Below are 455,236 nucleotides of genomic sequence, written 5' to 3'. Positions count from 1 at the left end.
TTGCTGGTGGGCTCTAAAATGGGGCAACTCCTGTGGAAGACAGCCTGGCAGTTCCTCAAAAGGTTAGCGTTACCTTTGACCCAGCACTACTCCTAAGTGTATATGTATATACCCAAAGAAATGAAATATGCATCCACATAAAAACTCGTAGAATGGGGGCGCCTGGGTGGCTCCGTCGTTAAGCGTCTGCCTTTGGCTCAGGTCATGAACCCAGGGTCCTGGGATCGAGCCCCACATCGGGCTCCCTGCTCCGCGGGAGGCCTGCTTCTCGCTCTCTCCCACTCCCCCTGCTTGTGTTCCCTCTCTCGCTGTGTCTCTCTCTGTCAAATAAATAAATAAAATCTTAAAAAAAAAAGAAAAAGAAAAAAAACCTCGTAGAATGTTTGTAGCAGCATTACTCGTAGTGGCTAAAAAGTGTAAACACGAATGTCCATCAACTGATGAGTAAATAAAATAGGGTGTATTCATACAATGGAGTATTATTTGGCCATAAAATGAAGTGTACAATGCATGCTACAACATGGATGAATCTTGGAAAACATTATTCTAAGTGAAAGCACTGGTCACAATATTGTATGATTTCATTTTTATTAAATGTCCAGAATAACAAACATATCCTTAGAGACTTAGTTAGTGACTGCCAGGGGCTGTGGGGAGGGGAAAGGGAGAGTGGCTGCTAACTGGTATGGGCTTCATTTTGGGTGATGAAAATGTTCTAGAACCAGATAAAGTTTATAGTTGCATAACTTTGTGAATATACTGAAAATGACTGAATTATACGCTTTAAAAGGGTGAATTTTATGGCATGTGAATCCTATCTCAATACGTCGGATAAGATTCACCATTGCTGGGAACCAGCTTTAACTGGGACTTCATAGCTTTGGCAATTCTTTTGCCCATTTCATAGGATCTCAGTTCGAGGTAGAAAGGAAACACCCTCTGGAGTTTGAAGTGATATAAACATTTTCTTTTTCTTTTTTTTTTTTTTTTACAAACTCTCTGGACTGTTTGTAATAAAATACTTTACAAAGAAAAATAGAACATCGTTGAGAGAGTCCCAGCAATAGACTCCAAAAGAGGTGTTTCCCACCAGCGTTGTAAACAGCAGTGCCCTGTGGGAGGAATTTTTCATTAGTTTTACAAAAATACAAATGAGTTGTGCAGGTATGTACCACACTGGTATAAGCTTGCCAACTGTACTTTTTTTTTTTTTTTTTTTGGTGGGCAGCAAAGTAAAGTTTATTGAGTGATAGTACAAAGCTCCCGAAGAGGGAGAGGACCCAAGAGGGCTGCCCCCAACTGTTCTTTCATGGAAGATCGCTCATACATTGTAAGTTCTAGTCAGTTTATCATTAAGCTATGAAAACAGGCTTCGAATTGTGGCACTGGTAGCTGGTGCTTGTTTTTCAAATGAACTCCCTTGGCAAAATTAAAAGCTGGAAACTGCAGATGTCCAAAAATTTGAGGTGGGAAGGAGATTTTCTGAATCTAGATGACTGTGTAGGCCCATTGTTTTTGAGGACATAGGGGAATTCTCTGGAGTTCATTGTCCTTGGGTTAGAGTAGATAGAGAGGACAAGATTGGATCACCCAGAAGGCCAATAACAGCTAAAACAGAAAGGTTAGGGTTCAGCACAGTACCCCATTCATTCACCCTCTAAGCATTGTGTTGTTCTTTCTTTTAAATACAGGAAAATGTGAAGAGCACAAAAATAGCCCATAATCTTGTCATTCAGAAACCAACTAACGGGGCACCTAGCTGGCTCAGTTGGTAGAGCATGCAACTCTTGATCTCAGGGTTGTGAGTTCAAGCCCCATGTTGAGTGTACAGATTATTTAAAAATAAGATATTTAGGGGCACCTTGCTGGCTCCATCAGCAGGGCATGCAACTCTTGATCTCAGGGTGTGAGTTCAAGCCCCCTGTTGGGTGTACAGATTACTTAAAATCTTTAAAAATTTTTTTAAAAATAAGATCTTTATTTTTTTAAGATTTATTTATTTGAGAGAGAGAGAGAGAGAGAGCACAAGCAGGCAGAGGGAGAGGGAGAGGGAGAAGCAGGCTCCCCACTGAGCAGAGAGCCCGACGTCGGGCTCGATCCCAGGACCCTGGGATCATGACCCTAGCTGAAGGCAGACATTTAACCGAGTGAGCCACCTAGGCACCCCCCAAAATAAGATCTTTATAAAAAGAAAAAGAAACCAACTGACATTTTAAAAATAGTAATATATACACATCCTGTCTTCTCCATCCTATCCATCCCGCCTGACACTGAGCAGTGCCATACAAAGTGTGTTCTCCAGTCATCTCACAGGATTATGATGTGCAGAAGGTGCACAAGGAAGGAAGAACCAACCTGGGCCAAAATGAAATGGGAAGCCTCATGTCCCAGGCACCAAGTACTTGTTTACTGGCTCTCCTGCAGCATTTTCCTTCATCGTTTTTAGAAAAGGGAAGGGGTGGGTAAAGGAAATCATCCAATGGAGCCTTAAATATTGATTATAAAAGCTTGTAAAACAACACACATATTTCCAGAATAAATGCATTCCATAGATAGAAACCTGGCAAAGAGAAACAAAAATCAGTGAGATTGGGATTACACTTTGAAGAGGCCACTGGACATGGGCCTTGCAGTGTCTGTTGTGAAGTGCTTGGGGACAGGTGGCCCCAAGGACACTCGAACTTGAGGTTTCCTCCGGGCGTGGGAGGGAGGCGTCGGGGCAAACACCGTACCCATGACAGAAAACAGCAAATGAACATGCTCACAGCCCAGGAGGGGTGGTGAGGACCTTGGGCTAATAGGTCCTGCTGGTTCAGGGAAGAGAAAACCCAAGGGAGAGATTCCTCAAAAGAGGAGGGCTGTGAGGGAACTGGAAGAAAAAGTCCAGATCATCTTCTCTGGGAAGGAAGGAGCAAAGTCATGGTGAGTTAAAATCTGGTACCCTAAGATTAGTAGATTTATGGCATCTCAAGGTAATTAATTTCCATCAGGTGACTCTGTCAGAGGGGAGAAAGAGAAAACTAAGTCGTTCTTGTCCCCCCCACCCCACCCCCTCGTTGCTTTAGGGACTTTTCTGGGGCCAGTAGCTCAGACAAGATCCTGCCTGAACACACTTCCATCAGTGGAAGAGAGAGGAAAGCAAGAGGCTTTCCAGCTATGGCTTGGCCCCTCTGCGGTTCCCATGGCATCAATCCGGGCTCCTGGCCCAAGACTGGCAGCCTTAGGCAGGAGGAGATCGGGAGCGGATGGGAGAGCTGGTCAGGTAGGTAGTGTAGGGACTGTCCCCGAACACATTGGCATAGGATGACTTGAGGAACTGGACATAGTTCTGCATGCTGCGATTGGTGCTCTCTGACTGCTCCAGGCGATCTTTGAGGTCCTGGAGCCGGCTCTGGTAGCGACGGTCAGCCTAGGAGGGAGAATGAGAGTACGGGCCAAGTGTGTGAAATGTCCAGAACACACAGATCCCTAGAGACTTGATCAGTGGTCGCCAGGGGCTGACGGTGGGGGAATGGGAGGGACTGCTGATGGCTATGGGGTTTCTTTCTGAAAATATTCTAAACTCAGCTTGTGACGATAATGGCACACCTCTGTCAATATAATAAAAACCACCGAATCGTACAGTTTAAACGAGTGACTTTTACGGTATGTAAACGATACCTTAACCAAGCGGTTAAGAAAAAAAGGGATCTGCATGGAATATCCTTAAGGGATGGGAAAGTGATTTGAGAAAAATAAAACCATATCCTATTCATAAAAACACCTTGCCCTGCAGGCCCCAGGAAGCTAAAATCTCAGTCCACTCCCTTCTCTTCTGCCCCCTACCCTCCAGCCCGACTCACATCGTCCCGGCTCCGCCGCAGCTGGCTGAGTTCAGTTTTGGTCCTGCTCAGCTGGGTCTCAAGGTCCAGGATTTTGCTCTGAGCAGCTCGCTCCTTGGAGACTGCGTGCTCCTTGGTTTGTTCCACCTGCCCAGAAGGCACGGAGGTGTGGCTGGCTTACCTCACCTGGGCAACGCCAGGCAGAGAAGCCTGGGCCACTCCCGCTCCGGTCTCACGGACGGCCCTTGCACGTCGCTGTGGACAGCTCCCAGGAGCCTCGGGGCAGGAGCTAACTACAGGACTTCTGCAGCCCACTTCACCTGCCCCTTTCCCACACTCCATGAGTCATCACCTGAGCTCTGGTAAACCTGGCTGAGTCCCACACAGGCTGCAACTGAATAAGCCATCATGAATAAAGGGCCAAATCCTCTATAGTAATTGCTCATTTGATCCTTACAACGAATTCATGAGGCAGGTGCCACAGAGGCAGGTGCCACTACTGTGTGCCCATTTTTTAGATGGGAAAATAGGCTGAGAGGTCAGGTGATTTGCCCAAGGTCACAGAGTTAGTTAGTAATGGAATCGAGACTGACCTGCCTCCTAGCATCTTCAATGGCGCTCTCCAACTGCCTGGCCAGGGTCCCACACTCCCGTGTTTTCTCCTCTAGCCGCAGCTGGGACTGATGGATTGCCTCCTCCCTCTTGGCAATCACCTGTAGGAACTCGATATTCTGGGCGCTGGTTGCCTCCAGTTTCCTAGGTGAAAGCACTTAATCAGATCCTGCTCATACCCCTACCTGTCCTGTTCCACCCCGCCAGGGGGCTGCCAGTCACCCCTGGACGGGGGCTCTCATCACGCCAAGAGTCTCCAAGGAACCACAGGAATAAACCAAAGAAACCTGCTGATCAGCAAGACGGCAGGGAGCTGAGCAGCCCAGACAGCCGGTTAGAGGGCTGTGTGAAGAGTCGGCGGGCAGGGCAGGCAGACTGAGTGTGCCTGTTAGCACACAAAACACAGCACCTTGTACTGAACTTAAAATTTAGAAGTTATACAGTGTTTCACAAATGCAATTAATTTGTTGCTTATGCATGTGGGAGAATGGTTAGGAGAGAAGGAAGTTTCTAGAATAAGATTAAAATATATTCTTTTATAATTAAAATTTTAACCTTAAAAGAATTTATAGAGGACAGATAAAATTGCCACCTGTAAAACAAAACAAAAAAACAAAACAACAACAAAAACACGGGTCACCATTATCCCCACTCTACAGATGAAGAAACTGAGGCACTGAGAGCTAAAGTCACTGGCCCGAGGTCAACACAGCTGGCTGGTCCGTCACCAAAACCCATGCCCTCGGCTTCTGTTCACGGCTGCCCCCTCAGCAAAGGGACTTCAGCTGGACCGCTCTAGCGCGGATGTGAGCCACCACGGGCTGCAGTGACCATTCCGATATGCACACGTGGTCCCCAGTGCACTTCCAGAACATCTACCAGTTGAAAGCTCTGTAAGTCCTGCTAAGTCCAGCTGCACACTGGAGGCCAGCAGAGCAGAGCGGTGGCAGGGCCCAGGAGACCTGCTTGCCCAGGTCCCAGCATGCAGGCTGCATGAGCCACCTGGGCAATCATGGCATCCCAGGGCTCCAGGCCTTTCAGCTCTGAAACTAAGGCTCCGGCCCTCATTTTACAGACGCTTAAAAGCTCCAGAGGAGAGTCAGGGGCCTACGTCACAGCTTTGCCAGATACCAGCTGTGTCACCTTGGGCAAGTCACTTTACCTTTCTCCATGCTCAGTTTCCTCATATTTAAAATTGGGATAATAGTAGGGGCGCCTGGCTGACTCAGTCAGTAGAGCGTGCAACTCTTGATCTCAGGGTCGCGAGTTCAAGCCCCATGTTGGGCATGGAGTATACTTAAAAAAAAGCGGGGGGCGGATAATAGCAACTAATGTGTTAAGGCCTTTGAGGAAGGCCTCATGGAAGACTTAAAATAACCTCATGAGCTAGATTCTTATCCCTCCTTTGATCCCCTTCTCAAGATGAGTAAACAGAGGCTCAAAAGGGTTCAAGGATTTGCTCAAGATCACAATACAAGTGGCCAAGCTGAGACCCAAGGCCAGGGCTTCTGATTCTAAAAGCTGTACTCTTCCCCTGACTACCTCCAACAGTCCGTATGTAACAGAAGAATCAGATCAGAAAGGTCTTGGGGAAGGAGGGTCAGAAACAAAGAGCAAATTGTGAAGGGGGGGATGCCCCCCCCAACAGCCGCATACTGGTCCTGCTGGTTTGCTGGGTGAAGTGTGCCTTTTTGGTCGGTGGAGCCTGTGGGTGGTCTGAACGTGACCACACTGTTCTGGAGCATCCCCCGGTCAGGAGACCGCCTTCCTCTCCCCCACAATGCTTACCACTGCAATGGAAGCAGCTTTTCCTCTGAGGTCTGCCCTGTACCTTCCAGGGCCTTGAGTCCCTCAAACATTTCTGCACACTAAGCCCAAAGCAGCTAAGTGGCTGAAAGTCTCAGGTCCTAGGAAGAGGACAGAGATGAGACCAAGTGCCTCTAACCTCTCCAGTTCATCCACCTTCAGACTCAGCTGTTTATTTTCCTTCTGGGAAGCCTGATGTTTCTCTCTTGCCATCTCCAGCTTGTCCCCCTGATGTTCGATCTAAAATGACAGGAACACAGACCTGTTTATGAAGGAACTTCCCGGTGCAGCCCTCCCTTCCCCCTAGGACCTGTCATCCACACCCAGGAGAGGGGCATGCTGCCCTCAGCAGGCATCCAAGTCTCAACGCACAACCTGGAGGAGAGAGGAGAGGAGGGACAGGTTAGGCCCAACTCCCGGGAAGGCTTTTCCCATACGAAGAGAAGCCAGGTTTGATCCCGATGAACCACGGTGATGCTTTCTTGATCAGGAGAAGCCACTCAATGGGATCCAGGGCAGACATGAGAGGGCGGAAGCAGCTGGTGGGTTTAACTGGCCCACATGACGTGCCACGGCGCTTTACCAGTTACATTGCTGGCACCGCTGATTTCATTCTCCCACTGAATGGGGACAAGTGCACGCAAGGCAACAGGAAACCCAGCAAGTCTTTCAGGCTGGCGAGTTTGAGAGGTTATCCAGAGGGCTGCTGTATGCAGAAGCCTCAGATACCAGGCTCGAAAGGCCCTCAGAATGCTCAGGTTCAAGAGAGGGTAGGCAACTTAAGAGGACTGAGAACACGGGCTTGGGAAGCAGATGGAGCTGGCTGGGTTCCAAACCCTGTTCATTAAGTATCAGCTCTGTGACCTCGGGAAATTATGCCCCTATGCCTTGGGCTGCCTTCTGGAAAATGGGGGAAAATAGTATCTACATCTTAACGTTCCTGGGAGAATTACGTGAGACAATACTGGAGCGCAAAGTCTGTGCTCAAGAAACGACAGCTACTTTTATTATTACAAGGTAGCAGGTCAGGAGAAGGGAAGGGCCTCACCCAAGGTCCCACTGCAGATGAGAGGCACATAGTTTCTTCCACCGTCGGCAGGATTCCAGTAACCCAGAGGCAGACTGCTTCTGGGAGGAAGGGAGCCCTCTCTGGGGTCAGAACCTCAGGCAATGGAGCTAAGAGTAGGGCAAGGCAGCTAAAGCAAGAGAAAGTTGGGAAAGAGCACTCGGAGGGCTGGGTGTCTCCCCGGGGGCCGAGCGCAGCCGCAGAGCGGAGGAGACTTAGAGCACCGGGGGGCGGGCAACACAGGACAGTGGCGGCTCCTATAACTACAATCACTTTGTGCAAACACAAGGCATTTGGCACACCAGACTTTTATTTCACAGCACTGATGATAGCTCACTCCTTTCAGAAAGCGGCAGCCAAGAAAAAGGAAGTGGTCCTCCCTTGGGGGGGGTGTGCAGCTCATCTTGGTAAGCGGGACCCTGCTCGCGCCAGTTCGTGGGACCCTTTCTGCCAGTCCCTTACCCGGCTGCGCAGATCTGATATGATGGCTGTGAGGTCAATGTTCTTCCTCTCATAGCCCTGCAGCTGGTCTTGGCACTCTGCCAGCTTAGCCTCCGTGATCTTGAGGATGTCGGGCAGCTGCTGCAGGTCAGCCAGCTGGGACTGGAACTGCCTACGGGCCTGGAGTGGGAGAGAAAAGCCCACCATTGGGAAGGGCCCTGCTGCTGGTGGGGCCAGGCAGAGTCCTTTGGAGTTAGGGCAGGGCCGCCCTCAGTCCCCGGAAAAGGGTCCTGTGAGAACCACAGGCAGGAATGTGGCCTGCCCTCCCCACAGGCCTCCCCTCCAGCTGTTCTCTGAGGGACACACTTGACCCCAAATAGCCCTTGAGCCTGCCACTCCTTTAGTCATTGAATAACAATGGCAATCACATAGCAAACACCAGGCCCCTAGCCCCCCCCCACCTCCCCCCCCCCCTGCAAAGGGCTCTCTCAATTAATTCATACAACGACCTATAAAGTGGGGGCTGTTTTCCCAATACAAGGGCTCTAAGGATCATAGGAGCAAAGTCATTTCCCTAAGGTTGCTCAGCTAGAAACTGACAGAGCCAGGATTAAGGTCCAGTCTAACTCCAATGCCCCTAGGAAGGCAATCCTAATGCTACAGGTCAGAGCTCTCTGATTTAGTCCATGCTTGTGTTAACAAGGAGGCTGAGGACTGGATGGGGCAAAGACTTGCCTAAGGCTATGTAACAGATGAGTGGCTGGGCCTGGACTCAGCCCTTCTCCTAGGTTAATATTAAGATGATCCCATTATCTCTAGAATAAGGCTCTCTGGGGAAAAGGGGAGGGGAGGCACATCTTTGGGTTGAGCAGAACGAAATAGGCAACTTCTAAGACCTGGCAGATCTGAGCATTTGAATCCACTTTGATGATCTAAGGAGGAGAGATTATTTTAAGGAAACTGAAGAAAGAAAAAACCAGGAGGAAAAGGAATAAAGCAACAGAGAGAGAGAGAGAGAGAGGGAGCGCACGTGCACAGTACTGTGGACCAGCCCAGCAATGAGAAAACTCGTCAATCTTTCTGGTCCAAATCTGGGAGACTCACAGGCAACCAAGGGGGACAGACATGGGATTGGGTGGCGGAAGAAAGCAAGGAAGGGGAGCAGTACCGCTTCAATCTCTTTGTTCATCTCATCTTTAAGGATCTTGTTCTCTTTGTCACAGCGTTCCAGCTGGGCAGCCACTTCATCAGCCTCCAATCTGGTCTTCATCACCTGGGGGCCAGCAAAGGATTGGGCAGAGTTTCGGTGAAAAACACCTTTACAGCCAACCCTTCCTGGGAGAGGTCAACGTCCCGGGCAGCCGCCTACCTGACTCTTATAGTTGTCAATCATCCCTTCATAGTTCTTAACTGACGCCTTCAGCTGCTGTACCTCGATGTGCGCCTGATTGAGCTTGTCCTCCATCGGGGCGAAGCTAGCCTGGAGGGGGCAGCTAGTGAGTAACCCACAAGAAGGTTCCCAAAGCAGGCGGCAATCCCACCCTCACCTCTCACTCCGAGGGGCCAGCCAAGGGAAGACCCACCTACTCAAACCCACACCAGCAGTTTTCCTCAGACAGGTGCCAGGGCAACTCAAGTGAATAAAGAGTTGACCCTGGAACAATGAATGGAGGGCTTAGGGCCACCAACCTCCCACACAATCGAAAATGCACCTATAACTTTTGAATCCCTCAGAACTTAACTACTAACAACCTACTGTTGACCAGAAGCCTTACCAATAACATATATAGTTGATCAACACATATTTTGTATATGTATTATATACTGTACTCTTACAATAAAGTAAGCTAAAGCAAAGAAAATGTTAGGAAAATCATAAAAAAATACAGTACTAAACTGTATTTATAAAAAAAAATCCACATATAAGTAGACTCACACCATTCAAACCCATGTGTCAAGGGTCAACTGTAGATGCAAGTAAGCAACTCTTATGCTTTCTTGTCCTTACTACAAAAGCAATACATAATCATTAAAGAAAATGGAGGTAATAAAAAAAAGAAAATGGAGGTAAGGGGCGCCTAGGTGGCTCAGTTGTTAAGCATCTGCCTTCAGCTCAGGTCATGATCTCAGGGTCCTGGGATCGAGCCTCGCATCAGGCTTCGTGATCAGTGGGAAGCCTGCTTCTCCCTCTCCCACTGCCCCTGCTTGTGTTCCCTCTCTCGCTGTCTCTCTCTCTCTGTCAAATAAATAAATAAAATCTTTAAAAGAAAAAAAGAAAAAGAAAATGGAGGTAACACCAAGGAAAACCAACCTGATGCCTTGCTTTATGGCTATCTGTCTGTAGCTGAGTAGATACTTTATTTTTTTTTTTCAACAGGAATAGGATTATATTGTATTTACTGCTTTGCAACATGCTTTTGCAAGTAACAATTACCTGACCTACTTCTCAGGTCAACAAATGTCCTACAACTTAAATGCTCACCTTAGTAGATGGGACAAAAGAAATCATGGTATCTCAATAAAACAATTTGCAGTCATTTGAAAGAGAGAAAGCTAAAAACCAAAACCAAAACAAAGCAAAACAATAACCTGACCTAAAAAGATATCCATGAGATATGGGTGAATGAGAAAAGCAAGCTGCAGAATAATGGATGTGGGGGCACCTGGGTGGCTCAGATGGTTAAGCGTCTGCCTTCAGCTCAGGTCATGATCCCAGGGTCCTGGGATCGAGCCCCACATCGGGCTCCTCGCTCAGTGAGGAGCCTGCTTCTCCCTCTCCCTCTGCCTCTCTCCCTGCTCATGGTTTCTCTCTCTCTCTCTCTGTATCTCTGTGTCTCAAATGAATAAATAAAATCTTTTAATAAAAAAAAAAGAATAATGGATGTGTATGTGTTTGAATATCTCTATTAGTATTGGGGGGAAAAACCTGGAAAAATATGTATCTACAGTTCACAAAAACCATCACTTCTATATCACATTTTTGTAATGTTTTAAACTTTTCCTGGAGAACATCATCTAAGACAATATACTTCTACAAACATCATTTTGAATGGCCACACTGTATTACATGCCACAGGCATCCATACTGTAACTGATCCCCTAACCACCTGTTAGACGTGGAGGCCGCCTTTCATTTCCCAGCAACCTCACTACAACAAATGAGGGGCCGCCCCTCCCGCCAGAATGTCTCCAGTGAGGACTGACAATACCAAGGGTCCCCCAGGAGACATGGAGCAACTGTTACCTCTCCCAAACCCCTGATGGCAGTGTAACTTTGTATAACTGCCTTATTCTATGGCAACATCTACCAAAGCTGGATTTATGCTCACCATCTAATGACCTGCAATTCTACCTCAAGGTATTTAACTTATAAAAATACCCCAAATAGGTGCACGCGAAGATGTATGAAGATACTGGACAAGTCAAATGTCCATTGAGAGGAGAGATAAACGTAGCAGGGTGTGATCCTACAGCGGCAGACTGGACAGCACGGACCTTGAGACCTGCCACACAGCATGGATCGTTTACAGACAGAACGCTGCATGAAAGCCAGGCATGGAATTCAAAAACAGGCAAGCTGACCTGTGCTGACTGAAGTCAGGACGACAGTCACCTTGGCACAGGTGTTTGTAAGCGGGTGAGGTCACTGGGATGCTAGTAAGGTTTGGATCAGGGTGGATGATGGATAAAACGTGTTCACTTTGTGAAAAGTCTAGAATGGGGTACCTTTCCATATGTCATACTTAAATAAAGCAGTAAAAAAAATAAACCTAGGGGTGCCTGGCTGGCTCAGTCAGTAGAGCATGTGACTCTTGAGCTCAGGGTTGTGAGTTCAAGTCCCACGTTGGGTGTAGAAATTACTTAAAAATAATTTTTTTTAGGGGCACCTGGGTGGCTCAGTCGTTAAGCGTCTGCCTTCGGCTCAGGTCAGGATCCCAGGGTCCTGGGATCGAGCCCCGCATCTGGCTCCCTGCTCAGCGGGAAGCCTGCTTCTCCCTCTTCCGCTCCCCCTGCTTGGGTTCCCTCTCTCACTGTGTTTCTGTCTGTTAAATAAATAAATAATTTTTTTTGAAGATTTTATTTATTTGACAGAGAGAGAGAGAACATAAGCAGGGGGAATGGCAGGCAGAGAGAGAAGCAGGCTCCCCGCCGAGCAGGGAGCCCAATGTGGGGCTCGATCCCAGGACTCCAGGATCATGACCTGAGCTGAAGGCAGACGCTTAACCAACTGAGCCACCCAGGCGCCCCTTAAAAATAAAATCTTTAAAAAAATAAACCGGAGCGCCTGGGTGGCTCAGTCGGTTAAGCGGCTGCCTTCGGCTCGGGTCATGATCTCAGGGTCCTGGGATCGAGCCCCACGTCGGGCTCCCTGCTCAGTGGAGAGCCTGCTTCTTCCTCTCCCTCTCCCTGCTGTTCTGCCTACTTGTGCTCTCTCTCTCTCTGTCAAATAAATAAAATCCTTAAAAAAATAAATAAATAAAATAAATAAATAAAAATAAAAAAATAAAAAAATAAACAAACCTAGACTTGACTGTCCAGATCACTAAAAAGATCCGACCCGGCTCTGAAACATGAACCTTGCTCAGTGCCTCTGCCTCTACTGTGCCGGGAGGGTGTGGAGCAAGTGGTCAGGCTTCAAATCTTAATGCCAACACTTCCGGGGCAAAATCCTGGCAACAAACGTGACCCCTCTCTAAGCCTGTTTCCTTATTCTGTAAAGTAGAGACAACTACTCACTATTGGGAGGTTGGGACGTTAGGGAGAATGGATGCACATCAAGGGGGCAGCAGCCCCCCAGGAGTCAGTGTCCACCTCTAGTCGGGTGTGTTGCACGCACACGGGCTGGGTGTTCATGTTAAGTGTCTCACACACATTACCACGTTCTCATCAGAGCCTCCTTTCCTCCAAGAAACCACAGTGACAAAGGATAAACCGCCTAGCCTAGAGCCTGCAGCTAGTGAAAGGCGGTCAGAACTTGATCCAGGCCTTTCTTTTTCTTTCTTTTTTTAAGATTTTATTTACTTGAGAGGGAGAAGGAGAAGCAGACTCACCGCTGAGCAGAGAGCCTGATGTTGGGCTCGATCCCAGGACCCCAAGATCATGACCTGAGCTGAAGGCAGACTCCTAACTGGCTGAACCACCCAGGCACCCCGAATCCAGGCCTTTCTGACTCCAGCACATGCCCTCTTAATCATGTCGCTGCCTCCAGGCCCTCTGAAGACCCCTGAGTCATTTCTGGGGGCCATCCGGAGTGCCCCATCAGGGGCCCTGCTGCCCTATGCCCACAGTGTGGGCCCACTCTCACTACAGACCTTCAGCCTCTCGTTCTCTAGCTTGAACGCGGAATACTCGGCTGTCTGCCGGTGTAATCTCTCCACCAGGCTGTCCCGATCTTCCCGCATCTTCTCCTCCAACGTTTGTTGTTGGTTTACGAGATCTGTCACCCGGCTAGAATGTCGCAGACAAAGAGCAGACAAAGAGAAGCCTTACATGGGTTCTGAGAAGCCAGGTCTTTGTGTGGAGTGGGGCCAAGTGTTCCTCCCCAGGGCCACCTCTTGGTGTCCTGTCTGCTCCCCATTCTCCACTCTACTCCACTGCCCCGCTCTGCCCTGGCGCGTTCCCACATACCCCCTTCTCTTCTATCAGCCTTTAGATTTGTGTCCCATACCCCCCCTTCCAGAAGCCTTCTGTGTTCTGATCCTCCCATGAAGCCAAGACACGCCCTGAAGACAAGAACCAGAGATGGGGTCCCTTCCCAACTCTCCATGATCCCCCTTGGATCTCTTAGCCCAGCAGGTCTTCAAGTTAGGACAGAACTCCCAGGCTGGGTGGTCAGGGACACCCCCAGACATCCCTCTCCCTTGTTCACGCGTGTGAATGCATACGGCACAAAGGGAAAGAAATCATGTGCTCACGTGCCCTGACCCCCTTCCCCTCCCCCCATCACTCAGCAGGCTGTAGTCCAGCAACAGAGACTGTGGCCTCACAGCAGCATTTGGGCTCGCAGATGCTTATCTTGACCACAGGCCCGAAACAGAACCTTGACATAGTGTGTGCTCTCAGGAATGATCAGTTACAGTTCATTCAGCAAATACGTGCTAAGCACAGAGTAGGCCCAAGCAAACACATCATGTTGGTTTAGCCGGCAAATTCCTCCTCACCCTTAGAAACCCAGTTGAGACTACCCTCCTCAGAGCCTCTCTTCCCCAATCCCCCTCCTCTGTACCATGTACCCTTCTACCCTCATTATCTGTTTTCTCCTACCAGAGAACCCTGGGAAGGTAGCACCTGGCAGAGGGCCCGACACATAGCAGATTCTCCGAATGTTTGCTAAATTGAGTTGAATCCAGCAAAAGACACTTCCTCAGCTAGCAACCCTGTGACCGGTCCAGAACCCTGGGAGTCCGGGTCTCTGTAGCCTGGTGTTTTCTACTAGAGCACAGGGTTCACTCCATGAGGGCAGGGAATGCATCTGTCTTGTCTCTGTGGTGACCCTAAAGGCCAGCACACAGCCTGGTATAGAGCAGATGCTCAATAAATATTTTTCAGATGAATGAATACATGATTATAGGTGACACTGAGCATGTCTGAATAGTCACTGGTCCCCAGTGGCGAGAAAGGTGTGAGTTCAGTCCCCTACCACTTGAGACCACTTTTGCCCCCTACTCTGACCTACCGAATGCTGGGCAAAACAGCTGCTATCACCGGGCAGACAACAGAGAGAAGAGAGGGCCATTTCCAGCAGCTCCCAGCCCTCTGTGAGCAGAGAAGCCAGGCCCCTCCACAGTGCAGCCCCTGACGGGCAAGACCACACAGCAGCCATGAGGGCGCTGGGCCCCACCTCACATTGCCAGGCCCCTTCCACCTGTGCACCCGCTTCCCTCCCTCAGCTCACATGCCCTCTCCTAACACACGTACTCGTTCAGGACGATAATTTCCAGCTCGAGGTCTCCCTTGTCTTTCACAACTTGATTGTAGCGGCTCCTCCATGATTCCAGAGTGGATAAAGCTTCAGCGACATAAAGATCCTGGGAACATGGGACAACAGTGCCTGTCAGCCCGGTGACAGTGCTGAGGCCGAGGGAGCTGGGTGCTGGGCTCACCCTGGATGGTTCCTCACCCCCACAGTCCAAGGGTGACCGAACCCAGCTGTAGCTTCTAGATTTCCAGCAACCACACATGCGCTTTACTTGCACGTCCTTCCTTAACCACCATTCCCACGTACGATATTGACGCAGGCTCAACTGTCCCCTCCAGCGTCTCCAGCCAGCCGCCCACCCTGCTTTCACCCTTTTAACCCTTTACTCACCCACTGCCTCCCCTTCCCCCAGCACAGTCACCCTTTCCACCATCAGCATCCCTCTGATCACAGCCCAGCCAGCGCTGCCAGCCTCCACCCCCGGCCGCCCTCAGGGAAGGCCCCCCACCTTGTCAGCAAGTTGCACGTGCAGCTGCTCAGCATACTCCTCACTCTTCTCAGCTCGTTCCTTCTGGGCTCGGATGGCCTTCTTTAAGGTTTCTTTATCTCGGTCTCCCTTTTGCTTTAATTCCTTCAACTGCTCCATGATGGCCTCCACTTCTGCCTTGTGCTGGTTCCCACTGCGCTCCAGGTTCTGGGAGGGGAGGGCCAAAAGCAGGTGGGGGGGGTGGAGAGAAACAAGAGTGAAGAGGAGAGAGGGGAAAGGGGACCAGCAGAAAGAAGGGGTGAGGAAGAGGGAGAAAGAAAATGGGTCACCAACTGTGTAGGGGCTCAGAGCTCTCCAAATGCAGGCCAGGGACAGGGGCTATTCCCAGCGCCCCATGGCACCTCTCCAGATCGCTGAACCCACTGGGTCTGAATGTTAGGACAGTACTCTCTTTTCGAAATCTTCCTTCAACTCCCAGTACTGTGGTCCGAAGTATCTCTCAGTCACTCAGCAGAGCCGTGACCTCAGAGGGTCCCTGGCTCGCCCGGGCAAGCAGCATTTGAGACCACTCCCTCCCCGGGGGGGAGTTACAAGACCCGAGGGCCTAAGGGATTAAGTGATTGGCTGGGTCAAGGCACCAAACCCGATCACTGCAGGGAAGGGCACCCAGGGCCTCCAGGGTCCACTGCTCTTGCCACTGTCCCAGAGTCTCTCTGAAGCAGGAGGGCATTGGCAGCAAGCACCCCATAAACCGTCGGGGCAAAGCCTTCCTGAGTGTGGCTCACCGCCCTGGGACTGCCATGCCCCGGCCCCTCCTTCCCCACCTGCAGCGCCGGCAGGTACCTTGATCTGCATGCACAGGCGACTGTTCTCTGCCTCTTTGCACCGGAGCTGTGCCTGCAAATGCCCACGCATGGACTCCATGGATTTAGAAAGCTCGGACGCTGTCTTTGCTTGAGCCTTTGGAGAGATGGACAAAGCGACAGAGCCAGCATGTGAACGCATGTTTCCAGTTCCAGTGCACACTCTACACACGAAGCTCTACTAGCTCGTAAGGAGGAACTGTCAGGGATGGTACCTTCTCACATTGTATTTCCTGGAGTAGCTCTTCTACCTCCTTGTCTTTGTCTTGCAGGAGTAACAGCAGGCGCTAGAGAGAACACACACAGTCATGAACTCCCGGGAAAGGGCAAAGAAGCCGGGCCCGGGGTGGAGGGGGGGACAGCCACTCCTGTGAGTGCCTGGCCACCAGGGCCCAAGGTCCAGAACACACCAGCCCATGTCACAGAGATCCTGACAGGAAGCACCCAACATCTGTATTAAATATTTAAGACGACAGACAGGTATTGATCTTGCAATTTAAAATAATGTGAGGGGCGCCTGGGTGGCTCAGTCGGTTAAGTGTCCGACTCCTGATTTCAGCTCAGGTCTTAATCTCAGGGTCGTGAGTTCAAGCCCCGTGTTGGGCCCCATGCCATGGAGACTACTTAAAAAATAATAATAATTAAAAAATAAATAAATAGGGGTGCCTGGGTGACTCAGTTAAGTGTCTGACTCTTGCTTTCAGCTCAGGTCATGACCTCACGGTTGTGGAAATGAGCCCCTCAGCAGGCTCTGTACTCAGCGGGGTGTCGGCTTCAAGATTCTCTCCCTCTGCCCCTCCTCCAACTCACACATGCGCTCTCACTCTCTCCAGTAAATAAATGTTAAAAATAAATAAATAAAGTAATGTTAGCTGTGGAAAACAATGAAAAACAAAAAAATGCTAAAGAATCCCCATAATAAAAAAAAAAGAATCCCCATAGTCCCCCAGCCACACTGTTAAAACACATTAAAAAGTCTTATGCGGGGGCACCTGGGTGGCTCAGTCGGTTAGGCGACTGCCTTCGGCTCAGGTCATGATCCTGGAGTCCCAGGATCGAGTCCCGCATCGGGCTCCCTGCTCGGCGGGGAGTCTGCTTCTCCCTCTGACCCTCCCCCCCTCTCATGTGCTCGCTCTCATTCTCTCTCTCTCAAATAAATAAATAAAATCTTTAAAAAAAAAAAAAAGTCTTATGCGTATGTTGTTCCATACGTACAATCCCACAACATTTACCGTAATGTGATTATATCTTCTACTTCTTTTGAAATAGCAGCTCACAGTTTCAATTTACTGGTGTATCATGATTTGATTCCTAGCCTTTCAAGCTGGGGATACAGATTTAGGCATTATCCCCTTCATTGCCAAATCTCCCACTGTGGTATTCGGAGAGGCTCTAAGAGCCAAGGGCCACACCTTGGGAACTGTGGCCTCCATCTTCCTTCTCTCTTGGAGACTCACGTGGGCACTAATACCTCAAGTCCTCCAAAAGGTTTTGGAGTTAACCCAGCGAACTTTTTGTACAGGCCAGCCAGTCATTTCCCAATTTACCTGGCCTCGCATCACTCCCTTCTTTTGTTTCTGGCACCCATTCACATCGTGAGGAACTTAGGGTTCCATGAACCAGACTTTGGAGTGTGCTGCCTTGGGAGAGATTCCTAGAACTGGAATTGCTGAGTAAAAAGTCTGAACCTTTTGATGGCTTTTAATCCATAATACAAATAAGGCAATTCAAGTAACAGCCTCTGATAGTTAATAAACCCAGCAGCAGCGGCAATATCCCTCATGTTGTGTTCAAGCTCCCAAGTGATCAACTAGACAAACCCAGTGGAGCAGGCAGGATAGGGGACATCGGCCCATCTTACAGATCATGATATTAAGACCCAAACAAACGTCAGAGCGAGGCGCCGGCGCGGCGGCACTGGGCCAGCTGCTCTGTGTACTGTCGCCCGTAAACCACTAGAGCCGGCAGGGGGCGCTGTGTTACCGCTTTCTCTGAGTCCGCCTCCGCCAGCCGTTTGAGTAGTGCTCCTTGTTGCTCCATCAGCTTTTCTGAATCCTTCAAGGAAAGGCACAGCGAGAGCCAAGTGGTTAAGCAATGAACCCAGATGTCTACATCCCTTCTGGATTCTCTTCCTTTTCCAAAATTTGTATTTCCAATTACAAGAGTCATAAATAAATTGCAATCTCATTATAAAATATTCAGTGAACCAGTAATGCTAAAGTCCCCTCAATCCACCTCCAAACCCCATTCCACTGTTTAGTTTGATGAATGTCCTGCCCACCCTTTCTCTATGCATTTATATATAGCTACACCTAGAGAAACAGTATCTTTTGGGGCCTGGGGGCGGGGGGAAGGATCTATGGGTGGTTTTACCAAAACGGTTAACATATTATGTTTTTGTGCTACTACTTGATTTTTAAATTTTTTTTTTTAAGATTTTATTTATTTATTTGTGAGAAAGAACGAGCACAAGCAGGGTGAAGGGCAGAGGGAGAAGCAGACTCCCCGCTGAGTGGGGAGCCTGACGCAGGGCTTGGTCAGGACCATGCTAAAGGCAGATGTTCAATCGACTAAGCCACCCAGGCGCCCCAAAGACTTGATTTTTTTCTTAAGTTTTTTTTTTTTTAAAGATTTTATTTATTTGACAGAGAGATAGAGAGGACAAGTAGGCAGAGCAGCAGGCAGTGGGAGACAGAGAAGCAGGCTCTCCGCTGACCAGGGAGCCCAATGCAGGGCTCGATCCCAGGACCCCGGGACCCTGACCTGAGCCGAAGGCGGATGCTTAACCGACCAAGCCACCCAGGCACCCCCGGATTACTTGATTTTTTAAAAACAGCTTAATTGAGAAGCACCTGGCTGGCTCAGGGGGTGGAGTGAATGACTCTTGAGATTACTCAAAAATTTAAAAAAACCTCGGGGTGCCTGGGTAGCTCAGTCGTTAAGCGTCTCCCTTCAGCTTGGGTCATGGTCCCAGGGTCCTGGGATCAAGCCTCGCATTGGGCTCCCTGCTCGGCAGGAAGCCTGCTTCTCCCTCTCCCACTCCCACTCCCCCTGCTTGTGTTCCTGGTCTCGCTATCTCTTCTGTCAAATAAATAAAATCTTAAAAAACAAATAAGTGAATGAATGAATAAAATCTTTAAAAAACAAAAACAAACAAACAAACCGGGGCACCTGGGTGGCTCAGTCACTAAGCGTCTGCCTTCGGCTCAGGTCATGATCCCAGGGCCCTAGGATCAAGCCCAGCATCGGGCTCCCTGCTCAGCAGGAAGCCTGCTTCTCCCTCTCCGCCTCTCCCCCTGCTTGTGTTCCCTCTCTCTCATTGTGTCTCTGTCAAATAAATAAATAAAATCTTTAAAAACAAACAAACAGGGGGCGCCTGGGTGGCTCAGTTGGTTAAGCGACTGACTGCCTTCGGCTCAGGTCATGATCCTGGAGTCCTGGCATCGAGTCCCGCATCAGGCTCCCTGCTCAGCAGGGAGTCTGCTTCTCCCTCTGATCCTCCTCCATCTCATGCTCTCTCTCTCTGTCTCATTCTCTCTCTCAAATAAATAAATAAAATCTTTAATAAATAAATAAATAAATAAATAATAAAAACAAACAAACAGGGATGCCTGGGTGGCTCAGTCGTTAAGCGGCTGCCTTCGGCTCGGGTCATGGTCCCGGAGTCCTGGGATCGAGCCCTGCATCGGGCTCCCTGCTCGGCAGGGAGCCTGCTTTTCCCTCTGCCAGCTGCTCCCCCTGCTTGTTCTCTCTCTCTCTCTCTCTGACAAAAAAATAAATAAAACCAAAAAAAAAACCCAAACCTTTATTGAGATGAAAATTCAGATACCATCACAAATCACCCATTTAAAATGCACAACTCAATGGTTTTTGGCATATTGCATTATTAATTTAATTGTGGTTAAACATTCATAACATAAACCTTGCCAGGGGCGCCTGGGTGGCTCAGTCGTTAAGCTTCTGCCTTCGGCTCAGGTTCCTGGGATTGAGCCCCACATTGGGCTCCCTGCACAGCAGGGAGTCTGCCTCTCCCTCTGCCCTTCCCCCTCCGCAACTTGTGCTTGCACGTTCTCTCTCAAATAAATAAAATCTTAGAAAACAAAACATAAACCTTGCCACTTTTACCATTTTTTAAGTGTAAAATTCAGTGGCATATAGTACGTTCACAATGTTCTGCAACCATCACTACTCGCTAATTCCAGAACATTTTCATCATCCCACAGGAAAGCCTGTACCTGTTAGAAGTAATCTCTTTGTCCCCCTCCCCCAGCCCCCAGCAACCACTAATCTGCCTTTTCTCCAGCATGACTCTACATTTTTAACCTCTCCCCATGCATAGCCTCTGGGCAATGGGGCTGTTCATCATCAGGTTGCACAACTGCAAACATTGTAGCAATGTACGGTGCTGGGCTGGGCCCGAGTAAGTGTCTTTATAGGGTTGATACCAAGAGGAGGAATGACTGGGCCAGGTTTGTGAGCTGAAATGACCTACAAAATGCCTGCGTGGATGTGCATGGCCACAGGCAGAACAGGAGGGCCCTGGGCGGCAGGCCAGTCTTTGCCAGCAAGACTCCTGCTGTTTTAGCTTGCATTTTTCTAACTACTCATATGTTTATCAGCCATTGAGTTCCCTCTTCCCCCAACTGCTGCTCCCCTTGCCCATCTTCCCAACAGGCTGAGTCTGTGAACCTTCTGTATTCTTCCCTAGAGGGGGGCTCGCCCTCCCTTTCCCTCTCAGGCTCACAGGTTCCCTTCACAAGCCAGGACAAGACAGGGAGCGGTGAGAAGCCAGCATTGTGGTTTCTCCAGCAACAGGGAGGCAAACACAGGATGAAAGCTTAGGCCTGATGGGGCTCCCACTGCCCTTTAATGCCATGTCTTCTGAGCTTCCAAGGGGACACTACACAAATTAACACAGTCGCACCAAATCCCCCATTCTAAGGAGCCATGTACTACCACCACCCCAATTTTTAAGAGGAGATCGAGGCTGGGAGAAGTGAGGTGAGCTGCGCAAGATCACAGAGCTGGAAATGGCAGAGCTGGGCCCTAAGCCAACTGACTCCACTGAGTGTCCCTAGCAAGCACCGAGGTGAGGGGCCCCGTCCCAAGTGCCACATGGGCAGGAGGAAATGAGAACCTGGACCAAACGTGGAGCACCTGCTGTGGGTGGGAGTCCAAATTGGCTGACCCTTCATCTCCAATGGGAGATTCTAGGATTCCAGGACAGTAGAAGCTAAGGGGTCAAAATGGAAAAAACTGGGTAGAAGAGGTTTTGGGGGGCCACGGTCCCAGGACAAACAGCAGCAGCACCTACCACCTACCACACACCAAACACCTACTGGGTGCTAAGCAGTATGACACTCCCTCCTCATCCATGTCCTCACATGATGCCATATGGAAGATGCTATTCCCATTTTACAGGTGGGAAACTAAGACCGAGAGAGGTTAAAAATTGCCCACCCAAGAACACTGAGCCAGACATTAAACAGGTATTAATGATTTTAAGAGAGTAATTTAGCTGTAACTAATAAAACTGATAGAAATATATTCTAGAAACTCTTGGGTATACCAGGATAGTGTACATGAAGACCCAAAATAACACAGCTTGTAAAAGCAAACTGAAAATATGTTTCCATCAACAGAAGAAAGGTAGTCATTGTGGTAGTCATTAAAATGCAACATAGCGGTGAAAATTAACTACCTTAGTCCTCAGGGATAAAAGTGGATGAATCTCAAAAATACTGAGTGGGGGCGCCTGGGTGACTCTGTCAGTTAAGCGTCTGATTCTTGGTTTTGGCTCAGGTCATGATCTCAGGGTCCTGAGATCGAGCTCCGCGTAGGGCCCTGCTCAACAGGGAGTCTGCTTGGGATTCTCTCTCCCTCTCCGTCTGTCCCTCCCCCTGCTTGCTCTCTCCCTCTCTCTCTTCCTCTCAAATAAATCTTTGAAAAAAATATATTGAGTGAAAAAAGAAAACTCAGGGGCGCCTGGGTGGCTCAGTTGGTTAAGCAACTGCCTTCAGCTCAGGTCATGATCCCAGGGTCCTGGGATCGAGTCCCGCATCGGGCTCCCTGCTCTGCGGGGAGCCTGCTTCTCCCTCTCCCACTCCCCCTGCTTGTGTTCCCTCTCTCGCTGTGTCTCTCTCTGTCAAATAAATAAATAAAATCTTAAAAAAAAAAAAAAGAAAAGAAAAAAGAAAACTCAGAATAATACGCATGGAACCATATCATTTACGTAAAGTTTGTATTATGTCATGTATACGTAAGTGATAAAGATGATCAGATTGAAGATAAAGGATCCCTCTGATAAGCTTATCCCCAAAGGAGACACAAGAGGGATTTAACTACCTGGATAAGATTTTGTTTGGAAAGCTGGCTGGGGCGCACACAGTTTTATACTACTTATTTAAATACTAATTTCTGGGGGCGCTTGGCTGGCTCCATTGGTAGAGCATGTGACTCTTGATCGTTTTGAGTTCGAGCCCCACGTCAGGTGTGGAGCCCACTTAAAAAAAAATTAAATAGGGGCGCCTGGGTGGCTCAGTCAGTTAAGCGTCTGCCTTCAGCTCAGGTCATGATCTCAGGGTCCTGGGATCGAGCCCTGCGTTGGGCTCCCTGCTCAGTGGGGAGTCTGCTTCTCCCTCTCCGTCTGGGCTCTCCCTCTCTCTAATAAATAAATAAATAAATGCTTTTAAAAAACATTAAATGAATAAAAATATTAAACTGACAAGAACAGATACTACACTTGAATTTAGCCAAAAAGCCGAGAAGCAATTAAATAAAAATATTAAATGCTAATTTTTTAAAAATCCAAACAAGAAGTTGACAATGCTAAAAAAACAAAAAACAAAACACCATACTATGGTCTCTGGTTTGAGCCCAACAGGGAGACAGCTATTTATACCGTTGGTCTTTCCAGAATCATTTGCTAATACAGAACATCATTAGGAACCCATCTTTTAAGAAAACAGAGCGCTACCCTACAGTTGGCGTCTGCCAGCCCTGAGCCATCCTCTGTTTAACCAAGGGCCGGGCCTCCCCCTGATGCCTCAGCTCCTTCCCGCGCCACCAGCCCCAGCTTCAACAATGAAGGCAGCACCCTCTGCCGGGTGACCAGCACCTCACGGGAACACTGGTCACATCTTTCTATGGCCCTCTCAGGTCGGGCACGGAGAGTACCTTTTTGTCACAGACGAGGAACTGAGGCTCAGAGCAGATGGGCCTGCAGAGGCCAGGAGCTCACCTCTTTACAGTGCTGTTCCCTCAGCAGGTCTCGGAGGGTGCGGTTGGTCTCTTCAAATGTGCTCAGCTTCTGCAGGAGAAGTTCCTTCTGCCTCGTTAGGGTGTTGATGTCCGTGCAGGTCATTTGTTTCTCCTGGAAGACAGCAGGCAGTCTTACAAGGTACACGGGGAGAAGGGAGGAGGCGGCAGAGGCAGGCCCCTCTTAAGAGGTGCTGGTGCCGGGAGGCCCAATAAGAAGCCCTTGGCTGTGTACAGGACCACAGGGGTCAAAGGCAGGCTTCCCAGAGGAGATGAACCTGGAAGGACGGGGGCAGGAGCTGAGTCAGCTGAGAGCAACAAGTGGGGAGAAGGGCTGGGGAGCTCAGGGTAGGCAAGTGCAGTTAGGGCAGGCTTCCTGGAGGAAGAGGAAGAGGACGACACCTGGTGGCTGATAACTCGCAGGAATCAAACTGTGGCTGACACTTGCAGGAATCAGACTTAGGCCTTGACTCACTGTGATCCCAGGAGACCCATGATGAGGTCTCCTCAGAGACCCGGGCCACCAGAGGTCATCCTCGAGGATCAGGCCCTGGAAGTGAGAGTGCGGGTGGGGGCTGAGGAGTTAAGTGTGCCCTCCCCTGGCCTGGAGATGTCATAAAGTCAGCCTGATGACTGCGTAAAGACCCCTCCCTAGCTTGCAACTTGCCTGCATCTGGGCCCAGTCCCAGGGCTGGGTGGTTCTGCCTGCCACCTACCGTCTTCAGCTTCCCGATAGTATCCTTCAAGGCCATGACTTGCTTGGCAGCAGCCGCCCCATCCATTTCAGCTTCTACCAGCTTGGACATGAGGCACTCCTTCTCCTGCTGGAGGTGTTTCTTCTGAAGCCTGGGGCCAGAGAGAATAGTGCTCTGTGAGCCCTCCCAGGCCCCGGCCCGCTCAGAGCTCTGAGGCTCGCCTCACAATGCCCTGCGAGGCTCATCTCCTGGTCAGGGAACAGTGGGGGAGGGGGAGGGAGGGCTCCTGGAAGGGCACCTGGGCACCAGAGCAGGGCCTTCATCTCAGCTGACATTATGCCAGCCGTGGCCCTGCTTGCCTCTCAGCCACTTAGCATCACCTCTGTCCCCAGCCTTCACCACAGTCTCGTAACCACCACCTTCAGATCCGCTTTTGAGCCGTCCCATGCATTCTTCACCCTGGAGCCACGTCTGGCCCCACCACTCCCTGCTTTGAAAACCCTTCCGTGGCCCCTCAATGCAAACTCCTCAAAGCGACTGCTAAGAATGGCCCCTGCCAACCTCCATGGCACCCCTGCCCTCTGCCCACTCGTCTCCTCACTATGGCCCACTTTCCAATTCCCAGTCGCAAACTCCTCCCTTGGGGCTTTCACTCGTGATCCCACACGCCTTCTTCCCCGGCACCTACTGCCTATCTTCTAACCACCCTGCAGGGCTCTCCTTAAACGTCGCTTGTTCCAGAAAAGCTTCCCTGCCCCCACTGCACCCTGTGGGGTCCTTGTCCTCCCTCACAGCGTGAACCAGTAACTAGCCTGTGGCTGGTGACCAGCCGTAAGCCTGGGTGCACTGTGACCCGGGGACGGCGCCCGGGCCTGCCTCCGTCGCTTGCCGTTCCCAGGGCCTGCGGCGGCCGGGCGGGAGGAGCACACTGCGGGGCGGGGCCGCCTTACACGGTGAAGTCCTTCTCCTCCTTGATGCGCTCAATGTTGTGTCTCAGCACCGTGTTCTCATGCTCGGTCTCGGCCAGCTCGTGGGCCACCTCCTCCAGCTCTTCCTTGCGCTCCTCCAGGAACCTCTTGGCCATCTGGCGCTCACCCTTCTGCATCTTGACCTGTGCGGGAGCATGCGGGCAGGGGCCGCTGAGGGGGGGCTCCTTCTCTGCCACATTGCTAGGCCCGTTGCTTTGGGCCAGTTAAGGGCACCTCCGAGTGACAGACACATAGGTACTTAGGTCCTGCTGGGCACAATCTCAGTTGATCAGCACAGAGATGAGGGACAGACACTGTTCATCTCATTTCCTTGTTACTGAGTTCCGAGTACAGAGAGAGCCCAAGTGACCGACTTGCTGGTTGGGGACAGAGCCAGGATACAGACCGTGGTTCACTGGCACACCACAGGGGAGGTGTCACAAAAAGGCCCATGCTCCGCGGGCTTTGGAGAAAGGGCTGTTGCCAGGCAGCCAGCCCCAGGTTCTCCAGGTGGGCCCATGAGCCCCAAATGCAGGGCAGGGGATTAAAGACACAGGCCATGTCAGCTGTCAAGACCTGGGTCTTGATCTTGCCCAAAGACAGAGCCTACCAACTGACGACAAACTTCCTTCACCTCCTTGGGGCTTTGTTCTCTTTCCAAACTGCTGTGTAAAAATGGGGAACAGAGGTCCCAGTGTCACAGTCACGTCATCTCCAAAATGGGGGCGATACCCCCACTGGCTTCATCTACTGCTGTGACAAGTCAAACCAGGGCGTCCATACAGAGCACCAGGTGGGGTCAGAGCCAGGCCCCGGGCTAAGTGCTCGGTGCCCCGGGGCTACCTCCTCAGAGGCATCTGAAGCCCTGGGCAGCGTGCTGAGAAGGGCGGGAGGCCCACAGGCGGACAGCCCCAAGGAAGCAGGCCACCAGGAACCGACCTGGGTGGTCTGTCACATCCTCAGGGCCCTAGCTACTCCAGCCCCCACCTCCCTCACCTCAGACTTGAGACAACCAACCGCGTTCATTAGACTGTCAATCTTCTTATCATAACGGTTCATTTTACAGTGACCCGAGTCATCATCTTCTGTAGAGAGGTCACTTAACCGCATCACCGAGACCAGCTTTTCTGAAGATGGTGGCGTGATCTCCAGACAATGAGGTGGATTCTGATGCAGAGGAAGGAGAGACACGTGAACTCATAAGGCAAGGCAGCAAGCATCGGTTCCAGCGCACCTGCTTTGTCCAACGGAGGCGGGAAGAGCTAAACCGCTGAGGGACGGCCCCAGAGACCCTAGGACGGACAGTGCACCGGGCCTTCTCGATGGAACGTTACCTACCCACGTTTACATGAGGTTTCTGAAGATTCTCTACCAAGAAATAAACCTGTGTTACAATGCCAAGTTTAAAATAAAGGATAGAACAGACTGGCAAAAATAGTAATAATACCCCACGTTGGCAAAATTTGGGGGCAAGAGATGTTTTCATATACCTAGGGTAAAAGGGAAATAAGTCAAAAGTCTTTTAAGTGAGTATGAATGTGTGACAGTGGATAGCTGCGAGTAACACAAATCTGCTATGAAAGGTATTTTAGGGACAAGTGAGTAAATCTGAGTATGCACCAGATATATGATAATAAGAAATAAAGTTGTTAGGATTAATCACTGTTATTTTGGTTACATAGAAAAATATTATTAGAAATGCATACTGAGGGGCGCCTGGGTGGCTCAGTTGGTTAAGCAACTGCCTTCGGCTCAGGTCATGATCCTGGAGTCCCGGGATCGAGTCCCGCATCGGGCTCCCTGCTCAGCGGGGAGTCTGCTTCTCCCTCTGACCCTCCGCCCTCTCATGCTCTATCTCATTCTCTCTCTCAAATAAATAAAATCTTTAAAAAAAAAATGCATACTGAATAATTTAGGGGTCGAAAGGGTATGATGTCTGGAAAATATTTATTTAAATGCATCAGCATAAATACGTATTTTTTAAATCAAATGCATGTGCCCCAGGGCGCCTGGGTGGCTCAGTCATTAAGCGTCTGCCTTCGGCTCGGGTCATGATCTGAGGGTCCTGGGATCGAGCCCCGCATCGGGCTCCCTGCTCCACGGGAAGCCTGCTTCTCCCTCTCCCACTCCCTCTGTTTGTGTTCCCTTCTCTCACTGTATCTCTCTCTGTCAAATAAATAAATAAAAATCTTAGAAAAAAAAAGGCATGTGCCCCTCTGAAAAGTTTATGTAAAGCTGTATAACCCTTTGCTTGTAAGACTCCAGATAGAAAGATATCATAATCTGGGAGCCAGGGTCTCCATGGGTTTCTGATATGTTGAACTTGACTCTCTCAGTCTGTAAGTTTATTCTGTTGCATTAAGTAATTGTTATTTCTCATTTTTTGTACAGTTCTGTGCTCCTCTTTAGCTGACGTGGCCAACCTGTGCCAATTTCCAGGGGAAGAAGAATAAAAGGAGTATTCAGTAAGAGAGTAACTCTTGTGCCAAACAAGTAGGACTTAACAGGGTACAATGTTAAAACTGCATGTGCCCTTTGTCCCGGCAATTCTATTTCTAGGGACTTATCAAGAATATTTATGAATGTGAATCAATATTTAAAATCAAGGCAAGATGGGATGCCTGGGTGGCTCAGTCGTTAAGCGTCCGCCTTTGGCTCGGGTCATGATCCCAGGGTCCTGGGATCGAGTCCCACATGAGGCTCCTTGCTCAGTGAGGAGCCTGCTTCTCCCTCTCCCTCTGCTGCTCCCCCTGCTTGTGCTCTCTCTCTCTGACAAATAAAAATCTTTAAAAGAATAAAAAATAAAAAATAAGTAAATAAATAAATAAATAAAATCAAGGCAAGGATAGAGACAAACGTATGACAAGAGAGTATTGGTTAAATATATCACGGTACAAATATACACACAATGGAATACTGCCTTAAAAAATAATGTGCAATGTAAATATAGTCAAAATGTTAAAAAAGAATATAATCAAAAATAAAATAAAAAAGTGAAATATGGTCCCATTGTTACAAAAATCAAAACAAGGAGTCTCTTCATAGGAAGAGATCAGGCAGACTTCCACCGAGAAGTTCCAGAGCTCTTCTCAGACTGGTGGGATGACAGGTGTTTTTTACTTTCTTCCTTGTGTTGGTTTGGATTTTCTAATTTTTCAACAGCGACTATGCATTGCTTTTTTAAGACAAAAAGTTTGCAATTTTTAAAAGAAGGATAATAGGACAATATGTAGTATGATTACAATGATATTTTAAAACCCAAAACTATGCACAGGAAAAAGTGTGACAGTAAATATACCAAAATGTTAGCAGTTTCAGGAGGGTGGTTCCCCTGGGGGGTGGTAATAACAGCATCAGGACCAGAGGGGAGCTTCTGGGGAAGCTGGTGATGATGTGGTTTCTTAAGCGGGGAAGCAGTTACACGGTATATTGTTTGTAAAAATTCATCAATCAAGCAATACATTTCTGATGTGTGTACTTTCCAATACTTTTCACACAAAGCTTTTAAAACTTAATAGCAGCCGCATTAGAGTAGTAAGATTACAGGTGACGGTCTATTTGTCTGTATTTTCAACTTCCCATAATAAAAAATAGATCACTTTCAATAATAGGGTAGAGAAAAAACCCAGACCTCCTTTCTCCCAAAGGTGATCAATCTATACCAGAAGGGGTTTTAAAAAATCAAACAAGAATCCCCACATGTACATAGCAGCTTCTGAGGTCCATGCCCAGCTCATCCCATATTTCCTCACCGTAGGGTCTTTCTCCCTTGTCCACAATGGAAAGGGTCAGGCTAGGTCTTTCCGGAAACAAAGAGCACCACTGGGAAGGGGAAAGGCACTGGCTCAAGAGGGCTGCATGAAATACAGCTACTATTTGAGAGACAAGTCACCTCCCTGGGCTTCTCCATTCCTAGGATTCTGCAGCTAGAGGACTGAAAGCGGACATTTGAGCTTTCCGGGGGGACCATAGCTCCTAGCAACCTCGGTCAACAGGGAGGTCAATTTCCATAGTGGCAGATCTTCAATGTATACTTCAAAACTACAAGTCTTTTCGGTTTTTTAAAAAAGCATTTTTTTTAAAGATTTTATTTTTTTATTTTATGTAACCTCCACCCCTAACGTGGGGCTCAAACTCAAGGCCCTGAGATCAAGAGTCACACGCTCCACCGACTGAGCCAGCCAGGTGCCCCTAAAAAGCAATTTTCATTATAAAATATAATATGCTTGTTATAATGAAATTCAAGCAGACCATAAAAAATAAAGCCCCCTCCAACCCAGAGGTAATCACTGCTTACTACTTCCTGTATATCTCTCCAGAAAATGTTATACATATACAAACATATGCATATACACATGGATACAGATGTCCTTTCTTTTTCTTTTCTTTTTTTTTAAAGTAAGCTCTGCGCCCAATGTGGGGCTCAAACTCACAACTCCAAGATCAAGAGTCGCATGCTCTGTGTCCTAAGCCAGCCAGGTGCCCCACAGACACCCTTTTTTGCACAAATAGGGCCAAACTCTACATGCTGTGTGGCTCTGTGCTTCATCATCATTTATAAATCCATCTTTGGATTGTATGGATGTACACTGCATGAGTGTATCATCATTTAACCAATACCTCCTGATAGACATTTAGGTTGCTTCCAATTTTTCTCTCTTACAAACATCTTGATACATCATCCCTGTACTCTTCTGTGACTTTTTAAGGATAAATTTCCGTATCAGTTGTCAAGGTGCCAAGAGAATTACTGTCCTTTTTTTTTTAGCCACGCCTCAACATGTTTTGCTTATCCATCCATCCATCCATCCATCCATCCATCTGTGCAGTAATTCTTGCAGCATATGTTTCTGGAGACTTGGTGCCAGACACTGCGGGGCCCTGGGGTGACAGTCGCAGACTCGCAGGCATACCCCTCCTAAAACTACAGAATCAATTCCTAGATATAAAACTATAGCATCCTTGGGGTGCCTGCCTGGTTCAGTCGATGAGCGTGCAAATCTCGATCTCGGGGTTGTGAGCTCAAGCCCCACAGGGGGTGAAGAGATTAAAAATTTAAATATCTGGAAAAAATTTTTTAAAAACCCGAACTATAGCATCAATGTTTAGATAAATGCTCCACAGCTATTAAATGGCTTCACCATCCTCTCAAAATGGTCTAAAAAGGTTTGCTGATTTCTCATATGCTTGTCAACATGAGATATCGGTGAGCTTTTTAACTATATTCCATTCAACAAAAATGAGAGCTTGTGTTTGTTTTTAAAATATAGTTTTTTTTCATTTATGTCTCACTGATTATTAGTGAGGTACATGTAGCAAAAAATGGAAGACAGCATTTTAATTCCAATCTTTCTTATATAAGTATTTGCATATATATAAGTATGTATGTATATACACACACACACATATACACACACATACATACATACTGGTTGGCACACTTTTATTTGTATCGTTTATTCCCTAGAATACCCCATACTCCCTTTGTCTCTTAGGAAAAACTGGTAAATCAGGGAGTCACACCCATGAAGTAGGACTTCAGAGTAATTACTTTTATTTTTTATTTCTAATTTTAAAAGTAATCAACTATCGGCAAAAGACTGAATGTTTCAAAACGAGCCAGGCACCATCCCCACCTCAAAGCAGCCTCAGGTCTTTTTTACTCGCCCCGATTACGAGATCTTTGTCTAAAATGCAGCCATAAGGTCTTGCCTCATCACTGAGGTTTTTCATTGCAATTGACTAGAATGTAAGCCTAAGGAGGGGTATGCCTGCGAGTCTGCGGCTGTCACCCCAGGGCCCCGCAGTGTCTGGCACCAAGTCTCAAGAAACATATGCTGCAAGAATTACTGCACGGATGGATGGATGGATGGATAAGCAAAACATGTTGAGGTGTGGCTAAAAAAAAAAAAGGACAGTAATTCTCTTGGCACCTTGACAACTGATACGGAAGGCAATCATTCCCTGAGATTGTTCCAAAAGTGCTTTTGATGACATCTGTGGAATACACGCATGATCTCTTATGAGGACTACCTCCTAAGAGGTACGCTTCAGATGCTATCACGGTTACACGGGGAAAGACATGTGGCTCCGCACACACAGATCAGAGAGGCCAAGGGTGCAACTTCTAGAATGAGACCTCCCTCATCCCTGACTCCAGCTCTGCTACTTTCTCTGGGACTTCATCTCTCTGAGCCTTGGTTTCCTCATCTGTCCATGGGGAGAGTGAGACCTACCACCTGGCAGTGGTATTAAGGGCTCTAGAACATTCGTGTACTTTCAGGGTTTAGCCAGGCCACTCACTAAACAGGACCTACTGGGACATCTCTAATAGTGACAGCTAACCCTGAATCATACCGAGTTTGAGGCCTGCTAGAACCTGACCAGTCCGAGAAGAAAAGCCTGAACAAGAATGAGCCTACCTCCCACTTGCATCCCACATGCCGGGCGGATGATTTTCCAGGGGGCATCCAAGGTACCTTGGTTTTCACCCGGACACTCCGCCGCACATTCACGGTGTCCCCTTTCATTCCACGCTTATGAGATTTCTGTGGAAAGGGACAAACCCAGGGTCACTTCCCCACACAGCTGGCCGTGGTCTCCTCTGGTGGCATCCACTTCCAACTCTGCAGGGGAGCCTCTTCTGACTAAGGCTACCACTGCCATTTCTGGATGACAGTGCCGCCTACCTTCTAGCCAGGCAGCCGACCTCTGAAAGCAAGTGCATTTGTCTCCCAAACCTTTGTGGAGTTTGAAGCCCGAGGAGGCCGTGCTGGGAGGGGTCACCCTGCTCCACAGCCTTCACCTCGCCCGACTGGCATGCTCCTACCTGGCCGCTGGTCGCTGATGGTTTCGGGAGTTTTTTTATGTGGACGTGGACAGGAGTGTTCTCATCCACATGAACATGTAAGGGGGGCGTTGAAGAGCGGTCCCTCATGCTTCGCTTCTGGCAGGCGGGGGAGGGCAACACAAAAAAGGTTGATCTGTGGATGAGTAAACTAGCATAAAAAACTGAGCTCACAGCCTCTGGGGGCCACTGAAAGCCTAGCCACCAAGCGAGCAGGACAGCTACCAACTACTGGCATGCAGGCTGGAACCAGGGTAGTAGCACTGTTCAGCAGACTCCCGCAGAGATCCCGGCTGAAGACCACCTGGACGATCTAGGTCCACTCAAGACAGGGGTCTGCAAGACCTGTGGGTTCCCCAAAAGAGTGCGAACCCAGGCCCCGGGGTCCTCAGAGCCGAATCTCCTTCCGAGCCTGCTGGAAGGTAGAGCTCCTCTGTAGACTCAGTGTAGCACTAAGCTGGAAAGCAGGGGCCTCCTTCTGCCCCGTGATCTGATCTGCGCATGCACGGCAGCACAGAACACACACCACATGGTTAGAGTGCACAATCAGTCAGGCAGGAGGCAGGTGGAAGATGAGGAAAACGGGAGGCTAAAGGAAATGCTGAGATGAGAAGGTTGTATTGACTCGGAAGAGAACCCGAGCAGGGCCGAACCCCCCCAGCCACACACACCCCTTGCCCACTACCCGCAACCCGTCCCCTCCCCGTTCTCTTTTCTTCTTTTTTTTTTTGGAAAATGTGTTCTCAGGACTTCTGGAATTTGGAAGGATTAGGTGAAGACATCCTCCTCACACCCAGCAGCTTTAGCACAGGCAAAAAAACCAAAACCAGAACCAACCCCCCCAATGAGCAGGATATGCAGGAAAGCTTCTAGCAGAGCACTAGGCCACAGTGGTGGGGGCGGGGAAAGGCAGCTCCTGGAAAAGGCGAGCCGAAGCATTTTTGGTGGGGCCAGAGACCGGAGGGCTGCTCCAGGGGCACGTCACCTACCGTCACGGTCACACTGGGTGCGCCACAAGGTGTCCTCAAGACCTTTTTCTGCGTGAGACTTGTTACTCCGTTCTTCCCGCACGATGGAAACCTGCACCCAGGCACAAGAACCAGATTGTAAGCAGAAAACTAGGGCTCTTCTATCTCTTAGATCTCCCGAAATGACACGAGTGAACGGCTAGGAGAACCAGTCTGGTCTCACTTGGCTCCCTTTACACGGCCACCGAACACACATGGTGCACCCGGCAGGGGGATGGAAACGGGGTGATGGGCATTCGCAGGGCTGGCCTTTTAACCTCTGCGGTCGCATCACAAGTATTGTGACCTTTTGCTGAAAAGCCCAGCTGTCATCCCGTCAGATGACAAAAAGCAGGCAGCATGGGAGCACCAGGCAAGGTACTAGTGTGGCCAAGGGTGAAAGTGCCCAGGACTGTGCCCGGAGCAGAAGCGGCCCTGGAAAAATGCTCCGGAAGTGACAGACATCAAAAGACAGAGCAGCAGGCCCAGGAACAAAGTCCCTGTGACTCAAATTCATAAAATTAACAGTCACATATTCAAGTAAGCTGATGGAAAGTTACCATGTCCCCAAATATTCTACTTGCTACCCTTTAAAATCCTGCGAAGCAGGGTTATTTTTGTTTTGGAGAGGTTTTGTTTGTTTGTTTTTAATACTATGTGCAATTTAGCATGTTCATACATAAACAGCCCCATCACCAGGTCTGCAAATATAGCAAAAGTTTCATCTCCAATATTTGGCAGCAGAGCATCCAAGAATTCCACGACAGAAAGGGACTTGGAAAATTCATCTGATCCATCCCACTACCTCCTGACAGCCTCCAAATAGGACTTCCATCCTCCCCACAAATACTTAGGGGAGAATAATGCAACCTAAAAATGCAACAGAAAAATGCTCGAGCCCTTTAGCATGCATCCTGTTGTATGTGTAGCACACCTTGACGAAAAAGAAAAAAATATTTATTGCATCCTACTCATCATTTAGGTGAGGAATACCAAATCTGAGTAGACAGATTCTTTTTTCCCTCCTCACTTAAAAGCCAACAGATGGGGGAAATCTGTCTCCCCCTGCGGGCTTGCCATCAAATCACCTGGACAGCATCAACACCTTATTAACTCCTACATCACTGTTATTTACATGTAGCTTCCTTTCAAAAAGGACCTATGCCTAGTACTCCATGAAGACAATGGGGGCCCTGTGTGCTAGGAGGAACTGGGGCACCTGGGGAAGGGAGGGCAAGAGGGAGGCAGAGCTGGGATTGCGAGCAAGCACTTTTTTCCTCCTTCCCTTCAAAAATGACTTTTCAATGTTTTGTTCCAGACTTTCAATACACAGAACAGGGAAGCTGAAAAGAGAAGCCTCCAGCGAGCCTGGCCTGGGGGACCCTGACCACCTGCCCCTGCCCTTCTGCGGAGGCGCCCCCCACGTTGGCAGTACCTGGGGGAGCCGCCTGAGGATGAGGCAGACATGGTTAGGCATCAAAGCCGCAAAGGTGGGCAATTGGGTCAGCAGGCTCTGCTCAGGGGGACCCAGAGGGGCTTGTCAATGAGAATCTCAGGGGCCCGGCATCAAACGTCCTCTCTGAGGGGAGGAGGGTGGAAGCTTTAGGGGTGGCAGTTGGATGAAAACTTGGGAGGCGCTCCTCTACTGTCCAAGTCGCACAGCAACTGTCCTGCCAAAGTGGGGGGAGATAGGAGAGGCTGAGCGACCTGCGGAGCAGCGCGTGGGTGGCCGGTAGGTGGTGGGGGGCGCGGAGGGAGCGCCCCTCTCCGGGGAGGGACTGGGAACGGAACTTCGGAGGCAAGGACCACCACGCCCAGGCCCCACCCGGGAGAGAAGGTGGGTGGGCCACCAGAGGGAAAACCTGAGGCGCCGGCTGGCGTGCGTGAAGGGCGGGCGGGCACCGCTAGGCCCCCAAGTGGGCCCCAAAGGGCCGAAACCCGCGCAGGGAGCTGGAGGGATATTCGGGGCGGGACCAGGGCAACTGTCTCCTAGGAGAAGGGGCGTTCCCGGGAGAATAGACACCCAGAGAGGACCAATAGTGTTTGAAGGCGGGAGGGGCGGCAGCTGCAGGGGAAAGGTGCTCGCGGCCGCAAGGGGTACCCCCGACGGCGGAGGGAAAATCCTCCCGGGCGCAGCCGCCAGCGACCACTAGGATTCAGTATCCGAGCTGGAGCGGGTCAGACGCCGGGTGGTGCAGGGAACCCCCGGTGGCGTCCCCTGGACGGGTGATCCCACTCCCGCGGGGTCGGGAGGCCGAGAGGCGGCCGCCGGGGGATAGCGCTGCCTACGAGGCGCGGACAATAACTGCCGAGCCGCGGCCCGCAGGGAGGGACAGGCGGCCGGGGCGACGCCCACCGGCGGGCAGGGGGCGCGGGGCCTGTCTCCGTGGACGACCACCCACCAGCGAGCAGGAGGGGACCAGTTTCTGCCCATAGAGAGAAGGGTGAAGCCCTGCCAGAGGGCGGCGGAGGAGGGAGCAGAGTCCTGCCGGAGGCCAGGTTAGGAGGGAGGCGGCCGGCCCGCCCGTTAGCGGGAGGAGAAGAAGGCCCGCGCCGGGGGGGCGGGGCGGGGGCCACATTCTGACGGGAGCCGGACGAGCGCGCCCGGGGGCTGGAGGCGGGGGCGGCCGCCGGGGGGGCGGGGGGCGACGGGGGCTGACGACCCCGGCCGGGGCCATGCTGCCCGTGGGGACGCGGCCCGGCGGGGGCCGCGGAGCGCGCCGGAGCGCCCGGGATCCCGCCTGCCGGCGGCCTCTCACCAGGAGCGACACGGCTGCGCCCAGAAACGTCTCCTTATGAAGTCGTTGAAGTCGGAGGCCAGGGCCGTGCCATGGAGACGCCGCGGCGGATGCAGTCCGGCTCCCGCGGCGGCTCCTCCCCGCTTCCGCCTCCTTTTCCGACACCCGGTCGGCAGCTCGCCCATTGGCCAGTTCAAACCCCCCCGGGAGCCTCTCGGGTTTCGCCATTTAGGCCCAGCCCCTGGCGTCACAGAGATGCCCCGCCCCGCCCGAAGCTCCGCCCACGTCCGGGCCACGAGTCCCGTCGCCGTGGAGACGCGCGACGCCACTAGCGGGCCCTGCCTCGGCTTGCCCTGCCGTTCAAGGCCCAGCTGACCCTCCGCCATTTTTACCCCGTCTTGGTCCTCTTGGAGTCCCCTAACTCGAAGGAGCGCTAAACTCTACCCCAGACCCTTTGATACATGTTAGGAGACCGGGTTCAGACAGGGGACACAGAACACGTTTGTGGCCAGAGCCACGCGCTGCTTCTGGAAATCCAACCCTGTCAATACTCCACCGTTGGTGCACACCACCCAGACTCTCTCCCCTTCCCACAGCGCCTCCTCCGACCTTGTCCAGGCCAGAGGAAGGGGCCGCGTCCCCCTTGCCCCTCACCGCCCTCCTGCACACTGGGTGCTGCTGTGTGTACAGACCTACTTTGATGAGGTTCTCGCTGAGCCGCCATCTTCTCAACTATGTCCACTGTTGACCAATCAAGGCGGGCTGTCACGTGGCTCACGGCGCCGCCCTGGATTCTGGGAGACTTTAACATCCTCAGACAAACCTGGCCTCAGTCCCTCGACATCCTCGTGTCCATGACTTTCCCCGCACCTCAGCCATGCACCCCAAGGGCCACACAGCTGGTCCACGTGAAATGTGAAATTCCAGCTTCCCCTTCTCCACATAGTACCTGCTCTTCTGGCTTTGTTCTCATCGGCTAGTGCCCACCATATTCATTCCCGTGTTAGGGAGCCCTCCACGTCCGTTCATTTTCTCCCTGAGGTTCTGCAAGGATGAAACCCACACGTCATTACCTCCACCTTCACTTGAGTCCTCACCACCACCCAGAATTGTTCCATTTGTCCCTAGATCCCTTCCCTCTCCCCACGTGGCTTTTCCAAACCTTTGCCTCTTACCATCCCATACTCCAACTCTCCTTTTGCACAGAGAAAAATAAAGCCAAGTAGAATTCCCTCTACCTTCTCCCAGCCTGCCCTCATCTTTAACTTCCCCCATCCTTTAATTCTGCCTTCGGAGGAAGAGATGTCCTTCTTGCTGCTCAAGGTAAACTTCTTGCTGCCAGGCCTAGGCCAGTTATCTCTGTAAAATGTCTCTTGCTACCCCCAGCACAGAATTGTTGATCATTTCTCAATGCTCCCACATTCGTTGAACCAATATTTATTAAGTTCCTGCTATGTGCTAAACGCAGTTCAAGAAACAACCAACACACCCTACCTAGTCTTTGAGGAGCCCATGGCCAACCTCTCTGATGTGACCAGATAACATGGTTAAAGCTTTCCCCTTCACGCAGCGCCCAGGTGGCTCAGTCGCCTGGCCAGGATTGGCCACTTTTTTAAAAGAGCGACACCCAGCACTGACAAGGACATTGGGAAACAAGCAATCTCGTATGTTGCTGGTAGGATTAAAAATTGATGTAATCTTTTGGGGTGCGTGGGTGGCTCAGTTAGTTAAGCATCCAACTCTGGGCTTTGACTCAGGTCATGATCTCAGGGTTGTGGGATAGAGCCTGGGGATGGGGTCCATGCTCAGCGAGGAGTCTCCTTCTCTCCCTCTGCCCTCCTCCCACACTTCCCCCACATGCTCTCTCTCTCAAATAAATAAATCTTTAAAAAAATAAAAATTAAAAAAATTAAAATTGATGTTATCTTTTAACAGAACAACTGGACATTATATCTTAAAAACCTTAAACAGGGGGCGGCTGGGTGGCTCAGTCGTTGGGCGTCTGCCTTCAGCTCAGGTCATGATCCCGGAGTTCTGGGATCGAGCCCCGCATCAGGCTTCCTGCTCGGCGGGAAGCCTGCTTCTCCCTCTCTCACTCCCCCTGCTTGTGTTCCCTCTCTCGCTGTGTCTCTCTCTGTCAAATAAATAAATAAAATCTTTAAAAAATTAAAAAAAAAAAAAAAAACCTTAAACAGGTTGTGAGTTTGAGCCCAATGTTGGGTGTAGAGACTGCTTAAAAATAAAATCTTGGGCGCCTGGGTGGCTCAGTTGGTTGAGCGACTGCCTTCGGCTCAGGTCATGATTCTGGAGTCCCGGGATCGAGTCCCGCATCGGGCTCCCTGCTCGGCAGGGAGCCTGCTTCTGCCTCTGACCCTCCCCCCTCTCATGTGCTCTCTCTCTCATTCTCTCGGTCTCAAATAAATAAATAAAATCTTTAAAAAAATAAATAAATAAATAAAAATAAATAAAATCTTAAAATACATACATACATATATATATATATATATATATATATATATTCCTAAGTGTGTGTGTGTGTGTGTGTGTGTTTCTAAACAGTTGGGTCTAAGAGGATGTTAGTGTTAAGGTTTTTATTTCTATTTATTTGTTTTTTAAGATTTTTTTTTTTTTAAGATTTTATTTATTTATTTGAGACAGAGAGAATGAGAGACAGAGAGCATGAGAGGGAGGAGGGTCAGAGGGAGAAGCAGACTCCCTGCCGAGCAGGGAGCCCGATGCGGGACTCGATCCCGGGACTCCAGGATCATGACCTGAGCCGAAGGCAGTCGCTTAACCAACTGAGCCACCCAGGCGCCCGTTTTTTAAGATTTTTTTAAAGCAATCTCTACACCCAACATGGGGCTCAAACTCACAGCCCCAAGACCAAGAGATCAAGAGTCATGTGCCAGCCAGGCACCCCTAGGAATGAACTTTAACATAATAATCAAGAAGGTAGGAAAACATTTGGACCTTAAAGAGAAATTTCCTTTCAGCCTTTCTTTTCCTCAGTGTGATCGTCTTTGGACTGACCCCTCCTTACCTTCCCAAGGGAGTAAGAGTCTCAGGGAAAGGACAAACGAGGTGTCCCTCAGGCTTGCCTGTAGCCCAGGCGAAAAGAGGGCTCCACATGGACCAGGAAGCCTTACGGGTTTGGAGCAAAAGCCAATTAGTAACAGGCAATAGGCATTTGCACAGTGCATACCCTGTGCATATTATTTCTCTCTGGAAGCTGGTGCAAGGATGAGTGGCACAGTGCAGTTACCAATAGAGAGTAATTAGAAGAAAACAGGCAGTAGGGCGCCTGGGTGGCTCAGTTGGTTAGGCGACTTCCTTCAGCTCAGGTCATGATCCCAGAGTCTTGGGATCAAGTCCCACATCGGGCTCCCCCTGCTCTGCAGGAAGCCTGCTTCTCCCTCTCCCTCTGCCTGCCACTCCCCCTGCTTGTGTTCTCTCTCTGTCAAATGAATAAATAAAATCTTTTTTTAAAAAAAAAGAAGAAAACAGGCAGTAATTTCTTTGACATTAGTCTTAGCAACATTTTTCTCAATATGTCCCCTCAAACAAAAATAAACTCTTGGGGGCACCTGGGTGGCTCAGTTGGTTAAGCGACTGCCTTCGGCTCAGGTCATGATCCCGGAGTCCTGGGATCGAGTCCCACATCAGGCTCCCAGCTCAGTGGGGAACCTGCTTCTCCCTCTGACCCTCTCCCTTATGCTGTTTCTCTCTCGCTCGCTCTCTAATAAATAAATAAAATCTTTAAAAAAAATAAAATAAAATAAACTCTTGGGACTATCCCAAAATAAAAAAGCTTTTGCACAGTGAAAGAAACCATCAACAGAATGAAAAGACAAACTCTGAATGGGGGGAGATATTTGCAAATGGTATATCCAATGCGGCTTTAATATCCAAAATGCATAAAGAACTTATACAACTCAACACCAAAAAAACACAAATAATCCAATTAAAAGATGGGCAGAGGACCTGAATAGACATTTTCCCAAAGAAGACATACAGATGGCCAACAGACACATGAAAAGATGCTCAACATCACTCATCACCAGGGAAATGCAAATCAAAATGTCGATGAGGGGTACCTGGGTGGCTCAGTTGGTTGAACATCAGACTTGATTGTTGGCTCAGGTCATGATCTCAGGGTCATGGGATAGAGCTCCATGTCAGGCTCCGCGCTCTGTGTTGAGTCTGCTTGGGATTCTCTCTCTCTCTCTACCTCTCCCTCTCCCTGCCCCCCCTACCTCCCCCCCACCCCAGCTCAAGCTGTCTAAATAAATAAATAAATAAAATCTCAAAACCTCAATGAGATGTCATCTCACACCTGTCAGAATGGCTAGTATCAAAAAGACAAGAAATAACAAGTGCTGGCAAGGATGTGGAGAAAAAGGAACCTTCACGCATTATTGGTGGGAATGTAAATTGGTGCAGCTGCCGTAGAAAACAGTGTAGAGAGAGGTTCCGCAAAAAATTAAAAATAGGGGTGCCCAGCTGGCTCAGTGGGTAGAGCATGTGGCTCTTGATATCTGGGTCATGACTTCAAGCCCCATCTTGGGGGTAGAGATTACTTAAAAATAAAAGCTTTTAAGGGGCACCTGGGTGGCTCAGTCGGTTAAGCATCTGACTCTTGACTTCAGCTTAGGCCATGATTCAGGGTCTCGGGATCAAGCCCTGAATCAGGCTCCTCGCTGGGCATGGAACCTGCTTAAGATTCTCTCTCTCCCTCTCAGTCTGCCCCTCCCCCTGATCTCTCTCTCAAAATAACTAACTCAATAAATAAATAAAAATAAAATATTTTAGGGGCGCCTGGGTAGCTCAGTTGGTTAAGCGACTGCCTTCGGCTCAGGTCATGATCCTGGATCCCGGGATCGAGTCCCGCGTCGGGCTCCCTGCGCAGCAGGGAGTCTGCTTCTCCCTCTGATCCTCCCCCCTCTCATGCTCTCTCTCATTCTCTCTCTCAAATAAATAAATAAATAAATAATCTAAAAAATAAAATAAAATAAAATATTTTAAAAAGAAAGAAAGAAAATGAAAACACTAATTCAAAAAGTTATATGCACCTGTATGCTTATTGCAGCATTACTAATAATAACCAAGATAAAGGGTGCCTGGGTGGCTCAGTTGGTTAAGCGACTGCCTTCAGCTCAGGTCATGATCCTGGAGTCCCAGGATCGAGTCCCGCATCGGGCTCCCTGCTCGGCAGGGGTCTGCTTCTCCCTCTAACCCTCCCCCTCTCATGCTCTCTCTCTCATTCTCTCTCTCAAATAAATAAATAAAATCTTAAAAAAAATAATAATAATAATAATAATAACCAAGATATGGAAGCAGCCAAAGTGTCCACTGATAGATGAATGGATAAAGATGCGGTGTGTGTGTGTATATATATATGTATATATATATATACAATGGAATATTGCTCAGCCATCCATAAAAAAATGAGATATTGTGGATGCTCGGGTAGCTCAGTCAGTTAAGTGTCAGCCTTCGGCTCAGGTCATGATTCCAGGGTCCTGGGATTGAGTCTCGCATGGGGCTCCCTACTCAGCAGGGAGCCTGCTTCTCCCTCTGCCTGCCACTCCCCCTGCTTGTGCTGTCTCTCTGACAAATAAATGAATAAAATCTTTTTTAAAAAATGAGATATTGCCATTTGCAACAACATGGATGGACCTAGAGGATATTGTGCTAAGTAAAATAAGTCAGACAGAGAAAGACAAATACCATATGATTTCACTTATATGTAGAATCTAAAAAACAAAACAAATGAATAAGTAAACAAAAAGCAGAAACAGACCCATAAACACAGAGAACAAACTGATAGTTCTTGTCGGGGGGGTGGTGGTCAAAATGGGTGAAGGGGAGTGGGAGATACAGGCTTCCAGTTATGGAATGAGCAAGTCATAGGAATAAAAGGCACAGCATAGGGAATATAGTCAATGATTTTTTCTAAAAAAAGATTTTTATTTATTTATTTGACAGAGAGAGAGACACAGCAAGAGAGGGAACACAATCAGGGGGAGTGGGAGAGGGAGAAGCAGGCTTCCCGCGGAGCAGGGAGCCCGATGCGGGGCTCGATCCCAGGACCCTGGGATCATGACCTGAGCCGAAGGCAAACGCGTAACGACTGAGCCACCCAGGCGCCCTCAATGATATTTTAATAGCCTTGTATGGTGGTAGATAGTAACTCCGCTTGTGAGCACAGAATGATGTATAAACTTGTCAAATCATTATGTTGTACACCTGAAAGTAATGTAACATTGTGTGTCAACTATATTTCAGTTTTAACAATAATAATAAATAATTTTAAAGGCAAAAAAAAAAAGAAAAGAAAAAGAAACAATAGAGGATAGTCAGGGTGAAGCAGGGAGGATCTCACAGATCCCAGATCTCAACACACAGGTCTGTCTAGCCTGAGACCTAATTAAAATGACTAATATTTGTGGAAGGATGAAAAATCAATCCTAGCTGTTTGATAAATTATGTTACATATATTCAGAAAATACTACACAGCCATTAAATGTGGTAAGACAGATTATTCAGGCATAGAAAGATCCCCAGACATGTAACTGAGAGAAATAAAAGATGAGGTGCTAAACTGAGTAGGGCCATGATTTTGTCTCTGCATGAAAACCACCCGAGTATGTTACTACCAGCAGATAAAGAGAATCTGAAGGAATACACACTGAACTGTTAGGATTGATGGAAGATGGAATTAGGAGAGAGATTTTCACTAGTACATTGTGAATTTCTGTAATGTTTAAGTTTTGTTTTGTTTTGTTTTTTAAGTAATCTCTACACCCAATGTGGGGCTTGAACTTACATCCCTGAGATCAAGAATTGCATGCTCTTGGGCACCTGGGTGTCTCACTCGGTTAGCCGTCTGCCTTTGGCTCAGCTCATGATCTCAGGGTCCTGGGATCGAGCCCCGCATCGGGCTCCCTGCTCAGTTGGGAGCCTGCTTCCCCTTCTCCCCTGCCCGCCGTTCTGCCTCCTTGTGCTCTCTCTCTCTGTCAAATAAATAAAGTCTTAAAAAAAAAGAATTGCATGCTCTACTGACCGAGCCAGCAGGCATCCCTATAATGTTAAAGTATTTTTGCAAGGGAACATGTTTGTAGTCAGAAAAAAAATCAACAGATTACAAACTTGCTGAAAAGAGTAGTGAGATAGTGCAGAAAAAACACGTTGAGGTCATAAATTGCAAGCTCAGTGTAAAGCTTATGCAGATGTTTGGGAGGCTGGGGAGAAGTTAGATAGAAATTCATAGAGAAGGGCGCCTGGGTGGCTCAGTCAGTTAAGCGTCTGCCTTTGGCTCAGGTCATGATCTTAGGGTCCTGGGATCAAGTCCCGCATCAGGCTCCCTGCTCAGCAGGGAGTCTGCTTCTCCCTTGGCCCCTGCCTCATGTTTGTGCTCCCTTTCTCTCTCTCTCTAAAATAAATAAATAAAAATCTTTTTAAAAAATTAAAATTAGGGCGCCTGGGTGGCTCAGTTGGTTAAGTGACTGCCTTCAGCTCAGGTCATGATCCTGGAGTCCCGGGATCGAGTCCTGCATCGGGCTCCCTGCTCAGCAGGGAGTCTGCTTCTCCCTCTGACCCTCCTCCCTCTCATGCTCTCTGTCTCTCATTCTCTCTCTCTCAAATAAATAAATAAAATCTTTTAAAAAAATTAAAATTAAAAAAAGAGAAATTCATAGAGAAAAGAATGCAAGTTTCTGGTAGAGGGTATTTCTTATGTCCCTCTTGTATATTCTCTGTGGTACTTCTAATACCACAAACTGAGTGACCTAAACAACAGAAATGCACCGACTGTGGTGAAGGTGAGATGTCTGAGGGCAAGGGGTCAGCCCGGCAGTGCTCCCTCCAAAGGCGTTAGGGAAGGATCTGTTCCGGGCCTCTCTCCTGGCTTCTGGTAGGTTCCTCGGTGGCAGAACTCCAGTCCACACAGGACGTTCTCCCTGTATGCACATCTGGGGCCAACTTCCCCCTTTTTATAAGGACACCAGTTATACTGGATTAGGGGCCCAGTCTACTCCAATATGACCTCATCTTAACTAACTGCGTGTATAATGACCCTATTTCTAAATAAGGTCACATTCCAGAGTACTAGGGGTTGGGACTTCAACATCGGACCTTTTGGGGGACACAATTCAACCTATAACCTACTACTCATGTTCAGTTTAAAGATATAATAATAAAATAAACACAAATGGAGCCACCACTCAGCTTAAGAAATAAGAGATTGCAGGGTGCCTGGCTGGCTCAGTCGGTAGAGGCTGTGAGTTCAAGCCCCATGGTAGGTATAGAGATCTTAAAATAAAATAAGAAAATCTTTTCTTGGGGCGCCTGGGTGGCTCAGTCGTTAAGCGTCTACCTTCGGCTCAGGTCATGATCCCGGAGTCCTGGGATCGAGCCCCGCATCGGGCTCCCTGCTGGGCGGGAAGCCTGCTTCTCCCTCTCCCACTCCCCCTCCTTGTGTTCCCTCTCTGGCTGTCTTTCTCCCTGTCAAATAAATAAAATCTTTAAAAAAAGAAAAAAAAAGAAAATCTTTTCTTAAAAAAGAGAAATAAGAGAGTAAACACTTTTTAGGGGCACCCGGCTGGCTTAGTAGAACACGTGACTCTTGATCTCGAGGTCGTGAGTTCAAGTCCCACGTTGGGTGTAGAGCCTACGTAAAAAAAAAAAATTGGGGGGGGACGCCTGGGTGGCTCAGTTGTTGGGTGTCTGCCCTCGGCTCGGGTCCTGATCCCAGGGTCCTGGGATCGAGCCCCGCATGGGGCTCCCTGCTCAGTAGGAAGCCTGCTTCTCCCTCTCCCGCTCCCCCTGCTTGTGTTCCCTCTCTCGCTGTCTCTCTCTGTCAAATAAATAAATAAAAATCTTAAAAAAAAAAAAAACAGAAGACACTATCTCAGAATGTTAACACTGACAATTTTGGGCGTCTGGGTGGCACAGTTGGTTGGGCGACTGCCTTCAGTTCAGGTCATGATCCTGGAGTCCCGGGATCGAGTCCCGCATCGGGCTCCCTGCTCGGCAGGGAATCTGCTTCTCCCTCTGACCCTCCCCCCTCTCATGCTCTCTCTATCTCATTCTCTCTCTCAAATAAATAAATAAAATCTTTGGAAAAAAAAAAAAAGAATGTTAACACTGACGATGTTATTTTCCTCGTTCTGTTTTTCCAAATTTCAACAATGAATGTGGGCTTCTCTTGTTAGAAAGAACCACAGGTGAAGACGGAGCTGCTAGGAGCTCCGGCTCCAGCTTTTCCATTTGCCCAAGGGCCCGATTATCAGTGATTTCCACCCCGGAGTCTGTCCTCCAGAGCCCTGATGCGACCCTCACAGTACTGCCCTGGAGAGAAGGACTCTGTGCTCCAGGGTGGCCCTGGCTTTTTCTTTCAAGCCGTGGGTGAAACTGGTGGAAACAAAATTCTCCCAGGCCTTATCAAGGCCTGGCTCCTCTTAGACCCTTTGTCCAGCCAGCCCCTCGCTGGCCCTGGGCCCCTGAGACTGGATGGACTCTGGGCTCACTGAGGGTCCTGGTTCGGCAGCTGCCCAAACCAGGGGTTCTCAAAGTGTGGTCCCCACACGGCCAGCATCAATCAGCACCACCAGAGAACTTGGTAGAGGTGCAAATCTTGGACCCACCCTGGACCTACGGAATCTGGAACTCTGGGGATGGGGCTCAGCAACCTGTGTTTGAACATGTTCTCCAGGTGGTTCGGATGACCTCTAAAGTTTGAGACCGGGGCGCCTGGGTGGCTCAGTCGTTAGGCGTCTGCCTTCGGCTCAGGGCATGATCCCAGGGTCCTGGGATCGAGCCCCGCATCGGGCTCCCTGCTCCGCGGGAAGCCTACTTCTCCCTCTCCCTCTGCCTGCCGCTCCCCTTGCTTGTGCTCTCTCTCTCTGTTAAATAAATAAATAATAAATAAATAATCTTAAAAAAAAAATCACGCCTCTTCCATTTTACAGAGGAGAAAACAGAAGGGTTTTACTGCAAGGGGAGGCACCTGACTCAAGTGGCACAATTAAGTGGCAGAGGGGAAACTGGAAATTAGATTATCTGTTTCCAGAGCCCCCGACTCTCTTCTGACTCGAGCAGACCTCCCAAGTCCATCCTGATCCACTCTGTCACTGAGTGTCGCCGTGACACGGGCAACCATCAGCGCAGCATCCCCTCTGTGCCAGGTAGGGTGCTTACCTGCACGAGCTCAGCGAGGCTGCACCAGATCCAGTCAGCTTGGCACGAGGGCTAACCCCATTTTACAGAGCAGATAACTGAGGCTCGAGGAGGCTCAGTACACTTGCCCAAGGTCACAGAACTAGAAAGGACAGAGAACACTCACACCAGGTTTCTCTGCCCCAGGGGGGCCCATGCTGGGGCTAGCGGGAGCACCGGAGTTTGCAGAGGCCACCACCATCCAGGGAGGGCTCTTCCTTAGCGTCTACAATCCAGCAGAGACCCCAGAAGGGAGACAGAAATCTTGAATCGGCAAAACAGCTGGCAAAAAGGCAACACTCCAAAGCTATTGCCCTTTACTCCTAGGAAAAAAAGCCCTTGTCTCTTGGTTTGCAAACAAATGTACCAACCTTGCGGGGTGGGGCAGAGCAGAGCAAAAGCAACCCGCCCCCATCCCAACTTTCTCGCTTTCCCTCAGTTATCTGTGCCTCCCCCATGCACTGGCCGTGCCTCAGGGCAAGGCTTCCCAACATTTTCACAGCAGGGCACACATAGAAAACCAAAATATTTACACAGCATCTGAGTCACGTGGAGGGTATTGGGAGATATTTGGAAGTCTTGATGAAAATTTCAGAACACATGCTTCATAACATGTTAGGATTATAAACTGTAGTGTAACGTATTAGGGAAGGTGTTAAAGTTTGGTTTTGTATAAAACTTCCAAATAAAACATCATACCCGTTAAGAGCAGACACAAGAGGCCACATACTGTATGAGTCCGTCCGGACGACGGGGTGGAAACAGCACAACCATCGGGGCAGAAACCGGATCTCTGGTTTCCAGGGGCTACGGTGGGAGAAGGGTGCTGACTGCAGGCTGGCGTGGGGCAATTGGGGTATATATTCCACATCGCCATTGTGGTGGTGGTGGCAGGGCTGTTGACATTTGTCAGAAATCATCAAAGTCAATTTCACTGTGTGTTGATTTAGCGGGAGTTCCTGGAGCTGTCCACTCCTCAGAATCCCTTGGGTGGGAAGTTCAGAAAGCCAGGCCTCACCCACAACCTACTGAATCAGAACCTGGCTGGGGGGGAGCACGAGGGGGGCAGTAAGGTGCATTTTAACAAGCTCCCCAGGTAATGGGGCAGCGGGGTGGTTTGCAGTGTGTGGTTTGGGGCCAAGGCTTCTGGGTCAGGACAGGATTCCAAGCTTCTATCTCCGGCCCAGACCTGAACCCTGAATCCCAGGCTCGTACATCAACGACCACCTGCCCTCTGCCCCTGGATCCTGCCCGCCGCCCTCCCCCCAGCCAGCCCCACCCATAGTCTTCTCTATTTCAATTGATGGCAGCTCCATTCCTCCAGAATTTGAGGGCCCAAACTTTGACATCATCCTCCATTCCTCTCTCGTTTGTTTTTGTTTGTTTTTTTTTTTTTGTCTTGTCATTTAGGTTTTGTTTTTTTTTTTAAGATTTTATTTATTTATTTGAGACAGAGAGCATGGGAGGGAGGAGGGTCAGAGGGAGAAGCAGACTCCCCGCCGAGCAGGGAGCCCGATGCGGGACTCGATCCCGGGACTCCAGGATCATGACCTGAGCCGAAGGCAGTCGCTTAACCAACTGAGCCACCCAGGCGCCCTTGTCATTTAGTTTTTATTTCACAACTTAACTCTTATGTCCAGCTGGACTGGGAGGGGGATAAGGAACATGTGGAACCCAAAGATCTATTGTGAGAGCACAAAGACCATAGGACTCTGCGGGCAGATGGGGAGAGGGGTGCCCTCCCGAGATAAAGCACAAGCCAATTTATTAGCGCTGTCCGTAGACAGCCCTGGTGACCTGGCTGGTCTTGCCGTTCCTGGATCCGGAGCACTCCAGGGTGTCTGTGTCCTCTTTCCAAAGACCACAGGCTCACCATCCAGCTGCTCAGGCTTGGCAGCCCAGATGAAAAACTGGGCAACATTTGTGTTGGGCCCAGCATTGACCATGGACCAGATGCCAGGACCCGTGTGCTTTGGGTTAAAAATTCTCATCATCAAACTTCTCCCTGTGGATGGACTTGCCCCCAGTACCTTCATGGCATGGGACGTCACTGCCCTGGCACAGAAATCCGCGAATCCTTCTGGGAAAGCAGGAGCCAAACCCTTCCTCCCCAGTCCTCAGAGCATGCGAGTTTGCTGCTGTCTTGGGAACTTCGTCTACAAACAACTGGAAGGCGGTGCTGCCCAGCAGCTCAAGAGCACGGTGGGATTGACCATGGCTGGGCAGCGCGGAAGGCTCTGGGTGGCGGGGTCAGCATCTGCAAAGCTTCCTGTCCTGCTCTAGAAATTCTGTCGGCTCTGCCTTCTCACCGCCCCGCTGCCAGCAAACACCCTGGTCTGGGGCACTGTTGTGTCTCATCTGGATGATTACAATGGGTTCCTAACTTCTCTCCTTCTCTCTCCCCTGGGCCAACCTACAGTTTATTCTCAGTACTGTAGCCAGGGTGCTCATGTTAAAATAACAGATGAAGGGTGCCTGGGTGGCTCAGTTGGTTGAGTGACTGCCTTCAGCTCAGGTCATGATCCCAGAGTCCTGGGATCGAGTCCCGCATCGGGCTCCCTGCTCTGCGGGGAGCCTGCTTCTCCCTCTCCCACTCCCCCTGCTTGTGTTCCCTCTCTCGCTGTGTCTCTCTCTGTCAAATAAATAAATAAAAAATCTTTAAAAAAAAAAAATAACAGATGAAGTCATTTCTCGGCCTCAAACCTTCTGGGGGCTCCCCGTTCCAGAGTAAAAGACAGAATGTCCTCCAGGGCCCTCGTTGCTCTGGCCCTGACCTTGGCTCCATCATCTATCTCCAGGCCCTCCAGGCCTTGCTCACTCGGCTCCAGCCACACTGGCCTCCTTGCTGTCTTTTGAACCTGCCAGTCCTGCTCCTGCCTCAGGACCTTTGCATGTGCTGTTCCGTTGGTCTGGAATGGGCTTCCTTCAGTTATCCCCACAGCCTGCCCCCTCACCTCCGAGTCTTTGTTCAGATGTTAACTTCTCAAACCATACTTGATGTCTCCTTCCTCATTTGGCTCTATAGCACCTACCACTCTAATATTTGCTTATTTATTTCTGTCTCCCTCCCTCCTAGAATGTCAGCTGCACCAGGTCAGGGATTTGGGGGGCACTTTTATTCACTGCTGTATCCCTAATGCCTAAACCTGGCCCATAGGACGGGCTCAATAAATGGTTGTTTTAATGAGTGAAGGGGACACCAGAAGCCTAGAGAGAAGGGACTTGCTCAAGGTCATCACCATCTGGAATCAATGGCTCTTCACTCTTGGAACTAACAAAGCACCCGTCCAATAGCTTTGCCCCAAAGTCCTTCTCCCAGCCATGCCAGGTCCCGAGACCAAAGCCAGGCCAGCTGGACCTCATCCCCAGGACAGAAGCAAGGGATAGCCCAGCCTCAGGGGGTGCCTGTCCGACTCTACCAGGACCCTGGTGCTTGTGCAACCAAGTCAAGGGGCTGCCCTGGGAGGGGGCTCCTCTGAAGAAGGAAGCCTAGACATGGCAGTGCCACAGCCTTGTGCTGGTGGAGGCCAAGGCCAGGAGCCACCTCCCTACCCCCTCCAGCTGCCTGAGTTCGGGCATTGGAGACAGTAGCTGGGCCCAGAAGCCGAACCCTATGGAGGGGGGATGGAGAGGGAAGACCAGCAGTTCCCCAGCAAGAGAGCTGGAGAACCTGGAGCTGCTGTAGGTAGCCGGCCAGCACAAGGGGCTCATTCCAAATGCCCCAGGCTCCCTTTCCCCTTGCGGGCCCACACCAGCAGAGGGCACCCCGGCCCACAAGGTCCATGTTCTGCTTTTCTTTCACACGGGTTAGGGCCAGATGGGAGCCTTGCATCCATCTACCCCGTCTCTCTCCAGGGAAGGGTTGCACCCCCACAAGTGAAGATTCAAAGAGGAGGAGGCTCAGCAGCCCTGGGTCCGGGCCCACGCTACCCAGCAAGGTGAGGCTGGTGATGCCCAGGACAGGCCCAGTAGGTGAGCATTTATCGTGGGCTGGGCTCCGGGCCAGGCCATTCTATACCCACCCAGCCCCTGACATGCTTCTCTTCCTCGTAAACTTCACCACCAAGCGGGCCAAGACCCAGGGAGGGATGGCATCCATCCGAGATCACCTAGCAAGGAGATGGTGATGCCAGGTTGGCCTGACTCCTCCCCCAGGCTGCCCTCCCCTCTCTGTCTCTCCAAGGGCTCATCCATAGATCAGGAACCCTTCCCTCCCAGACCTCATGACACACAAAGAGGCTTGTCCAGGAGTTAAAAATATAAAGCGCAAATACCAGCTGGCTTTTACTGAGGGCTTACTATGTGCTGGGCACCAGGTCTGCCAGGGCCCTCCTCCCACCTCCCTGCACTTCCCAGTGGCCAGGGGGAGAGGATGGGCCCAGGCAGCTGAGACCCAGGTCGAGTGGGGAGGGGGCTGAGGTGGAGGTAGAAGGTGGTGGAGGGGCCCCAGCAGTTGGGTCCGCGGAGAGGGCAGGGCTCCTGGTGTCTGTCCAGCTTGAAACCAAAGGCTGAGGAGCCCCCCCTCCTTCCCTCCACCCCAGGCCCTGAGTCAGGCCGGGCAGGGTGAGAGGGCCTGTGAGCTCTGCCTTTTCTCTACATGACCTTCAGGGAAGGGGACCCATCTCAGAGTGGTTTCTCCTGAAGCAAGATGGGGCCAGAGGGCAGAGTGGCCATGCCTAAGGTGACAGTTGGGTCTCTGTGTGGTCTGTGGCTCTTGGTGGTGGTTCCTGCAGCTATTTCCAACTCTCCTCCCTGGCCAGCTACAGCCTGCTCCTGGGTGTTCCTCTGGAGTCATCGCCTGGCCCTGGTGGGACAGAACAGGCAAGAGAGAAAGAGAAAGAACTAGAGCTGGATATCCAGAGGCATCCGACAGAAAAAGAGACAGGGTGTCTGGGTGGCTCAGTCAGTTAAGCGTCTGCCTTCGGCTCAGGCCATGAATCCAGGGTCCTGGGATCGAGCCCCACATCGGGCTCCCTGCTCAGCTCTGCTTCTCCCTCTCCCTCTGCCCCTCCCCTCTGCTCATGCTCTCTCTCTCAAATAAATAAAATCTTAAAAAAAAGAAAAGAAAAGAAAAAGACACAGAGAAGTTCCGAGAGACACAGATAGGCAGAGGGAGAGAAAGAAAGCTTGAGATAGAGAAATGCAGGGAGCCATCGAGACTGCAGAGCAGAGCCAGAGAGAGGGAGGGAAGAAGGCAGGCTGAGAAGGGGACAGGAGAGACCCAGACCCAGCCTAGCAGGGGAGAGCAAACCGAGGCGCGCGGGGCTGGGGTCCTCTTCCCAGGCCCGCCCTCACCTAGAGCTCAGCCCGGGGCTGGAGGCTGTGCCCACTGCTGCCAGCCAGGTCCAGGCGGGGGCCACGCAGGGTCTTGTGAGAGCCACTCCAGCTGATGATGCGGCCGCTGTCATCGTCCCAGGGCGAGGATGTCTCCGTGTCGCTGAGCCACTCAGCGTCCCCTGCATAGTGGGTGGGGGCAGCGAGCAAGGGCCGGGCGGAGAAGGCACGCAGGTCTCTCGGCCAGAAGTGCGCCTTGTACTGCTCACTATGAGGCAGGGGGAAGGCTCAGGAGGGCTGAGGTGGGTCCCGCCAGCCACACCGCATGCCCGCCTGGAGCCGGGCACCTCACCTGCCCAAAGCACCTCACCTCACCGCCCTCCCCTTCAAGACTGCACAACAAACTCAAGAAGCAGGGTCTCTATTCTCCCCACTTTCCAGACGGGAAAACTGAGGCTCACAACAGGGACGTGGCTTGACTAAGAACCACACGGGCAGCCCAGAATTCACACCTAGGTTGGTCTGACTCCAGGGCCAGGCTGGGCTACTCCTTGGCGACCTTGAAGAAGTGACTCAGCCTCAGTCTTCCCGGCTGCCCTCGCCGAGGTGGGCTCCCCGGATGAGCTGACCCTGCCCGGCCCCCATCTGAGACTCACTTGGGGTGCCGGTCAAACATGATGGGCAGGAACTCGTCCACAGGCAGCATTCGGTGCAGGGGCTGGGAGGCCAGCAGCTTGCGAGCACCTGCCAGGCTCAAGACATAGGCCAGGGTCCAGTAGGAGTATCCGGCCACCACCAGATGTGGCAGCCCGTCCACGGCGGCCTCCTCCTCGGGGTTCACCTGCTTCCGGCCCAAGTAGCTGCGGGTGACAGCAAGGGCAACCAGGAGTCACGGCAGGTCCTGGGGTGTCCGAGGACCCCTTCCCCGATCACAGGCCAGGCTCAGGGGCAGGACTGGCCAGGCTCCCAGCAGGAGAAGGCAGAGCCCCAGAGCCCCCCGACCCCGCACCATCCCGCAGGTGCAGGCTGCCTACATTAGGTCCCATGGCAACTTCTCTGCCTCCACCTCCTCCATCAGCTGCTCCAGTCGCCCTCTGAAGTTGCTCTCAAAGCGCACGTCGTCCTCAAACACCAGGACCTGGGCCAGGCCCCTGGCAACCACCTGCAATAATGGGGCAGGGTGGGGGGAGCGACACACAACACGGGGGGAGGCTCTTTAGATTCAGGCGGTCCCCTTCCACCTGCCTGACAGACTCTCCCTGGCCTCCATTATATGGCAAAGGCTCAGCCCTGGCCACGTCACTCAGCTGTTCCAAAGCCTGCTGGGGCTCCCACCGCCTGGGGACTGAAGTCCCAACATCTGGCTCTGGCAGTCAAGGTCCTCCAGGCCCCCAGTCCAGCTCTCCAAGTAGACTCTGATGGCAATCATAACCTTTGCTGCGTTCACTGAGTGCAGCCATATCCCTGGGACCCTCGGGAGGCAGGACGCACGATGTCCCCGTCCTGGACTCCAGGCCCAGCTCCTCACTTGGCCTCCTAAGCTGTCCTCAAGGAAGCTGGGCTGGCTGGAGGTGGGGGAAGACCCCAGCCCCCACGACTCCTAAGAGAAAGTTACTTTTTTTTTTTTAAGATTTTATTTGTTTATTTGACAGAGAGAGACACAGTGAGAGAAGGAATACAAGCAGGGGGAGTGGAAGAGGGAGATGGAGGCTTCCCGCAGAGCAGGGAGCCCGATGTGGGGCTTGATCCCAGGACCCTGGGATCACGACCCGAGCCGAAGGCAGACGCTCAATGACTGAGCCACCCAGGCGCCGCTAGAGAAAGTTATTTTTGTAACTTCTGGAAATGTGAAAAGAACGTGAAATCAGCTTAGTAAACGGTGAAATGGAAGTCATCCTTCAATCTGTTCAGGGACCGTAGAAGATGGGGCGCCTGGCTGGCTCAGTCGGTTAAGGGTCTGCCTTCGGCTCAGGTCATGATCCCGGGGTCCTGGGATCGAGCCCCACATCGGGCTCCCTGCTCAGCGGGAGCCTGTTTCTCCCTCTCCCTCTGCCTGCAGCTCTGCCTGCTTATGCTCTCTCTCTCTGTCTGTCAAGTAAATAAATAAAATCTTAAAAAAGGAACAGTAGAAGATAAACAGAAATATAAGCTCACGTGCTTATATTTTGGTTATGGTGGAAAATAAAAACAAGGAGTGGGTCTGGGTGCTGCCTCTTGGAGGGGTGCCTGCCCCTTGGACGCCAGTCCCCTGGTCCCTCCTGCAGGGGCCAGGCAGTGACCTCTCATTGGCGCTCACCTGCCCCCCCAGCTCTGAGCTGAGGCTCCTGGGCCAAGCCCCAGGCTTTCCTTCTTCCCCCCGAACACACAGATCCAGTCTACCTCAGAGCCTTTGCCCCACCGTTTTCCTCTGTCCGGAAGGCTCTTCTCGCTGCCCCTCGGTGGTGAGGCCCACCCTGGCCCCATACCAGGCCAGGAATGGAGGCCAGTCCACACTCCAGGACAGTCTGTACATCTCCCCTCCACGGCTAGCTTGCTTCTTCCCGATTTCTGTGCCCTGTCCTGGTCCCTGAGCCCCGGAAGGGCAAGAGGGGCCTCTTCCTTGTTCCCCTCTGTATTTTCAGCAACAGATCTCCCAGCACACAGGATGCGCTCCGTAGAGACTACGGAATGAATACAGCACAGGGTTGAATGCATAGGAGGTTTAAAGCTGCCGGCCAGGTCTTCCTCAGTATATGCATTCACCCACTGGTTCCCCTGGGCGCTGAGCACAGAGCAGCGAATAGGGTGCCCCCCCCGCCACAGCTATCCCTGCGGGGGCGGCGTCCTCACCTCCTCCCAGATGGAGTAGTGGCTGAGGAAACAGCCCACCTCGCCCTTGGTCAGTGTGCGGCCCGAGTAGGGGTCCTGGTAGCCAGGGAGCAGGTCCACGCCGAGGCTCCTCATGATACTGGCGTTGAGTGTCCTGAGGGAGACGGGTATCATGGGGCGAGGGGTGCCTGGCCTGTGGCTGCTGGGGGCAGTCACACTGGAGTTTAATTTAAAGGTGTCAACCTCGTTACTGCTTCATGTGGCCTGAAGACGTTGTGATAACCCAGGGAACCAGAGCCACCTAAGGCCGGGGTGACCCTCGAGGGAGGGAATAGAAGCATGGGGAGATGGGAAGCAGCCTGAGGGGCATGCTCCCCAGAATGAACATGGGGGGACACGGCATCTGCTTCTCGGGCAGAGGCCCAAGGAGAGGATGGACATCCTGCTGTCGAAAGGGCTGGGGGCACAAGGGGCCAACAGCTGTGGGCAAGCACAGCCATGTGACCTCTGGTTCCCCAGGGCTACAGGACTGGCCCCCACCCCCACCCCCACCCAAGATAGAGAAGAGTATAAGTCCAAGATAGAGAAGAGTAAGCCTGATAATAATAAAGACACCTAACCTTTGGAATACTTCCTCTGTGTCGGGCCCTGGCTAAGTCCTCACTGAGCCCTTAGAAGTCCTAAGAGGAAGGCACAATTAACTGCCATTCACACAGCAGGGCTGGGAGGTGGCGGTGACTTGCCAGAGGTCACCCAGCTGGTAAGTGGCAGAGCTGGAACGCAAGCCTAGGGGCTCCAGATTCTGGGCCTTAACCGCCGTGCTCTCCTCCCTCCCGTAGGTCCTGTTTCCGTCTGCCCTGGGGCTCTCTAAGACAGAATCACTCAGGCCCTGTTTGATAACCTCCTGGAACAGCAAACTCATTCCACTCATTTGTCTGCTCTTCCCAATCCCAGGGGGCTCCAGTGGGCCACACTGCTCCCCTAGCTGCCCAGGGCCCCGCCCCCGGGGAGCCTCACCGGCCGTCCACAGCATCCACCACCCGCCCAGAAATCTCCATCTCCCAGAGCGAGCTTAGCATGCGCTCACGGCGGTCGGGCCGGCGGGCCAGGCTGATGACAAACACCTAGAGGAGGCAGGGAAGGTGGGTGCGGGAGGGGTGGGTGTAGCGGGAGGGGAGAGCCCACCCACTTCCTGACCCCAATTCTGCAGGCTGAGGGAACTTACCTCATCAAACCCCAACTTGCTGGGTCTCTTTGGGGGCCGGGACACATGCGCTGAGGCCCACATGGGGGGCCCGTCCACTGCAGAGGGAAGTACCCCCCATCATGAATCCCTACGGACTCTTGTCAGCAGTGACCCTGGAGTCCCAGCCCCGCCCCCGCCTTGCCCCCTTGGAACACCCAGGAGGAAGGGCCGTCAGAGATCATAGGATCCACCTGCTTCCATCATAGAGATGGGGACACTGAGGCTCAGCAGGGAAAAGGGCTTGCCCAGAGTCAGGGAGTAAGTTAGAGGTTGAGGCTGGGACCCCAAGCCCACTGCCCAGTCAGGTCCGGGGCCTGGGAGAAGGGGCACAGGGGGTGGGAGGCTAGCGTGGCAGCAGGCTAGTGACCTGGCTCCCAGCCCTCACCTAGTGCTTCCAAGATCAGGTGGATGAAGTTGACCCTCTCATCCTCCAGCCCCTGGTGGGATTTCACAGGCACGTTCATGTACCCGTAACGGTGTTCATTGCACACGTGGACCGTAACCCCTGTGGAGAGAGACCGAGTGAGTGCTGGAGCAGGGGGGCAGGGCTCTTGGAACCCAGGGCAGGCATCCTCTCTGGGACTCAGTGTCCCCCCTGTGGGGTTGGAGGGAGAAAAGGCTTGACTCAAACAATATCTAAGGGACCTTTCTAGCTGAGATGGCTTATGCTGGTCTAGAGCACCAGCTGGGTGCTGGGGGAGGGTGGTGAGCAGGACACAGCCCTGTCCCTGGGGGATCATGGGGAGGCAGGAGAAAGCAAACTCCCATCTGACCAAGCCTTCGGGACAGTCCATTGCTCCACCCGCTAAAGCTCCCCACCTCCTGGCCTCGCCGCCCCGCCTGAATCCTGCACCATCACCTCATGCCCAGACCCCTATGAGCGACGCCACACTCTCTCCTGCCTCCACCCGCCAACCAGAGTGGCCTTTTCTACTTCTTCAATATTTGTCACCTTTACTGCAATTACTTCTTTCCCCTTTATCTCCTATAGACTGTGAACTCTTTTGAGTGGCAGGCGCACAGAATCCGCTTAAAAGTCAACCCCACGCCCAGTATGGGGCACAAGCCTGCGCCAGCGTGGGGACTCAGTAGCTGGGTGCTGGAAGCCTGAATGACGGGGACAAAACCCCCTGCAAACTGCTGACCAGTTAACAGCGGCTGACACCCGAAGTAGTGATAGCAATGACAAAAACACGGGAACGCTTCTGCTTCTTCTCATGGATCCTCCATGGGTTTGTTTTTCCTTCACTCGCCTTTTGCACTTGATACGATTTTTTTTGCCTTGCACGTCTGCAGCAGACTCCACCAACACCTCTTGCACGAAAAAGCCAATGACATGTCCCCCTCTGGCCACTGTGGGCACACTGCTTGCTCAGGTGCAGTGCTCCTGGGTTACATCGTCACTTCTCCTTCTCCCTGAATTGGCCTGTGCAGTCCTCTCAAGATCCTTTTCCCAACACCGGGCGTCTCTGTGTCACTCTCATCTCTGACTCTTCCTCAGGACTGGATTTATCCCGGCAGAGCCCAAACACTTTGCGGTAATTTTCATCTTAAAAATAATGCCAACACCCGAGTGTTCTTTTCAGTGTGCAAAGCCAGTCGCGTGATCCTCTGATGGCTGCCCAGTGTTGTCAGGCTAAAGACCAGATGCTTGCCGTCAGGTCCACACAGGCTGGCCCCAGCCCACCTTTCCTGCCTCAGTCTCTGCCATGCCTCCCTTCACTTATTATGCTCCCGTCACCTGCCTTCTTATGTTGCCTGCTACCACAGGGCCTTTGCACCTGCTGGTCCTGTTGCCTGAAATGCTCTTTCTTGCTCTTGTTAATGCTTTCCCATACTTCAGATCTCAGCCTCAAAGTTCACACCCTCCAGGAAGCCTTCCTTGCCCAGACTACTCTGGCCTAAGCTCCCTGAGCACGCAGAATCAAGAAGCATTCCTTCCTGTCATGGCTGTGATTGGACATTGATTTGTGTGATCCTTGGACTGACTGGACTGGAAGTTCCAGGAGGGCAGAGACCGCCTGACTTTACTCACCACTGTCTCCCCAGTACCTGGCACGCACATGGTGGGTCCTCCATAAATATTTGCCTAATGAAGGCATACGTGAAAGTGCCATGATGGGGAGCCAGAAGGACATCTAACCTCCCAGGGCCACGGGCTCAAGAAAGGCTACGACCCAAACAGGAGTTTAACAGGATGGATGGGAGACGGGGGAAGGGCGTGCAAAGCAGAGGGAACAGCATATGCGAAGACCTAGAGGCCTCCAGGGTTGCTCACGGAGAGCCGGTCCTCACCAGCAGCCTGGCAGGCATAGGCGAAGACGATGATATCGTCGAAGGGCCAGGTGTAGTTGGGATGAGGGGGGTAGAAGGCAAGCTGGGCTGCCCCCTTAGCCCGTAAGGACACCAGGAAGGTGGAATGGACCATGGGGACCTGGAAGCAGCCCCGGCGCTGGCGGTTCTTGGTGGGGAAGTAGTCTGCTGTGCGTCGGTAGTAGCCCTGGGGAAAGGGGTTGCTCTGAACTATGATGGGGCCCCTCCATCCCCAGAGCACTGCCTCCCTTGCCATGGCCCACAGACCCCGAGGCCTCCGTCCCCAGCCTTACCTGGGGCGTGATCCCACACCAGAAATTGGAGTAGTAGGTCTGGGAGTCCAGCATCGGGGCCACCACGGGCAGCCCCTGCTCTATCAGAAGCCTCAGCGTCTGGTTGTTGGTCAGAATGTTGTCTGTATCTGCAAACTTTTGGGAGGGGGTGTCACAGACCCCAGCCTTATTTGGGTTGTACCCCCAAGGAGTCACTGAGTGGGATCCCTCTAGATTGCCAGAGACCCTGCATGTCTCCCAGGATCCAATGGCATCCCGTTAGAGAGTTCTAACCTATAAACCAATAGGTGTATTTCTGGACCAAAGATCTCGTCTGGAGCAATGGCTCTGGGATCAGGTCCAGAGATTCGACCTGAGTTGCTGATCTAAGAGCTTTATTCTAGATCTGACTTAGGGAGTAGGGCCAAAGACCTACGCTGAGTTCTAGTCTGGGGAACCAAGCCCAGTTTATACTCCGGGCTCTAGCCCAGGAACCTAGGCTCAGTATACACCCAGTAATCTGTCTCATGGATCCAGGCTTCACAGCTAATCTGAGCTCAAGCATAGGGATCCAAGCTCAATATCCAGTCTGGATTCTGACCCAGGTTGCTAGCTGAAGGGTCCAGCCTACAGGTAGTTAAGTCACACCGAGATTGCTGTCAGGGACAGATATCACCACCTGTGGGAAACCCCATCCTTTCTTACCAGGATGTAGTCAGCCCCCCAGTCCCTAGCAAAGGTCAGGGCTTCCTGTTTCAACTCCATCAGAAACTGGTGCCTTTCTCTGGTCCAGTGCTTGGGCCCCTCTTCGTCTGGGTAGGACCTGAGAGGGTAAAGAGATGAGAAGTTCGCCAGGGGCAGATGCCCGCGGTCCCCCTGGCGGCAGGGCAGTGGAGAGAGAGCCCTGGCCTGGAGGTGGGGGTTTGCGGCTGTCCCTTTTCCTCCCTGGGTGGCAGCTGTTGGCCCTCTTCCCAAGAACCCTTCCCTCCAGTCACCACCTGGGCTCCCCCTCGGGCCTCCAGACCACAGCCGCGTAGTGGTCACCCACAGCCACCAGCCACTCCTGCAGCATCTGCGTGGTGTTGTCCGTGTTGTGGTCCGTGGCACACCTGGGGACGTGGGAGGAAGAAGGGTGAGGGGGCCCCGCCACCGAAGGGCCAGACCCCGAGGCAGCATTGACCCCTGGAGCACCAACCCCTCCGAGGCTGGATGCTTGGGCGCTACAAGGGGAGGAGATGTGCTCCAGAGTCAGGCAAGCACCCCGGGCCCCGGCACAGGTCTGGGACCCACCGTGTGACCTCAGGCGAGTCCCAAGCATCTCTGGGCTTCACTTTCTCCCTCTGGAACCAGAAGCTGGCCTGCCTGGCTCATGGGCCGAGACCCCAGAACACGAACGCATTTGAAAGACAAAGTATGTCAGCTTTGAGGACCGCACCTGCCACATGTCCTGGCCACCCTCCTTCCTTACCAGGAGACCACAGGTCCACGCCTCCCCCTGAGTCAGGACGGGACAGAAGAGCTGCTGCTTCCCTCTGCCCGAAAATCCTAGTAAGGACCAAACCCTCCTCCGAACATCCCTGAGAAGTGCTGATGCGCCTGAGCTCCAAGGCCACGGAGCATAACCTCTCCTCTGCGGAGGGGGCTCCCCAGACGGGGTGGGGGGGTGTGCAGAGGGCTTAGCCAAGATCCCAAGTTTTAGGTGATGCTGCCCCTTTAAGCCAATTCCCCAGAAGTGAAGACTAACTACGTGTCAAGTCTCCTAGGGGTGGGAACTAACTAACTCAGACTGTGGTAATTGTGGGCAGCCTCCCCAGGCCCCAGCTCCACCCTCAGCGCAACTTTGGTGTGCCTTGGGGGGTAGTTTGTCAATTCTCTCCAGTTTATCCCCAACCTCAGCCTGGGACTCCTCCCTGTTCTGGCTTCCACACACTGGGGCCCCCCTGATTCCAGTGAGCCCTGTGGGGGTGCCTGGGGGAGAGACTCTAGGGAAGGGGCTCTCTGCCCTGGGCTGGCGGGACCCAGACCCTCCACAGAGAGGCCTGAACCAGCCGGGGGAAGGAGGAGCAGGTCCGACGCCCCCCAGCAGAGCAGCATGGAGGCAGACAGCACCCTCACCTGCTCCCCAGGCACCCCCAGGCCTGCTGATCTCTGCCACGTGGGGACCCAGGGCAGGCCAGCTGTTCCTGCTGGCTCCACTCCAGGTCAAGCCAACCCCAGGGCCCACGGGGGCTTGAGTTTGGGCTCTGGGGCTAGGGCAAGAGGACCTCACTTAAAGCCAGAGGAGGTCCCCAGAGGAGTAAGGGCCGGGGTGGGTGTTCCGGGGTCAACCTAAAGCCTCAGAGGTCAGTCTGCAGGGCCAAGGGGATAAGGGGTCCGGTCCAGGGGCGCGGGGCCGTGCAGGGCCTGTCTGCCAGGGGAGGGGCCTGTCTGGGTGGTGTCTGGACGGAGCAGACGGGGCCATCGGGAGTGGAGGCTATCTGTGGGGCGGGGGGTACATGCCCAGAGGGTGCCAGTGCCCGGTCTCTCTCACCAGAGGGCCAGCCTGGCCCGGGGGTAGTCCAGCCGCTCCAGCGCGCCCAGGTAGTGGGGCAGTGAGTGCTCGGCATTGCGGGCCAGGACGGTAAGGACCACGGCGGGCAGCGGCGGCTCCACGACGCTCGCAGCCTGGAGCCACGGCTCCAGCAGGAGCAGCAGCTGAAGCAGCGGGGCGGCGGGGGCGACGGGCATGGCGGGCGCTGGGGCGGCGGCGGCTGCCCCCGGGGCTCGGGCCCGGCGGAGGGGAGTGGGCGGGGCGGCCGGACGGGGCGGAGCCTGGGGCCAGGGCGGGGCCGAGGCGGCCGGACAAGGGCCGGGGGGGCGGGAAGCGTGCCCCCAAAGACTGGGCTCCCCCTCCCACCCGCTACGCGCTGATTCTCAAGTGTCCTCTCCTCAACCCGGGGTGGCGGAGGGCCAGGGCCCGGAGACCCGCCCCACGCGCGACCGAGGGGCAGCCCCCTCCCGGCTGGACGCCGGCGGGGGAAACGGGGGACGAGGGGAGGGTCCGGGGGGACGGCATCCGAGCCGCTCCGGCGCCTGAGAACGCTCCACTCCGAAGCCTGGTGAGTTCAGCCCCCGGAATCCGGCTCTACCGAGCGTCCGACGCCCCTGAGTCCGGATTCCCCGGCCTCGCATCCGACCCTCGGACCTGAGCCGCCGCCCGCGGGGGGGACCGACCGGCCGCAGCCCTTGCCCGGCTCCCCGCTCCCGCCCCGCCTCCGCCCCCGGGCGCCCTCTGGCGGACCCACGCGGAACTTCGCAGACCTGCGCGGTGACAGCCCGGGCGGGGGTCGGGGGGCGCGGGCGGGGGTCCCCCGGACCTGGGCGCGCCATCCAGCTTCGTCCCGAGCCTGGCGTCCTCCGCGTGCCGTCGTCCTCGCCTCCGCCGCCAGCGCCGGCGCTGCTCTGGCCCTTTAAGAGAGCAAAGCCCACTTTCAGGCGGAGTGTAGGTCCAGGGGGCACCACGGAGCCCGCACCTTGACCCAGCCCTGTCCAAAGCAGGACAGCCTCCCCTGGGGCAGAATCGGGGTCCTGAGGCCCCTGCTGAGATGGGAAGGGGGCTCCAGCCTCCCTTAAGGAGAGGGCAGAAAGGGAGGGGCCTGAAGGCCCCAAGCCGGTTCCAGCTCAGTATCTGCTGTGATCCCAGACAGGCCACTTTCCCTGAGCCTCTTGTCCTCATCTGGATGGGTTTGCAAGGAGAATGAACGCACTGGACGCTTCTCTCTGCATGGAGCATGACCCCGGAAAGAGTTGCTGAGGCGAAGACAGGACTGGAGAAGCCAGGCTCCCCTTCCATTCACCCCCCCACACCCACCTGGAGGCCTATGTTCCTGTGGCAGCTTTGGGTCTCCCTTCAGGCTCTTCCCAGGGTCAGAGAAGAGGGCTAAGCCTGTGCACACTATCTCTGCTGGGAGGGGAGGGATGGGGACCAGCAAGGAGTGGACTTGCCTGGTGACGGGGCAGCCTGTGGGGGCACTGAACCCGGGAGTCCTGGTCTTCAGCGTGGCTCCTAAGCTTCCACCAGGCCCCAGTCAAAGCTTCGGTGGCCAGTGGCCCTGCAATGAAAGGTCAGAGGCCTCACAGAAGAGTCCATTCCCTTGCATGGTAGCCTCTGGCCAGAAGGCACTCCCATCCCCAGAATGGGGATTCCATTTCTAAAGCCAAGCAGTATGCCCCACCTGACCCATCCCGGAGTCATCCCAGAGCCTCTGCCCATCCTATTGGTCACAGGGGCTTCCAAATTCTTCTCTGGCCTCAAGTCTCCTTCTCCTCCTCTGAATGCATTCACACCTCCCACTGTCGCCTTCCTCCTTCCCCAGTCCATCCAGTGACCCATCCTGTCACTGACTCCCTTGCCCGTGGGGTCTCCCATCATCCCTGCCCAGGAAAACCCTATAACCGTCTTGCTTTTCAGCGCGGTGGGACTACTGCTGACTCAGGATTTCCACTCTCAACTGGACTCTCGCCAGGCCCAACGGGGCCAGTTTCCCTTGCTCCTGCCCCCTCTCTGTGGCACGTCCCAGCTTCTGAAGCCCCCACTCCAGCAAGGATCTCCCTGCTACTTTTTGGAGAAAAGAGAACCCTCACCTGGGAGCTCTCATTTCCAGCGTCCCAGCCTCCGCCAAGCCTGCCTCAGCTCTCACTGCCTGGTATAAGGGAAGAGGCGCCCCCTCCTCACCCTCCTCACGGTGGAACAGCCCCGAAGCTCCAAATGCCATCCCCTTGCCCTTCCTGGATCATCAGCCTCCCTCTCTTCTGGGTGCTTCCTTTGACATTCCAAAGGACTTAAATCTCCCCCAGCTTAAAATAAGAAAACAGCCACATCCTTATCTCTCTCTCCCTCCCGAACCTGCTCCAGGTCTCCCTTCCTCATCTCCCATCATGGCTTGACACACACCAAGGCTGCTCTAGCCGAACTGCTCCTGCTAAGACCAGGGTCCTCCTGGCCACTCCCCTCAACGCTCATTGCCTCCTCATCCAGAGGGCTCCCTTCAGCACCTGACCACATGGGCCACTCTGTCTTTCTGGAAAACCGACTGTCTCCACTGCCCATTTGGACCCCAATTCCACCCGTTCTTGGTTGTTGTTGTTTTTTTTAGGTAAACTCTACACGCAGTGTGGGGCTCAACTTCACGACCCTGAGATCAAGAGTCACATGCTCTATCAACTGAGCCAGCCAGGCGCCCCAAGATTCCACCTGTTCAAAATAGAACCCCAACCTTTCCCCCAAACATGCTCCCCCTCTGTTGGCCTCCCCAGTCTAGAGAACGGCACCTCGGCCACCAGGTCCCTCGAGCTGGAGAGCCCGTGTCCCCAGTGACAGGTCCCTCTTTCAGCCCACTCCATCACCTTGTCTGGGCAGGCCCGCCTCCTCAGTATCTCTTGCACGTGGCCACCTCTTTCCTTCCACACTGCCACTCGCCTGGCTCAGGGCACCAGCACCACTCATGGGGCCCACAGCGTCTCCCAGAGACCTGCCCCCCACGTGTTCGCCCTAGAAACCATTCTGCCCTCAGCCACCCTTTCTAAATGTCTGCGGTTAACACCCTTCAGGGACTGCCCACTGGGAGCACCGAGGCCCTGCAATGGCCTGCGTGACTCTTCTCCAACTCCTCTCGCCTCCCCCACCCCTCCCTTCCCCTTTAATCTCCTGCTCAAGCCAATTTAGACAAGGTACAGTTTCCCAAACACTCCATGCTTTAGGACCGTCCCACATCCTTTTTTTTTTTTTTTGCTTCCTTCTGCCTGAACTGGTCTTTCTGCCAACTCCTACAGGCCCTCCAGTGTCCGCTGAAACTTGCTTCTCATGGAAAACCTTCCGCATGTCATGTCGGGGGCACATACCCTGACATGGCATCCTATATAATCCCATTAATTCGGCAAGTATTTATTGAGCACATACTCACTACATGTGCAGGTAGAAGGTGCCCCTCTGCCTCTAGGGTGCTCACATTCCTGTGAGGGGACAGACAGGGAGCAGGCAAGCAAACTGATAAATTACGAGATAGTTTCCAAGAAGGGTAAATGCTGCGAACAACATAAAACCAGTTAAGAAGAACAGAGAGCTGCTGGGGGTGGGAGGCAACATTGAGGAGAAGAGTAGGTGGATCTCTTTCAGGGTGCAAGCGAGCCAGCCAAGGGCAGTTCTGGGGGAAGAGTGTTCCACAGGGAGGGAACAGGTTGGGCCAAGGTCCTGCGGGGGGTACAAGCCAGGAAGCCAGTGGTTGGAGCCCAGTGAGCAAGGGGAGGGTGGAAAGAGGTGAGGATCAACTAGGGCCTTGAAGCTGAGACAGGAGTTTGGGTTTTTTTTTTTTTAAGATTTTATTTATTTATTTGACAGAGAGAGACACAGCGAGAGAGGGAACACAAGCAGGGGGAGTGGGAGAGAGAGAAGCAGGCTTCCCGCGGAGCAGGGAGCCCGATGCGGGGCTTGATCCTAGGACCCCGGGATCATGACCTGAGCCGAAGGCAGACGCTTAACAACTGAGCTACCCAGGCGCCCCTGGATATATATGTATTTTTTAAGCGCAATAGGAAGACACTGGAGGGGGTAAGCAGAGAAGTGATGTGATTTGTCTTAAAAAGATTGCTCTACAGCGATAATATTGGGCCAAATTCACAGAAACGCTGAAGCGGGGTTGTCGGAACATGGTCCCTGGACCAGCCAGCATCAGCCTCACCTGGAAATTGTTAGAAATGCAAATTCCTAGGCCCCTCCTCACACCTAGTGAGTCAGAAGCTGTGGGAGCAGAGGTTGAACCAATAAGGCTTCCAGGTGATTGTGATGCAGGCTGGTTTGAAGACGCTGTTCTCTGGGACCCATGGCCAGGCCATGGAGATTATATGCCTGGGAAAAAGTGATGGTTTGGGCCCATCTGGCTGAATAGGTAGACCACCCCTGAACCATCATCTAACTAGGCTGTGGGTCACCCCGACCCCACCCAAAACACAGCATCTTCACTCCCATCTCTCAGCCATTGTGGTTCTGGCCAGAGCCAGGGGGTGGCGCCAGCGCCTCAGGCTTTCGTCTGGATTCGGGAGCTAGAGACCCAGGAAGAATTGTCCCCCTCCCCTGCGCCTTCTCCCCACCCCCACCCCCCTGCCCTCCTGCCCCCCCCCCTCCCAGCCTCTGCTCCAAGGCCTGCCCACTGGCAAAGGCTTTGCAGGGTGGCTTTCATCAGGGAGGGGGGCGGTGAGGCTGGCACACCCAAGGTAGGGGCCAACCCCTTCTTCCTGGAGGTTAGGAAGGTGGGCTGGAGAAGCCCCCTTAGTCAGGAAGAAATTAGGGGTGTCTGGCCTGTGGGGCTTGGGGGCCAGGAGCCCAGGCAGGCGGCTTTGGTCCAGTTGCCTCTGGCTATACCTGTTTAACCCTCTGCCTATCCTGCCCAACCTCAGGTGAGGTCTCAGGTGCTCCTTCTCTGCCCATGGGCAGGGGCAGCCTGGAGGTACCCTGGGGCCCAGACAGAGCCCCAAGTTTGGGGGTCCTCACAGCCTAGCAGCCAAGCAAGCTAGGAACAGGGGCCCACGGCGGAGAGAATGCGTGGATGGAGCTCTTACCAGCTGCCAGCTTCACGTCTCCTGGGTTGGGGGCTCTCTGGGCCCCTGTCCTGCTTTGTGGTCAAGGGAGCCCAGCCTCCTGCCCAGAGGAGGAGCCCATGCCCTGCTCCTGGTCCTGGGTGCAGCTCAGCAGATAGGAATCCAGGAGACCCGCCTGGGTTCCTTCCTAGCTCAGGTTCCAAGTCCCGTTCCAAGAGGACCCAGGGCTGCGTGCAGGCTTGGCCCCCATCGGCTCCCCTGCCCCTCATCTTTCCTCCTTGAGGGGAGGCTGAGACCCCTCGCCCAGCTGGAGTCACTCTGTCCATGCTGCTTGCTTTGGTCTCTGCTCCAGGGATCTGCCCACACCTCCTCATCTCCAGGGGTCCCACCCAACGCCCATGCCCACACCCACTCCAGAGGCCCACCCTCTGCCTCTTGGCCATGCCCGGGTCTCCCAGGACCCCAGATGGGGAGCTAGCCTCCTCTGAGGTTCTGCCTCAGTCCGCAGGAAGCTGCGGCTAGGCCAGCTGCTTTCCCCGGGCAGCCAGCTGTTTTGCCCATCAGGGAGCAGCCCTGGCTCCCCAGCTGAAACCGTGGCCGTGGCTGTGGCTGCAGCGTGGCAGCCTGGCTGGTCCAGGGCCTGCGGGCTGTTAACTCCTCTGGGCCCAGCTCCCTTCTCCATTGCCCCCCCGCCCCCGGAAGCAGCCTGGTGAGAGACTTTCAGAGACCCCAAGAAGACCGAGCCTTGCTATCCCCACCCCCCTCAACGACTGCTAACCAGACACCCCCTCCCCGCCACGGAGCCTTGTCCTCAGGTGACCCCAGGTAAGAAGGTTCAAAGGGCCAAATGAGAGCCCCATTCAGAATACTACTACTACTACTACTAATAATAATAGCTATCATGAACCCCCTGCTGCGTGCCAGGCGCTGGGCTAAGGGCTTTAAATGTATTCTCTGACTTAATTTTCACAACGGTCCGTGAAGCAGGGAAGATTTTCATTTTACAGATGAGGAAACGGAGACGTGGCGAGTCTAAGCGGCTTGCCCAAGCCCGCACAGACTTGGGGTTTGAAACGGGGCTGCCCTGGCGGTTCCCTGAATCCGAGCCCTTGGTGGTGGTGTTATTTCAGCTCCCCACCCCAGCTCCTTGCCTCCCACCCCCAATGCCCCGCCCCCTCCCCGGGTCTGGGCACCGGTAAGGGCCATCTGTGGAATGGGATAGATAACTGATGGGTGGAGTTTACACCACCAGCGCCCTGGAGACATGCCAGGCTCTGTGCTCAATACCTTCCAAGAGTTTATTAGCAGATCCTTCCTGTCGGTGGCTGCGGGTCAGCCTGGGCTAGAATCCCGGCTTTGCTGTTTCTGGCAGCCCGGCTTTGGGTAACTGACTTGACATCCCACTCTCAGTGTCCAAAGCTGGAAAATATTCTGCGCCCTTGATTTTGTTGTGAAAAGGATGAGATAAGGCAGGTGAGATGGTTGGCCCAGTACCCGACACGGGGGAGGGGGGGATATTACCCCCTCTGTTAGGACTACTAACCGCAATCTGGAAGGGTCTGAGTGGCCCGCCCAGGCCTGTGCCCCCTCACGCCCAGCATGGAGCTGCCACACAGGAGGGCTCTGTCGCTCCTTGTAAATCAATGAACCCTGGTCTGTGGAACCTCCATGGGGACAGCAGGCTGCAAGAGGGATCCAACTTGCCCAAGATCACAATGACTGAGATAGAGCTGCGGGGATCCCAAGGCATCCAGCTCTTAACTCCTGCACCCCTGTGGCCCTCCCTCCTGAGGCAGGAACCTGGTCTGGTGGGAGAGGGAGGAGGGACAAGGGAACAGGGACAATCCCAGGGCTGAGACAGCCCAGAAGGTGACTGGGCCGCGGCTGGGTGGGATCTCAGGGTCTGGGAACGACCCCTCAGGATGCAGTGACCCGTGCTCTCCCCCTTTGTCCTCTCCCCCCTGCCCACCATGGGTCAGCTCCCTGGTCCCAGCCTAGACATCTGGAACTAGAGCAGACAAAGGACTGCGAAGGGGGACAATAACCTTCTGTCCATTTTCAGATGCCGGGCCGGGCCTGGCCAGGGCTGGGGGCCGGAGCCCCGGCGAGGCGGTGCCAGGCCCCCCGCGGGCAGCGGACAATGTTGGCAGTGATGGAGAGGAGGCATTTCAAAGCGTTTTGTTCCCGCTGACCCCCTCCCCTCCACATCTCGCCCGGCTCGGGGTGAGGCCCCAGCCCCACCCCCAGCCACCCAGGCCCCTGCTCCTGGCGGCTTGGGGACCGGCCACATTCTTGACCTCAGGGGAAAAGTTTAGACTCTTTGCGCACTGGGCAACAATAACGGTGTCACAGAACTGATTTAGGAGCGGCACTTACCATCACAAAGCAGCAGACAAAGAGCCAGGGCTGAGAACGCGCTGGCCTATTGCGCCTACTCCTCCAAGCACCGCCACCACTTCTCTCCTCGGCCCCGGGCGGCCCTGCCTGGGCGGGACTGGGTGCCAGGACCCCGACCCTGCGCTCCCCAGAGGAGGGCCTGAACTGGGGAGGGAGCCAAGGAGAAGGGATGGGGATCCCATGGGGGACCAGGGGCCCTGAGAGCTGCTTCCTGCTCTGCTACCAATTTGCCACGTGACCCTGGGCCAGTCCTTCCCCACTCTGGGCCTCAGTTTCCCTATCTGTAATAAGGAGGCTATAAACTAGAAGGCCGAAAGCATGAAGCTCTGATCTTGCAAGGAGAGGGATTTCCATGATGATGATGGCAATATGGTGATAGAAGTATTGTCCCCTTTGGTTCGGGGCACTTCACAGGTGCCAGGCACTGTGATCACTAACCCCTTTCTGGCCGTCACCTTTTTTTTTTTTTTTTTAAACTACAGAGACCACTCTGCACCATCCTCTCCCTCTTGCTCTCCCAAAGGAAGAGAAGGACAATTATGGATGACAAATGGCAGTTGCAGAAGCCACACCAAGAGCTGGCTTCACACTTGAGAGAGAATGCTGCATCTTCCTTGTGGTTTCTGAGGCTCTAGACGGTTCAGAGAAACTTCTCCAGTAACAAACTATAGAAATGATCCCTGAAAACTACACTCTTGTCATCCCCTTTGATCATTTCCTTCTCAGCAACCTCACAAAGCAGGTTGCATCATGAACTCCAGTTGACAGTGGATAACTGAGGCTCAGAGAAGTTGAGTCACTTGTCCAGGGCCACACAGCTTGGAGTCTGTGCAACCGAGACGCAAGACAGGGCTGGCTCACTTCTGATTACACTGCAGTGAGGAGAGAGGCAAGGAGGCAGCTGGACCCTGGGGAATTCTGGGTGGGAGGGCCTCTCCTCCCGGCCAGAAGGCTATGAATAAATAAATGTCTGATTACCCCCAGGGGGAATTCCACCCTTGGAGCAGGTGCTTTTAAAAAACGAGATTGATTCTTGTCTGTGAACAGAGGTTGGCCCGGCAGACACACAGATGCAGGGGATTGGACCAAATGACCTCTAGCCGAGACCTCCTAGGCATTAGAAGCAGGCTGAAACATTTAAGGGCTGCTGGCTCTGGAGCCAGGCTATGGGTTCCAATCCTAGCTCTGATTTTTCCTGGTAGTAGGTCCATGGTGGACAAGTTCCTGCAACATTCTGTGCCTCAGTTTTCCCACCTGTAAAACTGAACGCACCTTGTAGGAGTGTGCTGACCATTCAGTGTACTACTTAGAAGGCCTTAGAACGGCGCCTGACTCTGTGAGGGCTGCCGGTTTCTATTTAGCAAGGTCCGTGCAGCCAAGTCCAACGGCCAGGACACCTCAAGGTGGGCACAGCTAGGACTTGGTGGCATGCAGTCAGCTGTTGACCTTCCTTCCCAGGAAATGGTCGTACTTTGATTACAGCATGCGGGTCTTATGGTCGGACACCGAGAGCAAAGGGGGCCCTGTTTTCTGGGACTTGTAAGGCAAAGACCAACCAAGCTTCCTGGGCAGTCAGAAGAGACTGTGGCAGGGGTTGGCCAGCCCTGGGCATGGTGCCCCGCCCAGGTCCCCGCGGCCAGGCCATGAGGACAGGAAGGGAAGGGGGCCCTGGGAGGTGCTGTTCGGAGTCTGCCCCTCTCCACCCCTTGAATCCAGAGGGTCCAAATTATACGTGGAAAGTGAAGGAGAGGTGGCCCAGCGTGGTGTCCACAGCGCCAACAGTATTACCCTCAGCCTCGTAAGGGAGCCCCGTGGGTCTGAGGCTCAGCTCTGCCAACTTGCTGTGTCGCCCAGGATGAGTTGCTACCCCTCTCTGAGCTCATTCCAAGAGTCTTTTAGAATCCAAAGTGTTCAAAGGAGACCATCACAGGGGCCTCTGTGAGTCCACAAGTCTAGTAACAAAATTGGCTTGGAGCCCAGGAGTCCTGCTCCCCAGACTCCAGCCCCTGTTGTCTCCCCTCCACCTCAGACTTCACCTCCAGCTTCTCTAGCCATCCTTCCCTTTGGCTCCCCTCGCCCAAGTCCCAGCGACACATGCATCACAGACGGAGGCTGAGACAGTCCAATGGAAAATGTCATGGATTCTTGGGGGTTGGGGGGTGGTCCCAGCCTCCCCCTCCCTCACCGTCTGGCTGTGGGGCCAGAGGAGAACTCACCTGGGCAGAGCATCTTGGGGTCCCCTCGGCCCGGGAGGCAGATGGCACTGCTGGGGCCGGCTCTGGCACAAGGTGACTTCCCCACCCAGTTCCCGCTGCTGGAAGGGCTGGTCAAGCAGGCCCTCAGGTGCCAGCCTGTCCTTCCCCTAGACACAAGGTTTCCTGGCAGGAAGGGCACTGGCTGGGGGTTGGGCAGTGGGGCAGGGAAAGATTCCGGTGAAGGTGTCTCCTAGAGGGCTTGTCCGCAGCCCCTAAACCCACCCTCTTTCTGGATGCTGTGGGCCAGGGGTCCAGGAAGCCAGGAGAGGGCTGATCCGGGAGAGGCTGAGATGAGCCCAGGCCCCTGCCCCATCCTGCCCGCCCCCCCTCCACCCCCAAACAGGGCCAGCAGGGCCCAGGCTGAGGTGTTTGCTTTTCCTGTCTCTACACTGACTCCATTCAGAGCGGACTTTCTCCACCCCCGGCCAACGGCCAGCAAGCCAGGGCACCAGGGAGAGAGATCACCGCCCCCACCCTCCCTCCTTTGCAACCCCCCCAGTGCCATCTTCACTTCAGGGAAATGGCATCTCCCAGGACTTGCTAGTTTTCGAAGGGGGGCACTGCAGAAGTAGGGGGGCTGGGGAAGAAGGGGCCCACCCCAAAGGAGAAGAGGGAAAGAGGGAAACCGAATGGAGAAGTGGGTGGTGGGAAAAGAGGGACATGAGGTGAGGCCGGGAAAGAGAAGACGAACAGGGGGCCGCAGAAGGGACTGGCAGAGAACCAGAGAAAGGGGCTCCTACAGAGGTGGGGTGGGGAGGGGCACAGTATGGGAAGCCACAGGCAGAGACTGACCCAGGAGGCAGGGAGCGCCTTTGCAGGCTGGACAGGGCCTCACGCCTGGCTCTCTGCCGCCAAGGCTGGACAGGACCTGAGGCCGCCCCTGGGGCTGGGCGCTCTTGACTCCCACCTGAAATCCCTGGGACAGGGGCCCCGGGCGGGCGAGGCTGTGACCTGGTCTGGGGCCAGGGGAAGGAGGAGGGTGAAAAGTTTCCCCAAGTCCGAAGGCCACGGGGGAGGCATCTCAGGGGGTCCTGCTCTTTGCTCTCTCTGACTGTCACTTTGGTACATAAAGGGGGTAGAAAGGTCAGCTGCGGCCTTTCAGGTCTGTGGGAAAAACTCTGCCCACTTCCCTAATGCATATTTATTGGTGTGAGCCGCTGGGGTGGGAGGAAGCCCCCACCCCACCCGCCTCGCGGCCAGGCCAGGTTAGCACTAAGAACCGGCTCCATGTCACCGAAATCCTACTCTTTGTCTCCAGATTGGCTCCAGAGTCCTCCCCCTTCCCTCCTCCCCTTGGCTCCCCCCACCCCCCTTTGGGGTTGCCAAGCAACTGTGGAAGGGTAGCTGAGATATTTTCTTTATTACAAGTAAAAGCAAGACAGCATCATGGCCCCAGGAGGGGAGCAGGGTGGGGGCTGGGGAGAGGGCGTCCCATGCTCTGGGGGGAACCTCACTACCTTGGTGTGCTCTGGGCTTGGGCAGTGGGGAGACTCAGAGCCCCAGAGAAGGTGGAGAATGGAAAGGAGTGGTGGGGTGGGTGCGGGCACAGACATTGATCCAGTCTACATAATGCTGAAAGAAGCAGCACCAAGGGACCCCTGGTGAGTCCCTCACCTGTCACCCACCAGCTCTATTTTCAGGCCAAGTCACTTGCTTCCTCTGGGTCTAAGTTTCCTCCTCAACAAAACGGGGATAATGACGTGTACTATTATCTCATTTAATGCTCGCGTCAAGCCCAAGAAACATTTATTTTTCCCATTTTACTGGTTAGGAAACTGACACTCAGAGACAGCAAGTGACTTGCCAAGCAGGCAGGTAAATGACGGTGAGACACTTCAGCCCCAACTCCTTTTTTATTTATTTTATTTTTTCAAGTAAGCTCTGTGCCCAACGTGGGGCTCGACCTCACGACCCCAAGATCAAGAGTTGCGTGTTCTACCGACTGAGCCAGTCAGGCGCCCCGGCCCCCCCAACTCTTTTTATAAAAAACATTTTTTATTTGAGTGTGGTTACGCACTGCGACATTAGTTTCAGGTGCACAACACGGTGATTCAACGTCTCCGTAGTTAGGCCATACCCACAAGTGCAGCTACCATCTGTCACCGTACAACACTATTACAGTATCGTAAACCGTGTCCCTTGTGCCGGGCCTTTTATTCCCATGACTTACTCATTCATAACTGGAAGCTCGTACCTCCCACACCCCTTCACCCATTTTGCCCATCCCCACCTCCCTCCCCTCTACCCAACTCTTTATTTTTATTTATTTTTTTAAAGATTTATTTTATTTTATTTTTATTTATTTTTTTAAAGATTTTATTTATTTATTTGACAAAGAGAGACACAGCGAGAGAGGGAACACAAGTAGGGGGAGTGGGAGAGGGAGAAGCAGGCTCCCCGCTGAGCCGGGAGCCCGATGTGGGACTCGATCCCAGGACCCTGGGATCACGACCTGAGCCGAAGGCAGCCGCTTAATGGACTGAGCCACCCAGGCGCCCTATTTATTTTTATTTTAGAAAGAGAAAGAGAGTGCGCGAGTGCAAGTGGGGGGAGGAACGGGGAGGGAGGGAGAATCTCAAGCAGACTCCCCTCTGAGTGTGGAGCCTCACGTGGGGCTCAATCTCAGGATCGATGAGATCACGACCTGAGCCGAAACCAAGAGTCAGACCCTCGAATGACTGAGCTGCCCATGCGCCCCTACCCAACTCTTTTTTATTTATTTTTATTTTATTTTTTTAAAGATTTTATTTATTTATTTGAGAGAGGGAATGAGATAGAGAGAGAGAGCATGAGAGGAGGGAGGGTCAGAGGGAGAAGCAGACTCCCTGCCAAGGAGGGAGCCCGATGCGGGACTCGATTCTGGGACTGCAGGATCATGACCTGAGCCGAAGGCAGGCGCTTAACCAACTGAGCCACCCAGGCGCCCCTCTTTTTTATTTTTTTAAAGATTTTATTTTTTTGACAGAGAGAGAGCGCGCATGAGTGGGGAGGAGAGGGAAAGGGAGAACCAGACTCCCCGCTGAATAGGGAGCCCAACACGGGGCTCGGGGCTCCATCCCAGGACCCTGGGATCATGACCTGAGCCAAAGGCAACCGAGTAATCGAGTAACCAAATAACCAACCGAGCCACCCAGGCGCCCCTACCCAACTCCTTTAGAGCAGCTTTACTAAGGGCGCCTGGGTGGCTCGGTGGTTAGGTGTCTGCCTTCGGCTCAGGTCATGATCCTGGGGTCCTGGGATCGAGCCCCATGTCAGGCTCCCTGCTCAGTGGGAGGCCTGCTTCTCCCTCTCCCTCTACTATTCTCTCGCTCTCTCTCTCTGTTAAATAAATAAATAAAATCTTAAAAAAAAAATAGCAGCTTTACTGAGGTATAAATCACACACTATGCGATCGCCCTTTTAAAATGTACAATTTAATGGTTTTTAGTATGTTCAGAGTTGTGCAATCACCACAATCAATTTCGAACACTTTCATCATCTCCAAAAGAATCACTGTGCCCATTAGCCTTCACTCCCCCTTCCCTCCCAACTCTCCCTGCCTTCCATCCTAGGCAACCACTAATCTGCTTTCTGTCTCTATAGATTTGCCTATTCTGGATATTTCTATAAATGGAATCAGACAATATGTCTCCGTCCGAACTCTTTACTTCCAATGGCTCTAAGCTCACTGGGTGCTGGGGTGACAGAGTATCAGGTATCATGGTTGCCAACGTGAGCTTTGCTATTAGACAGACTCGGGTCTAAAACCTGGCTCTGCCACTCAGTAGCCCTGTACCTGGGGGAAGTGGCTTCCTCTCTCCAGGCCTCAGGTTTCTGATCTGTAAAATGGGGTGAGTGGTGGCATTTCTCACAAACCTGTAGGGATCATGAAAAGTGTTCAGCCCAGAGCCAGTGCTAATAAATGGTGGCTGTTGACTGGATTACAATGATCCATGCACCCAGCTATATATCCCTTTACTGGGCATTTAATCAAATTTAGCACCATCTAAGACTCAGGCATTGTTCTAGGTGCCGGGGATAGAACAACGGACAGGACGTGATCGCTGCCCGCATAGGGCTCACATTCTAGTGGACAAATAAGACAGCCGGTGAAGGACAGGCTTTCAGAGCGATAAGTGTGATGAAGACAAGAGCACAAGTGATGGGATGAAGCAACCCAGGGGGGTTGGGAAAGCTTCGTTGGGAAAGCTTCCTTGCCTTCTCATCTCCTGCAGAGGAACTTTTTCTAAGTAAGCTCTACACCCAACGTGGAGTTTGAACTCAAGACCCCGAGATCAAGAGTCGCACGCTCCACTGACTGAGCCAGCCAGGAACATCATCTTTTATAAACTGGCACATGCTATGCAGGGCGCAGGGGTTCTTAGGGTCCCCTCTGGGTGGGGACGGTGGCCTCGCTTTGTTATCTTCTGAGAACGGGGACATTCTCAGGTTGGCAATTCATTTATGAAGGCAGGCCACTTGGTCATCAGTAAGAACCTCGGCTGTGCTCTTAGAGCACTCTGTACAGGCAGGGCCTGGCCTGGGGAGGCACGACGAGCGGGGGCAGGGCTCTTTGCTCCATCCCAGGCCACCCTGAAACGGGGATTGACAGCAGTATTTGGGGACAGGATTCCAGGTTTGGAAATATCCTGCCCGGAGGTACAACCTGACTGACGGGTCCCCAGGCCACTCCGTGGGCACTCGTTTGCCCTGCTGCACATCTTGGACAGGGTTCTGAACCGCAGAGACCAGGCTGCTTCGTGAAGCCTCTTAGAGCCTCCTTCACTGAGCCCCTCACACAGCAACATGTCCTGATCTGCATCTAGAACCTCAGCTGATTGGCTACATTCATGCATCCAGGCGCTCAATTCATCTTCCATCCAAGTGTCCCAACATCTGTTTTTTCATCATCTGTCTGTCCATCCACCTGTTCATTTAATTATTCCTCCAATAAAGCACCCATTCAGTCATTCATTCAATAGGCGTTTACTGAGCATGTCCTTTGTGCTGGGCAGTGTTTGGGGGCAGTCCTGGGGGATAGGGCATGCTTAATGGGCAGTGTGGACAACTTTGTCACCTCCTTCCTGATGTGTTGGTCTTTTTTTTTTTTTTTTTTAGATTTTATTTATTTATTAGAGAGAGAGAGAAAGCGAGCACACAGGGGGAGAGGGAGACAGAGAGGGAGAAGCAGCCTCCCTGTTGAGCGGGGAGCCCAGTGCGGAGATCGGTCCCAGACCCCTGGGATCATGACCTAAGCCGAAGGCAGATGCCCAACCGACTGAGCCACCCAGGCGCCCCTGTGTTGGTCTTAATAAGGGAGAAGGTAGAGCAGAAATTACAATAGCTGAATGCATGCATGAGCCTGAACATGTATCCGTGTGTGCGTGCATGTGTGTGTGTGTGTGTGTGTATGTGAAGAGGCAATGATAAAATCTCACTGCAAGCAAATGCAAGGTGTGTGTTTGGACTCTCCCAACACCACAACCATCTTTAAGGAGGCAGGGCAGGCATAATGGCCCCATTTCACAGAGGCAATAACTAGATTTCAGTTCAGTCTATTGGAATTCACTTGCCCAAAGTAATGCTGCCTCTTCCAGAAGATTCCTCAGGTCCTGTTAGAATGAATTGCTTGGTCTATAATCCCCCATAGCTCTGCTAATATTTCAGTTAGAGAGTTTCCTGCTCCTTTCACGGGGGCTGGCCGGCTATTTGTGTGTCTGTCCACCTGTCCAGTGAATGGATACTTCTGGAGAGGTAACAGCAGACGGTCCATCTTTCTCTTCGCCCTGCCCCCCCGCTCCAGCACACAGAGTACACCTCAGATAGTCACTAAATGTTACTCATTGCCAGGTGACCTGAGGTCACCTGCCTGTCAAGGACACAGTTTGGGACCCTGTTCGGCCATCCCCTAATCCCAGGCCAACACCAGCTGTCACCTGCAAACTGGCAATAGTAGCTCAATGGGTCTCCTGTCATCCACTTGCCCCCTCCCCAGCCCCACCCCCATTCTCTACACAACAGCCCCAGCAAACCTTTAAAAATGTAAATCTGAATGTGTCAGACCCTCCAGGACTCCCACTGTGTTTAGGATAAAATCACAAATCCTCCCAATGTCCTACAGGGCCCGGCAGGGTCAACCCCGGCTTTATCTGGCACTTCCTCTCCGTGCTTCCCTTCCCACTCTCCCAGTTCTTCCTTGCTCCTTAGCTTTGGGGCGTGCCATGCCCCCTGCCTGGAACAGTGCCCAACTCCCCACTCCCAGGGGACTGGGGTCTCCTCCTCCGCTGGTTGCCTCTGGGGGACACTGCCCATTGCTGAATCCCGCGCCAGCACACAGTAGGCATTCCAGAAATATCTTTTCAATGACTCGCGAGTGATAAGACCCTTCTTGGCTCCTCAGTTTCCCTGAGGATGAGGATGAGGCCAATTGACCCTTCTCTGCCCAGGACTGATGGCTTTAAATAGCTCGGACATACCCCGGAGGTGGAAAATGTAGATTAGATTGTAGAATGTGGCTTTCCGATGAGGCCTGGGAGTTTGGCACTGTGCAGAGACCACACTGGCCAGCTCCAGTAAGGTTGTGTTCCTGTCAGACTGGGCCGGGGCCGGGGCTGGATTTGTAAGGAGACGCGGGTGTCTTGTGGGTCTTACCACTTTGCATATGCATTTCCACAAGTCCCCTCAGTATCTCTGCTGTGGTGAGTAAAGGCTGGAAACCAGTGGGCAGTGAGTTCCCCAGCCCTGAGCTCCTGAGCTCCGGCTCTGGCTCCATCGCCTGCCGGCTAGCGGCTACCAACATCACTGTCACAGGTCTCAGTTTCTTCATCTGTAAAGTGGGGCTGCTAATAGTACCCACTTCTCAGGATTGTTGTGAGCAGTCCACAGGCTACTACCTTAAAAGCGTTTAGTGCTTGGCACATCAAGCATTTTGTTGTGGCTATTATTATTAGCAGATGGCACATTCCCGAGAGTTGGGACCTGGTTAGCAGGGCTCTCTCTCTACGAAACCCTGACTTCAAGTACTACTCCCTAGAAGCCGTATTTTTTTTCAACTTTTTGTAAGAAACTCCAAGAAGTGTATGTGATTCATGTTTAAGCCACCGGTGGATATTCATGGACATTCAATGATGGGTGGTGTGTGTGTATGGGAGGGGGGCACTGTACTAGGCTCCAGAAGCCTGAAGATTAGTAGGATCCACTTCTTGTCTGATGAGAACAGACAAACCAATGATCACAATCCAATGGGTGCATGTAGTTAGGCGGCCCCCAAACTGTGGGGAGAGGAGAGGATTTCAGGGTGGTGACAGGGGTCCTCTGAGTGTCTGGGGATCTCTGGGGTGGATGGAGGAAGGCAGGATGTATGGGTGGAATGGCCATGCACTCCCCACCAGGGTGTGAGCTTCACTGGGAAAGACAGGCTGAGCTCTGTGGGTGAGAAACTGGTATGTATTCCCCCAGCTGACTGAGAACCTTCTCTGCGCCAGACCTGGCTGGGCTGGGGGTGGGAGGCACATCAGACCTAGACAGAGCCCCAAGCCTCCCAAAACAGTGGGCTGTCCAGTGGAAGAGACATGACAAGACAAGCATTAATAGCATTCACGCCCCTCTCGCCCTCCCCCTGCTCCCCCACCCCCATGCGCCCCCTGCCCCCTGCCAGAGCTGAGGTATCCAGAAGCCTGCAGGAGGTATCCTGGGAATCAAGCCCTTGTCCTTGGTCTGGGGAGAGGGCAGTCTCCAGATCCCTAGTGGGGGTGTGGTCTCTGGAGATGGCATCTTCAGCCTGGGGGTTGGGACTGCATGCCCTCCTCCCTTATCCTTCAGCAGAGCCTTTTAAGGGGGTGACCCTCTGACCTCCACACTGTTCCCCCTCACCCTCCAGCTAGAAGTCCCTAGGGCAGCAGCTTAAAGAAGGAGGGCTCCAGAGGCCTCAGGTTAGCTGCAGATGGGAGGCCAGGATTGGGCCTGAAAAGACTCTGGGGTCCCCTGGGCACTCCTGGGGAGCTCAGCCAAGGCCAGGAGGCCTGAGTCAGGTCCATGGGAGTGTAGCGCAGAGATGCGGGTGCCTGGCCCAGGACAAGGGAGGGGGCGATGGGCAAAGGGTTCAGTCAAGGGAGCAGGCGGGGCATTGGGAGTCTAGGGCCCAGGGTGGGGGTGGGAGGGCGAGGGGTCCGGCCGGTGCAGGGGAGGGGGGCGCCCCCGGGGAGGGGCACGCTATGTCTTTAAGAGCTGCCTGAGCGCAGGTTGCAGCTGCCTGGCCAGCCCGAGAGACAGCGGAGATTCATTACCCGCCGACACAATGACCATTGATGGCCCCGTGGCGTTATTCAAATCCAGTACCAATTGCAGCCGAGCCCCTTTCTCCGCGCCAGGCCCGTATTGTTGGAGCGGCCCACTAAAAGCCCGCCCCGGCCCCGAGCCGCCAGAGGCGCCCGCTCGGGTTCAGCCCTGCGCCTCGCCAGCCCGCCGGCTCCCAGCCCGGCTCCCCGGGCGCTGCAGGTGACCCGGCGGCGCATTCCAGCGCTCCCCGCCGCCCGGGCCACCGCCGCCACCGCCACCGCCGGCCGCGACTCAGCCACAGGGAAGCGGAGAGCGCCGGAGCCGGTGCGTGCGGGGCTGGGCGGGGGCGGGGACCCCACGAGTCCAGCAGCCCGCACCCCGGGCTCGGAAACGCGACCCGGCCTCGGGCCCCTGCTTTCCGGATTCCCGGCGAGCCCAGGCTGGGGGCGGGGAGAGGGGAGTTGGGGTTCCCCGGCCCTGACAGAGGAGATTCCCCCGACTCAGGGCGGCGCAGAGACCCAACGCGGGCTACTCTAGGGACCCCGGGCCGCGATCGAAGGAGACACACGCCAGGGGCGATGGGGATCCCCACGCAGGGTCGGGATCCGCGTGCTTGCTCGTCCACCTTACCGCGGGATGGGCCGCGACCGCTGAGCGTCTGCGAGGTAGTCGGACGCGCAGCTCCGGAGATCTCCTGGTCCGGCGCTTTTAAGGAGCCAAGCGGAAGCCCGCACGCAGGAAACCGGGGCCCCGAACTCGGGGGCTTCGCCACTGATTGTCCAAACGCAATTCTTGTACGAGTCTGCGGCCAACCGAGAATTGTGGCTGGACATCTGTGGCTGAGCTCCGGGCGCAACAGGGGCGGAAGCCGCAGGGACCGAGCTCGGCGCGGGCCAGACCCCTCGGGGAGGCGGCTGGCTGGCCCCAGCGCGAGGATCGCGGCCCCAGCCGGGAGCGCAAAAGAGGGACGCCGGTCCCTGCCACCAGCGCCGCCATCCTCATCCTCGTCGTCGTCGTCGTCCTCCTCCTTCTCCTCCTCCTCTGCGGGTGACCAGTCGTGGCTGGCGGGGGCCTCCAGTCGATCGCGTCGTTTTTCCCTTTTTCAAATTTCGGCCGGGAACGAAGCTGGCACGCCGCGGCGGGGCATGACTGTGGTCCGGGGAGCCCGCCCTCGGCCCGAGCCGCAGCAAGTCGGGGGCGAAAGAAGATGCCGGCGGAACGCGCTCGCTAATTCGTTTTGAATTGGTTTTAACCTAGCCCCCACCAATGCCCCCCAAACAAAAAAGCCTAAACCAACCCCTAAATCCCAAATAAACCGACCCCTCCCGCCAGCCCCTCCAGACGGACCGATGGGCTGAGCCTCCTCCAGCCGCAGCAGGAGTCAGGAGTCGGAGAAGCGTCGAGAATGATGCGCTCCAGCCGGGCAATCGCCTCGGCTTTGGAAACAACTTGGACAAACGAATCCTTTTCATTAAAGACAAACCTTCGGAGATGGTGGGGTTTACTTATTCGTTTATTTCCTCAAAAGTGGGGGTTCAGGAGTTGTGGGGGGGCAGCTGGGTGTTGCCGGGGCTGAGCCCAGGTCACCTGTTCCTGACCCCCATTCCGCTGGGGACTGAAAATGACCCACAATGCTGCAGAGCGGGGCTTGGGCCAGTTTCAGCGATGGTGCTGGTATCCCCCACCCAGGAGAACCTGGTTTTCTCAGTGTATCCTCCTGCCCTACTCCTCAGCATTAATTGGGGTGCCCTGGCAGAAGGGATATCCCAAATCTACTCTCCCTCTTCCCAGTGCAGGCGGGAAAGGAATTCTATCGTCCTGTTTCCAGGACTTGGAATCCCAGGTGGGACAATGGGCCACTCCAGTGGGGCTGGAGGCAAGGAGGAACCTCCAGGATACAGGAATCAATGAGACTGTAGGGGGCCATTTCAAATCCCTTGCTCCGTTCCCTAACATGGAGACCCTAACCGCAGCACCTAGTTTTCGTTGGTCATAACAGCCTTTCTAGACAGCAGTTGGACCCCAACACTGGCCTTAATTTGCACTCAGACCAGCTCCTACCCATAACCCCAACATGGCTGGCCCCCACCTACACATACCCAGAGGGTCTCTACCCGTAGATTGCTGGAGAGAAGCCCAGAAGCCAGGGGTCGTGTGTCCTCTAGGCCTTGAGAATGATGTGCATACACATCCCCTCCACCCCCAACACTGCTGAGACAACCATTTGGCACTTTCATCTCCACAGGAGAGAGGTTCTACCTTAAATTATTGACATTTAATGAAAAACAATGTTTTGGGTGGGATGATGTTAATGCCCTAATTTTTTTTTTGAGGTTTTTTCCCCAGTGAAGTTTCTTCTCCAGGTCATGGGAAGGGAGGTTCAGCAGTTTGAGATGACACCCCCATTCTGGTTTCTGGGGCTGCGGGCTGCAGCTGGTGGGACAAAGCCTGGCCTTGGACAAGTAGAGAAGTGTCCTGGGACCCAGACTGGGCAGCACAGACAGGCTCTGCCATCCCCTTCTCCAGATGGCCCTCTCAGACCATTCTCTCCCAGACAGTCTGTGTAGTCTGGGTTTGAACCCCTGCCCTCTTTTTGGGTGAAGGGCAGCTCTGAAAGTCCTAGGCTAAGGGCAGAGAGGTTGGACCAGGGACCATGGCTGGGGGGATGTGGAGTGCCACTGGTTTCTAAGGATGAAGCTCCAGGCAAAGCTAGTAAACACCCTAGTCTTTTATTTGCCCAAGGCCAGCTGTTGCAGGCAATGAGGCCCCAAGACTTCCAGAAGGGATGAAGGGAGGAGGGGCAAACCATCCTGCCTACCAGGTGCTGCCTGTCCCCACCCTGCTTCCTGCAGGAGGTGGGAAAGGAGATAAAGTCTACATTTGTGCCATCAAGGATCACACCTGCTTTCAGATACTTATAAACATTCAGTTGCTGTTGAGGAGGAAACTGAGGCACTCTGACATCCCAGGCCTCTATGTGCCAGTCCAAGCTTTTGCCTGCTCCTCTTTCTCTCCAGAATGAGCTGCAGGCAGCCTTTTGCTGGGGGAGGGTCTTAGGAGCCCATCTGGTGGCCTGTGGGGGGGGGGGAAGGCCAGCCAGGGTCAAGGGCTGGGGATGGGGGAGCAGGAGGAGGGTGTGGTTGGACGAGCAGCTGCTGGGAGGGGGGAGTCAGCACTGAATAGGGGACCCCAGCTGGGGTTCCATAATGGTATCAGTGGGGGACAGCCAGAGCCCTCTGCTGTCTAGATGGGGAAACTGAGGCAGAGACTCCTCCCATCTTGGAGAAGGGAGGGGCTTCCTATCAGCTATTCCTGTCCATTCATCTTCCCCACGAAGACACTACAGCCCGGGAGCTGGAGTGTCTCGTTAGTGGTCACTCGATGTTTAGACTGAGACACAAGGAATGGAAGGCAGCTGGGTCACCTGGCCAGGGAGCCCCCTCCTGTTGTGACAAAGCAGAGGGGCACCCTCCCCCACCTCAGCTGCTGGGGAGGGAGGCAGGGCTGAGCCTGCCCGCCCCCACTCACGTGCCTGAGAAAGGCTCATTTTTAGCACCTGGCCTCTTTTCCCTGCCTGGAGGGAGCTCGGGGGACAGAGCAGGGAAGAAAGCAGCCAAGAGGGACAGGGAGACCTGGAAGCAGGGCCCCAGGGGATGTCTGATTTTGCTCTTCTCCCCACGCCAAGGGAACCCGGGCCCAGAGCGGGGCCCTCAGCCGCCATGCAGCGTGGATATGAAGAGGATGCTGTCCTGGTCCTGCAGCTGGTAGTCCAGCTCGCCCTGGTCCAGGAGAGAAAGGAGACGTCAGGGGCTTCTCCTCAGCTGTCGGGAGGGGAGAAGGGGGCTTGGTCGCTTTGGGAGAGAAGGATAAAACCTACCAGAAAAATGGGTGCCCTGCATATTAACCTGCCAATCTTCGGGATGGAGGCGAGAACACCACTTCCCCCAGCTACCTGTTCCTTCCTCCCTCGGGTGGGAGACTTGAGTGGCCCCACTTTGGAAGCCAAGTGGGACCCGGGACTAGCCAGCCAACCCCGCTGGGCCTGAGGAAAGACCCAAGGCTGTCCTGGGGAAGCAGTGAGGGGAGGGATGTCTCCCGAGGTACTGACCAGCAGTTCCCAGTCCGCATCGTTAACCAGCACCAGAATTCCTGGCCGCCTGTGGGAAAGAGGGCATGAGGAGCTGGGAGTGAAGGGCAGGAGGCAGTTGGCAGCAGGGGCATAGAGGCTGAGACACCTGGGCTGGAGGACAGTGTGGTGGGAGCTTGTCCTCCTGAGGTTCTGATGAAAAATCACCCAGGAAGTGGAGGGGACACTGAGTCTAAAGGAAACCAGGCCAGACAGTCGTAGCTTTTCGGGTGATACGGAAAACGGGTACAAATTCCAGCACCACCTCCTAGACCTCAGGCAACTCATTTTGTTTCTCCGAGCATCAGTTTCCTCATCTGCAAATGGCACAAATTACGCAGCCGTCCTCCCAGGTCTGCGCCAGAATGAGACGGGACGATGCATGGCAGGCACCTGCCTGCCTGTGTCTACCCCTGTAACCACTGGCAGCAGCAGTTTTCCAGGGCTCTCACCTCACCCTCCTGGGCCTCCCGCAGGCCTGTCCTGGAGATGAGGCTATCTTGGCTCTTCGGAACCAGGGAAGGCTGCCCGGGGCCTCAAGCACCCACATACCCGAGAGCAGCCCTGCCTGCTGTAAGGCAGGGGAGGCTGACATCTGGACAGCTACCCGCCTGGCAGCAGCCCAAGGAGCACTACTGTCCTTGGGGGGTGGCCTCTGGGACGGCAGGACCGTGACCTGAGCCAGGGCTTGAACGGCAGCCTTAGCACCCAGGGCCTGCTGGTGACCTCCGCTGCAAGGGGATGGTGACTGGCTCCCACAAGTGCCTTGCCCACCTCTCTTACACCTTAGGCCTCCTTCTTGTCGAAGCAGAGTGACTTCTTGGCTGTGACACGGAGTGTGGCTCTTTTCCCAGGAGGCCAGGCTAGGTCCGGGACAGGTCCAGAAGCTCTGGGCTAGGGGCAGGGGTGTGCTCACCCCAGTGAGCACGAACGTGCGCGTGTGTGCGTGCACCTGCGCACAGTGACTCCCTGGGATTCTAGACCTGTGCCCTCCAGGACGGCATCTAGGAGGCACCATTCTCATTTCTAGGGCTCAACGGACTCATGTGCTTTGCAGCTTCTACACTGGACAGCACAGAATACACAACATTTCCATCATCACAAAACGTTCTACGGGACAACCACAGTCCCAGATTGTCGAGGGATGCAAGGGACTGTGGGCAGCATCTTTTTCTCAGGACTTCCTGTACGGAGAGAGTAGCTGAGGCCCAGAGACAGAGGGAGGATAAAGGGGAGAACAGGACCCCAAGAAGGCTGCAGGTGAACCCAAGGATAGGGGCTCAAACCTCCTTCCCCCCTGCCCCCGCCTGCCCTCCTCAGGGAAGGGAAGAAAGGGACTCACACGCTGTCTCCCTGGATGAATAATTCTGGCCGCTCTTTTAGCAAATTCTTCTTGATCCAGACAAGGAGGTTCCGGATGTCCCCTAGAGAGGAAGGCACAGAACAAGCTCGTGTCAAACCCCAATGATTCCCGGCCCCCAGAACCTTGCCTGGATCAGAAGGAAGTGAACATGGGGCTCAGAGGCCTCTTTTAGACCAGGCTCTTGTGACCCCTGGACTTTCAGATTCCCAAAGTGAGGAAGGGGGCTAGGTGACCAGCATCCTGCCAGAGAGGCCTTCAGAGAAAGTGGTGCTGCTCAAGGCTTAAAGAGGTGACGGGGCCTCAAGACAGACAGGCTTCTGAAGGGCCCGGCAGGACCCCCTCCACCCTTCTCTCTCCAGCCAGTCCCAGATGGGGAGGACTCAGCTTTGCCCTCAGAGGGGTCTGCATATATTTCCCTTTGTGAGGGAAGAAAAACAATTGCTGAGCCGATAACATCAGTTAATTTCCTCTGGCAGAGGGAGAGAAGGATCCTTCACCAGCCAGGGCCGCTGACAAATCACTGCCCCGCTACCCCCACCTTCACAGAGTCCCCCCAGGCCAGGGACGGCCACCCTGAATAGGCAAGAGGTTCAGGATCGAAAGGGCCTCTCCTGCTCAGCTTGGACACTGAGGTCAGCCACTCTGGGGTTCTGGGACAGCCACTGAGCTCTGTGCACATCATGTGGAGGCTCAGAGCTACCTGTCCCCTGGATCACCTCTCCTTTCCTAGGAGCAGGTCCCAGGCCACAGCACACTGAAACCTGGCTCCATAAACACCTCAAAGCCTACAGCCCTCAAATGTCCAACTGTCTCCTCCTCCAACAGACTGTCTCCTGAGGCTGCAGTTCCTTCTCTCCTCGAGACCACTTGAGGACTGAAAGCCCCGGGGAGACAACTAGTCTCTAGGAAGTCACAGGGGCTTGAGGCCAGCCACCTCCATCCTGACTTAGTCTCCCGGAGGGATCGGCTGTCCTGGACCCATGCCTGAGCAGAGCTCAGAGGCGAAGCTGAAGAAGGGCCCAGGCAGCGCCTTGGTTTCTCCATGCAGAGTGACAGCCCCGGCCTGCAGCTGAGGAAAAGGCTGCTTGGCTGAGAAGCTCCGCTCTGCCCCAGTCTCGGCCCAGAAGCGTGTCTCCACCACAGAACCAGCCTCGGGCAGGGTTTTAAGGCATTCTCCCTGACCTGCATGCCACCCTCCTGAGAGGCAGGCAGGCTGCACCCGGGACGGACCCATTCACTCTGCTCCATGCCAACTTCCCTGGAGTGTCCGCCAGCAGAGCACGGGGCCATGGGCAAAGTGTCCAAGATCTGAGGCTGCCGCCTTTCAGTTGTAATTCCTGCTTTTAAACAAAGCAGATTGGAGTCCTCATGGTCCCTGGAGCGGGCAGGGGATGCAGAGTGTAGCCTCCAACTAGCTGCAGTCCATTTGGACTCCTGGCTGGGTTCCTCCCTGAGGCCTGGTCTCAGAGGCTCCCCTTCGGCCTCCATCTTGGCACTGTCTGGTGGGCCGCCAGCCCATACATCTTGTAGCCGCTCGATACAGCCGATGGGGTCTGATGCATCCATCAGCCGGCCGTGGCAGGCGGGGCTGTGCCTGTGTGTGTGGAGGAGCCGAGAGGCACTGGGCAGTGCCTGGCCCGAGGGCCACCAGATGCACCTCCACAGCCCCGGCTGGCCTGTACAGAACCGGGACCCAGTTGGGTCAAGGGCCCGGACTCCCTCCAAAAGGAGGGGGCTTCTGCTCCACTCTGGATAGGCTGAGGGGAGGGGGGAGGGCTAGTGGTCATGTCGGGGTCATCCAAGTGATGGCACCATCATGGAGTCCCAGAGGGGTGGACTGGGGGGTGAGTCTGCTGTCGGTACGGGCTCATTTATCATGATGCTCCTCTTTGCTGAGGTCACTCCCTCCCTCCTCTGTGCCCCCCAGGCCTGCCCACATTCTTGATAGCCTGTTTCCATGGTGAGGTCGCCGTATTGTTCCCCCATGCCTGGATTTGGGGGTGGGGAGAGGTGGAACTCGCTGCTCCCTTCGCAGGGAGGACTTGCAAGGGCCACACAGCCTGGCCTGAAACACACCCCCAGGGACATCTTGCTAGGCTTGCTGAGGCCCAGACAATATGCAAATAGCCTCCAAGCCAGATGGTCGGCTTCCAAAGGCGCCCAGGGGAGGAGGAAGGGTTGAGCAGAGTCAGGGACTGGTGGCTCTGGGGAATCTCCCGTTCATCTTCCCCCTCTAGGTCCTCCTGCCTTCCCACTCCACTGAGGGTGGTTTCTCTCCGGGGATCCCATGTAGTCACTCACAAGACAAATATTTATTGAGCAACTACTATGTGCCAGGTGCTAGGAAGACAGCCAATTAGTTGCGATAAATGCTATCTCCTGAGTGAGGGGGCAGGAAAACTTTTCGGAAGATGTTCGCATTGATGCTGAGGCCTGAAGGATGAGTAGGGCAGGATGGGGAAGCACCCCAGGCAGAAGAAGGCACATACACGAAGACCTGAGGCAGGATGGAATTGGCAGGTTTGAGGTAATAGAACAGAGAAGACAAGAAGATCAGCACGAGAGCAGGCCGGACCATGCGGGGCATGCAGGGGCCTTGTGACAGATCTGCTCTGGAAGAGGCCTCTCCTTCCTCGTGAACCCCAACTGTGCTCTGTGGGTACAGAACCCATGCTGTCTGGGCCGCTGCTCCACGTTTCTCTGGTGACGCTCGGTATCAAGATCCAGCTCAAATGCCCGGCATGTCCTGAGGACCCCGCGCAGTCTCCCACACAGAACCTGCCTGACGTATTTGCTGAAAATGCGGACAACTGCAGAGGGCGGAGGAGAGGTTGAGAACAGAGGCAGTCCTGGTTCTGAGTTTGAGCCATTACTTCCTGGCCCTATGACCTTGGCTGTGGGGTTCTCTGAGCCTCCGCTTCCTTCTTTGGGGGAATGGTAAGAACACCCCACAGGGCTGTTGTGAGGACCGAGTAAGATGATCCATATAAAGCTCCTGGCACATCCGTGCTGTAATTGTTCTGTGACCCAGAGGGAAAACCTGTACCCTTTGCCCTCTCCCAATGTCTTGAGCTTCTGCATACTCTGCTCAGGCCCCTGGCCCCCTGGGGATGGGCTGCGACAGCCCGGCACTCATGGGATAGTGCTGGGACTGGCTGGGGCTTTTCCGAGGGATCCATTACCTCGCCATCAGAAGTGCGAGGGCAATGAGGGAATGGGGGGGACTGGGAATGGTGAGGGAGCCCCAGACACTGGCCTTCCCTCCATTTTATTTATAAAAATCATTTTATTGATTTATTTTTTAAAGTAACCTCTATATCCAACGTGGGGCTTGAATTCACGACCCCAAGATCAAGAGTTCAATGCTCTGCTGAGCCAGCCAGGTGCCCCCTTTCCTCCATTTTAGATGTTCAGACCCCTAACATGCTCCCGGGACAACCAAGGTGGAAGGACTCACATTCTGAGGCTGTGGGGGCCAGAAGGCCGGGCTGGATGGGCACCTAAAACAAGGTCTCCATGAGGAAGTCTGGCCTGCGCATTTGGGGAAGAGCAGGAGTGGGAGCTGCTGTGCTGTGGCAGGGTGGTTAAGAGTTGGGGTTCTGGAGCCGGGAGACCCTGGGCCGCTGCTAGATGCCCTGCGCAGGAAGTCACCTTGCCTTTCAGTCTCAGTGTCAGCCTCTGACAAATGGGGACAGCAATTCAAACCCCAAAGCACTGCCATGAGGGTTCAGGCATAAGGTAGCAGCAGGCCCTGTGGAGTGTCCAACACACAGGACAAATGTCCATTTGCCCACAGTGACTCAGGGCTCCTTATCCTCTTGGCTGCCAGACTGCTCTCCTGAAGGCTGCCGGCAAAGGGGCACCACACACACTACTCTTAGAGAGCACCAACAAAAGCTCCCACCAGGATCGCTCGCCCCAGTGGACTGTCCTTGTCTGGGGACACTGACCATCCACTGTGGCAGGGGCCCTCCACTGGTGTCCATCCTAGCTTCTTGGGCTGAAAGAGAACAATCCCAAGGTCTTATCTGATAATGAACCCCAACTGCAACAGACCCACATCCAGCCTCTCTTTGATCACCTCCAGGGAGAACTTTTCTCCTAACCAGAAATCTGTCTTCCTGACACTCCCAAGGAGCCTGGTTGGTCCGTGGGGACCACACCAACAAAAGCGGCCCCTCTTCCCCATGCCACTCAGATCTGGGAGAGCTGGATCCCCTAAGTCTTCTCCTCCATAAGGTTAAACCGCTCCAGTTCCCACCAAGTCCACCAGGCTCCAGGCTCTTCTGGGAGCCCACCCCAGGCCTTAGTTGAAAAGGGAGAAGAAAGAGCAGGGATGGGGGGAGTAAAGGAGAAGAGAGGGTAGAGGGAACATCAGAGGGTCCATTTACAAGTGAATGGGGGTAAGAATGGAGCAGTTTGTGGGCTAAACTGGCCTCAGAAGGAGGTTTACAGATGTGCAGGGGACGCTCCTCATTGTTTAATTAAGCAGAAAGTGGATCTTTTCAAAAGCAATTTTGCACAGGGACTGGGAGGGGTTGGGGGAGAGGAGGGCAGTGGGGAGGGGATCAGCAAACAGGCCCCAGAGCAGAGAAAGGAACAGCTGGCCCCAGAGAGGCTGTGAAATGCATGCTAAGCAGTTTAAAGCGCCGGGAGCTCCCTCCAGCTCCCTAGCCGGCCACCCTGTAATACAAAGGCAGGGCAGAGGGAGAAGGGCAGGGAAAGGTGAGGCCTACTGTCTCCTCCTGGGGACCAGGGCAGGTAAGGACCACACGGGGACAGTCTGTCTTCCCTGACATTTTGGGTTTGCTCCAGGCCACTGACCAACCATGGGCTGGGGGCCTTGCGTTAAGAGACCCTTGATGTATAAAAGCCAGCCCCCAGTGGCCGCAATGTCCGAAACTGATGGCGCCTACCAACCCCTGTCAATCAAGGAGATGGCTGTTAGGACATCCCCCTCAATAAGCATACCTTCTCACCAACACAGCCTGATGCCCAGAATTATGGGCTCAGATCTGGAAGCAACTTCTCCAAACTGTGGATGTCCAATGGGTAACCAGCTCAATAAAGACTAAATCTAGCCCAACCTCCCGTTTCACAGATGGGAAAAAAGAGGCCCGCAGAAGTAAGTGATCTGCAAATGCGCACTGCCAGGGCTCCTCTTGCAGGCTCGCCCCCTTTGGCCTTGCCCATCCTCTTTCTCCAAGTTGGCTGGGTTGGAAGCTCTCCCCTGGCCCAGGACCCAGGGCCCTGGAGTCCCCTTGTTTGTGAGACTTGTCACAATCCATAATCTTATGGTTGCTATTTTCTCTGCTGGAGTCTCCGAGACCTGCTTGGCCAAGTGGCAGCCCCTGGGCTGGGAAGGCTGCCAGTCGACAGAGCTGGGCACGGGCTGGGGGGAAGAGTGGGACTCTGCTGGCAGCACCCGTTGGGCTCCTGTGTGCCAGGGTAGTGCCTGGCAGCTGGCAGCCGGCTCTGCGGCTGCAGGGTGACCTACGCCTCTGGGCGCAGCAGGGAGAAAATGGGAACCAGGGGTGGAGATCCACAGCCAAGGGCCCGGAGACTGAGTCAAGGGGCCATTTCAGCTTCTCTCCCCTGCTTGCTTTTCTGCCATCCCGGAGAGGGGAGGGGAGGCCCCCTCTACCCACTAAGCAGTGAATGAAGGACGAGAGATCAAATACCTGGGTCTTAGCCCTGCCTCCCTACTTACGTAACTTTGGACAGGTCACTGTCTCTCTCTCTCTCTCTCTCTCTGAGGTTTGGTTTTCTTGATCATATATAATATCCACTGGGGTCACTACAAAAATCAAAGCAAGTAGCTGTTGAAGGCATGAACAAATGAATGAATGAACGAAAGAAAAGTGTAGAAACCAGAAAATACACTGCAGGTGTGAGATGTCATGTGACTCAGGGAGTTCGTGGCTCCATGTAAGGACTTTGGAGACCCTGAAATCTGGTTCTAAATCCCAGCACTGCCATTTAAATAACCATATGGTGTGGACTAAGATGACCCCTGGCATCTCTGAGTTGGGGTTTCCAGTTTTTAAACTGGGAATAATAATGGCAGTTACCACCTAAGAATTTGTGACAATTACTTGCACAACCAACCAGGGTTGTGCCTACCATGCCAAACTCAGCCTGTGGTCCTCATCACACTGGCCTTTCTTCAGTTCCTAGACCACCCTGAGGCCTTTGACCAAGAGGCCCTCACAAGAGCTACCCCCTCTGCCTGGAATGGGCCCCAGCACCTCTGCTCTCCCTCCCAACTTACCAGCCAGCTGCTTTTTACCCTTCAGGCCTTCACCTCAAAGTCATCCCTTTAGAGACCTTCCCTTACCGCGTGCTCTCCTTCAAAGCACCTGTTTGCTCTCCTCATGCCAATGCCCACCACACTAGGTGTTTCCTGGTTTGCTGCCTGCCTCCACTTCTACTACACTCCATGCATCTGTTTTGCTCACCACCAAGAGCCGCATCTGTTTTGCTCACCACCGAATACCCAGCAACTAGTCCAGTGCCTGATACAAAGGAGGCATCAGAACAAGATATGCCAACCCCAACCACAGAGTGAGTACCTCTTCCAGCTGTGGCACATGGTAACCATTCAACCAATGGGCGAATGAGAGGGACTGGAATCATTAACCCTGGGGACATCTGAGCCACGCAATCGCGGGGTAAATGAATCATAACTCATGAGACTTTACTAACTTCCTGGCCAGGTCTTTACGGCTGGATCCTTGAAAGGCTTCTTCTGAGAGCCCCTTGTTCCCTCCCCAGGCTGTGTGGCCATCTGTCAAACTAAGAACCAGTCACCTTTATCTTCCTGGGTCTTCCCTCACCGGGGACGCACACCGCCCCCCAGTCCTGACATTTCACCCCAGCCTCATGCCCACTCCCAGTTCAAGGATGGCAGCGTCCTATGCTTCGGTTAACGTCCCCCGGCTCGGAATGTGGCAAACAACCCCATCCTGTGCCACTGCTCTCCACCCCAAGGCAGGGTCACAGACAGCCTTGGCAGCCAGTGAATTTGGACAACTGTTTGATTCCTGGCAGATGTGTGTCCAGTTCCAGAATAACCCCGTCAGAGCTCATGACCATTTCTCAACTGCCTGCTTCCATGAACCCCATTCCCCTGCCTCCTCACGGGATCGATCCCCCCACCTCCCGAAGTATCTCAGCCTTAGGCGGAGATGGGCTCCCATTCTGAGCGTTCCGCTTTTTTTTTTTTTTTTAAGATTTTATTTATTTTTTGACAGAGAGAGACAGAGAGAGTAAGAGAGGGAACACAAGCAGGGGGAGTGGGAGAGGGAGAAGCAGGCTTCCCGCAGAGCAGGGAGCCTGATGCGGGGCTCGATCCCAGGACCCTGGGATCACGACCTGAGCCGAAGGCAGACGCTTAACGACTGAGCCACCCAGGCGCCTCTGAGTGTTCTGCTCTTGTGAGGACCCACTGCTAGGGCTGCAGGGCACCTCTGGGGTTGTGATGCCCAGGCCCCTGCCTCTAGGCTACACGGATATTTACCCAGCTGGACTCTTGCAAGTTACCTCTTCAACCACTGCCTTCCCCGCCCCCCCCGCCCAGTGTGAAGGCAGAGACTGGCTCATATTTGCATGTCTCCCCAGTGCCTGGTACATGATTTGCCACACAGGAGCTGCTCAGCATATACTTGTTAAAGGATAATGAGCAAGTACTTGAATGGACAAACAAAAACATCTCACTGTCTCCCTTAGTCAACTTCCCCAATCCTTTCTGGCTGGATACTTTCCGCCTCATCTAAACCCCCTCACCATGTGAGCCCATCCACACTGTTCCATTCTTGATGAAGGTGACCCCCTTCACGAGGACACCTCTCTGCTGCCATCGAGTAACAACGGAGATGCATGCTATGGCTTTTAGCACATAGGGACTTCCGTCCTTACCTCATATGTAGGAACACTAAAGCTCAGAGAGGTGAGGCCCCTGGCCTAAGGTTCTAAGGAGATCCAAACTCCCAGTCTGTCTGAATACAGAACCCGCATCTGTAAGGACGAAGCTAAGCTACCTCCCTCCTGCAAAGCTGGCTCATCTTAGAGAGCATGGGGGAAGGGTACTCTAGTGATGTCTCTTCCTTACTCTCCTCTCTCCCTCTGGCCAGGGAAATTCTACCCATTCCCTCTTGAACAGGGCTGAGTGATGCCTTAGATTCCCGCTCAGCAGCCCCCAGAGAGGGGCCCAGAAAGCGCATACTCACAGGGCTCCTCCTGTCCGGGTAAGGTGACCTGATGTTTCTTTACGCCATCGAAAAGGAGTTCCGCGCCGCCTCTGCAAAGGAGGGCCAGAGAAAGACAGCCAGGTGAGCTCCTGCAAAAACTTAGCCAAGACTGAAAACTGAGGAGGGGGCTGACATTAGAAGCTGAAGAGATGCACAGACTGAGGTTCAGGGACAGCTCGAGTACCAGTATGTGACTGATTCTCAAATTTGACTTCCTGATATGGTCTAGTAGGATGTAAATAAGTCCTACCAATGACCAGGCACCCAACTTTGCAGACTCTCATTTTTACTCCTCTACTTTCTCAAGAGGCAGCTTAGCATATGGGTGCAGAGCACAAGCTCTGGAGCTGTTGCCCCGAGATGCAGACCACACTCCACCTCTGCCTGATGCCCAGACCTTGGGCACGTGACTTCATGTTCTCAAGCCTCAATCTCTTTCCGTCTACACAAGTGCTGAGAAGCCACTATCAGACATGATGGAGACCCTGTGTGTTGAGGGGTTTCCTTTGGCCAGGGGAGGGTCTGAAATGGCCCAGCTTGTGCCACACACTGCTGGCCTGGTGGGCACACCACAGTGCTGGAGGTTGAGACTCCACTGGGCTTAGCAATAACTTTGCCATTTACAAGAACACTCTTCCTCTCATTTCATCCACAGGGCAAACCAGGTAAGGAGTCAGGGAGGCAAACATTATCAGTTCCATCCGATGGAGAAGCAGACTGAGGCCTGGAGAGGTTAAGTGACTTGCCCAAGGTCACAGAGGCAGTGGCTGAAGTAGGATCTAAATTCCAACTGGTTTCTGCTCAGCCCCAGCAACCTTGACAGAAAGAAAACAAGACTCCCCAAAGGTCAGGAAGCCCCTTGAAGGCAGCTTGGTTCACTTCCGTGTGCCAGCACCTGGCCAAGGGGAAGCTGGGACAGCAGAGATGCTTGGAGCCAAGTCCAGAAGCTGGGGCTTATGATGCGGACACGAGGGCTCTTTCAATGCCCCACAGTGCTTCTTCCTCTGGGTCTCCTGATCCCCATCTCAGACTTCACATGGATCTTAACTGAGAAGGCCTTAACAGACTTTTGATGGATGTGACGCCTCCCACCCCACCACCCTTTCCCAATTTCAGAGAACAGAGATGTCCTGAGACAGTCCACTGGGAGGCAAAGGCAAGGCAAGCATTGTCATGGGGGAAACATGGGGCGACTGTCATCCAAACAAGGTCACGCTTTGTTGATGCAGAAATGTGGAGGGGGAGAGGAGGCCCATCTGTGGCCGCGCGCAGGGCCATTTCAGCTGCAAGCCTGCACAGAGCCTCCATTTATCCCCTTCCAAGAGCCTCGTTCTCTCCTGGGTGGGGGCTGGCACATGCAGCAGCTGGGGTGGGGGAGGGTGACAGGCAAGGAGCTCAGGAGTTGGGGGTCAGAGAAGAGGGGTGGGAACTGGAGGCACTGGGACCCAGGCAAACAACCAAGAGTGGCCAAACCTGGTGGTGCCAGGCTCAGAGGCCAAGGCTGTTTTTCCCTTTGCAAGTGGAGAAAGGGAGAAGCAGTCTCGCTCAGAGTGACCCGTCACCACTGGGTTCACTGGCTCCCAAGGGAGGGGCTGGCATTTCTACTGCCAGCACATCTGGAGGGGAGGAAGGTGAACACCCAGCCTCTGGAGAGATTTAGGGAGGCGGGCAAGGGGCCTGTTTTGGTCCCAGAAGAGAACCAAAGCCAGACATTCTTATGTCCCACAGGGTCTGCTGTTCAAACTCAACTAAGGAGTTACATCTGAAGCTACTTCATCTTCCCTTCACCCCCTAATTCCTGATGGGAGTGTTTGTTGGTACCAGTGGCTGGTACAGACGATCCCCAAACTGCCCTCCCTGTTTCTAGCTTATCTCCATCAGCTCATCTCATGTATTTTTTGTTTTGTTTATTTATTTCCTTTCTACCTGCTAGAGTACAAGCTCTGCCTAAAACAGGGTCTGACACACGGTAGGCACTCAAGAAATATTTGCTGAATGAATGAAAATGCCCATTCTTCCTTCTTCTCTGACCTCAATGGCCCTGCCTCCCTTTGCCAACACCTACAAGTCTCAGGAAGAAAGAAAAGGGGTGAGGGAAAGGGAATCTCACATCTGGACACACAACACATCTCTACTGCATACTTTGAGCCTTGTGTGATCTAAGAAAAGGCACCGCTCAGGACAGTTCAGGAGGCAAGACAAAGGAGGGCAGAACTCGTTCCTCACAAGAGAGTGAACGGTGTGAGAGATCTTCTAGAGAGTCTATCAAAGCTGGTCGGACTGACAGGACCACATCTACTCAGGGAAAAGAGGCAAAATCCTAAATGGACTCTTCAAGGACCAGAGTGGCACTCAAGGGACAGAAGGGAGAGAATGATGGGCAAGGTGGTTTCTTTGCAAATCTGCTCAGGTTCACAGTGAGGGGTGAAGGAAGTCCACTAAGAAACGTAGATAATGAAAGAGAAGCCAGGGCCGAAAACATGCACTGAGACAAAGAGAGAAGGAATCTGGGTTTGGCATACATCTTAGACATTCTTGCTTCCTGAGAAGCTGCCATTCTCACAGGACACTGAGGTGGTGAGAGGAGGTGTTAGGAGATGGGGAGACAGGGGAGGAATGCTGTGGGGCTCACTCTTGCTCTTGGGGGTGAGGGAGGCTGAAGCTAGAGATGTTTAGGCTAGAAAAGGGGTAATTAAGCTAGTCCGTAAGCTCTGGATGGCAGGGACCCTATCTTCCTCATAGTAGGACTCCCCACGGCTGCCAGCAGAGTACCTGGCAGACAGACATTCCTGATGAACAAGTACCATGTCTGACTCAGTAAGGACGAAAGGTAGGCTGACTGCAGATAAACCTTAACACCGGCAGTCTGCAGCTCTTTTCAGCTCTGCTGAAGCCTGTCAAAACAGCAGGGATCCTCCTAGAACCAAGCTATAGGAGGGTGGGGTGGGGTGGGTGTATAGCTGAGCCAAGGGTCAGTGAAGCAAAATAGTCAGGAGGCCAGACCAGTATCGTTCTAATTGGACCCATGGGGCCAGACAATATTGTCAATTAAAATGCAGTTAACATTCATGAGACTACTCCCTTATTCTAACGGACAGAAACACTGAACACTGGAGGACATGGACAGAGTTCTATTTATCTTTGTATCCTCAGTGCCTGGCTCACTGCCTGGCACATGATAGGCACTCAATAAATGGCTACTGAATGGACTATCCAGTGAAGGGAAAACATGAAAGAAACTGGGGGCACCCCATGGAAGGAAAGGCATTTATGGCCAGAGGTTTTAAATTACCGTTTCAGACTTTCCCTTTCATATAAGCCTTGGCTTGTTTATCTTCACACACACACACACACACACATACACACACACATCTAGTCCCGGCGTTTCCCATGTGACTTGAAATTCTACCACCCATCTGTTGGGTCTCAGTTTCTTTGCCTTCTCTCCAAGCTCTGCAGTTTCTCTCAGCTCTGAAATCACATGACAAACCTGTTTGTAGGGGACAGAAGATAGTGGCTTGAGGAGCCTTCCTCCCTGATCTGGGTTTGTTTAGCTAGTGGTGTGTGTGCCCCAAGCCTGCTCCTCTCGTCTTGGGCATGCTGTACTGCCAACTCAGCCTCCTCCACCGTGCTATTTATTTATCCCCGTATCTCCACCTGACTCAAGATCTGCAGAAGGCAATCAGCAAGTCTCCTGAAGGTCCTGAAAGGGTTTCAGGTCTGTTTAACACTCCCAAATCTTGAGAAAGAGAAGGAGTCCCGTCTTGGCTACACATCCCACGAGAAACAAGGCTCTAGGAACCGTGTAGGCGGAAACTGCTGCGCGAAAGAAGAAATCTGGGGGTGAAGGGTGGTCCTTCTCGGTTCTAGGAGCTCAGATGCCAGACACACGGGCCTGGTCCAAAACGGGATTAGCAAGGAAGGTAAGGAGGCCGCCAGCTAACCGTCACGCCTTTAGGGTCCGGCAGGGCACAGGGGCACTGAGGAGTGCCCAGAGAGCACCTCCACGACTGGGCTTGCGCCTCTATTCCCGGACATACGGCCTCGTCGCCAAGGGAGACCGAACCTCTCAGACTCTCCGAGGCGGGTGGCGTAGCTCTGGGAAGGCGCCGGGAGCCTTGGCGATTCGGTCGTGACGGGGACCAAAGCAGAGGGAGGGAAGTTCCGGGCCCTACGACTTCAATCCATCCCCAGGGCGCCCAAGCTCTGTGACTCACCCGAACTCCACCTCCACTGACAAGGGCGCGGCCATGTTGAGGAAGCCGAGCTCACAGGAAATTCCCTTTCAACTTCCGGCGTTCCCGCCCCACTTCCGGTAGGCGCGGACGGAAGAGGCGGTACCCAGGGAGCCATCCTCCGCAGCTATTGGAGGAAGGCGGAGAGCGAAGAGCGGAGGGGAGGTCACGGCGCTGTTGGAGGCTCTCGGTCTCCTCTGCCTTTTAGTGACGGGGTTCAGAGGGCTGGGTGGGCAGCGGCTTGTGGGAGCCGTAGCGAGGTGGGCCCCGGGCATCTTTGTGCGGTACCTGTGAGCCACGTTACTGTTTATCTTGCAAAAGTTAACAAATCTCTCTTAAGCCCGCACACCGCTTGGGTGAGCCCGTCCATTCGTCTTGACTTGAATTGTAAGTGACTGCAAATCTTTATTTCCAGCCCAGCAATCTCTCCTGAGCTATCGAGTCGCTATGCATCTGCCCCTTTGGTTATCGATTTGGGATTTACTCACTCAACAGATATTTATTGCATGTCCTCCGTGTACCAGGCATCTTGGTGAGTGTTATAGGTGTGTGTGGTGAACGGGATGGGCAAGGTTCCTGCCTTTAGGGCGTTCACGGGCTAGTGGGCGAAGCTAGCTCTAATCAAATAAACGAACCAGTATACTAATAAATATAAAATCTCAAACCGAAAGAAGTGATCTGAAGTCACAGGAACTTCAAAAAGAAAACAGATTGGGCTGGACCTGAACTGAGCTCTAAAGCCTGAGTAAAGTAGGTGGATGTGAGGGGGAGAGAAACCTCTGGGAGCATTCCAATGAGGAGAACAGAAGATGCAAAGGCTCTGGGTGGGAGACCATGCCGGGGCACCCCAAGAAGGGAAGGTGGAAGTTGGGAAGCAGAGGACCTGGTAAGAGATGAGGCTAGAAAGGGGGCAGGGGCCAAATCATACCTTGGGAGCCAGGTAAGAATTTAATCTCTATTCTAAGAGCAGTGGGAGGCCTCAGAAAGGTTTGGGGAGGGGGTGACATTTGAACTGTGTTTTAAAATATCCTTACCTGGGGCACCTGGGTGGCTGAGTTGATTGAGCATCTGACTTGATTTCAGCTTAGGTCATGATCTCAGAATCCTGAGATCCAGCCCCGAGTAGGTCTCTGAGCTCAGCAGGTGTCTGCTTGAGATTCTCTCTCTCCCCATCCCTCTGCCCCCCCACCCCCCACTTGTGTGCGGTTTCTCTCTCAAATAAATATTTTTTCGTTTTTTAGATTTTATTTATTTATTTGACAGAGAGAGACACAGCGAGAGAGGGAACACAAGCAGGGGGAGTGTGAGAGGGAGAAGCAGGCTTCCCGCTGAGCAGGGAGCCTGAAGTGGGGCTCATCCTAGGACCCTGGGATCATGACCTGAGTCGAAGGCAGACGCTTAATGGCTGAGCCATCCAGGCGCCCCTCAGATAAATAAATCTTAAAAAAAAAAAAAAAACCTAAACTAAAAAAGTAAAATAAAGTATCCTTACTTGCTGCAGTGTGAATGGTTTGAAGGGGCACGAGGAAGAAGATAAGACTACTAGAGCCTGTTAACAAAAGCCCAGGGGAGAATTGGAGTAAAGTAGATGTCCCCAGAGTGTCTAAAACACACTTCCAAATTGAACTTAGCTTTGGTAGCGTACGGTGGGGTAGGCTGATGGTCAATGGTGGAGCGATAAAATGGTTAAGGGCAAGGAGTTTAGGGTGCCTGCATGGTGCAGTCGGTTAGACTCGATTTTTTGGCTTGGGCCATGATCTCTGGGTTGTGAGATTGAACCCTGGGTCAGGCTCTGTGCTCAGCGGGGACTCGGCTTGAGACTCCTTCCCCTCTGCCCCTCCCCCCACTCATTCTCTCTCTCTCTCTTTCTCTAAAAGAAATAAGTAAAATCTTAAAAAAAAAAAAAGAGCTAGGCATTCACCTGCCAGCTTTATATCCAAGTCCCACCACTTCTAGCTGTTTAAGTAAGTCCCTTAACTTACATGTCTGTGCCTCAGTTTCCTCATCTGTAAAATGGGGATAACAACCCCTAACTCATAGGGTTGTAGCGAGGACTAAATGAGTTCTTGGCACAGTGCCTCTTTCCCTAAAACAGGCCCTCCCCTGTGTTCCTCATTTCAAGGATACCACTGCCACCCACTGAAACACTCAAGCAAGAAACTTTGGGCATTGTTCGTAATTCTCTCCCATATTCAAATAACCGATTTGGATTCATCTCCCATCTCAGCTGATTTTGCAACCCCCCAAATCTTTCACCACCACCACCACCACCACCACCACCACCATCACCTGCACCTGTACCTGCTTCTCTGCCTGCCTGCCTCCCGCCTCCCTCACTCTGGCCTTGGCTTCATTGCACAGTTTGACTCCATGGAGATCCCTGAGCCATTTCAATGCATTAGGCACTGTTCCAGGGCACTGGCAAAGTGAAGACAAATGAGACACATCCCTGGTCCTCAAAGGGCACAAAGGAATCCTGCGGTAAATGGAAAGGCCCCACGTGTACCATGCTGTGCGGGTTGGTCACTTTCCCTCTCTGGAACTCAGTTTCCCTAATCTGTAAAGAAGGTTGGGGACCAAATGATCTAAAGTCCTTTCAGCAAAAATATTCTAAGTTTCTTCCACTAGACCCAGCTCCTGTAGGGCAGTAATCTTGCCTGATTCATCTTTGATCCTTGGCTTGTGGTAGGGAGCTTTGTAATTGTAGGGGTTTGATAAGTGCTTGCTGAATGAGTGAGTGAACACATCACTCCCTGCTCAGTCATTCACTGGCTTCTCTCTGCCAAAGGTAAGGGCCTTCCTAGAAGGTGTTCAGAGCCCTTGAGCCTCTGATCTCAGCTCACCTCTATGAATTGAATATTCTCTCACCCTAGGAACTGACCCCTCCTGGGGCTGGAACACAAGAGCTAGGGAGCATTTGAAGGGCTTCAGCCATCTGACAAACATTCACTGAGTATCTGTTAAGCACCAGGCCCAGTGCTGGTGCTGGGAACACAACAGTGAACAAAACCAACAGGTCCCTGCCCTTTTGGGACTGTTCTAGGAGAAGACACAGATGTAAAAATGGACCACGTGGTGTGATCAGTGTTACAAAGGGGGCATATGGGGGCCCTGTGGGAGCTGGAGGAGCGCCCTAATCCAGCACTGGGATCAGGGAAGTCTTCTCGGAAGTCACACCAAGCCCAAATCCAAAGGAATGGTGGGAGGGAGAGGGCTCCTAGGAAGGAGGCATCTTCCCACATCTCAACAGACAGGGATTCCTCTATCTTCTTGCATAGTCCCAGAAATGGGAGCTCCCTTCTGGGTAAATCAGCCCATTCTGGGGGTGCCTGGGTGGCTCAGTCAGTTGATCCGTCTGCCTTCTGCTCAGGTCATGATCCTGAAGTCCCGGGATCAAGCCCCGTGTTCCCTGCTCAGCGGGGAGTCTGCTTCTCCCTCTCGCTTTGCCCCTCACCTCGCGCTCTCTCTCTCTCGCCCACTCTCTCAAATAAATAAAAGTTAAAAAAAAAAATCAGCCCATTCTGTGAATGCCTGGGTCTCAGAAAGTCCTTCCTTCTCCTGACCCCAAACCTACGCCACTCAACCTCTTTAATTAGTAACAATATTAGTTTAACGTACTCATTCTAAGAGTGTTTATTGAATGCCCACCTTACACCTGCCAGGTGCTATACATGCACACTGATTGACTGCTCACAGGGACTACTCTTACCCCATTTTCCAAATTGAGAGAATTGAAGCTCAGAACCAGTGGTTTGCGCATGGTCCCTAAGTGTCAGGCCTCAACCCCAGGTTGTAGCACCTTCAGTATCACTGACCCTGACGGCTTCCCATTGGGTCCGGATCACCCAAATGCCTTCCCCTGGGATCTACGCAGACGAGGGGAATTGGGCCCCATCCCCCGTCCTCCAGCAGGCCAGCCAGCCCGGGCGTCGGCCTCCAGCCCCTCTGAAGCAACTAGGGAGACAAAGGCGGGGTCTGCGGGGGGAGGCAAGGGCGCGGGTGCCCCCCTGCCCGCTGCCCTTTGTCTTCCCGCCTGCTCCCCTCGTGCGCCCCGGGAGGCTGGGAGGCGCCTCTCTCAGGCTTCCTCCTCCCATTCTTGTGCTAATTGGGTGTCAAGCTGAGATCAGTGAGAAAGAAATCCGCCCCGGCTCGGGTTAAACTGCCGCCAAAGACGAGGGCTGAGCCCAGAATATCATTAGGCTGGGAGGAAGCAGGGCCCCCTCCTTGTGGGGGAGGGGCCGGCCACGCATTCAGGCCCCTTTGAAAGTCACTTGGTCACCTCCTCCCTTACTGCCACCGCCTCAATGGGCCCCTCGGAGGTATTTAACCTTCTTCCCAGGGATCGAAAGTGATACACTAAGCACTGGCCTGGTCGGCCACTTGCCTGTCCTGAGGGCGGTAGGACCTCCGGGGATGCTCGAGACAGGCTCCTTCCAGCCTCCCCCTGGCGCTGTGGCAGATGCGAATACTGAGGCTCAGGGAAGGCGGTTTGCATCCCAGCGCTGCCATTCACAGGCTCTGTGGTCTTGGGAGAGGCTTTGCCTCCCTGAGCCTCAGATTCCTCATCTGTGGAATGGGGATGAAAATAGTAGCTGCTTTGTGGTATGGATTTAATGAACCAATGCACACAAAGCACCAGGCACAGAGGGGCTCCATCCGTGGTGGCCATTAGCACGTCTAAGGAAGTGGGTCTGACCAATGCAGGGACCTCCTAGCATAGCCCCCAGTCTCTGGAAGCGTGCAAGTATAAGTGCCCACAAAGGACTCATTTTTCGTATCTTGCTTCAGCTCTACTCCACCCCCAACCTGCACTCCCCTGCAGCCTCACAGCTTGTTGTAATCTGCCCTGCTCACCATGGACTTCCAGGCCTTTACGTTTTCCTCCTGCTCTGTCTGAACACTTCTGCCTCCAATTCTTGGATAACTCTTCCTTGAAAAGCCTCTTTGACCAGGAAAGAGGACTTCCCACCCCACAAGGGCCCTGGGTTAGTAGGTGTAGCTAACCACACACCCTTTGCTTCTTTATTCGCTAGTTTTACTCTCCCGTCCCCAGACAGTCGGCTCCCAGGTCTCTCTTGCTCACCATGCACCGCCTCTGCCCCGTCCCCCGTCCTGCGTAGGTCTTTAGAATCTGCTCCATAGATGAACTTACACCGTACTCTGTAAACTGTGAAACACCATATAAACGTCAAGAAATGCCCAATAAGCAGTCGTGAATGTCACAAGGACACACTGAGAATCTACTGTGTGTGCACGATGATTCACACAGCAGTGGTTGAGGATGATCAGAGGCAGATGGGAGAGCTCCCAAGGCCCTTCAAAGGGGGGTGGAAGAGTGGTGTGGAAGTGGTCAATTCAGGCCTAGTCTGGGGTCTTAACACCTGAATATAGATTTTTTTTTTTATCTTGTAATCTCCATTTACAGGGGAAGAAACTGAGGCTTAGCCTGGCGAATGGACTCGAACACATGCCTGTTCAAGCTGGAGCTTTTAACCATCACTCTATACTGCCTTTTGGTGACTGTGTTCAACCTTAAGGAAGGAATGGGGCCCCCTGGTGGGGGGCGCTATCCCATTAGAAAGCACTCACTGCTAAGGGTTAAAGACAAAGCCACGCTGTCAGGTCCAGCCCCTTGGAAATCTGACCCTAGGCCCTCAAAGCCCTGCCACGGGGTGCTCTGGGCTGGGTACCTGCCTGGGCCTGAGGTGGGACTCACAGCCCCTCCTTCCCACTTTTGGAGGCTGAGTGCAAAGGACCAAGATGGGATTCTCTAAGCTCTGCATGCCCTCTGCTGGTCACACTGGGACACTGCAACCGTGACTGTCACCTCCCCCCCCCCGCCCCGGAAACCCCCTCAGCACCTCTCTCCAAGGACTCCAGCTCTGCCCCCCACTTTCCCCCAAGAGCATCAGATTCCTTTTTCAGAGTCATTCCTCCAGGAGGCATCCCGTATCTCATCCTGGCCCTCCACCCTGGCTATCGGCTGCAGGCCAAGGGCGGGGCCCACAGTGGGCTCCACAGGCAGGGTGGAATGGAAGCTCTTTCGGCTTTCCCCTGGCCTTCCGCACCAGGCGGTGGGTGGAGCAGCAGGAAGCAACAGGGGCTTGGGTTTGCATTCCAGCCAGCCCACCAGCTCCCCCTACTGCTGTGTGACCTCAGCAAGTGACTGACAGACTGCGGTGAAGCTTAAATAGTGAAGATAAGGCCCAGGGGCACATGCTGCCCACTGCCCTGGGCTGGGTGGGACCCCTCTCCCAATGGGCCATGCGTTTCCAGCCTGGGTGTGACTCCGGCAACAGGGCCTCGGGGACAGCTGCCTCTCCACTGGCACGGCCGGTCCTGCAGCCCTGGGCACATGGCTCTGGGAAGCTTTCCTGGACTCTGCCAGAGCTGGTCAGGCCGCCCGGCTCTGGCTCGCACAGCCCCCAGACCCCCGGGGAAATGCACGGGCGAGGGTCTGGAGATGGGATCAGGCCCCGCGTTAGGTTCTTCTTCCTCAAAGGCTCTGAACAGCCCTTTTCTCAACATGAGTACCTGTGCTCTCTGAATCCTCGATAGTCCCCTTTCACAGATGAGGAGACTGAGTCACTTGCCCTAGACCACAAACTCAAAAGTGACACAGCTGGTTTGGACTTTCAAGCTCATGCTATTAAATACCTTGCCAACTCAAGGAGGGCGTCTTACCTGCTGTATCCCTAAGTCTGGGTGAGTGAATAGGCTGGAGGGGCAGGAGGTGGGGCCTGAGCAGGTGCTGTGAGCTCAGGTGGCATGCACACAGGCTAGGGGGAGTGAAGGCAGTTTATTGGCCCCTGAACGACCCCCACCCCCACCCCTCCTCCTCTCATAGCCAGCCCAGGACTGTGATGGAGAAAGTGATGTGGACAGACCTACAAGGACAAAGGTCCCGCCTGAGGGGCAGCCAGGCTGCCACCCAGGAGAGGAGGATGGCGGGGGGGAGGGCACTCAGTCAGGGTGCCTGCTGCAGGTCGGGGTCCTCCTCCGATCCTCCTGGAGGTGCGGGCAGTGCTGAGTGACACTGGAACAGCTCCGGGGCCAGGATCCTCCTCTTTGGCCACCTGATCAATAGCCACTGCAGCCCCTGCCCACTCTGCTGGCTTCCTGAGTCTGGGGGCTTCTGCCCTGGTCCCATTTACAAGCTCCCTGTGCTCTGGGGAGTGCTGGGCGACCCTCCACCTACCCCTGCCCTGATCCAAGACATCATCCTAAGGGGCCTGGTCTGTCTCGGGGCCCAGAGGCCCCACCTGGCCTTGAAGATGGAATATGGACTTGAGGCTTTCACAGAAAGCCTCCTGGGGGGCAGGGGGAGGCGGCAGTGAGTCACTTGGCAGTTTTGAGGTGGAGGGGGGCCACAGCACCTCGGGGCGGAGGTGCTGGGCCCTGCCTGCTTTGGTCTGGCACTGCCCATGACCCCTCTGGGGTGGGAGCTGGGGCTCTGGATCCAGCACCCGCTGGCCCTTAGAGGGACTCGGGGCAAATCACAGCTTCTCCTCTCCTGCCTGGATGCGGGTATAGGCCTCTTGGTCCAGCGGGACGTAGCGGCCCTTCCGGGCATCCAGGTAGAACAGCGGGTCTTTCACAACTGCCGGGTCAAAGCCTTCCTTCCGAAGCTCTGTCTTCTGCAACTTGAAGGTCCCTGAGGGAGCAGGGAAGATGGGTCAGAGGGTGCAGGGCAGCGGCCTGAGCCTCGGGAAGCTGCACACCAAAGTTGAAGAGGGACAGAGGAAGAGGCCTGGGGAGAACACAGGAATGAGGCACGGAGCACAGCAGGACACAGGTGCACTTTGCAAAGGCGACTCCAGCTAATTATATTATGTACCACTGCTCAGAGCAGCCCTGGCGCTGCGGTGGGGTGCCACACTACCCACCTTCTGCTTGCAGCTGGGGAAACTGAGAACCAAAGAGGCGAAACTATCCATCTAAGGCCACAAGCCCTGACTGGCAGCAGAGGGAGGGCCAGAGCGCGGGCCTTCTGTGCTTTGAGCACCTCCCAGGTACAGGTGTGAGCTCATCTAATCTGCACGTAAATTCCTGGGGCAGGTGCGCCATAGCATTCTATGGCTTCCACAATGCATGTATTTTCAGCTTTTAACATCTCTGAAATAGTTTCAACAGCAGCAATGTTTTCTCAGTTGTAGATCACGGTAATTGTATTTCTCAGTCATTGGCATCAGCCCAATGGACAGAGGAGAAGACTGGCGTGGCGAGGCACACCCCCGGGCCAACGCCACACAGCTAGTAAGCGCTGGAGCTGGGATTTGAACCCGGCTATGACGGATTGCCAGAAATGGCCAGGTTCCCTCCTTCCTTGGATGCACACTCTGCTGCCTGGTGGCTTAGCCACTTCTCCCAGTGAGAGCTGGAATCTTTCTCAGCCCCCACCTGAATCCGAACTGGCCTTGTGACTTGCTTGGACCCACAGACCATGAGGGTTCAGAGAGTCCAGGCCTTGAGGGGCCCTGCAGCTTCCACTCCAGGAGGGGGTACCTGATACCAGTGTAGTCTCTGAAGGGGGAGGAGCCACAGAGAGCAGAGGTGAGACAGCCCAGGGACGCCCCCTGGACTGGCCCTATCCAGTAGGATAGCCATTGGCCATGAGGGGCTCTATACATTTCATTAAAATGAACGGAAACGTAAGATTCCGTTCCGCAGTCACGCTGGCCCCAGCTGGAGCGCTCAGCAGCTACACGGGCTAGCGGCCGCGGTGCTGGTCAGCGCGCACACGGGCCGCCATCACCAGCGCAGACAGCTCTGCTGGTCAGCACTGCAGAAGCGACCAGCTGGAAGCCAGACAGGTAAGTAAGGACATCCTGGCCCCTCCAGCCCCAGCCAAGTCACGACTGATGGTAGCTCTTCCACCCCAGGCGGGGCTGACGGAAGAACCGCTCAGCTGAGGGCGCCTGGGTGGCTCAGTCGGTTAAGCGACTGCTTTCGGCTCAGGTCATGATCCTGGAGTCCCGGGATCGAGTCCCACATCGGGCTCCCTGCTCGGCAGGGAGTCTGCTTCTCCCTCTGATCCTCCCCCATCTCATGCTCTCTCTCTCTGTCTCATTCTCTCTAATAAATAAAGTCTTTAAAAAAAAAAAAAAAAAGAACCGCTCAGCTGAACTGAACTGCAAGCTGCTGACCCACAACTGAGAGCAAAAAATGGCTGTTTTAAGCACTACAGTAAGTTTAGGGACGTGTGTGCTGCAGCAAAGCCTCTGAAACCTGAGGCCTCTTCCCTGCCTCTCTCCTGCACAGAGAACTCAGCTGTCACTCAAACCTCAGGAGCTTCCCAGGCTCCATCACGAGCCCAGCACCAGTGTCCCCATTAGACCCTCGGCACTGCTTCAGGCGCTGCTAGGAGCCTACCAGCCGGCAGGGGCGACATGGGTCCGGGAAGGCCTTCCAGCAAGGCAGGGGGTGACATGATGAGCACAAGGGAGGTGGCCTGAGGCTGAGCAGCTGGTGAGCCGCTGGGGGTGTGTGTGTGGGGGGGGAGTCGGGACAGGGCAGCAAGGACCGACTTCTTGCCCATCAGGGGACCCGTCAGTGGCCCAACAGACAGGAGGCTGGCACCGCCCTGCTGTGTGACTGTGGACCCACTACTGACCTCTCTCCTAACAGTAACGGCCCCTTGCTAGTGTCCGTGCTCCCCCAGGGCTGCCTGTAGCCCTCGCCCGCGCCCCACACAGCAGCCAGAGGGCCACGTGGCACACACACCTGACCCAGGCTACTGCTCGACGCAAACACTTCTGTGGCTCCCTGCTGCCCCAACACAGCCCAGGCTCCCCAGCCCACAGTCTTCTGGCCCCCCCTGGCCTCTCTGCCCCCCCTGACACCACTGCCCACAGTTCCCATGGCTCCGGCTTCGGGGGCCTCCCTCCCTTCCTCTCGTGCCCAAGTGCCCTCCGGTCTTAGGGACCAGCCTGGAATGCCTCCCACTCCTTTCAGGTCTCAGCTCAAAGGTCACCTCCTCCAGGGAGCCTCCCAGGCACTGTACCCCCCTTCGTTTGCTTTTCTGTCGGTTCGATCTGTATTCTGTTCTTTGCCCTTGGAATTCCTTGTCCTGTGCTTCCTCCTCAAAGATGGCAAAGGTCCCATCAGAATTTGTCACAGGGCCTGGCAGACACATAGTAGGTACTCAGTAAACGCTTGTTCTGCTCATGGACGTGTGAACCTTCTCTGAGGGCTCAGTCCGCTCACTTGTACACAGGGAGGTCTGTTTACCAATGACACAGCAATGCTGTGGCTGAAGGGCAAATGACAGCCCCCCCAGGTCTCTCCAGAAGGAGCCAGGAAGGGCCACAGGCCTGGAACTGGGAGCTCGGCAGGGGCGGGGACATACCCGTTTTGTGCAGCTCAGGCAGGAAGCGCAGGAAGATGGGCCGGGCGTACAAGGGCAGCTCCTTCTCCAGGAGCTGTGCGAAGCGCTCCAGGTCGCAGTTGCCAGCAGGGCTGGCCACAGCAGCCATTCCAGCCCGGCCCTCGGTTCCTGGGGGCGGCAGCGTGGACCGTGAGGAGCCGGCGGTGCCCCCCAGGAGGGCCTCCCCACACATGCCTGGCACCTCCCACCTCCCCCATGGATACCTGGCACCTCGACACCATACACTGCCACGTCGGCCATGTCCAGCAGGCGGCTGAGTGTGCCCTCCACCTCGGTGGTGGACACGTTCTCCCCTTTCCAGCGGAACGTGTCTCCCGTGCGGTCTCGGAAGTACAGGTAGCCCAGCTCGTCCATCACCAGCACGTCGCCTACGGGGGCGCAGTATGAGGCCGGGCTTGGGCCAGCCGGCCTCACAAAACCCCAGGATCTGCTTGACAGGGAGGGCTGGGACTGGGGCAGTATTCTCTGAAGGTGGGGGAGGGCCCCTTCATTCCTCTCCACCCTGTACCCCCAAAGGGGCTGGTGCCCACCCACCGGTGAGGTAGGCCTGATCCCCCTTTTGGAAGACGTCCTTGGCGATCTTCTTATTGCTGGCACCCTGGTTCAGGTAGCCGTCGAAGCGCCGCAGGGGGTCCTGCTGGATGATGCGGCCCACTAGCTGGCCCGGCTCACCTGGGGGCAGAGAAGGCAAAGCAGCTTTACTCTGATGGCCTCCTCTACCCATTCCCCACCCCCAAATGCACCCTGCATCTTGATCTGACTTCTGTTCACACTGCTTCCCACAGAAACGCTATCCCGCTCTGGGGCAGGGAAGCTGCTCCCGGCGGGTCTGATGCACAGAGGCACTCAGTAACGTCTGGGCATGGAGCATATGGAACGACAAACGATACGAAAGGGTGGCCAAGCTCTCCATGGACAGCTTGACCAGAGCCAGCACTCCTGGGGCCCCTGGCTCTGTGCGTTCCTTAGCACACATGATCCCCAGGGCGACTCCAGGAGATGGTGCTGCCGTCAGCCTCACTCGCAGATGAGAGGACTCAGGCACAGAGCTGAGGGGCTGGGCCAGGATCAACCTGGGGGTCCTCCACCCAACAGTGAATCAATGGGCTGATGGGTAGAGGGGATAAGGAATGGAAGGACGGATGGACAAAAAATAAATGACTTGTGGCCCTAAGAGAAGAGCTGAGTGATGGCCACTGGTCAGAAAAGGGCTCCCCACTCACCCCGCCCAGTGCCATCTCCCTCCCGGGTCAATCTCTCCTGCTCTGACCCCACTTCCAACCCCGGGGCAGACCTGGCTGGCAGGGAAGGCAGACGCCACTGGGCCCCCGGATCAGTTCCATGGTGTCCTCGTTGACTCGTACCAGCCGGATGGGGTACACAAAGGACAGGATGCGGCTGTTGAAGCCACAGGCCCCCACCTGCAAAGGCCAGGACTTGGGCCTGAGACTGGACAGCGTTGCGAGGCCCGGTGTCCACACTCCCACAACCGCCCCGCCCCACCCACACAGCGGGGGCTCCGGCGCCCACACTCCGCGCTACACCCCGCCCGCCCCGACCACACCGCGGGGGCTCCGGCGCCCACACTCCGCGCTGCACCCCGCCCGCCCCGACCACACCGCGGGGGCTCCGGCGCCCACACTCCGCGCTACACCCCGCCCGCCCTCCACTGTCCCACGGCCAACCTGGCTGTCGAAATTGCCCAAACTGCAGTTACATTCAGTGGCCCCGTAGAACTCGGCCACCTGGGGGATGTGGAAACGGCTCGAAAAGTCGGTCCAGATGGACTGGCGGAGGCCGTTGCCGAGCGCCATGCGCACCCGGTGCTGGTGTTCTGCCTCCCGGGGTGGCTGGTTCAGGAGGTAACGGCACAGCTCACCGATGTACTGCACAATCTGGGGGCGGACCTGGTGTGAGGCTGGCCCACGGCTGCTCTCACTTCACCTCCCAATCCCACAGGCCCTGGGCCTCAGTCTCCCCATTGAAACAACGGAAATGCTGCCCCCAGTGAACGATCAGCCTCGGCTGTGAGGCAGACGTCCCCAAATGGGGCGGATGGGTCATGAGGGCACAGAGATGCTCATCCTCTGCCCTTCTCACTCACCGTGCAGTTGTACTTGATACAGTCGTCCCAGAACCGGGAGGCTGAGAATTTCTTCCGGATCACCACTGTCATGCCATGGAGGAGGCACTGCCCCATTCCCACGATGTTTCCTGAAGGCGAAGGCGTGGCATGTGGAGGTCAGGGAGCTAGGAGACCCCTCCTTCCAGAATCTCCTCTTGCCCAGCCCATCTCCTCAAAGGCCCTTCCCCAGTCCCTCTTTCCTGTCCTGTTTCTCTAACACAAACTAATCACACCTCTCCCCTCGTCAGACACCTCCCATGGTTCCCCAGTGCCTCCCCAGTGTGGGATCGAGTGCATGCTCCTTAGACTGTCCCTGGGGCCCCTGGAGCTGGCCCCAAGCTCCTGCTCCTGTACCTGTAATGCTGCCATTCAGCCAGAGGGGGAGCAAGCTAGCTCTCCTGGCTTCAGCACCTCACATCTGCCTGACTTGGGAGCGCCTCTTCCAGGAAGCCTACCTAACCATCACTGGGCTCTTCTCTTGAGCTAAGCTCCTGCTCACTGCCTGTCTCCATACTCACAATGCCATTTCTTGTATTAAAGTCAGATGAGTTCCAATTCTTCATCCTGCCCTAAATCCACACCTGACTCTAAGCACCTTGAGGGCAGGAACTCTAATTATTCCATCTCTGCTCTTCTCTGTGCTTCCCTTCCCAAGCCGCAAGGCTGTGCACGCCTGTGGAAATGAACTGCCGGGCCAGAACTGCGGGACACGGCCACACACATTGTGAGGCTGGTGTGGCCGACTTCGTTCAGAGGTCCAGTCAATGGCCACATCTGAATTTGAACCCAGATTTTGACTCCAGATTTCTACCCACAAGATGCTGCCACCCCAAGAAGGGTGGGGTTCCTGAGGCCCCGGGGCGCCGGAGGCTGAGAGGGTGGGCCCTGTGTTACCTGCGGAGTGGTAGAGGGGCAGGCAGTCGTAGACAATGTCGTCAGGCCGCATCCGGAATCCGTAGTACACTAGGGCGGCCATGCGGTAATACCTGGGAGGGCAAAGACAGAGCGCTTCGCAGGCCCCTGGGAGGCAGGAGGAGGGGCTCCCAGGTTCTACCCCCCAGCGTGTCCCCCCCCCCCCCAGCACCTGCCCCTTACCTGCTGTGCACCACGATGGCGGCTTTGGGCAGCCCGGTGGTGCCCGATGTGTAGATGTAGAAGAGCTTATCTGAAGAAAACAGACAAGTAGCGGTTGTGAGAAGAGACCGCCCAGGGCTAGGGAGACACTGGCTGCAGGGAGCAGAGTGTCCACAGAGCTTCTGCACCGCAGAGCATGTCTTTACCCCACCCTGTGGCCCAGATGGGGGACTGTCACGTTCGTTTCTGCAGAGGCTCAGCCACCCCCCCAGCCCCCTGGTAGGAGGTTCTAAGGAGGCCAAGAACGTGTGGGATGACTGCATGTCACGTATCAATCACCTCACGCCCTCTGGATGCCTGCTGACTCCAGCTCTGGGCTGGGCATGGGCACTCCAGGCTGACCCCTCCAGAGAGCCTGCCCTCGAATCACTTACAAAAGCACCCGGGAGACAAAATTCACACATGACAGAGATAAAATGACCACGAGGCCAACAAAGACTGGTTCCTGAGCACTTCCTGTCACACCCCAGCCTTCCACTGTATCTTTGTCAAACCCCAAAGCCACTCCATAAAATCGATTCTGTTACCAGCCCCACTGTTATGGCTGTGGGAACCGAGGTTCAAAGAGAGGGCAGCTCAGGGGCTCAGGGTCACAAGGGAAGTGGTGGGGCTGAGGCATGAACTCAGCGCCAGCTCCGAGCTTCTGGCCAGTGCAGCAAACCGGGGGCTCCATAGGACAGGGTGGAGTACAGGAGAGGCTGCAGGGTCAGAAGGCTGCCTGGAGGAGGGGATGGGGAAGTAGGGCAGCCCAGTGCAGAGAGAGGACCCCAGGCTGACAGGGGCTGGCACCGAACAAGTGCTGGGTGAATATTTAGAGGGTCTAGCCCCTGGCCCAACCCCAGCCGAAATTCAGACCCAGTGGTTTCCTGGGTTCCACATGATCCTGCTGCTCATGATTAGGCAGCAATGAAGGCTTGTTCAACAAGTCAAAGGATCAGGTTTTGTGAGCTCCTAAGTACCAGGCACTGTGCCTGGCATCTTTACACACATTGGCTGTTTAGCCTTCAGAGTGACCCCATGGTCACGGTCCTCATCTTCCCGGATGGAAAAAGGGAGGTGACAGGACTCACTATAGGTCACACGGCAAGTTTGCAGAAGAACCCAGGCCTCTGGCCCTGGGGCCAGTGCTCTGTCCAGGGCCCATCTGAGAATCCTTCTGTGGGTTTGGAGGCCCACCTGTGAAGCCCTTGTTAGGGCGACTGGGCAGGTGCTTGGGGGCATCTTCCAGCAGGGGGTCTAGGTGCTCCGTGCCGGCGGGCACCGTGCTGGGCTCCCAGGGGCCAGAGCAGAAGAGGCTGAGCGAGGGGTCCAGGCTGGCTTGGATTTCAGAGATGGCTGCAGGGGAGACAGGGCCAATCAGCAGGGAGGCAGGGAAACTCATGTCCCCAGGACCTCTGCTCGTGTCAGGGCTGGCGTGTTGTCAGGGGAGACTGGCTGTGTGCAGGGAGGAAGATGGGTGAAGCACCTAGGTCCTCGTTATAAGACGCTGATGGGAGCAAGAGCTCCCTAGCTGCGGGCTAACTACACAGGGGGTTCCTTACATGCGCGCTCCTGCTCACACAGCCCAGGAGGTAGGCACCAACAGCAGACCCTAGATGAGAAGATGAAGCTCCAAGAATGGGAGGGCCTGCTCACAGCTAGAATGTGCTGGAGCTGGGACTCCAAGCCAGCTCTACCGCACGCCAAGGTCTGCGTCCTTATACACTGTACCATGCTCGTCTGTGGGGGCCGGTTAGAAGGGAGGTGTGGAGGGTCAGAGGTCAGCAGCCTCCAGCCTCTTCAGAAAGTGGGAACCTTCCCTCAGGCTCCTCTGGGCATGACAGCGGTCTAGATACTCACCTGCGCTGGGCACAGGCCAGTCCTGCCCCCCTTGGCTCAACTTTTGCCTCCCTCTGGATTTGTCCAACCCTCCCTCCTCTCCCCATCCCTGCATGTCAGTGACCTTCCCTGCCATCATCCCACACCACAGCAGTCAAGCCCAGGATGAAATCCTGCTTCGGCGTGACCCTAAGTGAGTTCCTCACACCACTCTGAACGTCTGTCTCCTCATCTACAAAGCCAAGACGGCCATCCCTACCTCACCAGGCTTTGTGAAGATGAGAGCTGCTTTTGTAAAGCACCAAGCTCAGGACTCAGTCAGTGCTCATCGTGGCAGCAAATAAAACATAAGCTCTGCAGGAGACCAGAGAATACATTCTTGTTCTCATTTTATAGAGGGGGCAAATGAGGCCTAATTAGTCACCAAGAATGGTTACCATTATATCTGCAGGCTCACCTAGCATTAGCCATTTTGTTAGTGCTTCGGGAGAAGTATCTTCTTGAAAATGATAGGTGGCAGGTACTACAGTGAGGTAACTGAGTCACAGACATTTCCAGTCTCTTACTCAGGATCTCCAGCTTACAAGTGGCAGAGCCCAGGCTGTCTGACACCAGGGCTCATGGCCCTCACCTCTGAGCCACGCAGCCTCCCCCAGGCCTGGAGGGCGGCTGTGGTCTGTGCAAGATCCTATGGGTCTCCTTGCCTGACACATCCCCGGGGCTCACCTGGGGCCATCTCACTGCCAAAGACGAGGACCCGGGCCTGGGAAGTGGTCAGGCAGTGGCGCAGAGCGTCCCGCCGGAGGTTGGTATTGATGAGTGCGGCCTCCACACCCAGCTTGGCCATGCCCAGCCACAGACCCACAAACTCGTTGCGGTTCTCCATGAAGAGAGCAGCCACGTCGCCTGAGGCCAGGCCCCGAGCCTGCAGGAAGTTGGCCACACTGCTGGAGTAATCATCCAGCTGGCGGAAGGTCCAGCGGGTGTCTGTGCCCTCAAAGATCAAGGCTGTCTTGTCAGGGTGGCGCTGTACCGTAGACGCAAACAAAATGGGCACCGTCCGCTGCTCCCGCAGGTACCGCCGGACCTTTACCTTCACCTTCAGGAGTACCAGGCCGCCGCTAGGTGGGAGCAAGCAAGGGAGCCATGACTGTTGGGGTTGGGAGTGTGGGTCCCGATACCCTGGCCCAGGTTGCTGTCCCACAGGCCTGAGGCTCCTGAGCCCAATCACTTGCCAACATTCCCCTTTCCCAGCAGCCATGTGCCAGGCACCATCAGAGGTACCAGTCCACCAATGCTGCACAATACCACCAGGCACCATACGATTCCTGCCTCCCCAGTACAGAGAAGGAAACAAGGCTCTGAAGCACCACGGCTCGCCCGGGCTTCACAAGCTGAGATCAGGGCCCTGGTCCTCTCTGGCTCCAGAGTTCAACACCTATGACACTTGAAGCTCTGCTCTGAGTCTGCTGCTTGATCAAAGCCTTCCTGAACTCTAGGGCCCAAGTCAAAGTCCCAACTCATTTGGGACCTCCCACTGCACTTCTCTAGACCCCTGCCACAGTAAATAAAGGGTAAGTTTGAGATTTGTTCAGTCTCCCTCCTGGTGAGCCCACCAAGGGTAAGGCTCCATCCTGTTCACCACCTTGTCCCCTGGGCCCCACTCAGTATCGGGCCTAGAGCTTCACTAAATGTAGAACTGCTTGGCAAAAACTATGGAAAGTGGGGAGCCTGGGTGGCTCAGTCATTAAGTGTCTGCCTTCAGCTCAGGTCATGATCCCAGGGTCCTGGGATGAAGCCCCGCATTGGGCTCCCTGCTTGGCGGGAAGCCTGCTCTCCCTCTCCTACTCCCCCTGCTTATGTTCCCTCTCTTACTGTCTCTCTCTGTCAAAAAATAAATAAAATCTTAAAACAAACAAACAAAAAAACCATGGAAAGAGCCCAGATGTCCATTAACAGATGAATGGATAAAGAAGATGTGGTATACACACACACATACAGGAATATCATGCAGCCATCAAAAAGTGAAATCTTGCCATTTGGAACAATGTGGATGGAACTAGAGGGCACTATGCTAAGCGAAATAAGTCAATCAGAGAAAGACAATTATCATATGATCTCACTGATGTGTGGAATTTAAGAAATAAGGCAGAGGATTATAGGGGAAGAGAAGAAAAAACGAAACAAGACGAAACCAGAGAGGGAGACAAACCGTTAAGAGACTCTTAATCTTGGGCGCCTGGGTGGCTCAGTTGGTTAAGTGACTGCCTTCGGCTCAGGTCGTGATCCTGGAGTCCCAGGATCGAGTCCCGCATCGGGCTCCCTGCTCGGCAGGGAGTCTGCTTCTCCCTCTGACCCTCCCCCCTCTCATGCTCTCTCTCTCTCAAATAAATAAATAAATAAATAAATAAATAAATAAATAAGAGACTCTTAATCTTAGGAAACAAACTGAAGGATGTTGGAGGGGAGGGGGGTCGGGAGATGGGGTAACTGGATAATGGACATTGCGGAGTGGGGAGGGTACGTGTTGTAATGAGCACTGGGTATTACATAAGACCAATGAATGACAGACCTGTACCGCTTAAACAAATAATACGTTGTGTGTTAATTAACTGAATTTAAATTAAAAAATAAATAAAAAATAATTTTAAAAAAATCACTTGGCAGTGTCCCCCTTTCCTGCCCTGCCCCTGGCCCCTCTGACCTTTGAAAGCTTCTAGCTCCCTGACTTCTATGCCTATTCAGATGCTGTGCCCTCTGGCTGGAATCCCCTGCTCCCATCACCTGGAGATGCCTCTCAACCACAGCTTTTTGTCTTCCAGGTGGTCTCTGATTCCCCAAGGTCCTGGCCTGATGCCATCTCCCTGCCCCACACTCCCCCAGCTCTCTGCTACCACTCTTCCTGCAGTGGCCACTCAGCACCTCCTTTTACAATCAATTCAGATGACAGGTGCTGAGCTGCCTGTTCTGAGTGCGGGTCACTGTGCTGAGCACTGGGACACCACCATGAGCAAGACTGCCAGGGTCTCTGCCCGCTGGTATTTTTAGTTTAGGGATTTACTGTATCTCCTGCTTATCTCCCCGACCAGTCTGAGCTGGGCCCAGGACTAGGTCAGCCTTCTTCCTCCCTGGGCCCCAGAGCCAACCTGACGCCTGACACAGAGCAGGTAGCAGCAGGTGTTTCTGGTACAGGAGAGCCCTGTGAACAGTAGCTGACTTTCTTTGGGGAGCAGGTTTCCCAGATACCTGATTTGGGGCCCTGCTCTGAACTCTGTGCCCGCTCAGACTTATGGACAGGGCCCTTCCCACAGAGTTCCTCTTCATTTTCTTACAAGCTACTGCTTAGCCTTAGGACCCTTTGCAGATGTCTTCTTGACACACCTGGTGTTCAGTGTATGTCCTGGGCCCCTAAATCTGCCCTAGGCTAAACGGCACCAAGTTACAGAGATCTCCTAGGAGAAGACTTTCACCTTGGAGATGGAGATACCAGGTACTACTGCCAGTGGAAGGGGATAAAGCAGAGGCTGCTCCTCTGGGGCCCAGGGGCCCTGTGCTCATAGAGGCCTAATCTGGAGAGATTCTGGGAATTAGGAGCCCATCATGTTATAGGAGAATCAGGGCTGGATGGACCGGACCAAATACTCACAAGATATCACGCCTTATGGTCTTGACAAAGATTCGAACAAAGCGCCAACCTCCGGACCCCAGGTAGAGGAACAGCAGGGAGAACCCCACTTGGATCCAAGGCAGTTTCAGCACCAGCTTGGAAAACAGCAGCACCCCCACCAAGGATGCCCCGAGCAGCATTGTGGCCTGTGGACACAGAGCAGTCAGTGGAGCCAAATGTCTATGTCCCCTACCTCCAGGCCCAGGCAGCCACTATGATCCCAAGGGTCAACCTGTAGTGAGGATTAGTCATACTGAGTGGTACCTGAGAATGCGGTCCCTTTCCAGGGCTGTCTTGAAGGGACAGGCTAGACGCTTGGGACTTGAGATGAGAGTTCCATGGCTAAGAGGCAGAGGCTGAGTTCTAGCCCCTTAGTCCCATCTCCTCCTCCAACTCTCCCTGTGACCTTGGGTTAGTTCCTTTCCTACTTTAGGCCTTAGTCTCCCCGTCTATGTTATGGGTGTAGTGGGAATTGCTCTCCGAAGCCCTTCCAGCCAAAACAGGACAGTCCACTCTCCTGACATCCAGGATCTCTAACCAAAATGGCTTGGAGAGGGGTATTAACTTAAGTGTGTCTGGCTTGATTCCTCATCCAAAGAACCTCCTTGGGTCTTTGGATGACCAGGCCAAGCCACAATACCCAAAGGGGCAGTTTCCTGGGAAGGGGCCTGGCTCTGACCCAGCTCACAAACTCGGACAGTGCCATGTATCTGCTGGCCCACAGAGGGCGACAGAGCAAACGGTTTAGAGCCTGGAGGTGCCTGAGAGGTGACTGCCTAAAAGGGAAAGGTGTTGAGGGAGCGCAGGAGGGCCCTGAAGTCACCCCCTACAAACACACTCAGCAAGCCACTCAGATGAATCTTTGGGGATTGGGCTATATAGGAAGGGGAATGGCTGAACGGACTGAGATTAGGACTCTTGGTCTCTACTCCTGGCGCTTTAGGGACTTGCTCAAGAGACAGCAGATAGGACTCAGTTTTCTTTCGGGGTTCTCCTATTCCTGGGGAGGAGCTGAAGGTCATGGCTGTGATGCAGCCTGACAGTCTCCAAGCCAGGATAAAGACATGGTCTGGACCACAGGGAGGCCTTACAGACAATCGCTGCCCCCCGCCCCCCTTCTCCACACAAAAAGCAAAAGCCGGGGGGGGGGGGGAACCAAACCAGCGCTCCCATATCCAGTGCCAAAGTCTCTAAGGTCCTCAGATCTCTGGGCTCCCAGAGCCGGCCAGGGCAGAGAACAGAAACCCGTCCCGGAAGGCTGGGGGATGGGACGAAGGGAAGAGGATGCCACATCCCTCGGGCCCCCGTCCCAGGTCACTGCGAACCGCCCTCGCCCCTAACTAAGCAGCCAGGGCAGCAGAGCGCTCGGCAAGGAGACAGAGAAGCAGGGAAGCCCCTCACCCCAGCCGGCCCCACAACTCAGTCAGGCACATTCCCCGCCCGGGACCCACTGGCCTGGTCTATGCTCACCCGGCGTCGGCCCCGCCGCGCGGCGCCCCGTCCAGATGCGACCTGGCTGCGGCAGCGTAGTGGGGAGCGCGGGGGACATGAGCCGCCCCTGGGCGCGCAGAGCCGCGTCTCAGCAGAGCTCCACCGGCTCTGCGCCCTGCACGGCCCGGCCGCCCGGCCAGCCCCGCCCGCAGCCCGGCCCCGCCCGCCCGCGGCGCTCCTCCCCCGCCCGCCTCCTGCAACACAAACCGGCTGCGCCGGCCCGCAGCACCGCCTCCCGCGCCTTCCCCGCGGTCGGGGAGCCGCAGAGACCTCGGCGCCGCGCAGCCCCAACGCACCCGACGCCGCCCGGCCCAGCCCGCTCTGCGCGCGCGACGGCCCCGGGCGGCGCCCCGCGCGGTACGCTGGGAGTTGTAGTCCGCGCTGCGCAGCCCCGCCCCGCCGCGGAGACCCCCGGGAGGGAAGGAGACGGGCGGGCTGGGTATGGGCGCAGAGCCTGCAAGCCACTGGCATTCGCACGTGGTGGGGAGCGCCCCCGCCCGCAGTGTGGGCGGAGAATCCGGAGTCTGCGCGCAGAGACGGGCAGGGCTCCACAGAGGCCAACGCCACACCTAGAAGAACGCTAAAAGGGCCGTGTAGGCGGGGAGGTGAGCTGAGGGAGGTTTAAGTAGCCGGCTCTGTGGCGCAATGGATAGCGCATTGGACTTCTAGCCGATCCTGGTGTGGTGATTCAAAGGTTGTGGGTTCGAGTCCCGCCAGAGTCGAATTTTGATAGCTCTGCCCTCACTTCCATGTGGATATTTTACGGCCTCTAGTACCTTCACGTGGTTCAGAAGATCTGCAGACTTGAGGCTGGCACCTCTGCATCTGGGACAGCGATAAACGTGACGTCAGGATTAGTGCCTAGGCGCCCTTTCCCATCCATGGTATCTTGTAAGCAGTCTGGCACACCTGGTGATACAAAGGGCACGGACCTGAAGACCTGTACCTAACTGGCCTCTGATCGCTCTGGACCTTGCAGCAAAGCAACTAGCTTCCAAGCCTACGACCGGATTTGTCATGCCACCTGCCAAGTCCTGGGTCATTGCCAGCTTCCCAGTCCTGTGTGGCTCTGGGCCTCTGAAAACTTGGTTCCTTGATAACCAAACATGTTGGGCATGCACAATTGCCACTTATCCTTTTATTTAGTTTTTTTAAGATTTTATTTATTTGAGAGAGAGCATGTGAGCAGGGGAGGAGCAGAGGGAGAGGGGCAAGCCCACACTCCATGCTGAGCCTGGAGCCCAACATGGGGCTTGAGCTCACAACCCTGAGATCATGACCTGAGCGGAAATCAAGAGTCTGTTGCTCAACTGACTGAGCCACCCAGGGGCCCCACCACTTATCCTTAAATACATCCCCTAATTCCTTAGTCCAGGAAGAAGTTCTTAAAGGGGAGAGGGGCAGTTTTCAGGGTCTAGTCATAGGGATTAAAAATGAAATTTTGGTCTGAGAAGTACTTGGACTTATTTCTTCCAGAATATAGAGTGCATCCTTTGGGGTAACCTAGGTAAATTAAAGCTCCACCTCCCCCGTCGCTATTACATTCAAGAGGCAGTGTGGTGCAGTGGTGATGGGCTTCTGCATTGGCATCCAACAGATACGGAACAGCTTCTCAGCTGAAAGTTCAAAGTCTCTACTTCTTACATATAAAAATGAGGACATACTACTAGTGCTCAAACCTTACAGAGTTTTGAGTTAGTGTTTGACCTATTTTATTTATTATTGTAGTTTACAAGCTTACTGACCACAAAGCACATGCAAAATCTAGACATGAAGATTACCTCTGATTATGTCCACAGGGCTTAGCTTGATAAATGTTTGCTGAATGAATGACAGGGAGAGTGAATTGGAGGCTCTGACTTGATCCAGGCCAGGATCCACAGGTATAGACATGATCATTTCCACATTATCTGCTGAGGTCATATATAATGTAGGCAAAGGAGAGTTTGGAAGATGGTGCTGGTGACCAGCCCGGCTGCTCTCCACCCAGCCTGGTCACGATGGTGAAGCCAAAGCAATACTCTACCCAGACCCTGGGCCTGGCCTGAGGGGGACATGTGAGGGGACATAGAGGTAACAAAACTGTCTGTCTTCAAATTGCTTACAATCTAGTTGGACACACAGAGAGGCAAGTGGAGATTAGATCACTAAATAGGTTGCCCCTCACCAAGTGCTCACCATACTTCTGTCAACACCCACCACACATTATGACTTTTCTTTGCTTCCCAGTCAGGTACATCTGGGATGCACCCCTAGCACCACCTGAAGCACTGGGCAAGTCACCTCTCCTCATGGATCCTTGGTGTCCCCATTTTTTAAAAAAAGATTTTAGGGACGCCTGGGTGGCTCAGTCGGTTAAGCGTCTGCCTTCAGCTCAGGTCATGATCCCAGGGTCCTGGGATCGAGTCCCGCATTGGGGTCCCTGCTCCGCGGGGAGCCTGCTTCTCCCTCTGCCTCTGTCTCTCTCTCTGTCTCTCATGAATGAATAAATAAAATCTTTAAAAAAAAATAAAAATAAAAAAAGATTTTATCTGTAAGCAATCTCTACGCCTGACATGGGGTTTGAACTTACAACCCCAAGATCAAGAGTCCCATGCTCTATAGACTGAGCCAGCCAGGCGCCCCTTCAGTGTCCTCATTATAGAATGGGGATACAGTCATCATGGTCCCTGCCTCCTAGGGCTGGGTATGGACTCAACAAGATGATGCGCCCACGTCAAAGGCCCTCAGCTGCTATAACCGCTCAACTCCGAGAGGGCAGGGATGCAGCTGTCTCCATCGCTGTGGGACTCCCAGCGTTTGGCCAACACTCAGAAGGTATTTGGGAAATAACCAGAGACTAGTGGGCTTGTGCGTCAGGATACACAGACCGGGGGCTGTGTGGTGGGAAATGTGACTGGAAAGGTCTTTGTGTGCCAGGCTGAGGAGTTTATCCTGGGGGCAGTGAAGAGCCACTGAGGGTTCCTAAGGGCAGGAGCTGGGTGCTATTGTTTGTGGGACAGGCTGAGCTTGGGCTGACCTCACAGTGGGCTCCTTTCCACTGACATGATCCCCATCTCCCCTGCGTTGGATAATTAACATCAGCACTTAAACCTCCAGGCTTGCCCGATGAGAGACCGACATTTGGACTCACTCGAAGGCACTAAAGTTCCCCAAGGGACCGAAGTGGTTTGGCCCCTGGCACACCGTGGATGCTTATCCTGTAGATGATGGTTACATTTGGCATTAGGACCTCTGAACTATGGAAGTCCTCACACGCTGGGTGTGTGCAAAATAAACACCTCTGGCTTCATTGTGTACATGGTGACTTCAGAGAGCTCGAAGGACCTTCCTGGAAAATGACAGCTTCTACTTCCTAAACACGGACTATGTGCTAAATCACTATACATGCATAATGGCCCTGCTGTGGGATAGGTATATACTCTCCCCGTGTTACAGGTGGGGAGCCAGAGGCTCAAAGGGTCGATGGGACTACTGCAAGGGTGCAGGGCTGGTCAGGGGCAGGGCCAGGGCCAGGTCTGTCTGTCCTCAGAGCCTGTGTCCCCAAACATTGCTCTGAGGCTAGCTACAAATGGCTTTTGTCAGGCAGAGGGAAAGAGAGCTTTCCCTGAGCTACCTGGAGAGGACTCAAGACCTGTGTGTCCCAGAACAAGCTCCCCAAACCTGAGACCCCCGGTCTTCACCGTGAAGTGAGGTTGTTGTGGGGTTCTCTGCTCTGGGCTTAGCGTCTACTCTTTCAACTAATGAAGCAGCAAGCCCCTACTGTGTGCCAAGCACTATTCCCAACAGTGAGGGGAAAGAACGAGGTTCCCTGCCCTCCTGGGGCTGACACAGAACTCATAAATAAATGAACAAATAAGATAGTTTCAGAGTGGTAAGAGCCAGAAAGAAAAGAAGGTGACATGGTGTGGTGCGGTAAGGGGGAGGGCACTTCTTCAAGTGGGTGGGCAGGACAGGCTTCTCCAAGGAGGTGCCATTTGAACACAAATGTGAATGACAAGTAGTTGACCATGTGATGACCTGGGGACAGAATGCTATTCCCAAAGATAGGAAGAAGGCCAACATAGTTTATTGAGATGAGGATGAAGTTTCTAGGTAGAAGCTGGCAGAGACTTATGGGCTTTGGTGAGAACTAAGGAAATGGTAGCTCTTTGCCAGTAGAACTTTTTTCCAGTCACGAGTTGGTGGCAAAAATGCCACCTTAAGATCTGGAGACCAGACTCCATTCCCAGCTAATCATGATGCCCAGTGCCCATCTCTCCAATGCTGTAAAGGCTCAGGGTTATTCAGGTACCAAGTGGCTGGAGCAGGTGAAGTCCCCAGTTGGGCAGAGAAGGCATTCTGTGAGCCTGACCTTTTCCCTCAAACCTGGCACTGTTGACTTTTACTGATGTGGGGGTAGGGGTGCCTGGACTCTAGAAAGCTGTGGAAACATGACAGATCCAGAAAGGTGGCCCATACTGCAAAGATGGATTAGGTCTGGAAAGCTCACCCTAATCTCCTCCTCCTTCTGCAGAAAATCAAAGAGCTCAGGACAAGGCTTCCCTCTTGAAAAGGCCCTGGATCTAAGGTAGGCCTCCAGCCTCCCACCTCCGTCACTGGGAGCCCTGGGCTGGGATGTGGTCGGCACAAGGTAGGCTGAGGCCCTGGTGTGGCAGTGTGGGGCAGGTTTCAGACAACCCCTGGTTCTAGTCCCAGCTCTGCTCCTATTGCCTCATTAGTAAAATAGAAGTAATAACACATCTCTTTGGGTTGTTGGAGGCATCAGTGCAATAATGTGTGCATCTCAATTGCTTAGGCACATAGTGCAGCTATAAAACTGTAGCCCTTATTATGGATAGGGAAACTGAGGCACAGGAAACACACCCAGGAAGTCTTGTGGCATGTGTTCTAGTTACTTCAGGCAATTCCTTGCTTATCTCTAGGCCTTAGTTGTCCTATCCACACAATGGGGAGCTGGCCCCCCAAAACTCTAAAGGCTCTGCCATCTTGAGAGTGTTTCTGGTTTCTAAATCCCAAGACAGGGCTAGCCACTCTTGCAATGATACTTTCACCCCTTGCCCCTGACCCAAAGAATATGCCTGGGTGCCACTCCAAAATGAACCAGCAGCCTCACAGCTGCCTCCTCACCTGTGAACACAATAGGAATAATCGCTTTCTGCCCCTGGGGCCCTTCCTTGGAAGCCCTTCCAGAATCCTCACAGGAACCCTAGGAAGTGGGCGTTGGTTCTCTTCCCCTTTTCCTGATGATGAAATGGGCTGAAAAGGGGAACAAACTTGCCCTAAGTCCCTCTGCTGGAAAACAATGGAGGAATTGGGAATTTGAATCCCAGTCTGTCTGGCTTCAGACCAAAGGAAAGAGGACAAGTAGCTGAAGCTCAGGCTGGAGGGGATGTCTGTCCTTGGTGCTCAAAGGCCCAAAGCCGCCAGAGCCATGCGGAGCCCTGGGCAAAGGCTGAAGAAGCGGACACTTGGTCTGATGGCAGACTTTATTCAGACAGTAGAGACTCACCTGTCCCTTCTCAGGTCTTTGGAACTGGTATAGCCCTTCCTCCTGGAGGACACCCAGGCTGGCGCCCAGAAAACCCTCATTAGCAGGGATGGGTCCAGAACAGGAGTAGTGGACCTGAGACACCCCAGCACCAGGCTGGACGACTGATTCTCCCTCACATCTGGTGCTCTTTGGGCAGCTCCTGGCTCTCCTGGGAGCTCCGCTGCCCTGCATGCTCCCTCCTGGGGTGGTCCTCAAAGCCACTCAACAGTGGTTATGACAAATTATGACAAATGAAGTCCAAGGGTCAGTGTTGAAAGAAAAGGAACAAAGGTAATGGCCAAAGAATCCTCCGCCTCTAGGGGAGGTTGGGTGGTGGTGTGGGCAGCAGCTCAGGGCCTACGCCAGGCCCCTGACATGCACGGTGGGGGGTCTGTGATGCCCAGCTCCTCCCGTAGAGCCCTCAGGGGCTGCTCCCAGCGCCGCTCGTAGTACAAGTTGAGGACGCACGGGGCTCTGCGCCCATTTTGAATTGCCCATGGGATCAGCTCTGAAACCAGCACTTGCAGGCTCCTGTGGGGCAGCAGAGTAAAAAAGACATAAGGTCCCCAGGGCTGGGCACACTATGTGCCCAGAAGTTGATGTACATTTTCTCAGTCCTCACAAATACCTTAAAAAGAAGGTAGTTATTATCCCCATTAGCAGATGAGGAGACAGAAACTCAGTGAGGTAAAATCTTGTGTCCAAAGCCATACATTTTGAATATGCCAAAGCCCAGATTTCAATCAAGGGCTACCTAACTCCAGGAACTAACACTGGATTTGCTGCCCCACCCCCTCAATTCCATGTTCTGAACCAACACTGAGGCCTGGCCCGGGAGACCCTAGAGTCCTGTGAAACATCCAGGCTTCACTCACTGCACTGGAGACCCTGCGCCAGGCCAGTTACACCCTCCTGCCCCATTCTTTCTACCCTGGCTTCCTGGAGAACATTGGGGCTGCTCAGGAAGGCTGCATGCTTGTCCCATTTCCTGGATCCTGGTTCCTCTGAGCTCTCCCCAACCCCTCACCACTTGAGAACTTACTGGGCACTGAGTCGGATCGGTCCAAAGAGGGCACCCAGGATGCACATGGGCAGGCCGGTCTGGACAGCCTCAAACCACTTCACCACGATCTCCCCTGGGGGGCAGGGCGAGGAATGGGGTGGGAGGTGAGAAGGGCCCAGGAAGAGAGGCCATGGTGCTCCTGGCAGAACAGCGCAAAGCATCTGCTCCTCTTTGATCTCTGTAGGGTTGGCCATGCCCAGTCCTGGCCCATCTGGGCCTTAGAGCACTTGGCTTGGGGTGAAGGTGAGGGTCCAAGAAAGAGTAGGAGGTAAGGGCTGGGAAGGAAGCTTGGGGTCAGAGTGCAGAGGACTCCAAAAGCCAGGCTGAGAAGTCCAGGGTGGTTCCTACAGGCCTTAGGGAGTTGTGGAGGATTTCAGAGCAGGGAGCCCCGAGGCTTGGATGCTGCTACATCAGCTTAGGAACCACAGAGGCAGTGGGGTGGAGAGATGCTGTGTGGCACAGATGCTACCAAGATGTTCGGAAAGCAGAAAATGAGGCACTGAGCTAGTGTGTGTCAGACCCGGGTGGACAGGCTGGCTGCAACACCCCACCCCACTCTGCCCATCCCCCCTCTCGAGGCAGCTGGGGGCTACCACTCACCCAGGATGTTGGTGGGCATCCCCAGCAGGGTGTGGAGCATATCGTGAACCTCCCGGTACCGCTGGATCACATAGGCTAGCTCCTCATCGTCCACGAATCGGGCGGGTGCTCGGGTATCTGGGGAGACTTTCTGACAACCATGAACCTCCCCTCAATCTCTTCCCAACTATTCCCAATGCCAAACTGGCCAGCCTCTTCTTGACTGTCAACCACTCCCACCAAACTCATACCATGGAGCATTTCCGTCCATACCTGCCAACAGGGGAGTCCTCGGGTAGAGAACATGGTGGCACTGACACCCCCATGGGCTACCCACACATAATGTCCAAGCCTGCTGGAATTTATGGCAAAGCAGCTCCTGGCGGTAGGGGGAAGCGATGTTTAAGGGGATAAGGTTTCAGTTTTACAAGATGGAAAAGCTCTGGAGGTTGGTTTCACAACAATGTGAATATATTCAACGCTACTGAACTGTCCACTTAGAGATGGTTAAGATGACAGCTCTTTTTTTTTTCTTTCTTTAAAGTAAACTCTAGGGGTGCCTGGTTGGCTCAGTTGTTAAGCACCTGCCTTCGGCTCAAGTCATGATCCCAGCGTCCTGGGATTGGGCCCCGCATCAGGGTCCCTGCTCAGCGGGAAGCCTGCTTCTCCCTCTCCCACTCCCCCTGCTTGTGTTCCTTCTCTCACTCTCTCTCTCTCTGTCAAATAAATAAATAAAAAATCTTGAGAAAAAAAAAGAAATGTATAACTTATAAAAAATAAATAAATAAATAAATAAATAAAGTAAACTCTACCCCCAACGTGGGACTAGAACTCACAACCCTGAGATCAAGAGTCACACACTCTTCTGACTGAGCCAGCTAGGCACCCCTGAGATGGCAACTCTTATGTTATCTTACCTTAAGTTATACCATGTTATGTTTTTTTAACTACAAGTAGAAATAAAATGGAGAGAAAAAGGAAAAAAGAAGTTTCCAGGGCCCCTGATACTTTCTTTTTTAAAGATTTAATTTGGGGGGGGGGGCACCTGGCTGGCTCAGTTGGTTGAGCATCTGCCTTCAGCTCAGGTCATGGAGCGCTGCATGGGGTCCCTGCTCAGTGGGGAGTCTGCTTCTCCCTCACTCAAATAAATAAAATTTATTTATAGATTTGAGAGAGAGAGAGAGAGATGGTGCATGCACACATAGGGGAGGGAGGAAGAATCCCAAGCAGACTCCAGGCTGAGTGCGGAGCCCAACACAGGGCTCGATCCCAGGACCCTGAGATCACGACCTGAGCCAAAACCAAGAGTCAACACTTAATTGACTGTGCCACCCAGGCATCCCTAATTTTTTAAAGTAATCTCTACACCCAACGTGGGGCTCGAACTCATAATCCCAAGATCAAGAGTCGCATGCTCCACCCACTGAGCCAGCCAGGTGCCCGGGCCCCGATCCTTCACATGAGCAGTTCCCAGCCTAGGGTGCTCTCCCCCACCACCCGCAGCTTCACCTTGACAATTCCTACCTGTCCTTTCTGACTCGCCTTAAGTGTCCCTGCTGCAGGGAGGCTGTCCGTGACCTTCAGACTGCTAAGGTCCACATTATGGTCTCTTGCAGCATCCCGTACCTTGTATTGTGATGTGCATTGTATGTGCCCCTCTTCTAGACCTGGACTTTTCAGTATGGCAGTCACTCACCCCATGTGGCCACCGAGCCTGGAAATGGGACAGTTCCAACCTAGCTGCAGTGGCGTAAAATGCACACTGGGTTTCAAAGACTTGGTGTGAAGAGAACAATGTGAAATCTTAGTAATTTAGAACGATCGATTACATGTTGAAATGATAGTATTTTCAGTACACTGGATTAAATAAAATAGGCTATTAAAGTTAATTCCACCTGTCTCTTTTTGCTTTTACTGAAGTGTCTAACAGCAGACTAGAAGTGACCTATCAGCTTGGGTTCGCTTTCTGTGAATGGTGCCGTAGTGGTCTTCCAGCTGCACATGGATGCTGGCTGCTTTGTTCACTGTTCTATCTCCAGGGACTTTTCTGACCCCAGGAAGGGATGAACTGTCCCTCTGATCCACCCATCGCCTCTCTGAGTCCTCAGCAGCACCCATGCAGAATGGGAGCAGCCTAGTGTTCCTGTTCCCAAAGCATGGTCTCAGCCTGTCCAGAGGCCAAAGGATCTGACGTCTTCATTTCTTTGGGGCTGCTGGCTCAGTGCCTTGGTCTGTGTCTGTGATCTCCCTGGGTCCCAGTTCCTAATTTCTTCTTGAGGGAGTTCTACATGCTGTGCAAAGCTGAGGGTGATCAGAGTGATAGCAATTATATTTATTGAGTACCTACTACGTGCCAGCACTGTATGAAGTCCTTTACATATATCATCATTAGGCATCTTTATGACCATCTGGAGGTAGATACTTTAGGAGCCTCAGATAAAGATAAGAAAAATGAGGTTCAGAGAAGTTAAGTAACTTGCCCAATATCATGCAGCTAATCAAGTGGCTGAATCAGGATTTGAAACAAAGTCTACTGGATTCCAAAGCCAGTACCTTAATATCCATTAATTATAAGCCATGTAAGTGCCCTGGAAGATAAACATTAGGTCCCCTGACCTCAGATAAAGAATATGAGGCTCAGAGAAGTCAAATAATTTGTCCAGGGCCATAAAGCTGGGAAGAGAGGTAGGATTCTAATTCAGGCTACTCTTAACTCCAGAGCCCAGGCCCATAATCTTAATGCCACAAGATGACCATACCCCCTACCAATGACAGCCTCAGGGAAGGTGGCCTCACCTTGAACTTTGATCTCAATCTCTGCTATTCCTTCACATTCTGTGGGCTGCTGGTTTCAGTGCCCTACAAGTGTCACAGTCTCTATGGCTATTATCACAACTAGGGCTGAGACTGGGCAGGCTGCCCAGGGAGGTCCTGGCAGTCCCATCCCCTCCACAGCAACAAGATGAAAGGCTCTGGGGACTTCAGAAGAAGGCGGCCACCCTGGTGGGTTTCCCATTGATGAAGTAACTTGCTTCCTGGTAACATCTGAGGAGATGGTGGAAAATGGGGCAGGATCAAGTGTCAGGAGAGTATGGGGAGCAGTTTATTTTCTCAGGAACAAATAATCTTCGAGAGCAGTAGCTTCTCAACTGTCCACCGGGGGATATTTGCAATGTCTGCAGAGATTTAGGGCTGTCATAACTTAGTGGGAGTGCTGCTAGCATCTATGTGTAGAGGCCAGGGGTGCTGCTGACCACGCTGGAAAGCACTGGGCAGCCCCTACCAACAGAGAATCATATGTTCCTGGGGCGCCTGGGTGGCTCCGCCACTTAAGCATCTGCCTTCAGCTCAGGTCATGATCTCAGGGTCCTGGGATCGAGCCCCATGTCAGTCTCCCTGCTCAGCAGGGAGTCTGCGTCTCCTTCTCCCTCCTCCCAACTCATGCTCTCTTTTTCTCTCTCAAATAAATTATATAAATAAATAAATAGATAGATAGATAGATAGATAGATAGATAGATAGATAGATAGATAGAAAGAATTATCTGGCCCGAAAAGTCAATAGTGCTGGGGGCTAAGAAGCCTAGTTCTAGAGCAACCTGCAGTGGGCTGGAGAACCACTTGACAGAGGTGCTTTGATGAGATGTGTGTATATGGGGATGGAAGGGTTGGGACAGGGAAGGTGGCCCAGCTGTGTCCTAAAGTCCTTTTATAAATCACGTTACTATCCTACTGGAAACCCTCAGTGTCTTCTATTGCTCCTATTACAAAATACAGACTTCTTCCCGTGGCTGGCAGGGTCTGGGCTAGCTCTCCTCCCAGCCACCGGCCGTCTGTCCTCCACTCACTTTTCCTTTTCTTTTTTCCTTTTTTCAGTTTTCCTTTTCTTTTTTGTTTTTTTAAAGATTTTATTTATTTATGAGAGAGAGAGAGAGAAAGCGCACACTTAAGCGATAGAGTGAGAGCAGGGGGAGTGGCAGAGCGAGAAGCAGACTCTCAGCTGAGCAAGGAGCCCGATGTGGGGCTCGATCCCAGGCCCCTGAGTTCATGACCTGAGCTGAAGGCAGATGCTTAACCCACTGAGCCACCCAGGTGCCCCATTTTCCTTTTCTTAAACACACAGGGCCTTGCAATTGCCAGAACCCCTGTTCCTCCTCATCTCTCCTTAGGGCTGGCTCCTCCTCTTCCGAGTCTCCTCAGAGGGGCCTCCTGTGACCTCCCTATGGGAAGTGGCCACCTCTGACCCCGCCTCCTTGTCCTCTCTCAGGAGGTTGTTCTCACAGCACCATCTGCTAGAATGGAAGCTCCACAAAGGCAGGCTCTTTGCTGGTTTCATTCACTGTATCTCAATTACTGAGAACAGTGCTGTACATTCCAAGGAGTCAATAAATATTTGACCTGAATTTTTATATGAAATTTTTTTCTTTTATTACTTGATTTCCTCCCCAAACCAGAATATTAGCGCCACAAGAGCAGGACTTTGTCTGTCTGGTTCACCATTCTATCCCCAGCACCTGGAACAATGGGTGACAATTGGCAGATCCTGAACACATGAATGAGTTCCTCAGCAGTTGGGACTCTCCCCACCAGCTCCTGTCCTCCCTGCCTGGGGCAGAGAGTGCCACAAGTGCCACAACTTGTCATACCCTGGGGAAAACACTGACTCTAGAACACGAGGACATAATACAGCAGTTAAGAGCATGATCTGGGGACACCTGGCTGGCTTAGTCGGTGGAGTATGCAATTTTTGATCTCGGGTTTGTGAGTTCAAGCCCCACATTGGGTATAGAGACAGACTTAAAAATAAAATCTTAAAAAAAAAAAAAAAAAGGCATGATGTGAGTATGAATACTGCCTCCATTCATACTCGGTGTATGAAATCATCAAGTTGCTTAAGTGCTCTGAGCCTCATTTCTTCATCTATTAAAGGGGATAATAATAGGACATACTCGGCAGGGAGGGTCAAGCATGAACCTTCCTGTTGGGAGGGTTCAGCAAGATCAGGTATGAGTCTGGCAGCTGACACCCAGTAAGCGGCTACTGGATACTGGCCAGTATTATTGCTTGGAGTTCCTGGCCCATTTGCCTGTCCCATAGAACGTGACAAAGCCTTGGCACAAGAGACAAAAAACACACCCGCCCATGGTGGCCAATCAGGACTCCTCCTTCCTCAGGACATCACTCCCATGCCCTTCTCTGCCTTTCCTAGTGATTGCCAAATGCACAGAAGCTGGAAACTCACATTTACATGCAAGAAACGCAGATACTCTTGGCCAAGGGAGCCCTCAGGCAGACTACGGAGCTTGTCCAGGTCAAGGGTAGACAGAGAGATCCGGGGACGCTCCCTGCAAGGCAGAAGGAAGGACTTAGGTACTGGGAGGGCAGCAGCAAAGGCAGGTGCGAGGCCAGCTAGAGCAAAGGTTTGGGAAGTGAAGGGGCAGAGAGCAACGATGGGGCCCACAAATCCTATTGTAGGACCTGCTTCTGGCCAGGACAGTGGCAGGGACTGAGGAGACTACCGCAAGCCAAGGTCATGGTTCCTGCCCGCAGTGGCATAATCTAGGGAGCAAGCCTCAGGTGGGATCAGGGTACCCACAAAGGACACTGCAGGGGGGTGGGGGTTATAGCTAGCCTGTTATGGGAGCTTAGGGAAGGCAGAGGGCCCTGTGGTGGGATCTAGGCTGAGGCCACCACATTGCACTACCCACGGGTCATCATAGTGTGTGTGTGAATGGCACCCATGGAGTTGGGCAGTGCCCAGCATGCGCAGCCCTCCATGGCCTGGGCATCAAGAAGAGCTCCCTAGAGGAACACAGTGTGACTCCAGAGAGGTCAGGATCCCCAGAGAATGTCCCCAATCCCCCAGGCACAGCTGGGACCTACTGCAGGATCTCAGCACCCTCTGGATCATTCCTCATCTGGTCCCTGAGGACCTTCAGGGCACCGTGTCCTGTGGTCTCCCCTAGAACTGCGACCATGTCTGAAAGGAAAGAAATGGGGACAAATGGAAGATATAATCTTAGGTAAGTTACTGGACCCCATCTGAGCCTGTCTCCTACATGATAAACCAAAACCCTATCTCCTCTTAGTTACGAGGATTCATGTTAAACATTTAGCAAGTCACCTGGCACACAGTAAGGGTTCAATATATGTACCTATAGTCATTATCATTGTATTTATTTAACGGGCTGATGTGGCTCTGGTTAGCACAGTGCTCTAAAGAGTTTATAAGTCACTTTTACACCCATTATTACAACGGATTATCATGCCTCCATTGATTACAGGCTTTGAATCAGAGTGCTAGGTTTGGGTTCAGGTGCAATCACTGTCTAAGTGAACTTGTGCAAAATGCTTTACATTTCCAAGCCTCAGGGCACTAATTTATGAAATGTGGAGAACACCTTTCTTACAGGGTTAATGTGAAAAATCAAGAACGTCATGCATATAAAACATTTAGTGCAGTGAGCAACCAGCATTAGGGCTCAGTGAGCAGTTAGCACTGCCATTTCAATTGGTAGGAGTAATAATCCTTTCCAGACTTAGAATCCTGAGAATGAGAAAAGTACTATAGAACCCTAAGATGTTCCAGTCATACAACCATGAGCATCTGCTATGTGCCAGGCACAATCTAAAACATGCTGATACAATGCAACAGGGCAGTCGGGGTGTCTGACCTCATAAACTTTAATTTTTATTGGGGTGTTATAATTTAATGTACGTTATAACAAACTTCGTAAATCATCTGTTTAGTACACAGGTTCTTAATGTGGCTGGATGACAGAATCTTCCGGTAGGTAGTTTATTTAAAAATGCTGGCCCTGGGCGCCTGGGTGGCTTAGATGGTTAAGCGTCTGCCTTCGGCTCAGGTCATGATCTCAGGGTCCTGGGATCGAGTCCCGAATCGGGCTTCCTGCTCCTTGGGAGCCTGCTTCTCCCTCTGCCTCTCTCTCGCTCTCCGTCTCTCATGAATAAATAAATAAAATCTTAAAAAAAAAAAAAATTTAAAAAAAATAAATAAAAATAAAAATGCTGGCCCTTCCTCTCCTCCCCAGGCTCGGGCTCATTCGGACTGAGCTCAGGGTGGGCCCTAGACATCTGCATTTTTGTGAACCTTGCGCGTGATGATGGGATGCAGCCAGATTTGGGAACCCCGACCTAGTCTATTCTCGTTACCCCTAGGGGACGGGGTAGAGAGAGAGGTGGGCACCTGCCCAGGTTCCCCAGGCAAGGGTGCGCGCCGACCCCCCGCTGCCCTCCCGGGAGCGCCGGCAACCTTACCGTGGCGGTACGGGTTATAGAGAGACATTCCGGCCGAGCCGGCGGCCAGCAGCGCCTTCTGCAGCGGGGAAGTGGGGATGTGCCCCGGGTAGAGCAGGCCGTTGGCGCCGTGGCGCACGCCTCGGAGCGGCACATCTACTGGGCAAAAAAAAAAGGCCGCGGTCAGACGAGCCTGGCGCCCCAGGCCTCCCTCCCGCCTCTGCCACTTGCCTGCAGCCGCCCCCCGGAGGCCGCCAACTCGGCGGAGAGGGCGCAGGGCCGAGCGCAGCAGCGTCCCCATGGCAGCGGGCACCAGCCGGCTTTGAAGGAGGCACGGACAGGAGAGGGCCCTATCGCTAAGTAAGAGAAGGAAACCCAGGCGACCTGTCCACCACCTACTCCCACCGAAGCAAAACTCTCCCCATTTCCCCTCACTCCCAGAAAGGCTCCCCAGTGATCCCTGCTCGGGGTTCAGCGCCGGGCACTACTGCCCTCTCCTCCGTGCGTTTTCCCCGAGGCCAATAAAGACGTGAACCTCTTCCGGCTGCGAAACGTGGCGGCACCCAGGGTCCGGACCACATTTGGGTGTGGGACCGGACGGCACTTCCGTTCAGGTGCAGCTCTTTCACCAGCCGGCGCCGCTGGCTTCGGGCATGGGGTCCCGCGGCCTAGCGCGGCTGCACGGGCTCTTCGCGGTCTACAAGCCCCCGGGGCTAAAATGGAAGCACGTGCGGGACACCGTGGAGCTGCAGCTTCTGAAGGGTGAGCGCTTCGAACCAGACCCACGATCGCGCTCTGGTTCTCCGGGAGTCCATCTCCGCTTCTGATCCTCCCGGCAAATAAAGTCATGTGACCCAGTCCTCTGGACAGAGCGCTTTCCTAATCATGTAATCTGTGTACTCCATTACTCCTCACTTTCCCCTGCGTTCAGATGTCATAAGTAATAGAGTCAGAATTTGAACCCAAGCCTGTTTCTTAACTGCTGCTATTCGCTACATCGTGGGCTTTCTCTTCTACATCTCCATACCTCCCTGTCCCACCTCCCCCGGGTGTTCGGACAGAATTGACCTGATGTCTTTTACCTTTGTGTACTCAGGTGTCAATGCTGGGAAGGCTCCTGCCCCTGAACAGCGTGTTCGTTTTCTGCTGGGCCCCGTGGGAGACGGCAAAGAGAAGGAGCTTATTCTCACTGCCACCAGTGTGCCCACCCTCACCAACCATCCGCTGGGTAAGGCACATTCAGGCTGGGGCCTGGGTGTCACTTCCCAGGCAGTTTCTGCCCAGAGTCAGTGTCCCAGTCGGTGCTCAGACTCTTGTTCCAGATCCTTGAAGGGCCACAGCAGGGATGAAATATTTGACCGGGAATTGGCAAATTTTCCTGGAAAGGGCCAGATAGCAAATATTTTAGGCTTTGCAGGCCCAGTTCTGCCATAGGGCAAAGAACCTGTAGGCAATATGGAATGCAGTGAGCCTGGCTGTGTTCCAATAAAACTTTATTTATGGAAAGTGACATTTGAGTTTCATATAATTTTCCTATGTCACAAAATACTATTTTCTTGATTTGGGGGGGGATCATTGAAAAATGAAAAAAAAAAAAATTAACTCATGGGCCATTAAAAAAAAACAGGCTTGAGAATTTGGCCTGTGGACTGTAGCTTGCTGACCCCCTTTTTTTTTTTATTTAAGATTTTTATTTATTTATTCATGAGAGACAGAGAGAGAGAGGCAGAGGGAGAAGCAGGCTTCCAAGGAGCAGAGAGCCCGATGCGGGACTCGATCCCAGGACTCTGGGATCATGACCTGAGCCGAAGGCAGACGCTCAACCATCTGAGCCACCCAGGCGCCCTTGCTGACCCCTTTTAACTATTCTGGGACTCCAAATGGGAATTGAGACCCTCAGGTAGAAGTCCTAAGGTGGGAGTTTGGGGCTCTTGGGAAAGAGTGACTTTTTTAGTCAACAAAGCTGCCCAAGAATGGAACTAGTTATAATGAGTTCCCTGTTACTAGACAAGGTTAGAAAGACTGAGGGGCTTGACCAGAAACCACTAAAATCCCTTTGGCAGTGATATTTAGTGACTCTACAGTGTAGCAATAACAAGTATGATGTACTGAGGATCTCTTCTGTACTAGATACTGTGTTAAGCTTTTACCAAGTACCATTTTATTAAATCTTCACCACAACCCTGTGAGGTGGATCCTGTTCTCATTTCACAAATGAGGAAACCGAGGCTCAGTGTTGACATTAAGTAACATAGGCTGGATTCAGTAGGCGCTTAACCATCCCGTATCCTTCCCCCAGATACCTTTTGTTCTGTAGAAGTGTATATGCTTCTGGCTCATTCCTGCATGCAGTCTTTTTTTTTTAATAGCGTTATTGAGATATAATTGATACACAAAAACCCACATTTTAAAAATGTTTTTAATTTTTTTTAAGATTTTACTTATTTATTTGAGAGAGAGTGCAAGAAAGGGAAGGGACAGAGGGAGAGGGAGAAGAGTCCCTGCTGAGCAAGGAGCCCAGTGAGGGACTCGATCCCAGGACCCTGGGATCATGACCTGAGCCGAAGGCAGACACTTAACCAACTGAGCCACCCAGGCATCCCTCACTAGTTATTTCCTGAGCACCTAGTAAGCTCTGGGCTCTAGGGTTAGAACTTGGGACCCAGGCCCTGCCTTCAGGAACTTACCACCTCCATTTTCTTACTGGGGTGGCCAGGACTCTCTGCCGCAGCTGAGTAGGAAAGTTGAGTCCCAGTGTTCTGCCCAGTCCCCTCAAAGCCTCTCACCAGGGGAATGGTGATAGGTAGAGTAACAAGCCCTTTTTGTGGGCCCAGGGACCCGAGGAAATGGTTCGAGGCCCCAGATTCCACATGGGGAAGTCTGAGAGTCCAACCTGATCCTGGTTTGGGCTCCATGAGGCTACATCCTAGGAATGAGGCCATGATGCAGGCTGAAGTCATCCTGGAGGCTGGATTCATTGAGCAGAGGGACCTCGTTTGTTTCTTTCTAGTCTGTGGACCAGCATTCACCAGCTTGAAGGTTGGCATGGGACACCGGCTGGATGCTCAAGCATCTGGGGTGCTTGGTAGGTAATGTGGTGAGCCCAGGGGTGCAGGGATACAGTCTCGGGAGAAGATCAGGGAGCTGCCATGAACCCCGCCCACTTCCAGCCTGACCGCCATTTCCCACCGCTGCCCTCCTCCCCTGCTTCCTACCCCAAGTCTGGTCAGCTGGTGGAAGTGGGGATGGCACAATTGCCCACTTTTATCAAGTGATTCCTGCATTCGACATGCGGTATGAAGTCCTTCGTGCACATGTTTTCATGACAACAACCTTATTAGGTAGATAGTTTATGATTTTATGGAGAAAAGAAGGCTCCAGGAGCTTAGGTGACTTGGTCTGGGTCATGTGGCTAGTGAATGCCCCTGGTCCAGGGAGCACAAACTGTCATCACTTGTGTGGGTTAGCCAAGCGTGTGACTCTGGCCCCACTGGCCAGGGTCTGAATGTCGCTGGAGCTGGACACACATAAAGCCCTGAGTCATGAGCCATCTGTGTCCCCAGGGTCAGGTGGTGGCCACATCCTCCATGCGCGGTAGTCACAGTCCCCTTGTCTCACTTCCTGGGGCACAGGCAGGCAGACATGATGTCATGCTCCCTCTCCCTGTCCTCCCTCTCCAGGAGTGAATGGAGGGTCATTCTCTCCTCCAGCCAGAGGGAGAAACAGCCAGGAAAAGGCAGGCAGTGGCCACAATGCCCCTTTATTGGGCCCTTCCTTTGTGCTCACTTCTTCCTGTGTATTGCCTCAGTCTTCACAACACCCACAGGGATCAGACAGGATCTTGTATCCCCATTTTACAGATGGGGATCTTGAGGCCCAAGGATGCTAACGGACATGCTTAGAGCCATCCCAGATTTGAGGGCAGGTCTGTGTGATTGGGCCCCTGGTCCCTTTCTTTGGAGTGCATCAGAACCCCCTAGGGCACTTACTAAGGATCCGAGGCCCCTCCATGAGTCAGAGTCAGTACAAGTGGGTGGGCCTCGAAACCTACATTTTCATATCTACCCAGGGGAGCTCACTTGCTCCCTGTAGAAGAAGCTGTCCTTGCCCTCTTGCTGGCTTTAGCAGCATCAGAGATGGAAGGATTCTCGTGGTAGTTGTGGGGGTTGGAGGTCTCAGGGAAACGAGAAGGGGGAGCCAGGTGTGAGATCAGCCTGGGTGTCTTCCAGTGCTCGGCGTGGGACATGGATGCAGGCTCCTCACCAGCATGTACAATGCTCACCTCACCAAGGTATGGGGACACTGGGGACAGCTTGTTTAGCCCATTTCCCTGGGGCTCACTGGCAGGAATCTGAAGCTGAGAGCACTGCATGGGGGAACACCTAGGCCATCAGCCAGCGTTGTTTCATGGCCGTGTGCTGGGGGAGACTGTAAGGATAGCATGGTAATGACCGCTGGCCTTATTGCATGCCGGCCGCTCTTTGCTGAGCACTGCACGTGGACTCCCTTGTGGATGCCTCACACCCTCCCCGCAAAGTGGTATCTGCTGTTAACCCACCTTACAGATGAAACCACCGAGGCACAGAGAGGGGATGTCATTTGCCCAGGGTCGTGCAACCTGTAAGGAATGGAACTGCGATTTGAACCTGGATCTGTCTGACCCCAGAGCCTGATCATGACAGCACTCCATTCCCCCCACCCCTCCCCACCCCACCAAGACTGAGAGGTGGATGTCACCATCCAGGCATCAGGGAGCTTGCATCTGGGCTGGGGCTGTAGAATCCAGCACCATGAGAGGGGACAGAGGTGCTGCGTTAGAGAGCCTCCATTTTTAGTGGTTAAGAGCACAGATCTGGAGCCAAACCAGCTTCTGCCCCTCTGCCCGCTGTGGGCCCCCAGGTGGATTACTTAACATCCGTCTTCCTCCATTTCCGCGTCTGTAAGATGGGGGAGATAATAGTACCTCCTCCATAGGGTTACTCTGAAGATTAAGTTAGTGACTACCTGCACCATACTTAGCACAGTCACTGGCGCATGGTAAATGCTCAGTAAATTATTATTGCTGTTGTCGTCATCCCTTCCTTATGGCAGAGGCTGTTAACTGCACAGATCATATGTGGAGGCTGGGGAGAAGCTGACAGGGTGCACTGGGAGGGGCCTGGCATGATAAGTTGTCAGGTCTGGCTGGAGAGGAGAGACGTGGAGGCACAGGGTAGTCACCATCCTTTGCGGGCAGGTGCTTGCTGTCATAGGGAAGTCTGGTGCCTTTCCCTGGGGGGACAGTGGGGTGGCTGGGTGGGGGCTGAGTGCCTGGCTTCCTGAGGGGAGCCTGTCTAGCAGGTTCGGGGTGGGAGCTGCTGGACGTACCTCCCTCCTCAGTGCTGAGGGCAAGCAGGGAATCTGACCCCATCTTCCCCTCCCTATCTCTGCAGGATTATACAGTACGTGGTCTCCTGGGCAAAGCAACAGATGACTTCTGTGAGGATGGGCGGCTGGTGGAGAAGTCAACATATGGTGAGAGCCCGCAGGCGCCCAGGGCCGTGGGAGGAGAGTGGCTATGTCTGCCTTTGCATTTGCTCTCCCTTGATTCCTCACCCCCACGCAGGCCTTGCAGCCCTCAGTGACTGCAACACACTGAGTTTGGGCTGGCTGTTGGAGGCCTTTGGGCACATCATTCTGTCTTGCAGGTATAATTGCCCGGTGCCTCCCCACCTGGCATAAATGTCACCTCCCCAGGGAAGCTCCACTAACCCCCAGATGAACTAGATGGACTCTTAGAACAGTAATCAACTAATGGTTGTGATTTTTTTTTAAGTTTGAGAGAGAGAGAGCGAGAGCGAGCGTGGGGTGGGGATTGGCAGAGGCAGAGAGGGAGAGAGAATCTCAAACAGACTCTATGTACCGAGCGTGGAGCCTGACACAGGACTCAATCCCAAGACCCCAAGATCATGACCCGAGCCGAAATCAAGAATTGGACGCTCAACCGACTGAGCCACCCAGGCGCCCCATGATTAGTGATTATTTAATATCTGTCTTCCCACCACACTGTCACCATGGGAGCAGGGACCATGTCATTCCACTCCTGTGGTTACACACAGCACGGAGCCTGGGACATGGGAGGTGCTTGTTGGTTGGGTGGATGGATGGAGAAGTAGGTTGCAGGGGTGGGGTGGGGGGTGGATAGATGGTTCGATGGCTCATTCTTCACTTCTTACCCTCCCTATGTTCTAACACTTTCCATAGGATCTATTACATTTTCTTATTTGACAGATGTTTTTGGGCACCAGCCATGTGCCAGGGTCTTGATGAACCAGATGGGGCCCCCAGTCTCAGTGAACCCAGTCTAGCAGGGAGAGCAAACACACACCTCCGCATCTTCTAGACAGGATTCAGAACGTGGCAGAGTAACACTATATAATCTGTATATGTGGGTGTATCAGCATACAAAACATGTCCAAAGACAGTTACCAATTTGACACTCTAGTAGGGAAGAAGCCCGAATTTGGAGAAGGGGAGGTGCTGTTAATGCTGATCTAAATTTTTTTTTTTTTTAAGATTTTATTTATTTATTCATGAGAGACAGAGAGAGAGAGAGAGAAGCAGAGGGAGAAGCAGGCTCCCTGCTGAGCAGGGAGCCCGATGCGGGACTCAATCCCAGGACCCTGGGATCATGACCTGAGCCGAAGGCAGACGCTTAACCATCTGAGCCACCCAGGCACCCATGGGGCAGAGGGAGATCTTAAGCAGACTCCACGCTGAGTGTGGAGCCCAGTGTAGGGCTTGATTTTACGACCCTGAGATCATGACCTCAGCAGAAATCAAGAGTCGGGTGCTTAAACCACTGAGCCACCCAGGTGCCCCCTGATCTAAATTTCTTAAAGAAGAGGGGTGCCTACTTAAGATCCTCTCCCTCTGTCCGTTCTCCTTGCGGGCACAAGTGTGCACGTGCTCTCTCTCAAATAAAATAAATCTTTAAAAAAAAAATTTCTTATTTATTTATTTATTTGTTTGTTTGTTTGTTTGTTTATTTATTTATGAGATAGAGAATGAGAGAGAGCACATGAGAGTGGGGAGAGTCAGAGGGAGAAGCAGACTCCCTGCTGAGCAGGGAGCCCGATGCGGGACTCGATCCAGGGACTCCGGGATCATGACCTGAGCCGAAGGCAGTCGCTCAACCAACTGAGCCACCCAGGCGCCCTAAAAAAATAAATTTCTTAAAGAAGATTCATATGTCAATTATATAACTAAAAAATAATGTTAAAACCAAAGCATATTAAAGACTTTTTTTTTTTTTTAATTTATCTGAGAGAGAGCACAAGCAGGGGGAGCTGCAGGCAGACGGAGAAGTAGGCTCTCCACTGAGCAGGGAGCCCGATGTGGGACTCGATCCCAGGACCCTGGGACCATGACCTGAGCTGAAGGCAGACACTTCACCAACAGAGCCACCCAGGCATCCCAAACCAAAACAAATTAAATGCTCGGAAAGAGACCCAGGACGCAGGAAAAAGAAGTGACATGCTCCAGGAGGGCTTCCTGGAGGAGGCTGCATTTGAGCTGGGCTGTAAATGAGGAGGGAGGAGGCAGTGGTAGGTACATTTCAGATAAGACAACGGCATGAAGAAAGCCAGAGAGGGGATAAGAGGCCTAGGCTAGGGCGCCTGGGTGGCTCAGTTGGTTGAGCGACTGCCTTCGGCTCAGGTCATGATCCTGGAGTCCCGGGATCGAGTCCCACATCGGGCTCCCTGCTCAGCAGGGAGTCTGCTTCTCCCTCTGATCCTCCCCCCTCTCATGTGCTCGCTCTCTCTCTCATTCTCTTTCTCAAATAAATAAATAAAATCTTTAAAAAAAAAAAAAGAGGCCTAGGCTAGGCCCTTCCAAGCTGGCAGGCCTTTGATCACCACACCTGTGCCCAGAACTATGGCCTTTGGAGCCAGAAGTTGGCGCTTGCCCAGCTGGGCCCCAGGATCAGCCTCTTAGCAGTTTGTGAGCATCCCTGGGCTTAGCAGCTGCCTGCCCTAGTCACTCGATGGTACCAGCAGGCAGAGCCACTGCCTCTTGCCATCTGTGTCTGCATTCAGACAGATGGCCCTCTCCCTCCCAGGGTCCCTGGCATAAAAGAACCCAGATTGGGGCTCAGGGGACTTGGCTTAGAATATTGGATAAGTCATGTTACGGCTTTGAGCCTCATTTCCAAAAGAAACTGTTCTTAACTTGGAGTCTGTGAACCCCTTAAAAATGTCCTCACAATGCTGAGTTCAGGCATAACTTTCTGAGAAGAGGTTCCTGGGCTTATAGAGTCTCAAAGGACTCATAACCCCTAAATGGGAGCCCTGGGTGCTCTGGGACCCCTCCAGTTTCCAAGGATGGGGCTGGTTTGAGGGAAGGGAGTTTGCCAGTTTGTTGTTGCCTGTCCTCAGCAGGCACTCGTGTGCTGACCATCCCCTGGCTTTTCCAGACCATGTGACCAGAGAGAAGCTGGACCGCATCCTGGCCCTGATCCAAGGTTCCCATCAGAAGGCCCTGGTGATGTAAGTGGGGCCCAATCCACACTTTGCTGAAAGGGGCCCTTGAAGAGGTGCTGGAAGGGTAAGAAGTACCCACTGGGCTCCCTGTAGGCTCCGCCCACCCTGGGGCAGGTTCCATGGACCTTCTTTTTAGAGCCCAAAAGCAGACATGAACCAGCCCTTCCTTCTATAGCACGCAGAAGTGTTTCTTTGTGCCAGGCCAGCCCCTGGGGAGACCAAGGGGGAACAAGAGACCCCAGCTAGCCTCAGGGAGAGTATATGATTTAGTGGAGAGGGAAGCCAGGAACCCACATCATATGACCTAGAAGCAAGGGGCGGGAGCAGGCAGCATGTACTTGACCGGAAGCTAGGGAGACTGCAGAGGAGGGCAGAGCCTGCATTTAGGGATTGGAGGAGACAGAAAAAGGCAGCTGGAGGGGCAGGGAAGCTGGAAAGCGAAAGAAGAGCTTTAGGAAAGCTCTTCATGAGTGGGGCAGGGCCAGGGGTAAACAGTGGGCCCAGCTCCCCATCCCATGCCAGCCCCGTTTTGATCCCCAGGTACTCCAACCTGGACTTGCAGACCCAGGAGGCCTATGATATGGCTGTGAGAGGCTTGATTCGTCCCATGGGCAAGTCCCCGATGCTGGTAACGGGCATCCGATGCATCTTCTTTGCGCCTCCGGAATTCCTCATAGGTACGTTGCCCCAGGAAGTTGGAGCAATGAGATTGGGCTCCTGGGTTTGGGGAGTCATTGTGAAATGCCCTTGTAGACCCCAGCACACGCCCGCCCTGATCTCTGCTGGCTAAGGCGCCAGGGGCCAGCTTCCTTCTCAGCCCCCGACTGGAGTTGGCCCATCCACACAGCACTCAGATCAAATCCTGTCCTATATGCTGCCAAGTTACACTTTGAAACCAGACCTTAGCGAGAAGTTAATACTTGGTGGTTCATTTCCAGTGCCTCCCAGTGTTTCAGGTTGCAGTAGGCCATCAGACAGCACCCTCATCTCCCCAGTCCCACCCAGCTTGGCCCCTCCCTCCTTTCTTCTCTCTTCGTCTTACTAACAAGGGCTCCTTGAATGCTGACCAGGACTCTCCCAATGATAAGCACCTTATGTACATTATCTCTTAAGATTCCTCACACCCACCCATTTTACAGATGAGCCTTAAGTCTTAGACCAGAGTAGCCTTCTGGAAGTTAACCTGCCCACAAAACTCCTGGGGGTCTTCAAAAAAAAGCAAACTCTGATTCTGCAGGTCTGGGTGGAGCCCAAGATTCTGCACATCTAATCAACTTTCAGGGCTGGTCCAATAGCAAAGCCCTGGAGAGCTAAGGCCTTTTGCTAAGGTTATCACATAGCCAAGAGGTATCAGGGGTGTGGATTTAGATGCACAGATACCAGAGGCCATGCTCCCAGCCTTCAGACCCGTTGTTTGCCCCTGGCAGAGGTACAGTGCATGCATGAGACACAGAAGCAGCTGAGAAAGCTGGTGCATGAGATCGGCTTGGAGCTGAAGACCACCGCTGTCTGTTCCCAAGTGCGGCGTACGCGGGATGGCTTTTTCACCCTAGACGATGCCCTTCTGAGGACCCAGTGGGATTTACACAGCATCCAGGATGCCATCCAGGCCGCAGCTCCCCGGGTGGCAGCAGAGCTGGAGAAGAACTTGAGGCCGGGCTGGGCACCCAGCAGCTTCCCAGTCCAGGCCAGCCCTGGGACTCCAGGGGGCCAAGCTCTGCCTCGGGGCTGGAGAGCTGTGCAGGGCATTGAAAGGCCAGGGGCTGGCGGGACAGTGGATGGATAAGATAAGAATTGTTCTGAGCTGGAACTGATAACTGTGCAGAATGCAAGAGTAAGGGAAGAACATGTGACATAAAACTCTGAAACTGTAAGAAAGAAAATCAACAGACTTGACCCAATGGAAAAGGAGAAACTTCTATATGGAGGAAAAGATGATAAACTAATGATAAGACAGATGAAAATACTTGTAATATGTTTAAGAATGAATATCCAGGGGTACCTGGGTGGCTCAGTCAGTTCAGCTTAGGTCATGATCTCAGGGTTCTGGGATTGAGCCCCATATTGGGGCTCCCTGCTCAGCAGGGAGACTGTGTCTCCCTCTCACTCTGTCCCTCCCCCCTGCTTGTGCGCATGTGCCCGTGCTCGCTCTCGCTCACTCGCTCTCAAGTAAATAAAAATCTAAAAAATATATATCCATAATATATAAAGAGTTCTTATAAAACAGTAAGAAAAAGGGCACTTGGGTGACTCATTCGGTTAAGTGTCTGCCCTCAGCTTAGGTCATGATCCCAGGGTCCTGCACCCCTGATGAAGTCCCACGTCAGGCTCCGTGATCAGCGGGGAGCCTGCTTCTCCCTCTGCCTCTGCTTCTCCCCCTGCTTGTGCTGTCTCTTTTTCAAATAAATAAATAAAATCTTCAAAAAAATTAACAATAAGAAAAAGATAAGAAAATTGGGCAAATGACATGAATTGTGTATTTATATATATAAAAAGAAATCCATATGGCCCATAAACCAGAAATGATGCTCAACCTCTCTAATAATGAGAGACATACAGATGAAAATGATAACGACTTTTCCTTGCCTTTCCAAACAATAAAAAGAATATCCAATATTGGTGATGATGTGAGAAAATGGGCAGTCTGTGCTATTGGTAGGAAGGTGCAACTTCGTAACCTTTTAGGAGTAACTTGGTAGTATGTGTCAAAATTAAAAATACTCCTGCTCTGTGACTCAGCAGTTACAGTTTCAGGAATCTGTCTTCTGGCATAAGTTGCAGACAGTTTTAGGTACTTAGATGGTCATAGCTACAATGTAATAGTAATAAATAGGAAATGCCATTACCATCCATCAGTAAGGGACTGGTTAAATAAATATGGGGCATACAGTGTCAAAAGGCTCTATTCTAGGGGAGCCTGGCTGGCTCAGTCTGTAGGGCAGGCAATGCTTGATCTTGGGGTTGTGAGTTGGAGACCCACGTTGGGTGTAGAGACTACTTAAAAAGGCTCTATTCTAATACCCTCAGGAAAATGATCAACAACCAATTTTTGGGGGTGCCTGGGGGGCTCAGTGGGTTAAGCATCTGCCTTCGCTCAGGTTATGATCCCAGGGTCCTGGGATTGAGTCCTGCCCTGGGCTCCTTGCTCAGCAGGAAGTCTGCTTCTCCCTCGGCCTCTCCTCCCCCTCGTGGCGTGTGCATGCGTGGGCGAGCCCTCTCTCTCTCAATCTCTCTTGCAAAAATAAAATCTTAAAACATTTTTTTTAGCCATTTTTTCCTGCCAATTTGATTTTCCTAGGCTTTGGACACTTTGATCCCATGTGGATGGGTGTTTTTTTGTTTTATTTTGTTTGTTTGTTTGTTTGTTTGGGCCTGGCTCTCTTTTAACCTCTATCCATGTGGCTATTTTCCCACTCGGAACATTTGGGCTAAAAGGAACAAGTTGGCCTCTGGCTAAGGTTCCAGTCTGCGCCCCGAGGGGAAACCCTGCATGTCTCTTCTCCCCCCTACCCGCGGCACCCTGGGAGAGGAGGCCCCAGCCAGCAGGGCTCCTTCACCTTCACGTGGGGGCGGCGCGCAGCTCAGAGTGGTGCTGAGCAGGTGTGGTTCTGCCGGCTTCTGGCTGTGGGGCCTCAGGAGTGCAGCTCCCTCATACGTTAACCTGGGAATGATGATTTTGCCTACCTGGTAGGGTTGTAGCAATGAAATCATGGTGAGGTGCTTGCCTTGGTGCCTTGCATGACCTGCGCTCTGTGTAAGCCAACCGCTTGCTGTGGCTCCTTTCTTCTGAACAGGGACCTATAAGAGTTGTCGCAGAGTCAGAGGCCTTCTGTCCCTCACCTCCTGATTATCTGGCATAAAGATCAGCTGGGAACTTGACAAACATACCTCAGCCAGGTGATCAAGGTCAGCAGCCACAGGGATGAGTCGTGTTGCCGGTATGTCCTCTTGCTATGATATAATGAAAATGGCCCTTTACCTCCGTGGTCTTCCTCCCAATAACCCAGGGTCCCAGTCTTGTAAGGAGAACACGGGGCAGCTTTTGGTAGTGCGGCATCCTACACAAGGCCTGACCAGTACTTCTCGGGGCTATCACGGTCATCGAAAGCAGTGAAGTCTGAGAAACCACCATAGCCAAGAGGAGCCTACGGAGACATGAAGACGAGATGTACTGTGGGGGGACCCCTGGGTGGCTCAGTCTGTTAAGCATCTGCCTTTGGCTCAGTCATGAGCCCAGGGTCCTGAGATCTTAACCAACTGAGCCACCCAGGCATCCCTGGAAATCTGCATTTTAGCAAGTCTCTAAGGATTCTGATACCAGAGCTGTAAAAACAGGGCCCCGCAGGAGCCAGCTAGGCATGGTCATTCCCTTCTGGTCTTCAGGAACCACCTGGACGGCTATTTGAGGGCCATTTGAGAAGAGATTAGCCGACAGCCACGAATGACAGGGTATGGTGAGCTCGTTTACCGGGGGCGCACTAACAGAGTACCACGAACCAAGGGGCTGCAACAGTGGAAAGCTATTATCTCGCCACAGGCTAAGCACAGAAGGCTGGGGGTCCAAGAGCAGGGTGTCGGCAGGGTCAGCTCTTTCTGAGGGATGTGAGGAAGACACTGTGCCAAGCTTCTCTCCTGGCTTCTGGTAGTTTGCTGGCAATCTTTGGTGCTCCTTGGCTTGTAGAAGCGTGGCTCACATCTCTGCCTTCACATTCATGTGGCCTTCTTCCTGTGCGCATGGCTGTGTCCAAATTTCCCCTTTCACAAGGACACTGGTCAGATGAGGTACCCACTGTAGTCAGTATGACCTCTTCTTAACTAATTACATCTGCAATGACCCTATTTCCCAAAACAGTTCACATTCTGAGGTATTAGGGATTAGGACTTCAACATGAAAATTGTGTAGGGACACAACTCGACCCACAACACATGGCTAGACCTTCACCTGGGCTGGCTCAGTGCTCCTTAGAGCACTATTATCACATACCCAGAAGACTCCCCCAAGGTCAGGGCAGGCTCCATAGTCCCCTCCACATCTGCTGCAGATTGGGGCAGTGGGGAGGGCTCAGGGCCCCAGTGGATGTGGAGGGTGGTGACCCAGGGTCAGGGAATCTAGCTATCCCCTCCGGGGCCTCTTTCCAGGGCTTTCACCAAGCATCTCCCCTTCCCTTGTCCAATTAAGAATTTAAACTTTTTTTTTTTTTTTAAGATTTTATTTATTTTTTGACAGAGAGAGAGACAGCGAGAGAGGGAACACAAGCAGGGGGAGTGGGAGAGGGAGAAGCAGGCCTCCCGCTGAGCAAGGAGCCCGATGTGGGGCTCGATCCCAGGATCCTGGGATCATGACCTGAGCTGAAGGCAGACGCTTAACGACTGAGCCACCCAGGTGCCCCAAGAATTTAAGCTTTTTATTTGCACTGTATATAAGAAGTCTATCTGGATCTCATTCTAGAATTTACAAAATTTGGGTAGTTGGTCTTAGATTATAAAACAGGAAAATGGGGCATTTGGGTGGCACAGTCGGTTTTGTGTCCAGCTCTTTGATTCGGCCTGGGTTGTGATCTCAGGGTTGTGAAATTGAGCCCTGCATCAGGCTCCCTGCTCAGTGTGGAGTCTGTTTGAGACTCTCTCTCCCTCTCCCTCTGCCCCTACCCCCTGCTCACTCTCTCTCTCTCAAATAAATAAGTCTTTTTTTTTTTTTTTTTAAGATTTTATTTATTTATTTGACAGAGACAGTGAGAGAGGGAACACAAGCAGGGGGAGTGGAGAGGGAGAAGCAGGCTTCCCACTGAGCAGGGAGCCCGATGTGGGACTCGATCCCAGGACCCTGGGATCATGACCTGAGCCGAAGGCAGACACTTAATGACTGAGCCACCCAGGCGCCCCTCAAATAAATAAGTCTTAAAAAATTATAATAAATGTATCTCTCAGGAGTCTGTTGAGTTGAGGGCTTTGTCTGCTTCATTCACTGGAGGCCACACCATGGGCTCCTAGGATGGGATATGTGTTTATCAAGGCTCTTCAGAGAAATAGGACCAACGGGAAGTGTGTATCTAGAGAGAGATTTGTTTTAAGGAATTTGCTCACATTGGGTTGCCTGGGTGGCTCAGTTGGTGGAGTGTGTGACTCTTGATTTCGGAGTTGTGACGTGGAGCCCCACGTTGGTGTAGAGATCACTAAAAATAAATAAATAAAAAAACTTCAAAAAATTTGCGCACATGATCGTGGAACCTGGCAAATCCAAAATCTGCAGGGTAGGGCAGCAGGCGGTAAGCGGCAGGCTGAATACCCAGCAGAGAGTTGCAGTTGCAGCTCGAGCCCCAAGAAAGTCTAGAAACAAAATTCCCTCTTCTTTGGGGGACCGCCAATTTTTTTTCCCCCTTCTTATTTTAAGGCCTTCAACTGATTGGATAAGGCCCACCCACACTGCAGAGGGTAACCTGATAAATCTACTAAAGCACATGTTAATTTCATTGCCTTCGCAGCAATATGTAGACTGGTGTTGGACCAAGTATCTGGGTACTGCCCCCAAACCTCATCACAGCAGGATGTGTCCCTTTTTCATCTAGGAACACAATATATGCTCCCTCTTCGGGCTGACGTGGTCCAAGGGGCCCTGTGGGATTGACCACCTGGGTTTGAATCCCAGCCCTGCCTCTCCTCAGTATGTGAGCTGGGCCAGTAACTCCACGTGGGTGAGTCTTGGTTTCCTCCATCTGTCAGGTAGAAGTGATGACAGTGGTGCCCGTTTCATGCAGGGATAAGATGAGCCGAGATGAGCCAGATGAGTAAGTGCCTCCAGAGAGCTTGCTTTGTGCCAGGCCCTGGGCTAAGAGCCGTAACATACCCAATCTCATTTAATCCTCAAATGGGCCTAGGGTTTAAGCACTATGGCCATCCCTGGTTTACAGAAGAGGAAACTGAAGGCAAATGACATGCCCTAGGACACCCCAGCAAGGGAGTTCAGAGCCAGGGATAGGATCTATGCTGTCCGGAGTCAGCCTTCCTAACCACTACGCCATCCTGCCTGTCTGCTGGAGCGACTGGTGGCTTACTAACTAGTCCCAGGCATGGCACACAGTAGGTGCTTAGTAACTGTGTTTAAGGAATTGAATACGTTGTGATATTGAGATATAATAAGAAATACATGGTCTTCCTCCCCAGGTTCTGGCCAGAGCACCTACAACCATCGTGATTTCCTAAGTGACAAAGGTGAAAGGAACACCTTTTGTCATTCATAATAAGGCCCCACTTCAAGCACACCTACCCACTGAATGGGAGCTCCATAAAGCCCCCTAAATGATGTGGTTCAGAGAGCTTCCATGTTGGGGAACACATCTAGGTGCCAGGAGGGTGGCACACCCTGAGAGGACATGGGAGCTCCACGCCCCTCCCCACATACCTTGGCAAGGAGCCCTGTGTGGCTCTTGCATTTGGCTGTTGCTGAGTTGTATCCTTTAGAGTAAACTGGTCACCAAAGTGTTTCTCTGAGTTCCATGAGCTGTTCAAGCAAATGATCAAACTTGATGAGGGGGTCGTGGGAACTCCCGATTCATAGCCTGTCGGTCCGCAGACATGTGACCACCTAAGACTCGCAATTAGCGTCTGAAGTGGGGGCCGTCTTGTAGAACTGAGCCCTGAACCTGTGGGTTTGCTGTTAATTCCAGGCCAGTTAGTATCAGAATTGAGTTAAAATTGTAGGACACCAGCCCTTGTCCACAGAGAATTGTATGGAAAATTGCACACGTGTGGTGTCAGCAGAGAGGGAAGTTTTTCTTTTCCCTGGATGTGAGTTCAGTACATATATGTTGACTACATGGACTAACCCAAATAGTCAATTTTTTTAACAAAGTGGAATTATAATATGCACGGTGTGTTACAACTTGCTTCTTTCATGTGTGATAGAGTGTGGCCATTTCTCCCTGTCTGTCCACCAGGTATGGGAGCTCCTTCCTCCAGACCCCATGCGGGTGGCCCAGGGGTACAGGAAGGCTCCGACCTTCTCCCACCTTGGGCTGTTCCTCTCTATAGAACACGTTGTTGCCAGTAGGATGGGGCAGCTTTCCCCAAGGCCTGGCTTCCAGCCACTTTATCCAGAATTGGACTAACAAATATTTGTTGAGTGCCCACTATTTTCCTGATCCTGTAGTAGGCACCAGGAATACGTCAGTAAACAAGACAGCCCAAACACCCAGTGGAGAATGTTAAATAGGGCAGTTTGAGAAGGGGTCATTTGAATTGAGAAGGGATCATTTGAATAAAGAGCTCAAGGAGGTCAGGCATGGAGCCTGGGAAATCATCTAGAAGAAGAAGCCTTTGAGGCCAAGGAACAGCAATTGCAGGTCAAAGAGTACCTATCTGACTTATCAGGGGACAAAAGATCCTCTGTGGAGATGCAATATCCAGATTGGTTTGATTGCCTCTGAATAAGAATCATCTTGAGGACCTTTGCACCTAAGGTAAGTGTCCTGTGTTGTCAGAAGGTGGGACTTTGGACCTTTAGCTTCATAATCTGACTGAGAATCTGCTGAATGGAAGATCCATCTGGGTTTTGTCATCTGTGCATTTTCTTGAACCTCACGGGGTAAGGGCCAGGGTGACCAGGATTTGTTCCTTCCGAGAGGCTCCGACCCCTCCAGGCCTCTCTTCTGCACTCCCACCAACAACTTCACCAGAAGGTAGAAAGTGGCTGCCCACGATGCCTTCCTGAAAAACTAAGCTGGTGCTATCACTATCAGTTATTCCCAGGGCCCAGTTCGGGGCCACATTTGGTGATCAGCAGGCCAAGTGCTTTGAAAAGGACAGTGATATTAACAAGAGCACCTATCATTTACTGCGGGCTTCTGCTGGCTCCCTCCCATGACCACCCCGCTATGAAAGATACCATGATTGGGGCGCCTGGGTGGCTCAGTCGGTTAGGCGTCTGACTCTTGGGTTTAGCTCCAGGTCATGATCTCAGGGTCTTGGGATCGAGCCCCCATGTGGGGCTCCACTCACAGCATGGAGTCTGCTTGAGACTCTCTCTCTCCCTCTCTCTCTGCCCCTCCCTCTGCTTGCACACCCGCTCTCTAAATCAATCAATCAATCAATCAATCAATCAGATCTTTAAAAAGAAAGAAAGAAAGGGGCACCTGGGTGGCTCAGTTGGTTAAGCGACTGCCTTCGGCTCAGGTCATGATCCTGGAGTCCTGGGATCGAGTCCCTCATCGGGCTCCCTGCTCGGCAGGGAGTCTGCTTCTCCCTCTGACCCTCCTCCCTCTCATGCTCTCTGTCTCTCATTCTCTCTCTCTCAAATAAATAAATAAAATCTTTAAAAAAATAAAAAAATAGAAAGAAAGAAAGATACCATGATTGGGGCGCCTGGGTGGCTCAGTCGGTTAGGCGTCTGACTCTTGGGTTTAGCTCAGGTCATGATCTCAGGGTCTTGGGATCGAGCCCCCATGTGGGGCTCCACTCACAGCATGGAGTCTGCTTGAGACTCTCTCTCTCCCTCTCTCTCTGCCCCTCCCTCTGCTTGCACACCTCTCTAAATCAATCAATCAATCAATCAGATCTTTAAAAAGAAAGAAAGAAAGATACCATGATTATCCCCATTTTATGGGTGAGGAAGCTGGCAGGGAGAAACACCCTACCCAGCAGAGAGCACCTAGGTCTGGATAGGACCCTGCCGCCTCCCTGACTTCTAAGCAGGTAGTTGCTCCAGAGGTTGGTTTAACCCGCATGTCTCCCGCCTCTCTGACCTCAGTCACCTGGACCTGTAGATAGTGCACTCCTGCTTACTTAAGCCACATTCACTGCCCCAGGCAGCCACCCTTCTTCCTATTTAGCAGCTCCAGGCTGCCACCTACCACCCCCTCTTACCTGGCGCCACCCTTGCACCAAAATTCCCAGGGAATTTGATCCCCATGTTACAGATGGGGAAACTGAGGCACCAAGTGGGTAGAGGGTAGACGACCCGCCAAGGGTATAGATTCAAGACTTGAACTGGGGGCGCCTGGGTGGCTCAGTCAGTTAAGCGTCTGCCTTCGGCCCAGGTCATGATCCTATGGTCCTGGGATCGAGCCCCACATTGGGCTCCTTGCTCAGCAGAGAACCTGCTTCTCCTTCTCTCTCCTTCTGCTTGTGCTCTCTCTGTCAAATAAATAAACTCTTAAAAAAACAAACAAGCAAACAACAAAGACTTGAACTGGGTAGTCTGGCTCCAGACCCGGTGCTCTTAATCCTTCTTGAACCTTGGCCAAACCTAGACCCAGCCCAACTGTGCCCTGGGTACATCCCCAATTAGATTTTCCTACTGAGACTTTGGAACCAGAGGAAATAGGCATAATCTAATCTTATTTAAGAGTTGTGGCCCTGTTAGATAGGAAGCATTTGAAAATATATGTGCCTGCATGTAGAAAATTCAGAATAAAGTCCAGTAAGGCTTGGATTCGCTGAATCTAATCCAATGGTGAGGAAACCTGACCAGAGGGTGTATTCAAACCTCCATTAGCTGGAAAAATTAGATAACTGGGACCCAGGCACAGGACTGTTCCACCACCCCTTTTGGAGTCCTTATTGGCACAGAGATTATAAAGGGGACTCACTGTGGCCCGTCATGGTCTCGGGATTGCAGGAGACCGGAGAACCCCGAGTCACGGCCAAACTATTACATCAATAGGCAGCCTCAGTTGGCTGGGAAAATCGCTCCAAATCCCTGAGGATGGTAAAATGTTTTCCTTAGGAGGTGTCTTTAACCCCGAAAAGGCCAGAACTTAACAGTGATCATTAAATTGTGCCAAATATGGTAGCAACATGAGATTTGTAAGTTGAGTTTCAAGTTGCACTACTGAGTCCATTATTTCAAGAAAGAGACTGTTTTTAAAGCCAAAACATGTGCACAAAACGTCGTCTTAAAAACACCAGCAACGTCATCAGCAAACCCACAGGCCTCTGTGTTTGCCGGTTGCCTGCAAGCATTCAGCCCTGTCCCTGTGTGTCAGGGTGGGCCTTTGTTGGCAGAGGGGCCAGGGCGTGAACCCCAACTCACACTGGGTATTTTGACCTCTGTGAAACCCAGTCCACCAATGGTAAAAATGGGGGTTAATTCAGCCTTCCCCCACATACATCCGTGGGCCAGCCGTCGCTCTGGCGCTGGTTGGTGTCAAAGGACAGAGAACACCCCTGGTCTCCCGGAGTGTACATCACGAGAGGAGCAGGTGGGAAAATAACGGGAGCAATGAGTGCTTGGAAGGAAACCTGTGTCCAGGTCTATAAAATCTGTCTTTCCTCCTGTACCTAAGGATAGACTCTCGGGGCTGCTACCCTAGGCCAACCCTCGACGGGCATACCTCAGAGACATGGTGGTTTCAGTTCCAGAGCATGGCAATAGAGTGAATATTGAGAAGTGAGTCAAATGAAATTTTTTCTTTCCCAGTGTCTAAAAAAAACAATGCAGGGGCACCTGGGTGGCTCAGTAAGTTAAGCATCTGACTCTTGATTTCTGCTCAGGTCATGATCTCAGGGTTGTGAGATGGAGCCATGTGTCGGGCTCCACCCTGGGCATGGAGTCTGCTTAAGATTCCCTCTCCCTCTACCCCTCCCCCCCAATTTTAAAAAATGCTTTATTGCTAAAAAAAAAAAAAAAAAAAGATAACCGTCATCTGGATTTTCAGAAAATCATCATCTTTTTCCTGGTAGAGGGTCTTGCCTGGATGTTGATGCTGCTGACGGATCAGGACAGTGGTTGCTGAAGGTGGGGGGGCCATGCAATTTCTTAAATAAGACAGTAATGAAGTTTGCTGCCTCGACTGACGCTTCCTTTCATGAATGATTTCTCCGTAGCTTGTGATGCTGTTGGATAGCATCCTACCCACAGTAGAGCTTCTTTCAAACTTGGAGCCCTGATAAAAACCCTCAACAGAGTAGGGATAGATGGAAGATACCTCAACATCATAAAGGCCATATAAGAAAGACCCACAGCTAATATCAGCTTCAGTGGGGAAAAACTGAGAGCCTTTCCCCAAGGTCAGGAACAAGACAAGGATGTCTACTCTCATCATTACTATTTAGCAAAGTACTGGAAGTCTTAGCCTCAACCATCAGACAACAAAAAGAAATAAAAGGCATCCAAATTGGCAAGGAAAGTCAAACTTTCACTATTTGCAGACGACATGATACTCTATGTAGAAAATCCAAAAGACGGGCGCCTGGGTGGCTCAGTCGTTAAGCATCTGCCTTCGGCTCAGGTCATGATCCCAGGGTCCTGGGATCGAGTCCCACATCGGGCTCCCTGTTCGACGGGAAGCCTGCTTCTCCCTTTCCCACTCCCCCTGCTTGTGTTCCTGCTCTTGCTATCTCTCTCTCTCTGTCAAATAAATAAATAAAATCTTAAAAAAAAAAAAAAAAGAAAGAAAATCCAAAAGACTGAACCGAAAAATAGCTAGAACTCACACATGAATTCAGCAAAGCCACAGGATATAAAATCAATGTGCAGAAATCTGTTGCATTTCTATGCACCACTAATGAAGCAGCAGAAAAAGAAACCAAGGAGTCAATCCCATTACAAAACAGTAAGATACCTAGGAATAAACCTAACTATAGAGGTAAAAGATCTGTACTCTAGAAACTATAGAACACATATGAAAGAGATTTAAGAGGACACACAGGAAGGAAAAAACATTCCATGCTCAGGGATTGAAAGAACAAACATTGTTAAAATGTCTATACTAATCCCAAAGCAATCCACACATTTAATGCTATTCCTATCATAATACCACCAGCATTTTTCACAGAGCTAGCACAAACCTAAAATTTGTATGGAACCGCAAAAGACCCTGAATAGCCAAAGCAATCTTTTTTTTTTTTTTTTAAAGATTTTATTTATTTGACAGAGAGAGAGAGAGACAGCTAGAGAGGGAACACAAGCAGGGGGAGTGGGAAAGGGAGAAGCAGGCTTCCCGCCAAGCAGGGAGCCCGATGTGGGACTCGATCCCAGGACCCTGGGATCATGACCTGAGCCGAAGGCAGACGCTTAACAACTGAGCCACCCAGACGCCCCTAGCCAAAGCAATCTTGAAAAAGAAAACCAAAGCTGGAGCATCACAATTCTGGACTTCAAGCTCTATTACAAAGCTGTAATCATCAAGACAGTATGATCCTGGCATAAAAACAGACACATAGATCAATGGAACAGAACAGAGAACCTTTCCAGAAATGGACCCTTAACTCTATAGTCAACTAATCTTCGACAAAGCAGGAAAGAATATCCAATGGGAAAAAAAACAGTCTCTTCAACAAATGGTGTTGGGAAAAATGCTTAACCGACTGAGCCACCCAGGCGCCCCACAAAATATATTTCTTAAATAATAACACTAGGAACTTGAAATTACTACTTGATCCATGGGCCTCAGGATGGATGTTGTGTTAGCAGGTATGAAAACATGATCTCATTGTCCATCTCAATCGGAGCTCTTGGGTGACCAGGTGCATTTTCAATGAGCAGTAATATTTTGAAAGCAATCTTTTTTTTTTTTTTTCCTTAACAGTAGGTCTCAATGGTGGGCTTAAAATATTCAATAAACCATGCTGTAAACAGATGTGCCATCATCCAGACTTTGTTGTTCCACTGAGAGAGCATAGGCAGTGTAGATTCAGCAATTCTTTTTTTTTTTTTGTAAAGATTTTATTTATTTGACAGAGAGAGACACAGCGAGAGAGAGAACACAAGCAGGGGGAGTGGGAGAGGGAGAAGCAGGCTTCCTGCTGAGCAGGGAGCCCCATGTGGGACTCGATCCCAGGAGCCTGGGATCATGACCTGAGCTGAAGGCAGACGCTTAATGACTGAGCCACCCAGGCGTCCCTAGATTCAGCAATTCTTAAGGGCCCTAGGATTTTTGGAATGGCCAATGAGCATTGGATTTAACTTAAAGTCACCAGCTGCATGAGCCCCCAACCTGAGAGTCAGCCTGTCTTTGAGGCTTTGAAGCCAGGCATTGACTTCTCCTTTCTAGCTATGAAAGTTCTAGATGGCATCTTCTTCCAATAGAAGGCTGTTTTGTCTACAGTGAAAATCTGTTGTTTTGTGTAGTCACCTGCATTAATGATCTCAGCTAGGTCTTCTGGATAACTTGCTGCAGCTTCTCCATCAGCACCTGCTGCTTCACTTTGCACTTTTCTGTTATGGAGACCGTTCTCTCCTTATACCTCATGAACCAACCTCTACTTCAGGTTGTAAACTAGACTTTTCTTCTGCAGCCCCCTCACCTCTTTCAGCCTTTATAGAATTGAAGAGAATCAAGGCCTTGCTCCTGATTAGATGTTGGCTTAAAGGAATATGTTGTGGTCTGTTTGATCTTCTGTCCAAACCATTACATATTTAGAGGCCACTATAGGGTTATTAATTGATCTAATTTCAATATTGTTGTGTCTCAGAGAATAGGGAGGCCCCAGGAAAGAGAGAGACGGGGAGGGGAATGGCCGATTAATGGAGCCGTGAGAACACACACAACATTTATCAGCTAAGTTCACCGTCTTATATGAGCAAGGTTTATGGTGCCCCCAAACAATTACAACGGTAACATCAAAAATCACTGATCATAGATCACCACAACAAATATAATAATAATGAAAAAGTTTGAAATATTGAGAGAATGCTTAGGTCATGATCCCGAGGTCCTGGGATCGAGCCCCGCATCGGGCTCCCTGCTCAGCGGGAAGCCTGCTTCTCCCTCCCTCTCCCACTCCCCCTGCTTGTGTTCCTGCCCTCACTATCTCTGTCAAATAAATAAATAAAATCTTATTAAAAAAAAAAGATTCAAACAGATATTTGGACACCATGCACACGGCAGCATTCATGGTAGCCAAAAGGGAAACGATGTGCGTGTCCACGGAAGGATAAGTGCAAGATCAAAACGTGGTCCATCCATACGATGAAATATTATTCAAGCATGAGAAAGGAAGGTGGTCCTGGCTCCTGCCACAACATGAATGAACCCTGAGGATGATGCTAACTGAAATAAGCCAGTCACGAGAAGACAAATGCTGTATGATTCCACTACTTTTGAGGTCCCTAGAGTCATCGAGTTCACAGAGACAGAGAGTAGAAGGGTGGGTGCCAGGGGCTGTGGGCGGGGGGAATTAGTATTTAATGGGGGCAGAGTTTCACTTTTGCAAGATGCAAAAAGTTCTGGAGACAGATGGTGGTGGCAGCGGGGCAGCATTGGGACTGGACTAATGCCACTGAATTGCATTTAAAAAGGGTTAAAATGGTCAATTTTATGTATATTTTACCTCCCTGCCCCCGGCAAAAAAAGTCCCCAAACAGAAAAACAAACATTGACTCTTTCTTGACCTCACGTCTCTCTCCAGTTACTTGGTTTCTGTACCACCTTTAAGAGCAAAACCGGAAAGGCTGTCTCTGGTGACTGTCCCCCGTTCTTGTCCCATGCCTCCTGGAGCCCCTCTAATCAGACTTTTGGTCTCCACTGCTCTCTAGAAACCGCTCTTGCCAAGGTCACCGTGAGGTGCCTCCCGGGATGTCTTCAAGGGCCTTCCCCTGGGCCTCCTCCTCCCTCCCTGGTTCCTTTTCCGTCTTCTTTGCTGGATCCCCCTTCCCCTGAGCTCTCCTCATTGGTGCCCCCAACCTCCTTCCAGCTCTTTTCTCAGCCCACACCCTCCTAGGTGATGTCAGTGGGAAATCGCATGGCTGTCAAAACCAGGGGATGTTACAAGGCCGGTGTCCCCATCTGTATGTCTCGCCTGACCTTCCCCAGGGGCTCCATCCCCAAATGCCTGTCGCCTAGCATTCTCGCTTCTCTGCAGCTCAAACCTCACAGAACCCAAACCCAGCTCTTATCTTCCCAGACTTCCTCATTCCAGGGAGCACAACTCCACCCTTCCAGTCACTCCGGCCCAGAGCCCAGCAGGCCCCCTTTCCCACACACCCCATACTTCATCCATTAGCAAATGCTGCTGGCTGAGTGTTCAAAATACTATTGTTTCCAGAATCTGACCATTTAGCACCGATCAGCTAGGTCCACGCTTGTAACCCCTCCACCTAGTGGACAGAGGGATTTTGTAACAATGCAAGTTAGACTTGTTACTTTTCTTTTTTCTTTTTTTTTAAATATTTTATTTATTGATTTGATTGACAGAGAGAGAGAGACAGCGTGAGAGGGAACACAAGCAGGGGGAGTGGGAGAGGGAGAAGCGGGCTTCCCGCTGAGCAGGGAGCCCCATGTGGGACTCTATCCAGGGACTCCAGGATCATGACCTGAGCCGAAGGCAGTCACTTAACCAACTGAGCCACCCAGGCGCCCCTACACTTGTTACTTTTCTATGCAAAGCTTTTCCCTGCTCCCCTAGAATAGAAGCTGAAATCCTTACAGTAGCTTCAAAGGCTCTCACCATCTGCTCTCCCCCCCTCCGCCCCCCCCTTCCCTTTCCATTGTTTGCCCTGCTGGCTTTCCACATTGTTCCTCAAACATTCCTGTCTCAAGGCCTTCTCCACTCGCTGGTGCCCGCAGGTGTCCCCGCAGGTGTCCACAGGGCCCCCTCTGTCTCCTCCTGTGAGTCTCCCCTCCACTGACACCTTCCCACCCTGTTTAAAACTGCCCCAGAAGCCCAGCTGGCTCAGTTGGTGGAGCGTGTAACTCTTGATCTCAGGATTGTGAGTTTGAGCCCTACGTTGGGTGGAGAGATGACTTAAAAAAAAACATCTTTAGGGGCGCCTGGGTGGCTCAGTCAGTTAAGTGGCCGGCTCTTGATTTCGGCTCAGGTCATGATCTCAGGGTCCTGGGAATGAGCTGCATGTCGGCTCTGCGTTCAGCAGGGGCAGGGGTGTCTGCTCAAGGATTCTCTCTCCCTCTCCCTCTGTCACTCCCCGTGCTCTCTCTCTGAAATAAATCTTAAAAAAAAAAAAAAAAAAACTTAGAAAAAATAAATTGCTTCAGAATAGGCCCCTTCCTGGGCCCAGGACCTAAACTTGAATTCATTCAATATGTCTTTGGGGGAGGAGGGGAAGGAGGCTCAAACTTTATAAACATCAGGTCCCATCTCTTTTCCCTGTTTATTCTTCTCCCTGGCACTTGTCACCATCCAAAGGATGATTTACTTTTTATTTGCTTTACTGTCTTCTCCCAGCCTTAGCATGTAAGTTCCACAAGGGCTGGGATATCTGTTTTCCTACTATTGCATCCCCAGAGTTTAGAGCAGTGCCTGAAAAAATGCTTATTGAATATTGATGTCCAGATAACTGCAGCTTGCAAGGTAAGAATTTTCTCTTTATAGGTGCCCCCAGCCCACTCCCCTTCCCGCCTCTCTCCTAGGTGCCCCTCTCTTATTCCTTCCTTCCCAGCCCTCCTCTCCTCACCCCTCCCCAGACTTTACTGCCTCAGAAGGCAGGCTCATGAAAGGTCCCACTTTAAGGGAGAAGGACCTTGCACTCCTCCTCAGGGACCAGGAATATACCTAGAACACACAAATGCATTATCATAATAATGAGCTGACACAATGGCCTGTATCTTTAGAATCATTAAACCTGCCTTTATAGCTATGATCCCTGTGAAGTGCCCACAGCGCGTTTTATTTTATTTTTTTCTCTTTTACCTCATTATAGACGAGGAGACGTAGGCTTGGCAAGGCTCATGCCAACCCAGCCTCCTGCAACTGTCTATCCGTGGCACGGCCTGCTGAGCTTCCTCTGTTTGGCCACAGATTAAAAAACAAACAAAAAACTCTTTCCAACACCGTATCATCAATATCTCGATCTCTGCTGCGAATCCTGTCAGTCCCTAACTAACCCCCTCCTTCAAGCACCTTAACAGGAAGGGTGGGACTGTGGAGATGGGCTGGATAGCAGGAGGGACCCACATTAGTCACACTAGAGAAGTTCCCTTCCAGGGGCCGTGGAGGGTGACCGAGAGAGACAAGCATCAGGTGGGTGGCCAGGGTGTGACTGGTACTGGCGGTGGTGGTTGGGGGGGTGCTGTCTGGGGGCGCCTTCCAGCCCCTTTGTGGTCTGCAATGCAGCCTTCGGTCAAAGTGACTCCCCGCCCAGCCCTGTTTCACGTGGTCCCCGCTGCCAGCTCCTGGAGGTACTTAACTGAGCCCCTGATAAGTCAGAAGCAAGAGGAGCCCTAAGATGGCAGGACGGGCGGAGCTGCTCCCCAGCAAACCAGCCGGGCCAGTCTGCCGGTGCCTGGGGTGGAGGGCGGGGCTGCAGGTCAGCTCCAGCCAAGTGGCAGAGCTAACAAACACCAGGACCTGTGAGAGGGCTCTGGGGAGAGGGCAGATCAAATCCCGCCTGAGTTTGAGCTAGAGCTGGCTCTCCAGGTCCAGGGACTCTCTAGATGGGTTGGAATATTGCTGGTTTGAAAGAAAAAAAAAAAAAAATGGAATAGGGCTGGTTTGAAGGCAGGGTTTTGTTTTTGTTTTTTTGAAGATTTTATTTATCTATTTGAGAGAGAGAGACACAGCAGAGAGGGAACATAAGCAGGGGGAGTAGGAGTGGGAGAAGCAGGCTTCCCGCTGAGCGGAGAGCCCGATGTGGGGCTTGATGTGGGGCTTGATGTGGGGCTTGATGTGGGGCTTGATGTGGGGCTTGATGTGGGGCTTGATGTGGGGCTTGATCCCAGGACTCTGGGATCATGACCTGAGCCGAAGGCAGACGCTTAATGAATGAGCCACCCAGGCGCCCCTGAAGGCAGGGTTTGATCGGACGTTATTACCGGTGGTTAGAAGCAATTTCACCAACTCCCAAGGAACACTCACCAGAGAGGTCATGTATCAAGAGCACCTGGGGAGCTCGTTAAAAAAATACAGGCCTGGGGTGCCTGGGTGGCTCAGTCATTAAGCGTCTGCTGTTGGCTCAGGTCATGATCCCGGGGTCCTGGGATCGAGCCCCGCTTCAGGCTCCCTGGTCTGCGGGAAGCCTGCTTCTCCCTTTCCCACTCCCCTTGCTTGTGTTCCCTCTCTCGCTGTCTCTCTCTGTCAAATAAATAAATAAAATCTTTTATTTATTTATTTATTTAACAGAGATAATTTCAGATAATTGTGATAATCAGAGGTTTGGAAATTATTACCTGGACTTTAAAGAGCATGTCTTTGGAAACTTTAACCTCTGAGTCTGCTTCTTAGATGTGTTACCTTGGGAAAGTGACTTAACCTCTCTGAGTTTCACTTGCTTCTTCTGGAAAATGGAGATAAGTATGTACCTCTTAGGAATCCCTGGAAACAGAGGCAGTAGTCATGCTGAGCTCTAGGCCTGGGGTCTGGCACAGAGCACGCTCTCCCAGTGTTAGCTGCTATGATGGTTATTCCAGCTGAGATCCTTTGGGATTCTGGGATGAACACAAGAGGCTGAGGAAGCTAAAGGTCAGGAGAGGATCTGGTCCTGTCCTGATGTTAGGAATGAGAGGGTCCCTGGGAAGGGAGCAAAGCCTCCTGCTCAGAGGAATTAGGAGAAAAGGGCCAAGGCAGAGGCCAAGGCCAAAACTGTTCATTTTTGGCCACTGGCCTGGCCACCAGGGCAGGGCTTGGGCAGATACAACTTCTGAGAAGCAAAGCAGAGATTTGTGGTTAAGACCTTGACTTTAAGGGCTCAGAGAGTTCTGGGTTCAAGTTCTAACTCCTCCTTTTGTCAATGCATGATGTTGGGTGAAAGACTCCAGGGAGGCTGGGCCTCTGCTGGGGAGGCAGGACGGCCTCCGTTGGCCAGGCTCCGGGGTCCAACAGCGCAGCTACTAATCAGCCCTGTGACCTGGAGCAAGTCACTCCACCCCATGAACTGCAGGTTGGAAATGGGGAGACTCCACCTAACGCACTCGGTGGTTGGGAGGTGCGGACGGGATGTGCCCAGTGACATGCTTGTCTCTCTGCCTGACCAACAGTGCTTCGTAAAGGGTAGCTGTTACCACCATCAACCCCTTCTCTGGGGAAACCTCCTGCTCGTGACTGGTTTGAGTGTGTGGCTGTCACCTTTCACCTCATTGTCAGTCCCCAACCACCTGACCCAGAACTTTCATCACAACGCCTCCAGGGCATGCGGGGAGGGGGTGTGGCTGCAGGCACTCTTCTCCCACCACAGTGGAGCCCTGGGCCCCTGGCCTTCCTCCCCTCTCTGCCTCCCCGACGCATCCCCTTCTGAGCAGAGCTCAAGTGGGGTGCTATTTGGTGACACTGCTTCTGTGAGGGCGGGCTGTCGAGAAATGACCCCTTTCAGTCCTCGGGGATGACGAGAATGAGGACAACACAAGCTGTTGTGTTGTGCCGTAGGGGCTGGATGATAAATATTTTTGAGTCAGGCTTACACTAGATGTGATCAGACAAACTAGGTGTGTGTTAGAGGTACCCTCGGCTGCCAAGGAGGCGCCCCCTGAGAAGCGGCAGCCGTCCATCCACATCGCACAGCCAGTGGGCTCCTTACCGCCTGTGGGGGGAGTTGGGGTCACTCCAGACTCCTGGGAGGGGTGCTGCCAGAGAGAACCCCACTTCTGTGTGGGGCGCGTTGAGGATCTGGTCTGCAGCCAGTGGCTTTGCAGGCCCCGACATTCCCAGCGAAGCCTTCCTAGGAATTGCCTCCCCCGCCCTTGCCCTCGGGCGCTTCTCTGGGCGGACACTGCCCCCTGGAGGCCTGTGCCTGCCACGACACCGGGCAGAACTGACCCCACATAAGAGGAAATGGATCCAGATGATGCTTTCCTTTCCAGCATCCTCCGTGGTCTGGGGAGTTCTGGCAGTGTACTCATTCATTCTCAGCTTGAGAACCTGGAATCTGCTCTAGTGCCATGTGTTACCTTCCAGAAGAAACGCAACTCAGGGCAACTGCCAGAACACAAGTACATAGCCACAAGAGGTCTTGGGACTCCAGGCTTTCCGTATTTTGTAAAGAGGCGAGGGTCCAGGGAAAAATGATCTCTAGTGATATTTGGAATTAAGGTTGAAGATAAGTTTATTCACTTATTTTTAAAGATTTTATTTATTTATTTGACAGAGAGAGACACAGCGAGAGAGGGAACACAAGCAAGGGGAGTGGGAGAGGGAGAAACAGGCTTCCCGCTGAGCAGGGAGCCCGATCCCAGGACCCTGTGATCATGACCTGAGCCAAAGGCAGACACTTAACGACCGAGCCACCCAGGTGCCCCGAGGATAAGTTTAGAATCAAGCAAGATAACTAGTATGGAGTTAAGGGAAAAGGGGAGGAATAAAACAAAGCAAAGAAAGGATTAATTACAGGAGGGTCAGGATTAACTGGCTGGACTGAGAAAGGAGAGTCCGCAGGTGGAGGTGTGGGGATGCGGGTTCTATGGCAGCAGAACCACCCCGTGTGATAGCATGGCTGCTGTAGAGAAAAACATGAGAAAAGAGAAAACACCAAGAATCCTCCCATCTTGAATAAGCATTATTATTATTTTGGTGCATTCCCTGTTGTTTTTTTCCTATGTGTCTTCTTTTATTTTTATTTTTATTTTTTTTTTAGAGAGGGAGAGAGAAAGAATCTTAAGCAGGCTCCACGCCCAGCGCAGAGCCCGACACGGGGCTCGATCTCAGGACCCTGAGATCATGACCTGAGACGAAGTCAAGAGTCGGACCCTTAACCGACTGAGCCACTCAGGCATCCCTTATTTTTATTTCTTTAAAGTTTTATTTAAGTAATCTCCACACTCCACATGGGCTCAAACTCATGAACCCCAAGATCAAGGGTCATACCCTCTTCCGACTGAGCCAGCCAGGCGCCCCCTATGTGTCTTCCTTTAATGTCGTCATTGGAGTTAATGTCTTTATTGGATTTTTTTCAAATCATAAGAGTTAAATCATAAAACATGTGAGTTAGAGAAAAAAAAAATGTACCCATCTCCCTGCAAAAAAAGATCAGCCCCAAACGCAGAGCTGGGTTATGACTATGTCTGGGGCAGGGTCCCATCTGCACCAAGAGTCCAAGTGAATAGTCAGCAAATTGTCTCTAATCGCTGTCCAAGCAAACTGAGTCCCCAGCGCCCGTCCTGGGTCCACTAAGATCTTGGCCTCAGGGCCTCTGTCAATGTCATTTCCCCTCCTGGAATACTTGCCCACGTTCTTTCCTGGCTGACTCCCAGTACATGCATGGGTGTCTCTACCCTGTGACATTTCCCCAATATCCCAAACTAGGTGCTGTTCAAATGTGCTCCTGTAACCCACGACAGCCTTCGACCAAACTGCATTGTCATCATTTCTTAGACCCCTGACTTCTGCTAGCAGGTGAGCACTGCACAGCAGAGACCCAGAGGCCGTAGCTCCCCAGCTCCTGGCACTGAAAGACGCAGTGTGGACAGAGGCATGACAAGCCAGCTTTCTGGAGGTTCCCCCCACCCCGAGCCTGGCTGCTAACCTCTCCACCTCCTCCTCCGCTGGAAAATGATGTGGCTCAGGAAGCTGAAAGGGAAAAGTCAGTTGAGGTGATAGCTGTGTAGGAGCTCAGACATGTGAGAGGCTCAGAAAGCCCATCCCCGTCCTGCACCCATCTCCAGTTCGATCACCAGCTCTCCCCCAGGACCTAAGAGGATGGGATCAGGGTCACATTCAATTAGGCAAATACTGAGGATGTGTGGGGTGCAGGCGCAAAAGGTGTCACTCGAGATGAATCTGACAGTCTTGTCCTCGAAGGGCACCCAGTCTGGGAAGAGAAACAGCGAAGGTCTCATGGTGTGGGGTCCAGGTTAGAAGGCCAGGGTCTGGAGTCAGACAGACCTGGGCTCTTGTTCTCGCTTGGCCACTGTGTGACTTCAAGTTGCTTCCACTCGCTGAGCCTGGGATGTTGATGGAAGCTATCTCGTTGGGTGGTTGTGAAAACCTGTGGACATTCTGATGTGAAGGTATGGGAAATGGCGAGAAATGCCCCCAAATGGGAATGCACCCTGGCTCTCGTGGTCATCAACGAGGGCATGCAGATGAAAACGAATGTGTGCCGTCTAGAACGGTCTGGAACAGGGCCGGAGCGTGGGCATGGGTCAGGCCAGCCACAGAGGGGCGCAGTTGGGGCACTGGGAGCTAGGCACTTGTGGCTCGGACGGCAGCCAGTCCCTGCCAAATATCGAGGGGCTCACCCTCGTTTCCCAGTCCCAGTCTCCCTTAGTGGGTTTCTGCCACGTGGCTGGTTCTGGACCACTGTCTGTGAGCAGGAGTGATGGCTGCTGATCAGGGGACAAGTCGACTCAGACTTGATGTCTTCTCCCTCCCTCGGCTCCCTGCTGTGGATTCCAGCAGCAAAGCCCTAAAACGCAGGGGGGCTACCAGACCCTCATCAGACTTGATGAAATAAAGCTTTCTTGTGCTCAGCCATGGGGATTTGGGGTTGTTTGTTGAGACAGCTAATGCTAACTGCCCCACTGCATACAGTACTGCTGTTATTTCTGCTTAGAGGCCAAGTCGGTGGCCTGTGGTCACACAGCTCCCAAGTGGGCAGGGACCCACACCCAGGCCTGACTCACATGGCCGGTTTTGGGAACTATGCTTACTTCACCTCACGACGGCCTGCCCTCAAGCACTGCGGTCACACCTACGATCTTAAGAAGATGTCCAGCAGGGACAGCCAGATGAGCAGCTGGGACAGTCAGAACACTTGGCGGGTTCGGTGTGAAATCCTGCCATTCTGGATTGCACCGAGCACTTGCAACACTTGTCTCACTTCTGCCAGTGCTGGTGGATCAGGATAAACAACACACAAGGGAGGAACGACAGCTTGCCCCGGGCTGGCAGAGAGGACTACAGTCGGGACTGGAACCTTCATTGTGCTGATGGACGCACACGGGACGAATTCCTCCAACGTCGCTGTTTCACGCTCAGCTCCTGCCTGCCTGTCCCCCCAACCCAGAAAGGCAATATTGCAAACCATAAACTTCAGACTTAGACTTATGCTTGAATCCCTGCTCTGCCACTTACTGGCTATGTGACCTTGGGTAAGTCACTTAGCTTCTCTGAGCCTCAATTTCCTCATCTGTACAATGGGGAGAGCAATATTCATTTCTCATGGGATGGACTCAGGCTTGAGAGATAATGGATGTAAGGTGCGCAGCACAGTACTTGGTACATGTTAGCTTGTTACGATCCAAGGCAGGCTCTCTTTCTCCCGGGGAAGATTAGGGGGCTACTGGAGGAGAGGGACTCGCAGTATAGAGACTCACACCGAGATTGCTTGTATGTTTATTTACAAATGGGAGACATACACACACACACAGACATCACTGGGACATTTCAGGAAACTTGGAGCAGGGAACAGCTCTTCTTCGCTGTCCGTCTCTTCTCTGGGCTCCCTTGTGACTCAGATCAAGCTCTCTAGAAAAAGGCTTCTGACACTTCCTCGCTGGGAAGCCTGTGCGTGTGCTGGACGGGCTCTCACTGCCTCTCATGTTCAAATCTGCCTGTCCCATTGGGCTGTGGACAAAGGGCTGTGAGCCTTGGCTCAGTCATTCATATCCAGGCCAAATTCTGGATATAATTCTTTGGTGGTGACACCTCGGATCACAGCTGAAAGGAAAGAAAGAAGAAAAGATGTGTGTCTGGTGGGAGGAGTGGGAGGGAGAATGGCCAAAGGCCTGACCTACCCAGGACCCACTCTTGCACCTTCTTCTTGCTCCCCTAGTTGGCCGAGATACCCTCTTGCTACTCCTTCCAGACCCTACCACTGTGGGCCCTGCTTGGCCACCCCAAACAAGACTCACTGAACCCTCACCCCACTTGACAGAGGAGTCAAACCAAGCTCTGCTGGACTCCACACAGAGCACCTAGAGCCATCTGCTGAAAATGTAAATTTATATTTACATTGCACCTGGGGCCTGCTGAAAACCCTCACTCCTTAGCCTGGCCCAGGGGTCATGCCCTGGCCCTTTGGTGATACCATCCCTCCTGCTCCCTCAAAGACCCTTTCTGTCTCCCAGGGGAAGGGATCTGAGAGGTCTTCCCTGACCACCTTAGCTCATCCCCACCTGCCACCCTGTTCACCTCAATATTCTTCTCCATCTCTGGCCTGTTTCTTTTTATCTTTTTTTTAAGATTTTATTTATTTATTTGACAGAGAGAGACACAGCGAGAGAGGGAACACAAGCAGGGGGAATGGGAGAGGGAGAAGCAGGCCTCCAGCCGAGCAGGGAGCCCGATGCAGGGCTCGATCCCAGGACCCTGGGATCATGACCTGAGCCGAAGGCAGATGCTTAACGACTGAGCCACCCAGCACCCCTGGACTGTTTCCTTCATAGCACTTAACACATTTTATAATTCCTTTGTTTGTGTTCCTTTACTTACTGACCTTTCCCCTCCCTTCCCCCACACACCAAAACCTAAGTCACATGAGAACAGGGTCCTCCAGGTGTCTGGTTCACTAGAGTGCCCCACACCCTGCAGAGCAGCACAGAGTAGGTGTTCAGTATATATAACCTCAGAGGATAGGCTGCCCTGTCCTCTCCAGGTCCTGGGCCTGGAAAGACAGGTCTCAAGCTGGGTTCTGTCTCACAAGAGGGGATGTCCTTAACCACCAGGCTACGGTCCCCTCATCTCTTTTCTCCTTGGGGCCTGATCATCCTCCTTCCTCCATCTGTATTTCCCTCCTCTTGTTACCTCCTCTCCTTCCTCGGGACCCATTCCCCACTGGAACAGAAAAGCCCTCCCTGCCACAGACTCCCAGATGCTGATAGGCAATTCTACAGGAAGTGCTAAACTCCTGCAGTGACCAGGCAGACATCCCAGCCCTGCACCCTGTCCCAAACAGTCACTGGGTGCTGAACGCTGGAGTGCCCACCGGCCCCAGCCAGGTGACCGGACTGAGGCCATCCATGCCTTTGCTTGCTTCCAAAGTGGATTGTCCTAACCAGCCTAGGCACACAGGTGTCTGTGCCTTGGCCGAGCCCTCTGGATAGTCAGACTGTTCAAGGAAGAACAAAATACTCCTTGAAGTCACAAAGTCACCCATCTGTGACTTTCTGCCTCTGTAGTGAGTCAGCCACCTGAGGTAAGGGTGGTGTAGCAATCAGTCTGAGTAGGCCCCAGAAGACCGGGAACCACAGCCCGCAATCGAGCAGGTAGGCAAGTTCATGCTCAAACCTGCCTGGGGCTCTGAAGCAGGCTCTACACTTGAGGGAAGAGACCCCAGGGACTCCTGTAAGAGCTGTACAGCTGCTTTGGGGCATTCGGGGAGTGGGCCAGCTGAGAAGGACGGGAAGGCTGGCAAGTTGGAGGGCCCAGGAGCAAAATCCAGACACCCGGGGAAATGCGGACTCCTTCCTTCAGAAGGCTGCTCCTCTGGGGTCCTGCTGCTCACCTAGTTTGCCTAGCAGCATCTGGCCTACATCCTTGATGTCATTATATTCGTGGAGCTGGGAGATGTGGTCCTCCAGTTCATCCACATTGTAGCCTCTGGGGTGGGGGGTGGAGAGAGAGAGAGAGAGAGGATCTTTAAGAAAGCTGAGGAGGATCCAAGGTTCAGAGAGTAACAAGGCATCTATTTAAAGATTTTATTTATTTATTTATTTGTCAGAGAGAGAGAGATTGAGCACACAAGCAGGGGGAGCAGCAGGCAGAAGGAGAAGCAGACTCCCTGCTGAGCAAGGAGCTTGATGCGGGGCTCAATCCCAGGACCCTGAGATCCTGACCTGAGCCGAAGGCAGATGCTTAACCGACTGCGCCACCAGGTTCCCAGAAGGCATCTATTTAACTAGTGTTCATGGGATGCCTGGGTGGCTCTCAGGGTCCTGGAATTGAGCCCCACGTCGGCCTCCTTGCTCAGCAGGGAATCTGCTTCTCCCTCTCCCTCTGCCTGCCACTCTCCCTGCTTGTACTCTCTCTGGCAAATAAAGAAATAAAATCTTAAAAAAAAAAAACTACACAAATGTTCACTAAGGACCTACTAGGGACAAGACAGACCCTGCCCTCAGGAAGCTTACGGTAGGGCAGGGGATCTGCCTAGCCCCTCACTCCTGGCCAATCTCCCTGTGCCCTTAGGGAGTGGTTCGCAGCCATGCTGGTACTGTGTGACCCGGGCCACAGCAGGGGGATTCACAGATGGGCACATGAGTGGCTAGTCAGAGCCCCTCCCGTGTGAAATGCACATTCAAAGGCTGCTCAGTCTGTGCCACATGGCTGGAGCAAGAGGTGTGAGAAAGTCAGGAGTTGTGGAAGAGCCAGCTTCCTCCAGGCCCTGGAGAGCCCACCTGCAGAGAGAGAATGGAGTCGGTGTGCAGATGGAAGAGGCAGAGAGGGACCCAGTGATAACCTCTGCTAGGGACAGTTTTCTGCTCCCTAGTTCCTGCTCCTCCCAGGTCTGACCACACCCTACCCGAGAGAGGCTGCTGACATGCTGAATCCCTCGGCAGGGCATGGTCCTGGTTTTAGGCTAAGCTAGTGTGGCTGGGTTTCAGTTACTGGACCTCCGGTTAAAAGTTATCTTAAGCATGCTGAGGAGCCCAGTGAGACTTACTCAGATATTAACTGGGTGATCTCCTTGTCCAGCAGGTCCCTCTTCTCCTTCAGTTTCTGAATGTCGAGGTGCAGAGAATCCTTGCTGGCCCCATCAGCCTGGCCAGACTTGGGAGATGGCCGCTGAGTGGCACATAAAGTCATCAGCCAGACTGACCCATTATCCACAATTCAGAACCTACAAGTTGTCCCCAACAACCACTGCCCCCCTTCTGCTTGGTGACTGACACCCCCACCCCCTAATAAGATTACATTGCCCAGCTGCCCTTGGAATTAGATGTAGCTGTCTAAGTTCTGGTGAGTGGAAGTTAGTCAGAAATCATGTACACAAGTTCTGGGAACTGTCCTTCCAGGGAGAGGGTATGCCTTTCTCTGGCCTGCCTTCCTCCTTCCTGCTGGCTAGAATGTGGATGTAATGAAAGAGCTGAACAGCACCTTCGGCGATAAGGTAGAACCTTGTTGAAGGTGCAGTGGAGCAAGATAGAGGCCTGGGACCCTGAGGTCTGTTTAGGCCACCGTTATTTGGGGTTTTCTTTCACTCCTAGCCACACCCAATCCTAATTAAAGGGCTCATCCTGGCCTAACCTGACCCCAGATAACCTGCCTCACGTCTACTTCTTGGATGCTCCTCTCAAGTCTATGATGTCGCTGGGCTGATAATTTCATTGGGTAACAAACCCCTTCCCTGGGGCTGCAGTTCATCTTTGCCCTCTCTGCCTCTAAAAGTTGCAAAGGCCAGTGCCCGGTACACTGCTAATCTTTAGGAAATGTGTGTTGGGTCAACCGTGTACACATGATACAAGACAAAGCCAAGGAAGACATGGTTCCTACTCTTAGGACAGAGGCTTTTAATCAGTCAGTTGACAGAGAGGGAGTAAGCACTATCTGCTAGGCACTGGCAAAGGCTCCAGGGATTCAGCAATGGATAAGACATCAAGCCTGGCCCCTGCCTTCACGGAACTTATATAAAACACCCAATAATTATGTTTTTCCTCCAGATATCTCCATTTAAAGCTCTATTCCCATTTCATCAGGAAGGCCTTCGCTGACCACCCCGCCTAAAATGGTCACTCCTCAATGGCTCACTCTTCTTTTGTCCTGATATTTTATAACATCCATCACCACCTGACATATACATTTCATTAATAATATTCTGTTCATTGCTGGCCTTACGCCACTGGAGTTTAAACCCCACGAGCGCAGGGCCGGTGTTTTGTTCACTGTGTCCCCAACAGCGCCTGGCACGTGGTAGGCACTCAATAAAATGTGTCAGATGAATGGGTGAATGACAAATAATCAATCAACTAACGACAAGCCTGAAAAGTGCTTTTAAGGTGAAGTACAGTGTGTGAAGGGAGTGTCCAAATGAGCAACTGGACTGAGTCAGAAGTGGGGGTGAAGCTTCTCTGAGGGACCTCTCAGCTCTAAAGGATGAGCAGGCATCACCTTGCTAAAGAGCTGGAAGGAAAGTATTCCAGAAGGGGACAGTATATCGAAATGGCCAAGGCAGGAGAGAGCACACACGTCCGAGGGAATGAGGGGGGTTTCTGTGTGGGGTGGGACAGGTGAGGGAGGGGATCGTGGTGTTTTCAAAACCAACCACTTGTGGTGCTGTCGGGAAGGAAGAGAGACAGAGCCCACTGGGAGAGCCTGGGGTACCACCGGCAAAGGCCAGGACGCTGCTGCTTCTTTGAAGCTTGGTGGGCAGGGAGGAAAAGAAGGGGAAGCACTGAGAAATGACCTGGAGCTTCTCAGCAGAGCAAGGTCTGCTGGGGGAAGGCTTGAAGAGGGCTGGGGTGGGGAGGAGACCTGGGAGCAGCACTGACTTCCCGGTGGAGGGCCAGAAAGTGGGGGCGGGGGTGCACAGGCATACTCACAGGGGATTGGAAGGCCCCGCGGCAACTTTTGGAAAGTCCTGGTTGAGTCCTGGAGAGGAATACGAGGGAAGAAGGCTGATTGAACCTAGGGTCCGCTCTTGGAGGAAAGGGGTGTGGGGAGGTTAGGAGTTGGGAAGGGGCAGTTATGGTCCGGGATCGGGGTAGGGATGCTCAAGGAAGGGGAGACTCTGAGAGGGGGGAGTGTGTGGAGGGCTAGATGGGGGTAGACGGAAGTGATCTCTGGGACGAGAGAGTCTGGGGCAGGGATATAGGGAGTCAGGAAAGGGGCTGTGAAGGGATGCCCTTTCGGCCTGTTCTCCGCTCCTCGCCCACCTCCGGAGCCCTGGGGTCCGGGGTCCCCGCCTCGGGGGAGTATGCAGGGCAGGAGGGTCCAGGGCGAGGGCGGGAGAGCGGCCCCTCAGCTCCGCCAGGTATTCGGAATCTTATGACGGAGACCGCGAACGGTCAAAAAAGCGAGCTGCGCGCGCACCCTGCGAGCTCAGGCCCCGCCCCCCCCGAGGTGGGTGGGGACTGCGGCTGCGCGCTCCGCTCTCATTGTGACTCCACCTGTCCCCTGAGGCCCGCGGCGGCCTGGCCACGCCCCTTTTCCTTTCATCTTCCTCACTGACCAATAGGATTGGGGTATTGAGGCCACGCCCACCCAGCTGCGCCTAGAAACTCCCGGGTTCCTCCTTTCCTGGCTCAGTCGCACATCGGCGCGGTGACTGCCGGAAGCAATTCCGCGAGGGTTGCCGGGATCTTGATGATGTGGCCCCCCCTTCCCCCTCCCCGTCCCGGGATGTCGGAAGAAACCCGAGAGAGCAAACTGGCTGCGGCCAAGAAGAAGGTAAAACGTGCCGGGTCGCGGCTCCCTGACCCAGCCAAAGGCCCCTCCGAAGGCCGGGCAGTGGCCAGAGTCTGTGCTGCCCCTGAGGCACACAGGGCGAGCCCCTCGGCGCCCCTTGGCGCCCCCCCCAAAGTCTTCTCAGCCAGTCCCGCCCCCCGGCAGCCCAGCCCCCGCCCTCGCCCGTCGCCCCCGGGTGACTTTGGGCCGGTGACCCCCGGGATCCTCGCTTCGGGCTTGGCCCTCGCCATCAGCCACCCAGAACCGGAGGACCTGGGCTCCCCTGCCCGGTCCCGGTCTCCGAGGACCTCGGTCCCGGCCCTGCTTTCCCCTCCCCCACCGCGGAGCGGCGACTCGGGCGTCGGTAGGGAGGAGTGGAATGTAGTTACGTCACAATCCCCCTCGGAACTGTCATTAGCGCCACGAGCCCGGTGTTTGATCTTACTACTCAGTCTCCCAGTGTTTTCATACCCTTTCCGGTTTCTCTGATCGCGGCACAAATTTCCAGCTTCAAGGGGACTGGGGACTATGGGACCTGGGTGGGAGAGGTTTCAGGAGCCCTTACTCTAAGATTGTACCCCATCCTTAGACATTGACTTCAGCAGTGATCACAGAACGTTGATAACACCTTGGTGACAACTGGGGAGAATGTTTTTTTTAGTATGGTTTCCTCCTAGGTTTCTACTGTCTTTGTTTCACAGTTTAAATCTGAATTCTCTACCTCACATTTTAATTCCCCATGATTCTGGGAGCAGGGTCCCCCTCAATCGGTGGTCTTTAGAGTAAGATCTGCTTATCCTCTGTGGAACAGATCTCTGGAACCTGAACTTCATAGGTGGGAATCTTCTCCAAATCATCAACTCAACATGGAGTGTCCGAAGTGCCACAGAATAATATGGGACTGAAGCATCAGTTGTGCTTGATTCTCTTGACAGAGAAAAGTCATTTTATATTAACGTACCTAGGAAGGGCGTTTGCATAGATTTGTAAGATTATAATAGAATTCTCTCTGAAATGGTGGTTGGGTTGTCCTCGTTCTGTTACATTCCCACATTCACTAGGTGTGTGCCTTCATTGCCTTCTGCCATCAGGATACGTTGATGTAAAAGTTTGATAAGTACCAGTGTGCAACTTTAACAGATGTGTAGGAAAGGACTCTAAAGTCTGATTACTCAGATGTTTACTTTTCCATCTCCACCTCTGGTTTTGCCTCTTGGCACTTGCTGATTTCATGGCATAACCCCAGAACTCGGAGTCAGAAGACTAAGTTTAAATTCCATTATTGCCCCCCTCCTTTTTTTTTTAAAGCCATGTTATCATTCCATGTCTGCAGTCGCTGAGAAATACAACACTTTGTAGGGCTGTTGGTGGTATTAAATCAGATGGCGAATATAGGAGTATATGGTAAACTACAAAGTTGGATGTGAATACAGGGGATTATAGTTCTCATGAATCCTGCTGCTTTTCCTTTCTGCAGTTGAGGGAATATCAGCAAAAGAACAGCCCTGGTATTCCTGCAGGAGCGAAGAAGAAAAGGAAGATCAAACATGGGAGTAGTCCAGAGACAACCACCTCTGATGGTTGTCACTCTCCCGAGGAGGTAAGTATTGGCTGGCCAGGCTCCTGGGACCAGGGTGCTCAAGGGGCAGTAGAGGGTGATGGTTAAGATTGTGAAGGAAGTGTCAGGTACAGGTTTGAATCCTACCTCTCCCTTTGCTGGGGATAATGTCCCTGCTAGGGATATATTTCCACATCAGTAAAATTGGGGTAATGTTATTTACACTTGTGACACTGGAATGAGATGGTTGATTTTTTTTTTTTTTTAAGATATATTTATTAAAGAGAGAGCTGGGGGTGTGGGGGCAAAGGGAGAGGGAGAGAGAGAAAAGCCTCAAGCAGACTCCCGGCTGAGCACAGAGCCTGACATAGAGCTCCGTGCCAGGACCCTGAGATATGACTTGAGCCGAAAGAAATCAAGAATCGGACATTTAACTGACTGAGCCACGCAGGCCTGGCACAGGGCCTGGTGCAGGGTAAACATTCAGTAAAGGGTAGTGGTATTTGACGTACTGATCTGGTGACTTTGCTCATCCCCAGCCCCAAACGGGAAGCCAGGCAGTGAGAGCAACCATGTGCCATCACAATGTCCCTTTAGAAAGCAACAGAAGAGGCCCAGGGTGTAGCGAGGAGAGCCCCAAGCACTTGGGTTAGGTGACATTGAATTTTGAGTCCCTCTTTGCCACCAGCTTGCTGGGCGACCTCAGGAAAATCACTTCCTCCCCTGGGCCCAGTGGGCTCATCTGTAAGATGATATTGTTGGAGCAGATCAGTGTCTTTCAGACTTCTAGCTGGAGCCCCTTGTCCAAGCGAACCCTTCCTCGGAAGTCTGGTTTTTAAAATGGAGATGACATTCCTGTCAGATTCGTCCCCAGCATCCTGGGCCTGAGGAGCGGGTCTCATGAGTGTCTTAAGAAAACCGCTGCATTGGGCCGGTGACTGCATTCTCTGTCTCGTTCAGGGGACTTTTCCCTCTGTGTACGCTGATTTCTGCCTCCAGCAAGGCAGCTGGTGGCCGTTTGAGAAGGCGGCCTGGGCCATGGATTTGTTCCCCTCTCTCCTCTTCCTCCTACCCTGACTCTCTCACCTCTCTCTAAGCCACTTTCTCTCTCCCCTTGCCCTTGTTTCTCCCTTCTCGCCGCCTGTAGATTCAGGACATCCTGAAGGTGCTGGTGTCCGACCTTAACCGCTCCAATGGGGTAGCGCTCCCCCCATTGGACAAGTGGCAGGTGAGGTAGTGCCGAGCCCCCTCTCTGGCTTGCTCTCTCCCAGCTGTGCATGCCCCAAGGCTTCTCTGGTTTGGGGGATACTTTGCCTCTGGCTTATTTTATGTTGCTGTCATTAACCCTCAGCCTGTTCATGTCTGCTTTTTTCACCTGCTTGGTTGATTGGCTTGTTTTCCTTGCCCCCCATCTTTTATCATCTTGAAGAAGGTGAGACACGCCTTGAAGTTTAAAGGTAATTTGGAAGAGCTTCCAGAGCAGGTGTGTGGGATCTGGGCTTTTCAAGCGTTGAGTATGAATACCCAGTGGCGTGTCAGACTCGGAGAGATTAAATAAAAGCAAACCTTCAGGCTTGCCCTTTGGGCACCCATCCCCAAGTTTGTGCTCTCTTTGAATTGGATGACTTCATTTTGGTTTGAGAGTAGGGGACTGTGGGGTTAAGACGAAGGGAGCGTACATTATAGTTACAAGGATCGAGGTTATTTTTTCAGAGGAATTAACTGTAAAGCACATGAGATTAACCAAACAGATGAGCAACCAGGACATCCCGCCCCTGTTGTCTTTTATTTTATTTTATTTTTTTATTTTTATTTTTTTTTAATTTGCGCGAGAGAGAATGAGACAGCATGAGAGGGAGGAGGGTCAGAGGGAGAAGCAGACTCCCTGCTGAGCAGGGAGCCCGATGCGGGACTCGATCCTGGGACTCCAGGATCATGACCTAAGCCGAAGGCAGTTGCTTAACCAACTGAGCCACCCAGGCGCCCTTTTTTAAAGATTTTATTCATTTATTTGACAAAGAGAGACACAGCGAGAGAGGGAACACAAGCAGGGGGAGTGGGAGAGGGAGAAGCAGGCTTCCCGCAGAGCAGGGAGCCAGATGCGGGGCTCGATCCCAGGACCCTGGGACCATGACCTGAGCCGAAGGCAGACGCTTAATGACTGAGCCACCCAGACGCCCCCCTCCCCCATTCTCTTTTAAAAATCAACTGGACATTTGGCTGTGTATTCAATGGCCCTTGCTAGGGGAGGTGGTTGGCTAGGTGCTCGAGAAAAGAGGTAAAACCAGGTCGAATGCACACTGAGGGAAGCAGACCCCAGTGCAAGAAGCAAAGGTAGACTGTGACAACGTTCCAAGTGCCCAACTGAGGGCAAGGTTGGTTCTAAATGGACTTGAGACTGGTTTGAAGATTACAGGTGGGTAGCATTTATCCAGATGGAGAGTGGGGAAAGTGGGAGTCCCAGGCAGAGGGGAGGGTGGGATGCAGGTAACAGCCAGCATTGTGAGCTCACAGAGCATCTCCCAGAAAGGGAGCCTGGGTGGGTTTTCTGGACATGATGTTCACACTTTGTCCTGGGACACCGGCCAGGCCGGTGTGGGGGGAGGGGGGAGGGGGGAGGGCTGAAATGCGGCCAGGTCCTGCAAGAGATGGGCATGGAGAGAGGGCGGGGACAGAGCTCTGGATGCTGGTGCGAGAGGCTTTCACCCACTGGGACCACTCATGCCTGAGTGGTCGGGTCTGTCCAGGTGCTGTGACTCACGTTGTGATCTCAGAGGAGCTGCTGAAGGGCACAGGGAAGGGAGCCCAGGCCTAGAGGACTCCTGAAGCTGGTATTTGCCCTGAGTTCTAAGATTCTGTGCCCACACCCCTCTGTTGTCCTGGAAACGAAGACCCAGATCTTTCTTGTGGTTTTTAAATCCTCTCTGTATCAATGGCTGTTTCCCACTTAAGTTTTCTGTTCCCGCAATGCAGGCTTGTGGTTACAGGATCCTGAACAGAGCTGACAGCATTTCCAGAAATGGGGAATCATGGAGAAATAAAATTTTAATGGAATGGGACAGCTGGGGGAGTGGAGAGTGATTTTTTAAATCCTCCATTTTGCTATAAGACCTAAAATTGTGAAATAACTGGGTTGATCTTAAAATCGGTGTGTTACACCTATTTAAGTCCTCAGAAAATTACTTTTTTCCTTTTCTGAACATTCTTGTGTCTAGTGCTAGGGATCTGTGGGAACCCAGGATGCCAGGAGGCACCCAGAGCTTGCCAGGGCCCAGGGCTAGAAGTGCCCACCTCCCCCAAAGTCTCAAGCCCGGCCAGCTGCTGAGCCTCTGCTCTTACCTGGGAGATTCTATTGACAGGTTGGCAAGGCAATTGCCAGGTCCCAGGGTCAAAGGTCACAGCCTGGCCAGTAAACATGCAGATTGCTTGATTCATCCTCAGCTTCCTGGGCTCTGCAGCACTAGCTCTAAGGAGGGCAGTCGAGTTGACTTTTCAGAGGCCAGGGCTGATGGGTCCAGAGGACAGCCAGCCCTGGGTCCCTCTTCCTTCCGGCCCCAGCCTCGCTGGCCGGGCCTTGGCTCCCTAGTGTGCTCCCCTCTTCAAACTCAAGCTTGTCGGCCATCTTCCCTGTCTCTCTGCTCATCTTTGCTCCTCATCAGACATTAGATCCGTAGAGCTAGATGCTTGGGCTGTGTCAGGCCTGAGCCCAGAAAGAGGCTGGGTGGGGCCCTGGTCAAGCAGGTGGGTCCAGGTGGGGAAGAGGGAGCCGTTTCTCCATGGGTCCTTGTCCCCAGTCGCAGGATTGTTCTCCAGGATACCAAGAGTCAGAGGGTAGATGTCCTAGCTCTGGTTTCTCACGTTGGTTCTCAGCTGGGTAGGTGTTTCGGAGCTAGGAGGTTGGGGTGAGGCTAGTGGCCATGTTTTTCTTCTTCCCTGCAGGAGTAGGGTGAGGCATCTAGTTAGGTAGCTTCTTTCCCAGAAAAGGCCTGAATTGGGCAAATACAGCCAGTAGTTGGAGAAAGGAGGGGGGAAAGGAAAAGCGAGCAGGGAGGAAGGAGGCAGATAGTGGCATTGGCCACGTCCTTCATCACCACCACCCTCTGCCTGGCAGGGCCCAGGATGAGGGTCACTCTGGCATTCCAGAAGAACAGTGCCTTCCTTCTCCCTGACCGGGCACTCCTGTCTTCCATCTGCTATGGCTGCTGCAGGTCAGAGCCTGATAATGTCTCTTGCTGAGCTCCACGGAGAACAAGGCCCCCATGTTGAGGAAGGAGGTCGCGCAGACCCTGCTTTGAGCTTTGGCCGTCCAGAAGGCTGCAGAGCGGCCCTCAGCTTGGGCGAGTCATGGCCGCACTCCACTCCAGAGTGGCTCCCAGCATGTGTCACTGTCACTCTGACCACAGCAACACCTGTCCTGCCCGCTCTGCACTCCTGCATCCATGGCAGCAAGGCGCCTTCTTACCCGCATGGCCCCTAACCCCCTGCTCTGTTCTGTGACAGGCGCCCAAAGACCGCGCCGCTCCTGCCGCACCAACTGTTGATGACACCGTGTCACCTGATGGTGTCCCTCCCCGCTGTGCTAGTCCCCCCTGTGTCACTAGCATGGCGTCAGTTCAGGTTTGTGCCTCCTCACCCTTTGCCTACCGCCCCACTCGATGTTCGCCCCCTCCTCCTCAGAGGACTGGACCTGCTTTGGGTCCTCTTCCCCTTTCTTCAGGGAGCTTGGTTCCTTCCGGAGGACTGAGGTGGGGGAGGCCGAGACTAGGTCTTTCCTTGAAGTCTGGGGAGTTGGCAGGTTGTCAGAAGGTTCTTGCCTCCCCCCATCCCTGGGTGGTCTTACCAGCAATTGAGTGACCACCTCATGTGTTTCTTCCTGAGCAGAGTCATGATGCAGAAAATGGCCCTTTCCTCATGGATGAAAGCAAGTGAGTATCTCCTATGGGGGCAGCAGTCCCTAGGCCGAGGGAGTCGGGGTAGGCCACTGCCTGCGACCTCCTCTTTCCCATTGAGCCTCCTGCACCCCTGACTCCCGTGTTCGTCCCCAGATGTGTGTCATCTACCGAGAGCCTGCGACAGCTATCTCAGCAGCTCAATGGTCTTGTGTCTGAGGTACCCCAGGAATTGAAACCCAAGGTGGGGGGTAGATGGGGGGATATGACAGAAAGAATGAGGCAAGGTTCCCAAGAGGGACGGAAGAGCCCAGGAGCAGCCAGCTTGTTGGGCAGTGTTCAGCTCGGCAGGACTCCTCTGAGTCATCTTTGAAGCTCCCCAAATTGAAGGGGTTGGACCTCGAAGCTGAAGCTGGTTATGTCATTTGATCCCTCTGCAGGAAGCACAGAATGAGAGCCGCCTGGGAGGGGACAGATGAGGGGGAGATAAGAACCAGGAGGAATTGGCACAAAGGGGTTAGGCAGAACAGTGTGCAGCTAATGGGTAGGCCAGGGAGTCGGATGGCTTAGGTCCTGGGGGGGGGGCAGAGCGCACCTCCATGTGAGCCCTTTCGTGTCTCCTAGTCTTCATCCTACATCAATGGAGAGGGCCTGGCATCATCAGCTAATATGAAGGATCTGGAGGTAAGTGGGTCTGGACCGTGGCCCAGTGACCCTGCAGGCCAGCCCCCCCCCCACCTCCCACAGTGGGGGCTGGGTGCCCCGCTGCCAGCTGAGACAGCCCAGACAGCCCCCAACCCTAATGACTGCTCTCTCTACCTCTCCCCCCGCCCTCATCCAACTCCTCCTCCTCCTCCTCCTCTGCATGCGCCTCAGAGCCGGTACCAAGAGCTATCACTAGCCCTGGATTCCAGCAATCTAACAAACAAACAACTCAGTAGCAAGATAGAGGAATTGGTAAGAGTCCAGTGGGGTCCCCTGATTCCACACTGCCAATCTGGGGCTCCAGTTTCTCCCTGGGGCTCTGAAGAAAGGGACTGGGGGCCCCTGGTGCCAAGGGAGAATGGGGTGCCGGGGGGCCTAAGTCTCCATTGGAGGGACCCCGGAGCACGGAGCATGCAGCATGGCTCTCTGTGGCTGCCCTCTTTGCCTCCTCTCTGTTCTCCAGACACCCCTGCTTGGATCCCCATACTTGCCCCGGGGCTCTTGCCTCTGGAGGAAGCACTGGTTTGACTGGTGCACTCTGGCCTTGACTCTCAGCCCCTAATTTGCTCCATCTTTCAACTCGGACCAGTCACCTTTCCTCTCTGGGCTTCCGTTTCCTGCGGAGGTAGAATTAGAGGTGGCCAAGGTCCCTTTTAGCTCAGAAAATCAGGTCCTTCTCATTCCTGTATCCCTGCTATTAAGAACAGAACCTGGCCTGGTGGGGCATGCTCAGTAAATATTTGTGAATGAATGCACCCTTCTGAACCACGAACTGACAGAAGGGTAGTCTAGTCTCACTTCTCAACTCCCATTTCTGGAGGTTTAGGTCCTTGTCCTTTCATGGGCATCTGGATCCAGACTCTCACTTGCGTAGCTGTGAGCCAAGCCACTTAAGACCCAAAGTCTCTTTCCTTGGGAGCTTGAGGAGAGTCTGTCAGTTCATGTCCCCGTGAACTTTCCCTTTAAAACCCGTTCCTGGCCCCTGCGCATCCTCCGTCTTGGTGTGGGGAGGGTAGTAAAGGGGGACAGACTGAGTTACCTTCCTTTGACTCTCCCCACAGAAACAGCAGAACCAGGAAACTTTGGATCAACTGGAAAAAGTAACGTGATTTCTTTGCTGATTACATGGCAGATGGGTTTGGGGAGGATTCATATGTAGAGGCCCATTCTCATCTTGGTCTGCTCCTAGCCTGGAGGAATAAAAGGCCCCCTCCCCATCCCCTGCCCGCCCCCCCGCTGCCCCCCCCCCCCCAGCCACCCCAATCTGGCCATATTGTTGAGCCTGTCCTGGGCCATCGGTGGCATTCTGGGAGCGTTGCTGTTTCATCTCTGCCTCCTCCCAGTCAGGGATGTTGTGTGTCCTCCTTCCTGCAGGAGAAGAAGGAGTTTGAGCAGAAGCTTGCAAAGGAACAGGGCTCTCTAAGGGAGCAGCTGCAGGTGTGTGGAGCCGAGGTCTCCCTCCCACCCTCCAGGAGACGCTTCCTTCCCTCCTCTTCAGCGCCTCTTTGCCTTCTTTCCCAAAGGTTCACATTCAGACCATAGGAATTCTCGTGTCTGAGAAAACTGATTTACAGACAGCCCTGGCCCATACACAGCAGGCGGCCAGGCAGAAAGCAGGTGAGGGTCTAGACACCCTCCCATCCCTCAGCCTGGCATGTTGGCAGGCCTTGGGTGGGATTCCTTCCTGGGTTCCATTTCAAACTCTGTCATTCCAGGAGAGTCTGAAGATCTTGCTAGTCGCCTGCAGTCCTCCCGCCAGCGCGTTGGAGAACTGGAGCGCACCCTGTCTGCTGTCTCCACACAGCAGAAACAGACGGACAGGGTAAGCCCGGCATCGGACCCATCCGCGGGAGGTGCAGCTTCCCCGACAGGTCCCTTCCACATGATGGAGTGTCTTACTGCCCAGAAGGCAGCACAGGCCGTTTCTTCCTGCTTTAAAGTTGTGTGTTGTTAGAAGAAACGCAGGGCTGAGCTGGCTGTCTTGGGGGAATTGGCAGTGGTGGGGGCTGCTTTCTGGAGCGAGCACTGAATGCAGAGGCCAGAGCCAGAGAGCCAACGCTGCTGGTCACTGGCTATGGGCCTTGGCCGAGTACAGGACGGTACTTTTAGTATGTTACCATTTGTGTAGGAAGGGAAGCATGTGTGTAATAGATAGAAGGTGCATGAAAGGATTTATAAAAACCCAGGGAGAGGAACAGGGTAGCTCTGGGAGACCTGTCACCTCTGTACCTTCATGAGTGCTGGGCCTATGAATAGATCATTCAAAAAAGAGACAGAAGATCCCAATGCAAATTTAATTCCACTCCTTGGATCTGCTCCCCCACCGCAGGGAGAAATTGTGGGTGAAGAATCAGACAGACTGGATGTTTAATTCCAGCTCTGCTGGGGATCGCAGGCAAACGACTTCACCTGTGACAATCTGCGTTCACCTGTAAAACAGACACAGTCGTGCCTGCCCCATGCGGTGGTCGCAAGGCTTGAACGCGATCCTTAGCCTCGTGCCTGCTGACTGGCTCAGGGAAGGATCGGTCACGTAGCAATGCCACGAGCTCTGTCCGGGCCTGCGCTGGCCAGCCGGGAATCTCTCCCACCCTGCCCGAGCTCTTTTCCGAGGCAAATGAGAGCGTGGGCTTGGAAAGGCTTTGAACGAAGCGTCAAGGGTAGCTGATAGTCCGCCCTCCGCACCCTCCCCCTGCCCGCGCCTGACCTCGCCTTTCTGTGTTGCAGCACAACAAAGACTTAACCAAAGAGCGAGATGCCCTGAAGCTGGAGTTATACAAAAACAAGTAGGATGGCTGGGGGCTGGCAAGCGGGAGGGCTGTGGGAGCAGGGAAGGGGGTCCTACGGGTTAGGACCCGTGCAGAGCTGGGCTCTGGGCCCAGCGGTGCCACCAACGCAGGCCGTGGCCTCAGGCCACTCAGGTCTTCTCTCTGGCCTGCCACTGGGGACTCTCGTTCCCTGGGGTCCCTTCCGAGGCCCCTGTTCTGTGGCTCTGTGGCAAGTGTGGTGGGTTGGTCACCAGAGGGCTCCTTTCTGTTCTGTACTTGTGTGTTTCCTCGCTGCCTGTGGCCACAGCAAAAACAACGAGGACCTGACGCAGCAGAACTCGGAACTGGACGAGAAGCTTCGAGTGTTGGTAAATGAGAAGGCGGGCATGCAGCTCAGGATGGAGGAGCTGCAGAAGAAACTGGAGATGTCGGAGCTCCTGCTGCAGCAGGTAAGGCCGGAGCCCCAGGGAGCCCGAGCCCCAGCCGTCTGGGGCCGCTGTCTCCCGGGATTGTCGTGGGCGGCCTCCAGCCACAAGCTGGAAGATTTGGATCCTTGCTCTGGCCCCGCCACAGAATCCTGCTCCCAACACTGATCAAAATCTACAAATCGGGGCCTGGCCCAGATCTGTGGAATCAGAATCTCAGGGAGAGGGCTTTTTTATTTTGTTTTTTAAAGCATCCTGGGTGAAAACCATTGTTGTACGGGTGGCAGGCATAAGGCTAGCCCGTGAGTCTGTCTGCTCCCTCCCGGAAGGCTGGCCACCAGGGTCAGAGAGCTCCCCTCCGTCAGAGTTTCTTCACACCGAGCCGTCCTCTGCCTTCAGGTCGCTTCCCTCGGTGGGGCTCTTACCTCCCGATCAACACAGGAAAAATCGTGTCTCTTTCCCAAGACAGACCTTCTGATACTGGCGTGTGGGGGGGGGGGCGGGGTTGCGGATTCCTTGTCGCTCTCTCGTCTTTTCCAAGCTACACAGCTATTTCTCATGTGGTCTGTCACCCTCCTGATTGCTTTCTCCTGGATATGGGACCTGATTTGTTAGAGCTCCAAATTTGGTTTGGCCTGGGCAGCAGACAGAGTTCTCTACCCATCCACCTGTCTGGCCACCCATCCGCTCAGCAAGTGTTAATTGAATGTCGCCTCTGTGGCCCATCCCTGGGATGGGCAGTCTAATAAATGGCCTGCCAGAGATATAAAGTGAGGACTTGGAAGTTGATGGATGCCCGCACTCTGTGCCCTGACCGCCCCAGTTCTAGGACCTGGACCAGTTTGTGCCTTATTCACTATAACCAGAAAAGGATCCGGAAGGATACACACCAAGTCGGGGGGATTGGGAGCTAGAGGAACACTTACAATGAGTATTTAGTTAACGGAAAGCCTATGGATGCAGTACTAATAATGTGAGCATAGAGATCTTCATCGATCCCAAGTTGTACGTTATCCCAGCTCAGACCCTTTTGCGGGGGGGCCTTGTGTGGTACAGCTGGGCCACCAGGTACACCTGGTACATCTAACCTCATCTTTCATTCTCCAGTTTTCTAGTCAATCGAAAACCCCTGATAGCAGCCAGGAGTTACAGCAGGCCCTGAAAGACCGGGCACAGCTGGAGGCCCATGTGGGGCAGGTGAGGCCTTGCAGAGCGAGGGGGGCGAGAGGAGGGTGACCCCAGGTGCCCAGGAGTCCACGAGGCACAGGGACAGCCCCTGCTAACTTCTGTGCCCCTTCTTGCAGCTGAAAGATTCACTGAAGCAACTGCAACTGGAGAGAGACCGGTATGCAGAGAATCTGAAGGAGGATAATGCCATTTGGCAGCAGAGGATGAAGCAGATGTCTGAACAGGTGAGACGTGACCTTCGGCCCCCCTACCTTAGACAGGTCACGTGATCTTTCCTGGGCATCAGTAAAATGGGAATCCTGTCACTTGCTGTGTGCAGCCAAGGGGGGGAGGGGTAGAGAGGGCGATGGTCCTCCCTTCCCGCCCCCCACACGCCCCGCCCCCCTGTGCTTTGGGCAGATGCACAAATTGAGGGAGGAGAAGGAGCACAGCGTGAGTCAGGTGCAGGAATTGGAGGCCAGTGTGGCCAAACTGAAGAACCAGATAGGTAAGCTGGGGCTGGAGGATCTGGGAGCAGGATTGGTGGCAGAGGGCTGGTGAGAGTGCCTTCGAATGCCCCTAGGGATGTGGATGGATGGAAGGGGACTGTGGCCAAGGGAAGGAGGTCTATACCAGGAGTTGGCCAGTCCGGGTAGAGCGCCCACTGGCAACCACCCAGAGTTGTCTTGAGCATAAAAACCTAAAGAACTCTATTCCAAAGTGTCTTGAAAGATTGCACGTCCCATGAGTGTGAGGGGACTGTTAGCCAGGAGGCCAAGGTTTGGGGTGACGAGGCCCAGTTAGAAGTTGTGGACCAAGAAGAGGGGGTTTCGGGAGGCACAGAGGTGAGAGGCCCCTCCTGTGCGCCCCATCTCAGCGGTGCCCCCAGTTCCGGAGCCCCCAGCCGGGCCCTCGGAGGAGGAGCAGCGGCTCCATGAAGAGGCTGAGCAACTGCAGAAGGAACTGGAGATCCTGGCGGGGCAGCTGCAGGCCCAGGTGAAAGACAACGAAGGTCTGAGTCGCCTGAACCAGGAGCAGGAGCAGCGGCTGCTGCAGTTGGAGCGCGCTGCCAAGTGCTGGGGCGAGCAGGCCGAGGAGCACAAGCAGATCCTGGAGACCATGCAGAATGATCGCACCACCATCAGCCGCGCGCTCTCCCAGAACCGCGAGCTCAAGGAGCAGCTGGCCGAGCTGCAGAACAGCTTTGTCAGGCTGGTGCGCGGCCCTTCCTCCCTGGCCGGGTCACTTAACCCCTCTGGGCCTCTGTCTCCCCACCTGTAAAACTGGGGAGTGGGGGTATGGACCCCACCTGACATGGTCCCCGTGAAGGCACCCTGTGAGCTAGAGAGCCCTGCTCAGATGAGCTGTGGGAGGCGGACGCCACATCCTGGGGTCTCCAGCTGCGCCGGGTGGCCGCTGACTCCTCCTCTCTGTCCAGTCCAACGAGAACATGGAGGTTACCACTGCGCTGCAGTCGGAGCAGCATGTCAAGAACGAGCTGGCCAAGAAGCTGGGCCAGCTGCAGGAGAAGCTGGGGGAGCTGAAGGAGACGGTAACCCCCGCGCCGGCCGAGGAAGCCTGGGGGACAGACACCCGCCTGGAGAGTGGGAGGCTTGGCCAGGACAGGCAGCTCCAGCTGGGGGGTGGGGGGCACGTGACTCCAGGGTCCTTCCCAGCCTGCCTGCGGCGCAGGCTCCTTCTCGCCCCCTGCTCTCTGACTTTACGAAGTGGGTAGCCCTGGGCCGAACGAAGGTCGTCGTCGCCGCGGCCAGAGACCTCGAGCCCCTAACCAGAGGGCAAGAGACAGTGTGCGGTGGGCAGCTTCTCAGATTCAGCCCTGGATGCTGCCCCCAGCTCCACTGGTCACTGTTCGCTTCTCATCTCTCAGCCTCGGTGTCCTTTGTCTAAAAGGGAGATTAGCATTTTGCTCACGGAGGTATTGAGGATTAAGGGAGAAGCATGCCTGTAAAGTGAGGCATTCAGGGCGCACTTAGATGTCGGTTGGCGCGCTTTGATTTTCCACTAAAGTTAAAAAGGAGGGCTGTCATGAGGTGTGAGGCCGGGTGAGGGAGGTGCGGGGCTCTGGGCGGGGAGGGGGGCAGTCACTTTGGTCCTGGAGCGAGGGAGCCAGGGGCCCAGGCGGGCGGGAGGGCTAACCCCCCCCGCCCCCCTCCCCCCATCTCCCCAGCCTGGGCTCCGAATCCCCCCCCCCAACAAGCCACTGCCACCACAGCCTCAGTCCCAGGGTCTTCCTGCAGGTGGAGCTGAAGAGCCGGGAGGCCGAGAGCCTGCAGCAGCAGCGGGACCAGTACGTGAGCCACCTGCAACAGTATGTGGCTGCCTATCAGCAGCACGTGGCCGCCTACCAGCAGTTGGCTTCCGACAAGGAGTTGCTGCACAAGCAGGTCCTGCTGCAGACCCAGCTCATGGACCGGCTGCAGCAGGAGGATGTTCAGGTCAAGGTGGCGGCCACGAAGGCCCGCCAAGAGTTAGAGGAGACCCAGGTGAGGGGGTTTGAATGCTGAGCCCCCAAAGGGAGGGCCTGCCACCTGTTTCCCTTCTCACTCTTTCCTGGCCCCTCAGGGACGCCTGGAAGCTGCCACCCAGCAGAACCAGCAGCTCCAGGCCCAGCTGAGCCTCATGGCTATGCCTGGGGAAGGTAAGTGCGGGTGCCCAGGGGAAGGGGACAGAGCCCAAGGAAGAGGGCGACTTTGAGCAGCACCGAATTGAGTGCGAAGGGACCTTTAGGACAGTGGCTCCTCTGGGGACGGGCTGGCCCGAGGTCGCACAGGAAGGCGGGGCGGAGCCGGCCCCGAGCTTTCCTCCCCTGCTCGCTCCACCTCCCCTGTTGGATCGTCTGAGGAGTCTCCGGGTGCCCCGACAGGAGACGAACTGGACAGTGAGGAGAAGGACGAGGAGGCTGCCCGGCCCAAGCTGAGCATGCCGGAGGGCCTGGAGAGCCGAGAGGCCATGGTGAGCGGACCCCCGTCGTTGCCCCTTCCTTCCCTGCCATCTGAGGTCCCCCACCCCGGGCACCCTTCTTGCCTCTTGGTTTGCCTCCCTCGACTTCTCTTGACCCCCGATACCCCCGGGAGCCAATGGTCAGCTGTGGCACCATCCTTGAACCACGGGTAGGCCCACTGAGGCCGGGAGAGGAGGAGCTCCTCTCCGCGCCCCCTGCTCACCCTGAGCAGCCCCCACCAAAAGCACATCTTGCCTGCAGGTGGAATTTTTTAACTCGGCCCTAGCCGGTGCCGAGGAGGAGCAGGCCCGGCTGCGCGGGCAGCTGAAGGACCAAAGGCTGCGCTGCCAACGCCTGGCTCACCTGGTGGCCCCGGGCCCGCGCGCGCCGGAGGAGATGGCCGTGGCCCCCGGGAGCGGGGGCGAGAGTGTGCCTGGGGAGACCCACCAGGCCCTCCAGGCGGCCATGGACAAGCTGCAGGTGAGCGAATCTCCTGCGGCTCGGCCGGCAAGGGCAGGATGGCTCAGGCGGGCTGCCGTGCCCTGACCCCCGCTACTCTGGCCACAGAGCCGATTTATGGAGCTCATGCAGGAGAAAGTGGAGCTGAAGGAGCGGGTGGAAGAGCTGGAGCATCGCTGCATCCAGCTTTCTGGAGAGACGGACACTATTGGTGAGCGGGAGGGCCAGCGCCCAGGGCCGGCGCGGGGCAGGAGCTCTGGGATGGGGCGGGAGCCTGAGCGGCCGCCCATCCACCCTCCCGCAGGAGAGTATATAGCCCTTTACCAGAGTCAGAGGGCACTGCTCAAGGAGCGGCACCGGGAGAAGGAGGAGTACATTAGCCGGCTGGCTCAAGACAAGGAGGAGATGAAGGTAGGGGCCCTGCGCGTCCCTGGGAGTGGGGCGGGGCAGGGGTGGGGCTCGCGGGGGCTCAGCACCTCTCCCTCCAGGTCAAACTGCTGGAGCTGCAGGAGCTGGTGCTCCGCCTGGTACGCGAGCGCAATGAGTGGCAGGGCAAGTTCCTGGCCACTGTCCAGAACCCTGCTGGGGACCCCACTGGAGCGCCCCCAGCCCGAGAGCTTGGCAATGCCAATGGCCAGGGTGGTGAGTAGAGCCCTCGGGGGCGAGTGGGTTGGGGGGCGGTGGGGAGAGCTCGCACAGCACTCAGAGCCCTGCCTCTCTCTCCCCCCGAAGATCTTCAAGAGGTGAGCCTGGCCGACAATGATGGTGTGGCACCTCTCCAGGGAGAGGCCCTGGTGGGCCGCAGTGCCCCTGCAAACCCCACCACACAGCAGATCATGCAGCTGCTGCATGAGATCCAGAACCCCCAGGAATGCCCAGGCTTGGGCAACAACCCCTGCATCCCCTTCTTCTACCGGGCTGATGACAATGACGAGGTGAAGATCATGGTGATCTAAGCACCTGTCACCAACAAGCAAAATCTGAAGAAATGGGGCCGGGGGCTCTGCCCCCACCCTCTCCCTACCACCCTATCATTCCTTCCCAGTTGCCCTTTTCTCCCTACGCTAGCAAGATAGAACCCCTAAAGGGGTATGATAAGCCCCCTAATGGGGGGAGACAAATCGGTGCAGACCCACTTGCCACCTTGGCAAGAGCTGTATCTTTATATCTGGACTATTCATGGTTCCAGAAAAATAAAGAGCCGGAGGCTCAATAGATACAGAGTTTATTTAGGAGGCTCCCTCTCGGGCTCCCTCTCTTGGGGAGCAGGGGCTCCCTGATGACCTCCTCACCCCTACCAAGCAGTCCTTCATTCAGAGGGGCTCATACATCCTCTATTCAGAGGCACTTTGGGGCACAAGTGCCCCCCTGTCCCGCTAGACGACTGGGCAGCACTCTCCTAAGCCTCTCTGAGGCCCAGCAAAGGCATATATAAGCTGCTGGCGGGGTAGGCTCCCCGCTCAGTGTATATACTGTACTTCTGTAACATTTTGTATATTCTGGAGATCGGGCAGCCCCTGTATCATAGCAGAGGTTGGAGCTGGCAAATGGGGAGCAAGTTCTATTAAATATTTGGGGAATGGGGACACTTATTTATTGATAGCATAAGACAGAGGAAGACAGAAGAAGGAGGCGGGGACGGGGTTCTGCCCTGGTGATTCGACTCCTATGGGTTTGCTTTTTATTTCAGAATAAAAGGATTTAGCCATACTTGGCCTTGTGTGTGCCTGTTTTCAGTCGCTGGCCACCAGGAACTGGGGTCTGTGCTGTGGGCATGGAACAGGGAGGAGATCCTGCCAGCAGAGGGCAGGCTTCTGGATTGTGCGAAGCCCCAGTGTTGTCTGAGCCTGAGCAGAGCTTGTTAGAGGTGGGCCAGGCCTGTCACCCCCATGCTGCTTGGGGAAGCCTGGGGGATCCCAGGGGCCCTGCCCTGGAATTCTCAGGGGGCATTCCTGTCCTAATGGCCCAGAGGCTCAGAAGCCTGATCTAATCCTGGGGAGGGAAAACAGGGTCCCAGCACCCAATCCTCCCTCCAGGCCAAGTCAGTGCCCCTGCCCCCTAGTGGGCAGAGCAGGCTTCCCAGGATGAGAACCCGTGAACCCCCAGGTGCTTTCCCAGTAGGCCTTGCGAAGGATGGCGCCTTTTACCGCCACTCCTTACAGCACCTGAGCAATGGCTGGGCCCTTGCCCACCCCTGCATCCCAGTGTTTAAGACTTCCCCTTCCCCTGAACTCCACAAAGAACACAAGCCAGCAGAGGGCAGTTTCCCATCGTCCAGAAGTGGGTTTTATTCTCAGCCGAGAGACAGCAAGCCCGGTGGTAGAGAGCCACACAGCTGCCAGGACGGCGCCCCCGGGGCTCGAGCGGGGGAGGGATGGAAAAAGTGGCTGTCCACAGGCCGGGCAGGACAGGGAGGCTCGTCAGAGGTGGCACACTTTGGAGAGGGGGATGTCAGGGTGACAGTGTTCCCTGGTAGTTGGGCCACAAGACTCCTCAAGGACAGCATGGTGACGGATTCCCAACACTAGAGGCGAGGCTGTGGTGGCCGGCGGGGGGTGAGGGGTGGTGTGTGTGTGTGTGTGTGTGTGTGTATTTATAGTTATTTATAGAATGGGGCAGGAGCAATACCACGGAGGGGCACAAGTGTTCACCAACATCACGCCTGGATGTGTCAGCTCACCACTACAACAGACTAAGTCACAGATGAAGGGGGGGTGCTTTGGGGCTGGGGAGCCACTGTTAAGTCACAGAACAGCTGTCCAGGCAGGCTTGGAAAGGGAGGTCTCCGAGGAATAGAGGGATCTGGTTAGAGGTCGAAGGGGGGCCTGGGGCTCTCAGGACGGGATGGACTTGCCTGACCCGATCGGCTGGCAGTTGGAGAGAAAGCAAAGAGAGAATGGAGAGAAGGAGGGAGAGAAGTGGTAAGGCAAGGGCAGCCAAGCCCGGCGGGGCAGGAGGGGGCTGGCAGGGGGAGAAGACGAAGCTGAGGGTGTGGGTGAGGGTTCTGGAATGGAGGGGAGAGAGAGGGAAGGTGGGAGGAACTGGAGGTGGGTGGGGGCCACAGCTTCCCAGGGGTCTGGGGAGGGGAGGCCAGGACGGCCCTCCCCCTGCCACGCACGCCGGTCTCTCATACACCACCAGGCAGTGCACCCTCAGCTCCAGGCACATGCTCGGCCCGCCCTGTCTTCCAACGTACTGGCCCGGGGCCACCCCTAGCCTCAGAGTATGGGGCCATGAGCCCCAGGCCACAGTCACCAGTCCTCACGGAGAGAGACAGGAGGAGAAAGAACACTGTTTGAACCCGGAGGGCAAAGCTAAAAGGATGGCTGGAGGGGGGGGGGGCACTGGAGGCCCCTCTGGGCGGGCAGAAAGCCCGGAGTCCTCAGAAGGGACCCTGGGGAGGCGGGGAGGTCAGGCAAGCCGGATACCAGCGGCCACAGGCTTATAAGTCTAAGAGGGGAGCCTCAGCTGGTCGGGGGACCACAGGTCGCGTAGGTGAGGCTGGGCCCTTCCTGCTGGGGAAAAGCAGAAGAGCAAGAGTCAGCGGCAGGGACAGAGTGGCAGGCGGGTCGCTGGGTGACTGTGCGGCCCAGCCAAGGTGGGACCCAGAGAAGCTGACTTGCCTAGGTCGGTGGACACTGTGGTCCCCTTGGCTGAAAAGCGTAGGTCACCCCAGGAGCACCAGGCCCCAGGGCCATGAGCCTGTGGGCTGGCTATGGCGCTTCATCTGGGGCCGAGGACGCTGTCATTTGTCGTGCCTCCACAGGCATGACAATACCAAGGAGGGAGGGAGATGGCCTCCGTGACCCTGCCTCGCCTGTGAGCTGTGGACAGGGCCCTCCAGCTTTCAGAAAGCAGCACCCCGCCAGAGCCTTCGCCCCGGATGGCCGCCCCACGGCTGACCCGCTAGAGGACGCGGGGCCTACCAGGGCTCTGGCCCCTGAGCTGGGTGCTGGCTGCCCTGCCCCAACAACGCGGCTCAGACTGGGGAGACAGTGTGGCACCCCCGGGACCAAGTTCCAAGGCCTCTGGCTGAGTCCGGCCCCACGCACAACCCCTTCCGAGTTCCTGCTTCTACACCATCAACCATGAGCTCTCTGCCCTCTCTGCCGGCTCCTGAGAGCCTGGGCGCGGAGCCTGTCCCAGGAACTCCCCAGGCTCAGCCCTGGAGGTCCTGAGCAGTGGCACTGAGTCCCGAGGCTCGCTGAGAGGGAGGTGAGAGAGCCAGCTGGCAGCGAGGACAGAAAGAGGAAAGAATAAGTCTGGAGCTGCAGAAGGGAGAGGGAGGGGAGCCTGGCTCTGAGGTCCCAGGTGCGCCCCCCCATGTGGAGCTGGTGCAGCGGGGGGCGGGGGGGCAGACACACCGTTCATGCAGCAGGCAGAGAGGCCCGTATGCACCTACCGTGGCTGACGCTCCTCAGGGGTCACTGATAGTGATTCTGAAAGACAGCACCAAATCAACATGGCAGTTCACACGCACGGACGGGGCAGGCCTGGGGGGGGGGGTCACGCACACGCACACGCCCGGGCGTGCACACACATGCTGGGAGGCCCCACGGCCCTGCATGCACACGGTGACACACATGCCCGCAAACAACACGCATACACCTCCCCCGCCTCCCACTGCCCAGCGCCCTCACTGGCCGGCACGTGCAGCACGGACGTGGGGCATGCAGCCACTCGGCACACTGAAGCACACGCGTGGGCTGAGTCACAACACAGAAGCTCGCCCAAACACAGGAGGCATTTGCACCAGCTCCCTGCACACTCGTGCCTGGCGTGCTCAGAGGGCCACCTGCAGTGCTCCATATGGGACTGATCTTGCTTTCTTAGGGTCCAGCTGCCATTTCTCTGCCCGAGAACCTTCCATGGCTCCCTAGTCCCCACAGCATTGAGTCCCAAGAAGACAAACTCTTCTGTGAACTTTTAAGGTTCTGCAGCCTGCCCCACCGTACCCAGGGCAAACTTTTCTTATTCTTCCTCCTTCTATCTGCACTCTTCTCTGGCCAGCGGCTCTCCTCAATGCATCCCACACTAAACCTTCGCCCGCACCGACCCAGGTGTCCCTGACTCCTCATCACCTGAGTCTTATCTCAATCAGCCCCCAGACCGCCCCCAGGTCAATCTGTCTTGAAGCTTCCCAGACTGTTCTCTTCCTCCGAGGCAGGGCCGTGACTTGCCAAGTGTTTTCCGTGTGTTAGCAAGACTGGAGTTAGAGCAGGTGCCAAATCTTCCTCTTCCCATATGTCACCCCTCAGCGCAGACCTGGGCATGTCAAATACCCTTAAGAATCTGAACTCAGAAGGGAAGTTAGCAAAATGCTCCTATAGCCAAATTTGCAATTCATGCAGCTTCTCTACCTACAGTCACTGTCTCCCTTGATCCTCACACCAGCCCTGGGAGAAAGGCAGAATGTTAAAATATCATGTGGTAGAAGGGAAACTGAGGCCCTGGAAGGGAAAGTGACTTGCCTAAAGCCCAGGATGAACCAGGACCTCTGGACTCCAATCCAGCGCTCTTGACCAATACCACGCTGCCTGCTTTACCCCATCTGCTTTGGTCATCAGATCACCGTGGAAGCAAGTCCCATCTCTGCTTCGTTTGGGGCTCATGGGGGCTAGACCCACGAAGGCTAGGCCCTACCCTCCAGCCATCTGGAAACACAGGCGGATGCTATTGGTCTGATGTGTTCTTCCTCAAGGAACGTGGCCAATGGAAACAGGACTGAGATATCAGAATGAGCTTCCTTGAAAAAGGGTCATGAATCAAGAAGGCAAATTCAAGGGATGAAGTAGAAGCCTTTTCCTTGGAAATCTCTGGGAACGGGGCAGCCTTCACCCACTCCTGCCCCAACACCCACCATGTTGGTCCAGGCCAGGTAGCGCCAGAGGCAGGGCCAAAGAAGAAAGCCATTAGACCGCCCCATGGCTCCCAGCCCCCTTTCCCAGCTGCTCCGTGTCCTAGCCCGTGCCTGGATGCCATTCTTACACTCACACTCGTGTGCACGCCCACACACACATCACACACCTTGCCGGTCAGTCACAGCCTGGCCTCTGTTCCTGTGGGCCAGAGGCCAGACACCCCCTGGGACAGCTCAAAGAGTCAGGACTCAGAGTAGCCCTGTAAGTGAAAAACCCCACATCTGGAGAGGATCTGGGTTCAGAGATGCCCAGACCTGAGGTAGGTCACTAGGGGCTGGGAGAGAGAAGTTGAGGACGGAATGGAGAACGGAGGAGAGCGAGGAGAAAGGAGGAGGAATGCAGAGAGAAGTGAAAAGGGAGGGAAGCGCCATGCAAGTGCTGAAAAGAAGGGGGCAGGTGGGATGAGTCCCACAGCCCCCTCCCCAGAAAGGACCACCTCCGGGACTCAGAGCTCCCTAGGGCGCAGGCTCCGCCAGCCCTCTGCCACACGTCCGGTGGCTCCGGCACCCACGTCCGAGCGCCCTGGATGGAGAGGGCCGGCTCTGGCCACACCTCCCTCCCGGCTACGCTCGCCCGGCGGTCTCTCCCACCGTATTCAACCCCTACTCACCTGGGGACCCCGGGCGGGGCGCGGTTGGGGCGCGAGGGCACCTGTGGGGGAGGGCCGAAGGGGTCAGGGGAAGCCCCCGGCCTGGAGGGCACGGGGGGCGCCCCCCCCAGGGCGGACCCAGCAGGCGGAGGCCCAGGAGCAGGGCCCCGCGACCCGGGCCGGGCTGGGGGCACGGCGGGGGCTCGGCGCTGCGGCGTGGGGCTGGACGTGGGTGACCTGCGGGCGACAGGGCGCGGAAGACAAGGAGGGGAAGAGATGAGCAGCTCCGCCCTACCTTGAGGCCCCGCCCCAGCCCAGCGCCGGTCACGCCCATGCGCGGAAGCCCCGCCCCGCCGCGCCCTACTTGTTCCCGGAGTTTAAGCCCCGCCTCCGGTGGCTCCAAAGTTCCAGCTCCACCCAGCCCCGCAGCCAGCGCTCCACGGCAAGCCCCGCCCCGCAATAAGCCCCGCCCACTTCTAAGCCCCGCCCCCTGCTCCAGGTGGGAGCCGTTCCGGTGACGCGGGCGCGCCACTGCCCGGTCCCGGCCCTCCTCCCGCGGGCCCCGGGCTGGGGGGCTTTGGGGCCGTGGGGGCCGGCCCTGGTACCTGCGTCCGGCCGGTACGCTCTGCACCTGCAGCCAGGAGTCGTCCACGGGCGGGGGCATGGGCGTGCTGACAGTGGTCGTGTTGATATCGCCGATGATGCTGAGCGCCTCCTTCAGTGCGTGGTACATGCGCAGCATCTCGTCGCGCCGCTGCGCCTGCTCCGCCGACTCCTCCATCAGCGTGTTCTGGTCCCCACACGAGTACAGGTTGGCCAGCAGCTCCGAGAAGATGAATTCCTTCGTCTGCGGGCGCGCGGACAGAAGGACGGGCTGGGACCTGACGCCTGTACCACTCTGAACCCCCGTGGGACTGTACGCTGGACTGGGAGCTCGGGGGTCCTGGCTTTGCCACCGCAAAGCCTTGCGACCTTGGAGATCTCCCCTGCTTCCCCGTCTCCCTCCTTGCCCTTTTCTCAGATGGTCCAGAGGGGAAAAGTGACCTGTCCAAGGTCATGGATGTGGGAAGGCACTCGGGGCCCACCATGCAACCGGGACACCTAGTTACTCAGCTGTGTTTCAGCCTCAGGTTCCCCATCTATAAAATGGGGAGGTTAGTTACATCCTTTCCAAGGACTTGCATACTCCATGGGACCAAAATAAGGGAGATGACAGTTTAAAATTTTTTGACCTTGAGTAACAGGTGTGAATGCGTGCTTGGATTGGGTGAAATGTGAGTCTCTGTGTGTAGGCGGTGGGTTAATGTGCTCCTTATACTCCACAGGTGCTGGTCCTGGGATATTCATGGAGAGGCACTGAGACTTAGGCCATAGGCCTGTGTCTCACTTATCTGTTGTTCAAATATATATTGAGCACCTACTCTGTGCCAGGCACTGTGTTGTTCTGCACTTTATAGTCCCTCTATTATCCGTATTTTTACATATAGGCAAACAGAGACTCCGAGAGGATAGTTTGACTGAAAGTCAAACAGAATTTGTGGCAAATCCAGGATTCAAACATAGTTCTAATTCTCTGGGGGCCATGCCTTTTCATTAAGCCATGGATGGAGTGATTCTGCGGGGCGTGCATTTCAAAACATGGCCCGGGGGTTCTCAAAAGATGTGATTCCTAGTTCCTTTTGGGAAACATTTAAGCATGTTTGGAACAACTTGGGTATGTGACTCTACAATACAATATACAAAGCTCACATTATATTTCTTCTGGACAGCTCTCGTGTGGACCTATACTTACCTCGCTAGACCTGATCCCAAGGGACTGGGCTATGCCTCCCCCAGGCCAACCTGGTCGCTGCCTCCCTGGTCCCCCAAGAGCACCCTCCGCCCATGAAGGGTTGCACCCACATTGTTGATCATGAGGTGCATGATGGTCTTTGGCATGAGGTCCCGCACGGTCTTGTTTACGATGGCCATGTATGAGTCCACCAGGTTCCGGATGGTCTCCACCTGCCGCTCTAGCTGCGGGTCCATGGAGTGCATGAAGCTGTCTGAGCCGTTCTCCTCAGTCTCGCTGGCCTGCCGTTGAGAATAGAGGGCATCAGGGTGGCTGGGCCCTCGCAGCCAGGTTCCAGGCACCCCCAGGGTCTCGGCCCCTCCAAGGGTGCCTGGAACACTGCCATACAGAGAACAGACACCAGCTCCCCCAAACACTCCGCATCTGCACTCTGCCCACCCCAGTGCCTCTTAGGACCCCAGACCCTCATTCAGCCTTATCTTGGCTCTCAGTCTAGTGCCTAGAATTTGCCTCAGTTTCCCAGTCCATCAATTAGGAAAGAACTTCTGAGGTCCCTTCCTGATGCTAAAGACCTGGCCAGAGCTGCCGCCAGTCTGGAGACACCTGGCAGAAGGCGAGGGAGGGGCACACTCACTTTCTCCTTGTCCTGGGAGGCCCACACCAAAGCCATAGAGGTCACGACACCAGCCTTGCCGCCGCCGTCGCCGCCACCAGCAAGCACGGCCCAAGCAGACACACAAAGGAGAAGGCGAATGAACCCAGGGCACTCTACCCCAGCTCTAAGGTAACTCGAGACATCCCCACAGTGAAAGAGAGGAGGAAAGTGAAGGTGGCCACAGAAAGCCACCACGATGCGAAAGGGATGCAGGAAATGCCATCTGCGGCAGAGGAGGGTCACAAAGGACAGGAGGAAGGCTTCACTCTGATCCCAGAGTAGGGGGAGGATCCGCGCTAGTTCTGAGCCGCATAAGGGCTCAGAAACGTGACATGACTTGATATCACTGAGGATGGTGACCCTGGGCCCCCTGTGGGAAGTAGCTTGCTCCCCCCTCCCCCGCCACTCACCCCAACACGCTCAGGATACACGCCAGCCCTCAGGAAGGAGGCCTTCCAGCTATCCACCTCCTCCTGTGTCTCACAGGCCAGTTCCAGCTGCCGATAATCCTTGTAGACATTCCTGCAAGATGGGGCAGGCGGTGAGCGGAGAAGGCATGAAACCCATTCATGCAGGTGGTGAAGGGCACGCATGGATTGGGGGCATCACGTCTGGGGTCCAGGCCTGGCTTTCTCATTTCCCAGCTGTGCGACCCTGGGCAAGTCCCCTCCCCTTCCAAGCTTCCGTTTCCTCGCCTGGAAGATGGGTTAATAAAACAAATCCTGCCTCCCTGGGTCATTTTGAGGATTCAGTGAAATTAGCAGTAAAATGCTCTACTAGAAAGGGACTAGGGCACCTGGGTGGCTCAGTTGGTTAAGCGACTGCCTTCGGCTCAGGTCATGGTCCTGGAGTCCCGGGATCGAGTCCCGCATCGGGCTCCCTGCTCAGCAGGGAGTCTGCTTCTCCCTCTGACCCTCCTCCCTCTCATGCTCTCTGCCTCTCATTCTCTCTCTCGCAAATAAATAAAATCTTAAAAAAAAAAAAAAAGAAAGAAAGGGACTAAAAAAGAGGGGGCGGGGATGAGCCCTCATAAGAGGGGTATCCCTGACCATGCAGCCCCCATTGGCTCCCCCTCGCTGCCTGGGGACCTCCCTGATGGCAGCTCTACTCACCCCTCATCTCGAGTAAGGGGAAGCCCACAGGAGTCAGCCCTGGCTTGGGAAGCGAGAGGCCCGGTACCATCACCGACCCCACTGGACACTGAGCAACAAGAAGGGGATCGGGCCTGATGGGCTCTTCCTTGTCCCCCTGGGCCTGGCAGAATGTCTTATGCAGAGCAGGTGCTCACCAAGTGACTGTCTAAATATTTGTCAAAGGAATGACTTGCTGTGGGGCTTGGGGCAAGTCCCTCTCCTTTCGGCTCAGTGAGGGTGGTTTGGGGCTCCAGTCTGGGGACCCACCTCTGCTCAGTGTTAAAGAGGGCAAAGATGTGCTTGCTTGACATGAAACCTTTCTCCACGTCCCGTAGCTTCAGGTTGTCCACGGAGAGCATGTATTTCTTCTCTTTCTCCTGTGGATAGAGGTGGGAGTGATGGGCGAGGTCACACTGCTCCCTGCTCTGCCTCACAACCTAAGAGCATTCCGGGCGGTGGGGCGGGGTGGGGGTGCTGGGGCTGTGGAGCCCCAGAGCGGCCCTGGGCTGTGGGGGCACCTGCGTGCCATGCACAACAAGGTGCCATCTGAAGAGAGCCTGCCATGGAGCCCTGGGCCTGCCAGGCGCCTCTGGTTCCCAATGGCACTCAAGCCATCCCCACCACCTCTGCATACATGCCAGAGCCCAAGAGCGCAGGGTGGCGAGACCGAGGGTGGCTCCCAGCCCCACCCCAAGCAAGCCCTGGCTGCCGTCCAGGCCAGCCCCAGCCGGGGACCCCGCACTCAAGCCTCTCTCGCCCCGAGCCTGGCCAACGGGGACCGGCTTTGGCTAAGCTGCTGACTTCATTTCCTGACTATGGAGACAGACAAGGGGGGCCACCAGCCCCAGCAGCTTCAAAGGGCTGGCTCAGCCCACGCCACCCCCCTCCCCCACGCCAGCCGCCCATATGTTAGCAATCAGGCGCACAGCACAAGCCTGGAGATGGTACGTCTGTGTGTGCAACATGTGTGTAGTTGTGTGCTTGTGCAAACACACGCCAGCCAGAGCACGCGCCCTGTGACCATTGTGTACGTGCGCCCGCGCGTCTGTGTGAGGAGGTGCGCAGCATGGCCGTGGGTCCGTGTGAGCATGTCTGGGGGTCAAGGCGGATGTGTGCACGCTCCCGTAGGTGTGTGTGGCAGCTGTAAACATCTGTGTTTGCATGGAGCGTGCCTGGGGGGCACTCTGTGGGCACGCATGTTTCCACGCAGATGGTTTGTTGCATGGGCTGAACACGTTTGGTTTATCTGTAGTCGTCTGGGAGGAGTAATGTGTATCTGTGGATGGGCATGTGGGTGCCAGGCCTACGTGCACACTTGTGTATGTCTGCTGTGGGCCGACATTCGTCTGTAGGCTGCTATGTTCAAGGGAGGCTCAGGGATCGGCAGAGGAGGTACTCCGGGTTGGGGCTCTGGGAGGCGGAGGAGGGTTTCTGCTGCTGGTACCCCACGTGCCCACACCACAGGACCCATGCTGTGGCCGGGGCATGTCTGTGTGGATCTCAGGGACTCAGGGCTTGGGTATGAGCCTCATTCAGGATCTCAGGTCGGGGCGGGGGGGAGGGGTTGGGAGGGGACTGGGTTGAGGAGGACCCTGCTCCCCAGTCCTGGCGCCGTCCTGCCCACCTCCTTCTGCCCCCCACACCCGCCTGGCCCGTCCGGCCACATAAAGCCTTCTTTATGCCAGGCGGGTGGCTGGGAGTCCCAGAGGGCGGCTGGGGGAGGAGAGGAGGAAGTTGCACACGCGGCCAGGGAACATCTGGAAGCATTCGAGGGAGGCCCCGCCACCACCCGCCCTGCGCTCCGGGGTTGGACTCTAGGTAGGAGCGGCCTCCTCCCCCCACTCCTCCCTTCCTGCTGGCCGGCCCCCTCCCCAGGCCCCTCCTTCCCAGCCACAGCTCCCGCTCACCCCTGCCACGTCAAAGGAGGCAGAAGGGGAGTCAGGAGCAGAGAGGGGACCACGGGCTGCCTGGGCTGGGGCTGGGGGGCCTTGGATCTCCAGGACATGGGGCCGAAGCTCCCACCCGACGGACAGACACTGCTGCCTGGATGGACCAGAGGACACCTCCACTCCGTCTACCCAGTGTTTAGACTATCTGTTCAGGACTCCCAAATTGTACAGTAGTCTGCACATTGGTTAGGCTGGGCTGGGTTAGACCCTCGGCGCCGCCGCTGGAGAGCTGGACCGACCCCCACCCGCCATCCCAGAACCGGAACCCGGAGACGGGGCAGGGGGCTGGGGGTGGAGGCACGGGGGGGGTTGCTGGGAGGAGGTGCAGAGGGAAAAGGGGCACCCTGCTGTTGAGACGGGATGGGGGTGCTGAGGGGCGGCGGAGGAAGCCTGCGAAGATGCGGGGGGCAATGAGGACTGGGGATATGGACAGCCGCCTGTCTGCCCAGAGGGCCACCCAAGTCCCAAAGACCAGAGGGCTGGCGGCTGGGGAGAGAGGGGGCCAGATCCTCCTCCCTGCAGCCCAGACCACCTCCATGTCCGCAAGCTGGTAGTGCAAAAATCCACTCACATCCGACACACACACACACACACACACACAAACACAACTTGACACGCACACCCCCACAACTCAGACACATACATTCCCACACCCAAACTCAAGTCACACATTCGTGCCCCAAGCACACTCGCACATCTCAGGGGCACCCACATGCACCCTCACAGTGGAACACCGGCTCTCTCCCATTCTTCCATGGCGAGCACATATTCTCAGGTGTTCCACAGGCACATTCTCCCTCCTCAAGCCTATTTGCCGCATACATACCCCTTCATTTCCACACTGGGCACAGGCACACGCCTGGGAGTCATACCTCAGGCACACACAGTCTTCCCCAACCACACCTGGATGCTTATGCCCCAAACCCTCTCCTCCAACGCCCCCCCCAACACCACCCGTCAGCCTCACACACCCCACCTCCCGGCACTCACTGCCCACCCCCACCGCGCCCCCCACATGACCCGACTCAAATGTACACACAGAGCTCAAAAAGACCCCGCCACACGAGGACGGGGCCCCTCTTGGATACATTTCCCTGCAGCGTAGCCCTCAGCCCCAGGTCCCACTGTCCCCTGGCCCAACATATAACGACCCTCACATAAGAGCACCAGGAGTTCTGGGACCAGCAGTCAGCACCCCAGCCCATGAGGGGTCTAGGCAGCCTGCCTGAGCAATAGAGCAGGAAGCGACCCCCCCACCGCGTCACGCCACCTCACACTCCATCCTTCCAGGGGCCTCATGGTCGGGGAGAGGCCAGGGTTGGGGTAATGAGGTCCAGATGACTTGGCGCCCCCGCCAGTGACGACGGAGGGCCCAGCCCAAGATGGGGACGGGGGGAGCCTTGCGCAGGGTGACTTGGAGGGGGCAGGGATCGAGGAGGGAGCTCAGAGACCAAAATCACAGCCCCCACCCCAGCCCCACTTCCCCACTGAGAGCACCCTCTCCTCCAAAAGCTTCCTCAGGAAGAAGGTCCCCTCCCCCACTCTGTGGCCAGCTGGAGTTCATTACCACAAGTCCCCCCCACCCCAAGCCCTCCCTATTCTCTCTGGTCACCTCTGGAATCCAGATGTGGAAGCCAAATAGACTCATTCTTAAAGGAGACCGGCAGCGAGGGAGGGAGGTAGCAGGGGTTCTGCGTGCCCCTGCGGGCAGGGAGGGGTTTAGCGTGGAGCCTCTGCAGGACCCCCATCACTCCCGGCCCCTCGGCCTGGAGGCACCTGGGGCGCCTCCCTTGCACCGCTGGGGTCTGGGGGACTGGGGTGCAGGGGTTAACAGGGTGTCTGGCAGCTGGATATGTGTGTGTCATAGGCCTGTGGGGGCCACGGGGGAGGCGGCACACCCTGGAGCCGGAACACAGGAAGGCCACAGGGCTGGCGGGGTCAGGGAGGGGCGCCCAACACCCCTGCCCACCCTCTCCAGGGCGCTCGGCCCCAGGCTCCCCACTCCTGCCATGCCACCTTCTCTGTCCAGCGTGGATGAGCTCCCAGGATTGCCTGCCTCTGATCCTTGCGGCCCGCTTCCACCCAAGGGTCTTTGATGGGATTTAAGCAAAGCCCTGTTTGTTGGGCGGCCCGGTCTACTCCAAGCCCTTGGTAGTGTCTGAGCCTGGCTCTGGCCACCAGCCAAAGCCCTGGATGACCAGCGCGGCCCGTTACTCACCTCGTCGTCCTTGTACCAGGACAGATTCTCCGCGGTCAGCACAAACCAGTACTCCTTGGAACCCCCCTTCATGATGCCAATATTGTTGATGGTCAGCCAGCCCTTCCGGATGACCTGGAGGGTGAGAGGGCAGGAGGTCCGTGGGACGAGGCCAGGACTCCCTGTGGAGGATGGGGTAGGCAGAGAGAGGCACTCAAAAGCCCACCCCTCCTCTAGCTCTTGGAGGTCTGGCCGGGCAGGGAGGGTGCGGGCCAGACCTGCTGTGGTTTGAACCACAAGTGAATAGACCGGAAGATGGAGGAAGGCAGAGGCCAGCTCAGGATAAACAGCCTGTGTATCTGACAGTCAGAGCCATCTGAGGAGAGGACTGGTAGCCTTGGCAGGGGATGAGCTCCCCACTGCTAAAAGTGTGCAAGCAGAGTTTAGGGGGCCAACCGGGCAAGACAATTCTGAATGTCTTTGCGGCTTAAGATCCACCTTATTCTAAGACTTGTTTCTGACCTCAAGGACTTTGTATGTGCCGTTGCTCTCCCTGCCTGGAAAGCACTTCCCTCCTGTCTGTCTGCCAAATTCCTCCTCACCCTCTGGGTATCAGCTCAGAAGTCCCATTCTGAGGCAGGCCCTCCCTGGCCCCCAGGATAAGTCAGGACCCCCATCATCGTCTTATAGTCTTTTATCACTCCTTTAAGTCTTCTTCTGTGACAAAGGCTGAGATTTCAAAATTGTGTGTGTGTGTGTTTATGTGAGTGTGTGTGACAGACAGAGAGAGAGGGAAGATTATCTGCTGATGTCAGCCTGTCTTGCTAAATTATGAACTCTCTTGTTCACTGGTATGTCCCAGCACCTTGCAGTGTGCTTGGCAGATAGTAAGTAATCAATAAATATTTGTGGCATGAACACATGAACGCTAGGGCAGTAGGGTTCTAAGGGTCTTTGGCCCCAGGGCCTGGACAGGAGTGGGCTGGTAGGAAGTGGGAGCAGGGTGAAGGGCTGAGCATGAATTGAACAGGCCCCTTCTTCCCTGGGGAGCCCAGAGTAACAGGCAAAGGTCTGTTTTCACAGCAGGATGCAGCTGTCCCCAAGAGCATTCTGAGCCATCACCACAGACAGGCCTGTAGATTCTACTCCAAGGGCAAGGCCACTAACTAGACCCCCGTGGTGGGCCATTCAGAAAGAGCTCCCTCCCCCAGCCCTGACCTCCCTGGCTCCTCTGAGCATCCAGAGAAGAGCCAAGGAGCCTGGGGAAAGCCCTCTGCGGTCAGGCCTGCTTCTGAGGCCCTCGAACCACTCCCCACCCCAGCGCCCTCCTTGACCCTCTGGCTTCCCCCAGAACCTTGCAGAGAACCCAAGTAACATAGTGGATCAGGAGCTGAGTAGCTGCCTTCACCATTCACAGAAACACGATAGCCAGGTGCCCCATGGTCCCTCTCCCACCCTGTCCAGGTCCAGTGAGGATCCCCTCAGTGTCTTGTCACTCTCTTTGGAACTGAGTCCAAATGCCAGGACCTGGCACTCCACACCCCAGGGACTGATGAGCAGACCCGCTACCCCCTGCCCCGACTGGCAGCCTTCGTCCTCCCTTGGCCACCCCCCACTCTGCCAAACCCCCTTCCACAGCCTCTGCACCAGGAACTGCCTGCCCCTCCAACTCCCACCCTGCCTGGGTCCTGACTGCAGGCTCAGGTCTCCAGGGGTCAGGACCGGAGTCTGACTCCTGTCTAGGGCCAGCCCAGTGTAGGCACCACCGAGTGTTTGCTGAACCAAATTGCCCTGGGCTATTACACTCATTAATGTCTTTGTTCTCTTGAGCACCTACTGTGTGACAGGCACTGGGCTGTAGGGCTGAGAATTTGCTGATGGACAAGAGAGACCCAGCCCTTCCCCTCATGGGGTTTGAGAAGGAAATAGGTATGAAGCCAATAATCACACAAACACCTAGATTGTTACAAAGAAACTACGGCCTCGGGAAAACTCTGGGCTATGACTTGTGTGTACAGGTGGGGAGGAGAAGTGGTGTTTCATCAGAGATCTGAAGGACAGAATGGGCGAGGATGGACTTATCTCTTGACACTCATTCATCTCTTTACTCAACTCTCTGGTAGAGATAGCCATCATCCATCCATCCATCCATCCATCCATCCATCCATCCATCCATCCATCCATCAATCCATCCATCCATCTATCCATCCAACAGATATTTGAGGAGCACCTACTGCGTGCCAGGCCCCTCCCAGCCATTCTCACCCACCCAGCCCGCATGGTCTACCTCTGCGTGAAGTAGATGCTAAGCTCATGTGCGCTGATGGACAGCCTGATGGGACTCTGTGAATGGCTAGGCCTTGCCTCTGGACTGAGAGCACATGTGGACACCCATGTGCTGGAGAGTGCAAGCAGCTCAAGCCAAAGAGTGCCCTTTTGCCCCCTTTGCATCCCGCTACAAATGGGCCCCCTCCTCCCCTTCACTACATAAGCCAAGAGCCCCAGTCCTGGTACTCACCAGAATCTCATCCTGCAAAGAGGTAACCATAGCAACCACGAGAAGCATCGGGAGAGAGGAGAGAGGGTCACTGAGGCAGAGTGGGAGGCTTGTGGCTGGCAGCTGACAGGCTCCCTGGCCCCCGTGGGACCCTTCCCCTCGGGGGAGGGGGCTCTCAGAGCTGGGCATCCATCCGGCACCCTCCATCCCTCCGGCTGGGGCACTGGGGTTCACTCACCTGGTTCCCTGAAGCCTTCTTCTTGTTCATCTGGTTGCTCCTCTGCTGAGCACTAACAGGGAAAGAGGGAAGAGTCTCAGAATTTCTTCTCTCAAGAGGCCTCGCTTCAATGCCACAGCTCAGTGGGCACCAGACCCAGAGGGTTAACCCAGCAGGCCTGGGTCCTACACCCCCCCCCCACACACACTCACAGGAGGTGTCACCTCCTCTGCCTAGGGAGCACTCACTTGGCAAAGCCTATGAAGTCCTCATGATTGGTATTCATGTAAGCCAGCTCAATATCGATGAGAAGCATGACCTTCGAGGATACACAGGTCAGCAGGCAAGTGGAAAAAATATGGCAGGGTTTTAAAATGCATGAAAGGCTGGAAGAAACAGACTTATAGCACATATAGAACCCATAATAAATCAATCAGTGCATCAATAATAGTATCCATAATAAACAGAGTTCCTACAAGTCAGTAAGTGAAAGACAGACAAGCAAATCAAAATAGCCAGAGAACATGAATGGGCAATTCACAGAGGAAATGCATATGATCAATAAGGCTATGTAAAAAGGCTCACCCTCATTAATAAAGAAATCTAAGTTAAAACAATGAGATCCTATTATAACCCATCAAATTAATAATAAATATTGGTAATGACCAGTGTGGGCACAACTGTGGGAAGATGGATTCTCATATATTGTTGGTGGAAGTACAAATTAGGATCACCTTCTTGGAGGGTAATTTGGCAACATTTAACAATATTAAAATGCATATATTCACTTCTAGAATTATATATATGTCTCTTAGATAAACTCACCAAGGGAGCAGAGATATATGTATACCAGGGTGTTCAGTGTGGTGTAGTTTGTAATGGAGAAAAATTGGAAACAAGCCAATGGCCATCAGAAGGTGAAATAAATATGGCCTCGTCTGAACAATAAAGCACTCTACAGCTATTGAAAAGAATGAGGACAATTTCTAGGTTCTGGCACTGGAAGATCCCCTTTGCAAATGAGGAAGAGTGATGAGATTCTTAACTGAGTCATGACCAGGGGAACATTACTGATGCACACTGCCAGGTTTAGACTCAAGCCCCACTGCTCCCTGTAATAAGCCTGTGCTCACTGAGCCTCAAGTTCCACAGATGAAGTATGTCTGCCTCCTAGGAGTGGTGAAGGCACAATGAAATGAGGCAGATCACACGTCTCACATGTAATGGGTGCTCAACAGATGTTAGCTTCTACAATTATCTTTAGAGAAAAAAGGCAAGACACACAGCAGGACTGTGGTTATTGAAGATTAAGATGGAATCTGGAATGTGTATATGTCTAGGGAAAAAATGCCTAGGGGCGCCTGGGTGGCTCAGTTGGTTAAGTGGCTGCCTTCAGCTCAGGTCATGATCCCAGGGTCCTGGGATGGAGCCCCACGTCTGGCTCCCCACTGAGCGGGGAGTCTGTTTGTCCCTCTCCCTGTGCCCCTCCCCTCACTTGTGGTCTCGGTCTCTCTCTCTTTTTTAAAAGATCTTATTTATTTGAGAGAGTGCGAGTGGCGGGGGAGGGGCAGAGGGAGAAGCAGACTCCCCGCTGAGCAGACTCCAATGTGGGGCTTGATCACAGGACCCCGAGATCATGACCCGAGCAGAAGGCAGACGCTTAACGGACTGAGCCACCCAGGCGCCCCAATAAGTAAGATCTTAAAAAAAATGCTTGGGCCTGGAAGGGAACACACCAAACTGTTAATAAGTTATTTTGTGGGAGGAACTGGGGGTAGGGAGTGAATGAAGGAACACTTTACTTGTAATTTAATTACTTCTATAATGATTGAATATTTTATTATTTATCACTTTTGTAATTGAAGAGATCAATGAGGTTTCAAAAACACAACATCGAAACAAAGATGTGAATGATTGGGGGACAGCATCATCATGGAGAAGGGGCGTGTGAATATGGAGGCTAGGAATTGGGAGCCGGGGGTGGGTACAGACAGAAGGATGACAGAGAGATGGACAAGTAAGGAGGACTCGCCTATAAGCCTTGTGCGGGCCCAAGAAGGGGCCTGTTCATCTCTGCTCCTCCCAGCTCAGAGGCGGCATTCAGTGACTATGTTTGTGAATGAATAAATGAATATCTGATAAATGACTAAATAAAAATCTATACAGGCAATGGAATATCATTCAGATATTCCTTAAAAAGGAAGGGAATTCAGAAGGGGCACCTGCACCCAATGTTTATAGCAGCAATGTCCACAATAGCCAAACTATAGAAAGAGCCAGATGTCCAACAACAGATGAATGGATAAAGAAGATATGGTATATGTATATATATATATATATACACACACACACACACACACACACACAATGGAATACTACTCAGCCATCAAAAAATGAAATCTTGCCATTTGCAACAAGGTGGATGGAACTAGAGGGTATTATGCTAAGCAAAATAAGTCAATCAGAGAAAGACAATTATCATGATTTCACTCGTGTGGAATTTGAGAAACAAAACAGAAGAGCATAGGCGAAGGGAGGGAAAAATAAAACAAGAAGAAATCAGAGAGGGAGACAAACCATAAGAGACTCTTAATCATAGGAAACAAACTGAGGGTTGCTGGAGGGGAGGGGATGGGGGGTGGGGTAACTGGGCGATGGGCATTAGGAGGGCACGTGATGTAACGAGCACTGGGTGTTATATAAGACTGATGAATCACTGACCTCTACCTCTGAAACTAACAATATACTATACGTTAGTTAGTTGAATTTAAATATATATTTTTTTTTTAAAGGAAGGGAATTCTCACACCTGGTATAGATGGACCTTGAGAAAATTTTGCAAGTGAAATAAGCCAGACACAAAAGGACAATTGCCGTGAGCTTCCAGGTATATGAGATCCCTAGAGTTGTTAAATTCACAGAAACACAAAGGAGAATGGTGGTTGCCAGGGGCTGGGGGGAGGCAGGGGCTGGGGAGTCACTGTTTAATGGCACAGAGCTTCGTTTGGGGAAGATGAAAAGGTTCTGGAGAGACGGATGGGGGTGATGGTCACACAACAGTGTGAATGGGCTTCACGTCACTGAACCCCACACCGAAAGGTGGTGAAAATGGCAAATTTTATGTTATATATATTTGACCACAGTAAAAAAGAGAAGCAGAGAGTATGAGGCGAGAAGGTGTAAGGGAGCCTGAGGCAAGATGCAAAATGGGAGTGCGGGGGAGGGGGCAGGAGGGCAGGAGGGCAGGAGGGCAGCAGCGTGCTGCGGGCTCACCTGCTCCTTGGTGCGACCCTCGCGCTCCCGGATGTGGGTGGTCACGATGCGCTCCATCTCCTCCCGCAGCCGGGGGTACTGCTGGAGCTGGGGAGGGGCGGGAGGGGAGAGAGCCACGTACACAGGGGGCACCGGCGGGGAGCACCCCCACCCCACCAGAATCCAGGGATCCAGGGGCACGGGGTGGCGGGACACACAGAAGGCCCCAGATGAGGGGAAGAGAGGCCTGGGGTCCCAGGAAGCTGAAGGCACCAAGCCACGGCCACCCTTTCCCCCAAGTGTGGGTTCCAAATGGCAATTCAAGGGTCTTTCCGGTTCCAGGCCCTCTTCACTGGCCTCCTTGGTCAACTTGGGGGGGGGGGCAGTGCCCATGGGCAGAAATGCCCCCGGGGCTCAGCCTGCCCCGCCCCCTAGGTAGCAGCCATCTTGGGAACAGACTGTTCGATGGGGGCCTCCGTTTGGGGGGCCGTTAGCTCCCAGAGCTTTCGCTGACCCGCAGGGCTACCCCTTGTCCTCCCAAAGGCTTGGAGGGACAGTCAGGTGGGGAATCAGGCAGACAACAACCTCGAGATTCCTATCCAGGAAGAATCTGGGGAAGGCAAGGCCCGAGGTGCCAGTTGGCCTCCTGAGTCAGGCTGAGGGAGGGGGCAGGGGGAAACCAGCAGGCACATACAGGACATGCAGGAGCCCCAGGCAAGGCATGCGAGGGCACGGGGTGGGGGGCATGCGGAGTGGGGTGCCAGCAGCATGAGCAGTACCCCGCGGGGGCCTGGCTGGGCCCCGGGCCTTCTTGGTAGAATCCGCCCAGTTTTGCCTCCCTTTGCATGCCCCGGCCTGGCACCATCATCCCCAGCAGCATCTGCCCAGCCAACTTGTCTCTACCCCACTCCTTTGGGCTGGGAGCTCACCAGTACCCATTTCCCTCCAGTTTTTATCAACTGAGGCAGAAGGGTGAGTTACTATAAACCCTCCTCCTTCTGCCTGTGAACTCTGCCCTCATCTCAGCCGGGCTCTGGACAAAGCCCACATTGCTTCATTCTCCTGCAGGACTGTTGGATGCCACCTCCTCCAGGAAGCCTGCCCTGACCACCCCCAAGAACTGAGTTAGGGGCCTCTCTGTGCCCGCCCCCACAACTGGATTGTCATTGCCCTGAGGACAGGGGCAGGCCAGGCACACGGCTTCGGCTCAGAGAGGGCAGGTTGAAGGAATGAGAGAATGAATGAAGAATGGATGTCTTCGCCCTCCTTGCCAGGGTGAGTGGACACCAGCCCCTCTGGCTCATGAACCAGCTCCTCCTCGGGGAGGGGGCCTCGCTGAGCTGACGATGGGGAGCCCACCCACAGGAACTTCGAGTCCTGCTGGCCTGCCCTTCCCACTTGGTGGTCACGTGGGACCCAGGTCGGGCAAATTTTGAACCAGTCCTGTCCCTCTTCCCATGCCTGGGTCAGGCCCCTCAGGTGAATCCCCCTATGTGGGAAGAGACCTGCAGGTTAGCGTGCCTGGGTCACAGGTAGTGATCCTGAGGGCAAGATGAAGGCCAGGGAGATGGGGCGGGGGGCATGGGGAGAGGCAGGAGGATGGGGAAGAAAGTGGCACCCTGGATGCCCAGGAGAGGTAGACATGAGAGACGTGAGGCCCACCTCCCCACCCCCGACCATCCCATGGATATGCCAAGGTGAGGCTGATGTGGCCAAGCACAGGGGACCTGGGGGAGAGGTAGACTGAGACCGGGGCTTCCAAACAAACACTGGCTGGACGGGCCTGGTGGACCCGCTACCCCATGAGGCCCAAGGAGGGGCTTCACTGCTCCTTGAAGTCTCCAAGCTGGGGTAGAGATTTGGGACTGAGTCACCTCCTCTGAGGCCTCCTCTGAGGTGGTCCCAAGTGCTTCCTCCCAGGGCAGGGCTGTGTGTGTGTGTGGCGGGGGGGAGGTGGGCAAGGAGGGAAGGGGGAGCAATTTGCCAAAGAGCATGACCAATTCTCCCACTAACCGCCTGGATGTTACATTTGTCAAGTTTTCCACGTGTCCTACATGACAGGGCAGGCTCAATCTCTTTGAGAAGTTCTGTTCCCTTTGAGCATCTTTTTCCATTCTGGCTGTCTCTGAGCCTTTCCGGGACTTTTAGCCAGTTTTTAAAATGGAACATTTCTTTCTCAGGCCTTGGCTGAGTGGGGCGGTCAGCTTGGAGCGCATGAGTGAGTGGCCAAGGACGCAGGCCCGGGAGCCACATGACTTGTTTCAAAGCCAGCCCCTGCCCTGCCGACTCTCCTTAGGAAAGTGACTGCAACCTCTCCAAGCCTCGGTTTCTCCATGTGGAAAATGGGCCAGTAACAGCACTTTCCCTCTCAGGGTCCTTGGGAGGATTGAGCAGTACATCCCATGGGCGACATTAAACTCCAGATTTCATCCAGAGAGGAAAGTTGTAATCCAGCAGGCCTGGGAAGAGTTAGAATCGACTATTTAGAAGCCTCTGGCAGGGGTGCCTTGCTAACTTTAGAAGACTTGGGGGAAAAAAAAATAAAGAAGATGGGTGAATTTTGCCATGTAAAGAAAAAAAATTACTACTCATTAAATACATCAAAAGGCAACATTATTTTTTAGAAATAATTTATAAGCTTTCCTTTTTAAAGTTTTTATCAATGTTCCTGCTGACAAAAATCTACAGACTCACTGTAAGACTAAAATTTGCGAAGTAGAAATGGAAAAATTCCTATTTTTCTTGCCCTCTCTTAACATAATGGTTAGCAATTTGATGACTATGCCTTTGGAATTTTCTTATTTACATATATTATTTCCTCCCCCCAATACTATATTATCTTCTGAAACCTGCTTTTTTTCCCACAGTACATTGTGGAGGGACATGTGAATGGAAATAAATATGCCTTGCCCTTTTAATAGCTATAGTCTGCCATGACTGCATGATACATCACATAATCGATCCCCTCTTGAAGAATATCTGGGTTGTTTCCAAAATCTTACCATTTACGATAATTACTGCTTTCCTTTGGAATGCAATTCAGCAGACTGTTTCACAGTTTTTAAATGTTTGATTCTAGTAATCAGTTTTCTAGGAATCTACCCTAAGGAAAAAATTCCTAGAGAAAGAAAAATAAACATTTGTATAGGCAAAGGTGTTCAGGGGCACTTGGCTGGCTCAGTTGGTAGAGTGTGTGACTCTTGATCGCAGGGTGATGAGTTCAAGCCCCATGTTGGGTGTAGAGATTACTTAAAAACAAAAAAACTAAAAAGATGTTCATTGCCAGATTATTTATAATATTGAAAAACTGGAGACAACTTAAATGGCCTGGGTGGCGCAGTGGGTTAAGTGTTCAACTCTTGGTTTTGGCTCAGGTCCTGATCTCAGGGTTGTGAGCTCGAACCTCACATCGGGCTCCACGCTGAGCATGGAGTCTGCTTGAGATTCTTTCTCTCCCACTGCCCCTCCTGCTTGTGGTCTCTCTCTCTCTAAAATAAATCAATAAATCTTAAAAAAAAAATAAAAAAGAAATGTTCACCAATAGAAAAACTGTTACGTAAACCATGATAAATCTGTTCAGTAGAATATTATGCAACCACTAAAAAAGGTTTATGTAGACTATGTAACATACCTCCCCAAAATGTGTGTTACTAAAAGAAAAAGCAGGATGCTAATATATTCACAGTGTGACTACTTAACAGGGTAAATAAACCTATGTACAGAAAAAAGATTTGGAGGGGGTACCCAGATGGCTCAGTCAGTTAAGCGTCCAACTCGTGGTTTCGGCTCAGGTCATGGTCTCAGGGTCATGAGATTGAGCCCTGTTGGGCTGTGCACTCAGCAGGGCATCTGCTTGGGATTTTTTTTCTCTCTCTCCCTCTGCCCCTCCCCCCATTCAAAATAAATAAATAAACCTTAGGAAAAAAAGATTTGGAGGAATAAATTGGTAAAAACTTTTTGGAGGGCAATGTTGGAGAAGTGGGGAAGTTACCAAAATTGTGAATGTTCATATACACTGACTGGCCATTGTCTGTCTAGAAATTTGCCCTAAAGAAACAATTGGATACGTACTATAAATACATCTGTAAGGATGGTCACTGTGGCACTGTTTGTAAAAGAAAAAAAAAGTTTAAAACAATCGAAATGTCAATAAGATATTGAATATATAGATCATGGCACATTTCTACAGAGGAATATGATTCAGCAGTTCAAGGGTAGATCTTGTAGTTATGTACAAGTTTCCATTATACACTGCTCAGTAAAAAAGAGTTCTGGAATCAGCGTGTATAATATGATCCCATTTAGGTTAAAACTGGCATATATTTGTAGTTAGTTAGGAAGCCAATAGTCCTTATTTTTAGGGTTGTACGATGATAGGGACTTGCTTTCTGTGTGCTGTTCGAATATTTTTGTAACAATCATGTACAATCAGAACAAAAGCAATACTGATAGTTTCAGTTTTTCTTTTAAAGGCGTATACTTGCAAGAAACGTACAAAAATCACATTGGTGGGTCCCTGGAAAGGGAAGGTTGTTGCCTTCTTTTTAAGCTTTGGCATTTCCTAAATGTTTAAAATTGAGAAGGTATTAGTTTTATAACAAAAAGCTGAAGTTTAAAAAAATTTAGTTATATCTTGTCTTCTTTTGTAAAGAGATTTGAGGCAGCTTAAGATAAACTTGGTGTTTTTTAAAGTTTAACAAAAGTAAGATTGTGTTGCTGAGTATTCACGGTGCAGTGGGACCGTGACTCAGATGTCATGGTAAATACTATGCAATGGGGAGTCCAGCCCAGATTTTATTCCACTTGGAACTGGCCTGGAGTGGATGCTAATTTGCTTACTGTCCACATTAGGCACAAAAGTGGGCAAAGTGAGCCAGGATAAGGAAAGGGGCGCACGTGACTAATTATGCACGAGCCATGAAACCCGTGAAACTTATTTGCAACATGAAGTTGAGGCAGAAGTGCCCCCACCACCCAGCATAGGGAGCTTTTTCAAGTACAGGCAAAGCTGGGCTCTCCCTGAGATTCTGATTCAGCTTGCCGGGCAGGGGCGTTTGAATCCTGGAAAGGCTCCCCCAGGCACCTGATTCTCACGAACTCCCCTGGAAAGAACTGCCTTCAGAAGATCTGGCTAAAAATCCTCAGAATGCCCAAAAGTAGACAAATAGGAAGAAGGCATTTAACAGGTCACAGACCCAAAAGAGGCTGACCCTGTCGAACGCATACGGATTACCATAAAGTAAGTAATCCAATATGCTTTTAGGCAAATTGGTTTGGAGGAACTGGGATAGCTTCCCCCACCCCAGGAGGCCTGGATCCCAGATCTATTTTTTCAGCTATCTATTTTTTCCTGAATCTGAATCCCACTCTGCTCTTCTTTTCTGAGACTCGGTTTATTCATTTGTAAAATGGGGATAACACGACCCACTTCTTAGGGTCGTTGGGAGGCTTAAGTCGGTTAACGAAGATGAGCACTTAGCTCAGTGCATGGCATATGATAAGTGCTCCACAGTATCAGTCATCCCCTTCTCCTCATCGTCACCATTGTAATTCTTGTTGGTCAAAAGGGGCCGCTGAGGATGCTTGGGTTGAAGCAAAGTCTTCTAGCGAGATGGGGGCCTAAAAGGATCATAAGTGTAAGCAGGCCCAGGGGTATAAGCTGACACGAAACCTAAGGGCCCGGAATCATCCGGCCAGCACAGGCGTCTGGGTCCACGTGGGTGGCCGAGAGGCTGTCAGGCCTGCTCAGCAGATGGTTCTGCCCACGGGAGTCCATGGCCATGCGGAAGGGACGGCCAGGCCCAGCCCCGCCCTAGCGGCCGTCGTACCTTTTCGCTACACTTTCTGATGGTGGCCGTGAGCTCACTGACTACCATATCCACACACTTGGTACTGGGCTCTTTGAGCTTCTGCACCTGCTTTTTCACTGTGGCTTCGAAAGCGAGGTCAGGTGTGAAGAGGCCCGTCCTGCACCCGGGGAGGAGGAGGGGACGGGAGGAGGAACAGCCGTGGGCAGGTGGGGAAAGGAGGGCAGTGAAAGCCAAGCAGAGCCAGGATTCAGGGGTGGAGGATGGCACAGGCATGGGGACGAGAGAGAGACACCGACACAGAGAAAGAGAAGAGAACAGAAGACAATGTGAGTGTGGGACCGGCCCCCCCTACCGCCACCCGGGGTCGGCACCTCCCAGGTGCTGCCAAGTATCCCCCAGGGCTCTGTGGGGTAAGGGGTGGGGGGCTTCTGAGGGACCAAGCCTCCGCTCTGTACAGGCCCCTTACTGAATCCAGATCCTCTGCCCAGGGCTTGGCCCCCCCACTCCTCAGCTATACCAAGCCGGCCCTGTCTGTCTTTTCCAATGCTATCTTTGTCACAGCCTTTGGGTCCTCCTAAGGGGCTGACCCAGGCCAGGACTCCACCCACCCATTCTGTTCAATTCAAGGTTTGCCAACACCTCCTGCATTCACTGCATCCTGAATCCAAAGCCTGGCGCGATTCCCTACCTCCACCAGGGTTGCTGCATCTAGCTGCCCAGGCTGTGCACTGCCCAACTCCAGGGGGCTCCATTTGCATAGACCATGGTGCAGATGATGCCTCCTGGAGTTGCAGTGTAGCTGCCTGACCTCCACTCTCCAGCTCCTGGTTCTACTCCTGCCCTTCCCTTTCTCCTCAAGGGGCATCCTTTGCCTCTCCTCCAAAAGGGTCTGGAGGAATTCAGCTGGGAAAGACAGAAAGAGAGAAGAGGAAAGACAGAAAGAGTGGAAGTGGTGGTAGAGAGGGGCCAGGGCAGCAGTGGGGAGAGGCAAGGAAGGGAGGCTGGGGGTGGAATCAAACAAGTACCGGATTTGGAGCCCAAAGCCTTGGCTTCGAGTAGCAGCTCCGCCACCTGCTAGCTTATATGACCTTGGACAAGCCGCTTGATCTCCTAAGCCTCAGTTTTCCTGCTGTGGCATGGGTGCCCTCCTCCCTGCCCTGCCCTCCCTGGGAGGTTCTGTGAAGCTCAGATGACGTAACAGATGGAAGAGGACTCTGTCCCTGGAAGGTTGGATGTGGATGGAAGGGAAGGGCAGGGTCCTGAGTGAGAGTCCTGAGTGAGATTGGGGTGAGAATGAAAGATAGTGGGGAGTCAGGGTACCTGCTAGACCTGGGTCCTTTGTACCCCTCTAGCCATCCAGACCCCCAGAGCAGCACCCAAGAAGGCCCTGTATCTCACCTGTCTGCAGGGCCAAGGTGTCCCCGTGACCCTTCCCTGGAGCCCCCAAAGGGGACCCCCAAAGCTGGGAGGGGGCTCAGGGTCCCTCCAGGCCTATTCTCCCTGAGCTGGGGGAGCTCTTGGTGGGCTCTCAGGATGAATAGCCACCATCACACGGGTCTTATCAATGTCTAATCCCTGTGCCTGGGGGCCAAGGGGTGGGTAAGGCCCCCTCAGAGAGACCCCCCGTCTTAGTCTGTGGTGGCCTGCCTTCCCACCCCGCTGAGGTCTGTACATGCTACCAAGGAGGCGGTGGGGGGCGTGGGGAAAGGATCGCCTGGCAGCAATGCAGGATGGAGGCAGAGGTGGGGGGGGCTGGCCCGGGCCACCGAGTTACCTTCTTGGCGCACTGTCTAACCGTGCTGATTAGCTCCGAGATAACCATGTCCACACACTTGAGACACGGTTCTCGGATCTTCTTCACCTGCTTTTTCACAATGGTCTCAAAGGCCATGTCTGGGGTAAAGAGCCCCGTTCTGAACGCCCGGAGCGGGAGAAGGGCACAGTGTCATAGGCCAGCTCCTGCCAGGAGTGTCAGGCCAGGGCCCTGCCCGACCCCCTGAACTCTGCCCTTGGGGTCCTCCCACTCCCCCTCTCTGGGCGTCAGTGTCCTCATCTGTAAAACAGGCAGGAGGGATTCTAATGAAGGCCTTTCCATTGACGCTCTTTCAGGCAAGACAAGGTCTGCTTGTAATTGTCGTGTATGTCCTGCTTCCTCTGAAGATTCTGTTCATACAAAAGGTGCTATGGCCAGACATAGTATGAAAACTGCCAAACTGGGTTCTTTTTAAGAGCCTTTCTGGGAATAAAACATTTTATTTTAAGACCAGAAGAGTTTTGTTTTTGTTTTTTTTTTCCTGTGTCGTGGCCAATGCAGTTATCAGTCTGTAATTTCCATGCCAAACCTTGGAATTGAACCTGTATAAACGCAGGGACATTTTGGTCTCATTCACTGCCTGGCACATAGCAGGTGCTTTAAATTTTCTTGTTGAATGAACAGTGTGGATCTGGGTCCCTGAAGGGGGCTCAGCTTTTAAGGAACCATCTTTTTTTCCAGTCCCCCTTCCTGTTCCAAAGGCCGTGGGGTTGGCTAGAAGGAGGGAAGTGATGTGGAATGGGACCCACTTGGGGCTAATGAGACTATGGGAGGGTCTGGAGGGTTGAGAGGCCCTGTCCCATCCTAAAAGGACACAGACCAATACCTAGATACTCCATCCCAGGCCCTTCCCAGTGGTTTGGCAGCTTTGTGCAGCTACCTGGATAGGACTTGGGGAGGCTGTCCCATCCTGAGGATGGGCAGGGGGCCCAAGCCCAGAGGATGCTTCCCCAGCTACCTATGTCCTGGGCTCTGCCCAGCTGGTCCAGCCTCCAGGCCCTGCTTCCAGGGACAGCAAGGGAAGACAGCAGGTTGCAGGGAGGGGGTGGCCCAGGCCTCCAGTCCATCTCCCCCAGCTCAAGCCTATTTGAGCTGGGAGCCAGAAAGGGTGGAGGGGACTGGGGACGAAGGCCCTTTGTCCTTCCTGAGGGCAGCTCACTTCATCACTCCCTGTGCCTTGGTACCAGACCCTCTGCCTTCCAGGGCTCAGCCCCCTTCCCCGGTCCCAATACGTGCCTAATGCCATGGATATTCTTGATGGCGTAGCTGATCTCCCTTCGGAGCTCCTTCTCATCAAATTCCATCTGTGTAGGAGAGCAAGAGACAGCTGGTCAGGGCCTTCCTGCTCCTGGAACGCCAAGACAGATGCCCCACTCCCAGGGTTGGGCCCCAGGTCAGCAAAGGTATGTGTGAAAGTCCTGGGGGGCAGGGTGGGTAGTCCTAAGCCACCCCCCAACCCCCGCCCCTTGGTAGACTGCCCTACCTTGACTAGCTCAAAGGGGAAGCGCTCATGGAAGATCCGGTTGATGCGGGCTCCCCCTGACAGTTCATAGGTGTCGATCTGGTCCCCTGAGCCCTCAATGCGCTTCTCAAAGTCCACGGCAAACTGCTGGACCATCCTGGGGGATAGAGATAGTGGGAAGGCGTGAGGGGGCTGCAGCTGCCTTGTGCAGGGAGCCCTGGGTGAGCCCTGTGCTGAGGAGCTGCTGGGTGTTGGGGAGTCAGGAGCTGGGGGGGGGGTCTCACTGCAGCAGGGCCTTGGTCTTGCGGGCTGGGTCATCAGGCCGGAAGTTCTTGTACTCCTCCACCTCCTTCTCTATGGACAGAAGCTGGCTCTGCAGCTTGTTCCGAAGGCCCGGCAGTGTGTCCCGGATGTGGTTGGTCAGTTGCTGGGGGTGGGGGGAGCGCAGAATGAGACAGGGGTTAAGGCCATGGTCACAAACGCAGATGCCCAGAGGGCCAAGCAGGGGCCAGGATGCCAGAGGACCTGTGGATGTGGTGAGGTTGAAAGAGGTAGAAGGCAGCCATGATCCTGCCCACCACTGCCCTGCCCACGAGAAGCAAAGCTGCTGAGGCTGGGGCCTGGCACACAGTAGGTGTATGAGCTGAATTCATGGATGAATAATGCAATTTTCCCTCCCTCCCTTCCTTCCTTCATTCCTTCCTTCGATTTTATTTTTACGTAATCTCTACGCCCACTGTGGGGCTCAAACTTACAACCCTGAGATCAAGAGTACATGCTTGGGGCGCCTGGGTGGCTCAGTCTTTAAGCGTCTGCCTTCAGCTCAGGTCATGATCCCAGGGTCCTGGGATTGAGCCCCGCATCGGGCTCCCTGCTCAGTGGGAAGCCTGCTTTTCCCTCTCCTGCTCAGGTCTCCCTGCTTGTATTTCCTCTCTCGCTGTGTCTCTGTCAAATAAATAAAATCTTAAAAAAAAAAAAAAAAAGAGTACATGTTCTACCCACGGAGCCAGCTAGGCACCCCACGTAATTTTCAATAGAAACAGAGAGTCTAGATTTTTATCTGAAATTAGCTGAATTTTAGACACCATGAGGGCCAGATGAAATGTGTCTGGGGCGGGGATGTCTGGAGGGCTGCCCCCTTGTCCCCTCTGCGTTTAGGCCTCCGGTAGGGTGATTCTCAAGTTCGGGGGCTCGCTTTGACTAGGTCCCCATACACAGTATCTCCCTGAAGCTGCACAATGATCTTGTTTTATCACCAACATCACCATTTTACAGATGCAAAAACAGAGGTTCAGAGAGCTGGAGCATCAGGCCTGTGGTGTCCAGAGTCCCCATTTCTGCCCCTACACCACACTGCCTTCCCCGCTGCCTCCCTTCCATCATCACACACACAATGAGGACGCCTCTGTGGGCCACCCTCACAAAACGTATTTAAATGATTCTGTCCTCATGCTGCTTTCCCCAGGCCTGAGCTCCTACCTGGTTGAGGACCTTCTGCAGGTAGGGTGTGCCCATGCGGTCAGCCAAGTGGCGGTAGGACGGGTGGGAGAGGAAGAACTTGCGTTCAGCGGCCAAGGCGGTCGTGATGTCCTTCTTGCCATCGATATCCTTCTGGCTCCGGTTCACCACCCCTATGTAGCCTGTGGAAGGGGGTGAAGTCAGGGGCAAGCAGCCCTGACTTCGGGGTGGGGTGAAGGAGAGGGGCAGCGGAGCGTGTCAGGGGAGGAGCCTGCCTACCTCTGCGCAAGGGGAGAAGCTTGTTCTCCAGCACGTCACGGGCATCTGTGCCCTCGTCCATCAGATCCAGCTTGGTGATGACCCCGATGGTGCGCTGGCCTGGGGGGCCAGCAGGAGAGGGTCGTCTGCATCTGTACTCACCCTCACACCAAGACCACCAGCACTCCCACTGCCACCTGCTCTGCCCATCTCCCTCCCCACACCGTCCTTCACCCGGGCACAGAGTGGCTCCTCCTGGCACTGAAAGAAGAGCCCCAGGGCCTTGCACTTCTGCTGCACTTAGGAACCTACCCTGGGGGTCCACCTCCTTGGCAACCTTGAGAGCATCAGAGTTGGCCAGGTCGGAGTTGGCCGGGGACACAGCCAGGATGAGGCAGTTCTCTTTGGTGACGAACTGCATAAGCATGTCCCGGATCTGGAACTCGATGTCAGGAGGTTGGTCCCCCACCGGGACCTTGGTCATTCCGGGCAGGTCCACCAGTGTCAGGTTCAGCACTGGACAGGGTGGCGAGAGGGCGGGCTCAAGGCAAGGGGCGTGGCCGTGGGCGGGCGGATTAAGGAACGGGCCCGTTAGAGAGGATCCGCTTGGGAGCTGGAGGCGGGTGAACGGATTAGGGAAAGGAGGGGCTAAAGCGGGGGCCCGCTAGGGGCGTGGCCAGAGGTGGGCAGAGTCCTGGCAGGATGGAGCTTGGGGGTAGGATGGGCAGAGGAGAGGGTCGCTGTGGAGGCGGAGCTAAGCAAGGGGGCCAGGAGGCCCGGGGCGGGGCCACGTCTCCTCACCGTGTGGCGAGTAGACGCGGAGGTTGATGGGTACCGGCGAGATGCCCTTGTTAGTGCCAGTGATCCGGTCTGTCTCAGCCTCGATCTCCAGGCGCACCTCCTCGAAGTCGGTGAATTTCTTCCCCTTGCAGTGCAGGAATTCGGCATATTCTGCCCCAGAATGGGGTGGAGTGGGGGGGAACGGTGGAGGGGTAAGCATCTTAACCTGGAACCCACGTGGGTTCCATCTTCCACTGGGAATAGACCCCAAACACCCCCAAACACTGCCTTCTCTCTCCTCCCTCCCCACAACAACGCCATGTCCCCGTTATGCATTTTTATCTCTACTGTCCAGACGGGGAATCCAGGGCCAAAGTCACATAGCAAGCAAGTTCAGCGGCTAGGCCGGACCTCTCCTTGCGGATAGAGTGGGGAGGCTGGGGAGGCCGGGGGGCGGGGGGGGGGCTGCTGGTGGATGAGAGCACGTACCTGTGGTGGCATTGACCAGCTGCAGGACCAGGGGGCGTCGGGTGACGATGCCTGACCCTCGGGGCAAGAAGTCCCTGCAATGAGTTGGGAGTGAGAGGAGGGTCAAGGCCTGAATAGGCTCCCTCTGTCCTGGGGGCACCTGTCCTGCCATGGGGAGCCCCAGTGCTCTCCCAAAGTGCCCACCACACCTTAGCCCCAGGGTTTCGTGTCACTGAGGGGAGATGGCAGCTGAGAAAGGTGGAAAGGACCTCCCCCAAGTACCCTGAGTCACAGATTTATGCATGTGAGTTGCCAACAGACAAGACCAATAACCCCCAGATCTCTCTCAGGGATGCCCTGTGTTGGTTCTGGGCCAAAAAGAAGTCCATGTGCCAACCGAGTCACTGCCATTCAACTGTGGTACGGGGTGCCCAATTGTCCAGTGGCCACAAAGTGGATCTCAAGGAAACAGAGCTGCACCTTCTCCCCTCCCTTCCGCTGTGGGGGAAGGGCAGCATCTCACTTCCCCTTCCCAGGGGGCCCCATCTGGCTGGGGTTGAGGATGAGGAGGGGTGGGGGGAAGGAGGAGGCAAGGGAAAAAATTCATGCTTCTTCAGTGCCTACTGCACGCCAGGCTCTTTGTGGGCAATACCTCATGGACTCCACACAATAGCCTTGTGAGGTAGGTGCTGTTACTGTCCCCATTTTGCGGATGAGGAGACTGAGGCTCAGAGGTGTTCAGGCTGCGCGGTCCGTATCCAGCAGAGCAGACTCTGGACACAGATCTGTTTGACTCTCCTGTGAGAGCTCCATGCGCTTCAGTCCCTTGCAGACCCAGTCTTTGAAGGATGGGACCTGAGGGGTCCCCGAGTCACTGCCCCAGACCTGATGTCTGTACCCCAGATATCTTCTTGTGCCAATGTCAACCTCAGCTGTCTTTTTGGCTAGCTCTTGTGGGTGCTTATTCTCTGTCCTGTCAGCTCTTCTCATATCCACCCCCACCCTCGGCCCCACCCAGGCCAGCACAAGCATGAGGGCGGAGGTCTCTTCAGGGGCCAGGCTGTCAGAACTGCAGTCATGGGATCCCCAGGACGCAGGAAAGCGGGGAGCAGGCTACAGCCTGAGGGACTAGAGGGATCCAGCTGGCCACCTCATTCATGGAGAGGCACATGGAGGCCCAAGAAGGGGAAAAGACATTCAAGCTCCTACAGGATTTGGACTGAGCCCGAGAAGAACCCAGGTCTCCTACTCCCAGCCCAGAGCCTGACCTGGACCACCCCCATCCCCTTCCGGCCAGGAGGGTCCCAGGCACAACAGAGTAGGCCCAAGCTCCTGGGTTCAAGGCCTCCTCTGGGGCCCTGGGGAGACCTCTTCCTGCCCTGCCCCTCCTCTGGGGAGATTAGAGGCAAATAGGGAGGAGTCAGCTAGTTCTATGGGGAAGGAGAAGGATGACAAATCCTGCATTTATTCATCATTTCCAGGTGCTAGGCAAGCACTTTTCATTTTTGCAAGACTGAGCTTCAGAAGGGCAGGGCCAGCATCTATCTGTCCACCACTGGATCCCACTGTCTAGCCCAAGGCTTAGCACATAAGAGGCACTTAGTAAATGCTGACTGACTCCCCTGGCCCTCAAAACAGGGCTCTGACATGGAAATGACCATTTTACAGATGAAGCAACTAAGGCTCAGGGTGAAGTGACCTGTCCAAGGTCACCCGGATGGGAATGGCAGAGCTCAGATTCAACCCCAAGGGCCTGTTGGGCCCCAGAGGCTAGGAAGTTTCCTGTCAAACTCTGCTCCTCCTTCAACCCAAAAAGCCAGACTTGGCTTTTTATGTAATTCAATTAAATTCCATCTAGGACATATTTGGGAGCAGCTGCTCTGTGCCAGGCCCTGTGCTGGGCCCTGGGGATGCGAGATGATGAGTCAGACAGCTCCCTACCCGGAGGAGGAGCTCACAGTGTGGTGGGAGAGAGAGACAAGTAAACATAATGCAATGCAGTGTGACACGTGCTGGAACGGAGAGGCACCAGGCAGCGCAGAGAAGGAGGGGATTAACGAGGCGGTCGGTGGGGAGGGGGAGAGGCGGCTCCTGTCTCTACCTCTCCCATCCTTTACTCACTCCTTTGGGGGGTGACTCTCTAGTATTTGGAAACCCCCAGGGCTGTGTATATAGGACATCTGTTCTCAGGGAGGCTGGGGTGGGCATGGGGGCCTGGGGTCCACCCTTTCCCCCACCAGCTCCTCACCCAGCAATACCATGGCAACAGTAGTTGCCATGGAAACTACAGGAGGAGCTGGGAAGGATGGGACTCCCCACAGAAAGCCCCCCACGCAGAGACATGGACCTTCCCTGGAGCTCTTCCCTGAGAGCCCCAGCCCCACTGCACAGATGGACCCACTTGGCCCCAGCAGACCTGCAGGTTGGAGGCCAATGGGGTGCTGTATAGAGGGTACGGGGAGCCCAGGCCCCAGCTGGAGGTGTGGTCAGGGGTCTGGGCCAGGCTTCTCCAAGTCACTGCCTCCCCAGGGCTACTTAAAGGACAAGAAGCTTATGGGAAGCAGAGATTAGAGGGGCAGGGCTATGTGTGGGAGTAGAGCCCCTCCTCAGACCAGGATCTCTTGGGGCCAGGGTGGGGATGGGGGTGCCTGGGTGGGGAGAGGCCCCATCTCTGTCCCAGCCCAGGTTCTCAGAGTGAGGCCCTCACAGCTTGTTAAAATGCATGTTCCTCAGATACGCTGCGTTAGGAGCTAGTGGGGCAGGGGTGAGGGAGAGGGAATCTGGATTTTAAACATGAACCCCATGTCACTTTCATATTCCCTTTCTTTTTTTTTTTTTTTTTAAGATTTTATTTATTTATTTGAGAGAGAGAGAATGAGAGACACAGAGCATGAGAGGGAGGAGGGTCAGAGGGAGAAGCAGACGCCCTGCCGAGCAGGGAGCCTGATGCGGGACTCGATCCCGGGACTCCAGGATCATGACCTGAGCCAAAGGCAGTCGCTTAACCAACTGAGCCACCCAGGCGCCCCTCACATTCCCTTTCAAGCTTAGTGGTTAGGAGCCAATGCCAGGCAGAGGCCCTGGGTTCAAATCCCACCTTGGCCATTCGGCAGTCTGGGCCTCACTCTCTGGGCCTCAAAACCTTCAGCTGCAAACCAGCATCATAGAAACTGGGCGTCATCCACGACCACATGTGGGCTGCAAGAAGGTCCGTGGAGGCTTTTCATGCAAAGAGCGTAGCCCAGGCCTGGTACATAGTAGGCCCTCAGCAGCTCCATGGGGCTGCCCAGGGTGCCGCCTGCTCTCAGCCCCCTCTCTAGGAGAGTTCCCAAATTTCAGCAAGGAATGTGAGATCCCACAGAACGCTCTGCCCACCTCCTCCAGGCACTGACTCGGATCTCGGGATTCTGACCACGAAAGGTTAGGGGCAAATGATAGACCCTGAGGAGGAGAAGCTTTCAGAGACCATGTCATTCCTCCATCATTGTCTAGAGGAGGGGACAGAGGCCCAGAGAGGTGCAGGGAGCTGTGACGGGAGAGGTGGTGGAGAGGGGACCAGGGCCCCACGCCTGGGCAGGCAGCAAAGAGCACTGGCTGGTTCACACGTCCGGACTGTGAGATCCTTGCTCCCTGCCGGATTCCCGTGCTCACCCCAGGCCTGGCCCATGGTAGGTGCTCAGGCAACGCTCCAGGGAGCAAGCATGGCTGAACAGCTCCACAGCTCCTGCCTTCCACCTGGACACACTGTCCCATGGCGCTCTGTTAAAGTGGGGGTTCAGCCCGGTCTGGCCTCCAGCCAGTGCCACCCCGCACCTCCCACCCAGCTCCTGCTTAGGCTGAGGGACGACAGAGAAAAGTGTGCTGGGCCCACCAGCCCCGGGAGCCATGTAGGAGGGGTGCGTGGCGGCATGCCAGTTCTCCCTATTCCTTCTGGACAGATGGTGGTTTCCTGAGGAGGCCTTGCCTTGCCATCTGCAGAGGAACCTTCAAACCTGAAGCACAGGGAGGATGAAGTAAACACCTTAAACACCTCTCAGGAACCCCAAGGGCCACAGGCTCCGTGTCTGAATCAGCACTGTCCTACCCAGAGGGGTCTGGAGAAAGTACACCAAAGGCCCAAAGTGACCCTCCCCTACTCTACTCTAGGACCTGAGATCTGGGGCCAGAGCTCAGGGATCCTGCTTCCCAGGTCCTGTTGAATGCAAACACCAAGGAGCAGCGGGCTCGGTCTGGCGCGCACCCAGCAGCCACCTTCCTTCCAAGTCTCCTGTTTCCCCGGGCTCTGAGCTCAGACAGGCCTGGCTTTGAATGTCAGAGCTGCCACTCAGGAGCTGTGTGGCTGTGGACAAGTGACCATACCTCTCCGAGCCTCAGTTTCCACATCAGTAAAATGGGTTGCTGTGAGGCTCACATACCTTGATGCCTGAAGAAATGGTAGCTATTATGATTATAAATAACATAACTTGCTGGGCAAGCTGAGAACACAGGCTGGGCCCCCACCAAACGATGCAGCAGGGAGGGAGTTGGAAGGTGGGTCTCCTGGGGGCCAGCCAGAAGAGTGGGCGGGGGCACCAGGATATTTCCAGCCAAATCTTGCTCCTGAAAGCGGAAGCAAGGGAGGCAGGCCGGCTCTGAGGTGCCTTCTGAAGCACGGAGCTAGGGTGGAGGCGAGGGAGGGGGTGGGCCAAGAAATACAGTGGGGAGGAGGTGAGGCAGCCTCCAGGCAACAAGTCCCTCTCTGTTCCCACTGCCCCAGGAGGGCCCAGGCATGCCCACATCACACAGACCATGAATTTCCAGCTGAGGTTTGAACATTTCAGGACAGTCCTGGCCTGGCTTCCCCTGATGCTCTGATGTCCTGAGAGCAGGGACTGGACTGGTCCCATTTACCACAGTGGCCCCAGTACCCATCATGGAGCAGGGAAGGTAGCTGGCACTCGGGGCAGCCCTGCTGGCCAAAAGAATGATTTGAAGGTGAGCTCCTGGGGGCACCTGGGTGGCTCAGTCGGTTAAGTGTCTGTCTTTGGTTCAGGCCATGATCCCGGGGTTCTGGGATGGAGTCCCACATTGGGCTCCCTGCTCGGTGGGGAGTCTGCTTTTCCCTCTCCCTCTGTGCTCACGCACTCTCTCTCTCTCATATAAATAAATAAAACCTTTGAAAAAAAAATGAAGACAAGCCCCTCTAGTTTTCCCAAAATCACTCTCATTGTACAGGTTTGGAAACTGAGGCACAAGACAGGGAAGAGTGTTGCCGAAGGTCATAGCGCAAGTTGGTGGCTGGGTAGGACAGCACCCAGCAAACTCTCTCCTCAGCAACCATTTTCCCTACTAAAGAAAAGCGATGATCTTTCCTTCCTCCTTATCCTTCCCTCCTTCCTTCCTTCCTTCTTTCCCTCCCTCCCTTGCAAGTGTTGATGACTTTATATTTTCAAGATGGAAATAGATTTCTCTTTTGCCTCCTACCTGTAAAAATCATATGTTCTCCCTTTTAAAACATATTCAGAAAATACACAAAATGTTTAAAAATAAAAAACAATCATCAGGGGCACCTGGGTGGCTCAGTCGTTAAGTGTCTGCCTTCAGTTCAGGTCATGATCCCAGGGTCCTGGGATCGAGTCCCGCGTCGGGCTCCCTGCTCGGCGGAAAGCCGCTTCTCCCTCTCCCACTCCCCCTGCTTGTGTTCCCTCTCTCGCTGTGTCTTTCTCTGTCAAATAAATAAATAAATAATCTTAAAAAAAAAAACAAAACAATCATCATCCCAGCCCCTGGGGACCACCATTGTAAACATTTTATCATTTACAATAATAATCATGGCAAACACTGATGGCTTTCCAACTGTTGGTCAGAGGTTCTGCCGGGCGCTTGAAAATCTGCATCATCACGAGGTTTCTTTTTGGGGTGCTGGAAGTGTTTTAAAATTAGACTGTGATGATGGTTGCACAACTCTGTAAATACACTAAAAATCATTGAGTTGTGCACTAAAAACAGGTGAATTTTATGGCATGTAAATTATACCTCAATAAAGCTGTTTAAGAAATCTGCATTCTCTTTTTTTTTTAAGATTTTATTTTTAAGTATTCTCTCTACCCAAGGTGGGGCTTGAACTCACGACCCCAAGATCAAGAGTCCCATGTTATACTGACTGAGGCTGCTAGGCACACCCCCTGCATCCTCTCTCTCTCTCTTTTTTTAAGATTTTACTTATTTGAGAGAGAGAGCACAAGCAGGGGGAGAGGCAGAGGGAGAGGGAGAAGCAGACTCCCCCACTGAGCAAGGAGCCCGACTCGGGGCTCGATCCCAGGACCCCGGCACCACGACCTGAGCCAAAGGTAGATGCTTAACCGACTGAGCCACCCAGGCGCCCCCTACCCCCCCCATCCTCTTGATTGATCCTCGCGTGGCTGTGTAAGGGTGCTGTGATCAGAGACACGGCCAGAGACCCCTCACGTGCCCACATACACACACTGGGCTCCAGTCCACACTTATGTAGCGGCTATGTTTGCCTAATAGCTCATCAAGGGCATTTCCCAAGTCATTCGATAACAGAGCTACACCTGGATCCTTATTTCTTATCACCAGTAGCTCGATGCAAAAGAATCTCAGCTCCACCACTAAATTATATCCCTGCTCTGAACCTCAGTTTCCCCATTAGTGAAATGGGACACAAGCCAGCAGCTCCCTCCTTAGGGCTGCTGAGGGGATGCCCTGCGATCCTGGCTGTGGGAGGCTCTAAGGGAGGGTGTCCATTGGTGGCGCCATGAGCCACCTGAGCGCCCGTGGGCTAGGTGCCCTGTGTGTGCATTGTGTTCCTTCAAATTTGGAACTCAGGTCAGAGGGGAGTGTGCATTCACCTGCTGAGAATTTTCTCCACATCCTGCCTGGTGGCCTCATTTCCCTGTGCTCAGATCAGATGCATCTGAGCTGGAGAGATGAAAGGGGAGGCACTAATAAACAGGTGAAATGTTCATATAACCGTGGTTGGAACTGCTGCCAGGAGCCCAAGGCAATGGCCTCTCTCTTCCTCCGTAGCCCCTCGTCCTGGGAGAAAACTGAGCCCTACCCCACACACTGAGGGGCAGGTCATAGGAGGAGAGGGTGGTCAGAGAAGGCATCCTGGAAGGTGGTGTTGGCTGATGTGAAACTCAGAGGATGAGCCAGTGAAGGAGGAAGACGAGGGCATGATGAAGATGAGGACAGCATATGCCAGGAGAGTGAAGGGGGCATTTTTCCCATGACCTGCAAGATACTAGGGTGGACCCGCAGGGAGAGGCAGAAGTGGGGCTGGCTAAGGCAGGCAGGTCTCAGGGGCTCAACTCAGGAGCGAGGGGCTCGGTTTGGAGGTCAGGGGCCAAAGAGGGCTTTAAGCAGAGAGGGTCAGATTGGGAGGCCATAGAGAGTTTCTGTGCTGTCAGGCGGAGGACGGGATGGAGGCACGAGAGAAGGCCACCCCAGGGGCTAAGACAAAGGAGGGGGCAACTGAGCTACAAAGAGGTGGGCGGACCGGGGGCAGGATCCACAGGGCCTGGGCCGGACTCGCACGGGGAGGATGACCCAGGAGGGGAGGCTGGTCCCGGAGCCTTTGGCCAGGGCAGTGAGAAGATGCCATTTAGGAGACTGCCTTGACCACCTTCCAAGGCCAAGAGTCTTTTTTCCTGGTGCCTGCAATAGTTCTAGCCGACCCCATACAGCTCTTGTTCCTTAGCTGGATTTCAGTCCGGGGAGGGGTCAGAATCCAGAGAGACAACCGAGGAGAGCAGAGGAGAAGCTGAGGGGTGTGATCTGTGCACAAGTGGGCAGGGGGGGTGAAGAGGGACGGACACGAGGCAGGGGACTGGTACCCGTTCCTGTCCTGCCTGTCCTGCCTCTAATTCCATTGCTGTGGGACCTCAGGCAGGTCTCTACCCTCTCTGAGCCATGTCCCCATCTGAAAACAGGGGATAATAGTCTGCTCCTCCAACTAACAGGTTGTTGACTCCAAGAAAATAATAATCAGCACTGCCCTTGGACATGGGGAATCAGGACCCCTGCCCCATGCTCTAGGGGTCCCTCTTTGGATCTCTAGAGCAAGGGGTCCCCAGGGGCCAAGGGTCGGTGCCCAGCTGGAGCCTATGCACCCTTCCTAGGCCACACTTGAGTGCTCTGGAATTCCCTCTTGGTCTCAAGCCCTCCTCCAGGGTCTGCCCTGCCAAGGTGGGTGGGTGGGGATCCTTCCTGGCACCTCAGATGGAGCTCAGATGTGAGGGTGGGGTGTCGGCCTGTGAGCCCGGGAGGCCCCTTCTGGTGCAGGATGGAGTAAGAAGAGACAGGGGCAGCCTGGGGAGAGGGGCCACCTGTCCCCATAATGCCATACCCCATCACAGAACTCTGAGGAGCAGTTCTGGGTTTCATAACAAACCCAGTCTGCCAGGTTGTTATGAAAGTGTGTTTGTCAAGGTGGGAGGGCAGGAGGTCCCTTAGCTTGATTTATAACTGGAATATATAGACATCTGGCACGTGGGCCTCCATTTCTGCTCTTGTTCCACACCTGATAACACTGGGCCCTAGACTGGCTTCCTCCACGCCGCCCCCCCTACCCCCGGCATCCCCCCCTCCCCGAGGTTCTGACCCTGTGACCCCAGCCAAGGTCAGGGAAACTCGATTCTACTGGAGCCTGGATCAGATGCAGTCTGCCAGAGTCACCTTTCATTCCCGACTCCTTGGGGCCAGTGGGTGGGGTGGGGGTTTGGAAAAGATGTTCTCTGGCCTGGGTTGAGCAGGTGAGTCTGGTTGTGTGTGTTCAGCACTCGGCAGGTGCTCGCTCTGAGCACATGGAGGCTGGAGCACAGGGAGTCGGCTCTCTGGGTGTGGGTGTTTGCTGAGGGGCCACAGGTGTCTCCTGACTCTCCTGGTCTCACTGGGGCCTCCACTCCTCCCTCGGCGACACTGTCCTCTGTCTGGGTTCTCAAACCCATTGGGCTCCTTCTCTTCTTGGGCCTTTGCTCAGATGGGACCCTGCACCCGGGGTGTGTCCACTCCTTTGCTTGACCAGGTCCATTTCTTGTTCAGGTCCAGCCTCAAGGCCACCGCCTCAGGGGGCCTTCTCTTGCCCCCCTGACAGCACCCCTCCCTTCAATAGAAGCAAATGTCAGTGCCCTCTGCCCTCTCCAATCAGTAATTTTCCACCTAGGATGTCTCAGGATAGCCCCTAATCCTCTTTGGCCTCAGTCTCCAAGTCTGGGAATTGGAACCACTAAGATGTATCCCAAAGTATTCAGAAGATGAGAGCTTAGTAATGGGGAGTGGGCTGTCCCCCACCGGAGGGCCCAGGGATGACCAAGAGAGGGGCTCTCAGAGGCCAGAGACTGGCACCAAGCCCACGCTGGGATGAGAACATGGAGGAAGGTGCAAGGAGACTGGTAGGAGGCAGGGAGCCTGGTCAGGGGTAGGCAGAGTCACTAGGGAAACCCAAAACCTTGCCTCTCAGGCCACCCCTTGGGCTCTGGGCATAGGCCCACTCACCAGGCCCCCTGCCCCCACCTGCACCCCAGCTGCTTCCCAGCCTGCCCCTCTGTCCAGGCGGAACAGACCTGGCACATCCTCTCTGCGAGGCCTTACCCCGAGTTTCGTGGGCATTATCTCAACACTCAGCACAGTCCCAAGAGGGACGTGCTATTATTATCCCCATTTTACAGATGAGAAACTAGGAGCTGAGAAGGGTTTAAGAAACATGCCCAAGGTCACTCAGCTTATAAATGGCAGGGCTGAGCTACAAACCCAGGTCCGATTCCAGAGCCTGAGCCCTCAGCCCCTCTGCTGCGTTCCCACTGGCCTCAGCCTCCCCAGGGGCCAAGGGGGCAGGGAGGGTGGGCGCTACCCATTTGTTAGCCTACCTGGCACCAGAGTGAGGGGAGGGGAGCATAGCCTGAGAGCTTGTCCCAGGACAGCCCACTCTTGGTCCTGGACAGGTGTCACAGGGAGGGGGCACGGAGCCAGGGACAGACAAAGTCGGGTGGCCCAGGGCAGCAGGCATCTGCTCCCAAAATGCTGGGGTGTCCTGGGGCCCTGCCCACTCTCCTCTGTCTACACTCACCCCGAGATGATCTCATCTACTCCCATGGGTTTAAATCCCACCTCTATGCCATGGATGACTTCCAAATTTACACTTCCAGCCCGCCTTCCCCTGAGCTTCCAGCTTGCATCACCACACACTGCCCACCTTACACTTCAGACTCAACATGCTCAAAATCGAGCTCCTGGTCCTACCCCTGCCCCCCCAAAACTGCTCCTCCCGTCCTCCGGTAACGGCACCAACACCCACCCAGAATCAAAGACACTGACGTCATCCTCGAGTCCTCCTTCCTCACCCTGCAGATCCCATCCACCAGCAAGTCATGTGGGACTTTCCTCCAAAATGTACCCTGAACCCCACCGCTCTCCCCCTCCCCGCTGGGAAAGTCCTGGCCCAGGCCCCCATCAGCGCCTGCGCACTAGATCAGCCTCCTCACCTGTCCCCCGCCCCCTCCCCAAGTTACACACTTGGTGGAATCCGCTCAAGGTGCTCCACTACTTAAAAGCTTCTGGCAGTAATGAAAATAAACCCAACTCTTCATCAGAGCCTCAGGGCCTTGTAGATCCAACCCCTGCCTACCTCTCTGATGCCATGCTGTCCTTGCGCACCAAACACCAGCCACAGTGGCTCCTTTCTGTTCTTTGAACACGCCAAATTTGTTAACTGCCCCAGGGCCTTTGCACTCACTGTTCCCTCGGCCTAGAATGCTTCTCAGTCCCATGGCTTCTCATCTCAGATGCTACCCCCTCCTAGAAACCCTTTCTGACCTCCCTTTTCCCTTCCACAGGACTGACCACATTCTCTGTCTTCTTCATATACGTGCTCCTGTGTTTACTATTTCAGAGTTTCCCCTCTGAATGCAAAGCTTTTGTCTTTTCTACCCTAGACTCTCCAGCGCTGTGACACTGTGGACATTCCACGAATGTCTGAATGACTGAATGAATCAGCCTCAGTTTTCCCTTCTGTAAAAGGGGGATGAAGAAAGAGCATCGATCCAGACAAGTCCTAGCAGGGTCCCGGCAGCTGCTTTGCCCCATCCACTGCAGAGCCGACAGCAGGGCCGTTGGGGGTGCCCAGAAGCCCAGGCTGGCCTGGGGCAGCCTCTAGTCCCTCTGGTGTATTTTTCCACTTCCTCTCTGTGGGGGGTTGGCTCCTGGGAAGCCCCGGGAGATGGAGCGGCTGTTTCCATGCTCATGGGTCTGGGGACCCAGCCCTAGACGGAGAGGTCAGGAGCCCATGAGGGAGCAGGCGGGGCTGGCTAGGGGCCCCACTGAATTCCCTCTGGGTGGCCCAGCTGTGGCCTCCTCTCTAGCTTTCATGAGGATCAAATAACGCTTTCCCACCCACTCCTCCACCTCAGGCCAAGCCCTCCTCCTGGACACCCGGCGCATCCTCCTACAAGGCCGCTGTCAGAGGGCCCCGGGGTGCTGGGGGCAGCGAGAGGACCCGGGCCTCTGGGGGCACAGTCCACATCCTGCTCCACTCAACAAGCTAAGAGGGGCCCAAGTCAGCTGTGGCCACACCGGCCTGCTGTGTTGCCTACTTACCGGCCCCTGCCTCGGCTGGACAGTGACCTCCAGGAAGACAGGGACCAGGTTGGCTCTGGCACACATGGGTCCCCAAGCCTAACTGACCACCAACAGCTCCCTCCCACATGTTTACAAAAGGGTGTTTACACCCATGAACTCCCTGGAGTCCCGCACCGCCCTGTCCGTGGTCCCATCCTACAGATAGGGAAGATGGAGGCCCACGCGCCTGCATGTCCCTGTGCCCAGTTCAGGGCCTGGCTCTCAGAGGCTCTCAAGACTGAGATTAGGAACCTGGGCTTTGGAATCTAATAGATGCTGACCTTCCTGGCTGGGGGACTTTGGGCAAGGCATCTCACCTTGGGGTCTGTTCCCTCAGCTGCAGGATGGGCATCATGGTACCTGCCTCACGGGGCTGTTGTGAGCCATCCTGTGGAGAATGGTGTGGGGCACATGAGAAGGGCTCAGCAGAGGGGGGCTGAGGTCACCTTCCCCCCGCCCCACACCTCATGCCCAGAGCACACAGCCTGGAATAAGCTGGCGTTCAGCAAATGTTCTATGGATGAAAGGTAGGAATATGGTTTGTACACCGTAAAGGGCTGCATTTCCGTGCGTGTTTCTTAAAGCACTAAGGCCTCTGGGCTTTGCTGTGTCCAGAGTCCCCGCCACCCCCTCACCCTGACTGCTGGGCCACAGGGAAGGGGCCCATCTGTATCTCTTGCCTGTTTGTCTCTGCAGCTCTGAGGGTCGTGTGAGCAGGAGGGGGGCTCTGTGGGAGCCCATCCCCAAGAGACAGACGGCCTCCCCTGCTGCTGACCAGATGGGCCCAGCCGCCCCCATGGTGGCTTTCCAACATCTCCCAGATACACTGCTCCAGTCAGAACCCTTCCCTTTAGCCCCAGGCTTGGCACTGGGCTTCCAGGTGATTTGAGGGGCAGGAACAACCATCCAGTGCAACTGTCCTTATTAGAGGTCGGGAAACAGGCTCAGAGAGGGCAAATGACTCTCTTGAGGCTTCACAGCAGAACCTGGCTTGGACCCAGGATGTCCCCTCGGAACTGCTGCCCCTCGGAGGGAGGGGCCTCTGCTTCCCTCTCTCACAGGCCAGTTGCTTCCTTTGCGGGGAAGGTCACTGGGAGAAAGCTAGGGTTTCTGAAGAAGGTGAGGGAGGGAGATGCCTGAGCCGGAGGCCAGTGTGCCTCCTCCCTGTCTGCTCAGCCCCCATCCCCCTCCCGGGAGAGCACCATCCTCCTCAGCACCAAAAAGCCATCCCGGACTCCATTTTTCTCTGGGGATCCTGGGGAGGGGGGTCACGACCCCATCTGCCCCCCTAAACCCAGGACCTTTTGTCTTTGCGGTTGCCCCCCACTCCCCGCCACCTGGCCCTCCCAGCGCCCTGTGGGATCAGAGGCAGGAGGGGGATTAGGCTGTGCAAATGGCTCCCCCCTCCCCGCCATCCTGCTTCCCTGTCTTAGTCATCTCTGCCCTCCGCCGCCTTCTCCCTCCATTACGATCCCTCTGCCAGGCCCGGGGGAGAGCGACGGTGGCAGGCGCCCCCCATCCAGGGGCGGCGGCGGAGCCAGGTGCCGGCGGCTCGCAAGAGGATCGGAAACGGTCTCACGGCCACCCCCCTCCTGGTCCTGCAGCACCCCCAAACCCCCCCCCCCCCCCCCCCCGCTCCGCCGCCGCGCTGCGCACGGATGGCGGCGGGAGCTGCAGAGGTGTGTGTGTGTGAGGGGGGAGGCTGTGCCTGGTCCTCGATGTCCGGGGGCTGTGTCCTCTCCCAGGGACACAGCTGCGGAGGGGGTCCCTAGCCACGATCCAGGGATCCTCATGGGGGAGGGAGCTGTCTTCCGTGGAGCCTAGGGCTGGGGAGCACTGCCCTTGGGGTGCTGCCCGCTCCGAGGGCCGCGGGAGCCGAAGGGAGGCGCTGAGTAATGCAGGCCCCCTTGGTGCCTATACTGGGGGAGGGGGGGCACCCCAGGGTCTCTTAGCAGAGCGCCGCCTTCCCCAAAGGATGTGGCGGAGGAGGGGGGCGTGATACCGTGGCCGGTGGCTTGACGACGTTTGCGGACAAGCGGGGGGCGCTGCCGCCCCTGAGGGGCTCTGGTGGGGGGGCACCCTCCGTCTGGCTGCAGGCGGGGGGCGCGCCGTCCGCGGGGGCAGCGCCAAGGGCTGCGAGGTCGCGGCGCCGTCGGGGCCGGGGGCGGAGGCCCGGGGACCCGGGCTGGGGGCCGTCCGCGCTCCGGGGCGCGCCGCTCCTACCTGCCTACGAAATTCTCGAGCACCGAGCTCTTGCCGGCGCTCTGGCCGCCCACCACGGCGATCTGCGGCAGGTCGAGGTCCGCGTTCTGGCCGATAGCGGAGAAGGCGTCCTGCAGCCGGTTGACCAGCGGGATGAGATCCTCCATGCCGCGGTTGCCCATGGTTGCAGCGGGCCCCGCGGGCTGCGATCGGCCGCCGCTCCGGCTCCCGGCTCCTGCTCCGCCGCTGCAGCCGCGCGCTCCGACTGCCTGCGCCGCGGACCCCCCCGCCCCTCCGTGAGCCGAGCGGAGCTCTGCGCCAGGATGCCGCCAGAGGGCGCTCACGGCGCTGCGGGCTGGCCGCTGTGCGCAGGTGCCGCCTGCGGCACCATGGAGATTGTAGTTTTCTCCATCTGCGGCTTTTGGGGCGCTTGAGCCGTGCCTGGGGGGCTCTGATGCTGCACTGCAGCTATCATTCCTGGAAATGGGCAAGGTCTCACTCCTAGTACCGGGCCTCTCGGATAGTGGTCATGGCTGTCTCACTCCATCTTACAGAGGAGGAAACTGAGGCTTGGAGAGAGATGGATCTCCTTCAAGGTCACGTCTCCTGACCTGGAGTTCCACTCGGCCTCACTGCCTTCTACTCTAGGTTCTGACACTTATTCATGGCGGCATGGCCTTCCTGCCTTGGGGCCTCAGTTTCCCTGTTCTAGAAGGAGACAGAACATTAATTCAACAAATATTTATTGAGCACCTACTATAAGCCAGCCCCTGTTTTAAGCAGCAGGGGAGATACAACAGTGAACAAGACCGACAATGTCTCTACCCTCAGATCTTACATTGGGGTGGTGGAGACAGACAGTAAATGAAGAAACAGGTAAATGAAATCGTAAATGTGAAAATAGTTTACACTAACAGTGATGGAAGAAGTAAACAGGGTGTGTTTAGAAGAGAGATACCTGTGTGGGTGCAAAAGGCCCATTTAGCCTGGGAGGAGGTGGGTGGTTCTCTGAGGAAGTGACATTTGAGAAGAGACCTAGATGATGAGAAGGAGCCAGCCACAGGCAGATCAGGGGGGAGAGTAGGCCAGACTGAATGAATAGCAAGTGCCAGGGCCCTGACCCTTGGAAGGCCTTCTTGGAAGAGCTGGGACTTCTTGTCCTAGAGAGTGTCAGTCTTTGCTCCAACCCATCAGGGTGGTGGTAAAACCGGAATTCAAATCTAGGACTCCTATAGCCCTACCCTACGTATCCCGTTCACATAGAGAGGCTGTGGGCCCCAGGCCTAGCCATCCACCTCTGATTCTGAGGAACCTAATTTGGACTGCCCACAAGGAGGCTAGGAAAGAGAGGCCAGCCAACCCTGTGCTGTTGGGCATCAGCAGGTCACCCTGTATGTGAATGGGGGGGTGGGGTGGGGGAGCACTGCTGGGAGAACAGTGCCCTGGGAATCAGAGATCACCATTCACTCACCAGTTTAATGCATATTACCTGAGCCAGGTCCTATGCCAGACCCCAGAGATAAAGCAATGAGCAAATGGGCAAAGTCCTTACCCATGTGTGGCTTATACCCGTATGTGGAAAAAGAGGAACAAAGCACCAACAAGCCAATAAATATGACTCTGTCAGATGGTGATGGGTGCTTTGGAAAGCAAGAAAGCTGGGGAAGTTTGGGGCAGGGGTAGTGTTGCTCTTTGTTTAGCGTGGTGAGAGTAGGACTCTGGTAAAAAGTGAACAGAGACCTGAAGGAAGTAAGGGAGTGACCCACATGGACATCTGGGGGCAGGGGATTTTCCAGGCAGGCAGAGGAAAATGAGCAGGCCCTGGGCTTTGTTCAAGCTGGGTGATCCAGGTCTCTTCCTGTCTCTGAGCCTCGGTTTTCTAATCTAGGTAATGGGGATAATGAGAGATTTAGAATCCCTATGAGGGGCGTGGCCCTGGCTTGGTGCTCGGGAGAATTTGATCTAACCAACTGATTGAGTCTTCCAGGCAGCTGGACCATCAGCTACACACATTGTGCATCCTGAGAAGCTGCTTAGAGCCAGCCCTTTATTATGCTCTGAGAACCAGAGAGGGCAGAGATGAAGCCTGAAGTGGAGCCATTAATTTGGGGAGGGGGTGCAGTTTGCAGATGTCTGCCCAGAGGGGCGCCATCACAGCTGGGTTGTTTTTCTTAATTACAGTAGTGAAACTTACTGTAAAAGTCAGACTTTACACAATATTTCAAAGCTTCTGGTCATCCTTCCACCCACAGATAACCACTATGTATAGCTTTTATGGTGTTTATTCTCTAGTTTGTTCCCTATATATTCATTTTGTTTCATTTTGTTTTTACAGAAATGGGATCATACTATATAGGTCTGGTACCAGACTAGCAGCTTGGACATGACCTGGAGTTTGTCAGAAATGTAGAATCTCTTGGGGCACCTGGGTGGCTCAGTCGGTTAAGCTTTGGGTCAGGTCATGATCCCAGAGTCCTGGGATCGAGCCCCGCATCGAGCCCTGCATCGATTCCTGCTCCTTCCTCTCCCTCTACCCACAGCTCCCCCTGCTTATGCTCTCTCTCTGTGTCAAATAAATAAATAAAATCTTAAAAAAAAAAAAAAAAAAAGAGGGCTCCTGGGTGGCTCAGTCGGTTAATCAGCTGCCTTCGGCTCAGGTCATGATCCCAGGGTCCTGGAATCGAGCCCCATGTGGGGCTCCCTGCTCAGCAAGGAGCCTGCTTCTCCCTCTCCCTCTGCTGCTCCCCCTGCTTGTGCTTTCTCTCTCTGTCAAATATATAAATAAAATTTTAAAAGAAAGAAAGAAAAAGAAATGTAGAATCTCAGGCTCTGCTCATGGCCTGCTGGATCACAACTTACGTTTAACAAGAACCAAGAGCCCCAGGAGATTCCTATGCACATCAGAGTGGAAGAAGCTCTGATATATATTATTATATGCACTTGAGATTTGGCAGGGGGTGGGGGGAGGGGTTTAACAAAATCATTCCACAATTCACCTGGAAAAAAAAATTTTTTTTTTAAAGATTTTATTTATTTATTCATGAGAGACAGAGACAGAGAGAGAGAGGCAGAGGGAGAAGCAGGCTCCCAAGGAGCAGGAAGCCTGATGCGGGACTCGATCCCAGGACCCTGAGATCATGACCTGAGCCGAAGGCAGACGCTTAACCATCTGAGCCACCCAGGCGCCCCTGGAAAAAATTTTTTACACAATTGGGAATTGGCAAGAAATTTTTTTGTAAAGCATGATAATGTTGGGGGCTTGTGCTATCAGGCATTAAAATATATTTCCAAACTGTAATAATCACGCTCTGTGGTAGCATCGGGGGAAGAGACGGGTAGATTCCTGGAGCAGAATAGGTCTGGAACTGGATCTATATGAGCATAAGAGTTTATTTGGTGATAAAAGTGCAGCTCAAATTAGAGGCAAGAGGCCTCCAGGTGATGCTACAGCCTCAGACTTCATTTCAGATGCAAAGAGACAGGGCCTCCCTTCTCCCTCTGAGCATAGTCCATTGTGGGGCTTTGCCAGCAAGGGATTGGTTAAAAGCAATTAACAGGAGTCTTGCCCTGAACAGAGTCCCCAAGGAGTTACCAGCCATTGTCTTGTCTGGTCTTCAAGGAGTCAGCACAAAGTTATATACATTCTAAAAAATGTTCCATTCCCTCCCCATGATAAAGTCATCCAAACCAATTACAGCAAATTAGAAAAAAGGAAAGAAAGTGAAAACCCCCCACGACCCACTACACACATATATTTATTTTTTCCAAAACCAGGATCATAATTGTGTATGCAATTTTGTGGCCTGCTGAGTTCACTTCACATCATATTGTGGGTGTTTACATAACCTTTGAAAGCATAATTTCTGATGGCCGTATGCTACTCCTTAAGAGGCAGGCAGCATGATTTACTTAGCTGTTCCCCTAAAGTTGATTACTTTCCAGGCAGCTATTATAAATAATGTTTCCATGAATGACCTGCTGGCCTTAAAAATTCTCCTTTCTGATTATTTTCTTGGGCACGTTTCCTACAAGAGGGGTTACCAGCTCAAAGGGCAGAACACACTCGAGAATCTTTTTTCTTTTTTTTTTAAGATTTTATTTATTTGAGGGGCGCTTCAGTGGCTCAGATGGTTAAAAGTCTGCCTTCGGCTCAGGTCATGATCCCAGGGTCCTGGGATCGAGCCCCGCATCGTGCTCCCCGCTCAGCGGGAAGCCTGCTTCTCCCCCTCCCTCTGCTTCTCCCCCTGCTCATATTCTCTCTCTGTATCTTTGTGTCTCGAATGAATAAATAAACCTTTTAAAAAAAGATTTTATTTATTTGAGAGAGAGAGAGAATGAAGGAGAGAGAGCACGAGAGGGGGGAGGGTCAGAGGGAGAAGCAGACTCCCTGCCGAGCAGGGAGCCCGATGTGGGACTGCAGGATCATGACCTGAGCCGAAGGCAGGCGCTTAACCAACTGAACCACCCAGGCGCCCCCCCACCCCCGCTCAAGAATCTTGATAAAGAATTTGCAGATTGCTTTTCAGAAAGATGAATCAACACAGAATCACCAGCATGAGCCTTATTTTTAGTTTTCTTGTTTGTTTGTTTTTACTTTAGCAATTTGCTAAGCTCACTCTGTGCCAAGTGCGAGCGCTAAGCATTACGGAATATTATCCTCACGCCCACCCTGGGAGGGAACACCCATTTTATAGACGAAGAACCGGCTCAGAGAGGACTCCCCTGGGGGCTCGAGTCGCCTAGCCAGAAGGTTGTGGAGCCCGGAGTCAACTTCTCCAACTTCTGCTAGCACCCAGACCAGGGTGTCAGCGTGCTTGGACCTGGTTGGAAGGAAGCCTAAGCGATCTTGACTCGGCCCCTTCTCTCCCTCCCCATTGGCTCCGTCTTGGTTCTCACCAAGGGAGTCTTCTAATCCGGGCGGCGGATGTGATGCTGTCATACCCTTCCCTAGCGCTCCCTGCCCTTCAGGATAAATTATGCCCAAGGCCAGGCCTTCAAAGCTCCCACGGTCCGGGCTGCCCTTCCACCCAAGGGCGCGACGTCCTACTGGCTCCGGCCCCTGCCTCGCGCTGTGGCCACGCGGAGCCACTTTCGCGCCTCTAAATCCAGGCGGAATTAGGCACCGCTGCGGCCGCCCGGGGCTGCAGCGGAGCGGGTCCAGAGCCTTAGGGCAGCGCTTGTCACACGACTGCAGGGATTGGTTGACTCCCTCGGGCCTCCAATCTGCGCGCCTCTAGCGCCACCGTGCGCCGTGCCCCGCGCACAATCGGCGCTTCCCGCAAAAGAAGCCGATTGCCCCGGGTTGTTACCTTTAGGGACCGCTTTAGGTAACAGAAAAAGGAAAAGGGATCGCTACTGAGTACCCACGGGTTGTTTGGCTCAGTGACTCCATGTAGGGACCAAGGAGAGGGGCGCCGGGATGAGGGACCGAGTCGTCGTTCAAGGGTCCTCGGGGCAGGACAATTTCAGGCTCAGGATGAGCGCCGTTTTTCATAATTGAACTCAGCCCTCCTCACCCCGTCCTGAGTCAAATCGAAGCAACACCTTGAGACGGACCTTCTGTTCGCTGTGCCTGTCACCCTCTCGCCGGGTCTCGGTCCCCGAATGTGCCGCGGCCCGCTGCACGGCCCCTCCCACCCCAGCCCCGCGCGGGGCCCCTGGATCGCGGGACAGTGGCGGCCGCGGGGAGGTCGGTTGGGGACGGTCCTTCTCGAAGTCGCCCGCGATGTCCCCGCCAGACGACAGACCCCTCCGGGAGACATACGGACCTCGGGCTCGGAGCCGCCGGTTCCCGGGGCGGAGGACGCGGGGCGGAAGGCCTGCGCCGCCTCGGAACCCCTCGCAGCCTCCAGCCGCGCCGGCCGCAGCCGAGGCGTCGGGTAAGCGGGCTGGGTCCAAGCAGCGAGACCTGAGCGCGGGACAGGACCTCGCGGCGCGGCTAGCGGCACCGGGTCCTCCGGTCCTCCAGAGGGCGCTGCGGCGGCCAGGCCCGCAGACCAGCCTTTCAAGCGGCCAGGCCCGGGCGGAGCCGCGAGTTCAGCGGCCCAGTCGGCTCTGCCAGTGGGGGCGGGGCGGTTGCGGCGGCGGCTCGGCGAAGCGAAGTGCGCGGGCCGAGCGCGACCGGGGGACGCACGCAAGGCTTAGGGGCCACTTGCATGGAGGCTGCGGGCGTCGCGGGCAGGTGGGGTGGCCGGATTTGATGTGTAATGCTGGCTGGATCTGCAGAGGTAGGGCTTAGCGGAGTGGGGGAGGGAAGCCTACCTCCCCCCTTGTTCAGAGGCCAAAGCGAAAGGTTGGGGGGTGCTGTTATTGACAAAAGGGGCACGAGGGAGGGGTGGGGGTGTGGAGAGGGGCTGGCATCGGGGCGTGACGACGCGAGAAAGGCTAGGGGCGGGGAAGCTGCATTTGCGTCGGACGCCCCTGGAAGGACCGAGCCATTGGAGTGGGGGAGATGGCGGGCGGGGTTGGGCGTTTGAGGGAGGAGCTGTTGGCAGGATTTGCGGGAAAGTGGCGGGAGGGGGGGTTTATTGAAAGCATGGGGGTTCAAATGCGGCATGCTTTTGGCAGGACTGGAGTGTGGCCGTGAAGCTCAGCGGGGCAGGTGTTTGAGGGCCACGGGCAGGCGCGGATAGGCGCGGACGCAGGGGTCCTGCCTTACTCCGTGTCCTTTCTTCAGCCACCATGTTCAACCAGCAGCAGCAGCTCCAGCAGCTCCAGCAGCAGCAACTCCTGCAGCTGCTCCAGCAGTCCCCGCCGCAAGCCCCACTGCCCATGGCCGTCAGCCGGTGAGTTCCCCTCTGGAGGGCTGGGCGGCTTCAGCCCTGCCACTCGGACCCCTGTCGTGGAGACTCCATCCCAGCCCTTTCTCCCAGGGACATCCCTGTTTCTGTCCTGGAAACCATCAGTTCCCACCTTACGAGGTTCCTCTGTCTGCGGTAGAGAGGGGCAGAGAGTGGAGGTGAGGGAAGAGGGAGGGTCTGACTCTTGCAAAGTCCTCTGACACCCCCTCCCAACACACAGGGGGCTTCCCCAGCAGCAGCCACAGCAACAGCTTCTGAATCTCCAAGGTGCCAACTCTGCCTCCCTCCTCAACGGCTCGGTGCTACAGAGAGCTTTGCTTTTGCAGCAGTTGCAAGGTAGGACTGGCCCCTTCTCACTGCAACTCAGGGGTGGTGCCCTGGCATCCCCGTTTGCACTCAATCTCACCAAATCCACACGCTAGCTCTGAGAGGGAGCTACTCTCGGCGTCCTAGTTTACAGATGCGGACTCTGAGGCTCCAGGGGGTGGAAGTTCCAAAGTTGCTTAGCTGGACACAGCTCTGTCTGATGGCAGAGGTCTGCCCTTGGCCATGGTGCTGGCCTCTGTGGGCAGGACTCAGCACAGCTCACTGCCATTCAGATTAGATGAGATGATGGAGGAAAAGATCTCTTTGGACCACTCTCTTCCACATCCCATTTGACAGATGAGGAAGCTGAGGTCCAGAGCTCGGGGAAGTCATTTGCCCTGGGTCACGCAGCTAGGTGAAGCCTGAGCCTTCTGACCCCCTGGATCTCTGTGTGGGTGCTGCTAGCCATATGTAGTAAGCCTGTGTCCTCGTCTCAGTGTCCCCACGTGGAGAGCAGTCTCTCAGCTCTTCCTTCTAAGATGCAGCTCCAGATACCAAGCCCCTTCAGTATTAATTTAGGAGCCCAGTGACCTGGGCCAGCTCATGTTCAGACCCTGCCCCTCCCGCACGGTAGCTGTGGCTTGCTGTGTGGTCCTTCTGGGCGGTGCACTGTGCTGAGACCTTTACAAACACAGTTCCTCGACTCTGCTGACAACTCTGGGGGTGGGGGGGTGAGATACACTCATGAGCTCCCATTCTACAGATGAAAAAACTGAGGCCTAGAGAAGAATCATGTGCCTAGGGTCACACAGGGAGTAGGTGTGGATTAGAGGGAGAGTTAGAGCCCAGGTCTTGCTACAGAGCTGTGGTCTTAGGTACTAGGCTGTCCTGCCATCCAGCAGGTTATGCTGCCAGGTCAGAAGATGTGATGGCTGTCACTCTCAGCCCTGCCACATAGGCATGGAAGGTCCTGGAGTTGATTTACAAATGATCGATGGCAGTCGATCTATGGCAGGTGGAGAGACAAAAGCACACACGATGTATACATATGTATTTCCCCCTTTTTCTTTCTTATTTTAAAGGTCACACTCATCAAAGAAAAGTGAAAGAAAATTATTTTTAGAGGATAAGGAAACCTAAATTGTCATAGACTCACTCACCTCCTGAAGGAAAACAAAAACAAAACAAAAAACACCTGTCATGGTTTTGGTGTATTTCCTCCCATTTTTTTCCCAGGCCCAAACTTGGGAATTTGTATATGATTGTGGTTGGTTATTGACATGGAAGTGAAAGGCTGTCTTTTACTTCTTTTTCATGGAATAGAATGGCATGATCATTTACCAGATGATTTGACAGTGTCTGTGAAGATTATTTTTTAACAGCTGTTCGTATGCCACTGGAGGGCAAGCCCTCGCGTACCTAAACTCAGCTGCTTCCTTTTTCTCCCCACTCCGCTTTGTTTTTTCTTTTTTTTTTCCCTCTGTTTTAAATAACACGGGCATGAATATCATGTTTGAGACGATTTTCTTCGAACATATTCCGAAAAGTAGAAAAGCTGCGTCGGGGGATGGATGTTTTATGGCTCTTGATAAGTGTTGCCAACTTGCTTTCCCAAAGGACTGGACCAGTTTGCAATACCACCAGCCTCGTATGACAGTTCCGGTCTCACCATGCCCACGGCAACACTGGGTATTATGTGCTTTTTATATATATATATATATATATACACGTATATACACATGATTTACTAACTTGGTTGGCAAAAAGCAACATCATTAATGTTTTAGTTTACATTTGTTGGAGTGCTAGTTCAGTCGAACGTTTTTTATTTGTCTGTTAAACGCTCATATTTCTTTTTGTGACTTGTCCATGTCCTTTGTCCATTTTTCTTTTAGAGCTTTGAGATCTCTTGATCTTACTGTTTTTAATAGCCGGTTGGCATTCTCTCTGCACATATGTGTACATGTATTTATTTTGTTTTAAGTTAATATTAATTGAACACTCATTGGATCCCAGGCACACTTGTATATCTCATTGAGTCCTCATAAAACAGTGAGTCAAGCGCTATTATTATCCCATTGTACAGATGAGGGAACTGGGGCTAAGAAGGGGGAACTGATTTGCTCAGGGTCACAGAGCTTGGGCTATAGGGCTTGAACTAGATATGAGAACACATTTCACTCATGTCCTCAACCCCTATGCTTCCCGTCCCAGCTTTGGAGCAAGGATTTGAATTGTCTCTTATGGTTCAAACACTTCCTGAGCACTAGGCCTCTGAGTTAGATGAGGCGCCTGCCCTTATAGGAGTTCCCAGGGTGGTTGGGTGGTGGGCAGTGGGAAGCAGACAAGGAAATTGTGCAGTTGGTCCTAGAACAGGGAAGCTGGCGCCTCTGGGGACACAGAGCGGTTCTGAGAAGGCCTCTCAGAGGATAAACACCTAAAGGGAGATCTGAAGGATGACCAGGAAGTAGTGGGGGCAGCATAGCCCAGGCAGAAGGAACAGCATATGCAAAGGCCCAGAGGCGGGAAGAAACCAGGCTTGTTGAGGGATACACAGAAGCATGGCTGGAGTATAGTGGGTGCATGTGTGGGGAGAATGGTAAGAAAGGAGGTCTGGGAGGAGGGCAGCGCCGGACCCCTGCAAGGTGAGGAATGAGCTCCTTTCCAAGCAGCAGGGAGCTATGGAAGGATTTAGGCAGGTGGAGAGGAGTGAAGGCAGAATAAGCAGAGACCCTGGGCAAGCTACACCTCCACTTTGTGTCTATTTTGTCATTGGTAGAGACCATAGTACCTACTGATGGTGGCTGAGCCGAGTGACTGCGGCCGTGCACGCAAAGGGCTTAGCAAGTGCTGCTTCCTAGTAGACTTTTGATGGGGGGGTGGGGGTGGGGGGTGGGATAGGACAGTGTCGTCTTATTCCAGGGACCAGTCAGTCAACTTGCTGGTTCTCCTATGGGCACTGGGCTGGGTCTTTCACACACCTTAAGGTGTGCCCTAAAGCGTGCCAGAGGGTGAGTGGGGTTGCACACACTGCTATCAGGGTGTCCCTCTCCTCCTCAGCAGAAAACCAGCCCTAAAGCCCCCTCACTACCAATGCCCAAGGTAGGAGTGGGCCTTTGGCTCTCATCTCTCTCCTCTGGCTGCTGTGTGGGAAGCTTCCCTGTCCAAGTCATCTGTGTTGTTTCCGTGATGCTCTGGGGGGCTGACGCCTGACTCTGGCCTCTACCATCCAACCACACTGTAACCTCTCTTCTCCCTTCTTCCTGCCCGCAGGGAACCTCCGTGGCTACAACCTGGCAGCCCCGAACCTGACAGCCCCCAGCCTCACACCCCCCCAGCTGGCCACCCCAAATCTACAGCAGTTCTTCCCCCAGGCCACTCGGCAGTCCTTGCTGGGTCCCCCTCCTGTCGGGGTCCCCATGAACCCCTCCCAGATCAATCTTTCAGGGCGGACTCCCCAGAAACAGGCCCGCACCCCCTCCTCCACCCCCCCCCAGCGCAAGGTGAGTGGTGGCCGGGGGGCCGCGGGTGGGGATGGGAGTGGGAAGGTCATACCTGGGTATCAGCCCAGCTTCACCCACGTGGCTCACGCCGGGCCTTCGGGCAGGTCACGTCCCTTTTTGTCCTCAGTTTCCCCATCTGTAAAAAGAAGGGGGTAAGTTGGCCTTGTCTAGGGTTTCCCAAATTTCAGATATTCCTAACGTCCGATGCGACTTTTTCCACATCCAAACACCACCAGTAATCTTTTTTTTTTTTTTAAAGATTTTATTTATTTATTTGAGAGAGAGAATGAGATAGAGCATGAGAGGGTCAGAGGGAGAAGCAGACTCCCTGCCGAGCAGGGAGCCCGATGTGGGACTCGATCCCGGGACTCCAGGATCGTGACCTGAGCCGAAGGCAGTCGCTTAACCAACTGAGCCACCCAGGCGCCCCACCACCAGTAATCTTACTGAGCGAATGTTTCTCTTTGCAAACACATGGAGATGCAAATGACACCAAGCACTGGAGTAGTTTGAGGTGTCCTGCAATGGTGCTCTGTAAATCCACGCTGCCCTGTAGAAAGAAAGTGTGAGCCGTATATGGAATTTAAATTTCTCTCGTAATCACATTAACAAAGGAAAAAGAAACTGGTGAAATTAATTTTATCAACAAATTTTAGTTAACCCAGTATGGAAAAAGAAAATTATCATTTCAACCTTCAATCAGTATTTTAAAAATGAACGAGATATTTTACATTCCTTGGTCTTTTGTACCGAGTCTTCAAAATCTGGTGTGTATCTCAATTTGGCGGGCAACGTTTGGAGAGCTCAGAAGCCAGGCACCTGTGGCCAGGGGCTACTGCCTGCAGTAGCTTAGCTTTAAATGAATTAGCTTCTCCTCAGTTATATTTATTTAACAAGGAAACATTTTGTGACTATCTGAAATTTTAAAAACAATCTAAATTAATTGCTGTTGGTGCAAGTAAAAGAAAGGTAATGGGGTAAAACAGTGTTACAAAACCCTAAACTCTACACTGTTGCCATCCGAAGGTTCTGGAGCTGCATCCCCAGCTCCTTGTGCCCTGGGGGGTGAAAGGTATCAGCGGAGGCTCTCCCTGACGTAAGCAGAGAGAGTCAAGGAGACTTGCAAGGGGATAACTTCTCTGGGACTGTCCTTCCCTGAGTCCCAGCAGCTCCTCACACAGCATGCTCACGAGAACATTCTGGGGCAGGGGTGGCACCCCCCCTCCTTTTCGGGCTGCTCTGAGGCCAGCCCACATCTGAAGGTGAGGCATGTCCCTCCAGAGAGGGGTCCCAGCCTTGAGCCTGCCAGTTGGGGCCTGTCCTCACATGACTGCTCCCCGCCACTCATTTTACATCTTGGGAAACCTAGCCTCAGGGAGTGGGGTGGAGGCTGCCCTGGGCCGCACAGACCCAGAGCCTGAGCCTCCTGACTTACAGGCCAGCAGGGCCCGTGTCATGCGGGATGAGAGCCAGATAGTTTCTGAAGGGCTGAAGTCCTAATGTGGTGCACATTTCCACTCGGTGCTAGTTCCTTGGGCTTAGGAGGAAGGAGGGAGGCTGCAGGCGGGCTCCTGGGGCTAACTGGAATGCCCAGGACCAACCGGAGCCATGCATTTATGTAGCAAACATCTGTGAGGGGCCTCCGTGCTGCAGACAGTACATCTGGCCTGACCCTCCTGGAGGTCTTAGGCTGGGGAGGAGGGTCGTAGCAATGGTGAGACATTCATGCAAATAATGTTCCCACCAATTAATTAAGACTGTGGAAAATGCCACAAAAAGGAAGCCCAGGCTCCTCTGGGAACCCATATTAAGGGTCTACTCTGGGCTCAGGAGGGTTTCCCGTAAGAAGTGCCTTTGAGGCTCTCGGTGAAGGCCTGGGGCAGGATGAGGCCTAGGACTTTGGGGAACCAGAGAGAAGGCCAGTGTGGGCATAGAGAAGGTGAGGGGGAGAGTGGGGAAGCTGGCTGGAGGTGGGGGTGTGGGGGCAGAGGTCAGATGGGGTGGTGGTTTGGGGCTTGGGTAAGGAAGGAGGACTCTAGAGTCAGGAATACAGGAGGATTTCTGACTGAAAGAGGCAAAAGACATGGTCATGTTTGCATTTTAGAAGGATTCTTCCGGCTGCTTCGTGGAGAAGGCGCTTGGGGAGTCAGGAGGGCCCCTCAGTATCCCCCAAATCTGGGTTAACAGCCAGGCAGCTAGATGGACCCGCCTAGACACGATTCCTGGGGGTGCTTAGGATCATCTGTGGGAAGCTCTGGGCCAGGCCTCACCAGAGGTCGCCGGGTCCCTGGGCGCCTTCATCCCCTAGGGGACTGTCACAGCTGCTCTTGGGCCAGGGTGTACTTACCCGGGTGGGCAGCAGATGTCAGAACCAGTTTCTGAAAGGAAGCAGGATTCTTCTTCTCAGACGATACCTGTGGAAGACGAGTCAGACCCCCCAGAGGGGTCTGAGGAAGCTGTCGAGTCCCGAACAAACACGCCAGAAGGTAAGAGAGGGAGGCTGCTGGCCCTTTGGAAGGGGCCACGGGTTGGGGCAGGTGGGTGCAGGGTCAGTGATGGAGGCAGACCTGGGGGGCAGGGCTCTTGGTGCGGGGGGGAAGGGGGTTGAGCCCAGACCCGGTCTCTCGGAGGAGAGAAGAGCACAAGGGGAGAGGCTGCCTGGCCTCTCCCGCAGGGGGGGTCAGGGCTAGGGTCTTACCGTATGCGGTATTGGGTGTTCTACACGGCATCGACATCGGCAGTCACTTGTCTGCCCTCCGTTCCAGACCAAGATTCCCCACCCTGCCCGGATGACATCACTAAGGAGAAACGCACTCTAGCCCCTTTGCCCGAGTCTTGTGAGGTATCTGAGCCACCAGCTAAGAGGTCAAAGAGGTAACTGCTGAAAACCTGCCGGGGCCCAGGTGCCCTGTAGCCTCATTCTTGCGAAGGCTGGGGGTGGGTGTAGGTGGGGGGGTCAGCACCCTTCAGGGAGCTGAAAGAAGGAAAGGGCCTTGGCGTCCTGCTTGCAGGAAGGTCAAACCCAATTCTGCATCTTATTTGGGAGGGCCCCCAGCCAGAGAGTCTCCGGTGTCTTCCCTGGGACTGAGCCACCCGGAGGCAGGCTATGTGGCCAGGTTGGAGAGGTGAACATGTGCATCTGGGACCTCAGAGTGGGCACAGGGTGGGCGGCTTTACAGGGCCTTGGATACGTATTAGCAGATTGTGGGAGGTGGGGCTGAGTGATCCTCCCAATTTATTTAGGCGCGTCTGCGGCCCGCAGAGCGGCAGGCCCTTCCCGGAATGCCCAGCTTGTACGTGCTAGAATTAGGACTGAACGCGGATCTCGGTCTTTTTGAGGAGCCCCTGGGGTCAGCTGGGAGCCACAGGGAGCTATCTCTTGATCCTCCCTAGCTCAGAGTTGCCCACAGAGAAGGGGCCCCCCGGGCAGCTGCAGGCGAAGGTCCAGCCTCGGGCCCGCGCCACGGCCCCGAAGCAGACACAGACACCCGAGCTGCTGCCTGAGCCGCCAGAAGCCCGAGTGCTGCCACCATTGCAGCCCCGGGTTCCGCAGATCCAGGCCCCCGTGCAGGAGCAGACGCAGCCACTGACGCCCCCCGCGGACGCCCCGGTGCAGCGCAGACTGCAGAGGCAGGCGCAGACCCAGACCTCCCCGGACCACGTGGGGCCGCAGCCGCGGCGGAAGGAGGCCGAGCTGCAGAGTCAGGTGCCGCCGCAGGCTCGTCCGCAGCCCCCGCGGCCGGTGCAGCTGCAGAAGCAGGCACAGACGCAGACGTGTCCTGAGGCGCAGCCCCCAGAGCAGCCCCCGAGGCAACCCCCGGGGCCGTCGCCAGGCCAGCCGCCTGACCAGACTGAGGGACAGCCTCCGCCCCCGCCACGGGTGTCGGTGCCGGCCTCCGAGCCAGCGCCGGTTCCGGATCATTCCGCGGTGCTCGAGACGCCGCCTGATACGGGAGCTACTGGAGCCGGTAAGCGAGCACTGGTTCCCAGTTGCCCTGTGATAGGACAGCCCTGCCCGGGCCCTTGGCTCCTCCCCTGGCGCCGTGCGGTCCTGACCAGGGCTCGGGGTTGTCCCCACTGGAGGCTTCAGGGTCCTGGCCGTGGGTAGGGCGGCCGTGGGCTGTCAGGCCCAGGTCCCTCGGGGCCCGGTGGGAGATGGACCCATCTGTCGTTTCAGGCCTGGAGGAGGCCTTGCCAGAGCCCGGCGGCGCCCAGGTCAGCGTGGAGAGCCAGGAGGACTTGACCAGTGGCCTGGATGTGGGAGAATGTGAAAAACGAGCAAGAGAGATGCTAGGGGTGGGTGGGTCGACGTGCTACTGGGGCTGCTCGCCTACCGCGGGGCCCAGCGGCGCGCCCCCACCCCTCGGGGCCCCTCACGTTTCTCCGCCACCCCTGGGCCCTGGGCCGAGCAGACTGGGTTTGACTGTTTCACATACCTTTGCTCTGAAGAACTGGAGGCACTTTTGGCAACAAGTCCCTTCCAACCTGCCCATCCCCAAACTAGAGCCCTTGGTCCCCTCACAGGGGGAGCTTTGCTGTAGCGGAGAGAGCACAGAGCGAAAGCCTCTGCGTGCGGTTCGGGTTCCCGCCCCGCCTCATAGTGGGACTGCGGCCAAACCCGCTCCCATCTTCGTGCCTCCCGTTTCTCCATCTCTCACGGGAGGGTGGGGCGGGGTGGACTTTACGGTTGGGTGGGCTTAGGTTTGAGTCCTGGCTGTCGTCCGCCCCAGCTCTGTGAGCCTGGGCAGTCACCTACCAGCTCAGTGCCTCAGTTTCCCCATCTGTGAAGGGGGCTGTCAGGAGGGTCCGGGAAGACGCCACTCACAGGCATTTGGCCCAGGGGCGGGCCCAGCACAGGTACCCCGCCGGTGTTAGCTCTGCCCCTGCTCCCGGTGCAGGTGTGGGGTGCCGGGGGCTCCCTGAAGGTCACCATCCTGCAGAGCAGCGACAGCCGGGCCTTCAGCACCGTCCCCGTCACCCCCGTGCCGCGCGCTGGCGACTCCGCGTCTGCCTCCCCGGCCGCCGCCAGCACACCGTCTAAGCAGACCCTCCAGTTCTTCTGCTACCTCTGTAAGGCCAACTCTAGCAGCCAGCAGGTACTGCGGCCTGGGGCCCGGGCACGGGGGATTCCGGTGGGCAGAGTGGGGGTGTCTGTCGGGCGTGCCCAGGCCTGGCCACCGTGCCCGAGCGGCCCCGTGGGCCCCGTGAGCGCCGTCCACGCCGTCCACGGCAGCTGTGCACCTGCTCTGGAGACATTCCCTGACCAGCCAAGAAGTTAGGATCTGCGAGTCCAGCAGGCCAGGTCTGAATCAGCCCTGAGTAGCTGTTTAGATGCCGGAAGGCGAACTCCCCTCCTTGTGCCTGTTTCCTCGTGCTTCAGATGAAGACGCATTTAGAACCCACCTTGCTGGGAGGCTCCGAGGATTCGGTGACTTGACACTGAAATCACGAGCCCCCGGCCCAGCCCAGAGCGAGCATAGTGCCTTAACAACGGCGTTCTGCTCGTATTGTTAGGACCATTTGCTGTCGCTGCTTGTGTCCTCCTGAGCAGAGCAGTGGGGTCTGGGCGTCAGTCGGACTGCTTTTTGTCTCCGAGGGGCTCACACGGTGTCCAGGAGGAACAGCAGGAGCTCTGGCTGCTGTGTGCTCACTTGGGGCCTCAGGTCGCCATCCTCCTCTGGCCCCCACAGGGCTGTTCTGAGACAAATGGCCTCGGCGGCAGTGGCGACAGGGTGGCTATGAAGCTGAGGCCATAGGCCGCCTCCCCGGGCCCCGGCCTCGCCCGCTTCTCCAGGGCTCACTCTTCATCCCACTGCAGGAGTTCCAGAACCACATGTCGGGGGCCCAGCACCAGCAGCGGCTCGGGGAGATACAGCACATGAGCCAGGCCTGCCTCCTGTCCCTGCTGCCCGTGCCCCGGGATGTCCTGGAGAGAGAGGACGAGTGAGTGGGGGGGGTCTCGGAGGCTCCGTGCTGGGGGGCAGACGGCCTTGCAGGCCAGGCAAGGCCGAGAGGGGCCCTGAGTCCGCCATCTGCAAGGTCTGCCTTTGGGTTAAGTATTGGTCGCTGCCAATTGTCACACCGTTAACTGTGTACCCATGGACCTCAGTTTTCCTCATCTGTAAGATGGCCTGGTGAAGGGTGCAGTGCAAGAGTTCATAAACTAGATAGTCTCTTAAGGTGCCATCCAGGCAGGAACAGTGTGACGACCTACATGGGAAGGAAGTGGGTGTTGGCACAGACCCCTGCTTCCCTGGCATATATGCTGACCCCACCCGGGGATTAGTCATCGTGTGGCTTGAAGTTACAGCTACGCTGCCTGTCCCCCTTCCATTGTCATGGGCGCGTCATTGATCTGAAATACGAGCCCTCCTGGAGTCCAGGACTAGCTCTTGGGCTGAGGAGGGCTGGTGGACGCTGGAAGACCTTTCACCACCCTGTGGGCAGTCACAGAGGCCTACGGGGAGGGGAGAAGCAGGTCAGCGCTGCCTCGGGCCGTGCTGGGGGGCCTGGGCTCTGTCTCACAGGACAGCTGCTCCTCAGCTCCAGGTCTCCTGATGCTTCTGGAGAATCGAGAAACCCAGCTTTGTATGTGAAATCTCCCAATTTCAGCATGTTAGCAGCTAGTTGAGAATCAAAACGAAAGAAGCCTAGGGAGCAAGCCCGAATCCAACCCCATCACAGGCTGGGCAGTGGTGGGGGACTCAGCCAGGAGCGCTCACAGAGGGTCACAGCTTGGAGCTTGCCGCTTGCATGCCCTGGGTGACGGAGCGCTCTCTCCAGAGGCAGCGGCGTCTCTGTTAGGTGGTTCTCACTTTGAGAAGAACTTCCTACGTGGTTGTGTAGCACGTTCTCGAGCCTTAAACCTCCCCTTGCTCGAGGACCCAGGAGTTATACTTAGGTGAAGTAATCATAAATACAGAAGAAAGGTGAAACCCAAAGAAGTCCCTTGCAGAGGACTGTCATGGTGAAAAAGTTTAATTGGAAACTGTTGAAAATCTCCACTCCTGTCGGATGAGTTAGCTCAGGCTTGTCCGCTTGGTGGAATAGCTCATAAAAGACAATACCAAGGAGTTCATGAGACCGTGGAAACAGGTATGACGTCGGGTTAGAACAGGGTTCACATCTGCATTTGCAGAATGAGCTTGGTTATATAAAAACCTATCTTGTGGACACAAGAAAACTAGAAAGAGGAGCCCATCCGACAAGCAAGCTTTAGGTGCAGGAGATTCACTGAACCGTCCCCCCTTGAAGCCTTCCTGGGGCCCCCGAGGCCACGCAGAGCGTGGCAGTCCTTCCGATAGGCTGCCTGTCCTTCATCCAGTGCCGTCAGAAACTTGGGGCCGGTCCCGTGCCTGGCCCTGGGACTTTGGGAGTCTTGGCCTCCTAGAGCTCCCCACGGTTCAGCGGGGGCAGAGAAGGGATCAGGTCCTCCCTGTCCGTTGTAGAAAATGCTGTGGTGATGGCCCTTTGGGGTGCCAGGGGACAGTCTGGCTTACAGGTAGGGGGCAGGCCCAGGAGTAGGGGGCGGGGCAAGAACAGCTCCAGGAACTACAGGGCATCTAAACTGAAGGATAAAGAGTTTTCAGGGGCGCCTGGGTGGCTCAGTCGTTCAGCGTCTGCCTTCGGCTCAGGTCATGATCCCAGAGTCCTGGGATTGAGTCCCACATCGGGCTCCCTGCCCGGCGGGAAGCCTGCTTCTCCCTCTCCCACTCCCCCTGCTTGTGTTCCTGCTCTCGCTCTCTGTCAAATAAATAAATAAAAATCTTAAAAAAAAAAAAAGAGTTTTTCAGGACCAGATATGCTCAGGTGTGTCACTGTCCTGCTGGCCTCCTGGGATCCCAGATGCTTCTAAATCTCCCCACACCCCACCAAGCTTCCTTGGTTATTATTCTTGTCTAAGTATTTTTCCAGATGCATCTCAGAACCGTTGTTCAGTTTCTAAAAACACATCGTGTTGGAGTTGCATTACATTTATGGAGCGTCTTGGGAGAGTGGCTGTCTTTCCAACAAGGGCAGTGTCACACTCCTTGTTCTAATTGTCACCATTCAGAGAGCCCCCGCCGAGGCGCTGGTGTAACACCTGCCAGGTCTACTACATGGGGGACCTGATCCAACACCGCAGGACGCAGGACCACAAGGTATGAGCTGCGAGGGCGCCCACACGTGCTGTCTCCCTGCCACGGGGCTTGTGGGGGTCCTCCTGGCAGCTCCTCTCTCTCCCCACCCTGTCTCTGTCCTCCATTGCCACCTGCCGACACGTCTTAAAGCCCGCGGCACAGGGAGGGGCTGTGTGTGCCCATGTTCTGGGAAAGGGGCGGAGCACAGCCAGCTGATGACAGATGTGGAGGCCTGCAGGTGGGAGAGGAGGTGTCACTGGGCACAGCCTGGCTGCCCCTGGGGACACCGCCCGCCACCCACTTGGCCTGCCCTCCTTTCGTCAGATCGCCAAGCAATCCCTGCGACCTTTCTGCACTGTTTGCAACCGCTATTTCAAGACCCCCCGCAAGTTTGTGGAGCACGTGAAGTCCCAGGGGCACAAGGAGAAGGCCAAGGAGGTAACCCCCAGCTCCCTCGGAGGACATGGGCCCAGAGAGGCACAGAGCCTGGGCCGAGGCCACACAGCGGGTTGAGGTTTATCCCAGCCTGAACTCGGCAGGTCTGGAGGGATTGGGACTCTCGGGGGTGGGGGTGGGCTGGCACCTCGTCTGCCCAGAGCTGACCTGAGCCCTGGCCCATTCCCCTGGGCAGCTGAAGATGCTCGAGAAGGAGATAGCCGGTCAGGATGAGGACCACTTCATCACGGTGGACGCTGTGGGCTGCTTTGAGGGCGATGAAGAGGAGGAGGAGGAGGAGGAGGATGAAGAAGAAGAGATCGAGGTTGAGGAGGAATTCTGCAAGCAGGTGCTTGGGGGGCAGAGGGGGCTTGGGAGGCAGGCTGGAGGCTGGACTCCCAGCCCAGGCGGGACCTCACCCCACCTCCCAGGGGCCAGGGGCCGCAGTGCTGACGTTTGTAGGCACTAAGGCATGCCACGATTTAGTATGAACAAGACTGTATTCCCTATGACTAGGTGTAAATACACATCATGAGGACGGCAGGGTGGCCGGCAACAGGACCTCGAAGCCTGGCTGAAATCTTGACCTGTGTTGAGGGAGGGAAAGGGCGTCTTAGGCCAATAAGGGCATGGAGAGAACTATGCGGGGTACACAGAAGAGTCAGCACGAGATGAGGATGATGACGAAGTAGCAGCCAACCCTTTCTGAGCATTTATTATATGCCAGGCATGTACCCAGCGCTTTCCTGGCTGAATCTCACCAACTTGGACGCCAGGAAGCGAGACTCCAGAGCCCTTGCTCCTAATGCCCCAGCTCCCTCCCACGAGCGAGGAGCTGGAGGAGCTTGGGTTCTCTTCGTGTAAGAAATGAAAAGCAGCTGCTCTGAGCCAGGCCCTGGTGCTGGACATGGGGATATGTGGGGGTCAAGGCCCGCGCCCGCCCGGAGCTTGCCCGTTGCCAGTCCAGAGTAGTGAGGGGCAGCCCCAGGGGCACGTGGAGGGGCTGTGGATGGAGGGGTGCGAGGGCGGTCCTCAGCCCTAAGCAGGTTTGGGGTGAGGCCACTTCGTTACATGCGATCAGCACTGGCCTGACCTCAGGCAAGCCCCTCAGCTTCTCTGAGCCCCAGTTGTTCTGCTTAGAAGTAACAGTCCCAGCTCAGGCTGTGAGGGTGGGCCAAAGCCCAGGGTGGCAAAGGGGAGTGGTTGTCGCCCTTGGAAGGCACATTTGCCTGGTAAGTGAGGAGGGCACTGCTAAGTGTGGTGGGGCTGCCGTGGCTGGAGTCAGATGGCCTCGTCTGGAAGGGGCTCTCGTCCAGCAGGTGAGACAACGAGTCGTTGATCACCTGAAACCCAGCTCCCCTGGGACTGAGGTCACTGCAATATCAGGAATTCAGGGAGCTGGCAGGGGGCTCGTGGTTAAGAGTGTGACCAGGGTTAGGGCTCACCAGGGTTAACTACTCTGCTCCTCTATAAACCCTGCGCAAGTGAGTTAACGTGCGTGGGCCTCAGTTTCCTCTTAGGTAAGATGGGTGAACCCAGGAAGGTTGTTATGGGATTCAGAGAGGACACTCGTGATGTGTTGGGCACACCTGGCATGGATTATGGTCACTGTGGAAGCAGGAGGGCTTCCTGGAGAAGGGGACTGATTGAGCTGAACTCAAAAAGTATAGATTGGGAAGGGCAATCTGGCAGGATCAGCATGTGCAAATGCCGCCCACAACCTCCTGGATATGTTCCTCCTGGGCATCAAGGGGGTGGTGTTGAAGAGTGTGGGTGGAAACCAGGCCCCACCTGCGTTTGGGAGGAGCTCAGGGGAAGCTCGAACCAAGGCCCACACTTGCATATTTCTAGGTGAGGTCCAGAGATATATCCATAGAGGAGTGGAAAGGCTCAGAGACCTACAGCCCCAATACCGCATACGGTAAGACCCTAGCCCTGACCCCCGCCCCTGCAGGAGAGGCCAGGCAGCCTCTCCCCCTGTGCTCTTCTCTCCTCCCCCCTGGAGGGTGGGCGAGCAAACAGGCCCCTAGAGAGGGAGGGCCACCGGGCTGGCATGGGGGTAAGTGCATGACGCTGCCGCCCCACAGGTGTGGACTTCCTGGTGCCCGTAATGGGCTACATTTGTCGCATCTGCCACAAGTTCTTCCATAGCAACTCGGGGGCCCAGCTCTCCCACTGCAAGTCCTTGGCCCACTTCGAGAACCTGCAGGTGAGCCGGGCCTCCTGCCCCACCCGCCCACCCTAGCTGCCGGGCATGGCCAGCAGCCACCTCCCTCCTGGGTTTGGCCTCAGCCCACGGAGGGAACCTGAGCCGGGGTGGGGCCCCGCTCTTTGTGCTATTGTTCTGGGCGGAGCTGAGGGCCGGGCTGTTAGCTCCAGAGCTCTGGCCCCGGGAGGCTGAGTGCATCATGCAGGGTCACACACACGCAGGGTCACAGCATGTCCGGAGCAGTCTCAGCCAGGCTGGGGAGGCAGCTGCTGGGAGGGAGCGTACCAGGTGGGCAGGACGCCCTGCCTCATCTCTACCTTCCGTGCCCAGAAATACAAGAAGGCCAAGAACCCCAGCCCTACCAGCAGGCCCGTGAGCCGCCGATGTGCGATCAACGCCCGGAACGCCTTGACTGCCCTGTTCACTTCTGGCGGCCGCACACCCACCCAGCCCAGCACCCAGGACACAGCTAAAACCCCCGGCAAGGTGACAGCCCAACCCCCTCCGCCCCCACTGCCGCGGCGCTCAACCCGCCTCAAAACCTAATAGAGGGAGCGCCTCAGGCCCACCCCGTCTGGGTCCAAGTCTGCTATGATTTTTAGAAGTCTCACGTGGAAGTTCTGACATGGTTGGTGTTTTTACTGAAAATCTAATAAAAGAAGGTAGCTTGGCCGTACAGTGCCCACCAGCCCTTCTGTCTGGGTGGATAGGGGAAGGGGACACCCCAGCCCGCTCTCAGCCAACACCCACCCTCTTTAGGCATGGTGTGGTGGCCGAGCCGGAAGGCCACAGGCAGGCTCCCCAAGCAGGGCCTCTGGGGTCACAAGGCACTTCCTCACAGCCTGTTTCCCTCTTTAATGGGGTTATCAGGGCTAGGAGAGCGCCTTCACCTTCAACTCAGATCTCATTTAACCCTCACAGGGACCCTAGGGGGCAGGTCTTATTGTGGTCCCCAAATTATAGGTGAAGAAACTGAGGCCTAGCAAGGTCAAGTGACTTGCTAGAGGTCATACATCTGATGAGTGGCCAGGATTTGCCCCAGGCCTGGGCTCTGGACCCCTGTGCTGGCCTGTCTCTCCAGCTGGACTCTGGAAACTGAAGTGTAGGTATAGGGGGCCTCCCTGTCCTCTGGTTCTGAGTTTGTGGTTCAGTAGCAGGGGCCCGCCCTTCATCAGATGACCCTAAGATGAATCATCAGCGAATGGGGCCCAGGAGGAGTTGGTTCTTTAGTTCTGCTATTTCCCCATTTGAAAAAACTCTTAAGAGGTAGACCAACCCTGTGATTGGCTAGCTGGGAAGACTGGGGCCTGGAGCAAGGTTACACAGCATGAACAAGAGTTGGCTGTCGTAGGGAAAGACCCTAGGACCCAGAGAAGCTGAGTGTATCCACAGGGTCACACAGCACGTCCCATGTTGTCTCAGCTGGGCTGGGGAATCTGCTGTCCAGGAGGGCACCAGGTAGGGAGGAAGCCCTGCCTCACCGGCTCCCTCTGTGTCCAGAAATACAAGAAGGCCAAGAACCCCTACCCTACCAGCAGGCCCGTGAGTCGCCGGCACATGATCAGTGCCTGGAATGCCTCCACTGCCCTGTTCACCTGTGAGGGTTGGTGGAGTCCTCGCCCAGGATACAGAGGAGAGGCACAGTGCTGTTGGAGACCTGTTTAATATGGACGCTCAAGGCCTGGGCAGAGTGGGGAGTGCCCCGGAACTGGGCAGGCAGGCTAGGTGGGTGGGTCGTGGGCCCACGTCTGACCCCAGGAGGGGATGTCGGGTAGTGGGGGCTGGCCCAGGCATGCCAAGGGGAGTACCGGAAGGGTGACTTGAGGCAGGCAGACCCACCAGGGGACCTGTAGGCCAGCCCTTGAGAAGGTATCTAAGCCAGGTGGTGAGTGCCCAGGCCAGAGCCTAGCCCAGGGAGGCAGGGTTTGGGCTGGTTGGAGGCTCCCAGAACCTAGGGACTGGCATCACTAGGGGCCTCCCCGAGCTGCTGCTGGAACTCAAGGCGTGTCTGCCGGTTGGACTCAAGCAGCTCCTGGAGGCGGGCATGGAGGTGGTCGTTCTTCTCCTCTAGGTGGTCTAGACAGGAGTTGATCTGGTCCAACATGGAGTTGATGGCAGCATATTCTGGGAGGAAGGAAAAAGAGAACCAAGGTTCCAGGTCTCCTCAGGGCTTAGACACCTTCCCCCACACAGCCCCCCGGCCTGCAGGACAAAAGGGTTTTGGCCCTTTGTGTCATCATCTGGAAAAGGGGTGGATACCAAAAGTGAAAGGCTTTGGAGAAATAATACCTTAGTGCACCATCCTTTATTCTAGGGTTAAGGTGGTCAGGGGGAGGTCAGCCAGTGTCCTGCCTGGTGCCAAGTCTCCTCTCCACTTCCTTCATCAGCTGCCCGGAGGCCAGAGCCCACCTTCCTGAGTCAGGCAATCAAGGCCTCTGTCCCCAGGCAGGCCCTACTCTCCAGCCCTTCTGAGGTTCCCCCTGCCGGAACAGAAAAGCACCACCCGGACTCCCAAGGCCCTGCCCCCTCTCTAGCCCCACCTCCCATGCCCTTTCCTTTCCCTTCCCCAGCCTCTACCCACCTCGGGCCCCCTGAACATGCTGCTGCCTCTGTCTGCAATGCGTCCTCCTTCCGTCTTCCCTCCTCCTCTCCTGGATGAGTCCCTCTCATCCTTCAAGTCTCAGCATGGATGTTGCCACAGGGAGCTTTCCCAATCCTTGCCCTCCACACACCTCCACGGTCCTTACCCCACCAGACTATAGAGCTCATGAGACAGGGAATGTTCTTGTGTTCACTGCTGTCTCCCTGGTGCCCTCATTGTCACACAATAAGCACTAGTTGAATGAATGGATGGATGGGTGGGTGAATGAAGCCTCTGACTTTCTAGCCTTTCTGCCTTTACTCACTTGTCTCTGCCGCTCAGAATGCCTCAACCACAACAGTTATTCAAGGACCAGCTCAAAACGCCTCCTCTTCTAAGAAGCCTTCCCTGGTCTCCACCAGAAACCATCACTCCCTCCATGGCCACTCCTGACCTGCCTCTCAGCACAGTGTCCCTTAGGATCCAAGGTCTGGCCCTGTGCCCACTGCGGACCCGGTTCTGAGCCAGCCCATGACTCAGATACACTCCAGCTGCCAGCCTGGGACAAAAGGGGAAGCGGCTGACAGTGTTTGGAAAAGGCCAGGGCTGGAGGAGTGTGTCTGGGATATGGGCGCAAGTGTGTCTGCATTCTGGGGGAAGAGCACCATCGGCCAGAGCTGGCACACCTCACAGAGGACAGAGTCCTGGAAGGTCCCTGCTGGATCTTAGAGTCCAACCCCCTTGTGGTACCGATGGGAAAACTGAGGCCCAAGAAGGAAGGGACCTACCCAGGATCCTCCAGCTGGTTGGTGGCACAGCCAAGATTCAGAGGGAGCAGGGGCACTTGGCTTTCAGTCCCAGCTCCGCTCCACCCCAGCACGTGACTGCGTCTTTTGGGAAGGGAATAAGGACTGGGTTGTTGTGAGGATTCCAATATATTAAGAACTCAGACAGGGTCTGGCCACAGCAAGCACTTAGTAGATGGTCATTATTATCAACACTGCACATTCTGTGTCATGAGACACAGGCCCGAAGCAGGATGGGGGAGGCGGGTGGTGTCTCCACACCACTGGGAGCCAGGCTTTATCTGTGTCAAGGGCACTTCCTAGTGCTAAGCCTCTGCCTTCTGCCTGGGACAGCCACCTGCCCACTGCACTAAGTCCTGTGAATCTGCCAACATCCACTCAGTGTGACACCGGAGTGGCTTTTCCTGATTGCTCTCCCTGCCACTGCGGGCTTCCTTATACACGTCTGGCTACTGTTCACCTGCAGTGCCCAGGGCAAACCGGCGAGCCTACCACTTACCACCCTGTGGGAGGTGCTCTACCTCTTTATTAAATGCAGACCCCGGTGATGGAAGTGTTCTGAAACTACTGTGAGGGATGCACAACTCTGAGTATCCTAAAACCCACTGACATGTACAATTTAAATGGATACATTGTATAGTATGTGAATTATAGCTCAATAAAGCTGTTACCGGAACAAAACAAAAAGCAGACTCCATACTTATCTCACATTTACTAAGTCCTGCCCTCCGACTTGAGAAATCAATCTTTATTACACCGAAGAGAAGAATAACCACTCACCGAACACCTGCATGCTTTGAACCTATTAAATATTTCCATTTGTTTTTCTTCATTTAACCCTGACACATCTCAATGCAGGAACACTAATCATTATTCTTATTTTACAGATATGGAAACTGAGGCTCCCCAAGGTGAGAGGGGAGCTGATGGTTCTCTCTCCACCCCCAACCCCCCGCAGGGTTGTGCAGGCAACAGGCTGCTCTGTAAGCAGGTCACATTCGCCAAGGCTCCGGGTCACACCAGCAAAGGTGGCAGGAGATGCTGACTCAGCAGGGCGGGTTCGCCCACCCAGACAGCCCCTCCTGCTAAACCCAGACGGCCCACCCGCCCCACCCCCTCAGGAGCCCCCGGCTCCACAGGGGCTGCAGGAAATGGCTGCAGCAAATGCCAAAAGGCGAGTGATCCCGAAGCGGCCTCAGTTTCCCCATCTGCAAAACGGGGCCGGTTGCCCGCAGCTCTCCGATGCTGCGGTTTCCAGGGACCCACTCGCAGGTGCTCGCCCTGAATCCCCGGCCGGCGCCTGCAGCCGCAACGCACCCAGCGGCGAGGGGTGGGAGGGCTCTGCGGTCCCTTCCAAGCCCCCAGCCCGGCCCCGCTTCCCCTTCCCAGGAGGGCAGCCCTAAGAAAGCAAAGGGCGCTTCAGCAGCCTCCCTGGGTCACCTGCTTCCCCGAAGCCGTCGTCCTCGCCTTCCGCGCCCGCCTCCACCGGCACGCCCAGGTCACCGTTGGGGCCCGACATTGCGGGCTCGGGCGCCGCGAAGGCGGCACGACGGTAGAACCCAGCGACCCTCGCGCCGACAGCCGGCGCCGGGCGGAAGGTGGAGGCGCCGGGTGGAACGCGAGGCCGGAAGAGTGGGACGCCGCGGCGGAACGCGGCAGGGCGGCCGGGGCCCCGCCCCCAAGGCCGGAACCCCGCGGCGCGAGCTCCGCCCCCTCCCCGCCCCACCGCCAGAGCTCCGTCCCCGCCCGCCGTCAGACTCCGCCCCCACGGCCCGAGTCCCGCCCACTCCCTGCCTGAAGTCGCGCCCCGCCCCTAGCCCCGCCCCCTCCCGGCCGCCGGGCGGGGTCATCCGCGGCTGGCCCTCCAGAAGCCCCGGTGGCGGAGGCCTGGGCGCTCAGCCGGGACTCGCGAGCCCCGCGGAGGGACGGGAGCTGCCTGGCGCCTCCACTCCGCCCGTCCTGCCGCTGGGGACCTGCGGGTCGGCGAGCCGGCGCCTCCGCGTGGGCGAAATCTGAAACGCGTTTTCTCTAAGGCTCCCCATGGCTTCGGAAGATTTAGGTTCACAGCCTCAGTGAGAGTCACGGTCCGGGTGGCACAGTGCTGCGTGTGGCTTCAGGATTAGGTTGGTCTAGCTGCCATCATCCCCCACCCTTTCTACCAGCTGGGAAAGGGAGGCCTGTCCAAAGTCACCCGCCAAGCCACTGTCGCTCCTGAGCTGGACCCAGAAGTATCATCCTGGCCAGGAGTCTGGCTGAGTTAGGCTCACTCGCTGGGAGTCCCGTAGCTGTAGCTGCCAGGGAGCCCCATGGCTGCAGCAGCCCTGGGCTGGTCTCACACGGGTGCTTCCTGTGGGCAGGACATCCTTGGGATCGGGGTCAGACCTGGGTATATCCCGAACAGGCCCGCGTTCCATCGGGCGCCCCCACCTTCCACCATGGTCGCTGCATTCTACCGTGACATGGCCCTCGGGGCCGAGCCGGCAATGGCGGACCTGGGTATGCCCCAAATGATGACAATGGGGAGGGATCGTCTGTGTCCCCAAAACTATCCCACCATCTCACCTGAGGAAGGTGGAGTCCACAGCCTGCAATCAGAGCCACCACTGCCTTGCATATTGGCAGCCCTGCCTTCTCCTCCGTGAATCGGGTGGAATGGAGGTGAGGCCTGCATTGAACCAGTGAGCAGGGCTGAGAAAGAAAGAGGCCTGTGCATCCACCTTCTGCTGACGGGTTAGAGGCCCTCCATAGGAGCGCAGCATCTCACCAACCAAGAAAGCAAAGCCCCATGAGCCCTGACTGGCATAGAAACACCCGTACCCGAGTGTGAACCCCAGATCTGCAGAGACACGGCAGAAACACAGGTCACCTGTGTGGATGTGCTGACATAATCCAAATCCCTTTAAGCACGAGACACCCGAACAAAAACACAGACACATGTTTTTCTCTTAAATGTGAAATCACACATGAGATCAATAGGATCTGACTCTTCGTCTAGACCAGAGGAGAAACATGCAGACTCCAAGGCACAGGAGGGGGGGCAAACAAACCCTCAGAAGGTCACGTAGGTTCTCAGAAACAAGCCTTGGCATGCACAGATCTGCATACCACAGGGACGCAGCAGGTGGATGCAAATGCTCGTGGGTGGAGCCTGCAGCTGCCCCCAGGCACGCTCCTAGTTGGTGAAATGCTGTGGTCCCAGAGAGGGCCTCTTCCTCTGCCCACCTCACTCCAGGGGTCAGGGCCCATAAACCAGACCACAGGACAAAACAGCCACCTACTCCATCCAGCCCTGACGGGGGGAAGGGAATATGCCTTAGTGCTGTCCTGCCTCTGGAGTCCTTGTCCCCCTCTCTCTCCCCATCTCATTAGCTCTGCCATGATTCCTTCTCCAAACCCAGTGTAGTGGTCTGCCCCTAAAGATATCTGGATCCTAATCTTTGGAACCTGAGAACAGTACCTTATTTGGAAAAAGGGCCCGAGCAGATGTGATTACAGGAAGTATTTTGAGATGGGGAGATTACCTTGGATTATCCACGTGGGCCCTAAATGTAATCATAAGTGTCCCTATAAAGAGGAAGGCCAAGGGAAATTTGACTGCAAACAAGAGAGGAAGCCATGTGAGGACCTCAGCAGAGAGAGAGAGATTTGGAGATGCCACACTGCTCTCTTTCAAGAAGGAAGAAAGAACCCCAAGGCAAAGACGGGGATTCTCCCCAAGAGCCTCTGGAGGAAGCACAGCCATGCTGACATTTTGATTTTAGTTAGTGAAAGTGATTTTATTTTATTTTTAAAGATTTTATTTATTTATTTGCCAGAGAAAGAGAGAGAGTGCACACAAGCAGGGGGAGCAGCAGACAGAGGGAGAAGCAGACTCCCCACTGAGCAGGGAGCCTGATGCGGAACTCGATCCCAGGACCCTGGGATCATGACCAGAGCCGAAGGCAGACGCCGGAAAGTGATTTTAGCTAGTAAAAGTGACTTCAGAATTTTGCCCTTCAGAACTGTAAAAGAATAAATGTGTGTTTTCTTAAGATGCCAGTGTGTGCTAATTTATTATAGCAGCAATAGGAAACATAAAACCCAGTGACCCTGGGAAGAAACACAAAGCCCATTTGTGGCCTAAGAGTTTGCTCCTGGAAGACCTGGCAGGCCCAGGTGGTGCCAGGAAGCTGCATGGCTTGCGCCAAAGCAAAGAAACTGTCTCTGTTGTCCGAGGTGGAGCCCAAGCACCAGGCATGCTGGGTGCAGCTTCCCACCCCCTCAGCCAGCTAGTGATGCCCTGGCCCACAGTCCCTTGGGTGCCCTTCTCAGTGTGGGTCTTTCTGGGCTTGGGCAGAGCCTCCATCCTTCTTCCCTCAGCCCACGTTGCAGCAAGCTGATCTCCTCCTGGAACCTGACCCAGACCACCTTTTTTTTTTTTTTTTTTTTTTTTGAGAGGGAGATTGAACACAGAGGGAGGGGGAGAAGCAGACTCCCCACTGAGCAGAGAGCCCAGATATGGGGCTCTATGCAGGGCTCTGTGCGGGGCTCTATGCGGGGCTCATCCCAGGAATCTGGGATCATGACCTGAGTCAAAGGCAGCCGATTAACCAACTGAGCCACCCAGGCGCCCCCTGACCCAGACTTCTAAGGCTGCAGCCTATCTGGTGGCCCTGGGTCGCAGGCCTGTCCTGCCCCCTCAGGGCTGACGCTAGGGACTGCTCAGAGCTCCAGTATCTTCCCACTATCCCCCCCTCTCCCAACGACCCCCCCCCCCCCGCCACCTGAGGGTAAGTGTGCAAGTCTCTGGGGTGGATAAGCCTGGGTTTCTTCAGAACCTCGTCCCCTCTGGCCTCTGATCTTGCAAGGGGAGAAGAGGCCAGGGAGGGAGTTCAAGTGTACAACGATGTGTGATACAGTTCAAGGTGTGTGATGCAGACACAGAGGGGTGGACAGGGGCTGGTCAGGCCCCACACACAGGCCCAGCCAAGCGGTGGGTATAGGCCTGGAGCCCTCAAGTCTTCTGGAATCTGATTCCTGGCAGCATGTTCTCCTCTTTGCCTTCCCTGGCCCTGCCCCCCTGGTGATCCAGAGGTCATCACAGAGGAGAGACGTGGGTGAGGGACAGAACTCGGAATGGGGTCAATGTGGATGCTGCCACCCACCAGTGGACCCACAGGGGGGTTGGCAGAGAGAAAGGGGACCACCTCCGGTGGCCCTCTGTGCCTGGCACAGCCTCAAGCTGGACATGCTTCTGTCCCACCCACTGTGTACCCCTCTTGCCCTGGCCGCAGTCTTCCAGGATCTACAGGGTCCTGGTGAAGTGTGGATGACAGTACCTCAGCCCCCCCAAGCCCCTCCAGCTCCCTGGCCCTGCTGCAGGGGGCTGAACGTAGGTGTCAGTTCACCATCAGTGTGCTAGGAGGTGGGGGCCAGTGAGGGCTGCTGCTGGTCTGGGGCTGGGCCTGGAGTGGGGAGCCACAAGTATTCAGTCTAGAGCTGGACTCTGCTTCTGCGGCCTCCATCCCTCTCTGGGGGCCACGTCCCTGGGAGTGATGCTAATAGGAGCCCGCCCTTTGCTCTTCTCCCTCTGAGGGCCCAGGGGTCAAGGAGCACAGACTGAAGACCTGGGGGCATGTGTTTATTTAGCAAGCAAGGAGGGGTTCCATCAGAAGGGCAGCCTGGGAAGCAGCTGGTGGGCTGTGTGGTGAGAAGGGTCTCCGGGCTCTCTCCTGGTGTCCGGTCGGTGGAACAGCTGGGCGGTGCCCTGGGCAGAGGTCAGCATGAGGGTGATGGGGTGGAGAGAGACGGGGGACACCTAAAAGAGAGTCAGAGGAATAAAGAGGGCAGCAGTGCTGGGCAGGGGGGACAAAGGCAGGCCCGGGACCCCCTCCCACTGCACTCTAGCTCCCATCAGCCCCTTCCTGGGCCATACTCACCGCATACTCATTCACTTATCATCGATGCACTGGTCTGTGGGGGACAGAGTGGTCAGCATGGGCAGGAATTTGTGGGGGGGGATCCCTGACCTCCAGGGCCCCTGTGCAGCCCCTGGGCTGCCCTGGGCCCCAGCCTGGCCAGCCGCAGAAGATCTGGGGGTTCCCTTCAGGGATGGTGCAGCAGAGGGGTGGATGATGGGGGCAGGGGACGGGGAGAGAAGCCAGAGGACAAGCAGAGCTGGGTGATACCCATTCTCCAGAGGAGGCAGATAAGGCCCAGCCACGTGCCTACTTGGGCACCAGGCCTTCTGCCTGTTTCCCTGCTGAGTCCTGACAACCCCAGCAGCCTTGGGGAGGCACCTGCCCAGGCCAGGCCACCTGAGCACCTCCCAAGTCAGTGGTGAGCAAGCCCCAGGGCAAAATGGGTGCGAGCCCAGGACAAGCAGACCTGGGTAGAGGAGAACATGGCCAGGCAACTAGGTGGGAAACTTGGACCCGGGCTCTCTGTCAGGGAGGAATCCTTGGGGCCCACATTGCTGGGTGCCCCGCAGACCCCTGGGTGAGTCAGGGTCTTCTTGAACCCAAAGTGGCTCCCAGGGGCTCCAGTGCCTGCAGTAGGGGCCTGAGTCTCCCCTCTCCCCCTTTCCCTCGTGAGGCAACATCAGGCCCGGACAGTCCCCATGTCCCCTTCTCCTCTCCGTCGCTGGCAGTTACCAGTGGGGACAGGGAAGATGATGTGGTCATCGGTGAGGCCCAGGGATTTGGCAAAGCCGGTGAAGTATTCCTTCAGAGCAGTGGGCAGCTGCTTGGTCCTCCCTATGGTCAAGGTGGTCAGTGAGTGGGCAGGCGAATGTTCCATAAATATTGTTGAACATGGGAACGAGGCCTCAGAGCCCTTCCTCGTGACGGGGGTGGGGGTGGGGACGGATCTGCAGGAAGACACCTCACCCACCTCCCAGGGGCTCAGAGTAAAGGGGACCTTGGGGGCTGGGTGGGATGGGCCTCTTTTCCCCCAGCGTGAGCAGGAGCCGGGTCCCAGAGGCGGTAGGTGAGGACCCACCATAGAGGGTGATCTTGAAGTACTCCTGGTTTTTGTAAACTTTCTTGAAGAACACCATGGCAAACTGGTTGTAGTTGGTGGTCATCACCTGCACGGTGTAGCTCTGCACTCCGACGTAACCTGCAGGGTGGCCGGTGAGGGGTCAGCCCGCCCTGGCCCGGTGTGGGAAACAGTTCTTTCCTCCCCAGCCCCCACAGGTCGGCGTCTATGCCCCCTGGAGATCTGCCCCACTCAGGACTCACGCTTAATGTTGCCCAGGGTGAACTGGCCAGGCAGGGAACTTGGGACAAAAGTTCTGATCCAGTGGTCGCAGCGCTGGTTCCTGTGGAAGCAAATGATGGGTGGGTAAGAGGGTGACCGTCCAGCGGCGCCCAGGTGGCTCAGTCGGTTAAGTGTCTGACTCTTGATTTTGGCTCAGGTCCTGATCTCAGGGTCCTGGGATCGAGCCCCGAGGCAGGCTCTGTGCTCAGCATATCGGCTTGAGATTCTCTCTCCCTCTCCCTCTGCCCCTGCGCCAGCTCGGGCGTGCGTGCACACACACACACTCTCTCTCTCTAATAAATAAATAAAATATATTTTTAAAAAAGGTGACAGCCCGGGGCGCCTGGGTGGCTCAGTGGTTGGGCGTCTGCCTTCGGCTCAGGTCATGATTCCGGGGTCCTGGGATCGAGCCCCGCATAGGGCTCCCTGCTCCGCGGGAAGCCTGCCTCTCCTTCTCCCACTCCCCCTGCTTGTGTTCCCTCTCTTGCTGTGTCTCTGTCAAATAAATAAATAAAATCTTAAAAAAAAAAAAAAGTGACAGCCCACCCTGCTCCGATGGGTCTGGCTTTTCCCCATTGAACCCATCCCTGCCGGTCCCTGCCTGCTCTGTCCTGAGCCACCTGACTCTCCTTCCAGCACCTTACTGTCCTTCCCTCTTCGGGGTCCCCCACCCCCACCCCAGGGATTTGTCCCCAACTCTTATCTTGTGGCTTCCTGCTGTAACCTCTCCTGTGGGGTTCACCCTCCAAGGCTCCACTCTGCTCGATGCCAGGGACTTCCTTAGCTCTTGGGCCAACCCTGACCTCTCACATGCATCCTATCTGATCTCCCCAAACCTGTCCTTCTTCTGTTCCTTGCGCCACAAATGCTCTAGCCTCATCCCCCAAGTGACAGAGTCAGAAACCCATAGGAGCTCGGTAATCCTTGGCTCTCCTCTCTAGGTCCTCATCTGCCCCCACCCTGGCCATCTCCCACCTGGGACTGACCAGCCTCCCTCTTTCCTCTCCCTGCTGCAGCCAGACCCGCTCATCACCAGATCCCTTTGGTACTGGTGTCTGAGGACCCTGCCCCTGTGGCCACTGCCCCCCTCTGGGCTGTTCATCAGCCCCTGCTCAGGGCACCCATGTGATGGTTTCCTGAAGGAGTTGGCTCCCTCCTCAAGGCCTAGCCTAGAGACCACCTCTCTGGAAGCCCTTGACGAAGCCTTGGGTGGGATTCCAGGCTGGATCCAGTGACCCTCCTCCCACTCTAGCACAGCCCTGCCCTCTCCGGCTCGTTCCCCCAGGACTGTCCATGTGTCTGCGCTGAAGTTACCGATAAATGTTGAGCTAGCGAGCGACGGAAGGGATAAATGCTGGGGGATCTGGTACCCAGCAAAAGGATGAATGTCCACCTCAGCTTCAGTCACCCCTCGGCTTTGACATCAGTCTGCCTCTCGGACCCAGGACGGTCCCCCCGCCGGGACCCCCTATGCTCCCCCCAGGAGGTGGTGGCTCTCACCTGATCAGGGTGGAGGTGACGTTGTAGCTGCGGTTGTCTTTCAGTTGGTAGGTGGTGGTGTACATCTTCAACTGGGCTCGTTTTTCTGTATTAATTGAATTCCCTGCTACACCTATGACGTACCATTTTCCCTGGAACTACAGAGGGGGGCCGATGATAGGCGGAGCCCAGGAACGGCCCTTGGGCGCCCCTACTGCTCCGTCCCTGCAGGTACCTCTAGGCAGCCTGACCAGGAACCAGGAGCTCCTCTAACCGGGCAGCAGGGACCCCGACTGGCCACACAGGCTTGCGCCGATGCAGCCGCAGGAGCTGGGGGCCACCAGGCCAGGAGAGAGCCCTGAGTCTGGTAGGGACAGGATGACCCTCGGCAAGTGGCCAGCTGAAGTCCCTGATCCTGTTTCCTCATCATGCAGGAGGCCTGAAGATGTTCCCACCTTGCAAGAACTGTGGGGATTATGGAAGGGATTGTGGGCCTGGGAAGTTGTGCTCAAGTGACCCTCTTGTCAGCAAAGTTGGGGTGGAGATGGGGCCATGGGGTGTGCCTTCCATCAGGGGGCCCAGGGACAGGCTGAGCTGAAGCCTGAGCCCATCCTGCCCTGACACTCTCCCTAAGACTCTGTCTCTCCCACCCTCTGTTCATACTCTGCCCCTCCAGGCCCCTTACCTGGTCATCCTGGAAGTCAGGCTGCAGGGGGATCTTGGTCAGAAATGGGGCTGGGATCAACTCTGGGGGAGAGTCCTGGGCCTGAGCCTGCAGGGCCCCCAGCAGGACAAGGCCCAGCCACAGGAGGCCTCGGGCCATGACTTCAGGGCTTAGGAAAACTGGTGTGCCAGATGGCAGCTGAAGAGGAGAAGCTAGTGAGAAGGCTGCCCCTGGGGGACCCTATTTATGGTCCCCTGGCCAATGGCTCACTCCAGGGTGGAGCGAATTTATCCTTTGCCAAATCCAGGAAAGGTGAGGCAATTGCCAGCAACTCAGGCTGAAACATTTGGCAAGCTCTCGGTCCCTTTCCCCCAGGTCAGGATTATGCAAGATGAGGGGCCCGAAGGCCAGGGAGGGGGGGAGGGGGCATTCCCCGGACCTCCACATCTCTGGCAGGGACAAGGACTCCTTTGTGTGTGGTCCATCGTCTCCAATCTGGACAAGTTGTCATCCCTGATCTCTAGGAGCCTCTGCTCAGCCCAAGCCCAGGGTGGGGTAAATGCGGAGAGGCCCCCTTCCTGCACCCGATGAAGGCAGACAACGCTTCGCACCAACAGAGTATGGGCTACTGATGAGGGAACAGAAGGCAAGCTGAGGACAAAGCAGAAACTGACACCCCACAACCCCCCCACCCATGGGATATATGTGACATTCCTCAGGCACTCCTGGCTGCCCTAAAGCTAAGGAAAGGAAAAACAAATAGTTAACTTCTAGAGATCACAATCCTGCAAGACACGAGTCTCCCTCAGTTTACAAATGTCTTAGCAATCTACAAGAACAAAGCATTTCTATCAATAACCTAGCTTCCAGAAGGAAATGCAGATACAATTAAATGTCCTTATAACCGGGGCGCCTGGGTGGCTCGGTTGGTTAAGCGTCTGCCTTCAGCTCAGGTCATGGTCCCGGAGTCCTGGGATCGAGCCCTGGGATCGAGCCCCGCGTCAGGCTCCCTGCTCGGCGAGAGGCCTGCTTCTCCCTCTCCCACTCCCCCTGCTTGTGTTCCCTCTCTCGCTGTGTCTCTCTCTGTCAAATAAATAAATAAAATCTTAAAAAAAAAAAAATTCTTTCTTGGTCGTCGGCTCTGGACCTCACCCCACCGAACCTCACTTATATTCCAAAACCTCATCACTACCTCCTGGTTCCCTCCAGGAAACGGGAGGCAGCTGAAAGTGGACCTTCCTGGCAGGGAAGGACAGAGTATGTGCCCTGTGCTCATGGAGCCCAGATCCTGGCCTCCACCCAGGGACCCCACACCAGGCCCTGGCCCAGGGTGAGATACCCTTCCCCCAGTGAAGGCCTATCGGCAGTGTTCCTCCCCTCCTCCACAGCCCACCAGCAGGAGTGGATCCAGACCTCAGCTGACCCCTAAGGGACTCGGCCCCTCCTGTGGGCCCCGTGGACAGAGACCCCAAGCTGGGCCTCCCAGCCACAAATGAGACAGTTTGACAAATCAGAGCTCTGAATACGCAGTCCCAGCTCCATCCTGGTCGGGAGACAATGAAGGACATGCCCATGCACTGGGTGAAGCAGGCTGGGGGGCTGGGGCCCAGAGCGGGGCTCTCTACCCTGCTGCTCTGGACACCAGGTACTTTGGGTCACAGTGAGTGCAAGGACTCAGCCTCATCCATGAGGCAGCACTGACACCATTTGCTGTCTCTGGCCACAGTCTTGGGCTGTGGAGCCCAGCGGCCTACACCTGGGCCCCCGGAAGTGTTTCTGTCATGGCTGATCCCAGCTTTGTCCTGGAGGGAAGCGGTTTCCTCATGGGAGCCTGGTTGTCCATGGGAGGCAGTGAAGGGTCCCAGCCCCTGGGCAGTGTCTCCTAGAAGTCACCAGGAGAGCCGCCTGACCTGAGGCGGAACTGAGGGCTCACTGGCCTCTGATGACTTCCGGGGCCTCATTGGCTCTTCTACTTGCTACAGGGGAACCAGCTCCCCTCGTCTGGGCTTTGGCTGGTAGGCCCTGAGGGAAGGGACTCTGGGGGTCCTGAGATGGGGGGTGGGGGCAGCCTCTACCTCCCTGACGCCAGAAAGTCCCCCAGAGGACCCCCGCCCTCTCAGGCCTGTCAGGGTGATGAAAGAGCAGGAAGTGAGGATGAGCAAACTTTGGAGGAATGATGTTGCCACCAAAGCCCACGTGCCCTCTGAAGGTGCCAGTGGCCACCTCTCACCCCTCTCATCACCACTCACAGCCCCAGGAGCTCCACCTCTGCTTCCCTCTCTGACCTTAAGTTTGCAGTGACTGCTGGATAGGAGGGTGACTGACAGATGGAGCCCCAGTAGGGACGGAGCAGTGTCCCTAACTAGGGAGAGGCAGTGCCTCTCTGTCACTGGACAGAATATTCTAGATTTGAACAGTCATGAGGTAGAGTGGCCAATGCTCCTTTGGTACGAATCCCCCAGCCCCTGCTCACCAGGGTACGGAGTGGGGAGGAATTAGGGCCAGGTCTGCAGCCTGAGAAAACCAGGGCCAGTTGCAAGAAGGGAGAAGGCCTGGCTCAGGGGCCCTTGGTAGAATCCTGACCCCCGAGGTGCTGCCCACCCTTGCCCAGCCCAGCCCACCCCACCCCTGCCAGTTTTCCCTTCTGTAAAGACAGCTGCGTTGCAGATGCTGTGAGGTGTTGAAAAGAAAACCACAGGCCCCAAATGGATTCACTTATGTTAAGGGCCCTACATCAGCAAGCCAAAACCTAATGCCTACCCCAATTGCAGTTTCAGCCCCCCTGCACCGCCCTCCCCCAGTGTAACCTTTGACCAGCACCACGAAATTTACGGGGAGCCCCTTCCATTTCCCTTAGAAGGGTGACCTTGGGGGCACCTGGGTGGCTCAGATGGTTGAGCGTCTGCCTTCAGCTCGGGTCATGGTCCCAGGGTCCTGGGATCGAGACCCGCGTCGGGCTCCCTGCTTGGCGGGAAGCCTGCTTCTCCCTCTCCCACTCCCCCTGCTTGTGTTCCCTCTCTCGCTGTGTCTCTCTCTGTCAAATAAATAAATAAAATCTTTAAAAAAAAAAGGGTGACCTTGCCTAAAACAACGGACTCTTTGATAATAGTTTCCTTTTTCCTGTTCCTTCTCTACCTTTAAAAACCTTTTCTTTTCTGCAGCTCAACAAAGCTCCGTTCTATTTGCTAGATGGGACGCTGCCTGATTCATGACTCATTCAATAAAACCAATTTGATGTTTTAAATTACTCAGCTGAATTTGTGTTGTTTAACAGAAGCCAGGCACACACAGGGGGCGGCGTCTCTACCTGAGGCCATCTCGGAGTTTCTGAGCAAACCCAGTCTTCTTGTGGTGCTGACTCCAGGCCTGTCTCGGGCCCACCGGCCTTATCTGTCTGTTCTTATCTTTGCGTGGGCTCAGCCTCAGCTGACAGCTGGTGATAGCCACCTCATCGCCCCTTCCTTACCTAGCTGCCTCGCCCCTCTGCTGACCCAGCCCAGGAGCCGAGGGAGGGGTCAGAGTGAAGGGGACGAGGCCTGTCCACGGATTTGAGGCTAAGCAGCGTGCTGTGTCCCAGCCATACTTTGTGGGGATCCAAGGACGGTCATGGCCATGGCTACCGCAGAGATCAGGCCAAGCTGTGGCCAATCCTAGCCAACAAGATGTGGGTGCTGGGCTGTTTGGAGCTGGAGGGGAGGGGACCAGCTGGGTGTGCCCGCTGCATTGGGTCTTAGGAAGGGAGGAGTTCTGCAGGGCTGTGGGGGGAGGGTAAGGTCAAGATGTCCACCCACTTCACGCAAGCTGCACGCGGCTTCTATGTGCAGGGGTGGAGGAAATGCCGAGAACATGCACCAAACCCTCTGCAGAGGCCAGAGGATACAGGGCACAGGTGTGGGTGGCTTTCTCTGGGCCCAGGGTCCTTCAGGTTTTGGGTGGGCACTGGCCTCCCCCCAGGTCAGTGCAGCTGCAAGCGTCCCTCCCTAATTGCTTAGCCGGGTCTGCCAGGACTGGACTGTCCCATGGCTCCTTGTTCTCTGCCCATACACCTTGGTCCCTGAGCCCTGGCATGAATGCTTGTGTCATACCCGCCCCCCATTCCTATGTTGAAAGCTGATCCTCATGCAGTAGTATTTGGAGGGGGAGACCTTTGGGAGGTGATTAGATAATGAGGGTGCAGCCCTTGTGAATGGGATTAGTGTCTTTATAAGAGACCCCAGAGACCTCCCTCACCCTTTCCACCTCGTAAGGACAGTGAGAAGGCAGCCACCTATGAACCAGGAACCAGGCACTCACCAGACACTGAATCTGCCAGTGCCTTGACCTTGGACTTCCCAGCCTCCAGAACTGTGAGAAATAAATTAAAACAATTCTTTTTTATTTGAGTATAGTTGACACACAATGTTACATGAGTTTCAGGTGTACGACATAGTGATTCAACTTCTAGTGATGCTTTGCCTCCCACAAGTGTATCTACCTTCGGTCGCGTGCGATATCATGGACTATATTCCCCAAGATGCACATGAGAAATAAATTCCTGTTGACTGAGATAGCTACCTCCCCACACTGCTGGATCCCCCCATCCTGGGCCACCTCCCCCTCCCCCACCCCTCTGGAGACCCCTGTCTTGGGCCACCTCTTCCTCCACGTCCTTAGGTCCCTTGACTCAGCCATACCCTTGACCTCTCCAGAGCATCCTCTCCGAACAGTGAATTTCCTACTTTTAGCATCTTCTGGATAGGCTGTTTATTTCCCAAATCATCAAATTACTGCAACAAATCACCACAAACCTTTGGCTTAAATTAACACATTCTGAAGGCCAAAAGTCAAAAATCAGAAGTTCACTGTGCCAAAATCAAGGTCTGGGCAAGGCCACACTCCCTCCGGATGTTCTAGGTGATTGTTCCTCGCCTCTCCTAGCTTCTGGTGGCTGCTGGCATTCCTCGGCTTGTGGCCCCACTGCTACAACATCTGCCTTCACCTTCCCTTCTCCTCTCTGTGTGTGTGATCTCACACTTGTGATGACATGCATGGCCCACCCGGGTCATCTGGGATGCCCTCCTCCTGTCAAAATCGCAACTCACTTAAAAGGTGGAATAACAAGAGGCAAAGAAAGGAGAGGAAAAAAAGGAGAAGAAAACGAAGGGAAAGACCAATCATTAGTTTTGAACATTTGCCTTCTACTATTAAAATACTGGTGAGTGTGAGAATAATTTTCTTCTTCTCTTAGAAATTTGAAAACCGAATGCACTCTGTCAGATAATGAATCAGGAATTAGAACGTTGTCAGTCTTCAAGAAAGGAAAAAAATCTGGGCCATACCAAGAAAAAAATAGCTTGTTTTGTCTGCTTTTGGAGAGAGTAACGTACACATTTAATTTATACACTTTGAAAATCAGATATTAGTACATTAACCATTAAGACATTTTTTTTTTTTAAGATTTTACTTATTTGAGACAGAGAGAATGAGAGACAGAGAGCATGAGAGGGAGGAGGGTCAGAGGGAGAAGCAGACTCCCCGCCAAGCAGGGAGCCCGATGCGGGACTCGATCCCGGGACTCCAGGATCATGACCTGAGCCGAAGGCAGTCGCTTAACCAACTGAGCCACCCAGGCGCCCACCATTAAGACATTTTTAAAAAGTAGTAATAAGGACAAAAAAATCTTGAACTTAATCACATCTGCAAAAACTCCTTTTCCCAATAAAGCTGTATTTACAGGTTCCAGGAACTAGGACATGCACATATCTTTGGGGTGCCATTTTTCAGTCTGCCATAGCCCCCTCGATCCATACAGACCCTTTCCTCCCACACCCGGGGCCCCACCTGTTGTATGCCCCACACCACAGATCTGCTCACAAAGGGACGTGGGTTCATTTCAGGAGGGGCCCAGGGTTCTGGGTGGCCTGGCCTGTGTGGGCAGCTGCAGCCGGGCTGCTCAGAGAGCTCCTAGCCTCCCCAGGGGAGGGGTATCAAAGCTCTGCTCTGTCCCAGGCAGGGCTTCTGGGTGCCCTGGAAGGTGCTGTGGCTGCGTGTGGGAGCCTTGGCCTTCTCCTGGTGTCTCCTCCTTGTTCTGCCTCACGATGCTCCCCTTCTTGCATGGCTAAGGGTCCCCACAGGCTCCCAAGTGCACACCAAGCGGTCCCTGTTGGGGGGGGTGGGAGGCTTGTGCCATATTAGGAGCAGTGGGAAAGAGGCCTCCCAAAGGGTCTTGCCAAGTATTCAAGGGCCTTGGGGTCCTTCCCTTCCCTGACCAGAGCCTCTCCCCTTCTATCTATGAATTATCCCCACTAGGAACAGAGTGAGAGGGAGCTGCTTCCTCCAGCTCCTGCCCAGGGAAGCCTATTTTAGAGTCATGGCGAAGGTGGAGGGCTGACTTCTGAACCTTGAGATTATAGACTAGAGTCAGACTACTGCCAAGAAAAGTTAAGGGGCTGGCTGGCTCAGCCCCTGCTGGAGAGCAGAGAGGGGGCTGCCGCCCCACAAGGGTGGGCAAGGAGGGGTGACTGATCTTCCTGTGATCTCCCTGTAGCTCAAGTGGACTTTGAGCAGGATCTATTTGAAAAGCAAAGCAATCTCGTGGGGCACCTGGGTGGCTCAGGTCATGGTCTCAGGGTCCTGGGATCCAGCCCCAGTTGGGCTTTCTGCTCAGTGGGGAGTCTGCTTCTCCCTCTCACTCTCCCTCTCTCTCAAATAAATAAATAAAATCTTAAAAAAAAAAAAAAAAAGCAATCCTGGCTGAACAGCAGCCTGGACATTTTTTTTTTTTTTTTAAGATTTTATTTATTTATTTGACAGAGAGAGAGACACAGCAAGAGAGGGAACACAAGAGGGGGAGTGGGAAAGGGAGAAGCAGGCTTCCCGCCAAGCAGGGAGCCCGATGCGGGACTTGATCCCAGGACCCTGAGATCATGACCTGAGCCGAGGGCAGTCGCTTAACCAACTGAGCCACCCAGGCACCCCCAGCCTAGACATTTTGAAGAGCACTCCCTCTGCAAGACAACCAGATGTAGAGTGAAGCACACATTGAATATCTGGCTGGGCTCACAACAAACAAGGCCCATGAGTAGTCTTAAGTGTGCTTTAGAATAGGGAAAAGCTGCAAAGGCATGAGCAAAGTGTCCTGAGTAAAAGTTTAGAAAAGAAACCATAGAATAAATGCAAAGAAAACAGAATGAGAAGGGGAAGAGCAGAAATTAAGAAAATAGAAACAAAGATACAAACGGAATATCAAAGTCAAAAGCTGAAGTCCCCTGGGCATTAAGCAGGGCTCTTTGCTCAATGCTTGCCAGAAACAGGAGGCCCCCCGCTGTAATGCATGAAGAAAGAAGCAGTGTAGGAACCAAGGGCAGTGAGCCTGCCCTAATATCCTGCCTAATCTTGACCAAGAGGACCAAAGGAAAATTCTGCCAAGTATTTCAGTGGAGGTGCTGGTCATTGGGTTTCCATTCTATGTTTGAAAGATGGGGCAGTTGCCAGGTGCACAAAAAATGGGAGTCTCTAGGGCACAAGTCTCTCTAGCCTCCAGCTTCTCCCCATTCATTCATTTCCCCCCAAATCCTGACACATCTCAATGCAGGACACACTAATCATTATTCTTATTTTACGGATATGGAAACCGGCTGGAAAAGGTGAAAAACAGCTGATGGTTCTCTCTCCACATCCCTCCCTTCGACACCTACCCCAACCCCCCGAAGTGCTGGGCAGGCAACAGGCTCTGTAAGCAGGTCACATTCGCCAAGGCTCCGGGTCACACCAGCAAAGGTGGCAGGAGATGCTGACTCAGCAGGGCGGGTTCGCCCACCCAGACAGCCCCTCCTGCTAAACCCAGACGGCCCACCCGCCCCACCCCCTCAGGAGCCCCCGGCTCCACAGGGGCTGCAGGAAATGGCTGCAGCAAATGCCAAAAGGCGAGTGATCCCGAAGCGGCCTCAGTTTCCCCATCTGCAAAACGGGGCCGGTTGCCCGCAGCTCTCCGATGCTGCGGTTTCCAGGGACCCACTCGCAGGTGCTCGCCCTGAATCCCCGGCCGGCGCCTGCAGCCACAACGCACCCAGCGGCGAGGGGTGGGAGGGCTCTGCGGTCCCTTCCAAGCCCCCAGCCCGGCCCCGCTTCCCCTTCCCAGGAGGGCAGCCCTAAGAAAGCAAAGGGCGCTTCAGCAGCCTCCCTGGGTCACCTGCTTCCCCGAAGCCGTCGTCCTCGCCTTCCGCGCCCGCCTCCACCGGCACGCCCAGGTCACCGTTGGGGCCCGACATTGCGGGCTCGGGCGCCGCGAGGGCCGAGCGACGATGCAAGGCGGCGACCGTCGCACTGACAGCGGGCGCCGGGCGGAAGGTGGAGGCGGCGGACAGAACGCAGGGCGAGTGGAGCGGCACCGAGAGGATGAACGCCAAGGGACCGCGGGGGTCCGCCGGACGCAAGCCCCGCCCCCACCGTGAGGTCCCGCCCACCACGCCCGGAGCTCCGTCCCTACCGCAGTCCAGCTCTCGCGCTCTCTCCCGCGAGCCCAGCTCTGTCCCCGCCCCGCCGCCAGACTCCGCCTCTCCCCGCCCACAACCTGACCCGTCTTTGAATCTCCGCCTACTACCCGAGCCCCGCTCCTTTCCCGGCCTCCGAGAGGGGCCATCCGGGGCTGCCCGCCGAGAAGCCTAGGTGTTGGGGGCCTGTGTCCTCAGCTACGGCGAGCAAGCCCGGCAGAGGGGCGGGACAGCCTGGCACCTCCGCTCTGCGCATCCTGCCGCTGGACACTGCGGGTCAGCGTGCCGGCGCCACCGCGTGGGCGAAATCTGAGCCACGTGGTCTCTAAGACCCCGTGTGTGTATGGAAAATTTTATGGTTCGGGACACAGAAGAAACAGTGCAGCGGCGCGGGAGGGCAGAAAGAGCCCGAGTCGGTGGCACCAGCGGTGGTACGGCTGTTTCCGCGGCCCTCCTGGACCCGATGCTATGACCCTTTTTCTGACGCTCTGAAGGGCTCAATCTCTTTCGATTGGTTGCATGAGATAGAAGTTAATAAACACACATTTCGGACGACGCTGGGACCCAAAGTCCACACGACGAATTCCCGCATTCGGCCCGGGTCACCGCCGAGAACGGTTATAGCTCATGTTCAGAAGCCGGGCATTTAAAAAGCGACTCCCCGACATCCCAGAGTGTGTTTCTGTGGCTCTCACGGGTGCGTGGAAACCGGGCGCCCGGGACGCGCGCCCAGTCCCTCCAGGGCTGTTCCTTTCCCCCCTCGGCGTCACTGTCACCCCTAGCAACCCTCCGGCGATGGAGACCCTCCCCTTTAAGGGAAGCCTGATCCCCGGCCGTCTTCGTTTCGCGCGCCCGCCCGCAGCGCCGGCGGAGCGAACATGGCCCAGGCTGCGCGGGCGCTGTGGCCGGTCGGGCACGGTCTGGCCTGGAGGCTGGGCGGTCGCCTCCCGTCGCGGCTGCCCGCGCAAAGTCGGGTCGGCTTCGCGGGAGCCGCGGGGGGCCCGGGCCCCGCGGCCACCGCCCGCAAGGGGAGCCCGCGGCTGCTGGGGGCGGCGGCGCTGGCCCTGGGGGGCGTCCTGGGGCTGTACCACACCGCGCGGTGGCACCTGCGCGCCCAGGACCTCCGCGCCCAGCGCTCTGCCGCGCAGGTAAGCCCGGGCCGCACCCAGCCGCGGGTAGGGGTGCTGGGGCCAGCCGAACTTCGGGACTTCTGGCGGGGTCAGGTATCACCTCTTCCGTCCGTTCGTCAGTGACCTTGGGCAAGTGACTTGGTTTTAAGTATCTGAGCACTTAGCGTCCTCATCTGGGCAACGGGGTCGCCACTGTTGCCTGCTAACTAGAATTGTTGTCTTCGTCTTCAGGTCGTTTTCTAACGTGTTTTTAGACTTTTCTTTTCTTTTCTTTTTTTTTTTTTAAAGATTTTATTTATTTATTTGAGAGAGAGAATGAGATAGAGAGAGCATGAGATGGGGGAGGGTCAGAGGGAGAAGCAGACTCCCTGCTGAGCAGGGAGCCCGATGTGGGACTCGATCCCAGGACTCCAGGATCATGACCTGAGCTGAAGGCAGTCGCTTAACCAACTGAGCCACCCAGGCGCCCGATAATGAGTATTCTTAGTGAGGTTCCAGAATGTGGGGATAATGGTTCATGCCCTTTGCCCCTCCTCCTCCTCCTTCCTTTTTCTTTCTTTCTTTTTTTTTTTTTTTAAAGATTTTATTTATTTATTTGAGAGAGAGAATGAGATAGAGAGAGCATGAGAGGGGGAGGGTCAGAGGGAGAAGCAGACTCCCTGCTGAGCAGGGAGCCCGATGCAGGACTCGATCCCGGGACTCCAGGATCATGACCTGAGCTGAAGGCAGTCGCTTAACCAACTGAGCCACCCAGGCGCCCTTTAGACTTTTCTAATGAAAAGATTAGGAGATTACAAGAAAAGGAAAGAAAGCCTCCTTCAGAGTTTATTACTTTGTAAACATTTTGTCGTCTGGGAAATAATGAACTTTCCCTAAACCCTCCCACCGTCTTCAGATCATAAGGTTGTGTATTTGTTTATTAGTGTTAGTATTTTTAGGGAACCGATGACCCTTAGATTCCAGGCCCTGAGACAGAGAGGGGCAGGGAGGTGTCCCCTAGCCCAGTGATGGCACGGGTGCCGCCTTCCTGGGCTCAGGGGAGCAGGGTGGTAGGAGGGGGGTGGAGTTCTCCGTCTCTGCCCACCCCGGTGGTCCAGCTTCAGCATCCCATCTGAATAGTGAGGGAGGTGGACTGCCGCTGTGGCTTTTAAACATGAATATGCAGCGAGCTTGGTGGCGCCTGGGTGGCTCAGTCGTTAAGCGTCTGCCTTCAGCTCAGGTCATGATCCCAGGGTCCTGGGATCGAGCCCCGCATCGGGCTCCCTGCTCCGCAGGAGGCCTGCTTCTCCCTCTGCTGCTCCTCTTGCTTGTGCTCCCTCTCTCCCTGCCTCTCTCTCTGTCAAATAAATAAATAAAATCTTAAAAAAAAAAAAAGAATATGCAGCGAGCTTACCTGGAGCTCACCTACTGAACTCGCAGATCCAGGCCCAAGGCCCAGATACAACCCTCCCCCCTTGGAGATTTGAGGTAGACCCCACTCTGGCAAATGCTGGGCTCTGCCCCCTCATCCAGAGGGTCCCTTGGGTTGAGGGAGTTTGGGTGGCACACCTGAGGGGGGTTGTGATGTCCTCTTGGGACAGGAGGGAGAGGAGAGGTGTCTGATGTTGAACAGAGACCGGAAGATTCATCCTACCCATACTTCCTGCTTGAGGAGGGTGTTGTATGGGCTCTTGAGGATGGACTGTCCACTGCATGAGCCTGCCCCCCACCTCCCTGTGTCTCCCTTTCTCTCTGCCACCTACCCCCCTTCCTCCTGATGTTCTCAGGATCATCCTAGAAGACTCCCTTGGGAGAAGTTTACTTGGGGGTGGGGCCTGGGCACCAGGCCTCAGAAGCCCCCCTCCCTCTGCTCCCCGCCCAGCTCTCCCTGTCCAGCCGCCTGCAGCTGACTCTGTACCAGTACAAAACGTGTCCCTTCTGCAGCAAGGTCCGCGCCTTCCTCGACTTCCACGCCCTGCCCTACCAGGTGGTAGAAGTGAACCCTGTGCGCAGGGCCGAGATCAAGTTCTCCTCCTACAGGAAGGTGCCCATCCTGCTGGCCCAGGAAGGAGAGAGCTTGGTGAGCCTCAGGGAGCAACCCCCCACGTCCTGGGTTGTCCTGTGGTACCCCCGAGGCAGGCCCTGCAACTCTGAACAATGTGGGTGCTTTGGACCTTGCTGAGGATTATGAACCAGCTGGGCCCAAGGGAGGCAGAGCATCACAGAGCTCAACAGTGTGAGCTCTGAAATCAGGGTGGTCCAGGCTCAAGGTGGGGCTGTGCCCCTCACTGGTTACGTGACTTGGGGCCAATCACTTAGCCTCTCTGGGCTTGCTTCTTCATTAGTCAACAGAGGGCTATACTCTCCAGTGGCAGGGAATGCTTGGCCCAGTCCTTGGCTCCTAGCGTGTAGCTTCTAGAGTCCACCCTGCCCCCACCAGAGCTTGGGAGGCCAGGCAGGTGAGTGGGCAGGGCCCAGAACTTAGGTCCTCCCCACACCCTCCTTCGCATTAGCCACACTTGGGTCTCCCTTACTCAGGATGGGCCTGAGCCAGGAGACTAGGTTCTGTGGGGCGGGGAGAGCTCCGTGGGCATTGATTTTGGGGATGAACCCCCAGCGATGGACAAACAATGCCAAGGTTCCACCGGACCAGTTTCCTCGAATGCCTGGGTGTTTATCTTTAAAGAACTCTGGTGATCCTGCTGGTGACTCCAGGACCCACTCCCCCAATTTAAACCACCCTCTCGTCCTCCAGCAACAACTGAACGATTCCTCTGTCATCATCAGCGCCCTCAAGACCTACCTGGTGTCCGGGTAAGGAGCCCCTAGAGGCCCAGGCTGGTACTGCATTTCGTCCCTTTTATCTCCCAGGAGGCCTCCCCCAGGTTCCTCCAGGGGAGCAGGGTGGGCATTGTACTCTGAAATACCCCCTTCCTCTCCTCTGCACATCTCCCTCTGTCACGGAGATGCTTCTGTGTTCGCCCCAAGTCCCTCTTGCTGCAGGACCTCCTCTGGCACCCACAAGAGGCCAGAAAGCTTTCGCGGGTTGGTCGTGGTTCCCCTCCGGAGCTGGGTCAGGTCGGGGTAGACATCCACCCCAAGCAGGCGACAGCTCAGCCTCCTGGAGGAAGAACTAGTTGGGGTGAGACTCTGGCTGTCTCCCAAAGGCAGCCCCTGGAACGCATCGTCACCTACTATCCATCCATGAAGGCTGTGAACGACCAGGGGAAGGAAGTGACCGAATTCTTCAACAAGTACTGGCTCATGCTGGATGAGAAGGAGGCCCAGCGCATGTATGGTGGGAAGGAGGCCAGGACGTAAGTGAGGCGGGGCAGGCCCCTGGAGGCGGCAAGCGCAGGGTCTTTCCAGGGGTTGGGGGAGAGGCTGAGCGAGACCCTGGGAAGGGGGACCAGTGTGGGAGACCAGGAGGGCTGGGGCCACGGCCAGGGCTGAGTCCACTTCAGGAACTCCTACTCAGGCCTCAGCTTCCCACCCGTACGCTGTGCGGTCTAGACAGTGCACCTGCTCCCACACCTCCCGGGCCCCGACTTCGGCAGCCCACCTGGCCTGCCCTCTGTCCCCGCCTTGTCCACAGGGAGGAGATGAAGTGGCGGCAGTGGGCGGATGACTGGTTGGTGCACCTGATCTCCCCCAACGTGTACCGCACTCCTGCCGAGGCCCTGGCCTCCTTCGACTACATCGTCAGGGAGGGCAAGTTCGGGGCATTGGAGGGTGCCGTGGCCAAGTACATGGGGGCAGCGGCCATGTACCTCATCAGCAAGCGGCTCAAGAGCAGGTGACGATGCTTGTGTGTGCGTGTGTGTGTGTGCGCCTGGGGGCCTGCTCTCCCCAAGCCCCTAGTCTAAAGGAGGTCAGAACTCCGATTGCCTCCAGCACCCCAGGGGGAGCGGACTGGCCTGGGTGTCTGCTCTACGCCTTCTTCGGTTGCTTTCTCGTGGTCAGGTCTCTTGTCCTTCTTTGGCCATGGCCTCCCTGTCTGGGGCAGATGATAACTGATTTTTGCAAGTGTGATGCCCCTGGGGGAGCAGCCCTGGCCCCCTGGCCTTCCTGTTTTCCCCACCTGGGAGGAGGGTTCCCCCGATGGACTTCCCCCTTCCCCACCAGGCACCACCTCCAGGATGACGTCCGTGAGGACCTCTATGAGGCCGCCGACAAGTGGGTGGCGGCCGTGGGCAAAGACCGGCCCTTCATGGGGGGTGAGAAGCCGAACCTGGCTGATCTGGTGAGTCTGGTGGGGGCAGGGGGTGCCCAGATTTGAGGGGCCTGTCTGGGCAGAGGAAGCCCACATGTAGGCAATACCTACGTCTCCCAGCTTTCCCACTCTGGAGGCACCCGGCTCCATCCAAGGAACTGTCTTGGTTCACATCACTGACGGGTTCAGGGGAGGGGTTGGCTTCAGGCCCAGCTGAATCCAGGGGCCCAAGTGGCAGTACCAGGGCTCGGCCTCACCTGTTGCATCTCAACCCCTTGGAGTTGCTTGCACCCAGCGAAAGTCCTGGGACAGTGTCTTGTTGGCCTGGCTTAAATGCCAAGCCTTGAAGCAATCCCTCAAGCCGGGGTGGAGTATGTTGATCGCCAGATCTGGGTCTTAGAGCTGGTGGGGGTCCCCTTTTCTCAAATCTCAGGACCTGAGAGTGGGGCAGGACGTTTTCCCAAAGGAAATTCTGGAGGTGGAGTTTGTTGCCCAGACGGGTCGGGGGGGCAGGGCAGGCAAAACCTACAGAAATCCCACACACTTCACTCAAAGCCCCAAGTGCAAAATTGGCCATTTAGTGAGCTCTCTCAGAGAGGAGAGGTGACGGGCCCCAGGGCACACAACCCGTGGAGGACAGGGCAGGAATGGACCCCCCTCTGACCCCTCCCCCAGGCAGTATATGGCGTGCTGCGCGTGATGGAGGGCCTGGAGGCTTTCGATGACCTGATGCGTCACTCCCGCATCCAGCCCTGGTACCTGCGGATGGAGAAAGCCATCGCTGAGGCCCCCCAGTGACCTGAGTGTCCCGGGAGGGGTGGAAGACAGCAGAAGACGCCGGCTGCCGGGGACCAGGACCGCTGGGTCAGCACTTGGTGCTGTGCAGTGGGGGACGGGACCGTTCTGCCTCTCGCCTGCCCCCACCCCTCCAGCCTCCCCCCCCCGCTCCGGCTTCTAGCACTGGACACCTGCTGAGGCCCTGGGATGCTGGGGGACAAAAGCCAGGCTTGATTTGTGTTCACAGCCCCCCTGAGGGGCACAGAAGGCTACCCCTCAGCCCCAAGCGGCTGACCCACCCCTGCCCCTTGTCCTGGGCCTCCCTGCGCTTCAGCTGTTCTCTGGGACTCTCAGTGGCCTCTCTGTCCACACCCTGGGGGTGGGAATCGGGTCAGGCTCCTGCGCTGGACAGGGGAAGTAGGAATAGTCTGGTTTATGAGGGATTTCATCCCTGGCTCCTCCTGGTTCCGGCTCTTCCCACTGCCCCCGGGACTGGGTGTCATGTTCGCAATAAAGAAAAGGTTTGCTGCTCCCTTGGAGGCTGTCGTGGGGTGAGCGCTGTGTGTGACTGCTGGTTAGCAAAGGCTTCCGAGCGAGGCCATGCCCGGCCCTGCTGGTAACTACTGTTTGTCCAGTGCTTACTGGGTGTCAGGCCTGGGGTGAAGGACTTCGCAGGCTTTGTGTCACAGGGACCCCGGGACACCACCACAGGATAAGCAGCAGGGAGGCCTGAGGTGTCCCAGGATTCGGGTCCAGTTGTGCCCCTCGCTGGCCGTGGGACTCTGGGCAGTGATGTCCCTCTCTGAGCCTCCATATCCTCATCCGTCAAATGGGCATAATGATAGCCTCCACTTCAAGGGGAAATGGCGAGGGTTTGAGCGTGAGATGCGGGTCAAGTGTGGAGAAGGACGCCCAGCTCAGAGCAGGGGCTGGAGTGGCTCCAGTCCTGCTCTACACGCCGGGGGAGCAGGGTTCTGAGAACCTCTGAACCTCTGAAGCAGGTGGGCACCCAGGCTTCGGTCCCAGGCCTGGGGAGGGGGCCCTGGGACAGGGAAAAGCCAGCTCTGGGAGCAAGGAGGCGCTGTGAGTGGAGCCCCGTTCAGAGCAGAGCCCCCAGGGTCGGGGTCCCCGTTCCCCTGGTTCCCATAGATGAAGAGCACAGCGGCCTCTGGAGGCCCAAGAGGTGGCCACTGGGCTGAACTCTACTCGCCGGACTCTCCCATTCCCCCAGGCCTCTCGAGAAAGTCTTAAATTTTTATTTTGTTAATTTTTTTAAAAACATAAAAATAATTCATGCTCCTTGTGACGGTAAACATTCAAATAAGGTAGAGGCCTGGCGAGCCCTCTGGAGGCCAACAGCCCATCGTTTGGAAGCAGCGGCCTCCCGTTTCTCCTGCGGAGCCAGTGGGCTACCTGCTCGTTCTCGTCCCCGTCACGGGCGCCTGTCCGCGTGGGCACATGTCACGCTGGCTCGTTCTTCACGGCTGCAGAGTGCTCGGCTGCGTGCATGCGCCAGGGCCCACCGGCCAGGCCGAGGGAGCACCAGCGTGTCCGGAATGCTGTTCCCCGAATCAGTCAGGCCTTAAGTCCTGAAAGGCCTTTGCTCCAGGGACCTGGGGTGGCCTGTGGATCCCAGAGCGTGCCTCAGCAGGAGAGGCACCCGCCTGCACCCTCTACACCCTCTCCTCCACCGAAGGGTCTCCTTGAAGAAAGTCCAAGGACTATACTAGCTAGATCTGCTCCCCGTAACTGGGGCTGGAGAATGGCTAGTCAACCCAAGGCCCAGGGGACACCGACCGAGCGTGCTTCTTTCACTGAGTATCCCCCCTCTTCCATCCCAGGGGACAACCCTGCCTCAGTTTCCCCAAATGTTCCTGGGCCAGCCCCTGGTGTATTTTCCCATAACCACTAGAGGGCAGTAGAGAATGTGAAACAAGGCCTCATGCTGCCACCTTGTGACCAACTTCAGCATTGCATCTTGTCGGGACAATCTTTGTTCTTTAAGGACTCTATTTGCCCACCGGTAAAATGGGTTTAGCAGGTGAGGGGTCCGAAAATGGGCAGGCAGGGAAAGTCACACCTCTCGGCGGAAAGGGCCCCAAGGCAATAACCTCTGCTGCATCTTTGGTCACGCTCAGATCAGGGCATGTGCCTGTGGCCTTGATGGCTGTAGAAGGCCGGATGGGGGAACCCTGCCAATACCTGCTGTGACCTTGGGCAAGTCCCATCTTTGCTCATCCTTGGGCCAGCCCTTGAAAGTCAGTTAACCTTCACGGGTTGGTGTGGTCAGAGATGGAAAGACTGCACAGAGTCGATGCGCACAGTTGACGTGTGGGGGGCGTTTAATGCAGCCAGTGGGGTCTGCTGTCCTCAGAACACGCTCCCTGCTCTGTTCTCAGCCGGGCTCCCAAAGCTCATGGTCAAGAGCTCCAGGAAGCAAGAAGAGAGGAGTCGTGAGAACAGCGAGATCCTTCTGCCCTGGGAGTGAGGGAGGTCTCCCTCGGGAGGGCAAGCCACAGCTGGGGCTCCACAATCAGGAGGATTCCACTTTGCTTTTTTCTGTTTGTTGGATTGTTAAATTTTTAAGATTTCACTTTGATTATGCAAATAATTCATGTTTATTGGACATGAATAAAACTTTCAGGTAAGCAAAAAAATGATGCCAATTATTTACAATCCCACCAACCTAGAGATAGGACCACTTAAAAATTTTTGGAATACAGCCTTCTAGATTATTTTTTATGCAGCTTTATAGTGCATACATGTGTGCATGTATATATTTATTTTTATAAATAATATATGTATATCAGATGGGGCCTATTTTATGGCAAGCATTGTTTTAAGCACTCTATATTTTACCTTATTTAATCTTTGCAACCCCATTTTACAAATGAGCAAACAGCCATCAGAGAGGTTAAGTGACTTGCCCAGGGTCACACAGCTAGTAAGTGACAGACATGGGATCTGAACCCAGATCTGGCTTCAGCATCTGCAGCTTAACACAGTGTCTTATTGCTCCTCTCTCTCTCTCTAGGCAAGTTTTTCCTTTGTTTAAGTAAAAATTTGGATTGTATGGGGCGCCTGGGTGGCTCAGTCGGTTAAGTGTCTCTCTTCGGCTCAGGGCATGATTCCAGGGTCCTGGGATTGAGTCCCCGCCTCAGGTTCCCTGCTCAATGGGGAGCCTGCTTCTCCTGCTCCCCCCCTGCTCGTGCTCTCTCTCTCTAGCAAATAAATAAAATCTTAAAAAAAACCCCAACATAATCACAATCCCTTGTAAGAGGGAGGTGTGACTCCAGAAGAGACGATGAGAAGCAGAGGCTGGGGGCATTCGAGAAAGGGCCAAGGAATGCTGATGCCTCCAGAACCCAGAGGGGCAAGGAGATGGCCTCCAGAAGGACCCAGCTCTGCGCACACCGTGATCTCAGCTCAGTGAAATTGAGTTCAGACTTCCAGCCTCTAGCACTGGAAGAGAACAGATTTGTCTTTTTTTTTTTTTAAGGTTTTTTTTTTTTTTTTAAAGATTTTATTTATTTATTTGAGAGAGAGAGAATGAGAGACAGAGAGCATGAGAGGGAGGAGGGTCAGAGGGAGAAGCAGACTCCCTGCCGAGCAGGGAGCCCGATGCGGGACTCGATCCCGGGACTCCAGGATCATGACCTGAGCCAAAGGCAGTCGCTTAACCAACTGAGCCACCCAGGCGCCCCGAGAACAGATTTGTCTTAAGACCCCACGTTTTTGGCACTTGGGAACACCTGCCCTAGGACACTTATTCACTTGACCTAAGCCAGTGTGGTCGGGGAAGAGAGTCGGCTACAGGGGGTCTAGTGACCTCCAGCGAGCCCCTTGTCCTGTCAGTTTCCTCCTCTGGAAAATGAGGGTTGGGGCCGGGCTCTTTGGGGCGGAGGGGGCGCCCCGCCCTGGCCAGCGAGGGTGGAGTCAGCCCCCTCTCTCGACAGCATCTCCCACTGCTGTGGGGAGATAAGAGGCCAATGGCCTAAAGAGATGGCTGGCGGCCCAGCCAACGGCCGTTCCAGGAAGCTGTGAGCCGGAGGCCCAGGTCTGTCTCGCCCCCTCGGGGGGACAGGCCTCTGGCCCTCCCTGCCCCCAGTTTACTCATCCTGGGTTCTTGCCTGGCCTACCCCATCGTAGCCGGCCCTGGCCAGTCTTTCCAGCCACTGTGACCGGGCCTCGCTGGTTTGCTCCAGCTTCCTCATCAGCCCCAGAAGGCAGGGACCAAGGTTCACAGCTGGGCAGCTGGGCCCAGCACACCGGTGCTCCCCTCTCCCTTCCCCTACATTCCAACCTGCTCAGACCAGTGAGATTGGGATTGGGGGTGGCCCAGTTGGGAGCCAAGGTTGAGAATATGGCTTCAGAGTCAACAAAGCTGGTTTGAATCTCAGTTCAACATTTACTTAGCCTTCGTATGAACCCGGACAAGTCCCTTCCCCCTCTGAGCTGTCAGGAAGGTACTGTGCCCACCTTGAGGAGGCTCAGAGATGCATGAGATTTGCCCAAGATCACACAGCCAAGTGCCAGGATTCAAGCACAGGCCTGCCCAACGCTTCCCAGGCTCTCTGTGGCCTCCCGGCCCAGGAGAGTAGCCAGAAACCGGGTGCCACCTGTCTGAGGCGAGGCAAAGAGCTCCTGCTCCTGGGTGAAAGGCCCCACAGGTGGGTTGAAGCATGGTCCCCATCTCCTGGGCCTCCTGGTGCGCAGCCCCAGCAAAGCCCAGGGGTCTGCTGACCCGCAACTCAGGCCCTGTCACGTACTCATGCTGAGGCCCTGGGCAAGTCACTTTTCCCTCAGCCTTACTTTCCTCATCTATAAAATGGGGTCATGGTGGCAGGAACACGTCCTTGAACCTCTGAGGGCTAAGTCCTGCGTGTGCCCCAGCCGGTGGTGCCCCTCAGGATTAGAGGTGGAAGGGCCTAGCTTCAGGATGGAGACACGAAGAGAATTCACCAGATCCTGTGGCACAAAGGGCTCCCCCACCGCACACCCAGGCTGGCTATCTTCAGATGCCAGAGACCCAAGGCGCGCACGAGCCTTCTGACACTGGAGGCTGGAATGACAAGCACTGAGGGTGAAATTATTGTGTGTTTGGAATCCTGGATGGGGAAGGGGAGCTGGGTTTTAAGCACCAGTCCTTTCTTTTTTATTTTTTTTAAAGATTTTTTTTAAATGTATTTATTTGACAGAGAGATAGCACAAGTAGGCAGAGCGGCAGGCAGAGGGAAAGGGAGAAGCAGGCTCTCTGCTGAGCAGGGAGCCCGATGTGGGGCTCGATCCCAGGACCCTGGGATCATGACCTGAGCCGAAGGCAGCCGCTTAATCGACTGAGCCACCCAGGCGCCCCTGCACCAGTCCTTTCAATTTCCAGTCTCATTTCAACGTTTTTGTTTTTTGTTTTTTTTTTAAAGATTATTTATTTATTTATTTGAAAGAGAGAGAGAGAGAGCGAGCAGGAACACAAGCGGGGGGAGTGGGAGAGGGAGAAGCAGGCTTCCCGCAGAGCAGGGAGCCCGATGCGGGGCTCCATCCCAGGACCCTGGGATCATGAGCTGAGCTGAAGGCAGACGCTTAACAACTGAGCCACCCAGGCGCCCCTCATTTCAACGTTTTTTAAATTTTTTAAATTTTTATTTTTTTTAAAGATTTTATTTATTTATTTGACAGAGAGAGACACAGCGAGAGAGGGAACACAAGCAGGGGGAGTGGGAGAGGGAGGAGCAGGCTCCCCGCTGAGCAGGGAGCCCGATGTGGGACTCGATCCCGGGACTCAAGGATCATGACCTGAGCCGAAGGAAGTCGCTTAACCAACTGAGCCACCCAGGCACTCTCATTCCGACTTTCTAAGAGCCCTCCCAGGCAAGTCTTATTCTCTCTTCGTCTAATGGACAAACAGGCTCAGAGAGGTGGGTGTGACTTGCCAAAGGCCACACCTCGGCCACAGTGGGGCAGGGATTTCTAGTGTCCCAGTGTCTAGCCACGGAAAGTCAGACAGGCTTTCTGCAGCTCCCACAGCCCCCATTCCCCAGACTGCTCCAGGCTCTGACCTCAGAGGACGAGGCTGGATGCCATCTGCAAAGAGCTGAGGGCCTGAGAGGGTCCCACGGTGCTTGGCTTCCTGGAGGAGCAGGAGGGGTCAGCCGGGGCTTCAGGGCCAGCCGCCCACACAGATGGGCCAGAGCCCATCCCATCCTGGGTCTTGAGACACGCCTCCTCCGCACTATTCCCCACATCCCCCACCCCCAAGATGCCCGCTGGTCAAATACCCCAACCCAGGGGGAGGCTCTTCTCAGCCAAGATGAAGGAAGGGCAGAGCTAAAAAAGTGTGTTTGTTTCCTGCTGCAGGTGTAACAGATCAGCACAGACATAGTGACTGAACCAATATGGGAAACTATCTCACAGTTCTGGAGGTCAGAAGCCTGACATGCGTCTTACTAGGCTAAAATCAAAGCGTCAGCAGGGCCGTGTTCCTCCTGGAGACGCTCGGTGGAGAATCCACTCCTCATCTCTTCCAGCTCCTAGGGGCCGCCCACATTCCTGTGACTTGTGGCCCCTTCCTCCATCTTCAGAGCCAGTGACCTCAGGCTGAGTCCTTCCCGTGCCTTCTCCCTGCTCTTCCTGCTCCGTCTCCCCCACTGAAGGACCCATGTGATTACATGGGGCCCACAGGGATAATCCAGGATAATCTCCCTATTTGAAGGTCAGCTGATTAGCAAGCTTGATTGTCCTGTGCTGTGTAACCTAAGCCACAAGTTCTGGGGATTAGGACAGGGACATCTTTGGGAGGGGACATCATTCTGCCTACCGTACTACGGAATATTTGCTTGGGAGAGCAGGCTCAGGGTGAAGGGGTCCACTTGCCAAGACCCGATCGTTGGGAAATGGTTTCTGCGTGTTACCCTGGCAACGAACAGCTGAAGCGGTTGGCATATCAGTTTCCCCGGGCGGCCGTTAACAAATCACCACAAACTTAGATGACCCCAAACAACAAAACGTGATTCTCTCATAGTTCAGGAGGCCCAGGGTCTGGAATCCACATGTTGGTGGCGTTGGGCCCTTCTGGACAATCTGAGGGAGAAACTTCTTGCCACTCCCCTTGCTTTGGGCGGCCCTCTGCAATCCTTGGCATTTCCTGGCTTGTAGATGCAAGCCCTGTGGTCACATGGCCTTTTCCCTCTCTTCTGGGCATGTTCTGTCCAAAGTCCCGTGTTCTAGGACACCACTCATTGGACTTGGGGCTCACTGTAATCCAGCGTGACCTCACTTTAACTTGATTACATCTGTAAAAGCCCTATTTCCAAGTGAAGCAACATTCTGAGGTTCCCAGGGGACATGAGTTTTGAGGGGATGCTCTTCGACCCAGTACACGTGGTATATACCAGTTTCAAACCTGGGCACACTTCTGGGCCTCCCTACAGCCTCTGAATGCCACAGCCCCCTGGTGGGTTCCCCAAGCCGCTTCCCACTCTCCCCTGCTGCCCTGACCCGTGGTACTTGGGGCCATCAGGGGACAGAGTGTAGACAGTCATTTAATGAAAACAGCACCCCGCACTTTTTTTTTTAAAAGATTTTATTTATTTATTTGACAGAGAGAGACACAGTGAGAGCAGGATTACAAGCAGGGGGAGAGGGAGAAGCAGGCTTCCCGCAGCACAGGGAGCCCGATGTGGGACTCGATCCCAGGACCCTGGGATCATGACCTGAGCCGAAGGCAGACGCTTAACGACTGAGCCACCCAGGTGCCCCACCCCGCACTGTCCTAAGTGCCGGAGATACACTGCAAATGTATTCGCTGCCCCAGAGGCCTCAACTTCTCCCGGGGAGACAGGCAGAAAGCAGATCGAGAAGGTCAGGTGTGGGGCGCCTGGGTGGCTCAGATGGTTAAGTGTCTGCCTTCGGCTCAGGTCATGATCCCAGGGTCCTGGGATCGAGTCCCGCATCGGGCTCCCTGCTCAGTGCAGAGCCTGCTTCTCTCCTTCTGCCTCTGCCTCTCTCTCTCTCTCTGACTTTCATGAATAAATAAATAAATTTAAAAAAATTAAAAAAAAAAAAGTCAGGTGTGGGGCGGGGTGGGGGCGGGGAGCGGGAACGCCTGGGTGGCTCAGTCGTTGGGCGTCTGCCTTCGGCTCAGGTCATGATCCCAGGGTCCTGGGATGGAGTCTGAATTGGGCTCCCTGCTCAGCAGGGTGTCTGCTTCTCCCTCTGCCTCTGCCCCTCCCCCTGCCTCTGCCCCTCCCCCACCACTCATGTGCTCTTGTTCTCTCTCTCAAATAAATAAAATCTTTAAAAACAAAACAAGAACGCCAGGCGGGGGGCCCTGCAGCATCCCTAAGTGTGCAAGGGTGCACCAGGGAGGCTGGGGAGGGGCAGCCCGGGAATGGACAGCACACAGCCTCGCAGAGGCCTCAGGGGTAGGGAGTGATCAGCTCCTCCCAAGACAGACTCAACTGGGGGAGGGCTGAGGAAGAACCACTGGGCTCACAGCTCAGGGGGGCTCTGGCGATCTGGGCAGAGCACCCCAAATCCTACAAATATCTACTTTCAAGAGGGAGTGCTTCCGAGAAGCCCAGAGGGGCTAGCTTTCTCATTTTCTCTGTTGACAAACATGGCTTCATCTTCTAACATGCAAACGCCCCCTCCCCCACCACCCAAGCCCGTACCAGATAAATCATGGCTCCGTCATCAGCTTTGAAACAACTTTATTAGAAGGCTGTTTTAAGTGACAACTTCCAATTCTTTGCTTTTTCACAAATTCCAGTTATCGCTAGACTGATATATAACAGTAATTTTTGCATTGATCTTTGCATCCTATTTGCATTGTCCTCACTAGGTCATTATGGTGGAATGGAAATGCGACCCCGAGTCGCAAGTTGACCAGCATTGCTCTGCAGGGGTGGCGGCGGCGGGCGGGGGGGCCTGGGAGGGAGGGAGGGAGCCCACTTCACAGGCAGGGGCGGGGTATTGGCCGCCCTCTCCTGGAGCTCCCACCCCAAACTCACAGTGATAGGCCCCTCAGCGCCTTGTCATTCGAAAGGATAAAATAGAGAGATCCTCCCAGCCCAAGAAATGGTTTGCACTTTCATCTTCAGTGGAATTGAGATTTCTGCCACTCTTCCTGCCCCTTATTGAACCCTCAGATCCTAAGGCTTCCTGGGTGCGAGCCCTGTCCCAGCCTGCCCAGGGTCATCCCCCGACCAGGGCCCCTCCCCCCCTGACCTTTTATCTGTCGCCAGTTCCCAGGAATTTCTTTGGACAGACTTGACGTCAGTGTGGCCAGTGGCAGGAAAGGTCACTCCCACGGCCCCTCCTCCCTCTCCCCACCCCACCTGGAGGGTGTTGGGAAGGTACAATCAACCATGAACATAAATATGAATACAAAATGAACTTGAAAATGACAGGCTATTAACTAAACAAATCTATAAAAATAGTTAGGACATAACTCTGTTCAAATAAATACGAAATAAATAGGCTCCAAGCAGTGACACCCTGCATCAGTGGAATGTGAGGCTGGTCCCACTCTGCCCCGATTGGGATTGGACACGAATCCCCAGAGGCTCGGAAACAGACTTTAATGAAGTCAGCCAGGCTCTCTACCCCCTTTGTCTTCCCTCGGGAAGCACAGAACGTACACATTTGTCCAGCTTGTCCTTCTGAACAAAACCCTTTGCCCAACAATACATAATTAAGGCCTTGAACACCTTTTCCTCCTCTCATCAGGGTGCGCAGACGCGGGACAGGGGCTGCCCTTCCTGCAGCTCCGTGGTGCCCACCCGGCTCTCATTCCAGAGCGGGGACAGGGAGGTGGTTCTGAGCCGGCGCCAGTCCTGATGGAGTCTGGGGCCAGCTCAGAGCACCAGGACACCCCTGGTGGCAGGAGCAGCAAGGCCCTCTGCTTTGTGGGAGCAGGTCCTTGCCTTCTGTGAAGCCATGCACTGGGAGGCCAGGCGGGCAGCCAATGCAGGGGCTTGGCCCTGCCCCCTGCATGCACACGCACATCCAGGGGCCCATCTGTTGGGGAGCTCAGAGGCCAACAGCGGGGCTCAGATGAGGGTGAGCACAGAAGCCGGACTCCTCCCTCTCCCCCTGCACAACCTAGCCAGAGGGGAACCCGTAGGCCAGGAAGCCAGGGCGTGAGGCCCCCACGGACTGAGGGGAGAGGAGTGAGCGCTAACACGGCGAGAGGGCTGGTGGCCCTCCTCCTACCATACTAACACAGCAGCGAGGAAGGAAGCAAGGTGGGCACGGGGTAGGCGCCCAGCAGGCCAGAGGGCAGGGCCTGCGGCTGGTGGTCTGGCAGCAAGATGGAAGAACGAAGCCGGCTCTGGGCCCCACTGTCCAGCAGGCACCGTGGGCAATGTCCCGTCCCCGTGTGCGTGCGTGTGCCCGTGTCCTGCTGGCCCCTGGAAAGGATGTGCCGGCCAGCCAGGGTCAGGACACACCCGGTGGGCCTGCTGGGCCTTGCCCCACTGCCTTGCGGGCTCATCCCAGGCTTTTCACAGCTTGGCTTCAGTCAGCTTAGTGTTGGCACATTCACAGAATGGATGGCTACATATCCCGGGGCTGCGGGCCCAGGATCCGTGAGTCCGCCGTGCGAGGCGGGGCTGCCCCCCCTGCCCCCACCGTCCCATCACCGCGACTGCACGCCCAGGGTGATCTTCAGGTTCTCGTATACCACGTAGCTGATGCTCACGGCTGGGATCACCTTCATGAAGTTGGGGGCCAGCCCCCGGTACAGGCCAAAGGCCCCCTCGGTCCGCAGGATCTGTCTGAAGAGGCTGCTCATGGTCACCTCTGGAGCGCCCTCAATGGAGGCTGTCGTGAGAGAGGCACCCATCAGGGCTTTACCAGCTCCTTCCTGGAGCCCAACCTGCCCGGGGAGATGGGTCCCTGGGGCCTGGCCCAGCACCAGCATTACCTTGGGCTTGCATCCGGGTCCTGACCAGGGCCAGTGGGTAGCTGGCCAGCTGGCCGCAAGTGCTGGACATGGTGCCACAGGCCAGAAGCACAAACACACCAGGGTCCGCGCTATTCACGGCGTAGCGCTGTAGCCAGGCGTTCTTGAGCGTCTGGCAGGGGAAAGGGGGACAGGGATGAGGCAAAGCGCCCGTGAGCCCCAGAAAAAGCTTACGAGGCAAGAAGAGACGAGGGTCTGGGGGTGGGGGTGTAGTTATTGGATCCGCACAGGAGGCATTTCCTTGTCAGATGGGATCCTCGAGGCTACTGTAACCGGATTCGTTTGGCCTGCCTGCCCTTTGTTTCTGCTGTCACTGGGGATTCCTGGATAGGACAGGGAGTGGGGACGAGGCGGGGCAACAGCCATCTCCCCACCCAGAGAGCCTGACTTCTGCGGTCGGAAGTCTGCTGGGGGCCCAGTGAGCTCTCCTGGCGTCGTAGTCTGGTGATCTGCCCACTTGAGTCCCTGAGGCTGCAGAACCTGGGGGCTGCCAGGGGCAGGCAGTGTGACAGGAGACCCTTGCAGAGAACAGAGGAGTCTGGAAGGAGTCACGCTTGGTTCCTTGTTGCAGCCATCCCCCAGTGTCTGTCATGGAGTGAGACCAGGCAGGGGCCTGGGTAGGAGGGGTTTCTGAATCTCTGCTACTTGGTCAAGGAGCCTGAGCCCGCTAGGGCCTCACCTCGTAGACGGCTAGGTCTATCCCAGCATAGGGGATGATCCCCAGCATGTTGGGAACATAGCCTTTGTAGAAGGCAGCCATTCCCTCTCTGGCCAGGATCTTCCTGGCACAGTCCAGCATGCCTGAGTACTGGCCTGTCTTGCGCAAGGCCATCCGGGTCTTCAGAACCTGGAGAACCCAAAAGGAGTGATGGGAGCGTGAGCACGGCCCACTCCTCACCCTCAGCCCATGCGCACTGCCCACTCTAGGACCAAGACAGCCCTCACCTCCATCGGGTAGATGCTGCTCTGGGCGATGGCCCCGGCCAAGGACCCTGCCACGAGTCTCTCGTGAATCCTCAGAGTCTCCTGGTCACTCCCCACGAGACGCTTGATCTAGAAGAGAGAGCAAATGAACGGATATACCCCTGAGACCAGCTCAGCTGCCCCTGCCCCAGGGTTCCTCCCAGAGCCAAGACCTGGTATTCCTGACACATCTGACACTGTCCAGAAATAGAAGGAACTGACCCATGCTGGGGCTGGCAGCAGAGTGGGGGCTGGACCCAGCCACCTGCCTCTCCCTGCTGTCCCCTGGGTACAGTGACTGGCTCCAGCTTCCAGGGCATCAGCAGGGCAGGGACCTCGGCCCAGGGAAGCTCAGGAAACAGCTGACGACCGGCGCCTCGCCTGGGGAAGCGGGGTCCTCACCTGCTCGTAGGCCATGAATTTGATGGCCGACTCGGGGGCAATTTTGAGGACGTTGATGCCATTGCCCCGCCAGAGGGATTTGGCCCCACCTTCTCGAATCATCTGGGTGAACCCGCCCACGATGCACATGTTGTTGCTGCGGGAGGCATGGACCTGAGGAGGGAAGGACAAGTGGTCAGAAAGAAGCCCGTGGCCAGGGGGCGGCCATCATGGGACAGAGAGCCTCTCCCGCAGGCCCGCACATCGGGGTCAGCAGGCAGCTCTCTCCTGGCCGGGTTCTGAAGGCTAACTCGGCACCGGGAGAATCCAACATGGCTACCCTCGTTCTTCACGGGGCACCTCCTGTGTGCCAACATTGTGCTAAACACCCCGCGGCCACTACCTTAACCACCTCGGCCACTACCTTAACCACCTTTCTTCAACTGAGCTTTTTACCATGGAAAAATTTCAAACACGTATAGAAGTGCCGAGAGTCATATACTGGGCTTTTCCAAACCCACAACCAGTTTCAACCATCATAAACCCACGGATCACTGTAAGGCCCATCCCAGGTACTGGGGAGACAATTTGTTCAAGCCCCTTGGGTTTTACAGAGGAATGGAAGTCCAGGCACTGGAGTGAGGAAGCAGGTCACGAGGTCACATAGCTGTGAAGGCGGGACCCCAGTCAGGTTTCATTCCCCAAAGCTTTTCTCCCCAAACCATTCCGCCCTCCCACCCCCCACTTCTGCAAGAGAAGGGAGTTCATGTTTAACAGGCTTCAAAACAACGCAGGCTCAGGAGGGCAAGATGGGGAGGAAAGGATGGCACCTTTTTTTCTTCCTTTCTTTTCTTTTTAAAACAATTTTAGGTAGTGGGACGCCTGGGTGGCTCAGTCGTTAAGCGTCTGCCTTTGGCTCAGGTCATGATCCCAGGGTCCTGGGATCGAGCCCTGCATCAGGCTCCTTGCTCAATAGGGAGCCTGCTTCTCCCTCTGCCTGCCGCTCCCACTGCTTATGCTCTCTCTCTGACACGTAAATAAAATCTTGAACAAAAAATAAAATAAATAAAGAATTTTAGGTAGTTAATGTACAGTGTAATCTTGGTTTCTGGAGTAGAACTCAGTGATTGATCACTTCCATACAAGACCCAGTGCTCATCATCCCAAGAGGATGGCACCTTTTCTGAGCAGGGCTCAGAAACACCAGCACTTGCACACAAGCAAAAGGCCGGGGGGAGGGGGTCGGGGGGGGCGGGCAGACACATTCAGGTGACACTGAAGTCCGACAGGCCATCCTCGTGCAGGTCAATTTCGCAAGCCTGTCCCTGACGTGGACCTAGCTTATCTCTGCCCTGCAGACGTGGAGTTGGGCACCCGGCCAAGGTAAAGGTGTCTGGGCCAGGTGGGGGTCTGCTCGCATCCACCCCGTGTGCTGCCTACACAAGATGTGCCCAGGGCAACAGGTTCCTGCCACCCCGGTTCTCACTGGCTTCACCTGTCCACATTTCAGCCCTGTAATGTGACCCCTGGCTTTCGTGCCCTGGATAAGATGAAATAAACTACATGCAAAAGGGCACTTAGACCTGGATCTTCTGTTGCCCTTGTCTGAGCAATAATTCCAATCTAATTTATTGGGTTAGAAAAGTATGAGCCCAGGGCGCCTGGGTGGCTCAGTCGTTAAGCGTCTGCCTTCGGCTCAGGTCATGATCCCAGGGTCCTGGGATCGAGTCCCACATCGGGCTCCCTGCTCAGCGGGAGGCCTGCTTCTCCCTCTCCCACTCCCCCTGCTTGTATTCCTGCTCTTGCTGTCTCTCTCTGTCAAATAAATAAAATCTTAAAAAAAAGAAAAGAAAAGAAAAGAAAAGTATGAGCCCAAAGAGCAAAAGACAAAGGAGGAGAAAACCGACTCACTGAGGACCCACGGGGTGGAAACCGGGTGGTCTGAGGCCCGTTTTCCCACGTACCTGCATGAGCACCTTGAGTCTGTCCAGGGGCGCCGTGCAAGTTCTGGATACAGCCCCGGCCCCGCCTCCAGCCACCAGGTGTCTCCACCACATCCCTGTCTGCCTCTCCTCCACGGTGAATTCATCGGGGACCGTCAGATTCTCACCCACATCAAAGATCTGCAAGGAAGACCAGCAGAGATAAAATAAGCAGGCTCCTGATGCTCGTGGCCAAGCTGCTGGCAGACAGCCAGGTCCGTAACCTGGCACCGTCCAGAATGGCCGGGCCCCAGGGGCCACACAGATGGTGACAATGCCCCAGGCCCAGGGTGGGGGTACGAGTATGCCCCTTCCCATTCACCGTGTGGAGGTGGTACAGCTCCGACCCCTGTGTGAGCCCTGCAGAGGCCCAGGGAGAGAATCTGAGAGCGAGGCTGGAAGAAAGCGGTTATAAAACCATTTGGACAGCCTTGCAGAGACTTGCCCCCAGCTCTTGCAAGAACGGCTTACAAAGGCATTTTAGCTGAGGATCACCAGACTGCCTGTATTGAAAGGGTCAAGTCAGGGGTAAAAATTCTGAAACCCGACGTGGAACCAGATCACGCTGGCAGAACATTGCACAAGGCCTCGGCAAATATCAGAGACTGCAATGCCTACAGAACAGCCGCTCTCCTGGGTGGCATCCCGCCTGGTCAGAGCCAGCTCTGCTCCCATCAGCCAACTGGAGAGCCAGAGGTGCCCTGAGGATAAGACCCTGCCCTGGGCACTGCGGGAGACAGACCAGAGGCGCGCCCCCGGCCTCCCCTCCCAGAGCGGACAGTCTGGGGTAGCTAAGATGGCAGATGGGGCGGGCGTACCCTGAAAGAAGGGGCTCGCAGGTGGGGGGTCAACATGGCCACAACCAGGGAGGTGTGATGGGTCTTTCTGAACAGCAGTGCTGACAGGGGTGACAGAGTAGCATGTACAGGACATTTTCTTTGACAGAAAGAAAGGACACAAAAAATGGGGTGCTGGGGGAAGAAACTTAATGGCTCTATTTGTTTTAGTATTGTCCCCGCTGCCCCAGGCGCATGCGGGCTTTGGGAGAACGAGCAGGATTGGGGAAGCGGTGTCTGGAGCGGACCCTGAAGGACAGGCAGCATGTGGGGCGGGAGGGCATCTGGGGCAGAGGGAACCCCGTGTCTGGGTGGTCAGGGCTGGCGTGGGGGAATGGAGGGCACACGTGGAGGGCTCTGTGGGGCTGGCGGAGGAGTGGAGTCTCGTGCTAAAGAAGAGGCAAGCTGAAAACCCCACTCTCACCCCCACACCAGGATGGGGGCTGACGCCTCGAGAGCGGACGTGTGAATGGAGGAGGGAGAAAGTGCCTTCACGGCCCGGGGCACGGGACTCACCGTGGAATGCTTCCAGTACAGGATGATCTCGGGGATGTTTTCCACGGGGTGCAGAAGGTGGTAGTCTCTCCACTCGTTCCAGTCGATGGTCATCGTGCCATTTTTATCCATGCTGCAAGACAAGCGCATGGTCGGTTGCCCCCGGGGTAAACAGGCCCATACGTGAGCTGCACTATCCCCCCTCCAGGCGAGCCCAGGGCAGGCGCTGGGCCACTGAGGAAACCACGGGAGGTGCCTCGGCCCCAGTGAAGAGGCGAGGTGGTTCCACACCCCACTTTGCACGGAAACGGGAATACAGTGACCCACAAGAACCCTGTTCTGATCAGGCACAGAGGTCCAGGAGGGAGGGGGTCACCAGGGTGACACGGATACTTACTAGGTTACAGGGCCCCAGAAGTGGCCCGTTCGTATTCTGACAGACAGACAAAGGAGGATGCAGAGGAGAGAGGAGAAACACAGATAAGTGCTCTGAGCAGATGTTAGCGAAGCAGGCACATAGCACGGCATAATGCCCAGGGAGCCGGACGAGAGGCAGCTGTCCCTGACCAGCCGCTTCCGGCCCCGGGGATCTGGAAAGGCGCGGGCGGCAGGGGCAGCGCTCCTAAGGCCAATCTGCGCGATTTCCCGCCACGGCCACTATATATGCTCTCCCCCCAGGACCAGGGCTCCCCCGGGAGCTGTCTTGGGCAGCACATCTGATTACAGGGGGGAGAAAAGTCAGCATTCTCAGGGAGAAGTCCACCGTACGCAGACTGCTGCCACCCGAGCCCCTTCCCGTCCCCACCAGGCAGAGAGAGCGGTCCTTGCTCGCCTTTCACCCACTTGAAATCCCCCCAACTGGTCTTTTCTCTTCACGGGTCACCGGTGAGCGGGCACACTTCCAGGTGATTTGTGACTCTGACCTGGAACTCAGGGAGCGGCTGCTCCTGGGGAGGAGCTACCTACTCATGGCGTCAAACCACCAGAAGCCGAAGTTTGGAGAAACGGGGTCAATACAATGAAGGGCGCCACGGGGTTGGTCCAAGAACGTTTCTTTCATCATGCATTTGTTAAACCAGATACAGAGGCTGACAAAGTTCTCACCTCTTGAGAATCTTTTCGGCCTGCTGTTCGGATATCTTGACTCCCAGGTCCCGCAGGGACTGCATGATCTCCTGAGCGTCGATCCGTCCTGCAACAACAAAGGCTTCAGCCAGGGGCCCGGCCCGCAAGAGGCCTGAGACCCGGGCAGCCACTGGTTCTGGAGGCAACGCTCACCATCATTCTTCTTGTCCAAACTCTTGAACACCAGCCTCAGCTTCTTCTCGTGATCTTGGAGATAATGGACAAACTCTTCAAAGTCGAGCTGCCCATCGAGGTCTTTATCTCCAGCTTGCACAATTTTCTATTAAAAAAAAAGTTAAAGTTTCCTCCTTGAGCTCGGGCCCCAGCTTTTCCTCGTTCCTCGTGGCGGCCCGTCCCCAGGAAACAACTGTGCTAACCCATGCACAGAGGTGGCCACAAGGACCTGAGATGCTTCCTCGGCTCTATCCCCAATGCCACCACTTGGATCCCCAAGGCCTAGCCAGAACCCAAGCAAAAGCCCATCTTGCTTCCCCTCACAAGCAAACGGAAAAAGGCACCCCCGGGAGGCGCCCTTCAGACACAGGCCAGCAAGCGGCCGGCTTGGCACTTTCTCATTCCAAGTGTCCTGAAGACTAACTTATTGTACAACCAAGGTCAGCTGTGTGCTCCCCTGCAGCAGGGTCCCTGGCGCCCGGCCTCAGCCCGCATGCTCTCTGCCCAAATGTGGGGATGGCCTCGGGCGCTCCAGATGCCACGAGGAATGCTGCAGCTTGCTCTTTTTATCCCTAACAGTGGCACAGGCCCAAGAACAAATGGGTGACCAGGGTAAAGGTATGGGGGCAGAGCTGGCCCCTGCCGATGCCTGCGTGGCAGAAACATGGCCAGGGGACCCTGGTAGGAGCCAAGGGGGCCTATTCTTGGGCGTGGGCATGGGCTTGATGGCACTGCCAGCCTCTGATCCCAGGGGAGCCAGATGACATAACCAGGTACTGAAAAGCAGGCCAGCTCTTAGTAGCTTCCTGACCCAAGAAGGCTTGAAGAGACCCCTTGAACAGAACTCTGTGCCTGCCCCTAGAGGTGAGCTTTGTTCAGCAGCTGCAGTTTTGCATGCTCAGCCCCTGGAAATTCTCCCCAAACGAGCGAGCCCTTGGCCTGGTGCCACAGGGCCCGCTAAATGCTTTACCCCTAGTACCCTGCTGAACCCTCTCAAGCAGCTCTGGGAGGCAGGTACTGTCATTCCCCCCATTTTTTACAGAGAAGGAAACAAGCTCAGAGAGGTTAATTTATCCATGGTTACACAGGCAGGAAAGTGGTGGGCGAGATTCAGGCTGGGCCTGTTAAGACTCCAGAGCCACCTCCCTGGAGATCCCGCGGCCACCCTAAAAGCTAATCTCAAGAAGGTGGGTGACACACATGAGTCACTGCAACCTAGCAACACCCCAAAATCTGGACCAAGAACCTCCTAAGGAAAATGGTCATAGTCTTCCTGTGTTGCCCAATTCTCTCGGTGAGAAACAGGCTCACTAGTCACAAACCAATCTGGCTTTAGAAGTCTCTTGAGCCAGTGGGTTTCGGAATGGATGGACCATTGGCTAGCTGGTGCTCTCCCATGATTAAGATCATGGTTACTCTCTGAACCACCTGATGGCCCTTTGTGACTGCTCAGCCACTGAGGGAACTAGGAGGAAGCCTGGACAAATACCATGTCACCTAACATGATCCAAAGAACAACGCCGGGGGTGTGGCAGGAATGCGAGACAGGGGCTGGCACATTTTGCATCTGCTATCTGGAGTTAACTTCCTGCAGACATCTGTGCTCTCGGCTAAGAATGGTACAAATTACATATATGGTTATCATTCTAGATTTATGGCAGGAGCGGAAATAGAATCTAGGAGGCGAATGTTAGGCACAGAGCTTTTCAGTTTCTGGGCTTCTCTGCCACCAACACGATCCATGTGCCTCAGTGGGGGCGGGTGTGCGGTAATACAGAGAACCCAAGGATGTGTTCACTGCAGGGGATTTCAAGACATTCTCGACGTCCTTGCTTCTACCTCAGAACCACCGGGCCTACTTTCTGTCTCCTTCCTAGGATATGCTAATCCCCATCCCCAGCACACCATCTGACCTCCACTGCCATCATGAGCAGTGGGAGACTGCATGAGATCTGATTAACAGAGAAGTCAGGGTGCTCCTTTAGGAGGCAAGGGGCTCCCCACAAGCTCTGGAGTCATTTCCGCATCTTCAAAATGTCACGATTTTTGCTGCTCCCAAAGGAAGTCTTCGGAGGGCTCCCCCTCCTCAGGACACGGCCCTGCCAGCTCCAGCCTCCGCAGCTCCAGTTCCAACTCTAGGCCTCCAACAGGAGCTTCTCTGCCTCTCCCTCCCCCAGCTCTGAGAAACGGCCCCACAGTGGCTGGGCTGTGTCCCCCTTCGCGGCCCTGTGTTTCTGTTGAACTCCCCCCCCCCATCCCCAGTAAAGAATTCCTTTCCATTTCCCACAGGTATCTCCCCAGTAACTCCGGCCTTCCTTGGAAGTTATATGAAAGAAAGCCAGTCATTCCCGTGACGTGACATAACCCTTTCCCGGCTACAGCCACATGACAACTGGGGAGATAACTTGCACATTTCACACATTCTTTCCCTTCCATGGGCGGGGAGCGGGGGCGGGGGGGAGTTCGCGCACGCGCACCCTCTACCACCACGCATGCATTCACTCGGCCGCCGCTCCAGACCTGCTTCCACTGGCGGTAGGTGGAGAACTCCTGGGAGGGGATGAAGACGCTGAGTTTGAAGATGGACTTCAGCTCGGCGGGAAGGCCCTTGGACTCGAAGTACTGGAACTCGGTCTGGGTCTCCCCGATGAGCGGCACATACAGGCACAGGCAGAGCATGCTGACGGGGAGCCGGGCGCGCGGGCCGCCGCGGAGCCAGGGAATGCTGCCCGGGCCGCACGCTCGCTCCAGAGGAGCCGGGGCGCAGCTGTCATCGGCTGCTCAGGCCCTGCTCTTTTACTTAACTGAGAAAAGCCGGCCCAGGGGAAGTCCTGCCCACAGCCAATGAGCGCCGGCCCCGTGAGGAGGCGGCGATTGCTCAAGTGGAGGGGTGTAAAGATCAGGACTGACGTCACGGGCGCCCCGACTTAACTCTTCGGAAGCTGGCCGCGGGAGAGTGCTGCCCCAACGAACCTTCACCCTCCGCTGCCAAGCCCTCCAGATGAACAAACAGCCCTCAGCATGTTTTTCCACAAGGTCCCCAAACGCGTCACCCAATACAATGGTTTTCTCCCCTTAGGAAATCATTCCCAACAGAAAAATCAGTGGATGTACAGACTGAGTCCATGCTTCCTGGAAAGGGGCCCAGTTTAGCTGTGAGGGTACAAGTCGGCAGGGGCTGCCTGGGAGCCGAGTGCCCAGCCATCCTGGAAGTGGCCCCATGTCGGCGGGCTCCCGTTCATTCATCTGCCAGGGAGCTGTCCCGGAGCTGGCTGAGCCCTGGACTTGGCCTTCCAGCTGGCGCCAGTGACCTTTTCCAGGCCACTCTGCAATGTGATCACCTCAGAAGCAACCCATTCCCCTGTAGGCTTCCCCTGGGGGTCCTGCAAGCACCCAGGAGCTGACACCATGGGGTCAGAAAGGACCGTCACTAAAGGTGGTTGTGGGGAGGGATTCCCCAGAAGCATTACTCTGGGGTCAGCTGGGCCCTCACATAAGACTCCAGATAGCCTTCAGAGCCCACTCTCAGAACACTTCAAAGTTTGGTATAGTGCAAGCTTTCTGGCCTAGGTCTGTGCTATTCAGGAGGGAAGTTTTAAATTTTAAATTAATTAAATGAAATTAAAAATTCAGGTCCTGAGTTGTGTGACCACATTTCAGGTACTCCACAGCCACATGGACTCACTGAACATTTCCATCACCCATAAAGTTCTATCGGGCAACACGGCTTCAGAACACCGCTTTGACGTGAGGATAAGAGAAAAATCTCAGGTCCTGGAAAGTCAGGTTTGGGTCATCACCTAAGGGTGAGCCTCTCCAGCTCAGCCTACCATCTCCACATCATCCCTTCCCCACGGGAAATGTCAGGAGATTCGTGCTGAGGAGGCAGACCGCGTCACAAAGACGTTCCTTCTACAGTGCACCACTTCCTAATATAGACTAAGTCTCACTACCAGGATGGATAAAAATGGATGGTTATAATTTGGAAATCACCAAAAGTAAAATGAATTTCTTCGCTAAAAAGCTTTTTGTTAAGAACTAGAAAAAAGGATTTTAAAATAAGGTGTTGGGTGGGGCACCTGGGTGGCTCAGTCAGTTAAGCATCTGCCTTCAGCTCAGATCATGATCCCAGGGACCTGGGACAGAGCCCCGCATTGGGCTCCCTGGGTCTGCTTCTCCCTTTCTCTCCCCCTCTGCCTCTCCCCCCTGCTTGCACTCGCTCTCTCAAATAAATAAAATCTTAAAAAAAAAAAAAAGATGTTGATGCTTAAATACAGCATTATGAAACATTTATTGACTTACATGACATTTCAGCCCTTCCAAAAGAGATTTGATGATGAGTCTGTAAAGACAGGTCTTGGACTACACTGGGGAGGATCCGATGAGGAATCCGGAGACAGCTTGGATTATCCCGATTTCTGCTCAGCCTCCACCTAAGTCCATGACAGTCATCTATCTCTTCAACTGCCCCCATCCAGAATTTCTGGTTCAGGGCTGTGTTCATGTACAACTTATCTCTGCTACTGGGGTCCTTGAAGGCAGGAGGCTATGGTTTTGAACCTTTGTACCCTGACTTGGTCATGGAGGGTGCGGATATAAATAGCCTCTGAATGAGTGAAGCCAGTGGCAGGCCTTTAAGACCCCAGGAAACAAACACGACCACTCTTGATGAAGACCTAAAGTATGTTTTTCTGAGTGTCTGCACTCGTCAGAGTATTTTATCCATCTCAACAAGATCATGTATTATTTTTATTTTATTTTATTTTTATTTATTTTTTTTAAAGATTTTTATTTATTTGAGAGAGAGAATGAGAGAGAGAGAGCATGAGAGGGGGGAGGGTCAGAGGGAGAAGCAGACTCCCTGCGGGGCAGGGAGCCCGATGAGGGACTCGATCCTGGGACTCCAGGATCATGACCTGAGCCGAAGGCAGTCGCTTAACCAACTGAGCCACCCAGGTGCCCCTATTATTTTTATTTTAAAGGAGGTTTATATGTAGGGGCACCTGGGTGGCTCAGTCGATTAAGCGTCTGCCTTCAGCTCAGGCCATGATCTCAGGGCTCTCTGCTCAGTGGGGAGCCTGCTTCTCCCTGTCACTCTCCCTCTCCGTCTGTGCTCTCGCCATCTCTCAAATAAGTAAATAAAATCTTAGGAAAAAAAAAAGTAGGTTCACATTTATAGGGGCACCTGGCTGGCTTAGTCGGTAGAGCAAGCAACTCTTGATCTCGGGGTCGTGAGTTTGAGCCCCATGTTGTGTGGAGAGATTACTTAAAAATAAAATTAAAAGGGCGCCTGGGTGGCTCAGTTGGTTAAGCGACTGCCTTTGGCTCCAGTCATGATCCCGGGATCCTGGGATCAAGTCCCACATCAGGCTTCCCCAGGGAGCCTGCTTCTCCCTCTCCCTCTGCCTGCCACCCCCCCTGTTTGTGCTCTCTGTCAAATAAAATCTTTAAAAAATAAAATTTTAAAAAAGGAGGTTCACATTTATAAATAAAAGAGCTACATTCTGAAATGCTGATCTTCCTTTGTTAAATTATTCATATTTGCATCTGAAACGAAAATAAGAGAGATGCTGAAGTATCTCATTTCAGTGATGACTGCAGTCATTCTAATACAGTATGGCAAACGTTTTGACTGAAAAAAATAAGTTGTTTAACTTGGAGATGTTTGTTTCCTAATAAAGTGCATTTTTCAAATAATTTTGGTAAACATAACTGTACCACTGAATTTTTCTCTGTGTACTATTGAGTTTTCTGATGTATTTATAGAACTAACACAAGAAGAGGTTCGAAGACAATACCAAATAAAAGTGAAACCTACATTCTATACTTTGTGGGAAACTTACTAAAGCATTATCAGATGGGGCGCCTGGGTGGCTCAGTCGGTTAAGCGTCTGCCTTCCGCTCAGGTCATGATCCCAGGGTCCTGGGATTGAGCCCCACATCGGGCTCCCTGCTCCTCAGGAAGTCTGCTTCTCCCTCTCCCACTCCCCCTGCTGTGTTCCTTCTCTCTCTGTCAAATAAATAAATAAAATCTTAAAAAAAAAAAAAAAGCATTATCAGATAAGAGCAACTGTTTTCTAGAAAAAAACAGGATGAAATCCTGATTATAACAAAGCTCATTACTCCACAGACCGATGGTATCATGGGGTCAAGAAACGTCCTCCGAAAAGCCCTGCGTGTGCTTGTCAAAATATTATTTTACAATGCTAACGTTAGTTCTATTCCAACATTAATTTTAAGGGTTCCAATGTATTTGTATTGTGCAACTGAGATGGAGTCCAACAGAATGTCTTCATTGGACAAACCTGAATTGGTGTTTGCTTATTTAAACCACCCCTCCCTCCTGAGTCTCACAGGTCTTGCGGAATTCCACTTGCACAAAGAAACTGGAAATTCTGTCCAAGTGAGCCAACCTCTAGGCACCTGGGATCCGCGGTAAGTGCTGTATCCCTGGGGTTATAGACAGTGGGGCCCAGAGGGGCTCCTCGGGTCGCCCTTTAATCTGAGATGAGCAAAGAGACTTGGAGAGGTGACCTGGTTCGCCCAGGCCCCAGAACCTGTTGGCAGCAGGGCTGAGCCTCACCCAGGACCCAGCTCTTGTTACATCCATGTAAAATGGCACCCAAACCTGATACTGCCAATAAGATTTTAAACTCGGTTTCCAAAGAAAGCCTGTAAGCTTGACGCGGAGAATTACAGTAAGCAATACTTCATATTGAGAGGTGGCAGGTGTGTGGGAAAGGTGAGACCCGAGCAGGTTCAGGCTCAGGCTTAGCTAGAAAACAACACAAAAGCCGATCTGTGTTACAGCTTCTGACCATGCAGAGGGGAAATACCAGTAAGAAAGATTAAAGCAAGGTTCGCGTTCGGTTCCTCACAATTCACACCAGCTCACGGTGTCCTGTGTTGTCCCTCTCCTCATCCTGCTGGCTACCATTCTTTTCTGCTCTTTTTGCTTATTCTAATTTTGTGACCCAGATCTACTTTCGCTGCTCTCTTCTGATGTCCGTTCCTGTGACAACTGCATGCAGAAGCAATGACAGCAACTCTAGATCCCTGAGGATCTAGTGCTATCGGATTCCATTTCCTCCGTTAAGGTAGAAGTTCCTCTTCCAGGCAGCATCCTGTCCCCCTCAAATCCGCCAATGCCACCACAAGTCGTCCCCGTTCTACCAGGCTGGCTCATGCCCCAGAACAGGTGCTTCCCGTAAGTGCCAAATACCATGAGTAAGAACAGGGCAGGTAGAGTACCTTTGGGAGTGAAACATTAGGTCATAAGGTATCTCCCCCCTCCCCTGCAATGACTCAGACCAAGCCAAAAATATTAATATGTGAAGGAGCCCTGCCAGCATCCGGCTCTTCTAGCCCCACCCACCTGGAAGGCTCTCGAACCTCACTGGCTGCTGCAGCCGGGGTGTCGTTTGATGATCGGGTTGCCATGACAGCCCAGGGCAGCCGGTTCCGATGAAACCTGCCTACACTTGGCAATTAGACACACAATGAGCAAAATTCTCTGAGCTTCTGAGAAGATGGCCCCTCAGGATTTGCGAGCTTGAATGCCGCTGAGGGTGCCTCTTACTCCACACTAAGGCTTTCGTCTCCAACTGCAGATTAACTGTAAGACAAAGGTAAAGGGGAACACTGGAACAGTTCCTAGAATAAAAGCCTGCAGGAACCTGACTCACTAGCAGACATATTTCAATGGGGGAAATGAGAGCAAAACAAAGTAGTGCGGCTGGAGAACTGGGAAGCTGAGGACCAAGGGAGATGTGTCTATAAGGTTTCCGCAGCGTTCTCCTGAGGGAGACAGCGAGGCCAGGTCCCCTTGGCCAGGGATCACAAACGCCAAACCCCACCTCTCAGTCACTGCAGCCAGCAGGCAAGGCCACACGCTGCGAAAACACGCTATTCCGACTGTCAGTTTATCCACAGAAATGCTCCTGCTAGTCCCAGGTCTCGTTTGTTTGTTTGTTTTTTTAAAGATTTTATTTATTTGACAGAGCGAGAGAGCACAAGCAGAGGGCAAGGGAGAAGCAGGTTCCTCGCTGAGCAGGGAGCTCGATGCGGGGCTCCATCCCAGGACCCTGGGATCATGACCTGAGCCGAAGGCAGATGCTTAACCATCGGTGCCCCCCAGGTCTTGGTTTATCTGCTTTTAAAGAGTCCACACGGCCCAGATGGGCTTGCTTTCTTGCTTCAAACCGAACCGGCTGATCTGTCTCCCTCCTGGGGCTGCCTCCCCCCACTCCCCCTCTAGCTGCTCTCTCTCTCTCTCGGGGAGAGCAGGTTCATGAAAGCTGTGGGTCTCTGGCTCAGCCCCATGGCCCCTAACTGGCAGGCCAGGAGTGAAGCTGTTCAGAACAGAAAGTCCTGATGTGAGGCCACCCCCGGGGAGGGCTGGCAAGAGGTGCCAGGATGAGTTTGGGAAATGGAGCAGTTTAATTATTAAAGTCCAAAGTAGGTGAATTTAAAAGGGAGCCAGCCAATCCCTTGATCCCTGAAGCAGGTCTGGAAATCAGAAAGCTCCTCACAAAGAAGAGCACCACTGCCATTTCTGAGCTCATCCCAAGATGACAGAAAGGTAGAAAGTGACATAGCTTGAAGCAGACCTCAGAACACAGACTCTGAGATCCATGCTGACCAGGATGAGCAGGGGTGGGGTGGGGGGGGTGTGGGGGAACAGATGGTCAGACAGACAGACACACACGGACACTGAGGCTTCTCCCCAAGCTCACACCTCAACGCCCACAGAAGCCGTGGCATCAGAAGTCCCTCCCACTCAGCAAAGGATAACCAAACATTTATTATTTGATGAAGCAATTCAATTCAAGCAACATTTTGGGGGAATCTACAATGTGCCAGACACAGGGCAGAACCTCTTTCCCTCTTCTAGTTGATTTTTATCCCAAGGAGAATAGATTCAAAATAACCCAAACTCAGGAGGTCAGCAAGGTCGCTCCTAGCGCAGGCAGGAGAAATCCCGGACAAACTGCGCTTTCCATTCTAATCCCAAGAACGCGACAGGTCCCATTAAAACTGCTTTCTTAAGGTAAAGTGAGGCAGGTACAGGGCAAAGTTCCAAACAGATTAGGGGTGGAATCTCACCTCTACCCTCCATAACTGTTTAATCCTGGGCAAATTACTCAACCTTTCTGCACCTGTTTCCTCATCCATGAAATGGGGGTGTTACCACTTACCTTGGCTCTCGGGAAGATGAGGTGAAATAACCCACACTCAGAGCATGAGATGAACGGAAGGCTCTGGCACTCAGCAGACCCGCAGACCCACGAGGGGTACCGGCCTCTGTACCTTGAGACTCCACCCTTTCCTCTGACTCCTCCTCCCACTGCCTTCCTTGCAGACCCAAAGGCAAGGGGTCTGACCTTAGGGATGCAGGACAGGCTGGCCCTCCGCAGCTCCAGGCAGTTGGGTTCAACTTTGAAGATCCTCCCTGCATTGTTCAGACAGGCTAAGACCTAAGACACACTTATCGTTTGTCTCTTCCTCTCAACTGGCTCTCTGGGGTCAAACTGACAAATCCTAAGGTAAATCCTCTATTGCCTTCAACCTTCCTTCCCCAAATGGCCACACCAAAGCAGTCATGGTAGGGTGATAAAGCTTTTACCGTGGCCACAGGAAGATTCTAGATTGAAGACTTGGGCTTCTTCATTGTCTAACACTTCTGCCCTCCAGCCTCCAGTACCAAACTGATTGATTTCTAAGTCCTCTCTTCCTCCCCACACTCCAGTTTTTTCCAGGAAACCGATCCTAGACCAGCCCCTAAAGTAGGAGGTCCTCTTGAGGTTACCATTACCTTAGGAAACTGCTCTGCAGGTCCAACCACCAGCAAAATGGTGGGTCTCTTTTCCGTGGCCTCAGCCCTTCCGTCCTGTTTCCCCAAAAAGCTTGACATCTGGTCTCCCCGAGCTGGAGCCGGGGTGCCTCTGACTTCATTATTGTTCCCCTCTCTGGAGCCTTGGCACCCAGCCCTAGGGAGAAAGCTAGACAGAAAATGCCACAGCATCTGCAGCATCACGGCTTCCTCCCAATGTCGCCGGCGGTGACTGTCACTTTTGAGGAGGGATGTGACCACAATACCAAGGATCTCTGGCTACACGGTTGCTCGGACGGCTAGCCTGGGGAGTTGTAAAGCTGGAAGCTCTGCATGCAGTGGCTGTTTCCTGCTTTTTCCAATTTGCTAGCACTGCTGTCCTGCCTGGCCTGAGAAGTAGCTCACTCTCCGAGAGCCCCCGCGGCCAGGGCTGCTGGCAATGAGAGCAGCTGGAGCTTCTTCAGTAAAAACTCACTTTTGCCCGTGGACGGTGATCAAATGTGTGGCTTTTTTCAAAAAGGAAAAAGCAATAGCCCAACTGATCTCTCCTGGAGGCAGAAGCAACTTGGAGCTCCCAATTATTCAGCAGTCCTCGCTCCACTAATGATCATCACACCAGCGAGGACCCGAGCACCCCGACCGCATTCTCACTGCAGCAGGGCGCGGCCAATCACCTCGGCCGACACTACGGAGTTCATTATCCCAACCAGCAACGTCCCTCCAATCACAGGCGGCCGATCCCCTGCATGCAGCCGACGGTTCTGCAGGGAGGTGCTGATGGCAACCTCCAGCGAGCCTCCCGGCTCACACAATCCTCCCTGCACTGCAGCCGCGCAGGAGCCCCACTTCCTCCTCTCCGCCTGCTTGTTTCCGGGACAACGTTCACCATCAAGGTTAACCTCATCAAGAGACCCTGGCATCACTTCTAGCACATCTAGCAACACTCTTCTTTGCTCCATTATCCCATTCTCTCCAACCGTGTGGAACACAATGCACGCCAGACCAGCTACTCATTCTCCCGTCTTCCTCTACACCATGAGCTGCTTGGGGACGGGGACCAAGTCACACATCTTTCTACCGCAAGGACCCAGAACCAGGCACAGATGAAGTCTGTAGACTGGACTGAGTTGATGATCATGAATAAAAGGGAATTAATCTTTGGTCATCTGTTTCTTAATTTACTAGCTGACAAACGCAGTGACCAGTATCCCTCACAAAAGTAACCCTTTGATACGGTGTTCACAGCCATTATTTTAAAAACACAAACATTGGGGGCGCCTGGGTGGCACAGTCAGTTGAGCATCCTGACTCTTGGTTTCGGTTCAGGTGGTGATCTCAGGGTCGTGAGATCGAGCCCTGCAATAGGCTCTGTGCTCGGTGCGGAGTGAGGCTTGGGACTCTCTCTCCCTCTGCCCCTCCCTGCCCAAAATAAATAAATAAATAAATCTTAACACACACACACACACACACACACACACAAGCACGAGATAAGTTTCAAAACATGTGTTGGAGAGAGTGGAGGGAAACCTGCACCCTCACACTCTGCTATAAGAGCGTATTTCAGTACAACCTCTCCAAAGTGTCAGTCAGTCCCGGCTTTCCAACATGTTAAAAGCACAAAGCCTTTGACACAGCAATTCCACTTTTAGCAATTTATCCTGCAGATATATTTGCACACGTGGGAAATCACATATACATTTATATGATACATATGTGATAAAATATAAGGATATTACATTTTATCAAGCAGCCTTGCTTATAATAGTGCAAGTCTGCAAACAACTTCAAGCCCTTTACAAGAGAAGTGGGGAAGATTCTGGCACACCCATACAGTGGAACCCTAGAATGAGGCATCTCTATCTACTGTTACGGGATGACTTGAAAATATCTTTTTAAGGATGCCTGGGTGGCTCAGTCATTAAGCATGATCCCAGGGTCCTGGGATCGAGTCCCGCATCTGGCCCCCTCCTCAGCAGGGAGTCTGCTTCTCCCTCTGCCTGCCGCTCCCCCTGCTTGTGCATGCACTCTCTCTCTCTCTCTCACAAATAAATAAAATCTTTAAAAATATATGTATATCTTTTTAAATGAGAAAAGCAAGGTGCAGAAGAAAGGGGACAATATGCTGCCATTGATTTTTCAGTGCGTATGTAACAGATATCTCTGGAAAGACACACTAAATATTGAAGAGATGGTTTGGGGCCCTTGGCAGTTTGAGGGGAGAAAGGCAGGTGGGAGATTTATTTTCAATGAATAGCCTTAGATCTTGTGAAACTGAATCATGCGCATGTATGACCAGGGACGCATACATATGTACATACATACACTTACTTAAAAAGAAAACATGAGAAGTGAAAGCAAGATGGCCAAGCTTGGTCTGAAAGCTGAGGGGTCAGTGTCAGTTGCCCTCTCACTGGACAAAGAATGACCTCATCTCGAAGCAGTTCTGTGCATTGACTAGATGTATAGTCTTTAGAGTCAGAGCCCAGGTTTAAATCCTGGCCATCACTTACTCGTTTTGTGAATGGTCTTGATCAAGTTACTTTAGTTCTCTGTACTTTAATATCTGTATGTGCAAAATGGGGATAGTAAAAGAACTGTATTGTTACTTCATAGAATTGGTTAAAGACTAAATTAGGTAATTCTCTCCCTCTGCCTCTTCCCGCACTGTCTCTGTCTCTAATAAATAATTAAATGTTAAGAAAAAGGAGAACAGTACATATTAGTTATTTTATTTTTTAAAAGGTTTTTATTTTTAAGTAATCTCTACACCCAACATAGGGCTTGAACTCACAATCCGGAGATCAAGAGTTGCATGCTCTACTGACTGAGCCAACCAGGCGCCCCCATACTAGCTATTTTATTACCATTATCTAGAAAATGATTGTGAGTTCATGCAATTAAGTAGTTTTAATACCGAAGAAGAGTCAGCCCAGAGCCCCAAACCCTAAACAAGTAATCCTTTCATGAAGATGGATCTTGTTTTTAGACCCTGAGGGTCTGGTGAATTGGGCATGGTGGTGTTTTGGGCTCCCATCTGCAAACACAAGAGAAATCCCTTAGGTAGTAGATTACTGGCGTTTCATTTAATGGACTCTTCCATCCCACAGAACTGAGTAAAATCTCGGGGGCTTCCAGCCAAGATGGAATAACAGGGACTGATTCCCCTTTCTGCCCATAGGGAACAAAAGACAGTGACTCCAGAGAGATCCACGCAAATGAGGCAGGCCCTGCAACTGCCCCAGCTCCCTGGCTGGTTTCTCCAGGCTACAGCACAGGGAGTGGGTACCCAGGCAGAGCCCAGCAGTCCCCTCATGCTGAAGGCAAGGGGCTTGGTGGGCCAGGGAGGCCAGGGCAGCCAGAGCAGGACCAACTACCGGGGAGGAAGGAACTGCACAGACAGCAAGCTCTGAGGAGCCGCTGAAGGTGCTCTAGAATCATGATGCATGCATGTGAGGAAACTGCCCGATGGTGGCAAAACAACCATCCAAAGGCATCCTGTTCCCACCAGCCAGAGAGGAAAAACTTCATAATCTAGGGAGGGTCAGGAAGGGTTTGTAGAGGGCTTTGCCTCAGTAGTGGGGCAAAACTGGACCTAGGCTAAATGCTGTTCTGGCCCCACAAATAAAGCTTTAAGCAGCAAGCCCTGAAAGGGTCAGATGGTTTCCAAATAACTGAATTCTAGAAAAAAGCTCAAGAATATTCATAGGAATATGAGAATATCTAGCACCCAGCAAGATAAAATCCAATAAAAAAAATTAACAGGAATGCAAAGAAGCAGGAAATGACCCATAATGAGGACAGAAATCAAGCAGCTGAAACTGACCCAGAAATGACGTGCATTGGATGCCTGGATGGGTCAGCCGGTTAAGCGTCTGCCTTTGTTTGGCTCAGGTCATGATCCCAGGGTCCTGGGATTAAGCCCTGCATCAGGCTCCTTGCTCAGCTCCCCCGGCTTGTGTTCTCTCTCTCTGACAAATACATAAATAAAATCGTGTAAAAAAAGAAAAAAGGAAATGATGTGTATGATAGAATATTAAAAGTCATAATGGTATTCCACATGCTCAAGAGCTAACAGAAAGCTCTAACACGTTAAATAGATACACTGCAGATACTCTAGATGAAAATTACGATGTCTGAGATGAAAAACACACTGGCAGACTAGACAACGCAAAAGAAAAAAACTGATGAACTTGAAGACAAAGCAATAGAAACTTTCCAAAATGAATGAGAGAAAAAACAAAGCAAAACAAAATAATGAACAGAGCATTAGTGAGCTGTGGGACAACCACTAACACGTTAATACGAACTAGAGCTCATGAAGGTAGGGACAGAAAAAACATTTAAAGACATAATAGCTAGATTTTTTTCCCCCAAATTCATTAAAAACTACAAATCCACAGATCCAAGAAACTCAACAAACCCCAAGCATAAGAAATATAAAACAAACTACATCAAGTTAAATTTCCGAAAACCAGGGATAAAGAGGAATATCTTAAAATCAGATAGAGAAAAAAGACCCAATACATTCAGAGGAACAAAGATAAGAATGACAGGGGACTTCCCATCAGAAACTGTTACCCCAGAAAAACACCTTCCACAAGAAAGGCAAAATAAAAACTTTTCAGGCTTATGAAAGCTGAAATTATTTATCACCAGCAGATTTGCATTACAAGAAATGCTAAAGGAGTCCTTCAGGTAGAAGGAAAACCTAGATTCACACAAGGAATGATGAGCACCAGAGATGGTAACTGTAGGTAAATATAAAGGACTTTTTTCTTGTTATTTAAATCTCTTTAAAAGATAATTAAAGCAAAACAATGTATTGTGGGTTTATGACATATATAGAAGTAAAAATGTATGAGAACTATAGCACAAAAGCTGGGAAAGTATGAGAGTACGAAAGCCGTACAAAAGTACAGTTGGGGGGCACTTGGGTGGCTCAGATGGTTAAGCGTCTGCCTTCCACTCAGGTCATGATCCCAGGGTCCTAGGAGCAAGTCCCATATTGGGCTCCTTGCTCAGCAGGGAGCCTGCTTCTCCCTCTGCCTGCCCCTGCTTGTGCTCTCTCTGACAAAAGCTTAAAAAAAAAAGAGAGAATAGAAACGAAAGTATCATTGGGGGGTGCCTTGGTGGCTCAGAAGGTGGAAGCGTCTGCCTTCAGCTCAGGTCATGATCTCCAGGTCCTGGAATGAACTCCATGTGGGGCTCCCAGTTCAGCAGGGAGTCTGCTTCTCCCTCTGCCTCTCTCCCCTGCTCCTGCTCTCTCTCTCTCTCAAATGAGTAAATAAAATCTTTAAAAATATTTTAAAAAGAAAGTACAGTTGGTCCTTGAACAACGCAGAAGGTTGAGGCACCAACCTCTAACAGTCAAAAATCCACTTTTGATTCCCCAAAACTTAATAGCCTACTGCTGACCAGAAGCTTTACCGGTAACATCAACAGTTGATCAACACATATTTTGGATGATATATGTATCATATACTGTAGTGTTACAATAAAGCTAGAGAAAAGCAAATGTTATTAAGAAAATCACAGGGGGGTGCCTGGGTGGCTCAGATGGCTGGGCATCTGCCTTTGGCTCCGGGTAGCAATCTCTGGGTCCTGGGATTGAGCCCCACATTGGGCTCCTGGCTGGCTTGGCAGGGAGCCTGCTTCTCCCTCTCCCTCTGCCTCTCCATGTGCTTGTGTGCTCTCTCTCAAATGAATGAATAAAATCTTTAAAAAAAAAAGAGGAAAGAAAAAAGAAACAAAAACGAAAATCATAAGGAAGAGAATACATTTACAGTACCGTACTGTATTTATTTTTTTCAAAAAAATCCACTTAGAACTGGACCTGCGCAATTCAAACCTATCTTGTTCAAGGGTCAACTGTATACTAAGATTCTTTTTTTTTTTTTTTTAAAGATTTTATTTATTTATTTGAGAGAGAGAGCATGAGAGGGGGGAGGGTTATAGGGAGAAGCAGACTCCCTGCTGAGCAGGAAGCCCGATGTGGGACTCGATCCTGGGACTCCAGGATCATGACCTGAGCCGAAGGCAGTTGCTTAACCAACTGAGCCACCCAGGCACCCTATACTAAGATTCTTAAACTATTTAATATAGTACCAGTTAAGGTAAGCTGTGATAAGTTAAAGATCTGTGTGTATATATATATATATATACACTGGACCTGCTTATATATATATATATATATATATATATATATACACTGGACCTGCTCCTAGGACCCTGCTTTAATATATATATGTGTATATATATATGTGTGTATATATGTATTATAATCCCTAAAGCTACCATAGGAGAGAGAGAGTTGGCTTGTAAGCCAAGGAAAGAGACAAAATGGAATCATCATACTCAGCTGACCCAAAAGAAGGCAGAAAGAAAGGGAATAAAGAATAGATGAGACACATAGAAAACAAACAGCCAATTAAAAAACAAATAGCAAGATGGTAGATTCAAACCCAACCGTATCAATAACAACAGTATAGATAAGTGGTCTAACATCCCATTTAAAAGGTAGAGAATGTCAGATTGGATTAAAAAGGTTAAGATCTAGCTCTATGTTGCCTATAAGAAACATATTTTAAATATAGAGGTACCGGGCGCCTGGGTGGCTCAGTTGGTTAAGCGACTGCCTTCGGCTCAGGTCATGATCCCGGAGTCCTGGGATCGAGTCCCACATCGGGTTCCCGGCTCAGCGGGGAGCCTGCTTCTCCCTCTGACCCTATCCCCTCTCATGCTGTTTCTCTCTCTCTCTCAAATAAATAAATAAATAAATAAAATCTAAAAAAAATATATATATATAGAGAGAGAGAGAGAGAGGTACCAATAGGTTAAAAATAAAAGAAAGGACAAAGATATACCATGTTCCTATTAATCCAAAGAAAAGTGGAGTGGCTATATGGTATCAGACAAAGTAGATTTCAGAGCAAAGAATGTTATCACGGGCATTTCATAATGATAAAAGGGTCAGTGCATCCAGAGGACATAACAATCCTAAATGTTCTCGTACCACATTACAAAGCCTTAAAAATACACAAAGCAAAACCAACAATCCTGCAAGGAAAAGGAGACAAATCCACAATTACAGTCAGGGATCCTAACGCCCTTCTCTGAATAATTGGTAGGACAAGAAGACAGAAAGTCACTAAGGACACAGAAGACTTGGGCAACATCATTAACCACCTTGACCTACCTGGCAATTCTAAGGCGCTCTCTCCATGAGGACCAGAATGCTCATTCTTTTCAAGTATACACTGAACAGATTCTGGCTCCCAAAACAAGTCTCACTAAATTTAAAAGGATTCAACGTGTGCAGAATCTGGTTTTTGACCACGATGGAATTAAATTAGAAATCAATGACAGAAAGACACCTGGAAAATAGTGAAATGTCTGGAAACTAAATAACCCAACTCTAAATAATCCATGCATCAAAGAAGAACTCAGAAGAGAAATTAGAAAGTATGTCGAATGGTGTGAAAGCAGAACGCATAAAAAGTTGTGGCTTGCAGCTGAAGCAGTACGTAGAAGGGAAAGCCCGTACTAGAAAAGACCTCAAATCTATGCCTTCAATTTCCCCCAAGAAAGCAGAAAAGAACAAAGTAAACCCAGACTAAGCAGAAGAAAGGAAATAAATGAGGCAAGGGAGTGACCAAGCCTTATTTATCTTAAAATCTGCACCGAAGACCAAGATCCACGAAAACTTGTTCAATTGCATACTTTGCCGATACTGTTATTCTGAAGCACCTTCTCTTGTATCTTTGGTTTCCTTGTGGGTTAATGTAGTACCTCTCCTTCCTCACATCACACCATCACCTAAACCAGTGATTCTCTGGGGGACCATTAGTTTCTTTTGCGTTACAATCAATTCCTATAATACAACTCACCCACACTTTTTCTGGCTATGAAAGATTGCCCGTAGCCAGAGACCAGGAAGGCAAGGGTAACCCTCCTGTAGCTGTTGCTTGTACACATCAACAGAACCTGGTTAAGATAGGATAATGGCCAGCAGAAGTCACCCACTCTTCCAAGAATCCAGGAAACTGACTTGCTGGATCAAGCAGGATCTCTGGTCCTTTGCAGAGAAAATTCGAGATTCTAATGGAATGGCCGCCCAGTGGGAGCCCATTCCAAATTACCCTGAGGAATTGCCCAGGGTGCAAAAGCCCCAGGGCAGCGCACAGAAGGACAACTGGAAATTCCTGAGGAGTCTTATGACAACAAGGGAGAAAGATCTCCCGTGACGGACTCCAAGGCGATGATCCATGACTCATGTCTATCAGTCTAATTACCTACTACCTATCTTAGAATTATTACCGTTCAGAAGAGCTGTAGTCAAAGGGAAGACTATTAACGCTTCTTAAAAATAAATTATTTATTTATATATTTATATATTTATTGATTGATTGACTGACTGACTGCACAGGGGGTGGGGTAGAGGGAGAAGAATTGCAAGCAGACTCCAAGCTGAACGCCGAGCCCGATCTCGCAACCCTATCATGACCTGAGTCAAAACCAAGAGTTGGATGCTTAACCGACTGAGCCACCCAAGCACCCCAACACTTCTATTTTTAACTGAAAAATGATGCTAGATTTTCTTTGACAGAAAGCCAGACTGATCTGCTTTGAAATGAGGACTGGCTGGGCCAAGTAGGTTATATGGAGACAAGGAGACGGAGCCAGGCACATCGGTTGGCAGCAATGAAACCAAGGCATCGAAGATGACCATTCTACAATGATGAAGGTGAAATCCCCCAGTTTATTTCCATTTTAGGAAGTAGAACCAAAAAAAACCTAGCTTCAGTAAAAAGTCCCCAAAGGAAACTCTTCTGACTGTGGGAAAGAGAAGTGCACTTTGGAGAAAACTCTTGGGAGGGCTTCTGTCTACTCCTGGTGAACAGCCAGTCCCCATCAAAGCCCAGGTTCAAGGTCAATGCCTACTAAGATGTCTTTCTCTTTTCTCTAAAAGAAAGGTAGGAGCATACAAAATTAACCCAAGTATGGGATTTTGAGATGCGACACGTAATTTAAAGGTCTGCAGAAGCACTATGCCACATAGAAACATGGCATGATTTTTGTGTGTGTGCTTTTAGAAGTGCATGATTCTCCTTCAGACCAGACGGGTGCCTAGCGTTAAGGGGGAGGGAAAGAATGTGGTATTGAGGCCAGCAGGTAAAAACCCAATCACCTAAAATGATCACAAATTTCTCAACCAATCCAAAATTGACCAGGGGGAGCCAAACCCACTGGCACACATTGAGCCTACTTCTGCAGCCACTTTATCCTTATTCACACTTTCCCTTCTCCCCCTCGAAAAGGCAAGCCAGCAGATTTATTATTAAAGCAACACTAAATGTTTTCAGTTTCTTTTTTTTTTAATGTTTTATTTATTTATTCATGAGAGTCAGAGAGAGAGAGAGAGAGAGAGGCAGAGGCAGAGGGAGAGGGAGAAGCAGACTCCCCGCCTAGCAGGGAGCCCGATGCGGGACTCGATCCCAGGACCCTGGGATCATGACCTGAGCCGAAGGCAGATGCTTAACCATCTGAGCCACCCAGGCGCTCTGTTTTCAGTTTCTTAAAGCTGGTTTCAGGATCACAGTCTACAACTGAGATCAAATGAACAGTGCAAAAATAGCTCTCCCTTGCTGCTAGCTCTGTGCTGAGCGGACTGCAGAGAAGAGCCAGGACAGGGGTGTGAAACCCACCCCTCAGCTGCCTTAGCAAAGCGCATCAGAGCTGCTGAGGGTGTGAAAGGCAGCCCCGAGAATTGTGTGTGAGCATAACTGGTTTATATCAAGGTAGTTCTTAGAAACAATTCCGAAAGGGCATTTTTTTTTTTTTAGCTATAGATTTATTAGATGCTATCTTTACTCCTTATGCAGGTTAAAGAAGAGCCTCCAGCAAAAGAATATACCCCCGATGTGACTGAAAAAAGGAAAGTTAACTGTGTCCATAAATGCGTCGCTACGGGGTGCTCCAGGGGCCTTACCTTCCCCCCTCTAGTGCATCTGCAGGACCCTGGACAAGTCGTTTTAGCCTCTCTGGGCTGCCAAGCGGGCAGACTGAACTGGACAAACCTTGGAAACCTTTCCAGTTCTAACATCATATAAATGCAGACTCAGCCTCGAGGCGGTAACCAAAAAAATGACAGCAGCAACGTTTTGCATATGCGGGACGGGAAAAGGCCAACAACTGAATGAAGGTGGGTGCTGTGGCTGGCGGGTTTTAACCCATAGCACTATTCAATTGTGCCACACCTATAGTCAAGATTGCAGTCTGTGCTCCTAAACTCTCCTCTGCCCGCCCCCCCTTTTTCACCACTGGCATTTCAATGTTTTTGAGAATTTTCCCACACAATATAGGTGGTTTTCTTTGTGTTTTGGTAAGAGTCACATCAGACTCCAGCCGAGGAGGGATGGCTGGAGGAGAGAAGGCACGAGGCCAGGGTTGACAGTAAGAGCTAGAAAGGCTTTACAAAAGCAACATCAGGAACAGGGACAGCCACCATCTCCAGTTTACCCTTTGGCCCTAGAAAATGAGTCATGACTCCACCTCCTTTCCAAGCTTCCTAGCCTAGAGTTTAAAGCAGATAAGAAGCTCCTTGGGCTCTACCTTTGTTGTTCATTTATTTACTTTAAAGGAAGGTGCACCTTTAAAACAACTTTGTTTTTGTTTTTGTTTTAGGTATTGTGTTGAATCTTTTATATCCCATATTTGGGAAGGGTGTGCCTATCATTTGAGTCACTGCTTCCTGAGCACCATCAGGGGTCCTAAAACGCTGAGCTGGTGTTATACACATGTAAGTCAATGTCATAAACTGTGAAAATAAAAGTTGCAAAGTCTTGAGGGCTGGTGAAGTATCTACAGCCATAGAAGCAAGGAGGCAGGGTATGCTGAGCTAAATCGGGCAGAGTCAAAATCCTGGGCTCGGCTACTGCCTTTGCCTCCAGCTAGCCTGACTTCTGGGTCTCAGTTGCGCTTCTGCAAAATAATGAGGCTGGTGAGCTCATCTCCGAAGGTCTGAAGTCAGCTCCACTTGAAGTTTCCATTTTCACAACTTCAAAGTGAGCTTCAGATTTGAGAAAAGGCCATCCATGGCTCACGAAATGGGCAACAGGCTTGTGAGAGCCCATAAGGGCTTGGTTCCGTCCAGGGAAATATTTGGGCCAAAGACATCCTTTTTTTTTTTTTTTTTTTTTTTTTTTTTCAGATTGAGGGACAAGCTGACTCCGGGCTGAGCACAGAGCCCGGGGTGGGGAGCCGGTGGCCTCGATCCCATGACCCTGAGATCATGACCTGAGCCCGAGTCGGACAATTAACTAACTGAGCTGCCCAGCCGCTCGGGGCCAAAGACATCCTCTGGTGTAGAGTGACTACTCCTTCAGTAACTTTTTAGAGATCTCCTGCTAACAGGGTTTCTTTGTTTCCATCTTCCTAATGTCTGTAGGGCACAAACTTTCCACAACCTAAACTTGTCCTCCCAAACTGCCGAAGGCCCTCCCAGCTGACAGGAGACTGCCCTCCCTGGGTGCTACACAACCTTTATCACCCAGGCCCGCCCGACATTCTCCTTCCTTCTGTTCCACTCTTCACCCAAACCATCTGGGGAAAAACTGTAGATGATTAGAACCAATTCTGGGCATCTTATTTCGAAGACTCCGTGGGCGTAAAAGTCACTTTGTGTTGAACACCCAGGTGTTAGACACTGTGCTAGGCTCTTTATATACTTTGTCTAATTTAATCCCACAGCCACCTTAGGAAGCAGTTATTCATACCGCCATGTTTCTGACAAGGAAACTAAGGCGTGGGTGCGCCTGGGTGGCTCAGTCATTAAGCGTCTGCCTTCAGCTCAGGTCATGATCCCAGGGTCCTGGGATCAAGCCCCACGTCCGGCTCCCTGCTCCGCGGGGAAGCCTGCTTCTCCCTCTCCCACTCCTCCTGCTTGTGTTCCCTCTCTCGCTGTCTCTCTCTCTGTCAAATAAAAAAATAAAATCTTTAAAACAAACAAACAAACAAACAAACTTGGAGCTCTTACCTCCCCAGCCATTTAAAAAAAAAAAAGGAAACTAAGACGTGGAGAGGTTGAGTAACGTGCTCAAGGTCACATGGCTGGCAAGCAGCAGAAATAGTATTGGAACCCAGGTTTATACCACAGATCCTGTACTGGGGTTTTTGTTGTCATTTTTAAGTTAATTTATTTATTTAAGTAATCTCTACACTCAACAGGGGGCTCCATCTCATGAGCCCAAGGTCAAGAGTCGCATGCTCTTCTGACTGAGCCAGCCAGGTGCGCCCCTGTATTGGGTTTTTGAAAGCGGTTTTGTTGAGATAAAATCCACACCCATACAAATCACCCATTTATACAACTCAATGGCTTTTAGTATCCTCACAGATATATGCGACCATCACCATGGTCAACTGTAGAACATTTTCTCACCTCAAAGAGAAACCCCAAGCCCTTCAGTTATCATCTTCCTATCTCCTCCCCTCCCCTCCCAGGCCTAAGCAACCAACCACTAGTCTACTTTGTCTTTACAGCTTTCCCTATTCTGGACTTCCATATAAATGGATCATGTGATACTTGGTCTTTGTGACTGACTTCTTTGACTTAGTGTAATGTTTCCAAGGGAAGTCTATACTCCCTGGACATCCTGCCTCAGATGAGGGACCCCAAAAGGTATGGACAGCATATCATGGGAGAAATGCATGATGAAACCTGTTTTGAGCAGCAGCAGAGATTATAGGAAGCTAAGATAGCAGTTTTCAGATACTGTCTGACATAAGAAAGAGTTCACAATGACCCCAACTAGGTCCACAATGGAATGGTCTGTGGAGGATGCTACAGGAGGAAAGCTCCCCACGCTAGGTGTGAGGCTGGCCTATGACCTTCGCTGACCCTTGCAAGACTAAATTCTTTGATTCGGCCAAGTTCACATTAGTATAAGAAGAAGTGGTTAAAAATGAAAAGTCTGCCCAGACTTAGTTTAACCAGACTAGTCCTATATGGATAAGGACAGTTTTGTTCGTTAGATTTATCCTGGGGCTGTACTCAGCAGGACTAGAAATGAATACCGGCAAGTTCTTGTTTCTCTCAATCCCCTGCGATTTCTGTGAAGCTTCAACAATTAATGACTCCTTTAACATCAAAGGAATCCATCCAGCTGAAGCTCCAGATCAGGCCCACTCTGGTACATTCCCACTTACCATTTCGTCTTAGGATCGGGGAACCTGATTCCACCTTTCCAAATACCAATTAATTTAAAAAACCCTTCTAGCTGACTTGACAATTCTTCAAGCCAGGAACCAATTTTGCAACAATAAAACACTATTAGTTTAATATATGAATTCAATGCAATCTGCGAATAGCATTTTTCTTTTTTCTAATAGGCCATTATATTTTACCAAATGTTGTCTATCCCTTTTCTATGAAAAGGCTCTTTGTTCTGCAGATGATCTTACCTAAGTCTGGGCTATTTAGGTAAGCACCTTCCCCACAAATGGCCAGACATTTAAAAAGGATAGAGTTCAACAGCACTGTCTGATTAAGCAATACCAACTTGACATTAATGATCTTCTATTCAGTTATTTCAAGTTAACAGAGATTGCCTCACGTATAGGCCAAGGAGAATAAGGGCAGGGCGGATTCTCGTTCTTTGATAAGATAATCTCCAGATAATCTTGAAATCTATTTTGGGAATAACAGATGTGGTTCTAACTGGATCTTTCTCAAGTTCTTCCCAAAGCCCAGGCTGGAACTCTGCGTGTCCCTCGGAAACTATACAACTGGTGGTAGTTATAGAGTGGAGCAGGAATCAGTTCTGGTTGCTCCTTTGGTGTAATTCCTTAGTGGCCAAATGAGTTTTGAGGCTGTTTTACTGTCTTTCTGGACCTCTGCTCCTTCCTCCGTAAAATGGGGGTGAAAAAGGTCCTGCTTCCTTCACAAAGTTATTGTGGAGCTCAAATTCAATGGCACAGGTGCATGTCTTTGAAGGAGCAAACTCGACCATCTTCTAGAATCCTCACCTGCATTAAACACCAGTCCTGTAAGAGGGCCCATGAGCCTCAGCTAAAAGGACAACTGTTCACATGTCATACAGCTGTGTTCTTTCTCTAATTGGCCGCCGGAGTTCTAGCCTAGGTTTTAAATTTGTTTTAAAACAAAGATTGGGGCGCCTGGGTGGCTCAACTGGTTAAGCGACTGCCTTCGGCTCAGGTCATGATCCTGGAGTTCCTGGATCGAGTCCCGCATCGGGCTCCCTGCTTGGCAGGGAGTCTGCTTTGCCCTCTGACCCTATCCCCTCTCATGTGTTCTCTCTCATTCTCTCTCTCTCAAATAAATAAATAAAATCTTAAAAAAAATAAATAAATAAAACAAAGATTGAGTTTGGTCACATGAAACTGCCTTAACTAGTCAATCTATAATTAGCTCCAGCTGAAGCCTCAACTCCCAAAGTCACCACCGGTATCGTCATCTCTTTTCTTTCTTTAATAAGCCCTGCCCCTCTTTTGTCCCAGGACGGGCTTCCGGCTCACGTGCCCTTCACAAAGAAAATTTCCCTGACGGGCTGCCTTGGGTTTCTCTGCCCACTTCCATTTTAAGTAAATTTTCCTCAACTGTCCCAATTTCTTCCAAAAGAAAGGCAGGTGCCCTAAACTGCTGGTTCGTGTCTAAAGAAAACCTGCCTTGACCTGTTGTAGGCCAGCCCGAGGATCTGTGTGGTCACATGGCCTGGGTTCACACCACCCACCGATAAGCACTCACAGTGGGTTCCTGCGCAAACCCTAGCATCTCGGACTGGTCCTCTGGGTCTCAGGAAGCAGCTACCAAAGTTTGATGTTGTGTTTTTCAATGCCTATTCCCACAGCAGATGACCCATTTCAAACCGAAGGGCCCCCACATTCTCTTTTGGCTTTGTTAGTTCTGCCAAACTGTAGCACTGCTTTTTCTGTGTGTAGCTAATACTGATAGAATTTCAACAGGAAGTGGTATGGGGGGTTCATGAGGGAGGGTGTCTTCCTGTGGCCCAGTTATTTACAAAAGGCAGGTTCACTAATACTTCAACGACATTTGCCACAGGACTAGCTTGTTTATAAATGAATAAAATGGATCATCCCCAATTTCTCTCAAGCTGTACAATAATTTAACTCATTTTTAAAAGCCGAGTTGTAGAAATCAAATCCACACTAACTCCACACACCAAAAGAATGATAAAGAATTGTTTCATATCACAGAACTGAGATCAGTCACAGAGTCAAGGATTTTAGAGCCAATGTGACCCCAAGGGGCAAAGCTCCCTTTGGTTAATTAAACAACTTCCTTTTAACACTGGAAAGAAAAATGATCACTTTCTCCTTATTTGCCCTTACAGATTTACTGCAAAAAAAAAAAAAAAAAAAAAGGATGAGCATCAATATCAGATGTTATCATGAATCACAGTTGAGGCACAAAGCATGTATAAATACTGAATAACACCTGCAGCCAAATGCCCTTGATGTGTCTGGCAGCATATGTCAAGTGGGTGGGTTCACAAAAGCAGAAAGGTTCACCTAGGCTCACACTTCACTGAGCCCCTAAAGCACAGACCCTCTGAGTTTAGCCATCTTATCTTTCCAGGAGACTTATTCATCAGATATGTATGGAAAAAGATCTAGGGGTGCCTGGGTGGCTCAGACAGTTAAGTGTCTGCCTTCCACTCAGGTCATGATCTCTGGGTCCTAGGATAGAGCCCTACCTTGGGCTCCCTGCTTAGCCGGGAGTCTGCTTCTCCCTCTGCCTCTCCCCCCTGCTCGTGCTCTCTCTCTCAGATGAATAATAAAATCTTTAAAAAGAATATCTAGCTCACAACACTTATTTTGTGTAAAATGCAGAAAAAAAAAAATCTTAAACTTGTCTCTAAGCCTCTTGGACTTGGCCAAAGATTCTATCTTACATAGTGTTACTCTAGGTCTTCTAGGCTGATCGCAAGTTAAATACTTTAGATGTTAATCAAATATACTGTGGGCAGGAGTTAAAAACACCTGAGACACATCCACCTGACCAACACATGGGTTCAAATTCACTGGTGTTTGATCAGATTCTTCTCATACTTGGCTATGAGAGATTCTCTAACTGTTCTATGTTTAAATGAACCAAACAAACTCAGAAGAGAAACAGGTTACTAGGTAAAGTACTCGGAAGTTCTAGCCCAGGCTGGAAATCAAGTTAAGCCACAATAAATGAAAGCTAGCAAGCCGGGCTGGGGAAACAGCAGGGGAGATGGAAGGGGAAGGGATAAGCCTCTGCTTCAGGTTCTTATAAAGAAAGGACAGCACTTCCCTTTCTGGCAGACCTAGGTGGCCATTCTCTGTCCCCCCCATCCCTCTTGGCCAAAGCCCACTCCAGGATAGGAGTAACAATATCCCTTCCTAGGTGTGCAACACTTTCCCGTTTAGGAAGAATTTCCCCCCCTGGCTTCTTTCACTTTAGATCACGATCCCATCTTCTGGATAAGCATGTTAATGGGGATGAGCCTAAACCATGAGAACTGTCAGTCCTCACCCACTTCCTCACAGATCTGCCTGCAACCCCAGTTCCCATTTTTGCTACTCCCACATGCTTCTCAGAGGAACAGATCAGGGCCCACGGCTGGCATGGAAACAAGAAGGGAAGGGAGCGGTGCCGCTGAAAAATGCATGAAATAGTCATTGCGGGGTAGGGGAGGGCATCGAGTTTAGCTTGGAGGTCAGGAGGTGACAAAAGGCAACTCCGGAGACTTGGCCTTCTACTTTGGGGAAAGCCTGAGCAAAAAAGGGCTATCCGCCCACCGGACAGCCCTAGAGAGTGTCCACCTGTGCCTACGAAGAGCCTTTTCCCCCCAGACCAAGCGCCCACAGAGGTCAAAAAGCAGCTCCACTCCCACCAGGGCATACATGGGGCGTCCCTCCCAGTCCAAGAGGCCGTCCACCACACCTGCCACGCTCCAAGGGGCTGCTCAAGAAGCCGGGTCGTTCAGACCTATCACCAAGCAGCCCAGACCTGTCACCCGGACCGCCCGGAGGAGCTGGGGCGCGAAGGGGCCCCCTCCCAGCCCGCGCGGACTGTGCGCGCCGCCTACCCGGAGCTCGCCCTCGGTGCGGTGCAGTCCCAGGCGCCGCAGCCCCACGGCCAAGTCGTTGACACACAGGCCGCCGTCGCGGTTGACGTCGAGAGTCTGGAAGAGGCTCCACAGGCGCAGCCGGTGGTCCGGGCCCCCGCAGACGGCGCCTCCGCACGGGTCCACGGACGCCGGCGACGAGGCGGACGACGAGGCGGCGGCGGCTGCGTCCGGCGGCGGGGAAGCCACGCAGCGGCACAACACACTGCTCACCATCGGGCGCGAGGCAGGGGCGCCGGGCGCGGGGCGGGGGCGGCTGGCCAGCGGGGAGAACGCGGAAGACACGCGGCAGTCCCCAGACGGCGAGCGCGGGCTGCTAGAAGCCGGCAAGTTGGCGGGAGGGGCCGCTTCCGGGAGCCCCGCCCCGCCGCCCGCCCCCTCGTTGGTCACGCCCCCATGAGGGCCTCCAGCCAGTCACAGGCCTGGACGGCCACCCGGCCGGGGCGGAGCCTCCTCGAGGACCGCCCACACCGCCCCGGGCGGCTTGGATCAATGGAGAAGGCGGGGCGATCCCTGCTCAGTCTACGGCCGATTCAAACTGAAGGAGGCGGGGATTGGCTGAGCTGGGCCGGAGAGAGGAAATCACGCCGCGATAGGCAGAAGTTCTGTGATTAGCAGGCGGAAGGCCCCGTGTCCAGTTTCTATTGAGAAACGCTGTTTAGACTGAGGAATCGTAAGGATGGGAGGAGCGGTCCTGTACAGAGACATCGTAGTGTCCGGTGGGAAATAGGATTTGTGTGAGGAGCAACTGTGAGCTGCGGCTGCGATGCAGCGTTTGCTCCCGTGAGTGGAATTAAAAATTAATTGGCCAATGGCTCAAGGCCGAAAGCACTCAGGTATCCTCAGGAGGCCAGGTTTTGGTACTCTTAACTCCCTAAACTACCAATAAAATAGCTGAATTTAACGGCGTAATACTCGTAATGCTGACGATTGAAGGACAGAACAGTTTTCCAATGGAAGTGAATAAAGGCAGGTGGGCGCCGCGCTCTGAAGCGACAGACACACTTTTAGACCAATGACCAGGCCAATTCCAGTGAGTAGGCGTGCCCTTTAGTTGAACGACAGATCAAGAGAACCAGTGATCGACGTGACGTTTGAGCCCAGACCAACCAGGAGGGCGGGTTCCTCTGGATAAGCTCTGGGAGGCGGGAAGAGGGGAAGTGGGCGGATCTCCGCACACCCCGGCGGAAGAGGCAGATTCAGGAAGCCATTACGCAGCTGGCTGGCAGCGGCCGAGCCGGTCGGGGCTGGGCCCTACGCACTTTGCGTAGCGAGGGGGGTTACCAAAGGCCTGGTGCTTGGCCTGGGGCAAGCCCGGCCTATCCCCTGTAGGGGGGTGGGTGAGGGGAGAGGCTGGGGAAGAAGAGAGGGGGAATTGGGGCGTTTGAGGGGATTATAATTTCTTTAAAAAGGGGGGTGGGGTGAGGCCATGGCCGTCCCAGCCAAGAAAAGGAAGATGAACTTCTCTGAGCGAGAGGTGGAGATCATCGTGGAGGAGCTGGAACTGAAGAAGCACCTGCTGGTGAACCACTTCAATGCCGGGGTTCCTCTGGCTGCCAAGAGTGCGGCCTGGCACGGCATCTTGAGAAGGGTCAACGCTGTGGCCACCTGCCGCAGGGAGTTGCCTGAGGTCAAGAAGAAGTGGTCTGACCTCAAGACCGAGGTCCGTCGCAAGGTTGCCCAGGTCCGGGCAGCGGTGGAGGGTGGCGAGGCCCCAGGGCCCACTGAGGAGGATGGAGCCGGAGGGCCTGGGACAGGTGGTGGCAGTGGCGGCGGTGGCCCAGCTGTAGCCCCCGTCCTGCTCACCCCCATGCAACAGCGCATCTGCAACCTGCTGGGCGAGGCCACCATCATCAGCTTGCCCAGTACCACAGAGATTCACCCCGTGGCCCTCGGACCCACAGCCACTGCAGCTGCAGCCACGGTCACCCTGACACAGAGTGAGTGACCTCTCCCACCCAGTCTGTCGTGCATAAATGGGAAGGGCCAGCCAAGAGCTGGGGCAGCCTGGGGAAGGTTGGCTGCCAAGGGTCAAAGGTCAGATGGGAGTCTTGGAAGACCCCGAGGCCTCCCAAGAGCTCCCCAGACAGAAGTGATCCTGTTCTCTTTGGGACTTCCTCAGCACGCAGTCTGGGCTTCTGATGAGCTGGATTGCTCTCAACTGTTTTGCCACCATTCATGTCCATGACTGAACTATGTGGTCCTTGAAGACAGAGACCTGTCTGTATTCCCACAAGACTTATCGCAGGGCCTGGCACATTGTAGGCAGTCAGGACATACTTGTCGAATGAACAGACAGCTGGGAATAATAATACCCAAGTAAGACACCTATTCTGGACAAAGACGTTCTGGGTATTCAGTGCAGTGAACATTCATCAGGCCCTGCTCAGAAACCTCATGGTTCCTTGTGTTAATCTATTCATTCCTTCACTTCTCAGACACTAGTGCTTATTCCTTCCACATCAGACCCTGTGCTTGGCACTGGGATTACCAAGGTGTTTAAAATACAGGCCAGCTTTATTCTAGTAGGACAGATAAGACACACACATGAATAACTGCACTGTCAGGAGAATCTAAGGACTCAGGAGAGGAAGGGGCTTCCTGGTTGGGGTGGGGACTCAGAGCTGATGTTGGCATTGAAGGGTGGAGAAAATTGACCTTTCCCACAAGCGTGGAGGCCCAAACAGTCCACCCAGAATTCCTTTCAAAGGTTTTCAGTTATGAACGACAATGGTTTGGTTGGACTTTTTAGTTCAGATAAGGGTTTGTACCAGTGACTATTAACTGCTCGTTTGTGCTGGGCTATGATTCGTATCAATCAGTAATTCTCAGTGGGGCTTGAGGAAATTGAGTTGTATGTGTGAGTGCCATTCCCCTGCAGTCGTATTTTCTAAGGATATCAACGTGGGAAAAGAGGATCAAACACTGGTCTAAATCAGCTGCTGTTCTAGAACAGGAAGGACCTGTGACTTGTAGGTATTCCACTGGGCAAGGTGATCAAGGAGACGGGAGGCATTTATTGGGCACTTACGCAACTGCTGTCCCACTCCCACCTCCTTTTCCGCTTGGCCGTAAAAGGAGGGAGATAGGACTAGTGTGGCTACAAACAGTTCAGGTAGAGTCCCACCCAAGATGGCTGCTGCGTGCTGGCCCTGCAGGGAGCATGTGGCCCTGCCTTGATTAGCTGGAAGCATCCCAGTGGGGTGGTTACAAGCAAGTTGGACTCTGGTGTTAGGGAGACGTGAGTTTGCTTGCTGGACCTGCTAAATGAACTGTGTGACCTTAGGCAAGTCACTGCATATTTTTGAGTCTGTTTTCTCATCTCCAAAAATGAACATGACAGTACCTGCCTCTTGGTGTCATCGTGAGGATGCATCGAGCTAATGAGTGCAAAGGGCTTGGCACAGTGCCTGACACATAGTGGGTGCTCTAAATCTTTTGCCAGTGTTGTATTGTTGTTAGCGGCTTTGCTTTTGCCGGATCTGGGGCCGGCCCTTTGGTTACCAAGTAGATTCTAAATGCTTTAGACTCTAGATTTATAGCGACAATAGCTATAAAGCCAGAGGAGACCTGAATTCCCCCCCTGAATAGGGCTTGATGGCCTCCTCTCTACCCCATGTGGCCAGCTCCATTCTTTCTAGAAGGTGACCTGCCACTGCCTTTGCTCTTTCTTCCCCGCAGTCCCCACGGAGACCACCTATCACACGCTTGAGGAGGGTGTGGTAGAGTACTGCACGGCGGAGGCCCCCCCGCCCCTGCCAGCCGAGGCCCCCGTGGAGATGATGCCCCAGCACGCTGACACCTCGGTCAAACCCCAAGCGCTCAAGAGCCGCATAGCCCTCAACTCAGCCAAGCTGATCCAGGAGCAGCGGGTCACCAATCTGCACGTGAAGGAGATCGCCCAGCACCTGGAGCAGCAGAATGACCTGCTACAGATGATCCGCCGCTCCCAGGAGGTGCAGGCCTGCGCCCAGGAGCGCCAGGCCCAGGCCATGGAGGGCACCCAGGCAGCACTGAGCGTCCTCATCCAGGTCCTCCGGCCCATGATCAAAGATTTCCGCCGCTACCTGCAGAGCAACACGCCCAACCCCACGCCTGCCTCGGAGCCCGGACAGGTGGCCCAGAACGGGCAGCCGGACAGCATCATCCAATGAGGGCAGGGGTTGCGCCAGCCTTGTGCTGTGATTGGATGACACCACTGTGGTCTTGTAAGTGGGTTCTGTGACTGGCCTTAGGCTAGGGCTGGCCACGTGGCCGGCTCTCTCTTTGATCGACTGTTAGGGGTCCACTGTTTCTGAGAAGTGAAGGAGACTGTGAACTTTCTGGGCTCCTGGGACCCGAACTGTCTTACCCCCACCACGTGAGCTGCCTTGCTAAGGGCCTGAAGATTGGCTAGGTGGGGGTTGGGCGCCGGTCATACTCCCCGTGGTGTCACGAGCCAGGGCTTGCGACATGACCCAGACTCTGTCTAGGACACCTGGAGCGGAGGTTCTTACCCGGAGCCGTCTCGCAGCCGGGGGGCCTGTGCCGAAATGCTCCCCCAGCCCGCAGTGTCATCCTGTTGAAGGAGACAATGTCCGTGGTGCTGGTACAGTACCTTCCTCCTCCCTCGGGAGGCAGAGTCACTGGGCCTGAGGAGGAAGCTTCACCCTTTTCTCCTTCCCACTGTGCCTCCGTTCTCAGGGGACTCTAGTCCATCTGTGCTCTCCCCACACCCCACCCCACTCCGGGCCCAGCAGGGGCCCTTGTTAGACCCCCAGCTGCCTCTGCAGTACACCCAGGATGCGGCCTGCTGGGCTCAGGGATGCTGGGTGTGCTGGGGATAGCCTGGCCACCATCCGGTCTTCCATTGCATCCCGGGGCAGCCCTTTCGTGGTTTGTCCTGACAGCTTTTGACTCAGGGCAAGCATTAGGCTTTGGGTGCTGTAAATTTGCGAGAAAACAGACCAGCGTGGAACTCTGTTGCTCCGCTGCAGTGGGTCTAAGGTGACCAGCTGGCTTCTTCCAGAAGGCTTGCTTCAAGCCAGTTGTCTTTATTCTGTATGCCTACCCCTCCTGGGAAGGGGTGGGCAGCTCTGGCCACACTCTTCTTCCTCTCCTGTCTACTGACTGCACGATTCTGACACTCAGTGTGGGGAAAAAAGAAAAAAAAAAGTGTGTGTGGCGGGGGGGAAGGGCATCACACCCTGGACTCCCTCTCACATTATTCAGCGCCTCGTGCGTGTTCTTGTGAGACCCCCACTGACTGGCTAGGTGCATCTGAAGGCCTGATTGGCCCCGAATGTTTGAGGTGGGAGAGCCGAAGCTGACCTAAGAATCGGGACCTTGACTTCTGTTCTCGGGGAAGAGCAGAGCTGACCTCGGAGCGCCGAAGGAGGTAGTGTTCCCTGTTCCGTCTTGACACTCTCTCCCCTTTTGGAGGGAGTTTACCCAGATAGCATTTGTCTGGTTCATTTTCAGAATCACCCTCGATCACTGAGACCCTTGCGTCTTCCCAGATCATTCCCCAGGATTGCCATTTTGCTGCCGGTGCTTGGCTACATGTGACCAGTGGTGACAACGCGAGGCTCCGGATCTCAGCTAAACAATCAAGGTGCTGCCCTTCTGGGCAATGTATGTTTGGAATTGCTCGCTCCACTGTTCCCATCACAGGAAGATGCCCCCGAAGACGGTTGGGAGGTGACTGCTGTCCCACCGGCCTCTGTGGAGGACAGGTGCAGCGCTAGCTAGGGAGCCGTGGAGAGGAATCAGGCTGGTGAGGGGGTGGGTGACGGAGGGAGAGCTCCCCAGTGGGGCTGGAAAGCAGCAGCCCCTGGCAGCCCGGGGCCCCCTCCCTCCATGGAGCCTGATGCCCCTGGCAGGGAAGCTGTGGGGCCTTACTGAGGCTTTGCCGCTTGGTTTGGCTTTTCTCTGGGGTTGGCAATCTGAGCCAATATTGCATCTGTTCCAGTTGGGTATAAAGAGGAGGCCTGGATCACTTAAACAGACTGCTTCTTTCCAGGTCATAATTTTAAATTAAAAAATATATCACTTTTTTACACATGTCTGTGTCTTTATTGGTTCTATATAGAAGAGATATGGGCTGGCAGCGATCAGGGGATGGCACACGATGGCCCACAGGTCAAAACCAGCCACCCACCTGTCTTTGTAAATAAAGTTTTATTGGAACACAGCCACACCCCTTCATCTACTTAAAGTCTGTGGCTGTTCGCGTGCTACAGTAGCAGAGTTGAGTAATTGTGACAGAGACCTCTGGCCCACAAAGCCAAAGGTATTTACTCTGGCCCTTTACAGAAAAGCCCACCTATCCCGGCTTAGAGCAATTCTTTCAGACTCTGGATGAGAATTACCTGGGCTGTCTGGTAAACATACCCCAAACCCACCCACCTAAAACCTAGAAGAGACTCCTGGAAGGAGAGCTGTAAGAATTTGCTTTGTAAACAAGCTTTCTGGGTGATTCTGGTATTGCCTAAAGGTTATGAACTTTGGCTTAGAGGCTGGAAGACTTAAACTCAGCTGGAATCATGCATCATGGAAGCATAGATCATACCCCATTGAGGACTGGTTCCCAGGAATTGCTTCTGACAGTTGAGGAGTCGTGCCCAGCAAAGATTCTCACATAAGATTGGCCTTCATTCTGAAGGGATCCCAACCTTCCTGGACATAGTTATCACTCTCTCCCATAGTTAATAATAATAAAAGCTGAGAATGATAAAGCACCTGCTCTGTCTAGGCCTTATAAGCGTTACCTCATTTACTCCTTGCAACAGCCCCATGAATTAGGTAATGATACTGTTCTCAGTTTGCAGATGAGGATAGTGAGGATCAGAGAGGTTAAGCAATTTGCCTAAAATCACACAGCTACCTTATTCTCTGGGGTGGCCCATGCTCTTAACTCCTGTTTTTTTGTTTTTTATTTTTTTAAGATTTATTTATTTGACACAGAGAGAGAATTCAGCAGGGGAGAAGCAGGCTTTCTGCTGAGCGGGAGCCCAATGTGGGGCTCGATCCCAGGACCCTGGGATCATGACCTCTGCCAAAGGCAGACGCCCAACCGACTGAGCTACCCAGGTGCCCCTTAACTCCTGTTCTTAACAATGCTGACCTTGCTACCAGTTAGATGTGAAATCACCTAGAGATGATTTGAACTCACTGGCCTTGAGTTTCTAGATCAAATGAGGCGGCCTAGGAGGCACTTGAAAGGGAAACACAGTGACCTCTCCAACTCTCTGCAGGCTTTGGACATTCCTGTTAAGAGGGAAAAGGGTGGCTTAACAGAATTGAACCCCCCCTCCTTGTTGGTGCTACTGGAGAACTGTCACTTACGTTGGGGTGACTTTTTGGGAGTCCTTCCTGAAATGTGGGATTTTACATAAAGGAGATCCTCCAAGCCACTGAAGCTTATTGCTTCAGGTAGTGAAGCCTTTTACATTTTAAACCATTTTGATGGAAATCTTTCACAAAGAGATCCTTTGTGAACTGTATTTTACCCAGCTGTTTCTTACTCTATAGAGTTTGCCCAGCAGAGGCCAGGAAAGCCCCTGGGCTCAGGCAGGTTTGGGCTTGAGCTGGGTTCCATCCTTTATTCACTGTATCTCTTAACTTGGCCGGACCTCAGTTTTCTCAATTCTAAAATGGGGAAGAAAGGGGTGCTTGGCTGATTCAGTCTGTGGAGCTTGCAACTCTTGATCTCAGGGTTGTGAGGTCAAGCCCCACTTTGGGGGTAGAGATTACTTAAAAATGAAAAAAAAATCTTTTTTTTAAGATTTATTTATTTATTTGAGAGTGCGCGATAGCAAGTGGGGGAAGGGCAGAGGGAGAGAATTGCAGACTCCCTGTTGAGCGCAGGGCCGATGCATGGGGTTCCATCTCATAACCCCGAGATCATGACCTGAGCCAAAATCAAGAGTCAGACACTCAACCAACTGAGCTACCCTGGCGCCCCCTAAAATGAAAAAAATTTAAGTAAAAAATAAAAAAAAATAAAGTGGGGATGTAACAGTCCCTACTTCCTAGGGGTGTTACGAGGTGTTAATCAGTGGAAATAGCTACCGTTTATTGAGCACTGACCTCTTGATTGAAGTGTAGCTCTGACAAATGGGGAGGAGAGGAACTGAGGGCGACCATCTCTGGAATCAAGCTAACTTGCTTTTATTATAAGTTGGGGTCAGGACTCCTGACCCGTGAAAGACTGTGTCTCCTCCACATCCCTGCATTCCATCAATCAGGAGGGACGGAGCTCCCCGAATTTTGAAACAACTTATTGAACCTACTTTCCATTTCTTGTAGCTTTGAGTTCAGAGATTAGAAAGCAAAAAAACCTCAGCAGAATGGGGACTAACTTTGGATCCTTCTGCTCTGGAAATCTGCACATTAGAAAGGGGCCCATCTGTGCAGACCCACTTGTAACTCTCCCTGGAAGAGACTTCCTGACCCCTGGGGAAATTCCAGACAATTGGTCAGGGCTGGACAGGGTGGCAAGGTGGTGGCTGATAGGAACAGGCAGGGACAAACCCACTCTTTTAATTAGAGAAGATGAGTTAAACTCGGCATGGATATTTGCAAAGGGGGATTTGGCTCTCAAAATGGCCTGTCTGGTGGGCGCCTGGGTGGCTCAGTCGTTGGGCGTCTGCCTTTGGCTCGGGTCGTGGCCCTGGGGTCCTGAGATCGAGTTCCGCATCGGGCTCCCTGCTCGGCGGGAAGCCCGCTTCTCCCTCTCCCACTCCCCCTGCTTGTGTTCCTGCTCTCGCTCTCTCTGTCAAATAAATACATAAAATCTTAAAAAAAAAAAAAGGCCTTTCTGGTGAGAGAGGTGTAGACGCTGTGCTGGATTGTGCTGGTTCTCTGTCAAATTGGGGCCCTCACTTTGTGTCCCAACCCCCTTTCCCTGGCCGGCCTGGGCTGGGAGGCCCTTGGGGCTCAGCCTACATATTACTTCCTCAGGAGGCCCTTCCCAGCCCCCCACGCGCCAGGGTAAGCTCTCCCCTGTTGTGCACCCCCATCGCGCTCCCCACACCGTCCCCCTCACTCATGTCCAAGTGGACTTGCTTGTTTTCCAACTGATCCCCTCACTGGGAGCCACGTGGTTTCTGCAGCCTTGTCCACTGTGTTCCTGGCTCTAGCCAAGCTCTGAGAGTGGCCCCCCCCACGTCCCAGTTGCCCAAGCTGGAAGGCCAGGTGACATCCTTGTTTCTTCTCACTGCCTCACCCCTGCATCCTCTTGTTGTTAAAGCTCCCAATATCCCTCAAATCTATCCGCCTCTCTCTCACCTGGGTTACCCACAGCAGGCCCCTTGCCAGCCTCCCTGCCTCCAGGCCCTTCGGAGGAGGGTCTTCAGAAGCAAATCTAACCAGGCCACTCCCTGTTCTATCTTTTCAGTGACTTCCCTCACCTCTCAGGCTAAAGTATAAGCTCCTGAATGTGACCTACAGGGACCTTTCATGGTCTGATGCTGCCTCCCATCTTGTACTTCATTCCAGCCACAATGAATGTTTACTTCCTTATCGCTTGATTATATCTGAGTAAACTACAAGGAAAAAAAGTTTACTTCCTTAGAAATGTCAGGCTTGGGGTGCCTGCGTGGCTTGGTTGGTTAAGTATCTGGCTCTTTATTTTGGCTCAGGTCATGATCTCAGGGTCCTGGGATGGAGCACCGCAGCAGGCTCTGCGCTCAGTGGGGAGTCTGCTTGTCTCCCTCGCCCTCTGCCCCTCCCCCTGCTCAGGTGTTTGCACGAGGGCACTCTCTTTTTCTCGCAAATAAACCTTAAAAAAAAAAAAAAAAGTCAGGCTCTTTCTACCCTCCGAACCTTTGTTTACTGTTCGTCTTTTTTTTTTTTTAAAGATTTATTTATTTATTTGAGAGAGCGAGAATGAGAGAGAGTACATGAGAGGGGGGAGGGTCAGAGGGAGAAGCAGGCTCCTCGCTGAGCAGGGAGCCCGATGCGGGACTCGATCCCGGGACTCCAGGATCATGACCTGAGCCAAAGGCAGTTGCTTAACCAACTGAGCCACCCAGGCGCCCTACTGTTTGTTTTACTCAGAGCAATCTCCTTCCTCATCACTTTCCTAACTTCTATTCATCCTTCACATTCAGCGTGGGCGTCACTTCCTCCAGGCAGTCTTCTTGGGTCACATGGTGTGCTTCCTTTCTCCATAGCATGTTTAAATATCTGGGTCCTGCTTTAGGAGAGTTTCTCAAACCTCAGCACGATTATTTTTTTGGACTGGATCATTCCTTGGGGTGGGGTGGGGGGGCGCTGGCCTATGTGTTGAGGAAGTCTGCGGCCTCCTGAGCAGCACACGGTAGTTGCCAATAGCAGTGATGATGGGAACGGTATCCAGACACTGCGGAATGCCCCTGACCCCGTGAGAACCACTGTCCTACAGCAACCACACCCGTCTTATTTGTAGTTACTTTTCAAGCACATGGCACAGCCCCCCCAACGGGTATTTGATACCCTTTTTGTTGCAGTGTAAGATGTTTTGCATTTCCCTCATTTGACAGATAGAGACTGAAGCAAGACTCACTTGATGGCATGTAATCTGTAAGTGGCGGAGCTGGGAGATCACCCCAGGTGCGCCTAGCCATACAGCCCCTTCTTTGTGAGTCAACCTCCCGTGAGCGCGTGAGCATGAATCAGCCTTCCAGCGCGGCGGCCTGGATCCCGGACCTGTGACAGGTACATCAGGAGCTCCGCCCTGAGAGGCCCTGCCTCACCTGAGGGCTGTGACCTTGGGCAGGTCCCATCACCCCACCGGCGCTGTGAGGCTTCTTCTCCTGTGCAGCCCCTGCCTCTGGGGGGTAAGGAGAGGATTCATTGACGACAATGAAGTGGATGAATCACATGAGGGCAGTGCACGGGTGACAAGGAGCCCCACGGCTCCGCACAGGGCCTGGCTTGCAGCGGGTAAAGGATATAAAGAGATGAGAAGGCAGGAAGGGGCCCACCTGAAGACCCCTCACTACATGTTCTCCAAGATTCTGCTAATCCCGGGCTCACAAACTCCTGCCTACAGCCACTCAGATAACAGTCCCTTGGCTCAGATAACACATCCCCTGCCTGCATAAGGTTGGCTGGCTGGAGGCAGAACTCAGCTTCAGGCAAGACTGACAGTCAGGAATGTGGGCCCATCTTGTCAGAGATTTCCTTTTTACAAAAACAGCCAGAAATCTGGGCTTTTATGTGAAATCTCCCAATTTAAACATATTGACTATTAAATATTTGTAAACCCTGTACAAGCCAAACAAAACACACCTGTGGACTAGAGTCAGCCCACAGAAAGCAGCTTGTGAGCTCTGTACTTAACCCCTTGGGGGCCAGCTTGTACCGCTTGGGAGGAACCATAGGAAGGCAGCTGGAGGCAGATGTTGGTAAGCAAGAGGCCTGGGTACCAGATCCCTGTTTCTCTTGCACCTCAGTCTCCCCATCCATATGATGGGGTTGCCGATCCTAGCTGGAATGGTCCCCAGGGGGAACACCCCTCCTGGACACCCCTCCTTTGCCCAGGCTGGGCCTGACTCACTGGGAGGATCTGGGTTGGGCCCTTTGCTTTGCTGGAAGCTGAGTCAGTCTTGATTTGTGGTGATGATATTCACATGCCACTCACCTGTCAAGAACCAAGCACAGATGGGGACTGGCCATTGCAGGGGACCACCGCTGAGGCTGAGGCTGGCAGAAACAGTTTCCAGGCAGGCCTCCAAGAGAGTCCTGTCCGGATGGGAGGTTGGGCCAATAGACATCCATGATGTCTTCTGGCTGTTTTTAGAGCCTGCTCAGCACCCAGGGCTCCTCCTGGCTGGGGCACTCTGGTTTTGTTCTAACAAACCATCCCTCTTCCACTTTGAGTTCGGGCAATTTGAGGGAGGGATCCTAATTCTGGCTTCAGTGGTAAGGCTGTGGCCCAGGTCTGGTCCATGAGAGTAATGCATCCCTCTGTCCACCGTGATTAGTTAAGGGTGAGCACATGCCCCAGCTGGACCTATGAGAGTCTGCCCTGGAGAGGTCACCCCATGGAGACAACCTACCTATGAATGAAACCAACCCCAGAAAGGCTAAGCAGCAGATGGAGAAGGATTTCAGCTGGGGTTTCAGTACTTCGATCCAGCAGTTCCTGAAACTGCGTCTGCTCTCCAGTATCCAGGAGCAGTACCTGCAAATCTCCAGTTTTGCTTCCATCAATTTAAACTGGCGTTTGTTATGAGCAGCTGAGAGTCCTCAGGGTCCCACCCTAAGGATCTGCGATTCAGATTCCAGGTCAAAATACCTTCACATCTGCCTAGACTAGCTGTTCCTCAAGTCGTAACCCGAGGAGCTTTAGCTTTCGGCTCATTAGCTGTTAATGCACATTTCTGAGCCCCAATCCCGACCAACTGAAACAGATCCCGGGGTGTTGGCCGGGTGAGGAGTCTTAACAAGCTCCCATCTGGTTTGAGAACACCCGGCAACCTCTGCTCTTCGTTTCCTCCCTCCACGCACCCTCCCCCGCCCGCTCCGCAGGCTGAACCACGTGATCCCGCCTGTCTGGCCACCGCTGATTGGATGAAGAGAGGATACCTGGTCCAAACGGAGCCAATCAGCTTGCTTTCCCCCAAATTTGGAATTGGGATTCAGGGACCCACTCAGTCTGTGGCTGTTTGAACCTCCCTCCGCCTCCCACTCCAAGACATAGAAAAGGTTGCTCAGCAGAGGGAGAGGAAAGAGGGAACAAGCCCGAAGAGGCAGGGCAGAGAGTCCGCCATAAATGACCAAGGTTCCATACTGTTCCTCATCCTGATCCCCACCCCGCGAGTCCCCCTTGCCCATTGTCTGCGGGGCCCCTGTGTTTTTACAGCCCCTTCCACTTTCTGCGGTGGGTAACTAACTCGGGTGATGTCTGTTACTTGTAGCCAAGAGACCTTTACTTGAGAATTCGCTTACTTCTCAAGGTCTCAGTTTCCTTATCTGTAAAATGACCAACATTTTGTGATTCTGGAACCCTCTCTCCATATGCAGGTCCTCACCGAAGACGCCCCGCTTAAACGACTCCTTCTTTCAGGAGAGGTCTTGGTAACGTGGGGTGTAGGTAGCAGAAGGATTTTGCTATGGCAGTGCCTTTCAAACTCTGGGGTGCATTGAAATGATCTGGAATCTGTCTAAAATGCAGATTCCTGAACCCCACATGTGTAATCTGTGATCACTGGGTAGGTCTGGTAGGGCCCACTTAGCTGTTTGTTTGTTTTACAGATTTCTTGAGTTACAATGGACATACAATGAACTCCATATATTTAACAATTTTTTAAGTTCATTTTTAATTTTTAATTTAATTTAATTTTTTAGGAATCTCTACACTCAACGTGGGGCTCGAATTCAGGGCCCCAAGATCAAGAGTCACAACGCTCTTCCCACTGAGCCAGCCAGGCGCCCCTAACAATTTGATGACTATGTATGTGTATCTGTGAAACCATCACCATAATTAAGACAATTACTGTGAAAATTCCCATCACCACCAAGTTTCTTGGTACCTCTTTATAATCATCCCTTCTTCCCTGCTCCCTCCCACCACTTCCTCCAGCAACCACTGGTTGACTTTCTGTCACTATAAATAGTGTGCATTTTCCAGATTTTTACCTAAATGAAATCGTGCAGCATGTACTCTGCCTTTGTCTGTTTTTTTTCACTCAGCCTAATTATTTTGACATGCATCCACGTTGATGTGTTTATCCATAGCTCACTCTCTTATTGCTGACTAGGTTATACCATAATTGATCTATCTAATCACATACTAATGGACATTTTAGTTGTTTCCAATATTCAACTATCACAAATAAAGCTGCCATGAACCCTTGTGTACAAGTCTTTGTAGATACAAACGCTTTCGTTCCCTTGGATCAATACCTAGGAGTGGAATGGCTCGATCATATGGTTGGTGTATGTTTCACGTTTTAAGTAGCTGCCAAACTGTTTTTCAAAGTGAATGCATCATTTTACATTCCCCCCAACAGTGTCTGACAGTTTCCAGGGCTCCATATTCTTGCCAACATTTGGTAGCATTTTAATTTTAACCATTCTAGTAGGTGTGAAGTGGTATCTCATTGTGGTCTTCATTTGCATTTCTCTAAGACCAATGGTGTGGTTACTTGCCGTCTGTAGATCTTCCTTGATGGGGTGTCTATTCTATTTAAATAGTCTTCTTAATTAATAATTGTTTAGAATTCTTTTTTTTTTTTTAAGATTTTATTTATTTATTTGACAGAGAGAGAGCACAAGCAGGGGGAGTGAGAGAGGGAGAAGCAGGCTCCCTGCTGAGCAGGGAGCCCAATGTGGGGCTCCATCCCAGGACCCTGGGATCATGACCCGAGCTGAAGGCAGATGCTTAACCAACTGAGCCACCCAGGCACCCCTAGGATCCTTTATATATCCAGATACAAGTCCTTTGCTAACTCTATTTTTGCAAATATTTTCTCCCACTCTGTGCATGCCTTTTCATTTTCATAACAAATGCCATAGGTTACTTTGATACACATGAAGTCTGAGAACCTCTCTTCAATGACAGTGCAAATTCAAACAGTAACGAAATTCAAACAGTAATGAGAGGGGCTTGACTATCCAAATGGCAAAAATAAAAAAGAGAGCCCTCAGGCATTACTGGTGATGGACAATGGAGAACACTCTTCGGTCTCTGTTACAAAGAGTGGAAATTGGTGCAAAATCCTAGGAGGACTATTTGCTGATCGTTCATCAAAATCTTTAAATGCAGGTTTCTTTGACTCAGCAAGTTCAGTTCTAGAAATTTTTCCTGCAAAAAATAAACAATCAAAAGCAGTAAATTGTCCCAGGATCTTCGGTCCAGGGATTGTGCTGACAGGTGGGGCTGTTGACATGCCTGGCTGGTCGGCCCCGTATCTTGGTACTGTGCCCCCATGTGCTCAGAGCCCTTTTGCTGTCAAGCCTGGGTGGGAGGTCAGTGGGATTGGAGTTTGACCCATCCCTGGCAGGGTGGCCAGAGGAAAGTGCAGTGCAGGTCACTCGATTGCATCAGGAGTCTGGGCCCACTGAGAGCCTGGCGTGGCCTTGGAAGCTCCAGGACTCAGGTTCTAACCAACCACCACCAGTGCAAACTGGGAAATGGGGACACATGGTTGACAAAACTACCTGGGGCCTAAGAAGAGACAGCCCTTTGCTCTCCATGCACCAGTAGTTTCCCCAGGACTGGGGGAGATGGGGCCTTGGCTAAGACAGGGTCAGGACAGCTGGAGCTGGGTGTGAGAAGGAAGCTGGGGGCCTGGAGATCTGGATTCTAGATTAGTCCCTGTCTTACTGTGCCACTTAGGTAGGGCCAGCCTGTTCCCCTTCCTAGGCCCCACTCTCTTCAGCTGGACAGTGAGGAGGTGGATCAGATAGTCCCCTCTGGCCCCTCCAGCAAGGATTGAAAGCATGGGTGCTGAAAACAGCCAGACCTGAGTTTCACTTCTGTCTCCAACACTTTCTGTGACTTGGCATGTTAGTTAGCCTCTTTGAACCTCAGTTTCTATCTCAATGTAAAGCCCTGCAACAGCTTCCCATTGTGCTTTGGAAAAAGACCCTCATGATCTGCCCCTTTCCACCTCTCAGCTCCAGTTCCCTCCACTCCCCCTCCTCCTTATTTGTCACACTCCAGCCACACTGGAGCTCCTAAACTCCTCCTCCTGACCCCAGGGTCTTTACCCTGCTGCCTCTGCCTTGCATGTCTTTGGCCTCTCTCCCTAGCTAGGTCCTATTCCTTTATCAGAGCTCAGATGCCATTTCCTCAAGGAAGCCCTCCCTGACCCCAGACCACAGTCACTCCTGCTGCTTATCCCTTTCATAGCACAACTGTGGTCATTAAACAATTATGTCTGCATGATTATTTGTCTGATGTCTGTCTCCCAGTGGCATCGTGAGCTCCCCGAGAGCAGAAACGAGACAGTCTTGTTTGGGTCCCTTGCGCAGTCCTGGCATTGGGTAGGCACCGCTGTAATTTTGTTGAACATGTAATGAGGACACCAAACTTCATCCATTCTAAGATGTGTTTCCCCCCAGATTTAAACATCTCTGAAGTCAGAATATATTTTACAACTGCAGGGACAAGGTAGCAACCATGACGTATTTGTCAATACCTATGCCCATGCATCGAAACTTACAGCTTGCAAGGACATCCCTAGACAAGAGTGGCATACTCTGAAGAAAACTGGTGTTGCCCATGCTCTTGATGACACAGGACAATAATGTCTGGAACAACACAGACTTCAAGGACTCTGAAGGAAAAGGTGCTGCAGAAAAGTGAGACCCTGCATGTGCAAAAGTTTCAGGAATATCTTCACTAAATTATTTTGATCATATATGTATGCACAATATTGATACATGATTTTAAAAAGTCTGTTTAAAAGAGCACCATCAATAAATATAAAGTGAAATTTCTTTTTTTTTTTTTTAAGGTTTTATTTATTTGACAGAGAGAAACACAGCGACAGAGGGAACACAAGCAGGGGGAGTGGGAGAGGGAGAAGCAGGCTTCCCGCTGAGCAGGGAGCCCGATGTGGGGCTCGATCCCAGGACCCTGGGATCATGACCTGAGCCGAAGGCAGATGCTTAATGACTGAGCCACCCAGGTGCCTCTATAAAGTGAAATTTCTAAGTGATAAATGCTGTGTCATATTTTACTTGTTAGTGCTTTTTTCTTTTAGAGTGGCACAGAAGTCAATGCTGAATCTTTCTACCGAAGCCGTCTCCGATTTGATGCAATAGGGATTGTGGGGCAATTCCGGAGAGACCGGAGGAGGGCGCAGGGCTCTGGGTGGCCACTGGGGGCGCTCTGCTCTCAGGCGCCTTCCCAGCCCAAAGTTAGGAATCTGGGCTCGGAGAAGCCGGGCGGCGTGTGGTTATCCATGTGCCCTATAGGTGGCGCTAGAGAACCACAGTCAGGCGCAGCCCAGAGAGTTCTAGGCTGAAGGGAGGCCTCAGGAGTGTCCTGTCCTGGCAAGAAGTAGCTCTCTTGCTACCCCGGGGACAGCCCTCTCCTTGTCTGACCTTGCCACCTCCCCCTGAGGTCACGATGTTTCCCTTCTCCCCGGATTGGGGGAAAAGATTCAGTGACTTTCCCAAGACTACAGAACTGTGAGTGGTTGGAGCCAGGAGTAAAAGCTGGATCAGCTTGCTGCTTCTACCATGTCCGTCTGACGTCCTGTGATAGAAGGGGATGCAAAGCAAGGTGGGAGTGAGTTTCCCACCAAAGAAAGGAGCTAAGAGAGGTTCTTCGGCAAGATGATGGATCAATCATACATGCCTAATTTGTCTCCCTACTAAAACCACAGTAAGGAGATTTAAAAAAAAAAATCTCAGAAGGGACACAGAAAACATAAACTATAAAAGGAAAACTTGATAAATTACACTCTATCAAAATGTAAAACTTGGGCGCCTGGGTGGCTCAGTCGGTTAAGCGACTGCCTTCGGCTCAGGTCATGATCCTGGAGTCCCGGGATCGAGTCCCGCATCGGGCTCCCTGCTCAGCTTGGAGTCTGCTTCTCCCCCTGACCCTCCTCCCTCTCATGCTCTCTGTCTCTCATTCTCTCTGTCTCAGATAAGTAAATAAAATCTTAAAAAAAAAAATGTAAAACTTGCTTTTCAAAAGTCATCGTTAAGAAAATGAACAGGCAAGATACACACCGGGAGAAAAATATTTGCAACACATATCTCTGACGAAGGACTTGTATCCAGAATATACAAACAACGTTTACAACTCAATAATAAGACAGCTCAACTTAAAAATGGGCAAAATATTTGAACCGCTACTTCACAAAGGAAGATATCCGAATGGCTAAAAAGCACATAAGAAGATGCTTAACCTCATTAGTCATAAGGGAAGTACAAATTAAAACCACAGTGAGATACCTCCACATGCCTACTTGATTGTCTGTACTTAAAAAGACCGATAATTCCAAGTGTTGGTGAGGGTGTAGAACAACTGGGACTCTTATATCCTGCCGGTAGAAATGTAAAATGGAACACAACTTTATTTTATTTATTTACAAAAAATTTTTTTAAGATTTTATCTATTTATTTGAAAGAGAGAGAAAGAGCACAAGCGGGAGGGGCAGAGGGCGAAGCAGACTCCCCACTGAGCAGGGAGCCCTACGAGGGCATCCCAGGACCCTGGGATCATGACCTGAGCCGAAGGTAGATGCTTAACCAACTGAGCCACCCAGGTGCCCTGGAACACCACTTTAGAAAACAAATTTGCAGTTCTTACAAAATTAAACCTATGCTTCCTACACACCCAGAAAATCCATTCTTAGGTATTTACCCAAAAGGAATGAAAACATATGTCTGCCCAAACGCTTGTTCAGGAAAGTTCATAGCAGCATTATTCACAACAGGCAGAAACTAAATATATTCAGTGAGTTGTGTAAAAAAGTGTACAAATCTGGGCACCTGGGTGGCTCAGTCAGAAGAGTGCGCGACTCTTGATCTCAGGGTTGTGAGTTCAGGCCCCATGTTGGGTGTAGAGATGACTTAAATAAATAAGTAAACTTAAAAAAAAAAAAAGAAGTGTACAAATCTGAAGTGTGATTGGTGATTTAACCCGGAACTGCAACATTACTTCCACAGTGGACGGTAGAGGAGAGGAAATGGGGGGAGGGGTGATGCAGGAGGGACTAAGTCCTTCATCCTAACAGGTAGTCAGTAGGCAGTGTAGGGTAGACAGGGAGACAGGTGTAGGTGGTAGAAAATGGTTAAAATTAATGTATCAGAAGATAGCCATATGTGCTTGTGACTTAGAAATAGGAGATGTGTAAGTGCGGGGAAAAATCAGCTAAGAGAGTCAACAGTGGTTGTTTTTGGGGAGATGGGGTGGGGAGACAAGGAGGGGCAGACAGGAAACCGCTGTCTTTTTTTTTTAAGACTTTATTTATTTATTTGACAGAGAGAGACACAGCGAGAGAGGGAACACAAGCAGGGGGAGTCGGAGAGGGAGAAGCAGGCTTCCCGCCGAGCAGAGAGCCTGATGTGGGGCTTGATTTCAGGACCCCGGGATCATGACCTGAGCCAAAGGCAGATGCTTAACAACCGAGCCACCCAGGTGCCCCGAAATCACTGTCTTTTTATCCCCCTTCAGCACACGCTGATTTTGCTTTCTGTGCACATGCCGTATCTCATCGAGGCTGATGCCTATTTATTCACATTTTAACATCTTTAAAATCAAGAGACAATTTCTCACAGTCAATGGTGTCAATTGGCGGTGGTTTTTCTTGATGGTGCATAAGAAATGGTGCACATTACAGAAGGTGATGTCTTGGCTTCACTGAAGTATGGTGTTATTTTTATTTTTATTTGTTTATTTATTTATGCATTTTTAGGTAATTTCTACACCCAACATGGGGCTCAAACTCACAACCCCAGGATCAAGAGTCACATGCTCTATTTTTTTTTTTTTAAAGATTTTATTTATTTCAACTGAGAGAGACAGCGAGAGAGGGAACACAAGCAGGGGGAGTAGGAGACGGAGAAGCAGGCTTCCCACTGAGCAGGGAGCCTGATGTGGGGCTCGATTCCAGGACCCCGGGATCATGACCTGAGCGGAAGGCAGACGCTTAACGACTGAGCCACCCAGGTGCCCCGAGTCACATGCTCTATTGACTAAGCCAGCCTGGCATTCTTTTCATAAAGTAATTATTTATTTATTATTATTTTTAAAAAGATTTTTATTTATTTATTTGAGAGTGAGAGAGAGCATGAGAGGGGAGAGGGTCAGAAGGAGAAGCAGACTCCCCACTGTGCTGGGAGCCCGATGCAGGACTTGATCCTGGGACTCCAGGATCATGACCTGAGCCGAAGGCAGTCGCTTAACCAACTGAGCTACGCAGGTGCCCCATAAAATAATTATTTAAAAGAAAAAATGAGCCAGTTGAAACAGCTGCTGTTTATTGAGCTCCTACCGTGGGTCAAGCACTGTGCTTCCTGTCCATATTTTTATTTAATATTCTTAACAACCTTGCCTTATAACTCAAATTTTTGAGAACAGGAAATAGGGGCTCAGAGAGGTTTAGTGACTTCTTTAATGTCACCCAGCGAGTAAGTGATAGATACAAGTCAAAAACTAGGGGCAATCTGACTCCTGAGTATGTTCCCTCTGTTTTGATTAGTTTGAAAGAGCTCCATCTATCGTCCCCCTGGTTGTATGGCCCAGAGAGAGACAGGGGCTTGCTCAAAATCACAGAGCAAGGCTAAGGCTGAGTTGGGCCTAGACTTGGGCCTTTAATCCTCAATCCAGCATCCTCTCTTCAACCTGGTCTCTCCGTTCCTTACTGTCACCCCAATGCTCAGGATACCATCGAGAGCTCAGATTGCAGCTCCTAAATTCAGGCAACACTTATGGGGCCCATCAGGGGCCTGGGAGGTGGGCTCTGGGTGGGCAGGGCTGAGCCTGGTGCCTGGTGGGGCTCAGGCCTGCGTCATATGGACACAGCCGTGAGCCCCTGAATCAGCAGTTGAGCAAGACTGGCCTCAGGACAGGAAAGCCCACCAGGAGGAGCCTGGGGACAAGTTTGTCGGGGGGGAATGGTAAGGAGAGACCAGGGGCTTGTTTGGAAGCTGTATTCGTCCAGTGAGCTCACTATTTTATGTAATGGTATCTTTGGGGTGGCTGGGGCAGTCTGTGGGCTTTGCTTCCCCATTTACAGAGCATCTTACCCACCCTCCTAACAGAGGCCCAGAGATGTCAAGCCATGCACCTGCAGTCACACAGCCAGGAGCCTGTCTGACTCCAGAGCCCCGGCTATCCCCCTTAGCAGCACTGCTTCTTCCCCAGTGTTTACGTCTGATAGCTCCTGTCTATCTGGGGCACCAGCACCTTAAAGGGAAACCCACATCCTGTTTCCGGTTCTGCCTCAAAGCGATGAATTTTTTATAATGGGGCATCAGGAGCTAATCTCTCACGTACAACCCTGCATCCTCGTTCCTTCCTCTCCCCCCAACCCCCGACCTGCACATGGCCATGGCCTGCCTGTGGCTTTTGCAACATTTCCACACCTCATGTCTCAGAGCCTCACTTTCCTTTTCTGTCAAATGAGAGGAAAAATAAAGCTGACTCTAGGGCACCTGGGTGGCTCAGATGGTTAAGCGTCTGCCTTCGGCTCAGGTCATGATCCCAGGGTCCTGGGATCAAGCCCCACATCGGGCTCCCTGCTCCGCGGGAAGCCTGCTTCTCCCTCTGCCTCTCTCTCTCTGTCTCTCATGAATAAATAAATAAAATCTTAAAAAAAAAAAAGCTGATTCTATAGGGTTCTTTGGAGATTGGATGAACTGACGTGTGTTCTGCGCCTGGCACTATGCCTAGTGGGAGCCTGGGAGGAGAGCCTGGGAGTCGGGGGACATGGATTCTGCCACTGACCGGCTGTGCAACTGGAGGCAAGTCCCTACCACTCTGCACCTCGGTTTTCTCATCTGTATGATGGGGGGCAGTGGCCCTGACCCACCTTTCATTTACCTAAAGCAGGTTCCGGGTGAGACTGACGTTACTGTGGTTCATGGTCATCTTCACTGCTCACAGCTTCATTGATCCTCTTCTCCCATCTGAAAAGCCCATCTAGAAAGCTCATATGAAGACTCCTCTGTTCCTGAGGGTGCCAAGAATCTTCACGAGATCCAGCCGAGGGGCCCCTGTGATCCTGTTTCTTCATCTGCAAAGTGGACACCAAGACCACATATGCCTCAGTGCAGTGCAGTGAGAATTCAGTGAGCGAGGCACCTAGATTGTCCAGGTGAGCTTATCTGGCAGAAGACCTCCTTTCCACAAGTGTGCATGGGGAGGTGAGCAAGGATGTTCACTGCAGCAGGATTTGCAATGGAGGAAAGGGGAAATTGCCTTGTTCCCCTGTAGGCACCTCCAGTGGCAGCCCCCAAGAGAGCCCAATGCTCCTCCATGCCTGGTATTCATGGCCTGGGAAGCCCCTCGTACACGTACCAGAGTTGGTCTGAGTGACCAGTGATGGAGTGGCCTGCCATTGTGAATGTCACGTCTGTAATTGGGTTATGAAAGACTGCCACTTCTTTCTTGGGCTCTCTCATTACTCACTCCGGGGAAGCAGTTGTCACATCATGGGGACACTCAGACACCTGTGGAGAGGCCCATGGAACCAGAGTCTCCAACTACAGGCAGTGAGGCACTGAGGCCTGTGATGGTCACAGGAGAGAGCCTGGACGCTGATTCTCCAGCCCCATTCAGAAGCCTTAGCCAAAAGCTTTCTGCAACCCAGAGACCCAGAGACCCAGAGACCAGAGCCAGAGTGACCCAGCTGAACCACTCCCGGAATCCTGACCCTCAGAATCTCTCACATGATAAATGTTTGTTTCTCGAAGCTGCTAACTTCCGGGGTAATTTGTTATACAGCAGTAAATAACGAATCCAGGGCCCCATTAAATGCATTTATACATGTGTTCCGGAATGCCAGACCAATGTTAAAAAGAATAAGGTAGATCCTTCTATCCAAACATGGAAAGATAGCCAAGGTCTGCTGCTAAGTGAAAGGGAATCTTGCAGAACAATATATATCAAATGATGCTTTTTGTATAAAAAAACGCTGTTATGGCACAGCCAAAAAAATTTGGAAGAACATATCTAAACTGTTAATTGTAATTATTTCTCCTTGAAGGGTGGGGAGGGGGCACAGAGGACCTTCATTCATTTCTGTGATATTTGAGCTTTTTACCATGTCTTACTTTGGTAAACCAGTGGAAAAATACAAAAATTTTTTAAAGATTTGCCTAAGATGGGCCTAATAGAAAAGCATAATAAATTGGCTTAAATAACCAATAACCCTTGAAATCTCAGTGTTTAACAGAATAGGAGTTAATTTCTTTGTCTTGTGAAGTTCAATCAGCAGCTGAGAGGGAAGGGGGGATGTCCATGGGAAGGACTCTCCTCCATGGAGCCATCGAGAGATCTGGCTGATGGGGACTTTGCTATTGCCCTGTCTTAACACGGGGCTTCCTAGGCTTATCTAGGCCCTGGAAAAAGGTAGACATCTAGCTGGCAGATGGGGGAAGCGAGAGGGTAGAGGATGAAGTGAAAGATTTTTTTGTGGGACAGGTCTGAAATGATGCTCAGTCACATTTGCTCACATTCCATTTGGCCAAAATTCAGTCACCCTCTGGTCATGGCTCCTGCGTGATGATCTCAGGACCATCTACCCCTTCTTGCCCACCAGCCAGCACCTCCTCCCAGGTTGGCTGTCCATTTTCATTGTGTTCTCCTATCTGAGACCTTTTTTCTTCCCAAGATTTTATTTTTAAGTCATCTCTACACCCAATGTGGGGCTTGAACTCATAGCCCCAAGATCAAGAGTCACATGCTCTACCGACTGAGCCAGCCAGACACCCCGTATCTGAGAGCCTTAGCCACAGGAATATTAAGGCAAGGCCCTCCTGCTCCACCAGATGCAGCTAGCTACCCAGAGGAAGGAAGCGCTGATGCAGTACATTCTGGAAGTGTTAACTCTGCTGAGGGTGGCTCAGCCTGCCCAGTGTGGTCTTTCAGTCAGGAACACAGCCTTTGACCTGCTGTCCCTCCCAAGGGCAGGGCCCTGTCACCTAGGGTGGAGCTGTTTGGGGATGAACCCAGGGTCACAGAGCCCCAGGAATTGTTTGCAAACTGCCCTGTGCATCCGCGTGAATTTGCAAGCCAACAATGCCAAGGTCAAGAAGTAGGATGACTGGTGCTCCCCTGCTGCGCCCTACACCAAGCACTGTGCTGAGGGCCTGCCCCGCAGGAGTGTGTGGGACCCTCCAAGCTACTTTCTGAGGAGCCCCTAGATGGGGAAACTGAGGCTCTGAGAGGTGACATCATTTACCCAAGGTTACACAGCTCCTAAGGAGTAAGGCTGGGAAGAGAGTGTAGGCAGGTCTGCGTGACTCCAAAGCCAGTGTTTCTTTTTTCTTTTTTGTTTTAAGTAAGTTCTACACCCAATGTGGGTCTCAAACTCATGACCCCAAGATCAGGATTCCCATGTTCTCCTGAATGAGCCAGCCAGTCACCCCCCCAAAGCCAGGGTTTCTAGTCCTTACTCCAGGTGGGCAATCAGAGCCAATGTCTAGCAGTTGGTGACATTTGAACTGAGGCCTGAATGATTAGGAGCCAGCAGCAATGGGAAGATGTGGGGGAAGACATACCAGGCAGAGAACATGGCATGTGCAAATGCCCTGAGGCAGGCACAGGCCGGGACAGGGAGGCTGGTATGATCAGGGGTCTAGAAAACAAGGGGAAGGGGAAACATGGAACATGAGCTCAGAGAGTGGGTGGGGGACACCCTGAGGGCCTTGCAAACCACAGTAAGGATTTTGGATTCTGCTTGAAGAATAGTGAGACACTCTTGGAGGATTGAAGCAAGGGAGTGATATTTTCCAAACTGTGGTGCTGAGCATTTTTCAAGTTTTGAACTATCTCAATATTCCAGTAAAACTGCGAGCCCCCATACTGGACCATGTGGAGCCTGGCCTGTGTTAGCACTTCTGCTTGTGACCGAGTCAAGTAGGGCTATGTCAAGGACCCCAGGCAAGTGAGAAAATAACAAAGATGAGAAGGCAACTATATTACTTACTTATTGCTGTCTAATTATTAACCCCCCAAACTCAGCACTGTCAAACAACAAACATTTACCATCCCACAGTTTCTATGGGGCAGGAGTCTTCGGCTTAGGGTCTCTCACAGAACTGCAATCGAGGTATCTGCAGGGGCTGAGGACCCATCTTAAGGCTTAAATGGGGAAGGATTTGATTCCAACCTCACCCACTTGATCGTCAGCAGCATTCGGTTCCTTCAGGCTGTTGGTCAGAGGCCTTCCTCAGTCCCTCGCCTTGTGGGCCTTGTCACAGGGCAGCTCACAACATGGCAGGGGACTCCATCAGAACCAGCAAGTAAGAAGTCCAGAGGGCACAAGCAAGATGGAAGATGGCGTCTTCTTGTACCCAACGGCAGAAGTGACATCCCATCACTTTTTTCTTAATAAGCTTTAAAAAATTTTTTGGAATAATATTATTATTATTTTTTTAAGATTTTATTTATTTATTTGAGACAGAGAGCACATGAGAGGGGGGAGGGTCAGAGGGAGAAGCAGGCTCCCTGCCGAGCAGGGAGCCTGATGCGGGACTCGATCCCGGGACTCCAGGATCATGACCTGAGCCGAAGGCAGTCGCTTAACCGGCTGAGCCACCCAGGCACCCTGGAATAATATTATTATTTACAGAAAAATTACAAAGAGAATACAGAGGGTTTCTGTACTTCCCCACCCCGCCCAGTTTTCCCGAACATTATCATCTTCATTTACCAGGGAACATTTGTCAAGAGAAACCAACTCTGCTACGTAATTAGGGACCAGATTCCAATGTCTATTCGTCTTTCACTCATGTCTATACTAATGTCTTTTCTCAGTACCTGGATCTGACTGAGGATACCACATGGCGTTCTGTCATGTCCCCTTGATTTTCTTCTGGTCTCTGACAGTTTCCCAGTCTTTGCTTGTTCTTCATGACTTTGAGTTTTGAGGAGCACTGGCCAAGGATATTGTAGAATGTCCCTCAATTTGGGTTTGGCTCTGTCTTTCTCACAATTGTGTTAGGGTTATGGATTTAGGAGTAGGATACCACAGAATTAGACGAAGTGCCCTCCCCATTCCATTATATTGGGGGCACGTGCTACCCATGTGAAATCACCTATGAGATTAATATTCACTTTTTTCTTTTTCTTTTTTACTTTCCCTGCTTTCTCTTTGCCCCCAAAGATTTTATTTATTTATTTGACAGAGAGAGAGAGAGAGAACACAAGCAGGGGGAGTGGCAGGCAGAGGTAGAGGGAGAAACAGACTCCCCACTGAGCAGGGAGCCCTGGACCCAGGGATCGTGACCTGCGCCGAAGGCAGATGCTTATCCGACTGAGCCACTCAGGTGCCCCGTGGTCGCTGGGTCTTAGGGGCCTGGTGCTGCTAGACTGTCACAGCTTCTAGGCCCTCTCAGCCATCCTGTGACTTTCGCTGAGTCTCTTCATCAAAAGCTGATCCCTGGACCCAGCCTACTCCCTGGGGGAAGGGATGACAGCAAGGCATGACTAGCAGGAGGTGGGCATCACTGGGGGCCATCTTCGAGGCTGCTTCCTGCAATTACTAATGCCAACACAGGGAACCGTGAAGGTCAGGAGCAACCCTCATGTGCACGGGCAGAGGATAGGCCGGGACACAACGCACATTCACACAACGTGAACAGGAATGAGGAAGCCTTTTCTAGTCCACATGAAGTGATCTCCAAGATGCTCTGTTTGGTGGAACTAGCAGGGAGCAGAGGCACGGATGTGGAGACTTTCCCCTTTTTAATGAGAGAAAACAGAATATACACTCTCTGGAAAGACACACAAGAGGCTCATAACACTGACTCCTAGGGAAGAAGGGTCGGAAGTGTATCCAGATTTCTCTCATCTATTTATCTAGTATCTCTCTATCTAATGTTTAAAAAAATTCTGGAACAATGTGAAAGTAGTTAGTGTTCCAGAAATTAAAGTACAAATGAAAAAAGTGCTGTTATGCTGAGTGAAGGACAAAAGCTGATGATTTCCCTGTGGTTTGAAAAGCGAACAGTCCTAGGCGGGCCAAGGCCCCCTGGGGAACACACGGGCTGAACTCAGCAGTGTTCAGGGGGCAACCTCATTCTCGCGAAACATCATCACCTGTCAACAACAACATCACATGCAGTTTGTGCAGCAGTTTCAATGTTGTTCTTGTAGATCGGTTTGTGCTTAATTTGTAGCTGTGTGTGCAGCCAAGTGGGCAGGACCCGGGAGCCTGACTGTGTGTGTCTAAATCCCAGCTCTGCCACTTCCCAGCTGGGTGACCATGGGCAAACAACTCGTCTCTCCGAGCCTCAGTTTCCTCTTCTGTGAAATGGGGACAATAATAGTCCCTAAAGGGGACTGACATGAGTTAATACATGTCAGGTGCACAAAGCAGGGGCTCAATAAATGCGAGCTGCTAGGGTTGTCAAGTGCAAGCTCATACATATTTAGGAAACAGAAGGATTGAAATCATCTATGTCACCTCTGGAGCTCTGAGGGATTTTTCCTGTTTAGATGGGTGCTTTGTGAGTCTAGCTGGAGGCACATTGGGCTCTCCCACCTGCCTATGGCCCATGCCCAGCCCAGCACTGTTCACACACGGACTGGCACCATCTGCCCACTCCCCAGTTCCCTCTCCTCCCCCAGCCCAGACTGAGATGTGAGCTGGGCAGGGCAGGGAGGGTCCGTTCACTCTGGTATCCCTGCTGTTCAGCCTGGTACCTGGCATAGAAAAGTGTCTCTGTAACCATTTGGTGAATACATGAACGCACAAAGTCCTGAGTGAATGGAAACTCTGGCGGTGTCCATGTGAGCATGTTACTGAACTTCCCCTCAGGTGATCAGGGAAGGCTTCCAGGAGGAAGTGGGGGAGAGGGGATTGTGGCGAGGGGCTGTTCTAGGCAGAGGGGACAGCATGTACAAAGGTTCATCGACTAGGCAGTGTTCTAGTCCTTCGGGGAACTGAAAACAGGTTAATCCAGGTGAAGTCAGAGGCCGAGGGCAGGAAGTGGCAAGGGAGGGGTGGGTGGGCAGGCAAGCAGGGCCCAGATCACTCACTGTCCTGAGAAGGTTGGTCTTTCCCCTGAGGGGAAGGGTGGAGGGGAGACAGGGCCTGGCAGGGAGCTTGGAGATGTGATGGGCAATGAAGGAGGCCCTGGCTGAGTTGGTCCTCCTGGGCTGCCTGCAATTCTGTGGGCCTTGGGCCAGTTGCTTCCTCTTTTTGGGTCTCAGTTCTCTTGTCTGTGAAATGGGTACTGGGTTCTTAGGAGGGTGGACACAAGACGGGCCCACACTGTGGCCCTCGAGCCTGCTAGGTGGAATGGGAGAATCTGTCTGTCGGTCAGCAGGACAACCTGGCAGAAGGTGTTACATCCTTCAAATGTTCCTAACCTTCAACTTAGCAATTCCTTGCCTCAGAACTTGTCCTGAGATAATAATTGAGGACTTGTGAGCAAGTTGGCTCGGAGGATGTTCATCAGAACACGGCCTACAAAGGAGAACAATGGGAAGCAGCCTAAATGCCCAGCATCAGCTGAATGAGAGCTGCCCTGGCAAGAGTCGTACTGAAAATTGCTGATGACTGCAAAGATTTTCACAGCACATTCACACACATTTTATTGCAAAAATAATACATCTCAGGGCACCTGGGTGGCTTAGTCGGTTAAGCGTCTGCCTTCTGCTCAGGTCATGGTCTTAGGGTCCTGGGATTAAGGCCCACGTTGGGCTCTCTGCTCAATGGGAAGTCTGTTTCTCTTTCTCCCTCTGCCCCTCCCCCTGCTCGTTCTCTCTCTCTCTCAAATAAATAAATAAAATCTTTAAGAAAAAATAACACATCTCACTTTTAAAATATTCAAACCCTAAAGAAATGTATAAAGTAAAAACCGAAAGGTCCCTGTTTATCTGCCCATTTCTACTCCTGAAAGTTAAACACTGCTAGCAGTTTCTTGAACTGTCTTTCAGCTTTACATCAATGCACATACAAACATATAAACATGTACATACACATATGTATTATCCAACATATATGTGAGATGATATTTTAGTAAGGACACACATAGTTTCTTTTTTTAAAAAAATATTTTATTTATTTATTTGACAGAGAGAAAGACACAGCGAGAGAGGGAACACAAGCAGGGGGAGTGGGAGAGGGAGAAGCAGGGTTCCTGCCAAGCAGGGAGCCTGATGCGGGGCTCGATCCCAGGACCCTGGGACCATGACCTGAGCTGAAGGCAGCCGCTTAACTGACTGAGCCACCCAGGTGCCCCCACGCATAGTTTCTTAATAAAATATTATCGAATTACATGTATGGTGCTAGATCGTTACTGTATTGGCCCCCAATGCATCTTGCCTCCCAGCATCCATGCCCTGGCATGGACCCCTCTCACACTGACTTTGGAACTGGCCACGTGACTTGCCTTGGGCAAGGGGACATGAGCAAAGCATGATGCAAGCTGGGGCTTGGTAAGTACTTGCGCTTGGAAGCTTAGCCTCTTGAAATACTCTTGGGATCCAGCCGCCCTGCTCTATGGCAGCTCAGGCTAGACCACAGAACGATTAGGGGCCACATGGACAGGGCTTGGTGGATGAGAGGCCACCCTGGAAGCTCCAGCCCAGCCAAGCTCCCAGGTGAATGCAACCATATGAGTGAGTCCTTCTGATGCTTTGTGGAACTGAAGAATGGCCAGTTTCTGGATGGTGTGTTACTGAGCAGTAGATAATGGAAACATAGATTGTTTGGCAACTTAAAAAAAATCTTAGTCCATACATATATCGTGAACATCCTCCTATGTCAGTTCGTATGGATGAGGGAATCCTTTTAGTGGCTGCATAATTTTCCATGGAAGGTCCATGAAACATAATTTTCTTACCCATCTCCTACTGATGGAAGTTCTTGGCCACGACAAACAGTGCTACCTCCTTGTGTGAAGATCACAGCCAACTGACATTAGAGTAGCTTTAGGATAAATCCCCAGAAGTGGAATTGCAGGGTCAGAGGATACACATTTTAAAAGGTTGCACAGGTAGTGCTTAAGTCACCCTCCAAAACAGTCGTAGCAGTTTTTTTTTTTTTTTTCAGTCGTAGCAATTTATACTCCAGCCTGCAGTAGGTAAGTGGGTCAGGCCTCCAACCCTTATCCACGCCTGGTGTGATCCAGCTTGAAAAACCAGATAAAGAGCAACATTAGACAGAGTGAGCGTGTGAAAGTATTACAGAAGTGGCGGGGCGGGGTGGGGGTTGGTGGAGGTCTGGACCGTGGGGCAGATCTGCTGTGGCTGCAGGGAGTAGAATCTGGGGCCAGCGCACACCCCCTTCCCCCCGCCACCTCCCGCCAGTTCCTTCCTCTTCTGCTGAGGCAGCTGTGCTCAGCACATCCTCTTTCTGTGCTGCCCTTGAAGATGCTTCCCCAGCAGACCTGCCTCATGGTAGGCCCAAGTTCCTCCAGCCTTGACCCCTACTCGCGGTGACCCTTTGGCTCAGATGGGCCCTGTCCCCAGCCCCCGCCTCCTGCAAAGAGAGGAGCCTTTCAGGTTCACCTTTTGACTTTGGGTAAACCCTTGATCTTCTCTCTCTTTTTTTTTTTTTTTAAGATTTTATTTATTTATTTGAGAGAGAGAGAGAGAATGAGAGACAGAGAGCATGGGAGGGAGGAGGGTCAGAGGGAGAAGCAGACTCCCCGCCGAGCAGGGAGCCCGATGCGGGACTCGATCCCGGGACTCCAGGATCATGACCTGAGCCGAAGGCAGTCGCTTAACCAACTGAGCCACCCAGGCGCCCCCCTTGATCTTCTCTTGATGAGGCTGATAACCATATCAACCTTTGGGCTCTGTTGTTTATTCCCACAGCAAATGGTAATTTATTGATTTGTTCCTTCAGGAAACTGATATTTCTTTACTCATTCATTCATTCAGCACTTAAAGCAACACTTATTTGTTAATTCGTTGTTTCTTTCCTTCCTTCTTCCTTTCAGCAAACATTTACCATTCTGGCCTCTTGGCCCCCATGGCCCAAGGGGAGGAATGGGTAACTACATAGGTATGTACTTTTATGTACTTGTATATGGGGCCATGTCATCTGAAATCAAGTGCAAGTACGCAGGAACCTGATTTAGCTGGAAGGCAGGGCAACTAGACCGCCATCTTGAGATGGGAGAAAGGAGGAGCCAAGAGGGTGGAGGGCAGGATTGCTGCATTCCTGGTGGGTGGAATGGCTTATGTAAAGACCCTGAAGTGCAAGGTGCATGTCCCATTCGTTTCTGGGACAGAGAGAAACTGAGTGCACGGTAAAGGGGAGAGAGGTCTGAGATGAGGCCCCAGAGGTCAGCAGGACCACACGGGCAGGGCCTTGTGGGTCACAGTGCTGACCTTTAACCTAAGAGCACTGGGGAGTCGACAGGATGGTAAGAAGATTAAATGAGATTCATTACATGAAGTTCTTTTTTTTTTTTTAAGATTTTATTTATTTATTTGAGAGAGAGAGAGAAAAACAGCATGAGAGGGAAGAGGGTCAGAGGGAGAAGCAGGCTCCCCGCTGAGCTGGGAACCCGATGTGGGACTCGATCCCAGGATTTGGGGATCATGACCTGAGCTGAAAGCAGTCACTCAACCAACTGAGCCACCCAGGCACCCTCATTACGTGAAATTCTTAACCTATGGTTACTGCTCAATGCATGTTGCTTTATTATTATTATTGTTATTATTGTTATTTTAAACTTTCTCTACCCTCTGGGTATTAGGCCAGAGAATTCCCTTTGATCCCAAGAGGCCCTGCCTGGTCTGGGCCAGCTGTGTTCCGTGACTGGGAAGGACTCCAGAAATAGCCCCAGTGTTTTTAGGAAATGGAATCCAAATCTAGAGATCATTAGTAACTTGCCCCAACGTTGCCTGGGGAGGCAATGCTGGGATTTGAACCCAGTTCTCTGACTCCAAGCCCAGTGCTCTTTCACCCCATCCCTACTGCTAAAAGCAAGTTCTCATCGTCTCCTTGCCCTGCCTGAAACCCTCAACGGCCCCACACTGCCTCCAGAATACCCACAGCCTGGCTTTCAAGGCCCCCTGCACGGGGTTACCTTCCTCTGTCACCTGCCATTAATCCATACCAAAGCAAGAAACATTGTTCAATGTTCCCCAGAGGACACAAGGAAGCCTGCTGCTACCCATTTGCTGGTGCCACTCCCCACTGAGGAATTCGGGAAGTGGGGGCACTCCAATCCTTCTCCAGGCATTCTGCTCCCGATGGACCCACCTGTCCTCCTGGATTAGTTTCCTATGGCTACTGTAACAACTTACCACAAATTTAGTAGCTTAAAACAACATAAACCTTTTTATCTTACGGTTCTGGAGGTTAGAAGTCTGAACTGGGTCTCACTGGGCAAAAATCAAGGTGTTCCCAGGACTGCATTCTTCTGGAGGCTCTAGGAAAGAATCCATTTCCTTATCTTTTCCAGCTTCTAGAAGCTTCCTGCATTCCTTGCTTCATGGCCCCTTCCTCCATCTTCAAAGCCAACCACATGACATGGTCCTTCCCATGTTGCCGTCTGTTTTTTTCTTCAGTCTCTTTCACATTGAGGGACCCTTGTGATTACATTGAGCCCACCTAGATAATCCGGGATAATCTCCCTATTTTAAGGTGAGCTGAGTAGCAATCTTAATTCTACCTGCTGCCTTAATCCCCTTTGCCATGTAACCTAACATATTCACAGTAATCCCTGGATGTGAATGTGGACACCTCTGGGTGGGGGGGGGCGGGGGGGAGAGGGAATCATCATTGTGCCCACCACACTCTTCCTCCCTCCCTCGCCAGGTCCTGCCCTTCCTTAACAGGCAGTTGTCATTCAGGTAGGAACCCAGGAGGAAGTGTGTGCCGCCCACATTTCTGGAGAGGAAACAAAGGCTCCTCACAACACACCTTTGTGGAATGTTTTTGACTTTGTAAAGGGCTCTCACATTCTTGGGGTTACTATCATTTGTTTTATTCCACATCTGAGAAAACCGTGGTTAGAAAGGTCAAGTGGCTGTCCCAAGGTCACAGGTCAGGAGTGAATATAGCTGGGCTCACACCCAAGCCTGACCCCAGCTTCTCCTCTCCTTCCCAGACCATCCCCGAACAGCCGCCCCTCCCCAGACCATCTTAATGATTTTCCAAGGGCACGCCAAAGGAGTCCTGTGGCCATCGGACCTTATTTCTGGCTTCTGGCCAGAAGTCATGGGGTCATACTTGAAAGACTTCCTCAAACCTTGCAAGTCATCGCTCTGGAGGCTTCTGCCTGAAATTAGAAGCAGGGACTGTTTCCTCCATGCTGTCAATGAGGCGGGCTGTAATGGGTGCAGGTTTCCAGGGGAGCTATTTATCAATGCGTTTCAAAAGCTTTAAAAGCGTGCCTTCCTTTTACCCACCAAGGCCACCTGATGGAAATAGACAAATACGCAGAAATGCACATACAAGGTTGTATACCGAGGCGTTACATGGAGCAGCAAAATATCAAAGCCAACCAAGATGTCCACCGGTAGGGTCTTGATGAAATAAAAAGATGGATCCAATGTGGTAGGACTACACAGTCATTAAGAATAATGTAGATCTCCATTCAGCCATATACAAAGACAGCCTCAAATAAGCATATGAAAGAAGTTCCACTCCATAGTCACCAGGGATGCACAAAATAAAGCCATCATTAGATGCCACTACACACCTATTAGAATACCTGAAATTAAAAAGAGTGACCATATTAAATATTTCCAAAGATGTAGAGTCACTGGAAATCACATACAGTGCTTGTGGGGCGGTATAATGATTTTAGACAACAGTTTGGTAGTTTCTTAAACAGTTAAACATACACTCACCATGTGATTCAGCCATTCCACTCCAAGGTATTTAGCCAGGAGAAGTAATAGCACAGATCCATACAAAAACTGATATATAAATGTTTACAGCAGCTTTACATCTAACAGCCCCAAACTGGAAACAACCCAAAGGTCCATCACCAGGTGAACAGATAAACAAAACGGTATATCCACACAGTGGAATACTACTTACCAATAAAAAGAAAGGAACTATCAATCCACACAACATGTATGGATCTCAAAATAAAAGAAGCCATAGTGTATGATTCCATTTATATCGCATTCTAGAAAATACAAACTAATCTGTAGGACAAAAAAGCAGGATCAGTGTTTGCTGGTGTGTGTGTGTGTGTGTGTGTTTGGGGTGGCAGGAGGGGTTCCAAAACGGCCTAAGGGAACTTTTGGAGGTGATAGATAAGCTCGTCCTCGGTGAATGTGGTGATGGACTCGGGGGGGTACACATATGTTGAAACCCATACACTTTAAATATGTACAGTTTATTGCATGTCAATCATACTCCAATAAAGCTATATTTTAGGAAAGATGGCCTCTTAAAAAAAAAAAGAAGCAGGTTCCAACTGTATATACAGTCTGATTTCCTTTCCGGGGGAGTGGGGGGGGGGCTTCGTGTGTGTGCATTTTCTGGGTGACGGATCGGACGTGAAGTAGACTTTTTTCTTTAAACTCTTCTGTGTTTGCGTACAACTACACGTCCGAATTTATAAAACAATTTCCATTTCGCAAAAGGAAAACTAAACAAGCGCCCTAAGCAGGGCCTAGCTCCTCCCCCTGCCTGGTCCTCTTCAGCCAGAGCGGAGGCATGAGTTGACCCAGACTCCAGGGCTTCCTGCGAACTGGTCCCCACGCATGGCGGCCCCCAGGGCAGTGACGAGAACAGCCCTGCAGATGCTTCCCGGAAGGCCGAGGGGTCAGCCTGAGCTAGACCAGTAAATCAGCCGCGGAAGGGGCCGCAGGGTTTCCTCCGCAGAGGCAGGGCAAGTGTCGCGGGGAAAGGCAAGCTGGGGTGGGTGAAGGAAGGGGCGCCCACCCACGCTTGGCTCTAAGGGGGTAAGGCCTCTAGTATATGGAGAGAGAGGAAGCAGCGCTGTCCCGCTTGCTAGGGACCAGATCGGAGACCCGGGAGACCAGCAGGCCACTCCTGAATTCTTAGGGCCAACGGCCACCTGTCCCATTGCCTGTTTCTCTGGGCAGGCGACTACACCTTGGCAGGTAGTTCACGGGCCAGCGGAGACTAGTTCAGAGTCAATTTGCCAAGCTGGAATCTGATTGGCCCATCTCGGGTCACGTGAGGGAGCCAGTCAGCCAATGGGGTGGGGTCCTGTATGATGCGGGGCTTTGTAAGGGGTTCACAAGGGCTTCTCAGAGGAGGGGCGGGCAGGGGCTGGGCTGCCCCCTAAAGGCTGTGCACTTTGTTCTGCAAGCAGAGACAATCTGACGGCGTGACTGAGTCCCCAGACAGCATGGTGCCTCCCTACGGTGCAGCTGTCCTGAGGGGCCCAAGCACTAGAAAACCAGCCCGGTTCGAGCCCCCTCCCGTGGAGTGGTTCCCCACCCTCTACCATAGCACCGTCCCTGGGGACAGCTGCTCGGGCCCCTGCCCCAGGGCAGCAAAGCTCTGCCCCGACAAGGTCGTGGCAAAGTCCTCTGAGGAATCTGAGCTAGGTTATGCAGAGGAAGGTCCGGCTTTGTCAGGAGTAGCAGGGGTGGAGAGATACGCACGGAGTGAGCAGAGGAGGCAGAATAACGTGACTCGGAGGGGCTTTTCATCACTGGCCCCAGAGTTGCAGGCATATGGCTCAACCCTGACACAACCACCACCACCACAAAAAGCACAATATAAGGTATGCTTGCAACATGCTAAGCAATTTCCCTGCAGGACGGTGCTGAGTAGCAGACCCCAGTGCAGATAGAACCTTGGAGAACCTTGTCCAACCGCTAGTGTTTCAGGCTAACATTAACACTGATTTGCATCTTCTACAGACCAGGCACCCATTCCAAGCACCTCACTTGTATCCGCTCATGTAATGGGGTAAGTGCTATTATCCCCATTTTACAGATGGGCAAACTAAGGCACAAAGAGGTTCAGTAACTTGCCCTAGTTCACAGAGGCAGGATTCCAACCTGGGCAGCCTGGCTCTGACGTCATGCCTGTAACCACTGCCCACTAGGCACTGATATGCACCTCTTCCGGGCACTGGGATACAGACCAAGACACACACCCTACTTTGTGGGCCTCCCTGCCTGGGTGGGGAGAGACATAAATAGCAATGACCCACATAATGAGCGGACACTGCTGTTTTAAGTGCTACAAAGCTTGGAACTCTAAGAGTATCTAGAAAGGGGCCGTCCTTGCCTGGAGGGGTCAGCGAGGGCTTCCCCGCCGAAGTGACAGCTGATGCTGAGGTCTATAGAGTGACAAGGAGCGGGCCAGGCAAAGCAGTGAGGGCCGAGTGTGTGGCAGGAAGGGGTCCAGGTAAGAGGGAACAGAATGTACAGTGTGCCTCACATTAGGCAAGCGCTTTGCTTAAAGTTACCCCAGGCAAAGCTTACAGGGCATGATAAGGACCCTGCCCTGGCCTCCAGGTGACTGGCCACTCTCCCTGTGACTCTGCCCCCCCCCCCCCGCATCCCCCCCGCCACTGGCAATCATAGTTGACTGCCTGCAACTCTCGGAGGTGGCAGCCGGACAAACCCATGAATATTTTGGGGGGAAATGTTTGCTACGAGTGGCCCCGAAGGACGCTGATCACGTCAGCGCTTGTGTTGTGGGAGTCATGATGATTCAGGGGAAAAAGCCACTAGCTGGATTCTGGAGGGAATTCAGCCAGCGCAGCTGCACATGTGTGGAGATGCTTATCAGAGGCCAGCCTAGGCACCACTCGCCCCGACACTGGGGCTCTGGCAGTTTGCGCCGGGCAGCCCTGGCCTCTCTCCAACGGCTTATTTCGGACACTGCTGGCGTTCCTAAATGAGCGAAAAAACAAACTCTGGGGTTTTTGAGAAAGTGCTCCAGTCTCAGCCATCCAATGGATAGTCCTGACAAGAAGGGTCAGTTTCTGGACCCTACTGGGTAGCAACGGGACTGTCATCACAAGAGGCTGGGTCACTCTCGAGGGTGAGGCTTGGCAGGGCAAGACAACAATTGGATCTCATACAGGCCAGCTGGGCAAAGATGACAGCAGGGATGGTGAGGTGAGGGGATACAACTCTCTCCTACTCTCTAAGGAAAGCTGGCTTCGCCTTCTAGGAGGGAACCTTAAAAACGTTCTTGTCCTTTGGCCCAGAGATTCTGCTTCTGGGAATTATTGGCCAAGACGCCTCCCACCAGCACACAGGGGCACTTACGAGGGTGCTCACGCAGAGTGGCTGGAAATAGTTAGAAACTGCCAACACCCCCAGACATATCCTGATGGAACTGGCTGAATCTAGTGTGGATATCCTCGTCCCGGACAACTGCAGTCCCTGAAGAGAATGTTCCAGCAAGGCACAGCCTCCAAGAGTCACTGTTAAGTACAACAAAACAAAACATGAAAGTGACAAAACAACGTGTGTTGTGTTATTTCATTTTTGCTTTTTTTTTTAATGATAATATTCCTGCAAGGTTGGGAAAACAAACAAACAAACAAACAACGATCTGAAGCATCTATACCACACTGTTAAACAGAGGTTATCTCCAGGGAGGAACATCATGGGAGTCTTCCGTTTTTTAAACTTTTGCTTTCTATAGCATACAATCATGCAACGCTTGAATTTTTACTTTTGCTTTCAGATCTTTCTTTTCTAATGTAAGCATTTACTGCTATAAACTTCCCTCTTAGTCCTGCATGTGCTGCATCCCAGAGATTTTGGCATGTTGTGTTTTCGTTTTCATTCGTTCCCGAGATATTTGCTAAGTTCCCTTGCGATTTCTTCCTTGACTCACTAGTTGCTTAAGAGTGTGTTGTATAATTTCCACATACTTGTGAATTTTCCAGTTTTTCTTCTGCTATTGATTTCTAGTCTCTTCCCCCTGCAGGGTACATGCTATGTTTGAAGTCGGAGGAGCAGGGGTGAAAAGAGAAGGAGAATGTCTCCGCAGTACAGTGGGTGGGAGCTCAGGCGTGGGATCCACACTGCCTGGATTTGAAGTCAGCTCCATCATTGACTGACTACCCACGGGACCCTGGGTGTGGTATCATTGCTCTGTGCCTCAGCTTCCTCATCTGTGAAATGGGACATACATCATGGGGTCTTATGAGGATTAAAAGAGTTCACATGAAGAAAACCTAAGATCAGTGCCTGGGGCACACACAGTAAGTGTTTAGGGAAGCATCACCTGTGGTGATGGAAGAGGAAGTCAAGACACCGGCAATTGCCCAGTCTGGGGATGTCTCCACCGAGCCCCGGGTGGTGGCCACAAGCACATACGTTTGCACCCCTGCCCTCCAGGACCCAAGGGGCCCCTGACCCCTGACCCGTGGAAGGGTTGCTATCAGCCTGTCCTCGTGTTCATTCGTTCCTTTCCTCCTGCATTCAGCACTCACTCACTGTCCCCCTCCCCGATGTGCTAGGTCCTGGGGCCAGTGGGGATGGGGAGGGGGACAGACATAAACTCTTCTGTGAAATGGGGATGATGATTATCTAAGTCTGCTTGGGCTGCTTTAACAAAATACCACAGCCTGGGTGGTTTATAAACAACAGAAATTTATTTCTCACAGTTCTGGAGGCTGGAAGTCCAAGGTCAAGGCGCTAGTAGATTTGGTGTCTGGCAAGAGCCCGCTCCCTGGTTCACAGACAGCCATCTTCGGGTGGTGTCCTCACATGGTGCAGTGTGGGAGGGAACTCCTGGGGTCCCTTCATAAGGGCACTTTTCCATTCATGAAGGCTATGCCCTTATGACCCAATCACTTCTGAGAGGGCCCACACCCTAATACCATCACCTTAGGGGTTAGGATTTCAACATATGAATTTTGCAATGATCTCTCTCTCTCTCTCTCTCTCTCTATCTATCTACCTATCTATCTATCTATCTTTTTAAGATTTTATTTATTTATTTGAGAGAGAGTGGGGAGAGGAGCAGAGGGAAAGGAACAAGCACTCCGAGCTGAGCTCAGAGCTCTACATAGGGCTCGATCCCACGACCCTGAGATCACGACCTGAGACAAAATCAACAGTGGGACAATTAACCAACTAAGCCACATAGGCGCCCTTCTATCTATTTATTTTTAAAGTGAGCTCTGTGCCCTCCGTGGGGCTCAAAGTCACGACCCCAAGATCAAGAGTTGTATGCTCTATGGACTGAGTCAACCAGGAGCCCCCATCAAGGCCCTTTTTAAGGCCAACCCCCTTGCAGGAGAATAGTCAACACCACCCCACCTTGGGGCTCATCACTGGCGTTGATTTCTAGCCAAGCCCCCACCTCCAAAATCCTCAGTGAGGTCAGAACTCTTGTCCGGTTGTGCACACTTGTGTCCCGGGACTTACATCAGTGCCTGGCAGTGTGGGCACTCAGTCTTTGTTCTAGTCAAACAAGCACTATTCTGAGCACTTTACAAATACTCATTCTACTCATAACACTTCTGGGAAATGGGTAGTATATTCCCCTTTTAGAGATCAGGAAGTTGAGGCACAGAGAGGTTTCATAACTTGTCCAAGGTCACACAGCCGAAAAGTGGCAGAGTTGGGACATGAATCCTGGGTGATGTTTGCTGAAGGAAGGAAGGAGAGGGTGAGGTGCAGACTCTGGTGTCTATAGTTCTGAAATGCAGAATCAGAGAGCAGGGCCTTTAGCAAACATTGATCTCCACCCTCATCCCCCCGTTGTTCCGCAAGTGGGAAGTGGGGACTAGGGTCTGTGAAGGTGGGACCCCAAATTTTAAACAGGAGATTAAAATTTGGGATTCCCAGCTTGCAGCCCTGTGATCCTTGGCAGTCAGGAGTTCGGGATGTGTCAGGAAATCTCAAGTGTTAAATTCCCTACTGTCACTGGAGAGAGGTTCATAATGAGTTGAGTAGAAAGGACAGGTTACAAAACATGGTGTGATGTTGGTAGCTAACCCTCGAGGAGCACTTCCCAGGTGCCAGGTAATTTGCAAAATCCTTTGTATACATTATTCCCTCGTTGAATCCTCAAAAGAATTTCATGAGGTAAGTATGGCCACTAAACCCATTTTACAGCTGTTAAAACTGAGGCTAAGAGACTCCAAGCGACTGGCTCCAGGTCATTGAGCTAAGAGGAGGAGGAGTCTAGGACTCATACCCTGGTCCGCTCTCTGGTCCCTGCTGTAGCCCTTGTCCCCCACTGCTCCTCCAATGCCTCATCGTTAAATGGCACCAGGGATGACTTTCACATTTAAAAATCATAGCTGTTGGGGCGCCTGGGTGGCTCAGTTGGTTAAGCGTCTGCCTTTGGCTCAGGTCATGATCCCAGGGTCCTGGGATCGAGCCCCGCATCGGGCTCCTTGGTCAGCGGGGAGCCTGCTTCTCCCTCTGCCTGCCAGTCCCCCTGCTTGTGCTCTCTCTCTGACAAATAAATAAATAAATAAATAAATAAATAAATAAAATCTTTACAAAAATAAAATAAAAATCATAGCTGTTGCTGACAGTAACATTGGGGAGTGTAAGAATTCTGAAAATAAGCAGAGCTCAGCAAGGGCTGAGGGGCTGTGTGTGTGCCTAGGAGGACCGGGAGGTGACCTGGAAACACCTCTTCTCAGCAAACATGGCCCTGATCACTGGGTGAAAGGTGTCGGACTCCTGATCGGTTATGTAAGCTGTGTTCACCTGCCGACTCCTGGTCTAAGAAAGTCCAGAAGTCTAGCTCCAGGGGGTCGGGGAAGGGGTGGGGGGAGTTCTCATTTGAGCTCACCTCCCATACAGTCAGGCTGTCCGGACAAGGCCTCAGCCAACCATACCTTCCACCGTGCTTAGGCCCAGCAGGGCTACGGGGCCACTTTCCAGAAATGGAACTTTTGCCTGCTCTTTGGGATGCCCCCTCAAGCCCCCCTCCACGGCTTCAGTTTGACTTTGCACAGAAGGAATTCAACTGGACTCTTTTTCCTAAGTGGCTCTATGCCATGCACTTTCCCCTCATACTTTGTGTAATTGTGCAAAGGGATCATTATCTCCATTTTATGGGTGAGGACACTGAAGGTGAAAGAGCTTAATAATTTGCTTGAAGCGATAGGGCCAGGGAGTGGCAGGGCTGGCATTTGAACCCAGGTCCCTTCAGGCAGAAGGAAGGCTCTGGGAACTGTGTGCTTAAGAAATATCTTGAGATCCAGGTAACAGGCAGAGAAAGGAAAGTGAAAGTAGTTAAATTCCTGACTCCCACAGGTAGACAAAGACTATGTAGGGAGCTGGCCTGGGATCATCACATCACCCTCTCTCTAACACCTTCCATGGTTCCCCATTGCCTTTAGGATAAAGCACAACATCATTATCATCACCTGCCAGGCCCTCCTGTGGGATGGGGCCTGCCTACTTTTCTTTTCTTTTCTTTTTTTTTTACTTTTACTTTTACTGTTTTATTTTATTTTATTTTTTATTCTTATGTTAATCCCCATACATTACATCATTAGTTTTAGATGAAGTGTTCCATATTCATTGTTTGTGCACAACACCCAGTGCTCCATGCAGAACGTGCCCTCCTCAATACCCACCACCAGGCTAACCCATCCTCCCACCCCCCTCCCCTCTAGAACCCCGTTTGTTTTTCAGAGTCCACCGTCTCTCATGGTTCGTCTACCCCTCCGATTTCCCCCGCTTCACTCTTCCCCTCCCACTACCCTCTTCTTCTTCTTCTTTTTTTTTTTTTCTTAACATATATTGCATTATTTGTTTCAGAGGTACAGATCTGAGATTCAACCTGCCTACTTTTCTAGGCTTGCCCTCGCCTCTCACAGATTCTAGGCTCCTCCATCTTCTCGGCTTAGACTTTCCACCAACTCCCCTCTCTCCTGGCTGACTTCTGCCCATTCATCAGACTTGGCCTTACATGCCTGTCCCACTCGGGAAGGCCTGCCCAGGTCATACACACCAGGTCAGGCCCACTCTGCGTTCCCACCACTCCTCAAACTCTCCTTGACCCCCCAGGCATACCCCAGCTCTCTTTGCTTGAGCCACATACACCTGCGTGCTCCTCCCTTCCCCCTCTGCAGCCTCAGTCCCAGAGCAGATGGTGTGATAAACACCTGTGAATGAAACATGGAGGAATGAAGTGCTTGGCAGACCTCGGCAGGCTGGAGACCTCGGAGGCAGGAAGAGCAAGGTGGTGAGGCTGCTGGGCTGCCCTGCAGGTGGTACTAAGACAGGACTCTCAGAGCAGGGCCAGTGGTCAGAGCCCGGAACACAGGCTAGAGTTTGGACTTTATCGGGTTAATGATTTGGAGTTCTGGGCTTGAGGCCAGAAGGCATGGTTTAAGAAGGTAAGGCTGTCCTCGAAGCCATAGGGAAAGACGGGTAGGTCTGGGGAAAGCCACCTACGGGTCTCTGGATACAGTGGACACAATGGAAATGGGGTAGACACATGGTCATGTTTCAGCCTGGGAATCTGGCCTGATTTCACACAGTGTCAGGTCAGGCACTGGGCCTCGGCCTTCACATATTCACTGATCAGATCTCCTCAACAACCCCAGGAGGCAGCGACTGCTGTGGGCCCCACTGCACAGATGGGGAAACTGAGGTTCAGAGAGGTGGAGTGCCCTGCCCCGAGTCACACAGGGACTCTCTCTCCCTGCCTTAATTGTCACTGTGTCTATTGCATCACGCTCAGAGGTCAGGGGGATCTGGACCTACACTGTCCAATATGTTTGTCCTTAGCCACCTGTGGCGATTTAAATTTTAAATTTAAATTAAATGGTGTTTAAAATCCAGTTCCATGGGGCACCTGGTGGCTCAGTTGTTAAGCATCTGTCTTCGGCTCAGGTCATGATTCCAGGGTCCTGAGTTCGAGCCCCGCATTGGGCTCCCTGCTCGGTGGGAAGCCTGTTTCTCCCTCTCCCACTCCCCTTGCTTGTGTTCCCTCTCTCGCTGTGTCTCTCTCTCTGTCAAATAAATAAATAAATAAAACTTAAAAAAAAAATTCAGTTCCATAAATAAATAAATAAAATAAAAATAATAAAATAAAAATCAATTCCTCAGTCATACTAGCCACATTTTAAGTGCTCAATAGCCACATGTAGCTGGTGGTCATCATATTGGATAGTGCAGATATGGAACTGCAGAAAGTTCTATTAATAATGCCAGTCTAGACCGTGAAGGTGGACACGTCCTCAAACACCATTTAATTCAATACTCTTATTTAATGGATAAAGAGAGATCAGGGACTGGTTCAAAGTCATACAGTGAGTCAGTGATAGGGGTGGAACTCAAAACCTGGGCTCCCAACTCCCAGCCTGGGCTCTCTCCCCTGAAGGACATTGACTCCTGTCTCTTAGCTGGGGCTTCATAAGGGGCTTCTGTGAGGCAAAAAGACATTATAAACAAAGTCTAAAGACAGTTGATTAAGTGGAAGTAATACTTTAATGTTGAAATATAACAGAGGTTAATATCCATAATATGTAATAAGCTATCACAAATAAATAACAAAAAGATGACTACTCCAATTGGGAAAAAAGGACAAGGATAGGCCAGGCAATTTACGGAAGAAATGAAAATTGCCAAAAAGAGTCTGGTGAAAGAAATGTACAGTAATATAGCTTTTTTTTTTTTTTTTTGTCAAACAGATTGGTAAAGATGGAGAAAATGTGGGAATGGGTGCTATCTTGTACTCTTGGTGGGAGTATAAATGGATCCCACCTTTTTGGAAGGCTGTTTGGCCACATTTTTCTTTTTTTTTTAATTTTTTTTTTAAATTTTATTTTTTTATTTGACACAGAGAGAGCACATGTAGGTAGAGCGGCAGGCAGAGGGAGAGGGAGAAGCAGGCTCCTTGCTGAGCAGGGAGCCCGATGCGGGGCTCGATCCCAGGACCCTGGGATCATGACCTGAGCCGAAGGTAGAAGCTTAACCGACTGAGCCACCCAGGCGCCCCTGGCCACATTTGTCAACAGTAAATATGTAAATTCTCTTTGAATCAGTAATCCCTGGGCTAGAACCCAAGGCCGCCTGACTCTGGGTCTCGTGTCCTGAACCATGACTTCTCTCCATGAGTGATGATGGTCAGGCTTAGGTTGGAAAGGGCAGAATCACTGGTCAATGGGGAGACTTGTGGACTTGGCTGTGGGAGGTTTAAGTAGGATGCATCTCCGTGGGCAAGTTCTTTGGAGCCTTTATCTTCTTGTGTGACTGGCTCTGATATTAGCGAGGGGCCCAGCACCAATCAATACACGCTTGGTCAGCTGCTGTGGTGGCTCAGCTGCCATTCCAGTTCTGCAAATAATCGGAGCCCAGTCACCAGTGAATCAGCACCGACCGCCCTTGGCAAGCAAGGCTGGGAAGGCGGCTTGGCGTGGCACTCTGGGCTGCGTGTCAGGTGACAGAGAGCAGGCCAGCTGGGCAGCTGCCTGGAGGGTGATTTGGGCAAGTGACATTCTCCACCCCACCTCAGTTTCCCCTTTCTTTCCCTGTCTCTTTTCCTTTCTTTTCTTTTCTCCTCTCTTCTCTCCTCCCTCCCTCCCAGCCTCCCTTCCAGTGAGTGCCAGGTATACACCACTTATTGTGACAGCAAAAAGAAGCAGAACTCTTGTTTTGTCTGCACACGGATGTCTGGTAACTTGGGGGCACAGAGCAGGGAAAGAGAATTGTGCCTGACATGGGGGGATGGAGTGGGAGAAGATGCTTGAGCTGAAGCTTGACACTTGGTAGGTGTCACCAGGTGGGCAGGGGACAAGGCCAGAATCTTGGGCCAGGGCTGTAGGGGCCTGAGGGAGGCGGGCAGTGAGAGGCTGAGCGGTTCCAGAGCATCTTGAGTGCCAGGCTAAGGACCTTTGATTTTATCCAGAGGGTGATGGAGAAATGTGGCAAGGCTTTTGTTTGTCATATCCTTATAATGACATACTACTAAATTACAAAATAAATTCATCATATTACAAAAAACAAACAATACCCCAAATACCCATTAAAATAAAGGGAAAATTTCCCTCTAAACTCTCTCCCCAGATGGAAGCCTCTGGTAACAGTTTAGGGTGTATTCTTCAAGATTCTTTCCTATGCATACATAAATGTATCCATTCTTCTAGACAAAAATAAGCTCGCTCTTTATATACTGGTCTGTGACCTGATTTGCCACAGTAGGCTGGACATTTCCCACCTCGGCACACACACATCTCCTACAGCCTTCTCAGCAGCCATGTGGCATCTCATCGATGACACCTGCCCTCATTTGACAAATACTGACTGAACTCCATTGTGTACCAGGCACTTTTCTGGGTGCCGAAGATGGAGCAGAGAACAAAATGCAGTTTTGCCCTCAAGGCTTCCCTCTTCCTATTGCCAGACATCAGATGCTTCAATATTTTTGTATAATATGAGAGTCCAGGGACCATCGTGCATATGTACCTTTGCATGCATGCATGAGTGCTGCTATTGGGTAATTTACTTTAAAAGGAATTGTGCTCTGGGCGCCTGGGTGGCTCAGTCGTTAAGCGTCTGCCTTCGGCTCAGGTCATGATCTCAGGGTCCTGGGATCGAGCCCCACGTCGGGCTCCCTGCTCTGTGGGAAGCCTGCTTCTCCCTCTCCCACTCCCCCTGCTTGTGTTCCCTCTCTCGCTGTGTCTCTCTCTGTCAAATAAAATATTAAAAAAATAATAATAAAAAAAATAAAAGGAACTGTGCTCTGGGCGCCTGTGTGGCTCAGTCAGTTAAGCGGCCGACCCTTGATTTTGGCTCAGGTCATGATCTCAGGGTCCTGGGGTTGAGCCCTGCATTGGGCTCCTCGCTCAGCGGGGAGTCTGCTTGAGGATCAGTCTCTCTCTCTCCCTCTGCCCCTCCCCCTGCTCACCTACCTGTGCATGGGTGCGTGCACTCTCTCTCAAATAAATAAATCTTTTTTATTTTTATTTTTATTGTTTATTTTTAAAGATTTTATTTATTTATTTGACAGAGAGAGACACAGAGAGAGAAGGAACACAAGCAGGGGGAGTGGGAGAGGGAGAAGCAGGCTTCCCGGGGAGCAGGGAACCCGAAGCGGGGCTCCATCCCAGGTCCCTGGGATCATGACCTGAGCTGAAGGCAGATGCTTAACGACTGAGCCACCCAGGCGCCCCTAAATAAATCTTTTTTAAAAAAAGGAATTATGCAGGGCGCCTGGGTGGCTCAGTTGGTTGGGCGACTGCCTTCGGCTCAGGTCATGATCCTGGAGTCCTGGGATCGAGTCCCGCATCGGGCTCCCTGCTCAGCAGGGAGTCTGCTTCTCCCTCTGACCCTCCCCCCTCTCATGCTCTCTCTATCTCATTCTCTCTCTCAAATAAATAAATAAAATCTTAAAAAAAAAAAAAGGAATTATGCAAATTGAATTTTGGTAGTTCCTGGCAACACTGAGGAGTTTTAGAGTAGGAGGTGATGTGGTTATATCTACAGTTACCCACCCACCTGTCCATCCACCCATCTATCCATTTACCCAGCCATCCACGCACACGTGCATATATACACACATATATCATGTGTGCATCTGGGCATCTGTCCCTTGGGCAGTCATTTATGGAGTGTCTATTGTGTGGCGGGCCCTGAAATGGACATCCAGACACCGTGGGTGAGGTGTCGGACCCTGTGAAGCTTGTGCTGTAATGGGGGAGAGAGAGAGGTAAACAGTATCACGAGAGTTTGTCCAGGGCCAGACAAAGGTGAGGATTGTCTCAGGCCTCCCAGTTTCTGCAGCTGTGATTCTATTCTCGAGGCTAGAGTCCCACTAAATTCCTCTGTTCCCTCTACTCCTTCCCCACACCTATTCCAGTGCCTGTGCTCACTTACGCCCCGACTTCAGGAGCCAGGTGGCATCCAGTCAAATTCAGAACCCTGGGGATATTCAAAAAGCTCTATTTGAGAAACTACTACTGTTGCTCAGGAAGTGCTGAGCTCTTCCTCTGCCACATGTCCCCCTCCCCTTCCCAGTGCTCTGGCTCCACGCTAGTCTGAGCTACCTGTTGGCACGGCTGCATTAGCCCCCTCACCTGTCTGCCTGGCCTTGTTCTTGCCCACTGGTAACCAATCCATTCTCCACATCACCAGAGAGGACTTTGAAAGAGGAATTTTGGATCTTGTCACTAACTTGCTTACATCCTCCGGGGGTGTCCCTTTGGGGGGATCTAAACTCCTTGGGGTGGCTCAGTCGTTAAGTGTCTGCCTTTGGCTCAGGTCATGATCCCAGGGTCCTGGGATCGAGCCCCGCATCGGGCTCCCTGCTCAGCGGGAAGCCTGCTTCTCTCTCTCCCACTCCCCCTGCGTGTGTTCCCTCTTCACTGTGTCTCTCTCTCTGTCAAATAAATAAATAAAATCTTTAAGCAAAACAAAACAAAACAAAAACAATCTCCTCCCAAGCTCACAGAGCCTATATTAGCAGGCTCCTGCCTGACCCCATGCCTCTCTCTCAGCTCCTTCTACCCACTCCCCTCCAGTCACACACAGTTCCCCAAACACGCCAGTCCCTGCCTCTGCCCCCAGAGCTTCCTAGGCTTGGGTCCTCCTTATTATTGTTTTGTTTTAAAGACTTTTTTAAAAATTTATTTGTCAGAGAGAGAGAGAGCACGAGCGCACAAGCAGGGGGAGCGGCAGGCAGAGGAAGAGGTAGACCCCCCGCTGAGCAAGGAGCCCCATGCGGGACTTGATCCCAGGACCCTAAGATCACGACCTGAGCCGAAGGCAGATGCTTAACCGACTGAGCCACCTAGGGGTCCCAAGGGTCCTCCTTATTATGTAGGTCTGGGCTGAGATAATCCCTCACACAGCCCAGGAACCCCCATCCAATCATCCTCTCTCACATTTCCCGGGATTTCCTTCTCCAGACCACTTGTCTGAATTATCTTGTTAGGTACTGCTTTCTTTATGTCTGCTCAGGGCCTCAAGCAGGTAGGACAGACTATGCTTGGGAATTTGGGAGTGCTGGAGAAGTGTGGACATGCTGGCCTGGAGCTCCGTTCTAACCACTCGCTCAGATCCCCGGCCTAAGCCATTTCCAGGTGTGGCCTCTTGAAGTCTTCATAACATTCTGAAAAGGTTGGTATTCTTTCTTTCTTTCTTTCTTTTTTTAATTTTTAAGTAAGCTCTACGCCCAATGTGAGGCTTGAACTCATGGCTCTGAGATCAAGAATCTCATGCTCTACTGACTGAGCCAGCCAGCGCCCCAGGTTGGTATTCTTATTCCCCTTTTACAGGTGAAAAACTATGACTCAGTGATTAAAAAAAAAAGTTTACAGTGTATCCTTCCAGATTCCTTTCTACGCATGCAAAGTACACCCAAAGCTTGTGTGACACAGGTGGTCAGTGTTGAGTCAGCTGGATTTTGAATCCTTCTCTGATGGCTTCAGAGCAAGGGGTCTTAGCCATATCACACTGACCCCCCTCTCTATGTGGAGTCCCCAAGCCTCAGTGTCCCAAACCAAGGCCAAACTGCCAATGTGCAGCAGAGCCAGGATTCTAACATGGGTTTGTCTCACCCCAAATGGAGCATCCTGAACTGGCACCAGGCTCTCTCCCTTCTCCAGGCACCATCTGGGAAATGAGGAAAGGGAAACTTCCTGGGCTCCCAGCCCTGAGGCTAAAGAGAGATAAATATACGACGGAGCTAAGTCTGGTGGCCAGGCCCACCCTGCTTCCTGTTAGAGCAGTTTGGGGTTACTCGTGGTCATAGCCGAGGAGCCAGTCAGGGCTTGAGACCTCCTTGGCTGGTCCTCTCCTCTGAAATCCCCTCCTGGGGTCAGGTGGGCCTGGGCCCTTCCTCTGTGGAGCAGGCCCAGCTAGGATGAGTGAGGAGAACACACCCCACAGAGCAGGTAGCATAGCTTAGCCCTCTAGTGCCTATCCTCCAAGTTTAAGACCCCATTCCAATGATCTAAACTCTCTAGGCCTCAGCTACCCTAGCTATACATGGGGGTACATAATAGCAGTGGGAGCTGCTCTTACCGTTTTTCACCTATCTGGCTTAATTGTGTTTTCTAAATTATGGGACCAACTGGAGGGAAGTAGAGGTCATCATCCCATTTTATGGCTGGGAGGCAGAAAGAAATCAGAAATCTGAGCCCTCAGTTACATGTCTGGACGTAACTCAGCCCCAAGTCCAATCCATTTCTGTCTCTCAAATGCCTCTCAAATCCATCCTCTTCGCTTTCTCTCAGCTCAGAGGTTCTGCCTTCATCATTTCTTGCCTGGATGCACAAGGTCCCTCAGCCCTGTTTCCCATATTCTCTCCTCCACACTACAGCCTGCCAGAGCCAGCTTCTTACAACAAAAAACAAATCTGGGTCACCCTCCTGTTCAAAATGTGTGAATGGCTCCCCTCCTTACTCTCCTCTACAAGACTCTAAGATCCAACCACTACTGGCCTTCCAGCTCTTGCCCCCTGCCCCTCGAATCTCAATGCAGCCAGATGGAAGTACTCACGGCTTCTGTGGGTACCACATTCTCTGTCCCCAGGCCTCTAGAGGCTCCCTCTGCATGGCCCCTGCCTAACTCAGGGCATGATGCATCCTGCCTCTAGCGAGCCTCTCCAGTCGCTGTCACAGTTCTCATCTACCAGATTTGTTGCTGCCTGTGTCCCTGTCTGCTCCTTCCTCCACCTGATCTTGGGCTTAGATGGAGGCTGGAGAGGAGAGGGCCACCAGGAACTCACTGCTGGGTCTGAGCCTGGTTTCAAGCAGATTGCCCCTTAACATTTGGGGACTGAATGAATGAACTACAGTGTGTCCAGGGTCTGGGAGGTACGAAGCTCTGGAAGCGGTCTCTGTACCCAGGGCAGTTAATGTAGTCAGAGAGACTAGCAATAACTAGCTTAAGAAGCTAATCGACAACAAAAGGCTTGGAAAGCAGCTTGGGGGAGAAGCTGGGTCTAGCACAGGTTGCGTGAACTGCTCCAAGTCACTCCCTCGGCGAAGCCTTTGCAGACACTTCCTTCTCAATGCTCAGAACTAGAGATTCCCAGGCGGAGGACCTGCTTGGTCTAGTTCTGGCCACCTCTCTGGGTGTTTTTGGAAAAATGGGACTCACTGCCTCTGGGCCTGATTTAGTGGCTAACGAGCTCAAGTCTGGGGGTACACTGGAGGGCCGTTATAGCCAGTGTTCATATTGTTTCTTCTCTTCATTGTTTCTTCTTTTCTTCTGCTCGCGCCCTCCTCCTTGCCGGACCAGCCCGGGCTTCCCGCCCCGCGACCTCCCACTGCCTTCTAGGGGCCCCTCTCCCTTTCCCTCCGCCCCGCCCCGACCGAGGAGGCGGGTCCAGCCGCGCGACACACCAATCCAAGCGTCCTGAGCCCCCTCTGCCTCTCGCGAGTCCCGCCCCACGCCGCCGTCCGCCAATCGCGCTCCGCACCTGCCCCGCCAGGCCGCCCAATTGCAGGCAGGCTGGGCCGCCGGCGCCCCGCCCCTCCCGCGCTCGGCGGCAGCTCCGCGGGCGGCCGCGCTGGGCCTCAGCATTCTCCCAGCGGCGCCGCGTAGCGTCGGGCTCGGGCGGCCGCGTCCGGCGCGCAGGGGGCGGCGCTGCTGCTCGCGGGGTGCTGGGCAGAGGCGGCGAGCGAGGCGGGTGCCACCGGCCGGCCGGAAAGGCGCCTCAGCTCCGCCGGGGCCCGCGGCGCGGGACGCAGGACTGAAGAGGAGGCGGCGCCCCGACTGCCCGAGCCCGGTGCCCGCCCGGAGGGGGCCGTGGCCGGCCGTTCCCGGCCCGGACTGTCCCCGCCGCGCCTCCCGGAGAGGCCCCCCAGAGCTCCCGGTCGCCCCCTGGGGGTGCCCTCAGCCGCCCCGGACTCACCTGCGCGGGCCGCCGGGCACCCAGGTGCGGGGGCGTGTGCGCGGCTAGGGCGCCTCCCCCGGCCGCCAGCGGGGCGGGGGCGGGGTCGCCCGCCGCCTTCGGCTTCACCGGTCCGCCAGCCGCGCCCGGTAGTGCGGCGAGAGCCCCCCGGTGACCGCGGTGCGGGATGCTGCCTGCCAGCCCGGCCGCTCGCGCGCCCTCCTCCACCCCTGCCCCTGCCTCCTGGGCCATGCCCCGCTGTTTACATGCAGGTGAAGCCCCCGGCCACTCCGAGCCGCTCCGAGCCCCGGCTCCCCGACGGTGAAGCCAGCCGGCCCGCGAACTGGACTGGTCGCTCAGACCTGGGCCCTCCGGACTTAGATCCCCGCCTGCTCGGCCGCCTTCGCCACCATCTGGGCGGGATCCGGCTCTGATGTTTTGAGGAGGGGGTGTGGTGTAGGGAAAGGAATCCTGGGGATTTCTGGCTTCCCCCCCTTTTTTGGCCTTCGGGGCTTCAGACTCAGGGAACTCGCTCATGGCTTTCTTGATGAAGAAGAAGAAATTCAAATTCCAAACCACTTTCACCCTGGAGGAGCTGACTGCGGTCCCCTTCGTGAACGGAGTCCTCTTCTGCAAGGTCCGGCTGCTGGATGGCGGGGATTTTGTCAGCCTGTCGTCAAGGTAGGAGCTGGGGCAGTCGCGCCTGCGGGCGGGGGGCGGGGGGGATGATGAGTTAGATCTAGCCACTTGGCACGTGGAAGCGCCCCTGTGGGCCCAGAGAGTCCTGGGGATTATGTGTGTCTGGGGCAGGTTTGCACAAGGCAGGGCTGAGTGATCTGGGAGGTCTGGGCCTGAGGAAACTGGCAGGGTGCCGGGCTGCAGGTGACCAGCTGGATAGGTGGGGGTTCGTTCTTTCAGCCCCCTCGTGGGGCCTTGCACACAGGCCCATTCCTCAGACTTGCACAAAGAGCCCACCAGCGTTTGTGCCTGGAGGGGCTGAGACGGGGAGGAGTATTCCTGGCCACCTTGCACCCAGCTGGCCGCTTGGGCTGTCGTATGATTTAGAGCCTGGGCCAGCCACAGGTTCCCAGGCACCCCCGGCCTGGCTGGAGGGAGGTGGCTGGATTTTGGCCTGCCCAGCCCTCTCTGAGTGTCTGTCCTCTTCTGGCTGTGGCTGGGCTGCTTTGCATTGCAAATGCCCTTGTCAAGGAGGCTGCCACCCTCCCTGAAAGAGGCTCAGTCCAGTTTGGTTTATGGATTCTTCCCCATCCTGCAGGTCCAGCTGTCCAGCTCATTGCCGAGGGTGACTGAGTTCCTGAGCTGCACCCACTGACTGTGCCCACCTGGGGTCACATGGTTGGGGCTTGCTGCGGGGAGAGTGTCTTGGAGTCTGACAGATGGGGGTTCAAGTCCTAGCTCTGTCACTTTCTGGGCCCCATACAGGTCTCTGTCAGAGTTGTGGAGAAGTTTCAGTAGATAGAATGCAGTACAGGACCTGGCCCAGTGCCTAGGACATGCTGGTTCCCTTCCCTGGTCTGTCCCTTTGCTCCTCAGGCCTCCTTGTGGGCCCAGTTAGCTGGAGCTGCCTCACAGTTCTGAGTTGGAGAAACTGAGGCCCAGAAAGAGGAAGTAAGTGGCTTTCCAGGAACCTCACAGGAGGCAGTTGTCAACAGAACTTGGCCTATTTGGAGACCTGTTGGATGAATCTGGTGGTCTGGGAGGACGCCGGCAAGGGGGTGGGGGGTGGGTGGGCATACAGCCTAACCCAGATTTAGGAATCTCTGGTGCAGACAGGGTGGGGTGCCTTTTCTCTGCACTTGGGCCCACTCAGGCCTGGAGGCTCCCCAGTCTGCTGGGAACTGCTTATCTGAGGAATTCAGAGAAAGGCTGCCCTTTGTTGTGGGGGCTGGTGGCAGTCCTCCGCTGCCTGGGAAGGCTGCGATCCCGAGCCCATGGCCACCCACAGAGCTGCCCAAGGTTTTGGGGAAAGGTTGTGCTCAGAGCTAGGGTCTGGAGTCAGCCACTCACTGACTGGGTGACCTTGGGCAAGTTACCTAAACTCTTGGATTCCAAGAACCGGCGACTGTTGGTGAGGTGCTTCCCATTTTACTAGCACTTCTTCCTTAATTCCTGGACTATGCCATGGAGTGGGGTGGAGGTGGGGGGGGGCAGGAACTGTAGGATTATTATCCCCATTTTACAGAGGTGAAAACTGAGACTCAGGGAGGGAGTGATTTGCATGAGCTAATACAGCAGAGCCCAGATTCCCTCAGGGTGTGCTTTTAACCACTATCCTGTTCCACCTTTGAGCCTTCGTTTCCTTGTCTGTGAAATGGGAGAAGTCATACCTGCCCCTAGAGTTGTGAGAATGGATAATGGCTGTGCCACGTCTGGCTCAGGCAAATTGTGCAGCAGTTGTGGTTACTCTGGCAGAGGGGTCCAGGCCCCAGGCCTCCCACTTCTTGGAGGGACCAACCAGAGTCAGCAGAGGGCCCACCCGTGAGCTAGGGGTGGAACAGGGTCTTAGATCCCACGGAGGAATCTGTATCTAGCCCCAGACTGAGGCCTCCTCCCAGGCACGGGAGCCACTGTCACCCTACCTGTCAGCCTTTCCATTGCCCTAAACCTGCCCCCTCATCTGGGAAAGTCTGGAAAGTTCCAGGTTTCGGCCCACAGTGGATTTCACCTTTGCCTCCCCTTCTTCCCTCCTGGCAAGGGGCCATGGATTCCCTGAACCCAGCTGAGCCCAAACAGCCTTTCCCAGCCCTCATCCTGGTTGAAACCTGACAGCGTTGTGGAGGGAGGAGCTGACATTGAGCCCCCAAGGCTGGGCACTTAGTGGGCTCTGGGTACCTGTCAGCTGCTGGGCAGGTGTGGCTGGAGGGAGCACACAGGGACATTGGGACCTGAGGCTGCTTTAGAGCTGCTTTGGCTTTTGCCCAGGAGTTAGGGGTTCCTGGGCTCCTACCTCCTCCACGCCTATCCCGCCCATCCTGTTCTGCAGCCTGGGAGCCTCGCCTCACAGCCCACCTCTCCAGATGGCCAAGGCCCCATTGTTTTGGAGTTGGGGTAGGGTCAGGGGTGATGACACCTGCTTAGACCTTGGGCCCAGATCCAGTAGCATACTCTTCCCAATCCCAGGGATCCCTGGGGTGGCCCAGAGACTGCTGGTGTCCACATGGGTGTTGTCTGAGTAAAGCAGGCCTGAGGCCCCACCCCTGCAGCACCCGCCTTCCTAGCTGGAGTGTTTCCCTGTGTTGGGTGCCATGGCAACAGCCGGGTACACAGCTCCAGCCTGACCCAATTTGAGCAGGTAGAACAGGTGGTATATCGCGCTGTTCCCCAGCCTCATCTTTCTGAGGCCTCCTTACAAACCATAATCCTCACAGCTCCCGTGTTCCGAGGGCCCACGCTCTGTGCCAGGGTTTTGCAAGTGGTGTATCCATTAATCCTCTTGGCCCTGGGGATGGGGGATGGGGGGGCGCGCCGAAGCCAGAGAGGTGAAGCCATATGCCAGACGTCACCCAGCTGGTAATGTAATTTGGAAGATAACCTTTTTATCATTAGGGTTTAAACTGCCTTGATGTGCACTTCCTGAATGCTAGGGACCTGCCGAGCACCTCGGACATGTGATCAGTTGAGCCCGGGAACCACTCCGTGAGCTGATGAGGACACTGGGCTCAGGAGAGCCGAAGCGATGGGCCCATTTCTCTCAGCTAGGGAGTGGCAGGGCTGTGATTTAAACTGGGCAGGCCTAGCTCCAAAGTCCTGCCTTGCCTTGGTGGCAGAGGGCTGGAAGCAGCTACAGCCCCATGGGATGCCCCAGACGTTTGAAGAAGGTTCTTTTTATTGGGTGGGGTGGTGCAGGAAAGTCATTTGAATACTTTGGAGGCATCAAGCTAGATCCTGAGACAAAGGGGCCCTAGGGCCACAGGTGGGAGCCTCCCAGGGATTTGGGGCCAGGCACAGGCTGGCCCAGGGGTACATGGTGTTTGCCAAGGTCCCTGCTGGGGGGCCCTCCAGGCACATGCATCCACATGGCATCTGGGAGGCTTTCCCAGGGGTCCTGGGAGGGAGGCAGACGTCCCAGCCAAGTCTGGTGAGTTGGGAGGCAGCAGGCCAGGCATTAGTCTCTCAGGGCAGGCTGGGTGCAGGCTTCCAGCTCTGAGCCAATCTATCCTTCAGGCAAGAAGAATCCCAAACATCCCAAGAGGTCTCTGTGCCCCACTGGCATGAGTCCTGTGGCCTGGTCCATGCACGTGCTGGTGGTGCCAGGGGAGGGAGCGAGAGGGAGGCGTTGATGTACCTTCTAGCAAGTCCTCTCAGGAGGAGACTGGCGGCCAGTGCGGTAGGGAGGGCCTGGTGCAAATGAAGATGGGGGGTGGCCAGGCCGGACCCCTCCTGGCCTTGGGGGCCCAGCTGAGGGGCAGGGGGGCAGTGTGGCCTGGTTTGCCCATTAAGAGGATGGCTCTTGGCTGCTGAGTGGAGAAGAGGCAGGGGGGCCTGACCAGCACCCCGTAAGGGACAGTGGGAGTTGGCTGGGTGGGTTTTGCCGGCGTGGCTGCGCGGTGACAGGCAGAGGGAGAAGAGCGGGCAGCCTGGAGAGAAGGTTGGCAGGCAGAGTGGGCAGGTGGGTTTCCCGGTCCTGACGCGCCTGGCACCACACCTAGTGCTTAGTGGCTGCCAGAAGATGGAGGTTCACTGGGTGCACAGTGGCCAAATGTAGCGAGGATTTTGCTGCCCCATACTGTGCTCTAATAGTTTTTGACAGAATAAAAATCTAGACTTCTGGTTTCTTTTAGACTGGGTATCCGGCCGCAGTGCACATGGCAGCGTTTGTCCCCAGGGGCTTTGCAGCTGCCTTCTCCGCGGGATGCCCGCTCTGGCTCCTGACCCCGCTGCACACCTCCGGATCTCCGCCATAGTCTGCCTCCCTCCTTTTACCAGGTCCTGCCTGGTCCCTGGGGCCCCTGTGGAATGCCTTCCGCGTGCAGGCTGAGCAGACAGACAGCCGTGCAGCGAAGTCCTGCTGGCAAGCTGCAGAGGCCACCGCAGGCAGCCAGGGGGGCACCAGGCCAGCCGCTGGGTCCCTGTGGGGTCAGACTGTGCTGCTAGTGCCCGTGGTGAAGCCTGAAGCTGCCCAGCCTGGGCCTGGCCTTGATGTCTGCTCCTTGGACCTGGCCTTTGCCGCCAGCTGGCCACACCTTTGGCAGATGCCACCCTGGCAGGCCCTGCCACCTGTCTGCCAGCCTACCAGCGGCAGAGCCCTGACCCGAGGTGATCTGGTTCTGTGGAGGCGAGGCTATTCCCTGAGGCCCGTTCCTCCCGTTGAGCTCTGTCCTGGGAGCCACTCTGGCCACAGGTTCTCAGCAGCAAGGACATCGTGTGTGTGAGCGCCCTGAGTGCCCTTGAACTCTGCTTGCTCAGTACCCGGAAGTCCCGACTCACATTCGGGAAGCCGTGCTGAGCCTTGTGACGGCTGCTAGTTGTCTGCTCTCGTGTCTCAGGAGCCTGGGGACTGTGTGTGTGCAGTCTAGTGACTGCCGTGTGGTGACCCTGCGGTCACCTGCCTGTTGCTGGGGATGGGCAGTCTAACACCGTGGCAGCCAGGGGAGGTTTATCTTCATCCTGCCAGACCGCTACGGCGAGGTTTGAGCAGGGGGGAAACGTCAGACTTGCTCAGAAAGAGACCCGGCTGGGGGCAGTGGGAGGCGTCTCTCTTCTATCCAGCTTGTCTGGCAAGTGCTTCTGGTCGTGGGCACACCAGGCCAGCCCCCATGGCTTCAGATGTGCTCTGCGACCTGAAGTCTGCCATCCCCTGGGCCTCTGGCTCTCCGTAGGTCACACTAGCCAGTGGTGGCCTTGGTGAGACCTGAAACTGCCCAGTGTGTGCCTGCTAGTGGTGTCTGTTTAGGGCTGTGCTTGCAAACCCTTGGTCTCTACTCGGAGCCTCTTCGGGCCCCTTGGGCTTGGAAGAGCTCTCCCATGCAGGCTTGGAGCTGCCGACCCCTGACCCTGCCCAGATGTCAACCGAGAGCCGCCAGCCAGCAGCCCCCTCCGGCCAACTTGGTTCAGCAGTTGGGAGGAGGCAGCTCTGATGGAGGACTCGCTGCCTAGTTGGTCAGGCGGGTGCCCTGCCCCGGCCATAGGACTGGGAAGGACGTTCCGTCCTGCTTCTGGCTCCCTGTGTGACTTTGGGCAAGGAACTTAGTCCCTTAGATCCTACCAAGGGGGGCTGGTGGTGCCTGCCTCGCAGTGTCCTTGGGAGGACACGGTGAGATAATGCCTGTCAAACGTCCAGCGTGGCTTCTGGGACATGCTAGAAGCACAGTACACGCTGCAGTCCATCCTCCCATCCCGGCGCTGAGTCACGGCGGTGGGCTGGGGGGCGCAGCTCAGCTCCCCCCGACCCCCCACCTGTCCCATGGCAGCTGGTACTTCTCTGTGGGCCAGGACTGACCCTGGGGTGCTGTCCCTCTCTCCCGTGATTCTGTGGGGTGCTGTGGGGAGAGGGCATTTTCCCCACGGGGCTCTCTTCCCTTCAGGGGGTGGGACTGGGCCAGGAGCACACTTACTGTCTAAGGGGACTGTTACCTTGCTGGAGCACAGGGTCCCCAGTGGGTCTCTGTGCTTTTTTTTGCCCCCACTGCTTTGAGCCTGCCCCACCTTGGTGTGCTTGGCCCTGAGCCAGTGCAGTCTGGGGCACTCTCCCCAGGAGGGCCTGGGCTGGGGGTGGGGGGGGAGGTCTGCCTCTCCACAGCCAGCTTTAGGACCTACTCTGACAGGCCGACAGTAGCCCCCCCGCTCGAGGTGGAGGACCCCAGTGTCAGACTCTGCTGGGGACAGGGGGGTGGACGCCAGGGGCCCCTCAGTGGGTGGGAGGCCCCTGCCTCTCCTGGTGCTCCCCTTGCTTGCACCACACCTTACTCTTCTGATTGTTTGCTTCTGCAGTTACCTCGACCTCAAGCTCCCTTCCCCCACTGCTTCACTTGGCTAAACTCCTGCTCAGCCCAAGAGTTGCCTCCTCTGGGAAGACTTCCCTGGACTCTTTTGCCCTCTCTACCCACTGTGGGCCCTCATGTCAGGACACTATAGTCTCTGTCCCTGCCTCTTAGCTCCTTCCCCAGACTGTGGGCAGGAGTGGCCTCCGTTGCATCTTAGTCCTGGGGCTTCTGCTGCCGGTTGGTGCTGGCACGGGGCTGGGACTTCTCTCCCCTGGCACTGAACCAGTGTGGGCACTGGTGGTGCTGGATCGTGGGCCGGATGGTGTGCTGGCCACAGCCAGCTGCTTGGGTCCGGCCCCTCCCCACCCTGGGGCCAGAGGTATCAGTCCGTGTCAGGAGCAGCCCTCACCCGCGCACCAGGCAGCTGGGCACCGCTGTGGGCTCAGAGGCCGTGACTGAGAGGCAGCTGGGGGCACCGATGGCTTGTGTGGGGTGGACCCTCTGTGGGAGGTGGGGATGCTCCTGGTGGGATGCGGAGGAGGAGGGGGGTGGGGCTCACCCCGGGCTCTGCTGTTGGGCCTTGGCAGCTGCTCGCTGGCTCTCTGACAGTGGCCAGGGGCCTTGTCCTCTCAGCCTTGGCTTCTTCCTCCATCAGATGGTGTGGGGGTGCTCATGTGAGGGTGGGAGGGGTACCTGTTCAGCACAGGGCCTCGCACCTAGCAGCTGAAAGCAGACCAGACTTGCTGAGCGGGGAGAAAGTGCATAGCGCGGAGAAAGTGCATAGCGCAGTGCTGGGGAGGGTTCTGGGGAAGGCAGGCAGGGCATCCTCTCCTGCCACCGCTTCCTCTCTGAGAGCAGACATGCGGGGGCAGAGCACACCTGCGGCTCCCAGGCCCGCAGGGGACAATTTCCTGAACACCTTCCGTGTAGGGGGCCTGTGGTGGCTCCAGGGGGCAAAGCCCTGCCATCACAGGACCCCTCCCCAGGAAGCAGTGCTGGGTTTGGTCCCAGTGAGGAGTGGGCAGGTGGTGGGGAGAAGAGCAGCCTGGGGCAGAGGGAGGGCAAGGGCAAGAGGGCCGAGCAGGGAGGAGCCCAGCGGCCGGGGGGGCCTGGAGTGGCAGGAGGCCATGGGGAGGGGTTTGGACCTTTTTGGAGGGGGGAGCCCCAGAAGGGTCAGATTTGTATTTTAGGACCACCAAGGGCAGCCATGGGGTTGTCTCCTTGGGGCTCCAGTTTGCAGAAGGGGAGGTGGCTGTCAGCTGTCATCATGGAATGGTTCCAAACAAGGCTCGAGCCTCCTCTGCAGTGGGAATGAACAAGCCGCTGCTACTCACAACCAGGACGGGCGTCACAAACAACGTGAAGGGAAGGAAGCGGACGAGCATGCTGTGTGATGTTGTTGATACAAAGTTCAAAAGCAATCTGATTCAAAAAACCCACCCTAATATGAGTCAGGATGATGGTATCTCTGTTGGGGTGGCAGTCATGCCTGCAAGGGGCTTCTGGGGCCTGTCCTGCTTCTTAGGGGCTGGTTATGGATTCTGAGAATCTGTGAGCTGAACACTGACAACGTGTGCACACATGTGTATCAGCAACAGCCGTGAGACATCCGACGCCTCTGGGAGTGCTGGGCACCTCTAGACAAAAACGAGGTGCTTCCTTGGCTGCCTGGAAGTCTGGAGGAGGTCCTGTCTTCCCAGGGTCTTGCTGGTGGGGCAGTGTGAACTGTCCTGACCTGATAAGCATCGCTCCCGTTTATGAGGCTGTAACTCATCTTGGCAGCTGCCAACGGTCTTCTCCGGCAGCAGATTTTCCTTCTGCTGCTTGCGAAAACCCCAGCAGGGGCTGCTGGCCTGTGGGGCTTGGCAGTTCAGAGGGAGGATGGGCTCCTGAGGCTGCCAGACTGGAGATCTCTCTGAGCCGTGCTTTCCTCATCTGTGGAATGGGGTGGTAAGCTGCTTGGTGTTTGGATTAAGTGGATTAACACCGGTTATGTACCCACCGTAGCCCCCGGCACAGAGTAAGTGCTCAGCGACGGCTAGCAGTGATTGGTATTAATCCAGGACAGTTATTGGAGGGAACCCAGGGGCAGGAGCAGAAGGGAAAGGTCCATGTTCCTCTGTCTCTCCTTTGAATTGTTTCTCTTCTCTCTTCCTGCGGTTCACCTAGTCAGCAAACATTTGTGATTAGAGCCAGGCTGCTGCCCTGGCCTTGCATTGGGCACTGGGCCCAGCAGTGACCAAGACAGCCATGGTCCCTGACCTGGGGCCCATGAGCCGGGGGGGGGGGGGGGGGGGAAGCGGGGGTAGACACCATTAGCTGCATCCGCTCTCAGAGTTCTGAGCACCATGGGGGAGGGGAGGCATTGGCTTCTCCCACCTGCTCTGGCCCTAACCCCTCTCTTTGGGAGTGACTGACTGGGTACTCTCCCTGAATGCCAAGAGAAAGCTCCAGCACCTCCTAAACGTTTTGAGTTGGCTAAAGAGGAATCACATGGACCTGAATGAGAATGGCCACATGCATTTTGGATGCAGACAAGACAGGCCCTGGCTTATTCTGGATGTATCTCCAGGGTCCCCCTCGGGCCTGGCTCAGTGTAGTAAATGCTCAGTTAATATGTGTGGCATGAGTGAATGATGGAGGCAGTGATTGGCCCAGGGTCTGCCTGAGTCTGTAGGAGAATCAGGCATGGAGGAGGAGGTAGAGATTGGTGAGTCAGGGCCTCATGGTCCCACCTGACCCTGAGCCCTTTGTCCTGCGGTTGGAATCTTGGGGAGATGCTGAAGATGGCTGGAAAAACACATCTGAGTCTGTGAGGAGATGTGACTCTGAATGAGCGGTCTCTGAGTATCCCTCAGTCACCTCAGAAGACCAGGGAGCCATGTGTGGGGCAGTGGGAACATCTGGGGACAGATCAGAGGTGGCAGTAACCCTTGACCCCTTGGACTCTACAGAGAGCCAGAGGACGTGGCGCAACCATAGCTGGAAGGCCCCTTTCCTGGAGAGGGAAGAGCTTTGTAAGAAGGCCTATAGCAGCCCTTGTTGGGAGCAGGGCTGTGCAGGTCACTAATTTAATCAGACACTTCCTGAGTACCTACTGTGTGCCAGGTGCCATCCTCAGGACCGGGGCTCCGTGCTGGGCAGTGGTGGTAACGAGACCGGTGTGCAGACGAGGCCATTCGGCTGGGACGGTGAGCAAGACAAAGGCCCTGCCTCTAGGAGCTCCATGCTCTGAGACACGGGAGCCTTGTTCTTTTCTCGCCATACCTAAGACCCAGGCCCAGAAAAGGAAGTGATTTGTCTAGCTGCAGTAGTTGGGGGAAGGGTGCTTTCTGGAAAGACCCAATGGGGTTGGGGAGGGGCTCAGAGGATAGGGACATCACCCTGACTCGCTTAAGACCAGCCATTCAAGGAACAGGGCTCTGAGGATGGGATTCACTCCTGCTTGTCTCTGCTTCCTTGGATGATTCAAATGCCACCCAGATGTGAGTCAGCCAGGAGCGGCCCAGACAGGCCTGCCTGGGATAGCCCAGCCAGGTTCAAGGCTGGGGGAAACATTCAGATATGTGGTCTTGGGGTGGGGAAGGGAAGGCTTCATTAGGGGCCTGACGTGCCTGTATTCCCACTGGACCATCTGAGTTACTGCTGCTCGTAGCAGCCACATCCTTCATTCAACGTGAGTGCCCTCTGGGGGTGGGCTCCTGAGGTGGGGCTTGGGAGGACAGATCAGCACCTCATGTGTGACCAGTGGACTTCTTGCGAGTTTGCTCATCTGTGAAGTAGGCAGTGGTTATGCCTACAGAGTTAATGCCTGGCGTATGGGCCAGGATGCCTAGGAAACAGGAGCCCCGCTGGGACACACTGGGTACTGGGGGCATCTTTGTCCAGGTGCATGGGATTGGACCAGCACTTGGTCAGAGCTAGAAGTTTACTTTGGATCCTTTCAATGGCCTGCTCTCCTCTCGGGCTATGCGAGCAAGAGGGAGTGGCCCGTTGTTGTCAACTGAGAAGAGCATCCACAGGCCTCCCCTGGGTGGTGGGGAAGCCTCGTCCGTGGCCTGACTGGGTACGGAAGGCCGAGCAGGGAGGCGATGTAAAATGGGGAAGCTGGCACCTGCCTACTGTGGGTTTTCTGATCCAGCTCAAGCTTTGGGCTGGTGAACGGCAGGATTCAAGCTCAGGTGCATCTGACTCCAGAATCCTTACTCCTGATCCTGATGCTTCCCCACCAAGCCTGAGTGGTTGGTTGGCCCCCTACTCCTTTTTCAATCTGGAGTTGCTGCAGCCCCCAGTGGACCGTCCACTCTGTACTTCCACGGGTCACTCGCTGATGCCAGGAGCAGGGGAGCAGAGACGGGGTCTTGGGCGACTGGTGACACCGCCCCCCCCAGCACTCCCATGTCAGCACAGAGTGGCCGGCTTCTAGGAACCGACTGCTGCCTCATCCTGTTGCAGGAGGAGTGGCTGGCTGTGTCAGAGCTGCAGCAAGCTGCTTCCCTCGCGCGCGGCCCTGAATTCCTGGCAGGAGCCAGATGCTGCTGGGCTGCCACGTTGGCCACGTCGCTGGGATGGAAGCTCTACCGCTCCACGGCCCCTGGATGGACGCCTTGGCTGGTCCCCGGGGTGGGCCCCTCCCCAGGCGGCTGTACTCTCTTCTCTTCGGGGAAGTACAGGCAGATGTTGTCGATTTAAATTGTTTCCTTATTAGACTCTTGCCTCTCCCGGCCTGGGCTGGGTTTCATCAGCCCAGAACCTTGGCTGCATCACTGCGACTGACTGCTCGCTCCGCCAGGAACCCAGCCAAGGACTGGAGATCATGGAGTGGGCGTGGCTGAGGAGGCACTGACTGGGCTCTGTGACAGCCCCCTTGCCCCCCAGGGCTGCTGGACCAGCTGGGAGGGACTTAGGTGATGCAGCCTCGCTCTGGTTACCTGTCATTGTAGGGGCTGGATGGGAAGAATCCCGGGACCAGCCCTCTCAGGAACCCAGGAGCACAGCTGGGGCTGGGAGGTCCCTGGGGTCCCCCCTCAGTGCTCCTGGGTATGTCCCTCTTTTAGCTGGGGGCCCACCTCCTGCATCAGAATCCCAGGTGAGCTTGTTTGAGAAGTTTGGCCCATGGGGCATCTGGGTGGCTCAGTTGGTTAAGCGTCCTACTCTGATTTCGTGCTCAGCATGCCCCCCAGGACCCCCAGAATTTCCATCTCCAAATGTCAGTAGCACTAAGGTTGAGAGAGACACCCTGCCCTGTAGTCTAGTTCTGGTAGCGCCTAGGAATCTGTGTGATGAGCCAAGGGTTTTTCAGTGTTCCCTCGAGTCTGAGAAGCCCTGTTCTGCCGGGCCTTGCTTGTGGCCATGACTGAGCTGCTCCCGGCCAGACCGGGGCTCCGTGCTGGGCAGTGGTGGTAACGAGACCGGTGTGCAGACGAGGCCATTCGGCTGGGACGGTGAAGTGCAGACGTGGGTGTGGGGTCACGCTGGAGCCCATTCCAGGGTCTGCCCCACTAACACCCTGGGTTCCCTTCTCCTAACTTTCTGTTCCTCTGATGACTGCGGGCCATGCTGTGTCTTCACTCCGACTCCAGGGAGAGGCACCAAATGGCCTGTTTGGTCCCTGTCTGCAGGGACCCTGTGGGTATGGCAGCCTGTGGCCAGGAAGTGGCTCCCACTTGCACTGACCCCTTGTCACCTGAGTGATGGAGACCCTGGGGGTGCTAAGGCTCTGGGATCTTATTGCACTTTCCGGGTGGTGATGCCGGTCTGGGCCAGGCACTGGGGATGTGGCAGTGGGCTGACCTTGGGGAACCATGGAGCCTGGACTCTGGGGTGGCTGCTGCCGGGGATCTTGAATTTCTGAGCAGCCTCTCAATGTGAGGCTGAGGATGGTGGCTCACGTCAACCTGACCTGCCACCCTTCACAGGCTCTTCGGTTGCTGGGGCCTGGGAAGAAGCATTTCCCTTCTCCCAAGTGCCCACTTACCTTCCTGCTTTTGAGGGGAACTGACACGGGGAAGAAATGAAGATGTGGCCTTGGTGTCAGGTCAGCATCCAACCCTGTTCTGTGACTTGGGGCCTATCCTGTCTTCTTTAGATCTCAGTTTCTTCATCTGTAAAATGGGAATGATAATGGCACACATCTCATAGGATTGTGGTAGAATTCAGTTGGTCATATATATGAAACATGTATCCTGTAGCACGAGCTCAATGAATAGGACCCGCTTTTACTATTGATTAATTAAAGATGAGCCTGGGGGGCAGGGAAGGTGGTCTAGAGTGAGAGTCCCGCTCTTCAGCTCTGTCCTGGGCTCTAGGGAGACAGTGGTGACAGAAGAGATGCCGTCTTCATCTGTGGGGCTCCAGTGGTGGCCAGCTTCCTCCCTTGGTCTCTGACACACGGCAAAGCAGATACTCAGAAGACGTGGCCACACACACCGTGTTGGCAGAATTCTCTGTGTTCCCCATCCAGCTGAGCAGGAGGGAGAAACCAGACACAGCACCATGGAGTTATCCTGACAGCCTCAGGTGATGGGCAGTGAAGAAGAAGTCAGGGCTCCCTGAGATGAACCTCCTGGGGTCACTCGCCAGCCTGATCCACCTCCCCCCCACCCCCGGGCCTTCTCTCACCTCTTCCTGGGCCCCACCTCCTTCCCTCGGGGTCTTCTTGGGCTGTTCCCATTGCCTGGGACATCCCATCTAATCTGTCCCTGGCCAGCCTCACCTTGAGGTCCCAGCTCTGCTGTCACTGCCCCAGACCAGGTCAGGCCCCTGTCTGCACTCTCGGAGGCTGGTGGCAGTTATCAGTCACTTGTGAAGTGTCTGTCTCCCCCACTCAACTGGGGCCTACTCCGGGAAGTCTGCCCCTGCCGTGTCCCCACACCCACCTGGGCCCCGTGCCAAGCCAGCACCCACAGTAAGTCTCTGTGGATGCGTAATAGAGGCCTTGGTTGGGATTTGGGGCCAGGGATGCTCTGAGGGAGTTCTGCCGGCCTGAGGACATCAGCCGCCTGTGGTGCTGCTCTGCCCTATTTTAGGACAACCCAGAAATAACTGAATTCTGCTGCTGGGCTGGCCACAGTGGGCTGCGGTGGGTGGAGGGCTCGCCCTGTCTCTTTGGGGTTCGGACGTCTAATTGTATATCTTAAAGCTAAAAACAAAACTCCCCTGAAAACGTAGTCTCTGTAATTACCTCTCCCTGGCAGCATGGAGCTGGGGACTCATGCCTGAAACCCCAGGCTGGGGCGCCCTGGGGTCCTCATCACCATTTTCTGGGGGTGGTGCCTGGTCCTGTGGGAGGGGGAGTCTGGGTCCAGGCCTTGAATCAGGGAGATGAGGGGCCACACCCCCTTTTGCTTTTGACCAGCCCTTCTAACCTCACACCCTTTACTCATTTTTCAGTTTAAATTTCGATTATAGAAATGATTCTTGGACAGAAATGAAGATGGCCCTGGTGTCCCTCATCACCCTAGCCAGGCCTGCTGTGAGCTCCCTCCTTCCTTTGACCTTGTCCCCTCATGCCAGCGTGCCGATGAACAAGCCCCTCGCCTGGGAGCCCGGGCTCCAGGGTTCTGGATGCCTCCTCTCTGGGCTTGGCTACGTCATCTTTACGGTTCTGCTTTCCATCCTAGCCTGAGCCACATCGGCAGGGCGAGCCGTGGGGACACCTAGTCCTGTGTTTTCTTAACAAACGTCTTATTTATGATTTTTCTTCATAGATGCTCATTGGTTTTAATTCTTTGACGCTTCCTCTCTTTCTAAGATAGGCACTCACTGTGCCTCCTGTCATTGCAGATGGACGTGAAGGCTGAGGGTGCCCAGGCAGGCCGGGTCCCTGTCCCCTGGGCCCACGGTCCATCAAGGTCACAGTGGTGTGAGGTGGCACTCGGCTTTCAGGGTCCTAGTCACCCTTCAGGTGGGCATGGGGCCGCTGCTCTTCCTGGGGGTCATTCCCCACAGTGGCTTTGTGGCCTCAGACCTCACGGCAACGCTGAGCCCTCCCAGAGTTCATTTCTCCCTGAGTCGTGCTTTTGAAAGAAGCCATATTGGTAGTTCCAGTTCAGAAGGAAAAGAAAAGGACACAATTCCCCTCCCCTCGTCTCTTCTGTGCTCCCCTACCTACCTGTGCACCCATGGGCGCCCATGATTGCTGGCACCGCTCCACGGTTTGGAAGCTGGGCGCCGAGATCCCCTCTCTGGCCTCCCTCCCAGCACCCATGCCCCTCGCTTACTCAGCTCCGGCCACGCTGGCCTCCTGGTGCTTCAGTAAGCCTGTCAGGCCTCTCTGGGGTGGCTGGCCCTCCTGCCCGGGCTGCTTCTACCCCAGGGCGTGGGTCACTGCCTCACCTGCTTCAGCTCTTTACTCAGATGTCCCTTCCCTGGTCCCCGTCCCTCACGCTCTCCCCACCTGGGCCCTGCCTGCCGCCTCGCCTGGTTCCTTTTTCCTCCATAGCACTTAACTGCCATGTGGTGTGTGTTTGCCTCATTTTGTCAGTCTCCTGCCCGCGGCCAGACTAAGCCCCCCGAAGGCAGGAATTTCCGTTTTGTTCATTATTTATATCCCCAGGGCCTTCAGCAGTACCTGGCAGCTACTAAGTGCTTACTAAAAAGTTCACAGTGAATCAAGCTCCTGAGATTTCTACAAACCTGGCCTGGCCAGCTCCCACTTGGGCTCATGGCCTCCTGCTTGGCATCCTTATTCCTGCCCTTTTTATGAACACCCCTCCCCTGCCCCAGAGCCTGAGTTCTTCTCCCTCCATTGCCCCTGTCCTGAGCCTGGTGGGACTCCCTCTCTCCAGGGCCAGGTCCTGGCTGTGTCATCTCTGGTTCTGTGACCTGGGCTCCAGCCTGGCCCCTGCTCATCACAGCTCTGCTGCTGGGGGTGAGTTGGCCTCTCTGAGCCTCACCTTCGCCACCTGTGAAGCGGGTATGGTGACACCCACCTTTCAGTGTTGAAGCGTGCCAGGTGGCACACAGTAGGCCTTCGGGAAAGGGCTGCTGCTGGGGCATTTATTTTACCCTTGCCGTGACTTCCTGGGCTGGACTGGGGTGGGGCTGTGAGCCTTGTCCCGTGGGAGTGGTGGCATTTAATCGTGTGTGTTTAGAGCCCTGTGGAAACAACGGGGAGGCTCAGCGCTGATCCCGTGAGCCCTGCCCCGGCCCATCTTCCTGTGGAGGGAGAGGAAGGTGCCTGTTACCTGAGCCTGGGAGGGCAACGGGTGGCCCCACCTGGCAGGCCCACAGGAACCCGGAGAGGGCCTCAGGCTTCCTGGCCCGCGTTCCCAGGGCAGACTCACAAAGGGGAAAGGAGAGAGCCTTCAATCCCAGACACTAATCCTAATTCCTCTGGGTGTTTCAACATGCCCAACACTGTGAGCTTCCTCCTCAGGTCTCCAGCAACTGCTTCCAAGTCCTGGGCTGAGCTGAGTGGAGGGGGTGGGTGGAGATCTGAGGGCCCGTGTGGGAGCCATGGCTACCCCCCAGATCCCCCGTTTAGGCTTGGGCCTCTGGCTACTCGGGAAATGTTTCTGCTCTTTTTGGCCTTCCACCCACCTACTCTGGGGTTGCTCTCTGCCTCTGCCTCAAGCCAATGTGGCAAGACAGAACCACCATCAGAGTACAATTCAAAGACCTCACCATGGCCCTTGAGGTCGCGCATGACACCTAACCCCCTTCACCCTCCCCAGCCACATCCCCTCTGCTTTCCTCCCCAGTCCTATTCAGCCACTTGCTCCAGGCCACTTTTCCATTTGCCAAGCATGTTTCTACCTCAGGGCCTTTGCATTTGCTGTTCATGCATCTGGACAGCTCTCCCCAGTCTTCATGTCTTTGCTCCGCATGCTGGCCCTGCTCAGATGTCACTGCCTTCGGCGTTCCCCAGCCATCTGCTTGAAGTAGCAGGCCTCACCTTCTTATCTTTTCTCAGCAGTCCTGACCCACCTTCCCCTCTGTTTTCTCCGTGTTTCTTTCTCTCTTTACCTCACCTATCATGTTGTTTGGTCTTTCACCTGTTCGAAGCGTGCACTTCAGTGGTTTTTAATCAATGCACAGAGTTGTGCAGCCGTCGGCATCGTCCCTTTTAGAACATTTTCATCACCCCGAAGAGACCCCATACCCATTAGCAGTCACTCCGCATTTCCTCCCGACTCCCCCAGCCCCTGGCAGTCACTAGTCTTTCTGTCTCTTAGGGATTTGCCCATTCTGGACGTTTCCTATAAGTGGGATCACACAATACGTAGTTCTTTGTGACTGGCTTCTCTCACTTAGCATTTTCCAAGGTTGAGCCACATTTTAGCAGATATCAGGGCTTCGTTTCTTTTGACTGCTGAATCACACATACCCCGTCGTGTATGGAGGCATTCACCGGTTGGTGGACATTCAAGTTACTTTCACTTTTTGGCTATCATGAAGACTGTGGACATATGTTTCATTTCTCTTGGATATACACCTAGGAGTAGCATTGCTGAGTCCTAAGGTAACTCTGTGTTAAGCCTTTCTGGGCAGTGCCCAGACGACTTCCCAGAGTGACCACACCCCCTCATGCTCTGACCAGCAGCGTGAGGGCTCCAGTTTCCCCTCGCCAGCTTCTGTTATGATCAGTCTTGATTATAGCCTTCCTAGTGTGTGCAAAATGGTCACTCATTATAGTTCTGATTTGTGTTTCCCTGATGGCTAATGATGCTGCGCATCTTCTCCTGTGCTTACTGGCCACTTGTGTATCTTCTTTGGAGAGATGTGTGTTCAGATCATTTGCCCATTTTTAAATTGGGTTGTCTTTTACCGGTCGGTTCTAAGTGCCCTTTATATATTGTTAGCAGCAAGTCCCTTGTTATATGTAGGGTCTGCAAATATTTTCCTTCATTCTGTGGGCTGTCTTCTCCCTCTCTTGATGGTGTTCTGTGAGTCGCAAAAAAGGTTAATTTTTATAAAGTTCAGTATTTTTTTTTTTTTAATTTTTATTTTTTTATTTGACAGAGAGAGACACAGCGAAAGAGGGAACACAAGCAGGGGGAGGGGGAGAGGGAGAAGCAGGCTTCCCACCGAGCAGGGAGCCCGATGCGGGGCTCCATCCCAGGACCCTGGGATCATGACCTGAGCCAAAGGTAGACGCTGAACGACTGAGCCACCCAGGCGCCCCTAAAGTTCAGTATTTCTATTTTTTCCTTTGCCACCCATTCTTTGGGCATCATACCTGAGAAACTGTTATCTAATCCCAGAGCACAAAGAGTTATCCTGTATTTTTTTCTAAGAATTTTGTAATTTTAGCTCTTATACTTTAGGTCTTTGATCCCTGCTGAGTTAGTTACAGTATACTGTATGAGAAATGGGTCCTCCTTCATTCTTTTGCATGTGAATATCTCATTGTCCTAGCAACTTTTGTTAAAAAGACCTTCTCCCCTCCCTTCCCCCATCCTTTTGAAAATCAATCAACCATAAGTGTGAAGGTTTATTTCTGAACTCTTAATTCCATTCCAGTGATCTATGTGTCTGTCCTTACGCCGAAACCATCCTTCCTTGATTACGGTAGCTTTGTAGAAGTTTTGTAGTCGAAGACATGTGAATCCTTTATGTTCTCTTCTACTTTTTCTAGATGCTTTGACTATTCTGGACCCTTAAATTTCCAAGGTTTAGAATCAATTTATCAAATTTCTACAAAGCAGCCAGCAGAGATTGTGTTGAATTTTTAGATCAATTTGGGAGTATTGTCCTACCAGCATTAGATCTTTGGAAACATGACTGTGGGATGGGATGTCTTTCCATTTACTTAGATCTTCTTTAATTTTTTTCGGTAATGTTTCCTAGTTTTCCAGAACATATATTTTGTACTTCATTTGTTAAATGTAGTCCTGCTTATTTTATTCTTTTTGATGCTGTTGTGAATGGAATTATTCCCTTCATTTGATTGTGGATGTTCACTAGGATACAGAAATAATTGGTTTTTGTATATTGCTCGTGTATCCTGAAACCTTGCCAAACTCTTGTAGTCTGATAGTTTTTAGTGGCTTCTTTGTGATTTTCTACATACAAGATCAGAGTATCTGCCAGGAGAGAGAATTCTAGTTCTCCCTTTCCACTGCTTTTTCTTGTTTGCCTGAACTCATTTTTCTCCTCCCACCACAGTGTAAGTTGGTCACTGCTGGGGTCCCTGGGCATAGAACAGGGGTGGCATGTGTTTGAATGAATGGATGGACCCAGCAAGGTTGGGTCCGGTGATGCTCCCAGCCCAGGGCTGCAGCTCCTCCCATGACACCTGATCCTGACAGGGTCCCTGTCCCTCTCTGCTGGTGGTTGGGCACTCTTCTTCCTCCCTCTCATCTCTAGCCCTCACATTTTCTGCTTGTCCTCAGTCTTGGGGCTGCAGGGAGTTGCTGGAGTCCCCCGTGTCTTCATCAGATGAGACATGTCTTTTTTTTTTAAAGATTTTATTTATTTATTTGACCGAGAGAGACAGCGAGAGAGGGAACACAAGCAGGGGGAGTGGGAGAGGGAGAAGCAGGCTTCCTGTGGAGCAGGGAGCCCGATGCGGGGCTCGATCCCAGGACCCTGGGATCACGACCCCAGCCGAAGGCAGACGCTTAACGACCGAGCCACCCAGGTGCCCCAGGACAAGACACATCTTGCAGACCTCCCCAGGCCAGGCCCTTCGCGGGGCTTGCGGATGCTCCCAGGTGCCCACGAATGAGTGGGTGGTGTTCCTGTTTTACCCCTGAGGGTGGAGAGGTCAAGCCCTGGTTGAGTCATTCAGTGATGTGAGGGCTGTGAGCCCAGGTCTGCCTGACTCGTGTCCTGTTGGCCCTTGTCACAGCCCTGGCAGGATGTGGGAGAAGCCTTGTGTGGAGCCGGCAGGGGGCTCCTCATAGTGGCTCGGCTCAGGGGAGGCGAGGCCAAGGAAACCAAAAGTATATGTTTGTTCCTCACTCATGCTGATTCCTCTGCCTGGTACTGTCTCCCCCACTGGCTACGCCCCTCTCTTCATTCCCATTTGAGCTTAAATGTCACCTCCCTGCGGCCAGTCACCTACTCTGACTCACCCTTTGCCTCCACCCTCTCCTGGTGACACTGAGTCATCCCTGGGGTAACTGTCAGTGTCGATCTGTGAATAAAGTCCCCTGCAGAGCGCTGTGCCTGACTTGTACTTGGCACTCGGAGACGTGGGTGCGTGTCTCAGGGACATGGCAGGGCACCGCTGGCCCGGAAACCCCGGTGGGTTCTGCTGCCAGGCTTTTCCAGGCTCTGTGGCCTGTGAACCAAGGTGATGGCTGAACGCTTTGACTGTAGTTGGATAGTCCTGGGATCAAATCCTGCATTGTCAGTTACTGGGGATGTGGCGATCTGGGGGCCTGTTGGAGAGAGAGGTTGCTGTCTGAGGCTGTGTGAGAAGCAGATGATGCCCCATTTGCGCTGACCCTCTCCCCTCAGGCCCCAGTCTGGCAGTTAACCTGTGATCCTGGAGTCCCCTTCCTCAGCTGTCCAACGCGGCCATTCCTGTTAGATGGGATGATGGGGCAGCAGATACCGTCTCTCACGCCGCCCCTTCCCTTCCGTGGCCACCCCTTCCTGAACACGGGCTCTGCCAGGCGGCCTGTGGGGGGACAGGGAGCTGCGCAGGGCCGTGGAATTTGTCACTGCCATCCCAGATCCTGCTGAGCAGCTGCGAGAGGCTGGGTGAGTGCTCCCCGAGGCTCCACTCACTCCCAGGGCACAAAGCATTTCCCTGTTAAGGGGGTGCTGAATTTTTCAGTGTGGTAATCCCCCCCACCCCGGCACAGAAAGAACTTGGGCTGAAGACCAGCTCCCCACTTAGGAAGCTGAGGACCCCAAGTTGGTGTCCCAGGCTGGTATGGTGAGAGTGAAGCGTGTGGCACTGGGGACCCACTGCTCGGGTTCAAGTCCTGTTCTGCTGTGCGTGCGGGGGGCCTCTGGCCAGGGTCTTAGCCTCAGCTCCTGGGGTCTGCGAATGTGGGATTGTCCTAATGGTAGTAGCTGTCCCGGACAGTTGCTGGAAGGACTGGCGTGATCGTGGGTCTCTGGCCCTTGGAGGAGCACCACTAAAGTGCCGGGAGGGCTCTCTGGCACGGGGGAAGTGTGATACGAGCCTTAGATGCTGTTATTGTTACTGTTAACTTTGTTGTTGTTAGTGGTGAAGAAAGGGTCTCTGCAGCCAGGCAGCCCTGAGCGGAAGGCCAGCTGTTTCCTAAGGGGGTGACACCAGGCAGTTTACCTCGCTTTTCAGCTGTAAAATGGGCTCTGGGCCCAGTTTGAGAAGACTGTTGTGAGGGTCGATTGACTGGCCAGAGGTCAGGGAGGTAATGGCAGAGGAAGGAGCCCCGCAAAGCCACAGAACAAGGGGAGGGGGCAGCGCTGGAAGCAGAGGCAAGGAGTAGCCTCCCCTCTGCTTGACCTCACCCCTACCTTGTGTTTTTTCATTTTTTATTCCTTTTTTTTTTTTTGGTTTTATAACACTTACACAAGCATGTCCTTTTTATGAAAATACAGTCACTTTGTGATACAAAGTAAAAACAAGAGCTCTGCTCCTCCTCCTATCCCCTCCCTAAAGGCCGGTCCTGTCCCTGATACCTATGTTGACCTTCCTGCTTGTGTTCACCTGTCTGTCTGCCCTGCAGGGAGGAGGTGCAGGAGAACTGCGTGCGGTGGCGGAAGAGGTTCACCTTCGTGTGTAAGATGAGTGCCAACCCGGCCACCGGCCTGCTGGACCCCTGCATCTTCCGCGTGTCGGTGCGCAAGGTGAGGCTGGGCTTTGGGGCTGGGGCTGGGGACTGCGGGCCCAAGGCCAACGCAGGGGTGTGAGGCCACTGATCCAGTGGCTTTAGCCCCATCTCCTGACCTGTCCCCTCCAGAGGGCAAGGAGTGAGTCACTCTGCTCCTTGGCTTGACTTACCCCCAGCAGCCAGATTCGGGGTGAGGGGAGTGCTGGGGATGCATGAGGTCCCTTGGATTCCCTAGTCACACTGCTGCTTCTGTTTGTCTCTCTGCAGGAGCTGAAAGGCGGGAAGGCTTATTCCAAGGTGAGTGGGGCTGTGAAGGGATAGTGGGATACAGTAGGCATGAGAGAAGAGCTTCAGCCCTGTTTCTGCACCAAGTAGGAGACACTCAGCTCTGCAGGAGATGTATTCTTTCTTAGAAATACCTTTACTGATAGGCTTTGCACTTAATACAAAGCTACCATATGCTTGTTGTAACACAAATGGTACAGAAGTTCAGAGTGAGGGATGCCGGGGTGGCTCAGTCGTTAAGTGTCTGCCTTCGGCTCGGGTCATGATCCCAGGGTCCTGGGATCGAGCCCCGCATCGGGCTCCCTGCTCAGTGGGGAGTCTGCTTCTCTCTCTCTCTCCCCCGCCGCTTGTGTTCTTTCTCTCACTGTGTCTCTCTTTCTGTCAAATAAATAAATACAATATTTAAAAAAAAAAAAAAAGTTCAGAGTGAGAAGTGCAGTTTCCACGCCTCTCCTCTGCAGACTTCCTCCCCAGACCCCATCCTTGGATTTGTTAAGGTCTTCCCGGAACTTTTTTTTAAATGTTTTATTTATTTATTCATGAAAGTCAGAGAGAGAGAGAGAGGCAGAGGCAGAGGGAGAAGCAGGCTCCCCGCCTAGCAGGGAGCCCGATGCGGGACTCGATCCCAGAACCCTGGGATCATGACCTGAGCCAAAGGCAGATGCCCAACCATCTGAGCCACCCAGGCGCCCCTTCCCGGAACTTTTAAGAAAAAGAAAATTATGACACACAGAGCTGCGCCTCAAACCCATTTGCATGCGGTTTAGAGGAACGGAAAATGAGCACCCGTGTGTGGACTTGTGTGCACGCAGACAGTAGGATTTTTACACCCACAAAAGGGACTTGTTCTGAACAGATTCTGCAGCGTGGTTTTCACTTGCCAGTACACCGTGGGCACGTTTTCGCAGATTTCCTTTTGCTTTCTAACTGTGGCAGTGCCCCCCTGTGCTGCTGGGTGGTGGGTGCCCAGCCGGTCCTGTGCTGTGGCCCATCTGTGTTGTTGCCATCTGCTCGGCACTCACGGGGACCAGCAGGAGAAGGCGGTTCTGCAGGGGTTGGCACTGGCTCTGAATAAGCCCGCTCTGCCCTAGACCCCCTTCTCGGTGGGGACTCACAGCCCACCCTCCGTGGCCCCAGGGAGGCGGCCTGGCGGCAGGCGGTGGGCTTAGTCCGTCCGGAGGGGAAATGCCTTTGCCTCACCTCACCCTGCGTGGAAGGCGTGTCCCTTCCCACTGACTGGAGCTCAGGAAGCTCAGTGTTCTGGGCTGTCCGCTCTGCCCCAGCCTGGGCGCTGGTGGCCCTCTCCAGAAACAGGGCAGGGTGGCTAGGACTGGGCTGTGGAAAGTGCCGCCAGAGTGGAAATTTCTCCTCCCATGAAGTCACATGGGCGTGGATAGCTGCAGCCCCCACCTCCACCCAGCGGGCACTTACTGGGCTCCCAGCACGTGTCAGCCCTGCAGGCCCTTCCCTTCTGTCCTGTGATCAAACGCCCTTGACAGGCCCTGCTCCCATTCTTCAGGGAAGGAAGCTGGGGCCCAGAGGGGCAGCTAGACTGGACGCTGGTTGGGCCTCGTCTTGGGCCTGGCTCTGCTGGCTGGGCTGCCTGGGGCCCTGGGCAAGTCACTTACCCCCTGGAACCTTTGTTTTCTTCCCTGCCAAATGGGGGTCCCTCTGACTCTATGGCAGGGCTGGGATTCGAACCTGCCAAGTCTCTGATTCTGGCTTGTGTGCCCCTAAACTCTGCGGTAGAGATTTGCACGTAGTAGGTGCTCAAATGCCACCTGTTGGTTTGGTTGTTCCCCAAGACCCTAATCCCAGCACCCCCCACCTTAACTCAGTCTCCCCCCAGGTCTGGAGACCTGGCTTCTTTCGAAGGCTTTCCCAGATCCTACATCCTGTTCTCGAATGTGCTCCCACTTACCCCCGCATCCCTGGCGCCTCCCTCTGTTTCCGGGGGGCAGCCAGGTGTTCCCGCCAGCCCCTCACTCCAACCTCCGTGAGGGACTCCTGCCCGCCCCCACCCCCATACCAAGTTCCCACGGGCCTTCCCTCCCCGCTGCCTGCTGGCCTGGCGGCTCCCACAGCACGGCCTTGTGTCCCAGGGAACAGTGCCTCTGTGTCACAGACAACAATGTCCTTTCATCTCCGGCGCTGCCCCAGTGCACGCTGGGACGTGGCACAAAGGGCGCTTTGTGCGGCTCAGGGATGTGAGCTCCAGACCAGCCTCTGTCCTTGGGTGCCATTAAGCAACACTCAGTCTGGGCTGTGGGGCGGGCCCAGGGGATCTGCCTGCCCCTGCCCCCCCCAAGTTAACCCTTATGCTGCCCGCTGGATGCCCACACCCCCTGCAGCCTCCCACACTCTCTTCTGTCCCTCTCAGCTGGGCTTCGCCGACTTGAACCTGGCCGAATTCGCAGGCTCAGGCTCCACAGTGCGCTGCTGCCTGCTGGAGGGATATGACACGAAGAACACTCGTCAGGACAACTCCATCCTCAAGGTACCAGGGCCCTGCCACCTCTCTGCCCCCTCCCACCAAGGGGCGGGGGCCAACCTGCTCCTCCTCAGAGTCCCCTGGAGGGTTGTGAAAAATACAGGTTCCCAGGGGCGCCTGGGTGGCTCAGTTGGTTAAGCGACTGCCTTCGGCTCAGGTCACGATCCTGGAGTCCCAGGATCGAGTCCCGCATTGGGCTCCCTGCTCAGCAGGGGGTCTGCTTCTCTCTCTGACCCTCCTCCCTCTCATGCTCTCTCTCTCTCTCTCTCTCTCAATAAATACAGATAAAAAAAAAATCTTTAAAAAAAAAAAAAATACAGGTTCCCATCCCAGACACTGGGAAGATGTGGTCCTGGGGTCAGGAAACCACCCTCAGAAGCCTGGCTCTGCCACTGGCCTCAGTTTCCCCATCTTTAATCTGGGATCAGGGGTGGATCCCGGGACTCTCTATAAGGGTTTGATGAAATGAGCATCCCTGAGCGCTCGCCACCTCTCATCTCATGATGCCTGACAACAGGCCCATGGGGCGTCTGTTCTTGGTCCCAGTTTTGCATGGGAGGGGGTTGAGGCACAGAGGTTAGACAGATCATCTGCCTGAGGTCACAGGCAGAGCTGACACTTACCCCCAGCTGTTCAACTCCACGGTCCAGCTCCCAGCCATTGCCCCATGTGACATGAGGCTGCCTGGGCTTGCAGTGGAGGATCAGTGAGTGGAAGAACCTGTTGTCCCTTGACCCGGGCAAACTGAGGGTGGCTGTTCCTAGAGCCCAGCTACGTGCAGCCTTCCAGTGGCCGGGGCAGCTCCCTCCCTCCAGGCAGCTGGCTCTCGGCCCTTTTAGGACGGAGGTATCTGGGCATCCGCCACTGCCAGCACACCTCTCTTCCCTGTCCCCCACCCTTCCACCTGGCTGAGAAAACAGTCTTGTCCTAACCACACCTCTACAAGCTGACCCAGCGGGAGCGTCTTGTGCCTGAAGCAGAGCCAGGCAGCAGGTGACGGACGGGGGCTCTGCAGCCTCCTGGACCCTTCACAGAGGGAACCAGAGACATCCAAAAAGGTCTAGGCTAATGTCGGTGGGGGCTAGGGCCTTTCGGTCTCGCCCCAGTGGCCCTGTGTACCCCTAGGCAAATCGTGGCGTGAGGGGGATGCAGGTGGCCTCAGCTGCAAGGTCAGCTTCCCCACGTCCTGTCTGCGGGGCTGTGGGCCATCACTTCCCTTGAGTCTGTGTCTGAGTGCTGCTTCCCTCGTCCACAGCCTGGGGCCACCACCTACTTGTAGGCTGCTGTCACAGCCAAATGAAATCATTAAGAAAACCCCAAAAAACCTCAGGAGGCACCTGGCTGCTCAGTCAGTAGAACATGCGACTCTTGATCTCATGGTCATGAGTTCAAGCTCCAAGGTTGGACGTAGAGTTTACTACAAAAATGGGGGCTGGGGGGCTCCTGGGTGGCTCAGTCGGTTAAGCGTCCGACTCTTGGTTTCGGCTCAGGTCATGATCTCTCAGGGTCGTGGGATTGAGCCCCATGTCAGGCTCCACCGTGGGCTTGGAGTCAGCTTGAGTTTCTCTCTCCCTCTGCCCCTTCCCTGCTCATGTACATTCTCTCTTGCTCTTTCTCTCTAAAATAAATCTTAAAAAAAAAAAAAAAAGTCTCAGCTCAGTGATCTCCATTTTTGTCAGTGGTGGCACTGGGATATGAGCATCCGTTTCCTGTCGCTCCATCTCAGCCCAGACTTGGGGACCCAACCTTGCCTTGTTTGGGCCATTGCCAAAATCTCTGCCCAAGTGGGTGTTGAATTTCTGATGGCTTCTTGCTTTACTTTACTGAACTAACTTTCACCACACCTCCACCCTCCATGTTGGACTCTGTGCAGTCCATCTCCCACCCCCGCCCCCTGGGTTGTACCTGGTGAACCCCCTCCCCACTAGGTGGGCTTTGTGAGCCTCCCTCCTGCCCGCCTGCCATATGGAGCTCGTGTGCCCTCGCTTGCTCTTAGGCTGTGAGCAGTCCCTGAGGCTGGAGAGGGACTGTGGCCCCTCTCCTAGTTGCGGTTCTAGAATAACAGTAGCTAACTTCTTCTGCTTGTGCTGTGTGCTGGGCGCTGAGCCATGCAAAGCCTCATCTCCCCTAGTCCTCTCCACTATCCCAGGAGGCAGGTGTCAGGATTGGTCCTATCCTCCACCCAAGGAGACGGGCTCAGTGCATTTCGATGGCTTCCCCAGGTCCAGCAAGGGGCAGAGATGGGATCAGAGTCCAGCCCCTCGGAAGCCAGAGCAGAGGGGCCACTGGGAGGCACCTGGGCTGCAGGTGGGTGTGGTATGGCTGATTTCTCCCTCTGTGCAGGTCACCATCGGAATGCTCCTGCTCTCTGGAGACCCCTGCTTTAAGACGTGAGTGTGGGCGCAGGCTGGGAGGGTGCTACACAGGGACTCTTCCCTCTTCCGGGCTCTTGGGCTCCCCTGTCTTTGACCCCGAATGTGGGGCACCCCAGTCACAGCCATCTGTCCTCCCAAGGCCACCATCCACCGCCAAGTCCATCTCCATTCCGGGTCAGGACTCCTCCCTGCAGCTGACGTGCAAGGGCGGTGGGACCAGCGGCAGCGGCAGTGGTTCCCGGCCCCCCAAGGCGAGGCCCACCATCCTCAGCTCAGGTACCATTCCCCTCCTGCCCTCCCTGCTCCTCCCCGTGGCCCAAGGCTCATCTCCGTATCCCCAGGTCCCTAGGGGGTTGCTTGCTGAGAAGACAGGTGGTGGGATGGTGTTTACGCCCGTCCATGCCTCCACTAGGCCCACGTCTGAGCCTTTCCCACATGCTGGGCCCCAGGATCACAGTGGTGCCCTGACCTTGAGGCCCCGTCTTGCAGGAGAGACAGGAGTTAATCAGGCAGTAAATAAGTCCACATCACCTACAGGTGTGACAGGAGCGGTGACAGGCATGAAGAGGTGGCACTTGAGCTGAATCTGAGCTGTGGGGGGCAGTGTTCCTGGCAGAGGGATGTGCTGTGAGCTCTCACTCTCCCACTGGATGCGCCGCCAGGACTGGCCCGTTGTGTGTGCCCAGTCTCGGCATCCTCCCCTGACTAAGGGGACAGAAACCGTAAACCACAGCCCGGGTGGCCGTGGAGCTGAGCTGAGCACACGTGTGTGCCTTGCCTGGCACACAGTACGAACTCCATGTATTTCCCAGCGCTGGGTTTCTACTAAGTTGTCATTATTATGAACGTTATAAAAAATGCAAACGTCTGAGGGTGCCTGGTGGCTCAGTCGTTAAGCATCTGCCTTCGGCTCAAGTCATGATCCCAGGGTCCTGGGCTTGAGCCTGCTTCTCCCTCCCCAACTCCCCCAGCTCGTGTTCCCTCTCTTGCTGTGTCTCTCTGTCAAATAAATAAAATCTTAAAAATAAATGCAAACATCTGAACCCCCAGAGGAGACCTCATGGAGATTAAGATAGGAGGTGCTACAGGGGAAGGCTCCAGACTCCCCTGCCACGCTGGGTCTAGAGGTGGGGCCCCCATACTCCGTCCCTGGGGGGTGAGCTTGGCGTTGGGAGACAGACTGCCCCCGAGCTGACGAGTCACCCTAATTTGCACCACGAGAGCAGTTAGGGTGCGGGGCCTCCGGTGTCTCAGCGGTTGTTTGCGGAGCGATTCTGCCCCCAGGACTGCTGGGAGCAGTGAGGGCCCTGACCTCCCATTTTTCCTGTAGCTCAGCCAGGTAAGGCCCGGAGCTGAAAGCTGGGGGTGCCTCAGCCTGGTGACTGCTCATGAAAACCAGGGCTTCCAAACACCACTGCTCTCTCCAGCTTCTGGCGGGGGGGCGGTGAGGGACACCAGGCCACCCCAGCATAGATGGTGTGTTCTTCTCTGAGGAGGGGAATGGTTGAGATGAGTTATTCCTATGACAAGAACTGGTGGGCCCAGAGTGGATCCCCCTGGGTCCCTTGCGCCTCCTGCTGGCGAGTGCCGGGAAGTTTGTTTCGAAGTTGGGCTCATGGGTGACTTGGGACAGGACTGTTGCCACTCCCCATTCCCCTTATTCCTTCCACTCCAGCCACACTGACCTAAACTCATTCAAGCCTCAGGCCTTTGCTTCTGCTCTTCCTCTGTTTGGAAGGCCCTTTTCCTGATGCCTTCTGTGGCTTGTTCCCTCCCAAGCCTCCTGAAGGCCTCCCAGTAAGGCGACCTCCTCAGAGAAGTCTTCCCTGATCCCAGACTGGGTCAGACCCCCATCCACACTGCTCCCTGCTCTGTACTGCTCACCTCAGTTGTGGTTAATTGTGGGTCATTCTTGGTTCAACGTTCTCCCTTCCCGCTGGCCTGGGACACCCCATCTCCTATTTACAGCGCCCAGCGGAGTGCCCCGTGCAGAGGACGTCCTCAGATATTTGTGGAATGAACAAACCTGGGCCGCGGGGGTGGACTGCGGTGGGAGCAGGGCCTCAGGTTTTTGTCTGTTAAATGGGAAACACAGAGCGTACCCTCCCCCGGCCCCCACCTCCCACCCTCGCCGACTCCAGGCCGGCCCGCTGCTAAGCCTGCCATCTCCCCGCTCCCCAGGGGTGCCGGAGGAGGCTGAACAGAACCTGTCCAGCCCCGAGGAGGTGTTCCACTCTGGCCACTCCCGCAACTCCAGCTATGCTAGCCAGCAGTCCAAGATCTCTGGTGAGTGCCCGCCTGGCCCCGTGCCCGTGGCCTTTCGCCCCCCCGGCCGCCCCCCCGCCCCCCGCCCATAACGAGCCTCCCCGAATGCCCAGCAGGCTACAGCACGGAGCACTCCCGCTCCTCCAGCCTCTCAGACTTGACGCACCGCCGCAACACGTCCACCAGCAGCAGCACCTCCGGCGGCCTCAGCATGACTGTGGAGGGCCCCGAGGGCAGCGAGCGGGAGCACCGGCCCCCTGAGAAGCCCCCGCGGCCGCCACGGCCCCACCTGTCTGACCGCTCGTTCCGGTGAGCACGCCGGCCCCATGCTCCTGGGGGCTCCCTGAATCTCTGCTCCTTTACCCGTAGCATGGGGACAGCGAGGTCCCACTCAGAGGGCTGGATGGTGATGATTCAGCCAGTGGGTGGACCTGAAGGGCACAGCCTGGGCCAGGCAGGCACACGCTGTTGTGTGTGGCTTAGGGACCTAAGTCCCCCGTTTACATGCAGTGCGGCCTCTCAGGCTAAGGTTAGGTAACCTCCCAGGGCCTCCAGGTCCTCATCCATAAAACCGGGTCATGGTACCTGCCCTGGGGGCTGAGTGAGGGTCAAAAGAGTGCGACTGGGAATAGGTCCTCACGTGCACTCAGAGCAGCCTGAGCTGTAGGTGCTCCCCACTGTCATCCTTGTACCTGTCCCTGGCCCGACCGCTGTGACTCTGCCCTGACCCACTCCAGGCGGAAGAAGGACTCTGTGGAGAGCCACCCGACCTGGGTGGATGACACTCGGATCGACGCGGACGACATCGTGGAGAAGATCATGCAAAGCCAGGACTTTACGGACGGCAGCAACACTGAGGGTGAGCTGCCCGTGCGGGGAGGCCTGGGGGACAGTGCTACCTGCTCCGGGGCCGCCCCGGCTGCCCCTGCCCCACTCAGCTTCCGTCCCCGCCTGTGTCCCCACAGACAGCAATCTCCGGCTGTTCGTGAGCCGTGATGGCTCCGCCACACTGAGCGGCATCCAGCTGGCAAACAGGTAGGGGTCGCGGTTTGGGGTCGGGTCACTAGGGTGGCCTTGGGGCACGCCGCTGAGAGCACGGTCTCGACAGACGCTGACCTGGCTTTGAATAGCAGTTCTGCCCACCACAGTGTCACCTTGGACCACTCACTCCTCTCTGAACCTCAGTTTCCCTGTCTGTCAAATGGCATGGGCCACCCTGTCTCACCTAGAAGCCTGGGGTTGGTTCCAAGGGTAGCTTGGAAAGTGCCTGACACAGGGCTTGGCCACACGGCGCGGGCTTCATCCGTCTTTGTTTGGGACCCTGCTTTTCCCTTCCTTCTGGATCTGGGAACCCCTAAAAATGATGATGATGACTCGTTTTATTTGTTGAATAAATATTTATTGCGCACCAGCCACACACCAAGCACTGAGCTAGGTGCCGGGGATACAGCAGTGAGCAATGCGGATTTGTGCTTGTGTGATGTTTACCTGTGAGGGTGTGGTAGGCTGAACCTGGTGCTTCCACTCTACAGTTTGTAGCATGTTTCCTGGCTCATGAGTGAGGCAGTGAGTAGAGGAGCTCCCTCTGTGCAGGGCTGTGCTGAAGCCTTTCCCCCTGTTCCCCTGGGCTGGCCAGGAAAGTGCGCATTTCACATCCAAGGGCGGCGGGGGCGGGGGGGGGGGGGGGGTGGATGGAGACCTGGCTGGGCTGGGGGCGTGGGGTGGGGGGTGGGGGGAGGGGGGCGGTGGCCCCCAACCTTCCCTCTGGTGCTGCTGTACTGACACCTGCTGGCCGAGGCTCGAAATTGCATCTGCCGTCTCCCCGTGGCTTCCTGGGCTGTCCCCGGGGAGGGGGGCAAGAGGAAGACAGAGGGCACCTGCTCCGAGGTCTACACACCCCTCCCTAGCCCTCTATGACAGTGAGAAAATGGGTTCAGGGGATGGAAGAAACCAGTTCAATCAGGAGCAAGGTCTTAGCAGAGCTGCACGCCGAGCCCTGAATGTCCATGATTCTGTGGGTGGGTCTCTGGCCTCTTGGTAAGCTTCATCATCCCTCTGTGCCTCAGTTTCTTCATCTGTCAAACGGGGCAGGATGCAGTCTTTCCCTGCCACGGTTGCCATGAGGATGGGTGTAGCACACCTCTATGTGTAAGCCACTCGTGCTCAGGAAGGGCTCAGGCCCAGCTCACACCAGCTCCGAGATCCCAAAGGCTTCAGTACTTCACATCTGTGTTGCCCTGGGCAAGTGACTCAACTTCTCTGAGCCTGAATTTGCCCCTCTGTGAAACAGGGCCAGTTAGTTCACAGGGCCAACTTGTGAAGTCCTTCCCAGGGCCTGCCCCACAAGAGCATCTGCGAGGACAAGCTGACCTGTTTCTCTGCTCCCCTCCCCCGCAGGGTCTCCTCTGGGGTCTATGAGCCTGTTGTGATTGAAAGCCATTGAGGAGCGGGTGTCCGGGCTGGAGAAGGGCCCTGCGTCCGCGGGCATGCAAGCCCGCAGCATTCCACGAGGGACCTTCCCCTTCGGATCGCCATCCGCGCTGCATCTCATCTGTGCCTCCTCCGTGTACTCCAGCCCCACTCCTGCCTCAAAGCAGCATTCCATTGTCCTTCCATCCATCCCGGGACCCTCCTGGCCTACCAGGCCCCGGGCACCACTGTGAATATTCTCCTCTGAACCACTAGGGGGCAGGACGTGCCGGTCCATGAAGCAGGTGGACAAGACAAAGGTCGCCAGGCCTGCCTCGGCTGGAGACCAATCTGGCCCCTCGGCGAGGACATGCGGCAGCACCTACATGCAGGGATGCTTGTGGCCGAGGGGCCACTTGCCCTGTGTCTCTGCTCACTCTGGGAGCATTGGCTCAGCCATGCCCTGGCAGGGCCTTGCTCCACTGCCCCCTCGCCCTTGGGAGAGCCAGTCCTCCCCCAGAATCCTGCCACCATAGTCCTCTGACTGCTTAGTGCTTCAGCTGTTCCTTCCCTGTGTCCCGGGGGACCCGCTGGCAGCCTTCTCCTGGGAACCAAGACCTCAGACCCATCCACACTCCTGATTGAGACCCCCTTCCCCAACGAATGTTCTCCTGCTGCCCTGGCAGCCTGCACTTTGCACATGCTTGCCTTCAGCACAGCCCCACTGGCCCTGGTCTGCCTTTCCCTTGAGCCCTTCGCAAGGGTTTCTGAGCACTGCCTGCTGTGCGGTCAGCGCCTGCCCCTAGCAGCCCGGCTGGAACGTGGCACCGCCTCTCCCCCAGTTAGCTCCAGCTCAGGCCTGACGCCCATGCTGAGAAAGGTCTGAGCATTGATGGTGGCTCTCCTCTGCTCGGGTTGGATCCTGAGCAGCTGGCTTCCTGTAGGAAGCCACGGAAGGTGCCTCCCAAGCCCTTGGACGTTGGCAGTCAGGCTGGGCTGGGCTTGGCAAGCAAAGGCCCCTCTCTGTCCCTGCAGGGTCGGCTAGCCCAGGCTGGGGCTGATGCTGGAGAGGCAGGTGGGCTGAGACTGGACCGGCCTGGAGCTGGCTTCCTGGCCAGAAAAGCCTCAGCCCTCCTCTGGAAGCATCCCTCTCTCTGGGCGAAGGAGAGGCGGGGAGCAGTCTGGCCCTGCCCCCGCCCCTCACTAAAGCCTCTGCTGTCTGCCACGCCCCCTCCCCTGTCCTTACTTGCTTGAAGATGGGTTCTGGCTGCCCACCAGTCCCTGGACAGACTTCCTGCCACTCTGAAGTTTCACTCGTTTTGTGTGAACCCAGCAGGCTGGTGTTTACTTAGTCCTGTACCTTTTTTTTTTTTTTAATTTCCCCTTCTTTTCTTTTCTTTCCTTTCCTTTTTTTTTTTTAAAATTTCACAGTTTGGGTATTTTCTCCTCCCCCAGGTGAGGGGAGGTGGTTCTGTTCTCTGCCCTACCTGCTGGCTGGGTCCCAGCAGGGCTGGGGGTCTGGATACTGGTTCTATCCCTGGTAGGAGTGCGAGTGCCAGTGGGGGGTCCTCCCTGAGGCTGGGAGGGCTCCTTGCTGTTACGCTCCAGCTGGCAAGAGTTGGAGCCTTTGTCTTGGAACCTCCTGGCCTGGGGAGCAGAGCATTTCTAGGATTCTTTGTTGTTGTGTTTAATCCCCTAACTCTTAGAAAATGAATGTGAGGAGCTGCCTGCTGAGACAGGGCAGAGCATTTGCTCGGCTGGAGAAGGCTCTGGTTAGCCCTGCAGGTCTCTTCCTGCTCCGCAGACACCTGGCACTTTACAAGGGAGCTGGCTGTGCTGTCTCCAGATGAAGGGAACCCCAGAAGATGGGAGAGCACTCTCCTTCCCTTCTGTGTCTGCATGACCTCAGCCCAGTGGGGAAGTACATTCAGGGTGTATTTGGGATCTGGCTCAAAGTTCTGGGCTTCAGGTATAAAACAAGTAGCTCTGGTGCTGTTGGGGAGTCCCCCAAACCAGGAACCCTAGCCCCACCCAAGGCGAGGTCTGGGCTTGACGGTCGCCCCAGAAGGACACAGAGCCTGCCACAGCCTCCCCTGCCAGGCCCTAGGCTAGGGTACTTAGACTGAGAATTTGGCCACATCCAAATTAGCACTAGCTGGAGCCAGAAGCCTGAAGCCCCAGCCTCATCCCCACGTGGGAGCCCTTTCTTCCACCTCTGGGTCCCCTCAAGCTCAGTGAATTCCCGCCAGGCACACACAGCTCCTGGACTTAAAATTCTATATATAGAGAAAGATAGACTATATTAGAGATATTTTTGGAAAGGAATCAGTCTATGCAATGCCAGTTTGGAATCTTCTTGAAAGACAGTTTAACGTTTTTACTAGGAGATTTAAAGAAAATAAAGTCTACAATATTTTTAGGTTACTTTTTTTTCTGGTCACCCCAAACTGACCACACGGCGTGATCTGCTGGGATGGAGATCTGCCGTGTTCTCCTCTCTCTTGAGCTGGGAAATGGGTGGGGGTGGGGGTGGGTTTGTTTTTGTTTTTGTTTTGATCTTTTAAAAAAAAAAAAATCCCCTCCTTTCTAAGAGAATGTTGCCGCCACCACCACCCCTTATTCAGAGGGCTGTGTTTGTATCTCTGTCCCGGCTTCTGTTTTAGAAAATTACATTGTAAGGGGAAATCAGCCTAGTGTCAATGTCTTGGTTTGGGGGAAAAAATTAAATGTTGCAGTTTTTGTTTGTTAAGGCATGTTGGGTTTTGTTGGTCTACGGCGTGGTCAGCATCAGAAGAAAGCCGGGTGTGTAGGTTGACATCTGGGAATGGGGAAGGATGTGGGTGGCCAAGGTCCTCCCTGTCCTGGCCACTGTCACTATCATTACCACCTTTTTTTTTTTAAGATTTTATTTATTTGCGAGAGAGAGAATGAGAGACAGAGAGCATGAGAGGGAGGAGGGTCAGAGGGAGAAGCAGACTCCCCGCTGAGCAGGGAGCCCGATGCAGGACTTGATCCCAGGACTCCAGGATCATGACCTGAGCCGAAGGCAGTTGCTTAACCAACTGAGCCACCCAGGCGCCCCATTACCACCTTTATTGCTCCAGGTTTCCGGGGAGGAAACAGGCCCAGGAGGGCAATTTCTTGCCACCCTCACACCTAGTTAAGTAGCAGCTCTGGTCTCAGCACAAGTTCTAACCACCGGACCTTCCCAGCAGTCAGCCTGAGACAAATAACTGTCTGGGCCTCAGTTTCCTCAGCTGTAAACGGGCCTGTGGTTGAAAGAAGAAAGTGGTTGTACGGCCTGGCACAGGAGGTGCTGAGTTCCCAACCTCTCTCAAGTCCCAGGCCACGGCGGTCTCCAGGCCTGAGCCCCTCACTTCCTGCCCCCCAACCAGCAGGGGGAGCCAACAACTTAGCCAAGCTCTGAGAAAGGCAAGTCAGCCTGGCCCTTCATTAGCTCAGACGTGGCAGGAAGCCTCAGTGGCTGTGGACAGGCCAGAAGGGGCCAGGCCTCCATACCTCCTCCCTGCTGCAGCTTTGCATTGTCCACACCCCCTTCTCAGGGCCCACACCCACTCATGGCCCCTTTAAACCCTGGAGGCTGATTTTAAGTCTCTTCCTCTGTTCTGCACAGCACACCTGGGGAGGGCAAAGTTGGCTCCTGGCTGAGCCCGAAGTCTGTCCTGAGACTGAGAGGGAAGGCGTTAGGCTGTAGGCCAAGAAGAGTTGTTCCTATCAGCTTTGAAGAGTGCAGTCTCCATAGAAGACGGGCTCAGTGACTCAAGGAGACATGCTGCCAGCAGGAGCAAACCATACCTGGTTCAGACACACCTCTGCAAGTGTGTCCGCCCCTCCCCCACTCCCCATTCTGGGCACTAGGGATACAGCCGTGACCGCAGACCCTATCCCCATGGAGCTCACAGGCCAGATCAACAAGGAAATGAGCTAGCTAAAACGACAAGCATTATCCACAGAGACACTCTGGGGGCTGTGGAGGACAGGAGGGAGCCCCTGCCCAGCTGTGAAGGGGCCTCCGTAGGATGTGTGGCATCCCAGTAAGACCTGATGGGTGAGGGGCAGCCAGCCCCACAAGCTGTGGGAAGACAGTGTTCCAGACTGGGAGGGACCTGCGTGCGGGGGCCAGTCCGACGATCCTTCTGTGCGCTGCCTGGGCTGCAGCGACACCCAGGGCCCAAAAGGCAGATGGTGAGGAAAGGGAGGGTCACCCCGACCTCATCCCTGCAGCGAAGAGAGGACACCTAGGAAGGGTCGCCTAGGAAGGCAGGCGATGGTAAGGGGGCGCTCCCCTCACAGCCAGTGGGAATCCTCCCATCTCTGGGGACCTGGGCCACCCCCTTCGTCCTCCCACCCCAGGTGGGGCAACACTCTCTGCACCCCTCTCGACAGACAAGTTGGGGCCTCGATACTAGGAAATAAGGCCCCCGGGTTCCGGTCTCGGCTTCACCACTGACTCGAATTGTGATCTCCAAGTCTTCGCCCCTCTCTGCCTCATTTTCCCCATCTGAATCCTGGGACCTCTGACCTCCCACGCCATACCGCTCTGGCTTTGGGATTCTGGGATATTTGGAGATGGACTTTTGCTTCTGGGGCGAGTTCGGCAGGACTGACGGCACGAGTGCCAGCCAGTCTGGGTCCCCCATTCGATTCCATTCCCTAGGGAGAGTCGGGGAACAGCGTGACCCGCAATACCCTTGGAAACTACATTTCCCGGCATGCGAAGGGGGAGGCGGCACCCTCCTGTCTAGGGACACGTCGTCCCCGGCCCGCCTAAAGACTACGACTCCCGGCGTGCCCTGCGGCCCAGGGCCTGAAGGGCCCGGATCCGGATCTGCGGTGGCTTGCAGCTCGGGTGTGCGAGTGCGGGGGAGATGGTGAGCTCCGGGCCGAGTGCTGGGGGCGCGGGGGGCGTCTGGGGCTGGGGTCTGCCCGGGAGCCGGGGCTTAGGCCCTCGGAGCCCGGATTGCTGTCCCGCGGGCCCACTGTACGAATGAAAACGCCGCGGCCCCGCACTCTCCGAGCCTAGAAAGTGATACCTGGTCAGGCCTGTCTGCATCTGTGGAGTGAATGGGAAGCTCAGAGCGCAATCAGGCTGCGACGCCACCCGCCAGTAGTGCATCTAAACGGGGAGTTCCTTCGTCAGTTGAGCCCTCCTTTTCTCCAGGCCACGGGGACAGACCAGGTGGTGGGACTCGGCCTCGTCGCCGTTAGCCTGATCATCTTCACTTACTACACCGCCTGGGTGATTCTCTTGGTATGTGTGCCCCCCCCACCCCGTCTCACCTTCGACCCCTGGATCTTGAAGCTGACCCCTGGCATCATTTAAGCAGCTGCCATGTACCAGGCACTGTGCTAGGTGCTTTCCCTGCCCTCATCTCCTGAAATCTTCAGAACAGCACTAAGAGGATGCTGGAGGTGTCCCAGTTTATAAGTGAGGAAACTAAAGCTCAGGAAGAAGGGTCGGGCCCTTAACGCTACACTGGAAAGCCCTATTACTGATTCACTTTTGCCTTTGATTGGAGTTCTGGTCCTTCTGGGTTATCCTGCTGGCTCCCGGGCATGATGAGTGCCAGTAGATTTTGTGAGGGCTTTTAGGATTTTTTTTTCGTGTGGGAAAATTTGTTGGTTACTGCTTAAGAAGTGCAGTGTGTTTGGAGGGCTAAAACTTAAAGAACTTTGGAGGAAAATGGAGGCCCACTTGAGGATTCCTCCTGTACCTTTGCCCCTGTAGGGCTGGGAGTGCCTTAGGGCAAGGCCCTTGTCTTCTGTTCATTGCCAGGTCCCCAGCACCACCTTAGGGCAGGCATCAGGCAAGTGTGCAGTGAACAACTATTCAGTAAGTGAATGAAGGAAACAAGCCAGAACACCCCAGATTAGCATCATCTTAAAGCAAAGCCAGGTGCTGTCCCAGTGCTTTGACTGGGGTTAGCCCCTGAGATGGAGGAAGGGCGGTGTTTGGCCTTGAAGGGCTGGGCCAGGCAAGGAGCGCTCACCAGAGCTCTGTCCTCGATACCAGCCATTCATCGACAGCCAGCATGTCATCCACAAGTACTTCCTGCCCCGAGCCTACGCTGTCGCCATCCCGCTGGCCGCCGGCCTCATGCTGCTCCTGTTTGTGGGTAAGTCATCAGTCCCTCAACCCTGAGCAGGGTGTCTGGGGGTTCCCACAACCCTCTCCCATCCCCTGAACATGCTTCCACACTTTAGCCCTTGGCCCCCAGCTGACCCCCCGGGGTTTTCCTGTTCATCCTTCCAGGCTGCTTGTCCCCATGCCTCAGGCTCATTGGTCTCAAATGTGATGGCCCTAATGGGGTGTCTCCCTTCTTCCTGCTCCCTCTGCCACTACCATCATCACTCTGCTCACACCTCAGTCACCTTTCACCCCCTTGTCACCCACTGGCTCATGACCCCTGCCCCTCTCTGTCTCCCAGCGTTTATGTGTGGGCTTCTCTGGGCCGGGGACTGTAGCTTCATCATTACTATTATGTCCTCAGCTCCTGGCACCGAGTTGGTGCCCAAGAAAGTGGTTTGGATGAGTCACTTGGATGACTGGGTGGTGGGGTGGGTGGTGGATGTGGAGTAGGCAGGTGGGTGGGTGGACAGGTGGTTGATTGGGTGGGTAGATGGATAATTGAGTGGGTCTTGTGCCCTGTGGAATCTGAAATACTAAGTGTAGCCATTCGCCTGTGTTGGCACTCGTTGATGTTTGTTGAATACAAGGGGCTGGGTGTGTGGCTTGCTGAGTGACCCGGGTGGTGACGCTGGCCTGGAGGGTGGTTGGGCAGGTGCTTGGCCCCGTGTGCGGGTTGCTCCACCACGCTGTGAGCTGCTCTGGCCTCCCAGCAGCCCGAAGCCTGGATCTTACTTGGCTTTTCTGGTCTGTGTATTTCCAGGACTGTTCATCACCTACGTGATGCTGAAGAACCAGAAAGTGACCAAAAAGGTTCAGTGAAGGCCCAGCAGGGCTGAGGCTGCTGGCCTTTCCTCTGCCTCCCCTCCAAAGGTGGGGTGCATAGGACCCATCCAGGCACTGCAGCCCCCTCCAGCCTGGCTGCCCTGCAGACATCCCTGTGGGATGGAGCTGTCTGGGACCTACCACACAGGCCTGCTCCTTCCCTGCTCAACCTTCCAGAAGCCAGGAGGGACGATTACCTGGAAGCCTCCCCCTCACCCCTTTCTGGCTCAGGGCCTGAAAGATGCCGGTCATCCCTACCTCACCTTCAGACTCCCTGTTGCCTTTTCCCCTGGGTTCTACCCTCTTGTTTCAGTTTCCCTCCTGTCACCTGCTGATGTCGGACTTGGTAGGTTCTGAGGCATCATGCGACCTTTTCCCACATGTCCTGCTCCTCCTCGGAGGCAGCTTTCCCAGGTCTGACATTGCTCTGGGCCTCACAAAGCCTAAGGGGAGGACTGACAGGCTCTGGGGTTACCACCAGGCCTCAGGGTCCATTAGGGTGGCCACAGTGGGCCCCCGGACCAACTGCTTCTCACAGGAGGCCCAGCCCCCCAGCCCTAGCGCTGGCCTCTTGGGGAGAGCTGAACAATAAACACTGATGATGTGTTTGTCTCTGTGCCGTCCCTGACCGGGGAGGCTGGGCTGCTCAGGGGCTGGAGAGGGGCTGGTCTCAGGTCATGAGACTGGTTCGCGCAGTGTGCCTCCGGTGCCTCCCAGATTGTCCCTGTGCTGGACCCAGGAGAAAGTGGGGACTGAAACAGATGTGGCTCCAGCCTGGTGCAGCTCACGGATGGGGAGTCTGCGGAGGCCTGGCAACGTGCCACACACCACATCAGCCTCTACTGTGCCTCCCCTGCGCCAGCCCAGCCGGCGTGCACTGGTATTTTAGGGACCCTCGGGCCAGTCCCCTAAAAACCCAAGTCCGTCGTCCATCTCTTGTACCCAGAAGCCCAACCTAGTGTGGCTCTGAGCAGTGAGAGCTGGGAAACCAGAGCAGGGCTTCCTCTGGTCAGGATGAGTCATTTGGCACAGGCCCAGCCCTGTCTCCCCCCACCGCAATCCCACCACACCCCCCGCCCCACGCAGCTGGGGCTCCCGTCCGCGGTGCGTAGTTTAAGCCTCTGTCACACCTTGGATGATGTGCACTCCAGTTAGCAGAGACGTCTCCCTCATCCGAGAGCAGAGGCTGGCTGCAGGCACACCGCCCTGCCCTCATCTGCCCCATCCTCTTCCCCTGCTATAGCAGGAGTATCCTGTCTCCGATGGTGCCCTTCTCATGGGGACAGCCCCTGCCTCTCACCAGGCTCCTCCTGGTGTTTCATGAGCATGCCCAGGCCCCCACGTAAAGGACCCTCCGTCAACCCAATAATTCTCTCCAGGTCTCCCCCTCTCCCCTAAATAGCCATATTCCCAAAAGGATGTCCAGCCCGCTGCCTGCAGCTCCTCACCTTCACTGTGTTCAGCATCACTCCCGGAGGGCTGCACCCACTCAGACCCCCTGTGACCCCATGTTGGCCTGTGACATCCCCCTGGATGCACCTCAGATGCTCTCGGTGTCCATGAGGACTCGTTCTCATACTTTATGTCTCCCACGCTCCACTTCCGCCATGACGAGGTGGGCTCCTTGGGACTTGGTCACAAGCCTCACCCCACACTTGTCCCTACCCAGGCCCTCCTCCTGAGCTCCGACGTATTGCCCATGCACCAGTTAACTGCCATCGGATGTTATAGTGGCTCCTCAAATTCATCCTATCATGATCTGAATTCTCAGACTCCCCCCTCCCCAGTTTCCCCTCCCAGCCCCTTCCATGACTGGCATCATCCTGTGGCTCTAACCCCAGCCAGAAGCCTGGCACACATCACTGACCTTGGCCTCCTCCTCCTAGCCCCCGTCTGCATGATCCCAAATCCTGTCAGTTCTCCCCTTTTCTCCCCTCCCCCCACCAGTCACCTTCCTGATGCAAAGGCTCCATCCTCTGCCCTGAGTCACCCAAAGATTCCTCCCCCCCATACACACACTCTGGCCCCTCCAATGTGACTATACATGACAACCATGGCCTTTTAAGAACATCTGAGCATCTTTCTCATACACATAAGAGAACCTGAATGCTTGTTCTCTTCTCACTCCAGCTCCCCTGGCCTTTCATTACCTGGGATTCACTGAGGCCCTTTGCACATCCTACTCACGTTGGTTCAGCATATACTTATGAAACACTGGTTTGTGCCAGACACTGAGCCAAGAAGGGAGCCCAGCATGGTTCCTGCCCTCCTGGTGCTTCCATCATGGGGGGGAAATATAATAAATAAGTGAACAAGATGATTTCTGGCAGTGTTAAGTGTGATGAAGAAAATAAAACAAGGTGATGTGATCAAGAATGAGGGGACACTGGGGCGCCTGGGTGGCTCAGTCAGTTAAGCATCTGCCTTCGGCTCAGGTCATGATCCCAGGGTCCTGGGATCGAACTCCATGTTGGGCTCCCTGCTCAACTGGGAGTCTGCTTCTCCCTCTGCCACTTCCCCTGCTTGTGCTTTCTCTCTGTCAAATAAAATCTTTAAAAAACAAAACAAAACAATGAGGGGACACTTAGAGTCGGGCAAGGTGACTAGAAAGAACAGGTCAAAGGAAAGCCTAGGGGAAAGGATTTCAAACAGTGGGAAGAGCACCTGCAAAAGCCCCAGGTGTGAAAGAATTTTATGCCTAAGGACCAGCTGGGGGAACTCCTTGTGGCTGTCTGGTGGGTGTAGGCAGAGTGGTTTGAGATGGGCCTGGGGCTGTGGCGAGGGGGGTGGATTTTGTTCCAGTGCAGAGGGAAGCCACTGGAGGCTTTAAGCATGAGAGTGACATCATCCGATTTTATGCTTTTAAAAGATCAGGCTGGCAGCTGTGTTCCTCCCTCTCGCTCACCGCTGACCCCCCAGGGCCTAGCAATGCTCCTGCCCTTGGTGAGTGGTCAAAACAGGCCTTGAATGAATGCATGCCCCGGACTTCCTGTGTGACCTGGAGGTACTCACTTCTCTCCCTGGACCTTAGTTTCCTCACCCGAGGGACAGTCGGTGGGAATTTCACGCCAGAGTGGGTGGGCGGGATTTGGATTTAGGTTTCCCGCCTCCCCAAACGGCCCCCCGAGACCCGAGCCCCCCACTTGAGGAGACGAGCTGCGGGGCGGGGGGGAGGTCTTCCCTCCTGGCGACCCTAAGCAACGCGGGGCGGCCCCACCCCGGCCTGGACCGCGGTCTGAAGGATGCTGCAGCCCCGGGGGCGGGACCCGCAGGCGATCGCCACCGCCTCCCGCGCGGATTGGGTGCAGCCGTGGCCGGCACCGCGCTATTGGTCGGTCCAGGAGCAGGGGCGGGGACCGGCTCCTGCAGCGCGGCGGCGGGGACGCGGCCGGAGCCCGGGAAGCTGCTGCGGGGGCGATGGCCGCACCGAGCCCGGGGCCCCGCGAGGTAGGTGCGGACCCAAGAGAGGACAGGAGAGGGAAGGGTTGGGGGACAGGGCCCAGGCCTCTGCTCCCCGTGCAGCGCGGACACACCCCCATCCAAGCCCTAGAGGGGTCCAGCACTGGGCGGGGACCAGAGCACGCCCCACACGGGGCCGCAGGTATGGAGGGGGAAGTCTGGTGGGTGTCCCCAGAGAACTTCCTCGGTTTTCGCATCGGGGAAAAAGCTCCTCCTTCATAGGGCTGTTAGCAAGTCAAGCTCTCGGCCAGGGCTGGGCACATGGTGGGTGCCCACTACGAATGGGTCAGCCGCTGTGAGCCCAGCTTCGTGCTGACCCTCCGCTCGGCCTGGAGGAACTCCGCATAGACGAGCGGAATAGATGACCGAGTCCCTGGCGTCACAGCTCCTCGTATCAAGGGTTCCTGGGCTTGGAGCAAATATCAAACTGCCACGAAGGAGTTATTATAGTTGTCATTTTACAGATGAGAAAAGGAGATGCAGAAAGGTTAGGTGACTTACCTAAGATCATACAGCTGGTGAGAGACAGGTTTGGTTGCGGAAAGCATTCTCTACCTACTGATAACAATTCTATTCTGGGTGCTGACAGCATGCCAGGCACTGCGTGGCCCATCACAACACCCAGTGAGGTGGGTACCAGCATTATCCCTGTTTTACGACCGAGGAAACTGAGGCAGAGAGCGATAATAGGAGGGCTCACAAGTATCGGAGGTGGGACTCAAACCCAGGTCTTTCCCCTATGGGATGCTTCCATGTGCTCATTGCTTCTTGTGCCTCCTGCCACCAGGTCCTGGCCCCCTCCCCAGAGGCTGGACGCAGAGCAGCCACCTCGACCTCTGGCCGCCGTGGCCTCCTCTGGCGTCTTCGAGACAAGCAGGCTCGCCTTGGCCTGTTTGAGATTGGCCCGGGGCATGAGCTGCACCAGCTGACATGCATGATGCAGACAGGGCTGTGGGCTGCCACCCAGGTCTCCATGGACCACCCACGCACAGTGAGTGGCCCATCTGTGTCATGCACCTCCTCGGTACCGAGGGCAAGACTGTGCAGATGCCAGGTCCTGCTAATACCGCAGGGTCAGGGATCAGAGAGGACTATACAAGGAGGAAATCAGGGGCTTGGTGCAGGGAGGGAGGGACATGCTGGGGTGGGGGCCGAAGCCAGGAAGCCGCAAAGCCCGGTGTGTACTGAGGATGTGAGGAACACCTTGACCCAGGTGGTTGTTGTGCAACTCTAGATGGGCCTCTGCTTCTTTGGACCTCAGCGCCCCCATCTGTATAATGGGTGTGGGGGGGATTGTACTCCTCGGTCTCTGATGCCCTCCTGGCTCTGCTAGGGTGTATGGCTGAGAAAGGACCCCACCCCCACCCCACCAGCCTGGCCCATCCTCCCCGGAGCTCAGGCTGGGGCCAGGCTGGCTCAGCAGAAAGGGTCGCCCAACTGCAAGCTCAGCAGCTGGACAGGCCAGGGCGAGCATGTGTGTTGTGTGTGTGTGTGTGTGTGCATGCACACACACACACACACGTGTGCACAGTGTGACCACATCCCACAGGCCAAGTCCTGGCACAGGGACCTAGAGGTCCAAGAAGAGTGTAGGAGCCTGGGCGGGGGGGAGGGGGGGCACAGTCTTCTGAATCTCATAACCTGCTGACAATCTTCCATGGCTCCCCAGTACTCAGCATGGCCTCAGGATTCTGCTGGCTCAAGTCCAAGGGCCAACTGCCCAGCTGCATTCACTCCGTCCCTCCCTTAATTATTTCAATCACTTGAGCTCTCCTGCCCTTCCAGTGACCACCAATGCTGTTCCCCCTGCTATGAGCACCACCTTTCAGATTTCAGCTTAGAGGTCACCTCCCCCAGGAAGCCTTCTCTGATCCTGCCCTTCTCACACTTAGTCAGGCACGTCCCTTGGCTTAAAGGCCATCCCCTTTCACTGGGATGGCATCTGGCCTCACTAGGCCAACATGTGCTTCTGGGTCAATGGACGAAGCTCTGAGTTCTGGTCTCTGTTTGTTGGAGCAATCACACGGAGGGAAGCAGGTGAGGCCAGGTGCAGGACTCTTGAGATCCTGGAGCTGGCAGTGTGGGCCAAAGACTTGACCTGAGCCCCTCCACCCCTCCCTGTAGGGACCGCCCACTGAGGAGGATTTCTGCGAGGTCCTGACCCAGGTTCACGAGGTAGGAAGCCCCAGACTGCTGCATGGGAGGGGCGTGTACTGGTCTTCCTTCTCTGTCCTCCTCAGTTTGCCCATCAGTACAGTAGGAGTGCTGGCTTGCCTCAGGGCTTTGCAGGACCGGTGTGGCTACCCTGACCCTCCCGCGCTAGGGCCTACTGCACACCTGGGCCCCCCGTGGACACTGCTGGGGCTGCTCTTCCTCCCCTGCAGGGCTTCGAGCTGGGCACCCTGGCTGGCCCAGCCTTCGCCTGGCTGCGCCACTCCCTAGGCCTGGCCGAGGAGGACTATCAGGCGGCGCTTGGCCCAGGTGGCCCCTACCTGCAGTTCCTCAGCACCTCCAAGAGCAAGGCCAGCTTCTTCCTGTCGTGAGCTGGCAGCAGGGGTGGGGAACGGGTGGGAGTGGTGTCCCTGGGTGGAGGGGAGGGGGTGGGTGGGAAAGAAACAGAATGGCCAGGTCAGGGATGGTCAGGGCCAGATAGAGGTCAGATGGAGGAGAGTGAGGGTGGGAGATGACCCGAGCGGGGGTGAGGAGGCCTCGAGCCCGAACCGGGGGAGACAGAGCCACACTCGGGCAGAGGGCCCGATGGGGGCCGCTCCAGCCCCGCCTGACCAGTGACCTCTCCCTCCACTCCCCAGCCACGACCAGCGCTTCTTCCTGAAGACCCAGCGGCGTCGGGAGGTGCGGGCCCTGCTTGCCCACCTGCCCCGCTACGTGCAGCATCTGCAGCGGCACCCGCACTCGCTACTTGCGCGGTTGCTGGGTACGACCGGCCGGGGACTGGGGACTGCGGGGCGGGGGAAGAGGGGGGCAGTGAAGAAGACCGAGAGCGAGCAGGGGAAGGGGCTAGGGAGTGGGGCGGCTCCCAGGTTGGGGGGCGTAGGGGACCTGAGCCCGAGCCTGGGCTGGCGGCTCCGGGCAGGGGCCGCGTTCCGTGGGGGGCGTGTCCTCGACGTCGGCGGAGGGGAAAGGCGGACTCGGTGGGCGCAGGCCGAGCTCTGGGGCGGGGCCTCCCGAAGGGGGCGGGGTTGGATCGCCCAGTCCCGCGGCGGGAGGGCCTATGGGTGGGGTCACGCCTGAGGACCGCGCCTCTCTGGGGCGGCCTAGAGGCGGGTCCTGTCCGGACGACGACCCGAGCGGAGGCAGAGGTCCGGGGGCGCGGCCTGGAGGGGCGGGCTCGGGAGGCGGGGGACCTCGAGGAGGAGGCATGGCCTGGAGCTGGGCCTAGAGCGGGCTGGACCAGGGGTTTTCGAGTTGGGGGCCCCTCACCTGGCGCCCTCTCCCCTTCCAGGAGTGCACAGTCTGCGGGTGGCTCGGGGAAAGAAGGTGGGTGAGGCCGAGGCGAGGGGACCGGGCCAGAGGGGGCGGCTGGAGGGTGAGATTCTGTCCTCCCTCACTCCCTACCCCTGTCCCCAGGAATTCTTCATCATCATGCTGAGCGTCTTCTATCCCGCCGGCCGCATCTCTGAGAGGTGAGTCGCCTCACAGGGCCCCGGCCCCACGCGGGATGTGCCACCTGAAGCACCCATACTCACTAGATAGATGCGAAACTGAGGCCCAGGGAGGAGATGGGAGGGACATCCCTGAGATCTCCTAATGGATCGGAGACAGGGATAGGCACGACCAGCATCTCTTGAGCACTCAGGATCCATTGGGCGCTCTGTCCAGGCTTTGCATTCATTGCCTTCTTTATTCCTGGAACAACTCTGAGGGGTAGGTGTGGTTATCATGCCCATTTTATAGATGAGAAGCTGAGGAGGGGGAGGGCCACGCTGCTACTATGTGAGGAGCAGGGATTCAAACCCAGCCTCTTATTGCACATGGCCCTTTCTGCCTCCTAACGGTGACTCTGCCTGAAAGTTCCCCATGAGTGGTCCCCCCTGGTGCTGCAGTCTAGGCTTGGACCGCTGTGTTGGGGACACTTCCAGGGATGACAAGGGGCTGAGAAGCCAGCACAGGCAGGGATAAAGCCTGGAATGGGCTCCCAAAGGCCCGAGTTTGAATCCCAGCTCTGCCCTTTACTTACCGTGTGGTCTTGGGCAAGTCAAAGAAGCTCTCTGAGCCTTTTTCTTCATCTCTGACATGGGGACAATAATGGAATGGCTTGTGGTGAAGATTCGAACATCCACCCAGGGGAAGCTCTTGTTTCTTGGTTCCCCGTGTGCGTCAGTCTGTATAATGCTGAATTCTGTCGCCCCCTTTCTGTCATCTCCCACACAGGTATGACATAAAGGGCTGTGAGGTGAGCCGATGGGTGGAGCCAGCCCCTGAGGATAGCCCCGTTGTCCTGGTGCTGAAGGACCTCAACTTTCAAGGCAAGACCATCGACCTGGGTGAGCCATGGAGGCAGTCTGTGCATGCTATTCCTCCATTCAGGGTGAAGTTAGAAGGGTGTCCCTGGCCCTGCCTCTGCCTGAGTCATTTAGAGCCCGGATTCTAGAGTCAGGCAGAGCAGGGTTCAAATCCTGGCTCCACGACTTACTAGCTAGGTGACCAGGGCAAATTACAGATGAGTTTCCTCATCTGTGAAATGGGACAGTTAATGACACCTGCCCTCTTGGGGCAGATATGTGTGGAGCCCTCAGCACCTTGCCTGACACACGAGGAGCGCTCAAGTGGGGGCACTGATGCTCTGGCAGGGCCCCAGCGGAGCTGGCTCCTCCACCAGATGGAACTGGACACCGCCTTCCTCCGGGAACTCAACGTGCTCGATTACAGCCTCCTGATGGCCTTCCAGCGTCTCCATGAGGATGAGAGGGGCCCAGGCAGCAGTCTCATCTTCCGCACGGTCAGGTGGGCACCCCCCTCCCCCCCGCAGGGGCAAGGGCAAGAATGAGGTGACGAGAGCAGGAGAAAGATGGATGATGAGGCGGGGCGGGTGGGGGGGACAGCACAGACAAAGGCTCAGAGACTGGCAAGTGCAGTGTTTGTGGGTCCGTGTGTGCATGTGTGTGTGTGTGTGTGTATGTGTCTAGGGCTGGAGAAGGCTGGTTGGCAGGGTTGGTGGGCATGCGTGGACCGCATACGACTGAGCAGAGGAGATTCAGCTGGATAAGGGCTTCAGTGCTGATGGAAAGAATCTGCCCATTTTCCTGAAGGGGATGGATGTGGAGCCAGTGAAGGTTTAAAGCAGTTTTCAGACCTATTTAATTTTTCCTTTAGAAAGAGCCCTTGCCCTTTATTTATTTATTTTTAAAAAGATTTTATTTATTTATTTGACAGAGAGAGAGACAGCGAGAGAGGGAACACAAGCAGGGGGAGTGAGAGAGGGAGAAGCAGGCTCCCCGCTGAGCAGGGAGCCAGGTGTGGGGCTCGATCCCAGGACCCTGGAATCATGACCTGAGCCGAAGGCAGACGCTTAACGACTGAGCCACCCAGGCGCCCCGCCCTTGCTCTTTATTAATAAAATAAAAGGTTTTATTTATTTACTTGAGAGAGAATGAACACAAGCAGGGGAGGAGTAGAGGGAGAGGGAGAAACAGACTCCCTGCTGAGCAGGGAGCCAGATAAGGGGCTCCATCCCAGGACCCTGAGATCATGACCTGAACTGAAGTCAGATGCTTAACTGACTGAGCCACTCCGGTGCCCAAAAGAACCCTTGACCTTTAAACCAGTCGTTCCACTTCTAGGACCCTAAGGTCATCACCATTGACCACGTCATCATGTTGTCCCCTGCTTCATAGTAGTAACTGTCGCTCTTTGCATGCTGACCATGAACGTCATTAAGGTAGGCTCACTCCTATTTTAGAGATGTGAAAACTGAGGCTCAGAGAGGGGAAGTGAGGTTGCAAAATGACTTCTGAGGATTCATGTTAGTACTTGGTTAGTTACTTGGATTTCAGTCCTCCAAGGCTGAACAGAATAATGTAGGGGTTAAGGAAGGCACATTAAGGAAAGAAGTCCAACCACCTGATGGGTGGAAAAGTGAAAAATGGCATCCTCTCATCCAACCCCCCAACCTACTCTTTGGAGGTGGGTGAGGCTTGGGCAGAATCCAGGTTATTGGCTCCCCACTTATTGTCTGGACACATCCTGACCAGAAGGTGGAATTCCTGCCATGGGACACAGACGCGCCCCCCCCCCCCATCTGCCCATCCAAGCTAGGTCAGCTTCTCCCTTGCTCCCTCTATCCCCAGCTGATGCTTAGATGACAGTTGTCATTCAGCCAGTAAACCCTAGTTGGTTTGCATATAATGGTTGTTGTCATATTGAAATATGCTGGCTGGTAAATGGCCACTGCCCCAGTCCTCCCTACCTGTTCCCAGTCCCTCTTTCAGAACAAGCCTTTTCCTAACCCCCAGCACCGCACCGCAAAGGGTATCAGTGTTTTGCCCAGGCACCCAGACCACTGGGTTCTGATTGGTCGATGCCTGGGCAGGGCTTGTCTCTCATTGGCTTATTTCTCTCAGCGACACTTCCCCAACTCCCCTCCACCTCCTGGAGGACAAAATTAGGGAATTGAACCTGCTTCTGGCTGGGACTGGGGCCCAGCCAAAGGCATCTTCCAATTTGGAATACATTTAGAAGGCAACCCCCACAGCCCCCTCCCCCCACACCATCTATAAACTGGGGTTGGACTTTGTTCACACGGTTTCAGCTCTGCCACCCTGAAACCTCCAGGGTTGGACGACCTCAAACAGAAGTTTAGGAAACACCCCAATACCAGACTTAGCCAAAGTGATGTGGCAGATAAGTGCGGAGTCAGTCTTGTGACCCAAATGCTCTAGAGGAGCGCCACCCAATAGAAATGTAGTGCGAGGGGCGCCTGGGTGGATCAGTTGATTAAGCGGCTGCCTTCGGCTGGGGTCATGATCTTGAGATCCTAGGATCGAGCCCTGCGGCTGGCTCCCTGCTCAGTGGTGAGTTTGCTTCTCCCTCTCCCTCTGTGCTCCCTCTCTCTCAAATAAATAAATAAAATTTTAAAAAGAAAGAAAGAAATGCGAGTCACACATGTAGTTTTAAATTTCCTTTAGAAAATTTAGCCTCTTTAGAAAAGTAAACAGAAACAGGTAAAAATAATTTTAATAATATATTTGTTACTCAATACACCCCAAATTTTTATCATGTTGTCATCTGATCAATATAAACATTTATGAGGTATTTACACTCTTTTTCTCATACTGTCTTGGAAAGTCAGTATGTATGTCACACTCACGGCGCACCTCAGTTGGGACTGGTTACATTTAAACGCTCCACGGCCACCTATGGCTAGGGGCTACGTAATGGACAGTGCGGCGCTAGACCATCATTTACACTTTACTCAGCCTCCCAGTTTATCTGACGTCACAGGCCTGGCACACAGGAGTTGTGGGAATGAGTGGAGGGAGAGCACGGTCAGCGCAGAATGCTGCCCGGGTGCCCCGCGGCCAAACTTGCGGGGAATCCCTGGGCTGGGGCCCCCTGGAGGAGGCAGGAGCCTCACCCTCCTGTCGGTCGCCAGGTCTGTGCAAGGGGTACAGAGCCCGGAGGAGCCGGGATCCCAGAACCGCCGGCTGCTGCCCGACACCCCCAACGCCTTACACATCCTGGACGGGCCGGAGCAACGCTATTTCCTGGGCCTCGTGGATCTCGCCACGGTGTACGGGCTCGGCAAGCGGCTGGAGCACCTATGGAAGACGCTGCGCTACCCGGGCCGGACCTTCTCCACCGTCAGCCCCGCTCGCTACGCCCGTCGCCTCTGCCAGTGGGTGGAGGCACACACCGAGTGACCAGCGCCCGCGGCGCTCCGCATCTGGACAATGGGCACACGCCGGGAACCAGAGTTCCAGCCTGGCCCCGGCGGCGGGTTGGGCTCCCCTCGCCTGCCGTTCCTCCCCTTGGCCTCCAGAGGGCAGCATCCCCTAACTAATACCATGACAACACAGCCTCATTTGGCGGCGATGCCGAGTTCGGCCTTGTGCCAGGGACTCTCCTATGTTAGCTCGTTTAATCCTCAAAAAAAAAAAAAAAAAAGCTATTATTCTCTTTTTACAGACCATAAAATGGAGGCTCAGGGGGTGAAGGGACTGAGCAAGATCATTCAGCAATAAATGCTGGAACCAGGACTCGACTATGCCTTTTGGACTCAGGAGCCTGTATTCTTACCCACCAGCTCCCTCAGCCCTGGCCTCGTGCTCTGGGGAAGGGGGGAGGCTGAAGGCTCCAGCCGAGCGCCTTGGTCATCCAGATGGGGAAACTGAGGCCCAGAGACTTTAAGGGGCTTACCCATGGGTAAGTGGAAAGGCCAGCCCAAGAACCCAGGCTTCCTTACCTTCTGCCCACTGGTCTCCTTTTGGGGTGGTCCCCCTCGCTCCTGCTCCTCAAGGGATGCAGGTGGGAGAAGGGGAGGTATTGTGGGCCTGCAACTCTGGAAGACACTATGTTGAGGCCCACTATTAATCTTGAATAAGCTCTTCCCTCCTCTGGGAGTCACTTCTCATCTGTGAAATGGGGGTAGGGGTTGGTGGTCAGACCGAGGGTATGGCCGCACTGCAATTACCAGGAGCAAAGAAGCACAGTGCGTGCATAGCCCCTGATCATTCCTTCTTCTCCCTCCAGGAAACTCCAGCCTGGCCTCTGACCCTGGTCCAATCCAACCATACCCAAGTGGGCCTTTCCTCTAGAGCTGCTCCAGGGCCTGGCTGTGTGTGTGATCAGGGCAAGGTGCTACACCTCTCTGTGCCTCAGTGGTCTAATCTGTACAACTGGAAGCATGAAAATGGACTTTATTAACTCATTAAATATTTATTGAGCACCTACCATGTGACAGATCCTCTACTGGGTGATGGGGACCTGGGGGTGGAGCAAGACTCACAGATTCCGCCTTCACAGAGCTCACGGTCTGGGGAGAGATAGTGACAAAAGCAGCCTGGCATGACACAGCCTCATGAAGGAGCATGGGGCCATCGTGCTGAGGGAGGGGGCCTCCACCGAATAATTTGATGGAGATGGGGCCCTACCATCTCAAGTGAGACCGGAAGAGTCAGATGCAGCCCTGGGAGGGTCCCAGGCCAAGGGCACGGCAAAGGTCTGGGGTGAGGGAGAGCCTGACACTCGAGAGAAAGAAACAGTTCAGAGTGGGAGGGACAGTGTGGTGGTGGGGGACGTCGTGCACCAAGAGCTGACCCCCAGGACTAGAACCGGACCTTGGGAGACACTCAGCTAATACCAAACACTGCCAGTCCATTAGCCTTCAGAGAAAATGAAGCAAAATGCGGGTAGGGAGGGAGGGGTAAGGGAAAGTTAATGCCACAGCACTGGAGTGTGGGCTCCTGGAATAGGTATACAATTGACTTCACCCCTAGTTGTCTGGGTGACCTTGGATGATTACTCAAGATCTCCGAACTGGCACAAGTCACAGAGAATTCCTTGTTTTGGCTCAGCAGGAAGTTGACACATAGAGCTTTAAGGTCATCCCTCAGGAGGTGGGTGCGTGAAGCAGTTCACCAGTGGTAGGGCTGCAGAGCAGGAAACAGGGTCTGGATCTGGCAGGACGAGTCAGAGCCTGAGAGTCCTGCACTCATAGATAAGGATGGCTCAGCCCCTCACCCACCTTGGGTCTCTGGCAATAGGCTGAGCCAGGGCTTGAGGCTGGAGAGGGACGTGACTTATCCAAGATCTCATGGGGCCCAGGATTCCTGGTTCTCCTAACTTGGTCATTCAACAGACATTATCTAGCATTTAGTGTGGGCCGGGTGTTGTGCAAGTGCTGGAAATGCCTGAGGACATGACTGGCATGACTCTGCCCCCACGTAGCTGAGAGTCTAGTGGGTGGGTGGACTGGTTAGTACACAGGATGATTTCAGACTGTGAACGGTACTGTGAAAAAGACCAATAAGGTGGGACTTAGAGGGATGGGCATGCAGTGTCACATAGAGTGGTTGGCAAGGGCCTTTCTGAAGAGGTGACATTTGAGCTGAATGACAGGAGGGAGCTGGCTATGTGAGTAGAGGAAACAGCAAGCGCCAAGGTCCTGAGGTAGGCATGAGCTCAATGTGGTTAGGGGTCAGAAGGGTGCCCAGGGTAGGTAGAAGGTGATTAAGAAGACAGAAGTTCCCACCGTGCAGGGCCTTGTAGGTCAGGGTAAAGAGAGTGGACTTTTGCCAAAACCAAACTGAAGAGCTTTACTGAGCCTGCAGAACTTCCCACTGGCAGTTCTACTGTGGATGTGTGATCCTCATCTGCTCCAGGAGTCCAGGACATTTGGGCATGTCCCTGTCTCCATGTGGCCCTAACAGGGAGAGAATTGCCTCTTGGGGAAAGAATGGTCACTTCACCAGCCATTGTGGGTGACGAATGAATCCTTAGGGAATTTTCTCACCATTGTCCCCTTGGGGTTGAGGCTATGAGGAGAAAAACCTGAAGGATGAGGACTTGGGGTGGGGGCAGAGGGACTCTGGCTTTGGGCACCCACTGTGTGCCTGGCCTTGAGTGAGTAGGAGACCACAGAGAGAGATTGAACTTGGACCACTACCTTTGAGCTGTGCCCAGGCTGCGGGGGAGGGACAAAGTAGGCCTGTGCTCAAAGGAAGCTCAGGGGCAGGGCTGCTTTAGCGTGCCCCCCCTCCCCCATAGGACGGAAAGAGGCATGGGGGACTTGGCTTTGCACCAGAGCAGGATAGGTAGCTTTGGAAAGTTGCTTATCTGGGTGCAGATACCCAAACATGGGTACCTTGGCATTGTGCCCACACCAGAGGCTCTTAGAAAAAGGCAAATGGAGTTTGAAATGGGGTGGGAGCAGAAACCTAGCCTGGATCCCAGGGGAAGATCCTGTGGAGGGTGGTGTGATGGAGGTGGTAAGATGAGCTTTCTGGCCCATAGAGCATTTTATAAAAAACACTGTAGATGAGAAGCATGCTCTCTACTTCTCCGCAGGCCCACTCCTCCCTATTGCCCTATATCTGCTCTTTCAACCCTTTCTGACCCCTGAAGGCACTTGAGTTTGAACTCCCCAGGGGATCTCATCTGAGCCTTCAAATGGGATACATTTCAGCATCTGCAGGGGTGCAAGACTGAGCTGGTTGGAGTTTGGAGGACCCTTTGGGGAGGGGGAGGCGAGGAGGTGCAAGTACGTGGCAGTGAGATAGCTCAGGGTTCAATCCTAACTGTACCACAGCTGCCCTCACTGGCAGGAAGGTGCTGTTATTATACCCACTTCATAGAGGAGAAAAACCGAGGCTCAGGTGGAGTCCACACCACAAGAGACAGTCCCGCTAGGGTCGCCAGAGAAAATATAGAATGCCCAGTTACACAGGAATGTCAGATTTTTAATATAATTATGCACTGTTTATCGGAAATTCCAATATAACTGAGCGTCCTGTATTTTACTGGCTAAATCTGGCAACCCTACAAGCTTGAAACCCAGGGCTGCCTGACCCCAAGCCCCTGCTTAATTTTCCTACCCATCCCCCAATTTCACAAATGGAGAAACTCGAGTCCGAACCGCTAGGCAGCCACGGCGCGCCGGTTCCCGTACTCCCTAGGCCTTTTCTCTGCGCGCCTCCCACCCGACCCCCGACCGGATTGGGAGAAATGTGGGAGGGCAGGAAAAGGGAAGATGCGCGCCCTCCGACTCCGCCCCCGGCCCGCAGGCCCCGCCCCCATCCCGGAGGTCCCCGCCGCCAGCCACGCACTTCCCTCCCTCGCCGCGCCGGCGGTGCTCGTAGGTCCCGCCCCCGTCGCCCGGGACCCGCCCCCAGCGCGCCTGTCTCCTCCCCGTCCTCGCAGACCCCGCCCCTGGTGCCGGCGGCTGCCGTTCGGTTTCCAGCCTCCAGAAGCCGCAGCCCCGGTGCCGCCTCCGCCCCGGGGCTCCGGCTTCCCGCCCGTCCCGCCCCGTTTGCGGGCCATGGAGCTCCGAGCAGCGGATCGAGAGCAGCCGGAGCGCCCCAGCCCGTCCGCCTGGTTAGCGCCTGGCCGGGGGAGGGGGCGGTGGAATCTGGGAGAGGGGTGGAAGTATCCCGCCCCAGGCCTCACCGTTCATCCCTCTTGGGGGGTGAGGTAGGAGGGTTGGGGTGGCAGTCGGGGCTCCTGGCTCCTGGTTCTAACTGACCCGGACTCGATGGGTGACCTTGAGCCGAGGGCTCCCCCTCCCTGCCTCTCCTTCCCCATCTGCACAATGGGGATTGGTTTGGCGGGAGGTTTCCCCGAAGGTCACCCGATAGCAGCTCCTTTAGGATGCGGACAGCGCTGTCCGGCGTTTGGGGGGCTTTAAGGAGTTTGATTCCTGGGAGTCATCTGCCTGGACCCTGGCCCATACCCTCCCCTGCCTCAGTTTCCCTGCGCCGTTTCCTCAGAGCCCCAGGACCCAGCTCTGAGTTTCCGGATCTTGGCAGGTGCCTGGCCCCCACCCCTTCCCAGCGCGAGCCCTGGAGACGGCAGCCAGGTGGCTGCTGAGCAGCGACAGCAGCATGAAGGCCCCGGTAAGTGGTGTAAGGAGGAAGGCTCTTGGGGAACTTCCGGCATAGCAGCCTCCTAACCTCTCCCACTGCAGGACTGACTCACTTCTGACCCACTGCTCCTGAGCTAAGAAGGGCAGACTGGCCTCAAAGCCCTGCTGATCTGGTTGGCAGGCGGTGTGGCTTCAGGCAAGTGGTCTTCCCTCTCTGGTTTCAGGGCCTTGTGACATGGAGATAGATAATAGTACTATCTCCTGCAAGCACCCGGAGGCCACCCAGGTGAGGCACCCGCCCGGGAGGGGGACATGGTGTGAAAGTGCTGTTTAGCTGCTCTCGACTTTATTCAGGAGCCCCTGGTTGTGGGAGAGGGCCCTGGATGTTGGGGGAGTCTGCCACGACCGCCTGAATTCGGGTCTCTGGGTCCTTTGTGGGCAGAGGACCAGGTGCCAGGCAGAGCCTGAGGGCTCATGGGCTGAACCCCCTCCCCCGCACAGCTGGCCACAGAGAGATTTATTTTTAGAAGCTGATGTGGCTTGTGGACAGAAAAGGGTAGGCCTCTGGTAGGATATGCCTGGGGGGGACGGTGGGGGCTGCTCTCCCCCCCTCCAGTTTTCAGCACCAACAGCTCCTAGGTGGATTCTGAGGGGGGAACCTGTGCCTTGGGCAGGCTGGGAGAATATTAGAGCCCAGAGAGACACACACAGTGACCAGGGTGGCCCAGCATTTGAGGGCAGCCCCAGGTCATGGCCTCTTCCTGGTGGCCCCCCCTTGAAGGCTTGGTCACTAAGTCTGCCAGCAGGGCCAATGGGCCTGGAGGGCCTTCTGGTTCAAATGGCCTCTGGCACATGTTTTGTGGAGGTGGGAGCCTCTGAGTGGCAGCTTTCAATTATTGGAACCATTCTTTGAGTGACACTTTCCTCACTTCCTGGGCCGCTGACCCAGATCATGAGCTAGGGGGCTGGTCACTGAGCAGCCGGGGGAGGGGGCAGGGCGTGGGCACACTGGCAGCCTGGGTCCCGGGTCTGAAGGAGGATGGCTGCTCTTCTGAGGGGCCGCTCTCCTGTCTTCTTGTGCACCACTTTGGGGTACACAGAGCTTACCATACGTTCGCACTGCAGGCATTATGGGCCCCAATTTTTTAGAAGCAGAAACAGGCCCAGAGGGGTGGACAGTCATACCGAAGCCTGCACAATGCACCTAGGCTTCCAGTTACGAGTATGGGCTCTGCAGCCTGGTTTTAAGGCCCCATCCTGATTCTTTATCTAGAATATGGGGATCATAATAGGGCTTGTCTCCAGGGCCTGAGCTTGGAAGCCCAGAGGAAGCCCTGGTTAACAGAGACCGTGGACCGTGCTAATGTTCTGGAAGCTACTGAGCTGGGCTTTGGACCCATGGGGCTGGGGCATAAGCTTCTAGGAGCCCCAGGGACCCCTGCCCACACCCCACGACCGCTGACTCCCCCAGGGCCGGCTCCTCCTCGTTATCCTGTGCTCCTTGGGCTTCTCTGCCGCCTACATCCTGCTGTGCCTCTGGGCCGGTGTGCCCTTCTGCCTGGCCTCCTGCCTGGACCCCCAGCCCTCCATCAACTCCAGGCCCACTGTGCCGGGGCCCCTGCGCTTCAGCGGATACAGCAGCGTGCCAGATGGGAAGGTGAGCTGGCCGGACAACATGTCGCGCGACAGGGCTGGCCACGGCTGCCTGGGTGCCCCCAGCTCTCTGGGCGTAAGTGAGAACCAGGCTCATGCCAGGCCAGCCTGGACCCCAGGCTTGGCCCCTCTGCTCACCAGCTCTGTGACATTGAGTAGCCACTTGACCTCTGTGAGCCCCAAGTTCTAAGAGGAAATTTTTTTTTTTAATTCAACAAATGTTGCCTGGCTGCTCTCAGCTGGGAGCTAGAGGTGAAAAAGATGAGTCAGCCAGGGCGGCTGGCCATCTGGAGCTCTTAGACCCGGTGGGGGAGACAGACACCATCCCACCATGGTGATCTGTGCATCGTTCTGTGTGTCTTTAGAATTGATTATGTATGTGCATAATCCATTCATGCAGCAGGTGTGTATCTGGATATGCCCTGCCTTGTACTGATGGCTGCCGGGGATAGAGATGACAGAGAAAAGTCACGTCAACCCCAGAGCTCTCCCTCTCATGGGGAGACAGAGACACTGGGGCTCAGGGGGTGACGACCCACCTCCCCATGCTTGCTCTGCCAGGCGCGGTTTAGAATAGGAATAGGAAAATGGACCTCTGAGTCCCTAAATCAACATGATGTTAGATATAAAATGTCCCAGAGTGGGATAAAGGTCACTGTAAACCCCTGTGCCCCCAGGAAGACATGGAGACATGGAGTGAGGAGCAAGTCCTTTTCTGGGAGTCCTGACCTCTAACCCCCAGGGAACATTTGCAGGCGTGTTGACTCAGCTTCTGCTTTTCGAGAGATAATGAGATGGTCGTTGGGCCCTCACTGTGCTCTGGGTCTGCACTGATCACTCTCCAGGCTTTCTTTCTTTCTTTCCTTTTTTTTTTTCCAAGATCTGAGCTGAGATCAAGAGTCAGATGCTTAACTGACTGAGCCACCCAGGCACCCCACTCTCCAGGCATTTTTAATTGAGTCTTCACAACCTGATGAAGTAGATAATATTTTCATCCCCATTTGCCAGATGAGGACATTGAGGCTCCAAGAGACAGAGGAAGTGGTTGAGCCAGGATTCAGGCTCAGAACCAGGGGTTCTCAATGTTATTGTGGCGCTAAAGACCCCGCTTTTACTTAATGAACTGGGCATAATGTGACTGGGGCTTGGGCAGAGGATGGAGTGGTCCAACAGTGATTGTGAAGAGCTAAGGTTCATGTTTACTTAACAAACACACATATGACACCCTATCTGTGCCAGGCATTGCTCTAAGTGCTTTATAAATATTTGCTCATGTAACTGTAATAAGGAACCCGGGATGGAGGGCCGGTTAGGGCCTCAGCAATCGGGAAAAGGGACATGAATATGGCTGATGAGGAAGCATGGGGCGCGCCTGGGTGGCTCAGTTGGTTAAGCGACTGCCTTCAGCTCAGGTCATGATCCTAGAGTCCTGGGATCGAGTCCCGCATCGGGCTCCCACTCCCCCTGCTTGTGTTCCCTCTCTCGCTGTGTCTCTCTCTGTCAAATAAATAAATAAAATCTTTAAAAAAAAAAAAAGAAAAAAAAGGAAGCATGGGGCTCTGAGTCTCAGCTCTGCCCCTGGCTATCCATACAACCGTAAGAAAGTCACTCCGCCTGCCCAGCCTCAAATTCCTCATCTGCAAAATGGGTTGATGCTGTACTCGGAGCTGATAGAGGGAGCAGGCGAAGTCAGGGGCTGGAGCAGGGCCGTGGGAGCTGCGCGCTCACGCCTCTCTCTTCGTCTCTGCCTCTCCCTGCCTCTCCCTGCAGCCGCTGGTCCGAGATCCATGCCGCAGCTGCGCCCTGGTGTCCAGCTCCGGCCAGATGCTGGGCTCGGGCCTGGGCGCCGAGATCGACAGCGCCGAGTGCGTCCTGCGCATGAACCAGGCGCCCACCGTGGGCTTTGAGGCGGACGTGGGCGGGCGCAGCACCCTGCGCGTGGTCTCGCACACGAGCGTGCCCCTGCTGCTGCGCAACTACTCGCACTACTTCCAGCACGCTCGAGACACGCTCTACGTGGTGTGGGGCCCGGGCAGGCACATGGACCGGGCGCTGGGAGGCCGCACGTACCGCACGCTGCTGCAGCTCACCAGGATGTACCCAGGCCTGCAGGTGTACACCTTCACCGAGCGCATGATGGCCTACTGCGACCAGGTCTTCCAGGACGAGACGGGCAAGAACCGGTGAGCCTGGAGCCGGCCTGCGGGCGGGCGGGGGGCTCCCTGCCGGCTGGGGGCATGCCTTGGGAGCCGGGAGCCTGACGCGGGGCTCGATCCCGGGGCCCTGGGATCATGACCCGAGCCGGAGGCAGACAAGGGTCTGCTCCGTCAGGCGCTGGGGGGCCAGCAGCGATGGAGGCAGGTGGGGGTGCTCCTGCCTCTGAGGGGGGACAGAAGCAGAAAGACGGTCATTCGCTGAATTAGCACAAAGATGAAAAATCCCCAGCGGTGGTGAGGGGTGTTTGGCTTTGCAAGCACAAGATAGGGGAGCACTGCCGGGTGGGGCAGCGGCAGGGAGCTCCTCCCTCTGGAGGGGATACTCCCTGAGATCTGAATTGGTCTCGGAAGTCCCTGCCAGATAACAAAAGTGACAGTTCACAGTAGTAACAGCCCTCTGCGTGCACCAGGCACTGACTTAAGCACTCTGCATGGAAGATCTCATTTTATCACACGCTCGCTGACTCCCGCCTACCTCCTCCGCCCACTGGCTCCCCCCCTCCCCCAGCCCGTCCCCACCCCAACTCAGGAAATACAGCCGCCAACCACCAGTTTCCCAGCCAGAAGCTTGGGCTTTGCACCTGACTCCTTTCATTGCATCATCTGCCACATATCGTGGGCTCTTGACTCTCCTGTGCTCACAGGTGCCACCTTGACCTAAGCCACCATCCCCCCACCCCCCACCCCATCCCCGCCCCCGCCCTTGTAGCACCCTCTTGCTGCTGGTGCTCTGGCCCCCTGTAGTCTGAGCGCCAACCACCCTAGTGAATTCATCCCATTGGTGGCCTGCCCTCAACCTGATAGCAGCTTCACTTTCACACGCAGAATAAAGTCGAGGCTCCCACGCCCTCCCCTCCCCTGGCCTGCAAGCCTCGTATGATCTGGCCCCTGCCTGTCTGTGATCTCGTCATCTCCCTTCACTCAGCCTGCCCCAGCCATCTGGGCTTCCTCAGAAGCAGGCCTTGCACATGCTGTTCCCTCCATCTAGAATGTTCTTCCCCCACATCTGCCTATGACTGACTCCTTGCTATTCAGGTCTGGATGGGATGTCACCTCCTCAGAGAAGCCCTCCTTGACCACCCCGTCTGAAGGCGTACCTCCCTGCCTGACATTCTTTGTCCCCTTCCTTTGTCTCCTTGTCTTCTCAGCACTTCTGCCGCCTCCCCTGAGAATGTTAGCACTGGCTGTGACAGGTTCCTGGCCAGCACAGGGCCCGGGAGGTATTGAGTTTGAATGAGTGAGCCACCCCATAACCCCTCTGTTGAGGTGGAGGTGAGTGGCCCTCGGCTGGGAGAGTAACAGTGCTGGTGCATTGAGAGGGTTGAGGCCTGGGCTGCCCACACAGCCCCTTGCTCCCAGGTGGGCATGGGGCGTGGGAGGGTGCTGAGCAGACAGTGTTCCCTCCCTATAACTACCTATAATTCTCTCCATTTCACAGATGGGTCAGTGAGTCCCAGAGAGGTTTTTGAGCAAACCTGATACTGTGGAGCAGATTCAGGGTTTGAAATGAAGACCATCTGACTCCACACAACCATCTTTTTTTTTTTTAAGATTTTATTTATACACCTGAGAGAGAGAGATACAGGGAGAGAGCACGGGCAGGGGGAGAGGCAGAGCGAGAGGGAGCAGCAGACTCCCCGCTGAGCCGGGAGCCTGACGTGGGGCTCGATCCCAGGGCCCTGGGATCATGACCTGAGCCGAAGGCAGACACTCAACCATCTGAGCCACCCAGGTGTCCCGCCAGACAACTGTCTTACCCACTTTCAACCACTATGCGCTATGACCTCCCACCATCTCCCCAAGCTTGGTCCCTTAGATGAGCAGAGCTTGTGACCCGGGTCCCCACACCATCGTCTGGGGGTTTTCTCAAGTCCTGTGTGGGTGGTAAGGGGCTGAACAGGCCTGGGTTTGCATCCAGCTCCACCTATTACCTGCTGCCGATCTTGGGCTGGCTCTGTCCCCTTCCCAGCCTCCCCCAGGGTCCCCTCTGCAGGGATCAAGGTAGGGGCCCTTGGGTGGGAGGGTAACCAGCACTATGTCCTAAGAGAGCTGAGGCTGGGTCCGCCGCACAGCCCCTTGCTCCCACTTGAGTCAGGGAAGCAGCTGGGCTGACTCTTCTCCTTCCTGCCAGGAGGCAGTCGGGCTCCTTTCTCAGCACTGGCTGGTTCACCATGATCCTCGCCCTGGAGCTGTGTGAGGAGATTGTGGTCTATGGAATGGTCAGCGACAGCTACTGCAGGTCGGCCGGCCGGGTCCTGGGTGGGAGGGAAGGCCGGGGCAGGGAAGACCGTGGGCCCCCTGTCCTGACTCAGCCTGGGGGACCTCAGAGCTGTGGAGTGCAGGGTGTGTGGGCTCCCCAGTGGGCGGCTGGGGCTCAGACACCCGTTGGACCCAGTGCCTGGTGGGAAGGAGCCCAGCCTCTTGACCAGTCTCACCCTACCGTTGTGACTTTGGGCCAGTCCTGCCACCTCCCAGGGCCTCCGTTTTCTCGTGCGTAAAAGAAAATAATCACACCTTCCCTAGAAGGTGGTAGAAACATTTAGAGAGAGAATAGTCTACCGAAGTGCTTAGAACGGCATCATCAGGCACTGGCTGATAATGCGTGTCAGGGATAGATTACATCTGATCTGTTGTCGTTGATACTCTAATACTCCAGTATTATTGTAAGTAACACGTGTGGAGCGTGCAGAACAGGTCCCTGATCTTTATCTTCTGTCCTCTCTGGAGCTTGCTTGATGAGCGCGTGGGCGAGACGATGGGAGCCCGTGTGCCCTCTGCCATGGCCCCTGCACTTGGCAGTCTTGATCTTTTTGGATTTGTGCTCTCAGGTGCCCATGTCCATTTTATAGACAGGTTATTTATGCTCAGAGAGTACGTCTCTGGCCCAGCGTCAGCCAGCTTGCCAGAGGCAGAGCCGGAGTCAAACTCTGGCCTTTGAGATCCGTGGGCTGTCCCGCTCCTCCCTGCGTCTGTCCTGGCCTTCCCCGGGGCCTGGCATGGGGCTCGGTGGGAGCACCCGGTGAGGGGCGGCCGCGGCAGGCGGCAGCAGGTGGCGGGAGGCGGGCGAGTTTCAGACACCGCACGTCTGTCCTTCTTCCCCGCCCGCAGGGAGGACAGCCACCCCTCGGTGCCTTACCACTACTTTGAGAAGGGCCGGCTGGACGAGTGTCAGATGTACCTGGCGCATGAACGGGCGCCCCGCAGTGCCCACCGCTTCATCACCGAGAAGGCTGTGTTCTCTCGCTGGGCCAAGAAGAGGCCCATAGTGTTCGCCCACCCGTCCTGGAGGACCCAGTAGCCCCGTCACCTGGCTGGCCGCCACGCCCTCACAGGGCCTCTGTTCCACACTCCACCAAAAACATTTAATTTATGGATCCTGTCTCCCGCCACATGCCTCATGGACCTAAGGTCCCTTCTTGCCCTACCCTGGGGACACTTGGAGTCCTTTCAGGGCTCCGGACTTGATGGGGAGAAGAGGAGGACTGTGGCGACCTTTGCACCCTCCTCCACACCCCACTCCCTGAGTCATCCAAATCTTCGTTTGGGGGTTCATCCCTTCTCTGGATCTTCCAGTGGCCTTTGCCCCAGGGGTCAGTGCCCCGCCGCCATTCACCAGCATCGTGATCTTTGATCTTGCAATAGCCCTGGTCCCTCTTCACTCTCCCCCCTCCACTGCCTTTGGCACCACACTACCCAGGCTCGTTGCCCTGGTCAGGGCAGCCCGCAGCTTGCGGTTCATTGGGCAAAGGGGCCTTTGAACTGTGACTGCCAGGGCCACCTCTGGAGTGTACGGGTAAATATGTGTTTTCTGGAAACCTGTTGAAGTGTGGTCATGTGTCTGGGGGTGGGGATTGGGGCTCCTCCCCCTGCCACAGTCCCCTAACCTGTTGACTGGAGGGCAGGCTGAGTCCTTGGGCCCCTTCCCAGGCCCACAGCTGGCTGGGCTTCTGGCCATTTAATCTGCCCATGTGTTTCTTCCCCAGGAGCCTACCTGCTTCCCCACCAGGCCAGGAGGTCTGGCTCCCTGGCTGCACTTGGCTCAGGGAACGCCCCAACTCAGAGGCTTCCAGGGGACCCTTTGTCCTGCACCAGTGGGAGGAGAGTCTAGGGCCTGGGAGGAAATGACTCAGGGTGGAAAGGAAATTCCTCTACCCCATGTTGCCTCCCTGGTCCGAGTTAAATTCCAAGGACCTTACCAGTGAAATCCCCTGTTAACTCTGGAGTTGGTCACACTGCAAGGAAGGGAGGCGGAGGGCAGGCGCCAGGCTTTCCGCCCCTGAGCTTTAGTTTCCTCACCTATAAGGTGGGAAAAGCAGACCCACCAGTAAACCGTTAGCAAGCGCCAGTGAGCAAGGGCCTGCAGTCAGGGGGCTAGTGTTAGCCCATTTTACAGATAAGGAGAAGCCGCTTGGCTGAGCCAGGATGCGATTGCCTGAGTGCCTGGGCCCTGCACTAGGGGGCTGGGTAGAGCCCACCAGAGGGCTTCACTACTCCTCCCTCCCTTTTTCCTCTCCTCCCTGCCTCCCTCCCTCCTTCCTTCCTTCACTGGAGACCAGGAGACTAATGGAGACTAGGAGACTAATGGAGAACCGGGACCCCAGGACCTTGGGCTCTCAGCTGGGATGGAGCCCTGGGGTTCTGGCTCCCTGCCCCAGGGTCTGGGGCCTGCTTCATGAGCCTGTAACCTGGACAGCTGTTCAGAGTCCTATGCTTAGCATAATGCTCTGCTATTGTCAACTTGAAATTCTTACTCTGTTTTTTAATAAGAGGCTGCACATTTTCCTTTGGCACTGGACCCCCACAAATCATGGGGCCAGCTGTGCGAGGGAGTCCGGGTGACCCAGCACCCTCTCCCCACTGCCAGGCGGGCCCACTGGCCTGGCAGTAGCCAGTGTCTCGGGGCCAGGTATTGGGCAGAGGTAACCTGGCAGGCAGAGGGTTGGGAGGGGAGCTTCCAGGCTCAGAGGGATGGCTCTGGAAGAGTCCTGGCCTTGCTCAGTCTCCTGCTGTGGAACCCTGGCAGATTAGTGCCTTTCTCCAGGCCTCAGCTTCCTCATCTGTAAAAGGTATTAACGTAGTCCCTACTGGGGCGCCTGCCGGGCTCAGTTGGTAGAGTGTGCGACTCTCGATCTCAGGGTTGTGAGTTCAAACCCCATGTAGGCGTGGAGCCTCCTTAAAAAAAAAAAAAAAAAGTAGTCCCTACCCCAGGGGATTGTATGAATTCAGAGAGATGGCCCCAGGGCTGGCACTTGATAGGCGGGACCCATCATTTTCAAAAGGATCTCCCTGGCTAACCCAGTACCCCCTTGGCAGTGACAGAGGGGCAAGAAGACCTCCCACCCTCACCAGCTGCCTCCCTGCTCACAGCCTCAATCTCAGTCTCCAAGGACCAGATGGGATTTGAACTCAACCCCCTCCCAAGAGATTGCCACCTCCTCTGGCTCCCTCCCCCCCCCCCCCCATGCTGGCTCAGCCCCTGGGCCCAGTGCACAGAGGAACCTCTGTCCTGGTCCTGCCCCCGATGGATGTTTTTGTGCTGGGTTGGCCTAAATAATGTGTCTTTCTGGGGTGGTGACCTGGCAGGAACAATCCACCAGCTACTTCCTCCGGGCCAAAGAGGAGGACCCCTGGCTGCTCTGGTGAAGGGTTCTGGGCCTGCCGAAGGCTCTCTGAGGCAGCCCCTTCTTGGCCACTGGAGTTGGCCACCTTCCACAAGGTGAGTTGGGGGCCGGAGCTTCCTCCCACCTGCAAGGAGTGTGGTGGGGGTGGTGCACTGTGGTGTGCAGCCCCTCTTTGGGGCTCTGTTTCCTGTCCACAGCCCTCCTCCTTTGTCCCCTCAGCAGGCCTGCTGGGGACACATCTACTTCCTCCTGAGGTCAAAGGGGAAACCAGGTGAGCCTCACAGCCTGGAAGTGTCTTAAGGGGTCTCTTCTCTCAGAAGGAACTCGGGACCAGGCCAGGAACTCACACTCACACCTCATCTACCGGGTGAGGAAAGGGTTACCGGTTCTTCTGGATACCAGTGGGCTCCTGTATCCAGGGTCACCTGGGCCCACCTGCCCACTCTAGCCTGTCAAGAACCAGCTACTTCCTGGTTCCAGGCGCACTGCCCAGGTAACGTGAGCTTATGGAGAGCGCCTGTGTGCAGGCCCACACCTGCTGGGGGCTCTTACTGGCCTCTCCTCCAAAGGCCTTTCCCTTGGGCTCCTTCTCTGTCCAGAGGGAAAGAGGCTACAGTTTCCAGGCTTGGCTCCCACGCTGGCTCTGCCCAGGAGGCAGTGGGGAGCCTGGGGCAGGTATTGAGCCCTCTGTGGGCCTTGGTTTCATCCGTGTAAACTGGGAGCTGGGGTGGTGGGTGAGGAGGTCCCTGTGGGCTCTTCCTAGGGCAAAGATTGCTAAGGGGTAAGGAGGGAGGGTGGTCACACTTAGGACCCCCACTCTGGGACAGGAAGGACTGATGCAGAGGCCACCTCTGGCAGACCATGGACGGGCAGCCCTGTGGGGAGGACAGACTCTGGGCAGGGTTGGAGGGTAGCACCAGCATTAATATGGCCGCCCATCCATGAAGGCCCTGCTGTGGGCGTGGGGCAGGCCTGGGGCTTCCGGGCAGAGCAGCTCGTGGTTATTCAGCAGACAGGCGTGGGGGAATCCCAGCCTGGGCACCTGCGCATACCCCGAGCCTCGTTTTCTCCCCCGGAGCCTGGTGCCCATCTCATTGGTTATTTTAAGGATTCAGTGAGGTCTGTCTGCAAAGTGCTTAGCGCAGGAGAAAGCACCCGACACACCGGAGCTGTTCTTATCCTTGTGATTATTGACATGTTGTTCTTGTTCTTGGGGCCCAGGAAAGGGAAGCCGGCCCTAAAACCGAGCCTCCTGGAGTCAGCCTGGGCCCGCAGACATGGCAGGCCTGAGGGGGGCGCTCCAGGTCCGGATTTGGTCCAGGAGCTGGATTGTCGCACTTTCTGATTTCTGGAGTCCTTGTCATTGGCCTGGGGCAGGAAGCAGAGCTGGGGACAGGACGCCCCCGCCCCTGGTGTAGCCTCCAACTGCGGGGTGACTTCGGGTAAGGGGCTCCTCTTCTCTGAACCCCCAACATCAGGCTTCCCACCGGACTGCCCTGTTTCCTGCCCCGCGGTTTTCTGTCCTGGGGCTGGCAGGGCAAGGTCTGGTGGCTGAAGTTGGGTGGGGCTCAGGAAGCAGAAGGAGTTGGACAGCAGGGGGGCAAGAAGCCTTGAATCCACCTTTGGCTCTCTCCACTGAGCCCTACTGCCCAGTGGGGGTGTCTCCACAGCCTAGACGACGGACCTTGGGCCCGCCCCCCGCCCACTTTTGTTTTAATGGAACACAAAGTGGTATTAACAAGTGAGTCCAGGGGCGCCTGGGTGGCTCAGCTGGTTGGGCGTCTGCCTTCGGCTCAGGTCATGATCCCAGGGTCCTGGGATCAAGCCCCACATGGGGCTCCCTGCTTAGTGGAGTCTGCTTCTCCCTCTCCCTCTGCCACGCCCCTTCCACTTGTGCATGCTCTCTCTGTCAAATAAATAAATGAAATCTTTAAAACAAAACAAAACAAATGAGTCCAGTGTAAACAACCTGGAACTTGACAAAGCAAAAGGTAACGGTAGCACCCACCCCTCCTGCCCCACATCCATTTTCCGGGGGAGACTACAACCAGTAGTCCGGTGTGGATTCTTCCAGACCTTTTTTGTACATTTACAAATATACAGCCATAGACAGCTGTATTTTTAAAAAGAAATCATGTTATAGATGCAGTTCATTTTTTTATAAGTTAAAAATTCATTTTTAAATATAAAAACATTGTGTAATCACTATCTTAAAATTTCTGGAAAATATAGTGAAACACCCCCCTCAAAAAAAAAAACAAAAAAAAAAAACAAAAGCAGCCCATAATCTCATCATTCCAGAAATAACCACTCTTTTTTTTTTTTTTTTTTAAAGATTTTATTTATTTGTCAGAGAGAAAGAGAGCAAGCACAAGCCGGCTGAGTGGCAGGCAGAGGGAGAAGCAGGCTCCCTGATGAGGGACTCGATCCCGGGACCCTGGGATCATGACCTGAGCCAAAGACAGACGCTTAACCAACTGAGCTACCCAGGCATCCCTGGAAATAACCACTCTTAACACTTTAATCACTGACAGGCCAAAGGTATTTCCATATTTTCATTTATTTCCTCCTTCTCTTTTCTTTTTGAATACTGTGATACATAGAAATGATGGCATGCGTCATACTTGTAAGTTATAAAACATAATAATATAACAAACCTCTTGAACCCAGGTCCCCGCTGAAAGACCAGAGTGGTATTAGAACTGCATGCCTCTGTGTTTCCTCCCCTCCTCTCCCCTCCCCTCCCCTTCCTTGCATCCCTGCCTCCCCCACAGAGACAGCTGTGTTCTTGACTTTTGCTGGGTTAAAACTTTAATCATTTGGATAGGCAAAAGCTAAACCTGTCCGTGGCTGTGAGGGGTGCCAGCTATATGCTTAAACAATATAGTGTATAGGGGCGCCCGGGTGGCTCAGTCGGTTAAGCGGCTGCCTTCGGCTCAGGTCATGATCCCAGGGTCCTGGGATCGAGCCCCACATTGGGCTCCCTGCTTAGTGGAGACTGCTTCTCCCTCTCCCTCTGCCTGCTTCTCTGCCTACTTGTGCTCTCTATCTCTCTGTCAAATAAATAAATAAAATCTTTAAGAAAACCTAATTTAGTGTATAGTTTTGTCTTCCAGGACTTGTCTTTTTCACTGCTCATGTTTCTAAAATCCATCCATGTCATTGTAGCTCATTCATTTTTCCCTGCTATATAATATTCCACCTCGGCATCCTGCCAAGGAAACAAATCCATTCTCCTGTTGACCAATATATGGGCTGTTTCCGGTTTTGTGTTATGTCAAGCCCTGCTACTCCAAACTTCCTTGTGGACATGTGCAAGAATTTCTCCAGGGGACATATCCAGGAGCGGAAAGCAAATTTTTACTATTTCCTTTTCCAGAATGATTAACTTCTTTCACTTGCTTTCTTCACTTAAATAGCCTGTAAATATCCTAGACATTTCTTCCTGTCCGAGCATATTGATCTGCATCCTTCATTTTAGCTGGGCTGTTCCTTTGTTTTTGTTTTTGTTTTTTTAAAGATTTTATTTATTTATTTGACAGAGAGAGATACAGCGAGAGAGGGAACACAAGCAGGGGGAGAGGGAGAGGGAGAAGCAGGCCTCCCGCCGAGCAGGGAGCCTGATGCGGGGCTCCATCCCAGGACCCTGGGATCATGACCTGAGCCGAAGGCAGTCGCTTAACGACTGAGCCACCCAGGCGCCCCTGTTCCTTTGTTTTTTTAAGCAGGCCCCTGTCATGGCCACATCACATAAAACGATGTCATGAATACCTCAATGACTCTAAGAAGTAACATAACAGGGCGCCTGGGTGGCTCAGTCGTTAAGCGTCTGCCTTCGGCTCAGGTCATGATCCCAGGGTCCTGGGATCGAGTCCCACATCGGGCTCCCTGCTCGGCGGGAAGCCTGCTTCTCCCTCTCCCACTCCCCCTGCTTGTGTTCCTGCTCTCGCTGTCTCTCTCTGTCAAATAAATAAATAAAAATCTTTAAAAAAAAAAAAAAAAAAAAAAAAAAAAAAAAAAGAAGTAACATAACATTTTTAATCCTGACAACACCCTATGAGGTCGTTCTTCCTATTTTCCAGAGGCAGAGGAAGGGCAAGTAATATGCAACCCTGAACAGCTAGTAGGTGGCACAGCTGGACTTGAATCCAAGGGAGGCCCCCTGAGTTCATCCACGGTGACTAGTGGATACAGGGCTCTGGAGGCCCCGGGTAGGGGAGCCCAGGAGAAACTCAACTGATTCCAAGCGCAGTGTACCCCGGGACTCAGTTTCCCCATCCGGGTCGTGGAGGCAATGAAGCGAGATAGAAGCGGGTCCGACTCACACTGAAGGGCTCCGGAAGGCGGTTGTGATTTTTTTTCATTGCCACTACCGACTGCCCAGAGGAGCAAGCGACGCGCTAGTGCAGTCAGGGCTCGGGGTCACCCGCCCCTCACCCTTCCCCCCGGCACCGCCCCGGGGCGGAGCCACCCGCGGCCCCTCCAGGCTCCGCCCGCCTCCCTGGCCTGGGCCCGAGCGGCGGCGGCGGCGGCGGCGGCGGCGCTAGGACCCGGCGGGCGGGGGCTGCGGCGGGGCCTGGGCGGCCGGAGCAGCGCGGACCCCGGCTCTCGGCTCCCGGCGCCATGTGAGGGGGCTCGGGGGCCGCGGGGGGCCGGGCGCTCCCCGGGGGAGGTGAGCGGGCGCCGCGCGGGGGCGGGCAGCGGGAGGGGGGCGCTGCCTGCGCCCCGGGGCAGGGGCCGCGAGCCCCCGGTCAAGGGGAAGATGCGGGGCCCCAGGGCTCCCCTAGACCCACTCTCGGCAGCCGCGCCTGGAGATCCCGGTCCTCGCGACCAAGGGCTGTCGCAGGGTTCGCGGGGCCCCTGCCGCTGACTACCCTATTAGAGCTCGGGGACCTGCCGCCGTCCTGCCTCCCTCCTCTTCCCAGCTGGGGCTAGGGCTCTGGACCGCCCGGAGTGCGGGAATTGGGGAGGGGGTCAGCGCAAGAGGAGAGGGTGAGTCGCCCCCCACCAGTGGACCCACGGGCTCAGCGACCCCCCATGTAGACATTAGGAGCCCCCCCCTTCTCCCCGGAGCCCTCCTCCCACGCGGCTTGTGGGGGCGTCTCGACCCTGCAGGAGGACTCCCCCGGCTGAGAGAGGCAAAGCCCCCAAACAGAGGGCAGGGTGTGGCCCCCACCCTTAGCCCACGGACTGAGCCCTCCTGCACTGCCAGCCTCGGGGCTGAGGACAGGCTCCTGGCCCAGCGCTCTGAGCTGCCGCCTCCCCAGCCTGAGCAAGTCGCTCCCCAGCAGGCCTGCTCCCCAGTGCTAGGCCGGGTGCTGAGCACAAACTTGGTGGCCTCTGGCCTATTCCAGCCCAGGGAGATCCTGGAAAGAGATCCTGGCAGGATCAGCGCCGGGCTGCTCCCTGCCAACAAGCCTGTAAACAAGGCTCCCTAGCAGACTCTGGGCAGCTCTGCCTCTCTGAACCTCAGTCTCCTTATCTGTGAAATGGGGAATGAGAGCCCTTCCCTTGCAGCGTTGCCAGGAGGATGGGGTGAGTGGATGATGCGTAGTGTGGCTTCCTGCACACCTTCCTCGATATTAGAGGGAAGTGACTAGGTTAGGTGTCCGAGAAGGGGCAGTGTTTCATTCACAAGCTCGAGGTGAGGAAGGCTTCCAACAATGAATAACCACAAGACTAGCAGCTACTGACAGGCACTGACCGAGCACTTTCAAGCCCCGTGATTCCCTTGCCACATCTGCTCGAATCCTTTCAACAACCCCGTAAGTTACCTACTCTTATTATTACCATTTCAGAGATGAGGAAACTGAGGCTCAGAGAGGTCCCATGGCTTGCCCGAGGCCTCTCAGCCAGTAAGTGGTGGAACCGGGATTCACACTGGCACCTGAGATGCTGTATGACCTGGCCTTATCAGAGCAGGATTGTGACGGAGCTGACCAGGGGGTCGGTGGACCTGGTTGAGGGCACTGCTCAGGCAATGTAGGGGGTGAGCCTGGGAACTGGAGTGCCCTGGTGTGTCTGGAGCGGGGGTGGGGGTGGGGGTGGGGCATAAGAAGGAAACGGTAGTGAGGAGAGGTTCCGCCCAGACCGGGAGGGCCTGGACTGCCAGAGGGTCAATGCTGGTGGGAGCGACGCAGGGATTCTGGACTCCTGTCTTGCGCCCTAACGGGCTGTGAGTCCAAAGACAAGCTGCTTTTGTCTTCTAATGAGCCTCAGTTTCCTGATCTGTATCGCGGGCATTGGACCCAATGAGAGTCCCGAGAGCTCCCTGACTGGCCCTCCCGCTCGGGAGAAATCTGAGACCCGGCTTGGGAGCAGGGGGGCTCCCGCGGGGAAGGGGCGGGGTTGGTCAGTGGGCGGAGTCGGAGCCCAACCAATCAGGAGCGGTATTGGGGGGAGCCTCCTTTGGCCTGAGGTTCTGTGGCTATTCCTGGTGGCAGTGCGGGAGTAAACAGCGGCCAGGTCAGGGGGCGGGGATAGCGGCGGGAGCTGGGAGGCCCCTGGAGGGGAGGACCGAGCTGGGGAGCCCAGGGCACCCGTTTCTTCCTCTGCACACTCTCCCTTTGGCCTTGAATCTGGTGGAGGTGGCTGGATGCAAGTACTTACTCCCTTTTAACAGGTGGGGAAATTGAGGTCTGGAGGGAGCTAGGACCTGTGAGGATGTCCCCTCACAGCCACGGCCGCTGAGGGCAGATGGGCAGGAAGGAAGGTCTGTCCTGGGCTGCAGTGTTACTGGAGACCCCCCCTACCCCCACTCTCAGGGTGGGGCTCTGATTATAGCCCATTGGTGAGTCTGCCCTTAATCGCCGAAGATCTTATTGTTAATTAACGAAGTCATTCAGCGAACCTCCTGCACCCATTTGCGTGGCTTCGGAGGCACAGCGGAGAATGTGAGTGAGGATCTGAGAGCTCTCAGCCTAGCCGGGAGGTGACACACAGGAAGTTGCTGGCCTACCCCAGGCTTGGAGGATGAGAGGGCATGAGCAGGGTGCAAGAGGGCAGGGTGTTCTAGATACAGGGGACAGTTTGTGCAAGATCTGGAAGGGTGCCTGTGCAGAGGAGTTTGGGGACCTAGAAGGAATATTGCTTTATTCCAAGGCCACAGGGACCTAAGTCAGAGTTTGGGAGTGTGTGTGGGCGGCGGACAAGCCCCCCAGCTGGGGAGCCAGCTTTAAGGCCTGCCAGCCCTCTAGGAGAGCTAAGGTGTGGGGAGGTCCCTGCTCAGAGAGCAGAGTGGGAGAGAGCCAGGGGCAAGGAGACAGGGCTCTGCCACCACCTGGCTGTGTGACCTCAGGCAGGTTCCTGCCCTTTCTGGGCCTCAGTATCTCCCTCTGCAAAATGGATATGGCCCTGAGCCTTGAAGTCACGGGTGGGTAGGAGAGCTGGTTGTGTGGGAAGGGTGTAGCCTTTGATCAGCTGTATTAGGGGAGAGTGCCCAAGCCATAACCTTTCTGTGACTTGCAGGTGTGACCCCACATCCCTGCCCCCTGGGCCACCTGCAGGACGCCGGCCCCTGCCCCTCAGCAGAGGCCGGAGAGAGATGAGTAGCAACAAAGTAAGTCCCCTTTCATTTCTTGTCCCCATCTCAGCTTTTTACTTCCTCAGCAAAATGGGCTCCTTTGGACCTGCCTCAGACCCAGGTCACTACCAGTGTCTCTTCCTACCAAGAAGTGCCTGATGCCTGAGAGGCCCTGGCTTGAGCTCTGCTGTGGCCACTGATCTCTGGCTTTGGGCGAGTTCCTATCTCTCTCTGGGCTAGGTCTACCTCTGTCCTCCTAGGTTTGACTGGTCCATCTGTGGTAAAGGATTGGCTGAGAAGGTGACTGGGAAGGGCGGGGGAGAGGGGCAGTGGTCAGAGTCAAAGATGACAGAATGTTCTGAGCATCACTCTGACAGTGTCAGAGTGATCCATTCATTCACGTTTTCCTGAGCTGCCTCGGTCCCAGCCCTCAGAGCTCATGGTCTAACTAGGGGGGACGGCAGTTTGAATGCAGTGTGACTGGTGCTGGGATGGGGGTGCTCAGGGGGCCGGAGGGGCTGGTGCCCGGACCCGTCTGGAATGACGAGCAGGAATGAGCCGGGCATGGCAGGTGGCAAGGACCTGAGGTGGGGGCCTGTAGGGTGGCTGGGCACTCACCAGCCTCTCCCCTCTCCAGGAGCAGCGCTCAGCAGTGTTCGTGGTTCTCTTCGCCCTCATCACCATCCTCATCCTCTACAGCTCCAACAGTGCCAATGATGTCTTCCATTATGGCTCCCTGCGGGGCCGCACCCGCAGGCCGGTCAACCTCAAGAAGTGGAGCATCACTGACGCGTACGTCCCAATTCTTGGCAACAAGGTAGCGTGACCGCTTTGGGGAGCTCTCCAAGACCGGGCTGACGGCTCATCTTCCCCACTGCCCACCGTCTCTGTTCCCACCTCCTCGACCTCTTCTCTCTGCTACTTCCATTCTTTCTAAAGGAAAGGGGGGGACCCCAGCAGTCAAGGCCCTGGTTCCAGTGCCTTCAGCCCCCTGTTGGCTGTGTGACCTCCGACAGGTGCCTTGTCTCTCTCTGGGCCTCTGTTTTCTTCAAGGTCCCATTTTTAGCGCTGATGTCCTACTGCCTCCTGAGTCAGAATCCCTAAGGAGAGGTGTCTCTGGTCTTCACTGATCTCTGTCTCTGCTGGGGAGTCCACACAGGGTTTGGGAGCTGAGCACTCGAGTACTTGACAATACAAAAACAGTCATAATAATGGCTGTCCTTTGTCAGTTGCCTGCTGTGTGTGCTGGGCACTGTGATTAGCAGTAATCATCATACTAACCCTGTGAGGTCAGCATTGTTAGCCCCTTTGAAGAGATGGGGAAACCAAGACTCAGAGAGGTAAAGTCACTTATCCAAAGCCACACAGCAAGGGAGGGGAGGAGCCAGGGTATTGCCCCAACCCCCCTCAGAGTGTAGAGAAGCCAAACGTTATTCCCAGGGCTTCTGTTTGCCTTGGGTAGCCATGAGACTCAGGTTGTGTTTTTGGGGTTCACCCTATAATCCTCTAAACCCTAAATGTTTTCCAGAATGCCAGGGAGATAATCAATGGCCTAGAATATGGACACCTTCCAGGAGGAGGAGGTCTCCCGATCCTGCCTGTCTTCCTCTCCTCCCTCACAAATCCTCCTAAGTCTCTCAGGATCTGAATACACCCTTACTGGGAAAGGGCCCATAGATCAGCACCTAATCGAGACCCTAAGAACTCTTAAAATAAAAATAATGGAACCTGGGAAAAGTGGAAGAGCTTGAGTGTGGGTGACACAGCAGGGAATGAGGCAGCGCTGGGCTTGTGGCTGCTTCCAGCTGGACAGGGGAAGCCAGGAGAGCCCAAGGAAGCTGGAAAAGTCATCAGTTGAGGTCCATGGGACCTGTTATTGGATTTTGGAGTAAGGGCTCAGGGAAGACTGCCTGGAGGAGGTAGAACCTGAGCTTAGGCTTAAAGGGTGAACAGGATTCTGTGGGCAGAAAATAGGCCCCAGAGAACATGTGGTTCCAACTCATTCACCATTGGGGAACAGTGGGGCCCAGAGGCCCAGAGGCCCAGAGGGGGCTTCCACACCCTTTCCTGACTGACAAGGTGGTGTCTTGTTTGTGGGTAGTGTGGAAATGTCAGGGGTGCCCTGGGAAGGATGCCTTCTTAGGGGAACTGGACTAAGGCTGGGGCTCTGTGGCCATATAGACCTGGGTTCCTACCCAAACACTGCACTCCTCTGCTGTGTGACTTTGGGGACATCCCTGCATGACTGTCCTGTCCTCCTGTTCCTTCAGTCTGCCCTAGCCGAGTGGCCTTCTTTTGCTTCTCAACACACTGTGGTCATTTGCACTTCAGAACCTCTGGTCTTGCTTGTTCCTCCTGCCTTGAGTACTTTCCTACGTGGTTCCTTTTCATCCTCCAGGTCTCAACTCCGAGAGCCCCCCCCGCCCAGTGATCTTTCTAGAGTAGTCCCCACTCCTGTCCCTCTTGATCCCTTGCCCCTATTGTATTGTCTTTGTAGCATGTTTTACTCACCACCTATCATTAGTTTGTCTTTTATTTGTTTACTGTCTGTCTCTCTGACCGTGAACCTCTTGAAGGCAGGAGTGGGGTCCCTTTTATTCATTGCTCTGTCCCTGGTATTTGGCCATTAGCCAGCTTGCTGTAATATTTGTTGAATATCAAGTGAATAGCCTTTAGTTTCCCTGTCTTTAAAATGGGCAAAATAGGGGCACCTGGGTGGCTCAGATGGTTAAGCATCTGCCTTTGGCTCAGGTCATGATCCCAGGGTCTTGGGATCAAGCCCCGCTTTGGGCTCCCTGCTTGGCGGGGAGCCTGCTTCTCCCTCTCCGTCTACTGTTCCCCCTGCTTGTGCTCTCTCACTCTCTGTGTCAAATAAATAATTAAAATTAAAAAAAAAAAAGGCAAAATAGGGGCACCTGGGTGGCTCATTCAGTTGGGCGGTCAACTCTTGATTTCAGCTCAGGTCATGATCTCAAGCCCGATATTGGGCTCCGCGCTTGGCGTGGAGCCTGCTTAATATTCTTTCTCTCCCTTTCCCTCTCCTCTGCCCTACCCCCCCACCCCGCGCTCTCTGAATAAATAAATGAATAAATGAATAGAAATAAAATAAAATGAGCAAAATAATTCCTGCCTCCTAGAGGCCTGGATGTACAGAGCATAGGGCCTGGCACTGAGTGGATGTGACAGACAGTGTTGATTTTCCTTGCCCCCTCCCAGACACTGCCCTCCCGGTGCCACCAGTGTGTGATTGTCACCAGCTCTAGCCACCTGCTGGGAACCAAGCTGGGCCCCGAGATTGAACGAGCCGAGTGCACAATCCGCATGAACGACGCGCCCACCACGGGCTACTCAGCCGACGTAGGCAACAAGACCACCTTCCGTGTGGTAGCCCATTCCAGCGTATTCCGTGTGCTGCGGAGGCCCCAGGAGTTCGTCAACCGGACCCCTGAAACTGTGTTCATCTTCTGGGGGCCGCCGAACAAGATGCAGAAGCCCCAGGGCAGCCTTGTGCGTGTCATCCAGCGGGCAGGCTTGGTGTTCCCCAACATGGAGGCCTATGCCGTCTCTCCCGGCCGCATGCGCCAATTTGACGACCTCTTCCGGGGTGAGACGGGCAAGGACAGGTACCAGCCTCCTGCCTGCCCCCTCTGGCCAGCCCTGTGCTCTCCCTCAGCATTCTCTGCCCAGAGGGCGTGTTATTCCTAGCATGCACTGTTCTCAGGGCGTGGTCACTTCCTGCCACCCTCTGGTTAGGTTTTCCTCGGGAATTTTCTTCATGTCCAGCCCCTAGCAGGAGTCACTTCCAACATGCTCTGCATTGTGTTGTCTCCCCAGGAGGGCTTCCTCCCAGCATGCATTGCTCTGAGGAAACAGGGCTCCTAGCATGCTCTGCTCTAAGGTGGCACATGCCTAGCATCTTTCTAGGAGAGCTCCCCACAGCTCGTGGCAGGTATTCACTGTACCCAGCATGTCTTGCTTTAGGCAAGTAGTTGCTCCCAGCATGCTCTAGCCTAAGGATACATCTTTCCCAGCATGTCCTTTTCTGGCTGATCTCCCCAAAGCAGCTAGGCCTCTGCTATCCAATAGAAATAGAATGCAAGCCATATATGTAATTTAAATTTTTATAGTAGCCAAATTAAAAAAGTAAAAAGAAACAGGTAAAATTAATTTTAATATATTTTATGTAACCCAATACATCCAGCATAGAGATCCTTTACTTTGTTTGATTTATCCCTAAATATTTAAGATTTGAGGGAGCTATTACAAATTATATTTAAAATTTTAGGGGTTCCTAATTATTCATTGCTAGTATACAGAAATACGATTGATTTTTGTGTTTTGACTTTATATCCTATAATCCTGCTAAACTTACTTATTGGTTCTGGGAGATTTTTCTAGGTTCATTGGGATTTTCTTTACACGTAGTCATGTTGCAAGGACATGTAATTCAGAACAGTTTTATTTCTTCCTTTCCAATGGGTATACATCTTATTTCTTTTTCTTGCCTTATTACACTGGCCAGGACTTTTGATACAAGGTCAAGTTGTGTGGGGAGTGGGGAGAGTAGCCTTGGTCCCAGTCTTAGTGGGAAAGCATTTGGTCTTTCATCATTGAATAAGATGTTAGCTGTAGAGTTTTTAGCTGTCCTTTATCAGGTTGAAGAAGTTCCCTTCTCTAATTTGCTAAGAGTTTTCATCATTATTGGATATTGAGTTTTATCACGTGTTCTTTTTGCCTCAATTGATATGATCATGTGGTTTTCCTTAAGGCTATTACTATGGTGGATTATACTACCATATATATTTTTGAATATTGATTGATTTTTGAATATTGAATCAGACTTGCTTTTCTGGAATAAACTGGTTGTTACACCACCAATAATACAGCACCTCACTTGGTTGTGGTGTATTATTTTTATATATTGCTGGATATGATGTGCTAGTATTTTGTTGAGATTTTTGTGTCTGTGTTCATGAGAGATATCGATCTATAGTTTTGTTTTTGCACTGTCTTTACCTGACTTTGGTCTTATGGGTAATGCTGGCCTCAGAAAATGTGTAGAATTGGTGTTATTTCTTCTTTAAATGTTGGGTAGAATTTGCCAGTGAAACTATCTAGGCCTGGAGAGTTTTTTTTTCGAAGGTTTTGAACGATGAATTCAATTTCTTAATAGTCACACATACTCAGGTTAATCTGTTTCATCTTGGCTGAGTTTTGGTAGTTTCTGATTTTCAAGAAATTGGCCTACTTCATCTAAGTTGGGAAATTTGTGTATGTAATTGTTTATGGTTTGCTTATTGCCCTTCCCATGTCTACGGGGTCTGTGATGATATCCTCTGTTTTATTCTTGATATCGGTAACTTGTGTCTTTTCTCTCTTTGTCAGTCTCGCGAGAGGTTTATTTTCTTTTTAAACTTCCCAAAGAACCACCTTCAATCAAATATATCCAAACTATTTTCAGTTCAACATATAGTCAAAAACTACCAGTGACATTTTCTGTGTTCGTTCTTTCATACTAAAGCATCCTGTTCATATTTATACTGATAGCACATTTCAGCCACACGTCATGTGCCCACATGTGCTCACATGTGGCTCCTGGCTGCTCTAGTGGGCAGCTCCGTTCTAGGCCCTTGGCTCCTTTCCATGCCCTGCTCTGAACCTGTGGTCACAGCGTGGCCTTCTCTGATGAGGCTCCCGTTAGGCGTTTGCTTCTAGTGTGGGCACAGCGGCTTCTAGCAAGCTCCGTCAAGCAAGACCATGAGTCTAGTAAGTTCATGGTCACTTGCAACCTGCCCTACTGTGACTAATCACCCCAGGAGTTGATTCCCAGCATGCGCTGTTCTTTCAAAGGAGCTCTCCCCACACCCCGCATCTCTGCCCAGACCACCCCTCTGCCAGCATGTACATGCTCCCACAGTGGGGCTGGACTAGGGGGTCACCGAAGTGGGGAGAGGGCCCCAATAGAGGGGGCGTGGGAGGACTTCTGGGAAGCTCCAGGTGGGGTTGACCATTCCTTCCCATCTGCATGCCCCTTCATCATGCCCCTTCTCTGCCCCCAGGGAAAAGTCCCATTCGTGGTTGAGCACCGGCTGGTTCACCATGGTGATTGCAGTAGAGTTGTGTGACCACGTGCACGTCTATGGCATGGTCCCCCCCGACTACTGCAGGTGAGCCCCCCCTCCCAACAACACCCAGTCACTGGCTGCAGGATGGAACCCCAGAAACTTTGGCTGGGGGGTGCCTTTGAGGGCCTCTATTTAATGGTATTCAAACTGCTCTGTGGAGATCTAGGCTTCGTGGGGCTACCTATCTCAGGGGCCTCCCCTCAACTCAGCCAGAGTCCAGAGTTCGTATATTAATAATCACTATCATTAATAATATTATACAACAAGCCCGCTAGGTGACAGCTATTCTTCACCGAGTACTGACCATGTTCCAGGCCTGGCTACATTTGTTAGGTCATTTACTCCTCACAGGAACCCTAATGGACAGTTGCCTTATTCTTTCTGTTCCGGAGATGAGAAAAACTGAGGAAGACGTTTTGTGAGTGGCCTAAGGTCCCACAAACAGTAAGCACTGGGGCCAGGCTCCAGAGCCCTTACTTCTTACCGCTACCCTACACCACCACCCTCTTAAGGAAAGGAAAAGTTTCAATCATATTAAAAGAAAAAAAAAAAGTTGGGTGGTCATAAATCTAGTCCACCCTACATCCATTTTACAGATGGGGAAACTGAGGCTCTGGGAGGGGCAGGGATTTCCCCCACTGAAGTCCTCTAGCAAGTCAGGAGCTGGTGAGCGCAAGGGCCCCACTGGTGCCTCCCCCTGCCCTGACCGCTCCCATCTGCTCTGCCCCAGCCAGCGGCCCCGCCGCCAGCGCATGCCCTACCACTACTATGAGCCCAAGGGGCCAGACGAGTGTGTCACCTACATCCAGAATGAGCACAGCCGCAAGGGCAACCACCACCGCTTCATCACCGAGAAGAGGGTCTTCTCCTCCTGGGCCCAGCTGTATGGAATCACCTTCTCCCACCCCTCCTGGGCCTAGGCCGCCCTGCCTGTGGACCTCTCACGGGGGCGCGCCAGAGGCCGCTCTCCTCCCAGCCACTCAACCAAGGGCCATCTCCTGGCCAATCAAGGCTGGCCGGAGTGTCTTCGGGCCAATCAGGGCCTTGTATCCTCCAGCCAGTGTGGGCCTGGGGGTATCTCTTGACCAATCAGGGATTTCAGCTATGTGGTTAATCAGGGGTGTTGGAGGTATTTCTTGTCCAGTCAGGGTCTGAGCATAGTCAATCAGGGTATTTCTGAAGTTATCTGAGGCTAAGGACATGTGCTTTCCCACGAGGCCTTGGTTCAGAGCCCCAGGATGGACCCCCCCAACATTCCCTGTTGGCTGGGACAAGGGGGTCCTGTCCGGAGCTGGGAGCTCTGTGCTGCTCCCTCACTTCCCAGAGCCAGAAAGAGAGGGTTGCACGGGAGTGGGAGCTGTGTCCGGAGGCCAGGCCAGGGCATTTGTGGGGTGCTTGGGGGGGGCGGTGGCTCCTAGAGGTGGGAGCCAGCATCCGGGTCTTGGCTCTGCCCTGAGTGGCTTTGGACAAAACCCTTGCCCCCTCTCTGGTCGCCATCCTGCCTGTGTCAGGTTCTAACGTGGAGTCTGAGGCCCCCTCCTAATTTCCCCACTGACCTCCTTGGGTCTGTCTTCCCTAAGACTGGACCCCTCCAGCACCACCCCTTGCTGGGGGGCTCAACTCCCTGGGAGTCTAGAGTCCCCTTCCTCACCTCCTCCTGGAAACTTAGGGTATTTTTGCGTAAACTCCCACAGGGTTTGGGGGGGAGTCTAATAGGAAAGGGACAAACCTTCAGCTGTTTTCTTAGTCCCTCCACTCAGCTGCCATTAGTTTGGCTCTTAAAGAGCCAGGCTCCCTTTTCTGCCATCCAGCAGTGAGGCTTTCCACCTGTTGGAGTAGCCTTTGGGGCTGAGAAAGGGGAATCCCAGCCACACTGGGGTTTCATGCAGTCCCTTTGTCTGCAGCTGCTGGAGTCGTCCAAGGGTCTCCCCTCAGCTGGGCCTGGGAAGGCTCTCAGGGGACCAGGAGCCACGTCGCCTGGGTCCTGCCCCCTCACTCTACATCAGGCACTTTTTTGCTGGACCTCAGTGGGGTGGGCTTGCCCCTGCTCTTCCAGAGCCTGGAAGGGAAGACTGGAGGGCTTCCTGGAGGAGGCTGTGGAGCCGGAGGGGTCAGGTGGAGGAGGAAGAGGCCAGCAGCAAGCCTTTGCACATTGGGGTGGGGGCTGGGAGCCGGCGACTACCCCACACTTGGTTTTGTAACGATTTGTACAGGAATAAATGCACCTAAGCTCTGGTTCTGTTTCCTGTGTCTCTTGGATCCAGCTTGGCTCTCTCTGGTCCTGCTGTGGGCTTCCTCAGGACAGTGCCCACACCCTCCAGGCTCGGAGCTCACACACAGGATGGCCAGCTTTTGCAGCCGGCCAGTGAGTCATGTATTTTGCAGCTTGGGTGGAGGCCTTGCAGCTCCAGAGGTGTGTGGGGTTCCCAGAACCAAGCCCACCTGGCTTTTCCAGTCCCTCCTCCCCCGTTCCTGTGTCTCAGGCAAGTCACTTCACCTCTCAGAGCCCTGGTTCACTCATGGGTGAGACAGGTCCAGGCACTGTTCTCCAGGTTCTAGGGAGTTCTAGGAAGGGGAGGGGCCCTGTGGCAGTTCTGTCCCAGACAGGCTCTGGAGGGTGCTAAGCACTGCGGGACAATGACACAGGGCACTTTGTAGAGGTGACATTCTTCTGAGGCCTGAAGGAGGAGGAGGAGGCCTGCAGAAGTTCGGGGGGCAGTGCTTCTGGCAGGGAGAAGGGGGAGGGGGCATGATAGCGCTGTCGCGAAAGCAGCTTCAGGGGACTGGAGGGAGGAAGCCAGAGCAGCACGATGAAGGGGAGACTGCTGGGGGCGGGGGTCTCAGAGTTTGGTTCTAGGGCCTGGGGGCGCTGAGGGCAGGGAGTGGAAATTTCCTGCAGGGCCCAGGGGGGAGGAGGCCGCACGGCTGCAGCCCTGGGAGGAGCCTGGTGAGTCCTGGACTCCACAGGGCTGCCACCACCCTCTAGGCAAAAGGGTTTGTTTACTCCCAGTTGGCAGGAGGAAGGGGGTCCTTGACCCTGGCAGATTACAACCTGTTTAGGCAGATAAGATGCCCTTGGGAGCGGAGGCCTGACAAAGGGCGCTGTGTGAGACCAGGGTGGGCTGCGGGGACTCGGGGGAGGAGCTCTCCCCGGGCACAGGGCCAGCTGGGAGGGTGGGCCACAGAGCTGGGAGGCAAGAGGGGCACCCTGCTTTTGTCTCTCGCCCAAGTGTAGGTTCATGCAATATGCCGTCACGTGTCTTGCGCTGCGTTAGGTGCAATTGGTGAGGGAAGGAGAATGGCCCGAACAAAACCTGGTGGGGGGACCCACAGCCTCACTCAAGTCAGCAGCGAGGCCACAGAAGAGGGAGCAGTGGGAAATGAGGCTGTTTGGGGCTAGATGGGAAAAGGCCCTGAGTATCAGCACGAGATGGGCTAAGTCACAGCCCTTGGACGGCAGCAGGATGGACAGGAGGCCGGGACGTTGCAGGGCCCAGACCTGGGGCTCACCAGGTACAGTAATGGTGGTGGTGGTTGGCCTGTCAGAGGGACAGGGACTCCTTGCAAAGTCCTTACGTGGGGGGCCTAAGGCCCTGCAAGGGAATGGTAAGATGGCAATATGGCACACTTTCAGTCCCACACAAAGGCTTCTGGGAATCTGGGTGCAGGCAGAGGTTTCTAGGTAGATTCTCTCCCAGAACACTGTGGCCCTTTTGTCTGCTCATTTGTGGGCATGAAGGGAGGTGCCATAGGAGGGCATTAAGAGGGGGGTTGGTGGGGCACCTGGGGGGCCCAGTCAGTTAAGCGTCTGCCTTCAGCTCAGGTCATGATCCCGGGGTCCTGGGATCGAGCCCTGTGTTGGGCTCCCTGCTCAGTGGGGAGCCTGCTTCTCCCTCTTTCTCTGCCTGCCGCTCCCCTTGCTTG

At 54.0% G+C, this 455,236-nt stretch overlaps 19 protein-coding genes, 2 long non-coding RNA genes and 3 other non-coding genes across 112 annotated transcripts; 12 read left to right on the top strand and 12 right to left on the bottom strand.

Moving 5' to 3' along the window:
* Nucleotides 1–2,004: 2,004 nt before the first annotated feature.
* ODF2 (outer dense fiber of sperm tails 2) lies at nt 2,005–35,721 on the bottom strand. 6 transcript variants are annotated; one of them, XM_064579657.1, is made up of 22 exons: nt 35,549–35,659; nt 34,225–34,459; nt 32,772–32,862; nt 31,765–31,881; nt 31,358–31,483; nt 25,932–26,102; nt 24,918–25,078; nt 23,989–24,118; nt 23,256–23,387; nt 17,999–18,070; nt 16,231–16,302; nt 15,996–16,112; nt 15,174–15,359; nt 14,665–14,774; nt 13,059–13,194; nt 9,116–9,226; nt 8,915–9,019; nt 7,768–7,926; nt 6,379–6,479; nt 4,415–4,577; nt 3,843–3,968; nt 2,005–3,409 (listed from the first exon to the last, which is right to left on the bottom strand). In XM_064579657.1, the coding sequence occupies exons 2-22, from the start codon at nt 34,254–34,256 to the stop codon at nt 3,221–3,223; spliced, it is 2,607 nt and encodes an 868-aa protein (XP_064435727.1). In that variant the 5' UTR covers nt 34,257–34,459; nt 35,549–35,659; the 3' UTR covers nt 2,005–3,220. The 6 variants fall into 6 exon arrangements, with proteins under 6 accessions (XP_064435727.1, XP_064435728.1, XP_045739217.1 ...); XM_064579658.1 differs by having other exon boundaries at nt 31,415–31,483; XM_045883261.3 differs by lacking the exon at nt 34,225–34,459 and having other exon boundaries at nt 35,549–35,721.
* LOC123850364 (U2 spliceosomal RNA) lies at nt 22,601–22,787 on the bottom strand. The gene has a single exon (XR_006792319.1). It is a non-coding gene; the product is annotated as a U2 spliceosomal RNA (small nuclear RNA).
* An 11,432-nt stretch (nt 35,722–47,153) lies between the features above and the next one.
* On the bottom strand, nt 47,154–60,892 carry CERCAM (cerebral endothelial cell adhesion molecule). Of its 3 annotated transcripts, XM_045883258.3 has the most exons (14): nt 60,186–60,879; nt 58,946–59,017; nt 58,654–58,764; nt 58,361–58,478; nt 57,677–57,811; nt 57,366–57,570; nt 55,456–55,575; nt 55,050–55,126; nt 54,842–54,948; nt 53,846–53,978; nt 52,051–52,178; nt 51,673–51,876; nt 51,038–51,284; nt 47,154–50,546 (listed from the first exon to the last, which is right to left on the bottom strand). In XM_045883258.3, the coding sequence occupies exons 1-13, from the start codon at nt 60,380–60,382 to the stop codon at nt 51,038–51,040; spliced, it is 1,854 nt and encodes a 617-aa protein (XP_045739214.2). In that variant the 5' UTR covers nt 60,383–60,879; the 3' UTR covers nt 47,154–50,546. The 3 variants fall into 3 exon arrangements, with proteins under 3 accessions (XP_045739214.2, XP_045739215.2, XP_045739216.2); XM_045883259.3 differs by lacking the exon at nt 58,946–59,017 and having other exon boundaries at nt 60,186–60,877; XM_045883260.3 differs by lacking the exons at nt 47,154–50,546; nt 51,038–51,284; nt 51,673–51,876; nt 52,051–52,178; nt 54,842–54,948 and adding an exon at nt 53,047–53,676 and having other exon boundaries at nt 60,186–60,892.
* A 7,216-nt stretch (nt 60,893–68,108) lies between these two features.
* Nucleotides 68,109–68,321, bottom strand: LOC123850372 (small nucleolar RNA U3). The gene has a single exon (XR_006792320.1). It is a non-coding gene; the product is annotated as a small nucleolar RNA U3 (small nucleolar RNA).
* Nucleotides 68,322–80,845: 12,524 nt separating this feature from the next.
* URM1 (ubiquitin related modifier 1) lies at nt 80,846–96,260 on the bottom strand. 2 transcript variants are annotated; one of them, XM_064579364.1, is made up of 6 exons: nt 96,091–96,260; nt 91,853–91,923; nt 89,335–89,421; nt 83,604–83,685; nt 82,244–82,292; nt 80,846–81,914 (listed from the first exon to the last, which is right to left on the bottom strand). In XM_064579364.1, the coding sequence occupies exons 1-6, from the start codon at nt 96,123–96,125 to the stop codon at nt 81,846–81,848; spliced, it is 393 nt and encodes a 130-aa protein (XP_064435434.1). In that variant the 5' UTR covers nt 96,126–96,260; the 3' UTR covers nt 80,846–81,845. The 2 variants fall into 2 exon arrangements, with proteins under 2 accessions (XP_064435434.1, XP_045739213.1); XM_045883257.3 differs by lacking the exon at nt 89,335–89,421.
* A 6,628-nt stretch (nt 96,261–102,888) lies between these two features.
* Nucleotides 102,889–131,822, bottom strand: SLC27A4 (solute carrier family 27 member 4). 5 transcript variants are annotated; one of them, XM_064579361.1, is made up of 19 exons: nt 131,695–131,822; nt 131,181–131,315; nt 129,786–129,882; nt 129,145–129,247; nt 123,927–124,056; nt 123,306–123,399; nt 117,507–117,555; nt 115,219–115,385; nt 112,299–112,693; nt 110,931–111,089; nt 109,716–109,785; nt 109,515–109,606; nt 108,600–108,709; nt 108,181–108,390; nt 107,790–107,916; nt 107,030–107,167; nt 106,699–106,863; nt 106,457–106,603; nt 102,889–103,762 (listed from the first exon to the last, which is right to left on the bottom strand). In XM_064579361.1, exons 1-19 carry the CDS (start codon nt 131,738–131,740, stop codon nt 103,605–103,607), a joined length of 2,592 nt encoding a protein of 863 aa, XP_064435431.1. In that variant the 5' UTR covers nt 131,741–131,822; the 3' UTR covers nt 102,889–103,604. The 5 variants fall into 5 exon arrangements, with proteins under 5 accessions (XP_064435431.1, XP_064435430.1, XP_064435433.1 ...); XM_064579360.1 differs by lacking the exon at nt 131,695–131,822 and adding an exon at nt 131,391–131,671; XM_064579363.1 differs by lacking the exons at nt 110,931–111,089; nt 131,695–131,822 and adding an exon at nt 131,391–131,673.
* TRNAR-UCU (transfer RNA arginine (anticodon UCU)) lies at nt 117,362–117,452 on the top strand. Its single transcript is given in 2 exon segments — nt 117,362–117,398; nt 117,417–117,452. It is a non-coding gene; the product is annotated as a tRNA-Arg (tRNA).
* TRUB2 (TruB pseudouridine synthase family member 2) lies at nt 131,790–145,887 on the top strand. Its single transcript, XM_045883254.3, is given in 9 exon segments — nt 131,790–131,921; nt 132,256–132,387; nt 134,170–134,244; nt 135,389–135,450; nt 136,592–136,673; nt 139,615–139,687; nt 140,222–140,358; nt 141,109–141,339; nt 141,342–145,887. Coding segments are annotated over 9 exon segments (993 nt in total). The 5' UTR covers nt 131,790–131,812; the 3' UTR covers nt 141,434–145,887.
* A 17,931-nt stretch (nt 145,888–163,818) lies between these two features.
* On the bottom strand, nt 163,819–169,591 carry SWI5 (SWI5 homologous recombination repair protein). Its single transcript, XM_045881885.3, has 6 exons — nt 169,543–169,591; nt 169,309–169,417; nt 168,976–169,024; nt 167,100–167,221; nt 165,945–166,039; nt 163,819–164,158 (listed from the first exon to the last, which is right to left on the bottom strand). The coding sequence occupies exons 1-6, from the start codon at nt 169,589–169,591 to the stop codon at nt 164,094–164,096; spliced, it is 489 nt and encodes a 162-aa protein (XP_045737841.1). The 3' UTR covers nt 163,819–164,093.
* Nucleotides 169,592–169,663: 72 nt separating this feature from the next.
* Nucleotides 169,664–185,934, top strand: GOLGA2 (golgin A2). Of its 7 annotated transcripts, XM_045883239.3 has the most exons (27): nt 169,664–169,822; nt 171,297–171,419; nt 172,525–172,605; nt 175,878–175,994; nt 176,259–176,302; nt 176,423–176,486; nt 176,891–176,950; nt 177,143–177,223; nt 178,033–178,071; nt 178,346–178,408; nt 178,495–178,588; nt 178,687–178,793; nt 179,699–179,757; nt 180,047–180,188; nt 181,272–181,361; nt 181,469–181,576; nt 181,752–181,839; nt 182,209–182,546; nt 182,770–182,883; nt 183,590–183,835; nt 183,915–183,990; nt 184,216–184,304; nt 184,555–184,773; nt 184,861–184,963; nt 185,057–185,163; nt 185,241–185,394; nt 185,485–185,934. In XM_045883239.3, the coding sequence occupies exons 1-27, from the start codon at nt 169,739–169,741 to the stop codon at nt 185,706–185,708; spliced, it is 3,114 nt and encodes a 1,037-aa protein (XP_045739195.1). In that variant the 5' UTR covers nt 169,664–169,738; the 3' UTR covers nt 185,709–185,934. The 7 variants fall into 7 exon arrangements, with proteins under 7 accessions (XP_045739195.1, XP_064435697.1, XP_045739198.1 ...); XM_064579627.1 differs by lacking the exon at nt 172,525–172,605; XM_045883242.3 differs by lacking the exon at nt 175,878–175,994.
* Nucleotides 185,935–186,989: 1,055 nt separating this feature from the next.
* On the bottom strand, nt 186,990–231,107 carry DNM1 (dynamin 1). 16 transcript variants are annotated; one of them, XR_008506779.2, is made up of 23 exons: nt 230,843–231,107; nt 217,025–217,098; nt 216,557–216,706; nt 216,068–216,271; nt 215,777–215,875; nt 215,519–215,679; nt 214,324–214,466; nt 214,061–214,196; nt 213,814–213,881; nt 212,539–212,677; nt 204,976–205,062; nt 201,951–202,021; nt 201,724–201,775; nt 201,507–201,518; nt 199,010–199,123; nt 195,110–195,219; nt 194,120–194,231; nt 193,689–193,742; nt 193,165–193,335; nt 191,894–192,109; nt 191,284–191,499; nt 189,155–189,191; nt 186,990–188,264 (listed from the first exon to the last, which is right to left on the bottom strand). XR_008506779.2 is itself a non-coding variant. In XM_054509438.2 (23 exons), the coding sequence occupies exons 1-22, from the start codon at nt 231,001–231,003 to the stop codon at nt 189,170–189,172; spliced, it is 2,598 nt and encodes an 865-aa protein (XP_054365413.1). In that variant the 5' UTR covers nt 231,004–231,107; the 3' UTR covers nt 186,990–188,264; nt 189,155–189,169. The 16 variants fall into 16 exon arrangements, 13 of the variants coding, with proteins under 13 accessions (XP_054365413.1, XP_045739205.1, XP_054365410.1 ...); XM_054509438.2 differs by having other exon boundaries at nt 191,868–192,109; XM_045883249.3 differs by having other exon boundaries at nt 191,868–192,109; nt 193,689–193,700.
* LOC135362727 (uncharacterized) lies at nt 193,709–207,261 on the top strand. The gene is made up of 4 exons (XR_010407783.1): nt 193,709–193,838; nt 204,495–204,589; nt 206,023–206,229; nt 207,135–207,261. It is a non-coding gene; the product is annotated as an uncharacterized LOC135362727 (long non-coding RNA).
* Nucleotides 231,108–236,680: 5,573 nt separating the features above from the next.
* On the top strand, nt 236,681–256,457 carry CIZ1 (CDKN1A interacting zinc finger protein 1). Of its 17 annotated transcripts, none has more exons than XM_064579888.1 (18): nt 236,681–236,700; nt 237,389–237,606; nt 237,842–237,957; nt 239,545–239,616; nt 241,201–241,430; nt 243,823–243,916; nt 244,196–244,304; nt 244,824–245,398; nt 245,608–245,726; nt 246,329–246,526; nt 247,249–247,373; nt 249,484–249,571; nt 249,875–249,988; nt 250,182–250,334; nt 251,837–251,906; nt 252,073–252,194; nt 252,525–252,680; nt 255,118–256,449. In XM_064579888.1, exons 2-18 carry the CDS (start codon nt 237,503–237,505, stop codon nt 255,226–255,228), a joined length of 2,556 nt encoding a protein of 851 aa, XP_064435958.1. In that variant the 5' UTR covers nt 236,681–236,700; nt 237,389–237,502; the 3' UTR covers nt 255,229–256,449. The 17 variants fall into 17 exon arrangements, with proteins under 17 accessions (XP_064435958.1, XP_064435963.1, XP_064435964.1 ...); XM_045883232.3 differs by lacking the exon at nt 236,681–236,700 and adding an exon at nt 236,861–237,048 and having other exon boundaries at nt 237,498–237,606; nt 243,838–243,916; nt 255,118–256,451; XM_045883231.3 differs by lacking the exon at nt 236,681–236,700 and adding an exon at nt 236,861–237,048 and having other exon boundaries at nt 237,498–237,606; nt 255,118–256,450.
* On the bottom strand, nt 253,839–257,260 carry BBLN (bublin coiled coil protein). The gene is made up of 2 exons (XM_045883238.2): nt 257,022–257,260; nt 253,839–254,318 (listed from the first exon to the last, which is right to left on the bottom strand). The coding sequence occupies exons 1-2, from the start codon at nt 257,098–257,100 to the stop codon at nt 254,146–254,148; spliced, it is 252 nt and encodes an 83-aa protein (XP_045739194.1). The 5' UTR covers nt 257,101–257,260; the 3' UTR covers nt 253,839–254,145.
* Nucleotides 257,261–261,188: 3,928 nt separating this feature from the next.
* Nucleotides 261,189–273,466, bottom strand: LCN2 (lipocalin 2). Of its 5 annotated transcripts, none has more exons than XM_064579622.1 (7): nt 273,431–273,466; nt 264,985–265,161; nt 264,321–264,457; nt 262,802–262,881; nt 262,560–262,679; nt 262,214–262,315; nt 261,189–261,378 (listed from the first exon to the last, which is right to left on the bottom strand). In XM_064579622.1, exons 2-7 carry the CDS (start codon nt 265,120–265,122, stop codon nt 261,206–261,208), a joined length of 750 nt encoding a protein of 249 aa, XP_064435692.1. In that variant the 5' UTR covers nt 265,123–265,161; nt 273,431–273,466; the 3' UTR covers nt 261,189–261,205. The 5 variants fall into 5 exon arrangements, 4 of the variants coding, with proteins under 4 accessions (XP_064435692.1, XP_064435691.1, XP_045737975.1 ...); XM_064579621.1 differs by lacking the exon at nt 273,431–273,466 and adding an exon at nt 273,134–273,422; XM_045882019.3 differs by lacking the exon at nt 273,431–273,466 and adding an exon at nt 261,500–261,533 and having other exon boundaries at nt 264,985–267,568.
* A 757-nt stretch (nt 273,467–274,223) lies between these two features.
* PTGES2 (prostaglandin E synthase 2) lies at nt 274,224–280,070 on the top strand. 3 transcript variants are annotated; one of them, XM_064579618.1, is made up of 7 exons: nt 274,224–274,582; nt 276,426–276,623; nt 277,299–277,357; nt 277,711–277,860; nt 278,139–278,339; nt 278,669–278,786; nt 279,432–280,070. In XM_064579618.1, exons 1-7 carry the CDS (start codon nt 274,313–274,315, stop codon nt 279,552–279,554), a joined length of 1,119 nt encoding a protein of 372 aa, XP_064435688.1. In that variant the 5' UTR covers nt 274,224–274,312; the 3' UTR covers nt 279,555–280,070. The 3 variants fall into 3 exon arrangements, with proteins under 3 accessions (XP_064435688.1, XP_064435689.1, XP_064435690.1); XM_064579619.1 differs by having other exon boundaries at nt 274,282–274,582; nt 279,507–280,070; XM_064579620.1 differs by lacking the exon at nt 276,426–276,623 and having other exon boundaries at nt 274,283–274,582.
* Nucleotides 280,071–288,224: 8,154 nt separating this feature from the next.
* On the bottom strand, nt 288,225–323,737 carry SLC25A25 (solute carrier family 25 member 25). Of its 8 annotated transcripts, none has more exons than XM_045883223.3 (11): nt 323,378–323,736; nt 296,432–296,558; nt 296,258–296,345; nt 295,551–295,586; nt 295,175–295,286; nt 293,805–293,963; nt 291,862–292,014; nt 291,442–291,549; nt 291,176–291,343; nt 290,458–290,608; nt 288,225–290,354 (listed from the first exon to the last, which is right to left on the bottom strand). In XM_045883223.3, the coding sequence occupies exons 1-11, from the start codon at nt 323,630–323,632 to the stop codon at nt 290,170–290,172; spliced, it is 1,542 nt and encodes a 513-aa protein (XP_045739179.1). In that variant the 5' UTR covers nt 323,633–323,736; the 3' UTR covers nt 288,225–290,169. The 8 variants fall into 8 exon arrangements, with proteins under 8 accessions (XP_045739179.1, XP_045739184.1, XP_045739180.1 ...); XM_045883228.3 differs by lacking the exon at nt 323,378–323,736 and adding an exon at nt 306,267–306,698; XM_045883224.3 differs by lacking the exon at nt 295,551–295,586 and having other exon boundaries at nt 323,378–323,735.
* Nucleotides 323,738–324,795: 1,058 nt separating this feature from the next.
* Nucleotides 324,796–329,456, top strand: NAIF1 (nuclear apoptosis inducing factor 1). Of its 3 annotated transcripts, none has more exons than XR_006792216.3 (3): nt 324,796–325,356; nt 327,098–328,793; nt 328,915–329,456. XR_006792216.3 is itself a non-coding variant. In XM_045883222.3 (2 exons), exons 1-2 carry the CDS (start codon nt 324,846–324,848, stop codon nt 327,568–327,570), a joined length of 984 nt encoding a protein of 327 aa, XP_045739178.1. In that variant the 5' UTR covers nt 324,796–324,845; the 3' UTR covers nt 327,571–329,456. The 3 variants fall into 3 exon arrangements, 1 of the variants encoding a protein (XP_045739178.1); XR_006792215.3 differs by having other exon boundaries at nt 328,877–329,456; XM_045883222.3 differs by having other exon boundaries at nt 327,098–329,456.
* A 25,063-nt stretch (nt 329,457–354,519) lies between these two features.
* On the bottom strand, nt 354,520–373,876 carry LOC135362737 (uncharacterized). Its single transcript, XR_010407820.1, has 3 exons — nt 373,738–373,876; nt 360,210–360,367; nt 354,520–356,704 (listed from the first exon to the last, which is right to left on the bottom strand). It is a non-coding gene; the product is annotated as an uncharacterized LOC135362737 (long non-coding RNA).
* On the top strand, nt 373,390–407,954 carry EEIG1 (estrogen-induced osteoclastogenesis regulator 1). 3 transcript variants are annotated; one of them, XM_045883220.3, is made up of 11 exons: nt 373,390–374,397; nt 395,276–395,396; nt 395,648–395,677; nt 398,046–398,162; nt 400,500–400,546; nt 400,671–400,807; nt 402,713–402,817; nt 402,913–403,105; nt 403,534–403,655; nt 403,762–403,831; nt 405,194–407,954. In XM_045883220.3, exons 1-11 carry the CDS (start codon nt 374,252–374,254, stop codon nt 405,237–405,239), a joined length of 1,134 nt encoding a protein of 377 aa, XP_045739176.1. In that variant the 5' UTR covers nt 373,390–374,251; the 3' UTR covers nt 405,240–407,954. The 3 variants fall into 3 exon arrangements, with proteins under 3 accessions (XP_045739176.1, XP_045739175.1, XP_064435880.1); XM_045883219.3 differs by having other exon boundaries at nt 402,910–403,105; XM_064579810.1 differs by lacking the exon at nt 373,390–374,397 and adding an exon at nt 394,071–394,316 and having other exon boundaries at nt 402,910–403,105.
* Nucleotides 407,955–408,200: 246 nt separating this feature from the next.
* On the top strand, nt 408,201–412,786 carry DPM2 (dolichyl-phosphate mannosyltransferase subunit 2, regulatory). Its single transcript, XM_045883218.3, has 4 exons — nt 408,201–410,097; nt 410,388–410,477; nt 411,240–411,342; nt 412,117–412,786. The coding sequence occupies exons 1-4, from the start codon at nt 410,095–410,097 to the stop codon at nt 412,173–412,175; spliced, it is 255 nt and encodes an 84-aa protein (XP_045739174.1). The 5' UTR covers nt 408,201–410,094; the 3' UTR covers nt 412,176–412,786.
* Nucleotides 412,787–414,140: 1,354 nt separating this feature from the next.
* Nucleotides 414,141–424,635, top strand: PIP5KL1 (phosphatidylinositol-4-phosphate 5-kinase like 1). Of its 7 annotated transcripts, none has more exons than XR_010407818.1 (10): nt 414,141–416,628; nt 417,762–417,812; nt 418,022–418,176; nt 418,448–418,572; nt 419,101–419,135; nt 419,226–419,281; nt 420,030–420,142; nt 420,449–420,602; nt 423,250–424,019; nt 424,347–424,564. XR_010407818.1 is itself a non-coding variant. In XM_064579805.1 (10 exons), the coding sequence occupies exons 1-10, from the start codon at nt 415,596–415,598 to the stop codon at nt 423,515–423,517; spliced, it is 1,191 nt and encodes a 396-aa protein (XP_064435875.1). In that variant the 5' UTR covers nt 414,141–415,595; the 3' UTR covers nt 423,518–424,635. The 7 variants fall into 7 exon arrangements, 6 of the variants coding, with proteins under 6 accessions (XP_064435875.1, XP_064435874.1, XP_064435876.1 ...); XM_064579805.1 differs by having other exon boundaries at nt 414,141–415,625; nt 416,425–416,628; nt 423,250–424,635; XM_064579804.1 differs by having other exon boundaries at nt 423,250–424,565.
* A 2,897-nt stretch (nt 424,636–427,532) lies between these two features.
* ST6GALNAC4 (ST6 N-acetylgalactosaminide alpha-2,6-sialyltransferase 4) lies at nt 427,533–435,859 on the top strand. Of its 5 annotated transcripts, none has more exons than XM_045883214.2 (7): nt 427,534–427,688; nt 428,120–428,206; nt 429,647–429,832; nt 431,599–432,011; nt 433,193–433,264; nt 434,176–434,283; nt 435,153–435,859. In XM_045883214.2, the coding sequence occupies exons 2-7, from the start codon at nt 428,195–428,197 to the stop codon at nt 435,340–435,342; spliced, it is 981 nt and encodes a 326-aa protein (XP_045739170.1). In that variant the 5' UTR covers nt 427,534–427,688; nt 428,120–428,194; the 3' UTR covers nt 435,343–435,859. The 5 variants fall into 5 exon arrangements, with proteins under 5 accessions (XP_064435634.1, XP_045739170.1, XP_045739172.1 ...); XM_064579565.1 differs by having other exon boundaries at nt 427,552–427,688; nt 428,081–428,206; XM_045883216.3 differs by lacking the exon at nt 433,193–433,264.
* Nucleotides 435,860–442,180: 6,321 nt separating this feature from the next.
* Nucleotides 442,181–453,547, top strand: ST6GALNAC6 (ST6 N-acetylgalactosaminide alpha-2,6-sialyltransferase 6). 13 transcript variants are annotated; one of them, XM_064579559.1, is made up of 7 exons: nt 442,182–442,337; nt 443,464–443,520; nt 445,133–445,223; nt 445,825–446,004; nt 448,404–448,810; nt 451,247–451,354; nt 452,047–453,547. In XM_064579559.1, exons 2-7 carry the CDS (start codon nt 443,495–443,497, stop codon nt 452,465–452,467), a joined length of 1,233 nt encoding a protein of 410 aa, XP_064435629.1. In that variant the 5' UTR covers nt 442,182–442,337; nt 443,464–443,494; the 3' UTR covers nt 452,468–453,547. The 13 variants fall into 13 exon arrangements, with proteins under 13 accessions (XP_045739161.1, XP_064435629.1, XP_045739159.1 ...); XM_045883205.3 differs by lacking the exon at nt 443,464–443,520 and having other exon boundaries at nt 442,181–442,337; XM_045883203.3 differs by lacking the exon at nt 443,464–443,520 and having other exon boundaries at nt 442,226–442,290.
* Nucleotides 453,548–455,236: the final 1,689 nt, after the last annotated feature.

The sequence above is a fragment of the Mirounga angustirostris genome, unplaced genomic scaffold, assembly GCF_029215605.1.
Source record: "Mirounga angustirostris isolate CCGP_5_RB_7025 unplaced genomic scaffold, mMirAng1.0.hap1 SCAF_15, whole genome shotgun sequence".
NCBI classification, from domain to species: domain Eukaryota; kingdom Metazoa; phylum Chordata; class Mammalia; order Carnivora; family Phocidae; genus Mirounga; species Mirounga angustirostris.
The sequence above is the reverse complement of the archived record's forward strand: the minus strand, read 5'-3'. Positions and strand labels throughout refer to the sequence as shown.

What these genes read in the sequence shown, in the direction of transcription:
- ODF2 (XM_045883261.3), bottom strand. Translation starts at nt 35,712, where the DNA reads ATGGGCGAGCTGCCGACCGGGTGTCGGAAAAGGAGGCGGAAGCGGGGA. An exon ending in GAGGAGAAGGACTTCACCGT is followed by an intron (nt 24,119 to 24,917) that starts GTAAGGCGGCCC and finishes CTCTGGCCCCAG; the next exon opens with GCTTCAGAAGAAACACCTCC. An exon ending in TTGACAACTATAAGAGTCAG is followed by an intron (nt 9,020 to 9,115) that starts GTAGGCGGCTGC and finishes GCTGGCCCCCAG; the next exon opens with GTGATGAAGACCAGATTGGA.
- CERCAM (XM_045883258.3), bottom strand. Translation starts at nt 60,382, where the DNA reads ATGCCCGTCGCCCCCGCCGCCCCGCTGCTTCAGCTGCTGCTCCTGCTG. An exon ending in GCAAGTTGGGGTTTGATGAG is followed by an intron (nt 54,949 to 55,049) that starts GTAAGTTCCCTC and finishes TGCCTCCTCTAG; the next exon opens with GTGTTTGTCATCAGCCTGGC. An exon ending in ACTACTCCATCTGGGAGGAG is followed by an intron (nt 52,179 to 53,845) that starts GTGAGGACGCCG and finishes CCATTATTGCAG; the next exon opens with GTGGTTGCCAGGGGCCTGGC.
- URM1 (XM_064579364.1), bottom strand. Translation starts at nt 96,125, where the DNA reads ATGGCCGCGCCCTTGTCAGTGGAGGTGGAGTTCGG. An exon ending in ACCCGGACAGGAGGAGCCCT is followed by an intron (nt 89,422 to 91,852) that starts GTGAGTATGCGC and finishes TGATTTTTGTAG; the next exon opens with TGACCCCAGTGGATATTATA. An exon ending in AGTGACCTGTCCAAAGTTAC is followed by an intron (nt 83,686 to 89,334) that starts GTAAGTAGGGAG and finishes CTTCCTCTCTAG; the next exon opens with GGGACATCCGGAACCTCCTT.
- SLC27A4 (XM_064579360.1), bottom strand. Translation starts at nt 131,460, where the DNA reads ATGGGGACGCTGCTGCGCTCGGCCCTGCGCCCTCTCCGCCGAGTTGGC. An exon ending in GGATCAGGCCTACCTCACCG is followed by an intron (nt 106,864 to 107,029) that starts GTGGGTGGGCAC and finishes GCGCCCCCGTAG; the next exon opens with GCGACGTGCTGGTGATGGAC. An exon ending in GTATGGTGTCGAGGTGCCAG is followed by an intron (nt 106,604 to 106,698) that starts GTATCCATGGGG and finishes TGCCGCCCCCAG; the next exon opens with GAACCGAGGGCCGGGCTGGA.
- SWI5 (XM_045881885.3), bottom strand. Translation starts at nt 169,591, where the DNA reads ATGAAAGGAAAAGGGGCGTGGCCAGGCCGCCGCGGGCCTCAGGGGACA. An exon ending in CCGCGGGCCTCAGGGGACAG is followed by an intron (nt 169,418 to 169,542) that starts GTGGAGTCACAA and finishes CTCCGTCATAAG; the next exon opens with ATTCCGAATACCTGGCGGAG. An exon ending in GATGCTGCTAGGCAAACTAG is followed by an intron (nt 164,159 to 165,944) that starts GTGAGCAGCAGG and finishes CTTTCCTTTCAG; the next exon opens with CTGTGATCCGAGGTGTCACC.
- GOLGA2 (XM_045883239.3), top strand. Translation starts at nt 169,739, where the DNA reads ATGATGTGGCCCCCCCTTCCCCCTCCCCGTCCCGGGATGTCGGAAGAA. An exon ending in CTGGAGTTATACAAAAACAA is followed by an intron (nt 179,758 to 180,046) that starts GTAGGATGGCTG and finishes CTGTGGCCACAG; the next exon opens with CAAAAACAACGAGGACCTGA. An exon ending in TGGAGAGCCGAGAGGCCATG is followed by an intron (nt 184,305 to 184,554) that starts GTGAGCGGACCC and finishes TCTTGCCTGCAG; the next exon opens with GTGGAATTTTTTAACTCGGC.
- DNM1 (XM_054509435.2), bottom strand. Translation starts at nt 231,003, where the DNA reads ATGGGCAACCGCGGCATGGAGGATCTCATCCCGCTGGTCAACCGGCTG. An exon ending in CCTGGTACAAGGACGACGAG is followed by an intron (nt 195,220 to 199,009) that starts GTGAGTAACGGG and finishes CTCTATCCACAG; the next exon opens with GAGAAAGAGAAGAAATACAT. An exon ending in CTCTTTAACACTGAGCAGAG is followed by an intron (nt 194,232 to 195,109) that starts GTGGGTCCCCAG and finishes CCCATCTTGCAG; the next exon opens with GAATGTCTACAAGGATTATC.
- CIZ1 (XM_045883231.3), top strand. Translation starts at nt 237,021, where the DNA reads ATGTGTAATGCTGGCTGGATCTGCAGAG. An exon ending in CATGCCCACGGCAACACTGG is followed by an intron (nt 239,617 to 241,200) that starts GTATTATGTGCT and finishes TCCTGCCCGCAG; the next exon opens with GGAACCTCCGTGGCTACAAC. An exon ending in CCCACTTCGAGAACCTGCAG is followed by an intron (nt 252,195 to 252,524) that starts GTGAGCCGGGCC and finishes TTCCGTGCCCAG; the next exon opens with AAATACAAGAAGGCCAAGAA.
- BBLN (XM_045883238.2), bottom strand. Translation starts at nt 257,100, where the DNA reads ATGTCGGGCCCCAACGGTGACCTGGGCGTGCCGGTGGAGGCGGGCGCG. An exon ending in CGACGGCTTCGGGGAAGCAG is followed by an intron (nt 254,319 to 257,021) that starts GTGACCCAGGGA and finishes CCTTCCTCCCAG; the next exon opens with AATATGCTGCCATCAACTCC.
- LCN2 (XM_064579622.1), bottom strand. Translation starts at nt 265,122, where the DNA reads ATGGCCCGAGGCCTCCTGTGGCTGGGCCTTGTCCTGCTGGGGGCCCTG. An exon ending in GTCACCTCCACCCTGATCAG is followed by an intron (nt 262,882 to 264,320) that starts GTGAGAGCCACC and finishes TTGCTTCCACAG; the next exon opens with GAACCAGCGCTGCGACCACT. An exon ending in CATCTTCCCTGTCCCCACTG is followed by an intron (nt 261,379 to 262,213) that starts GTAACTGCCAGC and finishes ACTCTCTTTTAG; the next exon opens with GTGTCCCCCGTCTCTCTCCA.
- PTGES2 (XM_064579618.1), top strand. Translation starts at nt 274,313, where the DNA reads ATGGCCCAGGCTGCGCGGGCGCTGTGGCCGGTCGGGCACGGTCTGGCC. An exon ending in CCCAGCGCTCTGCCGCGCAG is followed by an intron (nt 274,583 to 276,425) that starts GTAAGCCCGGGC and finishes CTCCCCGCCCAG; the next exon opens with CTCTCCCTGTCCAGCCGCCT. An exon ending in GGTGGGAAGGAGGCCAGGAC is followed by an intron (nt 277,861 to 278,138) that starts GTAAGTGAGGCG and finishes CCTTGTCCACAG; the next exon opens with GGAGGAGATGAAGTGGCGGC.
- SLC25A25 (XM_045883223.3), bottom strand. Translation starts at nt 323,632, where the DNA reads ATGGTGAGCAGTGTGTTGTGCCGCTGCGTGGCTTCCCCGCCGCCGGAC. An exon ending in TGTACTGGAAGCATTCCACG is followed by an intron (nt 293,964 to 295,174) that starts GTGAGTCCCGTG and finishes TCTTCCTTGCAG; the next exon opens with ATCTTTGATGTGGGTGAGAA. An exon ending in GACTCAAGGTGCTCATGCAG is followed by an intron (nt 292,015 to 293,804) that starts GTACGTGGGAAA and finishes TTCCCTCCTCAG; the next exon opens with GTCCATGCCTCCCGCAGCAA.
- NAIF1 (XM_045883222.3), top strand. Translation starts at nt 324,846, where the DNA reads ATGGCCGTCCCAGCCAAGAAAAGGAAGATGAACTTCTCTGAGCGAGAG. An exon ending in CACGGTCACCCTGACACAGA is followed by an intron (nt 325,357 to 327,097) that starts GTGAGTGACCTC and finishes TCTTCCCCGCAG; the next exon opens with TCCCCACGGAGACCACCTAT.
- EEIG1 (XM_045883219.3), top strand. Translation starts at nt 374,252, where the DNA reads ATGGCTTTCTTGATGAAGAAGAAGAAATTCAAATTCCAAACCACTTTC. An exon ending in GCGGGAAGGCTTATTCCAAG is followed by an intron (nt 395,678 to 398,045) that starts GTGAGTGGGGCT and finishes TGTCCCTCTCAG; the next exon opens with CTGGGCTTCGCCGACTTGAA. An exon ending in GCCCACCATCCTCAGCTCAG is followed by an intron (nt 400,808 to 402,712) that starts GTACCATTCCCC and finishes CCCGCTCCCCAG; the next exon opens with GGGTGCCGGAGGAGGCTGAA.
- DPM2 (XM_045883218.3), top strand. An exon ending in CCGCCTGGGTGATTCTCTTG is followed by an intron (nt 410,478 to 411,239) that starts GTATGTGTGCCC and finishes CCTCGATACCAG; the next exon opens with CCATTCATCGACAGCCAGCA. An exon ending in CATGCTGCTCCTGTTTGTGG is followed by an intron (nt 411,343 to 412,116) that starts GTAAGTCATCAG and finishes GTGTATTTCCAG; the next exon opens with GACTGTTCATCACCTACGTG.
- PIP5KL1 (XM_064579804.1), top strand. Translation starts at nt 416,377, where the DNA reads ATGGGATGCTTCCATGTGCTCATTGCTTCTTGTGCCTCCTGCCACCAG. An exon ending in AAGGCCAGCTTCTTCCTGTC is followed by an intron (nt 418,177 to 418,447) that starts GTGAGCTGGCAG and finishes TCCACTCCCCAG; the next exon opens with CCACGACCAGCGCTTCTTCC. An exon ending in CTCATCTTCCGCACGGTCAG is followed by an intron (nt 420,603 to 423,249) that starts GTGGGCACCCCC and finishes GTCGGTCGCCAG; the next exon opens with GTCTGTGCAAGGGGTACAGA.
- ST6GALNAC4 (XM_045883213.3), top strand. Translation starts at nt 428,411, where the DNA reads ATGGAGATAGATAATAGTACTATCTCCTGCAAGCACCCGGAGGCCACC. An exon ending in GCAGCGTGCCAGATGGGAAG is followed by an intron (nt 429,833 to 431,598) that starts GTGAGCTGGCCG and finishes CTCTCCCTGCAG; the next exon opens with CCGCTGGTCCGAGATCCATG. An exon ending in GCCAGCACAGGGCCCGGGAG is followed by an intron (nt 433,265 to 434,175) that starts GTATTGAGTTTG and finishes CCTTCCTGCCAG; the next exon opens with GAGGCAGTCGGGCTCCTTTC.
- ST6GALNAC6 (XM_064579559.1), top strand. Translation starts at nt 443,495, where the DNA reads ATGGCTTGCCCGAGGCCTCTCAGCCA. An exon ending in TGCCCGAGGCCTCTCAGCCA is followed by an intron (nt 443,521 to 445,132) that starts GTAAGTGGTGGA and finishes TGTGACTTGCAG; the next exon opens with GTGTGACCCCACATCCCTGC. An exon ending in GAGAGATGAGTAGCAACAAA is followed by an intron (nt 445,224 to 445,824) that starts GTAAGTCCCCTT and finishes TCCCCTCTCCAG; the next exon opens with GAGCAGCGCTCAGCAGTGTT.